Genomic DNA, 576,716 nt, shown 5'->3' with positions numbered 1-576,716 from the left:
TGGGATGATGCATCCCAAATGCAAAAATACCAGTTGCAAAGGAGCAGATTCTGAGAATCTGCCCGTTTGCGACCGGTTTTTAGCTTGATGCATGTGGCTGTTAATCCAGTTTAGGATCTAGGAGCTTAGATAGACCTAGAGGTTAAAGTGTGAAACATAACTGCCTAAATGATGCTCTGAAAACCTTCAGTACAACTCGCAGGCGTCAGTGGTCCCCCATGGACATCTGTTATAACAATTTTAAAAGTAGATAAAAGTAGAAACCTTCCTTTTAGACACCGTTGAAATCGTCAGAACAAGTCCACTTTCAACAATGGCACTGGACTGTTCTTTACCAAGAACCCGGGGGCATATTAACAACAAAGTGGCGAAGAGAGGTGTTAGCCATCTTGGCTTAACGCCTCTCTTCGCCACTTCGGAAACACTAGGCTGCACCATATTACCAAGGATATGGTGCAGCCTAGCATTTCCCCCTGCGATGGCGATAAGTTTTACAACTTAACACCAGCGCAGGCATGGAAAGTTTGTTTATGTACAGGAAGGTGTTCCTTCCTGCACATAAACAAAGCTTAAATGCCATTTTGTAACTTACATGTATGCTGCTTCATGCAGCACACATGTAAGTTACAAATTGCATTTTTAAAAAGAGGTTTGTTTATGTACAGGAAGGGACACCTTCCTGTACATTCACAAACCTTGGCATTTCGCTTTTTCCATGTGTGCTGCACAAGGCAGCACACATGGAAAAAGCACAAACGAGGAGAAATGAGGCATTTCTCCGAATTTTGCCACCTTAAGAACAGGTCTTTCCTGTTCTTAAATTCGGCGCTGCCACTTATTATCGCCTCTCTTGATAATAGGTGGCAGCGTCGAAGTGAATGGGTGTTGCGGTGAAACGCCCACCGCAACACCCACTGCACACCCCCTTTCACGATGAGTTTATCGTGAAAGGAGCCCTATTTCCAAGGCAGCGTTAAGTCAATTAACGTGGCTTCAAGCCAAGTTAATTGACTTAACGCTGCCTTGATAATAGGGCGATGCAAATATCGCTGCGTTATCGGCAGAAAAGTGCAGATGATGCAGCGATAAGGGGCTTGATAATATACCCCCCAGTCCCCAAATGGCTAATCCTTACCAGTCAACAGGTTGCTGTTCACTTGAGGATTTCAGCATCAGCTATCCCACTCAGTATTTGATTTCCTCTGGCCACGTGGACTAACTGACAAACAAACTTTGTGAGAAGAATGAAGCAATGTGCCATCTGTGAGAAGAGGCCTGGCATATGATGTCCACTATTCTAGTGGGCCCCTTGCACCAGTCCAAGTGACCCTTATTGATGGAGGTTAAAGGCAACCTTAGAGAAAGCTATCCTAGTGGTAGCTGTGGAGAGCAGCCTTCAGGCTAAGTCTTGAAGGAATGTAAAGCAGCTTGTTTTACCAGTCTATAATCTCTTGAATGATCAAATGAAAGTACACCACACAAGGTAGATATATAAAATATATGTATTTACTCTAAAACACACCCCTCTAGTCTCTTTATGAGGCTAGAGGCCAAAGTACAATCCAAGAACTTAAACAGCACACAGTAAATAGCACAGTATATGTTTTGCCCTAGGGGCCTCACAAACCATATACTAAAATAGTGGTATAAGAACCATGTGAGTGATAGAAGTTAGGCCTAGGGCCTGTAGAACCACTGGGGCAACCAGGAAATACCAAAGGTAGGGACACAGGAGACCCACGGTGGATGCGTGCAGTGTCTAAACACAACCGTGAATCACCATTTACTTCTATGGAGGTTTTAAAGTTTTAGGACACCCCTTTTGAACTAGACACTTCGAGAGTCAAGACCCACGGGAGCACCGAAGTACTCGTGTTACCTCACGCAGGGAAGCCGGGTGCATAGGTGTCTTTTCGTGTCTGGTTTCGTCGTCAATTCCAATGCAGAGCTGCGAAGAAGTGCTGCAGGCAACCAGAGGAAAAGTGTCCGGATGGATCCGAGGGTGGATTGGAGATCAGAAGAACCTGAAAGCAGAGGGGACAGAGTCTGGGTCACTTGCCAGTGACCAGGATGGAGACAAGAAGATGCCAGCCGTTGTTGGGTACTTTCAGGTGAAGTAGGTGAAGCTTGACTCTTCAGCCACGAGGTCCAGGAGGCATTGACGACAACCAGGAGCTGTATTCCAGCTGTCCCATGTTGGATGTTGAGCGCTGCAACAGCGGTATCCGGATTGGACCCAACAAGTCTTGGCAACAGCAACCCATACAAGATGAGAAGATTGGCTTCGGTGCAGACCAGCAAGGTCTGAGGGACTCACCCTTTGGAGGGGAGCCAGGGCACATCTGGAGCAACCAGTAAAGCCCAAGAAATAAAGGATTGTCTTTTGTGGGGACCCACTAGCCAACGGACTAGAGATCGCAAAGGAGCCTCAAGCTGCGGTGAAGAAAGCAGGCCCACGGAACACTCATGGAGTGTAGGCCTCTCAGCTTCAGTGCAAAAAGTGCTCAGGGCAAGGGCAACAAATAGCCCAATGCACAATTTCGGGAAACTTCGGGAAGTAGGTGCACTTGCAAACTTGCAGGATGTCCAGGAGTTCCGGTCCGACGTCTCTCGTTATAGCTACAGGTCTCAGCTTCACTGGAGACCTGTGTCAGCCTTGGAGATGTCTGAAAGTTCATGTCCTGTGTCCCAGATTCTTCGGTATCCAGCGGGAACCTCCAAAGTGCAGACCAGCAAGATGCTTCTATGGCGGCTCTTTGAACAGGGAGGTCACTTCTTGACCCCAAAGGAGATTTCTTCCATCTTCCAGTTGATATGGAATGTCGAAGGTCCAAGATCTTGTCTTCAGAGTTTCGTCCAGGGTAATCTAAAGTCCTAGTAAATGGGTTCCTATACTCATACTAAGTTTTAGGGTTGGACTAACTCTAGGGTCCCACCTATGGGAGGACCTGGGCAGGGGGTGGTTAAACCCCTTCCCCTTTGTACAGTTTCATGGCAGAGCTGGGGCTGAGTGCCCCAGCAACTGGCTTGAACTGGGAAATGCAATGAACACCTTGTGTGCCCCAGGCAATGTCTGAAAAGCATTCACTGAATGCAACCCACCCTGACCCAATACCCTAAAGCCTGTCTGGGGAGGTGCTGGCACCTCCCTCGACAGAAAACCTATTGCCCAGGCCTCCCCTGCCGGAGTTTCGTCCAGCAGCAGGAGGTCAGACTCGTGTCTGTGGCGGCAGCATCCATTTTGTGATGCGGAGGCTCTTTTAAACATTTACCGGGTAAGTAAGTGTGTACATGTCTTCTCCCTCTAGAAGGGTGGAATGCTACCCCCCTGCCAGAACTGGCAGGGGGGGTAGTATTCCAAAGTGTTTGACACCAAACATAACATGTTTTCATAAAGCCAATCCAAAGTTAGCATTAACCGCGAGGATTATAATGCACTTAAGAGTATATGGTATGGTCATATCACAGAACAGCTATAAGGAAGGGATTCCGAAAGCTGCAGAGGGGCTCAGCTCATGCTAGGGCACCCTCTCACACAAAACCAAACACTCTGCTCTCAGAATTGTCAAGGTCTGCCATAGGAGTGACTTATAGGTTAATATGTGTCTGTTTTAAATGGTGAATCTAGGTATACTATATCCCAGTAAGGGGTACTTACACCACCTTACCCAGGCTGCATGTGCATACCGTTGGTGCCATTTTGGAAGGCTTCCCAGGGGCGGCATGCATAATACATGCTTCAGCCCCTGGTAGGCCTCTGGGGTACCTATGCCCTTGGTATCTAAGGTAACATATACTAGAGACTCATAAGGGTGACCCAGTAACCACTCTGATATGTACCTAAAGTACATGCAATCAATTTAGAGAGAGAACAGCTAGGCTGTGGTCCTGATTAGCAGGGCCACAGCCAGACTAAAGTAAAAAAAACTGCGAAACACAGCAAAAAGTGGGGGTAACCATAGGAAGCAGATCCTACTCTCCTACACCATCCAACCGCCACTTTAACCTTTCAGGCCATAGGTGTGACTAAAGAACCACACCTAGATTACAGCCTCAGTGATATGTGTATCCAAGGGTTACAATGCCCACTGACCTTATTCTTTATTATTTCCTTATCAGGACTATCTTCTTCCTGAAATGTGTCTAGGTCCCTTGGACCGGCACAATGAAAAGACACCATACAGCCTCGCAGCCCACAAACACCCCATCCGCAAACCCCATCACCTTATCAGGTCTGCCAAGAGGACCTCCTTCAAAGACCGCCTCAACAACAACACACACAACAGCAAGAAGCTCTCCAACATCGTAAAAGAACTCTCCAACCCCAGCTCCAACACCAATAACATCCCGCCGTCGCAAGCCCTGTGTGATTCCCTCGCCACCTTCTTCCACCGCAAGATCACTGACATCCACGACAACTTCAATACCCAGACAGCCCAAACAGACATCAACACTCTAGACTCTCCGCACACCATCGACCACGACCCCCTGTCAGCCTGGGCCAACGTGAAAATCAATAAAACCATCAAGACCATGAGCACAATCCACTCCGGTTCCCCGTCAGACCCATTCCCGCACCACATCTTCAACAAAGCCTGCAGCTCTATCGCACCCCACCTGCGCAACATCATCAATCTCTCCTTCAAGACCGCGACCTTACCAGAGTGCTGGAAACTCGCCGAGATCAACGCCCTACTCAAAGAACCCAAGGTGCACCCAAGAGACCCCAAGAACTTCCGGCCATCTCCCTACTTCCTTTCTCAGCCAAGGTCATCGAGAAGATCGTCAACAGACAGCTAACCTGATACCTCGAAGAAAACAGCACCCTGGACCCATCCCAGTCAGGGTTCCGCAGCAACCACAGCACCAAGACGGCCCTCATGGCCGCAACCAACGCCATCAGGACCCTGCTGGACAAAGGTGAGACCATGGCCCTCATCCTCCTCGACCTCTCGGTCCCCCTTTGACACTGTCTGCCACTGCACACTTCACACACGCCTCCACGAAGCAGGGATCTGAGACAAGGCCCTGGAATGGACCACCTCCTTCCTCTTCGGCAGAACCCAGAGCATATGCCTCCCCCCATTCTGATCCGAAGCCTCCAAGATCATCTGCGGCGTACCCCAGGGATCACCCGTCAGCCCGACACTGTTCAACATCTTCATGGCCCTGCTCGCACAAGTCGCCCGACAGCACGACCTCAACATAAACTCCTACACTGACGACACTCAACTGAACCTCTCCTTCACCAAGGACCCCCTCATCACCAAATCCAACCTCCACGAAGGAATGAAGGCCATCGCCGACTGGATGAAGATCAGCTGACTGAAGCTGCACACGGACAAGATGGAGATCCTCATCCTCAGTTCCAAACCTTCAGCCTGGGATGACACCTGGTGGCCCACGGCACTGGGGGCAGCCCCAACACCCACCGACCATGCCTGCAACCTGGGAGTCATCCTCGACTCAACACTCTCCATGACCAAGCAAGTCAATGCAGTCTCCTCCTCCTGCTTCAACACCCTACAAGCTCCGCAAATCTACAAGTGGATCCCGACAGATACAAGAAGAACAGTCACTCAGCCTCTCGTCATTAGCAGACTCGACTATGGAAACGCCTTCTACGCCGGAGCCCCGGCCAAAGTCATCAAACGACTGCAACGCATTCAAAATGCCTCGGCACCCCTGACCCTCGACGTACCACGCCACAGCCACATCACCCCCACCTGAGAAACCTGCACTGGCTCCCCGTCAACAAGAGGATTTCCTTCAAGCTCCTTATCCACACACACAAGGCACCCCCACAAGACCGGCCCAGCCTACCTCAACAGACGACCTTTCTTCTACATCCCCAACCGCCAGCTCCGCCGACCTCGCCCTCGCCACAGTCCCTCGCATCCGAAGAACAACAACCGGCAGCAGATCCTTCTCCCTCCTCGCCACCAAGACCTGGAACACCCTCCCACTGAGCCTACGACAGACCCAAGACCTGCTGACCTTCAGGAGGCTACTCAAGACCTGGCTGTTCGACCAGTAGCGGCTCCCCCCTCCTTTTTCCCCCATCGCCTTGAGCCCCCCACGGGTAAGTAGTGCGCTCTAAAAGTTCTTTATTGATTGATTCATTGATTGACCAGTTACCTTTCTTTAGAATCAATTAGCATTTTCTTAAGTGCACTGAAGAGGATGTCTCTTCTTTCCTCCAACATGTGTGTCCCACCCAGGAATGCAACAATCCACACATTTGTTTAGGGTGCTCTTTTACCTCCTACAGAAAGCCTTGTGTCTCTCAAAATAAAAAACAGAAACTTCCATGTATTGTGCCATTCACAGGCAAAAATACTCCCCAGCGCATGCATGCAACCGCTCGTGCTGAATCTCATGTACTGCAAAACATCACAGGTACACATACATTCTAGCACCCACACACAACTGCATGCTGATCCTCGTGCACTGCACTACTTCATGGGCGTACATATATAATAGAAAGCACACACAACATTGCTCACGTTTCCACTTAGAACATATTATTTCTACACTATACAGTATCCCAGCAAGGTCTCTTGCGATTTTTGACAGACAGCCGATGTTTACTGTCACTCAACTCAGCAGTGCTCATTTGTCAAACTCAGGAGAAGAAGAGGCTGAGTGGACCCACTGGTCTTCAGACTTGTTTCACTGGGTACAACTCCCAAAATAAGTCAAATAATGTTAATGTTGTAAATAAAGGATAGTCCTGAAGCCAGGTCATGTATAGATATATTGTAGGTTTATTCATAAGATAACAGCATCAGAAAGTTACAGGAAGATGTTAAGTCCATGTGATGCCCCACCAGGAGCAGCCACTGTCCTGCTCAGCCTGCACACTCCAACTGACACTCACAACCTCACCAGGCACCCATCATTCCACAACATCATCAATCATCCAACATTCCAGACATCTCCAAGCACACCAACACTCATTCTGGCTGAGCAGTAGAGAAGAAATACATAGGCAAGGGGAAAGGCAACAGTAGATCATAACACATCCCCCTTCCTAAGGAAACCAAAACACAAATAGAATATTTAAAAGTACATAAGGAAAGCAAAATAGAGATTACATTAGATTGTAAAAGATACATGAAAATACATTGAGCAAATGAATCAAGGACAAATCAAACAAATGAAATTCATGACAATTCATTAAGACAACTAATTCACACACCTAGAATCAGAATGATAGAGTTCCAAGAAAAGCATCAGGCTTAGACAATACGAGAATATCCAAGTCAAACATTTCACAAGTAAAACCAGAGAAGCTTCATACAAATCAGATCAAGGTAAACACAGAGAAGCTTCAAGTCAATCATTTCAAAAGTAAAACCTGAGAAGCTTTGTTAAAAGGTGTCTTCTCAAACACAGTCTCATTGGGGCAAACCTTTAAGAGAAGCTTCGTAAGAAGGCCTCTTCTCCTAACACAGTCCAAACAGGGAAAACCTTTCACCGACACAGGTGACAAACTCATATAAGGTACACACAGAGAAGCTTCATAAGAGGGAGTCTTCTCCTAACATAGCCCAAACAGGGATAAACTTTTCACCCACACAATCCAACAATGCGGGTACCCGACACAATCATGTCAACAAATAACCACAATTCAGTGGTTGATAAACCAAAGGCTACAGGAAAACAAGGCGTAAAATAGTGAGAGAGTCCATACACTCACACAGAGTATATTGACAACCACACACACTAAGGTAACCAGGAACTCTACACACTCACCTCCCCTTTTCCATGCAATAGCAGAAACAAAGACATTACGAGGTACACACCATGCACACTAAGGTAACCAGGAACACTACACACTCACCTCCTCTCATTCCATGCAGATTCAATAAACACAGAAATAGAACCAAGGAATGACCAATCTCACAAAACTGCAACATGCCCCAAAAAACGTATTGTAAAAACACCCAGCTATATATATTAAATATGCCTAATAGAGCAGGTCAAAACATCTGTAACATCACAAATTAAAACAATAAACGTAGTCACCGTTGTCTAATCGTTTGGATGACTCCTCACTCAAGATGATGACCTACCCTTATGTGAGCAATTCCTCACCCGAAATCTCCCAGCCATGAAGGCTTTATTACACAGTTCAGTGAAGGTTATGCCAGGTTTTTAAACAACAAACTTCATGAGCACCGCAATTGGCATTTTGCACATGTTGAAAAGAAGACTCACTAATGCTCAAACGGCATTTCCCACGCAAGGCTTTTGGCTGATGTAGAACGACACTTCAGGGCACCATACAGGGGCAAAGCTTGAGGAGGAAAAACAAACAAAACTCTTGGCTGAGGGTGAACACTGCGCTGAAGAAGGACGCCGCCTCAGAGCACTTTCCATAGAGCAAACTTTATTGTCCCGCAGTGGACAAAACGTGGCTGGCAAATCAAACGGGAATCAGCAGAGTGAATCGAAGTAGCCGCCAACCACAAAATGACGATCCGCCCAGTGACGCCGTGCCGGATGGCTCGCGGCACGTCTATGCTGCAGAACGACCCTTTGCAGCCCTGAGATGCTTTGAGTCAATAGTGTCACAGAATAGGGTATGGAGGTGTCACAGGAGACGTAAGGCTGAGCGCGAAGTGCACAGCTCGTGAGGAGTTTGAATGACTGGCAGCAGTCCAACTGCCATGGCGCATCAGCAACAACACTAGGCATCCAAATCGGAAAAAACACAGTTGTCACACTCACTGATTAATACACGGCCAGCAGTCTCCGCTTTTCCCCAAAAAATTTATAGACTCATTAAGTGTGCCATTTTACTCACAATAAAACCCTCCTTGCAATACAATTGATTAAGTTCTCTCTCAAGACGTCAGGTTACCCACACCGTAGAAAATACACACCTTGTCCGCAAAGGTTGTGGGCAGACTTTGTTGGCACTCTTTAACACTCCCAACAGGGGCTGAGGGCCGAAATTAAACAGGAAAATTCAGCCAGATGTGCCAAACCTATTGCGCCTCAGGGAAACCCTTGTAACTGAAGAGACAGTCCTAAGGCATGAGGCTTCAAAGACAACAGGATGGCAGCAATGTTCACTGTAGTTGTTCAAAAACCAGCAATAAAAGACGCATGTTAACAGGATTGTAGTAATCTTCACAGTAACTGCACTAGAATAAGCAGTAGAAAGTCAAATGGAAGTCAAACGCCCTGGTCTGCAGGCTGTCCTGTTGACAAAGGACAGTGCTGGGGCTTACCAGAGCGTAATTTTTTTTTTAAAACCTTATTCTTGGGAATTATTTTCCTTGGCATTCCAGTTCATAAGTTCCTGTGGTTTGTTAAATCTTTAGTTCCAGGGTAATCCTTCAGCAACACGCAGGTTCTTTTTAAATCATCGCCAGTGTTGTAAATAAAGGATAGTCCTGTAGCCAGGTCATGTATAGATGTATTGGAGGTTTATTCATAAGATAACAGCATCAGAAAGGTACAGGACGATGTTAAGTCCATGTGATGCCCCACCAGGAGCAGCCTCTGTCCTGCTCAGCCTGCACACTCCAACTTAGAATCACAACCTCACCAGGCACCCATCATTCCACGACATCATCAATCATCCAACATTCCAGACATCTCCAAGCACACCAACACTCATTCTGGCTGAGCAGTAGAGAAGAGATAAATAGGCACGGGGAAAGGCAACAGTAGATCATAACAGTTAACACATTTAAAAAACATGTTCCTGTACCAGAACAAACATTAAAACTGATCTAACTTCTGGTGCATCAACCTCCAGGCCAAAGTGCTGCAGGAGTTTGAAATAAAACCGAGTCAAAGGTTTCAAAACCTACAAATTAAAATAAACCAGGGTGCAAAACACAATAAGATTAACATTGTTAAAAAGCCGAAAAAAGTTAGCAACAGATCGAGTGAATATAGACTTGTAGGGTGGGTGGGGCAAAAAACATAAGTGTCTGTGCTACAGACTTAAAAGCATTTAACAGGAGTCTGTGGATCACAACAGCAACAACCACTGCCTTAGTACAGGAAAATATCGCGAGGATCACAGGCCCGTAGATGTTACTAGTCTCTGAAAAGCAAGCCATTGGGTACAACTGTTCGCAGGGACACACGGATAATAACGAACTGCAAAATGTACGTGTAATTCTTGCCGAACTAAGGGCCATATGTATCAAAGCAAAATGGGTTCGCAAACGCCGAAATTCGCAGAATTCCGCCGTTTGCGAACCCATTTTCGCTAAATGGTATGTATGAAACATTTTTGGTGCAAAATAAGGAATCGCTAAATTTGCCATTCCTTATTTTGCGATTGCATTTAAGGAATTGCAAATTTTGCGATTCCTTAAAGGCAATGTATCAAGGAAAAAAACATTCCAAAATGCCATTAAGGAATTGCAAATTACCACCAACTTCTAGTTGGTGGTAAGTGGCGAATTCTTTTAAAAAAGCATTTTTTTAAACATCAAAAGGTGCCATGTGACGCACATACATGCCCTTAGGGCATGTATGTGCGCCATATGCACACACATGTCATTTTCAGGGGTGCAGCAGGGTGTTCTTGAGACACCCCTGCACCCTTGAAAATATTCACAATTTGCGATTAGCAAATTGCAAATCGCAAATTTCCCCTTCATTCCTATGGGCCTCCTGGCCCATAGAAATGAATGGGAAATTATTCCTTAATTGCGATTAGCAATTTGCTAATCGCAATTTAGGAATTTTAAGGAATCGCTAAAAAGAAGCGATTTCCTACATACATACCATTTTGCGATTTCTAAATAGCGATTCCTTAAAAATAGCTATTTAGGAATAGCAAAACGGAATGTTGATACATAAAGCCCTAAAATAAGCCAACTATCGAGACCTTCGCAGCTGTGCTAGTGTGTCTGAAGAAGGTTTTTGGTGAGCTGTAGCTCCGCAGCATTTTTAACTGCCCGGTAGCCAGTCCTGCCCTGGCTGTTGATAAATCTGCAACTTAATAACGAGGTTGGGATGTGAGCGTTTGTGGGTGTGAGATCGCGCGCATGTGTGATGACCACGACTTTCTGTGAACGACTTGCAGCACATTACTACATAAACTAAAAATACGTTCTGCATCCGAAATAAAAGCCATCATTAAAACACATAACTGGGTTATGGCAACACTTCTTATCTATAACAAATACAGTATCAACGCATCAGAATTATTCTAGGAAAGGTCGTGGAATAACTACAGTAGATGTGAGTTATTTATGTAACTCGTACTGAGAATTTGGCTGGAATCGCTCGTTGTAATGGAATTGGTTCTTACCGTGAGAGCTCCCCACACAGCACTGTATATAGGACCTTATCATTCGCTAAACATTTATCTTCTGAAATGAAATATGCATACAATACATAACAACTTCATATACGCCAGCAAGGCATGCACCAGCCAGGTAATGATGTAATATGGGAAAAGATTTTCGAGTGAAAACTAAATATTGCGACTTGCATTTTGGTATATTTAGAGAATAAAAAAATATAGTGGTGAAGATAAAAAGCATATCACTAAAAAGAATCCTAATTTTATCAGCCGTGGGGCCCCATATTTACTCGTCTGACTAGATGAGAATAAATGTGCAGTAATTGCTTTTGCCTGCCATTCATTTACATATATACTCATTTTCCTTCTGATCTTACTACTGTCCAGTTGTTTATGTATTCAAATGAAGCTGATGGGGACTAAATGGACGTGGGTAATCTAAAATAATCGATCTATAGAGCCACATATACCCCAAGAAGTAATCAAGAGCAAATGATAGCATTATTAATAATATCAATAAGATAATAATAGATCTTCTGGGGCTTGGACCCCTCTTCGAGTAACAACAAGAAATAAACATTATTCATTTAAACTGTAACAAACCCAAACTATTTTGTTGGGAATGTCCAAGAAATAATTCTCACAGCAATCACATCTTACCAAGTTGCACAATCACCAAGTTGCACAGTCGGATACTCGTATTCGATCTGAGTATAGCAAATTATGATAGCCAAAGGTCAAAGATACCTTGGCACACAGGCAACTTGGTAGTGGTTATTCCGAAAGAAATGGTCAGATAGTAAATTCTCATTCTCAAAGTGTGCCTGCATTTGCTTTCAAACGAGCCCAACCTAACAAAAGTATGACATTTATAACCAGTGTAGCTTTTAAAATCACTACTGCCACTTCTGAACGGATGTATGACGTTACAACGCATACTTTTACATCGCATGCCTTTACAACACGGTATTTACAACGAATACCATTACAACGCATAGTGCTTTGGGGTGCTGGATAGTGAATAGTTTAATTTACTATTCCAACTCCAGTCCCCGTGGACACCAGGGAAGGTGTTGGACCGTAAATTAAACGTATTCCCTATCCTAGAGCGCCCCCCCAGCGCAATGCGTTGTAATGGTTTGCGTTGTAAAAGTTGCGTCGTAAAGGCACTGCGTGGTAAAAGTTGCGTTGTAAAGGATGTTTACCCTTCTGAACATGTTTTGATTCATGTGTATCTCCTACCAGAGGTCTGCTTTGTTGGTGCAGGGCATGGAAGCCTGTTCTGGGCTTCACTGCTTCTTGTGCAGGTAGATTGAAACATGCACTATGGACGAGGTAACCAGTGTGAGGAGATGGGTATGCTTGTTCCTTCTCCTATTTTTTCTGTTTGGAATACAATGTATTTAACACTATAACATTTGTAAAAGTGTCTTTTCATTTTAGATCTGCCCCTTTTTGTTTCTTGTCAATTAGGGAGCTGGGCAGGAATGTTCTGGGAGTGGACTTCCAGGTAGAGAAGAATCTCTATAATGGAACAATTGAGACACTATTTTTGAATGTCACTGAACCAATATTACTAGCATCCTCCGTTGATCGCAGGAGTGCACTAGATTGTGGTGTGATCATGGCATTTATTCTCATCAATTTGTTGGCCATTTCCAACACCTTGAACCACAACCATCCTTCTGTCTGATCTCTTTGTTGTGTGGACAAGAAGTAACAGCTTTCTCATGGCCACATTCCTTTCTTGAGTAAAGCTCTCTAGGGACTGTAAATTCAGCTTCTCACCTGGGAAATTTCATAAATCTGGAAAGTTCCATCGGCCTAATTTATGTATCCACTTTAAATAATATCTATCTGGCTCCTATTGCTAAACTTATTGGTTCCCTTACTTTTGCCTCCTAATCATATGCTGATGACACACAGATTTGCATCAGTATGGCTCACAATCTGGCTAATACCAGTGTAGGCTTCTAAATTGGACAAGCACCATTATATTAAATTGAACTGAAAAAAAACTAGACATTTTTGTTTACAGAGAGCTCCATCCAACTGGGCCAAAGCATTGTGTTCTTTGACTCAAAGTTGACGTTCCTCACCACTTGAAAGAGTTTACAGTTTCAGATGCGTTATTGATGTCCACAGTCTCACTGGCTTCCAAAGTGAATAGGGTAGCTTCTACTTGTTTCTCACTAGTTAGTTAAAGGTTTGGCCAATATTGTTTCTACACTGCCCTCTTACCATTATTAAGAAATGGTTCAGTTGGTTACTCCTGCTGCTTAGATTATAGCATTACCATATATTTGGGCACACCAAAACATTTTTACAAAATACCGGTGTGAGGCTAATCCTGTCCGATCATGGAAGTTTGAATTTTTTGTCATCTTGAGATGCTAAACGAGTTCCCTCTACATAAAGTGATACTTATTATATCTCTGTATCTTTGCAATAGAACCCTGCACAAGCCACCCATCTTCTTGCCATCTCACCTCCATCCAAACTTTCCCAGGTGATTACTCAAATTTCCTTCCAGACTCCACTCACCATCGTGAAATTAAACTGTGATTGAACTGGTGCCATATTGTTCTCGCATCATATCCCCAAGCTTTGGAATGGACTTCCTATATACTTACCTACTGGATATAACTTGGCCATTTTATAACAAGCTGAACATGCGGCTCTTTTCCTGAACATCCAATTTGCCCCTTTCCATAAGTTGCTAGCACCAGGACTCTTCTATATTGGGTTGCAGAGAGCTTTTTAACCTTTCCAATTAATCAAACCAAATCAAAAGAACTTCTGTTGGACTGACCGAGGCCTGTTAAGAAAATAGTTAAATGCTCTGTTTTGAATTTCTGCTCCCTTGCAACATTATCCAGGAATAATGTCACTAGGTTCCTGCCTACCCTCCAAGAGTCCTTATCCTGCCAGTGAAGTCTACTTAACTCTGTGAAACGTCCACCCTCAGATGGAGGGTGCACAAGATCATGTAGGAGAGCAAAAACCTGCATGTCTAGATTAAACTTTGTCAATTGTTTACTATGAACATTTGCCTGCATAAACCTCCCAAACCTACCTCGTGCAGCTGGCTGCTGCTGATGGTCCTGTGGTTGTTACTACTTCAGAGATTCCAGTTAACTGATTGGAACTGGACATATTACTGTGGACTGAACAGAGTTGTTGTAAGAACTTTGCAAATGGAATATGTAGACTGGAGTCTAAAGAACAGATCCTAAAGATCTGGACACTTTTCTTGTAAATTAGCAAATTTTTGGAAACTTTGGGACTTAGGGGCCGATTATGATGTTGAGCAGAAAGCCTTTGCCCGACACCAACTCGGAATCAGGATCGACTGACTTGTGGTTGGGGGTTCCAAATGCCGGATTACGAACACTGTTCGATCGGAGTCCCATTGTTCCCTAGGGGAGCTCGACAACCAGCCGTAACACAGGTTCCTATGGGGAAATGCGGAGTTTGCGGAAAACCCTGCACCACATGGTGCCTGCCAAATGATTTGATTTGATTTGTCGATTTGTATAGCACATGTATGCCCGTGGGCGTCTTGGCGCTGGATTAGGCAGGACGTATGAGAAGGCGGGACAGAGTGATGCTCCTATAAGATTCCAGCAGTGCAGAGCTTTACAAAGGGTCTCTTAGGTACCCCCTCAGCCATCAGCCACAGGCCGCGGAGCTAAGGGGGGCCTGACAGGGGCCGCCAAAGTCACTTTTCATGTCAGACCGACGTGGAAAGGTTGTTGGGAAACAACATTGTAATACCGTGGGCGGAAACGTTGTCCATAAGAGTGTACCATGTGGTTCTGACCAACACGTGTACTCTGCGTGTGGCTCAGTGTTCTGACGTGGTCGAGGAGATTCCAAATGTCAGGAGGAGGCTTTCCGCCAGACATCGTAATCGGTCCCTAAGACCTTTTTCATTTCGGAACTACTGGGAGACAGTGGTAAGCTTATACCAAAAACACAACCTCAACAGTTTCATCTCAGAACTCTAAGCGCTCTGTTCTACATGAATCTTGTGGTTGCAGCAATAATACTCAAAGGACGTTTTGGTCCGAATCTAGCGGTCCAAAAAGATTAACTTTGGATCTTACATTTTCTATGAATTCCTATAGAGCAGTATTGTTTTTACTATAATAACTGATCCGCAGATCTGATTTAGATTTAGGGGCCTGATGTATGAACGTTGTATTCACTGAAAGTAGTCACAATTTGCGCTCCGACTTTTAGCGAATTCAATGGGATTTTGTGAAGCAGCCTATGTACTAATAGGTCGGGTTGCAAAATACTTAAACATAGTTGGCTGCAAATTGAACTGCCTCATGTAAATTCATGAGGCAGGTTGTAAACTGCGACCCACCACGATTCTCTCACATCAAAGGGATGGTGACCTTTTAGGGTCAGCAGACCACCATGTCTGTGATTGCTTTAAAATAAATTATATATTTTTTAAACACAGTCCGTTTTACTTAAAGAAATTGAAAAATCTTAGCGTCTGAGTCACAAAGGTTTTTTAGTAAGAAGTTCCAACATCTAACTTTTTATTGATTATGTCATGCCTGTGAGAAAAGCTTTGTTAATAGTGCCATCATTGAACTGATCATGTGTTGCCATTTAGAATGATTACCTCCTGAAGCAGGCACACTGTCTATCAGCCTTGTAATTCTGCCGATACATACAGCTTTGCCCCCCTCAACCAGTCTACAGCCCCCCCTCACACTAAATTCCCTTTCTGCACTCCAACTTGTACTAGTCCCCGCTGACATTTACCACCAATTGGGATCAAGTCATAAATGGCAGCAAATGTATACCCAAAGTTGAGGAAACCTGTGGAAAACAACCCACTGGGGCATATTATCAAGTAAGGGCATTACATTATCGCAGCTTTTATCGGCAGGAAACTGCCGATAAAGCGACAATAATGGGCTTGATAATATGCTCCATGAATTCCAATCGAAGCCCATGTTAGATATCTTCACATCTAACATGGGCTTCGATTGGAATGCATAGAGCATATTATCAAGCCCATTATCGCCGCTTTGTCGGCAGTTTCCTGCCGATAAAAGCGGCGATAATGTAACGCCCTTACTTGATATTATGCCCCATTATGTCTGAATCTGTATGGTTATTCCCCATTCTGGGGTAAAGACGTGTATTGGTCACATTCATGTGAAGGAAAAGTGTCCTGAATTGGGGAACTGGGGCCCCGGTGTTCTTGCATCTGCATTCAACTGAGTAAGGAGAACTTTATTGTCGAACATCTACAGGTTCAAGTACATTTAATGTCATTTTAGCTTTCTATGTTTGACCCATGTGCCTATATCTTAATTTGCACATCCACATATGGACATACAGGGAGGTGAGCCATTTATGGACAGGGAGGTGAGCAATTTATGGCGAATCTTGCACATTATTTCGGAATTTCTGGCTATGGTATTTGCCAGCCAAGTAACCTGTCAGTGTAATCTCTCAGTCTCAAGATGTTCAAACTTCATCAAAATTAAGTTCAGGAGACTGATATATCCACATCCGCCTGTACTGGTAGAGAATGTCACATGTACTGACTAAAAATGCTTATATTTAATTTCGGAATATTTTTTATATTCAGTTTTAAAGTATGCCAGTCAATGGTGCCTAATGTGATGGTGTTTCTTTTATTGCTGTTCTTAATCTTATTTTCATTCAACCTTTTACATTTGATGGCAACGTACTGAATAATTCTTAGATAATATTTTTAGACTGGCTGGGCAATGATAGTTCAAAGCACTTAGGAGTCTGTTCATTCCTTTCCCTGGAGAATGTGGCTGACAGATGAAATGGCCTCGGTCTGGCAGATTGAAACTGAAAACTCCCTAGCCCTTGATGAACAGATGGTACAGAAGAATGTGAAGTTAAAGCACATTAGCTTGATTCATGTATGCCATCAATGCTACTGAATCCCCTGGTTTCATAGGAAACCTTAGCTCACAGTCGGTTAAAACGCAGCACCAATGTTCTAATTAGATGTCCAATATTAATAATTTGGTTAAATCAACATGTCTTATTTGTTCGCTTTTGCTGAAAATATTTCAAATCTACATTTCATTGCCAACCAGTATATGGAAATCAGTACAGTTAACACTTCTTAAAGAAACTCGATTAGTGAAATCTAGTGAGCTGATCATCTTTAATAGTGAAAGCTCATAGACAAGTAACCCTTAGATAGTGACTGGCGCCTCACCTGTCACAGGTTGCTTTCTACTTCAACAGCCAATTTCACAAAGGACATCAGAGCACAGATGTGATAAAAATAGCTGTCGTTTGGTTAAATGGCTTGGAGGCTTGTGCGTGGCTGATGATAACAGCAAAGATTATTTAGAAACAGGAGATGAGTTTATGGCAATCATTTAAAAAATTGCTCAATTTTCGAATGGACAAGTAAAAGATAAACGTAACAGAAAAGCATCATTGTGAATGGCACTTTCTGCTAGATTTACGCTGTACTTTTACCAAATATGGACACACACACATACAAACACACAAACATGAGCCCTGCTAATGAGATTGTTATGGAAGAAACACATTCAATTACATCATCTTTTTAGTCTCAGATCTATTCTTTAATTTCGCCTAAAACTACCACCGTTTCCGTTGACAGGACAGTTCCTAACTACCTCCCTCAAAAGTTGCTCAGTTATCTTCACCACCCTCTGATAGTTGGAAGGGCATGGACTGATTCATCCTAAAGTTAATGACCAAGGTGGCTTGCTTGTATTTGAAGAACAGACTATTCACGTGGAGGCGCTGATTATGAGTTTAAGATTCATATGTACAGGATCCCATGTGACTTCGAACCATTATAATGCCAAAGCTATAATCTGTAATGCATAACAAAGGGCTCGACCGAGCCATGCACTTCGTTCTGTTTATGCAGGTGCTAGTATCTCATGACACTATGCTTTCAAGGAAGGGTAAAGTATAGAACTTGGCTTTCCCATTCCAGGGTGTGTTGGTGCCCATAGATACATTTGGTGAGGGGATAGCATCAAAATTAGTGTATTGGAGTGTTGAAAATGGCAATGTATATGCACATAAGCGGCGTTCATTTGTGTTCACTGTACCCCTTGTTGTAAGCAGAACGGATATCGCTAAACACTGACTGTGTTATCCCGCCAGCATAGACCCATGCACACACGTACACGACAGCCATTTTAGGCACCATGGCCTCTCTGCCTGTTTGTTCCTGGCACCCCTCCCCGCGCGCACTGCTCATGCATCGGCCATAAGACCCTCTCCCTCTGCGTGACCCTGCCCTAGAAGTAACACTCCTGCTTGACCCACACCCCACATTTCCTCCCAAGAACACCCTTCCCCTCAGCTGACGACCCCCCCCCCCAGCTGCACTTGGCCTCTCGACCCGGTCCCAAGTCCTAAGACCAAGCCTCGTGGATGTACCCCCCCCCTTTTTTCCTGCCCAGCATAACAAAACCGTGATACACCAGCCGAAGTCCCCGATCTTATCGCCTGCCCAACCTTTGATCTGATCATCCCCTCCTGCCCTCGTGTCCTGTAGGAATGTCCGGCTGAGAGATCACAATCTCTTGTTACATTCAGGAGGGGAGAATGACATCTGAGCGACTGGTATGGGAATAGGCCTGAAGCTGGGATTCCAAGCATGCTTCTTCCTACTTCAAAGCGTCTTTATTGCAATAAGGAATGTTTTGTGCATCATAAACATGTGTATAAAAGACGAAGCCTCAGAGAAACTTGTTAGAGCACCTCCTGAAGACACTATGCGAGTGTCCGAAATGACAGGCTCTCCTCATGAGAAATAAAACTCTGTTCTTGTTTTCCTGCTTTCAGTGCCCGTCTCTTTATTTGGTAATTGTTCAAGATGGGAACTAGGAGGCGCCCTGCGCCAGCAGCCTGGGCATCAGGTGCGATATGGGCTGACTTTTCCTCAATTGGCGTCCCAACGCGGGGTCCATCAGCGACATAAGGTCCGGTAAGAGAGGTCCAGACGATGGGGTGAACATCTAAACGATTGGAGTATACCTGCCTTGAGAGGGCCCTCGTCCGGCTGCCGATTGAATGAACTTCACCGATTCCGAATGTACCTCTCTCAAGTGACCTACTGTCCTGACTGGAATCCCACAGGAATGCTGCGGTAAAAACATGGAGAAAGAGAACGATTGGGCGCTGGAAAAGGGAAGGCGAAGAATTGCCCACACGGTCCGGTCCGGGTAAGGTTAAGTAGGACGTCTTTACGTCCGATTGGTAGGATGGCTTTATCCATCTGATTGATTGATTGATTGTACTTGAAGTATTGGTTCTCTTTGAGACATTTTCTATTTGCAAACAGCGATTAATAGGAACGTTCCCCTCTCTTTGCAAATAGTTAAGGATAGGTAATGCAGACGTTTGTCCCCCATTGTAATCCGTCATGCCTATCTTTCTCCCCACTGATTGTTTGTTATCGATTTTTATCGATTATTGCTCTTTGAGATATTCCCTGTCTACAAACAGGGAGGAATAGAAATATTCTGCCCCCTTTGCAGATAGTGAAGGATAGGTAATGCAGATTTTTGTCCCCGTTGTAATCCGTCATGCCTGTTTTTCTCCCCACTGATTGATTGATTGTCTGGACATTTATTGTTCAAGGAATAGTTCTTTTGAGGTATTCTCTGTTTGCAAATAACGTAGAAAAGAAATATTCTGTCTAATCTTTGTAAGTAGTGAAGGGTAGGTAATGCGGACCTTTGTCCCCCGTTGTAATCTCTCGGGCCTATCTACTCCCCACTGATTGGTAAACTAGTTCCACCCGGACCATTTATTAGAGGTAGGTCATCTGGCTCGACCAGAGGGCACCCCTAATAAAAAGGACATATGCAACAATAACGAAGTAATCACCGTATCCTGTTAACAGAAACTTTAGCATGAAACACGCTAGGAAAAAAAGGGAAGAAAGAAATAAGAAAGCAAAATCAGTAGGCCACTGATGAGTTTTTGATTTCGCAACAAATAGGAAAACGTTAGAAATAGCTCACGATAAAACACATGATTTCGCTAGAAATAAGAAACGTTAGAAATAAGCCCGTAATAAGAAACATGAAAATGGTGAGAGAAGCCAAGCTTGACATCGCAACGGCCACGAGGCAACCAGGCTTCGCCACCCCTCACTGCTCCAAACATGTCTGTCCCACCGCCTGCCACGCCCCAATAACGGTAACATGAGATAGATACAAATCAGCAGATACCTACCCCCTTTCTGGAAACTCCCGAAGTGCTACAGGTTCGCGGCTACGCCCATCCGGAAGACGAGATCTTCGGCACGTGTAGGGCGGGTCCTGCTGCCAGCCGTTGGCCGGAGGTTGTCGCATAAGGTGGGCCAGAAGAGGAGCCGAGGCCGACGGGATCCGGGCGTCCCCTCTTCTTTCTTCAATAATGGCTGCGACAACACAGGGGGATGTCTTGCTCATGCCACCGACCCCCCCCCCTCGCATCTCCGGGTCCAGCCACGGCTTGGTAGAAGCTCCCCGTCCGGCCCTGAAGCGGTGCCTTGCAGGCCACCGGGGGGGGGATGTCTTGCCTATGCCTCCGACCCCCCCCCCTCTCATCGCCTGGTCCGGCCATCATGAATATTAGCGCCGAGAAAAACGGCGTGGGGTGCGCTGGGAGGGAGAGGCGGCGCGAACGAGCCTCTCCCACCTCCCCAGGTGGAGGCCCCCAGCGGCACCCCCAATGTTCCACTCACCCGACGAGGGTTCGTCCACTCGTAAAATGGCGGTCGACCCTGCAGGAGCGGGCCCGGCGTGAAGAGATGGCCCGGTTGCTTGTTGATTAAGAAATGAGTCCCACAATCAGAAGTGTTCTCCTCGACTTTGAAGATTCTATAAGAGCCACGGGGGCCCCCGACCCCCGCAGACACCCCCGTTGGGGAATGACTGCCATGATTACCCGCGGAACGATGAAAATGTAGCCGCGAGACGTCGGCGCTCCCATGCTGGCGCCAGCCTCAGTTTGAATGACTAAAATCCTGCAGACTACAGTTCGGATCAGTTCCGGTGAAAACCCAGTATGACCCGGTAGAAAAAATTGTTGCCTCCCTCCCCCTTTGACTGATGGTTCATACCGCCGATCCTTTCTGTTGCCCTTTAACGGAACTTTTGGACTGCCAAAAGAGACTCTGGGCCAACCACGAGTTGGTGGAGATTTTGACTATGCCTGGATCTGCCTGGCTGCACCCAAAATGGCGCTGGTACAAATGAAACTTTCAACTCCTTGTTGTACCCCGATTGCTCAGCCTTGGTGTCATGAAATATGTATGCAGTTTTTAAACACAATGAATTGATATGGGATGGGTACTGATTATGTGTTCGGACAATGAATTGAAGTGAGATGGGTACCGATTGAACATTCGGACAATGAATTGTTGTTAAGTTTTGGCGCATCATGATTATTGAAAGTTCGAATTTCAACACTTATGATACTCGCTCACACTGAAGTTTCGATATGATTTTATTGTACTTGTCGCACTTTTTATTATGAAATCAACGACCACCGTCTCCATTAGGTTTTCCACTAATAAGTATCCCCACATGTACAGTTCTGGCCGGCCCACGGGGTTGTAGGCCCGTATTTATGCACCGACATTTTTATTAAAGATTTTTGGAAAAAGCAAACGTAGTTGTCACGCGTAAATTGGTAAGCTTCGAATAAATGACCACTATTTCCGATATAACTAAATTACAGGCGAAATGGCTCAGCTCGACTAGTGAAGGGTTAAAGAGTATAGTACGCAGAAATATTGCAAATATGAACGGTCCAGGTTTTTGTTGTATGTGTTTTGCATTTTTGTACAGCCTAAAGCAACCGCTAAAGATCCTGGTATTTAGCCTATACTTTATATGCTACCTGTATCAGGAAAGTTGTTTTAAAAATGCCCCTAAGTCGCCTCGAAGGAGTGCCACCTGACCCCCCCCCCCCGGTACGAACGACAAACGACCCCGTACCACTGTAGGTTATCCCTTTTCCTCAGCGCCGGGAAACCCACGGGTAGCTGAGCGCTTAAGAAATGTAATAATAATAATAATAAAGGAGAGCACGAGCTCGCCCCCCCACGTTGCACCGACTGCCCTTTGTTCTGACCCCCTCCCCCCCGCGCACGATCCGTAATACCACACTTGGGCGACCTATGCTATCCGCAGGCTTCCGATAATCATCTCTCCCACACTAAATGGTCCACCTGGGCTTAAACGCCAAATTGGCAGGGACTGCGTCCAGTGGAGATAGCCCGAGTATGTAGTAAGTAAAAGCCTTTTCGAGTTTATGCGCGCTGACGTGTTTTTAAAATGCTGCCCTCGCCCCCCTTCTTTTTCCCTCTTTCTGCAGGTCACATCGGAACGTCGATTAAAGTACGAAAAGGAAAATGGTGATCTAGCGGACAAAGAGATGGGAAAAAGGGGTTCGATTATGGTGCTTACACACGACGAGTGAACAATGGCTATTTCTCTCCCTGAACTTAGCGCTTGGGAGGACAGCCTGAAGCGGAAACTACAAAATATGACTTCGCTTGGCACCCCGAATCATACAACCAAGAATGACGTGCACCAATGAATAAAATTCCTACGTTTAACTAAATAGGGAAAGTTTAAGGAATATTCCGAGGTGAGGTTTACCCAAGTACCCTCCGCTTGAAGGACTAGGAATGTTGCCAGTGTTTAAAATCTACTACCTCCTTTTCACACCCTCATAGACATGAAACTCAAAGCTGCCCCATTGTTCTCACAACTGACCCCCACTGTTGCCTCAGCCTGGAAACACATTAGCCCGACCAGGTTAGTTCTTGACCAATTGCCAAAGGCATATAAGTGTATACAACTAAAGCCACCAGTGAAGGCAGCCGACGATAAAAGAGAAGAAAAAGGTAAAAAGAGCTTAGGATGCTAAGGATGCGCAGCATACAGGAAGAGATCATTTTGGCCAATAACTGTTCTATGTTTTGTCTTGGATTTTTGTATATAATACCAGTCACTGTTCTATGTTTTGTCTTGGATTTTTGTATATAATACATGTACTGTCTCCCCCGCCTGAGTTTGTGTGCACGTAATGTATGGGTCTACGTCGTCCCTCTGCCTGTGTTTCCGTATTACTTGACCCCTGCTGTTCTGTGTTGTGTGCGCACTAAATGGCCTATTATTGTACACGTTTCTCTCTCTCTCTCTCTCTCTCTCTCTCTCTCTCTCTCTCTCTCTCTCTCTCTCTCTCTCTCTCTCCATGTCATACGTGTACCGAATGGTTCGTTTAGAGTGCGGACGACTCTCTCTCTCTCTGAGGGTCCCCCTGTTCCCTCCTCCCTTGTGTGGTAACGTTGTGCCCCACCGGCACAAACCTAATTGGGTCTCTTCAAACACAAAGGTGTTCGGCAAAATTGACAGAAACTAAAACGATTGTAACTTGCCATATTACTACCTCTCCTTTCTGCATAACGATAGAACCCGAGTTGGTAATGAAAGAAAGGACAGGTAAGACGACTGATGTCCCCTAATCTGGCCTTTTTATAGGGGGACTATAACGTCAATGGTCTTCTGTTTTTCAGTTCGTTAGAAATACAATCCCCAATGCCCAGATTGCCTCACCCCTCTGCACTTAAGTGCGGATGTCCAAAGCGTCCTCGCTTCTCCCGATTGACCCCAGCTCCCTGTCCAAAGCATCCTCGCTTCTCCCGATTGACCCCAGCTCCCTGTCCAAAGCGTCCTCACTTCTCCCGATTGACCCCAGCTCCATATCAGCTATCCCCGAAGCGTAATTGATGACCTTGATTAATCGTCGCTCCCCAAGAAAAGCATGTTTAACCTCTGCCCCCCTCTCATGATGATAACCCCCTGCTTGCAAGAGTTTGCCGACCCCGAAGGGAAATGTAAGATTGTCAGTACTTGGGTTAAAAAGAAAAAGGGCGAGTCTCTACCTAAAGACTCGATTTCGAGTTTGATATAATACACTGTCGATAGGAGTCCGATTTCTCTCCACGTACGTCACGAATGAACGCCAAATAGGCTTACGAATTCAGTGGAAATGCCCTCCTACATACTCCATAAGTGATGACTTCTGACTGTGACCGATGAACCTATCCCCCACCTACTTAGGATTGGGGACGGAATTGAGATGTATAAATGTCTTCTCCTGCCAGTTTTCTAAAACTTGTTTTGTACCCATTCAAAGATACAATCACCGGAGGAGAGGAGCTGGACGTGACGCACAGCCTGGCCACAGATCATGAAGCACGTGTGACCTCAACCAAAGGTGGAGTCGCAGAGCAACGAGACGCGGGACGAGGCACCACTCTCAAGCTCGGCAGATGAAGGAATGAAGGGCTGCCTTGAAGCCCTTGATTTGCTGACCCACTCGTGCCTGAAGTCCCCGGTTCTTTTGAGCCCGACTGATGGGCCTGCCTGCTCGTCATCCTTTGCTCCTTTGGTCCCTTGGTGTGTTCAAAGATCTGATCCCACTCCGCCCTCTCTTCCCTCGATTATTCAACAACATCACCCTTTTCGCATAACTTTTGACTCAGAGAAGAAGAGCAGCATTTAGATAGAATAAGGTTTTGCCACGGAAGAAGAAAGACACGCAGGTGCCCAGCATGAGGCACCCCTAAGAAGATCAGTTAGGAAACAGGACTGTGATCTAACAGCAGAGGACTGATCGCACCCTGCAACGCGTAAGGATGAATCCGAGCTGGACCTATAGCTCCACCGCCGGTGCTCAACAGCGCCAACGAAAGAAGACGGACTCTGTTAAAAAGACATTGTGACGAAGACCCCCCTTCCTGAACTTTCTACCCACCCCTTGACTAATTGCTTGTATCGAACTGAATTCCTCCCTCAACCATTTTTTGTATTACTTTCAAAAATGTTTCATCGGTCACTCATGTATTAGTTTTCCAAAAGTCTCTTATAGCACTGACAAGACCCGAAGGTATCAGAGCACTTTTTACTGTATTTTGATGTCACCGGAGAGAAAGTCAGAACCTGATTCTATAATGTGTCGGAACCTTTTTCTTGATTGACCCCGACTAAGTATTATGCCGATCTCTAGACTTGTATGAATAACCCAACAAATGTAAAATCATATGTACCGCATTCCGCCAATCGTATCGACTGTATAGAAATGAACTAGCTTATGCAAAAAAGCGGCGACTGTTGAAAATGGCAATGTATATGCACATAAGCGGCGTTCATTTGTGTTCACTGTACCCCTTGTTGTAAGCAGAACGGATATCGCTAAACACTGACTGTGTTATCCCGCCAGCATAGACCCATGCACACACGTACACGACAGCCATTTTAGGCACCATGGCCTCTCTGCCTGTTTGTTCCCGGCACCCCTCCCCGCACGCACTGCTCATGCATCGGCCATAAGACCCTCTCCCTCTGCGTGACCCTGCCCTAGAAGTAACACTCCTGCTTGACCCACACCCCCCATTTCCTCCCAAGAACACCCTTCCCCTCAGCTGACGACCCCCCCCCCCAGCTGCACTTGGCCTCTCGACCCGGTCCCAAGTCCTAAGACCAAGCCTCGTGGATGTACCTCCCCTTTTTTTCCTGCCCAGCATAACAAAACCGTGATACACCAGCCGAAGTCCCCGATCTTATCGCCTGCCCAACCTTTGATCTGATCATCCCCTCCTGCCCTCGTGTCCTGTAGGAATGTCCGGCTGAGAGATCACAATCTCTTGTTACATTCAGGAGGGGAGAATGACATCTGAGCGACTGGTATGGGAATAGGCCTGAAGCTGGGATTCCAAGCATGCTTCTTCCTACTTCAAAGCGTCTTTATTGCAATAAGGAATGTTTTGTACATCATAAACATGTGTATAAAAGACGAAGCCTCAGAGAAACTTGTTAGAGCACCTCCTGAAGACACTATGCGAGTGTCCGAAATGACAGGCTCTCCTCATGAGAAATAAAACTCTGTTCTTGTTTTCCTGCTTTCAGCGCCCGTCTCTTTATTTGGTAATTGTTCAAGATGGGAACTAGGAGGCGCCCTGCGCCAGCAGCCTGGGCATCAGGTGCGATATGGGCTGACTTTTCCTCAGGAGTCACCCATTAACAGGGAGTGACCTGCCTTTCCATTCCCCTACCTGGCTCTGTCAGGCGTGTTCCCCATGTAATTTGGTCAGTTTCTGCTGATTGTCTCCCAACAGTGATTGACAGAGGCTCCCACCATGAGGGATTTTTCACTATGGAGAGACTCTGCGCAACACTAATAGACATTGTGGTCTGTGCCATTAGGTGGTGTGGATCACTACGTACATAAGGAGCATCTGCATGACTTTATAGACCTGTATTTATTCACTCGTTTGTAAATGAACAGATCCTTGAAAGACTGGACTCAATGTACCCATATTTTGGCCATTGTCGCTTGTGACAAATTGACACCAAAGATGCTGTAAGGTATCTCAGAGATTGCCATTATTAAGACATTTTGAGAAAAGCATGATCCATGATCCAAGACTTTTCTATGATATCGTATTCTTTGGTTGCTTAAACCTTGACTTATGTAATGCCTGTTTATTTAAACACTGTAACCACAAAAAGTACCCAGAATGCATTGGAATGGGATCAAATTCATCACGTTGGATTATAATAAATTTGAACTTCTGCATGTTATATGAGTAAAGCCTGGAAGGCACTCACTGAAATAAAGTGAAATATGGAATGATGAAAACACAGAATCATTGATTACTTTGAGATTACAGTTGGATGAAACTGGAATCAAATATGGATTAATATTTCTGAACTGTATTGGACAATTCATATATGCTGTGAATCTTGTTTTGGGTACCTGATGAGGCTCCAAAGTTCTTAGCTATATTCTGGCGCACAGACGGAGGGCGATCCAAGATAGCACACTCTACTTTTTGCCTTGGGCATAGCACAAAATAAACACTGAATAATATGAAACAGTGCTGTGCATTCTAACACTTCAGATGTGTAAAGTGCACTCACTTGCCCAGTCTTGACCTTCCCTTTTCTTACATGTAATGCACCCCTCAGGTAGGTCCAAGGTGCCCCATGGGCAGGGTGCAGTGTATGTGAAAGGTAGGACATGCACTGGTGTGTTTTAGATGGCCTGATAGTGAAATACTGTGTATTTCGTTTTTCACTATTGAAAGGCTGTCTGTCCCATAGAATAGCATGGGACCTCCACTGTAGCATCTTACAAGTGTAACTCTTCATTGGGAAAAGATAGAGAAATTAAGTTTAGGCTCTCTGAACTCAGAATTCAATACAACATCTTTTAGTAAAGATCGTTTTTAAATTGTGTGTTTGAAAATGGCACTTTTAGAAGGTAGGAATTTCTTGTTTAACCATTTTGCGTGCCTCTGCCTGTTTTTGTATTCACTTTCTGGTTTTGACAGGAGCTGGAGATGTGCATTCACTCTAGACAGTCCCAAAGGGGGGATGAGGTGTGTCCTGCCTTTCCTGGGTGACTCATATTGGGGCTGAATAGATCTGGGCTGCATTTAGAGTAGTGGGAGGAACTTCACTAGCACCTGAATCTGTTGTGCCCTCTCTGCAAAAAGCTGTCTTCACCTCCTGTAGAGAAGCTGGGCCAGAGAGGGCAGAGCTGGTTTGGACTGGGCTCTGAGAACCTTGCCACAAAGAGAACAAAACAAAAATGGGGCATAAGTATTGGACCTTAAAAGCCAGAAAATTAGATCACTTCAAGAGGAAACTCTGCCAAGGAGTAAAGCTGGAGAGCTGTATGGAGGAGTACTGCCCCATTGCTGTGTGTGCTTTGCTGGGTTGGACTGCATTTGCTTCTTCTGCCAAGGAGAAGGCAAAGACAGGAACTCAGCTGTGAACCTGCTTGAAGAAGAATCTCTAAGTGCTTGTGTGTGCTAGCCTCCTGTTTTGAATGCTGCAAAGATGTCACCTGCACCCATTGGCCATCACTTAGACTCCTTTTGTCTTCAAATCATTTTGCCTGGCCCCATAAGAAGGTCAGAAAATGTCAGCATATAAAACTGGGTGGCCAGGAGTCTACCATACTACAGAAATAAAGAAGAACATCTCACAATAGACGAAGAGTGTGTTAGGACCGCTATCACCTGTGGAAAGATCTCCGACCACAAAATGGCCGGCCTTTTAGTAACTTTAGGAATGTGTATATTGAGGGCTAAAATATTGCCCCAAATATCTAGAATAGATAACCATCACAGGGTCACGCTATAGGACATTTTCCTTCACAATTACAAATGCCTTACGATTAGATGCGGGAAAAATAGATCAATGTTTTAGGTCTTGTCAATAACTTTAAATTTTGTGAATATATGTATAGTGATGTCTTGCTCCTATCTGTACCACCTACTGTTGTGTCAAGTTATTTATGAAGTCCATACAAAAATGAAAATTACTATACACAACAATTTACAAATCAAAGCAATAGTCCAGAGCCGGATGATGCAAGGAAAAAAAACACATCACGAGAGGGAACGAAGACAAAACAAAGGAGGAAAGAGGGATGAATAGATACACACATGAAATAACACTCATTTGTTGCCATGTTTTTTTGTGTTAAGGATTTATAGAATATATATATTATTTGTCTGTAGCACACAACTGAGTGGAGATGTTTTGAAGTTTGCAAGAATGACATCAGTCAATAAACATAACTTGTACATGACATGTCTTCTCTCTACTCTGTGGTATATCCTGGGTGCACAAATTGATTTGAACAATAGACATGTGGTAGCTGTATGCTCAAGGATAAAAGGTATAAATGTATAGAAGTCATTAGTGGCAATAAGAGATATGATTGGATAGTGTATCTTTGTGTGAAACAACACCCAAGATTAATAGTATAGAAGTACCCTCATTTTGATAACAATTAATTGATCCCAGCCCCCTAGGTTCATGACAGGATCACTCCCCATTTTGACAAAAACTCATGGGCCTACAGCACTCATTGTGCCAGCCCCCTAAGTAGCCCTTTAAACATGTCTCAGGCCTGCCATTGCAGCCCTTGTGTACAGTTTTAAACTGCCATTTCCACCTAGCAAAATAAACCTTTTGCCAGGCTTAAACCTTTCTTTATAATACATATAAGTTAACCCACCCCTAGGATAGGTCCTAAACAGCCCATCGGGCAGAGTGCAGTGGATTTAAAAAGTTGAACATGTACTTTTAACTTTTACATGTCCTTGTGGTGAAAAACTCTTAAATTCTTTTTTTCTCCACTACCAGGTCTGCCTCTCTCATGGGATAAAATGAACTAAACTCATTTCATGTAATAAGAGAAAACTTTCTAACGGGAGTAGGGATGTTGAATTTGTTATATAAATAATTGCAATTTAAAACCCTCTTCAATGGTAAAGTCGGAATTTAAATTACAAATCTGAAAACAGCACTTTTAGAAAGCTAGCATTTTCTTGTCCTAACCATTTGTTGCCTGAAGCCTGTTTCCTGGGTCACACAACTAAGTGTAGCTGCCAGTTGGTCTTAGATTAATACTCCCAGACAAAAAGATAAAGGATCATAGATGTGGCAGCATGGGCCATGACTGACTTGATAAGGCTAGAGAGCCGTCACATACCACATTTGCACATCACAAAGATTCTGCCTGAGCACACTCACAAAAAGTTTGACATTAGTCTATTATGACCCCAGAGATGCTCGGCCCAGGACAGGGAGGTGAAAAATTCAAGCAATTCTCAACATAGTACAATTCTGAAACAAATATAGAAAAAATTATTGCTAATTGTTGAAAAATATTTCAATGAGAATTGTGGAAGAGAACAGTAGGTATAATTGTTCAAAGTTTAAAGTTAGAACCTAGGATCGAGAAATTTCAAAGCGATAATTTGTGTGAATTTTCATTGTGGAAATTTCAACAGATGTGATTTCGGGTTGGCAGTAATCAATCAGGAGCCAGGTTTGCCATGCAAATTTAGGGCCTGATTTAGAGTTTGGTGAAAGTGCGACTTTGGCCAAAATCATGGCCAATAATGGTGGATATATAGTCCACCTGCTCCAAAATGTCAAGGTTTTTCTTTCTGTTTCTCGCATTTTAATTTAGAATGTTCTACCCTTAGTGAGTGGAATGTTCAGATAGCTTTGAGCCAGTCAAAGCTCCTGTAGGCTGTGCTGCGGGGCGGGCAAGAGGAGGGGCAGGGTGGGGGGTACTAAACTCCGGCAAACGGCCGACCGGAGTTAAGTACATCGATAAATAAATTAAACGAATGACAGTGCGCACGCTGCAACACAAATGGGGTTGCAGAACGCGCAATGTAATTTGTTTTTATTTATTTAGGTATGTACTTAACTGTGTTGGGCTGTATGCTGAAGTTTACTACCCACCACCCTGGCCCTCCCCCGGCCCGCCGCCGCCCCGCAGCACTCCCTCCAGGAGCCGCAACTGCTTTGAGCCCTTCTGTCTTCGGTATATCATTTGTTAAAGACCCTCTCCCTCCTATAAGCACTCGCCTAAGCCTTCAGCCTATGGCTCAGGCTCAGCGCCTACAACAATGCCTTCAGCAAAGGGCTGTTATGCTATAAGAGTCATCAAACCCTGATGCAGGAGGCATATATATATCTCGAAGTTCTAAAGGAATCTAAAGAACCAAAGGAGACTGATCGCATGAAGGGAAAGTAAATAATTGACCTTTAGAGCACCCTGTTACTACCTCAACCTTTTACTACCATGTCCTTGGCAATCTCTGAGGGAATGGGGAAAATATGTTTCAATGGCTGTCAGAACAGCTCCCACCCATTACCAGTGCAACAGTAACTACAATATGACTAACTTGGACCTCTTAAAATCCATATGAGTGCGAAATTTAGTACTCTTCACTTTCCCTCTTCCATTCCGTACCAGTGCCGTCTTAACACATGGGCACGCTCGGCAGTTGCCTGGGGGCCCCACAAACATAGGGCCCCATGCAGACCAGAATTTAACTCAAATTTTCCATTAAACATTTTTATTCCATGTGAGTGGTTATGTAGGTGCACTGATTTGTCCGGGGTCCTATAATGCTTTTAAGACGGCCCTGTTCCATACTTCAGTTTTTCATGCATACCATCTATCACATTATATCATTTTGTGTAAGCTATAACTATGCATATAACTCGTTAAACCTCTTCACCGGGCCCAATATTACCTTTCTTTTTAAACGAGAACTGTGTTTAAGGCCCAGTTTTATCACTGGTATTGTGTGTGTGCAATAACATTTAGGGGAATAGTTACTCACGAGCCTGTTATTTTAACGTATATCGATGCATCAATGTGGCCTTATTCTCTCACGAAAATATAAAAATCGTAAACTAATTAAAAAAAAATCAGAAATATACAGTAGTCCTTGCGGCCAATACAGCTTCTGTCATCCGACGTTGAAAGGGCTCACCAGGGCACTGTCAGTCCGTCATATATTCTTCCAGTCAAGAAGCACAATTTCATATTCCGTGTTGAATTGGTGGGGGGGAGGAAGGGAAGCAGATAGCGTGTGTGACTCTCCAGGTATCGATGTGGAAGTGTAGTCTTCAGCACATCACCTTTATCTCTGGAGAGTTGGTCATTATTTTGCCTCCAAAAGAAGTCTCAAGTTTAGGGCAGCCTGTTTTTAAGAGAAAAGACACAACAAGTCAGAACAGTCTCTCTACATGATAAACTGCTTGGCCGCCTTCTTAACCTATATGTCTGCTCATAAAGTTGCCCTTGGAAGGCTGAATAAAGTAGTTTTGTGTGTGTTTTTTCTTGTTAGCGATACTGCTGCTTTTAGCCCATTCACTTTCAATATGTCAACTTTTTTTATAAGCTAAAAGGCATTTCTATTGCACAGCCTTTCATGGGGCAGGTAAATCATTTCCAGCTCAATTTGGGGACCTTGGTTACCGAAGTAAATGTAGTCAAACAAACTGAAACAAGCTGTTTAATCCATCCAGCACACCCCACTCTCCCACGCGCCCCGGTCCTCACATCCCCATAACCACACACACCGAGCCTAACTGGTACCATATGTACTGAAGCCCATTCCACCACACACAAGCTTCGAATTTTTATCTATGTATATTATAAATGTATATTGCTCATAGCAGACCATTAAGTACTAGCATACCTGTGGAAACCTTAAGCTAGGACTTGAACGTATGCCATATGTGGGATTGAGCCTAATGGGAATGCTACACAATAATAAATTCTACTAGTGCACATCAAAACTAACCATGTGACAAAATGTATGTATCTCGGTGCAGATGGCGATAGGAACAATATTGTATGGATAGTTTAACAGACACTATGGAAACAGACTTTCCAAGCGTGCCTGCCCCGATAGCTGTAAAGTTAATTTTGTACTAAAGTGTTACTAATACACGAATGGCATTACAAAAGTTAATACATTGAGCCTTTCTATCATGAAACGTCTTTCTATTATAACAGGAATTGAATTAATGAATACACGATCGCACATTTAAGCAATACAACTGAAACAAAAATAAAACAAAATTATATAGATTCGTTCAATACTTTCCTGAGGCTCAGCCGGGAAAGCTAGAAGTGTATGAATAATTTTTAAAACTGTCTGTTTTTAAACACTGATTTTTCCTTTGCCGCCCTTGCACTTACTCTGCGCGCTGTCGGTTTTCACCCGCAGTGCCACCGCGAACCCTTGCAGCCGAATAGGTGCTGTCTAGGGACTCACGCGGGCCTTGATGCCATATTGGGAGGATTTTGGGGTGGCGGTATAGTTGTTTCTGAGACCCCCGCCCTCCAAGCTACTTAAACTGCGCTGTGACTCCGCGCGCTTGCTAGATTCGATCGATACTTTCCTGAGGCTCAGCCGGGAAAGCTAGGAGTTTATGAATAATTTTTAAAACTGTCTGTTTTTAAACACTGATTTTTCCTTTGCCTTGCACTTACTCTGCGCGCTTTCGGTTCTCACCCGCAGTGCCACAGCGAACCCTTGCAGCCGAATAGGTGCTGTCTAGGGACTCACACGGGCCTTGACGCCATATTGGGAAGATTTTGGGGTGACGGTATAGTTGTTTCTGAGACTCCCGCCCTCCTATTTCCCCCCCCTATATATGGCCACCATAAAACGTCCGCGCAGTGGGCGGGCGCAGCGGGTGTGCCGGGCGGCGCACCGAAGGCAAGCCCGTCTGCGCCAGTGATCGCCAGGACATCGCCTCTCGCCAGTACCCCTGGTCGAGGACCGCCGCAGCCCCTTCATTATGATAGAGAGACACTTATAACTTTGAAATCGGGGAGCGAGATCTGTGGGTAACTGCCGTCTCAATTAGGGGAGACAGGCCTGCGCTGTGATGCCTGTAATTTCACCGCCCCTACGCCCTGCCGGGTGGGTCGAGTGGTGGGTCTTGATAAACAAGTAAAGATTAAGGTCCTCCATTTGAATGTAAGGTCACTTGTTAAGCACCATATGGAGATTCAGACGCTTGTTGTGGAGGAATCCCCAGATGTTTTGTTTATCTGCGAAACATGGTTGCGAGACGACATGACGGGGATATTAAGTCTCACTCTCCCTGCAGGCTATTTAATTACTACCCTAACAGGGATTCTAGGGGTGGGGGGTATAGCGGTTATTTATAAAGCACAATACCCCTGCTCTTTTTCAAAGGAAAACATATGGGGCTGTGAATGTGCTCGCTTTGGGCTACAAATAAGCGCACACTTCACATTCTCTGGACTATACTTCTATCGTCCCCCGGGGCCTGCTCCTAAGTTTATTGAGGCATTTTTAGAGGCTGTTAGCTCACTGGTAGTGGGATCAGCCAACTTCACGATTTTGGGGGATCTGAACCTCCATTTTGATCAGGCCCATGACACGACTATCCGCAACCTGTTGGCCAATCTAGCGGCCTTACATTTAGATCCTTTAGTTCAAGCTGCCACCCATATGGCCGGGCATATATTGGATTCGGTCTTTTCCAATATTTCAGCAGTAAGTATAGCTACACCCAAGCCTATGGGATGGACAGACCACTATTTAATAGAAGCCAGTCTGGAGATTACTGAACCTTTCAGGGCGGATAGGGTGAACCCGACCCTTAAGAGGCCCTGGCATAAACTTAAATTGAAGGACATCCACTCCTTTCTAGGGTTTTTTCCCCTGGAAGACATGAAGGATCCTGAGGTGGCATATACCACCTTCTGTGAGTGGATTGTTAAGAGTCTGGACGCCCTGATTCCGGCTAAATGGACTAAGGGGCGCTGGACTAACTCAAATCCATGGTACAATGAGGCTCTGAGGGCCCAGAGAAAGGAATGCAAAAAAGCTGAACGGGTATGGAGAAGAGAGTACAAAGATGGGGATAAAGTAATCTATCTGGCCAAAGTAAATCTTTATCATAAAGCCATCTGCTCTGCACGTGCTAGGTTCTACGCTGAAGAAATTAAAGCTAGTTCCAATCCCACTAAATGTATTTTCAAAATTGTTCAGGAGCTCAAGAGAAACAGAGCTACTGCTTCTAGTATAACATCTGCACAACAATGTGAGGAACTCGCGATCTTCTTTGTACAAAAAGTGCAAAAAATGTATAAGTCCTTTCCTCAGCGTCCCCCAGGCTTACCGGTCCCTGTTAGCATTAAAGCTGACGGTTCCATCCTGACAGCTATACCAGAGATCTCTAGCGAAGAGCTGGCCAGACTATGCAGGAAAGTGAAATCTGGTTCCCCGTCGGATCCTATGAGGCCGGACAATTCATAGAGTCTCTGGCGCTTTTTCAGCAGCCATTAGGTCTTATACTCAACCTGTCTCCTTCCATGGGTAGCGAAGATCGCAGAGGCCCATGTAAATAATGTTCTATCTCAATACATGAACCTCAATGACATTCTGGATCCGTCCCAAAATGGCTTCAGACCGGGCCACAGCACCGAGTCCACCCTACTAGCCACGACTGAACAACTACGGACGATCCTTGATGCCGGTCAGAGTGCAGCGCTGATCTTATTAGATCTTAGCGCTGCCTTTGATACGGTGTTGCATGACATCCTTTTGTATCGTCTGGAAGCAGTAGGGATTACGGGAACCGCCTTAGAGTGGTCCAGATCTTTTCTACAGGATAGCTCTTTCCGGGTATCGGCGCCGCCGTTCATGTCTCAATCCCATTCCATCGGCCAGGGGGTTCCTCAAGGCTCTGAATTAAGCCCGTCTCTGTTCAACCTATATGTTCAGCCTCTTGTGGCTGTGGCAAAGGCATGTGATCTATGCTGACGATACCCAGCTGGTTATCTCCTTAGCTGAAGGGCCATCTACATCGGCCACGAGGTTCGGAGACGGGTTGGCAGCAGTAGCCCAATGGATGGCAGACAACTGTCTACAGCTCAATGCGAGCAAAACTGAGATCCTACTGGCTGGGAAGAACAGTAGGAATGGAATGAACACTGGTGGCCGGCCTCGCTGGGTATTATACCTACGCCTAAGACTCTTGTTAAGAACTTAGGAGTCTGGATGGATTCATCATTTAGCTTTCAGACCCACACGAAGAGAGTGGCAGCCACATGTGTTGGCCTGCTAAGAGGTCTCAATCCCCTCCTGAAGTTCTTTGATTCAGCAATCCGGCAGCTCATCGTCCAATCTACAATACTATCGCGTTTGGACTATGCCAGTGTGCTGCTTTTGGGGGCAAATAAAGCCGAGATACAGCGACTACAAAAAATCCAAAATTTCGGCTGCCAGAACCCTGGTAGGTCTCCCTCGCCGGTGTTCTGTTAAAGCCATAATCAGAAGACTGCACTGGCTTCCGATCAATTCCCGGATCCTGTTTAAAGCGGATGTATGACGTTACTCCGCATACCGTTACAACTACCTACCATTACAACGCGACCATTACAACGCATACCATTACAACGCATAGCGCTTTGGGGTGCTGGATAGTGGTAAGTATAATTTACTATTCTAACTCCAGTCCCCGTGGACCCTAGGGAAGGTGTTGGATAGTAAATTATACCATTCCCTATCCTATAGCGCCCCCCAGCGCAATGCGTTGTAATGGTATGCGTTATAAAAGTTGCGTTGTAATGGTAGTGCGGAGTAACGAATGCGTTGTAACAGGTGCATACCGTTTAAAGCTCTCTGCCTGGCGTTTAAGATTCTAAAATCCGGGTGCCCGGAACTATTGCGTCCACTTTTGACCCCGTTTGTTCCCCAGCGTAGCCTGCGCTCATTCGGACAACACCTGGTGATCGTACCACGGACCAAACTTTGCCGCATTGGTGGTCGCTCCTTTCGGGTCATGGCAGCCAAGCTGTAGAACTCTTTGCCGGTCCATATTCGCGGAATGGAGGATATGCTGGCTTTCCGGAAAGCCATAAAAACCTTCCTCTTCCCGTTATCATAGAGTTTGCGACTATGGTTGGCTGGCTTCTAGTTGAATCTGTATCTTTTAGATCTAGTAGCGCCGGGACGCCTCTTTGCCTGGGCAGCTGCGCGCTTATAAATCATTTAACATAACATATAAGCAAGGGCACTGCAGTGGAATAAACAAGCAATAGAGGGGTATATTCACAAGAACATGTGCTATATATCACCAAAAAATCATAATGCACCTTTACACATCGCAGCCGATGACAGGAAAATAACCCTGTCTTAACATGGAATTCACAACAGCGCGGTAGCATGCGATAGTCTGCCGAAACCGCGGCCAATGTCCGTGATACAACCACCTCCACGGCGATAAAAACACAAACCTCAACACGAAAAAACATGCGATGGACCAAAGCGCGATGAGGAAATCAGCAATAAGCAGTGCCAGGCCTGCAATACACACATGGCAGGTGGGAAATATCACTATAAAAGTAGAAAAAACACCCAAACACAAACTGACCAACACCCAAGCACCATGGAGGCAGCCGTAGCAGGTGCAGAGGACGAGCACAACCCCACAAGCACCACGGATGACCAGCCTGGGATCTCGGGGACAGGGAAGGGCAAGGACAAGAAGAAGAGGAAGACACAGTTCAGTCCACAAGAAAACAGGATCCTGATTATGGAGGTTATGGAACACCATCAACAACTGTTTGTCACCTCCAACGTGTCATTGGGAACCAAAAATGGAATGTGGCGGAACAACGTGGACAAGGTGAATCCCCTCGGGGAGCACAGGAGGTCAATGGACGAGGCCAAGAGGCGATGGATTGACATCAAGCGAAAGACCAAGGAGAAACTGGCATCCAATCAGTAGGCAGCAATGCAGACTGATGTTGGGAGCCCAGCGCCACAACTCATGCTGGATGACATGGAGGAGCTGGTGTCGACAGTCATCAGTGTGGAGACTGTGTCTGGAGTTGGGGGACCGGACACTGCTCGACAGGACACAACACAACTACAAGGTGAGTGACCACCAGGTACTGGGGGGACGGGTGGAGAGCGCCACAATGGCACACATGCACAATCAAGCAGTGCACACCAACAATGCTTCTGGGTCATGCCCCTGATCTACACACTGTCACAATGACAATGCCATGCTGTCTGAATGCCAACATGTACCATGCGGCTGCATACATGTGGACACATTTTAATACACCATCTCCCCTTCCCATTGCAGGGGCACCATCAACACCATCTGCAGAGCAGTCCCAGCCACTCTTCACTGATGACGAGGAGGACACCGCTAGCATCAACACCCAAACCCTCCAAAACATCATGGACATCATCCGCAACTCACCTCCAGGATCAGGGCCGCCCAGCTGAATTGAGGAGACCCCACCCACTGCCCAAAGCACCCAGCAGGAGACACCCACAGCCACGGCTGTCTCCCAAGGCCCCAAGGAACAAACCATGGCTTTCCAATGCCGTGTGCTGGAGGGCCAGAGGGAGACGGTTGAGCAGGTGCGGCCTCATGGCTACCAAAATGGATGCCATGCATGGGTGTCCAGGTCCCATCAGGGACCAACTCCAGTCCCCAACGGTCACCCACTGCCTGCTCCATGGTCTCCAAGGAGCCCTGACTGACATTGCTGAAGAATACCTGTCCACTCAAACTGGCTCCAACGATTCCAGCCGTGAGCTGGCACAAATGCGGAGGCTCATGAAGGACATGGTGCGGCTGGAGGCGGAAAGGATGGCAGCCACGCTGCACATCAGCAAAATGTAGCTGGGATCTACCATGCCCTGCAGATCCTCATCATGGCATTGCTGCCACAAGGCGTGGCACTGTTGAATGCTGATGTCCCCACACTGTCCACATCTCCGCCCCCTGGTGTGTCGGAGCCTCACAGTGTGGCAGGCATATCCACTCCGACACCTGATGTGCCACTGCAACACAGTGTGGCCGACAATCCTCCTCCGGCCCCTGATGTGTCAGTGGCACACAGTGCCGCAGCTGGTACTGCAACACTCACAGGTGGGGCAGAGCACACATACGAGGACAAGGACGTGGATGGGATTGTTGTCAGAAGGAGGCAGTAGCATTCATCTCCGCCACCTGGCCTGTTTCTGCTTGGTGTTCCACATGGCCTTATGACCTTCCACTGACCCCCAATACACTCCGCTGCACTCACCTTGGACTGCGACATGGACTGCCATATCCTGTCTGACAAGGCGACCAGACTGTGGACTGTACCCTTCCTCTTCCGCAGTACCTGCCATCCCCGGATGGACTCTCGCTGGCCCTCCACGGGCCCATATTGTGTGGTGTGCTTGGCATGGCCCTGTACCACTCCAGCTGCAATAATCCACTGGATGTGCAATAAAGATCCAGTAACACACTGCCGTGCCATTTCTTTCATCATTCCTGCATGAAAGTGTGGATGGAAGTAGGGAAAGTGATTTCCCTTACATCAATGATGTTCATTATTAGAAAGTGGTTCTGACACTATAGCCCGCCCAGATTTTTCGCTTTTTGAGCACCTAATTGTTGAGCTTTTACTGTTAGGGAGCCTAATAAGTTAGGACTCACCCACAGTGTACTCAGGATGAAGGAGACTGCATGGGGATTTTACTGGTGTCCCCCTGGCTTGACTAGGCCACTGCGCAGCAGCTGGAGTAAGGGACACCGGGCTGGTTACACAGGTGTACATGCATGTGCACACATGTAGGGGCTGCGCAGGGGAGATTCCTAGCGTGCGCAGTCCAGGAGCAGCTACAAAGTGAATAATGTGGCAGGACTTATGAGAATTGGGTGGTGACATGGAATAGGCTTTATACACTGAGAAGGAACATGCCAGGGAAAGTCAGTGTGCTTTACTGTTTTTCACTTCATTATTCCCCTATGGAGGTGTAGAGCCCATGGGCTAGAGTAACTTTCATAAGGCCTACGGATTCCAGACACGGACGAAAATCCACTGTAATGGATGTGAGAAAGAGTATTCTGCAGAGTCCAAGTCATATTTGTACTGCGTTTGGGCCATCCAGAACTGTCATAGTTCTCTGAGCCAGTGATAACCAGACCCTGGCTGAGGGCTGACCTCAGCAGGATGGATTGATAACCTTTTTTCACAAGCTAAGGCCTCCTTTCCACGAGGAGAAGATGGGTGGGGCTACAGGCTCATCCATCAGCAGCTATCACTGGGTGCCAGGCACCAGTCTGCACCAAGGAGGGAAGGCAACGAGGGGGCAAGGGGCTTTTTCAGAGACCATGTGGCAGGAGACCATGGACAACGCCATTTTGAACAAACCCAGAGGCTGGGCAGGAAGGAGGGAGCAAGGGTAGGACAAACAGAGACTTCCTGCCAGCCACCTATTCAACTTTTAAAAGTGCTTGCACAGGAAGACAAGCCCTCTCTGGGGTGTGGTCTGCTGAGGCGGAAGGTGTGGAGCCTGGCAATGGGCAGTTGGAAGGAGGAACCCACTGACTGCGCCAGGAGAAGAGTCCAGGACCAGTGCGCAGAAGCAGGGGCCTCTGCGCATGGAGAAGAGAGGCCCAGGAGGAGAGCAGGCGAAAGGCTGGTGCATGGAGTCAGTAAAGACAGGTCCCTGCTGAATCCCCACTCTCAGAGACCCAGAGAGCAAAGGAGAGTGCTCCCAGTGGCTGGGGAGCGCCTCCTGAAGCAAGAAGAGGCCAAAAGCAGGAAGATCAGACCCCTGGGGGCTGAGATATGCCCCCCAGAAGGTGAGCAACCTTTGACCTGTGGCCAACTGACGACGGAGCCCATGGGGCTCCGCTGCCGGTTCAGAGAATGCCCCCGGGGCAGGTCTGGTCCCAGGGGCTGCCCCAGAAGGAAGTAAAGTCAGGGAGCGCCGTCGCCCTTCTTGTGAAAGTGCCCAAAAGGGGTGCCAGGAGCCCACATTTGCCCCCGACGAGACTGGAGAGAGTGGAGCGCCATTGTGCCCCCTCATGGGAGAAAACAAGCCGGGGAGCACTGTCGGGCTCCCCGCAAAGAATTCCCGCAGGGCCCAGGATCCTAACTCCGTGCCCCGTCGCTGTAAGAATAAGGTGGGGAGCGCCGTTGCGCTCCTAGTGAAGAATGCCCTCATAGGATGCTAGGAGCCCACTCTGGCCCCCACTGAAATGAGAGAGAAGGGGGCGTGCCGTCGCGCAACCCCGTGCAGAATATGCAAAAGGGGTCCGGGACCCCATCCCTGGGCCCGAAGAAGAGGAGGAGGCTAGCGCGCGGTGCCAGGAGCCCACCCTGGCCCCCGCAGGAGTGACTCGGGTAGTGCCATCGTGCTCCCCGTAAAGCTGGCCGGGAGCCTGGGACCCCGGGACTTCATCCCCAGGCCCCTGAGGTCCAGGAGACCAGTGCGGGACTCCGCGTCTGCTCGCCGGAGTGGACAGACAGAACTGTGGTGCTGGCTCCCGCGGCAGCACATGAGGGTGCTGGCCAGGCGGGGAGCCGGAGAGGGCAGCAGGGGATGAGTCCAACGATTTGGCAATGCGGTGGCCCAGGTGGGATCGGGCCCAGCAAGAAGAAGAGCGGTCGGGGATGAACTCTCCGAGCCGCGGGAAAAACTCACTGCGGCAGAAGGAGCCGTAGGTGGGCTCCCCGAGCTGTGCGACGTCCCCTGGGGGTCCGGGTGTGACTGGGCCCCCCATCGAGGGCAGGAGATGTGGTGAAGCTGCCAGCAACTCGATCCCGGCTCTCCCCAAAGCAGCGGAGGAGCCGCTCCCTGAATCCTAACCTGTGTGGAGATGTCTTCTTTTCAATATAATACTGCCACTAATGTTTGTTTCTTGTAGCATGGACAGAGGGGACAATAAGGGGGTGGAAAACCATGATGTATTACCCATTGGCTCATCAGTGAGAGTGCTGTCCAAACTCAGAAGCTTAACTCTGCCAGAAGTTGTAAGAGCGTCTGGGAGGGAACGAAAAACATGATTAATGACTGCCACCCATTATGGTGTAGTAGTTTGTATATTTGTCATATCCTTTCAAAGAGGATAAAGCAGATATAGAATCACTGTCACTCATAAGTGATTTAGTGGAGTAATAGGCAAAATCCAGGTTTATGAAAATTCCCTGTGCCATGGAAAAACACAAACATGGTTGTTTGTGGAAATAATAATTTAGGAAGGCAGCCACTTCACTCAGTGCTTCTCTCCCGTTTGCCTACGTTTACTCTATACAAATAACACATACAGATGGATACATGCCTACATACATACAAAGCCTGTAAAGGTTACTACTGGGTACATGTTTCTTGCTCATGGCTGTGGCCACAGTGGAACAGAATTAAACAGACCTAGGATCACATTTTCTTCTGCAGTGACCTAATAGACAGGCTGAGATCCAGTCTGCTGTACTGCAGCCATATTGTAATGTGACCATATTGGCAAATGAACAAAATATTCAGGGCTAGTACCTTATTGTGGAACACAGTGGCATTGTGTTATGTGATTTGTAGGGTCCGATCACCAGGGACAAATAGTAGCACTTATGGTAAATGATGTATATAATGTTTATATATACATGTCCTAAACATCTGAGGGAGATCTAAATTTCCTTAGCCGTGCTGAAAATGGGTGCAAACACAGGCATATTCATTCTGGTGCTCACTTATGTACTTATCACAGCCAGTGCTTTCACTACTTTACATTTTTAACGGATCACTGACATTATATCGACGGACAGAATATCGACTTGCAAAAATATCGAGGATAAAATATCGACAGACAGAATATCGAGTTTGTATCTACAAACAGGTAAGTACAAAAATATCGAGTCCAAAATATCGTTTACAAAAATATAGTTTATAAAAATATCGACTTTATTAACAGGGTTAACTTGAATTAATAGTAAAAATTATTTACTAAAATATACTTAAAAATACTTAAATTAACTCATAATAATTAAATAATTCATGAAAATTATAAAAAATTATTTTTTACAATCATAGTTGTTAAAACATATATATATAGTAACATAATATAATTAAATAATATCCAATATTATTACCGTACGATAGCAGAAGTGTAAAATACTATTCCCACTCCAGTGGGTGAAACAGTAGGGAAAGCGTTGGATAGCGTAGGGGTAAAAATTAGTATTCCAACTCCAAAGAGTGCAAAAGTAGGGAAAGCGCTGGATAGCGTAGGGGTTAAAATTACTATTCCCACTCCAAAGAGTGCAACAGTAGGGAAAGCGATGGATAGCGTAGGGGTAAAAATTACTATTCCCACTCCAGTGAGTGCAACAGTAGGGAAAGCGTTGGATAGCGTAGGGGTAAAAATTACTATTCCCACTCCAGTGGGTGCAACAGTAGGGAAAGCGTTGGATAGCATAGAGGTTAAAATTACTATTCCCACTCCAAAGAGTGCAACAGTAGGGAAAGCGATGGATAGCGTAGGGGTAAAAATTAATATTCCCACTCCAGTGAATGCAACAGTAGGGAAAGCGTTGGATAGCGTAGGGTTAAAAATTACTATTCCAACTCCAAAGAGTGCAACAGTAGGGAAAGCGTTGGATAGCGTAGAGGTTAAAATTACTATTCCCACTCCAAAGAGTGCAACAGTAGGGAAAGCGAAGGATAGCGTAGGGGTAAAAATTACTATTCCCACTCCAGTGAGTGCAACAGTAGGGAAAGCGTTGGATAGCGTAGGGGTAAAAATTACAATTCCCACTCCAGTGGGTGCAACAGTAGGGAAAGAGTTGGATAGCGTAGGGGTAAAAATTACTATTCCAACTCCAAAGAGTGCAACAGTAGGGAAGGCGTTGGATAGCGTAGGGGTTAAAATTACAATTCCCACTCCAGTGGGTGCAACAGTAGGGAAAGAGTTGGATAGCGTAGGGGTAAAAATTACTATTCCAACTCCAAAGAGTGCAACAGTAGGGAAGGCGTTGGATAGCGTAGGGGTTAAAATTACTATTCCCACTCCAGTGAGTGCAACAGTAGGGAAAGCGTTTGATAGCGTAGGGGTTAAAATTACTATTCCCACTCCAGTGAGTGCAATAGTAGGGAAAGCGTTGGATAGCGTAGGGGTTAAAATTACTGTTCCCACTCCAGTAAGTGCAACTGTAGGGAAAGCATTTGATAGCGTAGGGGTTAAAATTACTATTCCCACTCCAGTGAGTGCAATAGTAGGGAAAGGGTTGGATAGCGTAGGGGTTAAAATTAATATTCCCACTCCAGAGAGTGCAATAGTAGGGAAAGCGTTGGATAGCATAGTGGTAAAAATTAGTATTCCCACTCCAGAGAGTGCAATAGTAGGGAAAGCGTTGGATAGCGTAGGGGTAAAAATTAATATTCCCACTCCAGAGAGTGCAATAGTAGGGAAAGCGTTGGATAGCATAGTGGTAAAAATTAGTATTCCCACTCCAGAGAGTGCAATAGTAGGGAAATTAAATACTTCATATATTATTTCAATAAATATTAATTAATAACTATAAAAATTAATTAAAAGTAATTACAAATTTAATAATTAATCAATTAAATTTACAATTTTTAATTAAGTATTACAATTATTTACCTATTAATACAAATTCATTACAAATTAACAATTAATAATTTAACATTTAAAAATGAATTAACAATTAATTCTAATTAAATACTATTAAATAAATTGATTTATTTAATTAATTATAAATACATTACTTCCCACCCTATTCCCCTATAAACCCACAACGCACTACAGAAAATAAATTAGTAAAATTAACATAATAAGCAATTAATCAATTAAAACAATTATTTGGCAATTCAAATTTAATTAATGACCCATAAAAAATTAATTAACAATTAATTCTAAAACAATACCAATAAATATTTTAACATATTTAATTAATTATAAATAAATTACTTCCCACGCAATTCCCCTATAAACCCACAACCCGCTACAGAAAATAAATTAGTAAAATTAACATAATTAGCTATTAATCAATTAAATAAAAATAATTGCCAATTAAAATGTAATTAATTACCAAATATACATTAATTAACAATTAATTAAAAATAAATACCTATAAATAAATTTACATATTTAATTAATTATAATTAAATTACTTCCCACCATATTCCCCTATAAACCCACAACCGGCTACAGAATTAAATTACGCAAAAATTAAAAAAACTAATTTCATTAATTAAGATAAATTATAACATAAATACACACTTTTCACACATATAATCACATAAAAAAAACACTAAATTTTTTTAGATATTATTAAAAATTCGATATTTTTAATAACCTATATTATATACTCAGATATTTTAACTGTCTATATTTTTAACAATCGATATTAGATTACTTACCTTAAAAACGATATTTTTGATGTCTATCTTCTGTCCAGTCGATATTTTGTCCATTCTATATTTAAAACTCGATATTATGTCCATTCGATATTTTGAGTTGATATTTTGACTGATTACCATTTTTTACCTTTGACATGCATATGTTTGTTTCAGAAAGACGGGCCCCAAGATGGCCGACTATCAGCGTGCGTGGACCATGTCACTGTTAGAAATGGGGGTCTTCAGTTGGCAGTGGCTTGCACCTTGTCCAAGTAGTGACCCTTCTAGTCAGGGTAAGGGATTTACACAGCTAAGATAACTTTTGCTCACCCCTTTGGTAGCTTGGCATGAGCAGTTAGGCTTATCTCAGAGGCAATGTTTAAAGTATTTGTACAAAACACACACAGTAACACAGTGAAACAGTAGAAAACGGACACCACACCAGTTTAGAAAAATAGTCGATATTTGTCTGAACAAAACAAGACCAAAAGAATTAACATCCAACATACACAAGTAACGATATGAATTTCTTAAGAATAAAGCAAAAATACAGTTCCTTGAAGTCCATAGCACCAACCTGGGCTATCTCAGTGCCTGGACCAACAAATCCAACAGTTTAGTCTGACCTCGATGGAGTCGAGGGCCGGTGACGGCATCAGGAAAGACCTGCATACAGTACATTGGAGTTGAAGAGGTATCGAGGACCTTGCGGTGAAGTGTAGATGTGAGGCTTCGCTTGAGTCGCAAGGCTTTCCTGCTGCACGTTGTTGCACGTTGTTGCGGAAGTCGGTGAGTCCTTGAAGTCATACGCATTGCAGGTCAAACTCCATGAGATCGAAGCCAGAAGCATTGATATCGTAAGTCTCAGGGCTGCAGTGTCGTCGCAGGCAGTGTATCGTGCACTTCACGATGCAGTGTCCGTGGCTTCGGTGCAGGCAGCTTTGAGGTGTCAGTGTGGCGCTGTCGTTGGGTGACCCGGGGCTGCGGTGCCATTGCGGTCAGTGTCTTATGCTCCTCACTAGGCGATGATCATGGCTTTGATGCAGGCAGCGGCATTGGGTGACAAAGTCGGAGTCAATGGTGCTGTTGTCTCCAGACCAGTGGCTGCAGTGTTGTCGACAGTGGTGCCCATGATGGTGCAAAGCGGTGGCCCTGAGACCAGGGCTGCGGTGTTATCAAAATCATTGTCCAGGGCCACGGTACAGGCAATGGTGATGATGACAACATGAAGCGATGGCGGTGATGAGACCAGGGCTGCTGTGTTTTCGAGGTCGGTGCTGCGCTCTCCCAGCGAGCAGAGACCACGGTGTTGGTGCAGGCAGCGGCATCGGTGACAGCATCAGGAATGCTTTTCTGGAAGTTACAGCTCAGCGAACACCTCCAATGGCCCAGAACTGGAATTGGCACCACTTGGCAGGTTCAGGACTTCAAGCAATGGAGTCCAGGTGCTGTAGATGAGGGGTTTGATGACCCTGAGACTTCCAAACAGGAGGCAAGCCACACAAGCCCTCAGAGAAACTTCACAAGCAGGATACACATGCAACGTCCAGCCATTTTCCTCTCCCAAAGCAGAAGCAGCAACTGCAGGCCAACCCAGTAAAGCAGCACACATCAAAGGGGCAATACTCCTCCTTACAGCTCTGTGAAGTGTTCCAACAATATGGGGTTTTAGTTCCAATACTTATACCCCTTTTGGCCTCTGAAGTAGGCATTCTGCAAAGGATTGCCTTTGTAGTGCACTAGTTTTTATCCTGCCCGGCCTTGACTCCAGACACACCCCAGGGGGTGGCGACAGCCTTATGAGAGGCCAGGCACAACCCTAATCAGGTATATGTGAAACGACTCCCACTGCTCTACCTCAGGAAGGCCTATCACCAGCCTGGTGATTTGCCATCAGGGTATGCAGGGCACACCTCAACTCCCGTTGTACGACTGTCCAGAGTGAATGCACATACAACCCAGCTGCTAGTCTAAACCAGACGTTGATGCCACAGGCAGGCAGAGGCACAAGAAGGTAAAGCAAGAACATGCCCACTTTCTAAAAGTGTCATTTCCAAACATAATTTAAAAAACAACTTTACTAACAGATTTATTTTCAAATCCTGACGAAACCCACACTCAAAATCTCTATATTTTTCCAATTTTAAGTTACACTTGTAAGATGTTACAAGGCAGCTCCAATGAGTCCTTACAATACTGAAAAATTTAAATTGGCAGTATTTTACTACCAGGACATGAAAAACACACCAGTACATGTCCTACCTTTACATACTCTGCACCCTTCCCATGGACTACCTAGGACCTGCCTTAGGAGTGCCTTACAGGTACTATGAGAGAAGGTTTGGGCCTGATAAGTGAGTGCACTTGCCAGGTCTACATGGCAGTTTTAAACTGCATTCAGGGACACAGCGGTGGCAGGTCTGAGACATGTTTACAGAGCTACATATGTGGGTGGCACAATTAGTGCTGCAGACCCACTAGTAGATATCGATTTACAGGCCATGGGCACACACAGTGCACTTTACTAGAGACTAACCAGTAAATGAAATATGCCAATCATGGATAACCAATCATAATCACAATTTAACCAGGGAGCCCTTGTACTTGAGCACTGATCAGCAGTGGTAAAGTTCCCAGAGTATACAAACCAGAAAAAATGAAATCCAGCACCCAGTCAAATAGACAGGAGGTAAAAGCAAAAAGACAGGTGAAACCACACCAAGGATGCCAGATCTAACAGTCACAATCCGGGATTCCTCAGGAGTAGTACCCTCCAGATGCCTACCTTCCGGCAGCACCGACTGTACCGACTCTGCAATTCCAATTGGCTAGATGTTCGGAGTGGCCAGATGAAAGGAAGGATTTAAGGGAGGGTACTGCGGGTAGGGAGATCTGTAAATAAATCTCACAAACCTAATCCTTCTCTTTCTTTGCTCTTGGAATTCCTCTTTCTGGAGGATCATACAAAGCCCAATATTATGGCTCGCTGTCAGTCCTTGTCATATACTGTAATTGACCATGGAAATAGATGTCTTACACTGGAGAGGAATAGTTATTACTAAGCCATAGGAGATAGGAACTCAGGTAACGAAAACTAAAGCAGATCTAAGCTAGAACATCTCACATGCTTTGAAACATATCGATTATGGGACTAGCATGGAACACAACTACATCAGGAATAGTTTTCCCTCTTATACCAGACTTAAGTCTTGAGTGGCGATGTTCGGAAAATGATCAAGGTGCTTAATTTCCAAATCACCTACCTCTAATATGCATATTTTGCTGAGTCACAAGAGTTCATCTGGTATCCCCCAAAAGAGCCTTAGCTTATTTTTTAAGGATTAAACCCACTCACTTAGTACAGTACTTTGGTTAGTGTGGACTGAGTCTACGATTCACTTCTGTTTAGAAAAATAACTCTTCCATTCCTCAAGTGAGAGATGGGTCTCTTGCAAAATTATTACATTTGCATTGGCCTGTTTTAGATATTGCAGGATCCTTCTCCTTCTACTAGCGACTCTCAGCCCATTCACATTCCACGTTATTTTTTTTAGGGGGGTACAGCCTTTAAGGTTTGGCATCTTGACCTGGATTTTTCATTAGTTCACCACTGACTGGCTCAGGCTCATTGTACCTATGAGCCCTAAAACCTAGAAACCTATAACTGAGGACTAAATATCTTTTTTCCCCTTGCTGGACCCCACCCATTGGTATCTTAACAAAAATATTACTTCAAATGGCCCCAACCCACCCTGGGGAACCCTCCCCCAAAACATAGGGTATGGTTGTTTGCTACCATTTTTGAGCTCTCCCCTCCCTCCGGCATAAGACAATCTAATCTTTACATTGCTGTTGGGTCTTTAATTGCTCCCAAAAATTTCCAACCTCTTGGATCCCAAAAATTATACATTTTATTATCCCACATGACTTTTCACAGGGCCGGGAACCTCAGATTGGCGCTAGTGCCCAATGAACGAAATTCGGGAATGTGTTTTCCCAGCTCCCATTTAGTAAAGCTACTGGCTTTCAAAGCAACTGAACGAATTCGTTCTTTAAGAGTTCAGGTTTTAAAGTTGACCAGGATTTTCATCAGTTTTTTCCTGTTGGGGTCTTTGGAGAAAGAGTCTTGGTGGATCCTCTGAAAGTCCCCTTCCAATACCAGAGTGAGTGAGACCGCCAGGGATAAATTCCTTTAATAGGTCAGTGACAAAACCTTTAACGTTATTGCCCACAAGGTCCTCCGGAATATTAAGGATTCTGATGTTAATAACCCTAGCGTTGTTCTCCAAGGATTACATTTTGTCCAATAGCTCCCTCTCCCCTCTCTTTAAGGACTGTATCTGAGCCTGATTTAGCTCTACTTCCTTGTTAAGGGTTACCAAAGAAGCTTCCATTACACTAATTCTCTCTGTAATGGCTTACATTCTGACTTCCAACGTCTCTCAGGTCTCTTGAATCTTGCTTTGATTTCTCTCTGAGATCGCAAACTTATATCTGATCTCTAGTGATAGTGCATCTAGCATCCCGATCAAACCTTGCTGCATCTGGGTATTTCCTGTTTGGCTAGGTAGAGTAGCTCCTATAGTGGAGATCGAGTCTTGTCCCCCCTCATCCGAGGGAGTGTCCCCCATATCCCCTAGTATACGGAATCTGTTAGCAGTAGGGACATCTTGGTGTATTCCCCCTGGTTTTTTTTGCAAATTTGATTCCATATTAGCTGAATTCCCTGCAATGTTTCCCTCAGGGCCAGGTCTGTTCATAGTAGAAGACGGTATGACAGTTTTATCAAGAACATTGATCTGTGATTTGGCCTGAACTTTAAAATTAACTGTTATTTTAACTTGGTTTTTTTTCTTTTTCTGCACGGCTGAGGCAGAAGATGGCTGCACTATCCCTATGGAAGGGGCTTGGAGGGGATCTACACTAGCAGCTGCTACTTGCTGTGACTTTATTTTCCTGCTCGCTTGATTCGATACAATTTTTTCACAATAAGATGCTCGGGGGCTTGGGGATATCCAGCATACAGATAGTATTAATCCTTAGAGCATTTCTGTTTGGGTCTCTTGGACTTTTGTCTGTATCATGCACGCCCCAAAAAGTAGCTAATCCCGACTTACTTTAGAAGGTAGCTCAAGTGGTATGTGTTGACCGGGTTTTATGGCCCAAAACACTGACGATGATGCACCCCTGAAATCCTTATGCTAACACTTATTAGAAGTTAAAGTTCCAATAATTCTGGGAGAGGATTTTAATATTCTGTTGAAACGTAAACTTGATAAACTACAAAAGGGGGAAATATCAGCTCTCTAAAAGTTAGATGGTTTATGGGAATAATGATGAAAGATCTGAGATTAGTTGATATATAGAAAGTTAAATCGATGGGGTCTAGCGGCTACCATAATTATACCTTATACAATGAAAAACATGGGCACTCGGCAGTAGCCTTAGATCTTTGACTAAAAAAGGGGTCATCTAAAAATAGATGCACTCTCAATAGGTCTCTGCTATGGGATACTACAATTATTACTCAGCTGAAGAGTGATTTTCTAGAATTTTTACGGTTAAAGACTATTCAGCGCCAAATCATGTGATATGGGACACTTACAAAGCTTTCATCAGGAGTAGAATAATTATTTTGGCAGCAAAAAAAAGTAAAGAGTCTAAATACAGACTTAAAACTATGTCTAAAAGAGGTTCGCAAAAAGGGGAGCAAGACCAGGTTGAGGTAGACAATGAAATAAGGTCAGCAAAGCAAGCTTTAGCAGACCATCTAGATGAAATTTCAAGGAAAAATGGTAGGCAAGTAATTATGAGTACGGGGAGGAACGCGGAAAGCTTCTTGCCTGGAAATTTCACTCCGAAGTTACGAGAAACTTAATAAAATAAATGATATCTAACGATTCAGGGAGGGATTACACCTACAGCGAGGAGATTGAACTTGCCTTTGAAGCCTTTGAAGCCTTCTTTCAAAATCTATATACAGAAGATCTTACAGCTTCGGAGGTTGAAGTGAAGGAGTATATTGATAGTGTAACTCTTCCCTTGCTCTGCGAAAACTCTGCCCGACTGCTTAACCAGAGAATCACTTTAGAAGAGCTCCAGTTCATAGATAAAAATCTAAAGAAAGTTAGTGCGGCTGGGCTGGATGGATTACCTAATGAGTTTTATATTTCTCGTCAAGAGGTAATAGTCCCTGTTTTGGTCAGACTGATAGATGGAATCTTCTTGGAAGGAATGCAATACCCATAAATGTGGGAGGAAGTGGTTGTCAGCCTGATCTTTAAACCAGACAAGGATCCCAAGAGGTGCGAGTCTTACAGACCAATCTCCCTGCTGAACTGCGATTATAAAATATATGAGCAGGTTCTTGCTAAGAGGTTGGAGTCAGTGATTGGCCTTGTGGTTCAACCCGATCACAAGGGTTTTAAAAGGGTCCCAGCTCCAAGACTTAATGCATGAACTGATCGGTGCAATTGATATATATCATCTGTAAAGCACCAGCCTCGAATAAAGCATGATCGCATGCCATTACAACGCGGTCGTTACAACGACTGCGTTGTTTGTACGCAATACCATTACATCGCAAGTCATTACAACGATGTAGGGGTGCACTGGAATTAGGAATAGTATAATTTACTATTCCTACTCCAGTTTGCTTGACAGCAGGGAAGTTGTTGGATTTTAAGTCCAATACCAGTGCGCCCCCTACAGCAAGCCGTAGTAATGACTTCCGATGTAATGGTATTGCGTACTAACAACGCAGTCGTTGTAACAACCGCTTTGTAATGGCATTGCGTTGTGGAGGCAGTGTTGTAAACACTGTTTCCCCATGCCCCTGTCTGTTTTTACCTTCAATTCAGCAAAGGCTTTCGACAGTTAGTTAGCGTTTTCTCTGATGTACAATGAACTGATTCAGTTTGGGTGAGAGGTTTGTTGGAGCTATTTGCACCATCTATAGGACCCCCTCTGCTAAGATCCTTGTTAATGGTTCCCTCTCTAGTTCAATTACTATAGACCGGGGGTCCAGACAGGGATCCAGGGTCCAGATTGGGATCCGAATAACTAAAGACCTTAATAGGCTGGCCCAGGCAAACCTTGATAAAAAAAAATCAAGGAGGCTAAGTCAATGGTGAGGCTCTGGGGGGGGCCTACCACTCTCAATTTTAGGACGCTCCAATATGGTGAAGATGTCGATCCTCCCAAAATGTACGTTCATTTTTGATGCGATTCCGCTGAACTTTAACTCCAAAGCCTTAAAATTCTTGCAAGGGGACATATCAAGCTTTATTTGGTCAATAAAGAGGTGAGGATCGCTTGGAATAAATTAAGGAAGCCGAAATTAGAAGGCAGCATCGCTGGCTCTGATATCCATTTTTATTGCAGGGATTTTCAACCAAAGAACATTAAATCTCTCTTTGGCAAAGCAGTCTCTTTTTCCTCTTTCCATCTAGCCAGGATGAAAAATTTACCATTCAATGCTGACAGTTTCCTTTTTAAATTTGGCCACCCACATTTTTTTAAAGAAAATTTAATTAAAGAGCATGAGAGCGTCCAGTGAGCTCTGGTATTAGATTCGTAAAAATTTGAAGATTCCTTACTATAGTTCTGCCACCCCGATCTGGAACTCTCCCGGGACCCCTAATTGCCTACAGGACAATCTGACCATGCCTCTGCAGGAAGCAGGAATAAATAAATGGAGTCAGTTACCATTAAACAACAAATCAGTCGCAAGGGTCTTCCTTGAGAATATCACAGCCCATAAAAGGTTTGAATATTATCAACTACAGAGTTGGGCGCACAGGCTTGGTAAAGATGAGGAAGGCAATAAAGAATGCGAAAGCAAGTGACTGATACCCCTTTTCCAGTGGAAGGAGGTGGCCCAATGGTACTGGATTTAGGTAAAGAAAGACTTGACTTCATGGTCTCTGGATGAGTCTTGGAGGAGTGACTTGCCTAGGACTGACATCACACACTTACGGCAAGTATTGATGTGCACTTTAAGGTCTGTTGTTAAAGCTGCTCATTTAAGAATTCATCTGTTTACGGTACACTGAGTGTATTGTACCCTTAAAAGGCTTTTAAAGTTGAGAGGCCAAGGAACCAAATGCTGCTGCAAGTGCTTTGCCGCAAATGTAGACTACATCTATATGTTTTGGCAGTGTCCTCAGATCCAGGGATTCTGGGACGATGGGGAGAGAGATCGAGTTAAATTTTGCTCTAGTTATTTTTGGGATCCAGCCCAGGTAGAGGATACGAATTAAACTAACAGCCCAGTTAAAAAAACTGTTATTTGTTTTTATATTATTGGCAAGAAGAAAGACATGTTTGAAATGGATCTCCTTAGCCCGATAGTTTTCGACAGGATTAACTCTGTTAAAAGAGTTAACATACTGGATCGGGGTTGTCTGTCAGGAAAAAAAGCTACGTTTTGGGAGGATTGGGGGAATGGGTAGAGGAAGGCAGTTAGACATTGCATGGTCTAATGATTATGCAATAAGTAATACCTTGACTGGCTGTAGTTGTTTATACCCCAGGTCGTTGTCCCTCCATTAGCCCGTCTGGTTGTCTTGAGGTTAGCTTTAGGGGGACCACCAAAGGGGCCAGAAAATTTCATCATGAAGGTTCTCCTTTTCTTTGCTGGATCCACCCCAGTGCATATACCTCGTAAAGACAAAATTAATTTTTAATGTACATCTGATATGTATATATTGTTGAGTCACAAGATACCCTCGAAGTGTCTTACTGAGATTCTGAAGGTAAAACGAGAAATACCATGACTCTGTAGATTTCTGCCAGATGGAACGGCATTCACTGCAAGCTACATTAAGTTCTCAGGATTCCGGCTGTGAACTCTAGCCTTGGATGTCCGCTCTGCTCCAAACGGCAATTATAACAAACCTTTAAACAAGAGAATTCATCTCAAGATGTCAGCCACAACTTCACTTGTTTTCTCAAGATCTTGCTACTGTGAAAGTCCTGTGAGGTCGCACTAGACATTGTAGGAGGAAACGAATAGGAGAAGAGGCAAGGTGAACACACATAATAAAATAAACAAGACAATTAATGTTATTGCCCTGCTGCACAGAAAGTACCTACTAAGCTCTTGTATAAGCAAGATGGGCTTTTCTAATGTTCATTCAGAAAGGATTTGTAAAGCACAGCCAATCACCCGTGAGGGTATCCAGGCACTGTGAACGATGTGGAGGAGGGGTTCAGTCGAGCCGCTAGGTCTTTTGTCCTTTCCTTTCCTGAAATTTAGCAGAGAGGATGAGGTTCAGAGGTGAAGTGGGAGGTCGTTCTAGGACTTGGCATCGAGGTAGGAGAAGGTGAGACCTTTACTGTTGCTTTGGCAGATGCAGGGGGTATGAGCGAGGAGGAGGGAGGGAGAGCACAGGTGTCTGGTAGGTTAGTCGATGTTTAAGCAGTGGTTGATGGATGCTAGTCCAGGTTGTGCAGAACTTTGCAAGTGTTGATCAGCATCTTAAATTGACATCTCTTCTGAATGGGCAGCCAGTGAAGCTCCTGAGGTGGGGGGTGATGTGGGTATATCAGGAGAGGTCGAGGATGAGTCTGGGAGAAAAATTCTGTATGGTCTGCAGTCTTTTCAGGAGGTGTACAGTGAGTCCCGTATTGATTTTTTTGCCGTTGGGAAGCCAGGTGGTGACTAGGGCTTGAGTGACGGTTCTTCTTGTTTTGATGGGGAGCTATTTGAAGAATTGCAGGGTATGCAAAGTGTGAGAAAGCAGGCGAAAGAGACTGTTTTGATCTGGTTTTTCCTGGTGAGTTTCCTATCCAGGATGATGCCTAGAATGCGGGCATGGTATGTTGGAGTGGGTGAGGACCCAAGTTCAGAGGGCCACTAGGAGCTGTTCTACAATGAGGCGCTGTTCCCGAAGATCAAGACTTCTGTTTTGTCTGTGTGAGCTTTAGGAAGTGTTCTTTCATACAGTAGGAGACGCTTGACATGCATCTCCAGAAGTTGGCCAGGGTGGTGGAGGGGTCTTCCGACAGCGTAATTGTGAGCTAGGTGTCGTCGGTGTAGGATATGATGTTTAGTCCATTGGTTTTATTTAAGTTGGCCAGTTTGGTCATGTAGACATTGTACAGTGTGAAGCTGAGGAACGAGCCTTGAGGAATGCTGCAGATGATGTCCTTGGGTTCTGAGGTGAAACGGGGTAGGTGGACTCTCTTTGTTCTTCCGGTGAGGAAGGAGGTGATCCATTTGAAGGCATTTCCTTGGATTCCAATTTGGTGGAGTCTGTTGATAACGGTGAGGTGGGATACAATGTCGAACCCGGCTGAGAGGTCGAGGAGGATCAGGACCGCTGTTTCCCCCCAGCCCAGGAGGGCTCTGATGTTGTTATTTGCAACGATCAGGGCGGTTTGGTGCTGTGGTTGGTGCGGAATCTGGATTGGGAGGTGTACAGAAGACTGTTGTTCTCCAGTTGTTCTGTGAGTTGGCGGTTGATGACCTTTTCGAGGAACTTGCCTGGAAAGGGGAGCAGAGAGATTGGATGGTAGTTCTTGAGGTCGCTGGGGTCGGTGGATGGTTTAGTGAGAAGGGCCTTAACTTCTGCTTCTTTCCATTTCTCGGGGAAGATGACAGTGGAGATGGATGCGTTGAAGTTGGGGGGTGTGCTCATTACTGAGTATCTTGCTCCAGAGGTTGAAGATGTGGTGGGTACAAGGGTCAGAGAGTGTTTCTGAATAAATGGAGTTCATGAGGGCGGTGGTGTCTTCAGTGGTGAGCTAGTCCCAGGTGGTGAGCTTGAGGGTGGGGTCAGGACTTGTGTTAGCTGGGCGGTTGAGGGTGTCAGCTGCTGTGGGCTGGGATTTTAAGTTATTGTAGATGGTGGTGATCTTGTAGTGGAAGATGTTCACCAGGGTGTCACAGAGTTCCTGGTTGGGTGTGTTGCTGTTATCAGTGGCCGAGGGGTTGGAGAAGTCTCTGACATTAGTGAATATACTGCAGAGCCCTGTTACCAACATAGCACCGCATATGGCACTAGACAAGAAAGGCTTTTAGGCATCACAGCCAAGGCTATGACAATGCAGGTAAGATTGTTAATCATTACAGCCAAGTCTGTGGCAATACAGCTATACTACGGCTGTTAACATCACAGCCAAATCCTCAAGAACGGTCTGTTGAAGTCACAGCCCCAGGCTTGTAAGTGGCAAGGTTGTTGAACAGCACAACCAACCCCTTGTGTCCTGACAGGTAGCTCGGCTTGAGCCTCAGAATGGCCTAATCATGATAGGCAGGTTGCACAAGAAAGCCACTGTCCTGGCAGAAGATTGCTGTGCTGCTCCCTCCCTCACCTGGTCACCATTGGCATTGTCCTAAATATTGGGGTGGTGTGAGAAAAGGAGGCCCAGCATAGCACCTTCTCAGCCTTCAAACAGCCTTGTCTAAGAGTGTGCTGAGCACTTCTGGGCTTGTCACTCCCGTTGATGCGAGAAATTGGTTTTAAATCGGGAACATCCCAGTCCATTCTAATTCGTTGCAATAGTGTTCGCTGGTACTGGCTTTTAGCACCGACTCGTGATTGCTGCTTAAACATATTCACTAAACAAAACAGTTCCCTCACCGGATATTATTAAGGCCTTTCTTGGCTACTGTGACTAAAAACTGAAATAGAGATGTGTTTCCCTTGTTATGTTATCCGTTGATAACGTGAACACACTGTGCATGACAACACAGAGGAATTTTCCCATGGATCAGTAAAAGCTGACTCACATGAAAGACTTGCCTGAAGTGGTCATGCCCTCTGAGCAAATAATAAAGGCCCGGGGAACTCTGCGTTTAGCCCAGCAACAGTGTTAGCATTCCAAAGGCCAAACCTAAACGCCAGACCCCTATTGGAGGATGAAAGGTCATCTACCTATGACCTAGCCAATCCCTGTCTGTATTTGTTCAAAGATGCTAACCTGAAAGGAAGGGAATGTTGTGAGCTGTCGCTGCATGTTGAAGAAATATTTCCTGTTCTGCAGAGGGACTGTTGCACTGCACACAAAGAAATGCAAATACATCTTGACAACTAAACTCAAGGAGCAGTGGCTAATTGAGTCAGAACATGTACTGAAAAGAGACAGCGCAGAAACGGGGACCCTTTCGGTAATTCCTTCTGACGCTCGTGTGAAAAGGTGTAGCATTTTGTGAATGCGTGCTTAAAATGTGCAAACTCCCATTTTCAAGTCAAGGGTAAGTTATCTGTTAACTGTGTTAAAAATTATCTTGATATTGTCTGCAGATTCCTTTTCACCTCGGGCCTTCAATTACTCACCCTATTCCCCTATTATTTTATTCCTGTTAACCCCAGTCCCGTTTGTTCGGAGTCTGCTGTCGTCTCCTTGGCAGACTAATTTACCCCTAAATATATCAGCAGGTCCAACCAGCCTATCAACACCAGGTACAAATTATAGTGGAAAACCGGGAGATCAGGATTTGATGAGGAAAACACCAAAATCCGCATGGTATGTCCCCTTTTGAAGGTCATATCTCGTAATAGTAGATCATTATTTCACTGCTTTATTCAGGGATAACAGGAGAGATAATAATTGTACATGGATTACCTACTATCACATTATTGTGAAGGTAAGTATTTATATGTATGTATACACATTGTGCATATATAGGGTTGGCCAGATGGACTGCTGTCAGGTCTTGCCCCCAACCCTCTATGGACGGTGAATCTGTGCACAGAGTTTGGCCGTTGTTAGATTTGGGGTTCTCTAGTTGGCACAGGTAGGTACTTGTGACAAATAGGGACCCTTGTCTCTAGTCAGGGTAAGGGGGTACACTCCTAAAATAACCCCTGCTCACCCCTTTGGTAGCTTGGCACGAGCAGACAGGCTTATCTCAGAGGCAGTGTGTAAAGCATTTCGGAACACATACAGTAATCCAGTGACAACACTACAGATGGACACCACACAAGTTTAATATCAAAAATGGTATTCTTTATATAGACTTATCACAAGACCACAAACTTCAAAAGTCCACAATCCTGTACTTAAAATGGTAGGTCTAGCTTAGTTCTCTTTAGTTCTTAAAATGCGACACTTTGAGTCAAGCGGTGCGTTACGATGGAAATGCGGCAAAATTCCGGTGCAAAAAAATAAAGATGTGAAGTTCTTCCAGATGTGGCACGCTTCTCCGATGATGCGAAAGTCTCGACTCGATGCGTCAGCTACAGCGGCGACACCCTTGTTCCATGATGCGACGACAACAGCTTCGGCGGTGGCACTCTTCTCTGACGTTGCGAGACGCTTACGCACAATGCGACAACTGCAGCGGCGACACCCTTGATCCGTGATGCAACAACAGCAGCTCATACGGCGGCATGCTTCTCCGTGGATACGAGGTGCTTTTCTTGATGCTGTGCAATATGACAGCTACGGCGGCGACATCCAAGATGCGACAGCAGCAGCAGCAACGGCGACACGCTTCCTCTTCATTGCGAGATGCATCTCGCTTTGTGGTGCAATACGACAGCTACAGCGGCGACATCCACGATGCGACGGCAGCAGCAGCGACGGCGACACGCTTCTTCCTCTTGAGTCGCACTTCCATCTCCTTGCGACGCCCAGTACCTCAGAAGGCCCAAAACAGCAGCAGGCACTTCCGAAGGAACTCTATGGAGCTGGGGGTTGAAGTCTTCAGCAGGAGGCAAGCTCTTTTCTCAAGCCCTTGGAGATCATTGCAAGTTGATGAAAGTACACAAAGTCCCTTTCTCCTTTCTTAGGCCGTCAGCAAACCACTGCAGGCCAATCCCCCAAGCAGCACTTCAGCTTAGGGATAGTCTCTCCTCAGTTTCTTCAGGTTCCACTCCTCAGCAAAGGTTTCTTCTTGTTTGTTCAAAAGTGATCTAAATTCTTGGGATCAGGGTCCCAATACTTATACCACAAAATCCTTTGTCCTCTGGGGGCAGAGGGGACTTTGCCTAATCCAAACCAGTTCTGGTCAGTCCTGAAGCACTCTATTTACATGACTCCTTCTTTCCTTTCACAGTGCAGGGCAGACACATCAGACGCCCCACCGGAGGTGGAGCCAGCATTGTGGAGGGAAGGCACAGCCCTGAAGCACTCTGTTAACATGACTCCTTCTCTCCTTTCACAGTGCAGGGCAGAGACATCGGACACACCACTGTGGAAAAGTCAGCCCATATCACACCTGATGCCCAGGCTGCTGGCGCAGGACGCCTCTTAGTTCCCATCTTGAACGATTACCAAATAAAGAGACGGGCGCTAGAAGCAGGAATACAAGAATAGAGTTTTTATTTCTCATGAGGAGAGCCTGTCATTTCGGACACTCGCATAGTGTCTTCAGGAGGTGCTCTCTCTAGTTTCTCTGAGGCTTCGTCTTTTATACACAGGTTTATGGCACACAGACATTCTTCATTACAATCAAGACATTGTGAAGTATGAAGATATTCCAACACGTGGCTACAGTAGGGGCCCCGATCCTCCATACAATAGGAGGGGGCTGTCACGCAGCTGATTGTTCTGCTGATTCTTTTGGAATGTGTGCGCCTGATCGAATCTCAGGGGGTGGGGCGGTCATGATCAATAGTAGCCCCCTTTGAAGAGGGGCGAGTGCATACAGTAGTGGGCAAAGAACTGTATCCTCAGGCTGAGGGATGACCAGCGGTCCGTGCAGACAATCAGGCTCAGAGGAAGGGGTCATAAAAGGAGGGGTATTCATGGAAGAAAAGGAGGTGTTGGTCAGGCGCGGGGTGTGATTCCCAGAGACAGAGTCATGCGGGAGGGGAGGGTTCACGGCTTGCTCATGTGAGAGCGGGGGTGGTCAGGGTGCATGGGGGATGCTTGCAGGGTCAGGGAAGGGGCTGATGATCGATCGCAAACAGAGAGACCATGGTACCTAAAATGGCTGTCGTGTACATGTGTGCATGGGTCTTATGCTGGCGGGATAACACAGCCAGTGTTTCGTAATTATTTGTTCTGCTTACAACAAGGGGTACAGTGAACACAAATGAACGCCGCTTATGTACACATACATTGCTAATTTCAACAGTCGCCGCTTTTTTACATAAGCAAGTTCAATTTCTATATAGCCGATGCGATAGGCAGAATGCAATACATTGTTAATTTACATTTGTTGTTGGGTTCTTCATACAAGTCTAGAGATCGGCATAATATTTAGTCGGAGTCAACCAAGAAAAGTGGTTCCGAAACATTATAGAATCAAGTTCAGACTTTCTCTCTGGTGACATCAACATACAGTAAGAGTACTCTGATACCTTCGGGTCTTATCAGTGCTTTGGAAAACTAGATACATGGGTGACCGATGAAACTTTTTAGAAAGCAATACAAAATGGCTGAGGGAGGAGTTCAAGTTGATACAAGCAATTTTTGGTCAAGGGGGTGAGTAGAAAGTTCAGGAAGGGGGTTTTCGTCTCAATGTCTTTTTAACGGAGTCCGTCTTCTTTTGTTGGCGCTTGTTGAGCACCGGCGGTGGAGCTATAGGTCCAGCTCGGATTCATCCTTACACGTTGCAGGGTGCGATCAGTCCTCTGCTGTTAGATCACAGTCCTGTTTCTTAACTCATGTTCTTAGGGGTGCCTCATGCTGGGCACCTGTGTGTCTTTCTTTCTCTGTGGCAAAAACCTCATTCCATAGTCAAAAGTTTATGCGAAAAGGGTGATGTTGTTGAATAGTCAAGGGAAGAGAGGGCGGAGTGGGATCAGATCTTTGAGCACATCAAGGGACCAAAAGGAGCAAAGGATAATCGAGCAGGCAGGCCCATCGGTCGGGCTCAAAAAGGACGGGGACTTCAGGCACGAGTGGGGCAGCAAATCGAGGGCTTCAAGGCGGCCCTTTATTCCTTAATCTGCCGAGTTAGAGAGTGGTGCCTCGTCCCGCGTCTCGTTGCTTGGTGGCTCCACCTTTGGTCGCGGTCACACGTGCTTCATGATCTGTGGCCAGGCTGTGCGTCACGTCCAGCTCCTCTCCTCCGGTGATTGTATCTTTGAATGGGTACAAAATAAGTTTTAGAAAAACTGGCAGGAGAAGACATTTATGCATCTCAATTCCGTCCCCAATCCTATGTAGGTGGGGGATAAGTTCATCGGTCACAGTCAGAAGTCATTATTTATGGAGTATGTAGGAGGGCATTACCATTGAATTCAAAAAAACCTGTTTGGCGTTCATTTGTGACGTATGTGGAGAGAAATTGGACCTTTATACACAGTGCATTACATCAAAACTCAAAATCAAGTCCTTATGTAGAGACTCGCCCTTCCCTTTAACCCAAGTATCAACAATCTTACATTTCCCTTCGGGGTCGGCTAACTCTTGTAAGCAGGGGCGTTATCGTCATGAAGAAGGGGGAGGGGGCAGATGTAAAACATGCTTTTCTTGGGGAGTGGCCGTTAATCAAGGTCATCAATTACGCTTCGAGGGTAGCTGACATGAAGCTGGGGTTAATCGGGGGAAACGGGGACGCTTTGGACAGGGAGCTGGGGTCAATCGGGAGAAGTGGGGTACTCTGGACATCCGCACTTAAGTGCAGAGGGGTGAAGTGATCGGTGCATTGGGAATTGCATTTCTAGCGAACTGGGAAACAGAAGGCCATTGACGTTATAGTCCCCCTATAAAAGGCCAGATTAGGGGACATCCGTCGTCTTACCTGTCCTTTTCTTCATTACCAACTCGGGTTCTATCGTTTTGCAGAAAGGAGAGGTAGTAATATGGCAAGTCACAATCGTTTTAGTTCCTGTCAATTTTTCCAAACACCTTTGTGTTCGAGGAGACCCAATTAGGTGTTGTGCCGGGGGGGGGCACAACGTTACCATACAAAGAAGGAGGGAACAGGGGGAGCTTTAGAGAGTGAGAGAGAGAGAGAGAGAGAGAGAGAGAGTGAGAGAGAGAGGGAGAGAGAGAGAGAGAGAGAGAGAGAGAGAGAGAGAGAGAGAGAGAGACCGCCCTCTAAATGGTCCATTCGGTACACGTATGACATGGAGAGAGAAAGAGAGAGAGAGAGAGAGAGACGTGTACAATAATGGGTCATTCAGTGCGCGCACAACACAGAACAACAGGGGTTAAGTAATACGAAAACACAGGCAGAGGGGTGACGTAGCTCCATACGTTACGTACACACATACTCAGGTGAGGGAGACAGTACATGTATTATATACAAAAATCCAAGACAAGACATATAACCGTTATTGGCCATAATGATCTCTTCCTGTATGCTGCGCATCCTTAGCATCCTACGCTCTTTTTACCCTTTTCTTTCCTTTCATTGTCGGCTGCCTTTACTGGTCTTTGTGGTTGTACACACTTACGCCTTTGGCAACCAGTCAAGAACTAACCTGGTCGGGCTAATGTGTTTCCAGGCTGAGGCAACAGTGGGTGTCAGTTGGGGGAACAATAGGGCAGCTTTGAGTTTCTGGTCCATGAGGGTGCGGAAAGGATGTAGTAATTTCCAAACACTGACAACATTCCTAGTCCTCCAAACGGAGGGTACTAGAGTTTAAACTTCACCTCAGAATATTCTTTAAATCTTTCCCTATTTAGTTAAGTGTGAAGTGCTTAATCATGTGTGCACATTATTTTTGGTTGTATTATTCGGGGTGCGTGGGTACCATAATCGAACGCCTTTTTCCCGTCTCTTCGTCCGTTAGATCACCATTTTCCTTTTCGTATTTTTAATCGATGTTCCAAAGTGACCTGCAGAAAGAGGGAAAAAGAAGGGGGCGGGGGCAGCATTTTAAAAACACATCAGCGCGCATAAACCCGAAAAGGCTGTTACTTACTACATACTCGGTCTATCTCCACGGAACGCAGTTCTTGCCAACTCGGCATTTAAGCCCAGATTAACCTTTTAGTGTGGGAGAGATGATTATCGGAAGCCGGTGGACAGCATAGGTCACCCAAGTGTGGTATTATGGACCGTATGTAGGGAGGCCAGGTGGCACTCCTTCGGGGCGACTTAGGGGCATTTTAGCACAATTTTCCTGATACGGGTAGCATATAAAGTATAGGCTGAATTCCAGCGTCTTTTTTAGCGGTTGCTTTGGGCTGTACGAAAATGTGCAAAGTACATACAACAAAAACCTGGACCATTCATATTTGCAATATTTCTGCGTATTATACTTTTTAACCTTAACTAATCGAGCTGAGCCATTTCACCTGTAATTCAGTTATATCGGAAACAGTGGTCATTTATTCGAAACGTACCAATTTACACGTGACAACTACGTACGTTTTTTCCAAAAATCTTTAATAAAAAATGTCGGTGCATAAATACGGGCCTACAACCCTGTGGGCCGGCCACGGAGCAGGCTGGAACTGTAGATGTGGGGATACTTTATTAGCGAAAAACCTAATGGAGTCGGTGATCGTTGATTTCATAATGAAAGTGCGACAAGTGCAATAAAATCATATCGAAATTTCAGTGTGAGCGAGTATCATAAGTGTTGAAATTCGAATTTTCAATATTCATGATGCGCCAAACTTAACAACAATTCATTGTCCGAATGTTCAATCAGCACCCATCTCACTTCAATTCATTGTCCGAACACATAATCAGTACCCATCCCATATCAATTCATTGTTTTTTTTTAAAAACTGTATGCATATTTCATTGACACCAAAGTTGAGCAATCGGGGTACAACAAGGAGTTGAAAGTTTCATTTGTACCAGCGCCATTTTGGGTGCGTCCAGGCAGATCCAGGCGTAGTCTAAATCTCCACTAACTCGTGGTTGGCCCAGAACCTCTTTCGGCAGTCCAAAAAGTTCAGTTGAAGGGCAACAGAAAGGGATCGGCAGTATGAACCATCAGTCAAAGGGGGAGGGAGGCAACAATTTTCCCTACCGGGTCATACTGGGTTTTTCACCGGAACTGTTCCGAACTGTAGTCTGCAGGATTTTAGTCATTCAAATCGAGGCTGGCGTCAGCATGGGAGCGCCGACGTCCTGCGGCTACATTTTCATCGTTCCACGGGCAGTTATGGCAGTCATTCCCCATCGGGGGTATCTGCGGGAGTCGGGGACTCCCGCGGCTCCTCTAGAATCTTCAAGGTCGAGGAGAACTTTTATGATGGTGGAATCAACAAGCAACCGGGCCATTCCTTCATGCTGGGCCCGTTCTTGCAAGGTCGACCGCCATTTTGAGAGTTCGGCAGCTACCGGCAATCGCGGGGTCAAATGAGCAGACGGGCTCCAACCTGTCGGGCGAGGCGTCGCAGCATCGCCACAGTGGACGAACCCTTTGCCGGGTGCGAGGAGCGTTGGGGGTGCAGCTGGGGAGCCTTCACCTGGGGAGGTGGGAGAGGCTCGTTCGCGCCGCCTCTCCCTCCCGTTGCACCCCACGGCGTCTCGCTTGACATTTGTTATGGCCGGACCAGGTGATGAGGACGAGGGGGGGGGTCGGAGGCATGTGCAAGACATCCCCCCCCCAGTGTTGTTGCAGCCATTATTGAAGAAGTGGCGCCTAGTACGTTTCGGGCTGGGCCTCCGGTTGATGGCGGCCGGACGCTCTTCGCCACGGCCCCAGGAACGGGTCCCTTGATTCATCCGGGGGACAGGCCTTGGCATGTGGCGCCGCCTTCGAGCTATTCGCGTAGTGGTCCTTCCACCCCACCGCCCTCGACGGTTTTTGTAGACTTTAAAACGCCCAAAAACTACTAGAAAGTAGCCCAAAGTAGCCCAACATTGCTACTTTGGGGAAGAAAGGACTGGAACGGCGTCAGGCAGATGGCGAAATGCATTGTGGGTTTCGTTTGCCGTTGCAGCCGTTTGTCATGTAAATAGTTGCTTAAATGTTCTTTTTGTTTGTTAAAAATAAAACGTTTTCACCTGTTACTTCGCTATAGTGTTTGTATATTTTCTATTATTCGCCTAAGGTTTGTCGTTAATTGGGCGGGGTGGGTGGTGAAGCCAAGCTGTCTCGAAGTCATAGCGTTAAGTTCGGCTTTCCTCACCAGTTTCATATTTCCTGAGGGGTTGTTCCCTATGTTTCCATTTCAGCGAGGTTGAAAAGAGATCTCATCAGCAGCCTACTGATTTCACTCCATTCCTTTTCTTTTCCCTAACGATTTTTATATATATTTTTTTTTCTTTTATTTGCTAGCATGATACAGCGGCTAATCCGCATTTTTATATTTGTCCTTTTGTATTAGGGGTACCCTCCTGGTCGAGCCAGATGACTTACCTCCAATAAATGGTCCGGGTGGAACTGGTTTACCAATCAGTGGGGAGTAGATAGGCATGACAGATTACAACGGGGGACAAAGGTCCGCATTACCTACCCTTCCTTACTTGCAAAGACTAGACAGAACATTTCTATTCCACGTTATTTGCAAACAGAGAATGCCTCAAAAGAACTATTCCTTGAACAATAAATGTTCAGACAATCAATCAATCAGTGGGGAGAAAAAAACAGGCATGACGGATTACAACGGGGACAAAAGTCTGCATTACCTATCCTTCACTATCTGCAAAGGGAGGCAGAATATTCCTATTCTTCCCCGTTTGTAGACAGGGAATATCTCAAAGAGCAATAATCGATAAAAATCGATAACAAACAATCAATGGGGAGAAAAGATAGGCATGACGGATTACAATGGGGATAAAAGTCTGCATTACCTACCCTTCACTATCTGCAAAGGGAGACAGAATATTCCTATTCTTCCCCGTTTGCAGACAGCGAATGTCTCAAAGAGCAACAGAGCAACCAATCAATCAGTGGGGAGAAAAATAGGCATGACGGATTACAACGGGGAACAAAAGTCCGCATTACCTATCCTTCACTATTTGCAAAGAGAGAGGAACGTTCCTATTCGTCGCTGTTTGCAAACAGAGAATGTCTCCAAGAGAACCAATACTTCAAGTAGCAACCGAGGCTAAATGAACCAATCAATGAACAATACCAGTATTTTAAATACTGATTTCAAAACAATCAATCAATCAATCAGATGGAGAAGCCATCCGACCAATCAGACGTAAAGACGTCCTACTTAACCTTACCCGGACCGGACCATGTGGGCAATTCTACGCCTTCCTTCCTCCAGCGCCTTTTTTCTCCATGTTTTTATCGCAGCATTCCTGTGGGTTTCCAGTCAGGACAGTAGGTCACTTGAGAGAGAGGTCCGTTCAGAATCGGTGAAGTTCATTCAATCGGCAGCCGGACGAGGGCCCTCTCAAGGCAGGTATACTCCAATCATTTAGACGTTCACCCCATCGTCCGGACCTCTCTTACCGGACCTTATGTCGCTGATGGGCCCCGCGTTGGGACGCCAATTGTGGAAAAGTCAGCCCATATCACACCTGATGCCCAGGCTGCTGGCGCAGGACGCCTCTTAGTTCCCATCTTGAACGATTACCAAATAAAGAGACGGGCGCTGGAAGCAGGAATACAAGAATAGAGTTTTTATTTCTCATGAGGAGAGCCTGTCATTTCGGACACTCGCATAGTGTCTTCAGGAGGTGCTCTCTCTAGTTTCTCTGAGGCTTCGTCTTTTATACACAGGTTTATGGCACACAGACATTCTTCATTACAATCAAGACATTGTGAAGTATGAAGATATTCCAACACGTGGCTACAGTAGGGGCCCTGATCCTCCATACAATAGGAGGGGGCTGTCACGCAGCTGAGTGTTCTGCTGATTCTTTTGGAATGTGTGCGCCTGATCGAATCTCAGGGGGTGGGGCGGTCATGATCAATAGTAGCCCCCTTTGAAGAGGGGCGAGTGCATACAGTAGTGGGCAAAGAACTGTATCCTCAGGCTGAGGGATGACCAGCGGTCCGTGCAGACAATCAGGCTCAGAGGAAGGGGTCATAAAAGGAGGGGTATTCATGGAAGAAAAGGAGGTGTTGGTCAGGCGCGGGGTGTGATTCCCAGAGACATAGTCATGCGGGAGGGGAGGGTTCACGGCTTGCTCATGTGAGAGCGGGGGCGGTCAGGGTGCATGGGGGATGCTTGCAGGGTCAGGGAAGGGGCTGATGATCGATCGCAAACAGAGAGACCATGGTACCTAAAATGGCTGTCGTGTACATGTGTGCATGGGTCTTATGCTGGCGGGATAACACAGCCAGTGTTTCGTAATTATTTGTTCTGCTTACAACAAGGGGTACAGTGAACACAAATGAACGCCGCTTATGTACACATACATTGCTAATTTCAACAGTCGCCGCTTTTTTACATAAGCAAGTTCAATTTCTATATAGCCGATGCGATAGGCAGAATGCAATACATTGTTAATTTACATTTGTTGTTGGGTTCTTCATACAAGTCTAGAGATCGGCATAGTATTTAGTCGGAGTCAACCAAGAAAAGGAGGTGTTGGTCAGGCGCGGGGTGTGATTCCCAGAGACAGAGTCATGCGGGAGGGGAGGGTTCACGGCTTGCTCATGTGAGAGCGGGGGCGGTCAGGGTGCATGGGGGATGCTTGCAGGGTCAGGGGAGGGGCTGATGATCGATCGCAAACAGAGAGACCATGGTACCTAAAATGGCTGTCGTGTACATGTGTGCATGGGTCTTATGCTGGCGGGATAACACAGTCAGTGTTTCGTAATTATTTGTTCTGCTTACAACAAGGGGTACAGTGAACACAAATGCACGCCGCTTATGTACACATACATTGCTAATTTCAACACCACAGGGGGTGGAGCCAGCATTGTTGAGGGAAGGCACAGCCCTATTCAGGTCCCAGGTGCAACTCCTCCCTCCCATCTAGATGCACATCTCTCTATTCACCACTGGGCGGACTCACCAGTTTCCTGGAATCCCCCAGCCTTGTCACTCAAACTCCAGACAGGGAATACACAACCTAGCAGAGGCAGGCTTGGATAGTTAGACAAGAAAATACCTACTTTCTAAAAGTGGTATTTTCAAACACAGAATGTTAAAATCAACTTCATCAAAAGATGTATTTTATCATTATGAGTTCAGACATACTAAACTCGAATTTCTACCATGTTCCCTAAGTCAGTTAGGATTATAAGATGTAATAATCTAACTGCCCATTCTGGCCTATGGAGGACAGTTAGCCTTGCAATAGTGAAACACGAAAATGGCTGTAATTCACTATTAGGACATGCCACACACACCAGGGCATGTAATACCTTATACATACAATGCGCCCTGCCCTTGGGTCTATCATAGGGGTGTCTGATATGAAGAAAAGAGAAGGTTCAGGAACTGACAAGTGGGTGCACGTGGGCAGTCAACTTGGCAGTACCAGACTGCACACAGGCTCTGCAATGGCAGGCCTCAGCCACCCATTTTTACAGACTGCTTCTGTGGGTGGCACAACCAGTGCTGCAAGCCCACCAGCAGCATTTGGTTTACAAGCCCTGGTCACCCATGGTGCAATGTACTAGGGTCTGACAGGTAAACCAACCCAGCCAATCATGGAATCACAAATTCATACCTTAATTTATAATAGGGAGCACATATGCACTGTAGCACTGATCAGCAGTGGTAAAGTGCCCAGAGTCATAAAACCAAAAAAAAAGGTCAGAGAAAATACAGGAGGAAGGCAAAAAGTTCAGGGATGACCCTGCAAAAAGGGCCAAGTCCAACAGCCGTGCATAGTGGGCTGCAACTCCTGGCCTTCAGACTTAGCCGTTGCACAATCCACCCCGCAGGAGGCCATCCACCTCAGCCCCTGGACTTCAGCCATGTGCAGCAGGGGTTGGCAGCAGGTGGCCAGGCCTTCCATCCAGCCTACAGTGTGCAACAAACCCCTACTGCATTGTAGTGTAGTTCCTATATTCCCAATAGGCTATGCGTATTGGAATAATATATCCTATAGATTAGAAGTAGGACTGAGGTTAACTAGGTCTCTATCGATTATACCAAACTTAATAGTGAGTGCAGCAAGCTCAGAGGTCACTAGAAACTTTCTCGAATTCACAGGAAGGGATTAGTTTCTGACAACTGCATAAACATGACAACTTTGTTTGCCAAGAATAAGAAATATATCTCTAGAGTCGCGGAAACAATAGATAAGTATTGCACTCAGTCAATCGTGCATGCTTCGTTTCAACAGAGCTTTTAGAGAAATAGAGAGATGGGCGTTTTCAATAAAAAGGTTTATTGAACAGTCTTCTTTCTCATACAAGAGAAGTGAACTGCTACAATCGTTAAACAGACTGCAAAGTATAATGCGTACAGCGAGAATAGTATTATAAAATAATACTGTAAAAGCATTGTATGGTTTCTAAGCCATATACAAATGCATACATAAATACCATTGACTAAAATACTCAACTGGTGATTCTAAATACGCCTACCCCAATGTACCTAACTTAAGTCTAGTACATGGGAAAAAGTATGTTTTGTGTATCATAGGTTTAGTTATTTTTGCCAAGAATCTACCAAAGGTTTCTCTAGGTTCTAATCAGCTCCATACCTTGGTTTAGAAAGAAGGAGGTCTGGTATCTCTGTCTCAGGACTTGATTTCCCAACATACCACAAGGGGAGCTTGTAAACACTGGAGCTGGATTCTTGGCGAGAGAAAAGCAGCCTCTTGATCAGTGCGTCAGCTGGAGGGTCAGCTTCCTTCGGCACTTGCTGTAGCGAGCTGCGTCGGGCAAGTAGATAGCTGAACTGCTCCGAACCACTGTAGTTTGCTATAGCAAGTGAAGGTATATTTATACCTTGAAGGTGTTTAGGAATGCCATAGATTGATGTAAAGTCGGGCATAATAACGTCAGGAAAGAAACCCTAGGGAATAGTTGCTCTTTGCAAAGTACATGAGTTCTTGGACAAATCAATATTCAAGCAAGGGGAAGTTCCTTAAATGCTTAAGCCGATTTTCCTAGAAACCGTTGTGACGTTTGGAACGGGTGGAAGTAGCCATGCCTGTATTTGGTCTGCATGGGCTATGTCTAAATAAGGGATTGATTTCTATGCCTATATGAGGGCAATGTGAATTGTACCTATATAAGGACATGAATCGGGAAAATTCACTCGGAGCTCTAAACGCCACACAACACCTACTCCACTTTATTATGTACGACATTACTAAGTTCTAAACACATTAAAACATATCTAAACAAGACGTGTTAAAACCCACCCACAAATTCATAAAAAAGGCATTCAAATTGGTTGTACATGAAAAGCATTTGTGCTGTACGCATTTAAAGCATTGTTTCATTCAAAGCATATAGATGACATTTTGAAATGCTATCCGAATGAATAACGAAAATACATTCATGAACTGGCTCTTATTTACAGAAGAAAAAAGTTGAGACCATTTCATGGCAGATTATAAAACTGTCTGAATGTGGACAAGGTCAAATATTGTCTCTTGGAAGTTTTTCAAAGAATTCTAGTTCTCTATGAATAGTTCTACTATGAGCAGATTACTTTGTGCCAAAAAAAGAAAAAAAGAAAAATTTGGAAAAACAAAAGTTTGATCATAGAAAAAATAGAGTTCCAAAGTTAGAAACTTGTTTTGAGAAATGAAGGCCGAATTCAGAGTCTCTCTGAACATTGTATGCCAATTCAAAAGTCAGTGTTACTGTTTGGAGAAAACATCAAGTCTTCTAAGTCTAAAAATAATTTGTCTACCATTGTAGGTGAAAGTTGGATTACCTCGTTAAGAAGATTAATTGCACAAAGATGCAAAGCATCGCCTTCAGGGTTGGTCGCGTTAGCAATGCTCGAATTGGATGGTACCTGTGTGCCGCTCTCCTCTCGTACCTCACGTCAGCATTTTGCGTCTGTGAGATCTCAATGAATGCCGTCATCAGAATTGGTAGCCACTGGGGACAACACTGCGCATGGGCCTTTACCGGGTCCAGCAAAGCATCAACATCCGTTGGCATGACTGATGGGGTGTGAGACAGATGTCTAACACGCATTCTTCTCCACATTGCCAGGTTGGTCTGAATTGCATAAATCATGTGGTATTTAATTCTCTCAAACGAGTTAATCCCAAAATGTTAACTATGCGCTCACGACACTTCATCGCCAGAAGAGTGTTTTCCACGGTGATCTGGTTATCGCTGGTGATTTGGCTTCCCATATCGGAGCAAAAGAAGCAAAAATAGTATCCCTGCTGCGAGTCCCAAAACGAGATGCAGTCCGCCAAACACAGAGTGCACGAAGTTTGGAAAAATTCCTACGACTGCTTCAAAGGGTGCTAACAGTCCAGAAATGTTTTTCTTAAATACATGTACAATACTACTTGTGTCAGACATGTTTAAGATACGACCTAACATTTCTGAGAAATGTACAGGGCAGTTTGTAATTAATAGGGTGTGTATCTCTGCAGAAGTCCTTGCGACTTGCAGGTCATAGGTTTCTTTGGCCGAGGTCAATGGCACAATTTTTTGTAAAAGAATGGCTTTCATTCTGCTCAAAGTATCAATTCGTATAGAAGAGATGTTCAGTGATGGCCATAATGGCGACTCCCGGTCTGTCTTCATTTTTGGAAACAATACTTGCATACAGCAAGTGACACTGGCTGACACAGTTACGAGATAGGCTAAACCTGGAAACATGCCACAGCAGCTGTGATCATTCAACATAATGTAACTTCAATTAGAAAGTTGCCTAAAAATTGGATCATTTTAAGTAAACAAGGGAGCCCGATGGATACCTTGGACCATGGGTAGTCAATTATTTTAGAAAACAAAAGGTCCTAAGGATACTTCAATAGAATAAACAGTGAAATTATAGACCGGAATCAGTACTATAATCAAATTTTCTCCACCTAGCCGGGTGAGGAAATATTTAATGTATGATCAAGGGGAATGATCAAGGGGAAATCAATTGACCTAGGGCAGGTCAAATACAAACATTTAGATAGGGCACAATCCTGTACCTAACCCAAAGTTAGAAAACATATAGTAAGAAAAGTAAACAAGTCAGGAAAAGAATTTAACAGGCAGAAAGCGTTGGAGCCAATTGTCGCTTGCAAAATGTTACACAATCTCAGCAAGTTTCGACATACAGTATCTACAGGGCAATATACAGATAGATTAACTGCAGAACTGTTTAATCGTCGACGTTTCGACCTCCAATTGCACTATGCTGTGGTTTACGAGGCGTCCCTCACTTGCATGACTGCGCATTGAACATGTCACATAGCCACAAACTATGGTCACCTGTTTAATCACTAGTTGCCAGATGGATGTGTTTTTGGACCTCGCTACTGAAAATGCTTCTACAATTCTAGGCGGATGCCTTATGTTGTTCTCTTTATTTTTCCCCTTTTACCTCAACAGGCGTCTGCAATTAAAAACAGGCAATGATTAATACAGTCCTGATGATGATCCCGGTTTATTAGGAGCCAAGGGATCGAAACGTCGACGATTAAACAGTTCTGCAGTTAATCTATCTGTATATTGCCCTATAGATACTGTATGTCGAAACTTGCTGAGATTGTGTAACATTTTGCAAGCGACAATTGGCTCCAACGCTTTCTGCCTGTTAAATTCTTTTCCTGACTTGTTTACTTTTCTTACTATATGTTTTCTAACTTTGGGTTAGGTACAGGATTGTGCCCTATCTAAATGTTTGTATTTGACCTGCTCTAGGTCAATTGATTTCCCCTTGATCATACATTAAATATTTCCTCACCCGGCTGGGTGGAGAAAATTTGATTATAGTACTGATTCCGGTCTATAATTTCACTGTTTATTCTATTGAACTATCCTTAGGACCTTTTGTTTTCTAAAATAAAAATTGGATCAATCACTGCAGCTGGTGAACCTTGCAGGTGGCAGGATAAATTGTAGAGGGACCATCGCATGCCCGTGTAAATTTATACCCTGAGATAGGAGAGAACCACTTAGTGCGTTTTCACAATTATTACCACTAAGAAACACTTCTTTCCCCCCACTCCAACATCTGTGTATATAAGGTAATTCCCAGGATGTCTTGATGTATTCTTTACCCAACCTTTCATATAGGCCTGCTGGTATACGTTTTAAGAAATACTGTAAGTGGAAAATTGTAACAGGCAGAGTGTTTGTACAGTGTATTATCCATTCAATAGCTGGTTTCTCAGCGACTGTAAATGGCAATCTTTCTAGTTTTTCAATGCTCAGCACCGTATAGTCTGCTCCCCTCTGTGCCATATTTGATTTGTTTATCTGTGAGATTAAATTCAGAAAACAATGACGTTGTGTTGATTAAACGCCAAGGCACATAGCCGGAACAAAGGTTTTGTAATGTCCAGCCTAATAGCATTATAGAACGCAATTGCAACTGACCATGTTGCAACATGACCAAGTCCTGTTCCATTATATATATGGCAGAGGATACTATGCTGTCCAAAGAATATATTCTGGATGACAGAGTCGTTAACCCATTGTCAACTACAAAGAGAGTATTTCTCTAAATTAATACGATCAATTTCTCGTATACGTTCTGCAGTCTTTGCTTGTGTAATCTTCCACGCTTCATTATAAAGAGAATAGATACCAGCTTATATAAAATGTTTATGACGCGGTTTAGTAGGTCCTTGTAAGAAGTCCCTCAGGTCAGGGCCATCTTTAAGTAAAGATAAGTGTTCAGTCCATCTGGCCTAGTGTCTGTGAGCCCTTCTGTTTTGTTCAGGAATCTATCTTGACAGTTGTTTGTGTCTGTGGGCCAGATTAACCATTTTTTCCATTCAGGACCTGTTCTGTTGTGAATCAAAACAGTATGTACATCGACCACCCCCTCTGAAGTGTTACTGCTATCAGGTGTAGGTGCAGGTATGGACGGTTTGTTTAAATCTTTTATCTTGGCTAACCCAAGACAAGGTGTCTGTTGAACAGTGTCATTCAAAAACATTATTTGCTCTGGGATGATGCACGCTCTGAATAAAGCTTCTAATCCCTGCACTTGCCAGTATTTTGTGCCCCATACAGTTTTTGTCTCAATGGTGTCTTTCCAAAAGTCAAATCCTAATGTAGACAGCTGAGCATAAAAGGCCGCAGAATAAATTTGCTTTGTATTTGTCAACATACTTTTCATTTCTGTCTTATTTACATTTTTAAAGTAAAATGATTCTGGATTTGAAACATTATACCCTGAATAGTATGGAAATATGCCCAAAAATGTTTTTGAGCTACCCTTTGGTGGCGTAGGACAATGTTCTCATTGGTTATAAGTTAAAACATTTCAAGGATTTACAGATGTATGCAAAAAATGTGGACCCTTATGATTATAACAATACATTTGTTCATAATCTGATGAGCCTTCTAAGTATTCATGATTTGTAAATTTTGCAGACGTTTCTAAGTCTGACCTCATATTATTAACAGTCACGAAGTCCCAATCATCAGAAAAGGTACTAGATGAAACAAAGTCTCTCAAGGAAATCTTCAATTGGTGTGGAATCTTCAACAGCTCTGCCAGACCAAGAATGTCATATTCAGCTCTGTCCCAAGCCATACCACCTGGTATAGGAACGGCTGTGATGTACACTGATGACAAGTCTCTTTGTTCATGATGAGATGATTTGTGTGGCTTGAGGAGTAAGTTGATGTTCTTACTTGCTGTGTTCTTTTTAACATATCTTCCATTTATCAGCATTCCCAAAGTAAATACAAGAGTCAACCAAAGTAGAAGAAAAAGTACACCCAACACAATCCAAAGTTCAATCCATGGTGAAACCAGTAAGTCTTTTCCAGTTGATGAAAAAGTTCTATTGCTTGTTCTTTGAAAGTGTCTTTTTACTGGCGTTAGTTTCAGGTTCGCTGGGATCCTCGGAAAACGTATCAAAGTTAATGAAATAGCCAGAGGCAGTTCTGTCAATTGTAGGGATTGCTTCAGGATTTGGTGAAATCGCTGGAACCACTTGATCACTTGTTACATTTGTATAGTCAGTTGCTATTTCATTGTAGACAGGCGTTTCTTGACAAACTGTTATTTGGGTCTCAAGAGGTACAAGTTCCATGGCTTTGTTGCATAGTCCTTCTTTTCGCACTGCAGATTCTTCAAAGGTGATGAGTCTCTCAGTTTGAACCTCTTGGATAGTAGCCACATTTGGGCGTCTTCTACATCTTTGGAGTCCACTTGGCCTACTACTTATGATCGGCCACATGATGTGGTTTGACCAGGTCGATGGACACAAACCTGTTCTCCTTTCTTCCAGCAAGGGGCGGCAGTAACACTGTTCTTGATCCGTGGATGGCTAGGACAGGTACTGGTTGTCTGTAAGAAGGCCCAAATTCCTTCTTGTCTGTGATCTTTTCTCTGACTAGATCCCCAATCTTTGGAATCCAGACAGGTCTTGCTGGGACGGATGGTTTCTCTTCAGTGGTTGTTGGCTTCTGGAGTACGTTACTTTGTTTGGTTGTTATTTCATTTAAGCCCTACAAAACAGCCAAACGATCTTTGATATCAAAGGGTTTTTGTTCCACCACTGAAGTGTGACAATCAAGCTCCTGCACAATCATTCTAGTTCCAAAAAGGATTTCATATGGAGTGATACCCCCTAGAGAACTTCTTGGCAGATTGTTAAGACTACGTTGGACACTAGTACCCTAGTTGTTATAGATTGCTTTATGTCCTGGTTTTTTCTCTCCACCACCGAATTTCCCTCAGGATGGAATGGACGCGAATACCGCAAAGCAATGCCCATGCTGGCCATGGCCTCTTTGTAAGCTCGGGAGCTAAATGCAGGACCCTGGTCAGAATGTAGCGTGCCACCTGCATATGTGCCGATAAAGACTCGCAAATCTTTCATAGCAGTTCGAGCGTAAGCTGAGCGCTGAGGCCACATCCAAATCAATCTTGTCTTAATATTTATGGGGACGCATCTGTCCATAGGGACGTCTGCGTGTAGAAAGTCTAATGCTGTCTAACAATGGTGTCTGTACTGGGCTGGCTACACCGTAGTCAGGTATCTGGCAGCATTCTCTGCTGCGATCTCTGTTGCACTTATGGCAATTAATTGCAAATGTGTGAATGTGACCATTCATCCCTGGCCACCAGTACGTCTCTTTTAATTCTAGTATAGATTTAGAGATCCCCTGATGTATCAGACCCTCTCCCAAATGTGCTTTGTGTATCAAAGCTACTCTACGTTTCCTGTTTGGAATTACTCCATCCCCCACTCCAGGAATTCGAGCAAAAGGAACGGAGTTTGCATCAATTATGTATGAGTATTTGAGTGGATAGTTGTGACTGTGCACTGCTGCCTTTGCTTGTGGCATTGACAGCTAGCATTATTTTGCCGTCTATTTTAGTTTTTGAACAAGTGATTGCAGCTAGGGAAGCCGTTTGCACAGCTGCCTTTGCGGCTTCATCAGGCAATGAATTCCCTGCAATGTGAACGCCATCAAGTTGATGACTCAGTGTATAGATCATGTAAGTTTTTTGTAGTTTTTGCTGTAACTACTTGTTCCCATAGCAACTTATGCTTGATTGTGCCAAATGTTGCATCTTTGAAACCGTTTTCAATCCAGTTCTGTAAGTATTCATTGTAAGATTGAACGCAATAATACGAATCGCACACTATGAGTGTGGGGAACTCGCATTCAGTATTTTCAAGCGCCATCTTGAATGCTTGTAGAATGATTGAGTTTTAGTGACCATTGGTCGGAATTTGGCATCTCACCAGCGACCTTTAACAATCGCGCACGCAGCACTATAAGCTTGTTTACCCTCAATAGCGGGCTGTGCTGATCCGTCAGTATAAATGATACATTCATACTGCTCTAGAGGCAGAATCTCAGTAGGCAGAGGACAGTCATATTCATATTGTAGAAATTCTTGTGTTTTCATAAAAGGGTCAAAAACGTATTCAAAGTCTGTTTCAGCAAGAGAATTAACCCATTGTATCCATCTCGGATGTAAAGCCTTTGCATTTGGAGTGCTCGATTTTGTCACTATCTCTAAGGCAAGTACAGGAGTAACAACCATTATGCACTTACCCTGTGCGAGGCTCTCTCTTTTGCTACTGCAGTTTGAATCGCCGTCAGAATTTGTTCTGTAGAAGTGAATTTCAAATGTGTACAAGTGTGATTTGTAAGCTATTGGTACGTTTTCTCCTTCATTAAAGATTAGGTATGTGAAACCGCATCTTCCTGGGATGATTCGGATCACTAAGTTGCATATGTTTACGCGAGTCTGTAAATGTGTTGTTGCCAACATGTCCGTATGGACTGAACGCAAAATTTCTTTGTGTTTTTTAGTCCAATTAACTGGTTTGAAATCTGGTTTGATTAATTTGTAGAGAGGTTTAACGCTTTCTGCGTAGTTTAGAATGTATGTTCTTCCAAAATTTAGGAAACCTAGAATTGACTGTAAGTTTTTCAGCGTTTTTGGAGGTTGGAGCAGCGCATATTTCTCTAGAAAATTCGCTGCCAGGCTTTTGCCTTCACTTGATAACTCGTATCCTAGAAAAAGGACGTTGAGGTGGGCAATTCTCGATTTCTTAAAATTGAATTTGTACCCTTCAGAGGCGAGTCCCAAAATAATGGTGTTCACTCTGTTCAAGTGCCTATCCAAGTCATCGTCCGTAAGATAGATGTCATCGACATATGATAATGCCTCATCATGATAGGTTTATAGAACCTCTGTTACTCTGGCTGAAAATAACCCAGGACTATTCTTGAATCCCTGGGGGAGATGACAGAATTGACGCTGTGTCCTGATAATTAAGCGGTCGAGTACCTACTTTCTGTTTCAATGTTTTGACAGAAGAAACCGTTAGAAATATCTAATGTGGTTTTGTATTTTTTACGCACAAGGTTATTCATTAGTGCTGCACTATGTGCATTCTGTACTGCAAAAGTTTTGCAACAAGAGTTTAAATGTCTGTAATACAAAACTAGACAATATGTATTGTTTGGTTTGGAGACAGGAAACAAAGGATTGTTCATGGACGAGGTGCATGTTTCAATCACCCCTTGGTATTCAAGTTGATCTAATATCTCCCTGACCTGTTTTTTAGCTTCTAGCTTAACTGGATACTGCTGTTGTGCAGTTGGTTGATTTTTTACCTGGATTTCATGTTGAGGAGAATCCTCATCCCATCCTACATGATTTTTGTATAATTCAGGAGCCTGGGCTACTGCCCATTTCCTGGCATAGGTATATTTTCTGTGAATTGGAATATGATTGGAGAAAGCTGGCATAATGATGTATTTGCCATGTGGGCACTCCCGGACAAATTCAGGTGGCCAGTCTTGTTCAGCTAAAGGTATGTCATAACCCTGAGAGAGTATGTCATAAGCCTGAGAGAGCTTCTCCCAAAAGAGTGCTCTTATTTTTCTAGTTATGCCCCCCTCCATCCGGAGTGTTACTTCACATAACTTATGTGGGACACTAACCCTGGTATCTGCAGTTTCAACTTGGATGTACTCATTCAAGTCCACTGTCTCCAGGTGATCCTTCAAGTTCTTGCGATCTATGGTGACTTCTGCTGCGCTGTCCAACATTGTCTGAGCCCATTCCCTGTTCTTGAGTTGTGTCCTCAAGTTTCTCGGCATGTTTGATTTTTAGACCTGCTACCTTCTTTTTGGTGAATTGAGCTTCTTATTTTTTGGAACGTGTTGATCATCTTTGGATATCACGTGTTCTTCCTTGTGATCTGATTGTCCTCTTCTTTCGAATTTCTGAGAGGAAGTCTGAAAGGTACGAGAGGATCGTGTATCAGTATCTTGATATCTATCAGGTTTTCTCAAATTATCCCTATTCCTGAGGTTGTACCTCTATTCAGAGGGCTCCCTTTGAGGATACCTACCTCGGGATTGAGAACGCTTCTCTTTAGAAGTTTGTTTAGTATTCTTTCACTTCTTTTTAGGAGGAGTATGAGTGTTTTTAATAAAGACCTTTTCAGGACTTTCAGTCAGTTGGGGTTTCACTGGTTTACCGCCCAAACTGTCTCTACCTAGTTCTTCATAGGATTTTTCAATTTTTCTGGCCAGTTCATATGATTGCTCAGTTACATCAAATTCTCTTAACTTTTGGCGAATCGTCACGGATGCTGCTTCACCTTTAATATTAGCTAATATTATTGTTGAGACCTGTTTGAAAACTTTCAGTAATTTCATACCTAGATTTAAAGCAGGCTCCGCCCTGTATTCATTTTGAATCTGTTTCAGGATGTCTGGTATTACCACCATAGACGGAACAACATGTGTTTTAGTGTAGATTGCAGCAAAGACTGTACCCCAAGTGTCACAGTCCTACCGGTGTGGAGCGATCCCCATTGGTAAACAGATTGTTAGAATCCTGTGTTTCTCATGAGGGGTAGTATCAGGAAATACTGGCTCAATTTGAGTAATTTTTTGAGCTATCCAGAATGGAATTTGTTCACGTTTTGTGGGTAATTTACCAATGACTGATTGTATAGTTTGTGGTGTCATTTTATTTGTGTTCCCCTGGTAAGGGTTGTGTTGCGGAATCCTTATTGCTGTTTGGACAGTAAAGGACCGCATGACATATTGAACCAATTGTCTGTGGATTTTGATTAGCTCTTTTAGTTGAACTAGTAGTTCCTCGTCTGACATCCTTCCAATGGCAGGATGAGGTGTATAGCTGGCTAATACCGGCCATGTTGCTCCTGGTCTACCTAGTGGACCGAGCCTGGTCATATGATGTTTATGTTTTAGGGCGCCTTTAAACCAGAGCACATGCTCTTGGTATGTTAGTGGAATTTCAACATCCTTCAAAGGAATGTATTTCTCTGGAGCTTCATCTTCTTTGTAGAAGTGAAACACTTTCAATACTGGATTTGTTTCAGAGAAGATTATACATGAATAAAATACCTCTGCCTGATGATATTCATGTGCCTCTAAAACTACCCTACCACCTCTAGATGATAGGCCATTTCTAATAAGTTTCACAGTGATGGCTTTTCTCAAAGTTTCTGGGATATTTATAGCATCCGGGTCCATCTCTTGGAAACTTGTTATGTCAAAAGCCAAAAGCTGCTGGATTTACTTCAGCTCCACCGGTTGCGTTGTTGTCGCCGTTAACCGACATTGTTTAATGAAAATTGCAGAGCAAGTTTTAAGGAAACAAAGATAAGGTGTACAATATTTGGAACACTGAATCCTTCAACGTTGAACAAACAAAATCTAATACATAGGATTTTCGTCCTACTCAGTTATGGCGGATATATATATATTTTTTTAAACATTTATTTATCATATTTTTGTCAAAAACAGTCAGATAGGTTACAAACATCTTTCCGAGCCAGTAATCTGATCAAACAAGAAGAACATGCGGGCTCCCGTCACACAACAATGATACACACCCTGTAGGAGATCGTGCATTTAGGTCGCAGGGGGTAGATAAACCCTAGTGAATTTGATTAGCATTCTCTAAAAGCATTACCCTTAAATCTCTAACATCACAATACAGTATACATTGAAGAGGTTATTAGCAGACCCCCACCAGTGCTGGAAGATATATCTTATAGAAGTTTCCTGCCTACAACACATCTACCTGGTTGTCATCGTCTGCATCTTTATGTGGCGTTGCATTTTTCATCAGGTATACCTGCAGTGGACCCCAGATATCTTTTGGCCTGTTTCGGACAGGCAACAAATCAGCATAAACATTGTGTTGACCCTGGCAATAGATTACATCATTCAAGCATTCCTTAAACTTCGGTGCTCTTCCTCTACCACACCGACATGCAACCCTTCTCTTCGCAAGTAGCAGAACAATGTCCAGAAATCTCCTAATGGGCTTAGGTGTATTCAGTGTATATCCCAATTAATATAATAAGTGGATTCTTATTAATTACTCCCTCTGTCATGATCTGCAATGCATCGTGCACCTGAGTCCAGTATTCGTACACCCCAGGACACTCCCATGCCAATTGGATAAATCCCGCCCCCTCTGCACGGCATCGGTCTGTCATTATCTGCCAACTGAAACCGCAATTTCAGAACTGGTGTATAGTAAAATCTTTGTAAAAACTTGAAATGAATGATTTCAAGCCTGCAACTAGAAGATATATTGGCTGTGATGTTACTACAATAGTTCCACTGCTCTTCAGTAATTTCACTGCCGATATCCGCACTCCACAACTGGCGTGCCGAGCTCTCCAGTCCTACGCGCTGCAATCTGACATTATTGTACAATCTGGAAACTAGATGGCGGCCATCTGACATCAGCATGGCATGCAACGGTAAAACTACCTCAGGTTCGTCCGGAAAGTGCGACAATACGTCCTTCAGCCCCTGTCGCAGCCAGATATAATAAAATACCTCTAGGGGAGTAGGCTGTATTCCTTGAAACAACTGTTCCTGAGCTCGGAATTGCCCATTGAGGAATAGATCACCCCATGTAGCAATCTTAATACGCTTGCACATTAATTGAAATCCCTTCTCCTGTAGGAGTGTTAAACAGGGGTGATATGTGAGTGGCATGATGGGGGAATACAACAGCGTAGCCCGAAGGACCTTCGCCATTCTGTGCCACGCATCTATTGTGCATGTCACCGTGGTGAATGGTGTATCTATAACATCCTCCGTACCCTGAATCATGCCGCTGAGGAGGAGAGGTCGCGCAACCCAATCTTCTGCCGCCAGCTGCGGCATAAATGGTGTTGGATTCATCCAATAGTACGCATATTGCGCTTGTGCACTGATGTAATAGATTTCAAAGTCCGGCACATAAAAACCTCCCTTCCTGTAAGGTTGAGTCAAAATGGACCATCTCAACCGCGGTTGCTTTCCCCCCCAAAAGAGACGAAGGAGTTCAGATCTTAACCGTTTAAAACAATATGCGCCGGGGTAATAAGGAATATTTTGAAATAGATATAAAAAACGCGGTAGCACCATCATCTTTATGAGAGACGCTCTGCCCGCCATGGACAGAGGCAGTGACATCCAGCGTTTAACATTGTCAGCCACTTTAGTAATGGCCACGCCATAATTGAGTCTAAGCGTCTCCTCCTTATCCAAGGATATCACAATACCCAGGTAGCGAAGATCAGTGTCGCACCATTCAAGTGGGTAATCCAGCTGAAATTTTGTTACCGCACATGTGAGCGGGAAAAATTGCGATTTTTTTCCAATTTATTTGCACTCCTGATAGTCTTCCAAAGACAAGAAACTCACGCAAGATAGGATTAAGGTTAAGTTGAGGGTCTTTCACATATAGGGTTATGTCATCTGCATATAGCGACACCCCAATTTGGCGCTGGAAACAGTTGAAGGCACTATCCCTATGTAATTGGCGAATTCGACATGATAGTGGTTCTAACGCTATAGCAAATAATAGGGGAGAGAGGGCACCCCTGTCTAGTGCCTCTTGTGATGAGCATCTGAGGTGACAACACGCCATTGACAATCACTCTAGCAACTGGTCTGGTATAAAGCAGTTCTTTCCATGCCACAAACAATTTTGGAAAGCCCATCCTGTGCAATATAGCAAAAAGGTATTTCCATTCAACAGAGTCAAACGCTTTCGTTGCGTCGAGGAATATGGCCGCGACTGGGAGCTCCGGGGCAATAGTTGGGATCAGAGAGAACAGCGTACGAAGATTATTATTTGCGGCATGCCCTGGTACAAAACCAGCTTGGTCTGGCAGCACTATCTTGGTCATGATCAGTGATAGTCTCGTCGCAAGCACCTTAGCAAGTATTTTAGCATCACAATTGATGAGAGACAACGGTCTATAGGAATCCGTGTCCATCTGGTCCTTACCCGGTTTCAACAGGGAGGTTATCGCTACCTCCCTCATCGATCCAGGCAATTCCCCGACCTCCAACGACTCCTCGAAAACTTCCTTTAGGACTGGTGCCATAATATCTATGTAGCATTTATAGAACTCGGCAGGCAGCCCATCTAGGCCCGCTGCCTTGCCATTAGTTAGTGACATTATCGCCTCTCGTATTTCATCCAACTCTAGTGGTGCACTAAGAAATAACCTGTGCACATCACTTAGCCACCACAACGCAACATCATCCAGGAAATCCCCTATGTCCACATCATCGGCTTGTTGTGAAGTATATAGCTGCCCATAGTGCGCCAAGAACTCCCTCTGAATTCCCTGCGTGTCCTGACAACGCATACCCTCTGGTGTAATAATCTCTAGTATATGGGTACTGAAACTAGGGTTGCTCGTGATAGCTGCCAGTACTTTGCCCGGCCGCTCCCCTTCGCAGTACCGACGCGCAGTCCAGTATTTACTCCTATACTTTACTTCTCTAGCTGCCTCCTCTTCATATTCGGAAAGCTTGTCCCTAAATTTCTTGTGTACACCTGTATCTCCACCCCTCGTCATCTCAGTTTCCAACTCTTTCAGTTCTCGTTCTAGCTTTTCTAGCTTTCCTATTGTCCTTTTAATATCTCTCAACACCCCACAGCTCTTAGATATGCAGAAACCTCGAATCGTGACTTTAAATGCCTCCCATACCATTTCCACGCTGTTTACCGAACCTTTGTTTCTGGGAAAAAGGCCTCTATTTCTTCTCCCAACTCCGTCTTGAACACCGCATCTAATAATATCTAGCGGAACAGTCTCCATGGAGGTCGTACTTTGTCATGTCCTGGCACAGCCAGCTGTACCAGCACTGGGCAGTGATCTGAATACGTTCTGGGCAGGTGCCTTACCTTTCCCATGCCTACGCTCAATCCGCGGGACAGAAAGGAATAGTCAAGACGCGCCCATGTGTTTGCGTGTGTTGTGAAGTGTGTTCCCCCCCTGTGCATGGGGTGAGTCAACCGCCAACTATCCACTAACCCAGCTTCCTCTATTATGCCAATCAGGACATCTCTTGCTTGTCTGTTATACTGACCACAACCATCCGATCTGTCCGCTCCCGGAACTAGTGCCACATTAAAATCCCCTCCCCAAATGATATGCATAGCACCCACGCCCATCACATGTCCCCAAAGTGTTGTGAAAAATTCCGGAGTGTCAACATTAGGAGCATAACAATTCACTATCACAACCGTGTCAGTGCCTAATCTGCCCCATAAAATCACAAAACGACCATTAGGATCTAAAATATCCCCCAGCACCTGAAAGTGAAGTGACTTCTTAATCAACACTGCAGTCCCTCTGGCATATGAGGAATATGATGAAAACTTCCTAATCGTTGCCCACTTACTTGCAAACTTGGGGTCAGAGCGTGGGTGTATATGCGTCTCCTGTAATAAAGCTATATGCACTTTGTGCCTGTCTAAGTACGCAATCACATTCCTACCCGTTCTAGCATCATTGAGGCCTCGCACAATCCAGGACATTACCGATATTGTACTCTCACCATCATCAGCCATCATCACTAGTAGTTATGCTGCCAATATCTTCACCTACATGACCCGACCTCTGCTCGTTTGTACCATAATACATCTTCCAATGGATTTGTAATCTCACTCGTACGCATACTGCACTATAACCACACTCCATGTCCCTCCCCCACCCACTGACATCCCCCTACCATGGCAGACATTTACCACTCATCCCCCTCCCCCATCCCAATTCTCACATCAACTCTTACCCTAAATAGACACCATCCCAGAAATACTAAAGCCACCACAACCTGCGTGTGGTCTACCCCCCACCCATCTCCCTCCCACTGTAGCATCCCCAACTTGCCAGTGATTTGGTCAGCCCACCCACCCTGCAAAAAAACAACACACATTGCAAAAACCAACAGTGTCAACATTCAGTCAATAGTTCGATACCAGGGGGAATACCCGCTGGGGGAACTATCTAGTTGATCACACTGCCACCACCCCTCCCCCAGCCCTATGACCTAGAGCTCCCCAGGGCTGTGTCCGGGAGGGGGGGTGGGGCCTGGGATACGTTACCACCGGAACTATCGGAGATCATCGCTGCCCAGGTTACAATTGTTCTTCGCCCTCGGCTCAGCAGACCTGTAAGGGTCTGAATATCCAACTGCACAGCTCTAATAAGTTCTGTCTCACGTTCACACAGTCTATCCTCAGGATCCTTCCTCAGGATCTGGTGTACTTGCTTGTCCCGCCGGCCCTCCATCTCTCGGTCCTTTGTGGTCCAAACGCAGCGATCTCAAGTAGTCTTCCGTCTGCTGTGGATTATTGAAGAATTTTTGCTTTCCCTGGTGGGTCACCCTGAGTTTAGCTGGATATAACACAGCATAGTCTATCTGCGCAGCTCTCAGCTTCTTTTTCACCGCAATAAATTTACGTCGCTCCTCTTGGAGTATTGGTGTGAAATCCGGGTAAATTGAAAACGCAAGGCCATCATAGTGCAATGTTTGTTTAGTACTAGCCGTACGTAATGCTACTTCGTGGTCCCTGTAATTAAGCAGCCTCGCTATTATAGGCCTTGGGGGGGTACCTGGTTTAGGTGTTGGACCTAGCGATCTGTGAGCCCTTTCAACTATGAATTGAGTGGAGAACGCATCAGCTCCAATTGCAGATTTAAGCATTTTTTCAACAAACTCCTCCATACGCCCAGTGTTTGTGGATTCCGGCACATCTGTAATTCGTATGTTATTCCATCTACTGCGGGCCTCCAAATCTTCGTTTTTCGCTGCTATTATGCGCAGGAGGTTTTCCATTCTGGCTAGCTGCGTTGTATGCCCCGCAGTGACATTATCATTGTCTGATATGCGCCGTTCCGTCTCCACAATGCGCTCTTCGTGTTGGTCCATCTTGTGGACTATGGCGTCCCTGCGGGACGACATCCTATCCACTTTCTCCACAATTGTTGCAAATCCTTGTCTGATCTCTTGCAAGAGACTTTGATTATTCACGTCTGCGGTGGATGTCTCCCCCGGCAAGTGATCATTACCTCGTGAAGGGGTTTTATCCTGCCCAGTGTTTGACCCTTTTTTTGAATTTTCAAATGTGATCTTCGGTTGTCGCGCATCTGGTCGACCCATTATGCCACACCTGCACACTTGTAGCAGTCTCGTGGCCCCTTACGTCCTCCTTACCAGCCACAGTCAATATGACCAGTCCCCAGTGCAAATGAGTGTGACCACTGCCTCAGTCCACTTCTGCCACTGACAAATCCGGCTGTGTTCTGGCTTTACCAGCTCATCTCCAATGCCCGTTCTCACGCGTGTACCATGTGGCTGTCCTTCAATTCGTGGTCACTTTCTTCTGGTATGGAGACAGCAGCGACGCGAGATATTATGCCCTCCTACTTGTGAAATCCATGCAAGCTTGTGCCCACCACGCTTTTCTAAATGACACGCCTCCAGGCTCCAAGATGGCAGTTGCACATATATCCAATAATGTAAAGTGGTTGCTAGGCACTCCTCAGTACCGCTGTATGAGGTCCGTGGCTCTTTATGCTGACAGTCACAGGTAATAGGGTCCACACTCCAATGTCAACTATTGCACCAGACAATGACACCGTGCTCACAGAACCAGCATTTTATGTCTCCGCTCCTTGCGATGTCCACCTTGTACTTTGCCCACAGCTTCCTCTCTTTGTGCGTTCACTGCTCCCGAGTCGTTTATCACTGTACCCGGTATCTCCTCAACGTCAGTCCAGGTGGCGAACAGGAAACGGGCCTGTTGCCGAGCGTCACTGCTTCAGGAGGAGCGCAATCGCCATTTTCTCCCTTTCCTCCTGCTATCAAAATGGGCCTCACACTAGTCAGCTCTCACCTCCTATGGGGCATCCCGGCACCTCCTTCAGCCACGAATCACGAGAAATCAGGCAAGCTGCTCTTCTGCTTCGGATCTCGCTCAGCCCCCGTTGCACTGCAGCCGTGTGGTTGCAATCACGCCACTCGGACCCAGTCACAGTCACGGGCACTCGGCCGTCGGCTCCGTATTACACCGGTAGAAATTATTCGCTCCGGGAATGGCCCCCACCTTCTATTTTCAGTCCGGACTTAACTTATGTGAAGTCCGTTCTCCTCCGCCGGGCGTCACCGGTTTAAGCGCAGCCCCCACCGGTCGTGGTTTCACTATCAGCGATCATGCGGCCTTTACTCCTCGTGTGAGGCAGCGGTGTTTCCTGGTCTCTGCACCCGGCTACAGCACGTCTTAGTCCTCCAGCACTCCTCCCGGCGGGATCTTCCGATTGAGCTAACAGCTTGCCCCCTTGGTAGAATCACTCGGAACTTTCACCGACGTCTGAGATGGTGGTTTGCAACAATCGCTCCCGTTTTTAGCAAGATCCGATGGCGGGGTATAAGGATAATTAAAAGGATTTTGTCCCAGGCTACAGGAGGCTCACCTTTAGGCGGCCATTCTGTAGTGCGCCCTCTAGCGCCCCCCAGTTATGGCGGATATTGTATTCCTTTACCCACTCCAGACGTCTTTTGGAGTATTTTATAAGAAAAGGGGTCTCTGACAAAAGCACAACTGAGTTACTTTAGTATCTAGCATTAAATGTGTGCCTTACCAAATGTCGGGCACTATGTAGTGTAGTTCCTATATTCCCAATAGGCTCTGCGCATTGGAATAATATATCCTATAGATTAGACGTAGGACTGAGGTCGACTAGGTCTCTATAGAATATACTAAACTTAATAGTGAGTGCCAGCTAGCTCAGAGGTCACTAGAAACTTTCTCGAATTCACAAGAAGGGATTAGTTTCTGACAACCTCATAAACATGACAAATTTGTTTCCCAAGAATAAGAAATATATCTCTAGATTCGCTGAAACAATAGATAAGTATTTCACTCAGTCAATCGTGCATGCTTCGTTTCAACAGAGCTTGTAGAGAAATAGAGAGACAGGCGTTTTCAATAAAAAGGTTTATTGAACAGTCTTCTTTCTCATACAAGAGAAGTGTACTGCTACAATCGTTAAGCAGACTGCAAAGTATAATGCGTACAGCGAGAATAGTATTATAAAATAATACTGTAAAAGCATTGTATGGTTTCTAAGCCATATACAAATACATACATAAATAACATTGACTAAAATACTCAGCTGGTGCTTCTAAATATGCCTACCCCAATGTACCTAACCTAAGTCTAGTACGCGGGAAGAAGTAAGTTTTGTGTAGCATAGGTTAAGTTGTTTTTGCCAAGAATCTACCAAAGGTTTTTTTAGGTTCAAATCAGCTCCATACCTTTATTTTAGAATGAAGGAGATCTGGTATCTCTGTCTCAGGACTCGATTTCCCAACACCCCGCAAGGGGAGCTTGGAAACACTGGAGCTGGATTCTCGGCGAGAGAAAGGCAGCCTCTTGATCAGTGCATCTGCTGGAGGGTCGGCTTCCCTCGGCACTTGCTGTAGCGTCGGGCAAGTAGAAAGTCGAACTGCTCCGAACCACCGTAGTTTGCTATAGCAAGTGAAGGTATATTTATACATTGAAGGTGTTTAGGAATGCCATAGATTGACGTAAAGTCGGGCATATTAACGTCAGGAAAGAACCCCTAGGGAATAGTTGTTCTTTGCAAAGTACATGAGTTCTTGGACAAATCAATATTCAAGCAAGGAGAAGTTCCCTAACTGCTTAAGCCGATTTTCCTAGAAAGCGTTGTGACGTTTGGTACGGGTGGAAGTAGCCATGCCTGTATTTGGCCTGCATGGGCTATGTCTAAATAAGGGATTGATTTCTATGCCTATATAAGGGCAATGTGAATTGTACCTATATAAGGGCATGAATCAGGAAAATTCACTCGGAGATCTACACGCCACACAACAGCATGAGGTCTTTGGCTGTGCATAACAGGTCCCCATCATGCCATGGGCAGTCATTCCCCAATACATGTGCCCTTTAGATAATGGCTGTGCACAGCAGGTGTTGGCAGGCAGGAATTTTACTTCAGCCAGACCCTGCTCAGAACCCGCACACATGGCCAAGAAATGTGTGGCCATTTACAATACACAGCAGTAATGCTCTTGTAATGTTCTTGTTATAGCTGGCATCCTTGGCGTGATTTCCCCCATAACTTTTTTACAGTTAACCCTCCCATTGGCTGACTTTGAATTTGCTGACTTTAGGACTGTGTACAGTTTAGATTGCTAACCAATGATAACATGCTTGTGCTCTCTCTTTAAAACACTGTAGAAGTGGCTTCTACCCAATTGGCATATTTAATTTACTTAATGTCCCTAGTAAAATGACAATACCTGTGCCCAAGGCCTGTAATTAAATGCTACTAGTGGGACCGCAGAACTGATTGTGCAAACTATTTAAGTAGCACCTAAACTACTTGCAGCCTGTGTGTACAGTAATATAACTGCAATTTTTACTTGGAAAAATGAACCTTTTGCTAGGCCCAAGCCTTCCTTTTTAATGCCTGCAGGTCCCCTCTAGGGAAGCCCTGGACAGCCCAGAGAGCTTTAAAAAGTTGGATATGTATGTTTTACTTTTACATATCCTTGTAGTGAAAAACTCTTAGATACGTTTCTCACTACTGCAAGGGCCACCTCTCCCATAGGTTAACATTGGATTTACCTTAATACATATAATAAGTGATGAATTCCAAATGAGAGCAAGTTACCAGTTTATATTTGGTGTCTTTGGAAATGTAATTAAATAGCCGCAATCAGTTGGATTTAAATTACAATTTGGAAAATGACAGATTTAGAAAATTGTCATTTTCCTGCCGTATCCTTTTTCTGCCTACAGCATGTCTCTGGGTCACATGACGGGCTGTAGCTGACATGTGGGCTCTGTGTATTCCTCCTAGATAGTCACACACAATAGAGAGCTTAGTTGTGCCTGGATGGGCCATCAGTGGCAGGATGGGAGAGCAGGGCTGGGCTCAGCCCTACTTACACTTAAGTAAGCTGTGTCCTGCCTGACCACAAAGGGCTTTATACCCCCTGTAGTTAGTGTGGAGCCAGGATAGGGACGACAGGATGCATGGGGACTCCAAAGGGAAATCTCTAAAACCTTGGATGTGGAAATCACTTGACACATACCTTGACTTCTACGAACCCCCATGAAACCTATTCGTCCCGGCAACACCCCCTGACCCCTTCAAGTGCGGCGAAAACAATGTAAATGAGCGCAATCACTATGGCCCTACGGATCAATTGGACTGAATTGTCTCCCTATCTCACCACAAGCAACCCAGTGATGTGGCAGCTTGGTCAGGCGTTCATAAGTCTCACATTTAGAAGAACCTTTCTTGTGTCCTACTTTCACCCCTTTTTCTCCTGCTTTTTTCTATCATCTTTTCTCTTGTTCTCACTAAACCACGTCAGGCGGTGTTAGCTAAGCATATGTTTCGAAGTGACTGTTAACACTGTTGTACAAACTACGATTGGCTAACCTTGTAACAGAAATGCTAATGTCTTGAGTATGAAATTGATAAAATACTTTGAAGTAAAAAAAAAAGGAAGGCTGTGGTTTAAATATTGGACCCCAGACTTCAACTATTCACTACTCTTTTGGATCTGTGGGTACTCTACCAGGGAGAAGGACACATGTGATGTTAAAAGGACTGTCACTCTGCAGGACTGCTGTTCTGAAGGACTACTGCCCTGCTATGCTGATCTGCTGCTCTCTTGCCTGGGTGAGAAGTTCTGGACCGTCATCTGTAGAACTGAAGACTCAAAAGTGACTCCAAGGGTTAGTTGGCTGGAGCCTCAGGGACAGAAGGCTCCAATGACCTTGAACCCAGCAGCTGGATTCTGCCATCTCTGAGTCCGACCCTGCCAAGTTGTGCCACCCCAGTCCTGGACCCTTAGAAGTGGGCCTGAAATTGCTCTGGCACCCTGTCTGTGGGCCCAGCAGAACTGACGCATCACCACTGTTGCGTGGCTCAATCCAGAGCAGAAGCGATGCATTGCCTCTGCTGCTAGGTTTCTCCCAGGAGTCCGTATCGAACCCGCAGCCTGCATCGGAACCACCACTGTGTGAAGCTTCCCTGATGCAGTCCCTCTCATATCTCTCATCGACGGCAGCCTGGATGACGATGCAGTTTCTTGCATCATAGCATCGCAGCTCATCGGAACCAATGCATTGCCTTGAGTGCGCGACGCATCCTCAAAGCCAGACTTTGCATCAGAAGCCTTCTTCAACTGGATCCTTGATGACAATGCAGGATCTCACTTTGCAGCTTCTCAGAACTGACGCATCACCTCGGCTGCTTGGTGCATCCTTGATGCGGGACCTTATAATGTTCAGCAAACAGAATTTAAGGTACTCAAATTCAGTGGGCCTAACTGGGTCCCAGTAACCGGCCCAAGCTCCATCATTGTCGGCCTGGACTAGTGACTTTGTCCCGGTCCAGTGCAACCATATATCCACAGTTGACGCTTTGTGCTTTTTGGCAATAACTTATTTGATTTATTTTTCAAGTTTTATATAGCACATATTGACCCGAGGGTATCAGAGAACTTTACAGAGTTTAACATTTATAAAGAATTTACAAGTAAAATAGTAGGCAAAAAATCTGATAATATACAATAAATGGTGTAATAGATTGACTAAATACTTTGAAGATGGCGGCATAGTTTTTCAGTGGGTGGACTTAGGTATTTGTTGAGAAGAAGTAATTTGAAGTTTTTTCTGAAGTGTCGAAATGATTGATTGTCATTTAGGTCCTGTGGCAGAGTGTTCGAAATTATAGATGCGTTCCCAGAGAAGAAGCGTGTGACTGATTTCTCTTTCTTGAATTTGGTGGGGGGGATCAGGAGCAGTGTCTTTGAACTTTGCAGGGGCTTCCTCTAGCCAGCTTTTGATATTTTGTTTGCGAGAAAGATAGGTTTTTCAGTGTCAAGAGCTTTGTAGGTTAAGCAGGCCATATTGAGTATGCTTTTTGTCTCAACTGGCAGCCAGTTGAGATTCTTAAGTGTGGGAGTGATGTGATCATATTGGCTCCTCCCAGAGAGAAGTCTAACCCCTGCATTTAGTGTGCATTTCATGGGGATAAGTTGGCTTTTTGGGGTACCAGTGATCGTTGCATTACCGTAGTACAGTTTAGAAAGGACTAAGGATTGAGCTGAAGTTTACACTTACAACGTGTAAAATATTTTTTTTGCTGAGGTTTCATATGGTCTTTCAAGTTCAAGTTTGTGTAATTCCTAATGACTTAACATAGATGGACATAGAGAGTTTACAGTTTAATGCAGTTAGTTTGTCATGCTAGTTGAGAACAGGATAGGGCTTTCCTTTCGACTGGAGGAGGAGTGGTTCAACTTTGTTGGGATTGAGCTTTAGGTGCTTGTTAGTCAGCCAGGATTTACCATGAAGGAAGTGCTTTTTAGGTGCTGGATGTCTTTAGGTGACAAGATTTTAATGTAGAGTTGGGTTTAATCTACATAGAGATGATAGGCGATTCTGGCTTGCTATTGTAATGACGTAGGATGGCACGAGCCACCACTTGGCATGAGACATCCTTTGCGATGTAAATAGCTTAACCTGTTCCCATTGGTACTCCCCGCATTACCTTACTCCAACATTCCATTGTGACAGTTAAACTGTACGGTTGGCAGGTTCTCTGCAGTTATCAGATGTACAAGACGCGTTTGGGGCTTGCTGCACTAAACTTACCTTATGATCTCTATGAGTATCTTTCTTCGTTCCTACACTTGCTTCAGGATTACTCAGAGGGGTTCCATGTAGAGGTTGAACAAGGTAGGAGACAGGATTAAACCTTGGGGGACACCTAGTGTGACTGTACTGCTGGTGAGGTAGAATTGTTTCGTTTGATTGGGTGAGATAGTTGGTTCAGGTATGAGGCAAACCACTTAAGAACAGTACAGTTGATGCCTGCACACAGTGAGCAAGGGACTCACGTCTGAGCATACCCTGCCACACTTATGGTGGCCAAAAGCAGTACAAAAGGGGGGGGTGAGTGTTTGATTGGTTTAGTTCCTCCGTCCATCACCACCCCCTTTTGTACCGCTTTGGCCGCCATAAGTGTGGCAGGGTATGCTCAGACATGATTCCCTTGCTCACTTTGCCACTGGATTCAAGCAAGCCGGGCTGAAGACGGCTGGAATGCCAGACACCGGTCCTCGGAAGCTTGTTTCTGGTCCAGGGAAGGCATGGCTTGGCAGTTCGGGCTGGACTGTTCCCATGAGGCACAGGGTCAGACTGATTTGCATATATGCGTGTCTGAACTGGGGTGGCAGAGTGGGCTAAAGAATGGTGATGGATCAAACCCAGATCTTTTGACTGGGTGTGAGTGTTTGATTGGTTCAGATGCTCCGTCCATCACCACCCCCTTTTGTACCCCACCTCCCCCAGCATGCTGAAAAAACCAAGGGTTACAGGGATGTTATAGTTTGGCACAGATTTCACTCATACAAAATCAGTGAAATGCTACTGTTATAGTTACCTGGGCTAACTATAACTTATGCCATGCAATGCACTGCTTATAAGCTCACATATTACATCACTGATGACATGGTCAGTGACATCACTGTTGGCATCACTAATGACCTCTCAAATGACATCAATAATGACATCACTGATGGCATCATCCACAGAACTACTCACACCCACTTGCACCCCCATGCAATCTCTCATACACCCACTCACACACCCACACAACCACTTACATACCCATTCACAGACCCATACAACCCCTCACACATCTTCTGACTCTACCATTGAGCCACTCACACACCCACTCACTCAGCTATACAGTAATTCACACAGCCACTTACCCATAAACCTACTCACACAGCCAGTCACTCACCCATACAGTCACTCGCATAGCCACTCAGTCACCCATACAGCTATTCACACACCCAGATATTCAACAATACAGCCATTCATAGCCCCACTCACACACCCATACAACCGCTTATGCATCCACTCATGCACCCACCCAAGCACTTACATACCCACTCACACATCCATACAAGCACTCACATGATCACTCACTCATTCACCCGTACAGCCACTCACACAGACAGTAACTCTCCAAAACAGCCACTGAAACACACACTCACTCATCTATACAACTACTTATACTTATACTTATATGTAATAGAGATACTCACACACCTACTCACCCATATATTCACTCCAACAGCCACTCACTCACCCATGCACCCACGTACATACCCAGTCACTCACCTATGGAGCCACTCACACAAGCACTCACTCACTGATATGGCTACTCACACAAACACTTACCCACCCATACAGCTACTCACATAGCCACTTACACAGCCACACACTCATCCATACTGACGCAGACACACACACTAACTCACACATACAGCCACTCACACACCCACTTACTCAACCATACAGCCATTCAGACAGCCACTAACCCATTCATACAGCCACTTACCAACCCATATAGCAAATCACACACACTTACTCACTTACACAACGATAGACACAGGAACTCACTCAGCCATAAGCAACTCACACATCCCTCTTAATCACCTTTAGAGCTCTCACACAGTGATACAGCCATACTGAAAACTGCTTGCACACACATTCAGACAATCTCACAGCCTCTCAAAATACACATGTTAGAAATAGTATCACTCATTAGTAGTACAAAAAGAATAGCATTTAAGGTATGCAATCGCATAGTATATATATCTTTAAAACTCAAAAATGTTTACAAACGCATATACTCACTGGATGATGTCATCAGTGATGTCATTTGAGATGTTATCAGTGACGTCATCAGTGATGTCACTGACCATATCATGAGTGATGCAATATGTGAGGTCAGAAGCAGTGCATTGTAGGGGCATACATTATAGTTATATCAGGTAGGTGCTGAATTTCACTAGAATCTGAGCCTAACTTTAACATCCCTGTAACCTTTGGTTTTTTTCAGTGAATGTATGTATAGATGTATGTATATATATATATATATATATACAACTATATGTGTGTGTGTGTGTGTGTGTGTGTGTGTGTGTGTGTGTGTTGGTATATGTATATATACCAAAATAACAATCAGAGGGGTAGGGATACAGGACACTCCAGATACCTGGTCTCCTTGGTAAAAAAAAACCATGATGAAGCATGTCATCAACTATGTTGATGAGTGAGGGTTTTATTTTCAAACATTGAATGTTTCCTTTTTTCACTGTGCTTTTCCTGTGTTATTATTAGCATCTCACGCAGTATTGGTGCTCGGTCCAGGCTTCGTTGTCTTGGACATTGGAAAATTCTTTTTCTTTTATGTATCACTCCTTTGTTGTTCTTGTATATATATATATTCACAGAACAAAACATAGGTTTCAGGGGTGTTATAGTTAGCAGGACATTTCACTAGTACAAAACCATAGAAATTCCTCTGTTATAGTTAGTTCTGCTAACTATAACTTGCGCACCCGCAATGCGCTGCTGATGATGTCACATATTACATCATTCATGCAGTGACATCACTAATGACATCACTGATGACATCTCAAATGACATCACGGATGACATCATCCAGTGAATGTGGTTTAGTTTGAAATTTAAATATGTATTATATATATACTAATCTGTATTGAAGATTGAGTGGATATATAACTGTCTGGGTGGAGGATTTAGTAGCTGTCTGACTGTCTGTTGAAGTGAGTAATTCAAAGTGTCTCACTTAATACATGGATTAGTAACTAAACTATGTGAATGTGTGCATCACTGTCTCTGTTGTTGCATAACATACTGCATCAGTTGGTCACTAACTACATGAGTGTGTATATTAGTTATTGATTAGTTGGGTGAGTTTGTATGGGACACTGAGTTTGTGTGTGGTTGGATGGAGTGTGTGTAACTCTATGCATAGATGTGTGAATGGTTGATTGACTAGGTGTATAGGTTTAAGAGTAACTGGAAACAGTTGTTTTGGTGATTGAGTGTATTTATTTGTGTGTTTGTGAGCGAATACATGTTTTTGTCGTATATCTTCAACAAAGTAAAAAAATAAAAGCATTGTATGTGAGAGTTGGTGTATATAAATAATTATATGTAAGAGTCACTGATTGTGAGAGTAGCTATATGAATGAGTGTATAATGGTAATGGTGATTTTTTAATATATTAACTATGAGTTACTATGTGTTTGAATAAATGAGGTGTTGTGGGTATAATTGTGTAAGTGAGTAAATGTAAGTGTGAATAATTTTTTTCATGAGTGAGTAGGATGACTGCATAACCGACTAAGATGACTGCTGATGTGTCAATATCTATATATGTGTATAAGTGCATTTGATAGTGTTCTATTATTTAGTGACGTCATGTATAAGTGATTCTGTTGTTGAATGGGTGGTTGTTTGTGTAGACTTAGGAATCAAAGAAATATGTGACATCATCAGCAGTGCATTGCGGGTGCGCGAGTTATTGTTAGCTGAACTAACTATAATGGAGGAATTTCTATGGTTTTGTGCGAGTGAAATGTCCAAACAAACAAAATGGCATCTGGACAGCAGCAGCGGCAGGAGGAAGTATCTTCACCAAATCCATAGAGGCCGTAATTTGTAGTGTGGAAATTCTTCACTTTTACACCTGGAAAGAAGAAAGTAAATGCGAGAAAGGTGTCATGCGAAATTTGTGACCGAGTTCTGTCAAGAGGCAGTGAATAAAAAAATCCTCGTGTGGCACTGCTTCTATGTACAAACATCTCCGAACCACACATCCTCTCAATCTTGCTTGGGAGGAAATGAGGCGAGCTGCTTTGAACCCCTCACCTGCTGTGGCAAGTACATCTGGAGCGTCCTCAGGAACACCTGCAATAGACATTAGGCCACAATTCGCCTTCCTCGAGCAACACTGCGTAAAGTGTAAGAAACGTATAGGCTTAGGTGAGCAGTCGGTGGATGCAGTTTGTGCTGTGCAATGCAACCATCATTGTTAATTTTTTTTGTTTTTGGAATGATAAGTAATTCCAAAAGTTTCCTGTTTTATTAGTTCTTTTTTTTGTTAATGTTTTGGAAAAAAACAAAAAAATACAAAATTGTTAAAAAAAATACAAAAGAAAAAAGAAGAAAAAAAGTTCTTATCAGAACTACCTTATCTGGTTAAAGAAAGAACTATAATTGCAAGGTAATGTGTGAAAGTTTGATTGAATATATGTATACAGCAGGATTGACTGAAAGAATGCATTAGTAGTGTATGGTGAATTTATAGGTGAAGATTTATGAGGACGTATTGCAGCGTGACACTGCAAGCTCTTTAGCTGCACTGCACTGTGGCACTTCCGAAGCACATGGATGTGACATATGAAAATGAATATATTGCAACTCTGTCCTCCCCTCTGCCATGCTGCACAAACTGCAGCCATGCGGTGACACAGGCACCCTTGCACCATGGTGCAAGGATGTCTGTGTCTTGCGGAGATTGTTTTTGTGCAGGAAGGGACACCTTCCTGCACAAAAACAATCAGTAAAGGCATTTTCCACTTTCAACGTATGCTGTGGAATGCAGCATGCATTGAAAGAGTAAAAAGTCAAGTCAAGTCAATCAGCTTTATTTCGATAAAAAAATATCTTAAAAGCATTTACATAAAAGAACAGATGAAAACCATGACATTTAAAATCCTCGGCTAATCAATTAAAATAATATGCTTTCAATAAATTAGATAAAAAAGTCTAAATAAATGACCACAATTAAACAATGACTTTTAGCCGTTTAAGTCTGATCGACCAAGCCCAGCCTAGGTATTTGGACATACCACAAACATACAGGGGCCGGGTGTCAGACATCAAGATTCGCAGAGTGACTATATGATGTCTGGTACCCAGCTCCCTGCATAGAGGTTTTAGCCACCTAGATCTCAGAGATTTGTAAGCCGGGCATTCAAATAAAAAGTGGACAACAGACTCCACTCTAGAGATGCAAAATATACAAAAGGGGGAAGTTTGCGCCGGAATATTCCAGCGAGCAGACAGTTCTCTCAATGGCAACAAACCCACCCTAAACTTAAAATACAAAGCCCTATCAAGGGATTTTGAAATCAAGTCAAGGTAAGGTTCACAGAAGGCCACGTCCTTAATCCTGAGGAACTCGATAATTGACCTGCTTTGCTTGGGATAGGAACTTAATTTGTTGGCTACCCACTGCCAGTACATAGTCTTGAGGACAGCTTTGGGGGGAGCGCTTCTAGATACCCAAGCATCCCCGAGTCCCAGGTTACCAAGCAAAGTTTTGACATCATTGAGCCATCCAATTTTAGACCAGCCAGGCATCGACAATATTTCTAGCAGTCCTTCCGCATAGCTATCAAGTTCAGGAACCCTCCGCAGGCGAGCCCATAATAGTAGCGGGCGGAGTTGGGCCTGGTCTTTAATCGAACGCCAACCCATATCCAGCAACAGGGGCAACGTCGTGGTGCTCTGAGGGAGGGACATCAAATCCTTCAAAAATGTATTCTCGGATCTGGAGAGATAGTCAATATTATTTGATCCCCAGAGTTCGGCCCCATAAAGTGCTGCGCTAACTCCTCTTGCTTTATAGATGTCTAACACTGGGGCAATAGGTTTAAATGAGGACGAGCGCTGCTCTTTAAGAAGAACCCCCACAACCCTTTTATGTCACAGCAACATTTTCTGGAGGTGAGGGCCCCACTGCATGGAATCAGACAGACGGATAACCAAATAGTCAAATTCCTTAACCCTTTCCAGGGGCACAAGGTTCAATACTGGTGGTCGGCCAAGCTTCCTGGATGGATTCAATACCAAATACTTGGTTTTATAGTTATTGATTTTGAGCCCCCTACTGGTACAAAAAGACTGGAAATTATCCAAAAGGCTCTGTAAGCCCATTGGAGACTTACAAATGAGGAGGGTATCATCAGCGAATAGGAGAGTTGGTATTTTCTTGCCCGCCAGGGAGGGAGAATCAGATGGTTTATTCAAGAGGTGCTCCACCACTCCGTTCACATATAATGAGAACAGAGTGGGGGCAAGAACACATCCCTGGCAGACACCCCTATTCACTGTGATTTTAGCCGTCTTCTGGCCCTGAGTACCCCACCTCACCTGAGCAAAGTTCCCAGTATGCAATTTCACCAGTAAGGACAAAATATATGCAGGGATCCCTAAATCAGAAAGTACCCCCCATAACCGATCCTGCGGCACCAGGTCAAAGGCAGTCTTTAAGTCAATAAAGGCCAGATAAAGACTGCCTTTGCCTAGCACAACCACCTTCCAGTATATGAGCTTTAGTCTAAAAACCTGCTCAATGGTCCCCGTGCCTGACCGAAAGCCTGCTTGGAAATCCGAAAGGATTTTGTTCTCAACCTCCCACTGGAGCACTCTCCCGAGAACCACCTTTCCAGCTACCTTCTGGGTAGAATCTATTAGGCTTATAGGGCGATAATTGGCTGGGTCGTCCCGACAGCCCTTTTTAAAGATCGGGATGACCTCAGCCCCTTGCAAGAATCTGGAAGTGCCGCACCATAAAAGGTAGCATTAAGTAAGGAAGAGATAAGCCTCCCCATTCTTTGGAATTAAGGCGGAGCAGATCCCCCGGTATCCCGTCAGGGCCTGCTGCTTTATTTGGCACTAAAGATTGGATCACATCTTCCACTTCCTTAGCTGTAAAGGGGAGGGCCTCGCTCTCCCCAGAGTGGCCCAATGAAGGTATTGTAATCAACCCATGCCCATCAACTAGATGGGTAGAATAGAGAAGGTAAAAGTGATCAAACCACGTTTGCCCAGTAATGTTGCAGGTGAAAAGGGTACTGTCAGGCCTGTTCCTGATCCTTACCAAGTTCCAGAAACCACCGGAGTCCCTCCCCGCACTGGCTACCTTTGGGTCACTCCAAAACTGGTCATCCCAATCCCTTCTTGCCTCACTGATGGAGAGCCTATAATCCTTCCTGGCAGCCCGAATCAGCTCTGGGTCTTTCAGCTTAACAGCCTTCACAAGGGCTTTTTTCGTCTGCCGGCACTTTTTAGAAAACCAGCCCGAGTTGCACTTAGGTTTCTGATGCTCCCTTGCAAGGGAATCCCTACATGGTTTTATAAATAGGTTTCCCAAGGCTTTGGTGGTATTGCTAAAGAGCCCAAGAACCTCTGAGGGATCCAAGGTGGAAGTGTCTAGCTCGGTCAGGGCCGCTTCCATCAAGGCCCCTATATTCTGTACCTTCCCCTCGTCCAGGGCAACCATACACTATTTAGGGCGCCTCCCTCCATTAAATGGGCGAACCTCTGAGGTTGTTCTTAATTGTGGTTCATGTAGGCCATCTATGAGCAACCACAAAGAGTCTAAACTTAAAGATAGCGGATTATGGTCGCTATCACCGGTAGACAGGACTTCCATGTCACGCAAGCAACTCCAGAGCTTAAAGTCGAGTAAGATGTAATCTATCCTTGAGGAGTGGTCTACCCTATTGAATGTGTGGGCACCTGAAGGGTCCGATGATGTTCTACCATTCACTGCCCTTAAACCAAATTCCAAAGTTAAGATGTTAAGCTGGATGGACCGTTGGGACCATCTCTTGATAGGCGGGATAGTAAGGGCAGGAATACCCCTTCTTACATCCTCATCGGAAGTACCCAGAATGTCCTCAGCCGCAAGGGGCTCGAAAGTACAATTAAAGTCCCCAGCGACCAGGACATGCAAGCTCTTACTACACTTACTGAGTTCCTCTTCAAGCATAGAAATAGTTGGAGATTGAGAACCACCTTTAGTACCTCTGGCGTAAATGTTAAATATCTCCAGAGTACGCCCTCGCCGTGGTCCCCTGACTGACAGTCTTAGTATATCCGGGGATTTACATGCTAGGTGCCTGGTGTGACAGCCCAGGGAAATACTAATCCAAATAAGGAGGCCTCCTGAAGGGCGACCTCTTCCAGAGTGGGCGGGGGTTTGCTGGTACAAAATACATTGTGTAACCCACCTTTTGGCAGGGCTCCACACTCCAGGTCTCTTGGAAGATACATATCCCAAAAGACTCCATAAGTAAGTTCCAATCAGGAACATCTAGTTTCGTGGAGATACCTGCTATATTCCAGCTGAGGATCCTCACTTCGTTGTTCATATTTACTACCTCAGAGGAATGCAATGTGGCAACCGAACTAAGGCCAACACCAGTCTCCATAAGCATGTCGTCCCAGTCCCCAGGCCTACAGATATTTTCTGGATCCAGCGGTCCGGAGACAGATTTGAACCGATCTGGGACTCCGCCCTCCAGAACCCTGGTCCCCTCTCTATACCCAGACAAATCTATAACCTTTTGTGGACTATTAACAGGGGAGCGAGCACCATGTCACCAGCCATAACCCAACCTGTATACCACTCGGCCACCCATAGGCATATAGCACTGGTGGGAGTCATGATCATCTTGACGGTGGAACATGTTATCCCTCCAACCCCTAGAATGGTGACTAGCATTGGAGTGGAAGACGGGGAAAGTTTGGAAATGGCTAAGTTCATATGTGCCTATTCCTGAATTCCCTGATCAAGACTGTAGTTTGCAGATATACCTAGCAACCCTGGCGTCCCTGAAATTAACCAAGATACAATCTCCTGTCGGATCCTTAATCCTATACCCGACCCAGCTAACTCTTCTCACGTGGAGAACCTGTCCATCAAATGAGCTAGGAAGAGGTCTATTCTCATTTAACCAAAACATCGTTTTGTTTTTGAGTTTATCATACGATTCTTGATCACCAGGCTTGCGGAGTGGTACCCCAGTGAGCACGACTACATACGGCTGACATTCTGGTGGTAGATTAATATGGGGGAGATCAATGTTACCCTTATTAACTGGGATAGGCATATGGGTTAGTTCAGATTGTTTACCGTTAGGCCCCCACTTTTTCCCGTAATAGTGTTGGTAACCTTACTCTGAATAGTCAAACTTTGGCGGCGTCTTTTAGGCCCTTTATCCAGATTATAAGTATTACTGGTTTGATCATTGGTGTGAATGGATCCATCTTGGGTAGCAGGGTTAACACACACTTGGAGCACTATGGCTTCCTCTGGTGCTATTTGCCCCCTCGCCTCTGGAGATGTTAGGTCCAACTGAGTATCTTTAGGTATCTCTGATACCCCCTCCCTGATTTTAGAGTGTAGTTTAATTAAAGACTTGAGTGAGAAAAAATTATCAAGAGTGGCTCGCTCAAAACGATCAAGCCTCTCAGTCAAGACTTTCACCCTCTCAAGGACCGGGAGTATAAGGGATTTCATCATTTTCTCAATTTGAGCTAAGGGGGGCAACTGGACAGGGGTTGCCAGTATGGTACTGGGCAATTGCTTTTCGCTCTCCGGCTCGCTCGGGGTGCATGTCACCTGGGCACCGGTCTGAAGAGACCCTTGCGTAGAAGTATTAGTATGGTCGTTCCTAGTTACCCCCAGCCCTGTAGGTTTCACACAGCCCTTAAAGCATTTATCCTTGAATTTCTTTGAGGGTTTTAGGTAACCAGCCCTACGATGATCCATAGCTCTTTTCCGTTTAGTGGGTGCTTGTCTGTTTCCTCTATGGATTGCTGCCTCTAGTTGTGCATTTGGTACCTTGAGGGTTAAAGGTTTACTAATAGGAACTGGGCCCCCTACAGATGGAGACAGAGCGGGCCCCAATATGGGCTGTGTAGTCGGATATATACTACAATTGAGGGCGTTAAGCCTATCCAGACTGGCCCTGATAGCTCCTATTCTTGTCAGATCTGGACCCGATAAAACTTCATCAGGCAGCTCATCTAACTGCACTGGGGATACAACCAGACCCAATGGTCTTAGGGAGGAGCGCTTATGATTTAGGAACTGGTGTAAAAGAGGAAAAAATGAAGAGAAATGAAAACTATTCTCCTTGTTGCGCCTTGCTACACCAACTCTAGGGTGACGCAAAGTTCTGTATATGAAGGGATTGTATTTACAAGAAGAAGAAAAACCATGCAGGGTGGCTTTTCCTCTCCTTGTAAAGAAGAAGGAGTGCCTGGCGCCATCACTACGTTATAAAAAGTGACGTACTGATGGCGCAGTGTGCTTGTAAATCTGCCCCAAAAGTGCTTAGGTATTGGCAGGCTGATACAATAGGAACATAGTGCTGGATGGGTGATTGAAGAATTGCATGAGACTGACAGGAAATATCCTATGCTGCATGGGCACTACTTCAGTATTTAATGGAGTGGACCAATAGTATGTATCTGCTTAGCGATTTGTAGGGATTATGCACAGAATATTTTATGTGTACTTGTGTTGATGCCTAGGTCATTTTATAATAATACCACTAGAAACTGGAATGATGACAGTGCTTACTTATTGGTGGAGTGATAGGATAAGTATATGGTGGTAGATAACTGATTAAAGAAGTGCATGGGACAGACTGGAAGATTCCTACACTGCATGAGTACAAACTGGGTATTTAGAAGAGTGTATCAATAGTAGGTAGCTAGTTAGAGGTCTGCTTGGATAGTGCACAAAATATTATAGTTGTGTTAGTAGCTAGGCCATTCCATAAGTTCATGACTAGTAACTAGAATAATTACAGTATTACAAACAGAGTGTATAGTGAATGTATAAGTGCTTAGGTATTTGTGGAGTAATAGCATAAGTAGATAGTGCTGGATGGGTGATTGGAGAAATGCATGGGACAGACAGGAGGATTCCTACACTGTATAGATACTAATTGGGTATTTAGAAGAGCGTATCAATAGTTTGTAGCTGGTTAGAGGTGTGCATGCATAGTGTACAAAATATTGTACCTGCACTTGTGTTAGTGACTACGCCATTCCTTAAGTATACAACTAATAACTGGAGTAATTTCAGTGTTGCAAAGAAAGTGCGTGCTGAATTTATAAGTGCTTAGGTATTGGTGGAGTGATAGGATACGTAGATAGTGCCCGATGGGTGAATGGAGAAGTGCATGGGAAAGGCAGAAGGATTCCTAGACTGCATAGGTATTAACTGGGTATTTAGAAGAGTGTATCAATAGTATGTAGCTTGTTAAAGGTCTACATGCATAGTGCACAGTAGCTGTACTAGTATTGGTGTGTCTATGGTTTTGAGAATGGTAATCTGTATTTTAGGTTGTGAGGAGGTGCATCAGATAATCACGTGGATGATGTCATCAGTGATGTCATTTGACATGTCATCAGTGATGTCTTCAGTGATGTCACTGACCATGTCATGAGTGATGTAATATGTGACGCCATCAGCAGTGCATTGCAGGGGCGCAAGTTATAGTTAGCACAACTAACTATAACGGCTGAATTTCTCTTGTTTTGTACGAATGAACTGTCCAACTAACTATGACGTCCATGAAACCTGCTTTTTTTTCAGGGAATTTCTGAGGTTTTTTAAATGCACATTTCTAACTATAATGTCCGTGAAACTTGTGTTTTTTTCAGTGAATTTTATATTTATGTATTTAATCTCCTATCACTCTTACAAGGAAGGAATCAGCACTCATGTTGTAGTTTGGAAGTATTTAATCTGCAAAGGACGTGATCCACGCGTTTCAGCTCGTCCGAACCTTGATAACGATACAAGACGTCATTGTAGCATCCTTATTTAAATGTACAAATGGCTAAAGTTATAAGAGAATCACCAGACTGTTATCTGGATAACCTAATGCACTGCCGTGTCACTCAAGAGAGTGTACAGAATCATGAACGTTATATCAATACAGTATAATCAACATTCAACAATAAGACTCAATTAAAGTGACCATCCTGACTCCTGTTGAGGAGGTCGCTCCCCACGCTCCCCGCTATCGTTGTCCTGGTCTTCTACACAGCGTGCTCTTTGCACAAGGCAGATTGGTATCGTAGCGCTGCGCCGGACACTGATTTCATTTAAATTGTGCCAAATTATTATCGTAGTACTGCGCAGAACTGTGTACATTGCCTGCATACATATTGTGCCATATTGATATCGTAGCACTGCGCTGGTCTGCTTCATTAGTTGCATTTAAACTGTGCCACATCGTAGCGCTATATCGTAGCGCTACATCGCATTGCCTGAGTGATTCGCCTGGTTTCGCTTTTGTTTCAGCCATTTTGTTGTTGTTTGCCTCCCAACCCGTCCCTCCACCCTGCTCCCGCCTCCCAGCTGATCCTCCCTCGCCCCACCCCCCTCCACTATCCACATATGACAGATGCTTTTGCGCGCAGCGTTCACGCGCAGCGGTCGCGCCCCATGCGCGCTGAAGGTGCGCCAAAGGTAAGCCCGTCTGCGCCCGTCCGCGCCTGGACCGCGCCCAGCGCCAGACCCCCTGGCCCACGGAAAACCCACCCCACCCACTTTACGTACAACGCCGCATCCCTCTCAGCACTTAACCCCGGCCGACTCCCAACCTGCTACCAAGCCGCCCCAGGACACACCCATGGACCCTTCACCTGCCACTCCTGCAAGTTCGACTGCATCAGGACCCACACCAAATCCACTATCTCCAAACAGAGCTCCGACACTAACCACCTAAAGTGCATCCTGCTTAACACCCGCTCGGTCCACAGACACTCCATTGAACTCTGGAACCTACTCGACACCACAGCGCCGGACATCGCCTTCCTTACGGAAACCTGGATGAACGCCTCATCAGCGCCCGACATCGCCATAGCTATCCCGGGCGGCTACAAGATCATTCGAAAGGACCTCATCAACCAAACTGGAGGAGGCATAACCATCGTCCATAAGAACACCATCCGCATCACGACCAGTTCCGACGATAACCTCGCTACCGCCGAACACCTCCACTTCCAGATCCACACCGACCCCAAGACCACACTCAGAGGCACTCTCATCTACAGACCTCCAGGACCCCGCACACAATTCAGCGAAGACATCACTGACTTCATCAGCCCACATGCCCTCCCCTCCGAGAACTACATCCTACGGGGAGACCTCAACTTCCACCTGGAAAAGAATAACGACAACAACACCACCACCCTTCTGGACAACCCGGCCAATCTCGGACTCAAACAACTTGTTGACACCCCCACCCACCTTGCCGGATACACGCTCGACCCAATCTTCTCCTCTAGCAAACACATCTCCTTCGATCACTCCACAGCTCTCCATTGGACGGACCACAGCTGAGTTCACTTCAACTACAAGAAGACCACGCCCCATAACCCCCCACAACCTATTCCCCGAAGAAATTGGAACAAAATCACCACCGCCCAGCTCTCCTCTTCGCTTCACCAAAACCCTCCTGCCAAATCATCGGACCCAAACCAAGCAGCCACCAACCTCACACAATGGATCACCCTCAGCGCCGACGAACTAGCACCCTTGAAAAACCATCAAAACAAGCAAGGTACCAAAAAAGCCTCCTGGTTTAACGATGACCTTAAGAAATCCAAGAAGTTCTGCCGCACCCTCGAGAAAATCTGGAGAAAAAACACAACCATTGACAACCTGGCCATTGTAAAAACCTGGGTTGGGTCGGGGACAATCGAGATTTGCCCGGCGGTATTGCCTCTGTGACCCACGAATTATTAATCAATGAAGAGGCAGGCGCTGGAGACTGGAAAGCAGGAAACAAGGTTTTATTCTCTCCGGAGGAGAACACGGCAAAACCGACAGCAGGTATCGTTCTGGGGTGCTCTAACTTATTTCTGGGGCCTGGCCCTTATATACTGGGTTTGCGGTTTTATTACAGTTTACATACTTATGGCAAAGCTTTGATGTACGGAAAGACATTCCCGGAATCCCCCCCTCCGGGCCCGTTCCCACACACATTTACAGTAGAAGTCCCCACCCTGGTCACAACAGGTGATGAATATCGCGCAGCTGGATATTCCGCCCATTCATGGAATGCGGGGTTCGATCGGATCTCATGGGGTGGGGGCTTTGATCAACTCGGGGGTCCTTTGATGAGGGGAGCTTTCTATTGTACGGGGAGGGGCAAGGAATAGTATCGGCAGAGCTGGGTGTCGGCCTGGGAACGAGGAAGACAAACGGGCGCACGGGGAAAAAAGGGGGGTTTGCATCAAAGGGCCGGGGACCATGAAAGGGAAGAAGGGAGGTGTTGCGCTGGGAACAGGATGGGGTCTGAGGCAGAGCAGCGCTGAAGAGGGGTTTATGATTCAAGGCAGGTGCAAGCAGGGGGTTGGTCAGCGTGCAGGCTTGGTGAGGGCGAAGGGCCATGTCGGGGGCCAGTGGCATGAAAGAGGGCTTGTTCTGATCAGGGCATTTTAAAATGGCGGGTGCGCACGAAAAGTGTGGCATCGGGGGAAGAGGCAAGATGGCGCAGATAATGTTCACCAAACCGTGCTAATTTTCCACAGTCCTCCCTTTAACATATTCAAGACATCTTGCTGGTTCATTTTCTACTCAGTTCTATTCTGGTGGGCATAAGAAAAAGCAGTAGGAACCCTAGGTGAAGGAGTAGTAAACATTACATTTAAGATCTCTAGTTTTAGGAGGCGGACCTATTGATAAACTTTGATAAACTTGTGTAGCAGGAAAGTCATAGTAATGCAATGCAAAAGGTGATTCGAAGTGAGAGCAGTGAGTACATTTCATAAGGTGCATTGATGGATTGTTACATAATTAATACGATGTTGGCTGGGAGAGAAACGAGACGTAGCAGAAATGATAGTGAAGGAATGTTCGAAGTTTAGTAAGTTGTCAGCAATTTTTTCGTCTTCTGTTGGCACTGTGGAGCACCGGCGGTGGAGCTACGAGTCCAGCTCTATTCTAAGTTGTGTGTTGCAGAGCACGACCTTTTCCTCGCGTTTCTGATCAAAAAGGTCTTTTTCGCCCTGCGTCCTTTGGGATCAATAGTCAATAAGTTCAGGAGGAAGAAGAGTGTTCAAATAGTCCATAGGGTAGGTCGGAGAAAAAGGGGGGGATGGAGCAAGGCCAGATCGGGAACAAACTAGGGAAACAAGAGATTCAGATGAGCGGGCTCATGACCGCGTCTAGAGAGCGGGGACCTTTCGGCACACATTCGAACATGGAGCAGGGGCATCAGGTTAGCCCTTTCTTCTCATTTTGTTGGAGATAGTGCCTCGTCCTGTAGCTCTGTTCTGTCGCGGTCTCGCCTTGGCCCATGTCGCAGACGTTCCGTAGTCCGTAGTCAGGCCACGTGCTCCCACATCCGGTCCTTCCTTCCTCCGACAGTCGTACCCTTGCAGCGTTGGTCCGCTTCGCGTATTAGACGGGGCAAGGCTTCAGATCCTCGTCATACCTCGGTTGCGGCCCCTGATGTAACCTGTAGAGGGAGGAAAAAGAGGGGAAGGGAGGGGGACAACATTCGCGCATATCAAATACATGGATTCGAGAGTCCTTTACTTACCTCATACTCGTCTTTCCTCATCGGGGTAGAGTCCCCGGGGATATGGTTTCTGGAGTCGGGGGGGGGGGGGCAGTGTGTCCTTATAGGTCGTGTGCGGGGAAACGTGAAAAGGGAACCAGAGGTGCCTAGTGCGAGGTATCTAGTTAGCAGATGTATCTCACTATCGGGGTCCTTAAAATCTCCTTCAACGCTGTGACGTTCTAGGGTTCTTCGGTTCTAGGGTCAGCTCTGTTCCCTAATACCTTTGAATCGTTGTACTTTATAACATTTACATCGTTTTATTTTACCCTTTCTTTTACATTCCCTCATTTATACCGTTCGTTTTACCCATCCTTGGAAGTCGAGGTCTTCCTCCATGCGAGAGTTCATGAGTCAGTCGCGTACCTTGAAGGCAGAGTGTCGTGTCGTAGACCCGATCCGTCCTCCAGGGCTGGGCAGCCATCTTCTTAATAACCTTAAAGAGAGAGCATAGTAGGGTGCACAGAAAAGAACTCTCCCGCCCATCCCATATTTTCAAATAAAGCATGCAATACCCGTTCATTATTTCGAAGACCTTTATTTTTGCAAAATCATAGCACGTGGATTTATGAGGGTGCAGTCGTATTTGGCCGGACACGGCAATGGCTAAAGTGCGTACAGTGGGGTGTCATTTTGTAGCAATAAAAACGTTAGAAAGTTTTAGCAATTCATTTGTAGCAAGCTTAGAACGTCTATCAGTTGGCCGGGGGCGTTTATTTCATAATTTAGAAGCACAGTCAGACTAGTTGCAATCAGATTTTCCTATATGCATACCGTGTGCGTGCATCATAAGCGAGGTTATACATCGGTCTATATATATAAAAACATAATACATTGTACATTTATAATCATCATTTTTAACGGGATCCGTTTACATGTTCCCCGAGTGAGCTCTCCTTTCTTCTTGTCAAGTGTACAAAAAGGGTCATATATGTCTCAGAACATTAAGTTTGTATAGTAAAAAGGGACACCACGAGGTGTTCATAAGTTCCTATCGATACCGGCGCCATTTTTGGCGGGGCCGGGTTAGTCCGGAAGTGGCGTCAGGAAAAATGTTTCCTACAACCGGCAGTTGGACCAGAGTCCTTTTCGGCAGTTCTAGAATTCATGCTAACAGAAGGGGTGGCAATGTCATGTTTATTTCGTTGGCGATCAAGGCAGTTGTCCCTTACCGGAGGCCTGCAGTGGCCGAGGGTTCCTCCGGGGACCTTTGTAGAATCTTCAAGGCTGTGGAGATGTTGTCGGAGGTGGGGGCTCGTGCTCCGGTGGGCGAGCGGCCGAGTTATATTGCTGTTCAAAGTTACTCTAGCAGCCGGGGCCCGCCTTCCAGCAGACCCAGACGCCATTTTTGGGGCCCTGCAGCAGTCCCCTCTCATCGAGTCTGCAAGAGTGGAAGAGACCTTTTTGGGGACAAAAATAGAGAGTGGAACTTCGTGTTGTGGAAGCGGGACATTCAGTTGGGGTGCGGCTGTGATGCCCCCACCTGGGGGGGGGGCGAGGGAGACTCGTTCGCGCCGTCTTCTTCTTCCGGTGCACCCCATGCTGCTCTTTTTCATCGGCCCGCATGAAGGTCTCTCCACATCCGGTGCTCCCCAAGTCTTGTGCTCAGTGCTGTGGGAGTATGGCCACCTGTGGCGCACATTCGGTGCTGCACAAGTATCGGTGCAGTCATTGCAGATTCGGTGTTCCGAAAATATGGGCACCATTGCACGTTCGGTGCTGCGCAAGTATTGGGGCACCATCGCCTGGCTGGGGGTGTTCGGCGTTGGGCCGGGGGCTGGGAGACCTCCTATCCATGGAGGTGGGAGAGGCTCGTCCGCGTCGCCTCTCCCTCCCAGCCCGACCTGGACGCATTCCTGCGGAGGTATGGACAGGGCATACCGCCGTCCGGAGCTGCTGCGGTTGTCACGGAAGGAAAAAGGAAGAGGTGTCTCGTCCTTCTCTGGGCCGGGCTTCCTTAGGTTATCGGCTGCAGCCGGACTCAGTTGGCCCCGGTCCCTGGCCATTGGCGGCCGGACCGGGTGGACATGTGGCGGGACTACCTGAAACTTTCCAGGCCCGTTGCGGCTGGGCCGAGGAGGCATGTGGCGGGACTACCGGCAACTACCTAGGGCCTCCGCGGCTGGACTCCGCTGGCCCCTGCCTCTCCTCCGGCTCCCCATACGTTAAGATTTCCTGACCAAGGGTTGGCAGCAGGGCCCGCCTTATATGGGTTGCCGCTGGTTGGGCGTAGCCGTAACCCTGCCCTACTTTGGAAGGTTCCAGAATGTGGGGGGGTGGTGTTCTGTTGGCTTTCATGTTCTACAGTTTACCGTTCTTGTTTTTCTAGCGTTATTGTGTTTTTCTTTGCTTGTTATGTTAAAATAAAAGTTCATGTTTATCAGCGGCTTACTGATTTCGTTTCCCATTTTCTTTTTTTTTTTCTTTCCAGGTTGTTTCATGCTAAAATTTCTATTAACATAGTTTATGTAACATGGAAGCACGTGCAGGGGGATGACGCAGATTCATATATTACGTACACACAAACTCAAACGGGGGGTGCGGGGACAGTAAAAAGCATGATACACAAGATCCAAAGACAAACATAAAACAGTGAATGGCCATAATTTTTCTCTTTCTGTCTGTTAATTTAGAACTAGGCTGGGTTCCCGTCTTTACATTGTCCGGCCTAGGAAAATTCGAACATGTCGCTGAAATCGTTCTGGCGAAATCTGTGCCATCGGGCATAATCAAACGTGGTGGTTCTATCTGGACTGTCCATGCGAGTCTGATTCTTCTTTGCCTCGCGCTTTTTCTCATTCTGCCGGCCTGTCGTCCCTGTCGGCCCTCTGCCCCTACTCACGCTCAGTAGAGTCGGGCATTGGGCTTTCCAGTGTCCGACGTATCTACAAAAAGCGCATTGGTCTTGCCCTAAGTCTGGCCGTCTTTTGCATATTGTCAGGGGATAACTTTTTGGTCGTGGTGCCTCAGGGTTGTCCTGTCGATATGTTTCTCTACCTGATCTGTCCTCGTCTTTTCTCTGTCGTTGCATAGCCTCTCTGCGCCACATACCGAGACTGTCGAGCATAATAGGCGTTGTCTTATTATTGCGAAGGGCTATTTCCAACGTTTCTATTTTATCAAGGTCAAAGGACCCTACCAGTGGCCACTGTTTGTCTTGACATTCTTTGGTATACCTGTGCCACAATTTATTATAGGCTATGGTGACTAATCCATAGTTTATGAACATGTCCTTATTAGGGGTGCCTTCCAGTGGAGCTATATGATCCACCTCTAATACACGGTCCGGGCTGAACCAATTATCAATCAGTGGGGAGAAGACAGACATGACGGCTCGTAGCGAGGGACAAAAAGTCAGCACTGCCTATCTTATCACTGTGCGCAAAGACTAGACAGAATATTTCTATTCTACGTTGTTTGCGGGCAGTGAATACCTCATGAACAAAAATAAAAAAGAGTAACCAATAACGAGGAACAATCAATAATAAATAAGATAGAGTAGAATCAATGGGGAGAGTAAGTAGGGCGCAAAAGTCTGCGTCCTCTACCCTTTCACTATCCGCAAAGAGGAATCTGTTATTTCCGGTTTGCAGACAGAGAATCTCCAGAAGACAATCTGCGACCAGTAGTTCGGGGTCAAAGAACCCAGTTAATCAGTGAGGGAGAGGGAATCTCCCAAAAACCGTTAAGAAATAATAGAGTCAGTGGGGGAGAAAAATAGGCACGACGGCTGCGTTACCTATCCTTCACTGTTTGCAAGAGGGAAAGAGCCTACTGTTTCTCCGCGTGCAGACAGTGAATCTCCAAATAAGTTAACAAAGAGTAATACTAGTATATATATATATTTTTTTTTTTTTAAACAATCAAGCAATCATTTCGTAATCCATCGTGTTTACACGACCTTACCCGGACCGTATGGACAGTTTCTTGTCTTCCGAATCCAGCGCCTGTTCGTCCTCTTTTTTTCGTATTTCTCACGGCACTCCTAATGGTCCCCAGTCAGGACCGTAGATCGCTCGAGAGAGGTCTGTTCGGAACTAGTGAAGTTCGGATGATCGGCTGCCAGACGAGGGTCTATTGGGCAAGAGCTCTCCCGATCGTTGCAGTCGTTCACTCTGTCGTCGGGACCTCTCCCACTGGATCCACGAGTCGCTGATGGGCCCCACGCTTGGGACGCCAATTGTAAAAACCTGGGTTGGGTCGGGGACAATCGAGATTTGCCCGGCGGTATTGCCTCTGTGACCCACGAATTATTAATCAATGAAGAGGCAGGCGCTGGAGACTGGAAAGCAGGAAACAAGGTTTTATTCTCTCCGGAGGAGAACACGGCAAAACCGACAGCAGGTATCGTTCTGGGGTGCTCTAACTTATTTCTGGGGCCTGGCCCTTATATACAGGGTTTGCGGTTTTATTACAGTTTACATACTTATGGCAAAGCTTTGATGTACGGAAAGACATTCCCGGAATCCCCCCCTCCGGGCCCGTTCCCACACACATTTACAGTAGAAGTCCCCACCCTGGTCACAACAGGTGATGAATATCGCGCAGCTGGATATTCCGCCCATTCATGGAATGCGGGGTTCGATCGGATCTCATGGGGTGGGGGCTTTGATCAACTCGGGGGTCCTTTGATGAGGGGAGCTTTCTATTGTACGGGGAGGGGCAAGGAATAGTATCGGCAGAGCTGGGTGTCGGCCTGGGAACGAGGAAGACAAACTGGCGCACGGGGAAAAAAGGGGGGTTTGCATCAAAGGGCCGGGGACCATGAAAGGGAAGAAGGGAGGTGTTGCGCTGGGAACAGGATGGGGTCTGAGGCAGAGCAGCGCTGAAGAGGGGTTTATGATTCAAGGCAGGTGCAAGCAGGGGGTTGGTCAGCGTGCAGGCTTGGTGAGGGCGAAGGGCCATGTCGGGGGCCAGTGGCATGAAAGAGGGCTTGTTCTGATCAGGGCATTTTAAAATGGCAGGTGCGCACGAAAAGTGTGGCATCGGGGGAAGAGGCAAGATGGCGCAGATAATGTTCACCAAACCGTGCTAATTTTCCACACCACCTTCAAGACCGCCCCCCGCAAACACCACCAACTCATCCGATCCATCAAGAAATCAGCTTTCAAAGATCGACTCGACAACAACGCCCAAAACAGCAAGGAACTATTCAACATCGTCAAAGAATTTACCAACCCCACCGCCGGCTCCAACAACATCACTCCCTCCCAAGACCTCTGCGACTCTTTATCCTCATTCTTCCACAACAAAATCGCCGACATACATAACAGCTTTGAAAACCAGCCCAAAGACCAGTTCACTCCACCCACCTCCGAAACAAAACAGCACTCTAACTACCTTTGCGCCTGAAACCCAATTACTACCGAAGACACCATCCGCCTGATGAACACCATCCACTCAGGATCGCCAACTGACCCATGCCCCCACCACATTTTCAACAAAGCAGACACCATCATCGCACCCCATCTCCGCGATGTCATCAACTGTTCCTTCAACTCCGCTACCTTCCCAGAAATCTGGAAACATGCCGAACTCAGCGCCCTTCTGAAGAAACCCACAGCAGAACCCTCTGAACTTAAGAACTACCGCCCCATCTCGCTACTCCCATTCCCTGCCAAAGTCATTGAGAAAGCCGTCAATAATCAGCTCGCCGCCTTCCTTGAATCCAATAAATCCCTCGACCCCTCACAGTCCGGCTTCCGAGCCAAACACAGCACTGAAACCGCCCTCATCGCAGCTACAGACGACATCCGAACGCTACTGGACAACGGCGAAACAGCTGCCCTCATCCTACTTGACCTCTCCGCCGCCTTCGACACAGTTTCTCATAGCACCCTCATACAACGCCTCAGCAACGTAGCAATACAAGGAAAGGCTTTGGACTGGATCATCTCGTTCCTCACCGGAAGAACCCAGAGAGTCTGCCTCACCCCATTCAAATCAAAGGCCACTGAAGTCATCTGCGGCGTACCACAAGGATCTTCACTCAGTCCCACCCTATTCAACCTTTACATGAGTCCCCTCGCACCCATCGCGAGACAACACAACCTCAACATCATCTCTTACGCAGACGACACCCAACTGATCCTCTCCCTCACCAAAGACCCAAACACCGCCAAAACCAATCTCCACGAAGGAATGAAAGAAGTAGCCGAATGGATGAAGAACAGCCGATTAAAACTAAACTCGGACAAAACGGAAGTCCTCATCTTAGGATCAACCCCCTCTGCCTGGGACGACTCATGGTGGCCACCGGCCCTGGGTACAGCACCCATACCTACAGAACACGCACGTACCCTGGGCTTCATCCTAGACTCCTCCCTCTCGATGACCAGACAAGTCAACGCCGTCTCATCTTCATGCTTCAACATCCTACGCATGCTAAAAAAAATCTTCCGCTGGATCCCCACCGAAACAAGAAAGACAGTCACCCACGCACTGGTCACAAGCCGATTGGACTACGGAAATACCCTTTACACCGGGACCACAGCCAAACTACAGAAGAAACTCCAACGCATCCAAAACGCCTCAGCCAGAATCATCCTAGACATCCCCCGCCATGCTCACATTTCCGGCCACCTGAAAGACCTCCACGGGCTCCCCGTCAACAAAAGAATAACGTTCCGTCTCCTCACCCATGCACACAAAGCCCTCTACGACCTTGGACCCGAATGCCTCAACACACGACTATCCTTCTACACTCCCACCCGCCAACTACGATCGTCCAATCAAGCCCTCGCCGCAATTCCGTGAATCCATAGAGCCACCTACTTAGCGGCCAAAACCTGGAATTCTCTCCCCACCCACCTCCGCCTTACACAGAACCACCTCTCCTTCAGAAAACAGCTAAAAACCTGGCTATTCGATAAGTAAAGCACCCACCCTCCCACAAGCGCCTTGAGACCCTCTGGGTGAGTAGTGCGCTATACAAATTCCTGAACTTGAACTTGAACTTAAAAATACATTTATCCACATTTAGGAAATGACAAATAGCATTGAATCTTCCAGCGTTGTTTTGAAACAACAAATGTTGATTATACTGTATTGATATAACGTTCATGATTCTGTACACTCTCTTGAGTGACACAGCAGTGCATTAGGTTATCCAGATAACAGTCTGGTGATTCTCTTATAGTATTCGCAAAGGCTTGCAGGGCCTTTTTTTCTACTGCACGCATTTTTCAAACCTCTTTGTTTAATAATAGTCAAACATTGTTAATCCTGATTCTTGTATTTAATTGAGTGCAGTCTGGCTGCTCCCCTTTCCGTTTTCAAATGCCTACAGTTGCCAACATTAACAAAAGACTACATATTACTTTAATCTAAAAAGCTGGTGGTCATATTGGACAGTTCACGATGCGAAAATTCAGGAATTTATTCAATAAAGAAAAGAAAACAAGTGTTAACATGCACACAATGTCATTTCAGCATATCTTGCCCCGTGACCGCCATACCTGTATGTTCATCAACGTGACTTATTCATAATAAACATACTTAGAATTGTAAACATCAACATAAACAATTGACTACACATTACTTTAAAGTGAAAGGCTATCGGCCTTATTAATCTGGGCATGTTGCGTATTATAATGGTTCTTACTTGAACGAAAAGAATAAAAAGGGATGTTAATATACACACACTATCCTTAAATAAAGTTCTAGCGATTTTAGTTCCATTCCATTCACAGCGGGAAACATCCTTTACAACGCAACTTTTACCACGGAGTGCTATTACAACGCAGGTTTTACAATAAAAACCATAACAACGCATTGCGCTGGGGGGAGCTCTAGGATAGGGAATAGATTTAATTTACTATCCTACACCTTCCCTAGTGTCCACGGGGACTGGAGTTGGAATAGTAAATTAAACTATTCACTATCCAGCACCCCAAAGCGCTATGCGTTGTAATGGTATGCGTAGTAAAAACTGCGTTGTAACAGCATGCGTGGTAAAAGCATGCGTTGTAACGTCATACATCCATTCACAGCTCATTTGAGATGTCATGAGTGATGTCATGAGTGGTGTAACTGACCATGTCATGAATGATGTAATGTCTGAGGTCATTAGCAGTACATTATGGGGTCGTAAGTTATAGTTATCTCAGGTAACTATAACTGCTGAATTTCATTGGTTGTGTATGAGTGAAATCTGAGTCTAACTATACCTTCCCAGTAATCTTTGTTTTTTTCTGCAAATGCTAGTTTTTTTTTAACGTTAAGTAAGATGCATATCACAATGGATGGTGGGGGGTTGGAAGCAGGGCCTGGCATTGTACTGCCCCCATCCAAGCTTGCTGCTCCTGCCTTCCCTCCTCCTAGCCATCCAGTGTCCAAGTCCATGTTTCGGCTCCCTTTTTTACTGCCCTGTGTGGAGATGTTCCCGCCTTCTCTGACCAGTTAGCCTGCTGCCCCATCCACCTGCTGCCTATCCTCTGCTGTCTGAATCCATGGATTGGCCTCCTCCCTCCTGCCATGCTTGATTTGATATGCTGCCACTGCCCTCCATTTAGCATGATGTACCAGTCCACTCCTCCTGCCCTCCATTGCCCAATTCTATGCCCCATCATTGACTTCCTGCTTAGCCTCTGTGCTTAGCTTGCTGCCCCTATTCTATTTTCCCCTGCCCTGCGATGTCTGTGTGCATGCCCCTGCTCCATCCTTTTTTCCCACCATGTTCCATGGACCTGCCACTCCTATCTACTCTGAGTGTTGAGCTGCCACTCCCCTCCCACCAGCCTAGCATTGTCAGATGACTGTAACTTGTCCCTGCCACCTACACCCTGCCTGTCCACATTCAATGCCCCTATCCTCTTCATCCTGTCCTCCATGGTCCATTTTACTGCCACACCCATTCTGCCCTCCCTGGTCTGTTGTGCTGCACTTGCTCCTCCTTCCTGCCCCATGTGGTCTGTTGTGAGGCCCCTTCCCCTGTACTCTCATGTCTGTGCCCAGGTCCTGACCCTCCCTTCTATCCTCAATGGTCCTTTGTGCATGCCCCTGCACCCTCCTTCTTGCCAATCATAGCCATTGTGCTGCCACTAACCCTCCCGCTTGCCATGCATCGTCTTCTGTGCTGCCACAGCCCCTCCCACCTCCCCTGTGTGGTCAGCTAGCTGCCCCTAACACGCTCCCACCATCCCTCCATGGTCTGTCTGTATGCCAATATAGTCCCACTGTTGCTCTCCATGGTGTGTTTTGCTTCTAGTGCCCATCCTGCCTGAGCTCCATGGTCATCTTGCTGCTTCTGCCCTGCCCCCTTTCCCCAGACCTCTGTTTCTCATGTGCAGACACCTATTCCCTCCCTCCTGTCTTGTCTGTTCCATTGTAATGCCCCTGATCCGTTCCTCCTGCCCTTTATGGTCCATTATGCTGCACCTTTCTCTCCTGTCTGTCCATTATGGTCAGTTAACTACCATTGCCTCTTTCCCCTCTGTTCTCTGTTCTCCATGTGCATGGTCCTGTCCCCTCCCTATTGCTTTCTATGGATTGTTGTGCTGCACTCCCATCCCGCATGCCCTGTGTGGTGTATTGTGTTGCTGCAAACCTGATGCCTGCCCTGTAGAGTCAATTTGGTGCACCTCTCCATGTCCCTCCTGTCCTCTGTGATCCGAGTCCATGTCCCTACTCCAATTCTTCCTGCCTTCCATGATCCAATACCTGACAAGTCTGCACTATATAAAACTGCAAAAAGCACACTTCAGTCATTGGGCTACATGTGGGTGCTATTTGTGCTACATTTGGGTTCTTTTGTCTCTGGTGGCTATCTTAGGAGATTTATTTGTATGAAGTTCCTAATGACCTCATTTACTGTAGTCTCCTCAGTGGGAAATGCTTTCAGTTTTTTACTTTGATTCCATCAGGAAGGTATTCAGATGTGTCACACATTTGCCCTAAATTCTGAATGTTAGCACTCTAATTGCTCATTAGATCACTGTAGTAAAGCTACTGCTCACCGCGGAAGTCTGCTGCTGGTATTAAAAGTGCATGTTTCAGTCTGCATGTCAGAATTTTTTAATGAAATAGAAGAGGATTTGAGTAGTCAAAATGTGCCCCAATTTTTCTTTCTGCACCACTAATCATCATTTCTATGGCAAAATGAACCCCCTCATTTTGTTCCTATTTAAATTAAATGTTTTAAGTGTTACCAGTTTATTCTAATCAAGATGGCTTCAGGTGTGCCATGCTTTTGTCATAAGTAAGACAGTAAGAGCTCTAGTTGTTCTTAAGGACACTCTGGGAAATTCTGTCATTGAGCTATACGTGGGCTACATCTAGATGATATTTATGCTACATTTGGGCTCTGGTGACCATCTTGGGAGACTTATTTATTATGAAGTTTCCTGATTTCCTCATTTACTGCAGTCTCCTCAGTAGTAAACACTTTCAGTTTTTTACTTTGGTTCCATCAAGAAGGCATTCAGATGTTTCACACATTTGCCATAAATTCTGAATGTTAGCACTCTAGTTGCTCATTAGATAACTGTATTAAAGCTACTGCTCACCAGGGAAGTCTTCTGCTGGTATTCAAAGTGCATGTTTCAGTCTGCATGTCAGAATTTTTTAATGAAATAGAAGAGGATTTGAGTAGTCAAAATGTGCCCTAATTTTTCTTTCTGCACCACTAATCATAATTTCTATGGCAAAATGAACCCCCTCATTTTGTTCCTTTGCAAAGTATGTGTTATAAGTGTTACCACTTTATTCCACTCCAGATGGCTTCAGGTGTGCCATACCTTTGTCATAAGTAGACTGTTAGCGCTCTAGTTGTTCTTTAGAACACTCTGGGACATTCTGTCATTGGACTATACTTGGGCTACATCTGGGTGATATTTGTGCTACATTTGGGTTCTTTTGTCTCTGGTGGCCATCTAGGGAGACCTATTTGTTATGAAGTTTCCTAATTTCCTCATTTACTACAGTCTCCTCAGTAGGAAATACTTTCAGCTTTTTAATTTGATTCCATCAAGAAGGCAATCAGATGTGTCACACATTTGCCATAAATTCAGAATGTTAGCACTCTAGTTGCTTATTAGATCACTGTAGTAAAGCTACTGCTCACTAGGGAAGTCTGCTGCTGGTATTGAATGTGCATGTTTAAGTCTGCATGTCAGAATCTTTTAATGAAATAGAAGAGGATTTGAGAAGTCACTCAAAATGTGCCCTAATTTTTCTTTCTGCAACACTAATCATACTTTCTATGGCAAAATAAACCCCCACATTGTGTTCCTTTTTAAATTAAATGTTTTAAGAGTTACCACTTTATTCCAATCAAGATGGCTCAGGTGTGCAATACGTTCGTCATAAGTAGGACTGTTAGCGCTCTAGTTGTTCTTAAGAACACTCTGGGAAGCTGTAGTAGAACACAAAGGAATCAACTGACAGTCTCTGCCCTTGTTGGGTGTACATGTTTTACTGAGAATGTCAGACTTCATTCTCACATGACTGAGATAGATAATGTGAATTTACAGAAAATATGCTCTCAGTTTAGCTTATAGATCACCTCCCAAACCTCTGCGGGAAAAGCATGAGAAAATAGTTTTCTCTCAAACATGATTCATGATATCCCAGCAGAAGGCTTTTTCACACGGTAAAATCACCTTAGAAATCCTAAAATGAGTATGGTACCATCAACAAATGATTTATAATGTATCTAAAGCCTTAAAACCTTCTATTAACTGCAATGCTTTTTAATGGGGTGCTAGCATGTATATTGGTCCCAAGATCGCTGCCAACACTTCTTGGATGAAGTGCTGACAGCCAATCAGATCTCACGATGAGATGTGTGGTTAGGCTCCGCCCAGATATATATATTTCTTTTTCCATTAATATTTAAAAAAACTACTGAACGGATTTACACCATTTAACAAAAAGGGCTCTTTCTGAACCAAGGGCTACCTTTTTGTCAAATTTGGTGTAATGTCCTGAGGCGGAAAGCCGGGACTTAATGTGTGAAATCTTCATTTTTAAAACTGTGCATTTTTTTTTCTGTCACTTGTGACATACTGTATTATTTAGCGCCGATTTGGTTTTAATTATTTTTTTAAACCTACCTGCTGTCGGTCGCTTGACACAGCGTGTCTCCCCCTCTGCTGCAGACTCCGACCCGCCCACTTATCGTGAGTCCTGCCTTGATTTTGCCTTTCCAGCCGAGTAAACGCTGGTTAAGGTCCCGCCATCTTGGGTGAGGAGGAAGGTGAGGGGAAGCAGATTAGTGCTAAGCCCCTCCCCACCTCACGACCGGACCTGTACAAAATGGAGCACTCACACCGGAGGCGCAGCGGACGGGCGCAGCGGGTGCGCCGGCGGCGTGCCGAAGGCACGCCAAAGTGAAGCCCGTCTGTGCCCGTCCGTGACCGCACGGGACCAGGGGCCACAACCCTTGGCGAAAATGAGAGTCGCATACAGTGGAGTGCGCAACAACTCCATGACCTATGTCCCGATTATGCCAAAGCCTGCCTCCATAGTGTGAATGTGGATGACTCCATAAGCTGTAAGGTATGTCACTATAACTGGCTGAGTAGATCTCCTACCAGGGCTGAACACACTAAACTTAGTTGTGGCCTACTTAACACCAGGTCCATGAGGAAACACTCTCTGGATATATATGATCTGTTATCTGACATGAAACTCGACCTACTGTTTCTTACGGAAACGTGGCTCGACTCTAACTCTGAGCCGGATATAGTCGCCTCTCTTCCTGCCGACTACACTCTGGCTCATTTGGACAGACCTATAGGCAGAGGCGGGGGGATAGGGATAATATCCAAACTATCATTGAGTTGTCATATCGAATCTCTTGCTGTTGCCGACGGTGAGGCAGGAGCATTCTCAATTAAGGTGAATACGGGGAATACGATGAATGGCTTACTGATTTACCGTCCCCCTGGCCCCTCTACCCAATTTATCACCAGCCTGACTGAAGTCATTACCGAGATGGCCCTGCGTAGGGACAAGTTTTTACTGTTGGGAGACCTTAACATCCACTTGGATAATCTAGCAGATAAAAATATCACTGATTTCTATCAGCAACTTCACTCCCTTCAACTTTCCATTGGATCTAAAGCCCCTACCCATCTTAAGGGTCATCTGTTGGATCCTATTTTTTCCAACTGGGCAGGGGTAGAAGTCCAGTCCCCAGTCCCGGTCCCCTGGTCTGACCACTTTTTAGTTCCTTTTATAATAACAATTCCTGCCGGTAAGGCCCAAAAGTTCTCCAACATGAAGTACTTGAGTCGCAAATGGACGGCGTTCTCGAAGGCAGGGTTTGATTCCGCCCTCACTAGTGGTGGCAGACCTGGAGGGAAGGATGCTGTTATAGCATCCGATAGACTGGATGAGCGCATTATTAATGCCTTGGACAGCATAGCCCCCCTCTGCCATAAGAAACCCTGGAGTAGACCTCACAAATCCGCCCCCTGGTTTACTGCGGAACTTCGCCTATTGAAAACTGAATGCAAGCAATTAGAAAGGCAATGGAGGATAGCTTATCTTGATCAAGCCAAACTGAGCTATATTAGTAAACGCAGGGAATATCATAATCTAATCAGGCGCGCCAAAACCAACTATTTCTCAGACAGGATTGGAGATGCCCACAACTCCACTAAGGAACTATTTAAAATGTATAAAGAAATTTCCCTATGTAGCTCATCTGTTGATCCCTCCTTGGTTTCGGAGGAATCCTGTAACCGAATTGCCACCTACTTTTCGGATGAAGTGGCCACGATCTATTCTGCCTTCACAGGGGGAAAGGAGAAGGCAATAGAGTTCTGTGAAAATCCATCTTTAGCTAAGGGCGCTAACAGTCTTGGCAACTTTATCACTCCTCCATCTAATGAGCTTCAGCAGATCTGTCGCTCGATCAAGTCAGGCTCCCCCCGTGATCCGGCCTCTCCTAAACTTCTGGGAGGAAGTTTGGAAATTCTTGAGCCCTACATTAGAGATGTTCTGAATCTCTCTTTCTCGACTGGCACAGTACCCAAAAAATGGAAACAAGCGATTGTGCTACCACTCAAAAAAAAAACTAATCTAAGCTGGGAGCGGTTAGACAATCTCCGGCCCATCTCCCTCCTTCCATACTTGGCCAAGGTGGCAGAAAAGGTGGCCAATCGCCAACTTATGACTTTTGTGGAGGAAGCCAACCTTCTTCATCCCACCCAGTTTGGTTTTCGTGCACGTCACTCTACGGAGTCGGCGATGCTCCTGGCCACCGAAACCATTAGGTAAGGGGTAGATGAGGGGCATACTATGGCTCTTGTCCTACTCGACCTAAGTGCCGCATTCGACACTGTAGCACATTCCACCCTGCTACAGTGTCTCAACAGTGGTGGAGTGAAGGGGATGGCACTCAGTTGGATGCAGTCCTTTCTGACTGAGAGGGGTTTTCAGGTTAGACAGGGAGAACACTACTCTCGGGTGTTCAATCTCAATCAAGGGGTCCCTCAGGGCTCAGCCCTCAGCCCCACCCTGTTTAACCTTTACGCCTCCCCTGTAGCCACCATTGTTGAAAGGTACGGCATCCAACTGGTATCTTATGCCGACGACACACAACTGGTCATCCCTCTATCACGGGCACCCGAAATTGCGGCACTCAACTTCAGTGCTTGCATGCAGGAGCTTGCCTCCTGGATGTCTAACAACTGCCTGAAGTTGAACGGCTCCAAAACGGAAGTGCTTGTGATGGGGGGGGGCCCTTCTGTGTGGACCTCGGCATGGTGGCCGGACTGCCTCGGTCCTATTCCCGTACCAGGTCAACAGGCCAAAAACCTTGGGGTTCTATTTGATTCTGACCTGTCTTTTACCCCTCAAGTAAACAGGGTGGTTGGAATTTGTTTTGGGATACTTAAAAGCCTACGCAAAGTTCTTGATATGCTTCCAGTGGGTGCCAGACAAACGCTTGTGAATGCCTTGGTCACATCGAGACTTGATTATGCCAACCTACTTTACCTGGGTATCACGGCCAAAAATCTCAATCGTCTCCAGGTACTGCAAAATGCCACAGCCCGCCTGGTGCTGAGGCTTCCCAGGAGAGCACCCTCCAAAGCTGTGCTAAGGTTCCTTCACTGGCTTCCAATCCGTGAAAGGATTACTTTCAAAGCTCTATGCATATGCCATCGCATCTTTGGAGGTAGAGCACCCAGCCCTTTGAACAGCCTCATCACCCCTTACAGACCAGAGCGGATGCTCAGATCCTCTGGCACGGGTCTGGCTGTTGTCCCCAAAATACACAAAGCTTGAATGGGGGGCAGATCATTCAGGCTCCTTGCAGCCAAGAATTGGAATATGCTACCCTCCGAACTACGGCTTGAACCCTCTGAGACCAAATTCCGCAGAGCCCTCAAGACCCATCTCTTCCGCCAAGCATTGCTGTAAACTCTTATCTTCTCATCTGTATACTCTCAGCGCGGGGACACGCCGGTGCGCGTAACCATGCGCTTTATAAATCTCCCAAATAAAAAATAAATAAATAATTCCGTTCAGCAGTTCGGGCTGTAGCTGTGTCTAAAGTTTCCTATGGAAAATTGCATGGAGAAAACACGTTTTGGGACCCACCTTTTTTCTCAGCCCCCGCTTGCCGAGTCACACCGAAACCTTCAAGGTGGGAGCGGACCGAAGCGGGCCATAAGTTTTGATAACTTCGCGAAGATTCGTCAATCGGCGCTTAAGGTATTGGGAATAGAATGTTGTGATTTTCCTATGTTAACTAGGTCCTAACTATAACTGCCCACTAGCGACCTCCAGTAGGTAATATATATATATATATATATATATATATATACATATATATTACCTACTGGCGGTCGCCAGTAGGTATATATAGTTAGGATTTTTTCCCTATGGGATTTTTGAAAATTCTATGTCTAATAACTTTGGCGTTTGTGGACGGAATTGGCTGAAATTTTCTGGAAAATGGAACATTTTGTTTCTGAGCAGCCCCTGGAAATTTGGGGGGGGGGGTTCATCAAGGGGGGGCCGAGAAAAAAGGGGGGTCCCAAAACGTGTTTTTAACATTGAGTTTTCCATAGGGCGGTTGGCCTCACTTTTAGCCCGAACGGCTGAATGGATTTGCACGAAACTTGGCAAAATTGTAGGGACTGGTAGCCCGATGTGCCTTTTGTAGGTCTCAATATATGTGCTTCAGTGGATTTTGAGAAATTAACGTTCAAAAAAAGATATATATCTGTAACAGCGGACCGGGCAGCGCTCCGGTTCGCGGACTTTACGCGTAACGGAACTTCGCGTAGCGAAGCTGATTGGCTCTCCGGTGTCTGTCAACATTCTAAACAGTCCGGAGCGGCCGCCATCTTGTCTCTCGGTAGGATTGAGAGACAAGAGGAGGCCAAAACAAAGGGGGAAATGACCATAAGGGGGCATAGTAGATCCTCCCTGACCCCCTAGGTTTAATGTGGAGGCTTTAAAAGGGCGAAATTAAGAACTGGAAGCAAGGCAGGGAAACAATCGAGATGTGCCTTCATTCCCACTTGGTTTGAAATTTGGATCCATTTCGCCAGGATTAATCCCTACCTGACACGGACTACAGATCCCACAAACGCCACTGATTGCTAACGCCCAGGGGGCGGGGACTGATTATGTAAGGGGGAGAGTTCTGGCTGATGACGAATATGCCACTGAAGTAGAGAGCTCGTCTCTCGAAATGCATTTGGCAGCTGATTTACTTTGAAGATCGTCACCTTTGAATTCCTGCTGGCAGGTTCTTGAAAAATAAAGAGTTCACTACGGAGTTCGTGTGTGGCTGCTTCCTAATGGGTCCCCTCACTGTGTTGGATATATATATATATATATATATATATATATATATAATATATACTATATATATATATATATATATATATTAAATATATATATATATATATATATATATATATATATATATATATATATATATATATATATATATATATATATATATATATATATATATCCAATACAAAAAAGAATATCGCGGCACACTTCTTGGTTTTATCGCAGTGATTTATTCAAACGTGACACAACACCTCCTACGCGTTTCGAACCGTAGTTCCTGTTCACAGTAGTATTAGTGATTAGTCCCTTTTCACTTTCCATATTTATATCATTGCACATCCCTTTAATTATCTGGGGCATGATGGAACTTGTAGTTACAACTGTATTGTTAATATGCATTGCGTCATGCATTACAGAATGTGGGTTGTGCATAACAGCGAGGACTGTTTTAGTTACTGCATGGAAAGCGTGCCTATTTTTAAAGGATCCTTCGCTTCCTTAACGCTCGTGATGCACATGTGCGTGTTAAATCAACCATCACAGTACCTGATAATTGATTTTATGCGTAACTTGGGACTTAATGTCAGTTGCAATTCAGGGCTGAGTGTATTGGATTAATTAGAGACACTGCCCTGGTCTCTCCGCGGGCACCCACCGTAACGAGCTCCCGCTGCGACAGGACAAATTGTTGGTTAATATATATATATATATATATATATATATATATATATATATATATATATAAAACAAACAAAGATCTATTTTTATGCAAAAGCTAACATCCTCCAAGTAATTTTCTTCTGAAAGGATCTGCCCAAAAATTGGCATGCCAAACCTTTATCTGTCCATATCAAGCAATTCCAGTGGGGTGTAGATCTGTTCATAGGGACAAAAGTTATAGGCACTTCAAAATTGAGTGAATACATATTTTTCAATGGAAAGTGCGGTGGCTAGACCATGACTATTGTTGCCAAATTGTAAAATATCTGTATCTATATCTACATGTATATCTTTTTTTACATCTATACACTTAACTATATTTATATCTATCTATAGCTATATCTACATAAATGCATACCCACACACACACACACACACAAAAATATATATTGCTGCAGTCTTGCAGTCCTTATTATAACATGTTGATAAGCCTATTGTACATAGGACCTTAGAAGAACATTCATAGGTGCATTTCAAAGCGGCACAATTATAGATTTGGCATGGCATCACATTCTATTGAACATTAAACATTTAACTCTTGCCATATCGGTCGGCATCTTAAAAGGGATTGCCATTCAAGCCGGGCATGTACTTTTGTACTCATTTACAGACTCACACTTTATCTTTTTTTGGCACAATCTCTGAGAGAACTGCTAAAATACCGGATTCTGGTTGGTCGGTGCGGCTGGCTTTGAAGGTCCTTTAATTGTGCTATGGAAGAATGTCAAAGTTCTGCTCACTTATCTGTGACACTTGGAATGAAACGTGTTTAACAATTATAATTTGTACACAAATATAAAGTCTCCGTTCAAGTAATTGGAAACACAGTGCAGCATTAAAAAACTATTCTTTGTACACGATTTATAAACTGTACAAAATGTTCCATCAACGTAGAACATTATCTATATATTTAGAATTCATTTACAAAACCATCATTTGATCTGCTAAACTGTCATATAAAAATTAAAAATGTGTATGAAAAAATCCCTATTTAGTAATCTGGCTAGAGTATATACAAAACACATGCAGTACCCTGATCGAGTGCAGGAAATTAGGGGATCCTGATTCCATCTGCTATTTCTGAGCTGGATCTGGGATCCGGCTAATCTAGTGAAAGATGCTGAATTTATCCTGGTGACATTTTCTGCCACTGGGACACAATTCAGCAGCACCAGCGCTTTGTCTGCTTTCTGTTGAGGTGCAGGCGACAAGGAGGCTTTCTTATTTTCAGTTCCTGCAGGGTCTAAAACAGAGGCCGCATTTAAAGGGCCATCAGCCCATATTTTGTTTAGTATCATTCAAGCTGGAAGTACTTCAGCGAAACTTCGATTTAGAGGCAGGTTTTTAACTTTTTTCAATCACCTCTATGTAACAGATGTGTATGCACAGTAAGAATGCCAGTTTTATCTGTGTGTATGAGAAATTGCACACATTATTATATAAATGTCATTTACTATTTATTTTTTATTACCGTCTTTAAAAGAGTTACTCTTCCCAGTGTACGGTGTCAGGGTACTTACACGATACACAGAGACTATAAATCCGATGAGTGTACATCAGTGTGCTGGAATTGTTACAAAAGATAATGAGGGTTTTAAAGTGTAGGAGTCATATATGTCCATACCTGTAGATATTATGGGCCTTATTACGATGGTGGTCAGACGAGCATCTGACCGCCATCTCAGCAGGAGTGGGCAAGTAGTCGGAGGTCCCACCCAGATTAGGATGCAACCACTATGTAGGCGGTTCGAAACATCCCTTTTTCTATTGTGAATTGTGGTGCGACCTGGAAAAGGGCTGCAGCACAAGCACAGCACAAGCACAATAGGAAAAGGAATATTTTTAAACCTCCATACAAAGTGTTACTGGCACACGGTGCATGGATGTTTGGGAGGCACCATATGTGCCACCAAGCCACATTACGGAGGCTTGTGGGGTATGGGGGCCCTGCTGGGGCCCCCTTAGTACACTCGGAAAGTCTTTTCATGGCGTTCGGACTGCCATGAAAAGGTTGTTGAAAACTGACATCCTGATTCCCTAGAGCGGTGCCTTCACAGGCACAGCCTCCACTGTAAGGATTAGGCTCTGACCGCCGCCCCCATGGGCACCTTGAGCCTGTCAGAGGTGGCAGTCTTTCTTCCCACATAGTGCGCTCCGACCGCCGGTATCATAATCCGGCTGTCAGAATACTGTCCTAGATGTTCGGCAGACCGACCGGACGGCCTGTCGTTGTGGTCCACTCAACATCGTAATTGGCCCCTAAATGTTAAGAATATGTGGTTGAGAGAAACACAAATTTAGGATTGAAAACATGATGTGATAGGATTTGTATGTACTAACTTACAAGACTTTATTATTATCCAAAGAATCACTTCCTGGCAGATTTGGACTAACAACTGATTGAGAAAAAAATAAATCTAAACCCATGACTTGCAATCTGCATGCAGCTCCTTGACACTGGTTCATGTCTGACTGTGTTGTATTAGGATTGCAACATAGGAACTGGAAGTAACAAAAGCATTAGAACAATTACCTATCAACATGAAATACAAATTTGAGATCCTCATGTTACACGATGTCCTTTGTAGCTGGCACATTAACTCTCATGGGACTACATTAACCAAACTTGTTATTTTACAATTATTATAATCCGCCTAAAAAGTGTTAGGCACACAAATATCTCAGCAGAAGCAGTGCTTTAAAGGGGAAGATACTATTGGGTACTCAGTACCTGTACTTCTTTATTTGGAAGGGGAAGTACCAGCGCTTCTCGTCACTGCTCCAATTATTTAAATGGGAGAGTACCAGCACTTCTCAGCAACAACAGATACTCTAGGACAAGTAGTACTTGTGTTTCTATATTTCCATACCAAGTACTGTGCAACAGGTTTCTTAACTTTCTCAGATATTTTAAATGCAGACTCTTTGTAATCAATCAGGTTAGCTGGAACATATTTAGTGTCACATGTGTCCTTGTTGCACATTTCTTTGCAGTAGATGATTTACAAATGTATGGATAGTTGACTGTCAGTTTTTCATGACTATACCCCTTGCAACTCCACACCTTTTCCTCTGCTACACCTTGACCTGTAATTTATGGGGTCCTGGAGTCCATTTTTTTCCAGCTCCAGCACTTCCCTAATCTTCCTAATGGGAAATCATTCCAGAAGTTGAGTTATTTTTCTTCGTTCCCGACAAATCATCAATAACACAAGCTGAAATCATTAACAACACATAGCTGACAAGCTATTTTTGAAACCCTATGTGGCTTACTCGTCTTACATCCCTGGCCTAAGTTTTATATCAAGAAGTACGCCAGATGTGCACATGGCTTACTCATGGTATTCAGGAGGAAGCCAAGAGTATTTCAAGAGTAAATAAAAGCAATATCTGTGATTCTGGACTAAGAGTTTCTGACTCCATGATCATCAATGATCAGCCTCACTACCAATCTCCTTTGGAACAGAGGCTTTATTTGCAACCAATCCTAGTAAAGTCCAATTAGAATCATGGTTAAGATGCCAGTCACTTCTCTCTGGTACAGACGAGCACAAGCTGCACTTCAGCTTGCATAGTGCTAAGCTCTGTCCTGATGGTGCCAATGAAGTTGGTTTCCTTATGTATTGAAGCTGTTGTACAATATTCTGCATATTTTCTCATACATTAGAATGGAGCAAAACCGGTGAGAAGAGATCGAAATATCTTGGCATACTACACCTTTATTGGAGGGTCTATAGCAAGCCCAATAAATGTTCTTTTGGTTTAGACTAGGACATCTTGGCGGGGGACTTCAATATGTTTCTCATCGGCAAAGACCTAGACAATGACCTCATTCAAGAATTGAATGATGCGTGGGATGTGCCAACACAAAGCTTGACAAAAAATAACAAATCAACGAAATAGTCAAAAAACTTACTTCGTTACCTGGAACAACTTAACTTAAGGGCCCTGAATGGACGTTATGTCGAAGATGATCAGACAGTCGCTACCTTCCACTCGAATAAACAATCCTCCCACCTTGATTACATGTTCATATCACTAAACATGTTTTGCTGGATAACAACTTTCAGAATAGAGACAAGTGACCTCAGCGACCATCTACCTCTAGAGGCTATAATAAGAGTCAACTCGCAACTGGAAACCGAACCACACACAGGCCTTGCCACTGAAGTTATGTAAAATCTAAGGCCGTCACAGTGTAACGCCGACAACATCGACTCCATAAGCTCTACAGCGAAAACTCATTGCACTGAAATTGCCAGCACCTCAACTAACCTGTCGGAAGTCTGGCAAAACTTCACTCAAACCATCAGTGAGAAATTGATAAAAATTTCGCCAAATCACTTATGTCAAGGGAAGGGTATTTTAAGTAAAAATCAATTAACTTCAGAAATGAAAACACAAAAAGGTTAATAAACCAAACATTGAGACAGATGCGGAAGGATCAAACAAACCATAGCCTGCAAATTGTTTTACAAAAAGCAAAAAACCAGCTAAAACGGATGAAATGGGAAAATCAGAAGCAAAGAAACGAAGACCTATGGGCAAAACTACTTTATGAAGGGAAGCAGAAAAATAGCTCTAAGTTCTGGCAAATGGTCAAAAGAATAAAGAATCCAGAGCATCTAGGCCAAAACTCCCATATATCAGAGGAGGTATGGACAAAATACCTGTCGAAGCATTTCAATAATGAGGATACTACAGAGGACGCGGTGACAAATAAACTGTAGTGTAGTTCCTATTATCCCAATAGGCTCTGCGCATTGGAATAATATCTTCAATAGTATAGACCTAGGGCAGAGGTTAACTAGGTCTTCTACCGACGATATTAGACTTAAAGGTTTGTGTTTGCCAGCTAGCTCAGAGTTCACTAGAAACTTTCTCGAATAGACAAGGAGGATTTTAACCTCCCTGGATAGACAAGAAGGGATTTAGTTTCTGACAACCATAGAACATGACAACTTTGCTCTCCCCTAATCAAGAGTGTATCTCTAGAGTCGTGTGAAAACAATAGACAACTTATTTTACTCAGTCAGTACGTGCATTCTTAGTTTCACCAGTTCGTAGAGAAATAAGAGATGGGCGTGGTTCAATAAAAGATGTTATTTATTGATCAGTCTCTTTTCTCATACAAGAGAAATGAATCGCTATTATTGCAATACTTGTAGTTAAGTAAAGTGCATACAGTAGAGACAGAATTATACAATAATACTGTAAAAGCATTGATATGGTTTCTGAGCCATATGATACTTTAAAATAGATACATACATATATACATTTGACTAATCGTACTCAACTGGTGCTTCTAACCAGGCCTACCCCAATGTACCTGACCTAAGCCTAATACGTGGGCGGGAGTAGATAAGTAGCAGTTTAAGTTAAGTTTGTTTTGCCAAGGGACTGATTCGAGAATTCTCTGCAAGGGGTTATTCAGTTCTGTACCTGAGATCTAGAATGATGGAGGGCTGGTATCTCTTATCCCAGGTCTTGATATTCCAGCTGCCTGCGAGGGCTGCATGGAAGCGCCGGAGCTGGATTTCTCGGCAGGAGAAAGACAGCGTCTCGTTCTCAGCGCGTCAGGAAGGCGGGGCAGCGTCTGTGGGCTTCGCTCTCTGCTGGGCTCCTCAGCACGTCTCGCTGCTCCGATCTCGTCACCACTGCATGTGTTTGCTTAAGGCAATGTCGGTAATATTTATACCTGAAAGGTGCCGAGATTGACGTAAGGATGGACATATATACGTCAATAAGGATGTCATATGAACGGGCTCGTTCGCACATTCTTTTGCTGAAGTTCTCGGTGAAATCAAAACAATGGTTATGGGAATTTCCCAGGTCGCTGTAGGTTTGATTTGTTTTGAGAACTCCGTATGCCTTATCAGGGGTTGGAGGAATATCGCTTGTCTAATTAGATGGCATGCGTTATGACCTAATCAGATAACGCGCTTCTGTGCCGTGGTGTGGCTTAATCAGATAACGGTTCTTGCACCGTTGGATGGCTGCTAGTTAATTATTAACCAAACCAGGGTCAGGAATAGGGGAATCGATACAGTACCTATAGGAATACATCACACCCACTCCACGTAGACTATGTCCATATTTACAAATCTAGGCATAGTGAAACCAGTAGCGTTTGTGTATACCGTACCACCCCAAAATACAATCATATGTATTCGGAAAATTGGATTTATAAAATATATGAAACACAATCACATGTACTATCACGTGTACTATATGCACAAACAGTCTAATAATGCTAAACATATAATGCATATTTTTAAATTCAGCATGTTTAAATGCGAAAACCACACATGAAATGGCTCTTAATACAGAAAAAAGAATGCGAGACCATTTCATCACAATCATAAAGTTATGTATAATAGTGCTAGAGGATAGCGAATGTCTCGTGACTACCTAAAATAGAAATTTAGTTCTCTAAGAATAATGTCTACTTTAAGCAGAAGATAAGTGTCCCAAAAATCGTAAATATTTTGGAATTGGGGAAAAAGTTCTTGCAGTCTGAAAATAATGATGAGAAAATTTTTCATATCGCTTTTCTTTAAAAAGTTGAAGGCCAAATTCAGGATGTGAGGAACTCCGAGTGCTAGTTTGCTCAAAGTTATTCCTGCTGCTCTGGTGAAAACATCATATCATTTAGACTGTTGAAAAAACTGTCAACAGCTTCTTGCGTAAGTTCCACTAATTCGGAAAAAGTTGTTACCATGCATTCATGAGCCTGAGCATGATTGCCTCCATTGATGTTTTGATCAGCATAGCTGACTGAAGGTCGTACCTGACAGATGCTGCTTTCATCTTGTACTTCACTACCCCTCAATCGTAGTGGTGAAGACTCCACGAATGCCGTCATCAGGATTGGTAGCCGCTGGGGACAGCACAATGCATGAGCCGTTACCGGACCCAACAAGGTATCTGCGTCCATTGGCACATCCGATTGTAGTGCCAGACAGGTGTCCAACACGCATTCTTCGCCGCATAGCAAGCACCTTAATACAGGCATAACACAACTTTGCCACATTGGTCTAAATGAAAGAAACCAGGTCATGTTCAGGTCTCTAAGCCGGGATAGTCCAAGGATTTTAGTTACCCGGTCCCGGTAGCCAATCGCCAGGATCATTTCTTCCCTTGTCGCAGGTGTTTTGTCTGTGACATGGTTTGCCATAGCGAAATAACAGGATCAAAAATAGAATACCCGCTACTAGTCCTAAAAGGAGAGGAAGTCCGCCAAAAATGGAATGGACAAAGTCTGGAAAAACACCCAGGATGGCTTTGAATGGAGTTAAAGCACCCGAAAACACTGCTTTAAATACACTGGAGATACCAGTGGTATCAGAAATATTTAAGATTTCGTTCAGTATTTCTGCGAAATGTATGGGGGAATTAGTTGATAATAATGAATGAATCTCTTCTGTTGTCCTTGCAACTTGGAGATCATACGTTTCTTTTGATGACGTGAGCCTTGTCGGCGTCTGTAGGAGCACAGTCTTCATTCTGCTTAAAGTATCTATTCGAATAGAAGCAATTTTCAAATCGGGCCATAACCTTGCCTCCCTGTCTGGAGAATCGCTGGGGAACAATACATGTTCACAGCACATGACCTTCCTAGTCACAGTTATGAGATAAGGTTTTCCGGGCAGCAAACTACAACATCTGCGATCTACTATTAGAATGTAACTCCCGTTCGAGAGTCTCCTAAAGAATGGTTCTATTCGTGTTGCAGGTGTGCCTAGCTGGTAACATGAAAGGTTATTTGAAGTCCCTTCACAGGCTCCGTGCAAACTAATACCCTGACACAGAAGTGTACCACTTAGTGATCTTGCACAATTATCGCCACTGAGAAACACTTTCTGGCCTTTATTACTTACACATTCGTGTGTATAGGGCAAGTTCCATATTGACTTAATGTATCCTTTACCCAACCTTTCATACTGGCCTGCCTGTATATATTTTTGGCAGAATTGAAACTGGAAAGTAGTTATCGGAATATTTATTATTCCATGTATTATCCATTCAATGACAGGTCGTTCTGACATTGTCAATGGTAATCTCTTAAGTTTTTCAATGCTCAGAATTGTGTAGTCAGCACCCTTCTGTGCCAAACTGATTTGTTTATCAGTGAGGTTAAAGATATTAAATAATGACGTTGTGTTGATTAAACGCCAGGGCACATAGCAAGAACGCAGATTTTGTAACGTCCAGCCAAGCTGTACAATAGAACGCAATTGGGACTGACCGTGTTGTAACATCAGTAAGTCTTGCGATATTATATCGATTGCTGAAGACACAATGCTGTCCAGAGAATATATTCTGGAGGACAGAGTCATTAACCCATTGTCCACCACAGAAAGTGATTTTTCCAAATTAATACGGTCAATTTCCCGTATTTTTTCTGCTGTCTCAATTTGAGTTACTTTCCAAACTTCGTTATAAGCTGCATATATAGAGGCCGCTATGAAACGTTTTTGACGCTGTTTGCGTGGTCCCAATATGAAATCATGCAAGTCAGCACCTTCTGTAAGTAAAGTTAGGTGTTGCTTAATTTCAACCAGTGTGGATGTTTGTAGCCATTGAAGGCAGAGCTTGCCCACGCTGTAGGTGGTTACTATCCCTGGATGTTGTCTTTGGGAATATCTAGGGTCTGGCCTAGTCAATGTGAACCCCTGTATTTTGTTCAGGAATCTGTCTTGACAGTTATTTGTATCTGTGGGCCAGATCAACCATTTTTTCCATTCAGGATCTGTTCTGTTTTGGTTTAAAATATGGTTTACGTCTATCTCAACATCTTTAGAGCTATTACTGTTCACTGTTGGCTTTGGAAGAGACGGTTTGTTCAAATCTTTGATTTTGGCTAAGCCAAGACAGGTAGTTTGTTGAATAGTGTCGTTCAAAAATATAATTTGTTCTGGGATCATGCAGGCTCTAAACAATGATTCTATACCTTGTACTTGCCAATCTCTTGTACCCCAAACAGTTTTTGCTTCAATATTATTGTTCCAGAAATCAAACCCAAATGTATTCATTTGTTCAAAGAATGAATCGGAATATATCAATTTTGTGTTTGTAAGCATGGTCTTCATACCTGTCTTATTTGACAATTTGAAATAAAATGTTTCTGCATTACTTGTGTTAAACCCTGAAAAGTATGAATATTTATCATAAAATGTTTTCGAGCTATCTTTTGGAGGAGTAGCACAATGTTCCCATTGGTTATAATTCAAAACATTTCTAGGTTGTGCAGATTTATGTAGATAATGGTTACCATAGTGGTTATAGCAGAACATCTGATCATAATTAGACGAACCCTGCAAATAATCATGTTCTGTGAATTTAGCAGATCACAAGATCAGACATCATATCATTAATACTTTCAAAGTCCCAATCTTCAGCAAATGAGCTCGGTTTTACAAAGTCACTCAATGAGATCTTGAATTGGTGTGGATACTTCAGGATTTCAACCGGACCATAGATTTCATAATCAGTTTTGTCCCATGCTACACCGCCTGGTATAGGATTGGCTGTGAAGTTCACTGAAGAAAGTTCTCTTTTCTCGATGTGTGAAGATGTGTGTGGTTTAAGGACCAAGTTGATTTTCTGGCTTGCTGTGTCCATTTTAGCATATTTTCCTTCAATGAAATGTCCCAAGCATAGTACTAAGATGAGCCAAAGAATGAGGATAAATGCACCGAAGGCCACCCAAAATTCAATCCATGGAGAAATCAGATAGGTTTCTTTCAGCTGTTGAAAAAGTTCCTTAGCTTTGTCTTTAAAAGTTTTTGCTGATGGCTGTTTCTTTGCTTCACTCAGGTCTTCAGATGAATCATCGAAGTTGATGAAGTAGCCGTATGCTGTTCTGTCAATTGTTCCAATTGCTTTTGGATTTTGCTTTGTTTCATTAGCAAAGTCTGCAGTTACATCATCAGAGGTTGTTGTTTCTTGATGAAAAGTTTTAATTTGGGTTTTAAGAGGTTCAAGTTCCATTGCTTTGTTGCATAGTCTTTGTTGATTCACTGTAGATTTTCCAAAGGTGATCAGTCTTCCAGTTTGAGCCTCTGTATTCGTAGCAAACATTGGTGTTCTGCTACTTCTTGGGAGTCCACTTGGCCTACTGTTTGTTATTGGCCACATGATTGTGGTTTAACCAGGTCGATGGATACAACTTGGTTCTCCTTTTTACCAGCAAGGGGCGGTAGTACTACTGATCTTGTCCCGTTGATAGACAAGACAGGAACTGCTTTTCTGTAAGAAGGCCCAAATTCCTTCTTTACCGCGATCTTTTCTCTGACTAGATCCCCGACTTTTGGAATCCAGACAGGCCTTGCTGGGACAGGTGGTTTCTCTTCAGTGGTTGTTGGCTGTTGTTTCAGCTTTATGTTGCTCAGGTCTTTTCTTGTTTCATTTAAGTCCTGTAAAATAGCCAAACGATCTTTGATATCAAAGCTTTTGTCTTTAACCACTGAAGTCTGACTATCAAGATCTTGGATCATCATTCTAGTCCCGAACAATAGTTCGTACGGACTGAACCCTTTCAGAGAATTCCTTGGCAGGTTATTTAGACTACGTTGGACACTTATTAAATGTTTGACCCACCCAGCTCCCGAACCTAAAACCTTTTCCGTTATAGATTGCTTTATGTCTTGGTTTTTTCTTTACACCATCCCGTATCCCTCAGGAAGGAAGTGAGAAGAGTCCCGCTATGCAATGCTCATTTGGCCATGCTTCCCCATAAGCTTGAGGGCTAAAGGGAATACATTAGTCAAAACGTAGCATGCTCCTAGCGTATATGCCATTATAGACTTGCACATCCTTTTATAACAGTCCAGACGTCAGCCGAGCGCTGGGGTCTACATTATAAGTGAAAATTAGTCTTTTTATGTTAATATAGCGCTTTTTTCATGATGGGTGCTTTCTTATTGTTTGTTGTTTATCTGGAGTGAAATGCCATGGCAATAGTCCTCCCCACTCGCCACTGCGATCTCTATTGCAGTCTGGGCAGTTTTTTACAAAAATGTGATGATGCAGGTTCATGCCTGGCCACCAGTACACTGATTGTAATTCTTCCAGAGAATCTTTTTGCTTAAGGTGTCTGAGACCCTCACCCATATGTGCGTCTGCTATTAACAAGCCTCTCCTGTCCGTGTTTGGAATTACTCTATCCCCCACTCCAGGGATTCGAGCAAAAGGGACTGAGTTTGCATCGATTATGTATGTATAATTGAGTGGATAATTGATCGGTAACGCTGAGCAGTCGCCTTTTGATGACGTTTTCACCGCCAGCACAGTTTCACCGTCAATGTGTTTTACTGTACGCTTTTTTGTAGCCACGGAAGCCCGTTTAGTTGCTCCCGCTGTGGCTGTCTCAGCCAATGAATTCCCTGCAACGTGAACGCCATCACGCTGATGACTCAGTGAATGTATCACGTGAGTTTTTGGTAGTTCTTTCTTTAAAATAACTAATTGTTCCCAAAGTGCTTTCTGCTTTATTGTGGCACCTGTGTCATCTTTGTAACTGTTTTGAATCCATTTCTTCAAATCGTTATTGTATGTTTTGACGCAGTAATACGAATCGCACACAATAAGTGTCGGGAATTCGCGATCGGCATTATCTAGCGCCATTTTTAATGAAATTATTTCAGTTTGTTGTTCTGAATTATTTTCCACTGAGTGTGTTTTTGTAAGTAGAGGTCTTAATTTACCTCCTCGCCACACTTCTTTTACAATTTCGCATGTGGCGTTGTAAGCCAGCTCTCCCCACACTGAGGGTTGAGCATACCCGTCTGTATATATTACACAGGCGTACTGTCGTAAAGGCAGAATGTCGATTGGCAGAGGGTATTCTCTCTCATATTCTAGATATTTTAATTCTTTCATTTCTGGGTCAAAATAGTATTTTACTTTGTCTGTAGCAACAGAATTTACCCATTGTATCCATTCTGGATTTAGTGCAGTTGTCGGTAAATTACATGGTGTTGTTAATGCCTCAAAAGCTGATTCTGCTGTTCTGACTGTAACCTGTCTACCGTCTGCTTGGTATTTTTCTTCTACTACAGCTGTTTGAACCGCATGAACAATATTTTCTTTAATGCTGAACCTTTTTTCAGCTTCTGTGTACAAATGTGATTTGTATGCTATTGGTACCTTCTCTCCCTCATTAGAGGTCAGGTATGTGAATCCGCATCTTCCTGGGATGACTCAAATCACAAGGTTGCGTGTGTTGTCACGTGTTTGTAGTTTTGTTTTAACTAACATATCTGTTTGTAACGATCTCAAAATTTCTGTGTGTTTTTGAGTCCAATTGATTCTTTTAAAATCTGGTTTTATTAGATCATAGAGAGGTTTAATTCTCTCTGCATAATTTATAATGTAAGTTCTTCCGAAGTTTAGGAAGCCTAGAATTGATTGTAAGTTTTTCAGTGTTCTAGGTGCTTGGATTACAGCACATTTTTCTAGGAAATTGTCAGCCAGGCTTTTGCCTTCACCTGATAGTTCATATCCTAAAAACAGGACTGTTAGATGGGCAATTCTTGACTTTTTAAAGTTGAATTTGTAACCCTCTGCTGCGAACCCAAGTATTATGGTGTTCACTCTCTTCAAGTGAGTATCCAAGTCATCATCTGTTAGATAGATGTCGTCGACATAAGATAATGCCTCGTCATCATATGTTTGTAGTAATTCTGTTACTCTCGCTGAGAATAATCCTGGGCTGTTCTTGAACCCCTGGGGCAAACGACAGAAATTATTTTGCGTGCCATTTATTGAGAACGCCGTCAAATATCTGCTCTCTGGTGCTATATTTTGACAAAAGAATCCATTAGAAATGTCTAAAGTGGTTTTGTATTTTTTGCGCACTATGTTATTCATTAGTGCAGCACTATGCGAGTTTTGTACTGCAAATGTTTTGCAACATGAGTTAAGGTGTCTGTAGTCCAAAACAAGACGATATGAATTGTCTGGCTTGGAGACAGGAAACAAAGGATTATTCATTTGTGAGGTGCAAGTTTCAATCACCCCCTGGTATTCAAGTTGATCTAGGATCTCTTTTACCTTTTTTTTAGCTTCTTGCTTAATCGGGTACTGCCTCTGTGCAGTAGGTTGTGATTTTAACTGGATTTTGTGAGGAGGAGAGTCCTCATCCCATCCCACATGATTTTTATATAAGGCAGGGGCTTGAGCTACTGCCCACTTTCTTGCAAGTGTATATTTTTTATGAATTGGAATATGGTTTGAGAAGGCAGGCATAATTATTTCTTCACAACGATAGGCCTGTCACCCAAGACACTCTTAGGAAAATACTAAAATGGCATGGATAATGGTGATACAAATAAACTATATGTATTATCACCACCCCTCAATTTTTCTGGTGATTCAAATCCAGCCAGGTGTCAAACATTAATGCGGTACAGCCATGGTAAACAAACAATCTGTCGTGATACCACCACCCACCAGACACTACTTGTGGAAAAAGTGTGGAGAAGAGAGTGAGCCCCTCACGGAAGAACCGCCAATCGGGTTATCTGACTCACAATTGCCAGTGTACCCAATTATCATCATTGGTGACTCACTCTCATGACAGTGGGAAAAGGGAACAGAAAAAAACTAACAACATGTAACAGTGTTTTCTCGATATAAGCCCCACAATTTGCTGATAGTTCCAATCAAAACAAGTCAACGTATTGCCCTTGCTGTACTTTTGTGTACAAATAACACAAACCACAAAAACAAGAAACCCCCAGTGAGAAAGAAACGTAAATCTCACACAATTAAAACAGAAGACTTCACTGGCCACTCATGATTTATTCTGGGCTGTGAAACCTTCTGACATAAAAGTGACTCACACCATATATGCTCTTAGATGGGTCATAGTGCCAACATGTTTCGTTGCTTGTACTTTCTGCAACTTCTTCAGGGCAAATGGGGGTGCCCACTGTTATTGCCACTGTATTTCAACACACACCTGTGATGGAAAACACGACAGATTTATAAAATACAATGAGCCATAGATTAAAAACTTCCCATCTTCATTGCTGAATTTGAGATTTAAACATAATCCCAGACTGTGGTACTTAAAAACGGATGTCAATGCACATAATCACCTGGGGTTAGCGTTTCTCACGCATACCTGCTACCCCTACAATCAGTATGCCCGTGTCCTCAAAAGATCACGTGTTGATTACGAAAACCCGCTATCGTCGGGCGTCCTGCACACAGAAACAAGGAGAAGAGCCGATTTTAATCAAAATGACGCTTCACCGTCAACTAACACAAAATCTCCCCGCATAATACATAAAGCGGTGCTTATAGTTAGATTTTGAGGCAACAACTTTTGGCAAGAAAGGAAGCTCGCTGGATCTATCAGGAACAGGTCGACCGCGAGGGGTTGAACGACCTTATTGAATGGAACAAAATAACTAAACGATGATCCTTACGGACTATGTATATCCCTGATCATTGGAGTATGCAGCCTAGGGACAGTTTTGACTGTGTGTCCTACATATAGAGTACAGTTTATATCACCTATCTGTGACCCCTATGATTATTCGATCTTTTTGACATACAGGTTCTCATTCGGGGAGTAGACGCTCTTTAAACTCAATATATCAATTTTTATTATTTTCACACTTCACACTCTATAATATAAAATAATGATGTTTCATTCACTATAAATAGTCCCTTCTGCCCCTCTAGAAGGAGTTGCCCATGATTATATGGCAGATCAGTTCCTCCCCTCTTACTCTCCAATGCCGTTTAGCAATGTTTTGCTTTGCTCAGAAGTGGTCTCTGTTCAATATGTGAGTTTGCGGAACACGCCATAATTGGGTTTGTAGTTCCTGGAAATGGGCTGGGTTACTCCCCGAAGAGAAGTTTCCTATGAATATACGGTATATTACCTTCTTCATCTGAGCCCCCCATTGATGTTTAGCAATGTTTAGCTTTATTCAGAAGTGCTATTTGCCCTTTGCGCTAGGTTTCGGAACACACTATAAGATGGCCGCCACACGGGTAGTAAGTGTGTCACATGACCTGCGAGGACCCGCACGTCATCACGCGTCCTTCGATATCCGGCAGGTTGGAGTCAGGATGGGGCGCGGCTGTTATTCGGCAGGACAGTTGTTCCAGCGTAGGTAAGCCCCTTGCCATAGAACTGGCGAGGCGACGAGATACGAGTCATGAAGGAGGGGGGTCCCGGGCCTTGATACGGGCGGTGACTTGTGGTGCTTTATTGAGATGGGCATAATGTAAACAATAATGATTCTCCCTTCGTGCAAAAAGTTGTTGCCTCAAAATCTAACTATAAGCACCGCTTTATGTATTATGCGGGGAGATTTTGTGTTAGTTGACGGTGAAGCGTCATTTTGATTAAAATCGGCTCGTCTCCTTGTTTCTGTGTGCAGGACGCCCGACGACAGTGGGTTTTCGTAATCAACACGTGATCTTTTGAGGACACGGGCATACTGATTGTAGGGGTAGCAGGTATGCGTGAGAAACGCTAACCCCAGGTGATTATGTGCATTGACATCCGTTTTTAAGTACCACAGTCTGGGATTATGTTTAAATCTCAAATTCAGCAATGAAGATGGGAAGTTTTTAATCTATGGCTCATTGTATTTTATAAATCTGTCGTGTTTTCCATCACAGGTGTGTGTTGAAATACAGTGGCAATAACAGTGGGCACCCCCATTTGCCCTGAAGAAGTTGCAGAAAGTACAAGCAACGAAACATGTTGGCACTATGACCCACCTAAGAGCATATATGGTGTGAGTCATTTTTATGTCAGAAGGTTTCACAGCCCAGAATAAATCATGAGTGGCCAGTGAACTCTTCTGTTTTAATTGTGTGAGATTTACGTTTCTTTCTCACTGGGGGTTTCTTGTTTTTGTGGTTTGTGTTATTTGTACACAAAAGTACAGCAAGGGCAATACGTTGACTTGTTTTGATTGGAACTATCAGCAGATTGTGGGGCTGATATCGAGAAAACACTGTTACATGTTGTTAGTTTTTTTCTGTTCCCTTTTCCCACTGTCATGAGAGTGAGTCACCAATGATGATAATTGGGTACACTGGCAATTGTGAGTCAGATAACCCGATTGGCGGTTCTTCCGTGAGGGGCTCACTCTCTTCTCCACACTTTTTCCACAAGTAGTGTCTGGTGGGTGGAGGTATCACGACAGATTGTTTGTTTACCATGGCTGTACCGCATTAATGTTTGACACCTGGCTGGATTTGAATCACCAGAAAAATTGAGGGGTGGTGATAATGCATATAGTTTACTCATATCATCATTATCCATGCCATTTTAGTATTTTCCTAAGAGTGTCTTGGGTGACAGGCCTATCGTTGTGTGTTATGGTTTGAGTGGGGGGCGGCCTGTGCCCTTTTCTTCTTCCCCCTTAGACTCCTTTTGTTTGGACATAATTATTTCTTCGCCATGTGGGCACTCCCTGACAAACTCTGGAGGCCAGTCTCGTTCAGCTAGAAGGATGTCATAGCCCTTGGACAGATTATCCCAAAATAGTCCCCTTATTTTTCTAGTCTTATCCCCTTCTATACGCAATGTTATTTCATATATTTTATGAGGTTTGCTAACTCTGGTATCTGCAGTTTCCACCTGAATGTATTCATTCGTGTCCACTGTCTCCAGATGATTCATAAGGACTTTGTGAGCTATGCTCACTTCTGCTGCGCTGTCTAGCATTGTCTGAGCCCATTCTCCGTTTTTCAGATGTGTCCTCAGTATTCTCGGCGTTGTTGATTACTTTAATACTGGCTACCTTCTTTTTTGGAAATTGTAATTTTTATTCAGATGAGCAGGTTCTCTGTCTTTGGACTTGACGTGCTCTTCCCTTTGTTCTGATCGTCCTCTTCTTTCCGATTTCTGCGAGGAAGTCTGAAAATATTGAGAGGGACGTGTATCAATATCTTGATATCTATCAGGTTTCTTTATATTATCCCTATTTCTAAGGTTGTATTTTTTCACAGAGGGCTCCCTTTGGGGAGACTTGCGTCCTTGGTCGGGAGATCTTTCTCTCCGCCGAGGAGACCTTCCTCTGGACTGGAATCTTTTTTCTTTAGGATTGGATTGTTTATTTCCATCCCAGCTCTTTTTTTGAGTGTTTAAATTATTTTTTATAAATACCTTTTCAGGACTTTCAACTAGTTGGGGTTTCACTGGTATTCCACCCAAACGATCTCTTCCTAGTTCTTCATAGGATTTTTCTATGATTCTGGCAATTTCAGATGGTTGGTCTGCTATATTTGTCTCTTTTAACCTCTGGCGAATCGCCACATTTGCTGCTTCTCCCTTTATGTTGGCTAATAATATTGCAGAGACCTGCTTGAAGTCTTTCAGTAATTTCATACCGAGAGTTAAAGCGGGTTCTGGACCGTATTCATCTTGAATCTGTTTTAGCACATCTGGTATTACTGACATGGATGGTACACCATGTGTTTTTGTGTAAATGGAAGCAAAGACTGTTCCCCAAGTGTCACAGTCCTCCACATGTGGTGCGATTCCCATTGGAAGACAGATAGTCAGAATCCTATGTTTCTCAACAGGGGTGGTATCTGGAAACACCGCCTCTATTTGAGTTATTTTTTGTGCTAGCCAGAAAGGAATTTGTTCCTGTTTTGCGGGTACCTTACCTAGACAGGAATGTATGTTCTGTGGTGTAATTTTATTTGTGTTCCCCTGATGAGTTGTCAGCTGTGGAACTTTAATTGCTGGTTGGATTGTTGACGTCCACATTACATATTGGACTAACTGTTTATGTATTTTTATTAATTGTTTTAGCTGTGCTAAAAGCTCTGGTGCAGGCATTTCTTCAATGTCTGGATGTGGTGTATATCCGGCTAGGACCGGCCACGTTGCTCCTGGTCTACCTAGTGGACCGAGCCTGGTGATGTGATTATTATGTTTTAGGGCGCCATGAAACAAGAGCAGGTGCTCTTGGAATTTGAGTGGTATTTCCACTTCCTCGAAAGGAGTGTACTCACTAGGAGGTTCCTCTATTTTGTAATAGTGGAAGTCCTTTTTTACAGCGTTTGCTGCTGGAAAGTTTATCCATGAATAGAATACCTCTGTCTGCCGATATTCGTGTGCCTCAATTACGAATATGACTGTACCACCTCTTGGTGTCAGTCCATTTTCTATAAGTTTTAGGGTTATAGATTTCCTTATGTTGACCGGGATGAGTATTGCATCTGGGTCATTTTCCAGCAGAGTATTGTCTGCTACTAGGAGTTCAGCTGCTAGTCTAACTGTCTCCCTTTCTTCTTCACTTTCTGTCATTTTACTGACAGGAAGGTTATTCTGTTTGTTTGCAGATCAGGTTTCTATGGAAACAAAGATTAGATGCACAATATTTTGGAACAGAGTATCTTTCAACGTTGAGTAAACCATGAACCATACATAGGAGTCTCCTCCTGCGAGGTTTGGCGGATATGACCTTTCACCCACTCCAGACGTCTTTGGAGTATTATGGGAAAAAAAGGGTTCTGTGTGAAAAAGCACAACTGAGTTACTCTAATGTCTTGCGTTAGTTTTATCGCCTATCCAAACGGTTGGGCGCCATGTAGTGTAGTTCCTATTATCCCAATAGGCTCTGCGCATTGGAATAATATCTTCAATAGTATAGACCTAGGGCAGAGGTTAACTAGGTCTTCTACCGACGATATTAGACTTAAAGGTTTGTGTTTGCCAGCTAGCTCAGAGTTCACTAGAAACTTTCTCGAATAGACAAGGAGGATTTTAACCTCCCTGGATAGACAAGAAGGGATTTAGTTTCTGACAACCATAGAACATGACAACTTTGCTCTCCCCTAATCAAGAGTGTATCTCTAGAGTCGTGTGAAAACAATAGACAACTTATTTTACTCAGTCAGTACGTGCATTCTTAGTTTCACCAGTTTGTAGAGAAATAAGAGATGGGTGTGGTTAAAAAAAAAAATGTTATTTATTGATCAGTCTCTTTTCTCATACAAGAGAAATGAATCGCTATTATTGCAATACTTGTAGTTAAGTAAAGTGCATACAGTAGAGACAGAATTATACAATAATACTGTAAAAGCATTGATATGGTTTCTGAGCCATATGATACTTTAAAATGGATAAAATAGATACATACATATATACATTTGACTAATCGTACTCAACTGGTGCTTCTAACCACGCCTACCCCAATGTACCTGACCTAAGCCTAATACGTGGGCGGGAGTAGATAAGTAGCAGTTTAAGTTAAGTTTGTTTTGCCAAGGGACTGATTCGAGAATTCTCTGCAAGGGGTTATTCAGTTCTGTACCTGAGATCTAGAATGATGGAGGGCTGGTATCTCTTATCCCAGGTCTTGATATTCCAGCTGCCTGCGAGGGCTGCATGGAAGCGCCGGAGCTGGATTTCTCGGCAGGAGAAAGACAGCGTCTCGTTCTCAGCGCGTCAGGAAGGCGGGGCAGCGTCTGTGGGCTTCGCTCTCTGCTGGGCTCCTCAGCACGTCTCGCTGCTCCGATCTCGTCACCACCGCATGTGTTTGCTTAAGGCAATGTCGGTAATATTTATACCTGAAAGGTGCCGAGATTGACGTAAGGATGGACATATATACGTCAATAAGGATGTCATATGAACGGGCTCATTCGCACATTCTTTTGCTGAAGTTCTCGGTGAAATCAAAACAATGGTTATGGGAATTTCCCAGGTCGCTGTAGGTTTGATTTGTTTTGAGAACTCCGTATGCCTTATCAGGGGCTGGAGGAATATCGCTTGTCTAATTAGATGGCATGCGTTATGACCTAATCAGATAACGCGCTTCTGTGCCGTGGTGTGGCTTAATCAGATAACGGTTCTTGCACCGTTGGATGGCTGCTAGTTAATTATTAACCAAACCAGGGTCAGGAATAGGGGAATCGATACAGTACCTATAGGAATACATCACAAAACCCTGCACAAAAGTCACAAGGTTTAAAACAGAAGAAAAAGATAACTGCTATAAGGCCACAAGGACCCAAGAAATGCGTGAACATGGGGCTATGACCCCATCTAATCCGCCAAACCAGTGCCGGAAGAAAGTTGCTCGAAGTCTGTTGAGTCCGGGCGAAAGACTACTGTGCCAGCGGACACCAAACGGCAAATAACAAGGGGGAGGCCCACTGGAGCCCCGGGGCCCAATGGTATGCCACCTTTGCTGTACAAATCAGATGTGTAGTTTTGGAGTGTATCACTAACAACAATATTCAATAGTCTAAGGCATACCCAGACTCTTCCTGAGTCCTGGCATGGGTCAGTCATCTGCCCAATTTTTAAACATGGCAGCAAGAAGCACCCAAACAACTATCGGCTTATTGCCCTCCTAGATGTGGAGGCCAAATACTTCGCAGGAACCATCTTGGAGGAGTTTACGTCGTGGGCATCCAAAAACTCCATCATCCCGATCCACCAAACGGGTTTCTGCAGAGGTCAAGGGACCACAACCAACATCATGGCCCTGTCCTTGCTGATGGGAGCAGCAAAAGAGATTAAATCACCTTTATATCTCTCGTTTATTGACTATACTGCTGCATTTGACCATGTGGACCGCAATAAACTCTGGCAGAAACTGGACAACTGGGGAATACCGAAACACCTCCTGGATGTGCTAATACTACTCCACTCAAACACCTGGATTAAAATCAAACTTGGAGCAGGCACACATCTCTCGAAGCCCATTAGGACAACAAAAGGGTTAAAACAGGGGTGTGTATTAGCACCTATCTTATTCAACCTTTTCCTAGCCGATCTACCTGGGGAACTTGACAAATGCCCTAATCATGCACCCAAAACGAGGGACAATCACCCTCTCCAACTTGCTATACGCGGACGACTTGGTGCTGATAAGTCGGACGCCAACGGGCCTTCAGCACCTCTTGAATGTAGCACATACCTTTTCAGTAAAGAATGCCCTTCAAATAAACTTCAATAAGTAAAGGTCATGGCTGTGAACTATAGGAAAAAAGGAGAGTTTGTTGGCACCTGAATGAAGAAAAGCTGGATCTGGTAACCACTTACAAGTACCTGGGAGTAATTTTGGATTAAAAAAATACATCTAAAGAAAAACTCGACTCTTTACGAGGGAAGGCAACTATGACCTATCTGGCTATAAAATCACTAAAGGCCAAACTTCCCGATCTCACACTTACACCTCTCCTTCAAATGTTGCGTGCAAAATTACAGCCGACCCTTACATACGGGAGTGAATCGCTTCACGGGAAGGATGCAGCATTATTGGACATAGTCATAGCCAATTCATACAGGGCTATTTTCAATCTCCCAAAATACGTCTCTCCTGCTCAGATCTGGCTAGAATTCGGCATCCTTAAACAAACAATAGAAAGGCGGTGTACGTATGTAGCCAGCTGGCATAGGATTCGCACTGCAGAAACTGGCTCCTTAAGTTCCAATGTATGGGAAGAGCTACTTCGGCACCATAAATCTTCGGCCAGAGAATCACTTCAAGTTTTAGGTTTGACCTACGTCTAGGAAGCCTCAATAGACCTCTTGTCCTTCAAAAAAGTTGCAAAAAAAATCAGCACGCATCATCTCAGCAATTGAAGACAAGAAGGAACTAGCAAACAGAGCGCATGGCTGGATAATGCTGGGGGATTATGGAAGAATACAACCACAAGCATACCTTAATATTGGTATGAAAATAAAAATCAAAGAAAAGTTTCTAAAATTACGCCTCAGAGGAATCCCTATACTCCCACACTGGCCACCCTGGGAGAGAAAAAACTCCTCACAGCAATGTCGCCTGTGTAAAATCGGCAAGGAGGACATCATCCATGCGATTTGCATTTGTCCCAAACTAAAGGACTTGAGGTACAACTTATTACGACCATCCTTCAAACTATATGGCATTCGGACTTGCAGGCAGGCTGTTAAACTGTGCTTCAACCCCACACCACCAAATTGAACTGCCAGAGTTTAAAGTTCTTTGACTTAATAGGAAAAAGACTTAAGAGCGTGTGACGAACACTGTAAGGTTTAAGGATAACCATGAAATGATCTTAACCAATTGTTTTTTAATCTGGTAAGACTAAGTACAAATGAAATTTTTTTTATATGTATTTACTGATGTTATTTATAATTTTGTAAAGATTTTAATTAATCATGTACAAATAAATGATTACTTACTTACTTACTCTTCTTGCATCCCTGGCCTAATTTTTATATCAAGAAGTGCGCCAGATGTGCACATGGCTTACTCATGGTATTAAGGAGGAAGCCAAGAGTATTTCAAGAGTAAATAAAAGCAATATCTGTGACTCTGGACTAAGAGTTTCCATGTTCATCAATGATCAGCCTCATTACCAATCTCCTTTGGAACAGAGGCTTTATTTGCAACCAATCCTAGTAAAGTCCAATTAGAATCATGGTTAAGGTGCCAGTCACTTCTCTCTGGTACATACGAGCACAAGCAGCACTTCAGCTAGCATAGTGCTAAGCTCTAGCCTGATGGTGGCCAATGAAGTTGGTTTTCTTATGTATGGAAGCTGTTGTACAATATTCTGCATATTTTCTCATACATTAGAAGGGAACAAAACCGGTGAGAAGAGATAGAAATATATTGGCATACTACATCTTTATTGGAGGGTCTATAGCAAGCCCAGTAAATGTTCTTTTGGTTTAGACTAGGATAATCATTAATGCACAAAGAGGTATGTTCATATCTGTCTATAATTTAGCCTTGTTTAGCCTATCATCTACTTCCAAATAATCACAGGATCTCACCACCTCGAGTTGACTAACCTCCTATACTAGTCTTACTATCACCTTTTGAAAACGAAGCAGTTGGTTCCCTCAAATGAATTAGTGTGCATTAACTTAGCAAGAGGGGTATGTCTGTCTTTAATAGTAAGTTGTGCCAAGTTGAAAAGTTCACAATATTGTGAAGCTGTAAAGTAAATGGATTTTGCAAAAAATTATAGCTTGAAGTGAAATTGAATAGTGACAGCTTATAGTCTAGGGAGGTCATTATTGTTTCCATGCCGAGGAGGTTCCATAGCTTAAGTAGCCAATCTGCATTAGTTGGGCATAATCTGTGACCCACTTGGATAGGATAGCTTGTTTAGCAGCACTCAACGCTAATGTAATAGCTTCACACCTGGGAGAGCGAAGGGGATATGTCAAGTCATTGTGGAGACCCATTAGGACATAACTAGCAAGGTTACCGATACGTGGTTTCTTGCCCTTCCAGATATAGGCCTTGAAGAATTGTTGCAGTTTCCCTAAGAGGTGTTGAGGAAGGCTGCAGTAAAAGGGTCTTCATTTCATAAAGAATCTTATTTTGGGGAAGAGGGTCGCTTTTATTGCAGCAATTCTACCCAGCCAGGAGATGCTCCTGTGTTGCCATACCTGAGATTGGTGCATGCTGTAGCTAACAGGTCCCTGTAGTTGCGCTCCACTGCCTGTTCTAATGAGTTGCAGATGTTTAAGCCTAAGAATATGCTAGACCTGTCATCCTTAGGGTGGACTTCCCCAGCAACTTTTGCCTGGTTACCTCCTCTTTTTGCTGCATATTTTTGTTGGCCTTAGGACTCTGAATACTTTACCACTGCTGACCAGTGCTAAAGTGCATGTGCTTCCCCCAATCTTTAGTGTATACTTGATTGGCATATTTAGTTTACTTGTAAGTCCCTTGTACAGTGGTATACCATATCCTTAGGGCCTGTAAATTAAATGCTACTAGTGGGCCTGCAGCAGTGATTGGGCCTCCCACACCAGCAGCCTTTCAAACCTGTCTCAGGCCTGACATTTCAGTGCTGGTCTGTGCAGTTTACTGCCACTTCAACTTGGCATTTAAAACTGCTTGCCAAGTCTTAAACTTCCGTTTTATTACATATTCGTCACCACTAATGTAGACCCTAGGTAGCCCTAAGGACTTGGTGCTGCATAAGTAAAAGGTAGGACATGCACTTTTAAGTTTTACATGTCCTAGTAGTGACAAAGAGCTAAGAGTAGGTATAGTAAATAATAGACCACCCAAGCATCCTGAGCAATTAGTATGGGGTCAGGGTAATAGGTTTTCTCCCCTACAGCATTTTGTGGAAGATTGCGAATGGAACATCAGGCCCATTACCCCCTACAATGAGAATCATGAGCTGGAATATCCACTGGTTTGAACGTCTGAGGAACAGTGGTGAAGTGGAAGAAAATCTAAAATCCTAGCATCTGATATTCCTTCTGGAGTCCTGGCTGATAGAGGACCAGACAGTAGAAGGATTTATGGTACTGAATAGCAAAGGCTGGAGCTGGGGTAAAAGGAGAGCATCTGCAAGTGTCCTGACACTAGTTTCCACTAAGGTTATTAAGAGATCAGTGGAGGCTATAAATGTGTCAAGTGGCATGCAATTCTCAGTGGTGGAATTGAGCTTGAGTAATAATATTGTTAGAATCTTCCTTCTTATAAATGTTTTTATCCATAAAGAAGATCATCGACAAATGAAAGGGTGACTAGAACTATTTGAATCTTCTTTCCAGCACCTCTTAGGAAAATACCCGGAAGCAGTCATAATAATGGCTGGAGATGTCAATGCTTGTCTTTTCCCAGAACAGTAGGACCTGCAGCTGGAGGAAGTCTAGGAATCTTATACCATTCTCTCAGATCAGTTTCCACCTCGAGTCATAAAAAAGGAGGCCAAAGTTCTGAGTCAATGGTTGACGAATCATGGTCTGATTTATTTAAACGGACGATTTAAAAATGATTTGCCAGCACCAGCAACTTTACAGCAGGGCCAGTCCTCAGGCTCTATTGACTATATATTTACATCCTTTTGGCATTTCAATATTTTTCAGATTTTTGAGGTGGAAAAGTATGAGGGTAGTGACCATTGGGCACCTACTGCAGTTCTTAACTTGTGCAAGCCAGGGTCCGCTGACAGGTTTTGCCTCTAGGAATGTCTTATCAGCATAGGCTCTTAACATACTTGCACTCTATTCATCTCCAACAGTTAGCTGCCCTCGGACTAGAGGCAAATATTGATATCCCCCCAAACTATGCTGATGATATCATTGTGTGGTACAATGAAATTGCATGCCAAATTTTGTGTTGTATCACAGTAAACATAATGGAGAAGGGTATGCGTACAGACCCTCGTCCCAATAGGGGGGTTGGTTTGATTCTGTCTGTCAAGAGCTGAATCGAATTGTTGGATGGAGATTCAGGTTTGTTAGTCTCACAGAAGCTGGCTAAGCTTAAACTCCAATATAAATCTCTTGCAATGGTGAAAAACACCACCTTCTACCACAAATACGTGGGAGGGAGATGCATGGAATTCCCCTCTCTAAAGACCAGCAAAAACATTGGGCTAAACTTCGAGAATTTAGTGCCCCAAATAGGGGTACCCTTGTTTGTGTGATCCTGGAAGAGCAGTGGGCTACTTATTTAACAGATCTGTAATGGGGTTGTTCTGGTTCAGATAGATTCCAGAGATTTCCTAGGCTAAAACTCCCTGTCACTTGTTTATAAAGGAGATCCTAAGTGTCCAGAAACAGCACTACCTCCAACTGGAGGAAAGACACCAGGGATGCTTAGTGTAGTGCTGGGGGAGGAGTTTGTTCCAGTTAATGAGGGGAGTTTAGTGGGTTACGCTAGTGTCCCTGGGTGATAGTGAAATGGTTCCTAAGATCCATGTGCCCTAAATACTACAAAGTATAGGCAATGGGTCACCATCAATGGGCAATGGGGTTGTAGGATCGGCACAGTTTCCACCAGGCCTGCTTCTCTGAGCCATTGTGAGCTGAGCTGTCAGTGGTAAAGGCCCTTTCTCTCCAGATCTTTATGTGGAGCGGTCTAGTAATGTATCAGGGGTTATGTTTAAATCTTCCCCAGCAGTATGCCAGCAACAGGGTCAGCTGTTACTATTTCCATAGCGTGAAGGATAAATTGCTCTTGTTTCGTATTTGGGGCATACCGAGTGGCCAGTGTGACTCTTTATGTGTGTACTGAAATCTTCATGACAGGAGTATGCCAGGTATCTCTGGGACCTGGCCCTGGAAAGTTGCAGAGAGCAGGATCCCCATGCCAGCCCATTCGATAGGGCCAGAGGAGAAATATTGCCTGTTGAACCAGCAGGACTGCATACATCATCCCCTCTAAGAAGATGGATTTCTTGTAGAAGGCAGATCTCACAGTGTGAGCCTCGTAGCATGCTGAGGAGCACTAGCTCTTTCACTGGGGCATTAGGCCACAAAACCTTCAAACTGATTATCTTTATTATATGTTCATAGGGGGTTGCATGGCTGCCATGGACGAGAGGGTTATAGGCATATAGAGTGCCCCTGTGTTGCTTCATGGAAACCCGTTCTTTTAAAAATATGGTCTGCCAAGGAGTTAGCCCTTTGGGAAGGGAGGTACTTAAGAATTGAGGGTCAGTAGTTAGTCCAATCACACCCTTCATGGCAGTATCAATAGTGGCAAGGGTGAGGTCTGCCTAGGTAGGTGAGCGTAAGAGATGGGTGTGGAGTGGCTGGGTCAGCCTCCGCTGACTCGTTCCTGAGGTGGATCAAAATTGAGTGGTGGTTGTTAACTGGTGCTGGAGATCCTTTACCTACTCAGACCGGGGTATGAGCCTACTGGGCGGGCTTCAATATCTGTAATCTTGGGAGGTTGAAGCCCAGAGGTGCTAGGAGGAGTCACAGTCTTGAGAGGAATCTTTTTTTTTTAAATCTTCTTTATTATGCATGTTATCATTTTAAATGCCCCTAATAACAAATATATAATGCATTCTTAAAGCTCTTAAAACAAATCAGTACATTATATATAATCCATAAAACCTTCTCATATACAAAAATACACAATAAATATACAGCAAATGTACACACTCCCCCAAAGCTCTAAATAACCCTAAAGTGCCTTGTGCCATAGCAGCAACCTGTTGATAATCCTATCCGGCCGTGCTAGTTTGGTGGCTCCTCTCAATCTATTCTGTCAAGGGAGCCCAAATTCTCACCCTTTCTGTCGAGCACAGGCCCCCTTGTCTTGCATAAATTGCTTTCTCCAAATTATAAACAGCTAAAAGCTGGGCTAGCCAATGCTGAAATCCCAGAGGGTTGAAATCCAGCTATGCTGAAGCAATGAATAGCTTCAGAAGAGCCATAGCACTAAAGTTCAGATCTTGCCCTGCAGCATCCACCTCCTCCCCTGCCACTCCTAGCAAAATAATGGCGAGAAAAAGGGTACATTCCAGTCCCAGCACACCCTGAAGAATTTTAGCTATTTCTTGTTTCAGGTTTGTAAGCATACTATGTGAAGCAAAAATACGGACAATGTCTGCACGATATAAAGCACAGCGAGGACAGCATATCCCTTTGTCCTTCCCCCATTTATCGATTTTATACGGGGTATAATAAAGGGAAAAACAGGTCTTGTGATACTGTGCTTGCAATCCAGCGGGTAATAAAATATTTTGGGCTATTTTGTAAGACTGGAGGAACAGCATATCTGAAATCCTGATCCTTTCTTGCCACTTATGTAAACATTTCTCCAGATCGCCTTTCATCACTATATTAAGGAGATTATAAATAACCCCTATTGACATGACCCTGGTATCTACCAGAATGTCAAATACAACATTTTTAACAAATCCAATTGGTCCACCCATTTTTTGGATAAAAAATCCCTAACTTGTAAGTATTTTAAAAAATCCTTCCAATTCAATCCAAACATTATTTTAACGTCATCAATGGAGGCTATTCCCAATGGGGAAAAAAGAACCCCAGTCTAGCCAGACCGAGTTCCACCCATCTTTTAATAGGTTGATCCAAAAAATCTCAGGCAAATTTGGATTATTTGCCGGTGGCGTGTAAAGATTAAGTTTACCAATACCCAGTGACCTCTGAACTGTTCTCCATATTTTTAAAACTCCATACAATGTCTTAAAATTAACTTTCTTGTAGTAGCTATCATTTAATTGCTGCCACAGATATCCCCATGCATCTTTCTCAATTAGGAGTTTGTAAGAAGAAGGAACCTCCTCAGTACTCCCTGCCCCAGGCTGTTCTTGCAACAATTTTACAATGTGCAACAAGGAGGTGGCCCAGTAATAAAGTCTCAGATTGGGCAAAACCCACCCTAATCTTTCCCTTGGCAGTGTAAGAAACTCGAATGCTCTTCTAGGTTTAGCGTATGCCCCAAAAAACATAGAGAATAGATCTTCTATTCTCTTCAGCCAATAGGCTGAGAACTCTAATGGGATTGCCCGAAAAAAATACAAGATATTGAGAAAAAAGCCTTTTAACAATATTACATCTACCAAATTCTGTTTGCTTAAGAGAGGTTCTATATTGTCCTTAACTATGTTATCTAATTCTGTGGAGATATTAACTCCCAGAGAGGTTTCTTTCTTTGTCACTCTTTCATCCTATATAGTTATATTCTCATTAACAACCACCTGTGTTTTATTTCGGTTAAGAGCAAAACCAGAGAGTTTCCCAAACCTCTCTGTTTCCTCTTCTCCTTCGTTGAGGGCATACAAGGGATCAGTAGATATAATCATCATGAGCTAATACCTTTGTTTCCCACCCTTGTGTCTGAATTGGTTAAATAGCTCTGTTGTTTTTATGCCTAAGTATCAGAGGATCAATGTAGATATCAAACAACAGCGGGAGCTCGGAAATCCCTCTGGTTATTAAAAATGGGTTTGTTAATGCCCCATTCACAGAGACCGTGGCCACCAGGTGATAATATAGCATCTTAACTGCTGGCATGACACCCTCCTTAATACCCACCCTCCACAGGGTTGCCCACAAAAATTGCCAGGAGACTCTGTTGAAAGCTTTTTCAGCATCAAGCAGAATTAGTGCCATAGGATCCCTTATCATAGAGGTGGCATCGAAAAGCGAGATCATACTCCTCATGTGGTCTATTGTCCCCCTTCCTGGAATGAATCCATGCTGCCGAGCTGATACTACCTTATGGACAATTGGAGCTAGGCGAGGGACCAAGATCTTAGAGTTTATTTTACAATCACTATTTATCAGGGTGATCCGACTATATGAACTAAGTTACGCTATTGTTTTTTATTTCTAGGGAATTCAACAATTTTAGCGGAGCACCAAGAAGTCAGAGGCCTACCTACCTTAAAAACATGGTCAAACAATTATTTAATGCACTCCTTAAGTTGTTGCACAAATATCCTGCAGAATTCAATAGGTATACTATCCATGCTAGTAGCTTTGCCATTTGGGAGACTATTCATGCCTAGTAGAATCTTTATCCACTCTGGGGATCTTCTAACTGCTGTTGCTCTTCTAAAGAAAATTGTTTACAACGGATTGAGTCTAATTATTCATTACTCTCACTGGCGCACCCCTTAAGATCATGCCGATAAAGGGTGTGATAGTTTTGATGGAAATAATTACTGATATTATCTGGATCTGTGGATAGGGAAGATGTGATAGCTGCGAATGTTGCTCTGGGTGTCCTCAATCAAGTGCTCTTGTTCACTCGCAGAGCACCTATATATATGCACTTCCCACCACATTAAAAAGAAAACATTTTTCAACATAATTACTCCCACCTACAACTATACAACAGTAACAACATATTTTAAACCACACACAAAAACAGATTTACTATTCTAGCTACAATAAATATAAAATTGCATGAGATATAACATTACAAAAAACTACAATTTACTATTCTCACCACACTTAACACAGCAATAAAATGTATAATTAACAAAAAATGAGCAATTCACACTCCAGTCAGTGCAACAGTAGGGAAAGTGTTGGATTGCGGACGGGTACAATTTACTATTCCCTCTCCAGTCAGTGCAACAGTAGGGAAAGCGCTGGATTACCGAGGGGTAAAATTTACTATTTCCACTTCAGTACATGCAACAGTAGGGCATGCGCTGGATCGCAGAGGGGTAAAATGTACTATTCCCACTCCAGTCAGAGATACAGTAGGGAAAATGTTGCATTGCAGTGTGGTAAAATGTACTATTCCCACTCCAGTAAATGCAACAGTAGAGAAAGTGTTGGATAGCATAGGGGTAACATTTACTATTCCCACTCTAGTCAGTTCAACATTAAAAACAAACAAAATATCTTCAACGAAATAAAATAGTTTAAATAAAAAAATATAAATGTCTTGAAAATATATATATATTTAAAGAAATATCAAAGTAGAGACACATTATAATGTTAAATACATATCACAAATACCTACAAATATTATTATAAATATAATACAAAAATGATTTTCATACAAATAAATATTTTTATTTAGAAATTATTTATTAACAAAAACATTAATTATTACTTACATTTAGTTTAGTTACTTCCCACACTATAATACCACAAAACCCACAACCTGCACCTAAAAACAAATTTACACTATTAAGATAAATATTCAACAAATTAATTGTCATCAATTAAATATTCATTATTAATTAAATATAATCAATGTAATTCCCACAATATACCCACACATTATTAATTGCTTAAAATGTATTTACTTCCCTTCCCATGCCCCTACAAATCCCAGAACCCACATGTAAAAAAATATATATCAGCACAATAAACATAATTATCAATTAAACAAATATTATTAAAAAACAAATTATAATTCTTTAAAATAAATTATCTTCCCACCCTTTACCCCTAAAATCCCCACAACTACATTTGAAATGTAAAAACATTAATTACACAATTAAGATACTTTCAATTAAATAACTAATAGTATTTAACAGCTAATGATAAATTAAGTAAAATTAATTTACTCCCCACACTTTAGCCCAAAAACCCAAAACCCACACCCCAAACAAATATAATTAAACAATTAACATAATTATCAATTAATATTAATTACAAACTAATTATTAATTAATACATAATAAATTACTTCCCACCCTTTGCCCCTATCAACTCCACAACCCACACCTAAAACAAATGTACACAATTACCATAATGAATTATCAAATAGTTAATTAATATAAGTCAACAACTAATTATTAATTAATTAAAAATAAATTACTTCCCACCCTTTACCCCTATTAGTCGCACAACCCACACCTAAAAAATGACACAATTTCCATAAGAAATTATCCGTTAATTAATTAAAATTAACTAACAACAAATTATTACTTAATTACAAATAAATTACTTCCCACCTTTTAGCTCAATAAATGCCACCACCCGCACATAAACTTTACCCCAAACAAATTAAATGGACAATTAACACTATTAAATATCAATTAAATAAATATGATTAAATAAAAAATAATCATTAATTCACGATCATTGAATTACTTCCCACCCTATTCCCCTATATACCCACAATCCGCTTCGGAACTAAAAGACGCAACATTTTATTCAATTAAATGTATTAGCTACTAAAAATGTAACGCCTATATTAAAAAACATAAACAATACTTGACATATATTTAAAATATATACTAAAACACATAACACTAATAAAAAAATCGATAGTTTTAAATAACAAAATTTTTGCAAACGATATTAATGACTATTTTTTAAATTAATATTACTTACTTTCAAATCGATATTCTAGACAACGATATTCTTGCACTCTATACTTCCATGCCACAATATTTCCATCTCGATATTAATGAAGTTCACATTTTTTCACCTCAATATTCTGTCTCTTTACCCTCTGTTGGGCAGTACTGAAGTAAAGAATAAGAGAATAAAGAATAAGAGATAAACACATAATCTAATCGGGCATGAACATTATGTGGTATACAGAAAAAGTATATCCTGGATCTTACAGCTTTTGCCACTTTTATACATCAACCAAACCATCATCTTTACTTGAAGCCCTCAGAGCATGGAATACCTTAGGTTTCCTCCCAGTACGGACCCAGTGTGCTTTCGAGTTCGGCACCCAAGTAGCCGGTATATTAATGTTAAAGTTCCCCAGAGAACAACTGGTAGAGGCCACGCTGAGAGTTCTCTGGTCACTTGCTCAAACACTCCTAGATCATCTACAATGCTGCCATAAATTGAGCATATAGTAAATGTTTCTCAAATACATGCCAGGCATTCAGCTATGACCCATCGACTAAATATATTGGCTAACATACGAGTGAATTGTAGGCTAATGTTGCGCACCATAATAGCCACACCCCGTGTCTGGGTGTTCTGTGTTTTCCCCCAACCAGCCTATATCACATTGAATTCAGAAGACGGAGTTGGGAATCTTCAATGTGAGTCTCCTGGATCCATACAATATAGGTGTTTAGCAATTGTAATCCTACCGCAGTATTCTGCCTTTTCTTATGGTCATTAACGCCACTGAAAATAATAGTGGCTATATGTAGTTTTCCCATTCCCTGGAGAAAAAAATCATAATACTTCTAGGGCCATATATACTGCAAAAGAAAATAGCTGTACGACAAAAACACTCCTAGCTGCACGCATACCCTCCCACCCAACTAACCCCTCCACCCTTCCCATCCACCCCCAAACCTGTATTCACCACAAATAACAAAGGCAACCGGGTTAAACCTGAGCAAGGATGATGTCATCTGAAAACAATCCCAGCCTACCACTCCCCCAGCACTTCTCTCCAGCCACCCAAAATAGAAATTTGAACTGATCATTCACCAGACTACCAACCAACAGAATGAATGAGGAAACTGACAATTACCACACTACCCTCCTTACAGCCCTTTAATTCCCGGCCACAAATAGTAACACCGTAATTAAATTAAATACTATGACCAATCAAACCCTATTCCCAGACCCGCCCGTGATAGCCTTTAAAATATCTTTTGAAAATGCCTGAGCCTGAATTTCTGAGTTGAAGCAACGTGTTTCCCCCCCTAAAAGCAATCTTCAGTCGAGCCGGATTCTGGTGATATACTTTAGCTCCCAGTTGTTGGAATGGAGCAAAGAGCTGCCTTACACGCCTCCTTCATTCTATGGTAATATGAGCAAAATCCGGTCTGGTAAACAAAGTCACTCCATCATACTCTCTTTTGGCAGGAGGATGAGTCACATTCATAGGCGGGCTTGTCAGTGTAAAACGTTAACATCTGGGGTTTATGGGGCACATTTGGACAGCCTTATAGGGAACTTGTGACCCCGCTGGATTTCCTTATCCAAATCCCATGTAACTAACTCAGGAAAGTCAACACTTAAAAGGGAAACCATATACTTTCTAGCATTCTTTCCCTCAACCCCTTCTGGAATCCGCAAAAACCAGACATTATTACGATGTTGCCGGTTTTCTTGCTCTTCAATTTTCCACATCAGGCCCTTGACTAGCCCCTCATGAGTTACACCCTGAGATTGTTTGGGCCACCACTTCTGTTTCAAGGCTCTCAGTCCAGGTTCAACAATGGCTATTCTGTCTGCAATGTCAGAGCAGGGTCTGCCCACTTTCCTAATGGCGCCATGTAATTTTTTAACAGCAAGTCGAGCTCTACGATTATCACTTTTGACTACCTCCTGAAAGCAAGATGGCGTCCAAGTGAATCCAACACTCTAACCTCTCCCGCAGTTGGACCTCCAGTCCTTGAGTTAGCCTATCAAATGGTGAACTTACATGTGTAGCGGAATCTATCCTAGCACTAGGAGCTTGGAGGCGGATCACAGTAACCAGTGCAGCAGGAGGAATTTTGGAGCAAGTTGTTCTCGGTGGGGTTTTTGGTTCAGCTACTGCTTCTATCTGCCTCAGCGGACCTGCGGCGCAGGCTGATTGTTCAGAGGCCGACTGTTTTGCCTCCGGTCTCCCAGTGGGATCATCCTTTGATGGCAATGGCGGGAGGCGGTAATGAATGTGCTAAACGACGGGCTGCCCTCCCGGCTCCTTCTTCATCGATGTTAGCTGCCCAGCCTCTCCCACAGCGTGAGACAGTGCCAGAGAGTCGGACCAGTGGCAAGAAGGGTGATGGTCAAAATGGTAAGGGAGATAAGTTGGAAACGGTGAAAAGAAGTGCCACAGAGGACCTCTCAGGAAGTTGAAGGGTCCCAACCCCATATCATCAAACTATTTTGTGCTTCTGGAGTTGGTTGTTTGCTTTCTGATTGCCAGGAGAGGGGGGCTGGAACTCAACTTGCTCACAAGCCTAACACAGTCAGTGTTATGCTTATCACCTTGCTGGTAGATCCCTTATCAGATGGGTGCAAGGATTAAGGGGATGTTGTGGAAACTGAATCTGGCCTATCATTACAAACCAATGTAGAGTCCATTTTAGAAGCTTCATCTATGGTAGAAGAGCTAGTACTCCACTCAGGCCCTTTGAAGGGGGACATCACTGTTGAGACAAGCGAAGCAGTGACACCCAGAGTGCTGGTGCCTCTGGTTGACATAACCACCAAGAGCAACATAGTAATAAATTCTCAAAGTCGAGATATGTCCCCCTAACTGTAACAGCAGCTCCAGGCCAGAAGATCTAGTAAACCACCAGTGGCAAAGACTATATCTTTCTAAAAGAGGGAGAAAGAGGCAGTACGGGATCTGAAGTGGGATTACTCCACCATACAGTTCACTGCCCCAGAGGAAGGAGAGGGTAAACATGGAAGAGACCTGGCGGATTCTGCTATGGCATGTGCTGGTGGTACATCAGTGGCTGGAAATCTGAGAAATCCCTCTCTCACAATGGTTCTGAAATCTATTAAGAGAGGAATCTTGGTTTTGAAGCAGTTGACGTAGAGCTGAGCATTTGCTGTTGCTTTCTTCCATAGTGGGTTCATGTGTATGGTGCTTGCATTCGACTTGTCTGCGTCTGCTACTTTTCGGATGAGTAAGTAAAGTGCGGGGTGTGCCTTGCCAGTCACTCTCTTCCTGGGAGTCTTTCAATCATAGGACCTTCTTGCCTCCTTCATAGTGCAAACCATGTGCGTTTCCCTGTTCCAGACAATGGTCTAGTGGAAAGGATGTCCCCACTTGTATTTGGCTTCTTTCTCTTTTAGGTAGGTATGTTGTGGCGTCCTTAAGATGTCAGTGGCACTATGATGTGATGGCAGACGAGACCTGGTACAGCCATACTTTTATCCTTTTAAACATGATCAAGCTTTGGTCACGTACAAACAAAATGATTGCTACCTGCCGATAATGATGGACGCATCTTAAGGTGTCTTGTGGCTTGCGTGGCATGGAAAATGGTCTGCCAGCTCTGTGCATGCGGTCAAGGATGATGTGGTTTTCCACAAGATCTGGTAGAATGTGACAAAAATTATGAGTCACATAGCTTCTTAAGTTGAAGGGGACTCCTCTAATTCTGATGTTGGAGTTGTGCTATCTGTTTTCAAGGTCTTTTCAATAACCAAATTGTATTAGTTTTAGCATTTATCAGCAGTATCCACCAACAATCAATGAACATCATCACAGCTTGTGTTGGATGATGGAATAAAGTACCAACAATAGTAAGCAAAAACAGCATTACAGCGGTCTTCCAAGAGATGCTCACCACCCACCCCATAACTTTTCATGTTTTTGGGGGCATCCCCTTGCTTCATAAATCAACTTCTCCTGCTAGACACACCAGTCCACTCCCTTCTTCAAGACTTCCAATGAAGGGGGTTCTGACAGCCTCCAAGCGCGGGCAATGTCTTGTTTGTCCACCAAAGAGTCCAGACCTATGAAAGTCCTTCCCAATCCAGTCTCCCAGCTTTCTCCAGGAGACCCATTAGAGCCATCAGAGGACCAAGATCAATATGATGACCCAGTACCCCACCGATCTCTTTTACTGCCCCTCCCCGATAATCAGACAGAGGAGGGCAAGACCAAACCACGTGGAAAAAGTCAATGACGGGGATGGAGCGCCTTGCACACGAGGCCCTGGCGGCAAAGCACATCCACTGCCATCGGTGAGTCAAGTAAGTCCGTTGGGACTAATTGATTTGGACCATCCAAAGTCCCCCATCATAGGTGGACTATCCTGCACAGGAGAAGGCCACTCAGTGTCGCCCCTGCCCAAAAGAAGGCCATCTTCTTGGAGGTAAGGCAATGGAACCATTTCCGGGGGACTGGGTGAGGGAAGTCGGCCAGAACATAGAAATAGCGAGGGAGGCACATGATTTTCAATAGGGCTATGCACCCTATCGGGTAAAGTGGCAGGTGACTCCACTGCTGTAAACACCCATCCAATGCCATTATAAGGGTCTGGAAATTGGGGTTCCGTGCCAGGTCTGGGAGCCAAGAGACATAAACCCCAAGATATTTAAATGAGAGATGCCGTACCGGTACTGCAGGGCATCAGGTATGGCCAGCAGCATCTCCAGCAACCGGCACGAGTAGCGACTTGCACATGCTATTCCACAGACCAGAGGCCTCCTCATATTGGTGGAGGATTTCAAGGCATCTTGAGCCTGAAAACAGGATCGCTGAGAAAGATCAAAACATTGCCTGCATATATGGCCATGCAGTCCTCAACACCCCACTGCCACTGCCAACCCTGAACTTGTGCATCACATTTAATCAGCCTGGGGCATTATTGTGTGAGCAAACAATAAGGTGTACTAAGGGCATCCCTGATGACTGTACTCACAGATTGGAAAGGACCAGGATAGGACTCCATTCACATGAACGTGGGCAGTGGGGATATTATACAGGAGACCTACAAACCAACAGAAGGAGGAACCACAGCCAGCCCACTGCAGTACAGCCTCCAGAAATGTCCACACAACCTTGTAGAATGCCTTTTGGAAATCAATGAGGAGGAGGCCCAAGAAGCCTACCAAGTGGTTGAACTAAAAGAGGGCCAGCTGCACTCTCCTTATGCAGTGATGGGTGCTCCTATCAGGCATAAAGACGCATTGGTCCGAATGGATTAGTTAATTCAATACCTGACCCAATCTAGTTATGATGACCTCCGCAACTATCTTAAAAAACAACAGTTGATGCCATTCCATTTTGAACCCAGCCATATGCAAATCAGTCTTCACCTGTCCCACTCGGGGTGACAAATGCAAAAACTTTGGAATCACATGGTGAGCAAAGAACCGATGGATTTAGGCCCAGATCTTTGTACTGGGGTGAATGTAATGCCATTGTTCTGCATTCTGTCCATCAACTGTTGTTTTTGCATTTGTCACCCCGAGTGGGATGGGTATTCTCAGACGTGAGTCCCGTGCTCTCTCTGCCACTGGAATCAAGCTATCCTGGCTGATGAGGGCTGAAAGCCCAAACCCGGTCATAGGATGCTTGTTTCTAGTCAAGGGAGGACCTGGCTTGGCAGTTCAGGCTGGACTGTTCCCATGGGCCACAGGATCAAGACTGATTTGCATATGGCTGGGTTCAAACTGGAATGGCATGGTGAGCAAAAAAAGTTGGATTTAGACCCAGATCTCTGTACTGGGGTGAATGCATGACATTGTTCTGCATTCTGGCCATCAACTGTTGTTTTTGCATTTGTCACCCCGAGTGGGACGGGTATGCTCAGACGTGAGTCCCGTGCTCTCCATGCCACTGGAATCAAGCTATCCTGGCTGATGAGGGCTGAAAGCCTGAAACCGGTCGTAGGATGCTTGTTTCTAGTCAATGGAGGACCTGGCTTGGCAGTTTGGGCTAGACTGTTCCCATAGGGCAAAGGGTCAAGACTGATTTGCATATGGCTGGGTTCAAACTGGAATGGCATGGTGAGCAAAAAAACAATGGATTTAGGCCCAGATCTCTGTACTGGGGTGAATGAATGACATTGTTCTGCATTCTGTCCATCAACTGTTGTTTCGCATTTGTCACCCCAAGTGGGACGGGTATGCTCAGATGTGAGTCCTGTGCTCTCCATGCCACTGGAATCAAGCTATCCTGGCTGATGATGGCTGACAGCCCGAAACCGGTCCTAGGATGCTTGTTTCCAGTCCAGGGAGGACCTGGCTTGGCAGTTCGGAAAGAACTGTTCCCATGGGGCACAGGGTCAAGACTGATTTGCATATGGCTGGGTTCAATCTGGAATGGCATGGTGAGCACAAAAACGATGAATTTAGGCCCAGATCTCTGTATTGCTCTGACATTGTTCTGCATTCTGTCCACCAACTGTTGTTTTTACACTCGGCAAATATTTTTTTCATTTCAAAAGTTTTTATTAGTAGTTTAAAAATAAACAAAGGAAAAAGTGCCAAGCAATACATACATTGAATACCCAGAAGTCATAATTAAGCAGTAGCGGTACATGAGAGTAAAGTAGTGGCTATCTTATTCAGCAATTGGAAGGAAGGTAAAAGCATAGACAATCAATCAGAAGCAAACATAAGATAACATAAGTTAATCAAGAAAAACAGAAAATTAGTATATACATTTTGCGTCAATGGGAGCAGTAGTATAAGGGAGCTGGTCCACAGGTTATTGAAGAGTCTGACTGGAAGGATTAATTAACTGGTTAGAACGGCGGGGAGCCTTGGCGGGTCTAACCTGAGGTGAAGTGTAGGCGATCGGGGTCTAGGGTGCACTCGGCAAATATTTTGACATTAACATTGATGAGGGAAATTGGCCTGCAAGAGGCGCAGCAATCTGTAGGTTGGACCACATTAGTTATATCCACAATAGTGGCATTATCTAGGTCAGTATAGAGGGCTAACAGTTGGGTATCAGATGGGCGTGAAAGTGTTTAAAGAACTGAGCGGGGAACCCATCTGGTCCAGATTTCTCGCACTACTGGACATCAGACAGAGGTAGGACTACTTTGTCTGCTGTAAATGGTTGATTGAGTACCTGAGCTAAGGAACAGGGAATGAAAGGCAAAGAGATATCTTGAATTATTGGAAAACGACCTCCTGCGGCGGTGCAGGAGCACCATGTAGAGGTTTTGATAGTATGCCGCAAACCTGTGCAATCGTGGGTAAATTCTCACAAAGGACTCCAGCAGAGTTCTGAATGGCTGGCACTATCCTGTTGGAGACATCATGGCTCGCCAGCCAGTAAAGTTGTTTAATGGACATATCTCCATATTTATAAACCTGTTGGGTTGATGCTCTTCATCACTGCTTTGCCTCTTCCAGACAGACCTGTCGCAGCCTGGATCTCACCAGCTGATGCTCGGAGGCTCCAGTGGCCCAGCCCAGAACTCACAACTCCAAGGCTCAGACCTGAACCTGAGTAGCTGATTCAGCTCCTTTCTCCGCATGTATCCCTTAGGCAGACCCCTCAAGGTAGGCTTGCTCACTGCCCACAGGGTCGCAGCAGAGGACACTGAGCCACAATTAATTTTAAAGAAGGCCTGAAGTTCCTCCTCCACCTAGTCAGCACAGTCTTGGTCTGTTAAGTGGCACGCACTGAAACACCACATCGGACGAAGGGAGCCCGGGTTGGGTCCACAGTCCGGGAGGAGGGGCACATGGTCAGATATGCCATGCAGCACAATCAGTATGGATTGCGGCATTAGTGGATCTCAGTCTGTGAGACAGAGCAAATCAACACCAGATTCTGGTTTGTAAGCCACAGACGCATGGGTGTAGGACCCTTGTGAGGGGTCATACATCGCAGAGACCAATGGAATCCGCCTAGGAAACTAATTGCAACAAGCATGTCATTCGACACGGGTGGGGTGGGGTGGGGCGGGTTGGCGTGGTAAATGTCCCATGTTGGGTCAGGGACTGCTTTGAATTCCCCACCTATTAGGGTTGTCCACGGGGGAAGAGCCACCACTAAAGTTTTGATCGCCGGCAGGGTCAAATGTAATAGCTGCAGAGGGACCTAGGATGAAACGTAATTATTGTGTTTGGTCTCCAGGCGACTATCTATCACCACATATCTCCTTTGAGGATCAACTCAAGAAGCTGACACCGCCAAAGGAAATGAAGTATGCATAGGAATTGCGACCCCTCTGGAACCTCGGGAGAAGCCAGCATGAAAAATTCTATTGTATCCAAACCGGCCGATAAAAGGGTAGTTGGAACCCAGGAAATGCGTCTCCTTGAGCAGAACCATGTCCGGTCTGTACCGCTTGATCCAGCACAGTACTGCCGAACTCTTGAGTCGGTCCATAAGACCCTTTACATTCCAAGAGACAACGCTAACCATCAAGGAACTGGGCTATAAAATAGAGGGTCCATCCTAGGTCCCACAGACGCAGTGATACGATGGTAAGCTACCTTGTAAATGGGAACATCTGTGGTGAATGATGCTTGTGATGAGTACTTAAAAAGAAAACCCATAACAACATTCCAAAATAAAACAACAATCCCTCCCCCCAACTCCCACCCACCCCATACTTCCAACCCTGAGGCATCTGTCACCCAATAAGTAAATGTAACTCAACTGAGTGAGGGGAAAAACCCAATCAAGGGTCCCAATCACCCATATGGAGGATTCTAAAGCCTGACAACAATATTTGAAAAATTCTAGCAATAAACGTAATAGCCCATAGAAAATCAGAGAGACATACTGTGCGCCCCCCACCCTCACCCCAGCGACAGAGCATCAAAAGACACAACACCTCCCAGAAGCAGCATATCTGCCAGGGATGGCAGGGCACCATGACCAGTACAGTGTAAAACGTAGTGCTCACCAGGTCTCAAGGCAGTGAGTCCGCCATACTCTCCTGAGTCTGAAAAGAGCAAGGGTGTCAGAGAGGGAAGACTCTGGGTCTGCAGCACACCAGGCACCTTTCAAATGAGACCGACTTGACAACACCTTTCATATATACTGGCTTGGCCAGCCCCTCTGGGAGTGGATTCACCATCTCCGGGGTACCCGAGCGGGGTCTGGAGGGGTAAAGGCACTTCTCCACCCCCAACTCCAGCAGTCCCATTGTCAGCCAGAGAGGCCACTTTCCCAATGCCTATTCCCAAGCCTGATAAGGAGTTTTCAAGAAATATGTAGACCAACTAAAGATCACCTTGCGGCGAGCCGGGAAAAAAGCATATACTGTACCTTAAGTGCCTGGAGTTTCTGCTTAACTTCCTCAAAGAAGCGCCTTTGCTGCTGGACAGCCAGAGTGTAGGTCGGAAAGATCAAGATTGTAGCATTTTGATGCTAACCAATCTATATTATGGCACCCAAGCAAAGCTGGTGGTTAATTCCAGGGTAGCAGGCTAATTAAGATTAAATGAGGCACAAATCAGGGGTGCCCCCTTTCCCCGCTTTTATTTACTTTCTTTAAAGGAGCACTTGCAATACAAATTCATAGTAGGGTAAGTTTAAAATCTCCAATGCTGGGGATGGAAACATTAAAATTATTTGCAGATGATAGGATTCTATATCTCAACCCTGATAAGGACAATATAGAACAAGCATTCCAGATTGTTGCAGATGTTGCTAAAATAGGAGGATATAAGAACAACCAGACTAAGACAGAACTAATTGATTTTCAACATAATAGTAGAAGATGTCCCGCTATCACTTCAATCTCGTGCTAAGGCAGGTTTTCCAATCAGATACGTTGGCATATCTGTTACAAATAACCTCTAGCCTTTTTCAGTTGAATTGCACCAAAATAAAATCAAGGGTCAGCTTAATAAATGGGCTCATCTCCCCTTGACGATAATAGGTTGTATATCAATGCTCAAAATGTTCATTCTACCGTTACTAATTTGTTTTTGTTCTAATGTTCCTATAAAAGTTCCTATTTTTTTTTCCAGGAACTAGATTCAGTTGTGAGGAGCTTTATATGGAATAAAAAATTGATGCGGCTTAGACTGTCCGTCTTACAACTCGAAAAGTTGCAAGGTGGTTTGGCATGTCCCAATATCCGTATTTATTATCAGGCAGCACTACATGATGCACTTTCCTGCTATTTAAATGGGGTTAATGAAGCAGATAATTTTTTTTAGAGAAAATGATACAAGAATCAGCTACGAGCTTTAACTGGCGTAACGAAAAGTGAGTGGGCCTCCCTGCACGGTACTTAGGGGGGCCCCCTCTGGGCTCAATCAGGAGCTCTCCCGGCCAGAGTTCAGTGCCGATGGGGCCCCTTGGAGCTAGAGGCCCCCCCCGCACCGCATGGGCTGCGGGGGCCTGTGTTACACCTACCAGTTTTTATAAAAACAAGAGACAAATCTCTTCAAGACATCTGTGGGCGTATGAATGCCTGGGGAAAAGTCTTTGACATTCCTTTTAATATTTCCCCAGTCCAGCTTCAGGAGAGTAAATGTGTGGGTTTGCCCCATGCTGGAGAAGGAAATTAGACATTGGAATTCCGTAGGGCTCAAAACATTTGCCGATTTTTATTTGACAAACTAAAATTACATTATGGCAGGAATTACGGGAACGGGTCGGCCAGCAATATGTACAAAATTTTTTAAGCTTTAATAAGACCACACATTTTCTTCAGACTCAATGCAATGGTGTAAACCCAGCGACTCAGTCGATAATCAGAGCACCTGTAATAAGCCAATTATTTGGAATTTCCAATTGGTACAGATTTCTGCAGAATCTCACTGCAAAGTCAGATTTATCAGCTTTTCTATTTAAAGTGTTTGAAAAAACTGAATGCAGTGTTTCATTAAGTGGTTGCCAATTAATTTCAGAGCTAGGAAATAAATCCCTTCCGGCCGCTAATTTGAATTCCAAAAGAATGGCATTCCTTTCAAGATGGCAAGCATATTATACACCGGAGCATCCTCATAAGATGTATCCTATGGTTTCAAATTACTGCTTTTGTTGTCATCAAGCAGGTCAAAGTGGTTGGCTTCCTACGTTTTTTACGTGTACACACATAACACATTTATGGAGTCAAGTTTTTATGTACAGCTATCAGCAATTCTACTTATCATCTAATTATACCCGAGGCCGCATTTGTTTTATTTGGTGCCTCCAAAGCTAGCCAATCATTAACAAAAGCCCAACAATATTTTGTTTGACTAGCTCCATTCATTGCTCGCTCTCCTATTCTTCAGAACTGGAGATCAGGAAAAACCTTTTCGTTAATAGAATGGAGGAATAAAATGTCCCGCACTATGAATTTCGAAGAGGCCTATGCCAGACTCGTAGGGGCTTTGAAAAAATGTAACAACCTTTGGCAATATTGGCACTAAGCGAGTAAGGTTGGGGGCAAGGATTACTGGGCTGTTAAGTGATTTAGATAAATCCATAACAGCTGTGAAAAAATGAGGGGATAACGTTCTCCCATCCCTCTGATTTCCATAATGTTATTATTTCAAAAGCCTGTTTGCACATTTTTTATAAAAGACTAGAGGGCATATTATCAAGATGTGCATTAAAAAACGCACATCGCACATTTCCCTATCGCCAGCTATCGCCGGATTTTATCGCCGTGATAGCGCGTTATTAACAATGCGCAACACGTAGGCGATATTAAATCCGGCGATAGTCGGCAATAGGGAACATTAGCGTGTGGAAACAAGCGTTGTTGTCACGCGCTAATGTGTGCCTTGATAATATGGGGGGGTGGATTCAGCTTTATGATCCACACCCCCATGTTAACAATGCCTAACACCTGATCAAAGCAGGCGTTGGGAGACCTGCGATAAACGAGTTTATCGCAGGACTCCTTCTCCCAACGCCTGCCTTGATAATAGGGTGTTACCACCTCCAACCACATTCTACATGTGGTTGGACGTGGGAACGCCCACCCTGCATCCCATTAGCGTTATCTATCGCCCCCAGCGCGAGGGCGATAGATGAAGTCAGGAATACGTCTCTAACTCCGGTTAGAGACGTATTGAGAATAGTGCGATAATAAAAAAAATGCGTTAGCGACTTAAAAAAGTCGCTAACGCTTTTATCGGGGGCTTGATAATATGCCCCTCGGCTCGTAGAGAATCCTATTTCTAAAAGTCTTGATTACTCTTTAGATAAAGTTTTTTCACTATCAGAAATAGACTATAATAAAAGATCTGTACTTCCGTCTACAACAAACAACTGCAGCACTTTATGTTCGCCTCAGGAATCTTGCAGGATAAGATTAGCACTGTGATTTTTTTAACCTAAGGACTGGTTGTAACTCTCTAAACGCGTCTCTTGGTTCCCTTCGGGGGGAGGAGGGAGAGAAAGGCAGAAAGTGAAGTAATTACTTGCTACATCAGAAATATGAGTGAAACCCTAGTTCATTTAATTAAATTACTAAGTTAGGGTTAAAAGGGAAGGAGAAAGAGGGAAGTAAGAGGGAGGGGGAGGAAGAGAGGGGAAGGAAGTAGCAAGGGGGGGATGGGGAGAAAGAGAAAAGCATCAAAGCACTTTAGCACTGTTTGCACTTCATATTGATAATTTTTTTAAATTTAGGAAAACGTAGGATAATTTATTTATGCGTTTAAATTGGCGTTTTTTTTTCTTACTTCTTTTCTCTTTCAGGCTAGCTGAAATCTATAGTACTTTAGCATCGCTAAACTTAATATTGAAATATTTTATTATTCATAAGTTTTGAAATTCTAGAGAAATGTAGGATAACCCATTCAATCTTTTGAATTCAATTTAACAAGAGAAAAAAATGTATCTACTTATTTGTTTATTTATTCACTCATTTTATCCTCTTCTTTCAACCACACTTTAGTACACTTGAACTTTATAACTTTATAACGTAGAATTTATTGTATATTGTAAAAAATTATTCACAGTATATTGTCAATGTATTAATTAGATTCTCTGCCCTCCCTTGCGTTTTCTTTTTCTATTTATTTTTCTCTCTCTGTTTGATTACATGCTAATCTCCAAGTTAATTTAGAACATCTTGTTCGTTTTTAACATAATCCAGTGTTGCTTTGTCTGCTCAATAAAATAAAAAAATGAAAAGATTTTAGCATTGAGATAGCACAGGTCTTGTTGATTCCAGGCTACATGAAGGATAACATATTGAGCCCAGTGATTGAGTGGACGAGCTATCACAGGACGAGGGAGGGCCCATGGCGGAGATCTTTTAGTTAGGGCACAATGTGCCCTCTCCACAACAAAACAGTCGCAAGCTTGCCCAGCATTTACCCAGGTTCGTACCAACCTCGGAGCCTCCATCCCCTCTGGAAAGCCAATGATTGTTTTTTCTGGACAGGATTTCAGCCTCCTCCACCCGGTCCCCCAGGACGGCTGCCGTAGAAATCAGTTAATAGACCTGACGTTTGAGGGTCACCACCTAATTTTTGACTGTCAAGAACCAGGTTTCAGCTTCCCTCGCCCTGTCCACCCCCCCTGCCGAGGTCCTGGTGCAGTAGGGAGTCATCAATCAAGACACCTTCCACTTTAGATCTAACAGCCTCTCTAGAATACTGGATAGCTTTGAGGATAGCTGTCAGGTCAGCGCAGGGTTGGCTTGACATGGTAGGAGGGGCATCCCTCCAGTGCCTTGAGTATCTATCGCAGTATTGGTGTACTAGCCCATTTTGGTGTGAGCTAGTTTTGGCGTGGGGGCTTATCATGATTCATCACTAATCATAAAGTGATGGTTGTTCTGGAGGACAGTCAGAGTTCAGCCAGCCCACTTGTTTTAGGGCAGCACAACAGCCATCAGAATGGATGCAAGGTTCATACCGGGGACGTCCACCACAACTTAGGAGCTCAACGAGAGACAGATGAAGGTTTAGATGGGAGTCTGCTAGAAAAGCCACACACCCGCCAGTTAGCTGGCCCTAGAGTAGCATTAGCCACCAGTGATCATAGTCCTGGGGTCTACCACAAGAAGAGCTTCACTACAGTGCCAGAGGGTGACATGGGGCAGAGGTGAGTCCAGGTATGTGGCATCAGTCCCTCTAAAATGTGGCCAGTGTCTCTGCCTGCTTTGGCGGGATGGTGAAACCACCAGTACAGGAGATCACAGTGTCTTTCCGGTGCAACATTTCCCTCTGGTCTCACCAATGCAGGAACTGTTGTCATCACCAGCATAAAGCAGACCCCACTAATGGCCCAGGCAGAGGGTCTGTAGCATATCCCAGATCCTGCAGGGCACATTCACAGCACCTCCCAGTCAGGGGTAAAACAAAGTCCCCTTCAGCACAGTACCCTGGCCTGAAATCTCCTGAGTGAGTATTGGGTGGGGCCCTTCTTGTACTTTGCAGGGGGACCCCTCAAGTTCCGTTATGCTAATGCTCCCAGTCCATGGCATAGGGCACCCATATCACAGCAGCTAACCACACCAATGCTGCATCCTTACTTTGCCACAGTTCAGCAGTGTGGGTGGGGCATAGCCAGATGAAGCACCCCAGTGTGGTACAAAGAGTACCAGCCTACCCCATACCCTGACACAGAGCCACCAAGGCCCCACAAAACAAACCCCACCTGGCGTCCCGAGGCAGCCTCACCCAGGGTCCGCTGCAGCAGGGTCTTGGTCCTGTAGCAGTGCCACAGCAAGGTACAGGGGCACTGCAACTGAGTCTAGGTGGTGCTCGGCTGCAATTGCAGGAGGGGGACAATTGCTACCGCAAACGCGGCTCCCCGGCCATCCCAAACCATGTCACTAGGCCTGAAACAAAAAGGACCCCGGGAGCCCCAGGCCAGCCTCACCTGGGATCCATTATAGTACTGCCCCAGTCCTTTGATTGGTAGAACAGCAATGCCCGAGAGTGCCGGCTCCAAAGATATGCTGCACGGGGCTTCTGCATCAGGAGGGGGACAGCCAAGAAACTGTTGGTCTACGCGCGCTTAATAAGTGCCTTTAACATAACATAACATGACACAGCTGCCAGTGGGAATGTGGCTCCCTCCAGCAGTTCTGATCCCAACTATGGGCCCAAGAGGGCCCACCTGCCAACACCACACTGGATTCATGCAAGCCTGGCTGATGAAGGGTGTTACCCAGAAACCGGTCCCAGGATGCTTGTTTCCCGTAAAGGGAAGACCTGGCCTGGCAATTTGGGCTGGACTGTTCCCATGAGTCCTAGACCAATACACAGACCTTGACCAAATACGGTCTAGCACCTCCCTTCGGAATACCGACCTACCTCTTCAAGAAATCGGGGGCCTTATCTGGAGTTAATTATATGTAAACTGTTTCATACGTGTCCGCTAAACTATTGTGATTCCTTGCCTATTGTACACTGCTATGTTCCCCTGTAAAGCGCTCTGATACCCTAGGGTCAAGCTCGCGCTCTATGAAACAATAAAAATAAAACAAAATAAAAAGAGGCATAGGGTCAAGACTGATTTGCATATGGCTGGGTCTGAACTGAGGTGGCAAAGTGAGTTAAAGAACGATGATGCATTCAACCCAGATCTGTGACTGGGGGTGAGTGTCTGAAAAGTTTCAGCGCTCTGTCCATCATCTCCTTGTGTTTGCTTTATTTGCCCTAAGTTGGCAGGGTATGCCCAGATGAGGGTCCTTTGCTCACTTTGCCACTGGATTCAAGCTATTCTGGCTGATGAATTGTGTCACCCAGAAACCGGTCCCAGGATGCATGTTTCCAGTTCAGGGAAGACCTGGCTTGGCAGTTCGGGCGGGACTGTTCCCATGAGACACAGGGTCAGGACTGATTTGCATACCCAACAAAGTACCTTTTTTCTTATAGCACCGAGAGATCCCCTTGGGGATGATTCGCTTGCGCTCTATAAATCCACAAAGTAAAGTAAAGTAAAGTATATGGCTGGGTCTGAACTGAGGTGGCGAAGTGAGCTAAAAAAGGATGATGGATTCAACCCAGATCTGTGACTGCGGGTGAGTGTCTGAAAAGTATGAGCGCTCCCTCCATCATCTCCTTGTGTTTGGTTTGTATGCCCTAAGTTGGCAGGGTATGACCAGACGTGGATCCTTTGCTCACTTTGCCACTGGATTCAAGCTACCCAGGCTGATGAAGGGTGTTACCCAGAAACCGGTCCCAGGATGCTTGTTTCCGGTTCAGGGAAGACCTGGCTTGGCAGTTCGGGCTGGACTGTTCCCTTGAGGCACAGGGCCAAGACTGATTTGCATATGGCTGGGTCTGCCCTAAGGTGGCGAAGTGAGCTAAAGAATGATGATGGATTCAACCCAAATCTGTGACTGGGGAGTGAGTGTCTGTAAAGTTTCAGCGCTCCATCCATCATCTCCTTGTGCTTGCTTTGTTCGCCCTAAGTTGGCAGGGTATGCCCAGATGTGGTTCCCTTGCTCACTTTGCCACTGGGTTCAACCTAGCCTGGCTGATGAAGGGTGTTACCCAGAAATCGGTCCCAGGATGCTCGTTTCCAGTTCAGGGAAGACCTGGCTTGGCAGTTCGGGCTGGACTGTTCCCATGAGGCACAGGTTCCAGACTGAATTGCATATGGCTGGGTCTGAACTGAGGTGGCGAAGTGAGCTTAAGAATGATGATGGATTCAACCCAGATCTGTGACTGGGGGTGAGTGTCTGAAAAGTATCAGCGCTCCGTCCATCATCTCCTTGTGTTTGCTTTGTATGCCCTAAGTTGGCAGGGTATGACCAGACGTGGGTCCTTTGCTCACTTTGCCACTGGATTCAAGCTACCCTGGCTGATGAAGGGTGTTACCCAGAAACCGGTCCCAGGATGCTTGTTTCCGGTTCAGGGAAGACCTGGCTTGGCAGTTCGGGCTGGACTGTTCCCATGAGGCACAGGGTCAAGACTGATTTGCATATGGCTGGGTCTGCACTAAGGTGGCAAAGTGAGCTAAAGAATGATGATGGATTCAACCCAGATCTGTGACTGGGGGTGCGTGTCTGAAAAGTTTCAGCGCTCCGTCCATCATCTCCTTGTGTTTGCTTTGTTCGCCCTAAGTTGGCAGGGTATGGCCAGACGTGGGTGCCTTGTTCACTTTGCAACTGGATTCAAGCTAGCCTGGCTGATGAAGGATGTTACACAGAAACCGGTCCCAGGATGCTTTTTTCTGGTTCTGGGAAGACCTGGCTTGGCAGTTCGGGCTGGACTGTTCCCATGAAGCACAGGGTCAAGACTGATTTGCATATGGCTGGGTCTGAACTGAGGTGGCGAAGTGAGCTACAGAATGATGATGGATTCAACCCAGATCTGTGACTGGGGGTGAGTGTCTGAAAAGTTTCAGCGCTCCGTCCATGATCTCCTTGTGTTTGCTTTGTTTTCCCTAAGTGGGCAGGTTATGCCCGGATGTGGGTGCCTTGCTCACTTTGCCCCTGGATGCAAGCTAGCCTGGCTGATGAAGGGTGTTACCCAGAAACCGGTCCCAGGATGCTTGTTTCCAGTTCAGAGAAGATCTGACTTGGCAGTTCGGGCTGGACTGTTCCCATGAGGCACAGGGTCAAGACTGATTTGCATATTGCTGGGTCTGAACTGAGCTGGTGAAGTGAGCTTAAGAAGCAGTGGCTACGGCTTGCTGCAACTGCCATCTTGTCTCAGGCCCCTCACCTGAACAAGTCTCACTACAAGGTCACAGCAGCCCCATCGCTGCCTCCAGAAGGTCAACTTTATGCCACAAACTGTGCCCAGTGTCCGCAGGGCCTGGGGGAAGGGACTGTTGGAAATGCTGTCAGACAGGATAAAGGTGGATTACAGTCAGGTGACAGGAGCTGATTTAAAGCTCAACCACCATTGTGGCCTTCCTGGCCATGCTCCCCCATTTTCAACGTCATCTAAGTGGAGCTACAGGTTCATGCTCCGATCCTGCAGCTCCAGTATCTCCCGTCTGTGGTTAACTAATTCCTCCTCCCTGCCATCCTTGGTTTAATCCAGGGTGGCCACCCGCTCTCTGATGTCTACCATGCTCCATTGATGTTCTTTAACATCTCTAGCATGTTCTTCAATGTAGTGTCCTTCTTGACCCTGTGCGTCGGCATTGTGTTGGCAGAGGCTGGTCTTGTTGCACGGTGGTGGCTGTTCTATAAGGCAGGTGGAACTTCTATCTTTTTTTTCCCCTTCCCTTGGGTTGAAGGGTGACCCCAGCACGAATCCAAAACTCTAAGGTAGGTACATAGACTAAACCCTGGTCACTGTGCATGCCCTGTGCCTAGGGGGTTACACTCCTTTCCTGGTGCCTTGGAAGGATTGTTGTCTGCACAGTTTATAATTGCCACTCAAACATAGGGGGAAGCTGCGTGTTATCTGTATTGCCAAGCTCTGTCATTTGTCACCAAGAGGGGCAAACGTTTGGCTACTTCCCAGTCCACTCCTTCCTTGGCCCCGATCTTTGCCCTGTAGGGACCACACCCCTGAGGCTCTCTCCTTGTTTTGTCTCCCCCTCAAAACGTGTGGACCCAGGTCAGTGGGAAGGTTATAGCTGATGTGGGTGCACCTAGCACTCACTGCACCACCAGGCTGTGATGTTATCTTTAGTGTACAGAAAGGAGTTCCTCTTTCAGGGCCTGATTCACAAAGGTAAAGGTAGTCCAAAAGTCTAAGTTTAGACCAAAAGTCTAACGTTATGATGTTTCAGTATTCACAAAGGGACTTAGGAACACTATCTTTATGACTGCGGAGTCTTTCTACTTGGTGTGGAGTTTCTGCACTCTAGGCAGACTCTTTGCACTCTGGTGGAATCTCTGTACTTGGGGTGGGGTAAGTGTAAATTCATACACCTGCAGACAATTAATACCACCTGCAACGACTGCACTACAAACCACATAAAAGCAGCTAATATTCAAGCTCTGGCTTCTCCACAACTACACTTCACCTGACTACTCTATGCTTTGCCTTGTCATCAGCATGCTAAATCTGAGGAGGAAGAAGAACTACACGGAAGAGGAGACTAATATGATTATAACATTTGTAGGGAGAAACTGCAAAAAAACTGCTAGTGGCCAACAATGCTCAAGAAGAGGAGAATGAAGAGGAAGATAATCAGGTGCTGGTCATGGAGGAGGACCTGGATTATCAGGAGTGCTTTGTTGCCCCCCTGGACAAAACACTGAAGCCTACATCAGGTCTGGCCAGCATTGTGCCTCCCACTTCACCTCTGAGGATTGTCCATTCCCAGCAGCCAGTCAACCAGCCGCAGCATTCACTTACCCCAACAAAACCATCAAATCTTCACAGCCCTCACATTCAGGGTAAACGTGTTGCTTCTCCTACTCACTTCTCCCATGACAGTGCATCCAAGGCCTTCTCTCAAGCATCTGAGGGACCTAACACCACTGGTGAGGAGCAGGTGTCCTCTAGGCACCCATCTCCTTCCCACAGTCGCCCAAGTGCCACCCTCCCCATGCTGGTGGGTCAATTCAGAGGCCATTCCACGTGGAGGGGGTTGGCAGATGGTCATGGTGACCAGTGGGAGAAGGAATTTTTCAACAACAGGCTGATGAGTGACAGGACATCATGGTATAGGGGCTACGCTGCCTGACATTTCAGACTCACTACAGGGGATACAGCAAATTCCTCAGATGGTTGATGGACAGACCAGTGTCGTGGACGGGATTGAAAAAACTTGGCAAGATATTGTAAAGAGACAAAATGACATCATAGCAATCTATAGCGAAGAGAGTGCAAGACATGCCTTAGCCATGAAGATGATGGGAGGCATGTTGAAACTGTTTCAAAGTCTTCCTTCATGGTCAACACATTGAGGGACCAAATATACCTACCTGCACCTCACCCCACCTAGCCACCTGTACCACAACCTGCACAGGCACCCCATACATACACAGGCACCACTCCCCCTGCACATGCCCCCTGCAGAGTCATGCCCCCTCCCGCCCAGTCACATTCCCCACATGTCAGGTACCTTTCACCCACTGTAAAAGCACCTCCCCCAACCTATTCAGGCATCCTCACCCAGTGTACAGGCACCTCCCTAACCCTTACAGACACCTTCCACATCGGTACAGACATCCTACCCCTTTCACAGGCACCTCCCCTACCTGTACAGGCACCTTCACCTCTTTACAGCCATTTCCACCAGCTGTAGAGGCACCCTCATGCCCTACACAGGCACACCCATTAGCTGTATAGGCACCGACACCGCTGTTCAGGCACACCCACCAACTGTACATGCAGATGCACTACACCCACTCACACATCGGCACCAACACTTTAAGCACATTGACTCACAGAGATCCTTACCACCACAATTGTGAAGTTACAGTAGAGATACCCCATGATCACTGTAAAATGTGTATACCTCCAATATATGCAAATAAAAAGATATTCTTCACAAGTGAATACTGAGCTTCGTAAAAGATGATGATGGACAATTGGCTACTCTGGTTGTAGGCCATATATGTGACGATAAATGTGTGTGAGTAAGGTCTGTAGATAAGTAGGACAATCTGTGTATCATGTAGAAAGCATGGCTAAACACCCACTAATGTAGACTTACATACATTGAATCCAGCATATATAATTAGCAACACAAGAGAGAGATGGCGTTCAAGAATAATATGTATGTTTTAGGAAATTAATTAAATTTTAAAAATTGTCCATTGAAAGGGGACTAAGGAAATCAAATAAAATTTTCAGGAAGAATGGGCAAGGGAACTTGGAGGGGGTTGGGCAAAATAAAAAAAACAAGTCAGGAAGCATCTGAGGAACCAGTTTATGTACATGGGCTAAATGAAAAGTCCACAGTCCAATCATAGTCCAGTCACTGGTCATCCTCAATGTCCTCCTTCTCACAATGTGGAGAACGTCTGCTCCTCTGGACACTTCCTGGCTGTACGGTGCATGGCCAGATACCCCACAGGAGCAGGAAACATGAGGGGTATGACGGGTACCAAGGGCAACAGTGAGGGAAGATGCACTGGGAGATACAACTACAGTGGTCTAGGTAGGTTGTTGGGCCAACGCATACAATATAAATATGACTCCATCACCAAGGAAGTGATGGAGGCATTGATGATGGCCATTTGGGAACACCATTTCCAAGTTAAGTTTTTGTGGGCCAGGGGTGGAGCCACATTCTTCCTCCCCTGGATGGCTGACTGGATGTGTCCCTGTGAATGTCCTCTCCCTTCAGTCTCTTCTGCTCCCACCTGGGCTGTTACTTTAGCTGTTGAATGCTCCATCGGGTGGGCGCACTACCCCTGCCAGATGGTTCATGTCCCTCCTCCTCATCCTCACTGGTGGAATCCAGAGGACATGCCAGCTGAAGTGAGGATCTCCTACTCTGCCCCTGGGCCTGTCCTGTTTAAAATTGAAAGCAAACAATTATGTAGTTGGTGTACAATTAATAACAAGCATGAGACTGCGTAAAGCAAGTGCTGACTTTGTACTTCTTTGATCTCACTAAACAATTATATGTTTCTAGGGCCCAGAAGTATGTATACTATCAATCTAATGTCCAGATATTACTCACACAATAACATCTTTCTCAATTTAGGTCAATATACTCATTAGTGTTTACTAACCCTCATCTTCAGCATTAGTGCAATGTGAGTTTTCTGACATTGAAACATAGGTATCTTCCAATGTAAGTCTACAAGTGGAGATGGGACACAGCCTGGATGGATCTATACACACCTACAAGTGGATCCAGGATTATCCTATAATGTGCAGTCTAAGCAGACTTACATTTACTATCAAATATCATTTGTTGTGTAGCATAGTGAAACACAACATACATGCAAAATTGGGTGCACATATACAAACAAGGCCTTGGATATGACCTTTGCAAACATGCAATTCTAAATATTGGAAAATCCCTTGACAACAATGGACACTCTACACGGCAAGTGCCACATTTAGCATGGCAAGACTAATTTGTTTGTGCTGTACACTGGTAATCACATGTGCATAGTTAGTACAGCTACCTAGATATTTGAAAGTAGCAGGAGCGGCCCATGCAGGTAAGAGCGGTGGGGCAGGGTTTAATTTTCTCTCATCGTCGTCTGTCGAGTCCCCCCACCCTCCCCACCTCTCTTATCTGCACGAGCCGCTCCTGGAAATGACATACTGCCACTGTTGAAGTGATGTGTGTGTTTCATCCCCCTTTGATATATTTGTAACATTTGGAGTGAGAAAAGTATCACAAAGTCTCCCTTTACTTCATGAAACATACATATAATATTTTACCTGGAAAGAAATACACACAAAAAGAATACATGATACAGCATCCAACACTCAAACCGCTCTCATACCAACACCGGACATTGTCCTAGCCACTCCTTCACCATTGCATTCAAATTTTATAAGGACCTTAGTACACTAGTAATGATGATGTATAGTGGGCTAAGGTGGGGCCTCTGTGAATGAGACTTGTGGGACAGGCGCAATGAGTCCTGGGCATTAATTCAGGCCCAGAGTTGCAGGTCCTCCTAGCGCTTGCAATACATCTGGGTTTGCCGATGTTACACGCCCACTACACTGCAGCGCACTAATTTATTTGTGCTGTACACTAGTAATCACATGTGCATAGTTAGTACAGCTACCTAGATATTTGAAAGTAGCAGGAGCGGCCCATGCAGGTAAGAGCGGTGGGGCAGGGTTTAATTTTCTCTCATCGTCGTCTGTCGAGTCCCCCCACCCTCCCCACCTCTCTTATCTGCACGAGCCGCTCCTGGAAATGACATACTGCCACTGTTGAAGTGATGTGTGTGTTTCATCCCCCTTTGATATATTTGTAACATTTGGAGTGAGAAAAGTATCACAAAGTCTCCCTTTACTTCATGGAACATACATATAATATTTTACCTGGAAAGAAATACACACAAAAAGCATACATGATACAGCATCCAACACTCAAACCGCTCTCATACCAACACCGGACATTGTCCTAGCCACTCCTTCACCATTGCATTCAAATTTTATAAGGACCTTAGTACACTAGTAATGATGATGTATAGTGGGCTAAGGTGGGGCCTCTGTGAATGAGACTTGTGGGACAGGCGCAATAAGTCCTGGGCATTAATTCAGGCCCAGAGTTGCAGGTCCTCCTAGCGCTTGCAGTACATCTGGGTTTGCTGATGTTACACGCCCACTGCACTGCAGCGCACTGCAATATCTTGCCAGAATCTGCACCCTGCACAGAAACAAAATAATGCAGAGGAATAAATAAATAAAGAACTCAGATACTAACTACAGGTGCACTATCAAAGAAATATGTTATCTGTTTTTAAAATTATATCAAAAAAGCACATAAACATATACATAAATGTATACATACATATACATTTGCAACTCCTTCCTAAATACGGTTGCTAATCACAAACAGAGGAGATTCCTTCCAAAAGCAATCCGAAGAAAGAGGTAGTTCAATACAGACTAGAAGGGGTAAATCAACCCTCCACATATTAGAAGAAGTGTGTATTTAATTTTCTTATACATCAATCTTAGTCTATCGGACTCCACCGAGCTGTAGGGTTGGCGCGTTTCAGCCCATTGATTCAGGCCTCATCAGGACAAGGGTAAATAGAATACACTACCTCTTGATGGGGAAAGTCCAATGCTCGGTATAGGTACTAAAGGAATACCCTCTATAGTGTCTTTGTGATGACACTATTCTCGGTAAATCAATAAATGATAAATCTGTAGTACGGAGTGTAGAACACTGGTCTGTAAATGAAAGTGACAGCTAATGAAAACACATACGCAGAAAAGGTATCTGAAAAATCGGGGAACAACATCCACTTACAGCCGCTCTCCAAGAACTGCTCCAGTAGGAGCGACGAGCACACAGCAAAACAACGTCCGGATAGCTGTTACTTCCTGACGCTGTCTGTGGTGCTGGGTATCCGGTCACGTGATGCGTGGCAGAGATTACGCAGTTGAGCTGAAACCCAAAGATTTTATACAGAAAATGACAAACAGGTACAAAAAAGCAGGAAGTTCAAGTACAGGAAGTTTCAGAGAGCTATTGTGTGGTCATTCTGAGCCATCCTCACCTACAAGTAAGTTCCTCTGCCATCCTGCTGCTCTGTATATCTAGCCTGCCCCTAACATGGCTCAAGGCTTTGAGGACAAAGTACCCACTTTCAGTGAAATTGAATTGAAACTACTAATTGAGGTGGTGCTTGATAAGTTCCCTCAGCTTTATGAGGGACCAGAGGAACAGCTGAGTAAAGCATTGCATAGCCAAATCTGGAGACATTTCTCTGCGTGCTGCAGTGCAGTGTCTGTTTACTTGCAGCAGCCCAAGATGTACCCTAAGTGCCAGGTGGATGTGTAACAACATTAAAAGCTTGATCAGGGCCAGCCACTCCTTAACAAACATCTCAAAAAGTACCTGAAAGTTTTCATGAGACAATGACATATGATAGTAGGGGGGCATTAGACCTGCATGTGTGATGCATTCATTCCTCTCAATACAAAATGCCTAGCCTTTTTGAGTCGGCCCTTATTTGGATGCATTAAGGAGTATGAGCATAGAACATTGCCAAGTTTGCCAAGTCCATGTGTGACGTACTGCTCTAGTCCAGGTTTTTTCTTTGCATTCTGGCACTTTCCGTCTTCTTTTTTCAATAGTAAAAATGGACTACAAGTCCCAGATTTCAAAGAAAAAACTGATGGCCTGGAGTGGCAAGTAACTGAAATTTGGCAGCTACGAGCATAGGTAATCAATGTCAGTACACAGGCCCACTTGAACCATGGTGCAAGTATGACAGACATATGGACACACTGCTACATGAGTTGCAGCACACACAAATGCAAGGGGTCTGATTCACAAAGAGCCTCCAGACTCGTGGTGGAGGCCCACAGTCATGGGAAAGTCTGCACGATTGTGGTTGAATCTCAGCAATGAGAGTTCTCATTGCAGAGATCTTGCCTCAAGTGCGGAGGCTTCCCCATGACAAAGGGGCCTCCCCCACAAGTGCGGAAGCCCTTTGTGAATCAGGCCAAATATATTTTTAATACCTGTACATTCATATGTTTCATGCTGCAAATCATAAACACAACTCCACATAGAGGCTTACCATTGGCATTCAGTGTCAGAGTATATCACATATGCAACATGTAGAATGAAGGAGTGTGTAGTAATGTTACTATGGTATCTTGCTAGCCATTATAATACAAAATAGGTAAACAGTAGACTATGGGCAAAGAAGTACTGAACATTCCTACTCTCACTAAGTCAGCACCACAACTACTGTGTCTCAGAGACCAACATTACATTTCTATTGTAATACTGTCCAGGGAGGTCTCACACAGGCAGTGACATTAAATCCCCTAAGGCAATAGAGTCTTTGAGGCGTTGTCCACAGTAATCACTGACATGTGCACAAAATGTGTTGCATGGCCAATCTTTTGATTCTTGACAGCAGCTGTTGTTTACATACATTTTGCATTGGCTTACAGAGTAGTCTTATGATTTGAATTTGTCGACAGAGTGTTAGATGTACAACAAGCATCATTGACCAAAGACTGTGAAACCATATAAAGGCCGTAACACAACAGGTTGCTCAAGAGAAGAAATGTCAACCAGCTGGTCACGCACTTGCATACCCTGCCCCCTGTTTTGTACAATGGCCCTGTTCCCTGGATTCAGACCTAGATGAGGTTACAGAGGTATGTGTAAGCCATGATTTACTGCAATGTTGTGCAATACACAACAGGCTACTATTATCTTGCACACAACTTCAAGGGGTGTACAGCAGCACCCACCGTATGCTCGACAGTGGCGTCACAAGGGGGGTGCGGGGGTGCGGACCGCACCGGGTGACACCCCACATGGGGTGACACCGTGAACCTGCCTCTCGAAGACTTCTGAAATATGGCACCTGAAGGCAGGAGCAGACGTAAGGAGAGAGCACCATAAACCTGTCAAATACAGGAGCGACACAGAAGATGAGGAGATGCAGGCAGAGGCTTTCTGGTGCCAAGCACCGGTGTTGTATAATATCTGGTATCCCCTTGGGATCGTGTATCCCCTTCACTTCGGCCGTCTTCGGAGAATTCTCTCAGCCCGGGCAGTATCAGACAGAAGCAGTCGATCTCTGCTCGGGCTGAGCGCGGGGATACACGATCTCACGGGATACCAGACAGGCTCACACTATAAATTATCTGACTTTTTCTTTAATACTGCACAGAAGACAGAAAGCAAGTCACAAGTAGTGCAAAGACGGAAAGGTTAAATAAATGAAAATAATATGCGTACACAAGAATGTTTATTGTCCAAGCAAATCGCAACTAGCACAAACAAAGAAAGGTGAAATTAATCAAAATTAAATAAATGCATTAAATAAATGCACACACGGAGTCGGAGTGAATGAATGGAATTTTTATTTTTTAAACAAATCGCAAGTAGTACAAAGAAGTAAACGTAAAATAACCCAAATTAAACATATTCATGGGGTCGGAGTGGAAGAATGGAATTTTTATTTTCTAACCACATCGAAAGTAGTACAAAGAAGGAAACGTAAAATAAATAAAAATTAAACATATGCATGGAGTCAGAGTGGAAGAATGGCATTTTTATTTTTTAAGCAAATCACAAGCAGTACAAAGAAGGAAACGTAAAATAAATAAAATTTAACATGTATGGAGTCTGAGTGAAAGAATGGAATTTTTTAAGTATATCTCAAGTAGTACAAAGAAGGAAACGTAAAATAAGTAAAATTTAAACATATGCCTGGAGTCTAAGTGAAACAATGGATTTTTTATTTTTAAAGAGTTGGAATCACATTGTAAATTAAAACATGAGGAGAGAGAATGACAGAAGAGGTAACACAGCTGCCAAGGTTTTCAATTGCCTTGTGTGACATTCTCATAATTTCAGTGTAATTATGAGTCACATTTCAAAAACGGCGAGTGACTTTCTTGCCAGCAAAGTCAAGTGATAAAGATGAGGCAAGCATATAAATATCAGAAATTACACCAATTTCACCAATGAGAAACTCTAAGAAGTTCTTAAAATTACTGCAAAGCACCAGACATGGAAGGACACCTAGTTCTTGCGAGCCGCCCCAGACAGCATCACGGGCATTGGCAAGGCTCAGAAGAGTGAGGCACACACCTTACAGCCAGCCAGGATGCTGTTTGTTTCAAAGACTGTACGGTTTAATCAATTTCAAATTAAAATGATAACTAAGGAGTGCAGTTGAGCGGTGTGAGCCCGGTTGGCACGCCACTACCTGCTCCACCCGCAGCACCAGATCCCACCAGCAGGCTGCAGCTGTACCAGAGCTTCTGAAAACACCAGGTTGCTGGCCATGCTGAAAGTTGGACTGGCACCATTATCGCTGCCCCTCACTTCCATAACCAGGTAACAAGTTGTCGATGCTAGGGGACGGACTCACTCCGCTAGGCAGGCGCAAACAGACTGAGGATCTAGGGAGGCCGCATCCATCCTGGTGATTGCTCCCTAGGGCTCAGCTTCCAGCTTGTTTATGTGTAGGCCGAACTCATTTGCGGCAGTCTCGTGTGCAGGGGTGTGCCCGGGCAGTCCTATGTGAAAGGGAAGTATGGAAGCGGGGGTGCTGGGTAGAGAGTGGGCGAGTGTATGGGTTTCTCTGGTGTTTTTAGAGGGTGTGGGGGAAAGATTCCAAGTGTAGGCAGGTATCTCAGGCAGGGACCCTTACTTCTTGTGTCGCTACAGATAACTGCTATTTATTTGCTGTAAAGCGCCGGGGGTGCAGCATGCCATATGCGGGGTTAGGTGCTAAGTGCAGACCCCTTCATCCCTGTGACTCCCATTACCTGCTGAGTGCGTGAGTATAATCCCTAACTTGTTTTTCTGGCCTGCTCTGTGGGAATTCAAGAACAAACCGATTGGGGAAGCTAGTACTGGCCCTTGTTAAGTGAGATTAAGTTTCAAGGTGGGGGCACAGGTTCCCTTACCTGCTTCCGGTGTAGGCACACTCTCTCCCTCCTGGATGCTGCTGTCTTCGGAGTCGGCTGCAGCCGTGCTCCTCTAGGAGTCGAGTTGACGACTCCTTGCCGGCTGCGCCACAACAAGCAATCTGAGATGAGCTCAGTGCTGCCTATCAGATACCACCAATCCTGCGGCTGTCTGTACTGGGACGGGACTGGCCGCGTGTTAAAAGACTGTCACAGTATTCCATGACTGTCGAGTTTTCTGCTTGCACCGTGCTGGCTCGCCAAAATATAAAGAGAGTGAGTCTCTTGATAGAAGCTATGGGCCATAATTTTAACCCTGACTGTGAGGTGACGAGTCACACAGTAAACCTGAATGGATTGCCGGTGTCAAGGGGAAGTGAATAAACCTTCTTACATTGTAGCCTCTGCTCTCAGCCTGCTTAAGATAGCCTAGTCACGAGCTGAGCCAGCCGCCCCAAGCCTGCGCAAGCAATGCAGACCGTGAACTGCAACCCGGATTTCAGTTTCTAACAGAGCACTAATAGCACTCTGGATTGACACTGAGGCGCTTCAAATGCATAATTTTCCATTTCAGTGCGGTGATGCGGACTACCACATTGAAATGCGTTAGTCTAACGCCTGATGCGTGGTACTTGCCAGAGCTGAGGGAAACAATGGCAGAGATTAGAAAACCTAAAAGGATAAAACTCATCAATATGGGAGAATTATTAAAGTGTGAGGGATAGAAAAAAGGCAATGGGAAAAAGCAGGATAGGAAAATGGAGAAATAAAACATTTCCGATTATATTTTATTTTATTGATTTATTTTATTTTTAGTATTATCTATAGCGCGAACATGACCCAATCATGGGTGTCCGAGCCCTTTACAGTTCCGCCACAAACAGGTTCGATCACAGTTTACACATTTACAACTAATTAGCATCTTCAGTCTTACTAGGCAACCACTAGGGTTATAGTAGTAAATGTCATGACATACTGGAGAGGTGTTGTGCAGTGGCCAGTGCACCGTACTTCGGAGCACAGGGTTCACGGTTTTATCCCTGGCTCCAGTGGCAGCTCAGCACCATGTGACTCTGGGCAATAGCTCACTTAATTTTCACGACGGTCCCCAGTGCCTTGAGACCCGTAAGGGTGAGTAGTTCGTGCTTTACAAATACAGATTTCTATTTATTTTTTTACTTGCATATAAAAAGTAATATAAAATGTAATATCCTTTCTAAAGAAAACATGGTTTCAGAACTGGATGCACAGTTACTGATACAGATTAATAACCATGTGGCTTGATAGAGGTATCTTCATTAGCTATCATCCTTGAATCTTGCTTGGGACTTGGGTATCCATGCCGGTCTGACTGAGGTCCATAGGTGAGACTCGATGAAAACACAATGGGCCAGATGTAGGTAGGCGAATACCGGTCGGTAACGGGCCAAAATCGGTAAAATCGTCCGTTACCGACCGGAATTTTGAAAACGGGATGTAGGTGTCAAAAAAGTACCGAATCGGAAATTATGAATCGGTAAAATACCGAATCTGTATTTACCGATAACATATTTACCGAATCGGTATTCACCGACACCTTATTTACAGAGTCCTTATTTACCAAATCGGTAACTAAGAAATCGGAAAAAATGCCCATCGAGATGTAGGAAAGGAAAAAAATACCGATTTCAACAAAATTCGGTATTTAAGAGTCGGTAATTACCATGGACTGAAAGCAGGTGGTAACCAGGTGCAGGCTATAAAAAGGGCCCAAAATGCAACACTGTTGGCAAAAGGGCGGCACTCTATGTGATTGCGAGGAGCGCGAAGGCTACAGGCTGCAGGTCAGAGGGTATGGCAAAGGGAGAAGCAGGTGTACAGGCAGAGGATCACTCTGTTCCAATTGACTGAGCCTGAGATACTCCCGAGGTACAGGCTGCACCCCAGGACCATCATGGCCCTAATAAGGGACCTCCACCCATACCTGGATCATCCAACACCCAGGGCCCACGCCATCCCTCCCCATGTCCAAGTGCTGTGTAGCATACACCTGCTTGCCTCTGGGAGCTACCAGAGTGTGATAGCTGCAGTATGAGGTGTATCCCAGAGCTGTCTGTCCCGTTTTTTCAGGAAATTCCTGGATGTCATAACTCAGAGAATGGGACATTACGTACAGTTCCCTGACACACCTGCGGAACTTGCCAAAACTAAAACAGACTTCTATGTACTGGCACACTTCCCGCATGTGATAGGCTGCATTGATGGCACCCACATTCCCCTATGCCCACCTGCAGCCACCGAACACATATACAGAAACCGTAAGATGACGCACTCCATCAACGTGCAGGTGATATGCAATGCAGGTAACATCATCACAGACATAGTTGCCAAATTCCCTGGCAGCACGCACGACTCATACATATTCCAGAACAGCGGAATATACACCAGGCTATTGAATGGAGATTTTGGAGATGGATATCTGCTAGGTAAAAAAGTTGTACACACCCTCAAGTAGACCTCTTCTAACTGTGCAATGTGAATGTAACTCATGTACCTCTTGTTCTCTCCCAGGTGACAGTGCATATGCCCTGCGTTCCTTTGTGCTGACACCGTACCTCAACCCAACCAACAGACCAGAAAGGCGATACAATGTGGCACACAGGTCCACCCGCAATGTAGTGGAGAGAACTTTTGGACTCCTGAAGAGCAGGTTCCGGTGCCTCCACAAAAGTGGAGGTGCGAGACAGTACACCCCCATCCTGTGTTGCAAAATAATAGTGACCTGTGCCATCTTGCATAATCTTGCTACCAAGGAAGGCACAGAGGTGGAGATGACCCATCATGAGAACATAGATGACGACCAAGAACGTGCAGAGCCCCAGGCAACAGGACCAGCAGCACTAGATGGTAGAATGAGACGGAGAGATATAACACAACGCTATTTCTAGGTAAGTATGACACATACACAGGTTTACTCCATGACATGTGTAGTTTAATCAGCACTACATCATCATTGTAACAACTGAAGAGGATCCATGAATGTACGTAAATGTCACTGGCTGCACCTTCTCAGTTTCTGTCACTGTGTGCAGTTGAGTCAATCTTCTGCATAGGTTAGTGCTTGCGTCCTCGCACTACATTGCGGGATTTTGGTGCCTGACCTTCCAATTCCCTGCTGGTGCCTGACTCAGCTTGGTTGTGCCTCCCGCTCCTGCGCACCTCCTGTACAGGTGTACTAGAGCCACTCCTGCTGGTTGACCCCTCAGTCTCCTCCACACCCGTGTCACCAGCATTGACTGTGTTGGAGTTCAGCATCTGCTCCACCGCAGAGGTCACTCTACCCATGCCCCGTGTTAAGTCTGTGCAGCAGTGCACTAATGCTTCCTGCATAGAAATTGAGCGTCTGCAGAGGAGTGCAGTATTGTTAGCAAATCTGTTCATGGCCTTAGTATGTTGGCGCATGTACTGTTGTTCCTTGGCACGCTGGAGATGATCCCTGTCTAACTTGTCCGACAGGACTCCCAAGTATGTAGAAATGTCTGTGATCTCTTGTGCCATTTGCTCCAGGCTAGATGCCATTTTGCTTATGCCCTTGTCCATGTTGGACATTTTGGTGTTCATACAGCGCACCTGCCTATGCATGGCTTGCAGTGATTTTGCCTGCTGGCGCTGTACTTTTACCATTGTGCCCTCCAGACCACAGAAGACGCTCTCCCCTTCCTGGCCCTCCCCACCCTCGCGTGCCCTCCTGCCAAGGACACTGGTGCGCGCAGCGCCTGCTGCAATTTGTTGTTCATACAGCGCACCTGCCTCCCGGCTTGCAGTGATTTTGCCTGCTGGCGCTGTACTTTTACCATTGTGCCCTCCAGACCACAGAAGACGCTCTCCCCTTCCTGGCCCTCCCCACCCTCACGTGCCCTCCTGCCAAGGACACTGGTGCGCGCAGCGCCTGCTGCAATTTGTGTACTTGGCCTGTCAGCCACAGTTGCACTATTTTGGGGGACATCTTCCTCATCCTCTGATCCAGAGGTCTGCAGGATCCTATGCGGGGGCTCCGCATGCCTACTTTCCCCTCCTGGCAAGGACCCTCTGGACATTGGTATGGGTGTGTTTGTGAGCTCAGGAGATCCAAACAACAGAGGGGACAGTGGGACAGGTGTTGTGGCTCGGACAGGAGTTGATGGCTCCTGAGTGGGATCGTTTCCTCCTTCAACTGCACTCTCACAACTTTTCCTCTTTGCTTACTCCCCTCTCTTAGTTGGTGCTGCACTCTCCTCCCTCGGTGGAACAGAACTGCGTGACGACTCTCCTGTAGAAACAAATTGACATAGAGTCAATGTTGTTGTTCATCTGTGTGTGGCTCTTAATAAAATAGTCTGCACACCTTGCATCTGTGTATACATGACTACGTCTACCATGATGCATTGCTGTCAGTGAGTATTAGCACTTCTGCAGTGTGATGAGTGTACACAGTGGGGTAGGGGTTTGGGTTGGTGGGGGTGGGGGTGGGAACATGCCTCTTACCTTGTTTTTTGGTGGCTTTCGCTGTGCTATCCAGGTCTCCTATCCCATGGATGCATTCTGCCTCCATGGTGCTTTCCACTAGCTCCTCTAACAGTGTCAGTTTGGGTGCTTTGCTCCTGCCACCTCCAGTCAGCCCAGCATCCTTTTTCTGGCCAGCAATCTTTTTCTTGGTCACAATTCGCAGGTCGTACCACCTCTTTTTGATGTCCTCAATCTCCCGGTGGGTGACACCTATGACGTTGACTTTGGCCTGAATTGCAATCCAAGTGTTCCTTTTCACAGTCTCTGCAACATGCAGAGACTGCCTCCCGAAAATTTTTGGGTAGTGGGCTACTATCTCTTCCACAGCCACCTGTAGTTCCTCTTAGCTGAACTTTGTCTTCCTTTTTCGATCACCACCTTCCTTTTGGCCTTCCTGTACCTCCATTCTGTCACTCTGCTTGCCTCAGGATGCTGTGCTCCTCTCACCTCAGAAGATTTGTTTGTTCTGTTGGTTTCCACCTGCATGGGTGTGGCCACTCCCAGGTGCTGGGGTGCGGTGCTTCACTCTCATTGGTTGGATTCACAGGGCCTTGGTTGTGGGGTGTGTAGGCTGTCCCTGATTGGTTGGCAGGCTCACATGGCGTGTTTCAAAATTCCGATTCGGTAAATAACGATTCGGTAAATACCGAATCGGGAATTTCTGAATCGGATTTCTCAGAATCGGTGACTCCCATTCATTCCTATGGGCCATGTGGCCCATAGGGGTGCAAGCGTATCACCGACTCGGTATTTACCGAATCGGATTTTTCCAAATCGGTGATTACCGATTTGGGTTTCCGACTCATACCGAGTCGGTATCTTTTACCGATTTTTTACCTACATACCATTTACCGATTCAGGAATACCGATTCGGTATGAGTCTGTATTTATGAATCGGTAAATGGAATTTACCTACATCTGGCCCAATGACTTGTGCTATCCTGGAGCCATTACTCTGATATTCGCAGTACAGTCATCCTGTTATCTCCACCTATTAACACATTTGAAAATAGTAGATTCAGGGATGATTAAAGGTCTCAAAGGAGTCACAAGAGGCCCGTACTTAGTTACGGGAGAAATCTACTCATGAGAAAGGACTAAGCCTCTTTTTTGAATTACGAGACAAAGGCGATTCCTCTAATATTTGGTGGAAGCGCATTCCAAATTCTTGGTGCAGCTCATCCAGAATTCTCTATCGTACGCTCTCTTCTTATGGAAAATTGCTGGTTTTAGAAGAAAATCTGCTGCCCCCCTTGATGATCTAAGACCTCCAGAAATCATAATTTTCTGGGCAAGGTAAAGTGGTGTTCTGTAGTGTAAAGCTTTGTGTGTAATAAACGCCATCTTTAGCTGATTTCTTTCCTCGTACGGTAGCCATTTGAGCGCTTTCAGATGTGGAGTGATGTTGTCAAATTTTCTAGTACCCATTACAAGTCTCGCTGCAGCATTAAGGCTGGCTTGTAGTGGGGCTGTTGAAATCTTAGGAAGCCCAGCTAGAGTTGTGCAACCATACTCAATCCTTGAGATAACCAAAGCTTTGACAGCCGTTTTTGGGTCAGCAGCGACAATGAACAGTTTCAATTTTCTGAGATAGCTCAAATGAAATCAGGCGTTTTTTGCCATAGTGCTGATGGGAGCTCTCATGTTTAAATCCTTATCCAGCGTGATTCCGAGAGACATGCTAGAATCAACGAGAATTGGAGTACCATTTAGCGCTGTGATCAGTGTGGTCCATTCCTTGATCATTATGGATGATTTACGGTGAGGAGATCAGAAGGAATGCTGTTTTCTGTGAGTTGAGTTTAAGATGATTGCTAGAAAGTCAATGTATGGTATTTTGTAGTGCTAGGTTCATTATTTTGATCTCTTCAAGTAATGTGATCTTCATATACAGCTGAGTGTCGTCTGCGTACATGTGGAAGGAGATGTTAACCTGCTGCAGTATTTCCGTGCGTGGCTCAATGTACAGATTTATTAGGGATGGTGATAGCATTGAGCCTTGAGCGACTCCAAGCTGACTCGGGGATGGAAGGGATAGATTATGGTTCACCACGAATCTTTGCGATCTGTTCTCTAGGAAGGAATGAAACCATTTTAGGACTGTCCCCGAGAAACCCATCCTATTCTCCAATCGGTCTAATAATTTGCCATGATTTATGATGTCAAATGCTGAAGATAGGTCAAGGAGGACTAGTAGACAGGTTTGTTTACAGTCTAGAGCAAGTGCAGCATCATCAGCTAGGTGCATTATTGCTGTTTCTGTGCTGTGGTCTGGTCTAAACCCTGATTGGCAGTCATTAGCAGCTTATATTCAGAAATGTGAAGGTTCAGTTGTTGTTGTGCACATTTTTCCAACATCTTAGCCAGTAAGGGAATGTTTGTTACCGGCCTAAACTTGTTTGGGTCCAATGGATTCTCAGTAGGTTTTTTCAGTAGTGGGATGACCTGGCCTGTTTTTAGACAATCAGGAAAGGAACCTTGGGAGAGCGAGGCATTCATTATTTTAGTCCAGCTAGGGATGACCATCAATCAATCAATCAATCAATCAATCATTTCTAAGGCACACTACATACCCGCGAGTGTCTCAAGGCGCTGGGGTAGGGGCGCTACTGATCCAACAGCCAGGTCTTGAGTATCCTCCTGAAGGTCAGCAGGTCTTGGGTCTGTTGTAGGCTCAGTGGGAGGGTGTTCCATGTCTTGGCGGCGAGGTGGGAGAAGGATCTCCCACCGGTGGTTGTTCTTCAGATGCGCGGGACGTGGCGAGTTAGAGGTCGGCGGAGCGTAGCTAGTGGTTGGGGAAGTAGAAGGAGAGCAGTCTGTTGAGGTAGGCTGGGCCGGTCTTGTGGAGTGCCTTGTGTGCGTGGGTGAGGAGCTTGAAGGATATCGTCTTGTTGACGGGGAGCCAGTGCAGGTTTCTCAGGTGGGGGGTGATGTGGCCGTGGCGTGGTATGTCGAGGATCAGTCATGCCGAGGTGTTTTGGATGCATTGTAGTTATTTGATGAGCTTTGCTGGGGCTCCCGGTAGAGGGCGTTTCCGTAGTTGAGTCTGCTGCTGACGAGGGCCTGGGTGACTGTCTTTCTTGTATCTGTCGGGATCCATCTGTTGATCTTGCGGAGCATGCGGACGGTGTTGAAGCAGGAGGAGGAGACGGCGTTGACTTGCTTGGTCATTGAGAGCATTTAGTAGAGGATGATTCCAAGGTTGTGTGCGTGGTCGGTGGGTGTCGGGGCTGCCGCTAGTGCCGTCGGCCACCTTCATTCCTTCGTGGAGGCTGGCTTTGACAGTGATGGGGCCCTTGGCGAGGGAGAGGATCAGCTGAGTGTCGTCGGCGTAGGAGATTATGTTGAGGTTGTGCTGTTGGGCTACGTGTGCGAGTGGGGCCATGTAAATGTTGAACAGCGTCAGGCTGAGGGAAGATCCCTGGGGTACGCCGCAGATGATCTCGGAGGCTTTGGAACGGAATGGGGGGAGGCGGATGCTCTGGGTTCTGCCAGAAAGGAAGGAGGTGGTCCAATCCAGAGCCTTGTCTCGGATCCCTGCGGCGTGGAGGCGTGCGCGTAGTGTGCGGTGGCAGACGGAGTCAAAGGCGGCAGAGAGGTCTAGGAGGATGAGTGCTGCAGTCTCGCCATTGTCCAGCAGGGTCCTGATGTCATCGGTGGCGGCGATGAGGGCAGTCTCGGTGCTCTGGTTGCTGCGGAATCCTGACTGGGAAGGGTCCAGGATTCTGTTTTCTTCAAGGCATCGGGTTAGCAGTCTGTTGATGCTTTTCTCGATGACCTTGGCCAGGAAGGGGAGCAGAAAGATGGTCCGGAAGTTCTTGAGGTCTCTTGGGTCTGCCTTAGATTTTTTGAGTAGGGCGTTGATCTCGGTGTGTTTCCAGATCTCTGGGAAGGTCGCGGCCTCGAGGGAAAGATTGATGACGTTGCGCAGGTGGGATGCGATAGAGCTGCTTGCTCTGTTGAAGACGTTGTGCGGGAATGGGTCTGACGGAGAGCCGGAGTGGATTGTGTGCATGGTCTTGATGGTGTCATCGATGCTCATGTTGGCCCAGGCTAGCAGGGGGTCATGGTCGATGGTGTGCTGTCTGGGTGATGAAGCTGTCGTGGATGTCTGCTATTGTGCGGTGGAAGAAGGTGGCGAGGGAGTCGCACAGGGCTTGCGACGTCGGGATGTCATTGGTTTTGGAGCTGGGGTTGGAGAGTTCCTTCACGATGTTGAAGAGCTCTTTGCTATTGTGTGCGTTGTTGTCGAGGTGGTCTTTGAAGGAGGTCCTCTTGGCCGACCTGATGAGGTGGTGGTGGTTGCGGATGGCGTCCTTGTGTGCTGCGATGCTGTCCGGAGTTTGTTTACTGTGCCATTTCTTCTCTAGTTTCCGGCAGGCTTGTTTGGAGGCTAGGAGTTCTAGGGTGAACCAGCTGGCCCTCTTGCTGGTGTCTCTGTGGAGGGTTTTCTTCAGCGGGGCGAGGGTGTTGGCACAGTCCTCAATCCAGCGTCTGAGGCTGTGGGCAGTGTCATCAGTGTTGGAGGGTTCGGTGGGTGGACTGAGAGCGAGGTTTGCGTGTAGTTGGTCTTCGGTCAACCATGTGGTTGACCGTAGGCCAACATTTTGTTGGAAGAGGATCATTGTAATGGGTGTTCGGTTTTAAGGCCAATAAGGTTCTAGCAATGTCTTCCTGATCATAAAGTTTGAAGGTTGACCAATGGGCCTTATTTTTGGGCACTGTTTGTGCAGGCTGGGTTGGCTGCTTCACTTGAGTGCTCTTTTGAGTCACGATATTATTAGCGGTAACCATGAGTTCATTCTCCATGGAGCTAACTTTGGTAGTAAAAAATGCTGAAAAGTCTTCACAGCTCAGAGCAGATTGAGCTGTTAGTTGAGTGGATTTGGCCAATTTGTTTGACTGATCCTTTAGTAGATCGAAGAGTTTTCTCGGTCTGTTCTTAGCATTATCAAGTTCATTTCTAAAAAAGTCTTTGTTTGACTTAAGTACGCTTTTATTGTAGGCTTCCCTAGTCTTTCTTAGCTGATTTAGTTGAGGGGATAATGGGACCTGTCTCCCTTTCCTTTCTGTGATTCTGATTATCCGTCTTTCTTCATTCAGAGAACCGTTGAACCATAGGTTTTTATCTTTGACTTGAATTCTTTTGAGTTTTGAATGGGCTATGTTATTGAATATTCTAGCTATATACAAGTGCTCAAAGATAGGAAGAACATATTAAGGGACGAGGCTTGGGAGGCTCTTCACTTAGCCTCAGTAACTATCGATAGTGAAGGCTTCTGGAAGGCAATCAGAACACCCTTTTTATCTAACAATACCGGCCCTACTATAGAGTCAGCTATCCCGGAGAACCAGTGGATAAAGCACTTCACCCAGGTGTATGGAGGAGTAGAAACATCAGCGGAGACTCAAATTATAAATGATTCCCCCCACTCTATGGACTTAGTTTTTACTCTGGAGGAAGTTGAGAGGGCCTTACACGCCAGTCAGGGCGGAAAGGCTCCTGAACCTGACGGGGTCCCCATTGATTTGTTTAAATCAATTATACCTTTGTGGGGGCCTCTTCTCGTGCAGGTTCTTAATGCAAGTTGTAAAGCCGGATTCCTATCGACCTGGGTTGAGTCCGTAATCGTTCCTATCTTCAAAAAAGGAGACAGGAACGCCCCGGGCTGTTACAGACCGAGTTCCCTACTGGATTCTATTACGAAGGTTGTGGGCCGGGTTATACTAGAGCGTTTACTTGATTGGGCTGATGATAATTCAATCCTATCTGATTTGCAATATGGGTTCAGAGCTGGACTAGGGACAGTAGAACAGGGTCTGAATCTCTCCTTACTGGTGGGCAAATACACGAGGGCCAAGATAGGGAATTTGTTTTTAGCTTTTGTGGACCTTTCTGCCGCGTTTGACTGTGTGGTCCATTCGAAATTATGGAAATTGTTGGGAGTCTTGGGGGTTGACGTAAATATTATTTATTTTCTTAAATGTTTTTATTCTGATGCCAAGGCTTGTGTATGCTATGGTCTGAAGGGCGAGTGTACAGCCGCATTCCCGATCAGGAGTGGAGTCAGGCAGGGTTGTTTCCTGGCTCCTTTCCTTTTTAATTTATATATAAACGGGCTTGGGGAAGCTCTATGTAGAGATAATCAGGATTTTCCTCAGATAAACGGCCGCCCAATACCAGCCCTATTGTATGCTGACTATGCTGTTTTAATGTCACGTACTCAGGTGAGATTGCAACGAGGCGTTTTTTTTTTATGAAAGATTTGAGCTTAAGGGTTAATTCCACCAAAACTTTTATTATGCGCTGTGGCAGTGGTTTTAGGATTAATAAAGATATTTTTATTGAAGGAAAAAGGATTGAGGCGACTAAAAAATTCTCTATCTGGGTATTTTTTTTTCCCAGAACGATTCCTGGGTACAAGCAGTAGCCGCAAAAAAATTAGCTCTTTTACGCTCCGCGTCTGTACTTATTATCTTTGCCAGAAAACTTGGCAAGCGACCACCAGAGAAACTAATTAAAGTATATAAGGCTAAATGTGTTTCTGCTGCACTTTATGGGAGTAGAATATGGGGGTTCACTGATCTTTTCCCTTTACAGATAGCTTAAAACTCCTTTTTAAAATACATTTTACCGAAAAGTACATCAGGATGTGTCTGCCATGCTGAACTGGGTTTACAGTTCATCTCTGGTTTAATTAGGATAGAGCCTGAGCTATTATGGCACAGGCTGTGGACGAAAGCTGAAACTAAATTAAACAGAGATATCATTACAGAAATACTGACATTGGAAGGAGCAATGAAGATTCCCTGGCTGAGATATGTCCAAAACTTTTTTAAAGATATGGGCCAGTTACATTACTACTCGAATCCCTCTTCTATTGAAGCAGTATCCAGAAAGGATTTGAGAATAGAGTGTTTAACGCTGCTTGATACCCAAATAATGACGTTAGAGATTTTGAAGCCCTCTATCATCCATCATCAACTAATTTTAACAACTTTTAATATTCAACCCTACTTGTCTTTCTTCCCAGGAGCCTACGATAGATTTGTGTTAACCCGTTTTAGGCTGGGGACTTTCCATGGTCTAGTAACTTTCCCTGTAATGAACAACTGGTCACATGATCTTCGGCCCTGCCCTTGTGATTCTATTTCCCCCAATCCACGATCCACGTCATTTTCTTCTGTAAATTTTATTCTAGTGAAAGGTTTCTAGTTCCTATTTTAAAGAGATCTGGATTACGACAATGTCGTCCGGCATTGCTACTTTTACAGTTATTAGCCAATGCAAACTGTGTTCTAAGAATGTTATCCTTTTTTGAAAAAAGTGCTTTACCAAAGAACATTTATGGTCATTTGAATGCTCATTTTGCACAGTAATGGTGGTCAATATTTTAGGATTGCTACATTGTAATTTTTTAAAACTTATTATTTAAAATGTTATTATTATGACTTTTTAAGGAAACTGTTTCTGTATGAATTATTTGTGTGCTTTTATGATTGCTTCAACAATCGAATAAAGCTTTCTTGACTTGACTTGAATATTTTAGACATCGTACTGTTGTAATGATCTGTAAGCTTGCTGAAGTCCACCACTCTAGGAGGAAGTTGAAGTTAGTTCTCGCAACTTGCTGTTAGCAACTCCATGTTTAGGCCTTTATTATCTCTGACCCATTGCTTAGGCTTGACTGCTTGTGTGGCTCTTTTTTCCTAAAGGATGTTATTTTGAAGGTGATGATTTGGTGATCCAACCAGTCGCAGGGTACAATATCAGTTGAATCTACCGAATTTTCTTTGAAGATGATCCAGTCTAATGTAGCGCCTTTTGAGTGAGTTGGAAGACCACATGCCTGTACTAGAGAATGGTCTGCTAGGAAGGTTTTTGAAAATATTGACCTAATTATCTAAGATTTCATTCCAATGTAGATTGAAGTTCCGTATAAAGATACTGTTGGAGTGTGGATCAGAATTTGCTGTGATAATTTCCATAAGTTGGTCTATGAACATTGCGCTTTACCTGGGGTGTGGTAGAAAGAGTGTAGTTTAAAGTGTTGGTTATCTGAGAGACGTAGAGAGAGTCCCAGGTATTCACAGGACTCAAGAGGGTCGGAGTGGGCTTTAGAGATTGAGATGCTTGATCTGTGTATACAGGCCACTCCTCCACCTGTTTTCTTTAGCCTGTCTAGTCTCACAATATTGTACTTTGGTGGAACCAATGGTCTAGGCATGGGGACGATGCATTATTGAGCCACGTTTCTGTTAGAATAGCTACGTCAATACCTCGGTTCAGGATTATGTCGGCAATGTCCGCTGAATGTTTCATAGCTGATCGGCAATTCAGTAGTAAGCACATAAGCGGTTTCAGAGGGGTATTTAGAATCGAATCTTGCCTTAAAGGTATTAATGTTATTTCTTTCAGGTTGTTAGCATTTAGCTTTCTAGGATTCATCTATGTTATTCTGTTTACATTGATCGAAACTGCTCTAATTTGTTGATCATTTCTCTTAAGGGTGGGACTGGGTGACAACTCGTATGATAGCATTAAGGATTGTGTTTTGGAGACTGTCAGATAAATAAGGATTTTGCGAGGACGAAGAATCCTATTTGACAGAGGCAATAGGGTCGTTTTAATCCTGTCAAGTTTGTTGTGTAGTGAGTGCACTGATTTTTTAATCTGGATGATTTTAGAGAGATAGCTTTCTGAGATAAGTAAAATACTCTTTCTGTTTCTGATGGCGTTTTGCATGTCTATTGCTATCCTATTGGCCTGGGCATTGAGAGATTCTAGCTCAGTTCGTGGGGAGAGGAGAGAAGTGGAAATTGCAGCTTGTCTCTAGTCATGGAGATCTGAACGCTAGATGTATTTAGTTCCGCGTGAATGTGGCTATTTACGCAATCTTCAGATAATGTTTTCTTCCACTGTAAGCATAGATCAGAACTAGTATAGTGATCTAACCTACTGAAGTTCTGACCGCCGGAAGCTGCATCCGAGAAACCCTCGCTTTGCAGAGTATTAGATGTATTCGCCCGAGGTGTGTGAGGGATTGATAATGGGCTAGATTTCAGCTGGTTTGCTACTATAGGGTTATTGTTACCTGCTTTGGGTATGTTCAAAGAACGATTTAAGGCTAACCTGCACTTCTTAACACTGAATCTAGTGCTGAAGGTTAAAGTATGGGGCCATTGCCTTGGAGTAGTGATGCTGACTCCGTCTGCTGTATCCTGTTGTCACTAGTTTCAGTGTTACTGAGCAAAGATTTAGTCTGGTTTATACAATGAACAATTTACAAAACTGTTTTCAAAACATAAAACTGACACTGTAAGTACAACAACAGTGATTGTATCATTATATACATACAATTATAAGGCTGCCACCTTACTGGCATACCACAGGCCTGGATTATATTTCTGTGCCAATTAAAACAATCCTTGGCAATATGTTTTGCCTATAAGAGAGTTACTTGTCTATGTTTTTAAGTAACGTTGTGTAGCAGCATGGCGAAGTGCTGCATGAATGAAAGCAAAACAAGCATTTACAATACAAATTGGTCTCAAATTTGTGAGAGTTAGAGGTATTGGAGCTGTAAATGACGAACAGGCACATGCATCAAGGTAGGATTTTGCGAGTCCTTCTTTGCGATAATTAAGGAATCGCAATTAAGGACTTGCAAAAGAGTATGCAAGTAGGAATCGCTATAAAAATAGCGATTCCAACACATTCCTTATTTGCGACTCGCAAATTGCGAGTCGCAAATAAGGAATGGCTTCCCATTCATTCCTATGGGCCTATAGGCCCATAGGAATGAATTGGAAATTGCATGCGAAATTTGCGAGTACCAATAGGTCCTTGCAAATTGCGCATGCAATTTCAGTGTGCAAGGGTGTCAAAGGGACACCCCGTTGCACCCCTGAAATTGATCTGTGCGCATTTGTTGCACACACATGCCCGAAGGGCATGTGTGTGCGCAACGTGAAACTTTGAAAAATGACAAAAGTGCATTTTTCAAAGTTTTACCAAATTACCATGAAGTTCAACTTCATGGTAATCTGCCCCCCATGAGCAAAATCTCTATTATTTTTACTTTATTGGATTGCATTTAAGGAATCGCAAATTGTGATTCCTTAAATGCTATCGCAATTTAAGAAATCGCAGAAAAATTGCAATTTCTTAAATTGGGAGGGGCAAGTTCTTTCATGCATCGCAAAAGCTAATTTTGCAATCGCATACGGCCGATTTTTGGGAGTCGCACCGTTTGCGATAGCAAAAAAATTTGGTGCATGTGCCTGAAAGTCTTTTACCCATGTGCTTTGAATTGGTGTGGAGTGGATATATGTGCTGTGGAGTGGAATTAAGTGGGTTGGATTGGAATTATTAGTTGTGGAATTGTGTGGTGTGGAGTGGATTTGTTAAGTGGAATTATGTGGAATGGTGTGCAGTTAAAATATGTGGATAGTAATTATGTGATATTCAGTTGAGTGTACTGGAATTATGTGGAGTGTACTTGTGTGTTACAGAGATTTTATTTATGTGATGTGTTGTTGATTTTTGTGGTGTGATATGGAATTATATGGTGTGGTTTAGGTGTATTTGGTGTGTTCTGTACTTGTGTTGTTGAGTTGAAATATATGGTTTGTTGCCGAATTGAGTGGTGTGGTAGGAAAATGGTAGAGTTAAATTGTGTGGCTTGGAAGTGTGCAGCATTGAGTGAAATTATGCTGATTGGAATTATGTGGCATGGTGTGGAGTGTATTTGTGTGGATTGTGTTCCCAAGTTTTAAAATGATGAAACATAATTACAAAGAAAGACGGCCTTTCATTGCGCACACATTTACAAAACCTTATTATATGCAAAGAATTGTCCAAATATCTTAATGAAAACATGCAGAGTGAATCCCCAGTGACATTTGTGGTAAATCATTTGAGGGGGGGGGGCTTGAACAATGTGGGGCGCTGTTTTGGTTGCAAATGGTGCTAGGGCTATGCACACCTGTGGGGGGCATGCACCATATTCATCTAAACTTAGCTTGGCAGATTTGTCAGGAGAGTTCTGATTCTGGTACTCCAAACCATGCACCCATAGATGTGTATGTGGTTCACAGGATTTTTAATTCAGTGCTCAGTAGGCAACAAGCTGATTGCTTTTAAAACTGTAAACTTATCAAATGCCAAAAGCTGTTGAGTGAGGTGAAAAAACAAGCATAAACATTTATGCCAGATAAAAGAGGGAAGACACCCGCATCATTGCTTCTGACTGCAGAGTTGGGTTACTGGTATTCCTGACCGTTCCCTTGCTGCATTTTTGAGCTGTTGTTGCCTTGTTTACCATATGAAACGTGAGATGGTGGTTGGATCTCGCTTGGGGCAGTCTTATTTCTTTTATAATGATGCTGACCCATGCATGGCCTGCCTCAACACCAATGTGATTGCTTCATGTGTTTTTAGCTGGTGTGTTTGGGATGGTCGTTTGCCACTGGTGACTTAGATAAACTTCCAAAAACAGTGATTCCCACTTTCTTCCCAAAGGTCCAGAAGAATGGCAATTTTATTATTATTGTACTTCCTAAGAAGTAGTCTTATTTAAGCAGGATTCTAGTTCTCTGCACAATCATCCCATTTCAGCTGGTCTGCTCAGTATGTTATGTGTTCCCTGCTGTTATTACTGTGTGCCAGCCAGGTTAAATTCCAACAGGGCCAGTTCAACCTTGCATCCATCCAACATATATAAAATGAGTAGCATTAAATTGGGGAATGTGTTATTACACCACCTACAACTGCAAACCTCTGGCATAACATACTATAAAAAACTATTTATCATCATCATTATTGTTTAAACCTCCTAGTCACAGGTTTAATAGTGGCAGGGCCAACTGTCTGTTTCATAGTTCTAAAATCAGCTAAGTGAGTTGGGCAATGATGACCACTTGTTACTTACAGCGCTATAAACAGTAAACACTTGCAATCACTGTAAAATTAACCAGGTTCTTATTTGATGGTAAGGCCAATGAATACAACTAGCAGGTAATCTTCTTTAGATACAACCTGTCCTCTTCTATTCGCAAAATCGAACAGAGAAGAAATGTGTGGATTTTTTTTTGCTCATATGGCTATCAGGCAACAGTGCGCAAAACAGATTGTGAGTCACAATGGTAACAGAAAGCACATTTGGGAAGAGGTGGGAATGGGGGACAACTGCCTGACAAAAGACAGAGTCAAGAGCCACATCACCACTACTGCAGACAGATTGCAGCCGTAGTGGAGTGCACGCTATGGAACGGGGGCTCAGTGTGAAAAAGGTCTCATCTTCCAGAGTCCATTTAAAAAACAAGCCAAGAATAGGCTGCTTCCCTAAGTCAAGAGGAGCAGAAGACCACCAGCATTATCATAAAATTAGCAAAGACTACAGTGACAGAAGAGGCGCAAAATGTACTTTGCCAAGGGTCGCAAAAATCCATGCAATAGCCCTGGTTAGCCTTCTCTGGTACCCACTGTTACCCTTGGACAATTTGTGAAGGGGAGAGAGGCCTGCAAAGCACTTTAAGGTGAACTACACAATGCATCTTATATGGTGGTGTTTCACAAATTTTCCCAAAAACCTGCACTATAGCTTGGAGAAACAAGGGTTCATGTGCGTTAATAGTTACAGCTCTGAAATGACTTACAGGATCACTTTTCTAGAAGAAGTATATACTCACAAGCAAGCAAAGCACCGAGCGCGCTCAGTCTACATCTCTCGAGTAATATTTCTATTTGTCTTTTGTGCTTCCGGTGACCGGTCTTTCAGGTGTAAACATAACACCACATTGGCAGGTCCCCCCACTGCAATATTGCTCACTTTAGCAGAAACATACATGCACAGAGAAACATGCAGTGTACAGTACAAATGAGTCCATGCTTAAAGTTGATGCTCGATGTGCCACAGAGATGAATGGATAAAGCGCTGCATGCTGCGCTCTGCTGATCAAGTTGAAAAGTTGAAAAGAGCAGCAGAAGTGCATGTTGCGTTGGCCAACCAGGAGGAACCATGTGTGATAGCCAATCCGGAGGAACAATTAGTGAAATCGCCCATGCCTGAACCAAGCACCCAAAGGAGGAACAATTACAAGCAATGCACCAATAAAAAGGCAGCAATTCTGAAAGGCTAACAAATGAACGAATGGCAATCAATGGGCTTGGTTAAAGCCCATATTGTAGATACATCCTGCCTCGCAGAGCAGCCATTGCACTCTGACTCTAGGCTTGACCTAATAAGGAGATATGATACGGTCGTAGCCCTTTTTTTAAAATTGCTGGCGGGGTAGGAGGAAAGGCAAGGGATACAAGGAGGGAGGGAAGGAATGGGTGTTGGGGGCAACATGGACAATAGAGGGTGTGGGAATTAAAGCACTTTTTTGTTTTTTTCAGGCTGGAGGTACAGCTCTGCAAAGTATCATGCATCAATGGTTAGACAAATGCAGTTTAGCATGTCCTCATCATCAATCATCACACTAAAATGCTTAGTCATGCATTTATAGCGCCTCCTATCACAGCAGCACTACTAAACATAAGAAACTGCAAATAGGAACATACCATTGCAAAAGCGCGAGCAGCGGGCTGCCTGCTGGCAGTGCTGTGCAAACTGTGCTGCCAGTGAGCCTGCATTATACAGTGCCACCTTCAAGGTTGAGTTTCTTCACTACCAATAATGAACACAAATTGTCATCACACAGCATAGGGTCGCCTCAGGCTCTGGCTGAAGTGCAAAATAAAGCTGAGCCTCAGGAACCCAGGCATGTGACATGCCAAAGCTAAGTCTGTCAAACAGACTCTTACAATTAAATCCTCTCTGGAGCGTAGTAATCACCCAGAGACTACCCTGCAGTGCACTGCCCATTGCTCAGACTGAGAGTGATGATGAATCCAGGGGGCAGCGACTTCCCTGTTGTATTTAAAAAACTGAAGCCACCTGCATGGCACCATCAGTGACAGTTAACTGAATTCCACAAAGTCAGTGATTGGATGATGATTGGCCAGTGACCCAGCAACTGGTGGGCAAAAAGATGTTTTTTGTGTTACTGCACATTGTGTGCTCCCCTGCAGGCATAGAGTGGAGCTGTGTGCACCTCTCAGACCACGCAGCGCTATAGACCCCCGGCCTCATTGGTAGTGCTTTTTATTTATTTATTTATTTATAGAGGCTTTTGTAGCGCGCTCTGTTACTAAAATGATAGTATCCTGGCGCGGGAGAAAGGGAGGACAGATCAATTTATATCCAGATTAGAGGGACAACCATTAGGCAGTGATGTTAAAGAAATGGGTTTTTAAGCCCTTCCTGAACGCCGTAATGGACGTGGATGTTCTCAAATGGAGAGGAAGGGTATTCCAAGCTCTCGCCGCTCTGACAGAGATGGATTGGCCGCCGAGCCTGCTGTATTTAAACTTTGGCACATTCATTTGGTGGAGATTGGTAGACCTGAGAGGGCGGTTGGGGATATAAAGGGAAAATCTTTTTCTCAGGTAAACTGGACCCGTTTGATGGACTGCTCGGTATGCCAGCACAAGGATTTTAAATAAGATCCTTTGAGCAACTGGAAGCCAGTGGAGAGTTCTAAGAGGTTGACGAACACTAGAACTTCTGGGTATATTAAACAACAGCCGAACCGCAGCATTTTGAAGGACTTGAAGGCGATGAATCAGATAGGCCGGAAGTCCACAAAAGAGGGCATTCGCATAATCCAATCTGGATAATATGAAGGCGCGAATGACCGTCTCCTTGGCCTCTCTCGGAAGCAGAGGGAGAAATCTGCGCAGGGTTTTTAGTGTGGAAAAGCAAATCCCAGTAAGTCTTTTCAGATGGTCCTCAAATCTGAGGTTGTCGCTAAACCAGACTCCTAGGTTTTTTGCAGGTCCACCGATAGATTTGGGACATGGGAGATCGGTGGGCCAGAGGGAGTCACTAAAGTTATCTGGAAAGGAGCCATACAGCAGGATTTCAGATTTGCTCTCATTACATTTAAGTTGGGCACAAGCCAGCCAGCGAAAGACCGATGATAAACAGAATTGAGCTCTCGATATGTCCAAGTTGTTTTTAGGCCATGTGAACAAAAGCTGTGTATCATCGGCATAGGCCATAATTTTTGCTCCTAGCTGTTCTGCAAGATAAATGAGAGGGGTCATATATATATTAAAAAGCAGGGGGCTGAGGGTGGAGCCCTGTGGGACACATGTTGAAAGTTTTTTGGGAGAGGAGGAAAAAGGGGGCATCCACACTTGCTGGGACCTATTATCTAAAAAAGATGTCAGCCAGCCGAGAGCGGAACCAGTTATGCCTATGGCCGCTAGTTTGGTAAGTAAGAGGGAGTGAGGAACCGTATCGAAGGCGGCAGAGAGGTCCAATAAAATCAGAGCCGCTCTGCCGCCTCCGTCCAAACATTCCCGGATAGCCTCAGAAACCTCAACTAAAGCCGTCTCTGTGCTGAAAGCAGCTCTAAAGCCTGATTGCGCTGGGTGAAGAGCCTGAGAGCTTTCAACAAAATTATCCAACTGTGTGAATGCGACTTTTTCACATATCTTTGCCAGGGCCGGCAACAATGATATGGGCCGGAAGTTAGCGGGGACCTTCGGGTCTAAGCCATTTTTTTTAAGAAGTGGTAACAGTTTGGCCTGCTTCCAACATGCCGGAACAGTGGCAGTGGAAAAAGAGAGGTTGACAATATGTGTCACCTCTTGGCCAACTGTATTGGCCAGGCCCGCAAGGACTCTGGCAGGGCAGGGGTCAGCGGGGGATCCTGATTGTAGAGTAGCAAGAATTTTAACAACGTCTGTTTTATCAACTGGAGTAAAAAGGACAAACTGATCCATAGGGACAGGGATAATGGGGGGTGGAATAGTCATTGAGGATGGAAAATTATTACAGACAGTAAGTAAATCGTCTTGGATTTTAGCAATTTTGTCCACAAAGAACACAGAAAGTTCTTCACACCATTTTGCAGAAGAGGTTAGAAGAGGTTGGGCGGCACATGGAGAAACAAAGCTTTTAACAACAGCAAAGATTTCCCTGCTATTGTTATTAGCCTTGGTTATACGCCCATCGTAGTATAGACTTTTTGCCGATTTAATTGCTGCGTAGTACCTCTTTTGTGCCGTCCTCAGTTCTTTCTTGGCCTCAGGGAGATAGGCTTGTCTCCAACGTCTTTCAAGTTTTTTACAACCTGATTTGAGATCGCGGAGAGTATTAGAGAACCAAGGTTTAGAGGGGGTGGAGCGCACTCTGCAAACACGACCTGTTTTAGTTGAAGAAGCGGCTCCACATTTAATCCATGAGTTGAAAGAACTAACGGCTGACTCAATATCAGAGGGAAGTGTAGGGCGAGAGGTATCTAATTGATCACAAAGCGTAACTATATTAATTTTCTGTGTATGAGCAGCTGGTTGATTGGTCTCAGCGGGGCAGGATAGGGGCCAGGTGAACCTAATCAGCATATGGTCAGACCAGGTTACTATTTCAGGGTAAGACATATTTATATCAAAGTTAGTGCATACTAGGTCAAGAACGTGACCCCCTGAATGAGTAGGAGCCTTAACCCACTGTTTTAAATGGGTCATCGCAAAAATATCATTTAACCGAACTGTGTCAGGTAGATCTAAATGATCCACATGAATATTAAAGTCCCCCAAAAGGAGATATCTGGAGTATTTCAGGGCCCGTGGGACTATCATGTCCTCTAGTGCCTCTAGAAATTTACCTGCATGGCCAGGTGGCCGATACACCAAAGTTCCACCTAAGGTAAAATGTGCCCCCAAAGAAAGAGAAAAGTGGAACACCTCAGCATCAGCTGGGGGGCCCAAAGGATCAAGAGAAAAAGTCCATTTCTCTCTGAAAATGGCTGCTATGCCACCTCCTCTGCCTAAGGGGCGATCATGTCTAGTGATTTTGAAGCCACGTGGAATAGCGAATTCAACAGCTGGGTTGCATGTCTCATTAAGCCACGTTTCTGTGACAAAGAGAAGATCAAACTCATTGTCACTTAGCAACTCAAAAATATCATTGGAGTGTTTGACCAATGATCTAGCATTGATCAAACCAGCCCGAATACATGCCGTATCGATGGGAAGCTGGGTAGGACCAGTTAGAGTAGGCTGGAAACAAAATTTACATACTTGGCAAATACGCCGAGATGTATCATCCAGCTCCCATCGGTCCCTGCAGGGGCATGCATTTGCGCTAAGTGCTATGAGATACTCACGGGAGTAGCGGACACAGGGCCTATCAGTGGATGGAGAAGCAGCATCAGGGGGGCTGGCGCTGGCCACGTCCGGGACACGGACGGGCACAGACGGGCCCTCCTTTGGCGCTCCTTCGGCGCGCAGGCGGCGCACCCGCTGCGCGTGGCCGCTGCGCGTCCTAAAGGGCATGGCTAATTATAGACAGAAGCCCCAACCTCCGCTGGACCGCTAACTCGGGTCCGGCAGGGTCCGACCCACACCAAAGATGGCGGCCGACCTAGCCCTCCACAGCAAACGGCACGTGAAGCCGCGGTGGAACGGGGCTTAGGGGGAGCACAGTCAGTGAAAAGCAAATAGCGGTAGGTTACTGAATGAGCAGATAATATAAACACAATTAAGATAAAAGTATTTAAAAGTTCATTTTTAAAACAGCAAATCAATTCAAATGCATCCGATGGAAATAAAGTACAAGCAGAGAGAGCCCTCGCAATCTGCTCGCCTTTCTCGAGCGTTGTGCCGAGGTACTGCCACTGCCTCTACACAAACGCGCTGCCCAACGAGCATCAGGTCTAATTATAGACAGAAGCCCCAACCTCCGCTGGACCGCTAACTTTGTTTGTACTACCTTTTCAGATTTTTTACATCAACCACAAGATTTTACATTGTGTTCCCTTAGGGGATACCATATATAATGGAGTATACTGGCTATACTATCTGGTATTCACTGTATTTCTGCTGTTATACCTTACCAGTATTCAATTTGACATGGTCTTATGTTGGATGGGTGAGCACAGTATTTCTATGCCAAATAGCGACCTTCCTTTTGCTTTTCAACATCGTTTACTATAGGGATTCTAACCATTACTTTCGCACCAGGATACTCCGGCAGTAATTGAGCGCGTTATAAAGCAGCATAACATAACATAACATTATGGCTCACGCATTGCTGTAATATCTCTTATCCCCTACGTTTCATGAGTTGCGCTTTAGCCATTGACCACTTGAAGTTGTCTTTTACTTGATAGCAGAGTAAAGTATCTTTTCAGGTTTTTTACATCATTGCACAAGATTTTACATCCAGTTCCCTTAGGGGATACTAAATATTATGGGTCACACATTGCTGTGATATCTTGTATCCCTTATGTTTTATGGGTTACCCCTTAGCCATTGACCACTTGAAGTTTCCTTTTGTTTGATAGCAGATTACAGTAACCTTTCACATTTTTTACATCATTCCACCAGATTTTCCATCCGGTTCCCAAATATAATGGCCTATACCAGCTATAATATGTGGTATCCCCGGTATTTCTTGGGTAAGAATTTACCAGGAGTCAATTTGACTTGATCTTAAGTTGGATGGGTGAGCACAGTACTTCTATGCCAAATAGCGACCTTCCTTTCACTTTCCAACATTGTTTACTATGGGAATACCAAATATTATGGCTCACGCATTTCTGTGATATTGTGTATCCCCTTGGTTTTATGGGTTAGCCTTTAGCCATTGACCACTTAAAGTTGTCTTTCATTTGATATCAGATTACAATATCTTTTCACATTTTTTATATCGTTCCAAAAGATTGTACGTCCGGTTCCCTTAAGGAATACCATATATAATGGTCTATAACGGCAATAATATTTGGTATCCCCTGTGTTTCTTGGGATTGAACTTACCAGTATTCAATTTAACATAGTCTTATGTTGGATGGATGAGCACAGTATTCCCATGGTAAATAGTACGCTTCCCTTTGCTTTCCAACATCGCTTACAATGGGGATACCAAATATTATGGCTCACACATTGCTGTAATATCTTATATCCCCTATGTTTCATGGGTTAACTTGTAGCCATTGACCACTTAAAGTTGCGTTTTACTTAATAGCAGACTACAGTAACTTTTCAAATTTTTTACATCACTCCTCAAGATTTACATTTAGTTCCCAATGGGGATACCATATATAATGGCCTATATGGGCCATAATAGCTGATATACCCTGTGTTTCTGAGATTAGAACTTACCAGTATTCAATTGGACATGGTCTTATGTTCGAAGGATAAGCACAATATTTCTATGGCAAATAGTACCCTTCCTTTTGCTTTCAACATCATTTACAAAGGGATGTCAAATAATATGGCTCACGCATTGCTGTAATAAATTGTATCCCCTACGTTTCATAGGTTACCCTTTATCCGTTGACCACTTCAATCAATCAATCAAATAGTTTGTAAAGCACACTACTTACCCGAATGGGTTTCAAGGCGCTGGGGGATGGGGGCTGCTGTTGCTACTGGTTGAACTGCCAGGTCTTGAGTAGTCTCCTGAAGGTTAGAAGGTCTTCGGTTTGTCGTAGGTTCAGGGGGAGGGTAATCCAAGTCTTGGAGGCGCGGTGGGAGAAGGATCTGCCTCCGGCTGTGGTTCTACCGATGCGTGGGACGGTAGCCAGGGAGAGGTCTGCGGAGCGGAGTTTCCTGTTGGGTACGTAGAAGGAGAGTCGACTGTTGAGATAGGCTGGGCCGGTCTTGTGGAGTGACTTGTGTGCATGGATCAGGAGCTTGAAGGAGATTCTTTTGTCAATGGGGAGCCAGTGCAGGTTCCTAAGGTCAGCCTAAGAGATTATGTTGAGGTCATGATGTTGGGCGATGTGTGCAAGAGGCGCCATGTAGATGTTGAACAGCGTCAGGCTGAGGGAGGATCCCTGCGGGACGCCGCAGATGATCGTGGAGGCTTCGGATTGGAACGGGGGAGACGGACTCTCTGGGTTCTGCCGGAGAGGAAGGAGGACGTCCAGTCCAGGGCCTTGTCTTGGATTCCTGCGTCGTGGAGTCGTATGCGTAGTGTGCGGTGGCAGACGGTGTCGAAGGTGGCAGAGAGGTCCAGAAGGATGAGGGCCGCCGTCTCGCCGTAGTACAGTAGGATCCTTATGTCGTCTGTGGTGGCGATGAGAGTGGTCTCGGTGCTGTGGTTGCTGCGGAATCCTGACTGGGAGGGTGTAGGATGCTGTTGTCTTCGAGGTAGCTGGTGAGCTGGATTTTGACTATCTTCTCGATTACCTTAGCTGGGAACGGAACCAGGGAGATGGGCTGGAAGTTTTTGAGTTCGCTCGGATCCGCCTTGGGTTTCTTCACTAGGGCTTTGATCTCAGCGTGTGTCCAGCTCTCAGGGAAGGTCGCGGTCTCGAAGGAGAGGTTGATGATGTTGCGAAGGTGGGTTGCGATGGAGCTGCTGGCTTTGTTGAAGATGTGGTGTGGAAAAGGGTCAGACGGCGAGCCGGAGTGAATTGTGCCCATGGTCTTGATTGTGTCTTCAATGCTCACGTTGGCCCAGGTTGTCAGGGGGTCGTGGTTGGTGGGGTGTGGTGGGTCCGGCGTGTTGGGGCCTGTTAGGGTCATCCGGGGCTTGAAGCTGTCGTGGATGTCGGTGATCTTGCGGTGGAAGAAGGTGGCAAAGGAGTCGCACAGGTCTTGCGACGGCGGGATGTCGTTGGCGTTGGAGAGTTCCTTCATGATGTTGAAGAGCTCCTTGCTGTTGTGTGCATTGTCGTTTAGGTGGTCCTTGAAGGAGGTCCTCTTGGCCGTCCTGATGAGGTGGTGGTGGTTGTGGATGGCATCTTTGTGGGCTGCGCGGCGACTTCTCGCTGTGCCATCTGTTCTCGAACTTCCGACAGGTGCGCTTTGATGCTAAGAGGTCCGGGGTGAACTAGTTGGCTCTCTTGCTGAAGTCTTTGAGGGTTTGTTTTTTTCAGCGGGGCTAAGGTATTGGCACAGTCATCCATCCATTGTCTGAGGGTGTGCGCACCATCGTCGGGGTTGGAGGGGTTGGTCGGTGGGTTGAGTGCGAGGTTTGTCTGTAGTTGTACTTCGGTGATTTTGCCCCAGCAGCAACGGGGGATCTGTAGTGTGCGGTGATGTGCGACGGGTTTCCGGAAGGTGAAGTGGATGCAGTGGTGGTCGATCCAGGTGGGTTCGGAGACGTGGCTGAAGGAGAAGATGGCGTCGAGCGTGTGTCCGGCGATGTGGGTCGGCGTCGTGACGAGCTGTTCTAGTCCGAGGTTGGCGAGATTGTCTATCAGGGTGGAGGAGTTGCTGTCGTTGTTGGTCTCCAGATGGAAGTTCAGGTCTCCAAGGAGAATGTAGTCGGTGGAGGTCAGTGCGTGCGTGCTGATGGAGTCGGCGATGACGTTTAAGAATTGTGGTCGGGGACCGGGTGGTCTGTACATGAGGGTGCCTCTTAGGGTGGTCTTGGGGTCCATGTGGATCTGAAAGTGCATGTGTTCGGCGGTGCTGAGAGTGTCGTCGGTGTTTGTTGAGACCTTGATGGTCTTCTTGTGGATGATGGCGATTCCTCCTCCGACTCCATTGGTGGGGTCTCTGTGGGTGATCTTGTATCCGTCGGGGATGGCTATGGCGATGTCTGGAGAGGAGGCTTCGTTCATTCAGGTCTCGGTCAGGAAGGCGACATCTGGTGATGCAGTGTCGAGTAGGTCCCAGAGCTCTACAGCATGTTTGCATGCGGAGCAGGAGTTGATCAGGATGCATCGGAGCTGGTTGTGGTCTGTCGTGGTGGGTGACTCGGCGTCTTCGATGCAGGAGAAGCCGCAGTTCCGGCAGGTGAAGGGACCGTGGGTGCGCTTCAGGGCGGCCCTGTAGCAGGTGAGGGTCCGTCCTGAGTTGAGAGCAATGAGGGTGCTGGCGTCGTATCGGAGGCGGTCTTCATGTTTGCTGCAGGGGCCAGGGGTTCTGGCGCTGGGTTCGGTCCAGGTGCAGACGGGCGCAGACGGGCTTGCCTTAGGCGCGCCTTTGGCATGCCCGCTGTGGGCGGCCGCCATTTAAGGGGAGGTGGGAGGGAGGAGCAACTGGGAGGCGGGCGGCAGGAGGCAGCGAATGGGCACAGAGGGGGCACGGGGTACAGCAGGGAAAACGGGCAGCGGGGCACAGAAGGAACAAACGGGCACACAGAGCAGAAAAAACGGCAATGGGGCAAAGGGAGCAGCAAGGGGGGTGAGCAGGCACAACAGGGGGCACGGGGTACAGAAGGAAAAACGGGCAGCGGGCACAGAAGGAGCAAAGGTGCACACAGGAGCACGAGGAACAGAAGGCAAAAATGGGCCGGGGGGCACAGAAGGAACAAAAGGGCACACAGAGCAGAAGAAAGCGGCAATGGGGCAGCCAGGGCACTCAGAGAAACATGCAAACCTAAGGCCACCACTGGCCACCAGGGATGAGGTGCAGGTGGTAGCCTGCGGATGGAGGAGGGCTTCGACTTCGGCGGTGACAGCAGGAATGCAGGTGGAGCTGCAGCGGGGGGAGCAACCTACCTGGCAAGGTCAAGGGTCCTTGAAGTTGCCTTTTATTTGATAGCAGACTACAGTAACTTTTACATTTTTTTACATCATTCCATGAGATTTTACATCAGGTTCCTTTAAGGAATACCAAATACAGTGGCCTAAACCGGCTATAATATCTGGTATCCCCGGTGTCTCTTGGTTTAGTATTTATAAGGATTTAATTAGACATGGTCTTATGTTGGATGGGAGAGCACAGTATATCGATGCTGATTATAACCCTTCCTTTTGCTTTCCAACATCATTTACTATGGGGATACCAAATATTATGGCTCACACATTGCTGTAATATCTCGTATCCCCTATGTGTCATAGGTTACCCTTTAGCCATTCACCAGTTGAAGTTGCCTTTTATTATAGCAGATTACAGTATCTTTTCAGATTTTGTACATCAATCCACAAGGTTTTACAGCCGGTACTCTTAAGAGATACCCTCATATAATGGCCTATACCGGCTATAATATCTGGTATCCCTGGTGTTTCTTGGTTCAGAACTTACTAGGATTCAATTAGATATGGTCATATGCTGGATGGTTGAGCGCAGTATTTCTGTGCCAAAAAGCACCCTTCATTTTGTTTTCCAACATTGTTTAGTATGGGGATACCAAATATTATGACTCGTGCATTGCTGTAATATCTCGTATCCCCTACGGGTTACACTTTAGCCATTGACAACCTGAATTTGTCTTTTATTTGGAAGAAGTCTACGGTATCTTTTCAGATGATTTACATCATTCCACAAGATTTTACATCTGGTTCCCTTAGGGGATACTAAATATTATGGCTCATGCATTGCTGTAACATCTCGTATCCCCTATGGTTCATGGGTTACCCTTTAGCCATTGGCCACTTGAAGTTGTCTTTTATTTGATAGCAGACTACAGTATCTTTTCAAATTTTTTACATCATTGCACAAGATTGTACGTCCGGTTGCCTTAGGGGATACCATATATAATGGCCCATACCGCCTATAATATTTTGTATCTCCTGTGTTTCTTGGGTTAGAAATTACCAGGATTCAATTTGACATAGTCTTATGTGGGATTGGTCATCACAGTACTTCTGTGCCAAATAGCGGCCTTTCTTTTGATTTCCAATATCGTTTACTATGGGGATACCAAATATTATGGCTCATGCATTGCTGTAATATCTCGCATCCCCTTTGTTTCATGGGTTACCCTTTAGCCATTGGCCACTTGAAGTTGTCTTTTATTTGATAGCAGACTTCAGTATCTTTTCACATGTTTTACATCATTCCACAAGATTGTACATCCTGTTCCCTTAGGGGATACCATATATAATGACCAATACCGCCTATAATATTTGGTATCCCCTGTGTTTCTTGGGTTAGAACTTACCAGGATTCAATTTGACATGGTCTTATGTTGGATTGGTCAGCACAGTACTTCTGTGCCAAATGGTGGCCTTCCTTCTGCTTTGCAACATCGGTTACTATGGGGATACCAAATATTATGGCTCACGCAATGCTATAATATTGCCTATCCCGCAGGTTTCATGGGTTACCCTTTAGCCATTGGCCACTTGAAGTTGTCTTTTATTTGATAGCAGACTACAGTATATTTTCACATTTTTTACATCATTCCACAAGAATGTACATCTGGTTCCCTTAGGGGATACTACATTTTATGGCTCACGCATTGCTGTAATATCTTGTATCCTCTAAGTTTCATGGGTTACCCTCTAGGCATTGACCACTTGAAGTTGCCTTTTACGTGATAGCAGACTACATTAACTTTTCACATTTTTTAGATTATTCCACATGGTTCTCCGTCAGGTTCACTTAGGGGATACCATTTATAATGGCCTATACTGGCTATAATATCTGGTATCCCTTGTGTTTCTGGGGTTAGAACTTACCAGGATTCAATTTGACATAGTCTTATGTTGGATGGGTGAGCACAGTACTTGTATGCCAAGTAGCAGTCTTCCTTTTGCTTTCCAATTTTGTTTTGTATGGGGATACCAAATATTCTGGCTCATGCATTGCTGGAATATCTTGTATCCCCTACATTACATGGCTTAACCTTTAGCCATTGTCCACTTGAAGTTGTCTTTTAATTGATAGCAGACTACAGTATATTTTCACATTTGTTTACATTATTCCACAAGATTATACGTCCGGTTCCGTTAGGGGATACCATATATATTGGCCTATTCCGCCTATAATATTTGGTATCCCCTTTGTTTGTTGGATTCAAACTTACCAGGATTAAATTTAACATTGTTTTATGTTGGATGGGTGAGCATAGTGTTTGTATGCTGAATATAACCCTTCCTTTTGCTGTAATATCTCGTATCCCCTACATTTCATGGGTTACCCTTTCGCCATTGACCACTTGAAGTTGCCTTTTACTTGATAGCAGACTACAGTAACCTTTCAAATGTTTTCATCACTCCACAAGATTGTATGTCCGGTTCCCTTAGGGGGTACAATATATAATGGTCTTTACCGGCTATAATATTTAGTATCCCCTGTGTTTCTTGGGTTAGAACTTACCAGGATTCAATTTGACATACTCTAATGTTGGATGGGTGAGCACAGTACTTGTATGCCTAATATCGGTCTTCCGTTTGCTTTCCAATTTCGTTTACTATGGGGATACCAAAAATTATGGTTCAGGCAATGCTGTCATATCTTGTATCCCCTATGTTACATGGGTTACCCTTTAGCTATTGTCCACTTGAAATTGTCTTCAAATCAAATCAAAACCAACTTTATTCGGTTTTTCATATTTGTAGAAATACCATAAAAGTACAGGCATGAAAACAGGAAAATACATTTTATACAATTATCCAGTTAAAAAGATCAAATAAAAATTGATTATTATTTATACAATAAAAACAATTCTCATCAAAGTCTAAGTTACACATCGTATCAGTTCATTGAGTTATATCTCCTGAAGATATTCATTGTGCAAAAGGAACCTGTTACCCAAAGTATAAAATAATTCAGTCATCTCAGAGATTTGGGCGATGACGAATACAAAATTTAAGAAAATGGGCCAACATTTTTGCAATAACTTCATTTTCAAGGTATTGAAGCGCCAGGAAAGCTGGTCGGCATTGACGAAGACCCCAAATTTTAAGTATTGGCAATAACCAGCGAGTTCTTGGTATTATGTAAAATTTACAGAAGAGAATTGTATGTATGGTCGATTGTGTGGAGACAGAGTCACAAGGGCATGAAATTGATATTGACGTCCACTCGTTTTGGATAGGGAAAGAAACCATTAAATGAAACATATTAAATCTGAAACGTGTCAGCAACAGTTTTTCAAATTGGGTTAAACTGTACATCAAATAAGGTTCAATAGAAGACACAGTCTGAGCTTGCAGGGCCTGTTGGACAGAGGGTTTCCCTATCTCTTTTAACAGGCGTATTTGGGCCAAATGTGCCAAGCAAGCTTTTTTTAAGTCTGCCTTTGAAATCTCGGTCATTGTTAATGGCTCGGCAAAATACTTTTCAAAGCCTAAGTCGGTTAGCAAGGCCTTGACGTATGCTAACCACTTTATTTTTCTACAGTGATCGAGTGACTGAATGTCTTGTATAATTGATCTTGTCAGATGACATTGTTCTGTTACCCAAACTCGGCGCCATAGCATTACTGGCTGTATTTTTATAGTGTCTGATATGTAGTCCATGCCCAGTTCTAAGTGGCAGGCATATGTGGAGGTGTTCTTCGTTGCTCCTAGCAGATATCTTGCAAATGAGTTTTCTATTAGTTGCAATTCGTCCACATTCGCTGACCCCCATATCCCAGCTCCGTATATGGCGGTGCTGACACATTTTGCATTGTATATTTTTAACAGCTCCAATGGTGGTTTCTGGCCCAGTTTTTGTGCAAACGATTTTAATGCAGTAGTTGCTCTTAAAAAGGCTAATTTTCTTGCATTAATCGCCGACTTCCATTTGAACTTGTCATCAATTACAATACCTAGGTATGGATATGTTGTGGTTCTGTCCAGTGCCTCGCCCTTTACATACATACTTCTTATCTTGCTGGTTTTCTTCCCTGCATGCATGGTGTATGTTTTTTTAACATTGAGTGTCAAATTTAGACTAGACATGAAGGCACAGTATTTATCTAGTGCTCGCTGCAGCTCAACAGGGGTTCTAGCTAGAATAACCGCGTCGTCGGCATACAGCAACGCTGGTATCTGCCAACGACCGATTGAGGGAAGATCTTTACTCCCTACTAGCATAGCTGTTTCTAGCCCATTAGTATACAGAGTGAATAGAAAGGGGGCCAGAACACATCCCTGTCTGACCCCCTTTTCCACTCTGAAACTTTCTGAGAGCTGTCCTTTAGTTTCAAATCTGACCCTTCCGGTTGTCCTAGTGTACAGTTCCCATAGGAAGTCCACAACCGAAGGGTCGACACCAGTGACAGAAATGATCTTCCACAGCTTCGAGTGAACCACACAGTCGAAAGCTGAGGATAAATCAACATAGACCATGTGAAGCGCTGTCCCCTTGGCCTCCACGTATTTTTCTGCCAGTAAAGACAGGTTTAGTGCCTGGTCCACTGTACCTAGCCCCTCACGGAACCCATATTGTATTGCCGATATGATGTTATGAGTTGTTGTCCAATCCTGGAGTCGCTCGAGAAGAATCCGTCCTGCGATCTTCCCGAGCGAGTCCAGGAGTGATATCGGTCTGTAAAAGGATGGACTGTTTCGATCTCCTTTTTTAAATATGGGGACCAGTATTGAGGTTTTCCAGGTTTCAATAAGACCCTCGTCGATAGTGGCATTTAATACATTAGTCAATAGTGGGGACCAGAGGTCTGCTAGATGTTTAAAGATGTCCACTGGAACCCCATCTGGGCCTGGGGCTTTACCTGATTTTGAGGATTTAATTGCCTTTTGTACCTCCTCATGCAGAAAATGAAGTTTTATTGAAAATGCAACCTCAGTCGGGTAATCTATGCACTCCGTCCCCCCTATGTTCTCATCACTGAATACTTTAGAGAAATGGCTGACCCAGTCGCAGTCGCTGATTGCAACATCAATGGATGGTTGGTTCTCTTTAGGTGCTAGGAAAGGAGATCTAACAATTTGCCAAAAAGTTGCACTGTCCTTTAATGCTGAACTTTTATTCAAACGCTCCCATAGATCAGCTTTTAGTTCTTGTTTTCTGATTTTCAAAGCCATAACATATTCTTTTCTTAATCTAATAACCTCCCCTCTATCTCTTTTTTCCCTGCTTAAGGCTGCCTTCAGCTTTGTATAGGCTTTTGTACAAGCCGGACTAAACCAGCCCTTTTTAGCCCTGATTTTTCTTTCTTTTTTATTTTTTGGGAGATGGTGTTAAAACTAACCAGAACCTCTCTAGAATTAGTACTTGAGTCTAGACAGTTTAATATGTCTGTTTGATTTTGTTTAACTAATTTTGCAGTTACAGCTCCTTTGTCAATGTTTCCCCATTTTAATGTAAACCCGTTCATGGATCCTAGTTCAAGCTCTTGCTGATCAAGGATACTCATTAGGTGGGGCATTCTGTTGGAAGTTAGTTCGCGTATAGCGATGACGCTTGGAAAGTGATCACTCAGTGGGTTTTTCACTACTTCGAATAAATCGATATTAGGGCCTTTACATGATGAGATCAAGATATAATCTATTAGGCTCGTTAGGCCTCTGCCATTGAATGTTGGCGAGAAAGGTACTGGGAGAGTCTTAATCTCGTTGGCAAAACCCAGCTCCAGTTCTGTCATTATCTCATTCATTTTCTCGCCCTCATTAGAGTGTAAAAAGTGTGTTATACCATTGCCGTCATACTCTTCTATTCCGCATCTATCTGTGTTATTTGTTCTGCATAGATGGAGATTGAAGTCTCCTCCCCAGACTATAGTACATGACAGTTTTACGTAACGTGCTCGCAAGGCTTGGAGGGCTAGAGAAATCTCTAAGAGAGTATTTATCAGATCGTCCGTATTCAGATTATTATAAAAGTTTACTACGGCGTATATATTTTGTTTAGTTCTATTTAAGACTATTAGCTGGTAGTTTTCTTCCATTTTTAAGGGAAAAATGTCCTCACATTGTAAAGTATTTGCTATATAGGTGGTTAGTCCACCCTTACTTCTTCCAAATAACGATTTTTTGGCTGAAGAAAAAAAGGTCCTATAACCTATTATGTGTATAGGATCAATAGCCCATGTTTCCTGGAGGCAGATGATACTGCTCGAATTAACCTGGTTCAGGAAATTAGGGTTAGTCTGTTTGACAGACAAACCAGCTATGTTCCAAAATGTAAAATGGATTAATGAGATAGGTGAGCTTAAGTTAGGGAGTATTGACGTATTCGTTACGTTGGCAGTTATAGTCAGATTGGAATGAACTGCCGTTGGATTGACCAGACCGTTCTGGCTGCATTGCAAGGGAATATTAGAGGTATGCTTACCGAAAGCAAATATTATATTTTTGTCCTCTGTAGCTGACATGTTGGATTTTAGTAATTCTGCCTTATTTACTATATGTTCATCCATTGCTTTAGGTTGACCAGGAGTCAGTCAGTCATTAAAATCCAGGCCAGAGAGTGCGCTGAATCTGTTATAGGTCGGAATATTATAGGAATTGCCTGGTACAGCGACGGCTTGTCGCCAACGGGCGTCTCTGTGTTCATAGTGTGACGTTGTGGACAGATAGGGATGGGTGGTCGGGTATGCACGAGTTGGGGCCTGGAGCCATTGCACAGGACCATTGTGATAATTGAAATTCGAGTTCTGTTGAAAGAAGGGCGTATTGTTTTCCGGTAGAAAATGTTGATCATAGAAAGAAGTAATCTGATTTATTGCCGCGGATGGTTGGGTGGCAATCAGATGTCTATAGAAATACCCTAAAGGGAGAAGAGTGGTGTTAAATTCCCAAGTAGAGGGGAGGGGTGCCCTGGCCAGAGTCTTTTCGGCCCATGTAGGATTTTTGAAAGTGACAGTTATACAATCCCCCTTGAATTTTTTCTTCAGAGGGCCTATCCATCCAGCTCTCTGAGTGTGAGTAATTTCTCCAGAACATTCCATTGGAAAGCTGCAGTTGTTTGTCAGCCAATGTAGTGTCTTATTTTTTAAGGAGGAGGAGGTCTCGTCCTGGTCATTTCTATGTTTCGGGACATTGACCAAGACCAGCACATATGCCCCACACTCAGGTGGGAGGTTAATACGAGAAGGTATCTGCCTCGAGTTGTAAGGAGGATCTTGAGGGGCCCTAGAACTTTGGAATATTGGGAACGTGTCACTACGTTGGTTTGGAGTTTTTCTACCACTTTGGGATATTGTTTGTTGCTTCTCGACCTGGGTATTTGTGTGTTGACTGCTTGTGTCAAATCGGGGAATTGGGCTGCTAACTGAAGCATGTTTATTTGTAATCGTTACTTTACTTAAAGATGGAACATGTTTTGGTTTTATCGGATGATCTTGGACTGGGGGATCCTTTGATATGGGTGGGGTGGACTTACTGACAGTTGTTTTTGAGCTAATTGTGGGTATCGGGGCAGCGCTATCAGCTTTTTTGTTATAGGCTGTGAGTTCTTCTAATTGTTTCTCGATGCGGGCAAGCCTGGATTCGATTGGCGACATAAAGATACTTAAAAGGTCGCCAAATCTTTCCACTAGTTGGTCGCTTCCTATAATGGCTTCGGGCTTACCCACGCTCGCAGATTGGTTTTCATGAGTATCTTTCTTAAGTATCTCTGTAGGTATATTAGGTCCCCTAGCATTTAAATGGTTATTTTTTCCTTTCCTATGTTGACCTTTTGGGGGATTGCGTTTTTTGACAGCTGGAGGATTAAGATGGATTAATTTGTTTGTTTGCTTTCTAATGGCACCTTCTTGCCTATCTCTGGGGTGCCGCTCGGTATTTTCCCCTACAATCTCTGGTGTGAAATCTATATGTAGGTCTGGTGTTCTCTCAAGGTCACTACTTGTATCAGAATGTGAATAATTTAAGGGATTTGTGGCTGATAAATTGACCTCGTTTGGTATGGTATGGAGGTCAGGCCGAATTTCGTGAGAAGGACCTGGTTGTGAATTACTATCTGAGTTTGTGGGTCTTACTGGGGTTGTCGCTAACATTATAGTCCCAAGAGAGGAACGTTTCGCGTTTTCTAAATCTAGCGAGACCCTATGCTCAAGGAGCGAGAGGCTGAGGTCGATAGCATTGTTTGTCCTTTTTATAAAGCTATCTATTGGATCGATAACGGAGGCACCCCCAGCCGCTGTCTTACTTCTGCTACTTCTAGTAGACATGATGATAAAAAACTTTCTAGCTAATCTTTACTTGCGGCAGATATTGCAGGTCGCCCCTACACAAAACTATTCGGAGCTAGTAAGTCACAAGTTAACAATATCGAGTGTAGATCTTGAGAACAAAGTCAACAAAGTCAAAAAAGTCTTACTTGCTGTGAGAGACGAGTTGTTAGGAGGGTAGACCCAACCCAACCTCCTCGACCTCTGAGGGCCTCAGAGGGCCCGCCCTTTGCCCGGGCTTCGCCCCGGGCTCCGACCCTCGCGCGTCCCGCGTCCCGCGGCCGCGTTAATGGTTGAGACTAAATAGAGAGGAAGAGAGTGGGCGAGAAGAGTCACAGGTGCGCTGGTGGCCGAAGCGCTACTCCTGCTGGGACCCGCAGTCCCGCCCGCACAAACCGGACAGACTTCGGTCTCTCCCCGGTAATCCAAGTACTTTATGCAGAGAATGGCAAAGATCAGCTTTCCCGGTTATCAGCAGCAGCAGTCAGAGTTGAGGAAGCAAGGCTGCGAGCGGCTCCCGCAGAGCGGGGGCCGCGAGCCGTTTTGAGGCAGCAGGGGGAGGAGAGTGGGCGGGAAGAGTCACAGGTGCTCTGGTGGCCGAAGCGCTACTCCTGCTGAGACTCGCAGTCCCGCCCGCACAAACCGGACAGACTTCGGTCTCTCCCCGGTAATCCAAGTACTTTATGCAGAGAATGGCAAAGATCAGCTTTCCCGGTTATCAGCAGCAGCAGTCAGAATTGAGGAAGCAAGGCTGCGAGCGAATTGTCTTTTAATTGATAGCACACTACAGTATCTTTTCACATTTGTTTACATTATTCCACAAGATTATACGTCCGGTTCCGTTAGGGGATGCCATATATATTGACCTATAATATGTGGTATCCCCTTTGTTACTTGGGTTAGAACTTACCAGGATTAAATTTGACATGGTCTTATATTGGATGGGTGAGCACAGTGTTTCTATGGTGAATATAACCCTTCCTTTTGCTTTTCATCATCGTTTACTATGGGGCTACCAAATATTATGGCTCACGCATTGCTGTAATATCTCGTATCCCCTACGTTTTATGGGTTACACTTTCGCCATTGACCACTTGAAGTTGCCTTTTACTTGATAGCAGACTACAGTAACCTTTCAAATTTTTTCATCATTCCACAAGATTGTATGTCCGGCTCCCTTAGGGGATACAATATATAATGGTCTATACCGGCTATAATATGTGGTATCCTCTGTGTTTCTTTGGTTAGAAGTTACCAGGATTCAATTTGACATAGTCTAATGTTGGATGGGTGAGCACAGTACTTGTATGCCAAGTAGCAGTCTTCCTTTTGCTTTCCAATTTCGTTTTGTATGGTAATACCAAATATTCTGGCTCATGCATTGCTGTAATATCTTGTAACCCCTACATTACATGGCTTAACCGTTAGCGTTTGTACACTTGACGTTGTCTTTTATTTGATAGCAAACTACAGTATCTTTTCACATTTGTTTAAATTATTCCTCAAGACTATACGTCCGGTTCCGTTAGGGGATACCATATATATTGGCCTATACCGCCTATAATATGTGGTATCCCCTTTGTTTTTTGGGTTAGAACTTACGAGGATTAAATTTAACATGGTCTTATGTTGGATGGGTGAGCACAGTGTTTCTATGCTAAATATAACCCTTCCTTTTGCTTTCCATCATGGTTTACTATGGGAATACCCAATATTATGGCTCACGCATTGCTGTAATATCTCGTATCCCCTACGTTTCATGAGTTACCCTTTAGCCATTGACCACTTGAAGTTGCCTTTTAATTGATAGCAGACTACAGTAACCTTTCACATTTTTTCCTCATTCCACAAGATTGTAAGTCCTGTTCCCTTAGGGGATACCATATATAATGGCTTATACCTGCTATAATATTTGACTCCCTTGTGTTTCTTGGATTAGAATATACCAGGATTCAATTTGACGTAGTCTTAAATTGGATGAGTGAGCACAGTACTTCTGTGCCATATAGCAGCCTTCCTTTTGCTTTCCAATATCGTTTACTATGGGGATACCAAATATTATGGCTCACGCATTGCTGTAATATCTTGTATCCCCTATGTTACATGGGTTACCCTTTAGCCATTGGCCACTTGAAGTTGCCATTTATTATATAGCAGACTACAGTATCTTTTCACATTTGTTACATCATTCCACAAGGTTTTACATCCGGTTGCCTCAGGCAATACCAAATATAATGCACTCTATCATCTATAATATTTGGTAAATTTATTTTGACATGGTCTAGTGTTGGATGGGTGAGCACAATATTGTTCTGCCAACTGACACCCTTCCTTGAGTTTTCCAACACTTTTTACTATGGGAATACCATATATCATGGCTCACACATAACTGTAATAGCTTGTGTCCCCTACTTTTAAAGGGTTACCGTTTAGCCATTGACTTACTAGAGTTGCCTTTTATTTGATACCAGATATCAGTTTATTTTCGCAGTTTTGTTTGCATTCCGCAATCTTTCACATCAGGTTCCTTTGGGTGATATCAAATATAGTGGCCTTACGAACTATACTTTGTGGTATCCCCTAGGTTTCTAGGGTTACAACTTAGCAGTATTCAATTGGACATGGTCTGAAGTTGGCTTTATGAGCACAGTATTTTTCCTGCCAACTGGCACCCTACCTCGGTTTACCAACATCTCTTGCTGTGGGGATACCAAATATAATGATTTACGTAAGGCTGTTATGTCACGCATCCCCAACTTTTCATGGGTTATCCTTTAGCTATTGATGGACAAGCTACTTACCTTTGGTAACTCCTTATCTGGTAGAGATAAGATCTAGCTGCATATTCCTTAACGTTGAACTTCCAGGCATCAGGTTGGATCCGGAAGATTTTCTTAGCAGTACCCCTGCTCGTCGGTAGGTGGCATCGGTAAACTCTGTGTGATGTTGTCAGCATTGTGTTCGTCGTCGTCGTCATCGTCGCATACGTGTCGTAAATCTAACAGTCACTCTGATGTGCTGATGTCAGTACTTTTCACAACTTTCCACGCCAGAAGCACGAACCCATGAAGTGACTGACCATGGTATGTTTAAAAAGAAGCTAAGGCGCTGAAGGGGATAAGCCCTGACAGTAAAAACAGTTCAGCAGAGCGGGGAAGATGGGTGGATCGGTAAGGAATCTGCAGCTAGATCACGTTTCTACCAGATAAGGTGTTACCGAAGGTAAGTAACTTTTCCATCTGATGGAGACATCTAGCCGCAAATTCCTTACCTTTAAACATATACCCAAAAAGACCTTCCCCAGAGGAGGGACTGCGGAAATTTTTAGACTAGAAAATCCTAAAGGACAGAGTGCCCAAACAAGCTTTCTCTGTGAACCTGAGAATCTAGGCAGTACTGTCAGGCAAACGTTTGCAGAGACGTCCCCATGGCAGCTTGACAGATATCATCGATTGGAACCCCACTCTGAAGCTCTGTAGTGGCTGCCTTTGCTGTTGTGGAATGAACCCTAAGGTCCTCAGGAGGCTACTTCTTAGCCACAGCGTAACAGATTTTTATGCAGAGGATGACCCAACAGGAGATGGTCCTCTTTTGAACTGCACGCCCCTTCTTTGCCCCATATATCCTACAAAGAGTTGGTCTTACACCCAGAATTCTTTAGTGCGATCAAGATACAATAATAATGCCCTTTTTGGGTCCGGAAGTTGGAGACGCACTTCTTCCTTGGAAGGATGCAGAGGTGCATAGAAAGTGGGCAGGGTAACTGACTGTCCCAGAAGAAAGGGAGTTACAACCTTGGGCGAAAAGGATGCCCTAGTTATCAGTACCACTTTTTCAGGAAAAACTGTCAGGTAAGGAGGCTGTGATGACAGTGCTTGCAGTTAGCTCACCCTCAAGGCAGAGGTAATTGCCACCAAGAAAGCTGTTATTATGGTGAGCAACCATACAGGACAGTTGTGCATTGGCTCAACGGTGTACCCATCAAGAATGTGAGAACCAAATTAAGGTCCCATTGTGGCATAAGAAAGGGAGAATGGGGAAACAAGTGGGTTAACCCCTTCAAAAACCTCTGCAGCAGAAGGGACTTGAAAAGTGAAGGCTGATCTGGTAGCAGAAGAAAAGCTGAGTTGGCCAAAAGATAGCCTCTCAGAGTGCCCAAGGCAGGACCCTGCTGGACCAAGGAAAGTCCAAAAAAATGATATCTGCCAGAGAAGAAGACAAGGGGCCAATTGACCTTTCCATACAATATTTACAAAATGTGTTCCATTGGCAGGCATATACCAATTTCGTGGAGGCACGTCTGGCCACCACAGTAACCTCACAGACTTCAGGAGGGAGATCAAACGCTATCAACTCTTCGCCGCTCAGTCTCCACAAAAGGAGGCGGAGAGTAGATAGGTTCTGGTAAAGGACCTTTCTCTGCTGCGACTGAAGATCCTCCCGGACAGCCTGATCGGAGGATCGATACTCATGTCTAGAAGCTCGGGATACCAAACTTCCCGTGCCCAGTCCAGAGCCACAAGAATTACTTGTGATTGGTCACTCCTGATCTTCTTGAGCACTCTGGGCAGGAGTGGCATGGGCGGAAAGGCGTATAGGAGGCCTGAGCTCCACTCACAGCGAAAAGCGTCACCGAGCGAGAACCATCTTGGAAATTCCAATGTGCAAAACTGCTGACAATGTGCGTTCTCTTCAGATGTGAACAGATCCAGCCAAGGTTCTCCCCACTGCTGAAAGTGGCCCTGTACCACCTCCGGATGGAGACGCCACTTGTGATCCACAAGGCACCTTTGGCTGAGCTCGTTGGCCCTGGCGTTCAGAGAACCAGCCAGGTGCTGAACTACCAGGGAAATGCCCTGTTTTTCTACCCAAGTCCAAAGACGCAGGGCCTCTTGGCAAAGCATCCACGACACCACTCCGCCCTGTTTGTTGCAGTACCACATGGCGGTAGTGTTGTCTGTGAACACTTGTTTCAGCCTTCCCTTTATAGACTGTAAAAACTTTCAGTTCCAGAAGGATCGCCCGAAGCTCCAACAGATTGATATGGAGCTTTGCTTCTGATGGTGACCAGAGACCTCTGATCTCCACCTCTCCCAGAAGGCCTCCCCATCCCAGAAGGGACACATCCATCACTACTGTAAGGTCTGGGTGGGGAAGGAAGAGGGGTCTGCCCTCGATCCAATCATGGTCAGATAATCACCTCTGCAGCTCTTCCACAGTGCCCTCCGAAATCTGAACCATGTCGGTGAGATTTCCTCGATGCTCATTGGAACTTCAGGTCTCACTGCACAGCCCGCATTTGCCACCGTGCATGGTTCACCAGCAGGATGAAGGAGGTCATAAAGCCCAACAGCCTCAGAGTAATTCTCACGGAAATCCAGGAAAGAAGCTGAAACATTAGTATTATAGCATGATATCCTGGACTCGCCTTTCGGGAGGATAAACTCGAAACTGCACTGTGTCCTCCAATGAAAGGGAGCATCTGCGTGGGGGTCAGGCGGGACTTTTGCACGTTAATAGTGAACCCCAGCGAATGCAGGGGGTTTCCCCTAGTCTGGAGGTGGGAGATGAGTGTTTGGGACGAGCCCGCTTTCAACAACCAGTCGTCTAGATAGGGAAAGATTGGAATACCTGATCTCCGCATATGGGCTACAACTACCGCCATCTCTTTTGTGAACACCTGAGAGGCACTGGTCAGGCCGAAGGGGAGCACTGCAAATTAAAAGTACTTGTGGCCCACCGTAAACTGCAGGTAACGACGATGGGCAGTCAGGACAGGGATATGAAAATAGGCATCCTGCAAGTCCAACGCTACCATCCGGTCTCCTGGGTCCAAGGCATACAGGACCTGAGCTCGGGTGAGCATCTTAAATTTCTCCTTTTTGAGGAAGTAGTTGAGGGCTCTGAGGTCTAGGGTAGGACGTAGGCCTCTGTCCTTCTTTGGGACCATAAAATAGCAGGAATAACAACTACAGCCTACTTCTGGCCTGGTAACCCAGAGAGGTTTTTTTTGTTTAGTAATTGCTTATTTTGCATCACAAGGGTAATTAATACAAGACAATAAGACCATGGCACATTAGTACAACAAAATCTATAGAACTGAGTACATCATTGCGTACAGGGTTATACACTGTAGAATAGGGGGGTATAAGTGGAGTTGTGGAGGGAGAAGGAAGAATAGAGGAGGAGCAGGGGAGTGAGGGTATGGTAGGGGAGGTCAGGAGATCGGGTGGCGTAGAGAGTAAGTTAATTTGTACACACAATAGGGAAAATGGGGAGAGGGATCCTCGTGTTGGAAGAGGTTGATGATCTTTATGAAACAGGTACTGAAGGGAGGTAGGAGTGAGGATGATAAGTCAACGAGGTAAGGCAGCTCCTGGTCTTATTCGGCCATAGGGGGAGCAACAATGATTGGGTGGTATCGTTGGTAGGAAAGAGAAGAGGGTGGGCACATATTGTTGTGCAGTGGGGGGATGCAGGGGATAGGTTGTGTCTGAGTCTCAGGGTGTGTGGGGTATTGGTACAAAACCAAGAGAGGGCAGGGTAGTCCGCAGTCCCTCATGTAATGGTTGCATGCTAGCATGCTGGGATGGGATAGCGGTAATCAGCTCTAGATGGGAGGGGGACATGGTGTGAAGGGGTAGATGAGGGCATAGCATGAAGTCTGGGGGTAGAGGGGCTGTGGAAGGTGGAGGGGGAAAGGAAGTGTGGAAAACAGAAGTGATAGCAAGAGGAGAAGAAGAGAAGGAGGAGAGGAGGGGAGAGGCATTGTAGAGGACATAGGGAAGTGTGTTACTATAGGACAAGGTGGCATTTATGGCGGGGGAATGGGCGCTTCTTCTAGCTATGGTTATCGAACTTACAGATGGAGTTGGGCTGGGTGGAATTGCAGAGTCTTATTTCCGTGGCCTCTCTGAGAATGGGGGCCCACGTCTGTGTATATACCTCCGTCGGGTCCTGAGGCGTTATATAACACATTCGTATGACACCGTTTGGATCATCGCCACCATCCATTCCTCTTGGGAGGGAGAGTCAGTCGATCTCCATTTCCTTAAGATGCAGAGTTTAGCGGTGGACAGTGCTGTATGAAGAAGGCGACGGTGCGGTCGCGTGACGTCCGGGTGGTGCTGGTCTCATGCAGAAGGATAACTGGGGGTTGGAGAGGTAGGCAGAGGGGTATTACCACTCCCAGTGTGATCCCTACAAAGGACTAAAAGGATTGGACAGAGGGACATTCGTATAGTATATGGGGAGATCACTTTGCACACCTGGGCACCTCCAGCATTTGGAATGTGGTAGCAGCCGGCCCTGTTCAGTTTCACTGTGGTCCAGTACCAGTCGTGTAGAGTTTTAAAGAGACAACATTTTAGTCTCCTTGAGTTCCCTTGTCTAGGTCTTGTACAATATCTGTCAATCTTCCGCCGCAATTGTGTGTTGTAGCTGTGCCTGCCATTTTGCGTGGAGACTGTGTAGTAGGGGGTGCGAGAACAAGTGACTGATTAGGATACCATCGAGTCCTGACATGACACATTTGTGTCTGTCCCAGATTGACAGATTTTCCACCACCGGGGAGGATGTAAGGGTCCAAGGTCAGTGGCCAAGGCATCTTTGTACACAGTGTTGCAACTGCAGGTATCTCCAGGCCTGCTGAGGGGGTAACCCAAATTCTTCTTGTAGTAATGCGAAGGGTTGTAGATCACCATTGAGGATCACCTGATCAAGGCAATGTATGTTCAGGCCTTTCCATACAGGCAAATGGAGTGTCTTTTTGTCAATTCTAATGCTATCATTACCCCAGATCGGTGCCTTGGCGTGTAGATGGTGGCTAGTGCTTAAGAGGCAGTGTGCGCGGTGTCATGCCTTGTGTGTGGCCTCTAACACAGAGGTGTGGAACTGGTTCGTGCATGATGGTATCCCTGTATAGGAGGCCCAATCCTTTGCCATGATTGAGGAGTGCTCTTTCCGTTGTTGTGGAAAATGACAATGTATATGTACATAAGCGGCGTTCATTTGTGTTCACCCTCGCCACTGTTGAAGGTAAAGCAAAAGTCACGGCACAGTGGCCCCGCCATCTTGCCCCTTTTTAGGCCCCATCACGAACATAGATAGTAGCCATTTTGTGTGTCATGACCTCTCTGCCCACTGCCAATAGCCTGCATCTCTCTCTCTCTATCTCTCTCCCCCCAGCCTCGCAAGTATCCCCCCCCCGCGCCCCGACAGCCCCCGGTCTCTCCTGTTCGGGCCATAAACGCACCACTAAACACGACCCTGTCTCCGTGCTGAACCCCTGCCCCCTCGCTCTCTTATCCTACCCATAGAACAGGCCCTTTTGGTAACCTCTTCCTCCCTGCCCGATTGCCCGGCCTGATCCCAGGCCATCACCCAGTCCAACAGATGCAGTTTATTGCTCCCTACAGTAGGACCTCGCCTCACATCAGAGGAGCGGTGATTAATCAAGGCCTTCACACCCCTAGATCTGACCAACACCTCTGCATTCCTCCCAGGAACACCCTTCCTCTCTTCCGATGACCCCCCCCCGGCTACACCTCGCCTCTCGACCCAGTCCCATATCATAAAACTAGGTCTCGTGGATGTACCCCCTCCGGCCCCGCATAGCGAAACGTGATCTTATCGCCTGCCCAACCTTAGATCTTACCACCCCCTCTTGCCCTCGTGTCCTGTCGGGACGTCCGGCTGCAGATTACAATCACATGTTACATTTGGGAGGGGAAAACAACATCAGAGCGACCGGTATGGGAATAGGCCTGAAGCTGGGATTCCAAACATGCCTTTTCGTACTTCAAAGTGTCTTTATTACAATAAGGAATGTTTGTACATCATAAACCTGTGTATAAAAGACGGAGCCTTAGAGAAACTTGTTAGAGCACCTCGAGAAGATACCCTGTTGTCTGATTTGACGTGTTCTGTTCCGTCGGAAATAAACTCCTGTTTCCTGCCTTCCAGTCTCCAGCGCCTGCCTCTTTATTTGGTAATCGTGAGTTGGGTGAGAAGCGGCTAACGCCGGGCAAACCTAGAAAAGGGGTATAATGACCTGATCTGCCTGAACCCTTTTTCATCATTGTCACCCACTGGAGGGGGTCTGGTGTTGCCGGGTGGAGGTAGGCGAGTTTGGAAAGATGTAGGGTCAAACTGTAGTGCTCTACTGATGGAAAGCCCAGGCTACCACAAGAGCAGCGGGTCATGAGCTTAGGTGCAGCCAGACAGGGGCAGGTAGTACCCCAGACAAAGGCCCGTATTCTCGCATCGATAGTGTGTAAAGTTGACAGGGATATCAACATGGGCAGCATAACTCGGACATAAGTGAAGCATGGAAGCGTGACCATGCACACAGCCTGGGAAAGGCCATTGCTGCTTCCCTCTGCCATAGCTTTTGCCACCAGCCGGCGGACAGTTTTTTCCCCTGTACATACTGCCTTCTCCTAAGGTGCTTCAGGGCATATTCAGCTTTGGAAGTGAAGAGGGTATTGGGATAGCAGTGCCACTAGAGTGGGGCAACTGCCACCACAATACCTGTGCAGGACCTGCACTTTTTACTTGATATCACCAAGTGCACTGCTCCACAGAAAAAGCTTAATAAATTTCTCTACCTAGCTTTGGTGTTTGCAAAATGGAGAATAGCCATGTCCTGGAAGTCGAGTGCAGCTTTGTCTGTTGGATCTCCACAAAGTGCTGGTGGTGGAACATATGACGCTGGCAATAAAGGCACCCCATAACCCTCCACAGATTAACCCCATGCAATGGCAAGAATACCTGTCTTTTGTGGAAGGCAGATTAAATGCACCCAGCTCATCCCAGGGATGAGACAGTTTCTCACTCTGGGCATTTGTAATAACACGCTAACATATTGGCACAAGCAAGTTGGGCCCCTCCTCAGGTATGACCAAACTGGTGATGGAGCAAGTTTTCGCATGTGCTGAAGCTTGCTCGGATCAACACTCTCGAATAACACATAAACTTGCTTACCAATATGTTTGTCATGTTTTTGTTTTACTAATAAATTGCACCACTCAACATTTTTAGTATCTAGGGGAAGCTTGTAAATGTGATTTTACTAACTGTAATGCAAACGTACTAAATATGGCCGCCAGAACGTGGGAACTTTACTGCGCATGCGTCTACCACATTCACGTGGTATGACGTTTTCCTAAAGCTTGGGGGGAATTTCTGCAGCTGCGCACTAGAATTAAGATGGCTACTACAGCGACCTATGACCCTGCTCGCAGGCAGGTCGCTCCCCACGCTGCTGCACAGCCCTGCCTGCATTGTTTTTGCCTAATCTTGTATTTTTTCCCTGTGCCTACCTTGCTTTCTTGCCCAGAATTGTTTTTATTCCCCTGTGCCTGTACTTGCTTTCTTGCCCAGACGTGGATTTTATTCCCCTGTGCCTGTACTTGCTTTCTTGCCCAGACGTGGATTTTATTCCCCTGTGCCTGTACTTGCTTTCTTGCCCAGACTTGTTTTTATTCCCCTATACCTGTACTTGCTTTCTTGCCCAGACGTGTTTTTATTCACCTGCGCCTAACTTGCTTTCTTGCCCAGACTTGTTTTTATTCCCCTATACCTGTACTTGCTTTTTTGCCCAGACGTGTTTTTATTCCCCTGTGCCTAACTTGCTTTCTTGCCCAGACTTGTTTTTATTCCTCTGTGCTTGTTTTCTTGCATAAACTTGTTTTTCCTTCCTGTGCTCAGTCCTCCCGTGGCTCCCGCCCATTTTTCCCGCCGCTGCATCCCTGTGGCCCTGCCCACCTGCAATCCCATTCGCTGCCCCGCACCCGCCTCCCAGCTGCTCCTCCCTCCCACATCCCCTCATATGGAAGCCACTAAGGCGCACCTAAGGCAAGCCCGTCTGTGCCCGTCCGTGCCTGGACTGCGCCCAGAGCCAGGTCCACTGGACATCACGAACGCCACAAAGCCCGACACCGCTACGATGCCAGAACCCTCCACACACTCAACACCGGACGATCACACACCTGCTTCCTGGCCGCCCCAAAGCGCACCCACTGAGCTTTCACCTGCCGGAACTGCAGCTTCACAAGCATCTACCCCACCATACTGCCGACCAGGAAAGAACCCAACCACCACAGATGCATCCTTCTCAACACCCGCTCCGCCCGAAAACATGCCGTTGAACTCTGGGACCTACTCAACTCAACCTCTCCAGACGTTGCCTTCCTGACGGAGACCTGGCTGAACCCCGCCTCGGCACCCGACATAGCCATAGCCGTCCCGGCAGGCTACAAGATCACCCGCAAGGACCGCACCAACAGAGCGTTAGGAGGAATCACCAACATCCACAGGAACACTCTCAGAGTCTCGACCAACACCGACGACACCCTCAGCACTGCCGAATACCTGCACTTCCAGATCCACACCGACCCCAACACCACCCTCAGAGGAACCCTCATCTACAGACCGCCCGGACCCTGACCACAGTTCAGCGACTCCATCGCCGACTTCGTCCGCACACATGCCCTCGCCTCCACGGACTACATCCTCCTCGGGGACCTGAACTTCCACCTCGAGAACAATGACGACACCAACTCCACCACCCTGATCGACAACCTAGACAACCTCGGACTCAGACAACTCGTCACAACACCCACCCACTCCGCCGGTTACACGCTTGACCCCATCTTCTCCGCAAGCCCCCACGTCTCCTTCAACCATACCACCGAACTCCACTGGACCGACCACCGCTGCATCCACTTCACCTTCAAGAAACCCACCATGCACCCCCGCACCCAACAGATGCCTCACCGCTGCTGGAGCAAACTCACTGAAGACCAGCTAACCGCCACCCTCGCCCAGAGCCTACCCGCTGACCGTACCGACCACGACACCGCCGCCCGCAACCTCAGACAGTGGATCAACGACTGCGCCAACACCCTCGCCCCGATCAAGAAACCCTCCAACAATCATACCAACAAGAAAGCCAGCTGGTTCACTGAAGACCTCCGGGCCTCCAAGCAAACCTGACGAAAGCTGGAGAAGATCTGGCTCCGTGAATGAACACCGGACAGCCACGCTGTCCGCAAGAATGCCAGCGCAGACACCATCACCTCATCAGATCCGCCAAAAGGGCCTCCTTCAAAGACCGCCCAGACAACAACGCGCACAACAGCAAAGAGCTCTTTAACATCGTGAAGGAACTCTCCAACCCCAGCTCCAACACCAACGACATCCCACCCTCGCAAGAGCTGTGCGACTCGCTGGCCACCTTCTTCCACCGCAAGATCAGAGACATCCACGACAGTTTCAACACCATGACCGCCCCGACAACCACTGAGACCTCCGCCCCCTTGACCACCATCCACACCAACCGCCTGCTCTACTGGACCAACATCAACGACAATGATACCATCAAGATCATGAACACCATCCACTCCGGATCTCCGTCAGATCCACGCCCATACCACATCTTCAACAAGGCCAGCACATCCATCGCATCCCACCTCCTTCGAGACAGCAACTTTCCCGGAGAGCTGGAAGCACGCCGAGATCAACGCCCTACTCAAGAAACCCAAGGCGGACCCCAAGGACCCCAAGAACTACCAGCCCATCTCCCTGCTCCCGTTCCCGGCAAAGGTCATCGAGAAGACCGTCAACGAACAACTGACATGCTACCTCGAGGAGAACAACATCCTGGACCCTTCCCAGTCCGGGTTCCGCAGCAACCACAGCACCGAGACTGCCCTCATCACCACCACCGATGACATCAAGTCCCTGCTGGACAGCAGAGAAATGGCGGCCCTCATCCTCCTTGACCTGTCACCACACACTACGAACACGCCTCCACAATGCTGGGATCCAAGCGAAGGCCCTGGACTGGACCACCTCCTTGCTCTCCGGCAGAACACAGAGCGTCCGCCTTCCCCCCTTCCGCTCCGAAGCCACGAGATCATCTGTGCTCATCTGGGCTCATCCCTCAGCCCAACTCTGTTTAACATTTACATGGCCCCGCTCGCCCACGTCGCCCGTCGGCATGACCTCAGCATCCTCTCGTACGTCGATGGCACCCAGCTGATACTCTCCTTCACCAAGGACCCCCACACCGCTAAAACCAACCTTCACGAAGGAATGAAGGCCGTTGCTGAATGGATGAGGAACAGCCGACTGAAGCTGAACTCGGACAAGACGGAGGTCCTCATCCTCGGATCCAACCCTTCGGACTGGGACGACTCCTGGTGGCCGACCGCACTGGGAACCGCTCCAACAACGACCGACCACGCATGCAACCTAGGGGTCATCCTCGACTCCACCCTCTCCATGACTAAACAGGTCAATGCCGTCTCCTCCTCCTGCTTCAATACCCTTCGCATGCTCCGTAGGATCTACAAGTGGATCCCCACTGAAACGAGAAGAACAGTCACCCAGGCCCTTGTCAGCAGCAGGTTGGATTATGGAAACACCCTCTACGCAGGAGCCTCGGCCAAACTCCTGAGACGGCTCCAACGCATCCAGAACGCCTCTGCACACCTGATCCTCAATCTCCCTTGCCGCAGACACATCAAAACCCACCTGAGAGACCTGCACTGGCTCCCGGTCAACAAGAGGATAACCTTCAAGCTCCTCACCCACGCACACAAGGCACTCCACAACACCGGACCAACGTACCTCAACAGACGACTCAGCTTCTACACCCCCACCCGCCAGCTCCGCTCCACCGACCTCGCCCTCGCTACAGTCCCCCGCTTCCGAAGAGCGACCTCAGGTGGCAGATCGTTCTCCCACCTCGCCGCCAAGACCTGGAACACCCTCCCCTTCCACCTATGGCAGATCTAAGACCTGCTGACCTTCAGAAAACTCCTCAAGACCTGGCTTTTCGAGCAATAGCAGCATTCCACACCCCAGCGCCTTGAGACCCTCACAGGTGAGTAGTGCGCTTTACAAATGATATGATTGATTGATTGATTGATTGACTAATTACTAATGCACCTGCTACTGCTCCTACTAAATCATGTTTGTTTCGCATTAATAATAACGCAGTAGTTAATATAAAATAAATGGGAATAGTGTAGAGATAAGTGGTATACAGAATATTTATTTATTCTTTGTTCTAAAACTGTTTCCCTTCTACTTTGCTATTAGCTCGAATTACGGGCCTGATCCAAACATGCGCAGAAGAGTCCAAGAATCCTCAAGTCATGGCATTGAAACCGTGCCAGTGACAGTCTGGCCTACGATGCGCCTGGGAACCTAACCCTGTGACCTCGCAAGAGGAAGCTGAACTGAATAAAATGTTACATATTTTGACTCATCCAATGTTCGGTGGAATACAAGTGCCTGGGAAAATAAAGTTATGGGAGGGATTGTTAATTTGAATATTTAAAAGAAATGATATCATACTGACATGGTGTGATGACCTCTCTTCTTCTTTTGGCCAATCAAAATTGAAGATACACACACTGGCAACATTGGGGGGTGGTACATTGCCCTGGAAAATGGTATATCTAAGGTAGGCTTAGTTAGTTAGATTGTCCGACTTGTCCGAATAGCTGACCTGTCACTGCCCAACTGTTACATCCTTCTTCATTTATTCATTATCATTATTTCTTTCCTTTGCATTGCCATTGAATGTTCATTTTAATGTATGCTCACATGTAGTCTCTGTTACCTGGCAACAGCACTTAGCAACTTAGAATGTTGTTCAGTGAAGCTGGCAGCAGTTGGAGACTGAAGGCTGACCTAGAAAGACACTCTGTTAGTTCAGGAGCACTGTATCTATTTTTGGAGAAAACATCTTATCTCAACCTCCTATGGGCTCTGGATCATTCTTATTGGATGCAACATAAATTTGGCGACAAGGTGATTCATACAGCTCTCCAAAGAACTTACATTTTCTGGCTCTACCTCTGTTTTACTGGAACTAACAGGACTGCCTAGTGTCATTTCTTTTCCTTTTTCTGGATTCTTACTGGATCTATTCAACTACTGATTTCACTTGAAGACTTTTTACAAAATTATTAAACCTTCAGCATCTTATCAAGAACTTCAACTGACTACCTCACCCATCTTCACTTCAATTCCTATTCAAAAAATGACAAGGTATTGAACTTTATTTTTTACTTTACTTTTATTCTCCTATTGCCTGATTTCTGTGGATTTATGCACTATTCCGAAATATACAACTTTTGCTGAAGATTGGAATTTATCTTCATTTGAGCAATACTGCCTTATTTCAATTGGAGTACTTATTACATTACTTTTCCAACTTAACACTCATAATCGCTGAAGAGATTCCTTAAGTACGGATTTTTCTCGAGCGATTTTTTTTTTAAATCAACTTTACCTACATTGGCATCACTTAATTTCTAACGATCTTTTGGAGTGACGCCTGCTTGTTCTCTTCTGAAACTCCATCGAGTCTTTGTCCTCCAGAGACGCTTCTGCTCTCCCGGACGTTCCGCCTCAAGACGCTACTCTCTACAATGCTAATCACCTTCTACGTCATCACGCTCTGCGTTCAACGTGCAACGTCACTTCAGACATTTTGGAAGCAGGGTGATGCGCACACCCCTTCTCTTCACGCAAGCAATATTTCTTCACGCTGTTGACGCTACTCATTTTCTTGATCAGCGTCCAGCGTGCAATGAACCTGCTACCTTCATAGATGCGCGGTGATGTGCACACCTTCTTCCCTTCCTCACGCAAGTAATTACCTATCGCCTGGCAATATCTAAGCGTTATGATGCGCACACCTTTCCTGACATCTCCATTTTTCATTCTTTGGCATTATTTCATAGGATAAAGGCGCGGTGCCACGCACACCACTCTACCTGATTACTTCATTTCTTCATTTTATTTACACCTCTGCTAGGAGGATTTCAGTATTGCTTTCACTGTATTCTCAATTTCAGGTATTTTGATGCAGTCACATGTACTTCTTGTTATTTCATTTTGTATCTGGCATATTTTGATGAGTAATTTATTGGGTTTTCCACTTTCACTGTAACTTTTTAGTGGCCTGCTTTGCTGCATGTTACTGCTTTGACTATTTTGATTGCTTCTTCCATATTTTTACTACATTGGCTGTTGCCTTCCATTTTAGTCAAGGCATGAATAACCAAACTGCTGTGCTTCCCTCATCTTTTCTCCCTGAGCCTGGAACTGTGGAAAAACAGCCAATCTTTAATGAATAACAAGGCTGTTTGGCGCAAGGCGCCTCTAATTCCCATCGATAGTTACCAAATTAAAGAGACAGGTGCTGGAAACTGGACGGCAAAGAACAGGTTTATTTACTCCAGAGGAGAACACAACAGGCCTGACACAAATCAATGTCTTCAGGAGGTGTTCTAACAATTTCTCTGCTGCCCTGCTTTTTATACCATTTTCAGTAACTTTATTAGTGGTCAAACATCCTGGGAATTCCTCCCTCCAGCCGGTTCCCACACAGACCCACCAGCTGTCGTTCCCCCTCCCAAATCTAACAGATGATTGCCATCTTGCAGCTGGACATTCCAGCAGGACATAAAAGTGTGTGGGATCGGTCAGATCTAAAGGTTGTGCCCCTCCGCGATTCCATTCGCCGCCCCGCTCCCGCCACCCAGCTGCTCCTCCCTCCCGGCTCCTTACTTAAGGGGACCTTAGTGGACCACAGAGTGTGACCGTTCAGCCCTCCACAGGGCTTGGTCGCCCCACTCACTGCTGCCGCTCCTGCCTGCCTTGTCGCCTCCTGCCTGCAGATTCCTTCGCTCGCTGCCCGCTGCTCCTGGGACTTGCCCGCTGCTTCCGGGATTTCCCGCCGCTGCCTCCCTGCGGCCCCGCCCCCCCGTGATTCCATTCGACGCCCCACTCCCGCCACCCAGCTGCTCCTCCCTCCCGGCTACTTACTTATGACGCCCCCTGAGCGACCGCGCAGCGGACGCGCGCAGCGGGAGCACCGACGGAGCGCCGAAGGTGCGCCAAAGGTAAGCCCGTCTGCGCCCGTCCGTGCCTGGACCGCGCCCAGTGACAGGACCCCTGGCCCCCGACGATGCCAGCCCACATGACGGACCTACGATGCCGCCACCCTCATCGCACTCAAACCCGACCGAACAAGAGCCTGCCACCGAGCCACCCCGAGACGAACCCACGGACCCTTCACCTGTCAAGCCTGCAAGTTCACCTGCCTCCGGACCTGCACCACAGCTACCAAGCCGAGCATCCACAACAGCCACCTCAAGTGCATCCTGCTCAACACCCGCTCCATCCACAGACACGCCATCGAACTCTGGAACCTGCTCGACACAACCTCACCAGACGTCGCCTTCCTCACAGAAACCTGGATGAATGCCTCCTCAGCACCCGACATCGCCATCGCCATCCCAGACGGATACAAGATCATCCGGAGAGACCGCGTCAACCAGACTGGAGGAGGCATCGCCATCGTACACAAGAACACCATCCGCATCACGACCGACTCCAACGACACCTTCGCCGCCGCCGAGTTTCTCTACTTCCAGATACACACCGACCCCAAGACGACTCTCAGAGGCACCCTCGTCTACAGACCCCCGGCACCACGTACACAATTCAGCGAAGACATCACGGACTTCATCAGCCCGCACGCCCTCCGCTCCGCTGACTACATCCTCCTAGGGGACCTCAACTTCCACCTGGAGAACAACAAGGACCGCAACACCACCGCCCTGCTGGACAACCTCGCCAACATCGGACTCAAGCAACTGGTCAACACCCCCACCCACTACGCCGGCCACACGCTTGATCCCGTCTTCTCATCCAGCAGGCACATCACCTTCAGCCACTCCACCGGACTTCACTGGACCGACCACAGCTGCGTCCACTTCAGCTTCAGAAGAACCACGACCTACCACCACCCGCAACAGGTTCCTCGCAGGAACTGGAGCAAGATCACGGCCGAGCAGCTCACCACCTCCCTCAGCCAGAACCCACCCGCCAGCACAACAAACCCCAATGAAGCAGCACACAACCTCACGCAGTGGCTGACCGCCTGCGCCGACGACCTCGCGCCACTAAAGAACCCGCCCAGCAGACCCAGAAGCAAGAAAGCCTCCTGCTTCACCGACGAACTCAAGGACTCCAAGAAGAACTGCCGCACCCTCGAGAAAGCCTGGCTCCTCGACCAGACCACAGACAACATGACCGCCCTCAAAGACGCCACCCGCAAGTACCACCAGCTCATCCACACCACCAAGAAGAAATCAATGAAGGAACGACTGGACAACAACGCCCATAACAGCAAGGAACTCTTCAGCATCGTCAAGGAGTTCTCCAACCCCAGCACCGGCAACAACGACATCACTCCTTCACAAGATCTCTGCGACTCTCTCGCCTCGTACTTCCACCGCAAGATCGCCGACATCCACAACAGCTTCGACGCACCCTCCACGCACCCGACCGTCGAACCAATGCCCCCCACCGCCACCCTCCGCACCTGGATCACGGTGACCACCGAAGACAGAGCCCGCACGATAAACACCATCCACTCCGGATCTCCGACCGACCCCTGCCCCCACCACGTCTTTAACAAGGCCGACTCCATCATCGCACCCCAACTCCGGGACGTCATCAACTCCTCCTTCAACACCGCCACCTTCCCGGAGAGCTGGAAGCATGCCGAACTCAACGCCCTACTGAAGAAACCAACAGCGGACCCCACCGACCTCAAGAACTTCCGCCCCATCTCGCTCCTCCCATTTCCTGCCAAAGTCACAGTCGAGAAGAACGGATCCCAAGAACGGATCCCTCGACCCCTCGCAGTCTGGTTTCCGAGCCAACCACAGCACCGAGACCGCCCTCATCGCAGCCACCGACGACATCCGAGCCCTGCTCGACAACAGGGAAACAGCGGCCCTCATCCTCCTGGACCTCTCTGCAGCGTTTGACACTGTCTGCCACCGCACCCTAGTTCAACGCCTCAGCAACATCGGTATCCAAGAAAAGGCACTGGAGTGGATCATCTCGTTCCTCGCCGGAAGAACACAAAGCGTCCGCCTCCCCCCATTCCAATCCGAGGCCACCGAAGTAATCTGCGGCATACCGCAAGGATCATCGCTCAGCCCAACCCTCTTCAACATCTACATGAGACCTCTCGCAGCCATCGCACGCCAACACAACCTCAACATCATCTCCTACGCCGACGACACCCAGCTGATCCTCTCCCTCACCAATGACCCCGCCACCGCCAGAACCAGCCTACACGAAGGGATGTCGCCGAGTGGATGAAGAACAGCCGCCTGAGACTGAACTCAGACAAGACGGAAGTCCTCATCCTGGGACCATCGCCCTCCGCCTGGGATGACTCCTGGTGGCCTCCCGCCCTGGGCACCGCTCCCAAGTCAACAGACCACGCACGCAACCTGGGCTTCATCCTGGACTCCACCCTCTCGATGACCAGACAAGTCAACGCCGTCTCCTCGTCGTGCTTCAACACCCTGCGCATGCTCCGAAAGATCTTCCGCTGGATCCCGACCGAAACCAGGAAGACGGTAACCCAGGCACTCGTCACCAGCCGACTGGACTACGGGAAAACGCTCTACGCGGGAACCACATCCAAACTACAGAAAAGACTCCAGCGCATACAAAACGCTTCCGCCCAACTCATCTTCGACATCCCCTGACGCAGCCACATCTCCGGCCACCTGAGGGACCTGCACTGGCTCCCCGTCAGCAAAAGGATCACGTTCAGGCTCCTTACCCACGCACACAAGTCTCTCCACGACCTGGGCCCCAAGTACCTCAACGACCGCCTGACCTTCTACACACCCACCCGGCAGCTACGCTCTACAAGCCTCGCCCCTGCCGCCGTACCACGCATCCGAAGAGCCACCGCCGGAGGAAGATCCTTCTCCTACCTGGCAGCCAAGACATGGAACTCCCTCCCCATCCACCTCCGGCTGACACAGGACCATCTCGCCTTCAGGAAACAACTCAAGACCTGGCTGTTCGAGCAGTAGCGGACCCCCTCCCCCAAGCGCCTTGAGACCCTTCCGGGTGAGTAGCGCGCTATACAAATGCTATGATTGATTGATTGATTGCAAGTTATAAGATCAATCATTTCTGTTTGTGCAACAATGTCTTGCTGTGTGGGGGCAATAAAGTACGTCTGCAAGGCTTGGTTTACAGCCTGGGACCGGATCAAGTGACGAGGTGCAGTTGGGGGTTATCAGAAGGCCTGGCTCATGTGCAGGGGATGAAAGGACAAATGTGTTTTAGGGTGGGAAGTGGCTCCGGGGCTTTTTCAGGCTGACAAGGTTTTATGACCTTAGTGCATTTGGTCATGCTGAATCAGGGCACCGGGGATGGTTGCAGGGTCAGGGTAAATCATAGGTGACTTGCAAAGCGCGAGATGGCCGCGGCTCCAAAAATGGATACCGTTTGCGTGTGGACGATGGCTTCTTGTTAGTCAAGATGGCGCCGGGGCTGTTCATGCTTGTCAAATACTTTCTAACAGAACACCTAAGATTAAGTGGACACAATGGTACAAATCATTTAACAGTTACATTATAGCGATTGATGGGGTAACGTTTTCACCTGTAAGGAAAAAGGCTATGTTATATAACTGTTTAGGCAATGAAAGGCAAAGAATTTTTGACCATCAACCTCCAATTGTTCGTCCACCATCGGATGATTGGAATGAATTTACTGAGGCTGTTTTAAGACTTGAAAAACATTTCAAGGATGAACCAAGTATAATCGTAGAGAGGCACAAATTTGATACTAGAAAACAACGTGAACAAGAAAGTATTGATATATTTTTAGCCGAATGAAGGGTTCTTGCTGCTTCATGTGAATATGAAGGCCCGACCAATATTTGAGGGATCAAATAGTGGTTACTTGCTATAATGATAAAGTACAAGAAAGAATATTGTGCTGTAGAAATCCTTCACTTATAGAAACTTTGGAAATCGCCAGAGGCATCGAACGATCTGTTTCAGCTTCAAAAGAATTAGGAAATTCAAAGAATTCCTCTGCTGAAGCTGTAAATAAGGTCACTCCTCAGGTTTCTTCTCAATCTGTGACATATCAGCGAAATAAAACGCCTACTTTAAAGCAGGATTGGAAGAGGCCTGATAGATCCCTTCAGTGCTTCAGGTTTGGTTCTAAATCACATTTAGCTAATGCTCCTAACTGCCCAGCCATTAACAAAGTGTGCACTAATTGTAAAAAGACAGGACATCTGTCTTCGGTTTGTAAATTTAAAGCTAAAGTAATGAATGTAGAATCTATTGATTTTGCTGCGGAAAACCTTTGTAATATGGTTGTTAACAAAATTCTTTTATCTGTGGACATGATTAACTCTTCTGCTGGAGTTGAGGGAAGTGATCCTGTGTGTGATATAAAAATTGGTGACGTGAATACTAAAGTTACTGTAGATTCAGGTTCGCCTGTCACTATACTTTCAGATGAATTCTTTTTTAAGGAATGGAAGAATACTACTTTACTTCCTCCGGATGTTCGAACAGTGGCATTTGGGGGCCAAGAGATAGATATGATGGGCTATTTTATTGATAATATTAGCTTTGAGGAACGGGTCATTAATTCTAAAATGTATTTGGCCAAAAGAGGATACAACATACTTGGTTGGAAAGATCAAGGCAAGTTTCGTATGATCTTAAGACCTGGTACAGATAATCCTATTTCATTAGAACATAGTTCGAATGTGGGTTTCTTATTAGAGAGCATCCTTGATAAAACACAAACCTGTTTTTAATGATAAGCTGGGCTCTGTTAAAAGGTTTCAGCACAAATTATTTTGAAACCAGACGCCATTCCTGTTATCCATAAGGCTAAGCATAAGAAGCAAGTTGAACAGCCATCTTCAACAGTTGTGTGCGATGGTGTTATTGAACATGTTGACTCTTCGCTTTGGGTTTCTCCGATTGTGGTCGCGCTTAAAAAGAACTGTGATGAAATAAGATTATGTATTAATTTAAGATCCCTGAATAAAAATATACAGGTTTATTGTTTTCCCCTGCCACGCTTACAAGATATGCTAGCACAATTGAAAGCGACAAAAAACATTTCTACCATTGATTTAAAAGCAGCCTACCATCAAATTGAGCTGCATGAAGATTGCAAGGATTTAACCACCTTTAACGCACCCTTTGGTGCTTTCAGATTCCTGAGGATGCCCTTCGGGTTAGCCTCTATGGCCTCAGTGTTTCAAAAGCTTATGTTTCAACTTTTTGGAGACATAAGAAATGTACTGGCATATCAGGATGACATTCTGATTTCATCTGTTCTTCATCAAGTTTTGGGGATTCTAGATAAATTTGGTATTACGGTTAAAAAGGATAAATGCAAATTCATGCTTAACAGTGTAGATTATTTAGGGCATGTGATTTCGGACTCAGAAATCATTCCTAAACAAGATGTACTAAAAGCCATTAAGGAGTGTCCTCACCCTTTATACAAAGACCAGTTAAGATCATTTTTAGGGTTGAGTGAATTTTACTCGCGTTTAGTTCAGAACTTTGCTTTTATTAGCGAACCTTTCAGGAGGTTGACCAAGAGTAAGGTCAAGTTTTTGTGGAGCAAAGAACAACAAGATTCTTTTGAGAAATTGAAAGATTTGATAATTCATGCTCCTGCACTTAAACCTTTTAATGAAGGGTTAATTTAATTCATTACGGTCGATGCCAGCAATGTGGGTTTAGGTGCTACACTTAGTCAGATGTATGAGGGTGTTGAACACATAATTGCTTTTGCTTCTCGATCACTATCTGCTTTTGAGAAAAACTACAGCACCATAGAAAAGGAGGCTCTAGCCTGTGTCTGGGGTGCCAAACATTTTTCATCATATGTTTGGGGAAGAGAATTTGTACTGGTCTCTGACCATAAACCTTTAATTTTTATGTGGAATGATAAAGGGTCACGGAATGCTAGTCCCAGGTTAGTCCGCTTCAAAACTGTATGATTTTAATTTTTCAATGAGACATATTGCTGGGTGCAAGAACTTTAATGCTGATTTTCTTTCTCGGTGTCCCATCAATGATAATGAAATTGATTCTCTTTTGGATGACAAAGAAATTGTTATTAACTTGATTGATGGTCTGACATTGACTAGGGATACCATTTCTCATGTTGATTGGTTACAAGCTTTGAATTCAGACAATAGCCAAATCATTCTTAAGAAATTTATCTCTAAGGGGTGGCCTAGAGAAAATCAAATTGATAAAGAACTTCTACATTATTCCAAAATTAGGGAGGAATTGAATGTCGAGGGTGACTTTATTGTCAGGGGTTCCTTTCTCATTTGTCCAATTTTTGTTAGGGGTAAATTGATTTCCTTGGCTCACAAAGGTCATGGTGGAATCACCAGCACCAAGAAAAGATTGAGATTATATTACTGGTGGCTGGGAATGGATAGCTCGGTGGAGACATCGTTAGGGAATTGTACTGAGTGCACACATGCAGAAATCTCTCTTCACACGGCCAATACTCCTTTGTGTCCAGTAGAATTACCTCACATTCCTTGGGAAAAGCTAGGAATTGATTTTATTGGGCATTTTGGTGGACTTAATCAGGGCTGCAGTTATATTTTAACAGTGTTTGATTATCATTCCAATGGGTTTCTTATAAATTCATGAAAGATCCCAATACAGAGAATGTTATAAGATTTTTGAGAGAACTTTTTAGGTCTGAAGGCATACCTTCTTTCTTGGTGTCTGACAATGGAGTTCAATTCGTGTCCCATGATATGAGAATTGTTTTGCAAAATCTTGGGATCAAACAGCTGACTACTGCACTGTACAGTCCACAAGGTAATGGTTTAGTGGAAAGGGTCAACCGAATTTTAAAGGAGTCAATACAATTGGCCTCCTCTTCTGGGTTGTGTGTGCAAGATGTAGCAGGAGACAGGATTTGGTCCTATAATAACACTCTACATTCGATGACAGGGGCTACCCCGTTTGCTATGTTAAGAGGCAGACAATCTTTCATTGAACTTTCGCCGAATTGGTTTATGTCAAATGCTAAATTCAATGCGAAAGCTTCTTCTACAGATGTTATTCGTTCTAAGGTTAAGCGTTCACAAGACAAATCTAAACTCAGGTTTGATGAGAGTAAACATTTTAAAGATGAGGTGTTTGATGTTGGGGATATTGTTCAAATTAGAAGACCTTGCAAGATAAGGGGTTCTAGATTTTATCCTGAAACCAAAATTATTAGACTTGGTAAACATGCTGTTATGGTTGCAGGAGGAAAATGGTGGAACAAAAGAAATGTAGCAAAGGTTAAACATGGGGATTCAAATGAATGTTTTTCTGATTTGCATTCTCATCTTGGGGGTGGTTCGTTTGATGCCAACGCAAGCACTTCTTCTCGTTGTATTGTGTCCCAAGGTGAAGCTTTGTGTGATGAACGTTTGCAACGTGGAGTGGTGGAGGAATCACCTTCCTCGCATAAGGTGTTGGAGTCTCAAGTGGGTCCAAGTTCTAGACTAAAATTTAAACCTAAGTATGTGGAAGACTATATTACTAATCCTGTTATATTAGCATGTTCTCTTAGTTTTGTTTTGTATTACTAGAGGAAGGAAGATGTGTTACATCCTTCTTCATTTATTCATTATCATTATTTCTTTCCTTTGCATTGCCATTGAATGTTCATTTTAATGTATGCTCACATGTAGTCTTTGTTACCTGGCAACAGCACGTAGCAACTTAGAATGTTGTTCAGTGAAGCTGGCAGCAGTTGGAGACTGAAGGCTGATCTAGAAAGACACTCTGTTAGTTCAGGAGCGCTGTATCTATTTTTGGAGAATAAATCTTATCTCAACCTGCTATGGACTCTGGATCATTCTTATTGGATGCAACACCAACGTACTCAATAGGCGATTGAGAGCAGAGGTGCTGGCGGAGCACACTGTCAGAAGATTCGATAACCCAATCAGGGTTCTGGAGGAAATTCGATAACCCAATCGGGGTCCAATTGTTAGCCGCAGAGAGGGTGTTACGCTGGCGTTGCACTTAGCTGGGGGTAGTCGTCCTGACTCGCATCTGTCTTATCCTGATCCGTATTGGTCCATACCTGTCCTTATTCTGGTCTACACCTGTCCTGTCCTGGTGGTATCTGAACTATCGGGAATCCTGTTTCTTGGTCCCAGCCCATGGCCAGGGTAGGTCTTCACACCATCTAGGTAATTATAAATTTGTGTGGGTATGTCAAAGTACTGTTTCCCTTTTCTACCCAACCTTATGTTCTAATGCTTAAAGACAGTCGCATAGAATTTCTGGCCATTTTTACCTTGGTTATCATCTTTCTAATTGAAAAGGCTCGGGTTGAAAATCAATGGACTCTTACATTTATTAATTTTCTTAGATAAAGTGTTTAAACCTTTCCAGAGTCTGTGGTTATTTTATATAGGAAATGTTAATATAACTATCTATTCTCTTGCTAACTCCCTTGATCCCTTAGGACTCTAGGTACCGATGACAAGGATTGGTAAGTCCGGGTATAGGTTAAGGGTCCTAAGAGTAAAGTGAATTATAACCTGGTATAGCGAAAGGGTTTTGACCTGCTTCAAAGTGGTTACTGTATTTATGGGCCCAGGTGAGTATGGTAATTGAGGCAGGTGAACCCTGCGCTCTATCAGTGTTTCTTTGGTAGCAGAGTAGTTGTTAGGGTTTAGTTAAGATAGGTAGTTAAGTTGGTTATTTTCATACATATTGATTGGTTATTGAATTTTATTGATTTATATCCTAACCAAAACCTGTTTGTACTGTTATATGTTTGTTTTGGAAACCCCGGGGGCAGAATAGCGGGTGGTAAATGGAAGCCACATTGCAGTGAGGTCACTTACCTGAGGAAGAAAGTGTGTAAAGTTAGTTAGAACTTGAAGCACTGTTTAGGGTTTTTGTTGTATAAATGTGTGAATAAATGATAGCAAAGAGGTTCGCTGGTGAAACTTTGGCCTTATATCACCTAGAAAGAGTAAGCCTGAAGGAGTAGCAGGTTCTTTGATGCTTGTATGTAGAGTAAGCAGAAGGGATTTACTCGTAGTGAATGAAGAGTAAGCAGAAGGGATTTAGTTGCAGAAAAAGCATCTTTCCTTTTAATTTAGTCACTCAGGTACATTGGCGAATGTTTCTACGTTGCTAATTAATGAAGTTACATCAGGAGAGTGAAAAGAAATAAGTTTTCGTAATACCTTGCAAGGGAGCCGCGCTGGTATTGGTTAAGACAGTGGGTGTGTAGCAGAGGTAAAAAAATAAATGGTAAAGGAGGGGCGAGTACAGGAGCATGAGAACTACTCTCACGAAAGAAAAGCCGCGCAACCATTGGTTAAACTTGTTTTGAATTCAAGGTATAGATTGGTCATTAAAAAAAATAAGAGACGTGCTGGTATTGGAAAAGCATTTAAGTAAACAAATCGAGTGTAATTGTGCATAAGAATTATCGGCACAAATTTATGTGGAATTTAGACTCAGCAGTACCAGGTAATAGACCCGATATGAGATATTTAGGTTTTGTGCTCAAACAGTACATAAGAGGGAAACCTTACATCATGTACGGGGAAAAGAGGAAAATGTCATTTATTAAAAAGATTACGAATTTCTTCAAGAAAGACAAAGTAATTAAGACAAGAGAGGAGATTATTATTCCACCACCGAATATGCCCGCATCATATATGATGTTTGAAAGGGGCTATCATACATGTGTATGGTTAGAGAACTGGATGAAGTACACTAAAGATGACGGAGTATTGGCATTTCCAGGATATGGTACTTTCAATGGTGGAATTTTGTACAATTTAAGAACTCGCATGAATGAATTAGATCCTAGACCTAGATTAACACAATGTGAGGCTTTAGAAGAATGGGAAACTGAGGCATTTGAGCAAGACAGACCCAGAAGCAATCGAAATCTGAGTAAGTTCTATCCTAGATTTCCCAGAGAATCGAGAAACAAACAAATGAAACAATGGAGACAGTCTATGTTGGTGGAAGGTTTATATCCTGTCTTTGCTTTAGGAGAAGCATCAGGAAGTAAGAGTACAGAGAAAACGAAAAATGTAATGACTAGTGATGATTCAGATGATGATTACTTAGAAGATTTGTTAATGAAAAATCCACCACCTTATCGTGAGGAAACAAGCAGAGTTAATCCTAGTGCCCCGTTCTTAAACCCGCCATTGGTCCTGCAAGTAGTACATGAGACCTCATTAGAAAAGCTATTACAGGACAAAGAGAGAAAAGCTCTAAGTAAACAGAGAAGTAAATTAATTCAGAAAATCTCCCAATTGAACACGAGTCCCGAAGCCCTAACAATTCCGGTAACTATAGGTCCAGTTGTTCCCTTGTATGGAGATAAACAGCCCAGTCCTAAACCCCCTGTTTTAGCTACACATGTAGTGCAGCAGAGAACGAACCATTAATAGTTAATGACCAGGCAAGTGAATGTGAGTCTGTAATTTACTTAATGGATTTACCTATACGAGAACCTGGAAGTAGATCGGTTAGGAGAAGCACTTCCGGGAGTCCTAAGGAAGTACAGATAGAGGCATCTACAGGAACGAGGAGGGCTGCAGTAATAACAACAGAGGAGATAGAAAGGTGGTCCCGAGAAATAGAAAAGCCAAAATCACAGCCAAGGGTATTGGATATTTTTAAATTAAGAGTTGAATTGGAAGAAATGATTGTTGGGAATGTGGGGTTGGACAGGTTAAATACATTCAGTGAAGAAGAGTTGTTATTTATATTCAGAAGTATTACACGAAATACAAAAGTGTTTCATGAAAAGTTAATGAATATGGCTGCTGACATGTGAATGGACGTTGGTAAAACCAAAGTGTTACAGAAACCTTACTGTGCTGAATTTTCTGACAAAGATTTAGAAAACATGAATGTGTCAGGTAAGAAAGTGCAAATAAAGGAGTTATTGGCACTATTGCAAAAATGGGGTGATTTAGATGGATAGAAAGTTAAATGGACAAAGAAAAAGGAAGAAGCCCAAGCAAAACAAGCTGCATCTGAATATTTGTTAAAAGAAACAGAGAAAGTAGAAAGGTTGTGTCCAATGAGAGACGTGCCAGGAGGAGGATATGTACATGTCCCATGGTCCCGACAAGATATTTTGTCATTTACAAATGATTTACCAAAACTTAGAGAGAAACCAGTATAGTGGTACCGGCAAGTCGAAAGGTTTGTCAAAGTGTCAAAAGTATTGCTAAAAGATTTGGATGGCCTATTTGATATTGTAGTCCCTGTAGATCTATGGACAGAATGCAAAATTGCAGTCGATTGGCCAAATGATGAGTACCCTAGAGATTCAAAAACAGGAGCCCCATCAGATGAGGTTATGAAGAAGTATAATCAGGTGATATTGTATTTAAAAGGAAAGGTTCCCCCAAAAGAAACAGATTGGACAAGAATAGACAGAACTACCCAGAATAAAGATGAGTCAGTACATGCATATTATGAACGTCTCCTGTAGGTATTTAAACAGTACAGTGGATTGGAAAATATTGATACTAACGATATGACACATTTTATTTATCGCTTTGTGTCAGGTTTAAAACCCGAAATTTCACAAATGATTAAAGACCATAAGATCTGTTGGCAGGCCAAGCCTATCGACAAGATCCTTAAATATGCAAAATATTGTGGAGATGAGATTGACAACAGATGAAAGAATTTAGAAGAAAAAGTAATGTGGGCACAAGTGAAATTGACAGAGCAGCAGGAACTACAGTTTAGCCAAATGAAAAATAATTCAGGAAAAGGGGAAGGACAAGGAGATGGAAATGGGGGTAAATTTAAAGGAAAGTATAATAGAGAGGAGGCTAAAAAGAAATTTCCATGTTACCTGTGCGGGAAATTGGGGCATTGGAAGAATGAGTGTAAAGCTGTACAGAATGGTAATGTTCAACCTGAAAATTTAAATCCACAGATACAGAATGAGGTGTCAAGAAAGCAACAGCAACAGGTAATACAAAACCAATTACCCCTTGCCCCTATGCCAGATTATAGGAGCCAAGTAAAATACAGTACGGATAATACAAATTGGGAAGAAACTATTAGGAAAAATTCAGTGACTCGACAGTTCCTTTTGAATGACAAATCTTTTGACGAGGAAACCTTCTGATGGTGCCAGAGAAGGGAGGACAAGGAGTGCGTACTTGGCGCCTCCTTGCCGGTAGACCAGATAGGTCCATACATTGAGGGAAAAGTTGAGGGAAATGATGTTACCTTTTTGTTGGGCACTGGTGCTACCCGTTCTACTGTGAGAACAGCAGACGTTCCAAACCTATCCCTCTAGGGAGAAGCGATCCATGTCGTGGGCGTTTCTAATAAACAAATTAGGACCCCTGTCACAGAACCTATAGAAGTGCAGATAGGGAACTTCAAAGAAATGCATACATTTGTAGTATGTGATTCTAGTCCAGTAAACCTGTTAGGTAGAGATTTTTTGAGCAAAATGAATTACACTATTTTCTGCACCACAAATGGTGTCGAAATTCAGACTCCAGATGAAGATGGAGTTTACAAATTGATGTTAGCCAAAGAGGAACAAGAAATTAAAAAGATGACTTCAGACAATTTGCCTCTTGAATTGCAGAAAACTGTAAATCCTGATGTGTGGGATTTAACAGGAAAAGATATAGGGTTAATTGCCAACGTAGACCCGATAAAAGTGACAGTAAAAGAAGGGGCAGTTTACCCTAACATTCGTCCATATAAAATGAGCCCAGAAATAAAAGCAGGTGTTGCTGTAGAAATAAAACGTCTGGTCGAGCAAAATATTCTAGAAGAAATAATGAGCAGTCCATGTAACTCACCTATAATTGGCATAAAGAAACCAAGCGGAAAGTACAAGGTCGTACAAAATCTTAGGAAAATAAATAAGATTGTTGTACCATGTTGCCCAGTAGTGCCAAATCCAGCCGTAATTCTGTATCAGATACCATGGGGAGCCGGATGGTCCACCGTAATTGATTTGTGTCATGCCTTTTTCTCCATTCCATTGCATCCAGATAGCAAATTTTTATTCTCGTTCAAATACGAGAACCATGTTTACGTTTGGAACCGCGTTTCTCAGGGGTATACAGAAAGTCCCTCAATCTTTAATCAGATTTTTAAAAAATGCCTTGAGTCTTTAGTACTACCTTGCAAGTTTGTTCTGGTGCAGCATATAGACGACCTGATGGTGGCGTTTAGAACCCGAAATGATGGTGTGGTTGACACTATTGCATTACTGAATCACTTGACTGAAGTTGGACATAAAGTGTCGCTTGAGAAATTACAGGTTTGTACTACTTCAGTGAAATATCTGGGGCACCAGATAGAAAGAGGTGTGAGAAGAGTAACCACAGAAAGAATTAGAATAATCAGAAACATGAACTTGCCTAAAACACAGAAAGAAATAAGAATGTTTCTCTGAGTTGTAGGTTACTGCAGGCATTGGATTGTGGGATTTGCAGTCCTATCCAAACCTTTGATACAAATGGCAAAGAAAAGAGAAAAATAGCCAGTAGAATGGGATGATGAGAGCATGTCTGCTTTCATAAAGTTACCTGATTGTCTGTGCTCAGCTCCAGCTTTAGGAATGCCTGATTATTCGAAAGAATTTGCCCTGTTCTGTGATGCACGTGACAATTGTGCACTGTCGGTTCTGACTCAGACCCATGGTTTAATGTGTCATACTTTTCTTCCACACTGGATCTAGTGACATCAGCATTGCCAGGATGTATGAAAGCAGTTGCTGCAACGTGTATAAGCCTTGAACAAAGTGAATCCATTATTATGGGTCACCCTGTAACAGTATATGTCCCACATGCGGTTGTGATTCTATTGACTAGGACACGTACTCCGTGCCTAACACCTAGTCGGCTGACCAGGTATGAGCCAGTCATCTAAGGTGCAGAGAATGTAACCATTGCCAGGTGTACTGTCCTAAATCCAGCCACAATGTTACCTAATTCTCATTTTGAGGAAGTGAAAGAAGAAGTCGAACATGATTGTATCGACCTCACAGAGTACATTACTAAACCTCGACCAGACATAAGAGAAGAGCCATTGTCAAAACCAGATTATGAACTGTTTGTAGATGGTTCATGCATGAGACATGAGGATGAAGGATTGAGTGCAGCCTATGCTGTGTGTACAGTAAGGGGTCCAGTCGAAGCATCCCATTTACCAGGAGTCAAGTCTGCACAAGTAGCCAAATTAATTGCATTGACAAGAGCTTGCAAATTTGGGAAAAATTGGAGAGTAACCATATACACTGATAGTCAGTATGGTTACGGGGTTGTGCGTGACTTTGGCTATCTTTGGATGCAAAGGGAGTTCATGACTTCTTCAGGTACTCCCAGAAGTCCTGGGCATCAATGTAGGGTATCAAGGGCCAGCACACAGGGCACTCTAGCACGGAGACAGCCCCCATGGCGGTCCCTCTTGGGCCTCACCAGCAGCAAGCCCCATCCTGTTCGGATCGAAGCAAGAACAGAGGGAACAAGGTCAAGGAAGTCCATCAGGCATCCAGGGGCAGGGCCCAGAGGCCAGCACACAGGGCCCTCCAGAGGGAAGCAGCCCCCATGGCGGTCCCTCCTGGGCTCCACCAGCAGCACGCCCCTGGTAGATTCAAGTAGGAGAACAAGAACATTTTACATGGGGTCACAGCCCCTTCTTATACCACAAAGGCCATTTGTTCCCAAAGGTGCAGGCCAGATACAACTGATTCTGGAGCACTTTGTTTTGCCCAGCTCCCCTCTCTATTCACAGGACAGGCCTGGGACATCAGACGCACCACAGGGGGTGGAGCCAGTATTGTGGAGGGGAGGCCCAGCCCTATTCAGGTCCCAGGTGCAACTCCTCCCTCCCATCTACATGCAGATCTCCCCATTCACCACCGGGCAGACCCATCCTGGCTCCTGGAGCCAAGCACACCAGCCAGCTCCTGTCAATCACAAGCCAGACAGTCAAATCACATTCACTGCACACAGAAATGCCAACTTCTAAAAGTGGCACTTCTCCACTAGTCACAATAAATCTGCGCACACCGTCACGCAGCATTTAATCTCACGAGTTTGCACATACCAAACTTGCCCCGGCACTCCTCTCACATCAGGACTTACCATGGACACTCATATCCCCCATGCATTCCAATGGGAGGGTAGGCCAATCTCACCACACGCACTCAGAGAGCGCACACACTTTACACTGGGCCACAGTGCCAAAGTGCGCAGAGACCAGAAATCACTACCATTATGTCAGATTAGAAGGCAAAACGTTTAGAGGTGAACCTGCCAAAAGGGCCAAGTCCAACATCCGCGCTCTATCAAGAGCTTCCACTTAACTTGAAAAACTCTGTCTCACAGAAAGTGTGGGACTTCACAGGAGAAGACATTGGACTGATCAAGGGAGTTGAGCAAGTTAAGATTCAGGTTAAGCAGAATGTTGAGTTTCTAAGGACTCCCCAGTATAATTTGACACCAGAAACGATCGCAGGGATCAAACCTGTGATTGACTCCATGATTAAGGAAGGATCTTGAAGGAGATAATAGGTAGTCCATGCAACTCACCCATTATAGGATTGCAGAAACCGAGTGGTAAGTTTAGCATTGTGCAGGATCTGCGCAAGGTTAAAAACGTAGTTGTTCCATGTTGTCCAGTGGTACCGAATCCATCAGCGATATTGTTCCAGATCCCATGTAAAGCAGAATGGTTCAAGGTGATTGATTTGTGTCAAGCATTCGAAACCGTTACATGAAGAAAGCCAGTTTCTTTTTGCGTTTAAACTGGAAAACCGTGTGTTAACATGGTGTTGTATCCTTCAGGGGTATACAGAGAGTCCATCAATCTTTAATCAGATCTTGAAAAGGAATCTTGAGAGTCTGGTGATGCTGCAGAACTCGGTTCTCGTGCAGTATATAGACGATCTCCTTGTTGCGTCTGAAACCGAAGATGTGTGCAGAATTGACACCATTGCCTTACTGAATCATTTGGCAGAAAATGGACACAAGGTGTCCCCAAACAAACTACAGTACTGTTTGAATGAGGTGCAATATTTGGGGCACCGAATTGAGAAAGGCAAGAGGAAGGTGTCACCCGACAGAATTAAGGCAATAATGAGTATGACTATGCCTACCACACAGAGGGAGGTCAGAATGTGAATAGGGATGGTGGGCTACTGTTGCCAGTGGGTTCCTAACTTCTCTTTGAAAGTGAAGCCTTTGCAGAGACTGACGCACAAGGATGTGAGTGATCCGGTACCATGGGACAATGACTGTATGAAGGCGTTTTTGGAGTTGCGAGAAGACCTTTGTCGTGCTCCGGCACTGGGAATGCCTGACTACAACAAGCCTTTTTCACTATTCTGCTGTGAACAAGAAGGTTGTGCATTACCAGTTCTGACTCAGGATCATGGAGGCGTCCGTAGACCAGTTGCCTATTTCTCAGCTACTTTAGTTCCAGTAGCTTCAGCATCGCCCAGATATCTCAAATCCATTGCTGCAACGGATGTCAGCATTGAGAGATGTTAAAGCATTGTGATGGGGCATTCTTTGATTGTATACCTACCACATTATGTTGAACTGTTGATGGCAAGGACCAAGACACAGCACCTGACCAATAATAGACTCACACGCTATTAGCATATCATTCTTGCTGTGGAGAATGTGACTCTTAGGAGGTGTTCTGTTTTGAATTCTGCTTATTGATGCCGTTGCCAAACACTTTTAATGAGGATTGTGTGGATCACGACTGTCTTGATGTGACTGAACTTTGCACCAAACCGAGACCTGACATTGTAGATGAACCATTGTCTGACCTTGATGAGATTTTCTTTGTCAACGGTTCATGCATAAGAGACAGTGTGGGTCAGTTGAGAGCAGCATCTGCTGTATGTACCATTACAGGAGTGGTTGAAGCTGTCTGCCTAGAAGGAGTATACTCTGCCCAGGTAGCTGAAATCATTGCCTTGACTTGTGCCTGTTTGGCCACTAATCAAATTCGAATTACCATCTACACTGATAGCTAGTACGGGTTTGGTGTGGTTCACGACTTTGGTCAGTTGTGGTCCCTGAAAGGTTACATGACATTGTCTGGATCACCCATTAGGGATGGGGAGTTCGTGAGATTACTCTTAGAGGCCTTACAACGTCCAAAGGAAATCGCTGTGGTAAAATGCACAGCTCATGGGAGGGGGACGGATTTTGTCTCGCTTGGAAACCGATATGCGGATGAGGTTGCACGTTTCTGTGCTGAACAGGGTTGCATCTTCACTGAAGCCTACACAGGGTAGAGCCAAGAAAGAACCGAGTTGAACATGATGTTGGCCATGACGGATACTTGGGATGAACTCAAGTGTCTGCAGGAACAGGTTTCAGAACAGGAAAAGCGTGTGTGGTTAATGTCAGGATGTACGAAAGGAGATGTTGACATTTGGGTTTCGAGTGATGGAAGGGCAGTGTTGCCGGATGATTTGTTGAACCCGATTGCAAGACATATTCATGGTGTGGTACATCTAGGGAGAGATGCAATGGTGCAAGTGTTCTGACAAAAGTGGTACAATCCACGATTTTGTGCGGTGGCGGAAGCTGTGTGTCAAAGGTGTGTCATATGTCAGCAAATGAATGCTGGAAAGAAGACTGTGGTCACACTGAGTCACATTGGGAGGTCAGGGAGACCTTTCAATAGAATGCAGTTAGATTTCATTAAGATGCTTAGGTGCAACATGTTGAGGTACATTTTGGTGGTGGTGTGTGTGTTCTCAAGGTGGGTGGAGGCTTACCCAACACAGAGGTGTGACACACTCACTGTAGCCAAGTTACTGTTGAGGGAACTCATACCTAGGTCTGGGTTTTCGACCTCTTTAGAGTCGGACAGAGGAACACACTTCCAAAGTGAGATCATGAAGATGCTTTGCACAGCATTGAATGTCGACCAGAGACTCCATTGTAGCTATCGTCCAGAGGCTTCTGGAACAGTGGAGCAGGTTAATGGGACTTTGAAAGCTCAAATGGTGAAAGTGTGTTCTTCTACGTCTATGAAGTGGCCTGATGTTTTGCCACTGGTGCTAATGAGTATCTGTAGTACACCAGACAGGAGAAGAGGTCTTGCACCCCATGAAGTGTTGATGGGGAGGGCTATGAGATTACCAGCAGTGCCAGGGACAGCCTTGATAAACATCACAGATGATCTGATCCTTGATTATTGCAAGGGCCTCGCTGATGTGGTCCATTCTGTGTCTCATCAGGTGCAGGCCGCCGCTGCTGTTCCAGCTTCGAGCAACCTCTGCCACGACCTAAGTCCTGGGTTCTGGGTGCTGGTTCGGAAGAACGTGAGAAAGAGCTGCTTGGTCTTCGCTGGAGAGGCCCTTTTATTTTGGTAACGAACACTGCAGTGAAGTGCGGAGGATTGCCAAACTGGGTGCATGCTTCTCACACCAGCCGAGTTTCAGCACCCTTGGAAGAAACAGCTCCTCTTCCGAATGAAAATCCAGCTGCGGTGGCAGGGCCACAGGAGGGGACAAGCCAAGCTGTGAGGGTGGCTGACGAAGCTGGTTGCACACCAGACCGAGCTGAGGAGGGTCATGAAAATAGCGACACTGAAACTGCCTCAGAAGGAGGAAGTTGCTGTGAAAGTGGTCCAGAATCAGATGTAGCAGAAGGAGACTGTGAGCAGGGTGAGCGAGAGAAGAGCAGAAAGACAAGACACCCAGGAGAAACGTGGCCTGAAAGACAGAGGCGATTGAATCTGCGTCTGGCTTCTGCAAGAGATCTTGCTCCTGTGTCGAAGGCTCAGAATCAGGGGAAGGAGAAGAAGGGCAAGCTCGTGGAGGTCTGAGAAGGTTAAGTCGAACAAGAGTGCCTTGTCAGAGATACGCAACCCCGAAGTTGACATAGGTTGTGACATATGCCGGGTTGGCTGAGTTCCGGGAGATTGAGGTCAGTGACAGTGGTAAGCAACAGCCCCAACGTGAAGATTGATGTGGTGTTGTTGATCCCAGGTCTGGAAATCAAAGGAGTGTTGACCTTCACTGTTTCTTATCCCCCGACATTGAGTGGAGTTTGTGACTTGGTTCTGAATAGACTGGTATTTCCTACCTTTGGTGTTGAAGTTCCATCTCACGTAATAATTGTCCTTCGTCTTGAGCTTTTGCAGCATGTTCTAGAGATAATTGGAGCAAGTTTGATTCTGAATTAAAGAGACTTTGTTGTGAATAAGTCGAAAAGGAGATAACCTAGGTCCGAGTGAAAGAAGAAGAAATGTAGGGACTTATCGCAGAGGACGGAGAAGGGTAAAGGTTGTCTTTGCATTGTGTAAATAAGGAACTCAAATTGAAAAGGGGATTTTCAGCTTTCTAAAGGGTTGTTAGAACTAGTTCACAAGCAACTGAAGGAGGAGAAAAAAAAGAGACCTTTGAGTGTGCGTTGCTGAACTGAGTACTTTGAAAACATTTCTGAGACCATGGAGGCTGGAAACCCAAATCGTAGATCTAGATGTATGGTAGGTACACTTGTAGGTGGAGTTATAGCTTTCATAATCCTAGTAGTTGTAGTCTCATACTTAGCCCCACATGAGCAGGCAGTGGAGGTACAAGGAACACCTACACCTACCACTCCTAGCAAGAAAGAGGTCAATATAGGAGATGAGAGATCTTTGCTGCTTGAGGAGAGTTGCAGGTTTCATATAGATCTTTCTAGGAGTGACTTTAAGCTTAATGCGTATGCAAAGTTGTTGTATGAATATATTGATGCAGCAGATACAAAAGACTGTTATGTGTGTATGCAGTTACCTGACTCAGTGGGCGAGGGTATTCGATATCATCACCTTCCACTGACATATGATATTTCTTGTACTTTGCTGCTTAGCATCTTTTATGGATGAGGTCAGTTTGAATATTTATTTTCGAATTATGATTCAGTACTTCCAGAAGTACCAGCTTGTAAGCATTTGAACAAGTATGATTATTACAAAACAGAAGATAGGCTTAGAAAGTTTTTTATACCGTCTTTGGAGTTAGATACAGCATATGCCCATCGGCATAATCTGACGTGCTTATTGTCAGATGTGGAGAAAAAGTTCATAGATCAGGTGGAAGATAGATATAGAAAACAAACACAGTTACGAGATTCAGGAGAAGGCACAGTGGATTGACGGATTAAGAAAAGTTACACAAATCGAAAGGGCATTATGGTCCGATAGCGCTAGACGAAGAACAGAGAAGGAACATGTGCATAAGACGTCACCAGACATATTATGAGAATGTTGCAGTGGGACAGACCACGTGTGATCATGTCTTCACTTTAGAAGATTCAGCAAAGGAGTTTTTGCAAGGTTCTGTGCAAATGATACCAACTGTGTATTATGTCTGTCTAAAGAATACATATGCGAGATTGCCTGCGAAATGGTATGGCACGTGTTATTTAGCAATCATTTTCCCTAAGATTTATCATGAAGAAGATTTGGTAATCTTGGAAGGAGGAAGGCATTCCAGGGTGAAGAGGGGCAAGAGTGTAGGAGCAATTGTTGGAGATGTCTTTGGAGCAATGATACCAGGTTTGGGAGTGATTCTGAATGATGTGAAGATCAGAAGACTGGCAACTGTTGTTGATGAGGTGTCAACGAGTACAGCTAAGTCGCTGGTGCTGGTTGAAGGAGAGATGTTGTCGATAAGGGCTATTGATTTGCAAGATCGTCTTGCTTTAGATGTCCTTTTGGTAAAAGAAGGTGGAGTCTGTAAACTTTTGAAGGTTCAAGAGTGCTGTACTTATATACCAGATCACAGCAAAGATCTGGAGAAATATATAAGTAACATCACTACAATTCATCATGAGATTGAGAATCTGACTGAAGAAGGCGTTTGGGAGAAAGTTGGCAAGGGATTTAGACAGGTGGGAGGTTGGTTTGCGAACCTGGGAAGGGGGTACCTTGGCTATCTGTTGAAACCTCTCATTATAATTGTGGCTTGTGGGATCGGGTTGTGGGGTTTAGTTAGGGCTTACAAGTGGTATAAGCCCAACAGGATTGAGAGATCACTGAGAGAGCAAGTCAATATCAGAATCTTAAAAACATGGAGCTGCTCAGACGAGGAAGAATGGTGACAAGTTCTATTTAGGTCGGTTCTTTCTCCCATGATTGTGTGATTTGGTGATGACATGGGTCATCAAAGGGGGGAACTGATAGAGCGCCATTTTATTCTGAAAATGTAGGGGTGCTTCATAATCATGGGTAGTCAGCACCCGCATATCTAGAGGACTGTATTAACGTGTGGCTATTAGAAATGCAGTATTAAGATTGAATATATTAGAAGTGCTTAGAAATGTATTCATGTCATTTTAAGGACTAATGTAGTGTTTAACAGAGAATGTGCCTTAGGGAATGCAAATTGTATTAGTTCACGTATAAAGTGATGCATTAGGATGAATGTGCACCATATTAAAGCTTGCACAAGTATATTTGTTTAATCGTGTAATAGAAAGTAAAGCATTGGTTATTTCTAAATGTAATGCTCATATTGTGTCTTTAGAAATGAGTTTTAACTGTGTAAAGGCCTCATTGCATATAATTAGAAGAAGAGGCCTATTTGTGATTTCTTATGTTAGCTGATTCAGTAGGCCCGAAATGTATTTACCTTGGGAAGGGTCTTTTTCCTTGGTTGAATAAAAGACAGTAAAATCTGTATGCCTGCAAGGTTGAGATGTTTACATGTTTCCAGTTGCAGGTGCAAGGACACATGTCTCATTAGGCAGAATAACCCTTTTGTTTTAGGAGTGGGGACGGTTGGAGCAGGCGCCACGGGAGGGTCCAGGAATGCTGATACGATACTTTAAGCAAAGACTGTGTCTGGAACTCAAGGTTGACCCAACGGTTCTTGGATGAAGTCAGAGTTTTGCTGGAAACCTCTAGAGAGAAGACCTGCCAAGGGGGATGTACTCAGGGCGTGTCTACTGTTTTTGGGATTTTGTATTAGGGACAGTACCCCCGAGTGTGGAGCAGAAGAGCACTAGAGGGGAAGCTTAGAATTAGCTCTGTAGCTGTGGCTACTTCTCTTTGCAAAGTGAGTGTACTCCTTAGGAATGATGCTAAGTTGGGATGCCACTTTAGTGATAGAGTAGGGATAGATTAATCTTTCTTTTCTTCCTTTAGGTCAATGCGTTCAAGACTTCAAGAAGGGACCGTAATAGTTTGCCTGATGCTTTTGGAGATTACCTTGATTATAATCTTGAGTCGCCTCAGACTCCTGCATTTGATTATGTTTGTATTTGTGCCTGTTTATTGTCATAACCTCTTGCTAAGGTGCCTGTATGTTCAATTGTTTTTGGCTTTGTAATAAACCTTCAAAACGTTATTCCATAGTCAGTGGTCCTTTAGACTGGATTGAATTGGTCACTTACAAGTTACAAATGAATTTGGTGATCTTTCCTTTACACTTCTTAACAGACAACAACGATTCAGTTGACCGAGGGTTCTAAAGATTGGTAAAATAGAGATAAAATCTAGATAAGAATCGGGTGTCATCAGCAGCTTGTTTTACCAGAGCATAATCTTATTGGTATGGATTAAGGGGAAAAGAACCACACAGTGTATTTATCAAAATATGTATTTATTATAAGACATTCACTAACACATACAGTTATCTCCTAGCCGGAGATATACACAATGCACACAATACTTTGCAATAGAAATAGGTAAGTAGCACGAATAGACAGTGGTCACCAGGTTGAGACCAAACCATATACTAAAATAGTGGTATACGGACCACGACTCAAGTCAAGACTATACCCAGAAGACGTAGAAGTGCTGGGGACCCAAGGAACCACCCAAGGTAAGTAACCAGGAACCCCACGGTGGCCGTGTGCAGAGTGGGAACACGACTGCGGGCTCAATACATGTCAATGTGTAAGTCGTGGTTGCAATTTTGAAGAAGTAGGACCCTTCCCTGTCGACCCTGGAGAAACCCTGTGGAAGACAGGAGGTTGGAGAGCAACCCCACCCATGGATACCCAAGGAACCAGGTTACCTACACAAAGGAGCTGCTGCTGCGACCAGCCATTTTCAGGAAGAAAAAAACTTACGATCGAGCATTCTCAGGAGCAGCCCCCAGAATCTGGAACTCACTACCTCCAAACATTAGGATGATTCAGAACACAGGAACCTTTAAGAGGGAAGTGAAAAGCATTTTGATGAGTAAATTCCTTACATAGTGAAGACCGATGACCACGGATTGGAGCTATTGCCGTCCTTATTCATAGAATCAACATAAATGTTAGGGAAAGATGATGAACTGATCTAGATAATGCGGAACACTGATTTGGGTCAGGAGTCTCTCCTGGGACCTAGTTGTATCCTTACTATTACCTCGTGCGAATACTTATATGCCTATTTTTGTATCCTTCCTATTACTTCTTGCTAAGAGGTATATGCACATCTACCTAATCTACCTCCGTAATGTCTTATAACTACCTACCTCAAAGGTACTCCCCGAGTAACCATATGCTATATACTCGAACCTCTAATGTAAACGCTCATGCTATGTAGTGTATATATAATGTAAACGCTCATGCTATGTACTTTATATATACGCCCAAACCCTAATGGCATATAAGGATCTACCTAAATATTTCAAAAAATTATCTACCTCATATTCTGATTGACTTTATAAGTGTTAATACATATGTGAATCATAACCGTCTTCATACTGTGAAGCGCTCTGATACCCACGGGTCTTGTTCGCGCTATACAAAACTTTATAATAAATAAATAAATAAATAAATAAGGAAGCCGGGTGCATAGGTGTGAACTGGAGTCGGAAACCGCCGTCAAGCTCAGTGGAGGACTTCAGGAAGATGCCGCTGCAGGAGAAAGTAAAAGTGTCTGGTGGAACCCAAAGGTGGATTCAGGATGAGAAGTACGTGCAAGCAGAGAGGACAGAGTCTATGCCACCTGAAAGCAACCAGGAGGACCGGAAGACGAATACCCATCGAAGTTGAGTGCTGCAGGAAAGCTGACGATGACCTTGGAGCTGTAGCTGTGCTGACAAAGCGATACAGTGGCAGGCCAGGAGCTGTGCATGAGCTGTCCCATGTCAGATGTCAAGACTTGAGGGGTCGGTGTCCGTCTGGAGCACCAACAAGCCTTGGCAACTGCCAGCAATGTGGAGGGCAATGAAAGTGCAGTGTCAGGACCACCAAGCTCCAGTTGACTCACCACAAGCAGGGGAGTTAGAGCAGGCCCCAAGCAATCAGGGAAGCCCACTGAAATCATAGAAGACCCTTAAGAAGCCCCACAGGTGGTAGGCACTGGATTTGCAAGAGGACCTCGAGCAGCTCACCATAGATGCAGACCCACAGTGGAAGTGAGATGATGAGGATGAAGAGCTTGGTCACAGGAGATGCTTGAAGTGGAGGGCTACTTTGAGCCCGAAGATCTTGATGGAAGGAAGCCAACAAGCCTTTGCAACAGCAAGTCAATGTGCTGCAAAGGGATCCAGTTCCTGCTGCTACGACGAGGGATACTGGCCTCAAACTTGGTGACAGGACAGGGCAGGCCTCAAGGGATGTGAAGTAATGTCACCTGTGTTGCTGAACCTTTCGGAGTGTGTGGGAGGCCAGGATCAGCAGACCTGTCAGCTTAGTTGAGGTGCCTGCAGATGCAGGGAAGTGACTCCTTTACTTCAAGGGAGATTCCTTTAGGTGTCTTGGATGCCCACAGGCCTTGGAAAACCACTGATTGCCATTGGTTACTATCTGTGGTATTCAGAAATGCTGGTTTCTTATTGGTGCATTTCTGTAAAAGTCCCTCCTTTGTGTGTTCAGCTCCCTTTCCGGCGACTTCACTCAGAGAGCATTTAGGCCGGCCAGCACACAGTACAGCGTGTGCTGGCCTCTATTCCCTCCTCCCATCTGCATGTGATGGCCCCTACTCCCTTTTCAGCAAAGGGGCAAAACAAGGAATTGTAAGGTTGTGCCAATACTGCATACAGCTTCTTCTCCTAGGACACTTGCAACATTGGCGAGCAAGCCTTTCACCTTCATCTCTGTAAGCAGCAGCCCACTCCCAGCGAAAGGCGCGGCTCGCCAAACTCTATTTTTATCATATTGTATGCTTTTAATGTGCACGCTGCATTTAAAAGCATAAAATATTGAGAAAAAAAGATTTTGGCGAGATGTACTTTTTAGAGTGGGGCAAGGCGGGGCATGCAGAATACACAATAGAGTTTTTTGAACTGCGCTAAATAAAATAAAGGAGCATCTCGCCCAACTGTTTTTGGGCTTTTTTACAATATTTTATGCTTTTCGTAAGCAGTGCAGCATGCCGTCTGTGCCGTGCTGCTTTTTCTTTCCACCTCTCCTTCTCTGTTTCTCCTTCTCCTTTCCTGCTGCTCTCTCCCTCACGCTGGAATGCTGCTTGCATAGCTCGGACTAGCCTGGAAGTTAGCCCTCAAACTGCCCAGACAAGCCTGCAGCTCCTGCTGTATCCATCCGTTTTGTAGTCTCTGCCGCTTTACCTGGTTTGTTTAAAATCTACACCCACACAGAAACATAGACAGACAGACAGACAAACACACAGAGAGCCTCTCTCAAAAAACATGCACGCAGACACACATGCAGATACAAACATGCAGTAGATCGAACCGTGCCCACTGTAGTCATAGGGGAGCAGTGTGGAGGGGTGGCACTGCTGCCATGATGAGGATGGACAGTGGACACTAGTGAGGTCCTCCGCACCCATGGTGCCCTTGTAGGGACATCTGGTATCACTGTAGAGCCCAGGCAGGATTGTTAGGGGTTGTTTTTAAATACTACTGGCCCTGTGTCCAGCGGCCAGTCAGTGACAGGGCGCATATGATGCAAGTGCCTGGCATAATGCAGCCACAGATTAACCACATTCTCCCCCTGCAGGACTGATCCCATATATTGCCCTTCGTTGCTGCTCCTTCACAACCTCTTCCAGTACTCCATTTAGAATTTGTTCTATGGAAAAATTCTCACATGTGGGATGAGGAAACCGCAGTTCCGGCTTACTGCACTTTGACACTGTTTATCCGTTGTTTCCTATTACCTAAAAACAAGGAAGAGCTTTTAATTAAACCAACCATGTGTATTACGTGTAGCAAATCGCCATATTTTTACCTCTTCTCTTCCCCCAATACGTAGCCGTAAGTGCTTCCTTCACACCTTGCCTTAGCCTTCTGCCACATACCGCTTTAATTGATCACATGTTCAAACTGTGTGATCCTTGCCAAATCGCCTATATTCTCTTAGTCCACATTCTCTGACAAACATTGGACCCCGTGAGTGCTTAGATTAATTTCTATACCCGTGTTAAGCGGCACAATATGGAACTGGACTGTTACAGTGGCAGTTGCTGCTTGCACCACAAGCTACTGTTATTACTGTTGTAATAGTCAGCATGTCAGAAAGTTTACATTAATGGCCTTTTTATCACCAACAGTGAACAACCTCATTGCCACAAACAAGGTTGGCATCAGTAATGTAAACAAGCATTGGCCAATATGTCTCGCCTTTGAGACCTTATAAGTGTTTAGCCATGCAACAATTGATGTTGTTGCACCAAGGATATTGTGCTGGATAACTAAACACTTAGGGCCTTATTTATGAAAGCCTTGCGCCACCGGTGCGTCACTTTTTCCCATGTTAAAAGTGACGCACCGGCGGCGCAAGGCCTTCATAAATCTGCCCCTTATAAGGTCCCAAAGGCATGACCTATTGGCTATGCCAATGCTTGTTAGCATTTCTCTTGTTAGTGGTTACACTTCATGTGATGTTACCCATGATCAAGCAAAGAATGATATCTGTCAGCTCCCCATCTGATTGTGGTGACGTGATAACAGTGACTTCCAGACGGGCACACAAGCATAATTTAAGATGCTTGCAGTGCATCAGCACTGAGATTGGAACCAAGAGTCTAGGTTCATCTTGTAATTGCAAGAAGCATCTGTTCATCAGTTGAGCTGACGTCAAGTACAGGGACTTGTAAAATGTCACATATTCTCCCTGGTTTGTTTATGTGCACCTCCAAATCACGTATATGGGGATAGCGCCACTCTTCTGGTAATGGACTGTGTCAGAAGACCAACTGTGGCAAATGCACCTGAGTAGGTCAATGCTTTATCGAGTTGGATCATCCTCCTAGACTGTGGACGACGGTGAACAGATGTGCTGGCGGTCTCTCATTCTCAGGGGATTTCATGAAGACAGCGCAGACATTACCAACATTTCTTTTATCAGAAATGCAACTTGGTGTTCATGTGAGGAAGTGCTTCTTGGTTTTCCCGCTCGTTTTCATGAACACTTTTGATTAATCTGAAGTTTTCATGGTGTTACTGGGACCCACGATGCACCACGAGAACTGTCAGCTTTTGCACATAATAAGTCACTGGCATATACATACTTCATACAAATTACAAATGTTCTACATTTCACGTAATTTAGATCAAATTTCGAAATGGCAATTTTATTGAAAAAAACTTTTATACGAAAATGTTGTTCCAGTACAGAAAAAGAAAGAATGCACATAGTTCAAGTCCACATAAAGTCACTAGGAGACTTCATTCATAATTTGATATAGGCCTACCTGTTCTTCCTCTAGTGTCACAACCATCACAAATCTTCCAATAGTCACGACAGGCTCCTAGCACTTACGACAGTCTTACAGCAATCACTTGAGTCTCTCTGCAACCACAGCAGTGTCCTTGGGCTCTCAACTGTTCCCATAAACTCACACTGCTCCCTAAAGACGCAGGAGCTTCCCTGGGCTCACAAAAGTCTCATTCAAGTCCCAAGTCTTCCTGAAATGACACGGGTCTTCCTACTGTACTACTCTGACCAATGTGTACCCCTAACTTCCCTTAATAGAAGGCACATTCAAAATTAGAAAATTGCAAAGTTCGACTAAATGGAAATAATCATCCAAAACAATTATCCAAGAATATCACCGAAACATGAAAATACCGAGCATAAGTGAAAGAAGTTTTTCTGCAATTAACATATAACGTCCATTGGGTAGCCCCCAAGGCATAAACGTACTACTCCCACTATGTAAATGAACTGCAAATCTAGGACTGTGTGACGTCAGAACGTGACAGTATTAGCACATCTTAATTTTCACATTGCAATCAACCACAAGAATATGCAGTTGATTTATAGTAGATGCTACCATGAGCAATGTGAGTGATGTGCATGTTATCCAACATGGGAGTATGGCGGACTAAGTCTGCCATTCCCAGGACTCCGAGGTCACTAACAGGTTAAACATAAATCTCTTCAATGAGCGCATTAACCCACTGAGTTACTATTTTTCCAACGGAACTACTATAATCTTCTCCTGGTGAGGTGTGTGGAGTTTTGCCAGTCATTGAAATAGGACTGACACTGTATAACGGCGTGGTTTCTTGATTTGTGGGCAATTGTGTGAGGTGCAGCCAAGACGTGCCCAGCGTGACACACATTTGCGACCCACAATCCATGCCTTCTGTTGCGTCATGTCTCTGAGCACTCTCAAACCTGAGCAGTGCCCGGTGTATTCCACGGGACAGTTGGCCTGCCACTCACTCGGAACAATGTCGCCCAGTCCAGCCTGGCCGCTGTACAAACTAATGACGAACTGTAAACTACTGTCTTTTAAACATTTACTCGCCACTGCACGCTGTAGAGAGCCACTCGGGCTCTCCCATACAATGTTTCTTTTCCCGCACGCAAGCACACGCACCCCGGGGCGGGCTCGCGCCCTGGGTATAAATAAACATGCGGAAGACCGCTCGGGGTCTTTCCTGCTGACTAGCATACTGACTCTGTGTCCCCTTACTTGGTGCACCCCACCACGTGTTAGGCCTTAGCAACAAACTCCACATTGGCGACGAGGGGTCCTACCTGCACGCGTGCTGCACGAAGTGTCGGTGGCACTGTATATCCCCAGCTACAGCTGCGAGGCCAACCCGCGCTGCGGCGCCGTCCGTGCCCGATCCCGAGGCCCGCCCACGCGTCTCCCTGGGGGAGCGCCTTCAGCCGGCGGGACTCGCGGCACGCAGGAGGGCCGACCAGCTGTTCCAGCGGGTGAGTTCGCATTCTGCCCCGCCAGCGTGTCCCCCTGCTCCGCCCGAGCGGCGGTGCCGGCCCAGGTGTCGGCGCATCTCGGCGCTGGAGTGGAGCGGCTCCCCCCTCAGCCGCCGCACCACGTGACCCGGCGAGGCCTCCAGCGGCCCTGTCCCCACAGCAGCGGCGGCCCTCCCCCAGCCCGGACAGACATCCAGCGGCTTCGGATAAGGCGGGGAGGAGTGTGATCTTCGACGCGAGGCCCACACACGCTGCAAAGCCTCCTCATCAAGCACTGGCTAATGCAACAGGCCCCAAATCTACACCGGCACACAGTACACCCTGCCTGCTGCCGACACGGCCTGGAGAAGTGTAGTTTGTACAGCGCAGTGAGCCCAACCACCACACGCGCCAACAGGCACGGGCTAATACAAGGGGAGAGGTCCTTCAAACTGATCTTAACGGATCTTGCTGCTCCAGGGGCCTCTGTGAAGCAACGCAAACCCTGTGATTCACTAGCCAGCCACGCCGGAAGGCCCTAAGGGGGAGTACCAGAGACTTTGTGATGTCGCTAACCGTGCCTGGAGCGGCCCATGGGGGGGCAGGTTCGAACCAAGCCCCGGCTCCGCCAGCTCCACCAGCTCCACCGCCGCCACCACCGCCACAAGCGCAAGCCCAGGCAGGGGTCCCTGTGCAGGCGATGCACACCCACCTTCACGCTGGCGCAGCGCCCGTCCCTCCGTTCAGCGAGACGGCAGATCCAGCGACAGCGGCACAGAGGTGGAAGGCGTGGGTGGGGAGACTCAACCTCTACTTCAAAGGCACGAGGGAAACAGATGGCACAGTACGGAGGTCGCTCCTCATTTTGTACGGAGGGCCGGAGATCTATGAACTATTCGAATCACTCCCGAACACAGGGCCAGAGAACGACTACGACGCGGCGGTCGCAGCCCTGAATGCGCACTTTGACCCCCAAATCAACAACGACTTTGAGAAATTCAAATTTAAGAGGGCGTGGCAGACAGACTCTGAGTCCGTTGATATGTATTACGCTCGGCTCCGCCGGCTCGCAAGCACGTGTCCTTTCACCAATCCACGAGAGGAAATCCGAGACCAGATAATAGTGGGGTGCAAGTCGAAGTTGCTGAGAAAGCTGATCCTCCGCCAACCCAACATATCACTTGACGAGATATTGACTCTAGCCCGTTCACACAAATTATCCGATTCAAGAGCGGAAGAGATGGAAACAGCGCTACGCACACCGGTGATTACCCAGGCCACGGCGAGGTCGGTGCCAATCAAAGAAGAAAGGGTTGATGCGATCCAAAGAAGATTCCAGACACCTCGCCCTCGAAATGTGCAACCCAAGGAGCAGCAGTGTGGATACTGCGGGAACGACCACCCCGCCAGCGCTACCTGTAGCGCGAAAGGAAAGACGTGCCTCAAATGCGGGCGCCTCAACCATTTTGCCGCCGTCTGTAGAGGAGGAAAATTCAGATCAGTCGGTCCGCGAGCCAGGTCCGTGACGCAGCGCATCCAACAAATGTCTCTCAACCAGGAATCACCCCCTTCAGACCACCAGGCTCAAGAAAGGCGACCGAGATACGACGATGATGAAGACGATGAGGTGTACGTTATCTCGTTCGTAAGTAGGGCGTCCGCAAGGAAAAGACCACCGCCCATGTGTTCCATAGCGGTTGAAGGCACTGAAATCAATGCCCTGATAGACACGGGGGCATCCGTAAATGTCATGGATTCTGATCAGTATGAGAGGATGTCTCCGAAACCGCCACTAACTCCGTCCACGGCAAGAATATACACCTACGGAGGCACGGAGCCCCTGCCGCTCAGAGGGGTGATCCAAACGACAGTGGTTAACGGCGAGTACTCCACAGTCACAAAGTTTCACATCACCGAAGGGAAAAAGGGCACACTATTAAGCTGCAACACGGCAGAAGACCTAGGCCTAGTGTTCTTTGCTAATCAGGTGCCTCAAGCGCACGCTGACGTCATGCTAAAAGACTTTCCAGAACTGTTTCAAGGCCTAGGAAAGCTGAAAGGGCGAAAATTCAAGCTACATATAGACACATCAGTTAAGCCGGTAGCACTACGACACAGAAGGGTGCCGTTTAATCTAAGGCCGCAAGTTGAAGAAGAGCTTAGAAAACTGGAAGATCTCGACGTCATCGAGAAAGTGTCGGGCCCGACACCCTGGGTTTCTCCTCTAGTAGTTGCCCCTAAGCCGAAACAACCAGGAGCAATCCGACTATGTGTGGACATGCGGTTGCCCAATGGTGCAGTCAAACGAGAACGACACATCACTCCAACCATGGATGATATAGTGGCAGATTTAAATGGGGCAAAGTGGTTTTCAAAGCTGGACCTCAACTCAGGATACCATCAGCTTGAGTTGGAGCCAGCCAGCAGGTACATCCCCACATTCTCGACCCACGTGGGCCTGCGACGCTACAAACGGTTAAGCTTTGGAGTCTCCTCCGCGGCGGAAGTCTTCGAGAATGCAATACGGGAAGTGCTCTCTGGGCTGAGCGGGGTCATCAACCTCAGCGACGACATCCTAGTATACTCCGCAACCCTAGAAGAACATCATGCACAGCTGCGGGCCGCACTCCGAAGGATTGCAGACAATGGACTGACCCTACACCGCGAAAAGTGTTCCTTTTATCAAGAATCAATTGATTTCTTTGGCTACATATTCACGAGGGAAGGCTTGAAGGTGGATCCCAAGAAGGCCGAGGCGATTAAAGCAGCAAGCACTCCCCGAAACCCCACCGAGGTACGCAGCTTCCTGGGCATGGCCACGTACTGTGGTCGGTTCATACCCAATCTGGCAGCAATCGCAGAGCCCCTCAGAGCCCTCACCCGGAGAGATCACAAATGGGACTGGACAGGAACCGCCAACAAAGCTTTCCATACCATCAAGGATAGTCTACTAGACGACACCGTCATGGTGTACTTCCAACCCCGGCGCAAAACCGAACTGATTGTCGATGCCAGCCCCGTGGGCCTGGGAGCCGTGCTCCTGCAAGAGTATGGACCTGAAGAGTGGAAGCCGGTCGCTTATGCAAGCAAAGCGCTGTCGGACACAGAGACTAGATACGCTCAAATTGAACGCGAAGCACTGGCCATCAAATGGGCGTGTCAACATTTTCACCTTTATCTGTGTGGGCAGGAATTTACTGTTGTGACAGATCACAAGCCCCTGCTGCCATTGTTTGCGGGATCGTCCCGACTGGCACCCCCACGCATCGAACGGTGGGCTGTACAACTACAAGGCTACCAATTCAAGATTGTGTTCCGACCGGGAGCACACAACCCTGCCGACTATCTGTCCCGACACCCGGATGTCATCAACCATTACCCGCCAAAGGAAGAAGGGGTAGAGGCTGAAGAATTTGTCCATATGATCTCACAGGCAGCATGCCCGGAGAACATGTCCCTTAAGGAGATCGGGGAGGCGACCGCCACGGATGAGACGCTGGTGAGAGTCCGCCAGGCCTTAGAAGGAAACCACTGGGCCCAATTTCTGTTATGTTATGTTATGTTATGTTATGTTATGTTAAAAAGCGCTTATATAGCGCTCGGCTACTCTAAAAGAGTGTCCCGGCGCTTTCCACAGTCAGCTACAATGTACAACAACATAACAAGAAAGACAAATTCCAGAAGAAGAAGCAAGAAAAACCCACCTAAACAGAAAGATTAAAAAGCCAAGTTTTCAGATTCTTTCTGAATTGAAGCAGATTGGGAGTGCTACGAAGTGCCAATGGGAGCGAATTCCACAACTGGGAGGCCTTGAGGCTGAAAGAACGCCCCCCCATGCGGGCCTTCCTCACACGTGGAACCACGGCAGTAAAAAGGGATTCTGAACGCAATGAGCGAACAGGGCGATAAAAAGCCAGTCTCTTCTGCAGATATCCCGCGCCTGATCCAAACATAGCTTTATGCACAAGCGTCAGGGATTTAAACATAATCCGCTTCCGGATCGGCAACCAGTGAAGCGACTGCAGCAGCCCAGAAGCCCGTGCTCGTCTATGCAGACCAAAGATGGCACGGGCAGCAGAATTCTGTGCCACCTGCAACCGCTGGACCAAGTAGTCCGGTAGGCCTAGAAAAAGGTCATTGGCATAATCTAGCCTAGATCCAATGAGCGCCTGCACCGTGATCCGTCTGTGCTCCGCAGATAGTAGAGGAAGAAACTTGCGGAGCATTTTCAGAATACCGAAGCAGGTGCCGGACAGGCCGAGAACGTGCGCTCTCAAGGAGAGCTTGTTATCAAGCTTAACACAAAGGTTCTTGGCAATCAAGGAGGATTGTGCCGGGGGACACATGGCAGCCGGCCACCACTGCCGCCACTCGGGATCGATAGCACAGCCGAAAAATAGAACCTCCGACTTGCTGGAGTTGGCCTTCAGACTATTACGCTGGAACCAACCGAAGACCGTGTCCAGGCAATCCCGAATTCTCTCCCCATCAAATGGCTGATCTTTGCCACATGTGAAGAGGAGTTGCGTGTCGTCAGCGTAGGACACGATCTGGGCTCCGTAAGCCTCCACCGCCGCCGCCAGAGGGGACATAAAGATGTTAAACAACGTCGGGCTCAACACAGAACCCTGTGGAACCCCGACTCCCAGTGGCGGCATCTCGGCGGAGCTCTGGGAAACCCAGACCGTCTGGCGGCGGCCCTCCAGAAAAGATGTAAACCATCTGAACACCGTCCCCCTTAGGCCGATGTCATAAAGCCTGGTGAGAAGCGCCTCATGGGGGACGGTGTCGAAGGCCGCCGACAGGTCCAACATGACTAGCATGGCCTTGTCACCCACATCCAAGGTCTCCCTGATGATGGTGCATCCATCCTCTGGCCGGAGGTAAGCCATGCGCGACGACAGCTGTGGCAGATACGCAGTGAGCTGAGCGTAGGGGATGAAGGAGTCGTCCTTCGGGGACACCTCATTGTCGTACCAGAGAGTCTGCAACAGAGAGCCCTAGACCTAGCTCACGTGGGCCACCAGGGCATGGCCAAGACGAAGGCACGCCTCCGGAGCAAAGTATGGTTTCCAGCCATGGATAGCCAAGTGGATGCCATGATACGAGCGTGCCACGCCTGCACAATCACTGGCGGTGATCCGGCCCCAGCACCCGTCATCACGGAGGAAGCCCCGCAGACACCTTGGACACACCTCAGCATAGACTTTGGTAGTTTCCCAGATGGCCGACACATGTTAGTCCTTGTTGATTCTTTTTCGAAGTTTCCGGTAGTAAAAGTCGTTTCATCAACAGCATTCCCGCAAGTCAAAAGAGTGTTGAGCCGCGTCTTTGCAACCATGGGACTCCCAGAAGAGATCAAGTCCGATAATGGACCTCCTTTTCAGGGAAGAGAATTTCAATCATACCTTGAGAGCCTTCGGATCCAGCATAGGAAAATCACCCCGCTGTGGCCCCAAGCAAATGGGGAAGTCGAAAGGCTGATGCGGACACTGAATAGAGCACTGAGGATTGCCGTCGACAATGGGGAAGATCCCGAAGTGGCCCTGGACGAGTTTCTAGGGGCGTACAGACAAACGCCGCACAGCACAACCAAATGTGCTCCGGCCCATGTGATATTCAAACGAGCTCCGAGAGACAGTATCCCAACCGACAGGACCTGGACACCGGAAGAAAGAGACGCTGCAGCCATCCAAGCTCGGAGGCTGAAAACCAACACGAAGGCGAGTGAGCATCGTCGTGCAAGAGAACCCACTTTGAAAGAGGGAGACACGGTGATAGTGCGTGATCGTCATCCGGGATGGAAATTCCGAACACCATATGAGTCGGAAGTGTGGAGAGTGGACAAGGTTCAAGGGACTATGATAACTGCAAGACGGAATGGACAAACAGTGACGAGAAATGTGTCCTGTTTCAAGAAAGTAGTCAAGACCAATGAAGAACTCCCAGCGGAAGGATACTCTGAGATGGAGGGTGATGGAGGTGTTGACCCTGACGAGAACAGGCCAAGATCACCAGTGGTCAGACAGCATGGTGAGAGTCCATCCGGGATGACACCACGTAGCCTCGTCGTGGGACACCCTCGACCCAGGGCGTCTAGCGCTGGCGAAGATGCAGAGACAGCCCCGGCGGGGGCTGTCGAATCACCGTGCGTAAGAAACCAGCGATACAGTCTGAGGCCCAACCCGAGACCCAACCTGCATCTGAGAGACTTTGCCTGGGCATCTCCATAATTTGAAACGTAAAGACTGTTGCAGGAAAGAACTAAATTGAAGGAGGAATGTAGAGAGCCACTCGGGCTCTCCCATACAATGTTTCTTTTCCCGCACGCAAGCACACGCACCCCGGGGCGGGCTCGCGCCCGGGGTATAAATAAACATGCGGAAGACCGCTCGGGGTCTTTCCTGCTGACTAGCATACTGACTCTGTGTCCCCTTGCTTGGTGCACCCCACCACGTGTTAGGCCTTAGCAACAAACTCCACACACGCTAGCCCCGCATCTTTTCTAAAACCAACAAGCACGGATGAGACGATTAGCATAGGATGTTAATCAAACAAAAAAGTAAAGATTTAACAGTAAGGGTTTTTGGTGTGGGGGTATGAAAACGTACGTTTTAAATGCAACAGAGGTGTTTAATGAAATGTAAGCACACTTTTCAAGCATGAAAATTAAAAGGGTTCAAGTGACTGAGAAGCAGCACCCTGTCTTTAAAAAGTACAAGCGCGTGCTTCAACTAGTCAGAGGTCACGGCAGAATGAACAAAATAAACAGTTCGTTTCTTTACTGAAACCCTTTCTGGCAGTCTGTAAGCAGAGCGAGGGTTGTATGCATCGGCTCGGTGCGCTGCTGCTCCTGCCTGCTAGAGCCGAGGCTCGCTTCTCCTGAGGTGGGCGGGGCTGCTGGCAAGCTGTCCAAGCTGTCCAATCGGCAAGAGCTCCGGAGGTTGCCGATTGCCAGGGGATACACGATCCCGAGGGGATACCACATATTACACAACACCAGCACTTAATTTGCGGGGCCGGGTCTACATGCGATATTGGCTGTTCACTAAGTTCACATGGGTCTCCCCAGTGAACAGCCGATATCACACATGATTGTGTGGCTAAAACTTTTCAAATTGGATCCTGCACCTGCATTGTAAAGCACACACGCAGTACCAGAAACGAATTGTGTCCCAGCCTCATTCTAAGTTTCAGGTCACTCGTTCCAATCAATCCATGATGAGCGGCTTACAATTTTAAATATATTAAAAACTCGCTCCTTCCCTACTTGGGAATCATCAGGTGTGTGTGTGTCCTGAGTCGGACCAATGGGATCAGTATTTTCACTACGGCCCGCCCTAGCATACTGCGCTGCCGCAACGCTTTTCTGTAGACGACACAAGAAGCAAGCAGCATGGTGCACAGCAGGCCTTGGACTAATTAAAACTGAAAGGCGGCAGTCCCAGTAAGTAGTGATTTTGAAATATGATGCTAGCAGTGTGTGAACTGTCAGGCAAGTAAGAAATGAAATGAATGTCGCTAAGTTGCAGGTTGCATCATTGTGCAGATTCACTTTGAATTTCACACGAGACAGACCCCAAGTTCTTTTGCACATTGTGTATTAGTTATTTGATCCTCCCTTTGTTTTAAATTTCCCCTCGCAGTCGCACATCACCTCTGCCCTTGAAGGATGGCATGAAATGTTTCTCTGACGGCGGTCGGGCACAAGCTGATCGCCCCCTCTTGAGGTTGAATTGAAGAGAGGTGCGCACATTTTGTTCCTAATGTGCCCATCACTCCCTCCTCTCTCTCTGCACTTGGATAGTGAAAGCACTGCCTACTAGTACTCACGCATGAAAACACCCGGATGCTGAATCACGTTACCAGGCATTTACACGTGTGCAGACATAGAAGGTGCACCAGCAACCACGGAGTAATGGTGATCTCCTTGTTCTGCGATTGAAAGGTCGGTTTACACTTGACAGCCAGGCCCCTGACACCTCAGCTGACCTTGGGCGCACAGATAGTGACTGAGGCCTCGAGCGTCGCTGCCCCTGCCCTGGGAACATTTAATCTGCATAAAGCAACATTTCACAATTTTCATTTTTATTTTATAATGGACTTCAAAATGGTATTATCTTGAATACTAGATCCACCAGAGGTGGACTGGCCTGCATGGAAATCAAAAGATTTTGTGATTGATCAAAACGGAATAAGAATGAAAAAAAGAAGGGCTGAGAAGGAACCTGCAGGAGTGATATAAAGTGGCAGGGAGAGTGTTGGGGTGGATTAAAAAAGCATGAGGTGGATTTAAGAGTATGCAGCCTTCAACTTCAGTCTTTGAGCTTGTAAACAAAGTTATACAAGTAATTTCCAAGCTATTTAAGTTGGCAAGGATTTGAGCTTACTGCAGATAATGTTTGCTTGAAAACCAAGGAAATCAATATGAAAAACCCACCCCAGTAGAGCACAAAACACTCCCAGAAACAGCCAAAAAAGGCCCAAACACTTGACCTGTCAGACCAACCCATTGGTTACTACCTAATTGCCTTATTGGCTAGTCCAGCCCTTGTTGCTTTGGTATTCTGCACGTCGACATTCAGTAGCACCGGCCAGTCTATTCTAAGTTAAACTTTGAGACTTGGCAACTACTGTTTCAAAAATTGTAAGTAAACCGTATCTGAATAACGGGGTCTATGGGGCTGCATTGTCAGGGAGTGGGGGTGTAGTTTATTAGAGAAGTCTGGGTCTGTGGAAAAGTGAGGGGTCCAAGGACCTTTTGGTTACAGAGGACGATGGCGTGTGAGGCACCTTGGTACAGTGAGTGTTATCAGAGGAGCCATAGGAAAAAGGCATATGCCACCTGCCCTTAACACAGAGGCCACCCACCTTCCTCAAATGCAGAGATGGTATCAGCTGTGCTTACTGCACACATTGTTTTCCACGACACCAAATGGTGTCAGACTACTCTTTGCTGCACATAGTGAGCTACTGGTCCTTAATGTAAAGACTGTGCCACCTCCCTTTAGCACAGACTTCTATCTGTCCTTAATACATTACCTACATCAAGGCAGATGAAGCTGTGCTGAAAAGCTGGAAGGGTGGGGGTGGGGCATTTTTGTAGTGGCGCATCAGTTTTAAAAGCACTACAGAGTTCTTTGTATATCCAACAGTTTTCAGGCAACAATTAATGTGCCACGATAACTCCGGTAATTAATGTGCCTGCCAGTGCCGGAGAGTTCGGAGTTTTGTCTAGTGACAGTTTTGACTCATCTAAGGTAGCACAAAGGGTTAATTAATATGCCTGCTGCAAAGAGCGTGTACTGTGCAGAGCACAGAACAGTATTTCATGTGCATAGCTCAGTGGGATGCTGCTTTTGCCACAGAGATCCTTTTGTTATTGTGCAATTCAAACGTTACAATCATGATCTAGCACATTGAGCTATGAACTACTACCATCAAAGCGCTAGATGCAAACAGCATGGTATAGGTTAGAGTTACGATTTTCATCAGTCTTTGACTATCCTAATTTTACTAAAGAGTGTTTGTGTAGAAATAAATTGTTACTGGTTAACTCAACCCTAACCACTGTTATGTTGCAGAAGTTGCATTTGTTATTTTAGCAAATTGTTCCCAAAATTAAGCTTTGAATGCCCTTTTGCTTTCCTTTTTTTCAACATTTTCTTGGGTGACGGGAACTGCCAATCAGCAACTTACTTGAGAAAGTCTCCCTTCTTGGAATTTAGATTAGGTATTACACCTGGCTTTCAGCAGTGCCAGTTGAGGATGTGGGTGGAGATGGGGGAAATGGTTATGGCCTCCTAAAAAAAAATTGAGCACCTGGACTTAATAATTTACAAATTAAGCACTGGGCAGAGCGCACAAAGAGATGCAAGGCTGTTGAAAGAACCTTGCGCTCTTTATTTTATAGAGCAGCATCGGGATTGGCTGGGCTGGGCAGGTCAGAGGAAAGCAGAAACTGAGAAGCGGATCCTCTGACAAAGAATAAAGATCAGCGCACGTCCATTTGGCTCATGAACAGTTATTAGATATAAACACAGAGTTTGGAAACCCAGCTTCAGGGTCAACACAATAAACATATTTTCTCTTTCGAGCCAGGTGAGAGAAAAGGCTTTAATTTTCTTTAAGATAATGTGCCGTCACCAACTTTTGTTACTGGGGAACTGTGGTCGAGTCCTCCTGACACCGGCTGAACATCCTGTGACTCTCGGCAAATCAATTAATCTCTTTATGCTTAAAAAGGACTCGGACCTTGTGAAATTTAACTGGTGTTCTTGCAGAGTGCTCTGGTCCAATTTCATTGAGTTTGCAACATGTATACAAAAAATAGTAGTGCATACATGCTCGCTTTTTTTACTTTGGAAACAGTTTTTTACGCCCTGCCACGTTTAAATCTCATCAGCCACCACTGAGGCACGCACTGCCATCCAGCCAATTACAAAGCTAATGGAAGTGGGCATTCAAAATCCGGGCCTCACCAGCACAGTGCGGCAGCCCAGAGCTCAAACCCGCACTGAAATGAATTAATAAAAAAAATTATGCAATATCATGGGAGGCAATATAGCAATGGTGGTTTGCCGGATACGTTTACCTTCTATGAAAGGTGTTAAGTCTTGGGACTTTTTATCTTCTTTGTGCCATGCCATGCTTTGTGCTAGAGCGTTATTTGGCACTGGCGGACTCGGAGGAGGTCCATAATGGGGTAAGTCGTGAGGGGGTGACACCATGAGTTACCGCACTGGGTGACACCAACCCTAGTGACGCCACTGATGCTCGAGACATCTGAATTGCAACTTTTGGAGACCAAAAGTGTGTTCCGTGGTGGCTCATGTTCGTATGTGTGTTCTATTGTAATTATGCTGAGGTGCAGTGGTTACACGTTTGTCTGGTGTGAGGAGATGAGGGGTAGAGCGCATATGCACCTTGACCTGAGGAGGAAAACAAAAAAATATTTGTACATGTCCCTCTTGCATCTGTAAAGTTCATAATGTAGGAAATGGCACAAGCAGTGTCTGTTAGGATCATGTATGTGTCATAAGGATTTGTGATTTCTAATGAGTATGCATATTAAAACAACAATTATACATATCAGACTTGTCTGGTGCTGGAATACTTACCCAGAAGTCACTATGCTGCCAAATTCTCCTACTGCCAGCCACCCGGCAAGAGATGACCTGCAAAATATGTAGCTGTCATGGCTACATCCTGGGAACACTGCATGCACATCTGTAAAGCAGCTTCTGGCATCACATACACCCTACATGTTGATGCAGTGCTGGAGGTGCCTGTTTCAGAAGATGTGTGCATTATGGTGAGGTGGCTGAAGAGCCACATGGGTGCAATCAATTGCACCTACCACGCTTGGGAAGGGGTAATAGTGGTAGAAATCCCAAGCAACCCTTTACCTTCCTGCCAATGTATGAGACATAATTATGTGGAGATGCACTCTCCTATTGATGCAGTTCAGTAATTGATGCAAGCATCAGGACTGGCTTGCCCGAGAGATGCCCACGATGTCACTGGGCACCCTCTGGAAAGATCCAGGAGCAATGCAATAGAGAGCTGCTAGGATCTTGACGTAGGCTGGGATGGCATGGAAGCAGCATGTCTCAGAGTCCAGATCCTGCTCCCACTCACAAACCATCTCCAAGATGGCATCAGGGGGAAAATGGTATCTGGACCTGACATCTTGGCTGAACATCCCAAAGACGTTGATCCTCCATCTAAATATCCTCTATTCTCTCTTCTCTCTCCTCCTCCTTCGCTTCAAATCATTCTGTCACATGACAAGGAGCAGACCGACAAACACATTCAGCAACATGTTAAAAGGTCTGAAAGGGTTAGTGTGTGGCAGCTCTGAATGTATGCATGCAGCCAGGCTGGGAATGGCTGTTGGGTATATGACTTACAGCTGGCGCTGGGTGGGGGGGATGGAAGGCACTGAGTGGCGTGTCAGGATAAAATTACACTTACTCCGCCCCAAGAGCAGAAATTCTGCCCCAAGTGCGGATATTCCACCCGAGTGCAGAAACGCAGCAGTTGTAAAGAATCTACTTGCATGTTCCATTGTGAATACTGAAAAGTCATAAAGGTAGACTTTCAGTCTAAACTTAAACTTTTGGTTTAACTTTACCTTTGTGAACCGGTCCCTGAGTCCACAAGATGGCCCCTGCTGCTCCTAGTTTGTGATGGACACAGACTGCACCTTGGAAGTAATGCTGGTTGGGTCCCTGTTGGACCTGCTTCTGTGAATGCCTCCACATCCGTGCACAGTCTTCATGTGCTGTCGGACAGGGGGTCAACATAAAGGAGGCTGCATCAGACCCTCCATTGCGTCTGTGGCTGAGGACCTCCCTGGGTGCCAACACTCCACGATTGCCCAGAGCGGCCAGGAGCACCCCAAATACTATGCTGGCACTTCTCTTGGGTGGCTACGGCATGGCTGGTGTCCCGCTGACTTCCAGTTAGCTGCTAACAGGAGCCCTAGCTGTAGGTCACAAATTGCTTCCGGTCCAGTTTGCAGCAGTGGAGACGTTGCAGCTGGGGCAGCCTGATTGTTGGGCATTCACAGTCGAGGCCACCTCCTGATGGACTGGACAGGCTACGTTTAGTTAGAGGGTCGACATCCTGAGTGCGGCCACGAGCCATGCTTCTCTGCTGTGTTGGCTTGCATTATTCCTGGGTGGGGAAGAGCCAGCACAAGTCCCCTGTCTCCTCCAGGGCCCTCCCCAACAAAATTCAGTGTGTGGGTTGCGCCGTAGTCACCAGGACCCCTGATTTTCTCGAACAGTCGACAGAGCCCAGTGTGGTGTATGGGGGCCATCTTTGACATCCCCCCCACTACACATTTGAAGAAAACAGTTAACCACGATCCACTCTTCCAGCAAATCCATAATATAATGTTTAACAATACCATTGCCTGTCTTTTGTCTGATGTCAAAGGGAATTGAAGCTTGTAATTGTAAATATAAAGCATAGGAGGAATTTATACACAATTGTAAAGGATATCTAAGAAAGTGTATGAAAGGGATAAGCAAACCTTAAGGCATATTTATAAAAAATGCATCCACAATTCACAGTATTTGTCAGACCTACCTGCCTTAGGGTGATCTTCCCCCAAACCTTTTGCCTTCACCCCTCCTATTTTTTTATACTGATTTAGTTTTTGCTGGCCTAAGGACTGCTAACCAGTGCTAAAGTACTTGTGCTCTCTCCCTAAAACATGGTGGAATTGGCTTATACCTTATTACATTTAATAAGCTGTAACTTCCAAATGGAAACAGGTGAACAGTTCTTGCGTGGTGTCTTTCGAATTGTAATAACAAACACTCTTGTATGGCAAAGTCGGAATTTTCGTTACAATTTGAAAATACCACTTTTAGAAAGTTGGCATTTTCCTACCTTCACCACTTAGTGTCTGCAGTCTGTCTCTGGGTCACTTGACTGCGTGTAGCTGACAGTTGGGCTTTGTGTATTTCTCCTAGAAACCCAAACACAATAGAGAGCTTAAGTGTGCCTGGATGGGTCTTCACTGGCAGGATCAAAGGGCAGAGCTGGTCACAGCCCTACCTACACTTGGATAGGTGTGTCCTGCCTCCACACAAATGGCTGCCTGCCCCCTGCTGTTAGTGTGTCACCAAAGCAGGCAAGGCAGGAATTCTGTGCACTTCAAAGGGAGACCTCCAGAAACTTCTCCAATGTCAAATGAGGCACCTGGTATACATTTATTACCTCAGACACCAACTCTTCAGTACACTTCTTGGCCTGCGGAAACTCTGCCAGAAAGAAGGACTAATGTGCTGGTGAAAAGACTTCTGCTCTGCGGGACTGTTGCCTTGGTGGACCACAGCCTTGCTAGAATGCTGCCTTGCTGGGTTGCTGCCCTGCTGACCTCATGCATGACTCAGAGGGATTGGACCTGCACCTGAAACCAAGACTCCCATAGTGACTCCAAGGGCTACTCTGCTGGTCGCCAGTTTAGAGCCACAGGGACATAAGAGGCTCCCGACCACCTGAACATGCAACCATATCCCTCTGGAGTAATCTACTGACCCCCAAGGTTGCCTCTTAGGTCCTGGACCCTTGGTGTGGCCTCAATGGAGCTGAATTAAGGTTTTTGGGTTCTTCCTGACTGGAAACAGGACTGTTGGTGCCAAAACCTTGTCGCTCGCACTGCCAGTTAAGGTGAAGTTCCATAAACCCGATCCTTTGCGCTACAGCATTGGCCACTATCAGGATCTGTCATCTTGAAGCCAGGCCAGACCGCCTGCGAAGACAACAGGATCTTTGCGCTGCAGTGATGTCTGTCCACAATGCCCGGCTGCTGTTTGCATAGCAACTACTAATGCCCGTTACGTTCCCCTGCTCCTCGCGGACCCTCCACCATGAACAAAACTTTTATTGCTGAACTAAGAAGGTAACTTTTCAGCGAGACTAACCTGGTCCCTGTATCTGACTCGCACTCAATTGCGAGCAGCCTGAACTTGTGACTTTCTCCCAGTCGTGCATGACCAGAAATCAGCGGGTGGGGCTTTGGCCTTTTTGCCCCTATTTTCACTTATATCTTTAAAATTGCTAATCTCCAGTTCCAAATTTTCGTCGTTTTGGTCTTGGGTTTTGTATTCAATTTTGCTGTATTGTTTTAAATTGGTGTGGGATTTTTCGTGTAAAGTGTTTTTACTTTATTATTGTTTGAAGTACTGCATAAATACTTTACAAATTGCCTCTAAGTTAAGCCTGACTGATTTGTACTGAGTTACCAGTGGTTTCAGCACCATTTAATTTGGGGATTACTTGTGCCTCACTCTGGCAACTGCTGTAGTTGCTGCTTGAGTAGGGTTTAACTCCCCAAACCAATATCCCAATTTCTTACTGTATTGAAATGTGATAATCGTACACTGAAACCGTCAGGTTAACTGCCAGCATCCATGATTTTCCAGCTGAAAAAATCTATTACTGAGATCCTGTACTGAAGATAAAAAGGTTGGAACACACAAACCCATGATAGACATTTCAATGGTGAATTCACATAGTAAAAGAATGTTCTCAGAGACCACATAATAGGAACCAAATTGACGAGCGTTACTTCTGGGGTGTACTTCTTTTTAACCCACACCCCCTGCTGCTTCCCAAATAAATAGTCATCATAATGGTCTAGGTATCTTCCGTAACCTAAAATTACATTAAACATCAGCACACTTGAAACATGGAGACCCGGGAGCTGTAGTTCCATTTATGACCAAAATAAAGCATGTGGCATTTCCAAAGTGAGAAGAGTGAAGATAAAGTATGGCATGTACAAATCCACACTGGCTTGTTTTGCTTTTTTACTGTCAACTGATTGAGTCCTGACATTTGGCCCGTCTCCAATGGAGCAAACAGCACGTTTATCAGGGTGAGAGACATGAACATAATAAACAAGATTAGGAACCATAACCTGAGCTGCTGGTTCTCATGTTCTGTGACCAGGATCATACCCTTTATGATCAATATAATAATCATAAAGTATATAATTAGGTATCTTGGAAGTACGGATATCATGAACTTCTTATTCATCTTCTAATGACAAAGACCTAAACTGAGGGGCAAATTAGTAAGGCAGTGAACAGGTTTCAACAAAAATACACAGACATATAACTATTAATAATGATAAACCGAATATTTATTATTTCACTATTAATATTAATGTTTAATAGTAATATTAGTGAGAGCAAGTTCAATAGCTACAGGAATGATATATTTTGTAACTAAATAAAGACCCATTTATTGTGGGTAAAATGTATGTTTTGTTGAGAGGCAACCTACATGATAAACTTAAGTGTCTTGCTATTTGAAGTCTGCACACTTCTTGCACAGTACTTAGGCATTATTCACATTGATTTTTACAGCCTACACTGTCTTAAGGATACCTAAATATCAAAGGTTGCTTTCTGAATTTCTTGATGTCATAGAAGAGGAAGGAAATCGATAAGGGCAAAAGAAAGGTGACTGTTTTAAGGAAGCATGTGTAGAAGTAGTGCATCCAAATTCTGATACCCATTGTAAGTCCACACAACTTGCATGTGCACTGGATATATAACAACATAGGTATTTTTGTAAATATTTAATTTAAGAATTCTTTTGCCCATTAGACTATGGATGATAACAGGTGACTGTATAGTGGTAAACTTCCTCAATTTAGTGGGGTATATTTTGAACAGACCTTCTAATGCCCAAGGGTTCCCACAAGAACTGTTTCTGTTTCCTTCGACTTTTGTTATAGGCCCAGCCTGTAAAATGTTATTGTAGTTCTGGTCGGCACCAAGAACTCAGATGAAATGTTCATATTCTAACTTTAAACCGATATAGTGTTCTTGAAGAGGTTGATTGACTGATGTTTCTGTGTTCTAGTACTCGAGCTACATGGAGAGCGACGTTTGGGACGAGACCGTCAGACTCATGGAAAGAGTGGGACTAGGTTTAGAGGTGATGTGTTTGTCTTGTAGTATGATATCTGAAAATACATTTTGGGTCACTGATTTGGCGTGTAAGCATTTGAGATTGAATGGTGGTTGACACTTAATATGCCGATTAATGATGTGGAATAGAGTACAGGATTTAACAAATGTTTCCAGTTCGATTTTGGAATATATACATGATTATCACTGTATTAGCCATCACACTATATGTGCTGTGGCTCTACTTTACATGAACTTTGATCGTGCAAATCGCATGTAATGGGATGCATTGGTTTGAAGAGTCTGTGGTACTGTGAACGTATATTACGGAGGACACATTTTGTAGAGGGACATTAGAGATATTCTGGTCATGAATTTCAGCAAAAGAGATAAAGAACGTAACATGATATGTATTACGGTGTGTATAGAATTATCTGCCAGATGATTCTAGAGAGGGCTGTCATGTTGGCTTATGGAACAGGCTTTGCAAACACGCGGATAGATGTCATGTTGGTTGAAATTGTGCATTTTAGAATGAGCACATACTTTTACTCATATATAACTGGTTACAAGGATTTTACACATTGAGACATCCCCTTTATTACTATGTTTATAGCTCAATATTTGGGGACAAAAAAGGATCCCTCAAATGCATGGACTGCCTTATTGACGTCGCTCAAGATACTGAATCCCTTTGTGGGTTGGAAATATCACCACAAAAGAAGTAGGTGTCCAGACTGTGTGTGGGAGTTGAGTACTAGAGAGTGGGCAGCCTGTTTCTATGGTCTGCTAACTAGTGGTTGTTCTTACTTTACAGAGGTTTTTATCAAAAAGGACATAGGTATTTATTGAGTTTCCACAAATTCACGGTTTGGGGTTACAATAGGTGAATACTGTAGCCACTCTTCCGTCACCACTTGGATGCACCTTATAGACGTTTGCATGACTTTCTCTAGTCACGGTCACAGGATAGGCTTTATGTGACTCACTATATTTTGATAATTTAATGGCTTTTCACATGGAGATAAAGCAGCCATCTTGGAATGTTACTTACATTCAATATCACCTGCCTGTCACTCTTATTTTCCTCCATTACCGGTATTTGGGATCTTTTGATCTTATGATATTATTTGTTGTTCATGGTATTGGGCATTTCTTTGGGCTCATGCCCTGCATTGCCCACCCTGTGCATGCTAATACATGTCTACTTGGAGGTGTTTCTTCTTCTGACACGGGGAGATTTCAGAATAATATTAATGACACCTGAAAACATTGTAAGGTGTTATATTGGCCTGTGTTTTGTTTCTGTTCATGCAGCCTTGAGAAAGTCGCTGGACGATTTCCCATTGTAAGCGATGAAACACGTGTTGGCTGTCTGAAGCAAGACCAAAAGAATAAAGAAAGAAAATAACAATCGAAATACGTGTACAATTTTTCCTTACATCGTGCACTTAACGAATTGTTGATACTCCTATGTCTTGTGCTGAGGATTTCTTTGTAGACCCTACAACTATTGTTGCTGTGCTGCCTTGCCCTGTTGAGCCCCTCGAGGCCATTGACATGCCGCTTGGATCCCATCATCACTTCTCTCAATTTGAACTGAGGTCGCAAACCAGGGATTGTATTATTCTGCCAAATTTAACAAACACTGTTACCTGGATTGACCACATTTCCTCTAAAGAAGCTGTTTCGTCTACCACCTCGATTCTCATCCCTCCCCACAATGGCCTGGCTCTTCCAATGACTTCTGATTTCAGCACTCTCTATTGGAACATTGCTGGTCTGACTGGAAAATTAACAGACAATACTTGGGACACACTTGTCTCAAATCAGCAGATTATTTGTTTACAAGAAACGTGGTCATAGTTTAATACGCATATCAATGGTTTTTATTCTGTGTTTACCCCTGCAGTTATAACATCATCTGGGCACCACGGTGGAGGCATTGTAACCCTTTTAAGCACTACTGCTGAAATTAAAATAGTTAAAACTCTTGCTGATTTAGCATTTTTTCAGATTATCTGTTTCCTAGCCATAATGTGTTAATTATTGAGTCATTTTTTCATACATTGGATAACCTGTTACTTAGGGCTGAATACGGATTTCATCATTGTGTGGGGTGGGGATTTTTCTCTAAGACTATGTCTGATTGAAGATAAACGTGTATTAGGGGAGGGTGGGAAAATGATTTTTGCAACCTCTCAAACTTCATTCATAATTCCTGTGGAGAAAAATTGAACAGGATGATGAAGATTTGTGATCTGACTCTTAGTGTTGATCTGGTAGATAAAGACATTTTTATGCAACCTACATTCACAGGTAGAGGCAAAATATCCATGATAGATTTTATTGCACTGTCTAAATCCTGGGCCAGGAGGGTATGTACATTTCAGTTCCTGGAAACATCCATTAGTGACCACAATCCATTGGCTTTGAAACTTAATTTTTGACTGACTGTAGTGACACATAAGGTGGCTTGCAAGATTGAGTTTTTGAAAAATAGAGGTGTACGACGGTAATGGCAGGATGTGGAACCTAATGCATTTCATCTATGCATATAGATAGACAGAAGGAGCAATTCGAGACATGTCAGAATTCGGAATCTGATCCTGAGAAGGTGTTGTGGGCTTTTGGTACAATTTGTTAGAAGATCTCTGAGCAGCTAACAGTACCAAAGTGTACATTTACCCCCAAACCCCATACATGGTTCAAAATATCATGCTCACACGCACATAGAAATCTTATAAATGGAGTTAAAAATAACCCTGGGCGTAGTACTGTGCTACGCTCGCAGAGCATGCGTAGTTTGAACAACTACGAACTACGCGAATTGCACGTAGCACAGTGCAAAAACGCATAGCGTAGCGGGAATTTTTTGCTTGCTCACGGTCCTCAACGTCAAGTTGGTGACCGCGACCAAGCAAAATCAACATCCCGGCAAGACTTTTTCCTCGTTCGCGATTAGCAACATCAAGTTGCCGATCGCGAGAGTGGAAAGTAAACTTCACGGCGAGATTCTCAATGCGGGGAGGTCAGGTTTCAAATTGTGAGTGGTCACGTATGCTCGCAATGGCTCGCGATGAGACACTACAAGTCAGTGTTGAGAAAGCTGATGCTCGAGTACAAATCTACTCGAGTAGCAGAAAATGACCGCTTGCACTGTGCAAGATGTCTTTTGAAATGATTGCACAGTGCGGACAAACATCCGGCACTGTGCAATCAGTGAAAACAGCATTTACCCTACCGCACTACGCAGTTTGCGTAGCTATGCGTAGCGCGAAGTGCACTTCGCATAGCTACGCGTAGCGCTACTACGCAAACTACACCCAGGGTTAGTTAAAAACCAAAAGAGGGGTCAGATAGCAATTATTACATGCAGAAAGTACTATAAAGATGTGACCATGAGGAGGAAAGAAGAGATTAGAACAAGGGCCTAGGAACAACAAATTGCTGCAAGCGCAAGGAATTAGGCATCAGAATTTTGGAGGATAATTAATGCACCCTTCTTTTCAAATCGCTCCTCTGTCCCCACTGATGTAAATATTCCTGAACATTCATGGGTTAGTCACTTCACCAGCCTTTATGACTGAAAAGAGCCAGTTTTGGGGGAAAGCTGTAGTCCAAATGGCATAGCAAATTTCAAGGATTATGAACTGCTAACGATCACCGCTAAGGATGCTACATCAGGCGTGAGCAGATACATAGGCGGGAAGGCGCCAGACATTTGGGCCCCCGCCCTGGCAAGTGTGCTTAGTTGTAAACACACTTAGGATCTACAAATTAGATCTTTTTGAGCAAGAAGGGTACTGATCCCTAAGATACTATTTTCACACAAACGTACCTCTGGCTAAATGTCAGGGACCAGATGGAAAAGATGAGAGAAGAGCACAGTGTGAGACCTAATAAAGGGAGAGGAAGGGGAGGATTCCCTCAGGGCAAGAACCGTCACTTATCGTTAGGTGACATGCTTCATCAGTTGGGTTCCCTCCTCACACCAAGGTGTGGGCTACAACTCCCCCAAGGGAGGAGGAGTGGAAGTGTTTTGGTTAACAGGATGAGCAAAAAAACAGGTAAAATGAGGGGCAGAGTGCAGATGCTGTGATAGAATGTGATTTAAAAATGTCTAACTGTGATCACTGAAAGTTTATTAGGTGGTAACAATGACAAGTGAAAAAGACAAGAGAATATTTAGGGTTTTCTGCAGATATACCCTCGTTTAAGTGGTCAACATGTTTCCGTCAACAGGCATTCATCAGGACCACTACTCTCAGTCACTCTGCAAAGTGTTCAAGTGAAATAAAGGAGGAAAAGTATACAGGCCACCAATGAAGCTGTGTGGTCTGTTGTTCAACGTCCCTCTCCTTAGTAAAGGGTATATGAACTGAAAAAAGAACTTCATGTTAATATCATAAGACCTCGTTATACTAAAGACATATTACACACAGTGCTCTATTATTCATAAAGTTTCATGCTTACCTAAAGTGCAATAAAGTCATATATACTCTCTCCATTCTCGGTAACATCTTGTGGTGCCCATCTGTAAGAGCATATAACAATATGTATTGTAAAAACTCATAGAGTGCATCATACTTCCAAGCCTGCATCCATGGTAACATTTCACGCCCTCATAAGTGGTGAAATGTTTCACTATACATTCTTTCATTATGTCTACCCCTTCTTCCAACTTCATACCAGTGCACTAACCTAACAAGCATTTGCAATGCAATCTGTCTTGCCTTTGGGACCGTAGATGTATTTAGCTATGCATAATTTTAACCTGGGTGCTGAAACATCTACTATTCTTTAACATGGAGGGAAAGTAAGCACCAAACTGCGCGACACGCCAGGTATGGGAACATAAGGAGAGAAATATTGCCTTTCAGCTGGAAATGGTATAGTCCAAAGCTCTGTTTTAATATAAAATTAGGGCCTTTGGTGTTCATATCACTGAAAATACAAGATTTGAAAAAATATTATTTTCTACTGGTGCTCGTGGAAGACAATTTCTATGGACTGGAATCTAGAGAATGCTAAAGTGATTCTGATATTTTACTGACCCCTGCTGGTCGTTTTCTATCAAGAAAGTTAAATAGAGGCAGTTGCCAGAAAAATTTTAAAAAAAGTTCCTCAGCAGAAAGCAATTCTGGAGTTTTACTGACCTCTACTGGTCGTGTTCTATCAAGGCACTTAAATAGAGGCAGTTGAACAGAAAAAAGTCCCTAAGCGGAAGCAGACAAGTCCTAGGGCTGATCTCCAGAGCCCACAAAGTACATACACATATAAGTATATAATAAGTATATACTGACGTCTATACAAGAGGTCTTGAGTGCTCAACCTAAAAATGCAGTCCTGTGTAGGGCGTAGGACCAACCCATACCCAGGTCGGTATCAATCCCACACTCAACAGGTGGGTGCTGCCCACAGGAATAATGACATAATATTCATCGCCCCGGTGGGGGGTGGCGGAGTTCACCAAGTAAATAGCTGCTCCAAGCTGGCGCTCTTACAAGGTTTAGCCCATCTGTAAAACTAAAAGTGTATAAACTGCTTTAACTATTTGGGGATCCTGTTCGTCAAAATGATCACCTGGGGACACCTGAAGAGCGCGAGAGTAACCAGTGCAAACATGCCTTTGCTTCCCCGTTCAAATTTGCTGCAAAGCTAGGGTTCTTGCCCCTTAAAGCTGCCATTACTATATATAAACCTAGACTTGTGTATATTGTCACCTACAGTGCAGGCATGTGGGGATTCATCAATAAGTCTCAATTGCAAATCAATTACAACAGATCCCTTCGTAGTAGTTTGTCACTTCCCAACTCTGTCCCATCTATTTTAGTACATGAACAACTAGGTCTTCAGTATTTGGGGGATACACTGAGGTTGGAACCTATTCTGGTTTAGCTGTTGGTATGGGCTTGGCCAGAAGCAGCTAAAACATAAGCTGTGATCATTGACTGTCTTAAACTGGACAGGGTTCAGAAAATCAATTGGCCAACCCATATTGGAGAAGATCTCCACCTAATTGGCTGAAGGGATCTATTTGACAACCCGTCAACAATCAATCACACAAAGAAAACCACGATAAAAGATGACCTACTGAAATTGATATTAGAAGAGAGGTGGGAGGTAGAATTTAAGAAGTCTGTTGATACATATCTTCCATTAAGTACAACCCTAGCAATTGGGCCATACCTGCTTAAAACTACACACAACCAAAGAATTTACCTGATAAGATTCAGTCAGGGAATGGCTCACTTCCTAGTATCATATTCCTCAAATATTTATGATAGCAATGATCTCCTCCCTTGCTCGTGCAATTCAAAAGCACCGCAGTCACAACTTTTATTCTTTTTTTGTGTGAGTTATAAAGAGAACAGCAAACTCACATTTTGAGACCTCTGCTGCGAAGCTCAAATATTCGAAAATGTAAAGAGGCATTACATTATTTGCAGTTGTTACAGACTAATAGTGTGTGTCATACTATTTATAGATTTCTTGTCACTGTAGTCAAATCTTTGTGTGATATTTCTATAGCGCAAATCTAGCCAAAGGCAGCAGAGCACTGATTATATGGACCTACTCCTTGGTTTTACACAGCAAAAGTCTCAAAGATACATTGGCTTAATCCCAATACACTCCACTTAGGCATCAATGCTGAAATATGTCCTCAGTCATTGATGGATGAACTTAACTTTTACATTTGCCTTTATCACACATATTAAAATGCTCTGAGATAGGAATTTATGGAGTTGAGGAAAACCACAGTTGATGCCTTGCACCAGTTTCCTCTTCTTTCCCCATTACTTTTTCCTTGTGATTTTTTCCTTGCCCTTTATCGGATTTTCATTTCTTTTTCGCATTCATTTTAAATGTGTTGTGTGCGTTTATTTTGTAGTAATACATCTGCATTTTTAAACGGAAAATTCACAATTTTGTGGATTTGACGCAATAGCCCTTGGAATGAAACTTAATGTTAAATTAATTGACCTCATTGCCATACCACTGCCCGTGAATATTTCAGGACAGTATAACTCCTATTGTCCCTTGCTATCAACACCATATTCTACCATACCATAGTTTATACCCATAACGATTAACCAACATATTCATTCTCCCTTTAAAAAAATCAGAGCAAAGATTAGCATTATAAATACTGCTCAATTTCCTTTGAGAGTATGGGCAGTTTTCTGGTCATTTCTGTGTAGGAGCAGATCTGCTTGCATTAATGTCTCTTCATCTTGTTGTACATACAACATGCAATCCTTGACGCCTCCCCATTGTTTGATGTTATGATACTATATAGTGAGAATACAGATAGTGCAATGGAACTTTCAACAATAAAGCTGTGGGCAGAGAAAGGTGATTTTAACCCAAGCCTCGGATATGTCACAGTACGCCTGTCATCCCGTTTTCGCCACATTCCCACTGCTTCTCTCCCCTCCCTCCTACTCCTCCAGTACTGCTGCACTACCCCCTTTCCTCTCCCAGTAACCCCTCCCATCTCCCTCCCTCGGGCCCAGCAGGACTATTTCCCTTCCACAACTTCCCTCTCTTTCAATCCCCCTCACTCGGCCAGATGACCGTTCCCTCACCGCCACCTCTCCTAACTGCCAGGACCTCCACAGCTACTGCACCTCGCTTCCTCCCTAACCTCCTACATACCCATAACGCTACTCAGGCCTCCCCCCGCCTACTCCCCTACCGCCGTGTTCCGCACCTTTCTCCCTCTAAACTTGTCCTTAACTCCTCTCCCTCTTGCGACACCAACAATGACAACTCTCCTTTAACGCCCAATGCACTTACTCCACCTGTGAACCCCACATCCCTACTTACCTCCTGTCCCCCACCTCTCCCCAACTTACCTCCTGTCCCCCCACCTCTCCCCAACTTACCTCCTGTCCCCCCACCTCTTCCTGCCTTCCACCACCAATACCACCACCCCATGTCTCAATCGAGCCACCCAACCTTCCGTGCTCTGCCTCATTCTCACTGGAAAATACGCTAGGCTCTCTGATCACCCCCATCTCCCAGCTTACAGCTGCCATTTCACTGTTATGCTCTAAGATCTCCACCCATCCATGCTCCTCTACTCCCTCTCAACCTCCCATGAGATGCACCTCGCCCCTTCACCCCAATACAGCCAAGCCCAACCTCTCGTCCGCAAACGTCTTGAATTCACACAAGCCCTTGAACGCCACCCTCCTTCAACAGACATACCCTAGCAACCCCACTATCTACACTATTCCGACCATCACCTCTGTCAGAACAAAGCATCCACCTAAACCTTCCCGAGCACCCCCACATAAGTACAATATCCCAATCACCCTTCAGAGCCCAAGTGCCCCCGTCACTAAAACAGTCTTGACAGAGCTGCGCTGTATGCTTCAGAACTGCAGATCTGCAGTAAAACACAAACTTGAAATCTCCGATACCATCACCCTTCACAAACTTGACATGCTCTTCCTCACTGAGACCTGGTTCAAAGATGAATAGGGTAGCAAAGGTCCAGGGAATTTGAGGCTTTAGACAACACTTGAATAAGTGATCTCAGTAAGTGGGTGGAGACACACTCGAAGCTCTGGACCTCTTAGACTTCAGCGCTGGGATTCAACCCAAGAAACCACCATGTCGGAAGGACTTTAGGATCGGGGGCATCAGTCCAACAAAAAATGTTTTACCTTGAAGAACTATATATTTTTGTATCTGGGACATTGTAAATATTTGGAAACGAGGATTATCCACGTGACTTAATCATCCTAGCCTTGAGAAAGCCCCGGCGCAAATCGCCAAGAGGGGGCGAAACACGTGTCGGCTGTCCTTTGTTCTATGAACTAAAATAAAAGAAATCGCACTGCAAACAAAAATGTGTTTGTCCTCCATACTATGATCTGAAAAAATGGATACTAATCTCGAAAATTGATATAACTGCATGTGGAGAACACACTTACCACTTTCCAAACCTGTTTCGTAGGCAGCGCTGGGATTCAACCCAAGAAACCACCATGTCGGAAGGACTTTAGGATCGGGGGCATCAGTCCAACAAAAAATGTTTTACCTTGAAGAACTATATATTTTTGTATCTGGGACATTGTAAATATTTGGAAACGAGGATTATCCACGTGACTTAATCATCCTAGCCTTGAGAAAGCCCCGGCGCAAATCGCCAAGAGGGGGCGAAACACGTGTCGGCTGTCCTTTGTTCTATGAACTAAAATAAAAGAAATCGCACTGCAAACAAAAATGTGTTTGTCCTCCATACTATGATCTGAAAAAATGGATACTAATCTCGAAAATTGATATAACTGCATGTGGAGAACACACTTACCACTTTCCAAACCTGGTTCAAAGATACCTCTCACTCTATTTTTGATCTCCTATTACCCACAGGTTACTCCATATTTAGGAATGACAGAACTGACAACACGGGGGGAGGTGTTGCAGTCATCTTTAGAAACGCCCTCCAACTTAAGGCTTCTCCAAGCAGTTCCTCCCTCACCTTTGAATGCCTTTCTCTTGAGCTTCAATTGAAACACCGTCCATCACTCAGATTCCATATCATTTACCGCCCGCCTCGTAGTGGCCCTTCGTTTATAGAGGATCTCACTGACTTCATCAGCGACCAATATACACAAAGTGACAATCAGACCTTTGTGGGTGACTTTAATCTCCACTGGGGCGTTTCGCAAGACTCCTCTGCGAACTCTCTGGCCACCTTCCTCTCTACAAACGATCTTATCCAACACTGCATTGAACCAACCCACTCTAAGGGCGCAATCCTGGACCTTGTTATTTCTAAAGCAGGCATGCTTTCTACCTCTTCCCCATTCCATGTAGATTGGTCTGACCACCACCTCATCCCATTCTCTCTTCAACTTTCACACTCTATAACTCTTGGCCAACCCAAGAGGGCCATCTCCTGGTTCCGTGATGCCAAAAATATTGATGTTGGTCCCCTCTGTGAATCAGCCTTGCTATCACTTCCAAGGCTAGACCCAAACATAGCTGTTGATGATCTCACCTCCCAATGCCTCACAGTTCTTGCAGCTGAAATTAATAACGTCGCTCCACTCAAAAGCAAAAGGATAAGGCCCACTCCCTCAGCACCTTGGTTCAACAAATCCCTTTATGAGGAAAGGAAGCAGCTAAGATTCCTGGAGAAGCAATGGAGGCAAGTGCCCTCCACAGACAATTTAGCCATGCTTCGCACAGCAAGATCCAGGTACCACAAGCATATCTTCCTTGAGAAAGCGGCGCACTTCAAAACCCTCCTTGACTCCGCCAAAAATAGACTTAAAAAACTATTCGAGCTCGTCAAGTCTCCGAGCTGCTCTCCCCCTTCTTCCGAGGTGGAGGATCCTACTAAGAGAGCAGCGGATTTCGCTATTTTCTTCGATGAAAAAGTGAAATCACTTGTGGATCAGGTCGCTCATCCTACACCTCCAGAGGAGCGCAAATCCTTAGCCATCTGGCAGAGCTTTGACCCCATATCTGAAGATGCCCTTCTCAAGTGCATACGCGAAACAAAGCCCTCCAACCATTCTCTTGACCCTATCCCCAGTGCCATTGCCTTGGACTTCTATACCCATTCTCTTTCCTATTGGACCACTCTGATCAACCTCTCTCTCTGGCAAGGCTCCCTTCCTGTCCCCTTCAAAACTGTGCAGGTCACCCCTTTGCTTAAAAATCCCACTGCTGATGCGAAGGACCTCAACAACTTCCGCCCCATCACTAACATTCCCTTCCTTGCGAAGATCACAGAAAGATGTGTAGCAAAACAACTCTCTCGTCATATCAAGGACAATGATCTTCTTGACAATTGTCAGTCGGGCTTCATGCAAAACTGCAGCACTGAAACAGCCCTACTGCAAGTGGTTGATGACGCGCTGAGGATACTCGATTCGGGGGGGTCCTGTCTTCTAATTCTCCTGGACCTTTCTGCAGCCTTTGACACTGTCAATCACAACACCCTCCTCAATATCCTTCAACAGAGAATGGGCATGGAGGGCACTGTGCTTAAATGGTTTGCATCCTTCCTCTCTGACAGATCCCAAATGATCAAAATTGCGAACAGTCTTTCTTCTCCTGTGGCGGTAGGTCAGGGTGTTCCTCAAGGCTCTATACTTGCACCCACATTGTTCAATCTCTACTTAGAACCACTGGGAAACCTCCTAAGCAAATCCGGGATTCACTACCATCTCTATGCAGACGACACTCAACTCTACCTCAAGGTTGCCTCCACCCATGATCTCTCCTTCCTAAGCTCTACTCTGGACTCCATCCAAAACTGGATGTCAACTCATCAACTGATTCTGAATCCTTCCAAAACTGAATTCCTCCTCTTCTCCTCCTCACTCTCTCCCCCCCCGGTTCAATCATGGATGGATCAGCTGAATCTACTCAACACTAAACCCATCATTGTCGACAGCGCAAAATCCCTTGGAGTTATTCTAGACAAAAAACTCAATTTAACCCCCCACATCAATTCTATTGCAAAATCTGCTTGTTACCAACTGCGCCTTCTTTGGGGAATCAGACGCTTCTTCCCGGAACAGGACCTGATAACCCTGGTGCAATCGCTGGTCCTCTCCAGATTAGACTACTGCAATTCTCTTCTTACTGGCCTCCCCAAATCCCACCTGTCCCCACTTAAGTCTGTTTTCCATTCAGCAGCTCGCTTCATTTATGGGGCCAAAAGAAGCGATCATATCACACCAATGTTATCCACCCTTCGCTGGCTCCCCTTCGAGGCTAGAGCTATCTACAAGACCGCTTGTATCACCCACAAAGCCTTGCACTCCTCCTCTCCTCGCTACCTGGCGAATAAACTGAAACTCTCTGGAGGCTCTAGACCCTTACGCAATGCGGAGAATCTTCTACTTGAACCTCCCACTTTCAAGAAGGAGAGAACAATGGCTAAATCCTTTTCAGGCAACGCAGTGAGAATCTGGATCTCACTCCCGCCTCTGCTCCGGACCACTGCCTCCTCCCAGGCTTTCAAAAGGGACCTCAAAGTTCTCCTCCTCCAGAGACACCTCCAAAAGTAATTCACGTCCTCTTGTTATTTGGAGGAAGACTTCCCACTACTGATATTTTCCATGCCCATGGAAGTGCCTTCCCAGGGTATTCCTGGGGTTGGAGTGTCTGCCTCTTTGGAGTATTTTCCATGTACTTGTGATTGGTGCCCTTGTGTAACATGCACACACCACTTTGCCCTTGTAACACACGGTTTGCTACCTCTCACATGTTTTTATCTTTGATACTTGCACAAGTGCCACCTTGCCTACATAACGCTTGTTCGTGTGCCTGAGTGTCGAGCACCTTTTGCAGTATTATACCTCAAATGATACTTTGTTCTCTTTTGTAACTGCACACTTGTCACTTTTTCCTCCTGTGCACTTTTTACTACCTCATGTATGTGTGGCTGCTCACAATTTTCACTACCTCATGTATTCTTTTTGCTCACAATTGTCACTATTACCTTTACTACCTCATGTATTTTTGGTTGCTCACAATTTTTACTACCTCATGTATTCTGTTTGCTTACAATTGTCATTATTACCTTTACTACCTCATGTATTTTTGGTTGCTCACAATTTTTAATACCTCATGTATATTGTTTGATCACAAATGTCACTATTACTTTATGTAACGTAACGTATACTTTAGTAATGTTTCTCATTATGTTCCATTTCTGTTCCTTTTGTGAAGCGCTCTGACACCTTCGGGTAAAGTCCGCGCTATATAAAAATGCATAAATAAAATAAATAAAATAATAAATAGGAAAAAAAACACGACGATGTCAGCGAGGCCATTACTATGTAAAACGACTTTCGTCGTAAAATGTGTCTGCTTAGTAAATGTTGTTCATAATTTTCTTTTGATGACGTTGGCACTCCAATAGATGGTATTTGTGTTATCTCTTGCTAACAAGGCGAGCAGGCATACCTACATAAAGCGAATTCCTGCGTACCTCATAGCTTTGCATGAGGTGAATATCTTCGGATAGATCCACTTTGCACACTATGTTCAGTAGGTGAAGCATGAATGGGAAGCAATAAAAAAAACAGCAAACATGTTGACAGGTGGTACCGTTTTCTTGGCCAGAGATGAAACGTTTATCGAACTGCTTTTCAAAGCTATTGTGTGCCGGCGTCATTAGGGCAGCCCGTCCTAGAGACCCAAAGAAGGGAGTGGAGCTGGAATGCATTAAATACATTAAAAAGTTGTTTCAAATGAGTCCAAGAGAAATGCTTAACCTGCAGATATTTGGCTGACATTCCCCTGCGTATCTTTCTTTTCTCTGATGTTTGAGTGACTTGGACGACAAGCCATCTAAATTGCATATAGTGATGCATGGTTCCAGTACTATAAAACTCAGAACCTACCTGGGACCGGAATTAACTTACACCAAAAATAATGTCATAAATGAATTTTTAGTAAGTGTCCATCCCCGGATCCTTCGATAGGAATCCATGTACTTCTGGGACAATTGCAGCGGTGTGTTTACATATTAACTGAAGAATATTCCACGAAAAGAAACATTTTGTAAAATATATATATATATATATATATATATATATATATATATATATATATATATATATATATATATATATATATATATATATATATATATATATATATATATATATATATATATATATATATATATATATATATATATATATCTATCCAGCCAGTCCTGTTCACCAACATACAAAGCAGGCACCTACTCCATGGGATGATTTACAAGGATAGTTCTTTATTCCATACGATTAAGATGCGTTTCGGCGGACACAGCCGCCTTGGTCACTTCATCTACCTTCACCCAAATGAAAAGCCTTTATATAGTGGTCATTGTTGCACATGTGACACAAAGAAAAAAGTTTGTAAAAAATGAAAGAAATCACGAGTTGTCATGGTGATGGACAGGTAAGTGATGCACATAGTAGAGTTAGTGACAAGGAAAATTGCAAGTCATCCAAATAAAATTCCAAAGTTACTTCACTTTAGGCAGTAAATAGACATCTAATATTCATGAATTGTCTGTGTCTCCATGTTCGTGAGTGATCATAGTCCGATTGCAATTAATGGTGCTTCTGCTCGTTTTATATGTTTGTTTGGTCACATAATGCGTCCTTATCATGAAAGTGTGAAGGATATGGAGGAAATACTTCGAACATGAGTGTATGAAAATATGTGCTGCGTGCGCATTCTCTAATTGCGGTCGACCTTGGAGTTGATTAATGGCCTGTGTGTCTGTTCGGAGCGGGCTTAGCCTTTTTCCGCTACCAGATTTTGCATTGCAGGTATGCTTGGGACCCGCTAGTGTTGTCGTATGTGCCTATTTATTATTTACAGATATTTGTTTGGCCGCTATTTTGTTGAGTCCATTGAACCTACGAGTCCTTCATGTACTAATTCTGCCCTAGTGGGCGACGCTGACTGCATTACGCCTGTTGGCTTCTGTAGCGTGTGTCACCCGAAAGTCGGGAAGGAATCTGCCACTGTATTTGTTGGCCGGCTAGAATGGTTGTTTGTTTGGCGGGATCTTGTAGTGTGAAATTCCAACTATGTGTGCAGAAGCATTGGGGAGATACCGTGTAGTTCACGAAGTCGTTGTGAATGTTGTGTCTGTACTGCCTTTTACTATGTGTGGTTTTAACGTTACGTGTGTCAAATGTGATTGTGTGTGTATTTACAAGGGATGGTGAGTGAAGATGTTCAATAGAGGGGTGGGGTCAATTCTCTGAAGCACGGGGATGTTTTCATTGATTGGGTATTACATGGGGATATTCTAGAGATGAATATTCAGCGCTTCATCCGCATTGAGCCCATTTGGTATCTTACTGTTTAACATGATTATATATTTAGATTCCAGTCCCCTGAGTGTCAACAGTCGGTTGCCTCCTCTGGGGTATTTTTTTAACACTGTCAATGACAAAGTAACTAAGTTCCTCCGCTTTGCCTATGTGGTACATGTTTAAGTGACGTGCCACCGGGTATGAGGGATCATCGTTTGTGATAGCTCTTAGGTGTTGCAGGATTCTCACATGGACGGGGTGCAGTGTGCTCCGCACATACATCCTCCACTTCCCCTCTCATGGTCGACCACTTTGCAGTGCCTTTTGCTCTTAGGGCTATTTCCCTTGCTAACACTCAGAGCATTGGGCCAAAAATAATTGAAAAACAAAATCTTACCCGGATTACCAATGAGGCTGTAATGACTGCTTTTGCGGATTTCCAGCAACCAGATCTTTATAATGCCGACACGGCGGCAGGAAATCATTCAAATAAAATTACTGGGATAATGGACTTTCTTGCCCCCTTAAAAAGGTGCTACTTGGCAAAAAAAACGCCTTCCGCTTCCTGGTTCTCTGACCGACTTAGAAATTTGAGACAAGAGTGTAGAAGGACTGAAAGACACTGGCAAAAGGACTTGGCACCCTCTGGCAGAGAATCCCATAAGAAATGCCTGAACGCGTACAAAGCAGCCATATTGGAGGAAAAGGAAAAACATTACTCAAAGATCACTGGGGCCATTACTTCTTCTAAGGAGTTTTTTTAAATCTATAATTCCCTAGTGGCCCCATTGGTCTCGGATAAAGTGGAACCATCACAGGAGCTCTGTGATCGCTTATCCTCCTTTTTCCACTCTAAAATCTCCGATATTTATGACCAACTGGAACTTCTTAATGCCAATTTGATTCTGGATGCCCCCGCCAAAGTTTGCCTTAACAGCGCTACCAACAGTGCTAACTTGCCAAGCTTGTGCGTTTTTCCCACATTATCTGCTATATCGGTAAACCATCTGCTTGAAGGCATTAAGTCCGGGTCCCCTTTGGATCCCTGTCCTCTCAAGGTTGTAAAAACAGCTAAAGAGGCTTTGATTCCTCATTTCACGATGGTCCTTAATCTGGCCATCTCATCGGGCCATTTCCCATTTACTTGGAAGGCTGCGGTGGTTAGGCCCATTCTTAAAAAACCCTCCCTAGATCCTCAAAATCTAAAAAAATTCCGCCCAATTTCCCTGCTGCCCCTCCCTGCAAAAATTCTTAAATCTCATCTGAATGTACATCTGAGTGCCTACCTGAGGGACTACAAATATCTTGGATGGTTCCCAACATGGCTTCAGACGGGCGCATAGCACGGAGATGGCTCTAACCATGGTGTTGGACAATATACGAGTGCAAGTGGATGCAGGGCATACCACTCTCCTCATCTTACTTGACCTCACGGCTGCGTTCGACACCCTCTCCACTCTGAGACTGGTGGAACGCCTTAAGGAGATAGGGGTGGGCGGCAAGGCCCTGGACCTCCTCGCCTCTTTTCTTAGTCAGCGATCTCAAACCGTTAGATTGGGCGACTTTTACTCTGAGTCCTGCCCCCTTGTCTGCGGAGTACCACAGGGCTCGTCTCTGGGCCCTACCCTTTTTAATATCTATGTGGCCCTGCTGGCCAGGGTGGTACAATCTTTTGGACTCGAGGTGTTGTCTTATGCGGATGACACGCAGATCATGGTCTCTATCACCCAAGATTCCAGGGACGCTGCGCCTAATTTTAAGAATTTTATGACTGCTGTCTCCTCATGGATGATTAAAAAGTACCTCAAACTCAACGGTGAGAGGACGGAGGTTTTGATCTTCGGGGATAGCTCTAACATCTGGTCCAGCATATGGTGGCCCATCTCCTTGGGCACCTATCCCACTCCGGTCTCTCAAGGAAAAAATCTGGGAGTGGTGCTTGACGATGACCTTGGTATGTCTCGTCAGGTATCCAAAACAGTTACTACTTGTTCTGGACTTATCCGTGTGATACGAAAGATCTCCCAGTTTTTGTCCACTGAAGCCCGAAAAAAGGTCGTTGTGGCCTTAATTTTGGCCAGACTGGACTATTGCAATGCTCTTTATTTGGGAATAGACAAGGGCCAGCTGTGTCGCTTACAGCTGGTACAAAATGTTGCTGCTAGGCTTGTTCTGGATCTTCCAAAGTGCTCCTCTGCCTCTTCCACCCTCAGTTCATTGTATTGTCTTCCAGTGGAGCGTAGAGTCCTGTTTAAGACTCTTTGCCTCACCCACAATGCATACTATGGACAGGGCCCGGTGGGCATAAATAATATTTTGCACAGGTATCCCCCCGCTAGGAATCTCAGGTCAGCTAATAAAAACTTGCTTGTGATCCCTAGATTTAAAAAGACAAGATGGGGGGGGGAGAGCTTTCTCACATGCGGCGGCAAAGATGTGGAAAGCCCACTCTATTTTTCGTAAGACCCTCCCGACCTGGTTGTTTCCTGTCAAGAAAAACTGAGTATGCATGCTGGCTGTGCCTGCAGGCCTGTCTTTCCAGAGCGCCTTGATGCCCTTGGGTTTAGTTCGCGCTTTACAAATATTCTTTCATTCATTCATTCATTCATACAGTTTGTCGCATGTGCAGGGTAGTATGTATACTGCAAAGTCTGTTTTGCAATTGTATTGATCTTTTATCAGGAGTGGGCTTTTCCTGAGTGGTATGTTCACTCTTTTTGTGTTGGTTGCATGTTTGCAAGCTTTGCATTTAGTGCACTTGAAGAATCCTGCCTGGGCTTTAAGCCAACTCCCCCCTCTGTCCTGTGTTGGCGCATTGTTGACTAGTTCCTCCCTCATTGATTTAGCCCGCCTGAAGGATATATATATATTTATACGAGCATTGGTCATTCTGAGGGATTAAGGGCTACCAAAAATTTTTGGACACTCGTTCTGCAGATCTGTATGAACACAACAAAGTCATTTTGGAACTTATGCATTGGTGTCTTAATAATAATTATTTTGCCTTTGGGAAGGACACATGGAGACAACTAAGAGGTGTGGCTATGGGTTCCTGTTTCTCCCCCAGCTACGCGTGCTTGCACGTGGGCTGGTGGGAGGAACAGGTCCTAGGCATTTCACATGCAGTATGGGTTAGAGAGAAAATTATCAAATATCTAAGATATATTGATGATATTTTTATTTTGTGGCAGGGAAGTGAGGAAGAAGCTCAGGTGTTTCTAAATGAAATCAATGAAAACTCTCTAAATCTTCATTTTACCTCACACATGAGTGTCCGCCATATAGAATTCCTTGATGTACAGGTTTATGTGGAACAAAACAAACTAATTTCCACTTTACATCGTAAACCTACGTCGGGAAATACCCTTCTACACGCCTCTAGCCTCCACCCGAAACATACAATTTACAGTATTCCTTTAGGCGAGATTCTTAGAATTAAACGCATCTGTAGCTCCACATCTGAGTTCGAAAAATGTATCCATGACCTCAGAATTAGATTTTTGGAGCGTGGCTACTCTAACCAAATTTTTAACCAGGCCTTGGCTAAGGCAAGGTTAAGGAGTAGAGAAAGTCTTTTCCTGACATCTGATTCTGATAATGTTGGTGTATCTGATACCACAATGCATACATGTCCTAGGTTTATTACAACCTTTAGCAGTGATGAGCATGCCATCAAGAGAATTATTCAAAAAAATTGGCCCATTATTCTTACTGATAATATTTTAAGCCCTACTTTACCAGCTAGACCTGTGGTAACTTATCGTAGAGCTAGAAATATGGGCAGCTCTCTTGATGTCAGCAGTCCAGAATTAAAACAAAAGGACATCTGGTTAAAAGCTAAACCCGGATTCCGAAAATGCTCTCACTGCAGGGCCTGTAAATTTGGGGAGAACAAAACATACTACCGGACACCTTTTTGTCTTAATGATATCCCAATTAAAGGCAGCTATGACTGTAAAACGGACTTCGCGGTCTATGTTCTGACGTGCATCTGTGGACTACATTACATCGGTAGTACGATATCCCAGGTGCACGTCAGAATTTTACAGCATTTAAGGGCTATACTACATACTGATCCGTCCTATCCTGTAGCATGCCACTTTGCGGCTAAACACAACAAAGATCTCAACTGTTTGAGGTACTATGTGATAGGATCAGTATTGCCCTTACGGAGAGGAGGTAACAGAGAGTTGTTATTGCGACAACTTGAAACACGTTACATATTGGAGTTCGACAGTAAATGGCCTAATGGCCTTAACAATACTGAAGATTTTTATAACTTTTTGTAGATCAGTACGAACTCGGCCTGTATAATATGTATCATTCTGTTCCTTCCTGGGGTATCTGTTCCATCTCATTAAGTCCGTGTAGGTTCATACCATTCTATCTGCCTTCATGTTTACGCGTAGTCAGGTTCCCTGTTGCTCATCATGACACATTACACTTGGCAGATATTTGTACATATTCTCTCTCCTGTACTTTGAGTATTGATAGATAGTCAGGTTCCCGGTTATCTATCGTGGGTTGACTACTATTTCAAATCAATAGCACTTTATCATGTAAAATAATATGAATTGTTTTACATATTTATGTGTTATTTATATGTCTACATTTGTGCCGTCTCTTAACCAATTTTAAGATCATTGGTTTATAATTCTTCCCTTCACTTTTTATCACATTTTATCACATTTTATCACTATTTAATGTTTATAATATAGTCTGCAGTATTTTTTAAGACAACATGAGCTAGAAATTTATGTTTTTAGAAATGCTATTTTAATGCAAAGAACATTCCCTTATTCTATGACGGGTAAAAATTGTGTTTTTGAGTGCATTCTTTGATATTCCATGAATTTGTATTTTATTGTCTTTATGAATATGCAGTCTGCACTTTATCTTTAGCCTCTTTGCACACTAGGCATGGTTGTCCTAGCTTTTTTGTGGTTGTTAGTTATAATAGCTCCGTCAAGCCTTATATTTATGGAAAGATGTTAATTCTTCCGGTATTACAATTTTAAGATTGTTTTCGATAATAACTTTTACTATCTTTGTTGGATAACTGTTATTTGCTCTTAACATCTACTGTATATATGATGTGTCTGGATTTAACCAGATAGTAGTTCCTTTTTAGGAATCTATGTGACAATTGAACTTTTTTTGTCTTCATGTATGAAACACATTATATGTTTATAATACAATATATACTAGCGCATTCATGCCGGCATCTGCAAAAAAATTTACTTGGAGCCTGCAACGAGAAAGTCTGTTTTCCCTTGTTATTGGGGTCACATGACTCCTATGGGATCACGGGTTGTAGGCGGAGCACTTTAAACACTTTAAAAGCACTGTATTGCACACCAATGCCTTGCATGTGAACAAGGGCTGCAAAGCCCGAAACGCGTCATGTTTTGGTTGACAATGGGAAAAAGCTGGTGAAATAAAAACACTTACCCGAATGCTGTGGTCTGTCTCCTGCTTCGCCGGTCCTGTTGGATTGGAGGTGGTCGTTTGGAGTTACTGTCGATATATATATATATATATATATATATATATATAGTGACTCAAACAGATGGATTCACCAAAGAACAAAAATATATTTCCACTACAACGTTTCAGCTTCCGCCTTCCTCAGGCAGTTTCAAGATGGTAAGCTCAGTGGCTGCATGATGTCATCAGTGATGTCATTTGAGATGGCATCAGTGATGTAATATGTGACGCCATCAACAGTGCATTGCGGGCGCTTGGGTTATAGTTAGCTGAACTAACTAGGGGGCCGATTATGATGGAGGATTTTCCGCATCCTCCGGGCCGGCGGAAGCCACCACCGGCCCGGAGGATGCGGAAAATCCTCTGCTGACCCACCAAAGACCCAACGCCACATTAGGATGGCTGGTGGGTCCTGTTTCCGTCCGCAGCTTTTCCGCCGCAGTTGGCTTACAACCGCGGCGGAAAAGCTCTAATATGGACACCGTCAGCCATATTAGGATGGGCTGTGCAAAATGCTTTTCCGCGGCGGGTTTTCCGCCGTGGAAAAGCATGTGTAACTTCACTGCGGGGGCCCGTTGCGGCCCCCTGGGTGAAGGGGGGGGGGTGCACATGGGGGGTACTGAGGTACTGGGTTTTTAGGAACCGGTACCGAACCGGTAACCCAGCGGTGCCAGGGGATCAACACACCAAAGACCTCGGGTTCTCCTGAGTCAGACCCACAGAAACTTCAGAGTCTTCTAGGTGAAGTCAAAGATTAGTTTATTGGCTGCAACCAAGGTGACAGGGTCCTAGAAGTACAATGCCAGTATATTCAGGAGACTGCACACTTTCACAAAGTTAGGCTTCTCTTCTTATACATAACATTTGCCCTTTGGCGAAACATTCCTTGGGTGCGCGGTATTTCATTTATGGTTACTGATTACAAAAAGAAAGCAGAGTCATGATGACATGTACATATTTCACGTCGTGATACCCATAACAAATCATCCGGCAAGGCCCAACATTTCATCAGATATCGCTGGACCCCTAATAAAGATGGTCACCTCCCCACCATAAAATAAGTGAGGAAAAGGAGTGAAGAAAGATGTGAGCGAGATATGGCAGGTGTGCGTGCTGAAATGGCTTTATGGCTGGTTGGGCCTAGATACTATCTTGCTTGGCCACTGGGAGGGAACTGACCTAACGAGTTCGGCCTGGGGTAATGGTTCTAACTTGTACTGGGGTCAGGAAGAAGTCGATTAAGGAGTACGTGTCCTTGTGGAATCAAATTCGACTGGATTAAGGCCTATGTAGAGGGCAACATGCAACTAAGGGTTCAGAAGGTAAATGACGATTTCGAGGTGAAATTGTCACTCGAATATACTGAAAATACATGTGCTTGATGTACTCGTCATTTCCGGTCTTTTGATACCAAATTCGTCCTATTTCGACGAAGTTTTTATTCTCGAGTCCGGTACTATTACGGATCCATATTTTTCAGAACCACAGACCCTTCTTTTGCCCTTACATAGGCAATTAATCTATCCTTATGTTAATCTGAGTCCGGATCTATATTCATAAAGTCATTGAGGTGTTGCTGTAACATCATTCTAGTGCTGAGTTCGTGTCTTGACACAGGCTTCCTTACACATGATGTAGCACAGAGGCCACATATTGCAGGAGCACACTGTATGCATAGACAGAACAGGAAAAGAATGGCTAAGACCATCCCAATGACCATCAGAATTTTCCATCCCCAGGCAGATATCAGCCCCCAGAACCATCCCATTAATGACCAATCTCCTTTGTCCACATGGATAGATTCGGAAATCTTATGTAGTTTGGAGATGGCCCTGTACACTGTTGGAGCATTATCCGGAATAAAAATGCAACAACTGGACTGGATCAATTTGCATACCCCACCCCGGTCCGCAAGTATTACATCCAAAGCGACCCGGTTCTGAAGGGTCATCAGTCGATCCGACTGGAGCTCAGCAGTCAGGTTACTGAGGGCACCGGCAGTTTCAATCACGGTGGATTCAACTACCCTTGTCAATTGCCTTATGTTTCTGCTGTTAACCATGGCTCCCCAGAACGGCAGAATACCCATTGCAAAGTCACCAAATTCTTGACCCGCAGTGTCTTCTTTACTCAAAACACCTCTAACTACCCTTGTCCGATGGTAATCCGCCGCTGCTGTGTAGGTGGGAGGTAACAGGAATGAAACAAAACATGAGCCTGAGAAGTCAGGGGGCAACCATGTATAGGCTCTATCGTGGCAGATGAAATAAGTACCCTTTGCGGCTAAAAAGGCAGGGGAAGTCTGAGATCCAAAAACATACGTTTCTGTGCAGACACTCTTCCCTAGCTGAGCTCTGGGATTCCTACCAATACCTTGCAGACACAGGTGACCTTGATGGGGTACGATCCAGATAGGGGACGATCTCTTGGCTTGCTGTTTCTCACTTAGTGTAGTGCCATATCCGGTCACATTCCAACCTACATATGCAAGTATCTCATCGTCTGGGGTATCTTCGTAAGAAGTCACTTCCTTGATCATGTCAACTATACCCTTCACTAGAGCGCTAGTCTTGAGGTTGTCTTTTACAGAACGTAGGGGTTGGATTTCTCGTGCATATATGAACATTGTCCTATATGCCCATACTGACCCATTGTGACTAAATGGCAGGACCAAATAGGGGATACCTCTATCCGTGGTGTGGGGCATGAGACCACACACCCAACAGTTGGTTGTGTTCATCACAAGTTGGTGTTGGTGTAATAGCTGAATGAAGGAGTTATTAATGAACTCTAATCTCCTATTTGGTTCGTGGTCAGGCAAAGAGTGGAAAGAATGAGAGGAAACAGTAGGGGGAGGTATGGGCGATGTAGTAGGCGTGAATGTCACATGAAAAGAGAATAAAGCATAGCTTATCAAAAACACCATTACGCTAAATATCATAAAAATACACATCATTATAAAAATTTTCTTTCTCATTGTTTTCAAAAGTCTCTGCTTAAAGTTCATTTGTCTGGCAGTTCTCTCCACATCAGGAAACTCCATCCTCTCTAAGGTGCTGCCCGCGGCGGTAGGTTGTTTCTGCTAAAGGATGCTTCCGTCAGTCTAGGGTGGCTCCCTTCGACCAACTGGAACCGGCAACCTATTGTTGTCAGCTGCACCCAAAAGTCTTTAGTCAACCGCGACCCTAGCAGCGGAACCCGGATGGCGGTTCGAAAAAACAAAAATAAGCAAGTTACCTAGATGGGAGAATCTGCATTTTCAAAATAGCATTTTGGAAGGAAAAAACTCATGATTTTATTAGTCCACAGGTTTTTCTCTCGGATCAAAAAATGAATCACTTTTACTTTAGTCTGTTTTTCTCGGTCGGAAATTATAGCGTCTTTTCCCGGGTGCTGTCTGGTCCGGAAATAGTAGCTCAGGTTCCACAGAGTTCAATTGTTCTGATGGCGGCGTAGTTTCTTGAAAAATGTTCTTACTGTCACAATCGCGTTTAGCTTCTTCTACGCGTTCATCAGTTGTGCGCTTTGAGTCAGTGCCTCCTGTCCGGACCCATTGGTCATGTGGCAGAGGGAAGGGTATTTTCTTACAATGGATCCCGTGGACCCAATTGGCCTTCCCCTCCACTTTAACAGTTGACCTTGTAGACAGGAGGACGAGGTGCGGTCCGGTCCATCTGGGCTGGTCGTTTCTTGTTCTCTGGAAATTCTTGACCAGAACCCAGGAGCCAGGGTCAATGGAGTGACCCGGTGTCTCGGAAACCGGAGGCAAGGTGTTGTGGACCTGTTGATATAAAACACGCAATTTAGCCGTCAATTCATACAGATAGTCGAGCAAAATGGGGTGTTGCAGCTCGCTAAACTTCGTGGGCCTAGGCACTCCCCATATGTTGGCTGGCCGACCAAAGACTATTTCATAGGGGCTGAGTTTCATTCGCGAATGCACAGTCATTCTGGTGGATAGGAGTGCTAAGGGTAGAGCGTCGGGCCATTTAAGACGCGTGCTCGCTTGGATTTTGGCCAATTTAAGTTTAAGCGTGCCATTGTAACATTCCACTAATCCAGCTGATTGGGGGTGATTTGCAGCGTGGAACTTCTGACTAATGCCTAGCCCTTCACACACTCGTTTCATCACACTACCCACAAATTCACTTCCGTTGTCCGACCAGACCATTCTAGGCATTCCGAACCTGGGGAAGAACTCTTTCACAAGGGCTTTTGCTGTGGACAAGGCAGTATTGTCCCTTAGGGGTTAGGCTTCTACCCACCTTGAGAAGGCGCAAACAACCACAAGCACATATTTTAAGTTGTTGCACCTCTCCATGTGTATGAAATCTAGCTGCAAAACCTCGAACGGATACGTAGGAGGTGCGAAATGACCAGCTGGAGTTGGAGTTCCCCTACCAGGATTGTGCTTCAGACATACCATGCAATTCTTGACAACATTTTCTGCACACTTGGGAATCCCTGAATTCTTCCACACTGGGGCCAACAACTCGCAAATCCCTTTCGCGCTGATATGGGCCATCCCATGAGCCATTGTAACCACTGCAGGCACATACGCATCGGGTAACATCCATCTTTGTTGCTCTGTCGATTCAATCCAACAACCATTTACATCCATTCTCCCTGTACTTTCTTTCCACATGCTTAACTCTTTCTCCGTGGCCTCAGCTTGGATGGACTTCACACTTTCTATCGTGTCTTCACACATTCCAACATCACCAGTCCATCTTTCTGGGCTCGCAACATACATTCGGCTCATCACATTCTTTGCCGTTTCTTTAGCAGTTTCGTCAGCAAATGCATTTCCACGACCAACATCATCGATCACTTTCTTGTGTGCACTACATTTTACAACTGCTACTTTCAGGGGCAACGTCAGCGATTCAAGAAGCTCATTCACCAACTGACCATGCTGAATCTTAGCTCCATGCGAAGTCAGGAACCCACGTTCTCTCCACAATCGACCAAAACTGTGAGCCACTCCAAAAGCATACTGACTGTCGGTATAGACAGTCACTTTCATTCCTTTTGATAACACACATGCTCTCGTCAGTGCCACGAGTTCGGCGGCTTGAGCCGAACCATGTGGTATTCGCGCAGTTTCAACGATTGTGTGCAGAGTTGTGACAGCATACGCTGTAGTCACGTTACCATTTGGGAGTTTAAAGCATGAACCATCCACCCATAATGTACCATCACTTTCGGCGAGAGGAGTATCGGATAGATCAACTCTCCCTTTGGTCTCCTCCTCCGTCCTGAGGAAACAATCGTGCTTTTCTGAAGCATCCGATTCCTCAGCAATTGGTAACAATGTGGCTATGTTCAGAGTACTGCATCTTTTGATGTGCACATGGCTCGCTAGTAGCGTCAATTCATAACTGGACAGTCGAGCACTAGTTAAGTGCTGTGTCTTGGTCCTATTTAACAATGTATCTACTGCATGCGGAACCATCACAATTAGTGTATTATTCATTACTAGGCCTGCAGACTGTCGAATAGAAACAGCTGCTGCTGCTGTGGCCCTTAGACAACTTGGCAATGCTCGTGCTACTGGATCCAAAGTTGACGAAAAATAGGCACATGGCCGTTGTCTATCTCCGTATAACTGAGTCAGCACAGACAATGCACAGCCCTCCTTCTCGTGGACATATAATGTGAAAGGCTTACTGTAGTTGGGGTTACCTAACACAGGGGCCGAACATAATGCTGTGCGTAATTCAAGAAAACTTTTCTGGCACTCATCGGACCAAGGAATGGGATTGGGTGTATTTGTACACGTTAGTGCCAATAAGGGTTTGGCTAATAACGAAAAATTTGGAATCCACTGTCTACAGTACGATGTAATGCCCAAGAAAGCGCGTACTTCTCTCTGCGTTCTTGGCACATTTAATTTCGCTATTGCCTGAATTCTTTCTGGGGTCAGTTTCCTTCCCTCCTTCGATAAGAGATGACCTAAGTAGGTCACTTCTTGTCGGCAATATTGGAGCTTGGAAAGTGACACCTTGTGATGTAGATCACATAGATGACGCAGTAGTGCCAACGTGGCCATTTTACATATTTTCTCAGTATCCGCAGCTATGAGCAAATCGTCCACGTACTGTACTAGAGTGGAACCTTTGGGCAAAACCATTGCGTCAAGCTGACTTTTCAGAGCTTGACTGTATATTGAGGGGCTCTCACAGTAGCCTTGAGGAGCGCGTTTAAAGCGGAAACTGCGACCACCTAAACTAAAGGAAAAAATATCCCTGCTCTCCTCCGCAATCGGGATACTGAAGAAAGCATTCTTCAGGTCAATCACCGAAAACCATGATGCGGATGCTGGAATCATAGTCAATAATGTTGTAATGTCGGGGACAACTGGGAATTGTGGCACCACTATCTTATTTACTTCCCTAAGATCAATCACAAATCTATACACAGGTGGCTGAGAAGGGTCAGTTCGTTTTAAAACAGGCAGAACAGGACTATTGCAAACATTGCCTCGTGTTTCCTCAATTACGTCTTTCTCAATCAACTCGTAAACAATCGCTAGCAAAGCTTTTTCGCCCTCATTGGATATTCTGTATTGGGGAATTCGTGGCATTTTGACATTCGACTTAAATGTTACAACATACGGTGGAATTTCTAAAAGACCTACATCATTCGGACCAGTAGCCCAAAGAATATCCGGAAGAAGTGTCAATTCTGTTGGAAGCGTATTTCTCGACAAATACATGGGAGAGACCACTTTCTTACCTAAAGTCAGTTGTACTCCTGAGGGAGAACAGTACAAAGTCGCATACAATCTTTTTAGCAAATCTAATCCTAGCAAATTTTCACCACAACCTGTTGTCAAAATAAGGGGTGCTTCGAATTCACAAGGACCAACAGAAAGAGATAAAGGGTCAGAAATCGGATTTCTAACCGGGGCGCCAGAAAAACCTACGGAAATGTTCATTTCGCCAGACAAAGGTGCGCCAGGGAGTTTGGAGTGCATAATAGAACTCTTTGTAGCACCAGTATCCAACAGAAACGGTTCTGACACACCCGATGTAATCACCTCAACGTAAGGTCCACTCTGATCTACTGGAACTGAAACAACTCCCTCTCTTCGTCTAAGGCTGTCCTAGCAATCGTTATTCTCCCACTGCTCATTTTCTGTGTAATACTCATCGACGTAGTATTGAGCTGTCCTATCAGATACGTTATTTTGCTGGTCAAACCTGTTCATAGAGTTTTGTGGTGGAAGGGGACGTGTGTCCTGAGGGGTGTTTCCACGCCCTCTACCTCTGGGCGCTTGCTGACTACCACGACCTCGTACACCAGAAAACTCGCTTGTACGTTGCGGCAGGGCAGGACAGTCATATTTGTAATGGCCTTCTTGTTTGCAGTATAAACACTGATTGGGACCTACGCGGTTTTGATTGTAATCGAATCTCTGCAAGTTTCTCTGCGGCTGCTGAAAAGTGTTCCGGTAGTGATTCGGACCATTATTATTTCTATTACCACCACCACGTGGAGGATATGCTTGCTGTAGCAAAACCTTCGTTTTGAGTTCTCTAGTTTTCTTCTCTACTTTATCTTTCTCATCCTTGTCTCTATTCTCGTAGTACTGTGCGGTAGCTAATATCTGGGCTGAAGATGAGACTGCCCAAGAACTTTCTGAATCTTTCAATTTTCTACACAAGTCTGGAAACAGATTGTGCACAAATTTATCGACGAACAATCTCTGACCACCTTCTGTGGTCATATCTTGACCGCTGTGATCAATGAATGTTTCTTCAAATCTGGTGAAGAAATCTGACACAGTTTCTTCTTTCTTTTGCTTGCATGCAGATAACTTATCCCAATTTACACGTATCGCAGGCATTATCGTCTTCATGTAATCTACTATTCTACCAGGTAGTTCCGCTATCAGGGGCTCAGGTTTTGCACCACCAACTTGTCGTGCATCTGCAACAGTAATATTAGCCCACGTGTCACCTAATTCCTGGTCATGATCTTCATGACAAATTTTTCCCCATAAAGGCTGTGGAACAACGTTCCCGAATAACATATCGATATCGGCTAAATTCATAATACATGACCCAGCAGTTTGCGACAATTCTTTATAGTACCCTGCAGGATTTTTACGCGGATCTGGTAGTGTTTGTTTGAGTGCTAAAACTTCTGCTCGCTTCCATGGAACATGTACCCATACTCGGTGAAAGTGGGGCAGGACAGGTGGGACAGCTGTCGCGTCACCCTCTCTCCACTGTGGGGGAACTTCTCTCATAGGGTATTGTCGTGCCTTTTTCTTACTAGATGCACTAGATTCTGATGGTGACCCAGAACTACTTCCCTTACTTCGATGTGATAATAGCATTTCAACTGCTTCTTCTACATCGGGACCTACAATCATACCCAGACTAAACTTAAACCTTATACGACACATCTCTTGTGGGAGGCAATCCTGATCATTGTCTTCTAAATCCTCGCAAAGAAAAACACACATCTGTTCGAACACATATCTCTGTGTCGCTGTTTCCCATTGATGGAAAACTTCCATGACAGACTGTAAATCATATTTCGCAGTGTCCATGACCCATTTCCGAGCTAAATTATTCAGGGAATCTCTCTCTTGATAATCGGGCAGTTGACTTCGCAACTGTCTTTTTCCTATGTTAGGGGTCGTAGCAGGCGACCCGAAAAGTGGTAAGAAGATTAGTAACAGTACTGGCCATTTTCTGCCGAAGGGAAGGTGAAACGGAAGAACAAACAGATGAAAGAACGGGGTGAGGTAAAGCGGATGCAGAGATGGCAGAAGAGGTATGAGGAATAATAGATGTGGTACTAGGCAAAATCACAGAAGGGGCATTTGTAGAAAGTACAGTAGGCAAGATCGTAGAAAACACAGGAGCAACAGAAGTGGTCGGTGGGCCTAGAGGAGGCTGCACCGAAGAAGTAGGAGCCAGCTGAAGAACAGCTGGTGGGTGCTGTGGAAAAGCCAGAGGCGCAGCTTGTGCAACTAAAGGTTGCGGGGGTGCGGTAGCATTCTGCGCATAGGGCGGTGGCGAAGTTAACAATTGCGACATTAATTGGTCTTTTTCACGCTCTTTTGCTTTCCCTTGATGAAGAGACGGCAAGACTGGATAGCACTTATCTATTGCCATTTTACGTTGCCTGTGCAGTTGTTCATTTATCTGCTCTTCCTCATTATCTTTAAACTGCACGGCAGCTTGCATTACTGAAAGTCCTTCTTCTCTCTTATTTTTTTTAGCTAATTTAATTTCTTTTTGTTTGGCTTCTTTGCGCCATATGCGGAAAGAGTCAAACATCGCCGGCCGGGCTTTCTTTTTGAAGAGTTTAACTTCAAGGTTGTCTAAGATTTCAGAATCAAAGCTACCATATTGGGGCCATTTTAAAACACCGTCTTTCCTAGTGTATTTATTCCATACCTCGTTGTAAACGATGGGGCCTACCCCATGTTTAACGTATAGCTCGTAAGTCGGAGTTCCAACTGGAGGAACCGGACATGAGTCCTCCAATCGGGAGTCCCTATTATTATTACCAAGACAAAACAAATTCCCGAGTCTAAGACTAGGCATCCTTCTTCTCTAGTCTAGTTCCAAAACTTCAAAGGAGTTATCGATTACGATATTGCTCGTGAAAACACGAGTCCTTCGGTTATGGTACTTGCAAGAACCAATAAAAACGTTTATGTATCTCTAAGATATCACAAAGTAAGTCCAACTAAGGACTAGGAGACGCTCCACTTATACTTAACTGAAAATTATCGATGGCTTCACCAGAAGACTCGTCTCAGCGTTTCGCTCTACCGAAAATGTCAAGGGTCCAACATCACGGCGATAGCCAGGGCAGCAGTCCTTGTAGCCGTCGGGAAGCGGGGAACCTCGTAGTAAAGACCTTCGGACCACGTCGACATGCAGGGGTCGATGAGGTGGTGGGCCCTCCTCCGGAATTTTCACACGAAGCTCCTCACGATCTTCAGGCTGATTGGTACCACTGGAATCGCTCCAACGCTGGGCGCCAAATGAGGTACTGGGTTTTTAGGAACCGGTACCGAACCGGTAACCCAGCGGTGCCAGGGGATCAACACACCAAAGACCTCGGGTTCTCCTGAGTCAGACCCACAGAAACTTCAGAGTCTTCTAGGTGAAGTCAAAGATTAGTTTATTGGCTGCAACCAAGGTGACAGGGTCCTAGAAGTACAATGCCAGTATATTCAGGAGACTGCACACTTTCACAAAGTTAGGCTTCTCTTCTTATACATAACATTTGCCCTTTGGCGAAACATTCCTTGGGTGCGCGGTATTTCATTTATGGTTACTGATTACAAAAAGAAAGCAGAGTCATGATGACATGTACATATTTCACGTCGTGATACCCATAACAAATCATCCGGCAAGGCCCAACATTTCATCAGATATCGCTGGACCCCTAATAAAGATGGTCACCTCCCCACCATAAAATAAGTGAGGAAAAGGAGTGAAGAAAGATGTGAGCGAGATATGGCAGGTGTGCGTGCTGAAATGGCTTTATGGCCGGTTGGGCCTAGATACTATCTTGCTTGGCCACTGGGAGGGAACTGACCTAACGAGTTCGGCCTGGGGTAATGGTTCTAACTTGTACTGGGGTCAGGAAGAAGTCGATTAAGGAGTACGTGTCCTTGTGGAATCAAATTCGACTGGATTAAGGCCTATGTAGAGGGCAACATGCAACTAAGGGTTCAGAAGGTAAATGACGATTTCGAGGTGAAATTGTCACTCGAATATACTGAAAATACATGTGCTTGATGTACTCGTCATTTCCGGTCTTTTGATACCAAATTCGTCCTATTTCGACGAAGTTTTTATTCTCGAGTCCGGTACTATTACGGATCCATATTTTTCAGAACCACAGTACCTATGGTACTCCCCTGCATTTGTATGCAGAAATCGGCAGGCACCGCACGGTGCCTGCCGCTTTCTGCATACAAATGCAATGTATGCATTTTTACCATTGCAGCGGATGCAGCTTGAAGCTGCACCCGCCGCAATGGTAAAAATAGAGGATGTGATCGCCAGGGTGGCGGTCACATCCTAATTACACAAGAGGGAACTCCGCAGGCCATGCGGAGGTTCCCTCCTACTCTATGGTGGCGGACGGACTCAGGTCCGTCCGCCATCATAATCGGCCCCTAGAACGGGGACATTTTAATGGTTTTGTACGAGTGAAATGTCCAGCTAACTATAATGCGCCTGAAACCTATGTTTTTTTCAGTGAATTTCTAAGGTTTTTAAATGCTAATTCCTAACTTTAACGTGCCTGAAACCTATAGTTTTTTCAGTGAATTACAAAGGTTGTTTAAATGCTAATTCCTAACTTTGCCTACAGAGATAGGACATGTGAAGAAAGAAGAAAAAACTCACAGAAAGAAAAAAAAGAAATGCAGAAAGAAGTAACAGAAGTCCTCAAAGACGAAGAGAAGTGCAGGAAGAAGGAAAACATGCAGAAAGAACAAACAGAGGAGCAGAAAGAAGCCTTGTTGCAAAATCATCCTGTACCCTCAACTTTTTCAGATGGATACTGGTGGTAACTGAGTCTGACTAACCAGTCCTAGAGCCAATGCTATGTTAAAAAACACTTAGAATACAGTGAAAACACCTACATGCACTAGGGAACTCTATGCGTTGGGGTCCCCCTATGATTAGCATGACCTCCTCTGTAAGCCCCTAGTATATAATAGGGCAGGGGGATGAAAACTACCTCTTAAAACACGCCACAGGGCGCACACGTCACCTCAGGCCCCGCCCCCCTCCCTTCACCACTGTGCAAACACGCTCTGTGTGGGAGATTAAGTCCCCTTGAATCCTGAGAGTCCCTAGGGTCCAACTAGCCCACTAGGTACCTTCAGTAAGCGCCACAGAGGTGGGTTGCAGAGAGGTGTAAAAAGGGGTACAGCTTAGTCCACCTCTCTGCAAAGCAGCGCAGTGGCGTTTACTGGAAGCACCTGGTGGGCTAGTTGGCCCCCAGGGGCCCTCAGGATTGAAGGGGAATTATTTCCCCAACTTAAAATGCACTACACAGGGCGTGTTTGCACACGTCACCTCAGGCCCTGTCCCCTGCCTTCACCACTGTGTAAACAGGCTCTGTGGCCATTTTAATTTGGGAGATTAAGTCCCCTTGAATCCTGAGGGTTGCTAGGGTCCAACTAGCCCACTAGGTACCTCCAGTAAGCGCCACAGAGCTGCATTGCAGAGAGGTTTAAAAAAGGGGCACGGCCTAGACCACCTCTCTGCAATGCAGCGCAGTGGCTCACACTGGAAGCACCTGGTGGGCTAGTTGGCCCCCTGGGGCCCTCAGAATTGAATGGAATTATTTGCCCAAATTAAAACACGCCACAGGGCATGTTTACACACGTCACCTCAGGCCCTGTCCCCTGCCTTCACCACTGTGTAAACACGCTATGTGGCCGTTTTAATTTGGGAGATTAAGTCCCCTTGATTTCTGAGTGTTGCTAGGGTCCAACTAGCCCACTAGGTACCTCCAGTAAGCGCCACAGAGCTGCGTTGCAGAGAGGTGTAAAAAGGAGCACGGCCTGGACCACCTCTCTGCAACACAGCGCAGTGGCGCTTACTGGCCAACTAGCCCACCAGGTACCTCCAGTATGCGCCAGAGAGCTGCGTTGCAGGGAGGTGTTCAGAGGCCATGCCCCCTTTTACAACACTCTGCAACGCAGCTCTGTGACGCTTACTGGAGGTACCTGGTGGGCTGGTTGGCCCCCAGGGACCCTCAGGATTGAAGAGGAATGCATTCCCCAACTTAAAACGTGCCACAGGGCGTGTTTGCACACATGTGACCTCAGGCCGGCCCCCTCCCTTTGCCACTGTGCAAACGTGTTCTACCGAGGCACAAGATGGCTGCCAACACTTCCTGGTTTGAAGTGTTAACAGTCAATTAGCATAAAGCGTGTGATCGGGAGGGTGCACTGATCCTGCATGGCCATAGATATCGAAATGTATTTAATTTTGATTTTCTCAGCAACTACTGAACGAATTTACACCATTTAACAAAAAGGGATCTTTCTGAACCAAGAGCTACCTTTTTGCCACATTTGGTGTAATTCCGTTCCGCAGTTCGGGCAGTAGCCGTGTCTAAGGTTTTCTACGGGAAATTGCATGGGGAAAACATATTTTGGGACCCCCCGCTTGACGAATCACCCCGAAACATTCGAGATAGGAGCGGACTGGAGCGGGCCACGAGTTCTGTACATTTTGCGAAAATTCGTTAACCGGCGCCAAAGTTATTGGGAATAGAATGTTGCGAATTTCCTATGGAAAATATGTCCGAACTATAACGACCTACTGGCGACCGCCAGTAGGTAATATATACATATATATATATATATATATATATATATATATCAAAGTCACAACGAGTTACCCCATAGGGAAGAGCCACAGCGGGTAGGTGGATTCAAATCTTTATTGAGCACGAAGGCTGCATGCACGGGAATGAAAGATGTCATCAAATTCAAACGCCCAAAGCCAGACGCGTTTCAAATCCATAAGATCCTTCTTGAATGGCTACGGCAAAAGTATCACAACACTGGTCCAGTGCAGCTGCATTAAATTAGCTCCACCCGCTTCCGTGGGCGTGGCCACTTCTCTGGCCTTCTGGTCTATGTAGTTGCACTTCGTTTCCTCCAGTGAGTCCGTGTTGGGATACAATTTCAAATTATGTTCAACCCCAGTGGGATAATGTCCATCTTTCATTCTACCTGCTGCATTCTCATTTCTTTGTGCAAGAACGCTACTTCCCATGCCGGTGAAGTCGGAATACTCCACATCAATAAATAAATAAGTGCAGCCGCTAAAGTGAAAGCTTCCTGCGTTGTAAATTAAATAAATAAATACGCACAGCTGCTAAAGTGAAAGCTGACCGCGCCGTAAATTAAATAAATAAGCGCAGTCGCTATAGTTAAAGCGGACTGCACTGGAAATTAATAAATACATGAGTAAATGACATGATATAAAAGGTGGCGGCGTGCTGCGTCATCGTGGGTGGAATAGGAAGGATCATTAAAGAAAACAGTGCTCACCCACTAGATAATGCAGACCGTGTAACAACACAAGTACAAAGTCCAGTCATTATGGGAGGATACAAATGCAGACAAGGTGGTACCAAGGAGGGACTACTAAGCCTATTCACGAATGAAAAGCAACAATTTTGAAATGACAGTAACAGAAGCCAATTGAAAGGTTGTGCTGGGAAAAGCTCAGAAAAAAACCAGATTAAAAAAACGGGCTATGTTTTATAAAAAAGAATTCAGGTTAAACTCATTACATTAAAAAAAAATTCTTTTACATAAATGTGCTTTATGATTGAGCACAAAATGAACTTTGCGTGGTGGTCCAGCTACATCAGTTTCATAAATGTATACAAGCATCATTATAACAGATAACATGTCACCTCATCTGGATCAGACACAGGAACCCCTGTGCTTTCAAGCTTTTCCACCTGTGGCTGCTACTTCAGCTATTCTAGTGCTACATGGCAATGGTCTTGGAGCTGCATGACAGTGGTCTTGGTCTTGGCGAGTGCCTCTCCATTGATAATGTTGGCATCCTCACTTCACCTGCTTTGTTATAGATTGGGCATTTATTTTATTTATAAAGTTTTATATAGCACTTTATTTAGGCGCCCCCTGCTTAGAAAAATACACATTTCACATTGTGTAATGTAACTGATGCTCATGTAAGGCACACCGTTACGTTCGCGCATTACAAAACTGCACACAAAAGAATGCAAATAACTACTTACAAGGATAACCATAACTTAGAACTTCAGGTACTTCAACTCCTTAACAAACTGTGTGTTACTTCTCAAATCTGCGATTGGAAAGAGCTGTTTACTCAAATGTGTCTGGTTTGCTACTTGGTAAATAAGCCTTGTCAATCACGTACAGATACCGGGTCTTTGTTCTAGGGGAAACACTGAAAAAACAAGCATCTGCAATGCAATAGGTCTCGCTTTTACGCACGTTTGAGCTATTGGCATTGTAAATGACAACGCCTTCTATTTAAGTTTTAAAAACCAAAACATAAATAAAATGCATTGTCATTCACAATAACAATAGTTCAAACACGCGTAAATGCGAGACCTATTGCATTGCAAATATTTGTTTAATGAGACGAATGACTTCTCAGAATCCATTACATTGATGTACCATTAATTATATAGAGGATTGTACTCAGACTGAGATTACCATTTCTGAGAATGTTTCAACACTGAAAGTAGTAAGTACCAGACTAAACGTTAGCGTAAGGAATATTGTAATATGTGCTTAGTTAAGGGGCAGTGTTTGGTTTAAGTGAAGCAGGCCTGCCAAGTATCACGCATCAGGTGTGAAGCTAACGCATTTCAGTGTGGTGTTCCCCATCACCGCACTGAACGGTTGTCACGCATGATGCATGTGTCTCACAGCAGAAAATGAAGTGCTGGCTGGCTGTTACAACTGTTTAGTGTGGCAGCGCGCCGTGCCCCCACTGCTCTCACAGGCTTGCTGTTGACCTAAATTAAGACTGCTCGCAGGGTGACTCACACTGATACAATGTATCACCTTCTTGAATCCCAGTGGAGCAGCCGATCAATCATGTTGTGTGCTTGATGCCGCGCGTGAGGGATGTCACATCCTGCTGCCATAGCTGGTCCGGGAAGTCTGTAAACGAAAGTGCCAGCTGCCTAGTGTTTTGCGCAGCTCCGCAAATGTATTCAAATGCTACAAGCAGCTCCATACCGGCACTGCTGTGCGCTATCACTCAGCCGTTTTACTTAACCCCATCAATTCAACAATGCCAGACCTGAGAGCCCGACTCGAGGAGGGAGCGACCAACCCGGGTAGCAGCGAGCAGCCGCCTGGTCAGAGTCTGCGTGTCACAGGACGGCCCAGCCCGGGCACCCCTTGGTCTGCCAACTTAGAGGGTGACTATAATTTAGGCGGCGGGCCGGCAAACCCAAGTTACCGCAGGGCGCATTGGCTTGCGGCCTAAGTGAGCCTGCAGCCACTGCCTTACAGAGAGACGTTGTAGTGTGTTAAGCAATTGTTAGAGCGCCACACTCCTCCGGACTCTCTACGGCTACTTCCTAAGTGAGTGCCACCATCCTTCTGCAGGCCGCGTCGCAACTGACACAGACCCGACACAGCTGTACCAGGCACCACTTGAGAGAGACAGGCCTGAGGTGGCCGGCGTGTACGTGAAAATGGAGTGGCTCTCGCTAGCCTGGCCGCCGCCGACCATTGCAAATTTAAGTAAATGTGTCTGCCTGTGCCGACCAACCAGGCTCTAAGTCTAAGTCTGGCCAGGGGCATACATGAAAACAATTCAATAAGTTCAATTCGGTTGCGAGTCAAAGGTGACTATGCTCCAAATTATGTGCTTCATAGGTTGCCTTGTCTTCCTCTAGTAAGTTCCAAGGGTACACTGACAGGACACATGCACTGGCAGCCATACAGACTTCACTGTTCTTAGTTAACACACTTAAGACGCAGTGTGCTGCAGCTAACAGCACAGTCCTCTCCTGCAATGATCGTCTCCAAAATGTGTTCGGTTGGAGCCTGCCAGTGCCTGTATTATTTACAGCTGTCCTTGAATGATATAAGGACCGGTGAACCAATTGTATATAAAGTCAGCAACAGCCACGTTGCACGGAGGCAGCTTTTCTTATTTTAAACAAAAAGATTTTATTACCATGAACACACACACTTTACATTAAATTTGTTTAGAAGAACAACTACGTGGGCCAGACTCAGCCTCACTCTCCTGAGGCTTGCACAAGAACCAGGGCAGTCTGCTGGGGCTGTAGCGAGTCCGAGTCAGCTGACAATTGTTGACTAATAATTTATTGTGATTAGGCAGCAGCTGAGGAGATCGTGTTCATGTTAGAGTTGATAAGCCTCGTTTTCATTACTTTATTTTGCTTTCGAGAAAATGTCACACATAGTTGTTGAAATGTCACTCCTATTTACACTAAAACTATGAACATGTCACACATAGCAATCTAAAACCTTGGCAACTATGCAGTGAAGGGTGGAGTTAAGGTTCGAATTTGGTTGTAGAGCCACTTATTTATTTATTTGCACTTATACCTAAAAGAAATGCAGCAAGTTCAAAAGCACGATATGTGATTTACATGTCATGCTTTAAACTTGATGCATGTTTTTTAGGTTTCGACTTGGCGAGGGGCGAAGCCCCTCCCAGATCGAAATCTTTTGTTTTCAGTAGTGAGGTTCGGACCGCCTCTGTTTCCAATTGGCTAGCTCCATAAATGGAGAATAGCCATTTGGAGACAGAGGCTGTCAATCGCGCTTTCTCCTGAAAACGCGATTCGGGGGCGTTTCTGGTGCTTTTTTTAAGCCCCGCCCCTTTGTCCCGGGCCGCGCTGCGATTGGCTGCCGGCCCGGGACACCCCCGTGACGTCATTCCCGGGCCGCGCTGTGATTGGCTGCCGGCCCGGGACACCCCCGTGACGTCAGCCAATCACAGCGCGGCCCGGGACCTGACTTGTTTTTTTTTTGTACTGGCTCTTAGGTAAAGCCCTCCGGTGCCCTTACGTCGAGGTCGCGCTATTCAAAACTAAAAAATATATATTGTTAAAAAAATTAAACGTTATACATTACTTATTGAGATTTACTTTTATCTTTCAATGGAAAAACAAAGTAACACTATTTCAAGACTGCCATAGCTTCGTTATGATGCGGGGTTGAGTCCAGCGGGTCTTTCTTCTCTCTCTACTTCGTAGAATCTGCAGACAGTCGCGGGATAGTGACGTCACTTCCGGCGGCGACTGTTGGGTGGCGGAGAGAGCGCGGTGAGCCGTGGAGCGAAGCCTAGGATTTCGGGAGAAACGAAGCCATGCCCAAGTGAGAGATGGAAATCAGGGGAAGGGATGGTAGGGCAGCCAGGCTGTTTTTTAAGGGAAATCCGGGATAGTGGGCTTGTACACGTGAGTAATCTTTTTATATGGATTGCCGGTGGGAGGCCTTGCACAGCACCGTGGAGATTAACACGGAACCCCTGTATTGGCGAACAGCCTCAGTCTTTGTGTGGGCGATAGCGAGAATACAATGATGGCTTTAGTTTTACGAATGTTGTCTGAGTTTTCCTGTCTTAGTCGTTCGCTCGACAAAGGTGAACGGTCCATTGATATTATTTTAGCTTTCCTCGACTGACTTAATTTCCCCGATTAAAAGAGACCACGGCCACCTGTCTAAAACATTTATTGAGAAGATCTCAAAGGTGGCGTCCCCATTCGGTCAATATCCTCACTCTGCAAAATTCATAGCGAAAACCCGAATTGACCTAACGAGGATTTGGCAACCAGTGCTGTGCCCGAATGGTAACCTCTGCTGTTTGTAGTTCCTGGACGATCGGTTGTCTCTTGCTTCCCATCGGTTAGCGCACATCTAAAGGAACGCCCTTGAAGATGCGTCTCGTCTAACGACCATAAATTTAGTGGTCGTCCCCGTGAACTTCTACTACAGGGCGGAAGCCCCTAATTGCTTCTGCCAGATTAACACTGTGATAACTACCGGACTATTCTAATGATCTGTGCTTCCTTACGCACTACGCTTTGCTGTGTAGCGCTTGCTGTCGGGTCAAAGGTCTCTGAAGTAGTTGTGATTTGTGTATGCCTGCAAGCTTCTGTTCTTCCTCGAGGGCTGTAGTGTAGCTTTCACCCAAGAGACAGTAACTCGCGAGCCATAAAGTTATTTTTCAAATAAGGCATTTTTTTTAACTACAAGACTTATTGCAAACTCATTGTGTACAACGCAAAACAGAAATCGGACTGCACTCCCTTTTATAGCGTTTATTTGCAGCCCGTTAAACTGAGTGACAACTCCGTTCTACCGTGCTTTCTCTAGACATCCCCTTTAATCAATTACAAAATAATTAAATGTCACCACGAGCCTTAATCTTTAAAACCTATAGTATATACGAATTACACTTAAAACATGCACTCGTCCACACCCAAAAGGGGTTCAGAAGAGCAATATCTTATTGGCCCTTACTATCATGTCATAATCTCTGGTACTATCCTCGTATGCTTTCATGCGTCACACTACACACAATGTATGATTAGTTGGAAACCCTGGATAAGAAATACATCGCAGATTTGGCTTTGTACGCCTGGAAATATGAAGTAAAATCATGGCGTAAACACTCTGCCTTTTTAATCCAGTGCTAGCAAGTCTGAGGCTCTTTTGCGGGAAAACGGGTATAATGGCATAATCTATTTTCCACACAACTAATTCCTTGGTGAATCTCTTTTGTTTTGGCCCTTGTTCCAAGAATCCTACCAGCACAGTATGTTTTTTATAGCGCACAATCACCATTGAGGGTATTCAGGCGCTTGAATAGGCATGTGGGTATCACATAGTTATTCAAAGAGACAGGTCTTCAGCTTCATGTGGAATTCCCGAAGCGAGCAGGAGACACTAATATTCTGTGGGAGGTTGTTCCATGATTTGGATGCTATGTAGGGGATCAAGTGACCTCCTGCTCCGCTTTTGTGAAGGTGGGGAAGGCTGAGTGGCTGATAGTCTGGTGAAAGTGTATGCGGCTGCTCTGGTATGCTGGCCCAGTGTTGTGCAAGGCTTTGTATGTGTGTGTGAGGAGTTTGAATTGACTGCCTGTGAATGGGGAGCCCATGGACCCCTCAGAAGTGGGGTGAGATGTGGGTGTGGCATGGGAGATAGATTATGGGTCTTGCTTCTGTGGTCTGTAGGAGCTGCTTGGAGATTTTGACATGGAGTGCTTTGTCGTAGTAGAGTCTGCATTTGATGAGTGCTTCTGCGACAGTGCGTCTGGTGTTCAGTGGCAGCCACTTGAAAATCTAAAGTAGCATACATAGGGTTTGGAAGCAGGCTGTGCTCATTGTTTCGACTTGTGCTGTCGTGTTGAGCTTAAACACAGTTTTGTTTCTCAGTGCTCTCCGATTTCTAACGATAATGACAAACACTTTGCTCGTTCGTGGTGTGCTAATACATCCGTTGCACTGTCTATCAGTGCCTTACATAATACTGAACTACATGGTTCAGGCGAACCAGTCCCTAGGATGTGTGCAATTTTATTGAAACATTATGTTTCTTATAATAGTTCTACTTTCATCAACAAATAATTCCAATGTTTCTGAGAATTCAATTACATCATTCATTTATTAGTTCATCCATTAAATCATGGAACATTGATTCCAATATGGTATAGAGAAAAGAACATTTTTCATGATACCCAATGCATTTCGGGTCAAGTATCAACCCTTCTTCAGGGATCTAGGAAAAAATACAAACAAGCATTTACAATGCAACGGTTTCGCCTTTGGAAAAGTTTGAGCTATTGGCATTGTAAATGACAAAATTTGTATTTATGTGTTGGTTTTGAAAACCGATAAATAAATGGCATTGTCATGTACATTGCCAATAGCTCTAACTTTTCCAAAGGCGAAACCGTTGCATTGTAAATGCTTGTTTGTTAATGGAGTGCGGCTGGGGGCTCATTGTGGGCCTTTGTGAAAATATTTTTGTTAATTGCAGCGCATGACAGTGCTGCGATTAACAGGAATACTTTCACAAAGGTCCAGAAACAGCCCACAGCCGCACTCCATAAGACATGCATTAAGTTCAAAAGCATGACGTGTAAAACACACGCCGTGTTTGTAAACTTGCTGCCTTTCATTTCTTAATAGAGTGCGGCTGTAGGCTGTTTCTGGGCCTTTGTGAAAGTATTCCTGTTAATCGCAGCACTGTCATGCATGGCGATTAACAAAAATATTTCCAATATTGGCCCATAATCAGCCCCCAGCCGTGCTCTATTAAGAAAACAAATGCAGCAAGTGCAGGAGCTTCTTGTTGCTGAATGCGTGGACAGGCTGCTATTAAAAAGAAACTTACCTGCCACTCCCGGCGACACGACCACTCTCTCAAGCGATCTGCTGTGTGCGCGCATCATATAGGACACCGCGTGTTCGGGGGGAAAGAGGTGCGCGGGCCTGCAGGCACGCACGCTACTGGGAACATAGTTAATGACTGTGCCACCTACAGGGTGAGTCTATGGTATTTATCACTCTTTTTTTGAGATTTCCCATTTTACACATCTATTACAAATACAACCCTCCAGTGGGTGATTCCTTCAACCCTCAAATGGTTTATGTCATTGAGTGTCCGTGCTCCCTGAAGTACGTGTGAAGTACAATCTGTGAACTGAAAAAGAGAATCTTAGAGCACGTGCGAGCTACCATAAATAAGGATCGCAGCAATGTAGTTGTGAAGCATATGGAATGGAAACATGCGAATGACTGGAAACTACTTTAAAACATGCATGAGGTGGCAATCGGGAAAGAAAACTTCGTCAAAAAGTACCACACCAAATACTATCCCTACAAACATACACCCCATATGGGCTGAACCAGGACGAGGAACTGTATGTACATTTGGGATAACATTGCTCAAAGAGGAAGCTTCCCTTACATGACTTTGCTTTTAATCACAAAGATGCATTTAATTATATGTTGAACCCTAAATTTAATTTCTTTTCCTTTTTTATTATCTCCCCTGTTATTATGTTGTAGGGAAATATCATATGAAAAAAATATTAAGCAAGCAGAATACAGTTTGTTGACAATATATCTTACAATGATGTGTAAAACATTTTCCCACTGGAGGGAGAACAAGGTGAGGGTATGTTTATGCGGGGGCCCTGTAGAGGCCCCCAACCCCCAGGGACCACCACCTCCCTGGGGTGATACTTATTCAAATGTGGGGGTCTCATGGTCCCCATAACCCCTGGGACCACCACCTCCCCAGGGCTTTATTATTAAAATAAAAAGTGTGGGGGTCCTGTCCCTCTCACGCAGCCCCGGGGACCGCTACCTCCCTAGGGCTCTGCTCAAAATAAAGTAGTGTGGGGGGCTCAAGCCTCCCCACAGGTCCCGGGGACCACCACCCCCTGGGGCACTAATTAAAAGAAGCGGAGGGTCCGTTGCGGACCCCCGCTCTGGGGACCACCACCTCCCTGGGGCTTTGCATATGTTGAGAGGGGGCCGCGTAGCACACCTCCTTAGCCCTCCTTGGCCCTGGAGACAGCCACCCCCAGGGCCGGCTGCAGCAATGTGCCGGGGTGCCCACCCCTGGGACATTGCAATTTGCAATGGCAGGGTGGGAGCACTGCTCCCGCCCTGTCATTGCAAACTTCTGCTTTGTTTCGTGGAAGCGAGAGCAGGGAAACAGGAAAGAAGAATTGCTTTTGGACAAGGGGAGCTGTATGTCAGCAGCCCACCTTGTTCAAAACAATGCTGGACCCCGCAGGAGGCGGGGAGCCGGCAGGGACCCTGGGGGCATTGCGACTGCGCCCGTGGTCCTGATTGTGAGGGCCGGCCCCGGGAGATGGGATCCTCGGAGCCATATTTGGCCTCAGGAGGGGGACCACATGGCCCCTCTCTAAAATTAAAAAATATAAATAAAGGCTGGCCAGGCCCCGGGGGATGGGGTACCCGGGGCCAGAAGTAGGCCAGGGAAGGGGGGCCACGCGGCCCCCTCCCGTATAAATGATAAAACCTTTTTTTTAAACAAGGCGATGCCCTGAGGGATGGGGTCCTAGGGGCCGAAATCGGCCTCAGGAGGGGGAGCACGCTGCCCCCTTAACATAAAAAAAAATGGATCAGACCCTGGGGGATGGGGTCCCCAGGGCCCACAAAATATTAAGAGAATAGGGGCTACACAGCCCCCTTCTGAGAAAACAAAAGAAAAGCCGGCATCTCGTTGGAGGCCCCGCCCCCTCCCTGCACCACTCTGCAAATGCACCTCCTGGCGCGTTCTAAGTTGGGGGATTAAGTCCTCTTGAATCCTGAGGGTACCTGGGGGCCAACTTGCCCACCAGGCACCTCCAGTAAACCCCACACAGTGGGATTGCTGACAGGTGGTCTGAGGCCATGCACCTTTTTACACCACTCTGCAGACGTACCTCTTGGCTCATTGCTGGTGGGGTGAAGAGGTCCTCTTGTGCTCTGAGGATCTCAGGACTAAAGAGGACTTCATCCCCCGGGCAGCAGTGCGAGGAGGCACATTTGCAGAGTGGTGTAAAAAGGGCGCATGGCCTCGGACCACTCTTAGCAATCAAGCTGTGTTGGGTTTACCGGAGGTACCTGGTAGGCTAGTTGGGCCCCAGGGACCCTCAGGATTCAAGGGGACTTCATCCCCCAACACAGAATGCACCAGGAGACGCGTTTGCAGAGTGGTGGAGAAAGGGGGCATGGCCCGTGTCCACCTGTCTGCAATCCCACTATCTGGGACATACTGGAGGTATCAGGTAGGCTAGTTGGCCCCTAACGACCCCCAGCAGCAAAGGGGACTTTAATCCCCATCCAGGAGTGCACCAGGAAGTGTGTTTGCAGAGTGGTGGGGAAAGGGGGCGTGGCATGCTATGAGAACTTGCTCCTGCTGTGTGGGAGTTACTAGAGGTAACAGGAGGGGTAGTTGGCCTCCTGTTACCTCCAGTAAGTCACACACAGTGGGATTGCAAAGAGGTCTTCGGAGGCCACGCTCACCTTTCTCCACCACTCTGCAGGCAGGCCTCCTGGCACAGTACTGGTTGGGGGAGAAGACCACTTTACTCCTGATGGACTTTGGCAGCCAAGTAGCTCTCCTGGTACCTCCTGTAAGTCCTAAGCAGTGGAATTCCTGAGCGATGGTTGGAGGCCCAGACCCCTTTCTGCACCACTCTGCAAAAGCAACTACTACGTTATAATTAGAAATTAGCATTTAAAAAAACCTTAGAAATTCACTGAAAAAAACAAATGGTTTCAGGGATGTTATAGTTAGAAATTCGCTTTTAAAAAACCTTTGATATTCACTGAAAACACCACAGGTTTCAGGGACGTTATAGTTAGTTGGACATTTCACTCGTACAAAATCAGAGAAATTCGGCCGTTATAGTTAGTTGTGCTAACTATAACTCGCACCCCCGCATTGCACTGCTGATGACGTCATATATTACATCACTCATGACGTGGTCAGTGACATCACCGATGACATCATTGGTGACATTTCAAATGACATCACTGATAACATCACTGATTACATCATCCAATTAATAAATGATGCACCTCCTTACAACCTAATATAACCTTTCATACACCCGCTCTAAAATACAGACTACCATTACTGAAACCATGGACACACCAATACCAGTTAGTACATATTCATTCACTGATTCATAGGTCTACACACACATCTACTCACTCTCCCACACAGCTATTCATACACACAGTCACTCATGAATACAACCTCTGATATATGATATATGCACTCATATACCCATATAGACACTCCCACTCCACCATTCAACCATATTATTATTATTATTAAAACACTTATAAAGCGCCTGGTTACACTTATGACAGTGTGTCCCCGCGCTAAGAAATGCTGCCGTATATCAACGAGGCCGATGTATAGAGCCCACGCAGGTACAGGGGTACAAAACCAATATTACTTAGGGAAGAGGTGTGTTTTAAGTTTGAGCCTGAATCTTGTTTCAGAGGGCTCCATGTGTAGATCTAGCGGGAGATTGTTCCAGTGCTTACTTGCAAGAAAGCGAAAGGAGCTACCGCCCATCCTGGTCTTACGTACGCGAGGGAGCTGAAACAGCATCGCTCCCGCCGATCTAAGGTTCCTGGTAGGGCGGTGGATAGTCAGCATGTTGCGTAGGTAACTGGGCCCTTTTCCCTGGGCAATTCGATGGGCAAAGCATAGAGCCTTAAACTTAATACGTTCCTCAACAGGGAGCCAGTGAAGTTTTCATAGTGCTGTTTTACCGGAGGCTCTACGGGGGAGATTCAATACCATGCGGGTCGCGGCATTTTGGATACACTGTAATTGCTGTAGACATTTACGGCTTAGTCCTAAAAAAAGGGCATTGCCGTAATCCAGGTGTGGGGTAACTAGGGCATGAATGAGTGTCTTCCTGGCGCTGATGGGGAGGAGATCCAGGACTTTCCGAAGAGTTTTTAAAATACCGAGACATTTACCCGTAACTTTGCTGATTTGTTGCTTAAAGGAAAGCTCCGCATCTAGCCATATTCCTAAGTTTTTTACCAGGTTAGCGGGGTGGGGAAGTGCGCCCAGTTCTGATGGCCACCAAGCCTGCGACCAGGCAGAGGGGGATTTGCCCACTATCAACACTTCTGTATTATCGCCATTAAGGCGTAGGCAATTGTTATGCATCCACCCTGCCAGAGCACGCATGCAGTTGGAAAAATTGATGGCATCCTCAGGTTGATTGTGGGTGAGTTTAATTATCAGTTGGGTATCGTCAGCGTATGTGACGATATCCACACCAAAAGTTTTCACTATGTGGGCTAGAGGCTCCATATAAAGATTAAAAAGCGTAGGGCTCAAGCTTGAGCCCTGGGGTACCCCATGTTTTAATTTGTGGATAGCTGATTTATATGGAGGGCAATGTACTTGGAAACTACGGTCTTCCAGAAAGGATACCATCCATTTCAGAGCTGGCCCGTCTACTCCCAGATCTGAGAGGCGAGACAGCAGTGTTGAGTGCAGCACGGTGTCAAAAGCTGCACTTAAGTCTAATAATACCAATGCCGCTGTCTGCCCCTCATCTGCCAGTTGTCTTAAACATTCTGTGGAGAATAGAGCCGCCGACTCAGTAGAGTGGCCTGCTCTGAACCCTGATTGCGTAAAGTGGAGAAGTGAGTTCTCTTCGACAAACTTCATAAGTTGGCTGTTTACTATCTTCTCCACAACCTTCCCACAGAAGGGGAGGAGAGAGATAGGACGAAGATTTTGTAGCTGGGAAATGTGTATATTAGCCTTTTTTTTCAGAGGAATTACTTGTGCCATTTTCCAGGTATCAGGCACATGGCATTCCTGAAAGGAAAGTGTAATCAAGTGCTCCAATTGCTCAATCATACAGTCAATGACTGCCTTACAGCGATTGAACCATAGAATTTCTCACGCACCTAGTAAGTTACCCAAAGACTCAATCACACTGTAATTTACTCATCTTTACAGTTATAGATAAGTATGGGCGGAAAATTCGTTCCGCTCGCGGAATTTGCGGATTTTCTGCAATTTCGTGATCCGCGAATCTCGCAAAATTGCAGAAAACTCCGCGAAATCACGAGCGGAACGGATTTTGCAGAACTGAAGTACATGAAGCACTTACAGGGTTACAGCAGGTGCCCAAGTTGAAGCTAATTTCTTTGTAACCATTTACAAAATGGTTACAACGAAATTAACTTCAACTTGGGCACCTGCTGTAACCCTGTAAGTGCTTCCTGAGCGGCGCCTCCAGAGTTTGTTGCCTACTTGCAACTATTCTCTGACCCTGCTCTGACCCTCGAAGCAGGGTCAGAGAATAGTTACAAGTATGGCACAATGCTCCTGTCACAAAAATTAAACCACAACAGGAAGCACTTACAGATAAGGTAGCAGGTGCTGGACTTGAAGTTCAAATTCAGTAACACATTAACCAGCCCCAAATTAATTTGTCTCGGTTGAGGCTGGGCAGGTGTGCTTTCTCCCCATAATCTACAGTGGTGAACCAGAGGGTGCTGTGATAAACCAGAGGGTGACAGTGGTGAACCAGAGGGTGGCAGTGGGGAACCAGAGGATGGTAGTGGTGAACCAGAGGGTGCTGTGATGAACCAGAGGGTGGCAGTGGGGAACCAGAAGATGGCAGTGGTGAACCAGAGGGTGGCAGGGGTGAACCAGAGGGTGGCAGTGGTGAACCAGAGGGTGGCAGTGATGAACCAGAGGGTGGCAGTGGTGAACCAGAGGGTGTTGTGATGAACCAGAGGGAACCAGAGGGTGGCAGTGATGAACCAGAGGGTGGCAGTGGTGAACCAGAGGGTGGCAGTGGTGAACCAGAGGGTGTTGTGATGAACCAGAGGGTGCTGTGATGAACCAGAGGGTGGCAGTGATGAGCCAGAGGATGACAGTGGTAAACCAGAGGGTGGAAGTGGTGAACCAGAGGGTGGCAGTGGTGAACCAGAGGGTGCTGTGATGAACCAGAGGGTGCTGTGATGAACCAGAGGGTGGCAGTGATGAACCAGAGGGTGGCAGTGGTGAACCAGAGGGTGACAGTGGTGAACCAAAGGGTGGCATTGATGAATGAGAGGGTGGCAGTGGTGAACCAGAGGGTGGCAGTGATGAACCAGAGGGTGGCAGTGGTGAACCAGAGGGTGCTGTGATGAACCAGAAGGTGCAGTGATGAACCAGAGGGTGGCAGTGATGAACCAGAGGGTGACAGTGGTGAACCAGAGGGTGGCAGTGATGAACCAGAGGGTGCTGTGATGAACCAGAAGGTGCAGTGGTGAACCAGCGGGTGCTATGATGAACCAGAGGGTGCTGTGATGAACCAGAGGGTGGCAGTGATGAACCAGAGGGTGGCAGTGGTGAACCAGAGGGTGCTGTGATGAACCAGAAGGTGCAGTGGTGAACCAGAGGGTGGCAGTGGTGAACCAGAGGGTGCTGTGATGAACCAGAGGGTGCTGTGATGAACCAGGGGGTGGCAGTGATGAACCAGAGGGTGGCAGTGATGAACCAGAGGGTGCTGTGATGAACCAGAAGGTGCAGTGGTGAACCAGAGGGTGGCAGTGGTGAACCAGAGGGTGCTTTGATGAACCAGAGGGTGGCAGTAATGAACCAGAGGGTGGCAGTGGTGAACCAGAGGGTGGCAGTGGTGAACCAGAGGGTGGCAGTGGTGAACCAGAGGGTGTCGCTGCTAAACTGCCCGGGTGCCCTGTGGGTGTGAGCCCCCACGCTGCTGAGCTGCCCAGGGTTTGTGAGCCCCCGCACTACTTAACTTCCCTGGGGCCCAGTGGGTGTGAGCTTCCGCGCTGCTGAACTGCCCCAGAGCCCTCTCAGTGTGAAAATCATTCATGCTCAATTGCCTGGGAGCCCTCTGGGTGTGAGCACACATTGTGCTAAGTGCCCCCCTGACCCCGGTACATATATACCCGTACCACACAGCACCATTATGCTCTTGCACCATGAAGTCTGGTGCCTGGATGCTCATGATCCGTGTAGGTGGTACCACTATCTGGCGCAGTCAAAATGTAAAGTCATAACTTGCTACACAGCACCAATAAACATGTGTCCTCCTGGCACCAGTGTGTGCATGTACTAGCATGCCACTGCACCCTACTGCCCAGCGCCAGCATATGCCTGTACGGGGCAGTTTAGTATTAGATGGGACATTGTCCAGCAGCAGCAGCTGCATGCGCCTGAACCCACTGAGCAGGATCATAATGGCTTTGTACCAAAACGCGCAGCAGAGCTATCTTGGACATCTGAAGGATTCTGGGGTCCTGTGCCAAACGTATTTTTGCATCCATGAGTTTCCCGAGCGCCATCCCCATGTAGCTTCTGTGACCAGGAGGTTGCTTTCTCCTCATCTGCTGCTCTGCTCGGTCTCTGACCCTTTATAAACAAGATGCATGTGAACTCGCATAGAAGACCCGCCCGTTTGGCCCCGTCCACCACACACTAGCAGTATGAAACGTCTTCCCGCCCGTCCCCATTATAACGCCAGCTCACTCAAGGGACCTCGGCGCCTTTTGGCGCGCTGGCAAAGTTACAGGCACATGTGGTCACATATTTGTGCAAAAAATCTGTGAGTTCGCGAGAAAATTCGCAAACTCGTGGATTTTTTTGCCATTTCGCATTTCACCCATACTTAGTTATAGACACTCCACCTCACTTATTCATACAGATACTAATACATGTATACTCTTGTACAATCACTGCCGGCCCCCAGCCCTGAAAACCACCCGACGACTAGCCCTGAGGCCTAAGACAGCCCCCCAGCCCTGAAAACCACCCGACCACCCATACAGCCACTCTCACAATCACTCACTCTCACATATAGCCACTTATATACTCTAACACTCACATATACTGCCTTTTACATATGTAGTTACTCACACATATACCACTGAGACATCCATTCATTCACCAACGCAGCCATATGCACACTTATGATGATTTTAGTGGTCTTAGACAACCTTAGAAAGCTCTCTAAGTGGTAGCTGTGGGGAGCAGCCTTTAGGCTTAGTCTAGTAGGAGTGTAAAGCAGCTTGTTTTACCAAAACATTATCTTATAGGTATAGATTAAGTGAAAGAGAACCACACAGTGTATTTATAAAAATATGTATTTACTATAGGACACATACAGATATCTCCTAGCTGGAGATATACACAATGCACACAATACTTTTCATTAGAAACAGGTAAGTAGCATGAAATATACAGTGGTCACCAGGGGGAGACCAAACCATATACTGAAACAGTGGTATGCAAACCGCGACACAAGTCAAGACTATACCCAGAAGACGTAGAAGTGCCGGGGACCCAAGGAACCACCCAAGCTAAGTAAGCAGGAGCACCATGGAGGCCATGTGCAGAGTGGGAACACGACAGCTGGATCAATGAGTCGGTGGGTAAGTCACAGTTGCAATTTTTAAGAAGAAGGATTCTTCCCAGTAAACCCTGAAGAAACCCCGTGAAAGACAGAACTTTGGAGAGCTACTCCACCCATGGATAACTCAGGAACCAGGATACCTACACAAGGGAAACCAAGTGCATAGGTGTGAAGTGGCGATGGAAAAAGTCAAACCCAATGGAGGACTTGAGGAAGTTGCCACTGCTGGAGAAGATGAAAGTGTCCGGTGGAACCCAAAGGTGGATTCAGGAAGAAAAGTACTTGCAAGTGACTAGGCAGACCAGAAGACAAATGCACACCGAAGTTGAGTGTTGTAGGGAAGCTGACGGTGACCCTGGAACTACAACAGTGAGGACCAGGCGACGCTGTGGAAGACCAGGAGCAAGATACGAGCTGTCCCACATTGGATGTTGAGTGTTGAGGGGTCTGTGTCCGCCGGGAGCACCAACAAGCCTTGGCAACTGCAACCAACACGGAAGTTGAAGAAGGTGCAATGTTTGGCCAGCAAGGCCCAGGGGACTCACCACAAGCAGAGCAGTCAGGGCAGGCCTGAGCAATCAGGGAGGCCCAAAGAATTCAAAGTTGACCCTCAAGAAGACCCATAGGCCGGAGGCACAGAAGCCGCAAGAGGAGCTCGAGCAGCTCACCAAAGATGCAGGCCCAAGGTACACGTGATGTGGTGAGGGAAAAGATCTTGGTCACAGGAGATGCTTGAGGCTGGACTACTTGGAGCCCAAAGATCTTGGTGGAAGGAAGCAAACAAGCCTTTGCAACTGCAAGTCAACAAGTTGCACAAGGGTTTGGTTCCTGTGGCTCCGACGTGGGATACCGGCCTCAAACTTGGTGTGAGGACAGGGCAGACCTCTAGGGATGTGAAGAATCACCAACTGTGCTGCTGAGCCTTTCGGAGTCTCTGGGAGCCCAGGATCAGCAGACCAGTCAGCTTAGTTGTGGTGCCTGGAAATGCAGCGAAGTGACTCCTTCACTTCAAGGGAGCTTCCTTCAGGTGTCTTGAATGCCCACAGACCTTGGAACATTCCTGTATGGTGCACAAGCATGGATGTTGCAGCAGACGAGCAGGGAGACAAAATCAGGAGCATAGGAGTCTTTCTGGTAGCAGCCTTGATGCCCAGAGCAAAGTCCAGCAAAGTCCAGAGAGCCCAGATGTTTGAAGAAGACGTGGTGTCTGAAATTAATCTTGTCCCATGATGAATCTAGGGACCCACCCACAGGTAAGCCCTTAAATACTCTAAGGAAAGGGTTGGGATTATTCTGGGGTCCCTCCCTAAGGAGGGGCTGGACAAGAGGGAGGATACTCTTCTGTCCTTTGTCCAGTTTCACGTCAGAGCAGGAGCCAACGGCTCTCTGAACTGGTTTGAACTGGACTATGCATGGAGGGCACCGAGTGTGCCCTGCATGAAAACTATGTGGTGCTGGCAAGCACCCCCACCGTGCCCTAATACACTAAACCCTGTCTGGGATGTGGTCACAACTCCCTTTGATAGGATACCTATTGTTCTGCCTTCCCCTGCCCGAGCTTGGGTCAGCAGCAGGAGGGCAGAACCGTGTTTCTGGCTGACAGCAGCCCTAGCTTGTTGTCCGGGTCTGGTAAACTAAGACCGAGAGCGCAGAGGGCATCCCAAAGGAGCTATACAGTGCATGGAATCATACCTCCCACAAAGTTTACAGTATGGAGGCATGATTCCAACATGTTTGATACCAGACATGATAGGATTTGTTACAGCCAGTTTTGAGATGGTCATCGCGTAATGATGCAGTGCCCCTCTATTTGTTATAGGGTTGTCTCACTTGTAACCTGGACGAATGGAGTCCGTAAGTTGTAGGGGTGCCCTGCTGATGCAGGGGCACCCTCACCCTTAGAACCAAGCAAACTGCCTTCAGGATTGAAAGGCTTGTGACTTACAGGTTTTAAGTGCAGTGACCTCAGGTTCAGACCTGATTGTTCGCAAGTGGTGCTAGCACCAGCTTATACAGGCTGCAATGGCAGGCATGTTGTTACAAATTGAGTGGCCTCCCACGGGTGGCATAGTACATGCTTCAGCCCATGTCGGACCCCTGGAGCACCTAAACCCTGGGTACTTTAGTACCACATACTAGGGACGGACTGATTTTAACACCAATGTCTAATCTGGGATGTACCTAAGTACTTACCAAACCAATTATGGGGAGAAAGCACAGAAACTGGGGTTCTGATTAGGAGGATCCCAGTCAGACCAGTAAGAAACAGCTTTATATAAAGCAAAACGTGGGGGTAACCATAAAAGCAGATCCTACTTTCCTATACAACCCCCCAAATGAGATGAGACTAAACATGCCCAGTTGAGTCTTCATTTTCTAAGTGGAAATATCTGGAGAGTCCATCTGCATTGGCATGGTTGCTCCCAGGTTTATGTTCCACTGTATAGTCCCTCCCCTGTGGGGAAATGGACCAGTTCAAAAGTTTAGGATTTTCACCCTTTATCTGTTTAAACCATAAGAGGGGCGTGTGGTCTGTCTGAACAATGAAGTGAGTGCCAAACAGGCATGGCCTCAGCTTTTTAGAGGCCCATACCACAGCAAAGGTCTCCTTCTCAAAGGCTGGCCAACATTTCTCCCTGGGGGTCAACCTTCTGCTGATGAAAGCTACTGGTTGATCCTGACCCTCTGCATTAAGTTGTGATAACACAGCCCCTACCCCTATCTCAGATGCAAAGTTTTGGAGTAGTCAGGACTTTGCAAGATGGGAGCAGTGGACATGGCACATGGCCAGGTCATCAAATGCCTTCTGATAGCTTACTATCCACTGACATTTCTTGGGCATTTTCTCTGATGTCAGATTATTCAGGGGAATCACAATGGACCCATATCTCTTCAAAAATCTTCTGTAATACCCAGTCAGGCCCAAGAAATCTTTGACCTGAGTCTGGGTGGTGGGAGCAACCCAGTCCACAATGGTCTAGATTTTTCTCTCCAATGGTTGAGCCTGACCTCCACCTACCAGGTGGCCCAAGTACACAACCTTGCTTTGCCCTTTCTGATACTTAGTGGCCTTGATAGTGAGGCCTTCCTTCTGCAGGGCCTCCAGAATATTTCTGAGGTGGACTAGGTGATCTTCCCAGGTGGAGCTAAAGACAGCTATATTGTTTAGATATGCTGCATTATAGGCTTCCAAACCTGTTAAGATTTTATTCACCAGCCTCTGAAATGTGGCAGGTGCATTCCCCAGACCAAAGGGTATCACAATAAATTGACAATGCCCACTAGGGGCTGAAAATGCTGTTTTTGGCTTGACATCCTGAGCTAGTCTGATTTGCCTGTAGCCAGCTGTCATGTCAAATGTACTTAGAAACGTGGCTGAGAAAAAATTATCTATGAGTTCATCTGCCCTGGGAATTGGATGGACGTCAGCCCTACTGACTGCATTGAGGCCTCTGTAGTCCACAAAAAACCTCATCTATCTTTCTCCACCGTTGGTGTGAGATTTTGGCACAAGGACTACTGAACTAGCTCAGGAGCTATCTGAAGGCTCAATGACCCCCTAATTCCAGCATCTTTTGGACCTCTGTCCTGATGCAGTCCCTGATATGGTCAGGATGTCTGTAGATTTTACTCTTCACTGGCAGACTGTCACCTGTGTCCACTTCATGGGGACACCAGGTGGTTTGACTACGTGTCAGGGAGAACATATGTCTGTACTGATTGAGGACTTGCCTGCAATCAGTCTGCTGTTGATCAGTGAGGCTGCCTGCCAAGGCTACTCCATCTACTGATCCATCATCAGGGTTCTGAGAAAAGAGAACAGGGAGAGGGTGACTCTCTTCCTCCTGTCCCTCATCAGTTGAGATGAGCAAGCCCATGTCAGCCCTGTCAACAAAAGGTTTTAGGCGATTCAAATGAAGTACCCTAAGGGGACTTCTTGGAGTACCTAGGTCCACCGGGTAGGTGACCTCACCTTTTTGTTTTAATGGATGGTGTGGGGGCCACTCCACTTGTCATGGAGAGCTGCTGTGGCCACAGGCTCTAAAACCCATACTTTCTAGCCTGGCTGGTAAACAGTCAAGACAGACTTTTGGCCATGCCGAGCTTTTTGAAGTTCTTGGTGGCCTCCTGGTTTTTGCTGGCCTTCTTCATGTACTCAGCTATGCGGAAATGCAGGCCAAGGAAATAGCCCACAATGTCCGGGCTAAGAGGTTTGAGAGGTTGCTCCTAACCTTCCCTCACTAGAGACAAGGGACCCCTAACCGGATGCCCAAACAGAAGCTCAAATGGACTGTAACCAACCCCCTTCTGAGGTACCTCTCTGTAGGCAAAGAGAAGGCATGGTAATTGGACATCCCATTTTCGCCTAAGCTTTTCTGGGAGCCCCATGATCATACCCATTATGGTCTTATTGAACCTTTCAACAAGCCCATTGCACTGTGGATGATAGGTTGTGGTAAACTTGTAGTTTACTCAACACTCATTCCAACTGGCTGTAATGTAACTAGACATGAAGTTTGTACCTCTGTCTGTTAAGACTTCCTTAGGGAAGCCTACTCTGGAAAAGATTCCCAGGAGGGCCCTGACCACTACAGGAGCTGTAGCAGTTCTAAGGGGAATGGCCTCTAGGTACCTAGTGACATGGTCCACCACCACTACTATATAACTGTGCCCAGACACAGTTGAAAGGTTCAGGGGACCAACAATGTCAATCCCTACCCTCTCAAAGAGGATCCCAACCACTGGGAGTGGGATTAGGGGGCCTTTGTTGTGCCACCTGACTTACCACTGGCTTGGCAAGTGGCACAGGAGCAAAAAAACTCATTTGTGTCCTCAGACATATGGGGCCAGTAAAAATGAGGCACAAGCCTGTCCCAAGTCTTGCTTTGCCCTAAGTGTCCTGCCAGTTGAATATCATGTGCCAGGGAGAGGAGGAAACCTCCGAACTTCTGGGGTATTACCAACCTCCGGGTTGTACCAGGCTTGGCGTCTCTACCCTCAGAGTACAAGAGTCAATCTTGCGCAATAGATCTTATGGGGCCCACTGATATTCCCTGCTTCCTCAGCAGCATCTTGCTGTCTGAGTGGTTCAAGAGAGGGGTAGGACTGCTGCTCCAACTGAAATCTGCCCTGGAAGGGCCTTTTACCCCCAAGAACTCTGCCTGGGCAGGCCCAAATTCCTTTGGGACAGTTCCTTCACAGGGGCTAAGATCCTCTCCCTCAGGAGTCTAATCTTCACTGAGAGTTTGTGAGGAGGACAATGCCTTACCATTCCTGCTCCTTCTCCTGGGAAGCACCTTGTCAATTTGTTCAGGATCCAGGGCTTCGTCAGGGGTAAGCTGTTTGGCCTGAGCCCTGGTGATAGCAAATACACTGGCAGAGCTGCCCATCATCTCTGCATGAGTCCTGAACTCCATTCAGCCCAAGCTTATTACCAAGATCATTGCCCTACAGACAATCTACAGGTATGTCTGGAGATACCATAACCCTGTTTGGTCCGCTTACCCCAACCCAGCTGAGGTTCACACCTGCCAAGGAATGGTCAGTCCTGAAATTGCTAGCATTGGTACTTGGTACATTTGTCCAAGTATGATCTGGTCAGGAGACACACGTTTCTCTTTCACCATAGTGACACTGGCCCCTGTGTCCCTGTAAGCCATTATCTCTTTTTCATTTATCAAAGGCTGTTGTCTGTCCTTGCCCAAGTTAGTAGGACTGACTAGTAAGGTGGCAAGATCTATGCCACCATCACAGACTACAACAGCCTGAGCAAGAGATCTGACTAAGTCAGAACCCATTTCAGAACCCAAGATTAACCCCACTAATCCCTTGGTTGCTGTACTACCACTTAAACTTGTGCTAGGGGGAGCAGGTGCCTTTATGGCAGTGGTAGTTGTAGTATCCTTGGCCTTAGTACAATCAGCATCCCTTGTCTAATGGGTCTTCACTGTACAAAGGTAACACCAAGGTTTCTTTTTGCCTTTCTTGGAATTTTGGGACTCATCCCCAGATGGAGGTTTTTGGGGCCCTAGAGAAGACTCTTTCTTATATTTGTCCTTGTCCCCACCCTCATCCTTGAACTTATAAGAATCTTGCTTCTTCTGGTCACCTCCATTGCCATGGTAATTCTGCTTAACCCTGGTTCTGACCCACTTATCTGCCTTCTTTCCCAATTCTTGGGGAGAAGTCAGATCTGAGTCCACCAGGCACTGTAGCAAAAGCTGATTTTGACAGTTATTAAGGATGTGCTCTCTCATAATCAAACTGTACAATCCCTCAGGGTCCTGTATCTTGCTTCCATGAAGCAAGCCTTCCAGAGCCTTAAAAGCACTGTCTACAAAATCCACTCAGTGCAGGGCCTATGCTTTCAGGGTGTCTCTGAACGTAATCCTATACTGTTGTTAAGCCAAACTCATCTATGAGAGCACTCTTCAGTATTCAGTAATTTTCAGCATCCTCTTCTCTAACAACAAGGAGCTTATCTCTACCTTTGTTAGCAAAGGAGAACCACAGGATAGCTGCCCACTGCTCTTGAGGAACCCTCTGAACATTACAGGCCCTCTCCAAAGCATAGATCCATTTATGGATATCTTCCGCCTCCTGGTAAGGAGGGACTATCCTGTTCAGATTCCTATTGTCAAAAGAAGCTTCTCTGATTCTAGGAACACTGTTGCTTCTACCATGGAACTCTAGTCCCGATTTCTTCCTAGCTTTCTGGACTTCTAGGTACTCTTTGTAAAGGGCCAACTGATCTATCCTGAGCCTAAGCCTTGGCTTCTCAAGTTCAATCAGTTGGTAATCCCTGACCGCTCAGCCCTCCACAGGGCTTGGTCGCCCCACTCACTGCTGCCGCTCCTGCCTGCCTTTGCCGCCTCCTGCCTGCAGATTCCTTCGCTCGCTGCCCGCTGCTCCTGGGAATTTCCCGCTGCTCCTGGGAATTTCCCGCTGCTCCTGGGAATTTCCCGCTGCCCGCTGCTTCTTGGAATTTCCCGCCGCTGCCTCCCTGCGGCCCCGCCCCCCTGTGATTCCATTCGCCGCCCCGCTCCCGCCACCCAGCTGCTCCTCCCTCCCGGCTCCTTACTTAAGGGGACCGTAGGGGACCACAGAGTGTGACCGCTCAGCCCTCCACAGGGCTTGGTCGCCCCACTCACTGCTGCCGCTCCTGCCTGCCTTTGCCGCCTCCTGCCTGCAGATTTCTTCGCTCGCTGCCCGCTGCTCCTGGGAATTTCCCGCTGCTCCTGGGAATTTCCCGCTGCTCCTGGGAATTTCCCGCTGCCCGCTGCTTCTTGGAATTTCCCGCCGCTGCCTCCCTGTGGCCCCGCCCCCCTGTGATTCCATTCGCCGCCCCGCTCCCGCCACCCAGCTGCTCCTCCCTCCCGGCTCCTTACTTATGACGCCCCTAGAGCGACCGCACAGCGGACGCGCGCAGCGGGAGCACCGATTGAGCGCCGAAGGTGCGCCAAAGGTAAGCCCGTCTGCGCCTGGCCCGCGCCCAGCGCCAGGACCCCTGGCCCTCCCTGCCGAGGCAAGACGACCCGACTGACCTACGATGCCGCCACTCTCAACGCACTCAATGCCGGCCGGACCCACGCCTGCTGCCGAGCCACCCCGAGACGCACCCACGGACCCTTCACCTGCTGCACCTGCAAGTTCACCTGCCTCCGAACCTGCCCCGCACCCGCCAAGACAAACACCAGCAGCAACCACCTCAAGTGCATCCTGATCAACACCCGCTCCGTCCACAGACACGCCGTGGAACTCTGGAACCTCCTCGACGCTACATCACCGGACGTCGCCTTCCTCACGGAAACCTGGATGAACGCCTCCTCTGCACCCGACATCGCCATCGCCATCCCGGACGGGTACAAGATCATCAGGAGGGACCGCATCAACCAGACCCGAGGTGGCATCGCCATCGTCCACAGGAACACCATCCGCATCACGACCGACGCCAACGACTCCTTCGCCGCAGCTGAACATCTCCACTTCCAGATTCACACTGACCCTAAGACGATCCTCAGAGGCACCCTCGTCTACAGACCCCCGGGACTAGCCGACTGGACTACGGAAACGCCCTCTACGCCGGAACCACAGCCAAGCTACAGAAAAGACTCCAGCGCATCCAGAACGCCTCCGCCCGACTCATCCTGGATGTCCCCCGACGCAGCCACATCTCCAGCCACCTGAGGAACCTGCACTGGCTCCCCGTCGACAAGAGGATCACGTTCCGGCTCCTCACCCACGCACACAAGTCTCTCCACGACCTGGGCCCCAAGTACCTCAACGACCGCCTGACCTTCTACACGCCCACCCGCCAGCTACGGTCCACCAGCCTTGCCCTCGCAGCCGTACCACGCATCCGAAGAGCCACCGACGGAGGAAGATCCTTCTCTTACCGGGCTGCCAAGACTTGGAACTCCCTCCCCATCCACCTTTGGCTGACCCAGGACCATCTCGCCTTCAGGAAACAACTCAAGACCTGGCTGTTGGAGCAGTAGCATACCCCTCCCCCCAAGCGCCTTGAGACCCTCCCGGGTGAGTAGTGCGCTATACAAATGGCATGATTGATTGATTGATTGTCAAAAGAGCTGTCCCTCTTATTAAATATGGAGGACCCTATAGAATGTTCTCAAGTGTTAGATTGTCTAGAAGAGCATCTAGACCTCCTGAGCCTACTCTTGACCCTTCCAGGAAGAACAATGGATGTCTTCTCTGTTCCATCTGCACTATGCCCAGAGGGATCAGAGTTTGGAAGGTTGGATTCATTTGAGTCCTCCTGCCAATACTCAGAATTTGGATCATCAGGAAGAGTCCCTGATGCTCCCTCTTCAGGAGTATCCCCACCCACATTTTCCTGTTCTTATGCCCTCACAAGATGACCATCATCCTTGCGCATCAGCTCTAAAAGCAGCTTAAAGTTGGGGTAGCCACCTGTCTTTATCTTTCTGAGACTACAGAGGGTCCTTAGTTTCTGGAGCTTTAGACCACTGTACTTAGCAGACTGGGGTACACTGGTAATCCCAACTAAAGACATGGTTCTAGGTATAGTGAGGTGTTGCACCTACCCAACCTTGTGGAAACTAAACTCTCTGAGGTTGGAGAAAGGGGTGTGCTAGGCCCTTAACTACCCAACCCTAAATTCAGTAGAACTTACTTATTCTAAGCTGTATTATATGTGCCTGATGGTTTTTCAATTAATCCACACCATGATTATCTGGTAAAACAATGCAGGCTTGAATTCCAACCGCTGCACACCAATGTGTGAAGCTGGCTTGGTATATGGTTTACACTTATGTAAGTAGGCACCTTGCACCAATCCAATACTGGTGATATTAGTGGTCATAGACAACCTTAGAAAGCTCTCTAAATAGTAGCTGTGGAGAGCAGCCTTCAGGCATAGTTCAGAAGGAGTGTAAAGCAGCTTGTTTTACCAGAACATAATCTTATAGATATAGATTAAGTGAAAGAGAGCCACACAGTGTATTTATAAAAATATATATTTATTATAAGACACTCACTAATACATACAGATATCTCCTAGACAGAGATATAGACAATGCACACAATACTTTTCAATAAAAACAGGTAAGTAGCACGAAATACACAGTGGTCACTAGGGGGACACCAAACCATATAATAAAATAGTGGTAAGCGAACCACGACTGAAGTCAAGACTATTCACAGAAGATGGAGAAGTGCCAGGGACTCAAGGAAACACTCAAGGTAAGTAACCAGGAGCTCCAAGGAGGCCGTGTGCAGAGTGGGAACACGACCGCAGGATCAATGCATGTCAGTGGTTAAGTCGAAGTTGCAATTTTAAAGAAGAAGGACCCTTCTCAGTGGACCCTAAAGAAACCCAGTGGAAGACAGAATGTTGGAGAGCTACCCCACCTGTAGATAACCTAGGAACCAGGATAGCTAAATCAGGGAAGCCGGGTGCATAGATGTGAAGTGGCATCAGAACCCGCCATTGAACCCATAGGAGGACTTCAGGAAGATGCCGCGGCTTGAGAAGGTGAAAGTTTCCGGTAGAACCCAAAGGTGGATTCAAGAAGAAAAGTACCTGCAAGCAGAGGGGACAGAGTCTAGGCCACTTGGAAGTGACCAGGCGGCCCGGAAGAAGTATGCCCACCAAAGTCGTGTGTTGCAAGGAAGCTGACGATGATCGTGGAACTGCAGGTGTGCGGACAAGGTGATGCTGTGTATGACCAGCAGCTGGATATGAGCTGTTGCAGGATGGATGTCGAGAGTTGAGGGGTCGGTGTATGGCGGGAGCATAAACAAGCCTTGGCAACGGCAACCAACATGGAAGAAGGTGCAATGTCTGGACTAGCAATATCCATGGTACTCACCACAAGCAGGTTAGTCTAGGAAGGCCCGAGCAATCAGGGGGGCTCAAAGAATTCAAAGATGACCCTCTAGAGGACCCACAGGGTGGAGGCACTGGAGTCGCAAGAAGACCTCCAACAGCTCACCAAAGATGCAGGCCCACGGTGCAAATGATCACATAAGATGCTTAAGGTTGGGGCCTTATTTTGGGACTTCCTCTTGCTGGATTATAAGGTTAGTCTGGCTGCGGCTAGGCTAGGATCTTCCCTGCCAGGGCATTTTGATATAACAGTTCCGCAAGAGGCGATACCGCTGGCGTTGAGAGGTCTCCTTAGCCTGGTCTCTAATGGTACATCATACAACCATTCCGCCTGGCCAATAGTTTTAATTTGATCTTTCCTCGTGCTTAATTAAGAATTTGATCAAGCGACAGTTGAGCTGTAGAAATTCTGGGTCAAGGCATTTTAATATTGCAGTTCTGCAGGAGTGGACACCTCTTGTATTAAATGACCCCCTCAACAATTTCCATCGATCCTCGCCTAACGCTGGGCAATCGTACGTTGGAGCTCCACAGAGACAACAAGATTTTATACCAGGCTCTTATTGTGACATATCTTCTATGAAGCTGTTGCTGTTGTAATCCGAATGCTAATCGAACCTGCGCCAGCGAGGCATTATGTGGAAGTGAAAAAAAAATGTTGTATGCTCGCGAAATTCAATGAAATACGGAATACTTACAGTATTTTTTAAATTTCAGTTTTTCCAAATATATCATAGGAGACCTTAGCCCAAACAATTCCATCAGGAACCGGAACAGGCAAAAGGTTCACAAGGGAAAAGTTTTTCCGTATTTTGTGTGATGAAGAATGGGGTTTCATAACCTTGTTTACCAGTTTGACAGCAGAGTGTTCTGGGATGTAGTGTCCATTCAGAAGCAGAACAAAGACAGTCACAAAACCAATCTACATAAAGAGAAAAAGTATTGTAATCGTAATCCAAATGTATAATCGATAAGATATTTCTTTTTGAGCAAGATGTGCAATTTGTAGGTGCCCTTTGTGGAAGTGGATCAGGGTCTGATGAATCTAAAGATAAATCATCAAAGTAGATAGAATAGTTGGAGACTGTTTACATTAGAATAGGCGGCACATGAATCTGTGTAGAACTGGTAGATAACTCTAATGGTGAAACATTGCAGTAGTCACCATTCTTGTCTGTTTGCAGAATTTAAATCCGTCTTTCTGTACATGATGATTGTATGGAATTTGTTGATGTAACAGGAAAAAGTGACACTTCGGTGTTATTTGTCCCCAGCCAAGCAGAAAAAGCTTCATTATTAGTCAAAGCTTCCCCGGGACCACCTGAACTGTAGTGAGAGGAGACAGGAAACTACCCAAGATCCCTCTTTGCCTACAATGTAGAACTGGCCACTTGATGTAGTTTTGCTGAGATCTAATGACAAAAACGTCTTGTTTTTGCTGTCAGCTAGGGGTAGTAAAAGTACAGTTCTGGTACTTTCAACTGCCAGGTCAGGCGATCTGTAGTATGATTGAATTCTCTTTTGCCCACAATCATGTCCCGGACAAGAGCCCCGATCTTCGGAATCCAACCAGGAGTGGCTGGTGCTTCCTTCACTTCACCAGTGGCAGAACATTTCCGCTGGACATTGCTCTGAGCTTCTTGGAAGTTGTGCAGGTCCTGTAAAACATCCAAACATTCACTGATTTCAAAAGGTGTTTCCGCCGGCACTGTAATGGGACTGTCAAGGTCTGGGACCCACATCTTTACTAGGCCTGGGTGGTAAACTCCATTCCACTCAGGGAGTTTTCTTAATTCAGGCTCTCCAAGGCAGAGCGTGAAGTTCCTGGATTCCACCTTCTGGATGGCAAGCTAAATTTTTGTTTCCATTCGCGCGCTCAAGATTAGTTTTGCCACTCACTAATGAGTGCCATGATATTCTATGGCCACTAGCGAGCACTCAGAAGTCTTCGTGTTTGCTCACACGACTTGCGGCAGCCACAGCAACAATACAGTGCCACTCGCGATCGCAAACGTATCACTTGAGTATCTTTTGCACTCAAAAAGCAGCTAAATATACAAAAATAGGTTTTCAAGTGGATTTTGTTCTCCAACGGACCGTTCGAGTTATGTATTTGTGCGAGAAGCATTTTTTTGAAAACTTGTTTTCAAACTGCAATGAAGTGCTCCAACTTCCTGTTCCTGTCCAGTGGGCTCCTCCCAGTGCTTTGCCCATCTCCTGGTCACTTTTCATTTGGATTTGGAACTGGAAGGATCACTCTCTTTGTGTGCTGCATATATGTAATTAGATTTAGGGACTTTTTATTTGAGATTTCGCAAATAAATTAGTTAACAAAGTCTTGTATAAGGGTGTTGTTTGCGTGATAGAGTGCATGCACCAGTATTTTTTTGTACTTTCATTCAAATGAGTATCCTGCAGTTTCAGTTTCAGAAAGGGCCTTGTTCTATTTTTGAATTGATTTTTCTTCTTTTGTAAAGGAACAATGTTGCACAGTTCTGTACATATTTTCCATGTTTGTCATATTTGCAATATTTATTTATTTTACTAAGTGGCGTAGTCTGCCAAGGGGCTATCCAGTCAGGCCCAGGTCAGTACTAGTCATGGGTGCATGAAACAATTGTTTCTGTGTTATATGTTGTTGTAAAACATCATTTAGGGCTGGGATAGCGTTGAACTAAATAAAACATGAGAGTTTTTTGTATTTCACCTTTTTTATCTGTGCAAAAAGTGTATATGTGGGGTAATATTTAATTCTGTGTGTTGTTGTAAAAATGTTACAGCTCAGTTAATTTCTGTTTTTGGCATTGCTGAATTAATGGTAGTGTTTTATTCAGTGTTACCATGCCTCCTTTGTCTGGCCAGTGAGTGTGCTTGCCACAGGCCACCATTTGTCTATGTTCTACATGCCATATGGCCATGAGCCATTTTGTAGAGTCTATGTCTCCATATATTTTCTATATGTTCCCCATGCCTCATTTCTCGTTGTTTTTGTTTGGGCATGTGACTGGCAGACATTTTGTGCATCCACCCAGTGTGCCTTTGCCAATGACTTGCATGTGTTCTTTGTCTCTCATGCCGCCTCGCTTGCTGCTCTTGTTTGACTAAGTGACTGGCAGCCATTGTGTGCATCCACCCAGTCTGCCTTTGCCATAGGCCTGCATTTGTTCTTTGTTCTCCATGCCTCCTTGCTTACTGCTGTTGTTTGACCATGTGACTGGCAGCCATTGGTTGCATCCACAGTGTGCTTTTGCCATAGGTTTGCATAGATGGATGTGATATCAGTTTAGTAAGTATGCTTGAGGATCATCATTGCATATGTATATTAAAAATATGATTTTAATGAAGAGTGCTTATATATTACATGCATTTTTTATTTTGTACCTTCTTTCATAACAATAGGTTTCTTCTTATCGTACCATACAAAAATCAGAAATTATTGATAGTTTTTTTTTAATTTAAATTTGTATTTACATTTTTTACTTTAAATTTATGTTTACATTTTTCACCTGATTTTTTTACTGTAATCTTTTTTCTTTTGTTTGCATTTTGCCTTGGTTCATCCATCTATCCACCAGAGGTACACAGTTTTTTTAGGTAAAATTCCTTTTCATCCAGGACACACAGGCTGCAGTGCACTGCAGACACATCAGCATCATTCATTTTAATGTTTATTCGATTTCCACCGAGACCATATTGCCTGCCATAGGGGCACACTAACCTTAATTTTTTAATGATTATTATTCCATTTACCCATGCAGTTCCGTAAGTGCCACAGGTGTCTCCTTTAGAATATAAGGAGATAAAGGAAAGAGCTTGATCTGTATGATGTGTTATCCTGTTTTGAATATAAAGTTTATGGTATGATGGTGTGTTTTGACTGTAAAGGTGGGTGATTTATTATTACATAAGTAACCAACCACACTAAAATTGCCTTTGTCTGTACAAATTTAAACTGCAACAATGCCATGTTTCACTAAATGATTTTCTTACATGTTTGCTTTTAGGTGCACAGAAGAAGAGACATCACCCACAGTACTGCCAAATAGAAGGCCTGTACAGTGACGTCAGTCCTCCAATCACTTCTGCTTGTGCAGCTTAGTGCCACTGCCAACTGAGAGCCTTATGATGGCCCCAATGAAAGTTGCTCATAAGAAAGTGGTCAGTGAGAAGAAGCAGCTGTCCACCAGTGGCATGCCAACCATAATGTTTTCACGAGATGGGGAGGAACCTGGGAGGAACTCCGGCATCAACAGCACCAGCCCAACCTAAGCCCAAGACAATGTCTGTTAGTGATGCAATCACTGCAATCATGGTGATGCCGATGAGCGGTGACGGTCAATTGGATTTGTCCATTTCAGAAAGTAGAACGCAATCATTTCAGGAAGCAGAGCAAAGTGGACAGCAGCCACAGCCAGCAATAGTACATCTTCCTGATGTTGGAACAGAACAGGAAGCTAGGTTTCCTACCGAGCAAGAACCTCCTCTTTTAGAATCATTGGCTCCCAGATCTTCAGCAAGGAAAAGGAAGGGGACTACTCCACCAGACCCCAGCAAAAACTGGGAGATGCCAGGAGAGGTAAGGGAAAAGAAAAGTTCCTAAAAGCCTTAGAATTATGGAAGCAGATGATGAGGAGGATGATGATGAGCTAGTCATGTGGAAGGTGACATAGAGGAGTCCCACATTACTATTCAGTCTGCTCTGAGGGATGGGGCCCATATTTGCAAAGCCCCAGCTGAGACCTGCACCAACCCCAACCTCAGTAGAAGTATGCACTGCAGAGAGGCAATCGACGACATGCCCACCTAACTCTAATTCTTCTTCAGGCATTGGCAGTGGCCCAGTAAAAAAGTACCTCTCCCCAGTTTGGGGCTTTTTCACTGTTAGCACAGTGGGAGCACATTGCAATATGCACCATTTACCAAACACATGTTCGTCGAGGTAAGTTGGGTTCACATTATGGTACTATGGGCCAAACTACCCATATGAAAAACATCACACAATACAGTGGAAGGAGCACCTTAAAAAACGTGCTGAACGTGGTTGTGGTGGTGACGGCGAGGAGATCCGGAGAACATCAGTTACAAGACCAATCATGGTGTGAGATGATGAGGAAGAAGAGGGTAACATCCTCATGCAAAACAACCTGTTCCCAGCAGTGCACCAGCAGAATCACCTGCCTCAGAGACTTCACAATGGAACATGAAGAAGCAGAATCAGATGGAGACACCCCAACAAACAGTGACTGCCCCACCATAATACACACTGAGTCTACCACCACCTACTCTGTGGCCTCATAATTGAGGTTTATACATTTGGGAGCTGACAAAAATAATAGTGCTGGACCTCCTTCCTTTTTCTTTGGTGAAGTAGTAGGATTCTTAGCATTTGTGGCTCCCATCTGCCCAAAATAGAAGGTTACAAGTCACACCTATTTTTTAAGAGTTGCTGTTCCTGTGCTGCATCACGATGTACTGCAATTAGTTGAACAAACTTTGCAGCAAAGTGTTGTTCACATTATCCTCCTGATGACAGGCATGTGGAACAGTTGCCAGATGATGTTCCAGTGTGCATTACTGCACACTGGAACATTATTGCAGTGGTACAGCAAAAGCTATCTACAGGTTTTGAACCTAAAGAAATGTTTAAGAGCGTTTGGCGGCATGCAACAGTAGCCATGTTCCTCATGGTGAAATCACATACCGCTGCAAACATCTTGGAGGATTTTAACAGCAAGCTGTTTGAATGGCTGTGACCCGGGGACTCAGAATTGAATTTGTTGCCACTGACAATGGCAGTAACATAGTCAAGGCCATGGCAGACGGTGGCTATTTCAGGGTCCTGTGTTTGGAACATTGCATCAACCTTGTGGTGCAAGACTTTCATAACAAAGAAGACATAGCAACATACTAACCACATGCAGAAGAATCTGCTCTCATTTCAGCCATTATTTTAAAGCTCAGAAGCATTTGCAGCTTATTCAGCATGCTAACAGAGTATTAGTTACAGCCCTGTTACAGGCGGTGACAGCACGTTGGAACTTGATCTATTTCATGTTGCATTGTCTGTTTGAACAGTACACATAGATCAAGAACTATGTCATTCAAAGAGGAGGCAATGAAATTGGGAAAGCTATGACCATGGATGTGGACAAATGGGGCCTAGTCAGATGCCTGACACAGATGCTTCTCCCTTTTGAGGTTTTCTCAAGGGTAGTTGGTAAGGAAGATAGTACGAAGGGCCACGTCATTCCATAGTTGCATCAGCTACAGGAGAAGCTAAAGAAGGTGTCTAAGAGGTTTGCACTTGCAGGTGTGAACGAAAACACAGAGCTTGATGCCTTGGTTGAGAGCTTAATCCGGATGTACAACATTACAACGCATGCTTTTACATCGCATGCTTTTACAACGCGAGTTTTACAACGCATACCATTACAACGCATAGTGCTTTGGGGCGCTGGATAGTGATTTATTTAATTTACTATTCCAACTCCAGTCCCCGTGGATAGTAGGGAAGGTGTTGGATAGTAAATTAAATATATTCCCTATCCCAGAGCGCCCCTCAGCGCAATGCGTTGTAATGGTTTGTGTTGTAAAAGCTGCGATGTAAAAGCACTGCGTGGTAAAAGTTGCGTTGTAAGTGATGTTCCCCGCTTAATCCTTCTCTTGGCTTGTAATACATGGCTTTAACATGACATCATCTCATCCAAAGAGTACATCTTTGCCACACTACTTGATCCACGGTACAAATATTTTTTGCCGACTTTCATTCGGTTTTCTGAAGAGTGTGTTTAAAAAAAATACAAGAGGTGAATTGTTGAGCAAGCTGGGGACCTCGAAGAAGAACAGCTAGAACTTAGAGTCCCACTCTGGTGCCGCCTTCAACTTCCAGAGAGGGCAGTCTTGTCTCCTTCTAGCCACCGCCAGCAACTAGAAGACCAGCAACAACAGCAACAGAAGGAGCAGACCCAACTTCTGCACTGGATTGATTTCAAATGGTAGGGCTTAAATCCAGTGCAGAGGCAATGGCAAAAGAGGTCGAGCAAGTGGCAGCACCAATGACCATTCAGAGGATGTTCTACGAGTATTTGGATGATCCAAAAGAGGTCTATGAAGATCAAAACCCATTGATTCCTTGGTATGGGTAGATCCACCAATGGCCATAGCTCAGCAGGCTTTGCAATAAAGTACCTGGTTTGTCCTGTACTCAGTGTGTTTGATGAGCATGTGTTTAGCACAGCTGGTGCAGTTGTTACAGTGAGAAGGACCAGTCTCTCACCTCAAAATGTGGAGAGATTGACCATGATCAAAATGAACCAACATTGTATACCACACAATTACACCATTCCTGAAACAACACAGGGGGAGGATTGGTCAGACTCAAGTGGTTTAGCTGACTAACTTCTGTGTGATCCACCTGAGTTTGCAGTGAACTCTACTTCCTGGACTGAGTATAACAGTGCCACCATAGAACTTTTTAATTATTTCTCATTGAACTCCTTTCTTTGCAACAAAAAAAGGTAGCTAGTGGAACATTATGTTTGTGTTAGATTTATGCTGGCCAACATTTTCTAGTCATATATATAACCAGATTGAAGTAGGACCTTGTGTGCATTGAAGAATCCTCCACAATTCCTTCATTACATTGGAGACATTGCCTGCCTCCCATGCTTACCTGTTCTTTTTTAGGTCACATAGCAGGGCTGCCCCAGAAGATCACAGATTTACAAGAGTGCCAATACCAAATTCCAACGTGTTGCCTGCTTTAAAGAAACAATTGTGTACCTACTGACTTACCTACCCATGCTTGGATTAAAAGAGGTAACTACAACTATTGCGACAATGAATGCATGATTGTGAGTGATGATTGATGATTTTTGTGGTGGCAGACAGTGATGGAGGGGGCTTAATTAATAGTAATATTTATTTCAATGAACTGCAATGTTCGGTGTCTGATGGGTGATCATTTTTCCTAAAGATGATTGACCTTTACAAACTTACTTAGCGCAAAGTAACCTGTACAATCAACTCCTATCCTTCTATTTTTTATCACCTAGAAGGGCTGCCCCAGAAGATCATTTGATTTACAGGACTCCTAAATTCCAATGAGTTGCTTGTATCAGAGAAGAGATAAAAACTGTGCTGGATTGGAACAGGTAACTACTGCACTAATGAGTGATATCTTATTGAGTGATTGTGAGGGATAATTGATAATTATGTGCTGGGAGGCAGTGAATGAGGGTGCTCAATTAATTTGTAAACTTAATTTTGATGGTTTGCAATGTTTGGGGCCTGATGGGTGATCATTTTTCATGAAGGTGATTGACCCTTTCACACTTAGAGAGATTTACTTACAGGGTTCACTCTTTTTTAGGTTTTGCCTGCAGATCGCTTGGCTTTACTTGAGAAATCTATTGTTTTTAATATAAACTTAAAAGGGACTTACATTCCGCCTCATTGGTTCCTGTGTGTGCGACTTAAATTTCCTCCAGTTCTATTGGCTGTCACATATTTTCCCGCATTTACCAATGCTTGTTCCTTAACTGCTTCTCTTATCAGTTTCCCGCCTCCGAAATACTGCTAAAATCCGCTTTGATGGAACTATTTTTTATAAAGTTTTGTCTCTTTCTACTGTATCATTTTTCAGCAGATTTATATAGCTCAACTTATCACAGGGAGAGATTGTGATTTGCCCAGAATCCTATTATGTTGCGCTGCCCAAACTCGAGTCAGCAGCTCTCACTACTGCGCCATATCCCGTAATGATTGTTTACACAAGCATCATTCTCTGTGTTAAATCTTTTCCCCCGCACTGCATGCTTGGTCACAATCACCACATTTTAAAAATTGCAGCTTTGTTAGGCTTGCTGATACCACACGCTGATGCGGTGCAGGGAGAACGCTGCACAGGGAGCCTGATTTATGAATTGGTGTCTGTACATTTATCATCCTGGCGATGGGCTCACTTGAAAACGCACCTCTCCTCACCTTGATGCATTGGCTAATGAGGACAGCTTTTTGGTGCAGATGGGGCAAGTCAGCTGGAAGGAGGTGTCAATGGGATTTCTCAGTTGCGAGCTCCATGATAAAATCAACTGCCAGGAGTTTTCCTTTAAAGGTTCCTATGACAAGACACCCCACAGCATCACAAATTGGTATACTAACAGCTTGTCAATTAAACCACATGGCTGATGCATGCCACAGGGCCTGATGAACCAATGAATGGCTTACTGTTTATAATGAAAATTTACACCTGGGTCTGAATACCGAAATGTAGCACATTGGGGGACAAGGAGGGTTGTCAACTCCTCAATAATGTTTTGTGCTCTGCAATGTTTATTGCCCGCTTAATAAGGAGCTGTGCGATGTACGGCATCACACTATATTTGTGAATTGTTTAGTCCAAGCAGGTCTGACAGGTTTGTCAATCACATATAGTTCTAATTTCAGTTTTGAAACATTTAGAAATAATTGTCAATGTGAATACAACATCAGCAGAAATAATTGCAGGTAGCGCTTTAGGTTTATCGTGTGCACATGCACGGCAAACGAATTTATATTGTCCCAGTTTCTTTTTGGAAGTATTTGAGCTTCTTCGTCAAAGAGAACAATACTGACCTTCGCTTTCACAGCACCGTTCAAAGAAGTTGGGCTGGCACCACCTACAGATACTTTCATAGAGGCCTGCAAATTATAGTAGAGTAGTTTTAGAAAACAAAGAGATGTTATACTAGCTTCCCCGCACCCACATTTTTTATCCATTGATTTAATAAAAGGATACTTATTTAGCATAGAAAAACATTTTTACAAAAAAAATCATTTCTGTTGACAAAAGCGCAGGAAAGTCAATGTCTATAAATTTTTATTAGGTGTCGTAAAATCTATTGTTTTTAACATAAACTGAGTCACAGGATGTTGCTTCACAGAGACTCAAACTGGGATCCGCCATCTCTATATCAGCCTCTCTGTCTATTTTGCCACATCCTCTCCACTCCTGTGATACTTGTCAGGGAGCTCTTTCGTTCGTCCTGGACAGTGTTTGGGTAAAAACAGCTCATTATTCATCACACAGGCGAAACCAAGGCATTGCCAATACTTTTTTATGGTTTTTCATAGACCAGATCAGTCATTTTACTGAACAGACATAAACCTATAAAAAATCCTGCAATTCTCTTTCTCTACTTGCTCTACAACAGCAGTGCACTACAAATCTATCTTGCTCTTGTCTGGACTGGAATTACTCAGAAGAGGGTGGAAGAACCTAGGGCTGGACTACCTCATCAACAGCTATAAGAGGAAGTTATCTACTTCAAAGGGAAACCATGACTCTGAGACCTAGTACCCAGATAATCAGAATAGAGGGAGGTGTTTTGATTTGAGAAATGCTACTGAGTGTGTGTTCTGCACTGGTGGTAAAAGTGAGACTTCAAGTCCTCTTGTTTTCTGCTCTGCCTCTGAGTCTTCTTGGTACACTCCTCATGAAGCTTACCTTCCTACTGTCCTTCTCATTGACTCTACCACACTGTTTTTCTTTCACAATGCGCAGGCCTTCTCGCCTCTTCCAACAATCCTGCTTACCTACTGGACTGGTCCAGACAAACACCCAAGAGTGAAGGCCATTCCCGAGGAGAATGCCGATGCACCACTCAATATGGCAATACAGTATTATTTTTCCTTTAACAATCATATCTTTAGAACTGGGTGGGTTCACTCCTCCGTAATTAGTTTTTTCAAACCTAGATGACAGAACATTTAGATGCGTCCCTGGGGTAGAAGGACTGTTTGCAATGCATTTCACTGTACTGTATCATGCTCATTCCTTTTGTTTCCTTCCACAACAGATTGATGATGATGTGCTGCTCATCACCCAGATGATGAATACTGTCCTTGTATAATGTTTGTCTTTGTCACACCTTTCCCAAATCCCCTTTCCCATCCATTTGTCCAACTCCTAGCCTGAGTGATTTATTGAGGTGTGATTTGATGTACACCATAATTGGATCACACACTTGGTGGAGCGGATATGGTGAAAGCGACACCAACTCAATGCAGGATCTTTCATTACCTAAGCAATAGCCCACACTGGCCCCCATTTAACCACCCACACATAAAAGTGATCCATATTTTAGATGTAGAAGAACATAATTCATCAGCATCATCATTTAGGCCTTGTATTGCATACATTCTTAATCCTGTTCACTCCAGACTTTGAGTACGCGTTTCATGACTCAATGATTTTGTAACTTTAGTTTTAGTTAAATACTAGCGCCCAATTGGTCCGAAGAAGTGACTATTGCTCTTTTTTGTTAAATTATCACTATCAGGTATTCTTTGTTGTGTCATGTATTAGCCTGGTCTCAATTCATTGTAATTTATTAGTATAATATATAACCCACTAATTCAGTGTTTTTAATTCAATTTAGTTGCCTGTAATGGATAATCCTTCCGAATAATTCTACAGTTGGAGCTCAGCCGGGTCGGAGTGGGACCTCGATTGTGATGTTGTGATGCCTTCCCTGCTGTTGCTTCATCTATATTCAGGTAAGAGAACTATGGAGTGAAGTGAACTGGTTAAATTAGTAAGTAGGCTATTAACTTCTACAGCAATAATCTTTTATCTAGGTTGTTGTAGGCAATATAGGCCATGGAAGAATGGTCAAGATAGTAAGACAAGTGTATATAACGAACTATAACTAACCGATATACACTTATATAAATAGATTTTAAAAAAGAGGCAGCACAAAAACACAATAGTGCAAAGTTAAAGTAAAACACAAAAACCATGTCAAGCATAAAGGTCCTGAAGAATCGCGAGTCACTGAACAATTACGCGAGAAACATGTCGACCATTACGATCACACACTAACTGAGACTCATGTAGGAAACATTGAATTCCATCGAGTACCGGCTAATTTTCTTATTTTAACTAGAGCAGGAGACCTCCAGAATAAACTTGATATTGGTACTCCCAGCTTTATTTTAACTCACCTGCACGTCTACGCACTGTTGGCCCCACACCCGCACTTCACCAAACAACTGTTGGATAGAAGATCTCCGCTAAAGTGCCCCTCTTTGAGGTGTCGCCCGTTGGGTATTGCACCGCCGACCCAACGAGGAGCAGCCTAGATGATGAGGCATGACACCTGAAAGGGTGTGTGAGGGCATTACATCCAACAAAATGGATGCCCATCTGTAGGACTCACTGAGACCAACAGTATCCAGACATTAGTGTGACAGGTACGTCCTCCCATTTGATGAGCAGCTCAGCTTTCTTTGTATACTTTACTCAGTTAGGGCACACGCTGTGGCTGGACCTACCACTCCTTGTGAGTAGAAATTGCTCTCCCCTTGTTGAAGACAGAATTTGAAGAGCACACATAGGATTACACAAGTAAATAATTTGCAGGGTAAACCAAGAGTTTAACAGGAAGACAAACATAGTCCTTAAAATATCCAGGTTTCTTCACAGACCTACCAGAACTTGTTAATTCCACTTTCTCACCACTGTCATTGTTCACAGATCCTTTGTACAAGACAAACCTGTTGAGGTTCCATATGCGATGATCCTGCGTCTTGAAAGCATTAGTAAAAGTCCAGGAAACAGTTCAACAGGAGTTTCCCTGTAGTACAATTTCAATTATGTTCACCACTGCTTCTTTCCAATTCAACACATTTGACTTGACCAACGTGATGGTTTCCAAGAGCAACCTATTTAGCGGCTCAACCATTATACTGGTTTCAGGGTTGTAAAATGCACACTTTTTGTGCCTTATTCCCTAGTTACTCATAAATTCCTCTATTTCCCAGGATGTTAGTTGCACCCCATTGTTTGTGAGCAAGGTGTCCGGCAACCCTTCCCTTTTCATGAGTTACTTCTGTGGCCAATAAGTCACACTCCTTCCATGGTGTAAAGGTTACACAAAACTCTACCGATCTCATCCAACTTAAGATCCGTTCAGTCCAATGTAGTGGCGTTCAGGGTGAACTCTTGTCATTTTCTGTTGGTGTTGAGATGTCCTCTGGTTATCCTGCCAACTATGCCAGTGTGACAGTTCAAGTATTCAGCTCCTTAAATAACACACAGGGACTGCAGAGTTACCAAAAGCAAGTTGCTTTATTCCAAAGGAGATCCTATCCTTCCTTCCATCTGTGTCCCTGATGTAACTGCCTCTGATCTCTCAAACTATAACACATTCCATCAGCTAGTTATGACGTACCACCTGACATCATGATGTTCCATACTGAAACAGCCACCCTGTTGCCTGGCTACGGCTGCCCAACTACCACAAAACCCTTTTCCCAGGCTGTCCTTTTTTGACAAGTCCCAATACTTGCTGTAAAAATTAGTCCTCATTCAAGAAAACTCTACAATCATCGTGATACCCGACACTTAACTTGGGTACTTCAATAGATGCAACCGGCAATCTTCAAAGTCTTTATCCACTGGTTCAAATAACTCAATGTTCTAATCATCTTTTCCGTTAGCTGGGAAACATGACAAAATATCGTCTCTGACATTCTTCCCTCCCGCAATATGAACTGCATCGAACTGATATTGCAGTAGTTTATTACTCTCAGAGTTCTTGTTGTACAACATTTGCCTCCAATACCACTCAGAATAGCAAACAATGGCTTGTGGTCTGTCTGTAAATAGAACCATTTTCCCCAGACATAGCAACAACATTTGTCAATTGTCCACCAAAATGCAAGCAATTCCTTCTTGATGACCAAGTATTCCAACTCCGCCTCGTGTAAAACTCTTGAGGCAGATGCAATCTTGAATCCACATTTTCATTCTTCTGTGTTAGTACTGACCACAAACTCAATTTACTGGCATCAATCATGATACAACAAGGTAACGAAAGGTAAAATGGTTTGGGATCTTTACTGTCATACAACTGAGACTTGATCCAAGTGAAAGCCTCTGAACATGTTACACCCCAGATGAACTTCAAGCCTTTCCTGAGTAATTTACGTATAGGTCTCACCTTGGATGCACAGTCAGGAACGAACCATGAGTAGAACTCACATAATTCTATAAAGATGCATCCACAATGGCATTACCACCTTATCAATCTGCCACTCACCGTGTGGAACAAGGCGTCCCTCAGGGATCGGCGATCAGCCCAATTTTATTCAACTTGTACCTTCAACCTCTGGTCGCTTTGATAAAGTCATTCGGCATATCGGTCATCAATTATGCCGATGACACCCAGTTGATTTTCTCATTCGAGGGCGCCAAGGCAGTGTCAATAGACACATTTCATCGCTGCATGTCGGCTACAGCCGAGTGGCTGTGTGCGAATTCGCTCCAATTTAACAGCTCAAAAACGGAAGTGGTTCATTGTTCCTTAGACCGTACACCGCGCCCGCTTCCGGACAACTTTTGGCCTGTATCTATTCCTGGTACGGTAGAGGCCGCTGAGTCGGCCCGTAATCTGGGAGTTCTGTTCGAATTCAACCTGCAGCTTGATGCTTCGGTGAACAGAACCATAGCAACTTGTATGGGCCTACTCCGTGCCCTTTGCAAGATTTTACCACTTCTCCCTGAAGAGGCTAGAACAGAAGTAGTGCGCAGTTCTATTCTTAGTCGTTTAGATTACTGCAACGCACTACTTCTGGGGGCCCCTAAAATTCTAATTCTAAAACTTCAGAGGATACAAAATATGACAGCTAAGCTGGCCCTAGCGCGTCCTCGATCTGCCTCCTCCACTGGAGCACTGGCTGATCTTCACTGGCTACCTGTCCAGCAGAGAATTTCGTTCAAGGCAGCATGTCTTGTTTTTAAGGCCCTGCATGGACAGGGGCCGACGCCGATTCAAAATCTTTTTTCTTGGCATTGCCCCACTAGATCCTTAAGATCCTCCTCTGCGTTTTTAGTGACGGTCCCAAGGATCAATAGAGTGAGGATGGGCGGTCGGGCGTTTGGTTTCACGGCTGCTACTTTTTGGAACACACTCCCGCTGGCGCTGAGGAGCAGACAAGATTTTCCCTCTTTCAAAAAGGACCTTAAAACGTTCTTGTTCCCAAGAAAAATGTAATGGCAGTCCTGCCTGTAGCACAGACGCAGTCTCAGCGCCAGGATACCCTTTGGGTGGCAGCCGCGCTTAACAAATAAATAAATACATACAATAGAATTAACCAACCCTGGTCTGGGTTTAATACCTTCATTATAGACAAAGACTCTAAGTACCAGGGTGCACTGAGCGAACACGCCCACAGGGCGGAACCTAAATAAAACATAGTTGAAATACTCACTTGACACGAGATTTGTGGGACTCCAATTGCTGGGTGCTTTTCAACTGGAATATGTAGCGGCCTACCCTGGTCGCAGAGACCCTCCCCCTACTGTGAAGAATACGGTGCAAAGGGAACATTGTGTTGATTGCGAGGGTGAAAATGGCAGCAACTACGTGGGGACACAGCAACCCACCGTGGATTTAGAACTGTATCAAGAGACTTGGCAGCGGTACCTACTAAAGGTTATCAGCTTAAAGACTCTAAGTACCAGGATGCACTGAGCGAACACTCCCACAGGGCGGAACCTCAATAAAACATGGTTCAAATACTCACCTGTTACGCTGCCTCTCCGTACAAGCCATCCCTGGCAGGATGACCCCCGAAAGGAGTAGGGGAAAATTGATGGTGAACAAACTTGCTGTACCTACGGAATTGATTTGAAACGAGATGTGTGGGGCTCCAATTGTTGGGTGCTTTTCGACTGGAATATGTAGCGGCCTGCCCTGGTCGCGGAGACCCCCACCACGGAAGTGCGGGTCCAGTGCCATCACGAATATGAAGCAAAGGGAACATTGTGTTGTTTTACAAGGGTGAAAACAGCATGGCAGAAACTACGTGGGGACACAGCAACCCACCGTGGATTTAGAATTGTATCAAGAGACTTGGCAACGGTACTGTTAGACTTGGCATCTTTTGGCGTGTTTCCCCTGACTTTTTTGCTTTCTGACCTCGCGGTTTTGACTCTGTTTTACTGGTGTAACGTTTCTGCGCACCTTTTGCACTGCTGATCAGTGGTAAAGTGCAGGTGCTCTGTGTTAATTGTGCTATGGAATGGTGTTTCCATGATTGGATATTTTATTTACTTTTTACTCCAAAGTGCACTGAGTGTGCCAGGGCCTATGAATCAAATGCTACTCATGGGCCTGCAGCACTGATTATGCCACCCACGTGAGTAGCCCTGAAAAGGTACCTCAGACCTGCCATTGCAGTGCCTGCACGCAGTTTGTAACTGCCATGTCGGCTTGGCCAGTGTATACATTTGCCAGTCCCCAACCTTCCCTTTTCTTACATGTCAGGCACCCCTAAGGTAGGCCCAAGTTACCCCTGTGGGCAGGGTGCAGTGTATGTTAATGGTAGGACATTCCTGGTGTGTGTGGCATGTCCTAATAGTGAATTACAGCCGATTTTGTTTTTCACTATTGCAAGGCTACCAGTTCCCCATAGGACAGAATGGGAGGTTTGTTTATAACATCTTATAAACATAACTGGCCCAGGGAATTCAGTAAGAAAATAAAATGTAGTTTGCCTGAACTCAGAATCTAAAGCTACATCTTTTAGGGAAGGTGATTTTTACATTCTGCGTTTGAAAATACCACTTTTAGAAAGTGGGTGTTTTCTCGCTCAGTCATCCCGTGTGCCTCTGCTGGAATGTGGATTGCCTGCCTGGGTTTTGGATGATGGAAGGCTGGGGAGGCCGGAGGGGCTCCAGCCAGTCTAGGTAGGTCAGGAAAGGGCTGAATAGACCTGGGCTACGATGGGGGAAGAGGGAGGAGATTTCTTTGCACCTCAAAGGGCCTGGTCTGCCTCTGACAAATGCCGTCTCCACCTCCTGACAGGAATTCACACTAGAGAAGACCCAACTGGTTCTGGCGGGGCACAGACACTCTCTCCCTGAAAGATCAAATGATTTTTGGAAATAAATACTGGGTCCCAGACCCCTGAACTTTAGAACTCATCTAGATCAAAAAGACTGCCAAGAAGAAGAGCCGGAGAAGCTGCTAAAATGAACGACTGCTTTGCTGGGTGCTTTGCTGGGCTGAACTGCAGCGGCTGCTTCTGTCTTGGGCAGTGAAAGGCCTGGACTGGAATTTCTGCAACCTAACTTGTGAGTCTCTTCAAGGGCTTGAGGTAGAGCTTGCCCCCTGTTCACGAAGTCTCAGGAACAGCAAAGACTTCAAGTTCTTCGACCCGCAGCACTGGGGACTGTGTGTTTTGTGCTGCAACCCGAAGAACACCAACTCGACGACATCTAGGATGCCACTGCAGACTCCGAGTCCTGAAGGCTCCGCAGAAGGCACTGCAGCAGCACCGCAACGCAACCCTGGTCTCACCGATGATGCCTGTTGATGCCACCACCGAGCCGCTGCTGGCACTGCGACCTGTGGGCACCGCACTCCGCACCGCCTCACTTCACGCCAAAGCTTTGGCACCACAGAGGGCACTGCTGCACAGCGACCCTGGTCTCACCGATGACGCCTGTTGACGCTGTCACCGAGCCGCTGCTCGCACCGCGACCTGTGGATACCGCACTCCGCACTGCCTTGCTTCACGGCGACGCCCTGGCCGGCCTGACGCCACCTCTTACTTCCGAAATCGATGCCGCTGCTTACACCGTGGTTCAAGGGCCCCGCTCATAAGTCAAACGATGCACCAACCTCATCCCGCACTGCAGCCTTGTCCTACCGATGCCGGTGCCATCAACTCCAGTTCGTCACCCGACAACAATGCTCCAGCACAACGATGACACTGCTTGCACTGTGACCTGCTAGCACCGTGACGAGCACCGCCTTCATCACGCACCGCGATCCTGGTCTCACCGACGACGTCCTCTAACGCCACCACCGAGCCGCTGCTCGCACTGCGACCCGGGGGCACTGCACGCCGCACCGCTGCACCCTGCACCGCAGCACCTGATGCCTGCCAATGCCAGCACTCCTGATTCCACCAGAGAGGAGCTCGACCCGCAACGCAAGTGACTTCAAGGGACTTCATGCCCTGCATTTCTCACAGGTACTGTTTTGCAGGTCTTTCTGACACCGTAACTGGCCCACGACCCTGCGACCAGCCAGAACTGTTGAATTTTGTTGTTCACAACGCTGTGGTAGCCCAGACGGAGCTATCCGCACCAGGAACCCTTTTTAATCAGCGTATTTTTGGAACTGTGAACTTTTAAGTATAGTAGTGTGGGTTTTTATCGTTTTTGGTCTTGTCTTGATTATATAAAAATATTGGATATTTTTCTAAACTGTTGTGGTGTCCTTTTGTAGTGCGTCCACTGTATTACTGCTGGTTATGTGCAAATGCTTTACACACTGCCTCTAAGATAAGCCTGGCTGCTTGGGCCAAGCTACCAAGGGGGTGAGCAGGGGTTATTTTAAAAGTGTTACTCCCTTATCCTGACTTGAGTGGTGGTTTTTGCCTGGCTTTGGCCCACGCCATAGCTTACCAAAAATCCCATTTCTAACAGGTACCTACTAAAGGTTTATCAGCTTAAAGACTCAAAGTACCAGGGTGCAGTGAGCGAACACGCCCACAGGGCAGAAACTCAATAAAACATTGTTGAAATACTCACTTGATACGCTGCCTCTCCTCACAAGCCATCCCTGTGAACAAGGGCAGGATGACGCCCGAAAACGTGTAGGGGGAAATTGATGGCGAACAAACTTGCTGTACCTATGGAATTGATTTGCGATGTTGCCTTGCAAAATAAATGACTTGACACAAGATGTGTGGGACTCCAATTGATGGGTGCTTTTCGACTGGAATATGTAGCGGCCTACCCTGGTCGTGGAGACCCCCACCGCAGAAGTGCGGGTCCGGCACCGTCACGAATACGCCGCAAAGGGAACATTGTGTCGTTTTGCTAGGGTGAAAACAGCAAGGCAGCAACTATGTGGAAACCCACCGTGGTTATATAATTGTATCAAGCGACTTGGCAGCAGTACCTTCAAAAGGTTTATCAGCTTAAAGATTATAAGTACCAGGGTGCACTGAGCGAGCACGCCCACAGGGTGGAACCTCAATAAAACATTTTGAAATACTCACAAGTTACACTGCCTCTTCTCACAAGCCATCCCTGTGAACAAGGGCGGGATGACGCCCGAAACGCATATGGGGAAATTGATGGTTAACAAACTTGCTGTACCTATAAATTTGATTTGCGATGCTGCCTGGCAAAATAAATCACTTGACACAAGATGTGTGGGACTCCAATTGTTGGGTGCTTTTTGACTGGGATATATATATATATACATATATATATATATTCACTGAAAAAACCATAGGTTATAGACCATATATAGTTAGGAATTAGCATTTACAAAACCTTGAAAATTCACTGAAAAAACCATAGGTTATAGACCATATATAGTTAGGAATTAGCATTTACTAAACCTTATTTTACTCACACAAAACCATTGAAATTCCATATATAGTTAGTTGCACTAACTATATATCGCGCACCCGCAATCCACTGCTGATGATGTCACATATTACATCATTCATGACATGGTCAGTGACATCACTGATGACATCACTGATGACATCTCAAATGACATCACTGATGACATCACTGATGACATCTCAAATGACATCACTGATGACATCATGACACACCAATACCAGTTACTACATACGCACTCACTGATTCCTACGTCTACACACACATTCACTCATTCACCCATACAATAACTCATACATACAGTCACTTATTATTACAACACTATCATATGCACTCATACACCTATGCAGACAGTCACACACTGCCACTCATCCATGGAGTTACTCACACACCAAGTCAGTCCTGTAAAGAATCAATCACACTTCCATTTCTTCATCTATACAGTTAAACACAGAACACCATACTTCAGTGACATCACTGATGACATCACTAATGACATCTGAAATGACATCACTGATGACATCTCAAATGACATCACTGATGACATCATGACACACCAATACCAGTTACTACATACGCACTCACTGATTCGTACGTCTACACACACATTCACTCATTCACCCATACAATTACTCATACATACAGTCAGTTATTATTAGAACACTATCATATGCACTCATACACCTAGTCAGTCCTGTGAAGAATCAATCACACTTCGATTTCCTCATCTATAGTTAAACACAGAACACCATACTTTTCACACATATACTAACACATACTTACTCTCTTATACAATCACTGATACAAGTACACATTGATATGCACAGAGTCACACACCTCCCAGCCAGCCACACACACACTCAGTCTTCCATACATCCAGTCATTCTTCAATATGTAAAACGTATTTAAACTTTACAAAAACACACAGACACTAGATGATGTCATCAGTGATGTCATTTGAGATGTCATCAGTGATGTCATCAGTGATGTCACTGACCATGTCATGAATGATGTAATATGTGACATCATCAGCAGTGGATTGCGGGTGCGCGATATATAGTTAGTGCAACTAACTATATATGGAATTTCAATGGTTTTGTGTGAGTAAAATAAGGTTTAGTAAATGCTAATTCCTAACTATATATGGTCTATAACCTATGGTTTTTTCAGTGAATTTTCAAGGTTTTGTAAATGCTAATTCCTAACTATATATGGTCTATAACCTATGGTTTTTTCAGTGAATTTCATTGGTTTTTTAACAGCTAATATCTGTAGCTGTAAAATTTATTCTTCTTTAAATCCAAAAATATATTTTATATGTTTATGAATAATTATTTTTTTAAATATTTTTTTTTCTTCGTTCCCGCTTCGCGAATCGGGAACCTTACAGTAAAAAAATGTTCAGCAAAATAAAAAAAAAAGTTCTTTTCAGAACTACCTCCCCGTTATTAAAAAATTGGTACAATATTTGGAACTGTGCCAACCTCTATTTCTCTTAGTTCGCTTCCTAGTTCGCTCGCTGGTACGCGAACTGGAAGCGAACCAAAAACAGTAAGTATAAGGGAAGGAAACACACACTTATGTTAAAAGAAAGACAGCTATAGGGGAGTAAACTAGAGATACTATTACCCATAATCCACTACTGATGATGTCACATATTACATCATTCATGACATGCTCAGTGACATCATCAGCAGAGGATTGCGGGTTTTTTGGCAACATGCCTTATCGACGGTTTAATAACGCTGCCTTTTGCTTTATATAAGTTTTCAAATTGTATGAAATATATACCAATAGGTCTTTATGAACCTTTAGGTAGTGCTTTTGTTCATGAGGTCTGGTCGCTTCCATACACATACAGATGTTTCAAAGATGATCAAGAAGTTTATCTGAATGGAGAGGAATGCACTGAGACGCCAGATCATTCACTAATGTGTAGGCACATACAGTTACACGATTCATGCAACAAACAGCGACCAAATATGGCTTGCGTGATGCAAGGCACGCCAGTTCCTGCTATCATCCCCACGTTCAAGTTGTTGGAAAATGGTAGTTATTTGATGCTCAATAATGAAGATTGTTCTGAGTTAATTAAAAGTATTCCTTTTATCGTAACAGTAAGTGAACGGGTTATTTGCTGCAGAAATGTTCTATTTCCTCCCACACATGAACATAGGGAGTTTTCAATCTGGCCACAAATACCAACCTTGGGACACGTTTCAACAGCATGACAAGAATAAGAGCTCTTTTGTCTCAGAGAGAGGTGGCCTTGAGTTCGGCCCGTGAAACTTTCGTACTTCACATAGCGAACACCCGTACACAGGTTTGCCTTTCAATTTCAGCAACATGTTTCCGACTATCTTTAACGCATCCTCCACAAAATCCCTGGCACACTTTTTTAAAGTTGTTACCAGTGGTCTCGTGACTTCATTTGAGAAAATCTTTGGAGTCATCCCTACTCCCTTTCATTCCATTTTCTCCACTCTGGTTCGTGGATTGCATTTTTACTTGCATTACCAGCGGACGCTCTTGTACTTTTTTACATTTTTAAATATGGATGTCCCTCCTATGCAACCTCCGACCCTGCAGCTGCTGACACTGTTCCGCAATCGCATGCTAGAATATTATGGCACAATGCCGTTGGCGATATTAAGCACGGCATATGGATTATCTTTTCGGTTCTCCTACTTCACCTGTGTCCAGCCTGTATTTCACTGCCTGACCTGTGATTTCGATTGGGCCATTGATTTGTGTCTCTGCGGACCGGTTTCTCCTGACGTCGACTTTAATCAGCTGATGACTCCTATCATTACTCACGAGTTGATTTGTCCTGGCGAAAGGATTATGGCTGTGGCATTGATGCATGGACTACTTGGTCCCTGGAATTTACTGGCGGCAGCACAGTCTTTCTTGGAACACAGCTTTCTTGAAAACCCACCGAGCTGTCCTCTGATGGTGATAGAGGATCCGGTGCTGGGAGAGCACGTATGTTCTTTTCCGCTTTTAAATTGGATGGCTGAACTGTTTTCGGATGAAGACGGTGACTTCCTGTTGGAGGCTGTTGCAGCTTATTTTGCATACACAGTTATGTCATAGACCTTTTTCATGTTTCATATGCTGAGTACTAGCATTTCATTGACAATTCATTGACTTAATTGTCAAGTTTTTATTATTTACCTTGCCTATTGGCTTAAGACTCGATAAAGTACTTGGCTGTTTTATTTTTCTTTAGCATTGAATTTTCCTAGTTTTTAATGCTTTACCTTGCGGACCGTCCACATATAAACTTGCAATCTGCTCTCATGAGATGGCACTTCTATTATCTTATTCAGTTCGTTTCCGGATCATGAGGAGGTGTCATCTAGGTCCTGGATATCTTTACACCGTGTTAAGTTAGCATGGGCTCATTACCGGTTTAAACGCCATTTTTCCTTTTTTGCAACTTCTGCACACGACATTTAGTTGTTGCTTTAGCTTTCCACCTAGTAGTTCATCGTGGTTTACATGAGAATAATATGTTATTGCTCTACTATCTGCTTTGCTTGTTAAACTATATCTGTACAGCGAGTGCTAAAGTTTCAAGAACAACACGATACAGAATTGTTATGAGGTCTGATCTCCACGACTTCATACTCATAACATAAGTGCAACTTCTGCCAATTCTGGGCATGAGGCGGGTTTTATATTGCTTTGCCGAACACACATACACAACAGTTGATGCGGTTCACATGAAGAGAGAGCTGGTGTATGCTGATGTGATTCCTTCAAATCTAAGACACTAAAGTATGGGCACGCCCTAAACCAACACAAAGAGACCTTCTTAGCAAATAATATAATATGTGTATTAGGGAGGGTGAGATATAAGCAGCCGCGGGCCGTGGAGGGAGTTACGGTGAGGCAGGGAGGCGGGGAGGGGGAGAAGCAGGGTGGAGCCCTCTCTACCTTGCCCCTCCCCCTCCCCGCCTCCCTGCCCCACCGTAACTCCCTCCACGGCCCGCGGCTGCTTATAAGTGTTGCTAACTCTTATTCATTTACAGCATGTTAACATACTGTCACCATTCGCTTTTTATGTACTAGTAACTATGCTGGTAATTTTGCTACTGATAATATGTGTACTTGTATTCTCCACCCTGCTTCTCCCCCTCCCCGCCTCCATGCCTCACCGTAACTCCCTCCACGGCCCGCGGCTGCTTATAAGTGTTGCTAACTCTTATTCATTTACAGCATGTTAACATACTATCACCATTCACTTTTTATGTACTAGTAACTATGCTGGTAATTTTGCTACTGATAATATGTGTACTTTTATTATCTAAGGTACTACGCCTGAGAAGACGGCATTAGTAAATAAACATTTCAAATACACATGTGTTCTTCTTAACTCCATGTTCTGGTTTCTAAGAAATATATAACGACCGACTGTTCATGAGTTCCACGTATCCTGAGGTACTATAAGTTCATATTCTGGATTGTCTAAACATTGAGAGTTTGTTATATCCAATGTGACACTGTACCTAGCTTGCTAAATAGTTTTTGATTACTAACGTGAGTTTTGGGACACCCTAATTCGCCGAGGTTCCAATCCTCTGTCCACAGTTCTGTGTGAGAACAGAAACCCTGCGACAGGGGCACCCCCGACCCTTGCTGGAGCTTCATCACACTTGCGATACAACTCCAGCAATGCGCCACCTTTACGGCACAGATACATCACGCATCTGTGCTGTTTTTGCCCCGTGATGCGCCGCATTGTAAATGCAGCACACCATAGGTGACGGAACAGCGGCACAGAATGACTAACACATCCCTGGTGATGCGCCAGTCATCATAAATCTATCCCTATGCTTCTTATCTTGTTAGAGATGAACCGCCATATGTATCATCAAAGTTATTTGCATTTCCTAAATAGCGAACTTTAAGGAATAAATAGCGATTCTTTACCATTCCTAGTTTGCGATGAGCTATTTGCTAATTAGCCGAATGTAGCCCAATGAAGCCCAATGTAGCCCAATGTAGCCCAAAGATGGCCGCCAGACACACAAAAAAACAAATGTAGCCCAAATATCAGCCAGATGTAGCCCAACTATAGCCCAGTGACAGAATGACCAATCAGCTTCGCAAACCTCCGTTACGCGAAGCGGAGCGCTGTTACAGATATATATCTTTTTTTGAACGTTAATTTCTCAAAATCCACTGGAGCACATATATTGAGACCTAGCAAAGGCACATCGGGCTACCAGTCCCTAATATTTTGCCAAGTTTCGTGCAAATCCATTCAGCCGTTCAATTATTATTTTTATTATTTTTTTTTGCCCCGCGGGGCCCTTTTAAAACCTCCACATCAAACCTAGGGGGTCAGCGAGGATCTACTATGCCCCCTTATAGTTATTTCCCCCTTTGTTTTGACCTCCTCTTGTCTCTCGATCCTACCGAGAGACAAGATGGCGGCCGCTACGGACTGTTTGGAATGTTGACAGACGCCGGAGAACCAATCAGCTTCGCTTCACAAAGCTCCGTTGCGCGAAAAGTCCGCGAACCAGAGCGCTAACCGGTCCGCTGTTACAGATATATATCTTTTTTTAAACGTTAATTTCTCAAAATCCACTGGAGCACATATATTGAGACCTACAAAAGGCACATCGGGCTACCAGTCCCTACAATTTTGCCAAGTTTCGTGCAAATCCATTCAGCCGTTCGGGCTAAAAGTGAGGCCAACCGCCCTATGGAAAACTCAATGTTAAAAACACGTTTTGGGACCCCCCTTTTTTCTCGGCCCCCCCTTGACGAACCCCCCCCAAATTTTCAAGGGCTGCTCAGAAACAAAATGTGCCATTTTCCTGAAAATTTCAGCCAATTCCGTCCACAAACGCCAAAGTTATTAGACATAGAATTTTCAAAAAACCCATAGAGAAAAAATCCTAACTATATATACCTACTGGCGACCGCCAGTAGGTAATATATATATATATATATATATATATATATATATATATATATATATATATATATATATATATATATATATATATTCACTGAAAAAAACATAGGTTATACACCATATAGTTAGGAATTAGCATTTACAAAACCTTATTTTACTCACACAAAACCATTGAAATTCGCATATATAGTTAGTTGCACTAACTATATATCGCGCACCCGCAATCCACTGCTGATCATGTCACGTATTACATCATTCATGACATGTCACTGATGACATCACTGATGACATCTCAAATGACATCACTGATGACATCACTGATGACATCTCAAATGACATCACTGATGACATCACTGATGACAACATCCAGTGACTGTATGTTTCTGTAAAGTTAAAATATGTCTTACATATTGAAGAATGAGTGGATTTATAAGTGTCTGGATGAAGGATTTAGTAGGTGCATGACTGACTGTATAAGTGAGTGATTAAATGTGTCTCACTGAGTGCATGGGTTAGTGACTAAACTGTCTTAATTTGTGCATCAATATATCTGTTGTTCTGTAAACTGCTGCATGTGTTGATCAGTAGCTATATGAGTAACTATATGGGAGACTGAGTGTGTGTGTGGGTGGCTGGCAGGTGTATGACTCTGTGCATAGATGTGTGAGCAGTTGATTCACTAGATGTATGGGTTCAAAAGTGCATGTGGAAACAGCTGTATGGGCGGTTGACTGTGTGCATGAGTGTATTGGTGAGTGAATGGATATCTCAGTGCTACATGTCAAAGTAAGTACATATGTAAAACACAGTACATTTGAGAGTTGACATATATAAATAACTGTGCATAAGAGCCAGTGAATGTGTGAGTGGCTGTATGGATCATTGTGAACTTGTATCCGGGATTGTATAAGAGAGTAAATATGTGTTAGTATATGTTTGAATAAGTAAGGTGTGTATAACTGTATAGTTGAGAAAATGGAGGTGTGATTGATTCTTTGCATGACTGACTAGGTGTGTGTGTAACTCCATGGGTGAGTGACAGTCTGTGACAGTCTGTGAGTGTCTGTTTACACTGAGTGTATCTAGGGTTATATTAGAGTCTGAAGAGGTTCATCGTATTATCACATGAATGATGTCATCAGTGATGTGATCAGTAATGTCAAATGAGATGTCATCAGTGATGTCATCAGTGATGCAATTTGAGATGTCATCAGTGATGTCATCAGTGATGTCATTTGAGATGTCATCAGTGATGTCATCAGTGATGTCACTGACCATGTCATGAATGATGTAATATGTGACATGATCAGCAGTGGATTGCGGGTGCGCGATATATAGTTAGTGCAACTAACTATATATGCAAATTTCTATGGTTTTGTGTGAGTAAAATAAGGTTTTGTAAATGCTAATTCCTAACTATATATGGTGTATAACCTATGGTTTTTTCAGTGAATTTCAATGGTTTTTTAATTGCAAATATCAAAAGCTTTAAAATGTATTCTTCTTTAAATCGAAAAATATATTTTGTATGTTTTTAATACAATTTTTTTATGTATATATATATTTTTTTGTTTCGCTACCGGTCCGCGCACCGGGTAGCTTCCCGTTAGCTCAATTTGGTGCCGCGACCTGGTCCGCGAACCGGTAAACGTTCCGTTTGCGCAACTGCAGCGTTAGAAAACAACATTGTGACGCGTCGCGTAAGCGCGACGTATCGCGTTGTCGCGTAATGCGTCTTATGACGCGCCGCGTTAGCGCACCCGGAAGTGCTCCGGAGCGCGAACCGAGGCGCGAAGCGCAGCACCCCGGAAGCGATCCGGGGCGCGGAGCGCGTAACGTAAGCGTAACAGGTCATGTGACTTGTTAATAAAACTTTTCATTGGTTCATTTCACTTTTGGTTTCCTAATGATGTAAGGCTAGGTCATGTGACCTAAAAATAACGCTTTTCATTGGTTTAGAACATTTTTTTTTCCCAAATGATGAAAGCCCCCACCTTTTTTCTCACTCTGACTTTCAACTTTGTGAGAGGAAGACCTACTTTCCATATTTTCTAAAATGGCAAGTGTTGTAGCTGCAGCTGTTGGAGCCAATCCACCACCACCACCACCACCAAAAAAGGATGGACCACCTCCTCAGGTCATCCTTAATCAAGAGGAGGAAGAAGAGGAAGGAGAGGAAGAGGAGCAAGAGAGGAGACAGTTTTTGCCTGAAGAGCCAAGGAGGTCCCATGTGAAGGATAGTTATATCTGGCAATTCTATACATTTCCCCGGGGCCAAAAAAAAGTAAATGCCCGCTACGTCACATGTCTGATCTGTGACAAAGCTCTGTCCAGAGGGACTGATAAAAAGTACAGCTTCGGGAATTACACCATGCATCGGCACATGGAGAGGTGGCACCCTATAAGTTATAGTGCTGCGCAGGTACGTGACCTGCAGGAAAACCCCCCTCCTGTGGCCAGTACATCAACCGAACAGGCAGTGACGGGACCAGAGGCGAGGGAGACGGTCCCAAACATCCAGATAAACTTCGGGGTCGTGAAGCAAGTCTGCATTTTTTGCGGCAAATTAATTTGCTATAGGGAGAGTAGCATAAATCTAATCAACAGAGCTATCGAAAATCATAAATGTACAAAACGCCCCAGAAAGTAAATTATCTTTTTTTTTGTTGCTCCTGTTGAGCCCTTTATAATGAATGATTTTCGTTTCCCCCCCAAAAAAACAAAAAAAATATAAAACCGTTCAAAAAATACAAAAAATGTAAAAAAAATTCAGAAAAATAATAAAAAAAATATAAAACAACAAAAACAATTAAAAAAAAGTTCTTTTCAGAACTACCTCCCATTTATAAAAAATTGCTAGAATGTTTAGCACTCTGGCAACCTCTATTTCTTTTGATTTGCTTCCCGGTTCGCGCGCCGGTACGCGAACCGGAAGCGAAACAGAATTTTTTTTTTTTTTAAACGAAAGAGTGAGTATAAGGGAAGGAAACAGAGAGTAATGTTAAAAGAAAGACAGCTAGAGGGAGTAACACAGAGATACTGTTTAATAGATCTATTTACCAAAGAAAAGATGTAAGAGGGTATAATTGAGAAAAACAAAATAGATAAGGAAGTGAAAGAAAAAAAGGAGAGTAGAAGAATAATAAACAAGAGTTTCTTAGAGAATGTGAGTGAATGTTCAAATTAGGAAGAAAAACAGTAAAGGATGTGGAATGAGAGGTAGGGATAGAACCGGACTAAAAGAACAACCCTGAGGGAAAGTGTTAAGAAAACAGTGAGCGAAAGTAAATAGGAATAAAACAAGATGTATGACAGTGACTAAGGTTAAAACATGTGGAATAACAGAGAGAAAAATCAGAAAGCAGAAAAGAAGAAGTGACAGAAAAGGAATAATTGAAACAGCAAAGAAATGTAAATAACATAGTGTGCTTGAACTACAGGGAGAAAGCATAATGAACAAGTAGTGAAAGAGTGATGAGTCAGAGACAGTGAGAGTAATAGAGACGGAGTGAGTGAACAGGAGTGAGGAACTATGAGAACAGAGGGACTGAGAAAAGGAGTGGAAGGAGTAGAGTAAGTAAGTAATAGAAAAAGGAATGAGGGAAGTAGCAAAGGCAGGAAACTGAGGGTTAAAGAAATGAAGCAGTGGAACTAATAGAAGTTAAATGTGATAGAAATGTAACGAAAAGAGTACAAAACACTTACCTTATAATTGTCGTTAACTTAGTCACTTGTTATTTTTATACTTTCAATCTGTGAAAGAAAGAACAAAATATTAAAACATGTATTTAAAAATTAGAAAAGACAAGGGAAAAGATTGAAAATCATCCAATTTTACAAAGAAATAAAGTTAGAGATAAACATGCAGGAAAAAAGAGAAAGAAACGGTGATAGACAGTCAGAGACAAAAAGAAATTGTAATTGAGTAAATTACTAAGAGAAAAAAAGGAAGATACTTTCAGTGACAGAAAAGAAGGATAGAAGAGAAAACTAAACTGAAGTTGTGTAAGCTACTAAAAGAAAGTGAGTAAGGTAAACTATATAAGGAAAGGGTGAATAAGGAAAAGAGAGTGAGGGAGAGAGGAGACAGAGGAAGTGAAGGAAAGAGTGTCAGATACAGACTGAGTGAAGCAACAAAGAAAGATAAATGAGTGAGGGTGAGTTATACTAACTGATTGCACCAAAAAAGGAGAACCCAAAAATATTTAATTTAGAAAACAAAGGGAGGAAAGATGGAAAAGACAAGCAAAGCAGAAGGTCTAAAAGCTGGAAAATGGTGCAAGGGAGAAAAGAAAAAAGCAGAGTTGGAATAGGGAAACAAAGGTTGAAAGATAAGTGGAGTTAGAGAACAAGGGTGAAAGAGAATAAAACAAAAGGCAATGTGAGTATGTAAAGAGGATTGATAGAAGGTAGTAAAAGACGATTGAGCATGAGACAAGACGAGTACAAATTAAAATTCACTATACAAAGTACAGAATTAATTATACATGTTAAATGGTTTATTTTTGCTGTTCTCAGAATATATCAAATTTCACTAAAAACAGTGAGTTGAAGGTATTCATCATATAACAGCGGGGAAAAAAAAACACAATCAAAATGATTGTGTTTAAAAAACCCATATAACATAACCAATCAGAAATCAGAACTCCTCAAAAGTAACTTACTTTCCATGACGTCGAAGGATGTCCTATGAACAGCTTATACTCTGTTGTGCTGTTATTATTTTCTGCCCGCCACTTTCTGAAAGAAAAGCTCCATCGTTTTGACAAATATGTTACATACAATAAATGACTTCTCGCTCTCTACCGCACTTCTCCTCAAGGCCAAATAGTGTAAGAGCCATTTATAACTCTTGGAATTCTTCTAAGCAAATCCCGTCATTTTCTTTTTCCACAACTTTCAGAAAGAAAACATTCAAGATCACTTTCACAATCCTGTACTAGTAATATCTCACCCTTCTTGCTCACTCATGTTCCACATTTCCTATGACACTGATACTGCTTACTATGAGGCACACTTACACTACCTCTATGACTACTACAAATATTTAATTCTCTTGATCACTGTTAATCACAAAGCAATTTAAAACAGTACATAAAATTATATCAACTCCTAGAATCATTATAGGCCAGTTACCTACCCTAAATTCTCTCTTCTGAAAACACAAAGTAAGAATATTTTAAGTCAAAAGGCAACATTGTTTCATAGTCAAATGGGAATCATTTCCGAAACACCAGCTTTTTTTACATTTTAAATAAGCTGTGTAATAAGCGGATGTTGTCAAAGGACCATCATGTCATATAATAGCTGCAGTTATAAATGTTCTTCCTAAAATCAACGACTGTGTAGCCACAACATTTGTAATTAAAGTTGAAAACTTACTTTCATCAGGTTTATATAGTTGGAATTTTAAAATGACATTATAACCAAAAGTTTGTACAAATAATGTGGACAGCATTGCAGACTTACATTACCTCTACTCCATGTTTTGATTGGCTGCTTGAATTAGCTTATTAAAAGAAACAGTTTTTCTGAACTCATTCAAAGTGCAGTTATTTTTCCATGACGTCAAGTGTTATGGTAAGAACACCGTTTGCTTTGGGAAATACTCTGTTGTCCTTTAACTAATCCGTGCCCACCACTTTCTGTAAGAAAACCTTCTTTTTTTCAGGAAATACTTAAAACTCAAAAATAACTTTTCACTCTGTACTACACTTATCCTCAAGGCCAAATAGTGTAGGAGCCATTAGAACCTCTTGAAATTCCTCAGAGCAAATCCTGAGATTCTTTCCCTAAAATTTTGGTTGTAAAAACACCAGGTAAGAATTTTTAAGGTCAAAAGGCAATCTTTTTTTGAAAGTTAAAACAGAATCATTGCAGAATGATCAGCCGTTTCCAGACTTCAAATAAGCTGTGTAATGTCCTGATGTTGTTGAAGGACCGTCATGATATATAATTGCTGCAGTTACAAAAGTCCTTCCTGATATTGACAACTGCGATGCCACAACATTTTTAATTAAAGTTGTCAATTTTGTTCCATCAGGCCTACATCATTGGAACATTAAAATGACATACTGGCCATATGTTTGTATAAAAATTGTGGACAGCATTGCAGACTTACATTGGCTACACTCCATGTTTTGATCGACTGCTTTTACTAGCTTATTAAAGGACACTGATTTACTGTCTGGCAAAGTTAAATATATAAATCTTTCTGAGTCTATACTAGTAGTACTTGATACCCTACAGTTCTCGCAGCCATGCTGCCATTGATAAGAAAGGCCAAACAGATGATCTACATCTACACCTTCATCTTGCAATACATCAAGCATATACATTAAAAACTCCTGACAATCTTGCTGAATATTTTGAGAGAATTGCGTTTGACCTGAACATTTGTCTAACAGATTTCGAATTTCAGACACACTTTCTATTTTTGTTCTATCAGTGCTACATTTCTCTAACACAGAATTCAATAAACAGCAAAAACTTTGATCCGAATTGATCACAATCTGTTCTTTTAAAGTTTCTAGAGAAAAGACAACATTAACCACTACATTAGCATAGCAGTTGACACCAGAACTATTTTCAAATTGAAAACCAACAACATCTTCAACAGAATCCATTTTCTTTCTGCTTATAATTTCGGGTTCATCGACTTTTCGTCTTTTTGCTACAACCTCCCTACTATTGGTCACATTTCTTCGTTTCCGGCCTATCACACGTTTCTCAAACAAAGGATATTGAGGCAAATGTGGCGCATACTCTCTTCTTAACCTATTGTATTCCTTAACACAATCTAGATCCGCACAAATGTTTGTGACATCACACTCAATCAAGTACAATCCCGATAAAGTTGTGACTCGTGACAATGCCACATATGCCATACCCTCCTTGAACACAGAACTGCCAATTTTCACCAATGCATTGTCTACACTTAAACCTTGCGATTTATGGATTGTCACCGCATATGCCAAGCAAACAGGAAACTGCTTACGGCGAACATATAAGACTTTTACAAGCAAAAACCTAGCAGAGCAACGACCAATTAGCTGTACTTCCTCAATGCCATCAAATTTAATTTTTAAAAATTCAATTCCATCTCTATTTCTGTATTTCTCAAAATCAACAACATTACCCATTGATCCATTTACCAGACCTCTTTCAACATGTAAATTCCTTCTCAAAATGATACGGCAATTTAAGCACACATTCAGAGTCTTTTCGAAACCAGCAGTTTTAGATATAGTCTTCTCTAATGAATCCAATTTAGATTTCAAATTCTCAGACAAAATACTTGTTGCTCCCATATGCTCTATTCTGTCAATAGCTTCCAGTTTCACAATCTCTTGGTTTTCTAAATTCAACATTTTGTTGTTGAAGATGGCACATTCTGCAAGAGTTGGCATCAAACATATTCCAGATTTCTTCTCAGTAATTTTCCGAAAAATATTCTCTGGCAGAACGTCTTCTTCTGGATACAAATTTGACAGTAATCGTGCATGTAAAGCTTCTTTCCCATGCTCGGTCACTTTTCCGATTCTAACATCTTGTAGAATATTCTTATAATCTTCATCCTTTGCTTGACGCATATTTTCACGCAGTTCAGCATAATTGAAGTTTAACCATATATTAACGTTGCCAATGCTCCCTAGGCACTTCCTGGTATCTTCATGTGTAAGTAGTTTAAACACTGGTTGTCCTTTCACTGGTGTCAGCTGCAGAAGATCACCGAAAACAATGATGTGTTTGCCACCAAATAACACATCATACTCTGTTTTAAGAACTTCTTGCATTCTCAAATGCACAAAGGCAAGCATGACATTGGAAACCATGCTTACTTCGTCAATGATAAGAAGTTTCATTTTCCTCAAGACTCTTGAAACTTCACAACAAGCATCTCCAGATAACTTGTGGTATTGTAATTTGTTATCATGCTCCACTGGCAGCATCAGTAGACGATGCAAAGTAATACCTTTAATGTTATGTGCTGCCAGTCCAGTTGGAGCGGTGACAACACAAGACAGCGATGACTCAGTCCTTTTCTGCAAATAACATGAAATTGCTTTAATGAGGAAACTTTTTCCAGTTCCTGCTTCTCCACTCACGTACAGTCGGACAGGCTTCAACGACGTACATGAGCACTCTTTCTTCTCATGACTTAATCCATGATCAATTTGGTTGGTAACTTCGTCATATATTTTCCTCTGCTCAACGTTGAGTTGTCTTTCCAAATCTTCTAAGTTAACCGCATCCTCCTGAGCATGTGCCATGGCTCTTTCCACTTCAATCATGGCAGTGGCAGCTTCATTTTCGATAACTGTTCCTCCTAGTGGATCCTGACTCAATGAAACAGAACTCTGACTGTCCTGAGAACTGTCTCTAGCAATCTCGGCTGCAATTGTTGCTTCCTGCTCGATTTCCGCATTCAACATTTCTAGATATTTTGGAAAAACAGGACATTCTATGGTCTCCTTGGCTGCATTGAAAGAGTCTTTGTAACAGAGGAAATCTCCAAGCAGTTCCTCTTCTGCACGCCAAGGCTTGAAAAGAGCTAAATAGAAAAACTCTTTTCTTTCAGGAGATTCGCCACTCAATTTTCGATGATTTACCAATTGGCATTTTCTTTGCTTGACCAGACATCCCTTACTTCCAATTACAGCATACACTCCTTTATCAATATCTTCTTTGATGTTCCTCTTGAATATGTAATTTTGTAGAACCTCATACAGACAAACATTCTCAAGGTGACTGCTTCTATTTGGATAATATGTATCCAACATGTTGGTCTTCAAAATATCTATACTGTTTGGCTCCTTTTCCGCCAAATACTCAATTTCCCGTACAGGTTTCAGAACTCGATTACGCGTTGCAGCAAGACCAAGACTCGCCCAAATGATACTCCTAGATTTGGCATAGAGACTTGCTGAAGATAACCGGTCAGAACATTCGTAAGCTCCGATTTCTCGATGCGACAACATCTTCAGACTGAAACTGTACAACTTCTTACTGAGGCTCTTTTCATGGGAAATGTCCTCCCACATATCCTTCAATTCTGTCTTTTCTTTTTTTGTGATGTAAGATGTCACATACCGAGCCACAGCCATACAGTTATCAGCCACAAACTGTATATCCATGTTAGCATTCCACATGGACAAAATCACTGGGTTGTAGTCGTTGATGTACTTGGACTCTTCGTTTCTTTTCAAATTGTATGTATTTTTGGGTGATTTCCTCGTCACATTATGTCGCAGCGAAGACATCAAACTGTTCACTCTTCCTTTAGAAATCACCGGTCGTGGATGGCTTTGAAAGCGTAAAACTTGTTCTCTTAGGCCTTTGTCTTTGGAACAGCACATGTAGAATACTGTTCTATGAAACTCATCACTAAGTCATCCGGATCTGTTCCAAATTTGGGTGCATCTTTGATCCATAGCAGCATATGTATCTGAGGAGCACCTCTTGCTTGATACTCCTTTCTCCAGAAGAAATCCAACACCTCTCCAAGAGGTGGATTTTTCTTGTTCATGATGAAAGACATCATAGCTTAAAATCTATGATTGAAGTACCTGCATACATTCACTGGATCCAAAGAGCACAGTTCTCCGGGTGTCTTGAAGTCGATATTTTCAATGTTTCCATTTGCCTCTCGTAGAAATTCAAGTAAGTCTTCCCAGCCATACTCGGCACAGCTGAGAGTGAGGAACCATGTGGGAGTTCCTAAGTTCCTCAGCATACATTTTAAATCACCATGACGACGGTACCAGTACTCATTAGTACCACGCTGACATGCCATGAGATTAATCAGGTGAGAATCCAAAATGCTGTCTTGCACATTGACTTTATCCATAAAGTCCCTTGCCGAGATATTTTGCATCTGCACACCACTTTTCAAGATGTGGTTCACTGCATATGACAGTCCAGACAGATCACTTTCAAACAGTAGATGAAACAAATAGGGAATGCATTGACGAAACCTAGGATCTTCTGCATACAATCGTAAAGTCCGGTATTCAGAAGCAGGAATTTGATCAGGTCGCTCATCATATCTTCCTCCTTGACCTGTTGGAAATAGCTGTGGGAAACACCGAGCTTCCAAACTTTCCTCCCAAACACTAATGGGACTCCCTTTGGCTTGTTTCATTTGAAACAACTCAATAGCATTCCCCATGACTTCCTTGGAATGCAAAGGATGAACACTATAATGTTCATATATTTCTTCATTTTTAGAGGCTTCTACTTTCTCAATTTGTCCAGCACACAAATCGCTGTCCTCTTCTTCACTTACTTCCTCTTCTGCAACACATACATTCTTGTAGTACTCATTGTTTTTCATCAAATACAATGTTGCCTTTTTGACTTTCCTAACATCCACTAAATCTTGCCAGATTTTCTTACTCTTTGTCGGAACCCCATTAACTAAGATAACCAGAGGTTCCTCTTCCACTTTCTCTACTCCAATTGTATTAATGTTTTTCTTCAAATCTAGAGGCAAATAAACAACTCTTCCCTTTAATCCTCTCTGTAAATCTGATGGAGGCAATTTCCCTGTCTTTGGCTCCATTCGTACAATAGCCTGAAAGGGATGGACACTTTGAATCAAAATAGATTCATAAGTATTTAAATCCTTCAATTCAGAAGGAATGTCAACCAATTCCAGATTATTATGAACCGCTCTAGCAGGCATCCGGTTTTGATTTAATTTGTTACAACAATAAGTACACACACGTCGATCCGATCCCAAATCAAAACAATTTTCTGCCATCAAGTATGTTGCGAAATCCTTCCATTCACTATTATTTTCCCTTTCACTTTTTGCATATAAATCCACTAACTTAGTCTGATTCTTATAATAAGTGCGTTGACAACACACACAAGTGAAATTAGGCCTCTCACTTAATTTCACCTGAAACGTGGCAATTTCCTTCTGAAAATTATCTGTACTGGAAACCTGTACACTCTCTTCCACATTACCTTCTTCTTCTGGGTCAATTTCAACATTCTCCTCTTTACTTGCAAAGTAACAAAACTCAATTTCTTCACAAATATTCTTCACATCTACTTCAGAACCATGCAGAAGAGCACTGCTTAATTGTTTAAGCTTAATTGCTGGACTCTTAGCAAAATACAACATTCTCACTAATTTCCTCACTTTATTATGATGGACTGCTAGCATCCTGAAATGATGAAAAACACTCTGGCATACTCTCCTGGAAAGACAAGCCAGTGAATGACCATGTAAACCTGTCACTTCTCTCACTCTGCATGGATCTAATTCCTGCAACAACTTCATTTTCTGTTTTAAACTTTTCTTATTAAATGTCCGTACAAAATCACAAAGCAAATTGATGGAATCCTGTCGCACACTGCAAATACTACTACACTTCCAGGTGTACACTGGACCCTTAGGACGTCTCCCTAAAACTTCATCACCTAACACCTCTTCTGCCTCTGTTGACACAAGTTTTTCTTTTTCAACTGGACAACCGTCTTTCACCTCATATGCTCGACCACTGGTGTCAACTGCATGCACCAAATCATTGTCCTGGAAGTAACTCTCCTCATTGAAAAATGCCTCACAACTTGAACTATGCATCCATTCTCCTGAAAATACTTCACAAAAATTTGTACGATTAACTATTCTCTTCCATCTACTATTTGTTTTGAATTCATAAATTGCCTTGTTTAGTTTCCTAATTCTATTGATTACCGAAATAAATAACTTTCGCTTCATTTCCAAAGCCTGATCAATAATTTTCTCAACATTTTTCTTTTTCTTATAAAAAGCCAGTTTCTGTTGACCTTTCTTTACATTTTTCATCAAATTTACAATTATCCTGTTGCGGAACATTCGTGTACGAATGTCCCTAAATTGATTGTGCCTTCTACCGGCACTCACAGAGTTTTCTCCTGCTCTACCACTAACTTTATTAAGGGGCCTTTCCTTCCTGTTTAAATTGACTCTCTTCTTCTGGACTAAAACATGTTCTGTAGTGATACTTTTTTTTCTGGAAATGTTTCTTAGGAAAGATTTCGTTGTCTTACCCGGAGCTTTTTTGGTGACTTGACGAGTTTTTATTGTAGAGGACTGCTGCAAGCATGTAGTAAGCTGCTGTGTTTGACGTTTTGTAGCCTTTCTCCTCCTTTGCCTCGAAGGCATGTTTTAATTTTGAAATGATCTGCAGTTGAATCTGTGGTAAAATATAATAAAAAATGTTATTAACCACTATTACCAAACAGTAAATCAATAACAGTCGTCCAAAAATTAACACACTAGTTGTCAATTCTACATACAATAAGTTTTAGTGCATTGACAAATTTAAAACTCACAAATAGTAGCAAAGAAATGGAATGCTTCTACATTTGACCTGTGCTCTTTTATATGTGAATCTGAACTAATTTTATTAGCATATTTCACTATTTTATTAAAGACACTTCACACAAGCTGTTTTTGAAGTTGTATTTAATTTTAAATAAAACGGTTGACATGGTTACTTTTCATTTCCAGTAACTTAAATTTATTTTTAAAAGTCTTTATAGTTTAATAGGCTCGAGCAGGTCAGCTGCCCACCCTATGTCATACAAATCTGACAAATCAGCATCCTCATCATATTCTTCATCATCCACAGGATATAAATCATCCAAGGGATCTACTTCCACTGGCGTTTCAATGACAAGTTCAATGATAAGATCGAGATCAACAGATTGCTCATTATCACTCATGGTTGATGTTGTCGTTATCTTTAAAGAAAGAGAACAACAATGAGATGTTGCAGAGTAAGAGACAAATCTCAGAGACTATAATAGTAAAATTGTTTAACAAGAGTAACATTTTGCAGATATTATTTAGCCATGTCCAGCGATGCTGAGGAGGTGAGGCCTATGTCCAAGTTTCAGTGAACAGGACTCATCTCTTCTTAACCTTGGATAAGCCTCACCGACTCTGTGTCCCCTGCTCATACTTAAATGTAAAGGGGCAGATTTATGTTAAATGGCGCATCCCTAGGTATGCACCAGTTAACGTGCGCCGCTGCTCTGCCACCCATGGTGTGCCGCATTTACAATGCGGAGCACCATGGGGCAAAAACAGCACAGATGCGTCACGCATCTGTGCCGCAAAAGCAGCGCATTGCAGGAAACACGTCGCAAGCGCGACATGACTACTGCAATGCACAGGGGCAAGCCACACATTGCATGGTGCATCACTCCTTATGCCTGTTTCAAACAGGCGTAAGGATTTGATTAAGCAATGCCATAAAGCTGACTCAGTGAAATCTTGTAAATTTCACTGTGTTAGTTTTAAAGGGCTTTCATGCAAGTGAACGCCCACCCTGCAACAAAACGCCCACATGAAACCTGACGCAGGTTTCATGTGGCGCAGGACTTTACAGCGTGACACATCTGCCTAGATGCATCAAGTTGTAAATATGTCGCAACATAGCGCACCTTTTGCGCCGCTGCTGCGTCACAAAAGTGACGAAACGGCGGCGCAAAAGAGGCGCACGGCCATCATAAATCTGCCCCTAACATTTTAAATGATTGGTTCAGGATGCCGATAAGGTGTGGCCTATCCAGAGGTTTGTTTGAGGTGAGGCTTACTCAGGGTTGCAGATGAAATTTAGGCTTGTTGAAGAGTACAGAGGAGATAATACATGTGCAGGCCTACCAATGAAGTGAGTCATGTCCACTGCACTCTTGAACAAAGGCCAGACCTCCTCTGTCTCCCTGGACAGGCCTAAACCTCATCTGCACAATGTGATTCGTAATGTTAGGAAACACAGGTGATGTAATTGAAAAACGTGCAATTTTTTTTGCTCATTTCACAATTACATCACCTGTGTTTCCTTTGCTTAGGTATCTCATTGTGCAGATGTAGTCTAGCATATCAAAGAGTACGCAGAAGGTGAGCACTGTATGCAACAACTTTGACACTTACAGAAGCCTCAGCTTCTCCATGCCCCCTACACAGTCCTAAATGTATACATTTTAAACTGACGGTATCTTGTTGCAGATGAAGTGAGGCCTATCTTGCAACATGGTGCATCTTTTGCACCGCTGCGGCGTCACAAAAGTGACGCAACGGCGGCGCAAAAGAGGCGCACGGCCATCATAAATCTGCCCCTAACATTTTAAATGATTGATTCAGGATGCCGATAAAGTGTGGCCTATCCAGAGGTTTGTTTGAGGTGAGGCCTACTCAGGGTTGCAGATGAAATTTAGGCCTGTTGAAGAGTACAGAGGAGATAATACATGTGCAGGCCTACCAACCAAGTGAGTCATGTCCACTGCACTCTTGAACAAAGGCCAGACCTCCTCTGTCTCCCTGGACAGGCCTAAACCTCATCTGCACAATGTGATTCGTAATGTTAGGAAACACAGGTGATATAATTGAAAAACGTGCAAATATTTTTGCTCATTTCACAATCACATCACCTGTATTTCCTCAGCTTAGGTATCTCATTGTGCAGATGTAGTCTAGCATATCCAAGAGTACGCAGAAGATGAGGACTGTATGCAACAGAGCAATGTACATTACTCACCTCCCTTGACACTTACAGAAGCCTCAGTTTCTCCATGCCTCCTACACAGTTCTAAATGTATATCATTATCATCATAGTGACTATGAAACTCTAGCAGTACATATTGTGAAACCTAAATGTCTTAAAGTAACGATTTTTTAACCGACAAACAAGCAAATTATTCTCCCAGATTGATGGTGAGAAGTGATATATTTATTTAAAGAAGCAGACACCTTTTTGTCATTGTCATAAATGTAAAAAGCATTCCTTTTCTTTATGAACCATTTCCATGTCATAGTTTGAAAACACAGCACAACTCCTATGTACAAGTACACCATGTCAGTACTTAAATTTAACAAGCACACATGCGGGCGTATTTACAAGAGCCTTGCACCACGGAGAAATGACTTAAATTTACCAAGCACTCATGAGGGCTTATTTACAACGACCTTGCACCACCTTTAAAGTCACTTTTAACATGGGGAAAATGACGTGAATGTAGCTCATAAGCTTTGTAAATTTGCCTCCATGTTGACTATGAAACTCTTGCAGAACATATTGTGAAACCTAAATGACTTCAAGAAACGAGTTTTTAAACCGACAAACAAGCAAATTATTTTCCCATATTCATGGTGGGAAGTGAAATATTCATTTAAAGAAGCAGACACCTTTTTGTCCTTCTCATAAATGTAAAAAGGATTTCTTTTTTTTTTTAAAACGATTTTCTGATCATAATTTGAAAACACACCACAGCTCCTATGTACAAACACACCCTGTCAGTACTTAAATTTGCCAACCACACATGGGGGCGTATTTTCAAGGACCTTGCACCACGGGGAAATGACTTAAATTTGCAAAGCACTCATGAGGGCGTATTTACAAGGACCTTGCACCACCTTTAAAGTCACTTTTAACGTGGGGAAAATGACGTGAATGTGGCTCATAAGCTTTGTAAATTTGCCCCCATGTTGACTATAAAACTCTTGCAGAACATATTGTGAAACCTTAATGACTTCAAGAAACGTGTTTTTAAACCGGCAAACAAGGAAATTATTCTCCCATATTCATGGTGGAAAGTGAAATATTTATTTAAAGAAGCAGACACCATTTTGACCTTCTCATAAATGTAAAAAGCATTTCTTTTTTTAAAAAAAACGATTTTCTGGTCATAATTTGAAAACACAACACAGCTCCTATGTACAAGCACACCCTGTCAGTACTTAAATTTGCCAAGCACACATGGGGGCGTATTTACAAGGACCTTGCACCACGGGGAAATGACTTAAATTTGCAAAGCACTCATGAGGGCGTATTTACAAGGACCTTGCACCACCTTTAAAGTCACTTTTAAAGTGGGGAAAATAACGTGAACGTGGCTCAAAGGCCTTGAAAATATGGCCCATGCTGACTATGAAACTCTATCAGTACATATCAAGTAACCTAAATGATTTCAAGAAACGTTCTTAAACACATCAAGTAAGCAAATTATTCACCCAGATTCATGGTGAAGTGACTTAAAATGCCCTAACAGACATGGGGGTGTATTTACTAGGCCCTTGCACCACTTTTGCGTCACTATTAACATGGGGAAAATGACGTGAAAGTGACTCAAAGGCCTTGTAAATATGCCCCAAGCAGGCTATGAAACTCTAGCAGTACATATCAAGAAACCTAAATGATTTCAAGAAACGTTCTTAAACACATCAAGTAAGCAAATTATTCACCCAGATTCATGGTGAAGTGACTTAAAATGCCCTAACACACATGAGGGCATATTTTACAAGGCACTTGCACCACTTTTGCGTCACTTTTAACATAGGGAAAATAACATGAAAGTGGCTCAAACATGAGAATGTATTTACAAGGCCCTTTCATCACTTTAGCGTCACCTTTAACATGGGGAAAATAACGTGAAAGTGGCTCAAAGTCCTTCTAAATATGCCCCATGCTGGCTATGAAACTCTAGCAGCACATATCAAGAAACCTAATTGACTTCAAGAAACGTTTTTAAACACATCAAGTAAGCAAATTATTCACCCAGATTCATGGGGAAGTGACTTAAAATGCCCTAACACACATGAAAGCGTATTTTTAAGGCCCTTGCACCACTTTTGCGTCACTTTTAACATGGCTATGAAACTCAAAGAAACAAAATCTATTTCTAAAACACTTGACACAAAGCAACATTTTAAATACACAACTTTCTTCCTGATTTTTTCCCTTAAGCATACTAATCTCTATCTAAATTAAATGAATCTTTTCTCACCTTAGCAAATTCTTTTTGAGTTTCTAAACAGTCTCAGACACACACCAATTTTTCTTTAGCAGACCAAAGGGTATGCACTCCAGAGGCTGCAACCAACAAAGGCACAGAAATGCTGTAATTCATCACACATATCTCTCATGTCACCCAATCAAAACTCTTCCCTCACTTTTTTCAAATCAACACCCTTCCCCCCTCTGCCCTTTCTGCCTTTTTTCCATAGCAACTACCTCCTGAAAGACCTCTCATGTTTACAAGTTCACACAACAATGTTTCAATTGAACTCTGAACTCTCAGTACACCTGCGTATTCAGTGCATTGTTTCTTAAAAGGATTTTTTCTTAACCATTCAAATTTCATCTTTCAAAGAACTCATCCATGCACCCTAACTTTCTGTTTTCAACAATCATAATCCACCAATCACTGCTACTGAATCATTAGCACTGAAACTTCACAGTTTTTTTCATTACAAACTCCTACTGTTTCAACTACCATTTCATTCCCACACTTCATCTGACTGCAGCAGAACATTCTCTCACCATGTTTTCTGTCTGGATTATTGGACATAGTTACATCCACTGGGCTCAAAGGTATGCTGTTAACAGAAATTTACACAACCTCAATTTACAAAATGTGGAAATCAACTGGATTGGCCACATAGGATTGAGATGTCACCAATTGATACCATTGGTGAATCCTTTTTGCATTTGCCAAACCCTGACCTGTTAATAGTGCACTGTGGAGGAAATGATTTGGGCACTTTGACTGGGGTAGGTCTGGAAATGCTTTTAAAGGACACCTTTGAGCAATTGATGGCACTTTTTCCTCAAACTGCCTTGGTATATTCAAATATATGCCAAAGACAGAAATGGAGGTGGTCCAACCAATTTTGTTCACAAATTGAGCAATCGAGGAAGCATGTAAATAAGTCTGTTTCAGCTTACATGAGAGACCATGGAATGGGCTCCATCTACAACAATAACTTGCGTTACTACATGCAAGATATCTACAGAGGAGATGGAGTTCACTTCTCAGATGAGGGGAACAGAATTTTCATCCTGAATTTAAGACTATGTATTGGTACCTACTTATAAGTACCTAAATCTACCACAGACCCAAAAGCTCTTCTCATAGCTACCCTAACTATGATCACTCTAAACAAATTTTAAATGTAACTTTTTTTTTACTAATTTTCACGATTTACTGTTTGCCTCACTCTTATTCCTGTTGTGAGGCAGGTGCAAGATTTTGCCTCAGTCTTATCCCTGCTGTGAGGCAGATGATTGTAAATTGGATCTGTGCTGTGTTTCCTAAATGTAATGTCAAAATCGATTTTGGGGAAAATAAATGGTTTTTACATTTTTGAATATAATGTGGCACAGAGGTTTAAAAAGTGACGCATCTACCTACATGTGTCATTTTTTAAATATGGGGCAAAAAAAGGTACTTGTTTGTGCTTTCCTGGGGAGCATAGGTGTTGAGGCTTGTGTCTAAGAGTGCAGTGGATTAGGCTTTATGAAGCCTATCTCTGCTGCATTCTTAGACACAGGTGTTTTGAGGCAAAATCTTGCACTTGTCTCACAACCGGAATAAGAGTGAGGCAAACGCTTTCACATGGAGCTTCACAATTTTACAAAATACAATTCCTCTATGCAAACAAACTCAATATGCTTCCTACACTGATTTAAAACACAGGTAACATCATTGTAAAGAGTCAAATTGACACCTGTCTCTAAGAATGCAGACAGGGATATGCTTCATGAAGCCTAGTCCACTGCACACTTAGATACAATCCTCACCACCTAGGCTCACCAGGAAAACCCAAACATGTACCTTTTTTCCCCATATTTAAAAAGTGACGCATGTATGCGTCATTTTTTAAACCTTTGTGCCACATTATACTCAAAAATGTAAAATACATTTATTTTCCCCAAAATCGTTTTTGATATCAAATTTAGGAAACACAGCACAGATCATATTTACAATCATCTGCCTCACAACAGGGATAAGACTGAGGCAAAATCTTGCACCTGCCTCACAACAGGAATAAGACTGAGGCAAACGCTTTCACATGGAGCTTCACAATTTTACAAAATACAATTCCTCTATGCAAACAAACTCAATATGATTCCTACACTGATTTAAAACACAGCTAACATCACTGTAAAGAGTCAAATTGACACCTGCGTCTAAGAATGCAGACAGGTATATGCTTCATGAAGCCTAGTCCACTGCACTCTTAGACACAAACTTCACCAACTACGCTCCTCAGGAAAACCCAAACAAGTACCTTTTTGCTGCATATTTAAAAATTGATGCATGTAGGTAGATGCGTCACTTTTTAAACCTCTGCGCCACATTATAATCAAAAATGTAAAAACCAATCATTTTCTCCAAAATCGTTTTTGACATCACATTTAGGAAACACAGCACAGATCCTATTTACAATCATCTGCCTCACAGCAGGGATACGACTGAGGCAAAATCTTGCACCTGCCTCACAACAGGACTAAGACTGAGGCAAACGCTTTCTCATGGAGCTTCACAATTTTATAAAATACAATTTTATATAACTATATAACTCAATATTTTCTTGGGAAGCATAGGTGGTGAAGCCTGTGTATAAGAGTGCAGTGGAGTTAGACATAGGTCTGATCTTCTTTGTAGTTGTGGACAGAGCTGTCTTCCACTATATTTTTCAATACACTCCTCACCTTTTGTGCACCACTGGAGAATCCTCACCTGATCTGAAACCCTGTATTGATCGTTTGCTTTTTGTCATTGCTTTTTTTTTTGGCGATAGTGGTCCATAATGTGGGACTGTTTTTCTTTAACACAGATTGAAATCGTTATTTGAAGAAAAAGCAAAGATGCCCACAAAAGAAAGGACAAAGAAAGAACGCAACCGGGAAAAATCAAAAATAGCAACGGAATTACAGCATTCTTCCACAACAGATACTTAAAAAAAACAGGAAACAAAGCTCCTGGTAAGACAACTAAGTCTTTTTTACGCAACATATGTACATCCAGAAAAAATAATGGACACCATGTACAAAAAGAAAATGAGAGAGTAAAATTGAAAAGGAAGGAGAGAAATTCAAAGAATCCTAAAACTGGAGCAGGAGAGAATAATATGTATAGGAATAGAAGGCAGAATCAGTTTAGAGACATTCGTAGACAAATGTTTCGCAATAGGGTGGTTTTAAATTTGTTAAAAAACATTAGGAAAGGTAAACAGAGAGCTGCTTTTCATAAGAAAAAGAAAAGTGTAGAGAAGATTGTTGATCATGCTTTTGAAGTTAAGAAAAAATTATGTATTTTAATAATCAATAGAATTAGGACACTTAACAAGACAATTGATGTTTTCAAATCAAACAGTAGATGGAAAAGAGTAATTAATCGGACAAATTTTTGTAAAGTTTTTTCTGGAGAATGGATGCACAGTTCAAGTTGTGAGCCATTTTTTAATGAGGAGAGTTACTTCCAGGAGAATGATTTAGTGCATGCAGTTGACACCAGTGGTCGAGCGTATGAAGTGAAAGACGGTTGTCCGATTGAAAAACAGAAACTTGTGCCTAGAGAACCAGAAGAGGTGTTATCTGATGGAGTTTTAGGGAGACGTACTAAGGGTCCAGTGTACACTTGGAAGTGTAGTAGTATTTGTAGTGTGCGACAGGAATCAATTGATTTGTTTTGTAATTTCTTACGTACATATAGTAAGAAAAGTCTAAAGCAGAAAATGAAGTTGTTGCAAGACTTAGATCCTTGCAGAGTGGGAGGAATCACAGGTTTGCAAGGCCATTCACTGGCTTGTCTTTCTAGAAAAGTCTGTCAGAGTGTTTTTCATCATTTTAGGATGTTAGCAGTGCATCATACCAAAATGAGGAAATTAGTGAGAATGTTGTATTATGCAAAAAGTCCCGCACTTAAGCTTAAACAATTAAACAGTGCTCTTTTGCATGGAACAGAATTAGATGTGGAGAAGATTTGTGAAGAAATTGAGATTTTGGATTTTCGTGAGCAAGAGGACAGTGTAGAAATTGAGACAGCAATTCAAGGTAATGTGGAAGACAATGTACAGATTTTAAATACAGAAAAGTTTGAGAAGGAAATGACCAGGTTTAAGGTGAAATCAAGTGAAAGGCCGAATTTTACTTGTGTGTGTTGTCGACGGACTCATTATAAGATTCAGACTAGGTTAGTTGATTTATATGCAAAGAGTGAAAAGATGGATAATTATGAGTGGAAAGATTTAGCAACTTATTTGTGGGTGGAGAATTCTTTTGATTTGAGTTCTGATCAGCGTATTTGTAAATATTGTTATGACAAATTAAATCAAAACAGAATGCCTGCTAGAGCTGTTCATAATAATCTGGAGTTGATAGACATTCCCCGTGAATTGATAGATTTAAATACTTATGAGTCTATTTTGATTCAATGTGCCCATCCTTTTCAGGCAATTGTTCGCATGGAGCCTAAGATAGGGAAATTGCCTCCTACAGATTTGCAGAGAGGATTAAAGGGAAGAGTTGTTTATTTGCCCCTAGATTTGGAAAAAATATTGATACAATTGGTATAGAAAAAGTAGAAGAGGAACCTTTAGTTATTCTAGTTAATGGGGTTCCAACAAAGAGTAAAAACATCTGGCAAGATTTAGTGGATGTTAGGAAAGTCAAAAAGGCAATGTTGTATTTAGTCAAAAACAATGAGTACTACAAAGATGTATGTGTTGCAGCAGAGGAAACAGCTGCAGATGAAGACAGTGATTGTTCAGCTGGCCAAATTGAAAAAGTTGATGTGTCTAGAAGTGAAGAAATATATGAACATTATACTGTTCATCCTTTACATTCCAAAGAAGTAATGGGGAATGCAATTGACTTGTTTCAAATGAAAACAGCAAAAGGAAGTCCCATTAGTGTATGGGAAGAAAGTTTGGAAGCTCGTTGTTTTCCACAGCTATTTCCAACAGGTCGAGGTGGACGATATGACGATCGACCACTTCAAATTCCTGCATCTGAATATCGAACTGTAAGATTATATGCTGAAGATGCAAGGTTTCGTCAATGCATTCCCTATTTGTTTCATCTACTGTATGAAAGTGACTTGTCTGGGCTTTCTTATGCAGTAAACCATATTCTGAAAAGTGGAGCACATCTACAAAATGTTTCGGCGAGGGACTTTATGCAGAAAGTGAATCTTCAAGATAATATTTTAGAATCTCATCTAATCAATCTCATGGCATGTCAGCGTGGTACAAATGAGTATTGGTACCGTCGCCATGGGGAATTGAAATGTATGCTAAGAAACTTAGGAACTCCTACATGGTTCCTCACTCTTAGCTGTGCCGAGTATGCATGGGAGGACTTACTTCAATTTCTATGAGAGGCCAATGCTAATATACAAAATATAGAATTCAAAACACCTGGAGAACTGTGCTCTTTGGATCCAGTGAATGTATGCAGATATTTTAATCATAGATTTGAAGCTATGATGTCTTTTATTACCAACAAAAGAAATCCTCCCCTTGGAGAGGTTTTGGATTTCTTTTGGAGAAAGGAGTATCAAGCGAGAGGTGCTCCTCACATACATATGTTGTTGTGGATTAAAGATGCACCCAAATTTGGAACAGATTCGGATGACACAGTGATGAGTTTCATTGAAGAGTATTCAACATGTGCTGTTCCGAAAACTACAGAAGAAAACAGTTTAAGGCAACAAGTTTTACGCTTTCAATCCCATCGTTGTGGAAAGTAATGTCGTCGAAAATTCAGAAACAAGGACAAGTTCTACACAAAATGTCGTTTCAGCTTTCCACGACCAGTGATTTCTAAAGGAAGAGTAAATAATTTGGTGTCTTCTCTGTGACATACTGTGACGAGGAAATCACCAAAAAATACATACAATTTAAAAAGAGACGAAGAGTCTCAGTACATCAACGACTACAACCCAGTGATTTTGTCCATGTGGAATGCTAACATGGATATTCAATTTGTTGCTGACAACTCTATTGCTGTGGCTCGATATGTGACGTCTTACATCACAAAAAAAGAAAAGACAGAACTAAAGGAAATGTGGGAGGACATTTCAAATGAAAAGAGTCTAAGCAAGAAATTATACAGTTACAGTCTGAAGATGTTGTCGCATCGAGAAATTGGAGCGTATGAATGTTCTGATCGATTGTCATCAGCAAGTCTCTATGCCAAATCTAGAACCATCATTTGGGTGAGTATAGGTCTTGCTGCAACACGAAATCGAGTTTTGAAATCTGTACAAGAGATAGAGTATTTGTCGGAGAAAGAACCAGAAAGTACTGATATTTTGAAGACAAACATGTTGGATACATACTATCCAGATAGAAGTCATCACCTTGAGAACGCTTGTCTCTATGAAGTTCTGCAGAGATATATTTATAAGAGGAACATCAGAGAAGATATCAATAATGGAATATATGGAGTCATTGGATGTGAAGGATGTCTAGTGAAACAGAAAAAAGGTCATTTGATTAATCATCGCAAATTGAGTTGTGATAATCCAGACAAAAGAGAATTTTACTATTTGGCTCTTTTGCAACTGTTTAAACCATGGCGTGAAGAAGAGGAACTTTCTGGAGATTTTCTCTGTTATGAAGACTCCTTTAATGCAACGAAGGATACCATAGAATGTCCTGTTTTTCCAAATTATCTGCAAATGTTGAATGAAGAAATAGAGTAAGAAGCCACAATTGCTGCAGAGATTGCGAGAGACAGTTCTCAAGGCAGTCAGAGTTCTGCTTCATTGAGTCAGGATCCACTAGGAGGACCAATTATCCAAAATGAAGCTGCTACTGCCATGGATGAGGTGGAAAGAGTTATGGAACAAGGTCAAGATGATGAAGTTAACTTAGAAGATTTGGTGAAACAACTAAACCTTGAGCAGAAACAGATATATGACGAAGTCACAGAACAGATTGAACATGGATTCAGTCATGAGAAAAAAGAATGCACATGTACATCATTTAAGCCTGTCCAACTGTACGTGAGTGGAGAAGCGGGAACTGGAAAAAGTTTTCTGATTAAAGCCATTGCAACTTATCTGCAGAAAAGGACTGAATCACCGCTGTCTTGTGTTGTTACTGCTCCAACTGGGCTGGCCATTAAGAAAAATGGGGTAACCCTAAGGCATGGACCTGGGTGTACAATGTTATCAAAAAACAATGGTCCTAAACCTATGAATTATAAACCGTATATATTTCAATAGCTTTTCTCATTTACTTCTAAGGAGCACCCACAAACAGTATGCTCTGATTGTACTGAAAACTTAGTACCACAAGATTAACATAAAACCAAGGTTAGGAGACAACGTGGGAGTGTATTTGTACAAGTGAAGTGGAGCGAATGATGTGAGCCTCCCCACTAACACGATATTCCCCCTTTTTCGACCAGGTAAAAATACGTTTTTGATTAATTGAATTCATTTTTTGCCTTGACACCCATGCTGCATGGAGTCTGAAGTATACATTATCATTTAATTATAGGTACCAACTATGTACCACTTCGGACATTAATCACCAGTGAGAATTTATCAGCTGGCAAGTGATATTACTCAATCAGTAGGGTAAGATACTTGACTTTTTTCTCATTTGAGGACAGAATTAATTTCAACTTTAGTCTGAAGGGGACTCTGTTGTTATTTCTTAACCATAGGTATCATCTATGTGATATTGCGCTATCAATCACCAGCGAGGATTGTATTAGCCATATATTTTTGGAATTGAGACCACCACCTATCCGTATCTCCCAACCAGTAGGGTAAGAGTAATGTCTTTACCACTATGCGGAGCTAGATAGGCTTTTTAATTTTAATTCTTAGGACCACGGTTAGTAATTTTCTTTATTAATTTTCTTTAGGGTTATCCTTATCCCTTGGTTGCCCTTGTATCTCTTCGTCCTGATGAAGACTCGCATTCCCCAGGTTCAAATCTCCGTATGGGCATAAGACGAGTCGAAACGTCGACGCCATTTGTATTAAACCTTGGACCAATTAATATTGTATATAGTGCTAAATAATCCTAGGACTGATATGCCTAGATGTAACAACATTGCTTTTTGATCTTATTCTTTGGCCAGGTTTCTAATATTACAATATACATGCTGGATATTGTATTGTTTTGTTTAATATTATGACTTTTTGAGCACCTCTATGATCTCGCCTCTCGGATCATTCACTTTACACTCTTGAGCACGGTTCTTCTTGCACTCTCTCTTCTTTGTTTGGGCGACCACTTTGTTTTTATTGACTCAATAATGATGATGTATATACAAATGCTTTCTATAAAAATGCTTGCTGTAGAAAATGGAAAACGAAATTAAATATGTTTTCTCCTAACCTTGGTTTTATGTTAATCTTGTGGTACTAAGTTTTCAGTACAATCAGAGCATACTGTTTGTGGGTGCTCCTTAGAAGTAAATGAGAAAAGCTATTGAAATATATAAGGTTTATAATTCATAGGTTTAGGACCATTGTTTTTTGATAACATTGTACACCCAGGTCCATGCCTTAGGGTTACCCCATTTTTCTTAATGGTTACCTTTGTGCAGCATGTCTGCGAGGGTTGTTTGTCATTGTTGTTTTTGTTAAATTTATGTTGTGTGTTTTGATTAATTGGTTAATAGTACATTATATCTGCAGTACTCCATACTATGTCTGAAACTGAAACCCTTACATATAGTGAAGACTATATTAATAAACTCTTAGAAGAAGAGGGAGGGGGAACTCTTATAGCGGGTAGTACTGTTACCAATGATGTATCTCTAAATGGAAAAATCTCAAAGTTAGAGAGACTTGAAAAGAAGCTTATAAGAACTAGGCTTCATGGCCATACTCTAGCCAAATACCTCCGTTCAAACGTAATTCCTGTGGGTCTTCAGGTGCGAAATGAACCCGCAATCTTTTTAGAAAATCCTAAATTTAAAGAAAAATTCAGTTTCGTGTCCAACACCTGTTCCAGACACTGGATGGTGTTGGGCATAGAAACTGCAGTTGAGGAAGTGGAGAGATTAACAAAGGAAATAGCAGATTTACGGAAGGAAATTTTGGAGGATAAGGCACTAATAAATGCAAAGGAAGCTTTAGAGAGGCTGGAAAAGACAATAAAGGACTTTGACATCTATACACAGGGTACTAAACTAGAAAAAGTTGCAAAAGACATTACTGTGTATGACAAAAAGACAACATACCCGTATCTTCAAGAGGGGTATTTTGAAAGAGACCAACGAGGCAATTGGGCAAGTAGAGGCAGAGGTGGTTATAAGAGGTATAACACCTTTTCATTGTCATCTATGAGCAGTGGTTCGGAAAGTGAATCAGAACGCCCTAGTACAAGCACTGGCTCATCCACTAACAATCCTCCTCAGAATTATTCTGAACAACAGCCTTTTTTAGAAGAGGACCAATGGCGGGGTACATCTGCGAGAGGCCGCCCCTGGGGGAGACCCAGGGGATCGAGAACACGCCCTTGGAACAGGGGTACAGGACGGGGGAGAAAACAAACCCATTTCCAACAGAATACCCATGGCGAAATCAACACGAGACGCCAACAGTACAAATGGTGAGAAATGGCCCTGATAACCCCATAATCAATATATCGGATTACCAACTGTCACCGATAGAACAACAAGTCTTGTCAAAAGGACTGTCTTTTGTCCCTACTACTATACCCAATGATTTCAACATCAGAATAGAATTACAACAATTCTTTCGAAAAATCCGTCTCAAACATTATTTTCATAAGATCCCATACAATCCGGTATCCTCGGGTAGCGGTTTAAGACCACCTTCCAGGTTCAATCCCCCTACTCATTCCATTGACAATAAGATATTGGCTTATGAGCAGGTGGTATTGAGAGATGTGGATGCAACTTTGGCTACCCGACGATATATTCCCTATAACATAAGCCGGGATGAAAAGAGAGCTTTACAATCTTTAAAGAACAACAATAACATTGTTATAAAACCCGCCGATAAAGGCGGGGCGATCGTTGTTCAAAATTTAGAGAACTATAAAACCAAGATTCTCTCTCAATTGAATATACCAGGCAACTATGTACATCTGAAGAAAGACCCTACAAAAACTATTAGTGAAACAATTCAGAAGTTGACCAAGGGAGCACTTGAACAAGGTGTGATCAACAAACAAGAATATGAATTTCTAAACAATAAGCACCCACGGACACCCACCATATATACCCTTCCCAAGGTGCATAAAAGACTAGAAGACCCCCCGGGAAGACCTATTATTTCGGGTTGTGGGTCAGTACTCGAACCTTTGGGAAAGTATGTGGATATATTTTTGAAGCCTATAGCAATTGCCACCCCGACGTATGTTTGAGATACCACGCATACGATCCAATTGGTGGAGGGTTTTCAATATGACAGCAGTACGTGTATATTAGCGGCAATGGATATTGCCTCTCTATACACTAACATTCCACAAAAGGAGGCATTGATTTGTATGGAGCGTGTGCTAAATATGAGACCTGCACCGCACAGAGTACCTACTGAATTTATTATTCGACTTTTAGAAATTGCTATGACCAAGAATTTCTTTATATTTCAAGATGAATATTACATTCAGACGAATGGAGTAGCAATGGGGGCCAGCTTTGCCCCAAACCTAGCCATCATCTATATGAGCGAATATGAAAACCAATTTATTCTAAGTAAATGTAATCCTCACCGCAGCAATATTTTGCTGTGGGTGAGGTATATTGACGATGTCCTCTTAATTTGGCGAGGTGGGCAATCTGCACTTACGGATTTCCATGGTTGGGTTAACACTTGTTCCAAAAATATTCAATTTACTTTGGACGCCAATGCTCTGTCCATTAATTTTTTGGATTTACAAATTAAAAATGAAGAGGGAAGACTATATACAACCCTATATAGGAAGAGTAGTGAAAGAAACACCCTCCTCAGGTACACCAGCCACCATCCACGTAACCTCAGGGATAATCTCCCCTTTGGGCAATTCCTGAGGTTACGTAGGAATTGTTCAAAAAAGGAAGATTACCTAGAGGAATCAGCCACCTTAATGGTGAGATTGGGTGAACGTGGGTACCCCACTAGACTCCTTAAAAAAGCAAAAAAACGGGCATGGCATAACCATCGGGAGCATCTACTCTGTACTAATCAAAAACAAAAAGAAGAAAGGTTGGTATGTGTGACAACCTTCAACACTAAAAGTAATGCGATTAAAAAGTGTGTGAATCGACACTGGCATTTAATTAGTGATGAAATTGGAGGGATACCACCTCCATTGCATGCATTCCGAAAAGGGATGAATATACGCGATCACTTGGTGAAATCTTTGTTACCGAAGGAACAATGTTTGAGTCAACCTACACTTTGGGGTGCACCCACAATTATTGGACACAGGAAGTGTGGATCTTGTAAAGCTTGTGCACTCACAATGGAAGGAAATGAGTTTAGTCATAATGACCAGACATACAAACTAAAAATACATACCAATTGCAACACCTCTTGGGTAATCTATGCAATTAGATGCCCTTGTGGCTTTCTGTATGTGGGACAAACCACGCAGAAAATAAAATGTCGAAATTTACAACACATGAGCCGGGTTCGCTGTAAAGTTCAGGGGGCCCCATTGGTGGACCATTTCAGTAGATTTGAACATCCAGACCACAGCCTGAGATGGTGGGTCATAGAGAAAATTACAGAGAACCAACGAGGTGGCGATTTGCACAACATCCTCAATAGAAGGGAGTGTAAATGGATATATACTCTTAACACTGTGAACTCGGGACTCAATGAACTTGAGGAGATGAATAAACAAGTCGCCCTATTGGGTACATGATTATGCTTGGACATTATTTAATGTTGAAAAACTGGAAACTCTATTGAATAGATGGTTGAAAAACTGTACATGATTAGGATTAACCATATGATAATGTTTATATGTATACCACCTTGCCTAAACTCAGCTGTCCTAGATATTGTTTCCATTGAATTTAATTTCTTTTCAATTGCCTAGGACTGTGTTAAAAATGTTTCATTTAATGCTATGATGTATCATATTATGATGACAGTGTGTTATGGGTTCACTAAAATGTGATGTCCAGAATGTGTTGTTTTTACCTCCTCAAGAAATGCTCATGTACTAGTCCCTTCTTGATGTTTATCATGCAGTATGGATTGGTTCCTCACTGTTTTTCTCGTTTTTCTTGTACTTTTACGGATTACAATCCGGTCATACTATATGATTAGCGAATTTGAGAATTGTTAATAACATCTGTTGGATTATATTTTTAATATTTTTTAATTTCGCGAATAAATTTATTGCGCAAAAAAGGTTCCTAATTACTTTGGATGTAGGATACATGCGTAACCTTAATCCATTTCGATTCGATTTGGCTTGCATGTAAATATAAAAACTTTCCGGGGCATGAAAAACGGCTTGTACTACACACCGGTAGACGAGTCCTCTCTCTATGTCTATCGAACAGAGAGACTCATGGGTACATATGTGAATACGGAAGCGCATTGCTATTCCCCCTGTTTTGACTGCGATATCAGGTTGCGGTTGGATGAGCTCTAGTCGTGTAGGGGTAAGCTGACACGCCGGTGTCTCTTTTTCGCCTTACATTTACCGACAGTAGTGGTGTTTGGCTACTTAGAGGGAATTATTTATTGTTTTTCCCCACAGCTACCGGGTTCAATATTGAGGAGCCTTACCTACCGTTTTTTGAGAGTTGTTAGTGTCTGGCGCTATCAACTAGTTTTCCACAACAACGTGGGAGTATATTTGTACAAGTGAAGTGGAGCGAACGATGTGAGCCTCCCCACTAACACGATATTCCCCTTTTTCGACCAGGTAAAAATACGTTTTTGATTAATTGAATTCATTTTTTGCCTTGACACCCATGCTGCATGGAGTCTGAAGTATACATTATCATTTAATTATAGGTACCAACTATGTACCACTTCGGACATTAATCACCAGTGAGAATTTATCAGCTGGCAAGTGATATTACTCAATCAGTAGGGTAAGATACTTGACTTTTTTCTCATTTGAGGACAGAATTAATTTCAACTTTAGTCTGAAGGGGACTCTGTTGTTATTTCTTAACCATAGGTATCATCTATGTGATATTGCGCTATCAATCACCAGCGAGGATTGTATTAGCCATATATTTTTGGAATTGAGACCACCACCTATCCGTATCTCCCAACCAGTAGGGTAAGAGTAATGTCTTTACCACTATGCGGAGCTAGATAGGCTTTTTAATTTTAATTCTTAGGACCACGGTTAGTAATTTTCTTTATTAATTTTCTTTAGGGTTATCCTTATCCCTTGGTTGCCCTTGTATCTCTTCGTCCTGATGAAGACTCGCATTCCCCAGGTTCAAATCTCCGTATGGGCATAAGACGAGTCGAAACGTCGACGCCATTTGTATTAAACCTTGGACCAATTAATATTGTATATAGTGCTAAATAATCCTAGGACTGATATGCCTAGATGTAACAACATTGTTTTTTGATCTTATTCTTTGGCCAGGTTTCTAATATTACAATATACATGCTGGATATTGTATTGTTTTGTTTAATATTATGACTTTTTGAGCACCTCTATGATCTCGCCTCTCGGATCATTCACTTTACACTCTTGAGCAAGGTTCTTCTTGCACTCTCTCTTCTTTGTTTGGGCGACCACTTTGTTTTTATTGACTCAATAATGATGATGTATATACAAATGCTTTCTATAAAAATGCTTGCTGTAGAAAATGGAAAATGAAATTAAATATGTTTTCTCCTAACCTTGGTTTTATGTTAATCTTGTGGTACCAACTGGGCTGGCAGCACATAACATTAAAGGGATTACTTTACATCGTTTACTGATGCTGCCTGTGGAGCATGATAACAAATTGGAGTATCACAAGCTATCAGGAGATGCGTGTTCCGAAGTTTCGAGAGTCCTGAAGAAAATGAAACTTCTTATCATTGATGAAGTAAGCATGGTGTCAAATATCATGCTTGCTTTTGTGCATTTGAGAATGCAAGAAATTCTTAGAACAGACTATGATGTCTTATTTGGTGGAAAACATATTATTGTTTTTGGAGATCTTCTGCAGTTGGCTCCAGTGACAGGACAACCTGTGTTCAAAATGCTCACACATGAAGATACCCGGAAGTGCTTAGGGAGCATCGGAAACGTTAATATATGGTTAAACTTTAAATATGCAGAACTGCTTCAAAATATGCGGCAGGCAACTGATGAAGATTATAAAAATATTCTACAAGATGTAAGGATCGGAAAAGTAAGTCAGCAAGGGAAAGAAGCTTTACATGCACGATTAATTTCAAATTTGAACCCAAATGAAAACATTCTTCCAGAGAACATATTTAAGAAAATTAACGAGAAGAAATCTGGCATATGTTTGTTGCCAACTCTGAAAGAATGTTCCATGTTCAACAACAAAATGTTACAGTTAGAAAATGAAGAGATAGTGAAACTGGAAGCTATTGATAAAATAGAGCATATGGGAGCAACAATTATTTTGTCTGAAAATTTGAAATCAAAATTGGATTCATTAGAGAAGACTATATCTAAAACTGCTGGTTTTGAAAAGACTCTGAATGTGTGTTTGAATTGTCGTGTCATTTTAAGAAGGAATTTAAATATTGAAAGAGGTCTAGTAAATGGAGCAATGGGTTATGTTGTTGGTTTTCTGAATTACAAAAATAGAGATGGAATTGAAATTTTAAAAATTAAATTTGATGACATTGATGAAATAGAACAAATTTGTCGTTGTTCAGCTAGATGTTTGCTCGTGAAAGACTTATATGTTCGCCGAAAACAGTTTCCTATTTGTTTGGCATATGCGGTGACAATTCATAAGTCTCAAGGTTTAAGTGTAGATAGCGCTTTGGTGAACATTGGAAGTTCTGTGTTTAAAGAGGGTATGGCATATGTGGCATTATCACGAGTCAGAACTTTAGCAGGATTGTACTTGATTGAGTGTGATGAAACAAATATTTGTGCAGATTTAGATTGTGTAAAAGAATACAATAGGTTAAGAAGAGAGTATGCTCCATATTTGCCTCAATATCCTCTGATTGAAAAACGTGTGGTAGGCCAAAAAAGAAGAAATGAGAGTAATTGCAGTGAGGTATCAGCAAAAAGGCATAAAGTAGATAAAAGTGTAATTGTAAAGAGAAACAAAAAGGATTCTGTTGAAGATGTTGTTGGATTTCAGTTTGAAAACAGTTCTGGTGTCAACTGCTATGCTAATGTAGTAGTTAATGTTGTTTTTTTTCTTCAAAATTTACAAAGACAGATTGTTGAAAATCGGGAACAAACAATGTGCTGTTTATTGAATTCTGTGTTAGAGAAATGTAATAGTGATAGAGCTAAAATAGAAAGTGTTTCAGAAATTAGAAATCTTCTAGATATATGTTCAGGTCAAAATCAATTTTCACAGAATATTCAGCAGGATTGTCAGGAATTTTTAATGTATATGTTTGATGTATTACAAGATGAAGGAGTAGATATAAAAAATCTATTTGGCCTTTCTTATCAATGGCAACATGACTGTGATAACTGTGCTTCATCAAGTACTACTAGAATAGACTCTGAAAGATTTATATATTTAACTTTACCAGACTGCAAATCAGTGTCTTTTAATAATCTAGTTAAAGCAGCGGATCACAATATGGTGTGTACTCAATGTAAGTCTGCAATGCTGTCCACATTATTTCTACAAAATTATGGTCACTATGTTATTTTAATGTTCCAACGATGTAGACCTGATGGAACTAAATTGACAACTTCTATTAAAAATGTTGTGGCTTCTCAGTTATCGATATCAGGAAGAACCTTTGCAACTGTAGCTATTATTTTTCATGACGGTCCTTCTATAACATCAGGGCATTACACATGCAATCTAAAAACTTCTAAAGGTTGGACCCAATGTAACGACAATAATTTGACTTTCAAACAACGTTTGCCTTTTGGCTTTATAAATTCATACCTAGTGTTTTTACAGCCAAAATTTAGGTAAAGGTAATCTCCTCTCTTTCCTTTTTTTTGCAGACTTACTTTTTTTCTTTTCTCACTCATTGTACTCCACCTCACTCAGTTTTTCTCTTAGTGTGTCTACGTTATAACTTCCTCAGTCCATTTCCTTCAATTGTTGTATATTATTCTGACTCCCTTCATCCTTTCACTCTATGACTGTTCTTCTCTTACTCTCAGTTATCTTCTATCTCTCATTCTTCTAAATGCATCCTTAATTAGACTGTTTTCTGTCTCAGTCATTATCTTTTTACTTACTTCTGTTTCCTGATTTAGTTTTGCTAACTCACATTGTTTTAGTATCCTTCTTACCTTCAGTTCATTTCTCTGTACTTCTCTCTCTTTTTCTTAGTGAATCTATATGCCTTACTCTTTGTAATTTGCTCTCCTTCTATTTCTTTTTCCCTCTTTTTGTCCTTCTACCTTAGTTTATTTCCCTTTCTGTGTTCTTCACTCTCACTTTATTTCTAAATAGAGTGTTATGATGTTTTTAGCTCTTCATTTGTATCTTTTAATTTAAAATACATATTTTACTAATTATAACTTATTTTTTCTTCTCTCTTTCACAGATACAAACTGTAGTAAAAAAATTAAAGTTACATTTATTATATGGTAAGTATGACTAAAAAAATGTAGTTTGTTATCACCCTTTGCTTTAAGGTCACTAACATTTTCTCAATCTACCTCACTCCTGTGTTTTTACTCTGCTTCTTTCACTTATTCTTATTCTCCATGTTTACTCCCCTTTCCCTATTTACCCTCTCATATTCAACTTCTTTTGATCCCTATTCTTTACTTCACCTACCCTCTGTTTCTTTCCTTTGCTTCTTCACTCATTCTCTTTTTCTTAATTATTTACCTTACTCCTACACATATAGCTCATCCCCCTCCCAACACATACACACACCTGTAACATATACCCACACACACACCACACACACACCTCATACACACAAAAAAACCTCCCACACACACTCTTCAAAAACACACACACATTCCATACACACACATACATCAAACACATATACACCCCACACTCATACACTTTTCATACATATTTCACACGCCCTCATTTCTACCCACACCAAAACAGTCCACACAACCACACCCACAGACACACCTTACACACCCAAACTCCTACCTACATCCACAGACTCCCTGTAAGTCACACACATTGCATTACTTAACTTTTTTTGCTGTTTTACTCAAGCCCATTCAGGTACTGTTTCCTTTACTCTTTATGTCCACTCTCTATGTCACTCACCATGTGTTATCCTAATTCAATATTTCTCCCTCTTTCACCCCTCTTTACTTATACTATGGGTAGCGCATTTCTCTGTCAATCCACATGTTTTAACTTTATTCGATGTTATCCATCTTATTTCATCCCTCTTTATTTATGCACACTACTTTTTTCTCTCTCTCCTTTACCAGTGTTATTTAAATCTGGTACCGTTATTACCTTTTATTTGTACATCATTTTTTCTCTTTCCTTTTAGTCTTTACAGACACTCACATTCTTCATGTGCCTCTGCTTTAGTATTCTTCTTCTCTCTTTCTTTGTTTCACAGCCTTATATTTTTTACATTTTCTCTCTTACACTTTGTTATATCTTTTACACTGTTTTACTATGTATTACACAGTACATCTGTGTTGCTCTCTCTTGCTGTCTGTCTCTTAACATTACTCTCTCTCTCTCTTTCTCTTATGCTCTCCTTCTCTTGTTTTTTTTGTGTTGCGCTAACGGGGCGCTCACCGGTGCGCTTACCGGGAAGCGCACCAATGAGAAAAATGAAGTGAAGAGTGCTAAAAATGTTAGTCATTTTTTAAAAATGGGAGGTAGTTCTGAAAAGAACTTTATTTTAATGTTTTTGTTGTTTTATATATATTTTTTTTCTGAACATTTTTTTATTTTTTTATTTTTTGAACAATTTTATGTTTGTTTTGGTTTTTTTGGGGGGGGACAACGGAAAACAGGCATTAGAAAGGGCTCATCAGGAGCAAAGAAAAAAAATCACTTTTTGGGGCGTTTGGAGCACTTGTGATTTTCAAATGCTCTGTTCATTAAAATCACACTCATCTCCCCGTGGCAAAGTAGTCCCCCACAATAAATACACACTAGCTTGATGTGTTGAAAATTGCTCTGGATATTGGGGACCGTCGTCCTCGCCTCTGGTCCCGAAAAACTTTCCTGTGCTGAGGTGGTGGCCACAGGAGTTCGTGGGTTTTCACGGAGGTCACGCACCTCAGCCACGCTGTAATTTATTGGATGCCACCTTTGCATGTGGCGATGCATAGTATAGTTCCCGTAGCTATATTTTTTATCTGTGCCTCGGGACAGAACTTCTTTGCAGATCAGGCATGTGACATAACGGGCATTGACTTTTTTTTGGCTTTCTGGGAATGTATAAAATTGCCAAATGAAACTGTCCTTGTGGTGGGATTTCCGGGGCTGTTCAGGCAAGAATACTCTCTCATGTACCTCCTCTTCCTCTTCTTCCTCCTCTTCCTCACGGTTGGGAAGGAACTGGGTAGGTGGTCCTTCCTTCCTAGGAGGTGGTGGTGGTGGTGGGGGTGCACCAGCTGCAGCTACTATTGAAGCCATCTCTTAATAATGAAAATAGGTCTTCCTCTCACAAAGTTGAAAGTCAGAGTGAGAAAAAAGGTGGGGGCTTTCATCATTTGGGAAAAAAAAATGTTCTAAACCAATGAAAAGTGTTATTTTTAGGTCACATGACCTAGCCTTACATCATTAGGAAACCAAAAGTGAAATGAACCAATAGAAAGTTTTATTAACAAGTCACATGACCTGTTACGCTTACGTTACGCGCTCCGCGCCCCGGATCGCTTCCGGGGAGCAGCGCTTCGCGCCTCGGTTCGCGCTCCGGAGCACTTCCGGGTGCGCTAACGCAGCGCGTCATAAGACGCATTACGCGGCAACGCGATACGTCGCGCTTACGCGACGCGTCACAATGTTGTTTTCTAACGCGGCAGTTGCGCTAACGGAACGTTTACCGGTTCGCGGACCGGGTCGCGGCACCAAATTGAGCTAACGGGAAGCTACCCGGTGCGCGGACCGGTAGCGAAACAAACAAAAAAAAAAAAATATATATATATACATAAAAAAATTATATTAAAAACATATAAAATATATTTTTCGATTAAAAGAAGAATACATTTTACAGCTTTTGATATTTGCTATTAAAAAACCATTGAAATTCACTGAAAAAACCATAGGTTATAGACCATATATAGTTAGGAATTAGCATTTACAAAACCTTGAAAATTCACTGAAAAAACCATAGGTTATAGACCATATATAGTTAGGAATTAGCATTTATAAAACCTTATTTTACTGACACAAAACCATTGAAATTCGCATATATAGTTAGTTGCACTAACTATATATTTCGCGCACCCGCAATCCACTGCTGATGATGTCACATATTACATCATTCATGACATGGTCAGTGACATCACTGATGACATCACTGATGACATCTCAAATGACATCACTGATGACATCACAACATCTCATTTGACATGACTGATCACATCACTGATGACATCATTCATGTGATAATACGATGAACTTCTTCAGACTCTAATATAACCTTATATACACTCAGTGTAAACAGACACGCACAGAGTGTCACTCATCCATGGAGTTACTCACACACCTAGTCAGTCATGCAAAGAATCAATCACACCTCCATTTCCTCAACTATACAGTTATACACACCTTACTTATTCAAACAGATACTAACACATATTTACTCTCTTATACAATTTCAGAATGATCCATACAGCCACTCACACATTCACTGGCTCTTATGCACAGTTATTTATATATGTCAACTCTCACATATACTGTGTTTTACATATGTTCTTACTTTGACATGTAGCACTGAGATATCCATTCACTCACCAATACACTCATGCACACAGTCAACCGCCCATACAGCTGTTTCCACATGCACTTTTGAACCCATACATCTAGTGAATCAACTGGTCACACATCTATGCACAGAGTCATACACCTCCCAACCACCCACACACACACTCAGTCTCCCATACAAATACTTGGGCAACCAATCAATAACCCATATAGTTACTCATATAGCTACTGATCAACACATGCAGCAGTTTACAAAACAACAGACATAATGATGCACAAATTAAGACAGTTTAGTCACTAACCCATGCACTCAGTGAGACACATTTAATCACTCACTCATACAGTCAGTCATGCACCTAATAAATCCTTCATCCAGACACTTATACATCCACTCATTCTTCAATATGTAAGACATATTTAAACTAGAAACATACAGACACTGGATGTTGATATCAGTGATGTCATCAGCGATGTCATTTGAGATGTCATCAGTGATGTCACTGACCATGTCATGAATGATGTAATATGTGACATAATCAGCAGTGGATTGCGGGTGCGCGAAATATATAGTTAGTGCAACTAACTATATATGCGAATTTCAATGGTTTTGTGTCAGTAAAATAAGGTTTTATAAATGCTAATTCCTAACTATATATGGTCTATAACCTATGTTTTTTTCAGTGAATATATATATATATATATATATATATATATATATATATATATATATATATATATATATATTCACTCCTTCCTGCTTCTCCAGGCACGGCATGCAGGACACAAAGACCACCACACAGCTCATCCAGTACAACAGGTCAGTTTATTTTCACCTTGATTCTCCCTCTGGCATAATATATAAATATGATGCTAAAATTCATTGACATGATGTTAAACAGTTAAAGACAAGTAAAAAGATCCTCAGTTGCGTTTAACCGTGACGGTTGTTTGGTGTTAAGCTCCAATATATATCTTGTTTCTAGCTGGCACAGTCTGTGTTCTCTATTGCCACCTCTTCTACTCGGTGGTATGGAGTCTATAACAAAATACCTGTGATCCTGACTTTTAGATTGATGTTTAATCTTAAAATGGTGTGCCACTGGGTAAGTGTTGTCTTGGTTATTGATTGCCCTTATGTGCTTTAAAATCCTTTTATGCACTTGTAACTTGGTGCTTCCTACATATTGTAGGTTGCACGGGCAGGTTAAGGCATACACTGCAAATTCGGTTTTACAGGTAAGTAGTTTTGTTATTTTGTGGTTCCTGGCACCAAATGGAATGATGTAAGTTGTTTTATTATCTCCTTGCTGGCATGCCTTAAAGGCTTTGCATTTAAAAAACCAGTATGTGAGTGCAACCAATTGGTTGCCTCAATGATCTCAGGGCTGGGTTTGACCAAATCATCTCGCATTGATCGACTCCAGCTATATGTAATGGACGGTCTTTTGGGTAATTTGGGGCCAATCACTGGGTCATTTAGTACCTTGGGCCAGTTGCGAGATATAATAAATTGGAGCTGTTTCTGTTGCTGGCTATATTGAATAATATTTCTAAATTTGTTTTTAGCTTCATTATTCATAATATCTGTTTTAAGTGAGGTTTCATCATGACTACTCAGTTTCCCTGCCAACAGTTCATATCTGTCTCTACACATAGATTTTAAAATGCGTTGTCAATGACTTATATAGAGTACCCCCTGTTCAAGAACCGCAGCCTACTCTCGGCGTGAGCTGCCATTAAATAACTTTCATTGCTATGGATACACCTCAAACGAAGCATTTCCCCATAGGGGATACTAGTCACTAAATGTTTGACATGGGAACTGCTCGCATGGAGTGAGTGTGAATTGCCAGCTATTTCCTTGTGGTAGAGTTTGGTTTCTATTCTATTGTCCGCTATGGAAACATTGGTGTCCAAAAAACTGCCTTGTGGTGTACTGATATTCGCTGTGAAATGTAGATTTAAATTATTCACATTATGGCTTGCACAAAATCCTGAGGCTCACTGGCATTGCCATCCCATACAACAAACAAATTGTCAATAAAACGTAACCATAGTTTAACTTTGGTTGTCCTTGTAATGTGGTGCTCTGTCATAAGGACCAGCTCCCCCCACCAGCCCATGTGTAAACACATATGGCTGGGAGAGAAGCTGTACCCCATCGCCACACCTGTGGTTTGTTTGTATGGCAGGGTATTGAACACAAATATGTTATTCATCAAACAAAATTCAACCATCTCAGTTATCATCGTATTATGTTCCACAGTACTATCGAATTGTTTGTCCAAAAAATGGCCCAAAACTCGCAGTCCGTCAATGTGTTGAATGCTAGTATATAGCGAACTTACATCAAGTGCTACAAACAAATAACTTTCAAAATCTTTTAGTTTTCTCAAAAAATCACAAGTATCACTCACATACGATGGCAATGCTTTGACCAAGTTCTGAAGATAAAAATGCACATATTGGGAAGTATGTTCAAGTAACCCATTCCTGGCTGAGGGGCGGAGCTTGCTCGAGACCAAGATGGCTGCTTGAGTCTCGAGATCCATAACATCGGCAAACCATCCTGAAATTATCTGGCAGCTCACCGCTAATATATGTCCACCTGATCACAATTTGAGCATCGGACCGTGGCCGCACAGCGAGGAGCTGACCCCGAACTCCTCCGCCCCAGTACTTTCAGAGATACAGCCGTGCCTAGCAGAAGACTAATAAGGCAGCTGATCCCCTGGCTCGATTACGACGAGGGGCGGAGCGACGCCTGTGTACATGCCGTGGCAGACTGTGGCTTTCGGCCAGCTCCCTGGTCCTGTGGGGCCCGGTAATTGGAATGACTTGCAAGTAGTCATCGGCGGCATCGGGGATTGTCCCGGGAAGGAGAGCCGGTTGGGAGAGCAGCTTTAGCATGGCGATCCCCGGCACAGGCTGGGCCGCTGGTGCTGAGGCGCCCTGTGGGAGCTAAATGCGGTGAAGGACAATGAGAGCCCCCACTGTGAGAACCTCCCATGGTAGCGGATCTGCGCTGCAGAATTGAGTGGCCCTTCGTAGATGCAGGAAGCCGCCATTGTGCATGCAGGCAGTCGCTCCACGCGCGGGGAAAGGCAGCAAGACAGGGCCCGAGTACGCGGCCCGACACCCCGCTACAAGTATTAAAGTGTGAAGCACGGAGCGGTGCTGTGCAGCGGACAGAGACGCACAGCCGGCTCAGCCTGACCCCCGAGGGCATCCTACTACAGTGCCAGCCTGATCCTATTGTGGTGACACAGGGCTGGGGTCACCTTAACAGGACGAAGCTACTGCCAAGCATATCCCCAGGTCAGTCTATAATAAGATACTGGTACTAGAGTCGTGGCAGCAATGAGGAGAACGACTGGAGGGAGCCATTGGGGGCAACAGTTTGTGTGAAGCTGAGGTGCAGGGCATTTCTGGGGGCAGTAAAGCACGGCAAGACAGTGCCCGGCAAGTTGGCAGTCTGTGTGCCGGTGGAGGCACATACAGCGACGAACACAGTTCCTAATCGCCGGTGCAAGTCAACGCGCCAGTGCAGAGGGGGGCTTTTCCTGAATTGAAGATTGTGACAGCATATGCGGCTCCTGAAGTAGCAGACCTCTACTCAGCCAGACCCCCAGGGGCATCCTACTGCAGCGCCAGCCTGATCCTATTGTGGGGACACTTGACCGGGGTCACCATCACGGGACTAAGCTACTGACAAGCACATCCCCAGGTCAGTCCATAATAAGGAACTGGGGCTGGAAGCGGGGCAGCACTGAGGAGGGCGACTGGAGAGGGGCATTGGGGGCAATATCTTCTGTGGAATCTGAGGTACAAGACGAGTCTGGAGGCAGTACAGCATGGCAAGATGGTGACTGGCAGGGTGGCAGTCTGTGGGCTGGCGGAGGCACAAACAGCGACAAACACAGGGAGAAGTGTGGCTCACCGGTTAGAAGCGGCAGACCCTGAAGCAGAGGTCGTGCCGGGACCAGGGTTCAATTCCCGACGCGGCAGGGTCTTGGGTCAATGTCCGCGGACTCGATAATTCTCGCTTAGGTGCATATGCTAACCATGGGTCCCACTCTGCAACTCTGGGCAATAGCTTGCTTAATCTCCACAACGGCCTCAGCAACGCCGGGGATGCCTGGCTTCACCTTGGGGTGCCCTCTCACAGGGAAAGCCAGGACGGGTTCCCCAGCGGTATACAGCGCCAGGACACCACGTAACGAGGTAACAGTGCGCTTTACAAGTATACATACATTACATACATACATACATACATTACATTACAGTTCCTAATCACTGGTGCAAGTCAACGTGCCAGTGCAGAGGGGTGCTATTCCTGAATTGAGGATTGCGATGGCGTATGCGGCCCCTGAAGTAGCAGACCTCTACTCGGCCTCAATTGGGTCGCCCTCTGCGGGTGCACTGAAAATAGCCCTAATGCAACGCCCTCCCAGGGAGAAGGGGATGGGAAGAACTGACAGGATGCAATCTGAACACACATTCGAGCAAAAATGCTCTAAGTCACATGACACCGCGACAGAGGGGCCCATAGGTCTTCTACCCCCTATGGAGGACAAACTGGATATCCGGAGTATGCTGCTGTCAATGGAAAAAGGTCTACAGGGTGGCATCACCTCCTTGGGCACAAAAATCGACGCCCTTTCAAACCGGATGGACAGAATGGGAGAAAGGCTGGATAAACACGCCAAGAGGTTAGACATGTCCGAACGGAGACTCACGGAGGTGGAGGAGGCGCATACTACACTAGACTCCAACCATAAACAGCGTGGAAAGGTCATACGTGTATTGCAAGACAAAGCAGAGGACTTGGAGGCCTTCTCGATACGCTGTAACCTACGAATCACGGGTCTGCCGGAAATGACACAAACTGGTAATATGGAACACTTTGTGGAGAAGTTATTGGTAAGCCTACTGGGTGCAGAAGTATTCTCTTACATGTTTGTAGTGGAGAGAGCTAACCGTTTCTTGGGGGCCCGGCCAGTACTGGGGGCCCCGCCGTGCCCAATCATAGCGAAACTGTTAAATTATCGGGACAGAGTTGCCGCTTTGCGGACAGCAAGGGAAAAACAAGAGTTGACATTTGAGGGATCATCCATATCACTTTACCCGGATTTTACTGCTCGAGTGCAGGAGACACGTAGATAATTTGTACCCATGAAAAAACAGTTGCGGGAACTAGGCCTGGACTAGGCCATGCTGTATCCGGCTAAACTCCGGGTGAATAAACAAGGTCGCTCCCACATTTTTACTGATCCAAAGGCACTACAGAAGGCGATGAAAGACTGGGCCAAAGAACAGCGACGGAGCCCGGAATGACAACTTCTGGATGAGGCGGCTGGAGGATCGCTTAAGGAGCAGGACTGAGACTCATTTATTCATACTTAACCGATAAGTATTGTGCGGAACGGGCGGGATGCAGGGGGTTGTGCTGGGATTGTGCATATTGAAGAGACGAGATTGGGACCTATGGTGCTTCCTATATATGACACTATGTTGTAGTCGACCGTCGTGGTCTGGTTCTAGATTTTATCTCAGCTGCAGCTTAGGGCTCAGGGGCTGCACTCTAGGATGCAAGGCACCGGTAGGGGAAATAGATTGGATTGCGGCATGGGGATGAGTCACATGTGACAGCGGAGCGCTCTAAAGCGGGGGCTGTGATGTTAAGAGCTGGTGTGGGGAGGTCGGGATGAGAGAATGCCTGTATTTGGCAGATAGTGATATACAGAAAGACCTCTGCCTCCGAGTGACAAACACTACAATTGTTAATTAAGTTTGGGAGGGGAGGTGGGGGTGTGCGGGGGTGTTACAAGAGATGGTGAACAACCGAGATGTTGGTGGTCTGCTGTGGGAGGAGGGAGGGAGGGGCAGGGTAGAGGTGATGCTGTTTTTGATGTTAGAGATGTCAACTGAGTTGTTGTACGATGCACATTACAAATGAAAGCTACAGGTGCCAGGACACGCTATGATACCCGAAAGACAGGATGGCTACGACTAGCAGAGCTACTGCCCCGAGACCTATTAATTCCCTCAGAGCACTGTCGTGGGATGTGAGAGGCCTAAACAAACATCGCAAACTGCGCAAAGTGCTTAGCTATTTAAATAGACATAATATTGATGTTGCCTTACTCCAAGAGACTCACCTACCATTGCATAGCCCAATGATGCACTACAGGGGAATCTCGGGCTATGTCAACGCCTCAGGCTTCACAACTCACACTAGAGGGGTAATGACATGGGTTAATCCAAGATCTGATTACACGATACAGCAGTTGACGGCGGATGCGGAGGGCCGATTTGTGATCTCTAATTTACAAGGCAGGGGGTTGAACTTGCTAATGGTGAGCATATATGGCCCCAACTATGACTGTCCGGAGTTCTTTGCTTCCTTGGCTAACACGATCGGAGGTAATGCAGAAATGCAAATACTCTGGGGTGGTGATTTTAATCTGGTTCGATACCCCGATATATGGAGAGAAATGCACCCACAAGACGGAGGCTTCACATATTATTCAGCATACTATAACCTACACACACGCATAGACTATTGGCTGGTGTCAACTTCCCTCATGTCTCAGATCCATACTTGTCAGGTGCTGCCGCGCACTCTGTCCGATCATTCACCACTTTTACTGGTCTTGTCCACACCCAAGAAAACAATCCCTCTGTTTACATCGCACTTTCCCCCTTACTCGCTACTGGACCCGGTCTTTAAAGAAGAGATGGCAGAAGCTATAGATACATATTTTGCCACTAATATTGGCTCGATGGATAGCTTTCAGACGGTATGGGAAGCTTTCAAAGTGTACATTTGTGGGGTGGCCATGACTAAACATTCGTAGGTACTCTGCTCCATATGACAAAGGTTATGGACCTTGGAAAGGAAACTGGGGGAGCTGGTGTCCTGTCAGTCAGCGGGGGACGGTGTGGAAGTTACAGGTGCAATGAAGGACTTATTAGCGGTGCATCAGGAAGCGGCGGATAGCGAAGTGAAACACATGTGTAGATATGCCACTGCACGCCCATACGGGGAGGAAGGCCGGGATCCGTGCTGGCCCACATGTTGAAAGCCAAACACAGTAAAACTTTGATCACTGAAATCCGATCGTAAGAGGGAGGACTGCTGACAGAAGAAGAGGACATTGCGAACAGGTTCAAACAATATTACTCGGAATTGAACGCTTCACGCTCGTCGGACATGGATGACAAAATCTTAGACTACTCGGAACACATCAAGTTACCCTTCCTCTCTGACACGCATAGAGAGTTCATCATGCTCCTGATTGAAAAAGACGAGATTATGGAGGCACTGGCTGGAATGCGGTCGGCCAGTGCCCCAGGGACGGACGGCCTCACAGTAGGTTTCTACAAGGCCTTTATTGATACATTGCTTCCCCACATCTCAGTGTTATTTGATAATCTGTGCGTGTCAGGTGAGCTGCCGTAATCTATGAGAGAAGCGATATTAGTACTTATCCCCAAGTCGGGGAAGCCACCTGGAGAGTGCGGCTCTTACCGGCTGCTTTCTCTGCTGAATGTGGACATGAAGCTGTTTGCTAAGGTTTTGGCCAATCGCCTGGCCCTGTTGTCCCCGGAACTTGTAGCGCCAGAACAGGCAGTGTTTATACCGGGTAGGAACCTTACTTACAATCTGCGAACGGTATTTGGCACGATGCAACATGTACTACGAGACACGAAAGCTATTGTGATATTCTTGGATATGGAGAAGGCTTCCGACTCGGTGGAGTGGCCTTTTATGTTGCAGGTGCTGACCAGAATGGGAATTGGCCTGCCTTTTTACAGATGATAAGAGTGTTGTACAATGCCCCATCGTCTCGAATACAGCTGGGGAATCTAGTTACTGATGCCACTGCTATTTCCAGGGGAACCCGGCAGGGATGCCCCTTGTCACTGACGCTATATGCTTTAATATCATAACCCTTGGCATGTGCGCTGCGAGAATATCATGGCCATAGAGGCATTAAATTCCCTACCTACGTCATCATGGTCTCTACGTACGGGGACGACACATTGTTATATGTGAGAGATCCATAAAATAACCTATCTCCGGTCCTCAGGAAGTTAGTGTACTTTGGAGTACTATCTGGGTTAAGGGTCAACTGGTCAAAGTCCATAGCCTTTCCGCTCACACCAGCCACTACACAATTCGAGATGGAGTACCCTCTGCAATGGTCTGATGACTCCGTCTGGTACCTTGGCGTCAGACTGCACACAGACTCGGAAATCGTGTTCCGTGAGAACGATGGTACAGCTGTAGCTTAATTAGAGGATGACATCGAAACGTGGATCGGTCTGCCACTGTCTCTAATTGGCAGGGTCTTTATCATGAAAATGGTGGTGTTGCCCAGGTTTTTATTCTTGTTTGTAAATATTCTGATAGTGTTGCCACGCTCCTTTTTCATCAGAACTAACAAATCATTAATAAGACTGGCTTGGGCGGGCAGGCAGGCACAGGTACAATGGCAAGTGCTTACCCTGCCAAACCATTTAGGAGGGCTCGGCACGCCCGACCTTGAGTTGTATTATAGAGCAGCACAGGGAGAGCAGGCACATAGTTGGGTCCATGGCGCGGATGACATACCGAACCTTCGGCTTGGGAAGCTCTTTGCCGACCCCCTCCCACTCCCAGCAGTTATTCTTGAGCCGGTAGATCGCAGGACAGGGATACTGAACTCTCTAAACTCAACAAGGCATGCATGGCAAAGCCTGTTGCAGCAGCAAGCGGGGGCACTGTTATATTCTCTGGCTGGCCCCCTGTAGAGACGGTGGGGTTACACAAGCATTGCAAGCGTTAGACATACACAAACCAGGCAACCTGTTCTCGGGCGGTGTCACAAAGACGTGGGACAAAGCCACAGTCACTACTGAAGCTCCCACGTTGTTGCAAAGGTTCCAGTTCCATAGAGTGCGTAGGGCGCTGCATTAACAATTGGGGAATGACATGAACGAACCCCCAGCGGTACAAGAACTGTCATATCTCATTAAAACCAAGTCCCCCCGCAAACTTGTCTCCAACATATACAAGCTGGCAAAGTCCCACAGAGCAAACCAGTACAGCAAGGCCAGACTGGCCTGGCAATGCGATCTGGACATGACAATAGACATGACAATAGACGATGCCATGTGGTCTTATTGCTGCAACAACACGAAACGAATAACATTGAACCGCAAGCACAGACTCATACATTTTAAATACATTAATAGAGTGTACTACACAATGTACTACACAATGGAGAGACTACAAAGATATGAGCTGAGAGAGGAGGTGACCTGTGAAAGATGTCACTACCCGTCAGCAGATTTCATGCACTTAGCGGGGAGCTGTCCGGGTGTTAACCAGTACTGGGGAAAGGTATTTCGCAAGCTAAGCACCATAGTTGGCTCAGAGATTACTCCAGACCCAGCCGTGGCACTGCTGGGATATTCTAAAACATTGCCAAAGGCAATCCGCAGATTTGTGGACATGGCCTTGCTGATGGCAAAATGCAGAGTTGCGATGTGCTGGATGCGGGGTCCCCTGCCCACAGTGCCGCAATGGTCACACAATGTCCTTTACTGTTACAAGCAATCGGAGAACTTCAGCGAGCTGCTACCTCCTCGGAGCAGACCGAGGAACTTCTGAGGGCTATACACAACATACCTGAATGGTAAGGGAACGGATTCTGCTGAAGAGACAACGATAGTACCTGAAGTAGGGATTAACATCCCTGCTTTATAGAAGATAATGTAGTTACGCGCTCTTGGGCACGCACAAACTGCAGGGAAAGAGGCTGCGCCTAGACTGGTAGATGGTGTGGATGTCTTGGGTGGGTAATCAGGCTGCTTTGGAGAAGATCAGTGGGGGGATCATGTTCAGATGGGTAACTGTACATAGGCTCCAAGGTTAAAAATTGATGCTTAAAGTAAGTGTCCTGATAGTGGCAGGTAGTGTTGACATCTCTCTGTTTGTTATAAACTTTGTGCAGTGTTTATGGTCGCTGGTGGACAATCCTTAATAGTGACGCTGCCCTGCCTCCGGGATGTGGGCAATGAAGCTGTGTATAATGCCTTATATTGACAAGCTGCCGGCCTCAGGGTTGTGGGCGCATAGCTGTGTATTTCGGTGATGATTTTTGCAATAACAATTTTAAAAAACAAAAACAACAAAAAACATTCCCGGCTGATATTATTGGTCTGCCTGGTGGATTCAATGGGTCTTTGTGGATTTTAGGTATAAAACATATCGCCGGTACAACTGGATGGTCGTTTTTCAAAAATGTAAATTCCTGCACAGTAATCAAATAGTTGTTTTTCCATGTTGGTAACTTTTTATAAAAGATCACATACATTGTCTTGAAGTCGGACCCACTGCTCTTGGTGTAGCAAGTTCTGTCATTTAGTTGGTTGTAGGCTTCCTTAGAATAATTTTCTTTGGACATTAAGACAATGTTCCCTCCTTCATCTGAATTACAGATAACAATCTTGTTATTTTCTTTGACTTTTTTCATAAGTAAATTGTAATGATGATTTTGTTTGTTGTGTTTAAATTTGATGTTATTTGTCTTGCTTTTAAGTTCCTTTATCTGCTCAATTACCTGCTCATGAAAAATGTCAATTGAATCACGAATCATAATTGGGTTGAACGTCGATTTGGGTTTGAACTGTGTTGGTCGACCAGGGATAAGAGTACCACCTCCTTGATGACCTAAATATATATATATGTATGTATATATATATATTCACTGAAAAAACATAGGTTTCAGGGACGTTATAGTTAGTTGAACATTTCATTTGTACAAAACCAGAGAAATTCAGCCGTTATAGTTAGTTGAGCTAACTATAACTCGTGCAGCGCAATGCACTGCTGATAAAGTCACATATTCCATCGCTCATGACATGGTCAGTGACATCACTGATGACATCTCAAATGACATCACTGATGGCATCATACACATATTAATCTGATGCACCTCCTCACAGCCTAATATAACCTTTGATACACCCACTCTAAAATACAGACTGTCATTCTCAAAACCATACAAGCACCAATGCCAGTTATTACATACCCACTCACTGATTCCTAGCTCTACACACATATCCACTCCCTCATCCATCCATACAGTCACTCATCAATACAGCCACTATCATATGCACTCATACACCTGTAGAGACACCCACACATCGCCACCCATAGAGTTACTCACACAGCTAGTTAGTCATGCAAAGAATCAATCACACTCCCATTTACTCACTGACACAGTTATACACACACCACCTCACTTATTTATACAGATACTAACATATACTTACTCTCTTATACAATCACTGACACAAGCACACACTCACCCATACAGACACTCTCACAATCACTCACTCTCACATATAATCATTTATATACTCCAACATTCACATATACTGCCTTTCACATATGTCGTTACTCATATATGCACCACAGAGACATCTATTCACTCACCAACACAGCCATACACACACTCGCCCACTCATACAGCGCCTCACATACACACTCTTGAACCCATACACCCAGTGAATAACCCACTCACATTTCCATACACAGAGTCACACACACTCTACCCACCCATACAGACACACAGGCACCCATTCACGTACTTAAACAACGAATCAAAAACTCATATAGACACTCATGTAGCTACTCACCAACCAAAGCAGCCACTTACATACCAACTGGCAGACTGATACAAACATTACATTACATTACTGGTTGTCCTTTTACAGGAGTCAGTCGCAGTAGATCTCCAAAAACTATAACGTGTTTTCCTCCAAATAACACGCTGTACTCTGTTTTAAGAATATGGTGCATTCTTAAATTCACAAAGGCAAGCATTAAGTTTGATACCATGCTTACCTCATCAATAAGTAGAAGTTTCATTTTCTTCAAGACTATTGAAACTTCACAACAAGCTTCTCCAGATAACTTGTGGTATTCCAATTTGCTTTCATGCTCTACTGGTAGCATTAGTAAACGATGTAAAGCAATTCCTTTAATGTTGTGTGCTGCCAACCCAGTTGGAGCAGTGTCAACTCAAGACAAATACGACTCTGTTGTTTTCTGTAGATAACTTGTAATTACTTTAATTAAAAAACTTTTTCCTGTTCCAGCATTTCCACTCATGTACATTCAAATACGTTAAAATGACATGCATGAACACTCTTTCTATTCATGAAGTTATCCATGGTCAATCTGTTGTCTCACTTGCTCATATATTTGTTTCTGTTCAACATTTAGTTGTTCTTCCAAGTTTGCTAAGTTTGTTACATCTTCTTGAGCTTGATACATTGATGTTTCCACCTCATTCATGGCAATTGATGCTTCATTTTCAACAATTGGTTGTCCTAGTGGATCTTGACTCAGCACAGCAGAACTTCGACTGTCTTGAGAACTGCCTCTAGCAATCTCAGCTGCAATTGTAGCTTCTTGATCAGTTTTATTGTTCAACATTTTGACATAATTTGCAAAAACACTGCATTGTATGCTAAATTTACAAGCATTAAATGAATCTTCATAGCTCTGGAAATCTCCAAGTAATTAAAGTTCTGAACGCCATGGATTGAATAGTTGTAAAATGCCTAAATAGTAAAATTCCCTTTCATCAGCAAAGTGTCGCACCTCAGCTTTCTGTGATTAAACACATTTCCTTTCGTTTGTTTCACCAAACATCCTTCGGAACCAATGACTTTATATTTTCCATCATTGATGTTCTCTGAAGTATTCCGTTTAAAAGTGTAGTTTTGCAGCACTTCATAGAGACACATGTTCTCAAGATGATGACTTTTGTTTGGATAATATGTGTCCAACATATTCGTTTTCAAAATATCTGTACTTTCTGGATCTTTTTCTGCTAAATATTCAATTTCTTGTACAGATTTCAGTACTCGATTTCGCATTGCTGCAAGGCCTAGACCCACCCAAATGATTCTTCTGCATTTGGAGTATAGACTTGCAGATGATAACTTATCTGAGCATTCATATGCTCCGATTTCTCGATGGGATAAAATCTTCAAACTGAAACTGTATAATTTCTTACCTAGAGTCTTCTCGTGAGAAATCTCTTCCCACAATTCTTTCAATTCCGTCTTTTCTGATTTTGTAATATAGGACGTTACATATCGAGCAACAGCAATGGAATTGTCCGCAACATACTGAATATCCATGTTAGCATTCCACATGGACAAAATAACTGGGTTGTAGTCATTTATGTATTTTGACTCTTCATTTCTTCTTAAGTTGTAGGTATTTTTTGGAGACTTTCTTGTGATGGTATGTTGCAAAGATGACATAAAACTGTTCACTCTTCCTCTGGATATTACAGAACGTGGAAATGCGAAACGACATTTGGTGTAGAACTTACCCTTAGATTTGTACTTTAGTCGACAGTATTTTCCACATTGGTGGCTTTGGAATCGTAAGACTTGTGCTCTCAAGTTGTTTTCTTCTGTGCTTTTGGGTACAGCACATGTTGCATATTGTTCAATAAAAATCAAAACAGTATCATCATCATCTGTTCCAAATTTGGGAGCGTCCTTAATCCATAACAGCACATGTACATGAGGAGCACCTCCTGCTTGATACTCCTTTCTCAAAAGAAATTCACAACTTCTCCAAGAGGAGGATTTTTTTTATTGCAGATAAAAGACATCATAGCCTCAAATCTATTATTGAAATACCTGCGTACACTAACAGGATCCAAAAAGCACAATTCCCCAGGTGTCTTGTATTCAGTATTTTTTATATTGCAATTTGACTCTCGAAGAAATTCAAGTAAATCATCCCAAGCGTACTCAGCACAGCTTAGGGTAAGGAACCATGTAGGAGTTCCTAAGTTTCGTAGCATACATTTCAGCTCTAAATGACGACAGTACCAAAATTCATTAGTCCCACGCTGACATGCCATCAGATTAATGAGCTGAGATTCTAGATGATCATCTCTCTGGTGCACTTTATCCATAACATTTTTTGCAGATACATTTTGCAGATGTACTCCAGTTTTTAAAATGTGATTGACTGCATATGAAAGTCCAGACAAGTCACTCTCAAACAAAAGATGAAATAAATAAGGAATACATTGTCGAAATCTTGGAACTTCTGTATACAACCTTGTTGTCTGACATTCAGATGCTGAAATCTGCACAGGACGCTCATCATATCGTCCTCCTTTTCCAGTTGGGAATAACTGCGGAAAACAATGAGCTTCCAAGCTCTCTTCCCATACACTCATGGGAGTTCCTTTTGCTTTTTTCATTTGGAACAACTTAATAGTGTTCCCCATCACTTATTTTGAATGAAGTGGATGCACACTGTAATGTTCATAGATTTCTTCACATATTAACATGTCCACTTTTTCAATTTGTACACTTGATGTTTCAGTATCTTCTGCTAAAATTATTTCTTCTTCTCCCACATACACATTTCTATGGTACTCATTGTTTTTTATCAGATACAATGTTACCTTTTGCACTTTCTTAACATCCACTAACTCCAGCCAGATTTTCTTATTCTTAGTTGGCACACCATTAACAAGAATAACTAGTGGTTCATTTTCTACACTGTCTACACCAATAGTTTCAATATTTTTCTTTAAATCTAATGGTAAATACACAACTCTTCCTTTTAATCCTCTTTGTAAATCTGAAGGAGGCAATTTACCTGTTTTAGGCTCTATACGAACAATAGCCTGAAACGGGTGCACACATTGAATGAGAATAGACTCATAGGTGTTTAAAGCTATCAATTCTGGAGGAATAGCAACTAACTCTAAATTATTATGCACAGCTCTAGCGGGCATTTTATTCTCATCTAATTTGTTATAACAATATTTACAAATACGCTGATCAGAATCCAAATCAAAACAATTCTCTACCAACATTTAAGTTGCAAATTCCCTCCACTTATCATTATTTTCTTTTTCACTTTTTAAATACAGATCAATACTCCTAGTCTGATTTTTATACTGAGTTCGCCGACAACAAATACAGGAAAAATTTGGCCTTTCACCTGAAATCACCTTAAACTTTGTAACTTCATTTACAAAACTCAATATCATCACAAACCTTTTTCACATCTGATACTGACCCACGCAAAAGAGCACTGTTCAACTCATTTAACTTTAGTGCTGGACTTTTTGCATAATACAATCTTCTCACTAACTTCCGCATTTGAGTATGATGTACTGCCAACATTCTGAAATGGTGAAAAACATATGCTTGTAAGACATTTTTAATGTATCAATAGATTCTTGTCATACACTACAAATACTACTGCAATCCCAAGTGTACACCGGGGCTTTAGGACGTCTGTCTAGAATTTCATCAGCTATCACTTCTTCTGAATTTCTAGGAACCATTTGCTCTTTGTCAATTGGTCAATTGGACAACCATTTCTAATCTCATAAGCTCGACCACTGGTGTCAACTGCATGCAACAAATCATTGGTAGTAAATAACTCTCTTCATTAAAAAAAGGCTCAGAACTTGAACTGTGTTTCCATTCCCCTAAGAAAATATCACAGAAATTATTTCTGTTAATTACTCTTTTCCTCTTACTTTTGGCCTTCATTAAATGGATTGATTTATCTAGTGATCGAATTATCTTTAATACTAAAATGAATAGTTTCCTCTTTACTTCAAAAGCCTTTTCAACAATGGATTCAATATGCTTCTTCTTTTTATAAAATAGTGTTCTCATTCTATATTTCTTTGTATGTTTCATCAAATTATGGACTACTCTGTTGTAAAATATTTTTTTGCGAATTTCTTTATATTGATTTTCTCTTCTTTTACTATAAGTTGAATCCTTTGTATGTACATTGCCTTTTTTTCCTTTCATGTTCAGTGCTTTCAACATTTGCAGTTTTTTTTCTGAATCTAGTAATATTTTTAATAAAGTCCTTTGTGGTCTTACAAGAAATTTTTCTCTTTTTAGCCACATTATGTTGGTCATCCAATACTTGTGGTTGAGTTTTTTTCAAGTAAGTATCCTTTTTCTGACCTTTTCTTCTTCTTTCTTTCTCCAGCATGATAACTTTATTTTAATGATGATAAACAGTATCTGTAAAAAATAATCATAAATAAGTATTTATTAATAACTTTATAAATTATACTTTTTTATTACTATACAAACACATTTCATATACATTCTGAATAATGAATTTTAGGCCTGAAGCACAAGGGTAAAGGTGGTTAGACCACTACATGCATAGTGCATAGCAGTTTGAAGCACTCCATAACACTAACACCTGGAGCACTGTGTGAGTACATGCATATTAACTAAATGATCACAATACTATAAGGAGAGACACTGAGTGAATTCATAATTGGTTCACTTTTACTTCAGTGAATAGATTAGTACATGGTACATAAATAGTCACTATGGTTTTGCAATAATGCAGATTTAGAGTTTAGAGTAGTGCAGTGGTGTTTGTCTAGTGTAGGGGGTCATGCTGGGGTAGTATTCTAGGGTAGTGCAGTGGTGTTTGGGTAGTGTAGGAGGTCGTGCTAGAGTAGATTTAAGGTTTAGAGTACTGCAATGGTGTTTGGGTAGTGCAGGGAGTTGTGCTGGGGTTGTGTTTTAGGGTTTAGGGTAGTGCAGTGGTGAATGGGTAGTGTAGGGGGTCGTGCTGGGATAGTGTTTTAGGGTAGTGCAGTAGTGTTTGGGTAATGTAGGGGGTCATGCTCGGGTAGATTTAAGGTGTAGGGTAGTGCAATGGTGTTTTAGTAATGTAGGGGGTTGTGCTAGGGTAGTGTTTTAGGGTTTAGTGTAGTGCAGTGGTGTTTATGTAGTGTAGGGGGTCATGCTGAGGTACTCTTTTAGGGTAGCACAGTGGTGCTTGGGTATTAGAAGGGTTCGTGCTTGGGTAGGTTTAAGGTTTAGGGTAGTGCATTGGTATTCGGGTAGTGTAGGGGGTCGTGCTGGGGTAGAGTTTTAGGGTTTAGGGTAGTACAGTGGTATTTGGGTAGTGTAGGGGCTTGTGCTGGGGTAGTGTTTTAGGGTTTAGGGTAGTGCAGTGGTATTTGGGTAGTGTAGGGGGCATGCTGCAGGTAGTGTCACTGCAAGAGTACATGTACTTATATGTCTGCAAACACATCAACCAACCAAATCATTCTCTCTCAATTTTCCCAAATGGACACTGACTCACTGTGTGATTCTAGACAAATAACAGTATTTCTTATAAATGGAGTATAAGGATACTAACTTACTAATGTAGGCCTGAAACACAAGTGTGAAGGTGATTGCACTACTACTTGCATAGTGCATAGGAGTTTCAAGCACTGCATGCCCTAAAGCCTGGCTTACTGCAAGAGTACATGTACTTATATGTCTGCAAACAGATCAACCAACCAAATTATTCACTCTCAATTTTCCCAAATGGACACTGACTCACAGTGTGATTCTAGACAAATAACAATATTTCCTATAAATGGAGTGTATAGATACTGACTGGGGAAATGTAGGCCTGAAACACAAGTGTGAAGGTGATTACACTACTACTTGCATAGTGTATAGGAGTTTTAAGCACTGCATGCCCTAATGCCTGGCTCACTGCAACACATCAAGCATCCATTCCACATATTTCATTACTGCATTTTACTATTAAAGCTAAACTCATTTTGCAAATACGTAACCAATGACTATTTTCTAATTCTACCAAAATGTCAGAACCCAATATGTTTTTAATCAATTACTTGTCAGCAAGCACATGAAGTACCAAAATGCTTCTCTCAAACCGATTCCTAAATGCACACAGATTCACTCTGTGGCTCTAGACAAGCAACACTATCCCTTGTATTTTACCAACACGCATTTACTAGTCTACAAGACATAAGGTGACTGTACACATCGCACGAAGTGGGCGTAGTGTTGCCTATTTCGCCCTATGCAAAGTAGGTGAAGCAGGCAACACTACGCCCACTGCTTGGGCGTAGCGAAGTTGCCCGCCACCCGCCTCCCTCCCGCCCTCCCGAACATACCTAATTTATTTAATTTAATGCGCATGCGCGGCCGCCCGCGCATGCGCATTGATTAGTAGACGGCGCCTTGAACGAGCAGAGGGAGCCCCGGGACGCCGCGGACAAGGTAAGTGCATTTTTTTGGGGGGGCCCATTTAATTAAATTAGGCATGTAGGGGAGGGGGGCATGCGGCACGTAGTGGGGCTACGCGAAGTGCGCAGGTGGGCGTAGTTTCTCACCCACTTTGCGTAGCTTCGCGTAGCCCCACTATGCACACTACGCCCAGGGTTATTAAGACGGTTGTAATTATAGGGACGCCTGCTGCTCTGGCTGGACAGGCTGAAGAAGAGGACAGACGACCTTGTGTCAGAAGACGGTGAGAGTGTATCTGGTGCTTCACAATTTTCCTTGAAGAGGCCAAGGGTTGCTTCCCCTAGCCCCTCAGACACCCCTCCTAAGAAAACTCTCAAGAATGCATGCGCATTTCTCGGGAGAAATGCGCATGCGCGGCCGCCCGCGCATGCGCATTGGTATCCAGGCAAAGGACGCTATTCAAACATGAAGACCCGGACGAGCCCCGGACAAGGTAAGTGCTTTTAAGTTGTTTTAATCCGTGTAAATGCTTAAATAAAGTATGTAGGGGAGAGCGGGAGGGAGGTGCGTAGTGGGGCTACGCGGAGTGCGGGAGTGGGCGTAGCTTCTCGCCCTCTCCGCGTAGCTCCGCGGAGCCCCACTACGCCCCACTACGCCGCAGGCAACAAGATTGACTGCCCACTATATAGAAGTTGGTCATTTACCAACAGAACTCAAATGGACAGTCCTTGAACAGCCTATGATTCCACCTCACGTTACTGACATCAGTAGTTTTTTATTTAAGAAAGAACAGGGATGGGTGCACAAACTTCGATCTGACAAAGAGGGCCTTAATGAAGAAATCCCTTGGATGGCACTTAACCCCTTCAGTGCTAATGACAAGGGTAACTCGTCATGGAGTTTCCATTGATTTCAATGGAAAGTCAATGGAGGTCCATGAACACCCTTAGCAGCCAAGTGGTTAAATAAAGATTCCTGATAATGCCATAAAGGATTGTGTTCTAGTCAACCGCAAGTGCATTCACATGGATATGCTTTATGTGTCTTGCTAATTCCATTATTATATGCCCTAGGATATTTGTATATCCCCAGGCCGTACCAGGTGGGCATTTCTGTTAAACTTTATAGCTAAGTGAGCACATGTCGATATATTGGCAGCACCAATAATATGTGCGTGCCGTTCTAAACAATATCTTATTTTTGATGTGCACTAGACAAAAATTACTGCTGTGTGGTACTGAAGACAACGATATCTCTATATAATAATAAGTGCATTGTTTGACAGTTTGCCTGAGATAACACGTGGTACTCTAGTGGCATCATTGCTATTAAGAGCGTGCGGTCTCTAATAACATTCAATTATTCTTTGACACGCGCAGCGCGTAGTTCTTTTGCCTTACGTTATTGAGAACAATGAGAATGCATTCACACGGATATTGTCCTCCATACAGTACATATTGCCCTTGGAGTTGTTTGTTTAAATCTTTGCATTCCCCTTGGACATTGACCTTTATGGTTTATTATCGATGCATCTTACAACTGATCACTACGTGCAATATTAGTGTAAACGGAGTAACACGAGTACACTTTTTTGGAATACAAACTCCATTTCCCATGTTTCCACGCATGTCGCGCACAGACGGACGTCCTCTGTTCGTGGCTGATGATGCTGACTAAGCGGAAATATTATGGGAGACTACGCGCCGCGTCGGTACCTCCCACGTCAGCCCAGAGGGACGCCCGGGGTACCGACGGTTAGGTAGGCGCTCATACAATACTACTTCGATCCTGTATTGTGTATTATTCATTGTTTGAGCCCATAATGGGTTTTAGAGATACGTAGTAATTTGAGAGTGGTACATCTCTCTCTCATTTGGCACGCAGGGTGAGTTTGTTTGTTTTTCTTCGCACGAGCATGATATGCTTGACCCCGCTTGTAACCTGAGGCGGGTTAGACTGTTTGGTATGACCTCGAGCTAACAAGCTTTCCTAGCAATAGCGGCAGAAGAAATTAGTGCTTTCCTGCTCAGAATACTAATGCAGTATTTAGCTCTTTCACCATATCGTAAGCTAAGATACTGGAACAACTTGTTATGCTTATACTGTGACATAGCTTTTGCCTAATGACTATCGGTGTATTAGATTGGTGATATATGACTATTGCTGGAAGGTCGTGACACCTGGTGTGTCCTAACTTTCCTTTTCATTTATTTTCTCGCTACTTTAGAGCGGTGCCCTGTTTTACCTGAGCTGTAGCCAGGTGAGGTGGGATTTTACTCTCCTGCAAATTTGGTAAGTGAGCGGCCATGAGCTTGTTGCTATGGACAGTGGTGTACGACATGTACATGCAGATTACTACACTTCTGTTACATAAGAGTTTGTTTTGTGTTAGAAAAAATGCGTTTCAGCACAGGACTCCTTATCTAATTGTGTTTGTATTTTGTTTCCCTACATGTGTGTTTTATCGTGAATGGATTTATTCCTGGCACTGAACTATACAGTCAGGAGAAGGACGGTATCACTAAATTGCAGGTGATATCTGTTTATTTCTTTCTTTTCCCACTATATTTTGTGTTAAAGCAGTAGCGTTATGGTCCTGAAGAAGCAGCTGGATACCTTGTGGATCTCATTAGTCTGCAGAAACATGTCGACCTCACTCTTCCAACAGTGGTTATTTGTTTAGACCACTACGCACTCCTTTTTTAGCTTTAGGATTGAAGTGAACCTTAATAAATAATTTTTTCACTTCCTTACCTAATTTTACAGTTTTTCACACTCTTTCTCCCAGCACTTCACTTTGCACTTTCATTGTTCAGCACTGCTTTTCAGTTATCACAAGACATTTAATGTTCCCCTCACTTTAGACACCATCAGTAGGACTAGGCTATTTACATCTGCCAGTCCACTGTGGGTCTCAGAATCTATCTTTGAGGGTAAAGGATCCCAGATGATGAAGGGCGGATCTGAGTGGTGACTGATGGGAATCTTCTCTCGAACGATAGGAGACCCTCTGTGTGACTTGCACTACACACACTAGTGGTTTTTTCCTTCTTTTTTTCCCTTCCTTGTTCAGTCGGCATGTAGGGATTTATTTAGTTTGTATTTTTGACCCTTTGCTACCTTTTGTTGAAGTAACTGTTCCTAGGGATAGTAGTAATATAGGGTCGTTAAGCCATCCCTCAGACCCTCTTCCTCCTGGTTTAATGAATGCACTAATACATGCATCATGGGACAATAGTTGGCACTAATCAGCTTTTAACTAATATAAATGCACCTTTTATGAACATTACTGCAACATGGAAAGAAAATCAGGCTATTCAGCACAAATAGAATTTCCGATGCACGTTTTAAATGACTTTCATGGTGCATTCTGGGGCCTGTGGTACATCTCTGCAGGCATGTGATTACTAGGTTTCAAAATAAAATGCTCACCTGTGATCAAGGCATCTGTGATGCCGAAACACATAAGGAGGAGTTTGAGTGTGGATTGTGAATGATGGTGACAAATAAAGTCAGCTGCCTCATAAGCCGTTGTTGGGCAAACCCACATTAATACAGGATCTCCATTCCTGGAATTGAGCCTGCCCTGCAGGACCGGAGGCCCCCAGCAAAGTGGATGTGCTTTTTTGAAATGTTTATTGAGGGGGCACGGACCGTTCTCCGATGATTGCCAGCTAAAAGGGACAGCCGCAGCAATATGGCAAAGACGGATGAGAAAGGGAGATGAGAGAGGGGGACTCCTCTCTTTGGTAACAGTGCAGATGCGGCACTAATACAAGCATCGTGGGACAATAGTTGGCACTAAGCAGCTTTTAACAAATATGAATGCACCTTTTATGAACATTACTGCAACATGGAAAGAAAATCACGCTATTCAGCACAAATAGAATTTCCGATGCAAGTTTTAAATTACTTTCATGGTGCATTCTGGGGCCTGTGGTACATCTCTACAGGCACATGACCACTAAGTTTTGAAATCAAACGCTCACCTGTGATCAAGGCGTCTGTGACGTCGAATTGCATAAGTCGATGTTGGGCTCATTCTTTCCGTGGCAAACCCGCATTAGTCCAGGATGTCCATTCATGGAAATGAGCCCGTCCTGCAGGACCGGAGGCCCCCAGCAAAGTGGAGGTGCTTTTTTGAAATATATATATATTACATTGTTACATTGTCTCACTGACATAAGTCGTATGTCCAGTCTATTACACATCTAATTGGAATATTGTGGGTCTAACGTTACATCAAAAATAGGATTATATCCATTTTAAAAACAGATGGAGCCTTCACCTACGATCTGTGAAAGCATCAGAGCAATGGAAGAGGTCTGTATATTTTGAACACATCGGCCAGAAAGATCATCCAGTGAAGGGAAGTGGTTGCCCCCCCCCGTGGTGGTCCCTGAGGCGAGTACAAATGGTATACAAATCACCTTTACGACTTTAACAACTTTTTCAACTTGTGCTCCTTGAAACAATAAAACGTCTTAAAATTAAAAAAACACCTTCTGCTGAAAGGGTCGGACTTATCACACAACTGGAGTGAAAAGCAGCCTCGTTTGATGGCACCTGTCTCTGGGCGTCGCAACCTCCGGAGCAGACAGTGTGTGTGGTGGTGGTTGGGTGGGATACAGTGACGTACCTGGGGGCTCTTCGCAGAAAAAGACTGCAGAAGAGGCAATTCACTAAAGGAGCTATTTTTCAGACAGATCCAAAGTAGTGGGTGTCATGAGCCTTGTTCTTGCCCGGTGGTCTCGGGCAGGTCACGGGTGCGCATGCCGCCATGGGCGCAGTGTGCGCAGAGGTCGTATTTTTGGGACAGGGTTGTAAAGGACCCGTGACTCCTGGGGCTGCCCTCTGGTCTGGTGCTCTCGGGCATAGCAATGGGCCTGCATGCTTTTCCTGAGTCGGTGTGTGCAGATGGCCAGTGCACCCAGGGGCAGACACTGCCAGGGCACGGCACCGTCTTCGCTACACAGATGGGCACTGCCCTGCTCGGCGAAGGGCTGGGTCCTGGGGCTGAATGGGTGGCAGCTAACAGCCACTTCAGAAACATCTGAATTGGTTATTTAAAGAGTGGCAATGGTAAGAAAACCTCCCTGCCCCAGTTTCCGGCACACAAACAACAAAGAGAGAGCACCTTAAAGCCCAGCTGGCCAAGGCAGGGCACGGATTGTACCGTTTTCCCACACAACCTTTGTAACATGGCCCGGGCAGTGCAAAACCTTTGGTGCATACAGAAAGGGGGCTACGGCCTCTGTCATGTACCGAAGTAATTATGGCTTTGCAGTTTGGGCTGGACTGTTCCCATGAGGCACAGGGTCAGACTGATTTGCATATGGCCATGTCTGAACTGGGGTGGTAGAGTGAGCTAAAGAATGATGATGGATTAAAGTAAACCCAGATCAGTTGACTGGGGTGAGTGTTTGATTGGCTCAAGCGCTCTGTCCATTATCCGCTTTGGTATCGCGAAGTAATTATGGACGCATGCCACACGGAAATGGGGCGCAGGTCTGGGTCCCCCCACGAAAACACGCCTAACAATGAATGAGTTGTGACTCCTCAAATAGTGCATGCGGAGTAAAGCATCAAACGCTGCTGGCTAATAACTGATCCTGGTGCATGTTGCAAGCACTTTCATTCCATGTGGTGTCCATGTTCTCAATTTACAATAAACTTTGCGCCCTAGTTAATTCTCTAATTACTAACAAAATTGTACTCATTAGTGTGAAGTAAGGGACACTAAACACATTTGATAGGAACCTCGCCCCAGCCCACCGAGATGCAATACAAGGGGGGGCCAATAGGCCCCCACGCAAGCATGGCGGGGCCCGGCCCCTCCCACACCCCGTCCCTTTCGGGGCCGCTTGCCCCGCGCCCTCGCCCCGGAAGTACTGGTGTGCTTCCGGGGCGAGGGGGCGGGGTCGCGGCGGCGAAAGGGTTAAAAGCCTGGGGAGCGCGGGAAGCGGCCTCTTTGTGCCCGCGCTCCCAGGCTCGCTCCTCGCCCCACCGTGGGGGCCGTGTAATTTTCTCTTCTTTATTTTCCAGGTGTCCTGCGGTTTCCGGCATTGCAGATTGCGGTGGTTCGGGGACACGGACACGGAGAGCGGCGGTCGCGATTTGGCGTGAGCGAGCAGTTTTTGGAGCGGAGACACCGGGGGACCAGACGCGGGCACGGAGAGTCATCAGTTCCGAGCGGAAGCACCCGGGACCCTACGCGTTGCACAGAGGTCCGGCATGATCCTCGTGTACCAGTAGGGCCATTGCACTATACGAGGTATTTTGCGGGGTAGGGGGGGGCTCGGCAGTTAAGCAGCCAATCGAAAGAAACTGAGCTGGGGTTTGCAGAGCGCGCTAGCTGGGCATTTTAGAAGTAATGAAGACGCCTGTGAGCAGAATACAGGCGAGTGTTTTTGAAGCTAAGCAGGGGAATCAAGGGCACCGGGTGGAAGGGAGACCGGCGCTGGCTAATTAAAAAAAAAAAAAAAAGAAAAAATAAAGTTGAGCATGCTTTTGGAACTGTTTATGCCCTGCTACTGAATTTACAGCGTTTGTGTGGAGTCAATGCTTATGTACTGAGGTTTTGCATCAAACAAAAAACGAACGCTGAGCAGGTTTTGGGATTGTGATTGCCCTGCTACTGAAGGGGCTGAATTATACGCGTTTTTGTATTCTTACAGCTGTTGTGGGAAGTGCATGCATATGTAGTCAGATTTGCATCTAGCAGGGTGTTTGTGGTCAAATATTACCATATGCTCAGACAATCGGAGTAGACCTGGTTCTGTAAACGCGCAAACGAATGCTACTTGCTAAGATTTGGGATGGTTCTGACGCTGCCTTGTTTACTACCGGTACATTGATCTCCAATGTTAACTGCATAATATTTGCTTAATCCTTCAGAGCTGTTATTAGAATATAGGCATTAGTAGCAAGGAAGAATTGTTGATTGCTTGCCATTCGGTTTTAACAAATTTTCAGCCTTGTTTATTCATGCTTAGCGAAAATCAGGACGTAGCATGCTGTAACATGCACTGTGGTCGCTGCGGAATTCTCAATTGTCCTTTTGAACAATACATAAGTAAAAACAAGAATATTAATTAGCCCAAAAATTTGACCCTTCATTGACCAATTCATCCACGTTTTGTGCTTTTAAGATGAGTTCACATTATGCTGTCATTATGTTGCATACTTGCCTTACTGTCTATTTCCATGAGTGATGTTACTCCACAGAGCCTGTTTCAGGTGCACGTCTTTTCTGTCAGCACTACAGCTAATCTATCTCTGCTAGCCAGGTACAGCAAGAATCTCACGTGCCTATTAAACATTCTCAGGGCTCGGGGTTAATGATGCCAGTCCGGATTTTTTGTGGCTCATAACACTGCACTTATAATTGTTTAAAACCAAATTGTCTCTGCAAGGGCCCGGTGCGCCGCACAAACATCATTTCCATGGGCAGGCAGAATTGTCAGGCAGAGGCGAACTAACATGCAGTTTCTTTACAGCACTAGGTTCATGTTTTTTAATGGTGCAACAGGTGCAGTGACACAGGGGCCCAAAGTTCTGGAACTCCGCCAAACACCTAATATTGCTTTATTTTACTACTGAACAGGCAGTTACGAGTACTGGTAGCTTGCAGAAAACAGGGCATGAGTTGAATGGTGCAGTAGGTGCAGTGGCGCCAAGTCAAAAGTTGTCAGAATTCCTCTAAACAGTTAATGTTGCTATTACATAGATAGTGGTGTTCCTATACGTTCGTATAAGTTAAACTGTTTCTGTACTAAATACGAAAGTTAAATTAATCCGACAAGTGTGTTCATCCTGCTCTCTTGAGACGCGAGCGTAGCTACCCCTTTTGCAGACAACAGCACATGAGTTGAAGGGTTCAGTGGCGCCAAATCAAAAGTTCTCAGAATTCCTCTAAACAGTTCATTTTGCTATTATATAGGTAGTGGTGGATAGCCAACGAAAGCTGAAGAAAAATGATAGGCTCAACTCCTTTCGGTATAAAGAGCCACAGTGGGATAATATTTGATGCTAGAAGTGACGTGATCAGTCCAGTTCAATTTCGAATGCCCAAAGTGGATGTATTAATGTTTACACGTTTATATCAAGTAATGTTTGGCTCCAGTTTGGTGGAGAAGTGTGGCTCAAATGGTTGGAGTGGCAGACCCTGATGCAGAGGTCTAGCCCGGGACCAGGAGTCAATTCCCCGTCTTGGCGGGTTTGGGCTCAAGTTACCAGCAACTGCCAGCCTCTGATGTTCACGAATTTTCATTTAAGTAGAATAAGTGGGGCAGGAAAAGTACTATCCCACATCCTATCACACCTGTTTACAATCAAGTAGGTCCAGTGAATTGTTGACCAGGGTGACCACCTGCTACTGGGGATAGCAATAAGGCAGTGGAATTTTTTTTTAAGTAGAATAGTGTGGGTAGGTAAAGTACTATCCCACATCCTATCACAAGGCAGTGGGGCTTGTAAGTAGAATAGTGTGGGTAGGTAAAGTACTATCCCATATCCTATCACACCTGTTTACAAGCAAGTTGGTTCAGTAAATAGTTGGCCAGGGTGACCACCTGCTACTGGGGATAGCAATCAGGCAGTGGGGCGTTTAGCTCACAAATTAATCAAAAGGAGGGTTCAGGGCAACAAATAATTGCCTGCTGAAATTGAAAGATCTTTATCTCTTTCTTTAAAGCAAGAATGTCCAATGTAGGCCCAGGAGGGCGGTATCCATGACAGATCTGCAGGATAATCAACACGCTTTAAAATGTGTTATATGGAGATGCACTGTATCTAAATGCATTAGATATGTTAATTCTAATCTCAGAGATGCTGCCCATTGTATACCTACATTTCGGCAAGAACATTTTAGACGATCATTTTTCAGATTGGTTGAGTGCAAGGAGCATAAAAAGCTGACCACATGGGGTGAAATGCTGTGACATTAGGATGACAATTACTGTGCCCTTGTTTTTCCTTTCTGACTCAGCGACAAGACAGTCGTGGTTGCTATCTATTTGGTAAATAGACAATGTAACCATTAAATTGCTGGGCGGGCACTGTCATCTGATCCCTGTTTAACACCCTCCTTGCACTGACCCCGCCACCCCACAATATTTCTCTCTGGGTGCGGGAATTTTTTGTTGTTTCAGAACGTCCTCACTGTTCATAAAGAAATAGATCCTGGCTGGTTCAACAGGAGTGATCTTAGTAAACAATATTGTGGGTCCGCTTCACCTGGGTATCCGCCCCCAGACCAAGCTAATGCTACTTACAACGGTAACATGGCAGAGTGGTCTACGTAATCGACAATACTAGTTCAGGGTGACCGGGGCTTGCTGATTCAAGTTACACTTGCGTGCGTACTTGCCTAGGTGGTAGGCCTCGATTCGATGACAGGACAAAGCTATGAAATGTGTAGCGCAAGTTACCAGGCACAGTGCGATTTAAGCCTGGTTACAGTGGTAAAAACACCTTTGACGCCCCCGGACCAAGGTAATGCTACTTACCAACGGTAACATGGTAAAGTGGCCACGTAAGGGATATATCTATCGGGAATATGGACAATACTAGTTATGGGTCACTTGTGTGCACTTGCGTGTCTACTTAACAGCATTTGGCACTAAATTCTTCCCCCCCTGTTTTATTGCCTAAGTAAGTCAGCCGTACCAAATGTCAGCCAGGAAATTGCCATTCCATAGTATGCCTGTTAGTTTCAGGTCATTTTATCAGAGGACATATAGCACGCAAAGGACTCACTATAGTAGAGTGGATCTAAAGAGGATGGTCGTGACCATGCCTAAATCCCATCTCTGATACTGCTGGTGCTCTTATATGGGCAGGAGGGTCGGACAGATTTGCATATGACCAGGGCTGAACTGGGGGAGGCAGAATGGGTTAATGAATGGTAACACATTAAACCCTGATCTGTTGAAACTAATGTTGCATCATGATGTACGAGAGGTGGCGGTATACTATGTATTGATTGGAAAATCACGGGTGGCACCCGGTGGGCCACCTGTTACATGCAACCTGTTAAGGGAATGATGCTCAGTTTGTGCTCAGTTTGGTATCATAACAATAATATATATAGGTTATGGTTGCCCCTTAGTTATATTACGCATTACCATTGTCAGCCACGGTCGAAGCCAACAGTCAGGCGCGAGGGGTTCTATACTTAGTATACGTATATATCATCAAGTTGTGGTTGGGTGGGTGCTAATCCTATGCTTAAAGACTTGGATGCGGCATTGGCAAACAGACTGTTCCTTTTAAACTGATAGCCTAATCATCCTTAAGGAGTCATGAGGGCGCTATGGTATTCACTGGGGACTCCATGCTTTGTGTCACTGAACTGCACACTGGGTAGTATTCGTTAATGAAGGCCATTTTTACAGGGCACTCTTCGTAACACTAATCCAGTCAGGCTACAGGGGACGCAAACTGAGGCTATGCTTAACACTTGTCGGAAGTGTGTATGAGTATGCATCTGACGCTAACAGTATCTCAAACTTAGCAAGTGATGGCAATGTAAGACTAGCACGTGTACAGCAGTTATCGCCAGAAACACTAATGGTTTGGGTTTATCTTTTCCATTTATGTATGGCCGGGTCCATGGTGGATATCTGGAGTGCTCCACATCACAACAGCGGCTACGGGTGGACAGCCCAAGGGATGCTTACGTCAGGTAGAGGATGACAAGCAACAACACAAGCGTGATGGGCGAGCGATCAAAAGACGCAGGAGGTGCCAGCACTGATTTGATTGTGTATGGTGTGTAAACCCTTGATTGGGCTGGTCGCAGTAATGTAGCAGGATGTTGCTTCACAAAAAATGGCAGTATTTGCCTTAACAGGAAATTGTATACCTACAGTAACGGCGCCTGTGCACGCAGGGCCACCAGTGTCAGCATGGTATATGCATAGAACAACAATTGGTAGTGACAACGGTAGAGATGGGACAGTACACAAGGGTGTGCATTCCTAGCCTCGGCAACCCCAGGAAGGATAGGCCTATACAACGCCTCATTTCCCCTGTTCAGGAAGTGGGGACTTCCATAGTAAAAGTAGTACCATACACTTAACACTTTCCAGAGCGTAGTGGCTAGGTGTGGATGGTTAGCAGACTGTACAGTATGCCAGTGGGAAGGGTAGAATGGTAGTACCAGGATACCCCCGGTCATAGCATCTGCAGGGAGCCTCGAGAGGCGTGCCCCCACACCCTCATTCATTTTAGGACATGGGGTAACGATGATAGGACCCAGACTGCACCATAGGGGGGGCTCAGTTTTCCCCAGGCTGCACGTAAAAGGGGGGGGGGGACGAGGCGAGTGCAAGGAGTCACTCGGTGAAGAATCACTCGATAAAGAGGATCAACACTTGGTTTGAGAAACTATTTCATACACATTAATCGCAGAATATCCCACAGGGGGTCATCTCGGGACCAAGTAGACTAACAGTCGGCTGATAATGAGGGGTTGACGTTTATTAGAGGCTCTACTCACAGGGTGGGGAGTCCAGTGGACAGAGTCGGGGATGCCCTAGGGATAGGGAACTAAATAGCAGGGGTAGAGGGTTTTTTGGATTAGGAAGTTATGACCTGTCAGTGTAGGCGGTTTGGGGGGGGGCCAGATAGTCGGTAAACTACCTGGCCTGTGGCGGTAAGGTCATTAATCGGTGAGCAGCATTTTAAGGTCCTTACGGGGGGGCGGACCCATTCACGAAAGGGGCCGCCCGCGGGAGGGGCCATTGGTCTCTCTCAGAACTTCAGGGGCAGGATATGATATCCTGTTTTAAAGGGTGCGGGGGAGGGAGTCTACGCTTTCCTCAGGCTGGTAGCCACCCCTCACAACACTATGACGTCACTAAGGTGCGCGAGTGTCTGGGCCCTCCTGTTATGGTTAAATGGAGTTCAGGGAGCGCACGTGGGTGTAACGTGCCCTGGGTTGCGCATGCGCATCTTCAACGTGAGAGCGCAGCTGTAAAAGGATCTGACACCGGTTGGCGACCTTGCCGTAGGACTTTATTAAAAATATTAGAATGCAGTTTAATTTTCAGGATGATTAGATTACGTTAGGAAACACGCTGTACTAGCTATTTGTTAAGGTTAGCCCATCATACCATGTCGAAACGGATGTCAATCTAATCTTCTGAAAAGTGTGCATTTTAATAATTGTCAGAAATGTTTATTTGATTAAAATTTTTGATTTATTTTTATATTTTAATAAATACGGCCAGGGGGGGGGGGCCGTACCCCCCCTTGACTTCCAAAGACCCCCATGTGTCGACTGGTTGAGTTGGGTAATTCAGTCAGTGTTTTTAAGGGGGGAGGTGGCCGGCAGTCCAAGACCATGATACAAGGGGGGGCCAATAGGCCCCCACGCAAGCATGGCGGGGCCCGGCCCCTCCCACACCCCGTCCCTTTCGGGGCCGCTTGCCCCGCGCCCTCGCCCCGGAAGTACTGGTGTGCTTCCGGGGCGAGGGGGCGGGGTCGCGGCGGCGAAAGGGTTAAAAGCCTGGGGAGCGCGGGAAGCGGCCTCTTTGTGCCCGCGCTCCCAGGCTCGCTCCTCGCCCCACCGTGGGGCCGTGTAATTTTCCCCACCCTCCATCCCTTGTTAGCAGACCTTGGGGCCTGGCAAATGGTAAGAATCAGGTTTGTCAATGTGCCGGACTATAGGTTTAGGGGGTTTGATCCAGTAGGCCTTGAATTTCCCGTTTACTGGAAGGTAGAACAGATGTAAATATTTTGTGCAGTGCCGTGATATTTAACTAATTCTCTCCTTAGGCCTTTTTCCCGCTTACAGGAGTATCTGTATATGTATATGTTTTGTGCTTTGCTGTGTATTAACAATTTTCTCCTTAGGCCTTTTTCCTTTTAGAATAGCAATGTCGTATTTATTATGTGTGTCTGGCGGTAAGGTCATTAATCGGTGAGCAGCATTTTAAGGTCCTTACGGGGGGGCGGACCCATTCACGAAAGGGGCCGCCCGCGGGAGGGGCCATTGGTCTCTCTCAGAACTTCAGGGGCAGGATATGATATCCCGTTTTAAAGGGTGCGGGGGAGGGAGTCTACGCTTTCCTCAGGCTGGTAGCCACCCCTCACAACACTATGACGTCACTATGGTGCGCGAGTGTCTGGGCCCTCCTGTTATGGTTAAATGGAGTTCAGGGAGCGCACGTGGGTGTAACGTGCCCTGGGTTGCGCATGCGCATCTTCAACGTGAGAGCGCAGCTGTAAAAGGATCTGACACCGGTTGGCGACCTTGCCGTAGGACTTTATTAAAAATATTAGAATGCAGTTTAATTTTCAGGATGATTAGATTACGTTAGGAAACACGCTGTACTAGCTATTTGTTAAGGTTAGCCCATCATACCATGTCGAAACGGATGTCAATCTAATCTTCTGAAAAGTGTGCATTTTCAATAATTGTCAGAAATGTTTATTTGATTAAAATTTTTTATTTTTATTTTTTTTTTTATTTTTTATTTTATTTGTTTATCATGCAAGAATAACAGCACATTACAATGTACGAGGAGCCCTTCGCCTACAACCCATCACGGGCCGGCGGCGGACTGCCTCGCCACAATCATGACATTTACATGTAGCAAGCAGAAGGACCTATAGATCAAGGTTAAGGTCTCGTTATCAATACGGATCAAGCAGGGCAACCCCCGCCCACTACTTCTGTCTGCGTTGCGGTGTGCATTGCGTGTATATAAACAACGTGGTGCATTTTTATCATTTTCTCCCAACCAAAGTCCCATCCCATGAACCCCCCCCCCCCCACAACTGGTCCCATGTGCGTGCTTCTCGTGTGTGGTAGTGTGCGTCCCGGTGGGGCGTTATGGCTCGTGCCACTCTCCATTTCCCAGTATTCCAGCAGGTGGCTCCTGATGACTCACATAGGCAGCGGTGTGATGGCCTCTCCCACCTAGTGATATGCAATAGTGTAGTGTGCAGCCCTATCCGGGCTCCATGTGTAGGTCATTATCTTGGTCGCCTCCCTCCCCCTCCGTGGAGGCATCCCCGTCTGTTCTGGAGGTTAGGTAAGTCTGGTACAGCCCCCAGAAGTTTTTGGGGCGGCTTCTGGGCGGGAGGAGCTCACTGTATGCGTCTGCCTGAGTGTTGCAGTATTTCATGTCACTAGACCATCTCTTCAGTGTAGGGAGGGGACCCCTCATCCAGCACAGTGCCACCACCCTTTTCGCAAGGAGCAAGCCCATGCTCACCAGCTTTCTCACCGTGACTGGTATCTGCTTTGTGTATCCCATCAGTGCGAGGGCCGGGCTAAGGGACAAGTCCAGTTCCACTATACTGCTAAGTTCTGCAAATACGCAGGCCCAGTACTTCTGAACTCCCGGGCACCACCAGGCTAAATGTAGGAAGTCCGCTATTGGCGCATGACATCTCTCACAGTGTGGCGTGTCCCGTAGGCCGTACCTGTGCAACCGTTCCGGCGTGTGATACACACGTTGCAAGAATTTAAAGTGAATCAATCGGTGCCGCCCGTTCAGGGAAATGCGCCTGGAGGCCGCGCAGCAGTACCCCCACATGTCGTCATCGATTGGAGTCCCTAGGTCAGTCTGCCATGCTAATCTCGCCCTAGTGTAGTGCAGTGCCGTGTGCTCATGGCCTATCCTATACAGCCTAGAAATCAGTTTCTTCGGGTTCTCGGTGTCTATGGTGTATACCAGTTCCGGGACTTCAGGGGGTTCCTCCAGGTCGGGACCCAAAAGATCCAGCAGCGCACTCCTCACTCTATGGTACTGAAAGCGCTGAAGCGCTGAGGCACGCTCCACTCCATGCGCGAGTTGATCCCACGTCTTCACCTTCCCTTGCACAAAGAGGTCACCCATGGTGCGTGCGCCTAAGTCGTTAAGGGCCTTGTACACACCTGGCTCCGCCAAAGTCGGGAGCCATAGCGCCCATTGTATCGGCATGTTGGGTGCATACATCAGTACTTTGTCCTGGCGCTGCAATATAGAATGCCAGGCATGGTTAGTGGACAGGAGGGAGTCTAGCACTCCCACTCTGCGGTCTCTGGGTCCGCATATGGTTGCTGGAAGTGGGGTGGGATCCGCGAACAGTCGCTCCAGGATCACATGCGGGATGGCCGGGTCCCCATGTATCCAAGTGTGGAGATGGGAAGCCTGTGCAATCCTGTAGTACCGCTCCAGGTCTGGAGCAGCCAGACCTCCCTGCTCGTACGGTAATTGTAGCGCCTTCCATTGTACTCTAGGTTGCTTACCGGCCCACGCTAGTCTCACCAGTAATTTGTTAATGGTCGCAAAAAAGGCCTTTGAGAGGACCAACGGGAGGTTATTGAAGAGAAATAGAAATCTCGGGAGTATTACCATTTTCATCATAGCTATTCTGCCCATCAGCGACAGGGGGAGCTTAATCCAAATCTCCACGTCGTCTACAAGTTTACTGTAGGCTACCCCGTAGTTCTCCCTTAGCATCACTTCTGAATCCGTGTGGAGCATGATGCCTAAATACCTCACCGGTTCCGTGGACCATTGGAGCGGGTAATCCATCTCAAAAGGCTCGGTGATAGGGGTCAGGGGGAAGGCCACTGATTTAGGCCAGTTGACCTTAAGCCCCGAGAGTGCGCCAAACCTCACCACTTCCCTCAAGACTGAAGACAAGTTATTGGCCGGGTCTCTGACGTACAGCAGAGTGTCATCCGCGTACGTGGATATGCCGATCTTGTAAGTAGGGTAGTTGATGGCTTCATAGGAGTGGTATTCCCGCATCGCGCACGCTAGCGGCTCCGCCACCAGTGCATAAAGTAGCGGGGAGAGGGGGCACCCCTGTCTCGTGCCTCTGCTAATGGCAATCGGCTCCGAGACCGCGTCCCCTAGCCTGATCCTCGCCGTGGGCATATGGTAAAGCGCGCCTAGAAGTTGGAGGAATAACTCCCCCAGTCCCAGCTTTTTCAGTACCCTACGCATGAAGGGCCATTCCACAGAGTCAAAGGCCTTCTCCATATCGAGGAACACCGCCACAGCCTTAGTGTCATGCCTAGTGTGCTGCATGGCCCCCATGACAGTCCGTATATTATAAGTGAGATTCCTTGCTGGGATAAACCCTGCCTGCTCCGGGGCTACCAACTCCGGGGCTACCAGTGCCAGTCTGGTCGCCAGGACCTTAGCATAAAGCTTAGCGTCCACGTTAAGTAGGGACAGGGGGCGGTATGAACCTGGAAGATCAGGCGGCTTGCCCGGCTTCAAGATTGTGACGATGAGCGCCTCTCTCATCGAGAGCGGCATAACGCCGTACTCGCATATCTCATCAAAGAGGGTGGAGAGGTAAGGCAACAACTTGTCCTTGTACGCCTTATAGAATGCCACCGTCAGCCCGTCTATCCCGGGGGCACTTTCGGACCTCATGGTGTCTAGCGCGTCCGAAATCTCCTCACGGAGTATAGGGGACATCAGGAATTCCCTCTGCCAGTTATCGAGGAACGGCATCTGAATATAGTCTAAATAGTTGTCAATTTGGGCGTCTACCCCAGTGATCTTGGTGGTATATAGGTCCTCATAGAATCTCCGAAATTCCGCTAGAATGTCACCCTCCGTAGTGACTCTCTCCCCCCCCGGGGTTCGCAGCTCAGGGATTGTCTGCCTGCGCCTAGTGCCCTTCATTATCCTAGCTAGCAGTGCCCCGGGGCGATCTCCTTCTCCATAAGAGCGAGCTGTCGCGTACTTACCCAGGTGTTTAACCTCTCTATCCGCCTCCTCCTGAAATTCTTTTAGTAGGTCCTGCAAGGACTCATCCCCAAGTGGGGTCGGGTCTAAGAGCTGGCAGCGTTCACAGTCCGCGATCTGCCCCTCAAGATATTTAAGCCTGTTCCTAATAGCCTTGAGGACACTGGAGTGTTTTGCCATGACTACCCCTCTGACGTAAACCTTGAATGCCTCCCAGACTGTCCCGAACCTGTCCACTGAGCCTACGTTAGTGGCGAAGTAGGTGTCTATGTCCTCCCCCAGGTCAGCCCTAAACGCCTCATCTAGCAGTGAGTATGGCGGGAAGCGCCACGTGAACGGAGGGATCCTCTGCTTGGGAGTGGTCAGTACCAGCACCACTGGGGAGTGGTCCGACAGGGTGCGGGGGAGCACCCTGCAGTCCCGAACCATGGGAAGCAGTGTGTGCGAGGACAGCCAGTAATCTATCCTGGTATGGATGTTATGATACGCGGAGTAGTGTGTGTATCCCCCCTTGTCGATGTGCCTATCTCTCCAGACGTCTACCAGCCCCAGTCGCAACATTTCAGCCTGCATCTGCAGAGCGGCCGCCGCCGGGCGACGGGGGGGGCCCGCCGACCTATCCAGCTCTGCATTGAATGTGAAGTTGAAGTCCCCCCCCCAAAGCATCCGATCAGCGGGGCAGCCGGCGCAGTGGGCCGCCATTGCCGCATAGAAGTCAGGGGCATCGTAGTTCGGACCGTAGATGTTCATGACTAGTATGTCGTGGCCCTTGCCCACGCACCTGCTCAACACAAACCTTCCTTCCGGGTCCGCTTTCAGTAGTGTGAGAGACAACTTAGATTTCGGGTTGACCCATGTAAGAACCCCCCTTGCATGTGTGGTGAAGCCCGCGTAAGTGGCGTGTCCCTGAAGCCCCCTGTGCGTGAGCATGTTGCTGGTGACAGGCAAGTGAGTTTCCTGCAAGAGTGCCAGGTCTATGTGGTGCCGAAGTAGGTACTGCAGCACCTTGCGGAGTTTTCTGTAATCATTTAGCCCCCTAACGTTCCATGTGACAGCCTTGAGAGTCTCTGTGTCACTCAAGAGGTCATCCTGTGTTGCATCAACCATGGTCCCTAAAAGAGCACATTAATGTCAAGGCCCTGCCATTCACCACTCCCCTCCGTACATAGCAGCCGTACACGCCCTCCGAGGAGCATAACATTTCACAGCACAATCTGGACCCCCCCCCGAACAGTCCTGAACCCATAACCCCCACCTCCCCCCCCACCCACAGCACACCAACCCCAACCTGGTGCGGCCGAGCCCTCCAACTCCCACGTCCCCCCGCCTCCCACAGTCACCCAACCCCCAACCTGGCGTGACCGAAATTCCAGTGCCCCTCCCCCCCCCCGCATTCACACCCATGCAACAATTCCCCATTTCAGCTCGGTCCGAGCCGTAATCGCTGTAAGCGCTGGGGCAGAGGTAGCCTGAGTAGTCTTTATGTCGTCCTCCTCCCCACTGGGACTATCAAACAGTGTCCTTCAGCATGCCCCTTCGCCAGCGCCCCGTTAACAAGATTCAGCAGTGTCTGCTAAGCTCCACAGTTCACCATTGTGCGCGAGTGCTCACCTCTCCGGCCCTCCACCCCCAGATTCTCCAGTACCCTCCTGTGTCTCGCAAATGGGAGCCAAGTCCCGCCTAGGGCAGTTCCAGTAGCGCAAGCGCAGCCCCCCAGCGGTCCCAGTACATAACACACAAATCTCACCCACAGTGCATCGAGTACCAGTCCAAGGCCTGTGGCGGTGCGCCCCTGAGCGGCTATCTCCATTAGGCCTACGAGGGGAATCAGGGGTGCTGAAGCGATCAGTTACTCGGGTTGCACTGCTGACCGCCCTCCGTTATTCAGTCCTGTTCCTCGAGGTCCCCATTGCAGTTCCGTTCCGCCGGGTGTGGGCTCGGACTCCCCCGGGCATCTTTCATCCAAACCTTCAAGGATTTTTGCAGTTCTTTAGGATCCGTGAAGAAATGCGAGTGCCCCTGCCTATTGATGCGTAGTCTCGCTGGGTATAACATGGCGTAGTCCAGGCCCAGGTCTCTGAGTTGCTGTTTGTACGGAACAAATCTCCGTCTCTCCTCCTGGACCTTAGAAGTGAAGTCAGGGTATAGCGATATGTCCATTCCCTCGTACTGTAGTTTGCCCTTTTCACGGGCCGCTCTGAGGGCTGCATCTCTATCCCTGTAATTTAGCAATTTAGCTATAATCGGCCTAGGGTTGGCGCCCGGGGGGGGCCTCGGGCCGAGGGTGCGATGGGCGCGTTCCACTATGAACATCGGCGAGAAGGTGTCGTCCCCCAGCATCGTCTTCAGGAGCTTTTCAATAAACAGTTCCATTTTGCCCGTTTGGGTCGATTCAGCCACGCCCGTGACGCGGATGTTGGAGCGCCGGGAACGCGCCTCCAAGTCCTCCGACTTCTCCTGGATGACCTGAAGTAGTCTACCAAATTGCTTACGGTCAGAGTCCCACTCGGTTTGTGCCTCCTCTGCCTCGGTGAGCCTGCGTTCTGCCATGTCCAGTCTCTCCGCGTGCTTGTCCACTCTTTCTGTCATCCGGTCCATCCGATAGGCCAGTGCATCAATCTTGCTTCCAATGGCCGACATACCCTCCTGCAGCCCTTTCTCCATAGTGGTAAGCATCTCTTTGATTTCGGCACATAGTGAGGGACTCCGGTCACCAGTCGTGTTCGGGGACTGGGCTGCCGGTCGTTCCGGTTCCTTCTGCCTTCGCTGTTCGAACGCCAGCTTCGTTTGCGTCCGGTCTCCCTTGACCATCGTGAAGATTCGGGGAGGCAGTGGCACTTTCCGACGGGGAACTCACTGTATGCCTGATCTATGCGTTTGCACTCTCGCTGGCGGTGAAAGGCTGCAGTGGCGCTGTAAGCTGGGCTGCGTGGGGAGCGTGGCCTGCTGGGGCCTGGTGTCGCCACTTATGCCCGTGATTGTCCTCCGGAATGGCGGGGAGGTCGCCCTCCAGTATCCCCAATATGGCCCAGGACAGCAAAAGAGGGTGTATGCCAGTCTGAGGCCCGGGCCGAGCCTACCTTCTGGGTGTTCCGCGGCCGCCACGTGGTCCGCAACCTGCCCTGCAGGCACACCGGCGTCTCCCTCGCCGCCCCCTCCGGCTCTCAGGTGTGTGTCAGCTGCTCCGCTGCAGCTCCGGTGCGTGGTCCCGCCGCGTGAGGCAGTCAGGGGGCCAGCCACTGCCAAGTATCATCCGACCCCCAGCCGACCGCTCGCTCCTGCCGCACGTCGGGTGACGTCGCTCGGCCTCGCCGGGCAGGAAAGGCCGGGGATTCGGGCCTGGTCCGGCGCCAGAAGGGCAGTCGGTCAAAGTAGGGTTTCCCTGGGCCGATTTCCGCCAAAGTTGCAGGCGGAGGTCCGTTAGGGATAGGGGGGACGACGTCCGCTGGCTAGTTGTGTGTGGCACTGCTGATGAAGGATTAATGCCGGATAGACGGTGGCGCTGGCTCGGAGCTCCGCACTTACGCGTCCGCCATTGACGCCGGCTAGCTCCGCCCCCCCAATTTTTGATTTATTTTTATATTTTAATAAATACGGCCAGGGGGGGGGCCCCGTACCCCCCCTTGACTTCCAAAGACCCCCATGTGTCGACTGGTTGAGTTGGGTAATTCAGTCAGTGTTTTTAAGGGGGGAGGTGGCCGGCAGTCCAAGACCATGCGTTACCCCTAAGCAAGAAGGCACTGTTAGGAGTACAGCTGCAGCCCAAGACCACACAGCGCGTCCACCAGGGCACTGCAGACCCCAGATGAATACACACGCTAGTTCTGTACATTGTGGGAGTTTGTCAGCAGCAGGACTGAATGAAGGAACACACAATCCCCTCGCAGGGCAGTGCACTCTCACAGGTGGTAATCCAGCATGCCCCCTGCCTTGCAGCGGAGCCTCCCAGAGGCGTCTGCACAAGAGTGAGCCCAGCACGGGGGAGGAGAGGTCTGCAGCAGCCATGGGGATGCTGGGAGCCAAGGAGCACGGAGTTTTCAGGTAACCACCACTCCCTCCCAAGATACGTATCACTGTATTCTTTCAGAATGTGTATTCCCTCCCCTTGCGCCTCCTATGAAGAAAACCGATGTCTGCACAATCTAAACCCGACATTTCTATTTTTAGGGAATGCAAATCTACCAATGGTGGAACTGGCTCTCATTGCCAACTGCAAAGTGAGTTATCCAAATGAGAACTATTGCGGACCTCAGAACCAGGGTGTTTTTAAGTGATTTTGTCCATAATATGTGTGTTTTTGCCTAGTTCAATATACAACGCTAATCTGTGCCAGAGCGCTATAACTGGAAGCCGTCAAGCAGTAATATGCTGGAAGATAGAGTAAACACAAAACTTTGCAGATAAACTTCTGTTATTTTACAGCGCTTACATGCAGCAAAAATGTCGTTATGCGCTGCATAAAAAAGAGGTTCTCATTATTCAGCTTGCGCGTTTCATTCTGAGGCTCCTCTGAGGGCAGTTCCACGAAACACGTGTTTGCAGCAAATGATCCGTTCTTGAGGATTTTGTGACAGACAATACGGCGGATTACACCGATTTCTACAAAATGCCCGAGGAGGAGGGAACGGGTGATTGAACAGAAGGCAGTAGCTTTTCCTTACTTTTCACTGTTCATCAAAGACTCGAAGATAAGGTCTTCCAAGCAAAGAAGTTAGTCAAAAACATCCCTATCTAGCAATTAACAATTTGTAGAGAGCAGTGTCAGATAAAGGATCTTCCCTGTCCTGGCCTCGCTTAAACCAGGAGTGCCTAGCGATGGAAGATGCAGCCCTGGGCAGTGTATATTTTCTGCTTTGCCCTTTGTGAGGTGCTGGAGGGGGCAGGACATGAGAGAGCCCTCCAAGGGCCCGAGAGCAGATTACTTCTCAAAAGTACATGTGGGTTGCGGTGATGTGAGACGACCTTGTAATAATAATTAATGAAAGTTCCGGGGAGGTGGTGGTCTCCGGGGCTTGTGGGGGGCCCATGCATATATTTACATATTGCTTCCAGGACCTGGCCCACCCAAGGGCTCATTAAAACGAAGCGTGGGAGCCCATGCTTTGTTTTTTAAAAATGTTCTCTGCCGTATTCGTGCACCCAGCGTGAATTCAGACAATTGTCTTTTTAAAAAAATGTTTTGGTTGCTGGGGGTCCTTCTGGGACCCCCTGAGCAGGCCTAGGGGGTCAGGGTGTTTCTACCCTGCCCCTTTTTCTTGTTTTTCATTCTTTTTTCTACTGATTCTTTGTAACTAGGTTACCGAGTCACAAGATGGCTGCCAACACATCCTGGTTTGGAGTGTTGCCAGCCAATCAGACTCAAGCTTGTGCTCTGGAGGGTACGCAAATCCTCCTCAGTGCTCAGATATCGATATTTTAATTTTTTTAGTTTCTCAGGAACTACTGAACGGTTTTACACCATTTAAAAGAAAGGTCACTTTCTGAACCAAATTTGCCAAATTTGGTGGAATTCCGTTTATCAGTTCGGGTTGTAGCCTGTTGCCAAAAATTCCTATGGAAATTAACATGGAGAAAACGTGTTTTGGTACCCCCCTTTTCTTTCGGCCCCCGCTTGACGCATCACCCCCAAACTTTCAAGACAGGAGCTGACCTGAGCTGGTCATTAGTTTGGAAAACTTTTCATGTGACTCGGTAAACCAGTCACAAGAAAAGAGTGAAATAAAGGTTAAAAAAGAAGTAAAGGGAAGCAGGGTAGAAACACCCTGGCCCCCTAGGCCTGCTCAGGAGGTCTTAGGCCCCAAAAAAGCATTTTTTGTTTTTTAAAAAAATTTCTGAAATCGCGCTGGGTGCGCGAATCTGGATGAGAAGATTTTAAATAGCGAAGCGCGGGCTTCCACGCTTCATTTTTTATAAGCCCCCGAGTGGGCCAGGTACTGAGGGCAATGCCAATGAATTTGCAGGGGTTCGGGGAGCCCCCCGCATCCTCCGGGACCACCACCTCCCCGGGGCTTGTTCATTAAATGTATGGGAGGTCATAACCCCCCCACCCATGCTGCCGCGGGTACCGCCACCTCCCCAGGGCATTTGTAAATATAAGGCTGGGGCCTCGCTGGCCCCGCAAGCCCCGTTGACCACCACCTCCCCGGGGATAGGCAAATTTAGGGAGGGGGCCATGCCGCCCCCCTCCTGGAGCCCTTGATGGCCCTGGAGACCGCCACCCCCCAGGGCTTGCTCCTGCAATGTCCTGGGGGCCCTCCCCGGGACATTGCTGTTTGCTATGACAGGGCGGGAGTATGGCTCCTGCTCTGTCATAGCAAACTGCTGTTTTTGCTTCATTGAAGCAAGAGAAGTAAACCTGCTCTTGCTTCAATGAAGCAAAGCAGAATTGCTTTTGAGCAAGGGGAGCTGCATGTCAGCAGCTCCCATTGCTCAAAAGCATTGCCGGCTCCAGCAGGAGGAGGGGAGCCGGCGGGACCTTTGGGGCATTGGGGCTCCCCCCACGGTTCCCAACAGAAAGGGCCGGCCTCGGGGATGGGGTCCCCAGGCCCATAAGTGGCCAGGGAGGGGGGCATGTAGCCCCCTTACTCTAATTACTGTTTTTTAAAAGAAGAGGCTAGGCCCCGGGGATGGGGTCCTCGGGGCCACTATTGGCCTGAGGAGGGGACCTCACGGTTCCTCCTCTTTTTGTTTATTGCTGATAAAATGGTGGCAGGCCCAAGGGGATGGGGTCCCCGGGGCAAATAGGAAATAATTATAGGGGATAATTTTTTTTTTTCGAGTTTGGAGTCGCGACTCCAATGCGGCTCTCAGCATGCCCCCTCCGTGTTGTTGTATGGCGTTTTAGGATTCGAGCGAAATTTACCGATTCATGCCCTTATATAGATATAATTCACATTGCCCTTATATAGCCATATAAATCATAACCATATGTAGACATAACCCATGCAGTCCAAATACAGGAATGGCTGCTTCCACTTGTTCCAAAAAGCCACAACGATTTCTTGGAAAACTCGTCCTTAGCAGTCAGGGACATCCTTTTGTTTGAATATTGATTTGTCGTAGAAATCATGGAGTTTTCAAATAACTACCATTCCCTTGGGGTTCTTTGGTCACGTTATTATGTCAGACTTTACCTCAAACTAAGCACCTTCAAGGTATAAATATGCCTACACTTACCCTAGCAAATGCACTGTGGTTCGGAGCAGTTCAACTACCTACTTGCCCGAAACAGCTCGCTACAACAAGTGCCGAAGGAAGCCGACCCTCCAACTGACGCACTGATCGAGAAGCTGTCCTTTCCCTCGCCGAGAATCCAGCTCCAGTGTTTCTAAGCTCCCCTCGCAGGGTGTTGGGAAATAGAGTCCCGAGACAGAGATACCAGACCTCCTTCATTCTAAAACCAAGGTACGGAGCTGATTAGACCCTTAAAGAAATCTTGGATAGATTCTTGGCAAAGGAACTAAACCTATGCTACACCACACTTACTTATTCCCTCGTACTAGACTTAGGTTAGGTACATTGGTGTAGGCGTACTTTAGAAGCACCAGTTGAGCACTTTTAGCTTTTGGTATTTATGTATGTATTTTATGGCTTAGAAACCATACCTTGCTTTTACAGTATTATTTTATAATACTCTTCTTGCTGTACGCATTATACTTTACAGCCAGTATTACGATTGTAGCAGTTAATTTCTTTTGCATGAGAAAGAAGACTGTTCAACAAAACCTTTTATTCAAAATGCCCGTCTCTCTATTTCTCTGCACCTCTGATGAAATGAAGCATGCACGATTGAATGAAGCATGCACGATTGACCGAGTAAAATATCTATCTATTGTTTCCACTCTGAAGATACGTTTTATCTTGGGGAAACAAAGTTGTCATGTTAATGCGGTTTTTAGAAACTAATCCCTTCTTATGTATTCGAGAAAGTTTCTAGTGACCTCTGAGCTGGCTGGCACTCACAATTAAGTCTAATATATTCGATAGAGACCTAGTCGACCTCAGTCCTTTGTCAAATATACAGGATATATTATTCCAACGCGCAGAGCCTATTGGGAATATAGGAACTACACTACAGTGTAATGTTGTGTTGGCTTCGCGAATCCACCTTTAATTAATAATTAACTAGAATATTATGTAGAAGGTAGTGTTGTATTTGTAAAACTGTTTTAAAAAGGGTACAGTGATTAAATTAATGACAAGATTACAATTGATAGAGTTATTCAAAATATCTAAAATTTAAAAATAATAAAGTTGAAAAGTGTGTTGTGTTGTAGTGCATTGAGTTTGTGATTTTGTTTTGTGAATCCGCACTGGGTGCGCGAATCCACAAAATAAATGTGTAAAAACATATTATAATCAGTATTAAGCTATAGGGTGGTTTTAAAAAGGGCCCTTGTTTTCATTCTGAGTTTTTTGTAGATATATGTAATTGTGATGCAGAGCTTTAGGATGTTGAGAAAGACTCTGTTTCCCTGATCTGTGAAGTGTACTCCATCACTCCTGTAGATGCATTCATATCAAACCATAGATTGATGTTCTAAATGGAGCCCATCCTATGGTCTCTGAGGTAAGCAGAAACAGCGTTATTGACATTCTTTCTAGCTTTATCAATCTGTGGACAGAATTGATTTGACCACTTCCATTTTTGTCCTTGGTATATGTTAGAGTATACAAAGACAGTTTGAGGTAAAAGCAACATCAATTGTGCAACGGTGTCCTTCATTAGCATTTCCAGGCCTACCCCAGTCAATGTGTCTAGGTCATTGCCGTCGCAGTGCACAATCATGAGGTCAGGGGGCTGGAGATGCAAAGAGGTTTTAACCAAAGGCATCCATTGGTGCCACTTTAATCCTCTCTGTGCAATCCATTTGATATCCACATTTTGTAAAGCTAGGTCTTTGTCAATACCTCTGTGATCAGCATAGCTTTTGCACCATAAAACATAGCTGTGTCCAACTCTCCACACTGTAAGCCTCTTGAAGGGATTTCTGGAAGTAATGAAACGATGTCTGTAGTTCAAGTAGTCAGTTGGTAGAATGAGAGGTATGTAAAATGGTGGACAAGATGCTGTTTTTCAAAAAGTAGAAAATTGATTGGCTGTTTAAGAACATTGTACATTCAAAAATAGGGTGCATTTTACTTTCTTTAAAACTCATGTTTCTTATTGGTTAGTAAAAAATGTTTGAAAGGTATAATAGAAAGGATAAGGTCATATTCTGCAAAGTCAACTACACCTGCTGTTTGCATTTGCAACATTGTGTGGTGAACCTGAAAATATGGTGAACTTGTGACCTGTCAGTATAGTTGAGTGTTCCATGAACTGTTACTATGGAAACTGGTATTAAGCAGAATGTGGGTAGGGTTGAAACTTAACTGTGGGCTTAAAATTTTAATTTTTTATTTATATATAAGTAATATGTTATTACAGTGACATTTCCCAAGTCAGTACTATCTTTAGAAGAGGTGTGCTATTAAAATGTGGTGGAAAATGTATTTGTAGTATCTGTTTGAACTCCTGTATGAATTTGCGGCTCATCGCGATGGTGCACGATGGAGTCGCAACTTCCCAAAAAAAATGAAGAAATAGTTTTGGCACTTTTAGAAGTCAGTTGCTAAGGGTTAATATGTGTAACCAATAGAAATGTGTTTTACAATTTGAAATAATGTAGTGAGCAATGTGATTTGTTACTAACATGAATTTCTGTGGAGAAAGAGAGGGACACTTTGCCATTACTGGTTTTACCTTGCTGAGACTGGTGCATTATATTGATTGTGTGCAAAAGAAAATCCTTTAAGAGTTTGTGATATTTTAAATTCAACAAATCTATTTGGAAGGTGAGTTATAAATTTGTGAGGTTTATTTTTAAACTTTTAAAATGATTTTGTTTGAAATATATTATTAAATGTAGAGATGTGTAGAAGTTTGTTTTATTGTACTTAAATGTTGTTTAAAGATACTGTATAGTAATATGTGTATTTTGGAAGATGGATTACTTCTTATGGTAATTTGTTTTACAGTCTGGATATGTATATTTCTAGTATAACGCATACTTTTAGTTGTAGGTTTAAATTTGTAGGATGAGTCTGCCAAGTTTTAAGGTATGCATGGACTTTTGTCTCTTGTATGGTTTTTGTTGTATATGTATTTTCTAACCCTGGGCGTAGTACTTCACTACACCCACGGAGTGGGCGTAGTGTTGCCTACTTCGCCATTTGCGAAGTAGGCGTAGCAGGCAACACTACGCCCACCCCGCAGGCGTAGCGAAGTTGCCTGCCACCCGCCTCCCTCCCGCCCTCCCTAAATACTTAAACTAAATTTTAGAAATGATTTTTAATCATTTCTAAAATTTAATTTAAGTATTTAGGGAGGGCGGGAGGGAGGCGGGTGGCGCGTAGTGGGGCTACGCGAAGTGCGTAGGTGGGCGTAGTTTCTCGCCCACTTCGCGTAGCTTCGCGAAGCCCCACTACGCCCACTACGCCCAGGGTTAGTATTTTCATATGTCTTATATATTTTAAGGTGCATAATGTATAACAAAGAGCTGTTGTTGCTTTTTATGTGGTAGGGTCAAGACTGTGAGTACTAGTAAAATGGTGAACATGCAGCACAAAAGTGTGGTTTGAAAGATGCTCACATAAGGTATTATTAAGTAGGCTTTTTTCTTCTAGTCTGTAGAAAGGTATAGTTGAATGATGCTGCAGAATTTTAGATAGAATGGTGAAGATGCAGAACAAAAGTGTGGTTTCAAAGATGCTAATATAAGGTTTTATTACTTATCCGCTTAACCCCACGGCAATTCCGCCGCAGTTCAGCCGTTTAGCGGATGGGAGGGGCCGGGTCGGCCAACAGACATGCGCAGCACTACGGAGGTAGTGCTCGTGACGGCCGTTGGTCGACAAACGCAGCGAAGGAGTTAGGCTTCCTTTTCCTAATCTGTTGAAAGGTATAGTTGAATGATGCCACATAATTTTAGATAAAATGGTGAAGATGCAGCATAAAAGTGTGGTTTGAAAGATGCTCATATAAGGTGTTATTAATTAGGCTTCTTTTTTCTAGTCTGTACAAAGGTATAGTCAAATGATGCCGCATAATTTTAGATTGAAAAGTGAAGATGAAGCACAAAGGTGTGGTTTCAAAAATGCTCATATAAGGTGCTATTAATTAGGCTTCTTTTTTCTAGTTTTCAAAAGGTATAGTTGAATGATGCCACATAATTTTAGAAAGAAAGGTGAAGATGCAGCAGAAAAGTGAGGTTTGGAAGATGCTCATATAAGTTGTTATTAATTGGGCTTCTTTTTTCTAGTCTGTACAAAGGTATAGTGGAATGAAGCCACATAATTTTAGATAGAAAGGTGAAGATGCAGCACAAAAGTGTGGTTTGAAAGATGCTCATTTAAAGTGTTATTGATTAGACTTCTTTTTTTCTAGTTTTTTGAAAGGTATAGTTGAGTGAAGCCCCATAATTTTAGATAGAATGGGGAAGATGCAGCACAAAAGTGTTGTTTGAAAGATGCTCACATAGGGTGTTATTAATTAGACTTATTTTTCTAGCTTGTTGAAAGGTATAGTAGGAAGATGCCACATAATTGTAGATGTTTGGTTGAAATTATAAGTTTGTTCTTTGATCACCCATGCGGTACTCATGAAATTACAAAATCACCCACTCACTTGCTATGTACTCAGTAATCCACCAGATATTACCCTTACAGGCATGGAATCACTCAGGATCAAAGATATGTTCTTTCTCTACAGTCATGCGATCATGCAGGCTGTACCTATGCAGTCATGTAAAACCTACACACTACCCTTGCAGTCGTAGAATCACCCATGCCCTTCTGTTGCATTCATCTATTCACCTAGGCAGTACTCAATGATTCGTTGATCCTTTCAGGTGCTCTATATATACGTATCCATGCAGTCAATGTGTATATTTACACTCATGCAATGAGCTAGTCAGTATCTATCTTGTCCTGCAATTATCCAGTGACTACCCTTGTACTCATTCCATCACCCAATCACTACCCACAGAGTTTTGGAATCACTCGGGTACATCTAGTACATGTCTCAGTTTCTACATTTTACTATCTTTCAGAAATATTGTATACATATTTCTTTGAGATATCATGATGATTTGAAAATGTAGAGATATATGTATACGTGCTTTTAGCAATATGGGGAGAATCACTGAAGAGCACTTGTGAACTTAATCAAAAGTAGAAGCAGGGCCGCTGGAATGCTGTGACAGTGTGGCTGCAACGTCTTTCGCATAATTATACATTTTCTGCATTAGCCACATAATTCATCATCTGCATTCAAATCTGCAGATTTGAACAAAACAAAACCTTGTTTCTAGCTCAAACGGCTCAAAGTTTAACAAAAATACAGTGACAAGGGTTACAGCGTGGTGGAAGGCCCTTTGCAAACCTACAATGGTCAGTTGTTACTTATTTGTAAATGTGGGTGTTAAATTGGTACTAATGGTGTGCAAGCTACTTGTGCTTCCCTGTGTGCCTCTGTTGCCTCTTTCTGCATTTCTGTTGCTTCTTTGTGCACATTTCTTTCTTTTTCTACACTTCTCTTGTCTCATTCTGCAAATCTCTTCTACTTTCTGAACCACACTTGCCTGTTTCTGCACCTCTATTGCCTCTTTCTGCAGTTCTTTTGTCTCCTTCTGTCCTTCACTTGCCTCTTTCTATTACTCGCTTGCCTCTTTCTGCACCTCTCTTGCCTCTTTCTGCACCTCTCTTGCCTCTTTCTGCACCTCTCTTGCCTCTTTCTGTACCTCACTTGGTTCTTTCTGCACCCTTTTAACTGTTTCTGTACCCCTGTTCCCTCTTTGTGGAACTTTCTAGCCTCTTTCTACTCCTCCCTTCCCTGTTTCTGCATCACTTTTGCCTATTTCTGTACCTCTGTTCCTTCTTTCTTCACCTGTCTCGTCTGTTTCTGCAACCTTCGCCTGTCTTGTCTGTTTCAGTACCCTTTGTGCCTCTTTCACCATCTCTGTTGCTTCTTTCTGCAGTTCTGTTCCTCTTTCTGTACCCCTCCTTCCTCTATCTGTAACCCTCTTGCCTCATTCTGCACCTCTCCTACCCCTTTCTGCACTCCTGTTGCCTATTTTTTTCACCTCTGTTGGTTCTTTCTGCACCTCTTTTGCTTCATTCTGAACTTCATTTGCATTTTTCTGTACTCCTCTTGCCTCTTTGTGCACCTATGTTGGTTCTTTCTGCACTGCTCTGTCTTCTTCCTGCACCTCTGTTACAAATTTCTGCATCCCACTTCCTTTTATCTATATCCATATTCCCTCTTTTTGCACCTCTCTTGCCTCTCTCTGCCCTCCCATTCCCTCTTTCTCTACCTCTTTTGCCTGTTTCTGCAACTTTCTTGCCTCTTTCTGCAGTTCTCTTGCCTCCTTCTGTACCTCATTTGCCTCTTTTTGCACCTCTGTAGGTTCTTTTGCACTTCTCTTGCTTCTTTCTGCACCTCTCTTGCAAATGTCTGCACTCATGCAGGTATAAAAACACCAAAGTAGTCGTCATGCAGTCTTACAATGATGCAAGCACTAGATATTTAGTGGTGTAATCATTCAGACATTACTGCTGCATTTTCTTTCTGCACCCCTCTTCACTTATTGTGCAGCTCAGATGTTATTGTTACCATATTCCGAAAACCATATATGCATTTGTTTGTAGCTTTTAAATAGAAGGTATTTCTTTAGTAATAGATAGGAATATTTGTATATAATTATTTTATTAATATTACATTTTTTTTATCATTCTTTTTTTGGATATTCTCCATTATTATTAAGAAAGATTTACCATGACAAAAAAAGCGCAAAAGAAACAAAATGTACTATTTAAAGAAGAAACAAAAGCAGGAATTAGATGAACTACAAAATGTGGCAAAAAAGTAAAAGTCTTGTGGTAAGAGAACAAACGAATTTATTAAAAGACTTTTAAGGACTGGAAAGGATTTTGCAAATGCTGAAAATAGAAAGAATACTTGACAACAAAGAAAAATGAAATGAAAAAGGACAACTTAATGGAAATTCTGGAAATGAGAAAACAATCTATGTTGAAAGAAGGATGAAACAATATCACAATATTAGAAAATGTATGTATAAAATTAGACTAGTACAAAATATATTGAAAGATTGCAAGAACTATAAAAAAGATCTGCATTTTCTAAAAAGAAAGAAGAGAATGAAAGTATAGTCGAAAATGCCTTTGAATTGAAAAGAAGATTGTTTATATTAGTTCTGAAAAGAATGTGAACATTGGATAACTCAATGCATTCTATGAAGTACGAAAGGAAAAGGAAAAGATTATTTAACAAAACTAACTTTTTTACATTTTTCTGGGGGTGAATAGAAGCACAGTCCTAGTTCAGATACTTTTTTTTTAAAGAAGAGAGCTATTTTCAAAACAATACATAAGTTCACGCAGTTGATACCAGTGGTCGTGCTTATGAAGTTAAGAATGGTTGTACAATTGAAAAAGAAAAGATGGTTCCTAGAAATGTGGAAGAAGTGATAGCTGAAGAAGTTCAAGGGAGACGTTTGCAAGCTCCAGTATATACGTGGGATTGTGGTAGTATTTGTAATATACTACTGGAGTCTATTGCTATTTTAGGAAATTTCTTACGAGAGTATACTAATAAAAGGTATAAACAAAGGATTAAGATGTTGCAAGGACTATATCCTTGTAAAGTGAGAAAAATACTGTCTTGCAATGTAATTCTCTGACTTGTCTTTCTAGAAAAGTGTGTCAAAGTGTTTTTCATCATTTGAAAATGTTTAGCAGTACATCACTCTGCAATGCGGAAGTTAGTAAGAAGAGTGTACTATGTAGAAAGTCCTGCTTTATTTTTAAGTGAAACAATAAGGAAAAATACTTTTAGGACATTATACTAACAAATTAGCTTTCAAAAAACCTTAGAAATTCTCTGAAAAAACCATAGGTTTCCGGGACATTATAGTTAGAAATTAGCATTTCAATAAACTTTGAAATTCACTGAAAAAGCCATAGGTTTCAGGTAAGTTATAGTTAGACATTAACATTTAAAAAACCTTAGAAATTCACTGAACAAACCATAAGTTTCAGGGACGTTATAGTTAGAAATTAGCATTTAAAAAACATGAGAAATTCACAGTAAAAACCATAGGTTTCAGGGACGTTATAGTTAGTTGAACATTCCACTCATACAAAACCGGAGAAATTCGGCCGCCATAGTTAGTTGAACTAACTAAAACTCACGCCCCCGCAATGCACTGCTGATGATGTCATATAATACATCATTCATGACATGGTCAGTGACATCACTGATGACATCTCAAATGACATCGCTGATGACATCACTGATGACATCAACCATGTGACCATCTGATGCCCATCCTCACAGTCTAATAAAACCTTTGATACACCCACACTAAAATACAGACTACCATTTTCGAAGCCATAGACACACCAATATTAGGTACTACATACCCATTCACTGATTCCTAGGTCTACACACACATCCACTGAATCACCCATACAGTCACTCAAACATGCAGTCACTCACCAATACAGTACCATCATTGGCACTCATACACCTATACAGACACTCACACACCACCAGTCATCCATAGTTACGCACACGTCTAGTCAGTCATTCAAATAATGTATGTATTTATTTATAACATTTGTTAAGCGCTACTGATACCCGTAGGTGTCCTGGCGCTATGTGAATCAATCACACTCCCATTTACTCACCTATACAGTTATACACATACCACCTCACTTATTCAGACAGATACTAACATATACTCTATTATACAATCACTGATACAAGCACACACTTATCCATGCAGCCACTCTCACAATCAATCACTCTTACATATATTCATTTATATACTCCAACAATCACATATACTGCCTTTCACATATGTAGTTACTCACACATGTACCACTGAGAAATCCATTCACTAACTAACACATGCATACACACACTCACCCAGCCATACAGCCCATCACAGATGTACTGATGAACCCATACACTCAGTAAATCACCCACTCACACATCTATGCACAGAGTCACACACCCCCACCCACCCACATGGACACTCAGGCACCCATACCGATACTCAGATAACCAATCAATAACCCATATAGACACTCAGGTAGCAACTCACCAACCCATGCAGCTGCTTACACACCAACTGACAGATTGATACAGACATTCACACAGTTTAGTCACTAACCCATACATTCAATAAGACACGTTTAATCCCTCACTTATACAGTCAGTCACACACCCACTAAATCATCTATTCAGACACTTATACACCCACTCATTCTTCGATACACCTTGGCACATAGATATGTATATATATCTATATATATATATATATATATATATATATATATTATCTATATATATATATATATATAGGTATATATATATATATATAGATATATTACCTACTGGCGGTCGCCAGTAGGTATATATAGTTAGAATTTTCAAAAATCCCATAGAGAAAAAATCCTATGTCAAATAACTTTGGCGTTTGTGGACGGAATTGGCTGAAATTTTCAGGAAAATGGCACATTTTGTTTCTGAGCAGCCCCTGAAAATTGGGGGGGGGTTCGTCCAGGGGGGGTCGAGAAAAAAGGGGGGTCCCAAAACGTGTTTTTACCATTGAGTTTTCCATAGGGCGGTTGGCCTCACTTTTAGCCCGAACGGCTGAATGGATTTGCACGAAACTTGGCAAAATTGTAGGGACTGGTAGCCCGATGTGCCTTTTCTATGTCTCAAGATATATGCATGACGTTTCGCGTTGTCGCGTGATACGTCATATGACGTGCTACGTTAGCGAACTGGTACGCTTACCGAATCGCAAAGCACAGGTTTCTGGAAGCAAACCGGGAGAGCTAATAGACTTACTTATGACAAAATTATGGCACACCTGAAGCCATCTTGATTGGAATAAACTGGTAACATTTAAAACATTTTATTTAAAAAGGAACACAATGAGGGGGTTCATTTTGCCCTAGAAATTATGGTTAGTGCTGCAGAAAGAAAATTTAGGGCATGTTTTCAGTGAGATCTCAAATCCTCTTCTATTTCATTAGAAAATTCTGACATGCAGACTGAAACAATCACTTTCAATACCAGCAGTAGACTTCTGGTGAACTCTCTGGTGAGCAGTAGCTTTACTACAGTGATCTAATGAACAACTAGAGTGCTAACATTCTTAATCTATGGCAAATGTGTGACACATCTGATTGCCTTCTTGGTGGAATCAAAATTGAAAGCATTTCCTACTGAGGAGACTGAAGTAAATGAGGAAATTAAGAAACTTCATAACAAATAAGTCTCCCAAGATGGCCACCAGAGAAAAAAGAGCCCAAATGTAGCACAAATATCACCCAGATGTAGCCCACATATAGCCCAATGACAGAAGTGTGCAGAACACTTTTTATTTTTATTTTTTCTGCAGTTGTATATAGTGCAGACTGTTCAGATATTGGAGTGTTACATCTTACTTGGTCCCCTTATTGCGTATTTTGCACAAAGTACATGAGAATGATCTTGCGAAACATTGAACTTTACGATTCTGTTAACCTGAAGTTGCTCTGAACTGGGCTTTGTAACACCCGTTTTTACCTACTGGTTTTAAATTAATTCTCATTGTATTGTATAAGGAAAGAGGATTTACTGTTTTTATGTACACTTTTATGATCTATGTTTCTAAATCAGATCAAATAAAGTTTAATGAATTCTATGGCAGGACGGAGGCATGGATTATGCATATCTTTCCTCACCTTATTTGCATTGCAGTTCAAAGAAAACTTAACACAACAATCATTAAACAAAAGACTACACAACCCATGAACCATTAGGGGGTAGTCTCCAAGGCAACTATAGTCAAATCATAACACAGTCCATCATATATAATATTGTGACGTCCCTTTCGCTTTCTCTTTCTCTTTCTTCATTGCTCGTCAGTTAAGTGCATTCCTTACATTCTTGGCTTAATCTAATGTTGTTGCAGTTTGTATAGCGGTTTCTTGTGCAAGTTATTAGCATTATTGCCTTGGTATTGTTTCATATTCCCTGCGCAGCAGGCTCTTGCCTGAGCGCATTCTCCTCCCCGCAGTTTCTCCCACCGTGCGCACTGCACGCGGTGAGATCCTATCAGGCGCGTCTGGTCCGAGCGAGGCAGCTCCATCGAGCGCTCCTGCTGGTCTTTACGCGTGTTTGGGAATCCGGTCACTCCTTTAGTGTACGCTTGCCTAATTTTGACACCGCTATGTGGTGATTTTCCCACCCACACGGCCACGTTAGTGACCGGTACCACCTGGTGGTGGTAATTGGTATTGCGCCTCAGTCTATTCTTATAACAGCTTCGGGGAAAGCCCCGCTGTTGGAGCACTGGCGAGGGGGTTGCCTTAAGGATTTCCAGGCTGATGAAGGCTGATAGCCAGAAACCGGTCCTTGGATGCTTGATTCCGGTCTGGGAAAGACATGGCTTGGTAGTTCGGACTGGACTGTTCCCACGAGGCACAGGGACAGAGCTGATTTGCATATAGCCAGTGTCTAACCCAGGGTGGTGTGGAGTGCAAAAAAATGATGGATTTAGGCCCAGATCCTTGTACTGGGGTGAATGTATGAGATTGTTCTACATTCTGTCCATCAACTGTGTTTTTTGCAATTTTCACCCCGAGTGGGCTGGGTATGCTCAGACGTGAGTCCCAGGCGCTCCACACCACTGGAGTCAAGCTATCCAGGCTGATGAAGGCTGATAGCCAGAAACCGGTCCTTGGATGCTTGATTCCGGTCTGGGAAAGACATGGCTTGGTAGTTCGGACTGGACTGTTCCCATGAGGCACAGGGTCAGAGCTGATTTGCATATTGCCAGTGTCTAACCCAGGGTGGTGTGGAGTGCAAACAAACGATGGATTTAGGCCCAGATCCTTGTACTGGGGTGAATGTATGAGATTGTTCTACATTCTGTCCATCAACTGTGTTTTTTGCAATTTTCACCCCGAGTGGGCTGGGTATGCTCAGACGTGAGTCCCAGGCTCTCCACACCACTGGAGTCAAGCTATCCAGGCTGATGAAGGCTGATAGCCAGAAACCGGTCCTTTAATGCTTGATTCCGGTCTGGGAAAGACATGGCTTGGTAGTTTGGACTGGACTGTTCCCATGAGGCACAGGGTCAGAGCTGATTTGCATATAGCCAGTGTCTAACCCAGGGTGGTGTGGAGTGCAAAAAAACGATGGATTTAGGCCCAGATCCTTGTACTAGGGTGAATGTATGACATTGTTCTACATTCTGTCCATCAACTGTGTTTTTTGCAATTTTCACCCCGAGTGGGCTGGGTATGCTAAGACGTGAGTCCCAGGCTCTCCACACCACTGGAGTCAAGCTATCCAGGCTGATGAAGGCCGATAGCCAGAAACCGGTCCTTGGATGCTTGATTCCGGTCTGGGAAAGACATGGCTTGGTAGTTCGGACTGGACTGTTCCCATGAGGCACAGGGTCAGAGCTGATTTGCATATTGCCAGTGTCTAACCCAGGGTGGTGTGGAGTGCAAAAAAACGATGGATTTAGGCCCAGATCCTTGTACTGGGGTGAATGTATGAGATTGTTCTACATTCTGTCCATCAACTGTGTTTTTTGCAATTTTCACCCCGAGTTGGCTGGGTATGCTCAGACGTGAGTCCCAGGCTCTCCACACCACTGGAGTCAAGCTATCCAGGCTGATGAAGGCTGATAGCCAGAAACCGGTCCTTGGATGCTTGATTCCGGTCTGGGAAAGACATGGCTTGGTAGTTCGGACTGGACTGTTCCCATGAGGCACAGGGCCAGAGCTGATTTGCATATAGCCAGTGTCTAACCCATGGTGGTGTGGAGTGCAAAATAACCGATGGATTTAGGCCCAGATCCTTGAACTGGGGTGAATGTATGACATTGTTCTACATTCTGTCCATCAACTGTGTTTTTTGCAATTTTTAAGGATTTTAAGAGCACTTGTTCTGTGCTCACACCCTCTGCTAGCATGTCTTCTCCAGAAGACCATTTTTACTCCTCCTACCAGGACGTGGAGGAGGAATGACACCCCAACTTCTCCCTCCAGCAGCGGACCAAGCCCTGTCTCTGGCTATTTCTAGGGCGCTGGCTCCTCCTAGGGATTAGGTTTATAAGCTGGCAAAAAGCATCCCTGGGGTGTTCAATGACCCAGTTCTGGTGGTGGTGGTTCCCAGTAGCTCCCAGATGGGGAATAGGAAGGTGGTTAAGTATAACACGGGGCACTTGGAAGGATTTGATACATTTACAGAGACCTTCCTCAAGAGTGCGCGAACCCTAAAACATGCACCCTGCCGGGAGGAGGAGGATCCCGGAGAAAATTACGATGCTGTTACCACTAATGTAGACCTCGATGGCGGTTTCCTTTAGAGGGAGAGGGTGTATCGGAGGACGATTTCTCCTCCGATGAGGATAAGGACTTGGGACATCCCTGAAGTCCAGAGTCCCACTCCTCTCAGTCCCCAGTTGGGGACGGGGTCCCCTCGGGCATGTTCGAGCCTACTCAAATTTACCATCCTAGGTCGGCGATGTAGACCCCTGACCCCAAAGTGGCAGAGTATGTGGTGGAGAAAATCCATCAACCCTTTGAAAGGGAGGTCAGGAATAGAATGACGGGAGAATGCCCCAGGTCCTCATTGAAGGTGAAGGTGGCACACACACCTGAAAACCATGTACCTTTTTTCCAAGTATATGAGGGATCCCAAGAAAGGAATTGATAGGTCTTGGATGTGGTAGGGCCCTTGACCCAAATTATTCAATTGGCGGAGCGTTCAAAAGAGTCAGGATCCCCTTTGCCTACGGATAATGTGGCTGGTTGGGCGCACTACCCATATCCCTAAAACAATACCTAAACACCACTGCACTACCCTAAACCCTAAAACACTACCCCCAGCCCGACACCCTACACTACCCAAACATAACTGCACTACCCTAAAACCTAAAACACTACCACCAGCACAACTCCCTATGTTACCCAAACACCACTGCACTACCCTAAACCCTAAATCTACCCCAGCACAACCCCCTACACTACACTACACAAACACTACTGCACTACCCTAAACCCTAATACACTATCCCCAGCATAACCCCATTCACTACACAAACACCACTGCACTGCCTTAAACCCTAAAACACTACCCCCGGCATGACCCCTACACTACACAAACACCACTAAGTGTGGGCGTAAATTCCGTTTCGTTTGCGGAATTTGCTGATTTTTGGCAATTTCGTTTGCGCGAATTTGCCCAAAAATCCGCAAATTCGCAAGCTGCGGATTTTTTTGCTTGCTCGCGCTTGAAAAATACAATATCGCGCGTGCTGCGTTGACTTACCGTGATTCTGTGTTTGCCGAGTTGTTTTTCTCCCGGTTTGCGTGTGCTGCACCATTTTGGATCTTACTGCGTGATCGCGCGAGAGTTTTTTGACCGCGATTACGTCATCGCGGCTCGCCATCTTGTACAGCGAGAGTTTGACAACGCGAGTACGTCATAAGGGCCTGCGATCACGCATTGCGGGAGTAAACAATGCCGAACACGTAGATGCGGCTTGCACCTGACTTCCGGCGGGAGATTTGAACAGCTCGCTTTCCCGAAATTGCAAAAATTGCAATTCTGCACAAGAAATCCACCGCAGGCAGCATAAACCTTCTGAAAATGATGATTTTGATCAGAATAACTGACATTTGGCTGCACTTTTGGTGCAAGGAGTCAATTTTTTGGGGGGGGTGGGAGGAAGGAAGTGCCCCAGAGTCTCCTACTTCCTGTTCCTGTCCAGCAGGCTCCTCCCAGTGCTTTGTACATGTCCTGGTCACTTTTGATTTGGATCTGGAGCTGGAAGGATTACTTTTTGTGGCTGCTGCTGGATATTTGTATTTGAGGACTTTTTGGACGTTGGAGTTTGGATCACTTTTGGACTTGAGATTTTACAAGTAAGTTGGTGTTGTTTGTTTGGGGCATTGCAGTTGCTGCAACTACAGTTTTAAAACTTTTTTCACAACTTAAAAAAATATATATTGTGGGTAGCCACAGTATCCAGTAGGCCCAGGGTAAGTCATGGGTGCATGATACAACTGTTTCTGTGATTTTGTTTTAACTTAATTCTCATTTATGTCATGGAATTTTAGCTCACTGTTATATGTTGATTTTTTTTAACTTTGGGGTGCCTGTAAAGCCTCACTAGCCAGTAGGCCCAGAGGTAGTGAGTGGTGCATGGACCAAGTCTTTCTGTGGGGTGTCTTTAATTTAGACATCATTGAGGGCATGGATGGCATTGGATTGTGATGATTTTATGTGTGTTTTTTTACTTTTTGGGGTGTTGTTGGGGCCTGGCCATGTGGGTGGGGGCCGTTTTGAGGCCTGGTCCAGGCAGGGCCTGGCCATGTGGCTGGGGGTCAAGGGCCCATTTTGAAGCCAGGCAGTGTGCTCCGGCCTACACCCAGTTTGCCTTGCTTTCTTCCATTAGGCCCAGGGGTACTCAGTGGTGCATGGACCAAGTCTTTCTTTGGGGTGTCTTGAATTTAAACATCATTGAGGGCATGGATGGCATTGGATTGTGGTGATTTTTGTGTGTTTTTCGACTTTTTGGGGTGTTGTTGGGGCCTGGCCATGTGGGTCGGGGCCATTTTGAGGCCTGGTCCAGGCAGGGCCTGGCCATGTGGCTGGGGGACAAGGGGCCATTTTGAAGCCAGGCAGTATGCTCTGAGCCATAGGCCTGTACCCAGTCTTCCCTGCTTGTACCCATTATGCCCAGGGGTAGTGAGTGGTGCATGTAGCAAGGCTTTGTGTGGGGCCTCTTGAATTTAAACATCATTGAGGGCATGGATGGCATTGGATTGTGTTGATTTTTCTGTGTTTTTCGACTTTGTGGGGTGTTGTTGGGGCCTGGCCATGTGGGTGGGGGTCATTTTGAGGCCTGGTCCAGGCAGGGCCTGGCCATGTGGCTGGGGGACAAGGGGCCATTTTGAAGGCAGGCAGTGTGCTCTGAGCCATAGGCCTGCACCCAGCCTGCCCTGCTTTCACCCATTATGCCCAGGGGTAGTGAGTGGTGCATGGACCAATGCTTTGTGTGGGGCCTCTTGAATTTAAACATCATTGAGGGCATGGATGGCATTGGATTGTGTTGATTTTTGTGTGTTTTTCGACTTTTTGGGGTGTTGTTGGGGCCTGGCCATGTGGGTGGGGCCATTTTGAGGCCTGGTCCAGGCAGGGCCTGACCATGTGGCTGGGGGGTCAAGGGCCCGTTTTGAAGCCAGGCAGTGTGCCAGGCCTGCACCCAGTTTGCCTTGCTTTCTTCCATTAGGCCCAGGGGTAATGAGTGGCGCATGGACCGAGTCTTTCTGTGGAGTGTCTTGAATTTAAACATCATTGAGTACATGGATGGCATTGGATTGTGGTGATTTTTGTGTGTTTTTCGACTTAGTGGGGTGTTTAACTGATGTTCCTCTGGCTTCCTTTGCTTTTAGGTGTACTAGAGAACCACTAGTGCCAGGAAGAAGTCCTGCACGGTGTGTGCAGCACATTGTCACGTGACGTCACGTGTGGCCACAGACAAGACAACTGCGGCCTGCTGTTCTGACATCTGAAGAAGATGGGCCCAAAGAAAGGTGGCCATAGCGCCTCATCGAAAAAAGTTGCCACTGCCAGTAAGAAGGAGCAGAAAAAGCTAGTGACACCACCTACCAAGGAGACTGGTGGGCCCACCGACACCTTTTTTGGGGAAAAAAAACTACGCCTGCAGCAGCAGCGGTGTCCGCCGGGGACCAAGCTGGAAGCAGCACCTCCGCTTCATTGGGCTCAGTGCCACCACGCCAAGTTAGGTCCAAGACCATGAGTGCTGCTGAGGCAGCCACTTTACTTTCTCAATCACCATCGACCAGTGATGTTGGCTCATCACAAGAAAGTACCATCCAATCAACGCCGGGTGTAACTCAGCTGACGAGTGTTCAACAACCACAGCCGCAACGACAACCACAGGTGCAATTAGTACAAGCGCAAGTACATGTGCAAGTACATGTGCAAGGAGAGGCGCAAGGAGAGGCGCAAGGAGAGGCGCAAGTAGAGGCGCATGGAGAGGTGCAACTAGAGGTTCATGGAGCGGCACAACTGCCTACAACGCTTGTTCCTCCAGAAGTAGGGGCACATCAGGAAATTGATATTCAAGCGGAAGTATCATCCGAGGAAGCCACTCCTCCTGATGATGATCCATTGTCTTCCAGATCCCCAGCAAGAAAAAGGTCAAAGAGGGCTGCTACTACTACTACTACAAGTTCTTCTTCAAGCCCCCTTCATTCTGATGACCTTGATCTTGATTAGAACCCAGCAACGCAGTCTGACAGTGAGGCACGCCATGAGCCGACAAAGGTAGATAAGCCTAAAAGGAGGGTTCCCGCAAGGCTTCAGCTTATGGGTGATGACGACGAACAAGAAGTAGTGTCTTCTGCTGCTGATGAACAGTCTGACGACGACCCATTCATCACAGACGTCACTCCAGCGGGCATGCAGCAGACAGACATTTTCACCCTATCCCGAATGGCTGCTGAGAGGGATGTGGGCGGCGTGGCACTGGTACCACCACCAATGCAGTTAACTACAACACCAACACGACCTACAGCTTCCATATTTTTTAGTCAGAAGGGCCTGCAGGGACCTCCATCCAGCTCGACCTCCATTACCTCAAGTAGTGGTGCTGTAAGTGAACAACAGAAACGAATTCAGCCACGCCCATCCTCCACTTCATCTGGCATTGAAAGTCAAATTAGCACCTCCACCACCAGCAGACATCTCTAGTCCCCAGTTTGGGACTTCTTTACTGTTAGCGAAAAGGCGGAAAACATGGTTGTTTGTTCGATTTGTAAAGTATTAGTTAGTCGGGGTAAGCTTGGTACCAACTATGGTACCGGAGGCCAGAGAGGTCATCTCAAAAAACACCACACAATCCAGTGGGATGCGCACCTAAGGAACATCCGGGAAGCCAAAAGTAGGACTGATCCAAATGTATCCATTCACTTTGCATCTGATGCTGATGGTGGGCTGATTGGGCAGGGGGGAAGTCAAGACCCGACCGACATTTTTTCTGGTACACCTAGTACCCCTGGCAGCAGCACTGCAGTGGTAGCGTCCACACCCTCTACCCCTGCAACATGTATGAGGCACACTAAGAGTCTGGGCGAGACACCAATGCGAAAAAGTACATCAATGAGCCTGACTGGTTTGAAGAAGTCTGCATCATCATCATCACGTAAAACGGTCTAGCCCACCATTAGAAGCATGTTTTGGTCGGATGCGCCATTTGAACTGTATAACGCAAAGCTGGCTAAAATGCTAGCGCTGGACTTTCTCCCTTTTTCTTTCGTGGAAGGGGTGGGTTTTCTAGAATTTGTGGCAACAGTCTGGCCCTTAATGGAAGGTTCCTAGCCGGTCCTATTTTGCCAGAGTTGCGGTTCCAGCACTACATCAAGATGTGCTGAGGGTGATTGGGGCAGCTTTGCAGAAGAGTGCTGTTCACACTATCCACTTGACAACAGACATGTGGACCAGTTGCCAAGCCCTTGATTACATGTGCATCACTGCACACTGGGTCTCTTTTGCAGGGGTTAGAGACAAGATAAATGCAGGTGTTGACCCAGACACAGTTTTTCAAGCTACTCGGAAACATGCAACAGTAGCCATGTTTGCCATGGAGAAAACTCATACTGCACCTAACCTTTTGGACGAGTTTGATAGGAAGGTCTCTGAATGACTGCATCCAAGAAATCGCATAGTTGGTTATGATTCCACGGATAATGGCAGTAATATAGTTAAGGCCATGCAGGATGGTGAGTACTTCAAAGCGCTGTGTTTGGCGCACAGTATTAACATCGTGGTGCAAGACTTCTTGAAAAAAGAAAACACAGTCAGCAAGTTACTGACCACCTGCCGAAGAATCTGCACACATTTCAGCCATTCTTTTAAGGCCCGGTGGGAGCTGAGGAGCATTCAACATGAACGTAGACTGCCAGTCAAAGGACTCATCCAGGAGGTTGCAACACGTTGGAACTCAATCTTTTACATGCTTGAGCGTCTGTCTGAGCAGTGGGGGGTAATAAATTATTATGTCTTCACACGTGAAGTCAGCAGGGAGGACTGTTCTTTGGGCAAAGCTATCCCATTGTTGGTCATGATAGAGCACCAGCTGAAGGCGGTGTCTTCAACGTTCCGAGATGATGCTGAAAAGCAAGACGCATATCAGTTGGCAGAGAGGTTATTAAGCCGCCTAGTTGCCAATGCAAGGCTTAAAACCATACATACAGAACAACATTACATTTGTGCCACTATTCTAGATCCACAATACAAAAAGGCAGTGGCCAGCAAAGCATTCATTTCTTTTGATGAAGCAGATGTTTCAAAGTTCAAACATTGGCTAGCTGTGTCAGCCACTTGGTTCGAAAAAGAGCGGCAGAAAATTCAAGGAGCCGGCAGAAGTACAACTGAATCAGCAGGCCATCCGGCGTCAAGTTCAACTTCTGAATCTGTGGTCACTTTCCCTCACAGCCGTTAACGACACCAGCAGCAACCGTATCCTCATCCTCACCTGCACCAGGCCCAGCCATAATATTGTCGGAAGCGGATTGGCTAACTCATCAAGGGTTTACTCGTTCCAGTGCTGAAAAGGCCACAGATGGTACGCAAAGTGGAGCAACCGTGGAGAACCTTGAGTCGATGGTGCAGGACTATCTGGATGACCCAACAGAGGTCTTTCTTAATCAGAACCCATTGCTGTATTAGTATAGGAAAAGGCCTCTATGGCCACTGATCACCAACCTGGCTCTAAATTATTTGTCTTGCCCACTCGCAAGCGTGTCTTCTGAACGTGTTTTCAGTGCTGCTGGTGCCATTGTAACTTCAAAAAAGACCCGCCTCTCGCCCAAAAATGTAGAGAGGTTAACACTGATGAAGATGAATCAGCACTTCATACCACCAGATTACAAAATACGTGAATGCACGTAGGAAGAAGAGGACACCGACTTAGGTGACGGAAGTTCTTCTCTGATAGCTGACCTACTCCCGTCTCAATTCATAGAGTTTGAGGACGAGCTCTACTTCCCTGACACTGAGGCCTGAAAATGACTTCCTTTTTCTTTCGTCCTTATTCACTTTTATTCCTGTGTGTCTTTCTTTGTTTTGCAACTTTTACCACAACAAAACTCTCACAACAAGTCCATCAGCAGCACTGTCTTCATCTTATTTTCCTTATTGATTTGAAGGTGCCGCAGTCTGCTTTCCTGAGGTTCACAAGTTCACAACTCAATCATGCTCCTCTATCCTCCTCCTACAGACTCCCCCTATCCATTTCCCTCAAGGCAGATGGATGGATTACGAAGAATAAAGAAACTTTGTTTTCGTAGACGAATCCCCTCAAGTGGGACTGAAATAACTGACTAACTACATGCTTGCTGATTGCTAACAGAGTTACTTCTGAAATTGACAGGAGAGGCTGCCCTGTGGGCCCTCACTTTCCGAAGAAGATGCGAACAAAAAGTAGAACAGGTAATGAATAAAGAGAAGATGGCAAGCAGTGGACAGCAATGGCTGTCTGGCTCTGATGAAACCAATTGCTGTTTGTTTTTTGTGCATGAAATGAATCATATGTCTTTTCTTAGTTATTATTTAATCTTTTACACAGTAATTGTAACTCATGTCTACTACTCTGTTTTTTTTTACCTTGTTTAATTCAAATTGTACTTCAAATTCAGGGGCCACTATGTTGCATTTTACAATATGCAAAATGTCCTTGGAGTGGACTCATTAAATAATATATCTTTTTTCTTTACAGTCACTCACTGGGATGGATGGATCATCAGCGTCGGTTTACGGAAGAACTATGCCCAATTCGTGAGTGGCAAACAGGTAAACCAGTCTACAACAACTACTACAGCAGAACTACATGTCTGTCTATTCGTGGTATGTAGTGGTCGAGGGCGAGGCAGTGTACTGTTGTTGTTATGCCAGGCAGAGTCCACTCCTGACAGCAGTTCATGTAAAATTGGGGCTATGTGGCTTGCTGCATACAATTAGATATGCTTTGTCTGTCTGACAAAGAGCCTAGGTATGCTACATCAGGTTGCTTCACTCAGTGGTGCCTGCCTTGACCGTCTGCATGGAACTGCCTCAAGCTTGGGCCAAACATCCGTTATGTTTGGGAAATTTGCTGTTTTTCGCGAATCTCGTGAAATTACCGGAAATTTGCAAATTCTTGAGCGGAACGGATTTTTGGCCCATGATTGCGGCAGGGCTATGCAGACGGTCAAGGCAGGCACCACTGAGTGAAGCATCCTGATGTAGCATACCTAGGCTCTTTGACACAGACAGTGCAATTTACTAGGGTTTTTGGGTTTAAGTTGGTAGGGTTCCCGCTGAGTCTAGGGCTCAGGGCCTAATGCAGGCTCGTTCATAATGATGTTGGCAAGGTTTTAGGGGGGTTTGGTGTTCTTTGGTCCAGAATTGGCAGAATCTTGGCCTTTTTTGGTGTTTTGCGGGCGCGTGTGTTTGGGTGAAAAGTGAAAACTAGACATAGACCTTCTTCTTCTTCTTCTTCTTCTTCAAAGAGCGCAGTGGTTCGATTTTGTTCTGCCTTGCTGATATTCTTGGGAATCACTGTAACAAGTGTCCAGGTAAGTTTCAAGAGGATCGAAGTAGTGGAAGTGCTGAAAACTGCAATTTTTTGTGAACAGCGCAATTTGCCATGTTTTGAATATACCAGTATTGCATGTTTTTGGGGGGCTGTTTGGGGGTGTTCTAGATTTGTGAGGGTGGGTCGGGGGTCTTGGAGCACTGCTGGGAAGGTCTAATTTTGATTGCAAGTGGTTTGAAGAAAATCCATGGTGGAAAAGGGGGGTTTGGGCCTAGTTGCAGACAGCGTTTTGGCACAATTTAAACTGAGGCCTAGCAGTATTGCGTGCTTTTGGGGGGCTGTTTGGGGGGTTCTAGGTTTTTGGGGGTGGGTTTGGGGGTCTGGGAGCACTGCTGGGATAGTCTAATTTTGATTGCAAGTAGTTTGAAGAAAATCCATGGTGGAAAAGGGGAGTTAGGCCCTACCTGCAGAGCGCGTTTGAAGTGATTTTTCAAGTAGGCCTCATATTTTTTCACATTTTCCATTTTTGCTTTTGGCCTGTTTGGGGGTGTTCTCCTTTTTTGCGGGTGGGTTGAGGGGGGCGGGGGGTAATGCTGGGAAGTTCTAATATCGGATGCAAGTGGTTTGGAGAAAATCCATGGTGAAAAAGTGGGGTTTGGGCCTAGCCCTAGTTGCAAAGAGCGTTTTGGCACGGTTGAAGGTTAGGCCTAGTAGTAGTATCGCATGTTTTTGGGGGGCTACTTGGGGGGGTTCTAGATGTTTGGGTGTGGGTTGAGGGGTCTGGGAGCACTGCTGGGAAGGTCTAATTTTGTTCTAAAATCGCAGTTTACACTTTACACCTAGCTTGAGGGGAAAGATCCGCAAATTTCGCCCACACAAGTTATTTATCCTTGAAAAGGAGACTCAGAGTACGCACTTTTGAAATGATGCTTGTACGTATTGTAATACTGTTGACTCTAAAACTGAAAGTGTTATGTTTGCACTACGCAGCGTACCTTATATTTTTTTCTCCGTGGTGTTTTAATATCACTTCCTGTTTTTCAATCAACAATTACAGGCCGGCTTTTACCCTGTGCAATAGCAAAAAGGATTAACTCATATTTACAATTAGTGACCCGCAATTCATCATCCGCCAGCCAGGCAGTGGACAAGGTGTCTTCTGGTCCCCAACATTGATCGACGGAGTGTCAGATGGAATGGAGGAGTAACGCGAAAAAGAGGAATGGCTGGATGCATGCAACTTCCCAAATTCAACAGGACAACTACAACAACATACAGTTACAGTATCCATCTTCATTTCTACTTATCTTTTAAGTAATGTTATTGCTGTGAACTTCTATGAGTGTGACTCTGTGCATTTGTTTGCTCTCTGCTTCAATTCATCCCTCCAGCCATCGTATACTTTTTTCTATGCTATTTTTCAAACTAATTTAATGTACTAAGTGGTTCTTCTCTCTGAGGGCAGATAGGCAAGTGAAATTGCGTAATTACTGCAGCCCTGTACTGTCACATTGTTTCTTTATAGTTAGTACATTGTAGAAAGTACTACTTACTTTTCAGTAACCTATCCATTTAGCAAACAACTTCATGCATGCAGTAGTGCATGCACTTCCTTTATGTCTCTTAAAAGATGTATGGATAGCTTCATATCCAAAGATTTGTTTATCTTCATTTGTTGTTTGTCCATGCTGTTTTTTTTTTCCTCTATCCACAAAACTTTCCCCACAAACCCCATTCTCATCCAAGTTTCAAACCCTAACCCTCTTCCCCCGGGCTGTGTGGTTTTCATTGAGGTGTGAGTAAATTACAACAATAATTCCACACACTTGCTGGGGAGGATAAGGTGCAAGCAACCTCCTCAAATCAATTTTAAGGCAGCTAGATGAATCCTAGGATATTGTAATTCTGGTTAAAAAAAACGAGTATTTTAAAATAAATTCTGAATTTCATGCCCACCATCGATTGGATCCATCGTCAACGTCATCCTCCTACATGTCAAGAAGACTTGTTGTTATGCTGCTGTGTCACTGTTCTTGTTGTAGCCATAATCATCCATGCAATTCTTTTTTCCCCATACTTATCTTCAGCATTGCTTAGGCTACTGTTCCTTCTAATACTCCTCTCAGGTCACTCAATGTCTCCTGGGCCTCATTTATGAGAAGTGACGCATCGCTGCGTGAAAGCAGTGATGCGTCACTTCTCAGTGCGCCCTCCTTGCGACATGATTGATGCGTCATATTTATAATATGACGCATCATGTCGCAAAGAGTTACAGATACGTCAGTATTTCTGACGTACCTGTATGCCGCAACAGTGACGCATTGCTGGAGTGTGTCACAAAAGTGACGCGACTCCAATAATGTGTCATTTCACTTGGGCCAGGCCCCATGTGAAAGGGCCTGCATCAGTCTTACGCCTGCTGTAAGGCAGGCGTAAGATATTGACGCATTTGCCTCCTAGAAGTGACGCAGTGAAATCTCATAGATTTCACTGCGTCACTTCTATGACCCTTTCTTGCGTCAATACGCCCCCCTTGTATATATTATACCTGGCGCAGGTATAATGTGGCGCAAGGGTTTACAAAGTGACGCATCTACCTAGATGTGTCACTTTGTAAATATGGCGCAACGAGGCGCATTTTTTACGCCACTGGTGCGTCACAAAAAGTGACACACAGCCTCGTAAATGAGGCTCCACTTTTTTACTTTGCTTTTCATATGCTGCTACTGCTAGTGTGGTACCACTCCTACTAACACCACAACAACGGAATTTCGGTCCAGGGTGGCGTAATCGCCATTTGCCATGCAGCCAGCGCTGTGCCTAGCTCTATTCTCAAACACGAATCGCAGGTAAGATAAGCATTTTGGGGAGGTAGAATAATGGGCTAGGACTCGGAGGAGAGACTGACAGTAGTACTAGTGAAGTACTAGTAGGCCAATTGAATTCACTAACTCTGTTAGTGGCACTTTTGAACATTTTTGGACGTTTTAGATAATTCATGCTGGTAAGTTTGAGGAAACCAAACGTGCCGTAACCCCCGCCCACCACCCCACAAAATAACATCAACGCGTACACTATGTTGAAGTATATAAAATAAATAATTGTATAAAAATAAACTAGTCCCACCCCTCCCTAACCCAAACAAAGTCCTCTGAAAAGTCCCAAATAATCCCCAACTCCTGATTCTCACCCCCCCAACAGTCTTTAAAAAAGGGGCAAGTGGCAGTAATTTCCTCCCGCAGTGTCCTATAGACAGGTGGACCCCCAGCTCTTTGCGGAGGTCCTGCAGCTCTTTGTGGAGGTCCCGCATCTGGCGTTGTTGTTTCTCAGCCAGGCGCTTCAGAAAGTCCACTCTTTTTCTGAGGTGGCGCACACGTGTCATCCAGGCTCTGGGGGGGCAGCAGTTGTTTTTGCTGCTGTGCGGCGGTGGTGGGAGGCTGTCGGGCCACGGCGCCGTTTAGCTGGAGGCTGCTGGCTGGTGGACCAGGGGGCACTGGAGGAGGATGCAGTAGTTGCCGCCTCCTCGTCCTGCTCCCGAGCCCACAGCCGCCGATATTCAGAGCAAATGGCCTCCAGCTTACGGGCCCTGGCCCAGATAGCCATCTCCTTCCGGGTGAGCTTTTGTTGCGGAGCATCTATATGAAGAAAGAAAGAAAAATACTGTAGCCAATAGTCTTTAACATTAACTCAAAATAATTCATCAGAAAGTTGTCTCACAGTCAGTAACACTAGCAACTTGCAAGCACAGTATAACATTTTGGCATGTATCTTTCTGCCGTCTTTGTAGGCCTGTGACATTAGTGGGAGTTTCAGGAATTCTACTAGTACCACTATGGACTCACTACTACATAGTCAGAGAGTCAGAGACTACACAGTCTTCTTCTTTTTTCCTCTTGTTTTGCAAAAGAAATTACTTGTACGTGAACTTGTGGTGGCCTAGACGGCAGCATAATGCCAGCTCACTCAGCTTGCACCCAAGAAAAACAGACACAAGCCATGATGACGCAGACTCACATTACTTTAAGCAGTACATGCAGGTGGTGATAGGGAAGCTCTTACTTTTCTATAGGGGTGGCACTGGCCATACTCGGTTACATCAAGGGCTACTGCTCAATGTAATTTATATTTCGCACTGCCCCCCCGGGCCTTGACTACTACAAAAGAAAAATGAAGATTATTCATTTCTGATCCTATATCCTGCCGATCACATGATCTTTGCTTATATGATGGATGGCTTTAGGTGCTTTGTTTTGATAGATTGAGTGAACAACAGCGATAGTCCACTCATGACACAGCTGAAAGAAAATTATTAACATAGCGAGCGAGTGTGGTACCCATAATTGCCGGAGGAAGGGACTTTACTTGATATAATGTCAACTATACAATACATTGACAATATATGCTGTGCTTGCAAAGTAAACTACTGTACTGTTCGTCAAGGGAATATTTCTGAACAATCACAACTTCTAGTATTTGGATTTCCTCAGCTTTGCTACTCTGGCACGGACATGCTGTTCAAAGTAACACTCTTCATCCACTGAGCGTCTGCTCTACTACATACACCTCTGCTATCTATGAGGAAGAAGAAGATACCGTCCAGGCTCCCAAAGTAAACGTCTATCATTCTTCTTAATGCCTCAACTGTACCAAGTTTACTTTTTCTCAACAACCAACTAACACCCTTTTCATTTTATTTGGTAAACCACCGTCTTGACTTGCATTTGAATTTGACCCAAATGATATATTGCAATGAACACCGCACATGCATTTTCTCTTATTCACCCCCACAGGCAGTCATCTTTTCTTTCTCCTCCAACCATCCTTACTTTAAGCAGCCATGCATGTGATTCCTTCCTATCAGCCACCTCTGCCTGCATTCAAAAACACGTATCGTTCTTTACAGTCATAAATGTTACGACTCGCTCGTCCTTCCTTTCGCCCTTATTTCCCTTTTCGTTCTTCACATCCCTCAAGTTCATCTGATATGACTTGGCTTCACGATAAAAGTTTCCCAGCTGAGTTGAAGTCATAGAGGGGGCCATTGCTTACCCGAGAACTACCGCCGCTAATGCTATGGCTAAGTCAAGGTTGACTGTCTTCTCCGTGATTGGCAAAAATGTAGTTCTAAATTAGTAACTGTTCTTAACAGTACAGTGTACTTGTACTAGTGTACTGTCTACTGTACAGTATATCATACACTCCTTTGCGAGCCTACTCAAAAATGTCAATAAGTAAAGAGTATAATAACTTGCCACCGTCCGCCGCCCCTGAGCCTCCCCCCCAACTCCTCCTAGTGGCACTTGTTGTGGTGCCGCCGCATCACTTGGAGTGGACCCCTCCACACTGCTGGCCCCGGCACTGGTGTTAGGTGCCGCATCCGATGTTGTGACGTCTAGAAAAAACATGTTATATTTTCAGATGCCATACACCACCCCCTATGTCGTCTCATAATGAAAGAAAATGTTAATACATAACCAATTTGTAATTATTGGGAATAAAAAAAGTGACGGTTTTGGGGAGGGTGATAACCTTTTATATGCTTAGCCATTAAATGCTACACTTTTTGGCACAACTGATGAATGCTTGCTTTTTAACGTGCACCATTTTTATAATTACAGACAGAAGATTCCATTGCCCTTCTGCCAACAGGACAATTCACCACCTACTCCTTATCACCAGCAGTACTTAAGAAGGTGGGGGCTCCCGCACAGTTATTATAATAATTTGATGTGTTAAGTTATATTGATTCAAGGGAATGTTGTTTAAACTTTAACGTCATCTATCTCATCACCAGTGCTCGCTCGCAATACTGCGCTATTAAAAAAGAAGAAATAGTTTTTTTATTTCTTATTTGAAAATAAAACTTTAAAACTAACAAACACTGTGTGGTTTTTGTTCACGAGTGAGTGAGCGGAAGGGTTTGAACTTTGAACTACAGCACTGTGCAGGCATGTTTCCGTGACTCTGATAGGTCGGGACTCGGCGGTAGTCTTCTTCTGTTCTTCTGGGTCGTAGCGTAATCATTGGTCAGACACACTAGATAGTCGGTCAGGGGATTGGGGGTTCAACTTCTGTTCAGACTGAGGTATGTGGAAAGTCGACTGCACCTATTATCAACAATGTCCTATTTCTCTTGTCCATACTTCTGTATGTGCAGAATAGTCCCTGAAACACTAGCGGGATGGTATGTGCTCCTATCAAATCAAAAAAGCCAACTACTAGCTTATTCTTGTTGGACATATTGACATTTTGTTGTAGGAAATTGTCAAAGCACTTACATTAATAAGACTGGAATAGACAGCAAGGGCAACCCAGAGGACTGCACTCAGTGCCTGGATCAGAGTTTTGTTTAACACCATTTGCTGACTGGGCAAGCTTAGCTACCTACACAGACCGACTCATAATAATAGTAAATATTAGTAGTAGCACAGAGAGTGATGGTAGAGGCAGGATAAGAATGTAGAAACAGTCTACAAGAAGATCAAAGACTGTTTTGTAAAAAATAGAATTAGGAAACAATTTTGAATGAATAGGACCTGTAAAAATTAGGGAAGTATAATTATTAATATTAACAACAGAACAACTTACTGGGGCAAGCAGAAGAGCCTGCAGAGGACCGTTCCTGCCCACCTTGTTCCGCCGGAGTTTCAGTCTTCTTGCCCCTGGGAGGTGCTGATGATCATGAAATAAACACAAACATGGATGATTGTTTTTTTGAAATATTTGATTTCTTTGACCACAATCTAAAATTATCTCGGGGAAACAAATTACCAACAATTGCACTACATCTATTGATTGACCTATCTGATCTGGTCAACTAGGATAGATAGTACAGTATTGCTGTATTCGCAGACTGTCTACTTGGAAAGTTATGTAAATCACTAACTAAACCAACAACAAAAAGGTTCTAGTACGACTGCCAGCACTCAACAGCACGCGTCCGTCATCATGATTGCAGACCACTAAAAAAATGTCCTACTACTAAATAACTAGTCATAATATACTCAACCTATCAATCCACCACTATCTCTTCTTACTGGTAGCAGGAGTACAAAGGAAGGACCAGACTTAAGTCTCTAGTCTCTCTAGCATTATGCAGTTCTGCTTTCAAATAAGCACAATGTTGCAAATAGTAAGCATAGTAGCAACGCCACTGAGCAGGCAAGCACCTGCAATCACAGAAGCTATTTAAACGTTAATTTACCTGCAATGTAATCGAATCGGCAGCATTCTTGCTCTTCGGGAAAAACATATATTAGCAATATAACACAGAGCAGAAGAAAACAAAGTAGTTATTAATTAGCTACTCACCAAGGCAAGGGATCTTCACACCTAGCAGGTGGAGCAAGTCCTGCTCGCGGTCAAGGAGGTCCGACCACCGGTGCGCCGCTTGATGGTAGGTGCGCTGGGACCTCGACTCCGCATGGCCTGGCACATCTTAGCCCACAGCTGGCGACGCTCCCAGAAGCCATACCCTGACCCGAGCCTGCCCCCTGCTGCCACGGTCTTGGGGAGGTGGTGCTGCACATAAAAGATCAGTGCAGCCACCTGCACCGGGCTGAAAATCTCCCTGGCCATCACATCCTCCCCTCTTAAGCGCCCACAAAGGAGCCGGCTACCGAGTGCAGGGCCCTTCCCCTTCAGATCTTTGCCGGCTCCCTTTGCCATGGTCCTGGACAGTAAAGTAAAATAAAAAAAGGAAAGAATAGGCAAAAAGTAAAGAAAAGAAAAAAGAGTTAAAAAAAGTAGTTTTAAACTAACCAAAAGTAGAAAAAAACACAAAATATACTTGTAGAAAAAGAGAGGGATAGAAAATGAGTAAAAAAGATCCAAAAAAACTTCAAACAAAGAAAGGATCGCAAAGATTCAAGCTGGATACAAAAAGCATGCCCAGAACCATAGCAATGAATGAAAAGCAAGATGGCCGTGCCCATTGAGGACCGCGTGGGTAAGTTTGCACAATATTTCCCCCGCGAGCACGCAAAAACGCACGCGAACACATAATCGCGCCCCGCACACAACACGAGCTTGCAAATAGCGCCCGCAAACGGAAATACGCAACGCGCACAAGATGGCCGCGCCTATGTAGGACCGCATGGGTAACTTCGCGGTCGGTGCGCAGCAAGCGGCCCGCGAACACGCAAAAAAAAATAATCCGCAAATTCGCATGAATTCACGGATTTTGCGGAACGCAAATTCACTTTTGCACGAATTCGCGTACCGTGAATTCGCGCATTTCGCCCATATTTAAACACCACTGCACTACCCTAATCCCTAAATCTACCCCCAGCATGACCCCCTACACTATACAAACACCACTGCCCTAAACCCTAAAACAATACCCCCAGCACGACCCCTTCACTACCCAAACAAAACTGCACTACCCTAAACCCAAAAACACTACCCCGCATGCCCCCCTACACTACCCAAACACCACTGCACAACCCTGAACCCTAAAACGTGGCCCCCTATACTACACAAATACCACTGCACTACTCTAAACCCTAAAACACTAGAACCCAGCAGGACCCCCTACAGTACACAAACACCACTGCAGTACCCTAAACCCTTAAAGACTACTCCCTACACTATACAAACACCAGTGCACTACCCTAAACCCTAAAACACTACCCCCAGCATGACCCCCTAAACTACACAAACACCACTGCACTACCCTCAACCTGTTACACTACACAAACACCACTGCACTACTCTAAACCCTAAAACATTACCTCCAGCACGACCCCCTCACAACACAAATACCACTGCACTACCCTAAATGCTAAATCTACCCCAGCACGACCCCGTACACTGCCCAAACACCACTGCCATACACTAAACCCTAAAACACATTTCGCTCAGCATGAACCCCTACACTACCCAAACACCACTGCATTACCCTAAACCCGAAAACACTACCCCCAGCACTACCCCCTGTACTACACAAACACCACTGCACTGCCCTAAACCCTAAAACACTACCCCCAGCACGACACCCTACACTACCCCAAACATAACTGCACTACCCTAAACCCTAAAACACTACCACCAGCACGACTCCCTACACTACCCAAACACTACTGCATGACTCTAAAACATGACCCCCTACACTACACAAGCACCACAGCACTACCCTAAACCCTAAAACACTAGAACCCAGCACAACCCCCTACAGTACTAACACCACTGCACTACCCTAAACCCTAAATCTACCCCCAGCAGGACTCCCTACACTACACAGACACCACTGCACTGCCGTAAACCCTAAAACTATAACCCCAGCATGACCCCCTTCACTACCTAAACGCAACTGAACTACCCTAAACCCTAAAACACTACCCCAGCACGACCACCTTCACTACCCAAACACAACTGCACGACCCTAAACCCAAAAACACTACCCCAGCATGACCCCCCTACACTACCCAAACACTACTGCACGACTCTAAAACATGACCCCCTACACTACACAAACACCACAGCACCACCCTAAACCCTAAAACACTAAAACCCAGCACAACCCCCTACAGTACTAACACCACTGAACTACCCTAAACCCAAAAACACTACCCCCTACAGTACACAAACACCACTGCACTACCCTAAACCCTAAAAGACTACCCCCTACACTACACAAACACCACTGCATTACCGTAAAACGAAAACACTACCCCAGCACTACCCCTACACTACCCAAACACCACTGCACTACCCTAAACCCTAAAACACTACCCCAGCACGACACCCTACATTACCCAAACACCACTGTACTACTCTACACCCTAAAAAACGAAACCCAGCATGACCCCCCTGCACTACCCAAACACCACTGCACTACCCAATTCCCCAAAACACGATCCCTTACACTACACAAACATGACTGCACTACTCTAAATCCTATACCCTAAAACACTACCCACAGCATGACCCCCTCACAACACAAACACCACTGCACTACCCTAAACCCTAAATCTACCCCAGCACGACCCCCTACACTACCCACACACCACTGCCATACCCTAAACCCTAAAACTCTACCCCCCAGCATGAACCCCTACACTATCCAAACACCACTGCATTACCCTAAACCCTAGAACACTACCCCCAGCACTACCCCTACACTACGCAAACACCACTGTACTACCCTAAACCCTAAAACGCTACCCCAGCACTACCCCTTACACTACCCAAATACCACAGCACTACCATAAACCCAAAAGACTACCCCAGCACAACTCCCTACACTAAACAAACACCACTGCACTACCCTAAACCCTAAAACAAGACCCCCAGCACAACCCCCTAAATTCCCCAAACACCACCTCACTACCCTAAACCATAAAACACTACCCCTAGCACGACCCCCTACACTACACAACACCACTGCACTACCCTAACCCTAAAACACTACCCCAGCACGACCCCCTACACTACCCATACACCACTGCACTATCCTAAACCCTAAAACACTACCCCCAGCATGACCCCTACACTACCCAAACACCAATGCACTACCCTAAACCTTAAAACACTAACCCCAGCACGAACCCCTACAGTACACAAACACCACTGCACTACCCTAAACCCTAGAAAAGAAACCCCCACCCCATGCCCAATCCCCCTTACCTCTCACTCCTCGTGGTTCCTCTCTCCTCATGGTTCTTGCTTCACGTCGTCTCCGAGGGGCGGTGCACGTCATTGTGAGGAAACGGAACAGCCTCTGTTTTCTTACGACGTGGATCATCTACATGTTTTTTAGATTGCATGGTCATTAACTATACATACCTTTACAACTAAATTTGTTGTGAATGCATGCGTGGTAAATGACCATGCGTTCTAAAAAAATGCGTTGTAATGACTTTGCGATGTACAACGCATGCGTGGTAATGCATGCATTGTAATGCATTCGTTGTAATGGTATCACAAAGTAAAAAAGTTGTTGTAACGGCTGTTTACCGATCGAAGCTGGCCCCTGTTCTTCGGTGAGATGTTTATTTGATTAATTAGAAGGAATGAATGTGTTTTTTTTTACCGAAAAGTGCATTCCCGGCTGTTGTATTGTGAAAGTGTCCGTGTGGCCTGGTTTCACTTCTGGTGAGAGAGTAGAAGAGTCTGTTTGGATATAAAAGAGTTCTGTTGTTGGATGGGGCCGGCGCGACATGTCTGCAGAAAAAATAGCTAATGGAAAGCGTCCTCCCTGAAGTGTGGAGCAGTGCCATGAGAGGTCAACGAGTGTGCGTGCCACCACAGTATGACCGTACCGCGTTACCCATGTGCCGCCTCCGGGGTACGGGAGGCAGAAGCGGCATCGCAGGTCCTCTTGAAGACCATTGTAGCACTAATTCTACATTTTGGTACTAAAGCATTTTAACTTCGTTGTTCCTGCCAGATGCAAAGAGAAGATCCTGTGTTATTTAGTGCCCTCGTTACCTTTTTTGTGGGTTGTGGTGCTTGTCACTTCGCTGCCCCGCCGGTGCACACGACTGGGCACCCCACCTCGTGTGCCAACTGCAGGGCCTCTGCCCTTGGATCACTGGTTTTGGTTTCTGGAGTGGCAACATAAACAGTTGCTCCCAAAGGATTAGCCTGAACACTTAGGTGAATATCCCCTGCACCAGCATTCTACGGAAATTCTTTCCTAGCTCTCCCACGTCGACAAGGACATCATAATAGCAGGGCTCCGCTCGCGACACCATAAGACGTCATCGGAGCCATAAGAGGACCTCGTCGGCGTGCTGACGTCAGTTCCACCCATTTTTTCCATGCCACCTAGGCAAACAGGCGAACTGAGACATTTTCACATGTATACAAAGTATAATAAATATATATATATATTCACTGAAAAAAACATAGGTTTCAGGCACGTTATAGTTAGAAATTAGCATTTAAAAAACCTTAGAAATTCACTGAAAAAACCATAGGCTTCAGGCAGGTTTTATTTAGAAATTAGCATTTAAAAAACCTTAGAAAGTCACTGAAAAAACCATAGGTTTCAGGGGCGTTATAGTTAGTTGGACATTTCACTTGTGCAAAACCATAGAAATTCCCTCGTTATAGTTAGTTCAGCTAACTATAACTTGTGCGCCCGGAATGCACTGCTGATGATGTCACATATTACATCACTAATGACATGGTCAGTGACATCACTCATGACATAACTGATGACATCTCAAATGACATCACTGATGACATCATCCAGTGAATGTGTGTTTTTCTGAAAATTAAATATGTTTTATACATGTATTTCTCAAGGTCGATGGAAGAATAAATGCGTATATAAGTGTCTAAATGGATGATTTTTTTGTAAAATGGATTGTATAACTGACTGATTAAGTGTATCTTAGTGAATACATGGGTTAGTGAGTAATGTTTAAATATGTAAATATCTATATCAGTCTCTCACTTTGTGTATAAGTGAAATGAAATGAAATACCAGTATTTGTAAACTGCACAGCTACCTCCGAAGTGGTGTCCCGGCGCTGGGGGCCCACGTGAAGATTAAGCAAGCTATTGCCCAGAGTCACATCGTGCTGGGCTGACCTGCCGCCGGTGCCGGGGATTGAACCGTGAGCCCCAGATTCCAGCGTCAGTCGCCCTGGTCGCTGCGCCACACCTCTTCCATAAGTGGCTGCATGGGTTGGTGAGTAGCTACATGAGTGTCTATATGGGTTATTAGTTGGTTTTTTGAGTATCAGTATGAGTGTCTGAGTGTATGTATGGTTTGGTGGGGGTATTACTTAGTGCATAGATGCATGAATGAGTGACTCAATGTTTGTATGTGTTGAAGACAGCATGTGTGCAGGACTGTATAGGTGGATGAGTGTGCGTATGGGTGTGTTATTGAGTGAATGACTGCCTCAATAGTGTCTTTATAAGTAACTACATATGTTTTAAACTAGTATATGTGAGTATTGGTGTGTATGATTGAGTATATGTGAGAGTGAGAGATTGGAAGAATTCCTGTACAAATAAGTAGGTGTTACTATAAGTGATTTTTTAAGAGCGTAAGTATGTGTACGTTTCTGTAGAAGTAAGTGTGGTAGTTAGACCTGGCACCATTGGCGTGGGTCTCCCTTTCATTTTTGCTGTTGCCTCATGTATTTTTGCTGGTGTTAGATGCTTTGGGCACTGTGCCACTGCTATCCAGTGCCACAGTGCAAGTGCTCCCTATTGTAAATTGATGTATTAATCAGTGGTTCCATGTTTGGCTATTTGGTTTACTTGTCAGACCCTAGTCTAGTGCACTGAGTGTGCCCAGGGTGTGTAAATCCAAATGCTGCTGGTGGGCTTGCAGCACTGGCTGTGCCACCCCACAGAAGCAGCCTTGTAAAGTATGTCAAAGGTCTACCATTGCAGAGCATGCTGACTGGGCAAGTGCACCCACTTCCCAGTCCCTAAACCTTCCAGTTTCTTCATATCAGTCACCCCTATGGTAGGCCCAAGGGCAGGGTGCATTGTAAGTATAAGGTAGTACAAGCCCTGATGTGTGTGGCATGTCCTAATAGTGAATTACAGTAATTTTCGTGTTTCACTATTGCAAGGCTACCTGTTCTCCATAGGCCAGAATGGGCTGTTAGAGTTATTACATTTTATAATCCTAACTGTCTCAGAGAACATGGTAAAAATTCGAGTTTAGTATGCCTGAACTCAGAATAATAAAATACATCTTTTAGTAAAGTTTATTTTAATATTCTGTGTTTGCAAATACGACTTTTAGAAAGTAGGTATTCGCTTGTCTAACCATTCAAACCTGCCTCTGCTAGGTTGTGTATTCCTATGTCTGGTTTTGTGAGTGACAGGGCTGGGGAATTCCAGGAGACAGGCTGAGTCACCCAGTGGTGAATAGATAGATCTGCATCTAGATGGGAGGGAGGAGTTGCACCTGAACCTTGAATAGGGCTGTGCCTGCCTTCCACAATGCTGGCTCCACCCCCTGGGGAGCGGCTGATGTCTCTGCCCTGCACACTGAAAGAAGAGAAGTAGTCCTGTAAACAAAGTGCTCCAGGACTGTACTTGCCTTCCACAATGCTGGCTCCACCTCCTGTGGGGCGTCTGAAGTGCCTGCCCTGCACTGTGAAAGGAAAGGAAAGGTCTGGTAAACAGAGTGCTTCAGAACTAGTTTGGACTGGGCAAAGGCCTCTCTCCCCTCAGAGAACAAAGGATTTTGGGGTATAAATATTGGGACTCTGATCCCATGAAATTAGATCACTTTGGACTACAAGAAGAAACCTTTACTGAGGAGAGCAACCTGAAGAAACTGAGGAGCGTTTATTCCCAAGCTGAAGTGCTGCTTGGGGGATTTGCCTGCAGTGGTTGCCCTACTGCCAAAGGAAGGAGAAAGGAACTTTGTGTACCTTGCTTTCAACTTGTGAAGGATCTCCAAGGGCTTGGAAAAGAGCTTGCCTCCTGCTGAAGTCTCAGGGACAACAGGCTTCAACCCCCAGCTCCCCCGAGTTCTTTTGGAAGTGCCTGCTGCTGTTTTGGGTCTTCCGAGGAACTGCGTGTCGTAAGGAGCTGGAAGCGTGACTCAACGAGAAGAAGCGTGTCGCCGTCGCTGTGCCTGCCGTCGCAACTCCGAAGGAGGGTGTTGCCGCTGGAACTGTCGCACTGCACCGCATCGGAGAGAAGCGTGCCACAGCGAAGAGGAAGCGTGTCGCCATCGCTGTGTCTGCCGTCGCAACTCCGAAGGAGGGTGTCGCAGCTGGCACTGTCGCACTGCACCGCATCGATTAAGAGCACCTCGCAACCCCGAGAAGTGAGCCGCCGTCGGAGCTGCTGCCGTCACATCTTAGATGTTGCTGCTGTAGTTGATGCATCATGCGGAAGCTTCACACATCGTGGGAGAAGAGTGTCGCCGCTGAAGCTTCTGCCATCGCATCGTGGAACAAGGGTGTCGCTGCTGCAGTCGACGCATCAAACTGAGAACTTCTCGCATCCCTGAGAAGCTAAGAACTGAACTGAACTAAGCTTAAATCTACCATCTTAAAGTAATCATAGTATGTATTTTTGTCGTTTATGGTCTTGTGGTAACTCTATATAAAGTCTACTTATTTTTTATATAAAACCTCGGTGGTTTCCATTTGTAGTGTTGTCACTGGGTTACTGTATGTGGTCACAACTGCTTAACTTACAATGCCTCCGAAGTAAAGCCCTTCTGCTCGTGCCAAGCTACCAAGGGGGTGAGCAGGGGTTATTTTGGGAGAGTAATCCCCTTATCCTGACTAGAGGAGAGGGTCCCTATTTGTCACAATACCTACCTGTGCTAACTAGAGACCCCCAAATCTAACAGTATGTATAACTGTATATGCAAGTAAACTGATGTTTTATACTTTGTTTGCTTGTGTGACTATGTGTGTGAGTAACTCTATGGATGAGTGGCGGTGTGTAACAGGATGTATAGGTGTATGAGTACATATGATGAGTGAGTACATGTATGAGTGACTATATAGGAACTGTTGGTGAATGAGTGGATGTGTGTGTAGATCTTGAAATTACTGAATAGGTGTGTTGTAACTGGTATTGGTGTGTCCATTGTTTTGAAAATGTTAGTTTATATTTTTGAATGTGTGTAGCAAAGGAGTGAGAGGGGGTCTGCAACTCTATCACAAGGATGATGTCATCAGTGCTGTCATTTGAGATGTCATGAGTGATGTCATGAATGATGTCACTGACCATGTCAAGAGTGATGTAATATGTGACGTCATCAGCAGTGCATTGTGGGCTCGCGAGTTATAGTTAGCTGAACAAACTATAACGGGAGAATTTCTATGGTTTTGTACGAGTGAACTGTCCAACTAACTATAACTCCCCTGAAACCTATGTTTTTTTAGTGAATTTCTAAGGTTTTTCAAATGCTAAAAAAATAACGTTAATAGGGATGTTATAGTTAGACTCAGGTTTCACTCAGACAAAACCAGTGAAATTCAGCATTTATAGTTAGCTGAGCTAACTACAACTTGTGCCCCCGTAATGCACTGCTTATGACCTCACATATAACATCACTCATGACATTGTCAGTGGCATAACAGGTTACATCTCACTTGACATCACTGATGATATCATACACAAAATCAGTGATGTCACTGACTATGTCATGAGTGATGTAATTTGTAAGGTCATACGCAGTGCAGAGTAAGTGCATTCAGAGCGGACGAATACGAGCGAGGATTACTGCGGCAGAGTCATCTGCAGAGTGCAGTTGCGGTCACAGCAGCAGGCTGGTCCAGGAAAGTTGGTGGCAAGGTGAGAGGGAAGTCTGATACGCGGTTTACTTTCCGGAGGAGTTCGCTTTCCCATGAGGCCCCTGTCTCTGGTCCTGCCTGGCGATAGCCTTGCCTCCTTACCTCCCATCTGCCTTTCACCCAGCTCAGTCCTGCCCAGCTCGGTCCCGTTGAGTTGGCAGCTCACAGCCAAAAGCAGCTGGTGGGCACTGGTCTGTTGTTGGCGGTGAACGAGTTAAGGGGACAGCAAGAAGACAGTAAAGAAGGCAGGCATAAGTAGGCTGTGATGAGGAGGGAGAGAAATAGGTTTCAGCATATAACTCCATACAACAGTGCGGCGGTAGAACGGTAGAAGCTCCCAATCAATCAATCAATCAGAACACTTGTAAAGTGCACTATTCACCCGTGGGGGGTCTAAAGGCTCTGGGGGGGAATGCTGTTACTGCTTGAATGGCCAGGTCTTGAGTAGTCTTCTGAAGGTAAGCAGGTCCTGGGTCTGCCGTAGGAGGATGGGTAGTCTTGGCGTCGAGGTGGGAGAACGATCTGCCGCCGGAAATCATTCTTCAGATGCGGGGGACAGTGGCGAGGGTGGTGAATCTGCCTTTTGGGGGTGTAGAAGGTGAGTCTGTTGAGGTATGCTGGTCCGGTGGTGTGGAGTGCCTTGTGTGCATGGGTGAGGAGCTTGAAGATGATCCTCTTGTCGACGGGGAGCCAGTGCAGGTCTCCCAGGTGGGGTGTGATGTGGCTGCGGCCGGGGATGTCGAGGATCAGGCGTGCAGAGGCGTTCTGAAGCCGTTGTAGTCGTTTAAGGAGTTTGGCCGAGGCTCCTGCATAGAGGGCTTTTCCGTAGTCCAGCCTGCTGCTGACTAGGTCCTGGGTGACGTTCTTCTTGTTTCCATGGGGATCCACCTGTAGATCTTGTGGAGAATGCGGAGGGTGTTGAGGCAGGAGGATGAGACGGCATTGACCTGTTTTGTCATGGAGAGAGTAGAGTCGAGAATATAAACCAGGAGGGCAGTTCCCCTGACAATCTCACTCCGTACCTTAGCACACAACCTAATGGAGGACAAAAACTTTTAGCTATAGGGATAGGTTTTCCTTATGGATCCCCTCGAGGGATGCTATACAGAAAACCAGTGTGATGCAGAATATCTAATCTTTCATCCTGGACTTTACTTGGTTATTTGACAATGAACCTACTCCAGTAAACAGAGGTTTTATCCTTAGCTCATTCTCCAAGATTGAGGCCTTAAAGTTGATATCAAGTACGGACATCTCAAATGTAAAGATTCACTTATCTGATATACTTTCCTACTCTAGGGTGACCTTCTGCTCCCCGATCATTGCTAATTTGGTTGAACGAATTGTGAGCACTTTCTTTAGCGAGGGACTGATGTTTCATCTGTCATAGAATACAGGGAATCTCCTCCCAGGCATCCTGTGATTCAATGTCTGATTGGTCCAAAGACATGGCATCCAATGCGATTGGTCCAGATTTAGAGGTCTTACCCGGTAACCCCAAAGATATTGTGCTTTCTTTGGGCCAAAGAGGACAAACAATAAACATGGTGACGGGCCTGACAGCTGATCCTAAGGTACCGAACTTGTAAGGTGACTCGGTCCAGTGGAGCTGGGTGGCGGGAGCCTTGAATAATGACTAGCCCCCAGCAGAACGGAGTCATCCCTTGAGGTAGCTCAGTCAGGGGGATTACTCCTGTCATGGAACATGTCTGGCCTGGGTCATAATGAGGAAAAACAAAACATTTTGAAAACCCTGATCCCTTGGTGTATATATTTAGAAGAAACTTGGGCCTGTGAAGCATTTGATTGTAGTGTTTTATTGTGCTTTCTAGCCATGCTAAGTGCTCTGAAAGAGGTCATGCTCGTGGAGGGTTTGGCCATCCTGCTTAAGAATTCAAAAATTAGAACCAGATAGTTTTTATGTCATCCCTCAAATTTGTGCTAATGCTTGAAGTAAGCATTTTTGGGAGATAATGGTTGCTCCGCTTTTTTCCTCTATGCAACGATGTATATTCCACTTAGGAGACACTTCAATTATACGCCATAGTCTCCAAATCGGCCGCTGAGATTTATGCCAACCCTGATAAAGAAGAAATCTGGTCTATACCTGTGATCTTATTCCTGTGTTATTTGTGTGTCCAGAGTTGCAAAGCGCTAGGTGCTATTTTTTAGGGCATTTTTCCCTCAAATTCAACATTCACTCCACCCTGGAGGCCCATTCATTTATTTTGTCCCCCCCAAATTAAATGGTTTTAAGAGGAAGTAAAAATTTTTTTTACTTTTCTGGAGATTTATTAGGAATTTTTAATGTGACTTCTTACATTGTGATTTTTTTATTGTTCATCACTTAGGTGTATGTGCATTGCAATATTTTAGGAATGGTTTGTTTCCACTCGCACTTTGTATATTATACTTTGTTGCCTTACAACACTGTTTTATTCTGTTCTGTATTCTGCTTGGTATGCATGGTAATATATTCTAAGGAGAGAGTTCTGTATACATTAAAATTAGTTATTGGGGGAGGAGCCAAGATGGCGACCGGAGCAGACCTGTAGGCTCCCGGCTCCGCCAGCCTTCCAGCGCCGCACCGACATCCTGAAACGGATCCTGACAGAGATGGGTGGCAGATTGCGTACGGCACCGCGCTGACCTCGGCGATGTTTCCCCGGACTCCCGCCCTGCCCGGCGGCCGGAGATAGCCGCGGAACAGCCTGTAGCCCTGGACCCCGCCTGTGCGATCCCTTCCTGCCTTGCCCTGGAGAGCCGCTGACGGCCGGAGTACCCGGTCAGCGCCGGCTGCTGGACCATTGGTGAGGTCCCCGCGATGCGCCCCCAGCTACAGGCCACCTGACGCAACTTGAAACGGACGGGGAGAAGAGAGCGTTTCCTACGCTGCGGCACCCCTCCGGACCGGCTCCTTTGTTGGCGGCGGACGGTGCGGGGAGAGGCTTGCTCGGCCATATTTGTTTGACCAGGATTGCCTGCCCTATGCCTCTCCGCCCGGGTCTGCCGCGGAGCGCCTGACCTGCGTTGTGTGCCTCACTGGCGCGGTATACAGTGTTCCTCCACCATTGACTGGACAAACTTTGGTAGCTCGACTATCCTGGTATTACTTCGGAGCCCCGCTATAATGGCTTTGTTTGGTGCTTTGTGTGGTGGAGGTGAGCGCCCGATCCCGCCTGTGACCCGTGCTGCCCCGCCTGGGGTGGGGTCCGAGTTTCCGGGGACCCAGGGCGGCGAGAGGCAGGGGCTGCAGCCCGCGCTTTCCCTTGACACCGTTCTGTCCGCCCTGTGTGATCTCCGTGCGGAGATGTGCCATAGCTACGGAAAATTGGGAGACAAACTGGACGACATGGCGTCTGCGCTACGGCGGGAGTATGCCGCGCTGATCCCGCAGGGTTGCCGCTTGTTTCCACCCACGTCCCACGAAGATACAGCGCTCCCACCTGCCTGCTGGTCACCTGTGCCCGCTTCCGACCTTCTTGGTGTTCAATACCACCCGCCTGACGACTCCGCCCGGGATACTTTGTTTCCCCCTTTCATGGGGAGCGCTACATTGTTGTTGGACTTACGTTCAAGGGCGCTCCGGGACCTATCTACGGCATTATCGATTGCCCCTGTGTTGTGTTTTTTGACTCTGTTGCCTGAGAACTCATACTCTCCTGATGCCGTGGCGGATCTCCATGCTACAGTCGACGAAATTCCTGGTGACTTTCGACGGCCATTTTGTGGTCTCACTTCATTTTCGTTTTTTCTCTCGCCATGTTGCTTCTTTGTTCTACAGTGGGCGGGCTTCTTTCGGGGAGCATGTCCGAGGGTTTATCCACGTTTGGGTCAGGGCTAGGCAGATTTCCTTAGTATTTGCTTCTTGGCTGGTTGGGCCGGGTTTGGGATTCCTTTTATGTCCAGTTTCATCGACCGCTGCTAGTTGATCGAGGGCTGAGATCGGGTGGGCTCCTGGGATCGGGACAGGGTTGGGCGGGTTCCTGGTTGTGTCACTGTCTTGCCGGGTGGGGATTGGGGTTAGAATGTGGTACGTACTGGCTGCATGGCTCATATTTACGATGTAGATTGTTTTCACCCGTCTGTCCCTATTATAGCTAATGGTTGTTTTGCTTTCCAATCAAGGCATCCTTCGGGTGTTGCGACCTTTGTCAATGGCACAGTCGGCTTCATACACTGGCTACCCTGATTAATTTCTGGCTATCGGCTCCGCCACGTTCTCTTTGGTTCCTTTTTGCTGGTCCTGGAAACTTATTGTGACATGGGGGTTATTTGTTTAGGGTAGCGTCCATCTTGCTCTCCTTTGTCTGCATTCTCATTACGGCGGCCATCTTGTCCCTTTGTCCTGACCGGGGAGGGCTTTTGCTGGGTGTCATGCTATAGTGGTCGCTCGCGACCTGATTAGAGCTGGAGGTCTCCGGGGCTTCACTCTTGTTGGACTAGCTGTTATGTTTTGGACTGTGCCGCCTCTCTGGAGAATGTAGTGGTCGTAGCTCCCCACATCTGTTCTGCTACTGTTGCTCATCCTGGCGATTTCGCACGTGGGGTAGAACTGGGTGTATCCTGCTATTGCCCATATGGACGGGGTGATCATTCAAGTATTGGCTCGGGGTCCCGGGTGCATCTGATTCGATTCTTCATTTGGTGGTGTACTTTTCGATATTATTGCTTCACTCGGTGCAGGGGGCTATACATGGCTGGGGGACCGGGAGTTTTGTTAGTGTTAGGGCTCCTCCCCCGTTTCCTTTCTTTTTCGGGAGTGGTAGACTAGCTTGTTCTTTTCTTCCTCCCGATGCTTCAAGTGTGACGACTTTCTTTTCTTCTCTTTTCTTCTCTCTTTTCTATTCTTCCTCTGTATTTCGGGTTTCTTTACTGGGCGACAGGCACTTTGCCGGGGGGGGGTAGGCCGTAGCCTCCGGATTGTTGTAGGGTGGGGGGGTAGATTTATTTTTCCTTTTTAGTTTCTATGGGCCTTATTTTTCTAATTTCTGCGCTTTCTTGTTCTGGTTTCAGTTCTGGGTCTGCATTGGGGGTTAGTAGGGAGTGGGTGGCGCTGAGGGTAGTACGTAAATGTGGACTGCAGCTCTTATTGTTTTGTATGGTACTGCCATATTAACGGGGAGTTCTTACTAATGTTGTTCTAATTGATGCTGCCTGCTCATGTTGTGAAGCTAATGTCCGGACTCAGTTCTTCTTGATTTTATTCTTCGCTGATTTATATTTCTTTAAAACTTTAAAAAAATTTAACCTTTAATATTCCTTCTCCTTGGCGACATGACTCCATTCACTGTAACTGCTACTAATTGCTGCTATCTTGTCTGATACCGCTGTGGAGCCGCATTGCTTGCACCTGTGCTTGACGTTTCGTGGCCGGCCTGCTGGTTGTAGGCCCGTATTTGTTCTCTTTTTTGTGCACAATAAAGGTTTTAAAAAAAAAAAAATAAAAAAAAAAAAAATTAGTTATTGTAGGAAATGCATTCTTTGTTTTATCTTGGCTGTATAATTATGTGGACCTCTGTAGGAGTTCTTTATCATAAAAAACATAAACTTGATACTCAAAACTTGTGTTGCGGGGGTGCGAGTTATAGTTAGTTCAGCTAACTATACCTGCAGAATTTCTCTGGTTTTGTGCATGTGAAATCTGAGCCTCACTATAACGTCCGTGTAACCTACATTTTTTTAGTGATTAACCAAGTTTTTTTAAATGCTAATTCCTAACTATATCTTACTCGTAACCTTTGTTTTTTTCAGTAGCAAAGGTGTGTGCAGAATGATGTGGAAAAGGGGTGGGACCTCTAACCAGCTCTCAGAAATCCAGCATTGTAGGACTTACAGAAAGTACCAAGAGGGCTTCTTGGTCCCCAAGGTCTTTTAGCATCCAAGAGAACTATATTCCCCAACCAGTAGTGTGCCAGGAGACGCGTTTGCAGAGTGTTGCAGAAAGGGGGTATGGCCTCCAAAGACCTCCTAGCAAGCAGACTGTGTGGGACTTGCTAGAGGTAACATGAGGGATAGTTGGCCCCCAAATACCCCAAATAGCCAAGGGAACTTCATCCCCCAACTAGTACTATGCCAGGAGGTGCGTTTGCAGAGTGGTGGAGAAAGGACATCCTTGACGATTGCACAGAAAGTGCCTCTATCATTCTATGAGTGCTATTGCCAAGACACACTGCGGACATTGGGTGTTTATATATATATATATATATATATGTATATAAAACAGTTGTTTTGCCTTCCAGCAAAATTAAAGAAAGCACTCTCTCGTTTTCAGGATCATTCAGGCGGATTTATTCAGTAGTTATTTGCCATGCCCTACGCGTTTCGGTCAGGTTACTCTGACCTTGTTCATGGGAATTTTTTCTCTTCTACCAATGTATACTTTGTCCACTCTCATTGTTTCTCCTAGTCATATTTGCTTTATATTGTAATCTTTGCAAATGTTCACATATATTTTTAAGAAAAGGCTTTGTCCTCTTACCAGTAAGTCTTTTTTCTTTCAGGACTTCTTCTGCATTTTGCCCCTTTTGTAACTCATTTCTGAAGAGATACCATAGTTGCTACTGTTGCTTTTTCGACTGAGCTTTTGTAGGTATTCTAACTGTGTGTAGTTAAGTATATCTTGTTTTGTTAAAAACAAACAAGTACATTTTAATTTTTACCCTAGCCAACATACACTATACATTAATACTGACTTACACATAATGTAAAAACAATTTTTATGGTATGTTGCAGTATTAAATCTACAGATGAACCTAGCTTTATTACTACATGCACTTTCTTCGATATAGCAAACCCAAAGCAAAGCACAAAACTTTATTCATTAGTGACCTTTTAAAATTTTAGCACCCTGTCCTACAACACAGCGGCACCATATCTTTCTTCTGACTTATACATGGTGAAAGACCAGTTTATCCCTTCTGTAGTAAATTTTAAAATAAACATCAAGCCAAGGGAGCGTATTTACAAGTCCCATGAGCCAAAGCTTCACTTTATTTTTTATTTTTTATGACACACCATTGCTATAGTGTAATGCTCCATATTTACAATGCCACGTAAAGTCACTCTGCGTGGCTTTTCGTGGCCTTTTGAATATTGGCCCTTTTCACATAGTACTTTGCATGAAAGGAGCATTGCATGGGTGTTGCTGTGTGTGTTCCCACACAACACCCATGCATTTTGCCACATTCCCAAATTCACAATGATTCGTACACCTGGGAATACGTCAGAATTCTACGCCTTCTCAGGACAAGTGTAGGGAGGCACAACAAGGAGAAATACTTTCAATTCTCGTCATTTTTTCCTCTTTCTCTGTGTGCTGCATTCTGCAGCACACAGAGAAAGAGGAAAACACTTCTTGTGATTGTTTTTGTGGAGGGGTGTGCCTTCCTGAACAAAAACAATCATCCCTGCAACATAGGCACCCTTGCATCAGGCTGCAAGGGTGCCTCCATTGAAGCATGACAGCCAGTTGTGTGCCAGCGCAGAGGAGAGCACAGGGATCCATCATATTGTTGTAAATATGATGCATCCCTGTGCTTTAAAAGTAATACAGCGGGGCACAGCCAAATGGCTTGTGGCTGTGTGCCGCGTTACCCAGGTGTAGTAGTACATACAGTGTCTCAACGCTGCAAATCTAAAAACACACCATAAGAGCTATTTGCATGTCTCTCCACCACTGTGTCACTGGTGTATTTAGTATCTCAGTACTTTCCTAATATATCAGATTTAAACTTTGGGAAATGCTGCGTATAAAAATCTGCACATTCATCTATATTCAACCATATATCTTACTAATTCTTCTGAGCACTTGCACAGAGTGTGAGACAGGTTGCATATATAATTCCCGACATGGCTCTAAAAGACTACATATTCCTCAGTACAATTTGCAAATACATAGGTTTGTGGTTGACTACATCAATACTCCCTGGATGATTGAATGAGTGCATAGGTAGGGTCTAGGTTATTCCCTGAGGATACAAGTAGTGTGCAGATGATCCCCTCACTACATCATAACTCCATGGGTCATTTCATATCTGCATACTTATTGTCTGCGTGTTTGCATGAGTGAGCATACCACCAGTACCTGGGTGTTTGGATGAATGCATGAGTAGAGACTGAATGATCAGGCAAGTGTGTGACTAATGCTTCAATAATTCAATACATGCATAGATACTGGTGGGATGATTAAATTAGTGCACCTCTAGTGCCTGCATGATTGCAAGAGTGCATATACATACATAGTATATAGGTGATTTATAGAGTGCATGAATAGTGCATACATGATTGTTTAAGCCCATGCATAGCACCTATCCTATTGGATGAGTGCATGAATAGTGTTTCAGTGATTGGATGCTGCCCATTTGTTTTTGGCTGAGTGAACAGGTAGTGCCTGAATGTTTAGATAACTGCATGGGTAGTGTCTGGAGAAATAAATAAGTGCATCAGTAGTGCCTGGCTAATTAAATGAGTGCATGACTAATGTTTGAGTGACTGCATGATTCCATTCTTTAAGCTTGAGAGATTGGATGAAAGTAAATGTACTGATGGGGTGATTGGATTAGTGCAAGGCTATTGCCTCAGTTATTAAATGACTGCATAGGTACTGGATGGGTGATAGGTTTACTACAATGATATTAATTATGTAATTAGATGAGTGCACGGGTAGAGCCTGAGTGGTTCATCAGTGCACACATGTGCCTTAGCATTTCAATGACTGTATGGGTTGAAAGTGGGTGTTTAGGTGGCTGCATAGGTTCTGCGCAAATGTTATGATTGCATAGTTACAGCCTTATTAATAGAATGAGTCAAAAGTTAGTACCTAGGTGATTAGATGAATGTATGGGTAGTACCTGCATAATTCAATGACCATATAATGTTTGCCTGCCTAATTGCAAGTGTACATGTTTCGTGTCTGGGTAATTGAATAACTCCATGGATAATGACTCACTGATTTGATGAATGAATGAGTACTGGCTGGGTGATAGCATGAGTGTCTGACTACTGCCTGACTGCCTGTGAAAGTACCTTCATTGCTGTTCATAACAGTTGTCACTTTATCTACTTCTGTCAGTATAAAACTACCTGTTTTACTGTACATATGCTTTTTTCTAATCTATGTGTGAGTGAAATCTAGGTATCACACGTTGTACATAATTGCATACATAGCTTTCTAGAAACATACATTGCTTTGTTCCTGAGCGTGCACATGCATCAGTACATTTCTAAAGCGGAAAACAAAATTTTTACATTTTTCAAAGCACAAAACCTTTTGCGAATGGCATACCTATATCATTTCTCAAATACTTCTTCTACTTCTAAAACATATATTCAGCATATCTCAAACAAAAGTAACACTCGAGATGAAGCTAGCACAAGAAAAGGCATTCTGCCATATTAATCCTCCTCAATTTTTAGCAAATCATGTTTAAAAAAAACACTACCCTCACCATGTACATTAAATATTTATCAGCCTTACTGAACATAGATAACCATGTAGACATATATGTGATTTCTTAATCAACGTATACATTAAAGCCATCATTCCAAAAATATTTACCTCTCTGCATCTTTAAGCAACCTCAAAAGTCCCACCATATATATAGCTATGTGTAAGCACAAAAACCACATCTCATCATCTATGCATATTCAAAGCAGTCATACAGGTTAAAAACCACATTGACAAACACTTCCCAATACATACCTGACAAGTATTACTTCCTCTGTAAATCATATACAGGCAGACAACATGGTCTAATCTTTTATTTCTCACTACACTATTCCTGTTTAATAATGTCACTAAAAGTACTATAACACCCAGAATGTAAATAACAGATGTATCTATTCTGCACATGAGGTTTAGACATTTAAAACATTCTTAGTTCTTCATTGCAACTTTCAACAATATGTTATTTTTTAATAAAATACACAATATGATAAAGAGGCACTAATTCATTTTTCCCTTACCTAAAACGTTCACCACTTACCTCTTAAACACTAATAGATACAGTTCATCTCATATATTTTTTCACATCACTGTGATACTCGTTTTAATCAAACTCCTATAAACATATTAATTTGTAATGTACAGTTTTAAAATAATTACAAAGTTATATACATATCAGTGAATTAGGTTTATGGATTATATTGTTGTTTTAGCTCTTTCTGGATAGTGTTAGGATTAGTAAAAAACTAAGCACAAGAATGGTACCCCACTCGCATACAAAGCAACTCTAAAATGGCAACCTCTTCAATTTTCCACTCTATCATCATGAGAAAGGGAGAAAATAAAATCATGTCTTTCATTTTAGACTACTGCATCTCAACTTGTGAATGGTTAGCATCTGTTAACCCTTTCCCTCTCTTTCTAAACAAGGTTCCTGTCAGAGTGTTTTAGAAATGTTTTCGCAATCATCACAGAGAAATCACAAACAAAAGAAGAGTCCAAACCTATATCTAGCTTCATTTTTCTGCAATTTAAATGCTACACAACATTTTATTAAAGCCATGAGTTAAAAATTAAAACTTGCCATTACTTAAATTGTGTCATCACTCCTCAACTTAAAACAAAATTCTATCTTGTTAACAACCCCCTCCCCCTGAATTCAGTCTTAGCTCAGTGTATCTAGCAATCCAGTGGAACCAGTAGGAAACATGTTTTCGAAGGAACATGCTGCTTTCAAATAAGATACAGCGGGTGGGCTTTACTCCACAGATTCAAAAGCCTATCCATGTCTGTATTTCATTTTTTTCTTAAATAGCCAATAATAAGACTTCTTGATAAGGCATCCAACACACTGCCTAATTTTATTCACTATCATGCTGACAGCATCCAATTAAATATACGGTTACAGCACGAAAGCAGAAAGCAAGAACAGAAATTCAATAGCCACCACCACATTAAAAAATGCTAACTATATATTTAATTCTAACCATCATAGTAAAGGCCTCACTATATAAATACCTATATAAAAACATTAATTAGAATCTCATTATCTCTATAACAATACGTATTAATGATTCACTGATATATTTTTTATATTTCAATCAATATTCACAATGAGGTCACGAAAGTCACAACGTCCCCGCAACAGTATACAGGGGGTCACGCTGGTGGTCGCGGTGTCATTGTGAATATCGTGCATGATTAAAAAAATCTAATTTGGGTACATAACTTGTGTAGCTAACACCTTCATTTCTCAACCATGGAGTCTGAATATTTCCACCCTGAACCTTATGTGGGCTTTATACAAACTTTCAGCCTCAGAAACCATTCCTGATAGATAAAATGGCGGCTGCAACTTTCTGTTCCGGTTGCGTCCGGCCAATCAGAGCGTTTATGTTGGCGCTTGCATTCGCAATTACACGCAAAACCACAGCGAAATATCGGTGGTCAGAGATATCACTATAGATTTTGGCAAACATTTCTCAAAAACAATTGAACGGATTAACACCAAAAAAGCAAAAGGCACTTACTTGAACTGACATCTACCTCCCTGCCAAATTTGGTTTAAGTCTGTTCAGTGGTTCCAGCTGTAGGTGTGGCTAAAGTTTCCTATGGGACTTAACATTACATTACATTATTTCGCACCTCAAATTCTTGGGCCCCACTGCTCAGATCACCCCCACGTTTTCCATGACAACCAGAACCTACTGGGACACTTTTTTGGGGAAGATTTCATGAAAATTGGTCAAATTACGCCACAGTTATAGCCAAGTCAAAGAATGCTTTTCCTATGTAAATTAGGTTCTAACTAGAACTACCTACAGGTATCTATCTATCTATACAGATAGATAGATTGATATATAGATATATATAGATATATACACCTATAAATCTATATATATGTTTAACGCAGTGTGGGTCCATCCGGGACCAGTCTCATTGTCAGCTGGCACATCGGCCGGCAGGAGCTCCAAGTCGGTACGTAATATGCAAGGTTCAAAAGTAGTAAAGATGCTCGCTCAGAAGGGAGTGTGCAAATCACCAAGGTTTTTTCCTGGATACCGCTACGCGTTTCGACACTCTGCGGGGTCTTGATCACACAAAAATTACAGTATACAAAGGACGTGCCTACATAAACATTAAACATAAACGAGGCACACAGTTTCTGCCTACATCTGACGTCAGTAATGGCCGCCATCTTGGAACAGTCAAAGTTCTGCACAAACAGAAACAAACAACACTACAATGTCTGTTTGAGTTAACATAAGCTTCCTACTCATGAAAGCCCATTACTAACTAATCGGGCCAAATGGCAAAATAAAAATGCACGAAGCAGGTCTAAATAAGCACTGAGGACATCGTATTGCATACATGACAATGTAAATACTACGCAAGTGCAGTGTGCCTACAAGTGCCTGTCACATGCAAAAATATGCGAACTGGCTGTTCGAGTGCCAGCCCCCCCGCGCAAGTGGGAAAAACAGGGTCAAAGGGAAGGTTGCTACAGTTGACTCACTGCAGATACCTAAATACTCGCAGACTAGTGCCTGCTGTTAACCCTCATGACCTCAAATTCCGGCGCACTAGTGCCCTAATATAATATTTCCCCCGTTCCTCGTAGGATGTAGGTAACATTGAAGAGCCAAGTGGCCATGTCTGAAAGCCCCCCATTCCCTTTAAGATCACATACAAAACACAGATACTACATACAGTTCAAAAAAATAACGAACAAAAAAATGTGCCCATCTCTTAATAGAGAGTATCTTATCTTACAGAAGTGCAGTGCCAATCCTGATGAAGAAAAGGGTAGGGAACCCGTGTGGTTTCTGAAAAAGTGAAGGTGAAGGGTCCCTTGAGGTCATATGCCGTACACGCATATCGGCTAACACCGCCGTGCCTAACCAACCACTGGGTAGAGGTATACGGCGTAATTGTCAAACCGGAAAGGCCTTATTTGGCTCTCCGATTTTCCCATTTTTTTTACCAATTAGCGATCATTGGTGGTTGTATTTAAAGCGCAGGCACCGGGCTTTCCTCACAATCATCTGAGCTGCGGTTGGAGGCAGTAAGATGCAGGAATTCCCGTGCAGTCGTGAGTATACTCAGCCAGAGAGTCACTTTTGGTCGCCACCACTTTATGAAGTAAGTGTATACCAGGCATGGATGGGAGACTGAGCATTCTCCTTTTTTCTACAGGGTGCTGAATAGCACTACAACCCCACCGTTTTGGAGGCTTATGGGGCCAACATGACTTTGGCTTCAAGTATGCATACCATTGTTTTTACTCCCCACTTACTGACTATATCAGTTTGTCTGTCAAACAACTACTAAGATTAATCAACTAGAGCATGTGTTTTATGTTATATGTTGTGTATGTTTTGTCTGTGTCTCATTTTTTACAGGGCACACCACTACCATAGTATGAAAAATGTTGTCTAGCAGTTGATGCCCTCCCGATTCTTTAAGGTCACTGAAACCTGCATTTTTGGGAAATTACATCGCGAATACCAATTTCTTTTTCTTCCTTTTTGTGTTCTTCCTCTTTTACAGGTTCTTAATACAGATACCTTTGAAATATAGGCACATATTCAGCCTTTTTAAAATATTTCACTTTTTCGTAAATATACAAGATTTATTATAGACGTGAGTAAGGTTGGGTCTGTGCACCCCGTCCTTAAGAAAAAGCCTAGCTTCGAAACATGTTGACGCACACACGAGTGTTGTACATTAACATACATAATACCTCAATTCAACCTTTTTTAACAGTACCAGCACGGAGACCAATTAAAGTTTTTCTAGATCTCACGCTCCAGGTACCTTTTTTACTTCACTTTTTCACTCATCGGAACCCACCACTCAGTCATGCACATAATAAACCTCACATGCACCACACATAGCCAAATAAAAGTGCTCCCACGTAGTCGTTGGTTTGTAGCACGTCGCATCCCGTAGAGGGGTGCGAAAACCCCAATGATGAAGCATGACACCAAGGGTCCTTTTGGTGTGTGAGGGGTATTTAAAGAACACTGTGTACTCCCCACCATTGTAGGGACCGCTCAAAATACATTTTGCTGTGGATTCTTATTGTTTAACTGCATATGTAGAGGGAGAACAAATCCACTTTTTCTCTTCTCTCCCTTATTGTTATATTGGGTGCTTCTATTAGGCATGAATGCCGATTGGTCGAGGTGTATTATCTCCGGACGAACGGATATCAATCTGTTTGCAAATGCCTTGGCAAGCACCTTTGCCTCGACATTAATCAGGGAAATTGGACGGAATGAAGCACACTGATCTGGCGGTTTTACAGCCTTATACACTACAGCTATCATGGCCGCACATTGGTCTGGCAGAACCCGTCCCATCTCCCAGGCTTCTACTAGCATGTCTAGCAACAGTGGGATTATTATTGAAGCTTGACTCTTGTAGATCTCTACAGGGAGTCCATTGGGACCTGCCGCATTCCCAGAGTTGAGGTCTCCTAGGGCTGCGCCTAATTCTTCTTGCGTGAGGTCTGCTTCCAATGTGGCCCGTGACTTGTCAGATCGTGTGGGAGGGGAAAAGTCTCATAAAAATTCCTCACAGTCACCTCAATTCTAGTGCTGAGTGGCGTGTATACCCCCTCGATGTGTGCTGCAAAAGTCTCTGCTATGGCTGTGCTAGTTATCTGTAGTTCCCCTGCCTTGTCTACCACACCCACTCTCTATCTCGTTTCTACAACCATACTAGGTACTGGGATGCCTTGTCAGCCACATCATATAGCCTGTGTTGCATCGCAAGAGCATATGCTCGTGCTTCACCATCTGCAAGTGCTCGCAAGTCGCGTTATTTCAGCGCAAGCCTATTCCTCCGGTTTCTTGACGTGTCCTCTGCCACCTCCCGATCCATCTCGCTTATCTCAAGCTCCATGGATCTAACTTGGAGTGCCTCATCTTTGTTCTGCCCCCGATGAGTGCCTGTGCCGGCCCCCTTAGCACAGTTTTATATAGTTAATGTACTGAAGGACCGGGGTACGCTTGATTTTATTGCCTAGCCCGTTCATGTTCCAGAGCCACACATGCATGTTAGTTTGTTCCCCCATGATGAACAGTTTGAGGCCTACAGCCAGTAGCCCTCTCCTCCCACCAATCCCATTTTTTGACAACTTGGTGCACGTTCCTGACTATCTTGGTCTTGAGAAAATATGCAAACATGCAAAATAACAATAAACAACATACCCAACACCCCCCCCTGCAACCCTGCTTGGTGAGTAATACCCTCCCACCTCCCAAACACACAAAGTGCAGGTTGCCCAAACTGTGTTATAGTAAACAGTAACGAAGGGGCAGCATGCCAGCCGCCAGCGCGATGTGCCATATGACTTTCTTAGGATATTGCCTGACCCAATAAGTGAGTTTTGGTAGCAACCTAGTCCTTTTTTACACCCTCACGTCCCTTAGTCTCTGGATATGCAAGTATAGTTTGCCGCCAGAAGTGTCCCCGTGAATTTCGACTGCAACTGTAGATCGCACCCTCCCCGCACCCTCATTGGCTCCCCTTCCCCCAAAGCCTAAAGTCCTGAAAATTACATCATGTAACAATAATACTTGCGGGGCACGAGGTGTCTACTGTATCACCCATTGTACATTGATGCTTCTCAGGGCTTTCTGCTCCACTTTCTACCTCATGCCCTTCAGGTATGTCTCCAGTCCGGGGCGGCCAACGGAATTTTCCTCCTTTGTGTTTTACCTTGCGCCACCTTCACGGCTCCTGGCGACCGTGTATTTTTCAATTTTGCTCACCTGCCCCGACCCCATTACCTTGTTGCGGCCCATGCCCAATGTGCGCGTGGCGCCCTCGTGTACCCTGTATACGAGAGCCCTCACTGTGGCGTGAACCTGGGCCAGAAAATATATCTCAATTTCCACCACTGCTTGTCTCTATTGGTATTGCGGGGCAGGACTTGCGTCCCGAGGAGCTCTTGTCTGGTCAGTCTGGCAATTATTGACCCACCTGGAGAAGGGGTCCGCTCCTGTGTACAATTAGCTGTGGTAGTGCGTCTCCAAGGATAACCACTGCCTCCTTCATCCCCAGGGTATGGCCTCGCATCCCCAGCTGCACAGTGGCTCTCCAGGCAGCCTCAACCCAGGGAAGGGGGGATAGAGAGAGCACTGCATGAACACCCGACCTGCACCTGGACAAGTCCTGTGCTGAGGTGTTCATCCACGGCTTCGCCCTCCAGTTATGCCGCTCGACAGGGAGGTGCTGCTCACTCACTGCGGGACAGTATGCGCCTGTTGCCGTGGCACTGCAGGCTGCAGTGATCGTGCTGCTGTGGGTTGATTCTCTGCCCCCTCCACTGTGTGCCTCACACTACGCCCTTGTCTGGAGCCCCAAACCTGTCTCTGTACCGCTGGTCGGCTGTCGGGACGTCCTCTGCTCCTAAATCGCTCCAGAGTGCGAGGGCAGCACCATCTTGCCACTGCTCCTCATCCGCCTCGCAACCTGGTAACCGATCTCAGCGCCGTCCTCAAGAGCTGATGTTTGCTGTAGCTCTTCCGATGCTGATTTGATGGCTCATGCTGTGTAGGTTGCCGCTGTGGGGACGGATTATTATGGATTAAAGTGGGTATGAGCGCTGTTGGCTAGCGCAGCTCTCCTAAAAGGCAGCCATCTTCTGCGGCTGCTGGCCACACCCCCTAGTAATGAATATTTCTCAACTCCACGTGTAGATATGCACTTTACTATATGTTTCGGGAACCTTAGTAACGAACTTCCACTGTTTAGATCTCCTGCATTTAATCATGTCTTAAGTTGTCTGTTCCTGAAAGGTATTCTTACCTCTGGTCGATATATTTTATGTATAATTGGACCCCCACTTTGTGATTTATCATTCATATTAATCATGGCTGACTGAAGTGTTTTTTTTTCTTTCTTGAAATGTTTTCTGGTATATATTCTTCCCAAATAAAAAAAAAAGATCAATAGATATTGAAAGGCTTTAGCTAAGGGGTGTTAAGTTTATTATTATTATTATTATTAAATTTGTAAGGCGCTGCAGCTACCCAAAAAAGGTTTCCCTGCGCCAGAGCAGATCAGAAATATGTATCGCAGCTTATTAAGTCACTGGTTAAAAAGCCAAGTCTTAAGGGATTTGCGAAATAGTATGTATACCGCTTCTGTGGCTATGGGAAGTGAGTTCCATAGTGTGGGACCGCAAACGATCTGCCTCCCATCCAAGATAATTTGATTCTGGGCACAGAGAATTTCTTTTGAGTGGATTAGTGAAGGCACCAGGAAAGCACACAGGGCCTGACTAGAGACTGCAGATATTGAGAGGCAACTCCAGTTTTGATTTTGAACATGTAGCTCAGGGCTTTGAACTTGATTCGGTTTTCCACCCTGAGCCAATGTAGGTCCCGCAGATGACTTGAGACAGAGGTAGCTCTAGGGACCCTGTAGAGTAGTCTTGCCACTGAGTTCTGTACCATCTGCAGCCTGTGAGTCACTTCCTTGTTGGCTCCGATGAAGAGAATATTGCCGTAATTCAGTCTTGAGGTGATAAGATCCTGGACTACTGTTCTCTCAGTGATCAGATGATCTTTTTTAGCCATTTCAAGATGGTAAAGCAGGTGTCGGTTACCTTGACTGCCTGATGGTGCATAGTGAGTGAGTCATTGTGATGACACCTAAATTGTGGACATGACTGGAGGGCTGGGGGAGTACTCCCATTGCACCTGGCCAGTGTTGTGGGCTCCAGAAATCTTAGTTTATTCCAAGGATCAGGACCTCCATTTTCTCTCCGTTGAGCTTAAGGTAGTTAGTCTGCATCCATGATGCAATTTTACCCAAGCCAAGCTGAAGAGGGGATGGCCCGGCCACACTCACCATGGAGAGAGAAAAATTGATCTGGGAGTTATCCGCGTAGGAAAACAGAGACAGCCCAGCCTCTTCTGCGATGTCGGCTAAGGGAATCACATATAGGTTGAAAAGTAAAGGGCTAAGGATGGAGCCCTGAGGTACCACTTAGGGTGAGGGATGGATGTCGGAGCTGGATGTTGGGTAAAAGATTTGAAAAGTATGGTTGGCTAGAAAAGAAATGAGAAAGTTCAAGGCTGAGCCGCTGATGCCTAGAGATCTTAACTTTTTTACTAGTATGGTGTGGGATACCGTGTCGAATGCCGTGCTCAGGTCTAGTAAAATGAGGGCGAACGTATCACCAGCATCCAGATGACGCCGCAGCCTTTCCATTACCCCCAGTAAAGTTGTTTCTGTAGAGAAACCAGCTCTGAAGCCAGATTGTGATGGGTGAAGGAGCTTATTGGTTTCGACAAAATTCGAGAGCTGAGAGTGGATGTGTTTCTCCAAGATTTTGGAAAAAGCTGGTAGTAAGGAGATAGGCCGATAGTTGGAGGGTAGATCAGAGTCGGCATTGGCCTGTTTTAGGAGAGGCAACACCATGGCGTGCTTCCAGTCTGGTGGAACTGTGGCTTCCTGTAGGGAGGCATTTAAATGGTCCATAATGGCAAGCAGAGATGGTGACTCAAGCTGCTTGAGCACGGAGAAAGGCAGGGGGTTCTTGGGTGATCCAGATTTGACACTATCTAGGAGTTTTTAAAGGAGGCTGCATTTAGGGGCCATGTGTCCAGGTTGTTTGAGTGGACGCAAGACACCATGTCCTGGTCAGGATGCATAGAGTCTGCTACGGGTAGTGCAGATGCGGTTTGTGGGGAGCTAGCAGGTTGCAGAGGAGGGGGGTTGGCCCACCGTGAGCTCGCAATATCCGAGTAAATTTTTTCGACTTTGTCGTTTATTGAGTGGGGGAAGCCTAGCTAGGGTGGCAAAACCAGCGAGCTCCTTTACCATACCAAAAAGTGTTTTTGAGCAGTTCAGGGCGGCAGGGATAGTTGTTTAAAATACTCAGCACGGGCTGATTTGCAGAGATTGTGGTAAACTTTTATGGCCTTTTTATAGATCGTTTTAGTCTCAGGAGCATAATTCCTTCTCCATCTACGTTCCTGCCCTATACATTTGGCTTTCTCTATTTTTAGAGTATCAGTAAACCAGGGCGCTGGGGGGTGATGATTATTGTTCCTTTTTTTAGAAAGAGAAAGACAGGTGTCTATGGCATCTAGGAGCCATTTTTGCACAATATCAGAAAGCATATTCACCCTATGTTTGGTGATGGGCATGTTAGAGCACAAGATTTTGTTTAAGACAGTCTGGTCAAGTTTTTTTCAGTCTCTTGTTAATGTCCTTATGGTAGGAGTAGTGAACACAGGTTCAGGGAGTACCAGATTGAACCTGGTGATAAAATAGTCCGACCAACATAGGGGGCGCGCAGAGGAGCAGCAAATGTTGAGTAGGTTTGAGAAAATAGGATCTAGTAAGTGGCATGGCTTGTGCATGGGAACAGAATTGTGTACGTTTATGTTTAAGCATGCCAAATCAGAGATGAAATGTGTACTGATTTAACATGTAGGGTCGTCCAGGTGTAGGTTTAGGTGGCCAAGAATTGAGAAATTGTCGGAGCTCATAAGTAGGGGGGTTATAAGGCTGGGAAAAGATGAGGCCCAAGGAGTGGAGGGCCCGGGGTTAAGGCCAGTTTGAATAATGCTGCTTCACAATTCGTAAATGTTAAAGGTTCGAATTTACACTGAAAATCCTTTTTAAAAATGTTGACTATGACCCCTTCCTATTTTGTGGCCCCTATCCTTGCTAACTATAGCGTAGTTGGGGGGCAGGGCGGCAGCAACATCTGGGTCAGAACTTTCATGGAGCCATGTTTTCGTGAGGAATAAGGCATCTGGTTGGTCATTTACCAGAAGTTCGAAGAGGCCGATTTTATGCTTCTTGAGTTAGCGGCAATTTGTGCTAAGGAAATAGACTTCGTTTATGGTTGGTGCAGCAGGTTTCTTATTATTTATGTTGCCCTTTAGAGAGGTGGTAGGTCTCTGGGTTGTGTCGAGTGAGAGACCACAACATAGGGAGATGTGTCCTTGTTGCCTAGATGTAGTAATTCCAAGCAAAAGTATTGGACTGTGGTCATTGGAAAAAACAGCCTAGTGTTGCGTTTGGTGGTATAATAATCAATATATGTGGCATAACATCAGTGATCTCATCACTGATAATAGTGAGGTTGTATGTGATATCTTTGGAGGGGGAGGTCGTTCCAGGCCTCGGCTGCGAGGTAAGAGAAGGACTTTCCACCCGTTCTGGTCTTGTAGATGAGAGGTCAGCTGATCGGAGGTGTCTCTTGGGTGTATTGTAACAAAAAATGTTCCCCTACTTTGTGTTAAAAAAACACATCTGTCCCGGATGGTTAAAGGCAACAGTTGAGATGCCTTGGCTGAAAAGGATAAGGGCCTCCTGTGCTGTGGAACCGATGAAGCGAAAGAGGGCTAACAAAATAACTAAATGAGAAACAAACATCTCGACAAGGTGATTGCTTACGTAAATTAAAAAGTCTGCAATTGGTTAATCAACAATGTTTAAAGCTGCTTGGCAGCCAGTGTTGCCTTTCATTGATGGAGTTTTTTTAGTAGTAGTAAAAACAAAGTTTATTTAGACAATAGTCTATAAACCATACACAAGACCATGGATCCACTTTAGCAATGGAAATTTTACATCATAATTCATTTTAACATTCTATATACATTTAAAACCATAAAAACACTAAATTAACATTCTCCGTATTTTAAAATCTTAATGTCTTAAAAATTTCCCAACTTCCTTGGATGCCTCCGTTACAGCTTCTCTTGTTGCTTTCAAAAATTTCCCCAACGCAATTGTTATATCTAAAAACGACATTTCTGTGAGGAGAGCAACCGCCTCCGATCGTGAGTTCACCTTGTATTTTAAAAATATTGGCCGTAAAAACATTTTTCGCACTGTTAAAATCAATGTACAGTCCAACAGTATATGTAAAATGTCATTCTTTACACCTAGGCCACATTTACAAATACCATCAGGTTGGATCAGGGCTACTTTTAATTTACTATCGATCATCCATGGGTTTAAGCCTACTCGATTTTGGAAAAGGGGGGTGGTGATGGACAGAGTTTCTGAATGATGCAGAATACTCTTACCAAGTCAATAGATCATGGTTTTAATCCATCACCGTTTTTTAGCACACTGCACCATCCCAGCTCAGAACCTGGCTATATGCAAATTAGTCTGTTCCTGTCCCAGTGCATGATGGGAACAGGGCAAACCAAACTACCAAGCCAATTCTTATACTGGGTTTTTTTTTATGGTGCAATGAGCAAGGGACTCACGTCTGAGTATACCCTCCCACACTTTGGGGCCGATTATGATGGCGGATTTCCCGCATCCACCGGGCCGGCGGAAGCCACCACCGGCCCGGAGGATGCGGGAAATCCGCCGGGGAGCCCTGCAAGACCCACCGCCATATTAGGATGGCTGGTGGGTCTTCCTATCTGTCCGCCACCTTTCCGCCGCGGGCGGATTGCGCCCGTGGCGGAAAAGCATTAACATGGCTGGCGGTGTCTATCAGACACCGCCAGCCATATTAGGATGACAGCGGAAAGATGCCTTTACACGGCGGCATTTCCGCCGTGTAAAGGCATACGGATTTGTGTTTGGGGGCCCGTTGCGGGCCCCCAGGGGTGAAGGGGGGTGCACATGGGGGGTACCTATGGTACCCCCCTGCATTTGCCTGCACAAAGCGGCAGGCACCGCGAGGTGCCTGCCGCTTTGTGCATGCAAATGCACAACTTACTTTTTTAACATTGCGGCGGGTGCTGCTTCAAGCAGCACCCGTCGCAATAATAAAAATACAGGATGTGACCGCCAGGGTGGCGGTCACATCCTAATTAGCACGGAGGGACCGCCGCTGCCCCTGCGGACGGTCCCTCCTCCTCTAGGGTGGCGGACGGACGCAAGTCCGTCCGCCATCCTAATGAGCCCCATAGTGTGGATAAAACCGATTTTGGAAAAGGGGGGTGGTGATGGACAGAGTTTCTGAATGATGCAGAATACTCTTACCAAGTCAATAGATCATGGTTTTAATCCATCACCGTTTTTTAGCTCACTGCACCATCCCAGCTCAGAACCTGGCTATATGCAAATTAGTCTGTTCCTGTCCCAGTGCATGATGGGAACAGGGCAAACCAAACTACCAAGCCAATTCTTATACTGGAGCCTACTCGAACCTTCATAATTTCGTACCTTAACCATTTACTGGGTAGCACATCCAAGTATGGAAACCGGCCCTCCTTTTCCCATTCATTCCTTACCCAGTTCACTGATTTTTTTAGCTTCAGGTACTCCAGGTCTTGTGATCTGGAATGTTCGTGCCCTCGGTCCCTAAGCATTTTCTTAGTAAAAACGAAATCCAATGATGGTTGTTCGAGGGTCAACTTTAATTGCGCAGTTACTAGCTGAAGGGTTTTCCTCACTTCCTGTGCCCAATATAAGCTACTTGCTTGTATTTCCTTTCTGCACCAAATTGACACCTTCTGTTCATCACCGGGCATCTGGCGGTTCCAAAATCTTAGCAATGACATTTGTGCCTTTACCTCCCATGCTGTCAAGCCTACCTCCAATCTAATTGCTTGCAACATGGAACCGTTCGGTAGGGACAACAACATTTTAATTATCTTCCCTTCCTCCATTGATGGAGTTACTTTAAGCTTCATAATGAGAAATATGTATTATTTTTCAAAGGGTAATTAGGGTGTTACCAGCTGAGATGTGGAGTACGTGCTTTCAATGAACACTTATAAAAAATGTGTGCCTTAAGGCCAGTCTGATTGTGTATTATTCAAATCTATATTTTAAAAACATTTGTTATCTTAAACCTAAATATGTTTGCACAATTTGCAGCACCCTATCTTATATAGTGTGTAATGTAATGTTAGCATAATGACTTACATATATGCCAGTGCTTTGTGTCACAGGCTGGAACCTCGTAGCACTAAAAATAAACAAGCCTGCACCCACAGTAACTGACCCCGCCACCATTTCCCTCAGGGGCACAGCTCATATACGTTTTTAACGCACTTTGACAGCTGTGAACCGAACATTGGGCGAGTTATACTAGCACAGGTACCTTAATTGTGGCAAACGAGGAGTTCTGAGGTTTTACATTTTAAATGTAAAGATCGGTATGTAAAAGCCTCAAAGGAGTTTGCAAGACTCCAGTGTCAAGGTAGCAAGGCATCTGCCAGGCAAGTAACATCACCTTCCCCTCCACAAAAGCCTTCCAACTGCTGTACGTGGCTGCGTGTCTCTGCAGAGCGCGCTTCCTAACCGCAGGCAGCGCTCGGGTGTTTTACATTAATAATAAAGCAATCTCAAATATTAACCTAAGGACATTTTTATAACAATTATACTTCAAAAGATACTTTAGGAAAATAAATAAAACAGCAATTTTCATAAACATACATCTTTGTAGTTCTTGAGGTGAACCTAAATATAGATTCTTATCTCACCCTGCCACTTAATAAACTGCTGCTGTTGTGCGGTCCCCTGATGTGTGGTAACATCTGCTAGATATTCCCAATCTGCGCGGTTTTTAAAACAGTCAACGGTAACATTCTAAAATCATTATTATGCCGGTGAGCTAGTTTGTTAACGTCTTACTGTATCACCTCCAGCTGGAGTTGTTGGCACTACCCAAAACAGCAGTTTGTTTCTCACCTGTGCCCAACTTCCTCTAGAAACAATTAAAACAACGATCATCCGATCGGAGGGATCGCGAGGCTCAGCAACGCAGCTGTTACTCATTAGCCAGTAAGCTTGTAAGGTTAGCAGGTCTGTCCTTGTAAATAGACTGAACATGAAAGAAAGCCGCTCATTTTGAAGCAGTTCTGAGAAACCAGTAGCTGTTTCAGCTATTACCCTTATCATTCTCCCTGCAATGCTAAGAGAGCTACACAGAATAAATGACAAGGACACGCCAAGAGATAATGTGAAAAGCGGGCACAGATCTTTTTGTTTTTATGTGTACATAATTATTCCCATGTTATTCCTATTTTAGATTCTTTGAGTCTAACTCAAAAAAGAATGCAAGTTCAGGTAAAGGCGTCTGACGTATTCCAAAACTGTCTGCGTGAATAGGCCCCACTGTGCGCAGCACTACACACCGCGCTGGCATTGCCTAGCCGCCCGAAGTGTTTATCAGATGGCCAGACACCAGAGCCACACACCTCCACAGCTACTGCCCAGGATTATTTTACTTGACTGAGGCCACCGCCTGCAACGAATGCTTCAACAGAATGCTGCTCGCTGAGCCAGTGTTCTCAAGATGTGTTAGCAGGGAACACAATTAGCCGTAGCAGTAGGCTGGCAAAGACTCAAGATGGAAAAAGATTAATTGAATACAGAACATCTCATAAATTACATGTTGACAGCTCCAGTGCTCAGCGGTAGCAGTTCCAAATAGATCCTAAAAAATACACTAAAATGCTCTTTTCGAGTTATTACACCTTCTTTGTATTCAGATTATGCTCGGGTGGGTTATATCAACACCGCAGCTATTTTCAAAGAAAATAAATTGGATGCCACGGAAATGATAGAACTGCTGTCCGGTGGCATAGGCCATGGTTGGAAGGCAGCAGCTCAAATCTTTCCTTACATTTTGTTCTTTTCTAAGCATGTACTGAACATTTTTGATTTTGTGAGGGAATACTCTTGAACGGTTCTATGATGCTCTTAAAGTCGTACAATAGCCATTTGCTGTTCAACAAGAAGCCCTCCGGATTATTTAGAACGATAAGGGAGTAGCTACAGAGCTGAATGAGGTATTTGTCAAGTGGAAAGAGACAGGGGATATAATCTTTCTAATGTTGAGGGGACTCTTTCAGTCAGTGACAGTAGTGTTGGTAATGGAGGCCAGGAGCACATGGCTGCCATATTGAATCCAGGGTTTCTAGCACATGCAGCTGGATTGAGACAACAACGAGGTGGATTAAGTGAAAGAAGGAAGATAGCTTTTATTTAAAATGAGTTCATCTGGCGCACCTCAGTATCTAACATTGTATGGAGATGAGAGATCGTAAGTTACTATAGAATAGTAATAACTTTCTTTTTATGTAACAGTTCACATATTTGCCATTCCCAAGTGCTGTAAACAACTGATGTTACAATTACCTACTTTAACGATAGTCTATTTTCCATTCTCGGAAGAATGCGGGCTGACCGACTCGTCCCCGCAGGGGACCCTCATAAGAGGGCGGCCCCCTTAGTGCCACAGAATGGCACACAGAGCAGCCTAGTGTTCCCAGACCCCGGTAGGGTCCCGCTCGTCACTTCCGGCCGGGGTGGGGGAGGGGAGAAGTATAAATTCCTCCCCGGCCCACCTGGCGGCCTCTTTGCCCCCTCACCCTGACGCTGTTTGCACTGCGGTGTCCCTCGTGCACAGGATTTGAAGACCGTACTCACGGTGAGTGCAGATCCAACCACCCCCCACCCGCTCCCTCCCCCCTATGGGGGTCGCAGCTGGGCGGGGCGGCCTGCTTAGGTGCGGGCCGCTGTGAGGGGGTAAATTTCTGCGCAGTCCCTTCGGGTTCACGGGGGTCGTCTTTGTGGCCCCGGTCCTGGGAGCGCTGTGGGCACGGGGTTTGGGGGATAGAAAAGAGCAGCGAGGCATCCCCTATCGGCCCTCACGGCGCGGGAGGCCGCAGAAGTGGGGAGGGGCTCGTGGGGCCTTTTCTGCCAGGACGGGGCCGCTATCCATCTTGTTGGCTCATGTCTGGTGTCATCGATTCATAAGAGGGGAGCCCCCAGTGCCCTCACGGCCCAGCCTGGCGGGGGACCCATGCCATGCGGGGAACGGGCCGAGCTGCCCGCCATCACGGGCTGCGCGAGGGTGTATTGTTATAGCATTCCCCCCGCACACGTGCGGTTTGCGGCCAGGACAGGGGAAGTTTGTTAGGTAGGGGATATCAGTGCCAATCAGGTGAAATGCGTGGGGGTGAGTGAGGGCAGTGGGCAGCTGGGCGGAAGTTTTGTTATGCATTCGGACGAGAGCTTGGCTGGTAAAGTGCATCCTAAGCAGGCTAACACAAGGCTGCGAGTCACGGCTGCTAGATGGTAATTGCTTCTTGGCAACTTACCTCCGCCGCAGCTCACCTCGAGTGAGCGCGTCACCTTGCGCCTCTGATGTCGGTCTCCAGCCCGAGGGTCGTCTCTGCCTGGGGCCGGCTCGGCATTTGCGGATCCTGCCAATACGGCGCCCCCTCGAGTGTGGGTGTCCGTTTTTCAAATATGGCGACTACGCGCGGAGATGACTCCCCGTCCCCCCTCCTCCCACGCCACCTCGGGGTCGCGTCGGGAAGGTGGCACCTCCCTCGGCACACGTTTGGGTAGCCTGGTCACCAAGAGTAAAGCACGAGACGCGCAGGCACACCGAGGCTCATCGAGCCTGCGGAAATCTGCCCGGCTCACACACGAGCGATATTTTATAGCAGCGGTTGAATATCTCCCAGACTCAATGTGGCAGACTCTGCCCCATGTGTTTGGGGCGGTCTGTGTTCATATCGGGTGTTGGTTGTACGGTCAAACACTTATTATATGTTGATGTGGGCATGGCAGCAGCCAAGCAGGCAAAGCGTCTCGCAAGGGTACGTTGCATGCGAGTTAATCACGTAGCTCGGGGTTGCGGGTTTGTCTTGGGCTGCATTGTGCTGCAGAAGCAGGGCCTGAAATGGGCGGAGACCGGGTGCGGTTGTTTACCACAGTGTTGTGTTATATATGTACAAACCAGAAAGTTCAGCGGCATTTTCAGTATAAAGTCCCAGAGACCTTCGTAATATTCCGATTTAAAAATTGTAAATACGGTGCTCGGTAAGCATCCAATTCTTTTGGTCGAGCTAACGCTATATAATTCTAAAATGGTCTGGCTTTACCATGATGTGGCAGTAAGGTGTTAGTTCGAGCTGGAACTGGCTTATTTTGTGTTTGCTGTTATTACAGATATTCATCGCTACAGTTTGCTTCCAACATTTTTCGAATCCTTCCCCTATTGTTCGGGTGCGAAAAAAAAGAAAAAAAAAGTATTGAGCTGCGTAACAGGGTGTTTGTATACCAGCGCGGCAGAGCGAGTTTTCAGTAAAAACTTGTGTTTTCGAGTGAGTAATGCGTGTAATGGCAGTGCATACCAATTCAGCGCCTAGGGTCCCTGGGTGCTTAGACCTTCTAAGTACAAGACATTATTATTGCGATCCAACTCTTGGCCCAGTTGATCTTTCTGTTTAGTGTGCATAACCTCTGTCTTTTCTCGCACATTCATATTGTTCTCTATAACACTTGCATAACAGTTCTTACATTGGTCATCAGTGTTTCTTGACAAATCCTCATCTCCCGCACTTTTATGGTTTTACGGGCGGTGCTCGCTGGCGCACCATTACGGTCCGGTGGTCTTGCCGGCGAGGACAGTGCTTGGGTGACGCAGTGGGGAGCAGCTCATAATGGAGATTGCAATTTGGCGTTTAGCTGGTCCACATGTAGTGCGCTGACCGCGTATAAGGACAAGTAGAGGTAACATATGGCAAGACAGGGCAGACCTCAAGCACAGGAACAAATGTTACGTATGCAATGCTGGTGCTTGTGCAGGTATCGAAAGGAAACACAATGTAAGAGGTAGCAAACAGTGTGTACCAAGTAAAAAGTGACGGGTGCGTGTTGCTAGAGAGTGCCTAACACAGGGAAAAGGGTAATACGGCATTAAGTGGCAAACTCTCAAACCACAGAACACACTGAATAGGCACTTCCATAGTCAAGGAGTATAGAATTTTCTATATTAAAAAGTCTTACTTGAGATAATAGAGAGGGCAGGAACTTCACTAGGAAGTGTCCTTAAAGGACGAGAACTTTGAGGTCAAATTGGAAGGCCTGTGACGAGGAGGTGGTTCTGGGAAGAAAAGTAAGGGAACGAGCAGAGCAGTGGTGTCCTGCTTGAAGTTCCCCGACGTGCACAAATTGCTGTTGATGCGGGTGAACCGGGCTCGTGTCCGGTTTTGACGCTACGCATCTCGTTGCAGTTCACTATCATGTATCCACTCTTAGGGATGCCTTTAGACAGCGTGGATTTTCCCGAAGGTGTCGGAGCATTTGTCAAAAAGCACATAAATGAGGGCACGAGAAGGGAACAGTTACAAAGGCAAACGCTAAGTTACATGAAGCAAAGTGACAAACTAGAGCAAACACTAAGAGCTAGAAAACGGGGCATTACATGAAGTAAAAGTGTCATGCGTGCAAGTTACATAAAACGGTTAAGTCCAAGTAGAGGTAGGTTACTGCAATACATGGCGGACCGTCAATTAAAAGAACACACACGCTACGTAGGCAATGGTGGCACTTGTGCAAGTAATTGAGGCAAACAATATAAGAGGTAGCTGCAGTGTGTGACAAGAGAAAAGTAACGTGTGCATGTTACACAAGTGTTCCTAACACAGATAGAGGGGTAATACTGCATTAATTGGCAGACTCTCATACAACAAGAACACACTGGGAAGACACATTCATAGTCAAGGAGAATGGAACTTTTCTAATAAATGGTCTTCCTTCAGTTGATAGGGCGTGAATTGAATTTAGAAGTGTCATTGAAGGAGGAGAACGCTGAGGTCAGTTTGTAGGCCAAGGAGGAGATGTGTGGAGATAGAAGGGTAGGGGACGAGTTAAGAGGTGGTTCTAAATCACACGCACCAAAGTGCAATGGTCATTAACTGACTGTGCATTGGTATAATTGACTTAGTTGCAAGCCACTACGCTACTGCATCAGGTGCTGGAGGTATGAGGATATAATGTGGACAATTTAGTTCTCGTAAATGACAAACAGGCTTGGCCTTGGTAGCGTGGGGGGCATTGATGTCCCCTGTCTCATAGCAGAGAATACATATTGGTATATGATGGGGGCAGGGCTTCTAATGGATATTGTATGTCTCATATGCAGGAACCGCGTGGAGACCTGCCCTACTCGCATGGGGGGCCACCTGAAGTATTAACAGGTATAAGGGTCAGTACGCACTGTGGGCAGTGTGCTAGGGTCTGGGACACCCAGGTTCTCCCTAGGGTCATTGATTTCTGTCCCTGTTGTGGGGCGCGCAGGTTACACCCAATGGAAGTAATACATTGGTAGTCAACTGGTGAGTCTGAGCACAGCAGGTAGCTCCTGTGCAATAATGGGATGTTTTCTCTGGTAAAACAACTGATGTATCTGGGCAATTTGTTGACTGACCGGACAATAATTGGGGTGTCCTCTGGGTAAGCAGTGGCAGAGTAAGGGCAAATCTTGCATACCTTGTGACAAAATTGAAATGCGTTTTCTTTTATACAAACAGGGTTTCTGGGCAGATAATGCATCCCATGTGCAGTAAGGGAATGTGTTCTATTGTACAGCAACTGGAGCGCAAGTAAGGGGCTCTGATTCTGGCGACCGAGTTAGCGATAGGCTTACCTGCTATGGCTGGTTAGGGGCTGGTTTCATGGATTTGTTCTCTGTTCCAGATACGCACGGGTTTCGGCTTTAAATGGTCAAACCACGCCTAGCAGGCGGGCCTGCCAGGGCTTGGAGCAGGACAATCGGATCGAATATACAGACACCACTCGGAGAAGGTCAGGTGGGATCGGAAGCAAGAATGGCCGGGGTGTGTTTCGGGCCCGGAGACGGAATGCTATGCCGGGTTAAGTGCTCTTGGGGGGCAAGGTGGCAACCCTTTTCAGACTTCTCGTAGGGAAGAGTGGAAGAAGTGTTAAGTGTAGCAGGTGCTATTACCATGACATCCTTACATATCCGCCTCAGTTGTGCTCAATTACCTTTTGCACCTACTGGCCTCAGCGCTGGGGTGGCAGGAGGGGTAACGACAAGGATAGATGGGCATGACTGGTATGGTGTTCATTAAGGGGGTGCCCAGGTGTCTTTGCAAAAGTGATTGGAAGGTCAGTACTTATGGCATACCATAGGGTTGCACACAGCAGGGGAGAGGGCCTGTCCAGGTGGGCAGGGGCAACGGTATTATCAAAGTCTGGATTTCCATTAGCACGGCTAGGGACTGCCCAAAACAATTTGTTAACAGGAATAGTCCTGTGATATAGTTAGGTAGGGGGTTGAATCATTGTTGTTCACTTGGTAAGTCAGGATCATGGTGGACAACTGCCTTCGGGCCAGGGCATCCTTTTATCCTTAAGGGGGCCAGGTTCGCTTCTTCTGACATGCTGCGAGTTGGTCACATATGGGTCAGTTTGTTGGGTAAAGGCTGCATAATTAGTGAGCTCTTTAGGGTAAGGCGGCTGCAGGGACCTGGGGTAGCCAGCTCAAGGTTGTCATGGGCTGGTCAAGCTTGGATGTTTTGGACCAATTGGTGCTGCACCATGAGTGAATGATATAGTACAGCACATAGTTTACCAGTACTGGATGGGACCATCAGGAGCAACAGCAGCTGCGCACAGGGGTAACAGTATAACTTCCGTTTGTTCACCCAGGGGGGGGGCTGGCAAGGTCATCAGCATGGTGGCCGGATACGGTGTAGGAAATTCCTGTTCCGTGAAGGTGCAATGAGCACTCGCCAGTTAAGAAAGATAAGTTTCAGCAGAACAATGATGCATTGTAGGGAATATATGCAAAGCCATGGGCTACACATATAGGCCTTTCCATGAGCAGGGTGCGCGAATGAGCCTTTCCCAGGAGGGTGCGACTGGCCTTGGGGGTGCTGAAATGGAAGGGATGGAGTAGTATTACGGACAACTCTAGAGCACAGTTTGCAGTCAACGTTCCGAGGAGCAGGGACAGTACTGATACAGTTCACGGCCTATAGAGCGTGATCAATTGGCACAGAATCTTGGGTATGCTTTAGCCACACATACCTCCTTCAGTCTGACCCCACTAGGACCTTCTAGTCTGGCTCCGCTTCGGGTCTGGCGGATACAAGAAAGCCGCTACTAATCTCTCTGGACACAGGTTGGTGCGTTTATGGCCATGTAGGCGATTGTTTGGGCTGATTTTACTTGAAGGATCCGGATGTGGGCAGTTGACACGTAGGGGAGGACATTTAGCTAAGTCCACTGGTAAGCTTTCAACTGGACAGTATTTTACTTTATGGTTATTCAGGTACTAAAATAGGGGTTCCTTTTGCAGTTGTCACATGCCAGGGAGTACGAGTGATGAAGTGATACTTCCCCTAGTTGCACAAAATGTATATAAGGGTGTATAGGGGGCTTGCTAAAAGCTTCATAGGGTCCGATGAGTGCCAGGCGAAGGGGGACGACTTGTACACGGGATAAACATGAGGAGATACCCTACGCAGTGTTAGAAGGGATGTCGCCAAAGCAAAACTCAAACTGGCCTTATACTCATGAGGGAGAAGCTTGTGGCCAGGCAGTGGACTGTCCAACTATTGTAATATGTTAAAGGTAGCAAGCTCGCACCAAGAGGGGGATCCTCAAGATCATTCGAGACAGACAAAAAAGACCCGCCCTATAGCCAGGCTTTTGTGGGTTGCGGGGCAATAAGGCGAGGGGAACATGGGGTCAGAGCATTTATTGGCTACTACGTTTGAACGGGCCCAGCGGATCCACCACATGGACTACAGCGAAACAGGTGACACAGAAGCTGGTAGTTCGACACCATTACTGGTGGAAGTATCAAGACACTCACAGGTGGATAGCAGGGACTGGGCGTCGGTGACCGGTCAGAGGTTCAGCAAGCAGGGTAGGCTGCGTAAGTTGGCTCTTCTTGAAAGATTGCAGTGTCTAGTATCAGGCACTTTACCTCTGTACCTCCAACAAGTTGTGACACCAGGCTATGTTCGCCGGGGATCAATTGACAAGAAGGGTGAACTTGTCTGGTCAATGGGACAAATTAATGCACTCCAGAAGTAGCCCACAAGGTGCAATTGGCAACCAGTGGGGGACAGGTGAACTTTAGTGGTCTGAATTCACCCCCTGCTCCCGTGGCATGGAGCTCTGTTGGGGGGGTGAGGCAGCCGGCACGCAGGAGGTCATCGGCACGATGCATTAATTTATTGAGAAGAGAGGTGGCTCTACTAGACATGAGTGCTACATGCCAAATTCGCAGGGTGTCTCAGTACTATGGTGGACAGCTGTCCACTATATGCAGAGACCTGTTTCTTGTTGGATAGGGGGGAGGCCCTAGAAACAGCACGTAAGAAACAGTAAGGAGGACTGCCGGCCTTGGTGGGGGGGCCTGGCTGCGAAGGTCGCCACACCCAGGGCTGTGGCGGAGTTAGAGGGCGATCCAGAGGCGGAAAAGTACTCAGGGGTACCCTCTTCAGGAACACAAAGGGTGCTGAGGCCTAATATCCCCAGGAAGTCTGTGCGGTGGACCCTGGGGTGCGACGGCGCCCCGTTATCCTACGGGCGGTTGAAAACCTGTACAAACGGGGGTCGCTTGAACACTCCGCCCCTCGTAGGGGGGTCGTGAGCAAGAGGGTGGACAGATGGTTCACCGCAAGCACTGATTGGCTAAGGCCACAATGCAAGTTTGGCCCATCATGTGGTAGGTCGCGAGGGGCGGCTTGCCTTTGGATCGCCTGTAAGATAACCCACCTTGTTGGCATATTGGTATGCTAATAAACCTGCAGCAAGTTTTCCACCAAAAAAGTTGTCTTGTCTGCTTATTTATGCTACATGTATGTTGTTGCGGGAGGGCTAGTTAGTGGGGCCAATATTGGCACTATGTGGGCTGACCGACTCTTCCCCGCAGGGGACCCTCATAAGAGGGCGGCCCCCTTAGTGCCACAGGATGGCACACAGAGCAGCATAGTGTTCCCAGACCCCGGTAGGGTCGCACTCATCACTTCGGGCCGGGGTGGGGGTGGGGAGAAGTATAAATTCCTCCCCCGCCCACCTGGCGGCCTCTTTGCCCTCTCACCCTGATGCCGTTTCCCTCCCTACTGCTTACCCGGCGTTTTCAGGGTGGGGGAGAAATATGTTCTAATGTTTTTATTTGTGTTGCAGGCGGAGTTACAGGGCGACCCAGAGGCGGAAAGGTTCTCAGGGGTACCCTCTTCAGGAGCACAAAGGGTGCTGAGGCCTAATATCCCCAGAAAGTCTGTGCGGTGGACCCTGGGGTGCGACGGTGCCCCGTTATCCTACGGGCGGTTCGAAACCCGTACAACCGGGGGTCGCTTGAATGCTCTGCCCCTCATAGGGGGGGGGCATGAGCAAGAGGGTGGACAGATGGTTCACCGGAAGTGGGAGTGGCTATCCCCTCACCACAACCACTAAGCACCGATTGGCTAAGGCCACAATGCAAGTTTGGCCCATCGGGTGGTAGGCCGCGAGGGGCGGCTTGCCTTTGGATCTCCTGTAAGATAACCCACCTTGTTGGCATTTTGGCATGCTAATAAACCTGCAGCAAGTTTTCCACTAAAAAAGTTGTCTTGTCTGCTTATTTATGCTACATGTATGTTGTTGCGGGAGGGCTGGTCAGCTGGGCTGATATTGGCACTATGAAGGTTGGAAGTACTTTGGATTCAACCTCGTCACCTTCAGATTATTATAAAAGTCAACAAATGGGCTAATTTGATGAGCCATCTTGCCATGATAATGATTGTATCTGATTAGTAATGTATGAAAGAAACAATGAGATTGCTCGGTCAAAGATGAGTCAGTACGATGACATTATACACCAAAGAATGGTCTAGAAAGCTTATTTTGGAGACAAAATGATATGTTGAGCAAAGTTGAGGAAGCTACAGATATGTATACTAGGACAGTCCACAGCTATTTTGTGTGCATTCGCTGTGTAATAATTGTACGAAAATCAACTTATAGGGATTGAATATGAAAGTTGTATGCACCCAACGAAACCCAGATCCGGGTGGGGTGCTAAACTTACACCATTGAAAGCAATTGATGGCAGGTTTGAACTTCACACAATCTGCTTAGTCAACATTTTGAGCCAGCACATTATCATAGGTATAATCTCACTGCCTTATTAACTTCAATGAAATGTGTGTCCTACATGTCTACATTTACAGGGCGTTAGTTATCCAAACAACTGGGAAAGTACAATCCTCCAGAGTGTGGCATAGCCTTTAAAATGAAGCTACTGGTTCGCCATCAAGAAAACAACGGTTCTGCTGACGTATATTTATTGGCTCAAAAGGTTTTAGGGCAAACACTAAAAATAAAATTTTCATATATAGATCACCCACTGAATGGCTTTAAATGGGATCTCGTGGACATAAGCCTTGTTTATGAGATTTGTCATTACATTGCTCCAAATGGCAGTAAGTCACATGCTCTTCTGAGGGCTGGGCGTAAATTTCTTTAAGCCGGGATAATTTCAGGGATTTGGCATTTAAGATATACGCATAATGCCAGAGATTATGCCATTAAGGCACACTGCAGAACAAGAAGACCATGTAACAACGTGATCGGCATGAGCTGCATTTTTCAAATATGAGTGGCAGTTTTGCTTTAATGCAGGTGCTAGAAATGAATGTGAACATACATTTTTGAGTAAGAGTTTTTCGTAAGTGGACCGTTCCAGTAATTTGTATAGTGTGAAACACAATTTCTTTTTCCATTTAGGAAACACTATAGATACTGGGAGGCTAGAGTGCTCACTGTAGCAACTTCCCTATCCTGTCTTGAAAACACTCTGCTTTGTTCAGCCCTTTGCATCATTTTGGATTTAGATTTTGGAGGGAATCTCTCTATTTTGCCTGCAATCTCTAGAGCATCCAGATCCTTGGTAACTTTGTTTTTGGGAAAAAATCAAGTATGTTCAATGCAGTACGTTGTAAAACGTTTGTTTTTGGGGGGATAGCAAGCACCACTATTTCTGTTCCCTTTTGGTTTTGATTTTTCTATGTGTTTGTTTGTTTATGGATTTGCAGGAGTTTTGGAGTAGTGGTCCATGTGGGATTAACGTTTTTAAGATAATGTTTGCATATTTTTGCGATTGATTAAATGTGTACAGATGTGTTAATCCTTTCACTGTGTTCTTCTTTGACTGTGTAGGATCTTGTCTGCCCTGCAGTAGGCAGTTGATGTATTCTTTTATGTATTTTTCACATTTTCACTGCTGCTTTACTGTACGTATTGTTAAAAAATTTCTTGGAGCTTGTGGATTGCCTTATATTCATGCAAAATGTAGGGTAGTGTTTGTATGCATGTGCCTGTTGGTGGCTAGAGTCATGGAAGCTCTTGGAGTCCTGGTCCATATAGTCAAACACATTCCTTCATTCTCTGCCACCTTCTTCTTCATGTCCTTGCCCACCATGTTTATCGTGAATTAGTGTATGTGTGACATGGTTGATCACTGTGTTTCTTTCTGCAAATTCCTTTTGACAGTGTTAATTTACTGTTAGGGAAAGGCGAGCCCCATGTGTGCCCCAGACACATTGTGTGTGTGTATAAATATAGTTTGGCATGGACGGCACTGTACTAATCATGTGCTTATAAACTCTGCTGGAAAAATAGACATTATAGGTGAGAAGTGTTAGAGTGTATTTGATGTTTCCAAGTGTTCAATATAGAGGAGCTGCTCTCACCCTAAAACTTGGTAACTACTCAGAGTTCCCCACCTCCTTCTGTGTTTAGTTTATGGTACACTCTAAGCCTGAAATGGTACTGCTTCGACTTGTACTGGGTGCTCCCTGGTGTGTGGACAAAGCTATATCTCTTTAGTGAGCTCTAATAAGACCATAAACAGGTGTCGGGGATTGCTTTAATTTATTCCCGGTAATTTACGAATCAAAAGCTGTGATACTGTGTCTGGACTGGTAAAAGGCGTTTGTAATTTTTCAGTTTGCCGTGGATGGTACGGACTAAGGAAGTGAATGTGGCAATTTTGTCTTTGTTCTCCAAGCCTTCTTCCTTGCTGGCTGATGCCAGGTGGTGAGCAACCACCATTTTGTTAAGTCTGTGGGTGGATCTGATTATTTATCACTTTAGTTAATTTTTAAGAGTATTGTTATTAGAAGAAGCCCATATCATTTTTGTTCACTTTTTGTTTTTTACTAATATATTTATATATTGGAGTGTGGATTACTGACCGCTGGACAGGAGCTCTGATAAGAAGCTCCGGGGCTTGGGATCACAAGTTTGTGAAAATCCCTGGCTGTGCCCCACATCCATCCTCTTGCCCGACATCCCTGCAACAGGGGATTCTACAGCAACACATAGACTCCTTCAATTCAACTATCAGAGCGAATTCAACTGCAAATTCAACTTCAACAAAGATCTAATGGAAAATAATCCCACCTGAAGCCTGTTGGTCTTCCGACTTCCATTCCTGGTCCGCGACTGGCTGTTAGGGGGGACCGCAGACGAGACAAGGCCGGAAGGGAGGTAGTGCTTCACTATAGCTTCGCCATTGCTTTCACCCTGGTGAGCCCCGCCCCTGGTGATCACGACCCAGGAGGGCCGTGGCTACAGGCGGGTGCCTTTCTCCCGCTAGACCCGGTGTACCCGGCCTGAGACTTGGCTGAGGACAAGGGCAGAGGAATCCGGGCTCCGGATAACTGGTTTCCCGGCGATCGCCATGAGAGATCCCAGCTCGGAGCAGCCCTTCTCCCTGTGTGGTAGAAGGCGCGAGAGTAGTCCGGTGGTCCAGTGAAGGAATGGGGCATAGTACGGGTCATGCTACAGCCGCCATTTCCTCAGACATTGCACATATCGGGGTTATTCACATTCTCCTCAAGAATATGCCTGAAGCGGCTCTCCAGCAGCAGCATCAGCATCAGCATTAGATGCCGTAACAACCAGTTCCTACCAGGGCGGAGTACTTTCTTGGAAAACAGTAAATGAAAACCGATCTGGTCCAAAAGTTGGCTGAGCCTGACTTCAAGATGGCGCCTACTGAGGACGAAATCACCTCGCGCTGACACCAAAGTGATACAGATGGCTGGTCTCCCACTCTAGAGTCAGGGCGCAATTTCTCACCATTCCAGATGGCCCCTCAGAGCACCCTGCTGCCCTCTGGTTCAGCCATCTTACAGCTCCCTGTACTGTAGGAACTATCAAAATAGAAGAGGTCCTCACCAGTTCTTCCTCATAGCAATCAAAAGAGGATTTTTCAAACCAGAGCAACGGACATTTTGGCATGGGCACACTCTCACCAGTCCTCCAACCTAATAGCTGTATGAGAGACGGAAATTTCTCTCTGATTAACTGCCTATTCAATTTGAGAGCAATCCCTTAATAGCTGAGCGTGCTACACGATCGAAGTGACCCGAACAGCAGAAACATAGATGGAGGGCTATCATGTGAGTGGGCCCCCACGATCCTTGTATGGCACCAGATATTGGATGTGTGCGGTAAGGGGCTGCAGCAGAATTTTTAAGGCAGAGGACGGCTGTACCTGCGCCGGACTACGTTGAGGAGCTGTCTCCGGCCACAGTGGTAAGGAAGCTACAACTCTTGGGCGATTTTTGGCGGTTTTGTAAGAGTCACTGTTCTTAACAGCCATAGAAAGTGAGATTGGCAACATGGGCCTGTCAGAATTACCTTATGACTCGCAAGCTGATCACTGCCTGACCCTTAAATGGCAGGGGTTTTAAAGACTTTTTGGCCGGCTTACAATACTTATTAATACTTTATTTATTAACATGAAGTGTGGTTCACCCTTACTAAGACTTTCAGGGCTGTAAGTTTGCCTGTGCAGCCGCAGGTGATCTTTAATCTCATGCTACATATGCATCTGAGGAAAAGTGTTCTTCTGATCGGCATCATTTGTACCGGGACTCCATTGCTTTTTCGTTGCGATCTCGTGTCAAACACTTCCACACAACCCACCTGGTCATTTCTGCTGATGCCTGAGGAAATGCTAACTGACACGACAAAAACCATCTTGCAGCCTGCATTTCTGCCCAGGAACTGTCGCACACCCAACCCCCCTGTTCTTTGCAGTTCAACTGAAAGCCACAAGACACTCACACCCTGAGTAAATGATTTATTTTCCATCTCCTGCTCCCAGCCTGGTAAACATCTTTGACACTGTGATCAGGTTATCTGGACAATGGTCGGACTGTTGGACCTTGATCAGGGTGATTAAACAATGACTTGAAAGACCAGGCTTTGATCAGGGCAATTGAACAATGACCTGAAAGACTGAGCCTTGATCAAAGCCAAGTGAACAATAATTTGTGTACCAAGCCTTGACCAGGTCACCATCTACAAACATCGTCTGGATCTGGTGATCAACTGCAAACACTGCCCTGATTAAGCAATGAACTAACAGCCAAAAGACTGGGATGAAAAAGTATAAAAGGCTTGTAAGCTGCAGAGTGAAGCAGCAGCCTCCTCTGTCTTGTCTCTAACTAGCTTGCGACTCTGTTCCATAGCCCGGGCTATTGAATAAATCTGGGTTGCTCCTGCAGACGAAGGCTCCTGCGTCTCCTTTTACTAAGTATGGAAAGTATGGAAGACTTGGGCGGTTCCCCCGCCGCCCAGACCCAGAAAATGGGTTTAACCGATGCTTCACTTCCTTAGGGATCTACCTCCTTTTGAATCTGTAATGTATTGAATTGTTCCTGTAACTTAGCCTGTGCAGCTGCATGTCAATATTAAATTCTGTCATACTGTTTCTGGTAATTTTGATTTTTATAGCTTGCTCTGCATGCACACCAACTGACCTACCTCTTTTTGATTATTTATTTATTGTATTGAATGTTCCTTTGATTCAGCCCGAGCAGCAGCTGGATATTATTGACCATATGTTTGAAGGGTTCTTGGAATTTCAGCTGGAGCAGCTGCAAGACATTATGAATCATAATCTTTATATGCTCCCTAACGAATCCACCTTATTTTGATTCTGTAATGCACTGAATGTATCTTGTCCTGCGGCTACACAATCCTTACTTAAGCCTGAATAGTTGCAAGATATCATGAACTTAATGTGTTCCCAAATGGATATACCGCATCTTGATAGAAAACAAAATTCTGCAGCACACTTATAGGAAAACTTGAATTTTCCTATAAGTGTGCTGGAGAATTTTGTTTTCTGTTACTTGGTGTGTCCTTAAAACACATTGTGAGGGGTTACAGGGATTTGCCTCTCATCTGCACGCACCTTTTGCCTTAAAGCATCCATTTGTGCGTCAACCTAGTAGTGCGCCCAGAATTTCCCTCACATCTGAAACCCTGTTCTTTGGAGTTAGATACCGCATCTTGATATTTCTATACTTGAATGTCAGTCGTCACTCCTGTACTCATTCTGACCTTCTACTAGATTGTTTATCTGAATCACCCCACATACACCAAAACTGCCCTCTCTCTTCTTCTTCATTCCCTAGAACGCCTCCCCCACCGGGCACCTTCATAGGTCATCCCGCTACGGGGCTAACTAGAATCACTGCCTCTCCCTTTGCTCCCCCTTATTTCACTACTCCTCCTCTCTACGTCCCTTTCCTTTCCCCTCCGCACAATTTTTTTCCCTCTCCCCTGGTCCTTTTTAGCGGACTAACCATGCCTCCCCTTAATCACCCCCTCACTACACTGGACTCTCTCATAACCAAACACGGCCCAAACTCCTGGACCATCCTTCACCCCCCTAACATTTCCAAAAATGCTAAGAAGAATTTTAAACATAAATTACTAATTAGTCACCAAGAAACCTTATTTGTGGATAACTACCTCAGTCTCACCTCCACCGTAAAAAACAACTACATCTTCTACTCCAAACGCCCCTCTAAATGGAAAAGTATCTTCCTCCACCACCTCCCCATCAGGAAATCATGCAAAATCCCATATGGTTTGAAACTGACTACCACCCCTTCCACCGCTTTTCCAGGCGAAATTGACATCTCTGTTTTCAAATCCGGTAACATCCTCATTCAAGCCTCTTAAAAACACCTCTCCGTCTTTGAAAACCACTACAGCACCTTATCTTTCCAGCTCTCTAAACCTCCCTCCAACCCTTCAGCCTCCCAATTACAGGGTGACCTTCTGCCCTCTCTCTCGCCAACTACTAACCCTCCTCTTACTGACACTTCAACCACCCTGGTTGTCTCCCAATCCCAGAATCACAAACTCTCTCCCACATTAATAATCATCCCCCCTTCGGTGTCACCAATGGCCCCCTCAGCCTCCCAATCTTTATCTCCTCCTCTTGATTCTTTACCACCCCACACTTCCTCCTCCCTTTTATCTCCTTCTTCCTACAGGCACCCTAAAGTCGATCCCCCGCCAGCTCTTCTACAGACTCCAACTCCTTCCTCTCTTAAAGACCTTCCCCCCTTAACCAGGATCTCTGCCCTCCCCTCTCTACACACACTCCCTTAACTCCCCATGGATCTCAACGGGCTCCAGTTAATCCCCTTCCTCTCCTCGCTCTCTCCCCTCGTCCCTCTGCTGGAACTCCCCTCTCTTCCCCCTACCAGGGCTCCCACCACGCCCCCACACCCTAGACCTCCCGTCCAGACTAGTCTGGAACATTCTCCTCTCCCGGCCGACCTCCCAGCCCCGTCTCTATCTCTCTTTTAACACAGACACTTCTTAACATATAACTACACCTCGCTTACCTGTCTTCGAACTCAATTCACTCAGGAAAGATGTAAATTCCCTCTCTGCACTCAACCGCCTCATTCATACTTTCTCCCCAGGCCCTCGCCAAAGCAACACTTCATACCCCCGACAATTGAATACTTCCCCCCTCTGTTTCGATATGCACAGAACATTACACGCCTAATGCCATCTCCCCTCTAATGATCCCCGTGACCTCGGTAGCTCTCTCCCCCATAACTCTCTGATTACAGACCCTCTTGCCCCCCTCACATCCATCCTTGTGATCCTTGGAACCAGCAGAATACCAGCTTCCCCAGCCGCACCCAGATTGCCTCCTTAACTTACCACTATCCATTCTCTCCCCCTTCCCAAACCTAATCCTAAACCCCTTACCTGCATGCTGGTTAAATGTCATTCGGCTGCTTGTCATGCGATGGAAATATCGGAAACTATACTTAGTGAAACCATTGACATCGCCTTTCTAACTGAAACTTGGGTCAATGATCACTCTCCTTTCATTCTTGACCTGCTCTCTCCCCCTGGCTACTCCATCCTCAGAAAAGATAGACCTGGCAGAATTGGAGGTGGTCTTGCCATAATCTATAAAAATGAACTCCAACTCTCAGTTGTGCAGACCTCCGGGCATTCTAATTTTGAATACCTCGGAGCAGAACTTAAAGTACATGGTTCCCTTCCTATTCACCTTCACAATATCAACCACCCTCCTGGTGAATCTCTTCCCTTTGTACAGAAAGTTTCCGTCCTTTCTCAATCCTCGCTGTCCAATTCCAAAAAGATCTTCCTTGGAGACTTTTACATCCATTGGAACAAAAAAAGACGATCCTATCGTTAACCTCCTCACGGATCTACTTGATATAAATGACCTGAAACAACTCTGCCATTCCCCTACCCACAAAAAGGAGCCACTCTTGACTCTATCATTACAAGCACTGATCTGGCCTCCCTTTCCTCCAGTGTTCCCATTGACTGGTCTGACTATCACCTTATCTTTTTCACGATCTCCAACATGATGCTACCCCCCCCCAGCCAAAACCATCAAACATAGTAAACTGACTAGAAATTTCTATCTTATTCCCCTGGGTGAACTTGAGTCTAAAGTCAATGAGCAACTTAGACTATCTCCTCTCTCCCAAAATGCTAATGACCTCACCGAACACTTCAATAAATCCATCACAGTTGTCCTTGACCAAATTGCTCCAGCCAAACTAAAACTTCAGAAAAACTCCTCCTCCAAATCCTGGTTTAATAGTGATCTCAATAAAGAGAGGCGCGCCCTTAGGTCGAGCGAGCGCATGTGGAGGCAGAACCCTTACCTCACCAATCTCACCCTCCTCAGATGTGCCAGGTTCAATTATAAGAAACACATCCTCAATACTAAGACTGCCTTCTTCCGCTCACAACTTGACCGGGCCAAAAAGAGACCCAGGGAACAATTCAGCATCGTCAAAAACCAAACAGCCTCTGTCCCCCCAAGGTGACGGCATCCATTGAGAGATGTGAAGAAATTGCTAACTACTTCACTGAAAAAATCTCCAAAATCAATCACTCCTTCATCATAGCTCCCCTCCCACATAGTCTACTGCCCCATGACATTTTCCCCAACTCTCCCTCCCTCTTAACTCCTCCTCATGACCCCTCATATTTTCCTCTAGTTTTATCTCTCCCTGAATCCAACCCCACCAAACTTGAGCAAAAAAATGAATGCATCCTGGTATAACTTCCATCCAGTTACTGAATTTGATGTCCTCAACGTCATTACCAGACTTAAACCTTCTTCTCACTCCAGAGACCCTCTCCCTGCCAACCTTGTTCAAGATTTAAAACACATCATTGTCCCTTACTGGACCTCCTTTATCAACGTGACCTTTGCCATGGGTTGTGTCCCTGTTTCCCTCCAACTTGGACAAATCACTCCTATCCTCAATAATACTGCTGCCGACCCTAATGACCTAAATAATCTTCGGCCAATCTCAAACCTTCCTCTTCTCTCTAAAGCCCTAAAAAAAATTGCCCTTCGTCAATTAGATAATCACATTGACACATTCAATCTGTTGGTTTCTTTACAATCAGGTTTCTGAAAGGGCTGTAGCACTGAAACGGCCGTGCTTAATATAATTGATTATATTTATCACTACCTCGACAAGGGGCGAGTCCTCCCTTCTCATTCTCCTTGATCTTTCTTCTGCTTTCGACACTGTTAACCACTCTGCCTTACTTAACACTCTTAAAGATTGTTTTGGGCTCAACGGCTCAGTCCTCAAATGGTTCTCCTCCTTTTTCCAACACAGAATCTAGCAAGTTAAAATTCATGACTGCCTTTCCAAACCTTTGCCCATCTCTCTATGTGTCCCACAGAGTTCTATTCTCTCGCCCTCTCTTTTCAACCTCTTTATGGAACCCCTCACCCTTATTCTTAAACAAGCGGGAATCAATTACCACCTCTACGCCAATGACACTCAACTATACCATAGAATCCAACCCTGCTCTGATGTGCTACACCTTAACAATGCCTTGACTAAGATTCAATACTGGTTCCACTACAACAACCTCAAACTCAACCCAAAAAAAACGGAAATCATTCTTTTCTCCCCTAAAACAGCACTCTCCCCATCTAAGCCTGGATCTCGGACCTTACAGCTCTCAACTGCTCTCTCACCATATCCAATCTAGTTAAATCCCTCGGAATTAACATTGACAGGAACCTTACTCTTTTCTCCCACAAAAAAAATTCGGCAAAAAGCGTTGTCTTCACTCTCCACCACCTCAAGAAAATAAAACCCTTCATCCCTGCTGATGACTTTAAATCAGTTGTCCAATCACTGGTCGTGTCAAAAATCGACTATGGTAACACTATTTTCTCAGGATCTCAGAAAATCCACTTAGCCCCACTCAAATCTGTCCTTAAACTTGCTGCCAGACTCATTACTGACCTCAAACGGTTCATTCACACCTCCCCTTAAAGCCCTCAATTGTCTTCCCATTGAAGGCAGATCTACCTACAAGACCACTTGCATTACGCACAAAGCCCACATCAATTCTCCCCGTGGTATCTCTCTGATGCACTCCACAAAGAGGGCTGCTCGGGAGCACTGAGGATCTCTAACACTCTTGTTCTGGTCCCTCCTCTGTTTAACAAGAATTCCACACAATCACGCTTCTTCTCCGGAAATGCGCTGACCATCTGGAATGCACTCCCTAAAGAACTTAGTTGCAACCCCTCCTAATTCATCTTGAAAAAAGACCTCAAACTCCACCTTCTGAACAAATATTGGGGTCCTTAACCCCTTCTCCGGGCTCTCATCCCAACCCGGTTGCCTACTGTTTAGGTGCACCCCTTATTGGCCCTGCTTGTCTCTCTGGGTTTTTCCTTACCCACTCCCCCCCATCCCCACAGCCTCACATCATTCTTACATCATACCTCCCTCCTCTCTTTCATGCCCTTTTCCACGCTAGCCTTTCCTCTCGTGATTTGCTGTTGCCTATCGCAATTTGTGTAATTAGATAGTGTAAATTGAGCTGTTATATACTGGTTTTGAATTCTACCTCATTGTTCTTCTACCTCATTGTACTTTTGCTATATTGTCTGACCTACTCATTCAACCTATGTAAAGCACTCTGATACCCTTGGGTCCAGCCAGCGCTATATGAAACCTTTAAAAAAAATATATATATATTTTTCCTGATATACTTTTTTGACTTTGTGGTTGATCCAAGTAGTCTGTACTATACAGATGTTGTTTTGATTAATTTATTAGATTTTTGCATGTCTCTGCTGCATCGCCTGTGGGCCCCAAGGGCTACTGTTCAATTAATGTATTTGATTATTTGCTGCGTCCTCCTGTCCCTTTGTTCTCGTTCTGGGTTGGCATACATCATTAGTGACTAATACTTACAGAGAGTATGGCAAGACAAGTAATTAAACAACTATTATTGATGGGAGGGTAGGTGCTGCTCAGTTAAAATAAAATCAAGCCATTAAAGGTGGAAGGCTGGGTATGGCCATGGTCAGCTTTCCAACAGTGATTGCAGGTGGAATAGACTGGAGGAAGGTAGGTACCATACTTAACTCAAAAAGGGAGCTGAGGTAGAGAGAGAATCTAAAGAGAGGACAATAGGGCTCGACAGTTGGACGATTGCTTAATATTGGGCCAGGTCCATGGCTCAGCCTGTGTTCTTAGTACTGTAGCATCCTTCCCAGCTCTGGCGCACGTAAATGACCATGCCGCACACAGCGCTCTGTAACACACATCTTTGTTATTCAGCATGCAACAGTTAATGGAACACATTGCATCATAAACTTTATTGACCACACCCAGACACACCCCAACTGATTACTTCACTTTGTATGGAGTCCGCTGAGGAACACAAAGCTCTCACTACACATGATCACACAACACTACATATCCCTGGTTTGGCACTACTCGGGCAGCAATGATATGTTATTCCTCTGCGTCACTGCGTGATCTGCGGAGTTACTCCAGCTCCTGCCGTTCCGTTTTCCCGGGGCGTTTTAGAGGTAAATGCCGGTGCCCGGCTTGTGGTTGGACGCCTGCCTGGACATGCGCTATTATCCCTCGTCCGGCAACTGTTGGTGTGAAGCACCTCTGCCTACTGTTGAATACGAGGTCGGTAGGCCGCCATGCCCTGCACATCCACGACCTTCTGGTCAGGGAAAATCCCCTTTGTCTGTTTCTAACGGAAACTTGGCTGGGGGAGGCTTCCAATCCGGACGTCTTCTCAGCCATTCCCCCGTTGTACAACATCTTCCGGGCGGACAGAGTTAGGGGCAGGGGAGGGGGAGTGGCGGTCGTGGTGAAAAAGAGCGCTTCTTGCTCAGTGCTTCCCCTGAACGCTATTGGGAATGCTGAGTCGTTGGCTTTTACAATTCGACTGTCACCGGGTCAGGCCCTGAAGGGCTTGCTGGTATATAGGCCACCCGGCCCTGTGGGCTCTTTTTTTGAAGACCTGCAGACGGCCGCCTCTGAGCTGGCTCTGACCTCACAGCATTGTATTGTGGCCGGTGATTTTAATTTCCATTTGGATGTGGCAGATGACTCTGATGCAGCCAAACTGTTGGACGTTACATCTCCGCTTGGTCTTGTGCCATGCGTGTCGGGGCCAACACATGAGAAGGGGCACACCCTGGATCAAGTGTTTTCATCTGTTCCACCTACGGAGGTTGCTACCCGGCAGATGCTTTGGACTGACCACTGGCTGATCAGTTTCTCGGTGATGGAATCTGTACGCTCGGACTATAGAGCGCCCATTTTGCTCAGACCAGCCTCGCAAGCACTGTATAGAGTGACACCAGACCTGCTTGAGCAGGCGCTTCTGGATCACCCTTGTCATCTTGTGGGTGATTTGGACAGTGATGTGGAGTCTCTACAGCGTTGGCTTATAGACAGGTTGGATGATCTAGCCCCCAAGGCTGCCCCCCGGTCCACGGTGGCGAGGCAATCGGCCCCGTGGTTTACGGAGGCGCTTCGTGTGGCCCGTAGTCAGTGCAAGGTGGCTGAGAGGGCGTGGCGCCGTATGTACGATGGGGAGGCCAAACTTGCCTATAAGGCAGCAGTTAAGGCCTACCATCGGGACATCCTGGATGCCAAGAGGGACTATCTGGCGAGGAGGATAGAGGCATCGGCGAACTCCTGTAAGGAGATCTTTAATATCGTGAAGGAGTTTACTATCTCCAGCTCTCATCCGCCCCCTCCAGTTTCAGCGGATGCTTGGGCGCATGATCTGGCTGGCTTCTTCACAGGTAAGATCAAGGCCATTCAGGCCACCTTTGAGGGGGGACCGGAGCGAGGCAATGGTATTAGGGCGGACGGTAGTCTACCGCAGATATCTGCGGCGACGCTATCCGATTTCCCTACTGTTGCCTGTGATGTCTCTCAGGCGTTATTGGCTAACCTTAAATCTGGCTCCCCACTCGACCCCTGCCCTGCCAAATTTTTGGCCGGGATGGCGGCGGTGGTGAATCCTATGGTCAATTCTGTCCTCAATTCCTCCTTGAAAGAGGGAAGGGTCCCCAGCTCTTGGAAAAGAGCGATGGTGATCCCCCTCTTAAAAAAAACGGGTCTTGACACCGAGGTTTTGGCGAACTACAGGCCAATCTCGCTTTTACCTGCACTGGCGAAGATCACGGAAAAACACGCCCACGGAGTCCTGTCGGGCTTTTTGGAAGCTAACAATCTGCTCCACTCATCTCAATCGGGTTTCCGTCCTAATTTTAGTACGGAAACGGCTCTGTTGGAGGTGACTGAGATTATCAGGGAGACTCTGGATGTCGGCGGTAGGGCCATGCTGGTCATGTTAGATCTGTCGGCGGCGTTCGACACCGTCCCCCATAAGGCGCTTTTAGCGAGGCTTTATGACATCGGCCTCAGGGGGACGGTGCTCAGGTGGTTCACCTCTTTCCTGGAAGATCGCCGCCAGTCGGTCTGGGTTTCCCAGAGCTCCGCCGAGATGCCGCCACTGGGAGTTGGGGTTCCACAGGGTTCTGTGTTGAGCCCCACGTTATTCAACATCTTTATGTCCCCTTTGGCGGCCTTGGTGGAGGCCTGTGGGGCCCAGATCGTCTCCTATGCCGACGACACGCAACTCCTCTTCACTTGCGGGAAAGACCAAGAGTTTGATGGAGAGAGAATCCGGGACTGCCTTGCGTTGGTCTTCGACTGGTTCCAACGGAACAGTCTGAGGGCCAACTCGGGCAAGTCTGAGATTTTATTCTTTGGCTGCGTCGTCGAGCCTGATTGGCAGCATTGGTGGCCGTCTGACATGAATCCTCCGGCTCAGTCCTCCCAGGTTGCTAAAAATCTGGGTGTCAAGCTAGATAATCAGCTGGCGTTGCGAACTCATATCCTTGGTCTGGCTGGTACCTGCTACGGAATCCTGAAGATGCTTCGCAAATTCTTGCCCCTGTTGTCGGAGGAACACAGGAGGATTACCGTTCAGGCTCTTATCGGCTCTAGGCTGGATTATGTAAACGCCCTCTTTCTTGGCCTTCCAGATTATCTGGTTCAGCGCCTTCAGGTGGTGCAGAACTCTGCTGCCCGGGCAATTTTTGGTCTTGGCAGACGTGCCCGTGCCTCAGGGTTGCTTCAGAAGCTTCACTGGCTCCCTATTAGGAAGCGGATTCTGTTTAAATCCTTGACCCTGATGCACAAAGCTTTGCATGGATCAGGGGCGGGATACTTACAGCGGAGACTGAACTTCTATCATCCAGTTCGCTCTCTCCGTTCGGAAACCCTTTTTAAAGCGGTGGTTCCACGGGTGAGGAAGGCGCGCGCAGGAGGGCGATCCTTCAGCTGCCGAGCGCCTCAGGTGTGGAATTCGCTTCCGCTTGCGCTGCGCAGTACTGCCAATCTGCTTCAGTTTAGGAGGAGCCTGAAGACTTGGCTTTTTAATTCCTAGTCTGTTTTTTTATTAAACTGTTTCTTTTTTTTTCTCCTTTTAGGGTCTTGTGTTTTAGCGGTGTTGTGTTACTTTTATGAGCCACGGGTGGAAAAGCGTCGGGACACTCCTTTCGAGTAGCCGTACGCTATACAAAAACAACGTAACATAACATAACATAACATCCCGCCTTGATAACTCCTTCCCCGTGGGGCTAGTTCCCCGGCTGTGCTGGGGGGAGGAGGGGCGTGTGCAGCGCCGCGGTGCTCGTGATGAGCTCAGCTCATCACACAGCATGGTGGCGCTGTGCTCATGACGAGCCCAAGCCTGTTTAATGAAACACCCAGCACAGCAGGGGAATTATCCCGCGTGGTCGAGGCGCAACGGTCATGACGAGCTGAGCTCATCATGAGCACAGCGCCACTGTGCCTCATGACGAGCTGAGCTCGCCATGAGCACCGATGTGGTTAAACAAAAAGTGAGACCAACATATACACACTAGAGTTTCTCGATGAGTAGTTGAGGTGCTCACACCAATCTTACAGATTGAGTCATACGAGGTGAGGGAGTTGCGCTTTTGTTAGACCTGGCTTTTACAGCGGGTTTATCCCCAGATTTTTTGGTTTTTGGTCTTCTGTTTCTGACCTGTTTTTGTTGGTTTTATGACTGGGCACTTTACCACTGCTGATCAGTGCTAAAGTGCATATGCTCTCTCTGTAAATTGTATGTATGGATTGGTGTTTCCATAATTGGGTGATTTGATTTACTAGTCAGACCCTTGTACAGTGCACTGTGTGTGCCCAGGACCTGTACATCAGATTCTGCAATGGGCCTGCAGCACTCGTTTGTCAAACCAGACTACGTCGTCCCTTACCTTGTCTTGATAGCGTAGCCCTCAGGGATGACGTAGATGATTTTCGCAGAGACGCAATGGACCAACTTCCCAAAAAACGAACTATACTCTTACTGAAATTTGTTCACAGCAAAAATAAAACTAGCAAAATGGGAGGAGGGCCGGTACTGGACGTGGAGGGCGTTGATTGGTTGGATGATTCTTGCTGTCGACCTGCGAGGCAACAAGTATCCAAGTTGTAAATACAATTCCCTTTGATTCTCAACTTCCTAATGTTCTTAGGCTAAGTCCTGACCTATTTTCCCATTTAGAGCGTCTTGGCTCAAAGCCTACCTGCGATCAGTCTTGTCTTGTCAATCGTCCAGTATGTCTTTGTCTTGTCTTGACTTGGTACTCTAGTCATCAGATGCTCTCTCTGGTGAGTAGTCCTGGAAGCTTTTGATGTGGTAGTTCTATAAAAAACAAACAAGTTCTATTAAACACTTTCCCTTCTCTTCCCTCTTTCACTAACATGAGTTTCCTATCATAAACTTACTTGTATTCTTTTCTTGAATTCGGAAATAAGGGGTTCTGTTAATTCTTGTGTCTTGGACTGCTTAATTACACAAAATAAAAGTACACAGGGAGAAATACTGTAAGCGCAAAAACCTTACTTTCTTAGAGGCCTTTGTCACAATATACCTTTTCTGCCAATTACATATTGCACAAAAAATCCCTTCATTACAATATCATCTTGTAATGTCTAACTCTAAAATGTCTCTGAATTCTTCTTTCCAGAATTGCTAAAAGAGAAATTGTTCCAAAAAAAAGTTCTAGTCTTTCTTGCGTTGGGCGCCTAAAATATAGATTGCACTTAACTTGTATTTTCTTTTCCCTTCAGGATGCTGGACCGAGGAAAATCCACCGAGATGTCTTCCAGCTGCTTGGAGTCTGCAGAGATGTCTTCCTGCTGCCCAGAGTCTTCAGGAAAGGTAAGTACTTCGGAGAGTCTTCAGACGCGATCCTTCCTCGAATCAAGAAGGAAGGCAAAGCGTTTTCTAGAACATTGGGTGCGGTTTAAATAGTTGACCGCACCCAAACAAAACATGCACTCTTTTACGCTTTGCCGACGCTAATCAGAAACAAAGCGCGGCTAGCGTGACTAAAGTTCTATGCGTCTGGGCATTGCTGTGGTTAGAATGCAATCAATACCCAGGCATTTCGGAGACAGATTAAACCTGGCATTTTAAAAGAGAACAATACAACAGCTCAGCTCACAAAGTACGGCGCATCCCGAGCCAATGTTGAAAACAGTTCTACAGTAGCTAACTGTCCTAATATCATGATTAAACACAAAACACACACTGACATCAGGACGTGCGGGTGCACGGGAAAGGGGTGGGTTTTCTACAGACTATAAAGCCATAAAATTGGCGGGACCAGTGGGGTTGAATCTGACAGAGGTGACTAAATGGGAGATTCATGACAGTACTCCCTCCTCAAGATCCCCCCTAAAACCGGTGAGATGGGTCTAGGTTTACTTGGATGTTGTAAATGAAAGGTCTTAACCTTCCGTGGAGCATGCTTTAGGTTTTCCAAAGGCTCCCATGATCTTTCTTCCGGACCGTACCCCTTCCAATCAACTAAATAAATGAGTCTCCCACGCATTCTTTTAGAGTCTAAAATAGACTTAAACTCAAATTCTGGATGACCTTCAATCATGATGGAAGGAGGATGGCGACTCAACCTGGTAAGAGGGTTAAATGGTTTTATTAATGAAACATGGAATACAGGATGGATCTGGTATTTTGGGGGAGAGATAATTTTACACTAACTGGATTGATAACCTTTTCTATGGGAAAAGGGCCTATAAATCTGGGGTTGAATTTGCGATTTCCTTTAATCTTTACATTTTTGGTACTTAACCAGACTTTATTTCCAGGAGTGTATTTAGGTTGCTCAGATCTTTGTTTATCTGCAAATGTCATTTGATACTCCTTTGCACGTGCTAGGTTGTAAGAAGCTTGCTCTTGGATAGAGGACAGTTTCGATACATATTCAGTGAGAGCTGGCACAGGAGTTGAATCTTTGAGATCTTGTGGGATACACTTGGGATGGAAACCATAATTACAAAAGAACGGGGACATTTCTAAAGAAGCATGTTTTACATTGTTATAAGCAAATTCTAAAGGGCTTAAAAGACTTGACCAATCTTCGGTTGAATTTGCTAACATACAGCGAAGAAACTGTTCAATAGTTTGATTGGTGCGTTCTGTTAATCCGTCAGTTTGAGGGTGATAACTTGATGATAAACGCACTTCCATATTCAAGAGGGAACCTAAATTTCGCCAAACTCGAGATATGAATTGGGACCCCCTGTCTGAAATAACCACAGACGGGATGCCATGTAATCGTATAATATTTTCCATTAGAAGACGAGTCAGTTCCATGGCTGTGGGTAGGCCCTTTAAAGGAATGAAATGGGCCATTCGTGAAAACTGATCCACAATGGTCAAGATGGTTGTATATCCTTTCTGAGTCTTGGGAAGTTCAACAATAAAATCCAAAGAAATTGTGTGCCATGGATGAGGTGGAATGGGAAGAGGTGTCAATAAACCACTGGGAGCCTGATGTGAGACCTTATTCTGAACACATACACTACAAGTTTCTACAAATAGTTGAACATCTTTTAACATGGATGGCCACCAGAAGGTTCGTTTAATCAATTCGTAGGTTTTCATAATACTAGGATGAGCCGTTAAAGGAGTGTCATGGTGTAAGTGGATAATGGTCTCTTGAAGTAATTTGGTAGGGACCATAATAAGATCATGTACTAGGATTAGCTTATCTTTCTCCTGAAGATAAGGAAACTCTTTCTTCCATTCGTCTAACCCCTTCTTTTGTACCTCTTCCTTTATATCAACTATGATGTCACAAATTGATAAACTGGCTTGAAAACATGATGTAGGAATCACAGGATGGACTTCAGTAAGTTGTTCGATATTGATTTCGCCTAATCTAGACAAAGCATCTGCTTTGAGATTTTCTTTGCCAGGGCGATACGTAATAACAAAATTATAGTCGTTAAAGAACATAGACCATCTTAATTGTCTAGCTGACAAAGCTTTCACAGATCGTAAAGCCTGAAGATTTCTGTGGTCAGTATAAATCGTTACAGGGTGACAAGCTCCTAGCAAGTAGTGGCGCCATTCTTCGAAAACTGCCTTAATAGCCAAAAGTTCTTTGTCAGCGATAGCATAATTTAGTTCTGCTTGGGAAAACTTCCTGGAATAAGCTATGGGGTGCATCTGACCAGTGTTGATATTTCTTTGTGACAAGATGCCTCCTAAGGCAAATTGTGAAGCGTCCGCTTCCACTATAAAAGGTTGACTAGGATCGGGATGGCATAAAATTGGAGCAGATGTAAATTTCTTTTTAAGTTCTTGGAAAGCTTTTTCTGCTGAGTCTGACCACACAAATTTCTCTCCTTTTCGCAATAATCTTGTGATGGGAGTAATTGTTTGAGAAAAGTCTTGTATAAAGCGACGGTAGAAGTTTGCGAAGCCCAAGAAGCTTTGAACATGTTTTACAGAAGTTGGGCTTGGCCAAGAGGTAACAGCGTCGACCTTTTTTGGGTCCATCTCAATTCCCTTGGGACTGATAACATAACCTAGGAAATCTACCCTGGACACATGAAATAAACTTTTCTCCAATTTGACGTATAAAGAATTTGAAAGCAATTTTTGAAGAATGGCACGGACTTGCTGTACATGATCCTTCTCTGAGTTGGAAAAAATCAGTATATCATCAATATATACCACACAGCAAATATCAATGAATTTATGCAATACTTCATTTATAAAAAATTGGAAAGCAGCAGGTGCATTGCAAAGTCCGAAAGGCATAACTTGGTATTCGAAAAGGCCAAATTTTGTACGAAACGCAGTCTTCCATTCGTCGCCTTTTCGGACTCTTACCAGATGGTATGCACCGCGCAAATCCAATTTTGTAAAAATGGTTGCCTTCTTAATTTGGTCCAAAAGTGTAGGAATATGTGGCAAAGGGTATCTGTTTTTAATGGTTACATTATTCAAAGCTCTGTAATCGATACACATGCGCAACTCCCCTCCCTTTTTCGGAATGAAAAAAAGAGAAGATGACACAGGGGATTTGGAATGTCGGATGAAACCATTTGCCAGGAATTCGTCAAGATATTCTCTAAGATGTACATTTTCGTTTTCGGTTAGGGCGTATATCCTACTACAGGGCAAGGTGGCACCGGGTACTAAATCTATTCTACAGTCGAAGTCCCTGTGAGGAGGAAGAGTGTTAGCCTACTTTTTATCAAAGACATCCAGAAGATCAGAGTAAACGGATGGGACTCCATCTAATACTAGAACACTGTTAGATTCGGTCGTGAAGTCAAAACCTTGTATTACATCCACTTTTTTCTTTAAAAGGAAACAATGATTAGAACAGTGAATAGAATTAAAAGTTAGTTCCTTAGAGACCCAATCTATGTTCGGATTGTGATGAATTAGCCAAGGAATCCCCAAGATCAATTTAAATTGGGGAGCATCAATGATGTCAAACTGGATTCTCTCTCTATGAATTGGTGAACAGTCCATTTCAAGCAGTTCAGTTTGTCTGTCAATTGGTCCTGAAGTCAGTTCCTTCCATCTACTGCCCTTACAGTTTCTGGGTAACTCTTAAGGACCGAGGTGAAACCCAATTGAGTGAAAAGGTGCGAGTCTATAAAATTTCCAGTTGCAACTGAGTCTATTATAGCTTCAACTTTCCTCGAATGCGCAGTCGGAAGTAAGCTTCTTAAAATCACTACTATACATAAGTGTTTACAACCTACAGGTGGACCTGTGGAGGCCAAACTAGAAGTCTTACTCGATAAACTGACCTCTTCTTTCATCGAGTTTCCTAGTTTTCCGACGCTTCTTGTGTGATGGCAATTTCTGAGTGTTTTGCCTTAGTCTTATTTGGTCGAATGGGGCACTCTTTCACGAAATGTCCTGTCTTACCACAATACAGGCATTGATTTAATTTTCTTCTCTTTTCCTTTTCGTCTTTAGATAGGGGACCTCTTATGGAACCAATCTGCATAGGTTCTACTGAATCTACCTTAGGGTTGGTCTCTCTAGAGGAAGAAGATGATTTTTCTTTAAAGAAAACCAGTCTGTGATCAGATCTCCCTTTCTCTCCTCTTCTTTCCAGAAGTCTATGATTTAACTCAACCACTAAATCAATGAACTCTTTTATGTCTTCCGGGGGCTCTAGGATCTGGGTGACCATGTCTTTTAAATCATCCCTTAACCCCCTGTAAAAAATTGAGACTCTTTTCTCAAAGGGCCAATCAGCTTCTAGAACCAGGCGATTAAACTGAGAGATATAATGAAGCAAATCCGAAGATCCTTGTTTTAAACCTAGAAGTTCATTGTCTGCAGACTGTACGAATACATGTTTAGCAAAAATCTTTTTTAATGCTAGCTCGAAATTTCTAAAGTTATATAAAAGAGGGTCATCTTTCTCTACTAACGGAACAGACCAAAGAGCTGCATCACCTCCTAAATAGGATAACATAAAAGCTACCTTAGAAGAATCATCAGGAAAAGCGGTAACCTTAGCTAAAAAATGTAAATGGCATTGCTGAAGAAATATGGAGAATTTGTTACTATCTCCATAAAACCTCTCTGGTTGAGCTAAAGGAGTGGGAATGGGTGTTACAACTTGGATCTGAGTCTGGGGTGTAGAGTCTGAGGAAGATCCTTGGAAGGTTGCAGGTTTCTGGATTGGCTTGTGTTGTATTACCTCCTGTAAAGAAGACATATCCCTACGTAAAGAAGCATTTTCTTCTCTTAAGTCATTTAAGATTGCAGCTATATCCTGCAAAGAAACTTGGTCCATTGTGTCTGGGCGAAAAATTATCCGTGGGCTTTGCCTTCTGTCAAACCAGACTACGTCGTCCCTTACCTTGTCTTGATAGCGTAGCCCTCAGGGATGACGTAGATGATTTTCGCAGAGACGCAATGGACCAACTTCCCAAAAAACGAACTATACTCTTACTGAAATTTGATCACAGCAAAAATAAAACTAGCAAAATGGGAGGAGGGCCGGTACTGGACGTGGAGGGCGTTGATTGGTTGGATGATTCTTGCTGTCGGCCTGCGAGGCAACAAGTATCCAAGTTGTAAATACAATTCCCTTTAATTCTCAACTTCTTAATTTTCTTAGGCTAAGTCCTGACCTATTTTCCCATTCAGAGCGTCTTGGCTCAAAGCCTACCTGCGATCAGTCTTGTCTTGTCAATCGTCCAGTATGTCTTTGTCTTGTCTTGACTTGGTACTCTAGTCATCAGATGCTCTCTCTGGTGAGTAGTCCTGGAAGCTTTTGATGTGGTAGTTCTATAAAAAACAAACAAGTTCTATTAAACACTTTCCCTTCTCTTCCCTCTTTCACTAACATGAGTTTCCTATCATAAACTTACTTGTATTCTTTTCTTGAATTCGGAAATAAGGGGTTCAGTTAATTCTTGTGTCTTGGCCTGCTTAATTACACAAAATAAAAGTACACAGGGAGAAATACTGTATGCGCAAAAACCTTACTTTCTTAGAGGCCTTTGTCACAATATACCTTTTCTGCCAATTACATATTGCACAAAAAATCCCTTCATTACAATATCATCTTGTAATGTCTAACTCTAAAATGTCTCTGAATTCTTCTTTCCAGAATTGCTAAAAGAGAAATTGTTCCAAAAAAAAGTTCTAGTCTTTCTTGCGTTGGGCGCCTAAAATATAGATTGCACTTAACTTGTATTTTCTTTTCCCTTCAGGATGCTGGACCGAGGAAAATCCGCCGAGATGTCTTCCAGCTGCTTGGAGTCTGCAGAGATGTCTTCCTGCTGTCCAGAGTATTCAGGAAAGGTAAGTACTTCGGAGAGTCTTCAGACGCGATCCTTCCTCGAATCAAGAAGGAAGGCAAAGCGTTTTCTAGAACATTGGGTGCGGTTTAAATAGTTGACCGCACCCAAACAGAACGTGCACTCTTTTACGCTTTGCCGACGAAACAAAGCGCGGCTAGCATGACTAAAGTTCTATGCGTCTGGGCATTGCTGTGGTTAGAATGCAATCAATACCCAGGCATTTCGGAGACAGATTAAACCTGGCATTTTAAAAGAGAACAATACAACAGCTCAGCTCACAAAGTACGGCGCATCCCGAGCCAATGTTGAAAACAGTTCTACAGTAGCTAACTGTCCTAATATCATGATTAAACACAAAACACACACTGACATCAGGACGTGCGGGTGCACGGGAAAGGGGTGGGTTTTCTACAGACTATAAAGCCATAAAATTGGCGGGACCAGTGGGGTTGAATCTGACAGAGGTGACTAAATGGGAGATTCATGACATCGTTGTGTCACCCACATAAGCAGCCTGTAAATGTAACTCGGGCCTGTCATTTCAGTGCCTGTGTGAGGTCTAATACTGCATATCAATTTGCCAAGTGAACCCCCTTGCCAGGCCATAACCTTCCTTTTCTTACAAGTCACCCCTAAGGTAGGGCCAATGTACCCCTGTGGGCAGGGTACAGTGTATGTGAGAGGTAGGACATGCCCTAGTGTGGGTGGCATATCCTGATAGTGAAATATAGCCAATTTCTTTTTTCACTATTGCAAGGCTATCTGTTTCCATAGAATAGAATAGGAAGTTTGCTTATAACATCTTATAAGCCTAACCAACCCTGGGAACAAGGTAGGAAAATAAAGTTTGGTATGCCTGAACTCAGAATGTTAAAATGCATCTTTTAGTTAGGGTGATTTTTACATTCTGTGGTTAAAAAAATCACTTTTAGAAAGTAGGTATTTTCTTGCTTAGCCATCCAGTGTGCCTCTGCTAGCATGTGTATTGACAGTCTGGCTTTGGAGTGACAAGAGCTGGGGATGTACAGTGGTTCCAGGGAGTTTGGATGAGTCAGCACTAGGCTGAATAGGCCTGGTCTGCATTTGGAGTGGTGGTAGAAGTAGCACCTGCACCTTAATAGGGCTGTGCCTGCCTTCCACAATGATGGCTATGCTCCCCCTGTGGTGTGTCTGGAGCCAGGGCTCACGCTGACAATGGAGAATATTGAACACTTGCAAAGTGGACCCCCAGAACTGTTTTGGACTAGGCTCAGAGCCCTGATCAGGAGAGAATAAAGAGATTTACTGTATAGAAAGAGGGGCCCAGACCCCAGACTTTTAGATCACATCTGGGAAATCAAGAGGAACCTTTGCCAAGGAGAAGAGCTAGAGAAACTGTGGTGGAATATTGCCCCTCTAATATTTGCTGTCTGGGATTGGCCTGCAGAGCCTACTTTCTGCCAAGGAAAGGGAAAAGGGACTTTGCTGCTTGCTGTGTTCCCTGCTTGAGGAAGATCTCCAAGGGCTTGAAGAAGAGCTTGCCTCCTGTTCTGAAGTCTCAGGGACACAAAGACTTCATCCCCAGCTCGCCTGAACTTCCTTGCTGGGAGTTCTGACCTGCCAAGAGGTGCATGTAGCTGTTCTGGGCCTCTGGAGGTTTCGCTGGCTGTTGGGAGCTGGAAAAGCAACGCGAAGAGAAACGTGATGCATTCGCACCTGTTTCCAACACTTCGCAAAATAAATCATCACAGCACCTGCCTGCGGCTCATGAAATCACTGCATGCCGCATCGAGTGCAGCAGTCTCCAAAGTCTGTGATCCCAGCACCCACTCTAACACAAGCCCTGCTGTGCAGCTGCAAGAACCCACACATCATCCCAGATCGTCGCAGTGCATTGAGGCGTCAGGTTCGATGCATTGTTGGGGAACGCAGTAAGAAACCGATGCATCACCTCCTCTCCGGTACGGAACTGACGCACCATCTTCCCTGTGCAGCAGTAAGGAACCAACACATAACCTCCCCCGGAGCAGGGAACCAACGCTTCACCTTCCCTGAGTGTAAGGAACCAATGTATCACCTTCCATGCGGCCCTTTTTGTTTGTGGGCACAACCCATCCAAGGTACTTTGTTTGAAAAGTGTTGCATCTGCAATTTGCTTTGAACGGAAATATTTCTCCCATTTGAAAGTCATATTTTTATTACTGTATTGTGGGGTTTTGTCAATTTGGTCTTGTTTTGGTTTAGATAAAGATTACTTATTTTTCTAAACTGGTGTGGTGTTCATTTGTTGTGTTTTCACTGTATTACTGGATGTGTTCACAAAGGCTTTGCACAATGTGCCTCTGAGATAAGCTGTCTGCCAAGCTTCCAAGGGGGTGAGCAAGGGTTATTTTAGGAGTGTATTCCCCTTACTCTGACTAGAAGCAAAGATCCCCATTTGGAAAAAGGTACCTACCTCTGCCAACTAGAGACCCCCATTTCTAACAGCTGTCATCTGGCATCGTATATGCTGACTCAGATGCTTGACTAGGGCACTCAGGTGGACTTGCATCACTTGTGAGGTCTGGGGCAAATGAACATCAAGTCAGATGCTTGAAATGCATGGAGTCTTTTGGAATGAACTCACCAGAGCATTGAGCGGTCAGCATATGTCCTTTTCTTGACATGACTCTCAATAGCTAATCCGCAAAGGGAGCTGAGAGGGAATCAAGAGACATAGGGTTGCCCTCCACTCAACAAGCATCAATACAACAAAAACCCTATCTCGTAGGCAAACTTTTATAGTAAAGAATCCCGGGAAATACCTCCCACTTATTTCCCTTACTGCAATGAACCCATCGAACTTTGTCTTTCTAGAATGTGGTTATATGCACTGTACTTTGCCCTATTTTTCAGATAAAAAACCCTTTTTCCAAAAGACAGTCAACAAGAAACACGGTTGTGATACATTATTCACTTATTCACAATATCAGTGAGAACAATTTGGTGTGGAAAAATGTGTGGAGGACAAAATGACCCCTCACGGGCGCACCACCAACGGGGTAACTGGCAGGTACTCACCGGATTCGGAACCTTTTCTCATCATAGGCAGTCATTTTAAGTCCCAGAAAAGAAAAAGCGAAAAAGAAAGTGTCCAAACAAAGAAAGAGAGTGAAGTGCAGCGGAATGGTCACAAATCACCATCCACTAGTGACATAAAGTGATATTAAAATTGACAGACACACCCCTCTCACAACATTTATTCTTACATTTTCGGTTTTTGTTGTATTGATGACTCTCAATAGATCAGCATAAAACGTAGCACCAGTCTTGCGCTTAGGCTTCTGTTCGACTAGGACTCGATCTCCTTTCTCGAAAACTGTGTCTGGAGAGCATCTACTCTTATCCACATAAATCTTTGTTAGATCTGGGGGTCTCTAGTTGGCAATGGTTTTCACCTTTGTCCAAATAGAGACCCTTACTTCTAAGTCAGGATAAGTGGATTACACTCCTTAATAACCCCTGCTCACCCCCTTGGTAGCTTGGCACGAGCAGACAGGCTTATCTCAGAGGCAGTGTGTTAAGCAGTAAAACTGTGAAAATACTACAGATGGACACAACACAGGTTTTATAAAAATAATTCTTTTATATAGACTTAAACACAAGACCACAAATGAGAAAAATCCACAATACTACACTTAAGATTGCTTTAAAGATAATAAAAGTTACTTAGTTCAAGTTGATGATAAATGCGACAAAGTTCTCAACAAAGTACCTGAATGCGTAACGCAAAGTAGACAAAAGACTCGCAAAAGGGGAGATGTGTTGGTTCCGTGATCCGGGGGAGATGATGTGTCGGGCCTTAATGCTTGCGCAGAGTAGGGGATGCGTTGTGATCCTTACCGGTGCGGAGGTGATGCTTAGATTCTCTGCCCGCAGGCCCGTTGCGGTGCGCAAGATGGCGCCTTGATGCGATGTGATGATCCGGTTGCGATGCGAGAAGATGGCGCCCTTGATGCGGCGATGTGATGACGGAGCGTAGACGCCCGGCAGCCTTGCGACGACTCTTTACTTTGGAGCCGCATCAGGCACTGCGACACGCTTCTCCGGTGATGCGATGGTGACTTTCTAGATGGCGTCAAGCTTCTCCGGTGATGCGACAGCAGGCAGCTTCGATGAACACATGCTTCCAGGGAGATGAGGCAAAGGCTCACTTCGCCGGTAATACGATGATTTCAGCTGTGGCCGCGACACGCTTCCTTTCGATGCGTCGCGCTTCCAGCTCCCAGCGACACGCAAATGTCTGGAGTTGAGAATTCCCAGCAAGGAAATTCAGAGGGGAGCTGGAGGTGAAGTCTTTTGTCCCTGAGACTTCAGCAGGAGGCAAGCACAGTTCATTCCCATGGAGAATATTCTGTAGATGAAAGTCCTTAAAAAGTTCCTTCTCCTTTTCTTGGCAATGAAGCAGCCACTGCAGGCCAACCCAGCAAACAGCACACTGGCACAGGGGCAGTCAAACTCCTGCACATTCTTTGGTTTCTTGTTCCAGAAGTGATCTAATTTCTTTGGATCAGGGTCTCAATATTTATACCACAAAATCCTTTGTTCTCTGAAGGCAGAGAGGCCTCTGCCTAGTCAAAACCAGTTCCTGAGCACTTTGTTTACATTACTCTCTTCTTCCTTTTACTGTGCTGGGCAGAGACATCAGCCACCCTACAGGAGGTGGATCCCGCACAAGGGAGGGAAGATACAGTTCTGGAGCACTCTGTTGACATTATTCCTCCTCTCCTTTCACGTTGCAGGGCAGAGACATCAGACAAGCCACAGGAGGTGGAGCCAGCATTGTAGAGGGAAGGCCCAGCCCTATTCAGGTCCCAGGTGCAACTCCTCCCTCCCATCTAGATGCAGATCTCTCTATTCACCACGGGGCTGGCCCAGCCTGTCTCCTGGAATCCCCCAGCCCTGTCACTGACAAACCCAGACAAGGAATACACAACCTAGCAGAGGCAGGCCTGGACAGTTAGGCAAGAAAGTACCTACTTTCTAAAAGGGGTATTTTCAAACACAGAATATTAAAACCAACTTAACTAAAATATGTGTTTTATTATTGAGTTCAGGCATACAAAATTTGAATTTCTAGCATGTTCCCTGAGTCAGTTAGGATTATAAGAAGGTAATAATCTAACTGCCCATTCTGGCCTATGAGAACAGGTAGCCTTCAATAGTGAAAAACAAAAATGGCTGTAATTCACTATTAGAACATGCTACAGAGCATGTCCCACCTTATACTTACAATGCACCCTGCCCTTGGGCCTACCATAGTGGTGTCTTATATGAAGCAAAGGGAAGGTTTGGGGACCGGCAAGTGGGTGCACTTGGCCAAGTCGACATGGCAGTGCTAGACTGCACATAGGCTTTGCAGTGGCAGGCCTTAGACACACTTTACAAGCTGCTTATGTGGGTGGCACAACCAGTGCTGCAAGCCCACAAGCAGCATTTGATTTCCAAGCCCTGGGCACACATGGTGCACTGTACTAGGGGCTGGTAGGTAAATCAAATAACCCAATCATGGAATAACCAATTAACATATTAATTTAACATAGGGAGCACTGGCACTGTGACACTGATTAGCAGTGGCACAGTGCCCAAAGCATAAAACCAGCAAAAATATATCATATCAAACAGAGGAGGCAATCCGTCAAAATGGAAGGGAGACTAACACCAATGATGCCAGGTCTAACAATCTTCCTCTTGCTTTTGTATACAGTGTCCATGACATGAACTTCATCAGTGTTTAACACTTGACTCGTGGTCTATTGCTGTAACTTCATCCCAATAACTCTCTATTGCAGTAACTTTGTCCCAGTGACTCTCCCAAACAGCAAGTTGGCAGGGCTTTCACCTGTTGTTGAATGGGTAGTTGACTGATAAGCCCAGAGGGTTGGAGATATGTCTGATTTGAAATAGATTTCTTCCAGTGCAGCAAGGTGAACCACTTTCTTCAGGATGCCTATCAACCGTTTAACAACGCCATTTGCCTGAGACTAGAGAGGTGTGCTTTTCTGATGCTTGATGCTCAAGCGATTAAGAAAGTCCTTAACCACTTCGCTGCGGCGTGAATTCCACTGCCGTGCTGGGACATTCCAATCTTGAGCATGGCTAGGACTGCGCCCGACCGTCATGCGCACACGCCCACCATGACTCATGACGGCCGGGGCCCGTCATGAGCACAGAAGAGGTTAAACTCTCTGCTATTGAAGGGCTGACTGTTGTCAGATTTAAGGATGGAAGGAACACCCCGTGGTGCAAAAATATCATCCAGCCTCTCGATGACTTTGCCATGGGTGGTCGATGACAGATCTTTCACTAAGAGAAAATATGAGTATACATCAATGACTACCATGAGATGATGTGCATTGTTAAGGTGTCCAAAGAAATCAATTTTCTCCCATGCTTGTTTAGGAAGGTCAGACATATTCAGTGGATACTGTGTTGTCTTGGGAGATAAGCAGTTACACAGGTGACATGCTTTCAGTTCCTTCTCAACTCCTTCATCAAGGTGACAAAGCCACACTCGGTCTCCGAGGGCTCTCTTGGTGGCTACTATTCCACGATGTCCTTTGTGTGACAATTTAATAACTTGTTGTCTCAAGCTCTCAGGTATGACAATTCTCGAACCCCATAAAATAACACCTTCTTGAGGTGCCGCTCGTGGTGTTAAGTCATCAGGCGCATTGGTGAAATTGCTGATCGTTGGACCTGCTAAATACCCACCTGGATTTCTGCCGAATTTGGCCTGGAGATGGAGTTACTGGCTGCCTGCGGGACTACAAGGACCAGCGTGCTGTGCGGCTGCTGATCTGCCACAGCTGGACCTCTTCCCTCTCTCACCTCCTCTATTTAGGCACGCCTACAATCCACGCTCGTGGGACGCGCGCGGGCAGAGCCCGGGCCAAGGGCGGGCCCGTTGTAGCCCGTTCGAGACCGGTAGAGACTGGACTGGGCCACCCTCCTAACCTTTGGCAACCCCTGATATGCGGACCCGGGACTCTGAGAGTTGAGTAAGTGCTTACTGTTCAGTCTTCAGATACAGAAATGCCTGCACAGGAAAAAAGGAACAAGGCTGCCGAGGGGTCTCTGTTACTGGGAACCTTAGATTACTTTATTATAAAAACAAATTCAGTAATTGATCAAGGGATAACCCTGATGGAAAGGCGGGTGTCGCAGGATTTGGCACTGGCTAAAAGATCATCTATGGGCCATCTTGCAAACACACGTACATCTGAAACCATCTACAGAGCAAACACCATAGACACTGAGGTGCTTATACACAGTCCCCCTAGTCTGCAGGGTTCCTTTTGTTCCCTGCCTGTGCTCAATACGCAAATACAAGCAGATACAGAAGATGTACAGGTGGTAGTTGAGGAGGGTCCACCAAAGGGAGGAAACACTAGACAGTTACGTGGAAGAAGGGAAGGTGCCATACCAAAAATGACTGCTGCTGTAGTAAGTAAAAAACCTAAATCCATTAAGGGCCCTGGCAACCACGCGATACCCGTTACACATAAAGGGGATGAATTTCGTAAACAACAAAAGGGCTCTGACCGTACACCTTTGGATGCCTCTAGCCAGGCTGCGGCACCCGGTGTGGGTGTAAACATTAATGTGAATACTACACCAGACAGAGTAGAAATCGATGAGAATTCCATATTAAATAAACTGGGGTCTTTAATGAGGTCCATCCTTTCACCCTTGGAAGTAAGACTCCATGGAATTGAACAACAGCTCGTTAGGCTGGAGCGGGAGTTGAAGGGTAGTAAGGTCATTGGGAATCTGAAAAATAATTTGAGTACATCCAAAGTAACTGTTGTGCCCAATGCTCAGTCCATTCAACAACATCCGCAAACAGCGGAGCAAACTTGCTCAAACTGTTTAAATGCCCATACAGCAGCAAGTGCGCTAGCTTTGTTACAAACTCCCGGTTCTCCAGGTAAGGGATCTACATTACCTGTAGCAAAATCGAAAGACAGTGCAGGGGAAGTATCTGAGGAAGCCTCTAGGCAGGCTCGTTCTATTAATTTACCCCCTCAATCGAGCCCGTACGTGATTGTGTTAACGGGAGTGCCTGAAACGAAAAATACTAGTCATGAGTCATTTATTTGCTTAAAAAATAAAGTAGCACATTGGCTCAACATAAACAGACCGCTACCTCCACATATAAAGAGCGAAATCCTGATGGTCCGTAGGTTACCATGGCTGGGATATACACCAAAAACAGTTACAGGAGTTTGTGTCCTGGTTAACTTTAGAGACCCCCGCACGGTGGACTATATTTGCTCGTGGAATAACAATAATTATAATCAAAACTCAGGGACATTCATAGAAACTAAACCACTCTCGTTCTTTTTCCCTCCACCGAATCAATCAGATCAATCAGATAATGTAGGATCATGGACATTTGTAGCACAGCATCGCCAGGGTAGGGTGGGAACCCATAGACATGGATACGGTCCCTCAAATGTACAGAATTACCTGCCCCTACAAAATAGGTTTAGTACCCTAGAAATGGGTTATTGACCTAAAATAGGTTCAATTAAGATCAGTCATAGCAATGCGGGGTGGTATATGGAAAAACATCTAGAACCCTCTACACAAGGAAATGTTAACAAACTGAAGTGCCAATCTAGTGGAAATAATCCCTTAACCATAGATACAGGTATCCAATTAATAAATATCCTCCCAGATGTAGAGTTTGGAAAGAGGGTATCAGAAGGTCTGGAGTCAAACTCCTTAACACCCCACATCACATTGTACACAGGGCAAGATGACGCCTGCATTCAACCCCTTCCTGCTACTAATCAGGAGGCTGGAGAGAGGGGAAAGTCCTTATCCTTTTTATCTTGGAACATTGCCGGTCTATCAAATAAGTTATATGACCCATCCTTTATGTTTTTTGTAAAAGAATTTTCTATTGTTTGTCTGCAGGAAACCTAGGAGAGGGAGGCAGTCCATCTAAATGGATATCGCACTTTTCATACTTCTGCTGAGCAGTCGATAAGGGGTAGAAATAAAGGGGGCCTGTGTGTTTACATCTCGAATACCTCCAATGTAAAGGTTGAAAAATGTATTGCTGACTCAAAATATTATCAGATGCTGGAGCTCACAGTGGAGGGCAACGAGACTTTGAATGTTGTTAACTTTTACAATAATATCCCCAAATGTGAAATATCCAATGTATTGGAGGGCCTTTCACATGCAATGCAGAAATCTAGTAGGGGCAGCTTTTCGAGGGAATCGTGTTTTATGGGTGGCGGATTTTAATTGATCTCTGTGCCCAAATAGCCACATTGGTATATGCGGTCTAGTTAACATCAAAGGCGAAGCCTGTACTCACTTCTCACACACAACAACTGGGAACTTAGTAAACAATTTGTTGTTCGAATAGGTTTTAGTTTTCGGTAATGAACTATGCATACCACCGGTCGCTTTTAAACCTACATATAATGGCAGGGGATGCAACTCGCTAATTGATTTTGTTGTGGTTTCACATAATATTTCCCAAAACTTGTTTAATTTTCAAAACAGGTGAAATTGCAATTAGCGACCATTACCCAAATAGTTTTTCTCTAAAACTTCAGAAGCATGAAAATGCTAACCAGCCAGTGTTAACTAATTTGTATTTCCATAGGTTAAACCTAGCGAAAAGAAATGGCTACGCAATAAAATGGAATAAAATCGAACCTGCCCGTTTCCTCCAGAAATGAATAACAAGCAAATTTGATGATTTTATGATCTGCCTCTCAGAAACGAGTAATATGGAGGCCGTTATGTCGTCCTTCACTACTATTACCGAGGAGATCAGCCAATCCCTGGAGGGGCCAGAAAGGAAACGACAACGAGATAAAGTCGTGGGATGGTTCAACTCGGAATGCAGTAAAGCCCATGTAGCTCTAAAATTAGCACTCAAACGAGTCCCTAAAAGTAGTGCTGAGATAAAAAATGCCAGAAGTATATACTATGCTGCCATAAAGAGAAGAAAGAAGGACATAAAGCAGGAGGCTTGGGACACCCTACATGAAGCCTCCCTTCAGAAAGATAATATCAGCTTCTGGAAGGCGGTGAATGCCCCTTTTTTCGCAGATAGGAAAGTAGACAGCATAGAATTGGCAAATGAGGAAACTACCTGGGTTAACTTCTTTACCGGAGTATACAAGAAGGATTCTCTACCGGGGAATCCCCATGTTGAGACAGGGGGTGAGGAGGAAAACAGTACATTGGGTTTATTCCCTCTGGATATTAACTTCGAATTATCTGAGGTCGAAGTGGCCATCTCTGAGAGCTCAGGGGGTAAGGCCCCGGGCCCTGACGGGGTACCTGCTGATATTTATAAATCAAACAGTAAATTATGGGCCCCCATTCTTACCAATATCCTAAACTGCTGTAACAAAACAGGGTTTATTCCAACATGGCAGGAAGCAATTGTGATCCCCATTTTTAAAAAGGGGGATCACAACGATCCAAAATCCTACAGGCCCATATCACTATTAGATTCGCTAATGAAAGTGGCCCGAAGGGTCATTTAAACAGACTCCAGGGGTGGGTGGAAGACATGGGCGTCCTTTCAAAATACCAGTATGGTTTTAAAGCAGGGCTAGGCACTGTAGAGCAAGGCCAAAATCTAGCCGTTATTATCGGCAAATATGTGGTTGCAAAAGGGGACAAGTTATTCCTGACTTTCGTGGACTTAAGCTCTGCTTTTGACTGCGTAAGCCACGAAATTTTATGGGAAACACTCTCCAATTTAGGAGTTGATTTGGGTCTTTTAAACTTCATTAAGGAACTATATCGGGGCAGGCGCTAAGGTCCGCTTTGGCAGCAAGAGAAAGTGCACCTCCAAATTTCCCATAAATAAGGAGTCCGCCAGGGATGCATACTTGCACCTTTTTTATTTAATTTATATATTAATAGCGTTGCATCTCATTTAATACAAAATAGGCAGGACTACCCACAAATTGAGGGAAGCTCAGCACCAATCCTGTTATACGCGGATGACGCGGTTATTATGGCGCGAACACAACCGGGCCTCCAGAGATCTCTCAATTCCTTTTCAGATTATATGAGCGCCAGAGGTTTAAAAATTAACATCAGCAAAACGTTCAGTATGTCTTGCTCCAAAAAGAGTAAGGTCCACTGCAACATTTTTATGTCCGGCGCCAAAATTTACTCCACTAAAACTTTCTCCTACCTAGGGATAAATTTTGATAATAAAGGGACTTGGACTACTGCAGCTAACACGAGGAGACTAGCGTTTGCCCGTGCCATTGGAGCAGTGCGTAACTTTGCTATTAAGCTTGGAGGCTGACCTGTAAAAATCCTGTTGGACATTTATAAGGTAAAGTGTGTGTCCACTGTCATTTATGGAGCCGGGATCTAGGGGATTGCGGACACCAGCGAGATCCAGACATGCGAAAATGCCTTCCTTCGCTATTTATTGGCGGTTCCCAAGTCTACCTCAACATACGTTTGCCACAAAGAGCTGGGCGTAGACTACATATCAGACCTCATTAAGGTGAGCCCAATTCTGTTGTGGCACAAGGTGTGGGTCTCCCAGGAGACAGAATTGAATAGGGACATTATTCGTGATTGCATGAATCTCCAGGGTAGTGCAAAAATAGCGTGGTTCAAGTATGTGAAACACTTTTTAAAGATATTGGCTGGCAGGAATTTTTTAACAACCCGCTGAGTATTTCAGTAATCTCGAGGAAAAAGTTGAAGGAAATCTGCCTCAAACACCTGGAAAATATTAGATGGGAGTTGGAGGGCAAGAAGTCCTCGGTAATGCAAAATCAACTAATCCTAGATGGCCCTGGTATACAGCAATACTAAATACTTACATTAAGTAGTTTCACTCGGATGCTCCTAACCCGTTTTAGAGGGGAATTTTTCTTCAGACTACTGACCTTCCCTGAGGTTAATACCTGGTCAAAGCCGCTGATCCTGTGTCCCTGTGACAATGTATCCCAACAATCATTGTTACATTGCATCCTGTTTTGTAAATTTTATAGCTGGATTCGGAGAAAGTACTTATTTGTATTATTTAAAAAGTGGGGCGTGAGACAATGTAGACCAACTTTATTAAGATTACAAATGTTAGAGGATGAGTTTACCCTGCACACTGTTTATACATTTTTAAAAAGTGTGTTGAGATTCAGACTGACAATGAATTGAACGCTAACTCTACTTTTGGAAGTAACTGTATCTTGGTACTGGATTTTATAAAGGATATAAAGATATTACTGTAAGTAATGAAATGTTTTTAATTGTATTTTTCTTGTGCTTTTATGGATTCTCAAATTGAAACCGAAGAAAGCTACTTTTTGATTTGATTTGAGTAACAGAAAGTTCTTACTGCACATTTTTGAATATTTGATATTCAATGTCATCTTTGAGATGTCAAGTATGTTTTCTCCATGATTGAGTCGCAATGAGATCTTTGAGTGTGAGCATGTCTATGTCTGTGTTGGTAGCAGCAATGATCAGCTCAATGGATAAAGCTTGATTTGATTTGATTTTGGGTTTTATAAAGCAAGCGAATGCCCATGGGCGACTTGGCGCTGAGTGACACTAGAGCCTGCTTCTTAAGGGCCTGGTTTAGAGACTTGTGGTGAATAGCCAGGTCTTTATTTACTTCCTAAAAGAGGACAAGGAGGGGCAGTTTTTGATTGCTATTGGGAGCTGGTTCCAAAGCCTGGCTGCATGTAGTCTGAAGCTTCTCCCACCCCATCTCACCTGCTTGAATCTTGGAACCTAACATTTTCAATTGGCTGGATCTCAAAGGTCTGGAGGGTTCATACCATTTCAAGTGATTTTTTAGGAACAGGCAGCCTATTCCGTGGAGTGCCTTGTATATCACGCACAGCAACTTAAATTTGACTCTTTTAGCAATTGGCAACCAATACAGCCCCCTCAGTTTATGCGCCACTGGTTCGTGTTTAGGGATGTCTAGCACCAATCTGGCCGCGGCATTTTGAAGACGCCGCATAGTCGCCAACTGTTTGACCTGGATCCCGGCATATAGTGCATTACCAAAATCTAGCCTTGATAGAGCCAGTGCTGTGACCACAGTCTTGCGTGAGTCCAAGGGAATGAAGGGTAAAAGTTTCCTAATTTTTTTGAGAATAAACCAAACGGTATAGGCTAATTTGTTTGTTTGTGCCTTATACGTAAGTTTGTCATCCAGGAGAATGCCCAGGTTTCTGACCTTCTCAACTGGGCTGGGGCATTAGCCAAGGTCCTCTGGCCACCATTCCTGTGACCAGGATTGCATGTCTGTCCCCAACAACATCACTTCACTTTTACTCCCATTTAATTTCAGGCAGTTACCCTGCATCCATTGGGAGATGTGCTGCATGCATTTTTTTAATTTCCCCGCCGTCTCTTTGTTGTTACTTGAGATTGAGACCACAATTTGTGTGTCATTCGCGTATGATACTGGCGTGAAGCCGTGGTTCCTTATTATTGCCGCCAGGGGAGCCACATAAAGGTTGAATATGGTGGGACTTAGTGACGACCCCTGAGGGACACCGCAAGGGGAACTGAAAGATTTGGACTTGGCCTCTCCAACCTCCACCGTGAAAGTCCTATTGGACAAATATGATGCAATTAGAGTTTGGGCCGATTCATGTATTCCCACCTCACTAAGTCGGCGGAGTAGGATATTGTGGTTTACCGTGTCGAAGGCCGCCGAGAGGTCTAATAAGATCAAGGCGGCCTTCCCCCCGGCGTCCAGGATATACCTCAGTTCTTCTGTGGCTGTCAGGAGGGCTGTTTCAGTTCCATGCCCTTCTCGAAAGCCGTATTGTGCGTGGTCCAACAGATTATTGTCATACAAATATTGGGATAGTTGCCTATTCAAAAGCTTTTCCAGGACCTTCGCTGCAAAAGGTATTCTTGATATAGGTCTGTAGCTGCTCGGCTCTTGTGGGTCCAGGGTGGCTTTCTTTAGTAGGGGTAGAACTGAAGCCGTTTTCCAGGACTCTGGGAAATTGTTATTCTCAACTATTCCTTTAAAGAGTAGTTCTAGTTCTTCACTCAACAATGCCGAAAAGAGGTGCATTACCCTGGGGGGGCAGGGGTCGGAGGAGCCTCTAGACTTTGTTCGCCTCACAACCTGACTAATCTCTTTAATTGTTGGGGGGTCAAACTGGAAAGAGCTTGACTTAGTCTGGGGGATCTGGTGGTCGTTTACTTCCCCCATGGTTCTGAAGGACTCATAGACACTCACCACTTTGTCTACGAAAAACTAGCCCAGGGTGTCACAAAACTCTGGGCTGATTTCTAGGGGAGCCGAGTTGTCCTCCTTGGTTAGTTTTTTACAACAGCAAAGAGTTCCTTACTTGAATTTTTTGCTTCCTCAATCTTATGTGTATAATATTTACTTTTTCCCTTAATATCAGTTTTTTATAAGTGGCCAATGAGGATTTATATTTCTCTCTTGCTTCTGGCTCATACTTTGTCCTCCATACCCGTTCTTCTTTCCTGCATATTTTCTTTTGGTTTCTTAACTCAATTGTAAACCAAGGGTGGGAAGGTGATTTCCTTTTTACTAACTTTCTACTACTAGGTGCTGCTGCCAACATTGCCGCTTTTATCCAGCTTTGTGTGTCGGCTATACTGCAGTCTTTGTTCAAGTCTGGTATGGAGTTTGACAGGTGATCCTCTAGCAGTGTGGTATTGATTTTGGACCAGTTACGGACGCCTGTGTGTTTGACTACGGAGGTTTTTTTTATTAACGGATTTCCTGTATTAATAGCGAAAATTATTAGCTTGTGGTCGGACCATGTCACCGGGAGTATGTCTAGTAGAGAGACCTTTTTGTTGGAAGTAAAAATCCCGTCTAGTGTATGGCCAGCCTTGTGGGTGCTTTGCACAACTTTCTGAGTCATGTCTACCGTAGCTATGACCTCTTTCAGTGTCAGTATCTCCTTGTCAGTACTCTTTTCTAGGTGAAGGTTGAAGTCTCCCAACACCGTGGCGTCTGCTTTGTACACACCTGACTCCAGGTAAGGGCCCAATAGTTTAATTAGGGAAGTCGTCCCTTTAGGTGGTCTATAAATAAGGAGACCTCTAAACGTCTCATTGTTAGTTAAGTTTGATTGGAACGACAACATTTCACAGTCCGGGTTACTGTACTCAATGTGTCCTAAAGTCTTTAGGGTACTCCTATGAATGATAGCCAACCCCTCCCCCCCTCTTTTTCCCATCCTATCTGCTCTAAATATGGAATACCCCACAGGAATTGCTAGAGCTAGGTCACTATTAGATGCTACATCTGCCCATGTCTCTGTCACAAAAAGGATGTCCAGGTTATGTGATTCGATGAGTTCCGCGGTTTCTGCACTATGTTTCACGAGAGACCGTGTGTTAATTAATCCTGCCCTAAAAACTCTAGGTGATGTTATGTGCGGGGATCCTTCCCCATTCCACCCTTTGTTACTACACCCATTCAAGGATAAATTGCAGCTGGGACAAGTGCTGATATCAGTTTGCTGAAGTAGGGGGAAAGTATGTTTAGGCCTAAGGGCGAGTAGATCATCCCGTGAGTAGACAGTAATAGGGTCTGTTCCTGGACGGACAGGGGTCTTGGCTCTTGGCCTGGTCCAGGCGCGGACGGGCGCAGACGGGCTTGCCTTTGGCACGCTTTGGCGCGCTGTCGGCGCGCGCGCTGCGCACGTCTGCTGCACGTCCGTCCTGACATTGCGTCCATCCTGACAAAGCTGCAGGAGTACTAGACTTTACTATGATGTTGATAGACTTTTCAACCTCTTAAGACATTGCACTGTGATGCTGTAACATCACTCGTGAAAAGTAATCAGTGGGGTTTTGATCCTACCCCGGCTTATGCACAATAGTGGACTCATACTCTTTCAATCACAACTCCTACCTCTCAATGCGAGGGGGCATCTTCGGTTTCAAATTTCCAAGAATGTTAGCCTCGCCCATGGTCAGTGACACGGGTGAAATGCTTTCCATACAGAAACAAATGAAAATGTTCACAAGCCCTCACTACAGCCAGGCTATCTTTTTGGGCTGAGAATGGAAATGTTTAGCCTTAGACAGACTTCTGCCTACAGAGGCCACAATCTGTCTTTGTGCATTTCGATGTCCATTTTATTGAACAAGGATTTTGCCCAACCCCAGTGGGCTTGCATCAACTAGGATCTCAACTTGGATCAAAACTTTGGATCAAAATAAGCCATTTCATTTGCATTTTCAATTGCATATTTGGTTTTCTTGAAACATTGGTCACATTCATAGGAGCACTGGAAGAGAAAATCTTTCTTTGTCAGCTCTCTTAATGGGACACTCAACTGTAACAAAGTCACAAATGTATCTGGAGCAATAGCTGGTCATGCCTAAGAATGATCACAGCATGGTTACATCTTGTTGGATGGCAATGGTTGAACTTTTTCATGGCTGGAGTTATTCCCCAATCAGAAAAGATATGCCCAAAGAATTTGAGTTTCGTTTTTGTGAAACTCACACTTCTCTTCATTTAAAGTGAGACCTGCATCAGTGAGCATACAACATATTTGTGTGAGAGCTTTGTTGTGTTCCTTTCATATGGTCCCAAAGACTAATAGATCATCACTGCAGTTAAAAAAATGTGTACCAGGTTGATTACTTCGCGAATGACATCCTGAAAGATTTCTGCAGCCGATGACACACCAAAGCTGAGTCTTTTGTATCTGAACAACCCAGCATGAGTGGAAAAAGTAGTAATGTACCTGTAGTTCTCTTCCAGCTTGAGTTAATGGTATCCTTTGTTCAAATCAAGATTGGAAAAGACTTTGGCTCCATTCAGTTTTGCAATCATATCCGCTATGTGTGGACTTGGATGTCTATCCCTCTCGATTGCTTTGTTAGCCTGCCACATCTCAATACAAATGCACAATGCACTCACACTGTCCTTCTTGAGCACCACCACAATGGGCAAAGCCCATGGCCTTGGACCAGTAGAGTGCTTGATGATATCATGCTTAAGTAGTGTCTCTAGTTCTTTCTCGACGGTCTAAATGAAAATCAATTAAACAATGTCACTGAGCAACATCAGGAATGTCCTCATTAATGTGAAGTTGCACTCTCATTGCCCTGAGTTTCCCTAGCCTGGGAAACAGCGACGGGAATTGAGTCACAATTTCAGAGTGTGCATTGAGATTGTAGTTGATGGATATCAGTCCCATGTCAGCAGCAGTGCTAAAACTGAGCAGACATGCACTAGACAAAGTACCTTGGGGGACATGAGTTGGTGATTCCACTGTTATTTTTTTATGCCTCATGGTCGCTATAAATGACCCTTGACTTTGTGATGGCATGGAAGCAGCCCATGTGTACATCTTAGTTTTTGATGGCATTAGATGTGAGACTGGAGAGAGTTCATTGTACTGTTCTGCCGGCATGATGTTAATCGATGCACCACTATCTACGATAAATGTCACAGGGCAGCGATTCACCTACAGCGTGATCTTGGGGCAAAGTCCAAATACATATGGTTGCTTGACGTAGCAATGTTTCTTTGACTTGCGTTCTTCCTTGCAAGCAGCCAATCTTACATGTGTATGCCATTTGGTGCTCCACATCACCATAGCACATCCATCTTCTTCACTGTTGCTCAATAATGATGCAGATGAGCCTTTGGAAGATGAATTTGATTAAGACCTACTTCATTTATTTCTACTTGTCTCAATTGATGTTGCCGTTTCGCCTTGTGGGTGTGGCTAGAGTGTTTCTGGAACATTCTGGCATCCATTTTCTCATCTCAGCGTTACACACCTATTTTCTCTTTCACTTTGCAGACCGTTATGAAATTATTTTTCTTCTCACAGCCTTTGCATTTCTGTCTAATGGTGGGGCATTTACAATTTCTTTTTCTTCTGAGGCATCGTCTTATGGGCCTTCACTTTGTGTTTCTTCTTACTTTACATGAACAAGGCTGATTCTTTCTGGGCTGTTCCAACCTCCATCTCATCAGCCTGTCGAGCTGCAAATTATTCAGCTCTCTCAGCTATGAGTACCTTTTCTAAACTGAGCATCTCCCTCAACATGTGTTGTCTGAACGAATCAAAGAAGCAATAATCGATGCTGCGGAGGTGCATGGCTTCTTCATCAAAGAATTCACTGAACTTGCAGTGCTTGATGAGTGCATCAAGTCTTCCGACAAACTCATTGATCCTTTCAAAAGCTTGCTGTCTGGCTTGGTTGAAAATTTACCTTTTGTAGTCGACATTCGGCATTGGATTGAATTTATCTTTCAATGTTTCTCTGCTTTGACAGTACAATACCACCAGATTGTGGTATTTTCTTTATCACTTCTTTCACTACATCACATGTAAGGATCTTTAAGTATTTGATGATATTTTTATCATCTGCTTCTTCTATAGCCTCTATGAAGTAATTGAAAATGTAAATCCATGTAGTTTCTCTGGTGCCAATATTCACCTTTTTGGTTGTATCAAATAGAAGTTGTGGTTTCAGAAGTGCAGCTACACTACGTTTGGCAGTACTTTTAGCAGCCATTAAAAATGTCACTATTCCGATGGGCTTATCGTCAGATTGCATGCAAGGGTCTACTTTTGATGTTCCAAGCCCCTGACCAGAGCCCGATCCGAGGTTGGGTGACACCTCTTCAATCGCGCTTGTAAGTGCACTTGTACTCTCTGAACCTGAGTGTTGCTGGCTCTAGCACCGCTTCTTTGTGCAAACAATTGTTCTGTGTTACGCTGTGGTGCAGTATCTTTTCTTTCATCTTTACCAGCAGGCTCCTGATGAGTTTCCTGACTGTGCTCTTCTGTAGGGCCTTCACCTTCTTAGATGGCCTCGTGAGAGCTGGAGCAGTGCTTTGACTCCACATACGAGCATTGCAGATTGTTTCTTGGGGAGCACATGGCATTCACAGCAGTTTTCTGGACCATGGCAAACAGTCAGGGGGAGCAATCTTGTTACTTGGTGGCAAATATCTTCTCCTCATTTCCAGTTGTAGAGTCCTCCCCAGCTCTGGAACCTGTAAATGACCATACCACACACGGTGCTCTGTAACACACATCTTTATTCTTCAGCATGCAACCGTTAACTGAACACATTGCGCCATAAACATTATTGACCACATCCATACACATTCCCAACTGATTACGTAACTTTGTAAGGAGTCCGCTGATGACCACAATGGTTCTACTGTGAATGATCACATGACAATGCAACTACGTTGCTGGAATTTCCTGTTTAATGAATGGGGATACTACACTTACAAGTAATGCCTAGCAATAATTAAAAAAAATAAAAAGAAATATTGCAGAAAAATAGAAACCCATTAATTGGCATAAAAAGCTATGCTCCACATGCAACCAATCTTCCCAAATCCAAAACAACAAATAACTACCCCAGCCGGAACTTATTTTCGCATCCTCACCTCCTTCAATTGCTCCACCACCCTCTCCATAAAAGCAAAAAAAATCCACAACTACTCCACCCCCAACTGTTTATTTTATTTACCTCCAGCAACAGGCCCACCCACTCCTTAAATAACTGTCTCTCAAAGTCCTCCAGCCTCTGTAAAATATCTTGTTGCAAGCTTACAATGCCCCAATGGGCCTCCCTCACCCCCTCCTGGTTTTGCAGCACTTGCTCTAGAATGGCCTCTGAGGTTGGAACAAGGTGATGCTTAGGACCTTGACTGTCTGTGGTGGTGGTAATAGCATAGCCAGGATGCCACTTACTGGTAATCCGGTGAAGCCTCAAAATTGAGGGCTTTCCCCTCTTCCTTTTACCATTTTTCCGATAACCAGCCAGCAACTCCGCCACAATGGGCTCTATTTTTTTGGGGTGCAACCAAGCAGCTATGAGCCTGGCTTCCAGCAAGGAGTAGCTGGATGAGCCAAGGGAAAAAAACAATTAACATGCAGTGTGGCACCCACCACAAACACTTGTTTATATAGCCAGATGGCCACACAACAAACTGGTTCCCTTGCGCCACTAAACATTTTTTCATTTGATTCTTTGTCACAAGGCATTTTTCCCAACACATATTTCACATAATGCATATATGATGTAGGACACACATTCAGGTGAGTACAAACTTGAGTTGTGAGTAAATTTATTCTGTTCACTCATTATTCTTAGCTGCGCTGTTTAAGGATCTCATTCCCTTTTTCCTCTGTATGTGGGCATAATTGATGGCTTATATAATAGTATTAATATTGCTTTGCTACATATTTGAACACACTGATTGCTATGTGATAGCACTTATTGAAATTTTGTGTCTTAGAGAACTGCATTTTGGATCTTATGTTTGATTTCACTATTGTGATGCCATTATCAATGTAATGAGGTACGATTGGCCTCTGAGATGGTTAGAACACAAAGATGGAGGAAATATATTTTGATGGATGCCAGTCCCGTTGCTTGTCTTGTTCTATTTTCTCTTATTTTTGTGTAAATATATTTCTTTGCTAACTTAAGCTTAATGGCACTGTTTGACTGTATATGAACTAGTGTTTTGGATCTTAACAATATGGATATATATTGTATTTGTATTGTTTGTCGTTTTTCCTTAGTTATATGGCTTTATGGCATAGGTATTGGTTAACTAATTGTGATGTTTTATTAGAAAGTTTGGTATGTTGTAGTTTTTCATTTTTGTACTCTGTTGGGAACATTAATGTATTCATACGTATCACTCTTACAGCCCTGAAGAAGTTCAATAGAACAAAGTGTGTTGACTGTGGCTGTATTTGTCTTAAAAAATTACCAGAATTCTTGAACCTAAGAAGAAACAAAAAAGACTGTTGCATTTGCCCTGACTGTACTTAGAACTGACAAAGGGGGGTGGGAGCACCCTGCTTGTCGTCTCAGCGCTGTTTCTCAGCAACCCCGAAAGACTTTTTCCATGTTTCTAAACAACTATAAGCTCTCTACTGACGAAGGGCTAAACCCTGAAACACTAGTGTCTAGAGATATCTGCACTGCCAGAACCAACAATGGTTAAAAACTACAGCGACTTTAGAGTGCGAACTTACTGCATTTACCAGGATGCAATGGGGTCCAACAGCGCTTAGACGACAAGCAGGGTGCTCCCGCCCCCCTTTGCTGTACTTAGAACTGAATTGGACTTTTATCTGAGTATGTTAATGGGGGTGCACTCTGATGTTCTTTATCATGTTTTCTCTGCTTTAGCAGCAGCACCATTAGCAGCTGGTGCTGTATGGTGTGTACACCAAAGAGACACATTTGATGGTAGAATTGAATGTGCCTTACATAGCTGTTATGTTGGTTGTTTCACACAACATAACTGGATCCTTTGGGACACTGAATTTATCATAAGTCCTTTTCCCCTCATATATTGCAGGGATTCTCTTTGGAAACAGAACAATGCCAGGGATCACAGAGTTTTAGCATTTAGGGACTGAGTCACCATCCCCCATCAGTACCTATGTGCCCGAATCCAACTTTTCCATAGTCCCCACAATAAATAGAAAAGAGACACAAAGAAAGTTTACAATATTTAATGAAACTATCGTTCTCTATCATAAAGCAACTGATCTGTAATTATAAAACATATACAACTGAGCGGTCTATTAAAGTATAAACAATGGAAGGGGAGGAGCTACGCGCGCATCCGAGATGGCCGCGTGAGCACAGGGCTCCTGAGGACCCTCGCTGCCTCCCGCATTTATCCTGGATAATATCCTGATTTGATGGAAGGTCATTGAAGACACAACCCGGCTGATGTACTAGCAGGTTTTTGGGTCGGAATCGGATGCAGGGTCCCCGAGTTCTGCCGTCTTGAAATTTGTGGCCTTCTCCATGGAACAGCCTGGGCCTTGAGTTGTAGCAGTGCCCAGGTCGTAATTTATCAGCAATGGCTTGAGGGGATCAGATCACAGCCTCACTTCACTTTCGGTTTAGTTTCTCCAGCACACTGTCTCCTATCTGCGGTGTGTCTGTTGATCGGACGAGCTCCGATGCCAGCTCATTGAGCTTCGAGCTAGCGACTGTTCGGCTGTGGACTCAACTTGGCCCAACTTCGCCTCCTGTATTCTTGTGTGTGAATTTTAAGGAGCCATTTGGACCAGATCCCAAGCCTCCCTCCGGGGCACCCGGCTCGCCATGACGGGCAAGCCCGAGGGTGAAAAACAGAAAGTCAAGACCACTATCCGTGGAGGTACAACCCAGACAAATGTCATGGATCGCTACACACTTTCTAAAGGATCCCCTGGTGGCGCACCTAAGGCCCGGGAGGAGGCTGTAGACGATCCTGCTGTATTGGCGGAATTAACGCTACAGGACGTGATGGGCGCCATTGCTGGTATTCAGTCTTCTATTGGCCAACAGTATGAAGCCCTGGCTCTGAAGTTGGACACGGTGGCTATTGATGTCAACCTCATCCGAACTGATTTGGCCAAGATGAACGAGAAGGTGAAGTCATTGGACCTAAAGACATCCAGCCTTACCACGGATGTGTCCGACTTGCAAACAGAAGTGTGCAACCTTAGATCTGCTAATGGCTTTTTTGCTTGTCGCTTGGAGGATTTTGAAGGCCGTGCACGGCGCAACAACGTGCGTATTATTGTGGTCCCGGAAGATTCTAGTTCACTCGCCACTGATATTCGAGTGGAGGACCTCATTCTTAATCATCTTGCACCCAAGGGCCTGAGAAAATTCTTTGCCATCGAACGTGCGCACAGAGTGCCAGGGGGACAGGCGAAGCCCGATTTACCCCCCCGTCCGATTGTTGCACGGATCTTCAACTTCAGAGATCGCGACGCCATTCTGCAGGCAGCACGGACAAGCGGCCCTACGCAGTTCGAGAACGCTGCTGTGAACTTTTATCCGGACTTTTCTCAATCGGTCTAGAAACAACGAATGGGATTTCAAGGGGTTAAACCGCGACTAAGAGACATGGAACTAAAATACGCTATGTTATTCCCGGCCCGACTGCGTGTTGAACATGACAATCGAACATTCTTCTTTGTCAGGCCTGAGGAAGCGAGTGATTGGTTGGACACTTTGCCGGCTCTACGTGCTGGCCAGGAACATGCTGGTGGTGCTGAGGGGGGACCAAGAATGATTATGGTGCCTGTGTCCGGTAAACTATTCAATGTGTCCAGCTGAGGCTCACTGACTTCCTTGATCATTCCGTTCGTATCTTGGGGGGTAGCAGGGATGGCGGGACCCCTTTCCTCCTCTGTGGTTTTCTTTGTGTAGATTAGTTCTTTGTTTGTAATTGTTAGGGCGACAGGCACACTGCAAATTGGGGTGGCTTTTGAGTCGGTGCATGGGTGCAGGGTGGGGGGGAGTTGTGTTGGGAACCTTGGGTGGAGGAAGGGCCATGTTTTGGGATTGTTTGTTTTTTCTTTTTCAAGGCAAGGTACTTTCATTATCTTTGACACTGGTGTGATGCTCGTTTTGCGATGGGAGTTCAATGTGGATCTGGATGGGGAGTAGAGGGTTGAGGGTATTATGCTGGAATGTGAATGGGTTGGGAGATCGGATAAAGAGAGGGGTGGTTATGCAGCTGTTGCGGCGCCTTTCGCCTGATGTCGTTTTGCTACAAGAGACACATTTGATAGGAAATACTTGTCACGCTCTTAATAGACGGGGTTATCGTCTTGCTGCCCATTCTGGATTTACATCTAGTTCTAGAGGAGTGGGTATTTTGCTTAGGGTTTCCCTCCCCCTCGAGGTTGACGATGTGATCCTTGATGCCAGGGGTCGATATGTTGCACTTGTTTCGCGGTGGGAGTGAAAACCAATTTCGTTGGTGTCGGTGTATGTCCCTCCGGGCTTACAATCCACGACATTTACGGACCTGGGGCGGATGGTTCTGGGTCTCCCGGAGGGTGTTTTGATACTGGGTGGTGATTTTAACTCCGTCATTTCTGGCAGAATCGACCGCTATCCGCCCCGAGATCTTCCTGCTGCGCAATCCTGGTTGGGTGACTTCCTGGAAACATTGGGACTTATAGATTGTTGGAGACTAATGCATCCAGAGCAAACACAGTTTACTTTCCATTCGGGAGCTCATGGTAGTCTTTCTAGATTGGATTATATCCTGATACCGGCTGCCCTGTCCCCTTCGATTGGAGAGATTAGACACTTGGCCCGGGGTATATCAGACCATTCCCCTATTTGGTTTCATTTTAATCTTAGCATCGGCGCCGAAGGGAGGGTGGCCCCGATTAACCCTTGGTATTTTCTTAACCCTAAGACTCGCACTGAATTGATTAAATCATTTGATCTGTATTTTACTGAGAATGCTGGTTCTGTATTCTCGCCTGTTTCGTTATGGGAAGCTTTTAAGACTGTGATCAGCGGACAGGCATTGTCTTTGGTGGGGTGTGCTAAGAAATGTAAGAATGAGGCAATTGTTCAGCTCGAGACTGAAATCACAGACCTGGAGACTGCATTGGAACGAGAGGTGTCTCGAGAAGCATTACATGTCCTCCGCCTTAAACAATTAGAATATAAAACTTTGGTTACTGATGCGGCAAAGATGATGAGTAGGGAACAGCAGGGACGGCTATATGATGTGGGTGATAAAGCAGGAAAATTGATTGCCTGGCTGGACAGAAGGGAGAGAGCGAGTCGAGTGGTTCCGGTGATCGAGACATGTGATGGCGTGCGTGTAACGGACCCTGTTGAAATTGTTGAATGCTTTGCTGATTATTTTCGAGAGGTCTATACCTCGGTGTCCGACAGCCCAGAGGAGGATTCCCAGTTGTTGCTTCGAGATATAGCACTTCCATGTTGGTTGGAATCGGATCGGGACTGTTTGGATGCCACGACCTCGGTGGATGAGGTGGCTCTCGCGCTACGCTCCATTCGTTCCGGCAAGGCTCTGGGTCCCAATGGCCTTCCTGTTGAACTGTATAAATTACGCCCTGATACTCTAGCTCCCTATCGCCGTGATATGTTTTTGGCTGCACGAGACAGTGGCTCCCTCCCCAGAGATCAGCGTCTTGCTACCATTGTGGTGATCCATAAGGAGGGTAAACAACGGGATCGCTGCTCGTCTTATAGACCCATTTTGCTCTTAAATGCGGAGCCTAAGATCCTCGCCAAACTGCTTGCTAATCGTCTGATTACGGTTATTAGCGACCTGATTCATCCGGATCAATCGGGTTTTATCCCGCACCATAACACGGCATTGAATTTGCGACGTTTGCATGGTGTTCTTGCGAGGGCCCCGACGCTGCGTGAACCGGCCATCTTGGCGTCCTTGGACGCCACGATGGCCTTTGATCCAATCGAATGGTCTTATCTCTGGGCGGTACTCGCCAAATTTGGATTCGGCGCTGGTTTTATTGGTTGGGTCAAACTCCTGTATGACAAGCCACTGGCACAGGTGGTGGTTAATGACCGTGTCTCCGTGCCTTTTACTCTTGGGAGGGGCACGCGGCAGGGTTGTCCGTTGTCCCCGCTCCTCTTTGCTTTGGCGTTGGAGCCACTCGCCGCTTGGCTTCGGTGGGAACCTTCGATGAAGGGTATACGCTGGACGCCGGAATTTGAAGATGATATTTTGTTGTACCTTACATCTCCCCAAAAATCGCTCAACGTATTGTTTGACGTACTTAACTCCTTCGGGAAGAACTCGGGCCTTATCATTAATTGGTCGAAATCCTACATTTATGTACTTGAGGGTGATGTCCCTTGTTTGCCGAGGGGCAGTCCCATCCAGTTGTCGCAGTCTGGCTTTAAGTACTTGGGTGTGTTTATCTCGTTGGATCCGGCGGTTCGCTATGAACGCAATTTACTCCCCCCACTCCAAAGATTGCGCTCCGATGTAGCGCGTTGGCGTAACTTACCGTTATCTCCCCTAGGGCGTGGGGCCCTTTTTGAAATGATGTCCTTACCGCGGTTCCTATACGCACTTCAGAATAGTTTTGATGTCATCCCGTCGAAATAATTTCGGGAAGTAGAATCGTTGCAGAGGCAATTAATATGGGACGGACGTTCACGCATCGCTCTTCCAAAATTGACACTTCCCTGGTATGATGGCGGTATAGGCTCCCGGATATTCTTAGGTATTATTGGGCCTCCCACCTTGCTGCCATCAACCACGGGATGTATGGCCCGGCGTTGAATCCAGCATTTGAAATGGATAAGTGCTCCCGGGTGGTGATTATTACAGGTCACTTTATTCGGGACCCTCCCGTTCACAACTCTCGGGATCTACCGCTATAGCTGTGCGGGTATGGCATAGCGCAACGGCGGCTATGGGCTGGAGTGATAAACTAACTGGTGCAACTCCGCTCTATGCCTCTGCAAAGTTGGGTGGCCTATGGAAGACGAAGGGATTTGATAAATGGGACACGATCGGTATTAGTAAAGTGCGTGATCTCTGGGTTAAAGGAGAGGTGAAGACCTTCTCGGATCTGCAAGTAGAGTATAAGCTGAGTGACAGGGAAAAATTTTGTTATGTCCAGGTACGCCATGCTCTGAACTCTGTGTTGCCAGTGGGTAGTGATATTCCGGAATCCCCCCCCTCGAAGATCGTATACTAGACGGTTATGTGCCAGACAGTACTATCTCATTGTTCTATAAGAAAATGATTAATGACCGATCGAGTCTGCTTGATCGCCTTCGTGAAGCTTGGATTGCTGATGGTATTGAACTGGATGATAAGGACTGGCAGTCCGCGATCTCCTCTCCCAGGGAGGTGGCGATTCCGGCCCGCCTCCGTCTGGTCCAACTCAAGATCCTCCACAGAATCTATGTCACCGGTCCCCGTCTGATCCATAAGGGCTACTCAACGGATGGCATGTGTAGGCGTGGGTGTGGTCTCCTTGGCACCTATCTCCATATCATATGGGAATACCCTGAGGTGGTGCGATTTTGGAAACGTATACATGAGGTGATGGATGAAGTAACGGGTATTGTGATGATGCCGGAAGCCCGACAATGTTTATTGAATGTGTGGGGTCCGAATGATTATGACGTGTCGCAGCTTCGGTGGGTGACTCTTGCCAATATGGTTGCGAAGAGGGATATTGCACAGTTGTGGGGGTCCCCGAGGCCGCCTACAGTGACTGCTTGGAAAGAGAGTCTGGACTGGTGCATGTTCAGAGAGAAGACAGTGTATATGGCAAGAGGCAGACCCAAAAAATGGGGGAAGATTTGGAACCAGTGGAACTCATACCGTGGAGATATCTGTACGCCCCACTCACTGCGATTCCTAGTCCTTCCCAGTCGCCCTGACCTACATTCCTTCTAGCTGTGGTATACTGTGCTGTTCATATGCAATTCTACCTTTGGCACCCTCCCCTCATCTGTATTCAAAAAATCTTTTCTCCTGTTGTCATATATCTCCCGTCCTCCTTGAGCACAGGCCTAATGGCTGTATTACTGCTGTATTGCCTTGATTGTATGTTTGATGTGTTGTTTCCTTTTGTTTTATATAATAAAAAGTAAAAAAATAAAATAAAAAGTATAAACAATGAAAGGCCTTATCATGTAGTAGGATATATCTGCCTAAGCCTACCCTCACTATGTGAGCACAGTGATATATCAGTGACCTCTGTGATTAGCACCCAACTCATACCTGGCATATGCCATTAGCTTGTCTGCATCTTAGATGGCGCACCGCTGGTGCACTTTTACCAGGATCTTTCAGCTGCAAGAAATTCCCCTCTCTGTTTTCAAAACGCAAATCGCAGCTTATATGGTAAGAAGTGCCATCCTAGAAAATAGCAGCTGGGTGTCTCTATTATGTCTGTATGTTAGAATGTGTTAATGACTGACAGCAGCGAAAAACAGAGCACGATGTTGCTTGATCTTGTATGAAATGTCTAGACTGAGTCCCAGAAAGAAATACTGTATAAAAAATACATGTGCATCCTATTTCTAGAATAATATGGTGGCACAAAACAAACGTGCTGTGTGCAATGTGTGCAAAGCAAAGTGACCTACAACGTGTGCAGTTAGACTAACATAGGGGAGAACTACAGTGGGCCCTAAAGGGAACTCATTGCACATATATTTCATGTAATGGCACGAGTGGTATGAATTAAGTAAGTTGTATGAATTAATCTACGACCACCGCCATAGATAGTCATAGTTAGGTCTGCTTTTCCATAGATGGAGTGCTTTTTAGTTTGCTAATAGTTTGGCCCTGTTTGGAAAAAAATCTTCACAAAACGTTCCTAAAAACAGTTCAGTCACCTCAGCTCCTTCCTGGAAAACTGTGGGGGATCTATCAAGTGGCCCAGACAGAATGGGGTTCCCAAAACACAAGACCACCATGCTTTTTGCCATAGACTTCTTGAGACAAGGCTACATCAACAACTGCTCAACGGAACTACACCACAAATTTGTCAGGAAGCAAGATCTTGGTCCTCACATTGCGCTTTATTGCATTTGGTTTGAACAAGTTCAGTAGTTTTTGAGATATTAAGGTAAAAAAAATTAGATATTTTAACTCTTGGGATCGTGAGAGTCTTGGAGACTCTTGTGGGGCTGGCACTTTAAAAATAGAGTGTTCCGATTGGCCCAGGGTGCTTAATTTCCCTTGGACCACCTCGCGCCCGTGAAAGTCGAACTCCTGTGAGAGCAAGTGCTATGATTAGCTCTGAGAAACATGAGAATGTTTATATTTATAAGAACGAGAACAAAGCACGACACTGAAACGTCTACCACAACTTGCACCCATCCTGCTATCCCCAAAATTTGAAATGAAGGAGATATCCTAAATGCGTATGTGTGCCCACAGTTCAAGCACCCACTGTCAAGGTACGATCCTAGATCGGACTATGTAATTTTAAACAAACAAACAGTGCAGCAATGAATGCTTAAATATTAAACAGTGGTCAACAACAATCAAATTCAATTTCCAAGATAGACTGGAGCGAGTGGGGGAGGGGACCGGGGGGAGCTTGTAGAGGTGAGAGTCTTTCCGGGTGGGGGCACATAACATTTTACGAGGGATCACTGAGAGGGAGGGAGGGACACAGGGGATGGGAATCCTTGACCAGATTTAATTGCCTGTGACCTGAGTAGTAACCGGACTACAATACTGTATGGAGATGTGGCTAATGCGACTGCTGACGTTGCGGGGATTCTGTTTTTAGAAGGAATCTGGTTTTTCTGTTACCTTTTATGAGACCTGAATTGAATAATGTCTGCTTTCTTTGATTACCTAACGTGGCCAGCCCTTTGGGTTACAGGTGCCTTGCTGTGTACCCCCCCCCCCCCCAATACCTTATGCATGGAATGCTGTATAATGCTGTGCCGGCCCAAGGCGACAAAGGCACCACGCTGTGTCACCTCACAGATGTCAATAAAGGTCGAGTTTAAAACCCCCCCAAAAAAAATCTATTTCCGAGGTTTGTTTTTTCAAATCTTCTTCTTTATTCCCAAATGAATCAGACGTATCATGCATGTGTAACAGCCAATGCGTTTCGTCCAGTACATTGGACTTTTTGAGGGCATGCACAAAGTTTTCATATATGCGGTAAAAGGTTACCCAAGTATTCACCAGAATTGGTAAGCAAAAAACCAAGCGGTTTCCCATAGATAAAATCCAAGTCAAAGATTGAGAGAATGTAATCCAAATAGTAGTAAAGTAATGATAAGATCCATCCGCTAGAGTCAATTATATGGATCTGTTCCAGGGCAGGTGACCAAGGGCAAATCACCCCTCAAAGTGGCACCATAAGCGCCAGTCTAATAACAGTTCTTTCCCGGTAACCTCACACAAGGCGAATGAGGTTTTTGGTATTTTTTGGACCTCATTCGCCTAGGGCTGTCTGAAATAGGGAAGGAAATAGTACACTGGAAGTGAGGCTGGGCCACTGTTTTCATATATTTTTATATATATTCACTATGTGTCAGTTGCGGACACTGAAGTCATTGGCTCTGAAGCTATCCAATCAGTAAACTGCCTTAGGGTGGTGACTAGAGTCTGAGCAGGTCTCCTCCTTTCTCAGGCATTGGAAATATACGCCCGGAACTTTTCCATTACTGGGATGAACGTTGTTACAACGCATGCTTTTACCACGCATGCTTTTACAACGCAGGTTTTTCAACGCAAGTCGTTATAACGACTTGAGTTGGGGGGTGCTGGATAGTGAATAGTTTAATTTACTATTCCAGCTCCAGTCCCCGTGGATAGTAGGGAAGGTGTTGGATAGTAAATTAAACTATTACCTATCCTAGAGCGCCCCCAGCGCAATTCGTTGTAAGGACTTGCGTTGAAAAACCTGCGTTGTAAAGGCACTGCGTGGTAAAAGTTGCATCGTAAAGGATGTTTCCCCCATTACTGTGTCCAAATATAATGATACAGGTTTTTACATAATCCCCTATATTCTTTCTGCCTTAATGCTTCACTTTCTTCCAGCCCAAAGTAAAATGTCTTCCCACCATGTATCTACTCTAGGAGTATGTGGGGATTACCAGCATTTCATGAGCAGTCTTTTGGACATTAGTAGAGAAAGACCCGCAAAGCGATGAATCACTTTAGAACTTTTGGGCATAGGAGATAACCCCAGTAAGCAGGGCTCTAGTGTGTTCCATTGGTGTAGGCCAGTCAGGTCGTTAGTGCTGCTGAGATATCACCCCAGTGTAGTATGGTGAGACGCAGTCTAGTAGTTGAGGGGTGGAGACAGAGGGAGGAGCAGGAACGGGAGGAGCCGGGGAAGAGGAAACCACGGGGACAGTTAGAGTATGGACGGGGACCGGTACAGATGTAAGAATAAAGAGCTCAAGACATATAAGTCAGTGTCCGTGTGTAATTAGCATGGGACACGACAGCTGGCGACGAAGGTGGGATAGGCATGATCATAGCCTTCAGAACCCGACCGGAGTGCCCTGTCCCTGCAGCATCAAGTAAAGAACTTGTCGCCGGGAAGTACTGCCGCCAGAAGAAAGAGGTCGGCAGCCGATGACCCTGCTCCCCCCCCCAGCGACCGTGGGAGCCCAGAGGGAGCCGCCAGATCGAGCGTTGAAACTCCCAGGAAAGGAAAGCTGTTCGCGCCAAAAGCGCGAGTCCCGCCGGATGCGCGAGGATCGGCATCCGTGAAGAAGCAGGAGTCGGGAGCCCACTCCGACCCTGCCCAGCGCCCTAGAGCAAAGCAGAGACACCCTGGCGTGGTGGACATCGCCCCACGAAGGTCGGTTACCAAGCGTGGCTGAGCGCGCTGAGACTGGTGCCCGCCGGAGACCAGAAGTCGGGAAACCTCACGCGCGATGCGTGAGCGTTAGCACGCTGTCGGTGCAAGAAAAACGGGAATCGAAAGCAAAGAAGAAGCAGAGATCGGGAACTCACCCCGCTTCGACCGGATGCTCCGGTGACCAGAAGACGTCTGAGACACCACGGAGGTCCCGTGAACGTGCCCTGGAGCGAGAGCGCGTTTCGCGCCAAAAGAAACAGAGAGCACCCGAGTGAGGTGAGGGTCAGCGTGGACTGGGCGAGGGATCGGGAGCCCAACCCCGACCCTGCCGTGCTGACTGAACGTGAAGACATAGAGCAGAGACCGTGAGGGCACCGTGCGAGGAAGCGCTGCCCCACCAAAGGAAAGTGTGCTGCCTCGATGGAGAACCCCACCCCGAGGCGTGAAAAGTGATATGCAAATGATGAAGACCAATCGGGAGTTTGCCCCGACCCTACCTGAGTGTGCTGGAAGCCCAGGAGTGTGTAAAGGCTCAGAAGGAATTGCTGCTCAGAAGGAAATCGGCTGCCGGTGAGTCCTGTGAATGTCAGGCTGAATGCAAGCACATCTCGCGTGATTTGGGCGGCCATCTTAGAGTCAGGCAGCTGGAAGGACATCCCTGTGAAATTTAGCGGCGGCCATCTTTAAGTCAGGCGAACAGTGGGAATAAGCATTGGTAAAGGACGAACACTGGCAAAGACCAAACAATCATTGGCAAAGGTAACAGACACCCAAACAAGCATTGGTACATGCAAATCAACAAGCATTGGCACATGCAAGGACAAGTGAATCAACAAGCATTAGTACCTGCAAATGAACAAACATTGATACATGCAAATCAACGAGTATTAGTACATGCGAAGACCAGTACAAGCAGTGGCACATGCAAATAAACAAGCATTGGTACATGCGAAGACAAGTGAATCAACGAGCATTGGTACACGCAAGTAAACAAACATTGATACATGCAAATAAGTAAATAAGTGAGCAGTGACGCATGCAACTGGACCAACGCTGATACGTGCAAGTCAACAAGCACTGATCCACACAAAGAGACACAAGCATTGAGACACGCAGATCAACAAGCATTGGACAAATCGCAGCAAAGAAAGAAAGCAAGTGTTGCTGAAAACCAAATAAGCACTGGCGAACATAACAGAATCAAGCATTAGCAAAGACCAAGCGAGCATTGGCGAAGGCCAAACGAGCATTGCTAACGTCCCAGCACATGACCAGACCGCAGGTTTCGACTAAACACAGATCAACTACGAAGACGAGAAGACAAATGAACAGCCTGTGCTCTGTGAACATGATCCATCAAAATCCTCCTCTTATGGCGGGAGAAGAAATCTCACAACAGTTCAATCCCTGCTTTGACGCACCACCCCCAGGGATGCAGACGGATACCTGGAGTTTGTGTCTCAAACGGAACCAATGGCTGGCCACATTGAGTGATTTCCTGGATGCCAATGGAGAACAAAGAGAGAGGAAATGCCTAATGCTGCTCCTCCACTTGGTGGGTCCAGAGGGCCGATGCCCAATCGAAACATTTTCCGACGAAGACACCGACATCTATAAAAGACTCCTAGAGAAGCTATGTGCCCGTCTCTCTGCACAAACGGAAGTGGATCGAGAGCGCATCGCTTTCAACTCAGCTCGGCAGGAACCCGGTGAACCACTGCCAACCTTCATCACTCGGTTAAAAAACCTGGTACAAGGCTGCCACTTCAACACCTTTACGAATGAGGACGCAGTCCGACTCCGGATAATAGAAGGCTGCGCAAACCCCGACACGAAACTCAAGATCTTGCGAGGAAAGTGGTCACTGGAAGAAATCATCAGGAAGGCTGAAATTGGACTGCACGTCAATGTAAGAGACAAATCAAAAGGAAGGAGAAAGAGGGAAGACAGACCAGCAAAAAGACGCCGGGAAAGACACAGTGACAAAGAAAATAACACGGATCACTCAGAGTCGGATTACTCAGCATCCAACTACTCAAGGTCAACCAAGGACTCCTCGGAGTCAGATGACCCAGAGTCAACCATCCAAAAGACAATTCCAAGAAGTTATTCACCCCCCAGGAGTTCCTCAAAGAGTCACTCAAAGGAGGAAGAAGGAGCATCAAGTGGGACGGATCGCACTCCTGGACAAGAAGGCATCCCACACAGCAAGTGGGAGAGAAAGACTAACCACAAAAGAAAGGGTCGCACTGGTCAACACCGAAAGTCGGCGCAGGGACATCAGTCGACAAGCAGTGAAGACGAGTCCAAGGAAACATCTGGCTGGAGAACACATAAAACCCAAGTCAGAGGGGTTGGACCATCAAGCAATTGGGAAGTAGAACCAGATGACACGAGACGGACTGGTCCCTCACAACAACAACAACCAGCAAGAAAAGATCCATGCCTACATGGGCCCCAAAGCATCCATGGGCCCTGCGAAAACGACGAAACAGAGCGCAGATGGATAACATCAGACGAGAAGGACGAAGAGACAAAAAACAATCTCCCAAATGAGGCAGCGTTGAAGATATTCCAACAAAGACACATGGAGAAGCTTCTCCAACACGATTCCGGAGGGGAGAGCAGCTCGTCACGGACTACCCGGCTTCGAAGACCACCTAGTAGGACAGTCCCAAGTGAACAATCACAGAAGGAACTGACGGAACACCCCTCTGATTCAGAAAGCACGTCGGTCCGATCTTTTGAGTCGGCAGAGTCATGGTCCCGACAACGACCACGTGCAACATTCTTAAAGAAACATTCTCAGAGGGAAGTGAGGGAGAATTCCTCTGATTCAGACAACATGTCGGTCCGATCTTTTGAGTCGGCAGAGTCACGGTCCCGACAACGACCACGTACAACATTCTTAAAGAAACATTCTCAGAGGGAAGTGAGGGAGAACTCCTCTGATTCGGACAGCATTTCGGTCCGATCCTTTGAGTCGACAGAGTCGTGGTCCCGACACTGGCCATGGCGCCAAGCACCTGAACACATCAGCAAACCAAGAGACACTCCACCAGACAACCTGTCGCATCGAGCACAGGTGCATCGTGACACCAATACCACACCGTCACCCCGGGGAGGGGCAGCACGGTTGACTCGAAGGCCCTGGTCCTGGTCCTATAAAGCGGAGGTCAGCAACATGGCCAATAGCACCCAAATAAAAATGGACCAACCAGTCAATCCGCAAAAGAAGCCAGACACGGCGGGAGAACTAAGTCCTCATCGGAGGAGAACAAGACACACCAACATTCAGCCGACCCCAGGGTCTGCCTGTTCCAGGCGTGTGCAGGCGTGGGAGAAACAACCCGAGACAGCAAATCAATCTCCAAGACATAAACTGACCTCCACCGTTCATACCTCACCGGCCGGCATCCCAGACTCGAAACAGGAAGACAGTATTGTTTTTGACCTGACGAAGCAAAGGGCAGTAAAGATAAAGGCGGTGAATGAATTACTGAACCAAGCCAAGACAGTCTCATCAGATAGCACCATACTGTCTGGCAGACATGATCCTGAACTGGAGGACAGTGTTGCCTTCAACCGGACAAGACAAACGGAAGCAGAAGTGGATACGGGCGCTCGGAAGAGGACCAGAACACTATCCACCCAGGAAAGAGATCGAGCAACCACACCACCAGTAGCTACACCACGGGAAAGAGACATGACGACTGCGGAATGTGAGAGCAGACAGTTCACACGCAACGTGATCAAGAATGCCCTGATTAAGACAACCGAAAAATTGACCAAAGTCAAGCCCACCTCAGATTCGACATTACTGAGGTTTGAAGAGCAGGCTGTTCGCCAACCTGTGTGGTGGATTGAAGAACTGCGAACACTAAGGACATTAAGCTCATTTTGTTAAGAAAGGGGGAGATGTAGTATGGTGAGACGCAGTCTAGTAGTTGAGGGGTGGAGACAGAGGGAGGAGCAGGAACGGGAGGAGCCGGGGAAGAGGAAACCACGGGGACAGTTAGAGTATGGACGGGGACCGGTACAGATGTAAGAATAAAGAGCTCAAGACATATAAGTCAGTGTCCGTGTGTAATTAGCATGGGACACGACACCCAGTAACCAATCAGAGAAGGGCAAATCCAGAGCAAACGTGTCAATCTAGCTTTCAGTGCACGAAGATTAGTTATGTAGGTTGAAGTAATGCAAACTTTATACACACAAAACAGATAGCCAAGAAGAATTACCCGATGAGCATTTCAATTGATCTCCTGGGTGCCACTTGTGGGTGGTCATTCAAAGGTAAAACCTGAGCACGAATATTGCTACAGACTATTGTAGTCAAACTTAAAACATGTTGCTTTTGTATTTCTGCAAGCTTTCAGTACTTTTAATCGTGCAGTACGGACTGAAAGGTGGCTCGGTGGACCTATACAAAACAGAAACAATTACATAATTGAGTTATGCTGTAATCTCTGTTTCACATTGGTTCTCAAGAGGCAACTTTCCAGAGAAAATGTTCTGGATGAAGGTAACACAAGATGAAGTATCAAAAATAGAAACAGCTGCTATTTCATCAAATGGAAATATGAAAGGAATTTCGCTCAGCAATTTTGTATTGGCTTGTTACGTCTTCAGATTCCACTGTGGAAGGTGTAAACCTAGGAGAACAAAAATGCACAGGCACATTTGTTGTGCCTCTTAAGTGTCTTAATATCAATACTGTTGTTCATTTGGCATTTATTTACCCAGTGTGTATCTGTAAGCCTGAATCAAATTCTAATATTTACTTGAATATTTACTACGCGTAAAAATAAACTACAGGAACAAGAAAAATGCAAAACATTACATAAACTATTCCGTTGTGAATTATGCAAGTTGCAATATTCAATTTTTTAAGAGAGTTGATGTTTCCTATTAATTATCTTGGCGGAATTTGGACTCCAAGGCAAAAGCTGCTACAGAAATATCTACATAGAAAAGAAGTTAAAGATTTATCTGAAGCAATCAGGCTGTGAAGCAGTTAGTTGACCATCAAATAATTTAGTTGCAGGCTAAGACAGTGTGGTAGAAAACACACCCAGCTCACGCAACTGTGTAACACAATTTCAAGCAGCTCTTTCTGCTGTTCAGCCAAAAGTCGCATCGTATGGTTAGTGGCACAGTTATTTCATATGTATCGATAATAAAGATATATTTTAGAGTCTGCAAAAGTAACATTATAGCAATGATTAAGTAGAATTTTCCAATGGAAAGACATTTTTGATTTACCAATACCATTGTTGTTTTTTTAACAAATCGGCATGAAATTTTACAAACCAACTTTTTTTTGCCAATTCTTTGTCTCATAATTAAATATTAATGGGGAAATATTTTTTCTTGCACAAAACGCAGCGTATAAAACACATATTCCACAGGGACTTGTGAAATATTGAAAATATTTCATCGGCCCTGCTTAAATATGTTTCATTATACTGGCAGCTATACTAATGTCAGGGCTAATTCACAGAGACATACCTGCCAGAATTGTTAATTCCCTCCCCAGTATCTCCCTGTAGAATTAATGGGGCACTCCGATTAGGGGAATTAGCGTAATGGCAAATTTTGTGGTTGAATATAGCAGAAATTATATAATTGAGACAAAGTAAAGAAAT

At 44.8% G+C, this 576,716-nt stretch overlaps 2 long non-coding RNA genes across 2 annotated transcripts; one reads left to right on the top strand and one right to left on the bottom strand.

The window, feature by feature from the left end:
- Positions 1–177,524: 177,524 nt before the first annotated feature.
- LOC144769975 (uncharacterized) lies at positions 177,525–507,979 on the bottom strand. Its single transcript, XR_013598767.1, has 5 exons — positions 507,791–507,979; positions 352,201–352,266; positions 286,943–287,003; positions 180,574–180,711; positions 177,525–178,127 (listed from the first exon to the last, which is right to left on the bottom strand). It is a non-coding gene; the product is annotated as an uncharacterized LOC144769975 (long non-coding RNA).
- LOC144769968 (uncharacterized) lies at positions 283,082–284,451 on the top strand. Its single transcript, XR_013598766.1, has 3 exons — positions 283,082–283,190; positions 283,284–283,307; positions 283,784–284,451. It is a non-coding gene; the product is annotated as an uncharacterized LOC144769968 (long non-coding RNA).
- Positions 507,980–576,716: the final 68,737 nt, after the last annotated feature.

The sequence above is a fragment of the Lissotriton helveticus genome, chromosome 1_1 (assembly GCF_964261635.1).
Source record: "Lissotriton helveticus chromosome 1_1, aLisHel1.1, whole genome shotgun sequence".
Classification (NCBI taxonomy): domain Eukaryota; kingdom Metazoa; phylum Chordata; class Amphibia; order Caudata; family Salamandridae; genus Lissotriton; species Lissotriton helveticus.
The sequence above is the reverse complement of the archived record's forward strand: the minus strand, read 5'-3'. Positions and strand labels throughout refer to the sequence as shown.